The sequence below is a fragment of the Sus scrofa genome, chromosome 2 (genome assembly GCF_054392235.1).
Source record: "Sus scrofa isolate SSC_HxYL_T2T_F1_AM1 chromosome 2, Sscrofa_HxYL_maternal_Yorkshire_Landrace_v2.0, whole genome shotgun sequence".
In the NCBI taxonomy this organism is placed as follows: Eukaryota; Metazoa; Chordata; class Mammalia; order Artiodactyla; family Suidae; genus Sus; species Sus scrofa.
In genome coordinates this window covers 48,043,513-48,514,478 of record NC_139384.1, presented here as the reverse complement: position 1 = coordinate 48,514,478, position 470,966 = coordinate 48,043,513, and the positions used below count along the sequence as shown (strand labels likewise).

At 41.3% G+C, this 470,966-nt stretch overlaps 2 protein-coding genes and 2 long non-coding RNA genes across 6 annotated transcripts; 2 read left to right on the top strand and 2 right to left on the bottom strand.

Annotated features, from left to right (window-relative positions):
* The first annotated feature begins 55,815 nt into the window (after positions 1-55,815).
* On the top strand, positions 55,816-390,252 carry SPON1 (spondin 1). The gene is made up of 16 exons (XM_003122966.7): positions 55,816-56,311; positions 76,465-76,571; positions 158,239-158,372; positions 205,752-205,825; positions 211,440-211,562; positions 257,685-257,833; positions 366,837-366,901; positions 375,344-375,545; positions 376,543-376,683; positions 377,379-377,454; positions 378,484-378,666; positions 382,345-382,515; positions 382,592-382,759; positions 383,620-383,784; positions 385,719-385,982; positions 387,849-390,252. The coding sequence occupies exons 1-16, from the start codon at positions 56,074-56,076 to the stop codon at positions 388,010-388,012; spliced, it is 2,424 nt and encodes an 807-aa protein (XP_003123014.4). The 5' UTR covers positions 55,816-56,073; the 3' UTR covers positions 388,013-390,252.
* On the top strand, positions 283,367-287,634 carry LOC146405369 (uncharacterized). The gene is made up of 2 exons (XR_014837294.1): positions 283,367-283,417; positions 283,590-287,634. It is a non-coding gene; the product is annotated as an uncharacterized LOC146405369 (long non-coding RNA).
* LOC146405368 (uncharacterized) lies at positions 311,444-316,961 on the bottom strand. Its single transcript, XR_014837289.1, has 2 exons — positions 314,269-316,961; positions 311,444-313,606 (listed from the first exon to the last, which is right to left on the bottom strand). It is a non-coding gene; the product is annotated as an uncharacterized LOC146405368 (long non-coding RNA).
* Positions 390,253-397,576: 7,324 nt separating the features above from the next.
* Positions 397,577-468,774, bottom strand: RRAS2 (RAS related 2). Of its 3 annotated transcripts, none has more exons than XM_021083303.2 (6): positions 468,370-468,774; positions 414,856-414,943; positions 413,823-413,925; positions 413,544-413,652; positions 400,887-401,005; positions 397,577-399,095 (listed from the first exon to the last, which is right to left on the bottom strand). In XM_021083303.2, exons 1-6 carry the CDS (start codon positions 468,475-468,477, stop codon positions 399,008-399,010), a joined length of 615 nt encoding a protein of 204 aa, XP_020938962.1. In that variant the 5' UTR covers positions 468,478-468,774; the 3' UTR covers positions 397,577-399,007. The 3 variants fall into 3 exon arrangements, with proteins under 3 accessions (XP_020938962.1, XP_020938960.1, XP_020938961.1); XM_021083301.2 differs by having other exon boundaries at positions 398,392-399,112; XM_021083302.2 differs by lacking the exon at positions 397,577-399,095 and adding an exon at positions 399,174-399,400.
* Positions 468,775-470,966: the final 2,192 nt, after the last annotated feature.

Below are 470,966 nucleotides of genomic sequence, written 5' to 3'. Positions count from 1 at the left end.
GCTGTAGCCTCCAGCCACAGCCACAACCACAGCCACGCGAGATCTGAGCAGTGTCTGTGACCTACACCACAGCTCATGGCAATGCTGGATCCTTAACCCACTGAGTGAGGCTAGGGATCAAACCTGCATCCTCATGGATGCTGGTCAGATTTGTTTCCGCTGAGCCACGATGGGAACTCCCCTGTCAATTGTTTTATCTGATAATACTGACAAGGGCATGGTGGGATGTATATTTGCACACAAGGCCTGTGCAAGTATAAATAGGTCACAGTCTCTGAAAAGCAACTGAATGATCCTTATGAGGAAAACTAAAAATTGTCATAGCCTTTGATCTAATAATCTGACTTCTAGGAACGTATTCTAGAAAGGATAAAAATCAGAAGTGTGGCCAAAGAAGCATTGTTTTCATGTCAAATATATTTGTAATAGTGAAAATGCGGTAACAAGATCAATGTCCACTAATAAATTGATGGATATAATAGTTCTGTAGAAGGAAATAATATACAATCAATTATGGTATTCTTTGGAGACTAATGGAAAAAAATCACTAAATAATGTTTGAAGATAGGATTTTAAGCTGCATATACAGTATGTACTTATAAGATATTAACCTTTTAGAAAACATATATCAATATAATAAGAGTATTTTTTCCAGGGTAGATTTAAAGGTTGTTCTATTTTTGTTGTTGTTGTCGTTGTTCTAATTTTTTTGTCTTTTTAGGGTCTCACCTGTGGCATATGGAGGTTCCCAGGCTAGGGTTGATTCAGGGTTGTAGCTGCCGGCCCACACCACAGCCACAGTAACACCAGATCTGAGCCATGTCTGTGACCTATACCAGAGCTCATGGCAATGCCGAATCCTTAACCCACTGAGCGAGGCCAGGGATTGAAACTGCATCCTCATGGATACTAGTCAGATTCATTTCTGCTGAGCCACGATGGGAACTCCAATTTTGTTTCTTTTATATTTTGCTATATTTCCCCAGTGTTTTACAATAACATACTTATGCATTCTTTTTATAATTGAAAAAAATCTTAATAAAAGCCACCATGTATAAATTAATTTTCCTGCACATTTTAAATATAAATTATAATTCATGTATTACCTCTTCTGGAGTCAGCAAGAAAGAGTCACTGGAACAGCTGACAAAGCAGGTAAAAATCACTTTGATGTGTTTGATTGCCATCAAAATGTGACATGTAATACTGAATGATTATATCCATCTGGTCAGGCCATTTTATTTATTAACCTCACAGATTTAATCAGCAATTCACACAATGGCTAGGCACTATTTTATAATTTACAATGCACTCTCATTATGCATCGATTAAATGCTGGCACTATTTTGGGTCATTTTAATATGACCATGGAGAAAATCTTAAAAATGTCCTTGAAAACTGAAGTCACTTAGCCCCTTTTGACCTCTTTTTCCCGGCTGTGAGCACACTGTGCTACAAAGGGCTCAGGTCCAGGGTTTGAAGTGTCTTTCTTATCAGCAGAATGACCCTCATATAATCACTTCATCTGTGTGACCTTCATTTTCCTGGTCTTCAAGACAAAAGACTCCTAAGGTTTCACGGAGCTATGTGAGACTGTGATTCTTAGGTGATTATCAGTTCCTTCCACATCCAATATGCTCCATCCCTGTGAGTCACTGCCACATCCACAAACATCAGTGCCCTTACAGTGTGTCTGCAAACATCATCCCATCAATGTACCTTCACAAGTTCATTATTAAAAGAGGACTGTATTTTATTTTGCCTTGACTGTCGTAAGTACTGGGCAAAAGTGCATCTTCATTTCCTTTCTCTGGAAACTTTGGACCTCTCCCTTGATTGGCTCAGTTCTTCAATGATGTCGACTCCCTTCCCACTCTAGACCCCTCCAGAGACTATTGGTCACATTGCAGCAAAAGGAAATGATACGTCACTGCATAGCTATTAGGCATTTTGCAGGAGAGTGAGCCATGGTACTCCAAGCTTCATAAACAGTGCCTTGAAGAAACACTTCCCAGTGAGTCGAGAGAAATAAGGGTCAAGAGGAGTTCATGCCCCCAATTCCTCAAGGAGACCATGCCTTGAGCATCCATTTACAAGAATATGCTTTGCAATTGACACTCACACTAAACCCTGTTCCTCCCAGTGAGGGCTATAGCAGTTTTTCTAAAACAAGCTCCTTATAGAGCACAGTTTGATTAATTCCTGAGATGTTTCATCTGAGGTCTGTTTTCGATAAGGCTTGCTGACCTTGTCAAGCTTTTAAGGCTTCCAGTAGTCTTTATCAAACCAAGATGTGGGAATCGAGTATTTGTTGAGGGCTAACCCACAGCATGGTTAAAGCCAATTATATCAATTAACCCACAACAATCTTAGGAGCTATCTTCATTTTGCCAAATGAGAAAAATGTCTCAAAGAGATTAAATGAGTTACCCTAGGACACACAACTAGATAGAGCTGCCTGACAGAATCTACGATCTTTCTATTGCATCATGGCTATCCAGATCCAGGGATTCTGGGCAAGGTTTAGTTCATCTTCAATCCATTGCTAGAGGATCATTTAGCCATTCAACAAACATTTGCCAAGTGTCCTTTTTTGTGTTGATGTCTTAGTCTGTTCTGGCTGCTGTAACAAAATGCTGCAAACTTGGTGCCTTTTAAACAACAGAAATTTATTTCCCACAGTGCTGGAGGCTGGAAGTCTGAGCTCAGGGTGCCAGCACAGTCAGATCCTGGTGAACCCTTCCAGGTTGCAGACTGATAACTCATTGTATCTTCATATGGTGAAGAACAGAGCACAGGAAGCAACTGTGACTTATAAGGGCACTAATGTCATTCATGAGAGCTACACCAATATGACCTTGTCTAATTCTAATTACCTCCCAGGGATCTAACCTTCTAATAACATCACAGTAGGGCAGTGAGGGGCAGTGGAGTAGAGCTTCAATAGATCAATTTTGAAGAAGTCCACCATATGAGAACCATATGAGACTCTGGGAATTCATAATTGAACAAAAAAGAAAAAGTTACTCCTGGAGTTCCCGTTGCTGCGCAGTGGAAATGAATCCAACTAGTATCCATGAGGGTGCGGGTTTGATCCCTGGCCTGGCTCAGTGGGTTAAAGATCTGGCATTGCTGCGAGCTGTGGTGTAGGTCTCAGATGTGGCTCGGATCCTGCATTGCTGTGGCTGTGGTGTAGGCCAATGGCTGTAGCTCCGATTTCACCCCTGGCCTGGGAACCTCCATATGCTGGCAATGCATCCCTAAAAAACAAAAAGAAAAGAAAAAAAAAAAGTGACTCCATCTGTTGGAGCTTACCTTCCAGTGGGGAAGACAGATGATAAAGAAAATAAATGAGGAAAATACCTAATGTATGTGTAAGTGGTGATACGTGTTAAGGAGAACAGTAGTATAAATTGATAGAGGTCAGTTTGGGATATGGTTAATTTTGAGATGTCTGTTAAATATGCAAATGAAGGGTGACCCGGGGGACAGTTGGAAATATAGGTCTGGAGTTCAAGGGAGAGGTGAATGAAAATACTTCACTATAAAAAATAGAGGAGAAATGCTAGAATTTTTCTCTATTTGTGGTTTAATAGCTCCCAATCTTGACCCTGTTAGCAATGTCTGAGTACAAAATAAGACAAAGAAGAGAAATGATGGGTTTATGAGGAAATAAAAGGTGCTCCAAATAGCTGGAGTGGGATGTGAGGGGATGGATAAAGAAGAGACTGGAGAGTGACCAGAGAAAAGGTGGAAAGGACCATAAGGAACTCGGGTTTTGTTCAGAGGCGAACAGGGGGACCATGAAAGCCATTAAAGGAGAGAAGGCATGTGCTTTAGAGTGAGAACTCTAGGAGTTCCCTGGTGGCTCAATGGGTTAAGGACCTGGCATTGTCACTGCTGTGGCTCAGGTCACTGCTGTGGTGTAGGTTTAATTCCCTGGCGCAGGAAATTTTGCATGCTGTGGGGGCAGCCAAAAAAGAAAAAGAAAAAAAATAGAACTCTGGCTGCAATAAAGAGTGAGCAGAAGGGCAAGGGTGGGGGCAGGAGGCCCACCCAGAATCTGTCACAGGAGCCCAGCTGAGAGAGACTAGTGACCTTAACCACTGTAGTGGGAAAGGATAAAGAACAGTGAGTGGGTCCAGCTAGGTTTGGAAATGAAGGGTGAGCAAGGTGTGAGAAGGGTGTTGGGATGCCCAGGTTTCTGGCTTGGTCTTCTGGGTGGATGGCAGCACGCCTACCAATATGGAGATTCAGGAAGGAAAGCTGATCTGGAAGAGCCGGTTTAGTTTTGCATATATTGTGTTTGAGGTAGCTGTGGAATATCCAGGTAAAAAGTTGAGTGTGTGGATCTGAAACTCATGGGTGAAATCTGACATACATCCAGAATACCCATAGACACACACACACACACACACACACACACACACACACCCCTCAAAGTGGTTGGAGGTCACCCAGGGTTAGTGTAGAGCATGCAAAGTGAAGGTGACAGAACCCCAAAGTATCCGTATACACTAACTTATCTGTTTAACAACCCATGAATTGAGTTTTATTTTTTTTCAGTTTTCTCTGAAGTCAATTGATTAGATAATCAGAAGCATTTGCCAGTTCTCTGGGACCCTATGTCAAACCTGCTTACATGTGAGTTACACACGTATTATATGAGGAGCACCTGCCACATGAAAGCATGTGAAGAAAGTTTGAGTGCTGTCATGAAGCCTTTTTTTTAAATACTAGAATTACACAATATCCTATACAGGTTGAAATGAGAAATTCCCCATTTTTATGACTTTTGAGGCAAGGATATTTGGGGCTGATGCTGCAGTTTAGAATGTGAGCCAGGAAAGTTATCAACATGGTAAAAGTTGAGTATAGAAACACAGAGGTCAGCTAGGACATGGAGGTTTTTTTTTTTTCTTTTGTCTTTTGTCCTTTTAGGGCCGCACCCGTGGCATATGGAGGTCCCCAGGCTAGGGGTCTAATTGGAGCTGCAGCTGCCGACTTACATCACAGCCACAGCCACGCCAGATCTGAGTTGTGTCTTTGACCTACACCCACAGCTTATGGCATCGCCGGATCCTTAACCCACTGAGCGAGGCCAGGAATTGAACCCTCGACCTCCTGGTTTCCTAGTCGGATTCGTTTCTGCTATGCCACGACGGGAATTCCACATGTAGGTTTTAATACATGAAAATGGTCTATTGGTCAGCTAAGGTGAAAAAAAAAATAACATTTCCACATGCTAATACTAAAATAAATAACTGGTCAGGAGAAAAGGTGGTCAGACAGAATCATTCTACCAAGAAAAATAACACAAAATATAATATATTTTGTTATAGCTTTTTTTCTACCATTCTTATAAAAGGAATTCATGGGAGGAAAGGGAAAATATTTCTATAGAATCTTAAGAGAACCTTTCCATTTGGGCTGATCCTAAATACATAAAGCAGAATAGAGGGTTTTGAAGGGAACTTTTAAAAATAATGAGAAAGTGGTTCTTTTCTCTTGAAAAATTGTTACCCTGTGTGATTTTAAAACATCTTAAATCCCCAAACAGAAATCCACTGAAAGGCAATCATTTCATTGTAGGATACACTGAAAATAATGTTTAACCCAGTGACTACACATCAAAGTGAGAAAGATTATATGCTGGAATGGCGCATGGAGCCTGTACTGTGGTCCACAGAGCTGACTGCCACCAAGCACCTCGGGAGGAAGCTCAATGCCATTGTGTACGTATTTATATTCAGCTTAGCCATGAGATATGACTCCTACATGTATATAAAGGAGAAAGGAAAGTCATTTTCCAAGTTTGTTTCCACAGCAACAGCACTCCATGTTTTCTTTTTCTCTGTCTAAACATGAACCGGCTTCAACCAGAGGGAATGAAATAGGGAAGAACCTTTGTATTCTGTTGCAAGTTAATCACTAAAGGGATATTACCTGTAAGTTTAAATGATACATAATGACTCATCTCTGAGAGCCCTGCTTCCCAAGCCATAAGCTTTAAGCTAAATACCCTTGTTTAGCTCACAGGAAACATTGTAACCAGGCCCACCTGTAAGTGGCACCTGGAAGAAATTGACACATCCCTCCTGATTCTGACAGGAAACCAGGACTTTATCGCCTCACCTTATAGCCTAAGAGAGGTCTCTACTCAAACTCGAGAAAGATGGTTCTTTGGGATACCAGACCATTATCTTCGTGTTCTGCTGGCTTTCGGAATAAAGTCACTACTCCTTTCTTCAACAACTCAGCTCTCAATTCATTGGCCTGTTATGCAGCACACCTTTGAGCAGGATTTAGTAACAAATGTGGGTGAAGCCAGCTAGGAGACTAGCTGCTTATGGCTGGCCGGCCCCTGGCCTCCGGCCCCCAGCCTTGGTCCCCAGGCCCTGGCCCCTGTTGGGGAATTTTCACGTAGGGCCCTAGCAGCTGCCTGGACCACTTGTCCTTAGGATCTTTTGTTTCAAAATTTCCCAAAGCAGCCCTGGCTGCCCCAGCGCTTGGAACTGGAGCAAGGAATTGCCATCTGGGAGTCAACACAGGCTGCATCCAGTGGGGTAAGTCACTCTGGTGTGTACAGCCAGAAACTTTATTTCCTTTTGGCTTGGGCCTTTTTCTCTGGAATAAGCCAATTTGTTTTATTGGGGGGTGACCTGTTGGAGAGAAGAAATGGTTGCTGAATATTTACCTGATATGTGAACTGGTTTGTTTGTTTCTTTGGATGCTAGCATTTGTGTACACCCTTTGTGTTTTGTATATCTGTTGTTTAAAATGGGGACTGTTTCAACTATGCCTGAAGAAAGTCTTCTGGGGAGCATTTTGGATAAGTGGTCTGATGACAGCTTTGAACCCATGACTAGGAGGAAGATGAGCGATGTGTGGCTACAGAACCTGTTTGCATTTCCACAAGGGGTTTATACAAGGTTATCTTGTGACCCTGGGTACCATGTACTGCCACCTGTGCTGTGTTCATTACATTGTTTGTGGCTTCCTGTGTTGGTATATGGAAAACCCCAAGACCAAGCTTGAGGGTTTATTTAGGGTTTTCTATTTGTCCTTCGAGTTTTTCATTTCATTTTGTCTTGGTCCTGTTTCTGCATTTTCAGCCAAATCAGTTTTGTGATATTGAAAACGTTTACTGGTGTCAAATGAAGGGCAGGAACAAGAAAAAAAGACTTGTTGGCTCTTGTTTGAGAGTAGGACACTGCCCAGAAGAAAAGTTCTGCTTGGTCCCTGACATTACCAAAAAAAAAAACCCAGCCCAGAATTCAGCCCAGTTGGTTAATGCCAAGGCAAAATGGTTAGAGTCAGTTGCTATTCATGGGTTTACGATAAAACGCTGGGAGATTGGTGCCCTTTGAATGGCTCCCTACAATCCTGCAATTATGGCTCTTCTGTGAAAAAAATGGGAAGAAGGATGAAATCCCCCATGTGCCAACATTTGTGCTGTTACATCAGGGAAAATTAGGAAAGGGAATGAGAATGAGGCTATGTGCTTCAAATCTTGACTCCTCCAGCTGAGCCAGCTGTGCCAGCCCCTCTGCTACTATGTCAATATATCCACTCCTTTCACCACTTACCATTCCCATCCAGCCCCAATTCCTGACACTAGGGCTCAGGAAGCAAAGAAAATTAGGCAATGAAATCTTAAAAACAAGGATTGGGGTAGGTGAAGAAATGCCAAAGGAGCATCCTTATAGGGAACAATTAGAACATCCTGTGTTAATTCCTGGGGAACAGGGATCTAGTCTAGTATCACCATCTAAAGACCTGACACGATGCCCAGTTTGGGGCAGGGCAATTTCCTATGCCATTATGCTGTTATCTCATTATCCTCTTATCCCGTAGGGGTACTAAATGCAAGTGGCCAGCTGGCTGGGTTTCTCAGACTTTTAACTGGCAAGATGCAACTTTTCTTAGAGGGAGGGGCCTCTTCTAATGCTATTTTTGCTAACCACCCCCCTTCATGGGCAAACATACACATTCTTCTCAATCTGATGCTTACAGGAGATGAAGGGAGAATGGCCACTGATAAGGCCAGGGAGGAAGGGTACCAGCTCCACTTAACAGACACCTGAAGTCCACTTGGCAGTACCCACAGCTGAACCAAACTGGGACTCCAATGAGGGAAGAATGCCCTCATTAGAGCACAACTGTAAATGCATCTTGGCAGGCCTTTGCAAAAGGAACCAATGCTAAGGATCTGGCGTTGTTGCTGCTGAGGTGCAGGTTCGGTCACTGGCCTGGAAATTTCTGGATGCCACAGGTGTAGTCAAAAGAAAAAAAAATTATAAAAAATTTAAAAAAAAAGAAAAGGGTAACCAAAGCAGAAGAGTTTATAAATAAAATTCAAGAAATTCATTAAAAACTAAGTGAAGATCCTTCTGAATTTTTTTGTTATTTCCCCAATACATTTTTTTTTCTACTGTACAGCATAGTGACCCAGTTGCACATACATGTATACATTCTTTTTTCTGCCATTACCGTGGTCCATCATAAGTGATTAGACATAGCTCTCAGTGCTACACAGCAGGATCTCATTGACAGACTTTTGAGTTCAAAAGGGAGACAGTGAAAATACTGCAGGAATTAAGAGAGGATATGAACAGTAATGCAGATTCAGAAAGGAACTAGAAAATATAAGGAGGAGCCAGGAAAAACTAGAAAAGAGATACAAACTGAGCTAAAGGCAATAAAGACCAGAATGAATAATTCAGAGGAACGAATTAGTGATGTGGAAGATAGAATATTGGAAATTGCCCAAACAGGTCAGCAGACAGAAAACCCTCTGAATTTTTAGAAGGGATTTATCAAGCCTATAGACATTTTACTGACGCAGATCCTGAGGCCTCTGAAAAAAATCCTAGGATGGTAAACTTGATCTTTTGGGGGCAAAACAGCTCAGATATCAGGGGGAAGTGGCAAAAATTAGGTGGTACTTTGGTATCTTCTCAATTGGTACATGCTGCTTTGAAAGTGTTCAACAGGGAACAATGACATAAGAAAGAGGAAAAACACTTTTCTGGCATTCCTGGAAGGCAAGTAACCCCAAGAGAGGTAAACCACCACTGCAGAAGCAAGAATGTGCTTACTGTAAAGAGAAAGAGCCCTGGAAAAAAGATTGCCCAAGGCTAAAACCTAAGAAGAAAAACAATAAAGAGGATACCCTCAGAGTTCCCATTGTGGCTTGGGGAAACAAATCTGACCAGCATCCAAGAGGACGCAGGTTTGATCCCTGGCCTCACTCAGTGGGGTAAGGATCCAGCGTTGCCATGAGCTGTGGTATAGGTCGAAGATGCAGATCGGATCCTGCCTTGCTGTGGCTGTGGCATGGACCGACAGCTGTAGCTAGGATTCGACCCCTAGCTTGGGAACTTCCATATGCCACAGGTACACCCCTAAAAAGTCAAAAAGAAATAAAAATACACATAAAGAGGATAGTCTCTCATACGGTAGAAAGAGAGGAACACTGAATGAAGAGGCCCAGGGGCTCCCCTGGCCTTGATGTACCCAATTCCAATTTCCCCACGAGAGCTCCAGGTAAAACTGAGAGTGGGGAATTAAAATAGGGAAGAACCTTTGTATTCTATTACAGGTCAATTACTGAAGGGATGTTGCCTATAAGCTTAAATTATACATTATGGCCCATCTCTGGGAACCCTGACTCCAAGATAATGAGCATTAAACTAAAATACCCTTGTTGAGCTCCCAGGAATGATCCTGACCAGGCCCATCTGTGAATGGCTGCAGGAAGGAAGAAATTAACACATTGCCTCCTGAGTCTGGCCAGATCCAAGACTCTATCCCCTCCTCCTTTTATTTTATTTTATTGTTTTGTCTTTTCGTCTTTTTAGGGCCACATCCATGGCATATGGAGGGTCCCAGGCTAGGGGTCTAATTGGAGCTATAGCTGCTGGCCTATGCCACAGCCACAGCCACAGCCACAGCCATGTGGGATCCAAGCCACTTCTGCAACCTACACCACAGCTCATGGCAACGCAGGATCCTTAACCTGCTGAGCGAGACCAGGGATTGAACGTGCATCCTCATGGATATTAGTCGGATTCATTAACTGCTAAGCTACGATGGGAACTCCTCTATCCCCTCCTCTTTTAATATAAGAGAAGCCGGAATTATAACTTGGATGTTTCTCTGGGGACACTATACCACCACCTTCTTCTGTCTGCTGGCTTTCCAAATAAGGAAAGCCTTGCCTTGACAACTCATCTTGATTTATTGGCCTGTTGGGTGGTGAGCAGTATGAATTTGGACTCTGTAACAGGAGTGACGTGAAATCCTTGTCAAATACCAATTTAAGACACACTATGAGTGTGAAATCTTCAGTGATCATATTTAATAAACGTTGATTACAAGCTTTCCCTAGGCCAGGAACTGTGCTAGGTCTGGAGATGGAGGGATGAAGACCCAAGACCTGACCTCTAGATTATCATGTGCTGGTGAGAAAGACAGCCAGGCAAAAGGATGAATATGATCCATATATAACATTATGTTGTCAGGTCTGTGGCACCTGCAGTTTCAGAGGGCCGACTGTACTACGCCTTCTCATGTAAGGGACCTGAACATCCATGGATTTTGGTGTCTGTCAGGGGCCATGGAACTAGCCCCCATGTGAATATGACAGCTGTCTGTATGGACTGTAATAGAGCTACATTTGGAGGGATAGGAGGAAGCAAGTCACAGCCTGATGAATGAATGGATATGTGATCTAGATCTTGAATAACTGACCTTGTGCCAAAAGAGAGAGAACAATTAAGGCAAAGAGAATTGTATGTGTGAAAACATACAAATGGAGATATGGGAGCAATGCCATTGAGAAAAGGCCTCTGGGATGTCTGGGAGAGGGGGAGGATGGAGGGGAAGTGGACCATAACACGAGGCTAGGAAAGCAGAGTGGGGTTGTTCAGGAAGGACCGTGTGTGCCCAACTCAAGTGTGAGGATTTGAGCTTGTGGATGAGGTTTCACCAAATCTAAAGCAGGGACATGATCAGATCTATGCTACCAGAAGAGTCCCCTGAGCTGCTGAGTAAACAGTGGGAATAATTAGAAGAACTGAGCGAATGGAAGTTGAGAGAGTCAGCTAAGATCTCTTGGTATAGCTGAAGTTTTGAGAATTGACCAAGATCTAAAAACAGACATAAAGGCTTTGGCTCCTAACTAGATTACTCAGCAAAAATTAATTTTTCACCTCCTCTCTCTTCCCCTCCCAATCTTGTTGAACCCCAGAGTAGGCAGTTGGGCTGGAGCTAGTCATTGGCTGGGATTTTGCAGATGAGAAATTTAGGCATGACAAGAAAAATAGGAGGCCCACGTTTCTGACCCTTGCGAATGGCAAGATAGGAATTTGGATCCCATAGGCTGCATATGTAATGACCACTCTAGGCCATCTCTAACATGTCTTATGCTGAAATGATGATATGAGTAAGCCTTTGATTAATTTCTTACTCCTCTCCCCATGTCATGGTCTGTGACCTTAATGTGGTCACCTCTCACTTGTCAGAGTCTGACATGGGCCCTTGCAGTTCTGTATTTGATCCCAAGGCTAGAATGGCTCTCTAGAGTCTTTAGATTTTCTAATCCCAGGCCTTCTCATGACATACACCTCCCATCGGCACTTCCTGAAATATCTGAACCTCATCCTACTCTTTCCTTCTTAAGTACCCAAGGTGGGATTCTACCCAGCATCTCTTAACAAGAGATCATGCTTTTCAGAGATAATGAGCAATGTTGCTGAGATGCCAATTTACCTAAAACGGTCCTACCCAAAGTTCTGAGCCACTTGGAGGAGGGTTGGGTCCTTTGGCTGGTGTGTGACCAGTTCAAGGCTTTTTCTCTCTCACTAGAATGAAGAGACTCAGACTGAGATGCTGGAACTTGGGCTCTGCTCAAGGGTCCATGAGAGCTGGACCACCCAAGCTATTGAGAGGCTATGCAGCCTATAACCTTGGATCCTGACTTTCATTCACATTGACTGTCTGGCTATACTTTCTGCCCTTGGGACCTGCGAGATCATCCCTGTTGGCTTCCAATAAGCTCTCCTTTGGGGTTTGTGTCATTTTAAATGGGTTTCTGTTTCTTACTATCACTTATTCACTGACTCTGCTATGTAACCTTGGTGTTCTCATGTGTGTTTTATGTGTGCTCAGTTATAAACCTCATCAGAGCCAAATTAAAAAAGAAATATCTGGGGGAGTCAGCAAACCCATACTGAGCCTCAACATTGAAAGTAGATTTCTTTGCTCACAGCTTATAAAGATGTAAAACAAGCTATTCATTACCTCCTTTTTTTTTAACCTCCAAATAGTTCATGCCAAAGAGCTCTACAAAGCTTTTCTTGACCACCAGTTAGCTTAAAATATTTGGCCAGCCTTAGTGTAATCATTTTCTAAATATGAGAGCTAATTATAATGACTAATTTTATAAGTCCCAAGAATAATGGTCCTGGAGAACATACATATAGAGTCAGGGCCAATAAACTTTAGAATTCAGATACTGAATCCGTAAGTGCACACACACATGCGTAGGCACATATTCATGTGTACCAGGCTTTTACCACACTAAACACAGCATCTGGGGTACCTGCCGTGGCTCAGTGGGTTAAGGATCTGATGTCTGTCTGAGGATGTGGGTTTGATCTCTGGCCTCACTCAGTGGTTTAAAGATCTGGCATCGCCGCAATCTGCAGCGTAGGTCACAGAGGCAGATCAAATCTGCTGTTGCCATGGCTGTGGCGTAGATCTCAGCTGCAGCTCCCATTTGACCTTTAGCCTGGGAACTTCCATAGGCTTCAAGTGCAGCCATAAAAAGAAAAAAAAGATGGCACCTGACCTCTGAAAATGTCCTTTTTTATTTTCACAGTTAGCTATGCCAGGTGGTCATCTGATTGACCATTCATCAGTGCAGTGGGGTGTCCAAAAAGTCAGGAATCATTAGAGTATTATCTCTGGAAGGTTTGGCAATTTTCCAATTTTATTTTTATCTAAAGAGACTCATGAGGCTCCACAGTGACATATGTGTATTATTTACGTCCTCAGAACCAGGGTGGCCTAGGGGGTTCCCGTCGTGGCTCAGTGGAAATGAATCTGACTAGTATCCATGAGGACAGCAGGTTTGATCCCTGGCCTTGCTCAGTGGGTTAAGGATCCGGCATTGCCGGGAGCTGTGGTGTAGATCACAGATGAGGCTCAGATCTGACGTTACTGTGGCTGTGGTACAGGCCAGCGGCTATAGCTCCAATTCAACCTCTAAAACTAGGGTGGCCTACCACAGATGCACTGATGAGGGATGAACTAAATCCAGCCAGAGGGAGCTGCATCCTGAGGGGTCAGGACAGACTGCAGCAAAGGGCCAGCATAAGGACATTATCTTGGAGTTTCCTGGTGGCTCAGCTGGTTAGGGGTCTGGCATTGTCACTGCTATGGTGTGGGCTTAAGAAAGAAAGAAAAGAAAAGGACATCATCTTGTCCCAGTGGTGCAAGTGAGGTAGGGATACCTAAATGGAGTGAAGGCCCTGAAAATGGCCTGCAGATCTGCATCACCAGGGACAACTTTGTCTTGGGCAGGCTGGCCAAGGGCTGAAAAGGACCAAGGCTTGGCAGTGGGATGGGTTTGCATCCTTAAGAAGGGAAGGTTTTCTATCAGAGAAAAATGCCCCACTTTAAATGGACATAGCTTAGCTAGTCATCCTCTGATATCTGAACATTGCTATGAAAGTATAAAGCTGTCATGAAAAGAAGCATGAAGATTAATTGATAATATTCTTCAGCACTTTAATTCTGTAGAATGCAAAATAGAAGAAAACGAATTTCCTGGCCTCTTGCCAAAAGCAGATATAAATAAGTAGCTATCGAGGCTCTCATTTCCTGAGAATTTTAATAAAGAGAAATATTTACGGTTTGAAATTACCTCCGAAATTATGCAGTGAAGAATAGATAGTTTATGACTTTGGAGAACAAAAAGAAACTTGCAAATACTTGATGTTGGCAGATCAATTAAGTGGTAATACATGCTACATTATCATTTTAATCACCATGAAATTAAAATATGGTAATGAGTGTTAACATGACTTTATCCTTTCAAACCATGATTTAATTTATGGAGGTTTTCTTGACTACTTCCTTATTTCCTTGGTTATTTTTCTCACTCCATGTGCTACTTTAAATGATACACTTTCCAGTGCATGTTATTCAAGACAGTCCTCAATTAAATGAGTTCTTCTTCCTTTATCAATTAAGCATTTTGTAGGCTAGTCTTGCTCCTTTTAATCTAGCTCTTTCTGGCTCCTTGCATAAAATATATGAAGAATTAGAATAACTTTCTTTTTATTTTTCTCTTTTTGGTTTTCAGATTGTTTGCTCTAGTGATAAAAAGGAAACCCAAGTGTCAGCTTGCCTTCGTCAAGGGCAGCCTTTCTCCAACCTATTTGGGGGAAGGGGGTGAAGCTTAGTCTTGGCATCTTCATGGTAGCTATTTGGACCTGATGCACACCTCCTGCTTCTCCCATCTCTGTTGGTGCTCAGATGCTTTCCCTCCTTTCTTCATGCTTCCATACTCCATCCCACCGTAAAGCAAAAATAGATGGTTAGTGTTGCAAAGATTGGCTTTCCCTTTACTGCTCAGACCTCTAATTCCTAACACCTTATTTTCAAAGCTCCAAATGTTGGGATGTCCAAAAATTATCTCAGTAAAGGAGAAGAAAATGTTTAATACTACGTCAAAATGGCTCAGATGGTCTATGGAAAAAAGATGACAAAATAGTTAAACCTTTCCCAGAGAATGACACTCTTGTCTTCCAAGGTGCCAATTTATTCCTTTATCTTGAGGTGAGCATTCCCCTCCAGTGGAATGGGTCCCTCCAGATGACCCATCTTCTTCAACTCCCTGCACATGTAAACTCCACTTTACCCACAATATCAGAAGTTTAACCCTCTACCCACAGTTACTGATCCAATTCTGGAACCCATTTATTCCTTGCAATCAGGCCATCTCAGGATCACAATGACCCTATTTCCTAAAGGCAGGATTATTATTTTTTTTAATCTGACTATTCACCCAAAAGCATCATGAAGAGGGTAGGTTAGGTTGAGAGTAGGGTACTGATGCAAGACAGGGTTGAGTAGGTTTCTACACTGAAATCAACTTGACTTCCTGTCTGTGCATCAAACAACACTGAGTTCAGGCATTTTCCTATGCTTTTGATCAACAATCCTGAGGACAAGCAAACATTAACTTAGTTGCTTGCTCCAGGAAACTCCTACAAGGTAAAGCTGGGAATCAATGGAACAGTTAAATCATCAAAACTAAGAGCATACTCAAAACTCACTTCAAAATCCTAACCTCACTGTGCTCACCAGTTTAAAGTTATTATGCCAAAAACTCTATCCAGTCCTAACTAGTTCCTTGCCTTGTAAGACTGGCTTTAATATCCCCTCATCCTGGAGTTCCCGTCGTGGCGCAGTGGAAGTGAATCTGACTAGTATCCATGAGGGTGCAGGTTCGATCCCTGGCCTCTCTCAGTAGGTTAAGGATCCAGTGTTGCCATGAGCTGTGGTATAGGTTGCAGACATGGCTCAGATCCTGTGTTGCTGTTGCTGTGGCACAGGCTGGCAGCTACAGCTCCAGGCTCAGATTTGACCCCTAGCCTGGGAATCTCCATTTGCTGCGGGTGCAGCCCTAAAAAGCAAAATAAAATAAAATAAAATAAAATAAAATAAAATAATAAAATCCCCTTGTCCAGGCCCCCATTACATGCTTTGATGACTCCCTTCAGCTATAGGATAAAATAAAAACTTTTATAAAGTAATCCCTGTTGATCTCTCTAGTCTCATCCCCATCACACTCAGCATTGGACTTTATGCCAGACCCCTGAAGAATTTGTAACCCCCCCAGCACACGTAGCAAGATGTTTCATATCTCCATGCCTTCACCCATTTTTGTCATTATTTTAAATACCTGCCCCTCTTCTCCTCATTGCTTTGCATAAATTCTCCTCCATCTTCATCAGTCTGAGGCCTCTCTTCAGGAAGCTATTCATGAGCCTCAGGCCACACTGGGTGTCTACCCTTCCTCTTTTCCCAGAGCCCCTCATGGTTTTAGAGGAGTGCGTTGGAATGGTCCATTGTACATCCTGCCATCTCAGCAGAATCCCATGAGAAGTGACACTTTCTGACCGAGCTCTGAGCACCCCGTGGCCAACAGCTCTAGTTACATGGGAATGCACAGTTGGTATGTTGGACTGGACTGGATTTGCCATAATAGTCATGGTGAATAGTTTTCCTGGTATCTTGTTTGCCTTTCATTTAGGTTGTGTGGACTTTGACATAGTTTTTCATTTTCATAGAGTTAAATGTATTGATCTTTGTGTGATTTTCTCTATTGATTTTTTAGCTTAAAAAGTAACAAAACAAGTTCCCATTGAGGTGCAGTGGAAACAAATCTGACTAGGAACCATGGGATTGTGGGTTCAATCCCTGGCCTCACTCAGTGGCTTAAGGATCTGGCGTTGCTGTGAGCTGGGGTGTAGGTCTCAGATGCGGCCTGGATCTGACATTGCTGTGACTCTGGCCTAGGCCAGCGGCTACAGCTCTGATTAGACCCCTAACCTGGAAACCTCCATATGCTGCAGGTGCAGCCCTGAAAAGACAAAAGGCGCAAAAAAAAAAAAAAAAAAAAAAAAGTAACAAGACTGGATTTTAAGAGACTCTTAACATCTTGGCTGAGAAATTCTGCGATTTCATGCCCCTCACTGGGAATAGGACACCGTGAGGCAGAGGAACAAAGGGGACAGCTTACCCATCTCTTCTTGGGAATTCAAGGCTCTTTGCTTTTCCTTCTTAGTGAGGGATGGTCTCTGGGTCAAAGGCACACGTTGTATCTTGTATCTTGGCTTTTACAATTTTCATCAGTATATGAAGACAGCTCGCTTCAAGCTAAGCAATTCCATTTGTCTTTAGGCCCCAAAGACCGTCTATGCCTAAATGCTTTCAGGGGAAAGGAAAACAACATTTGCTGTTTCACTCTTCTCTTACTTTATTTTCTAAATAGGTATAATACATTACAGCACTTTACTCAGCGGGCTGTGCTTGCAAGAGCTTTGCTCTTGGATCTCTCCATTTGAAACATCAGCCCATCTTCCAAAGGCCAGCTTAGATGCCATGGCCTTGATAAGCCCCTTCTCTGAGCTCCTACTCCTTCTAAATCAATGTTTGCCCCCTTATAGATACGTGCTTATATATCACACAACTAAAATGTGAGCAGCACAAGGGAACAACCAAAGTCTCCTTCCTTTATCTATTCATTTGCTGTTCAAACATGAACGCAGCACAGCAAATTCTTTGCTAAGCATGGTAGAAATGATAGTGAGCAAGCTAGGTACCAGCCCTACTCTCAAAGAACTTGCATTCTAGCAGGGGTGACAGCCATTTAACAACTAGTGGCACATTTAATTCCAAGCTTGGAAAGTATAAAAAGATAAGTGAATATGTAACAGAGGGGCAGGTGAAGGGCAGGTCAAGAAGAGCTGGTCTGGGAAATGATAAAGTTCATATTTGAAGGTTGAAGAGGCATCAGCTAAGTAATGTGGAGGAGGGGGAGGGCAGGGCAAGCTGGGCAAAGGAATAGAATGTGCAAAGTCCCTGAGGCATGGATCACCATGCGGCTGGCTAAGAACACCACCTTGCACATAAGAGCTACCCAACACCTGTGTATTAAGTAAAAAAAATGGTAATGCATATTAAATAGAATGATATTATGGAGTGCCGTAATATTTCTCCTTTTTTTCTTTTTAGGGATATGCCCACGGTATATGGAAGTTCCCAGGCTAGGGGTTGAATCAGAGCTACAGCTGGCCTACACCTCAGCCACAGTAATGCGGAATCTGAGCCGCATCTGCCACCTACATGCTCACAGCTCATGGCAACGCTGGATCCTTAACCCGCTGAGTGAGGCCAGGGATCAAACCTGTGTCCTCCTGGATCTTAGTTGGGCTCATAACTGCTGAGCCACGACAGGAACTCCCAGTATTTCTGTCCAATGTTCTAACATGTTCAACTCTTCAGAGTAGGCGCATCAAGAGTAAAATGAAGAACCCTCAGTGTACTGGAGAGATGGAATATGATGACTATGTATATGGCTCTGGAGTCAGACAGTGTTTAAATCTCAGCTCTGCCATTTATGCTAGGTGTGTGACCCAAGGCAAGCTGCTTAACTTCTCTGTGTCTTTATCTATAAAACATACTACTACTACTAATAATAATACCAACCTCATAGGGTAGCTGCAGGGATTAAATGAGCTGAAACTTGTGAGGAGCTGAGAGCACTCAAAAAGGTCCATACTCACCATCTAGTGAAACCAAGTTTCACCTATAAATCTCAACACCACTCCTTAAATAAATAGTTATAACAGTAATCAGGGAAAGGGAAAATGTAATCTTTCTTTTTTTGCCTTCTGCCTAAGGAATTTCCCTTGTGAGTATATCTATACATAGCATCTCTGATGAAAACTGGAGAAAAGAACAAGATTTCCAAGTGATAAAATTACATTTCAGTCTCAGTCATAATTACACACCTTCCCAGCGACTCTCATGAATTCCAAATAGCATTTCTCCTCTCCTTACACTTTTGAATACCTATAGGTTTTGCAATCCTGTTGGCAATCTACAACTTTTCAAACTGGGGCAGCTTAATTAGAATCTTGACGTCTCTGTTTTCCATCTGATTTGCTTAAGTTTTGAAAAACATCATTAAAACAAAGGATGCAATGAGTATGCTAGACCATGGGGCTTTTATTTGTTTCTGAGATAAGATCATGGAGGGAAGTGACTGGCAAATGATTAATAGATTTGATATTTAGACTTTCTAGCCTTGACTTCCAGCTCTGGAGCTTGCATTTAATTTTGAGAGGCCAGGCTGTTGCTGCAGCTTTATTTTACACCTTCTCATTTCGGTACTGAATTGACCAGCTCACTAGCTTTTCATCTTGCCCAACAGAGCTAGACAGGAGACAAAATAGAAGCATTTGAGGGGCAGCTGGACTGGAATACAAGAATAATCATTAATTAATTTTTCCCATCACACCTTGAACAATGACAGACAGTTGGTCTTTTCATCTCCCCTTGGTCCTCCTTGGTAAGGATGTGTGTTGTGCAGGTGGCTGAGGCTGCCGGAACCTGTGCATGGACAGAATGGGAAATCTGGTAAGATGGTGTAATTTAATGGTGTTGAGCTTCTGACTTGAAGACTTACCACTTTATGAACTTTTTTTTTTTGTAATAGCTTTATTTATTGAGATAGAATTGACCGACATAAATTCACCCATTTAAAGTGTATGATTCAATGGTTTTTAGTATGATCGGGGACTGGGGCAACCACAGCACAGTCAATTTGAGAATATTTTAAATAGCCCCCAAAGAAACCCCATACCCTTTAGTCTCACTCTCCCCAACATCCTTCTAACCCTAGGGAATGGTTAATTTACTTTCTGTCTGTATAGATTTGCCTTTTCTAGATATTCTGTGTAAGTGGAATTTTATAATATGTGGTCTTTAGTAACTGGTTTCTTTGACTTAGCATAGTGTCAACAAGGTCCATCCATGCTGTAATAATTAATACCACTTTTTCCTTTTTTATGCCTGAGTAATACTCTATTTGATGGCTGTCGCATTTTTGTTCATCCATTCCTCCTTTGATATGAACAGTCAGGTTGTTTGCACCTTTTGGCTATTAGAAATAATGCTGCTGTGAGAAATCACATGCAAGTTTTTGTGTGGACATGTGTTTTCATTTCTCTTGAGTACAAGCCTAGCCATTTAATTGTGGTGTCAAATTTTCTTGATGTTTTAACTCAAACACAAACCTTACACCCAATTAAACTAAAGGACAACATTTTTTAAATAATAAAGCTCTTATAAAAAAAAATAAGCATTGAGTTCCCATCATGGCGCAGTGGAAACAAATCGGACTGGGAACCATGCGGTTTTGGGTTCAATCCCAAAAGAGACTCATGAGGCTCCACAGTGACATATGTGTATTATTTACGTCCTCAGAACCAGGGTGGCCTAGGGGGTTCCCGTCGTGGCTCAGTGGAAATGAATCTGACTAGTATCCATGAGGACAGCAGGTTTGATCCCTGGCCTTGTTCAGTGGGTTAAGGATCTGGCATTATGATGAGCTGTGGTGTAGGTTGCAGACATGGCTGGGATCTGGCGTTGCTGTGGCTCTGGCGTAGGCAGGCAGATGTAGCTCTGATTAGACCTCTAGCCTAGGAATCTCCATATGCCATGGGTACGGCCCTAAAAAGATAAAAAAAAAAAGGGGGGGGTTAATTACAATCATATTCTAGAATTTTTAATCTCTTAATTTATTCCAGAAATGATGAATCCATTTCTACTGTGTACTTTGCACTGTGCTCTGTACTGGGGCTAAAGATTCAAAGAGGACTAAGATGAGGCCCTTAATTTGGAGGGATTTACTGTTTATAAAAATAACATGTTTTGAGTCCTTATTCTATGCCAGGCATGGTACCGAATGGTTTAGGTATATTTAATCTTGGAAATGACTGCTACTGCATCAGGTAGATATCATTAGTATTCTCATCCTGTAGAGAATTTAGGTGACCTGCTCAAGATTATGCATGTGGTACAGGTGGTAAGTGGCAGAGATGGGTGGTCTTTATCACTGTATCATGCTCCCAGGCTGCTTCTCTAGCAACAGCATCCTGCAAGAGTTAACAGTGTGCCATCTGAAGTTAGACATCCTTGGTTTGAATGCCGCCTCCCCCACTCACCATGTGACCCTGGGCAAAGGAATCACACTTTCTAAACCTCAAATGCTAATCTGTAAAGAGGGGCTAAATCGAAATACCTACTTCAGAGTTGCTATAAGCATTAAGTGAAATTAACATATATCAGGTGCTTGACTTGTAGTTAGTGCTCAATAAATATTAACTGCTTTTGTTATCATAATAAAGTCTACAAGCAAACCATTACAAGGGCAAGTGATATATAAAAGCTGCCAAATGTTGTAATTTGTCTCTGCTAGAGAGGAAGAAAGTTAGGTTAAGCTTCAGAGAGCTAAGCCTGTTTGCCTCCTTTTACCTGAATTCTGTCCCGTGATATTAACAACTGAAGTCTTAAAAGCTGGCCTCTGGTTATCTCTTTTCCCTCCATCTCCAGCGCTGCTGGGGAGCCTAATGCAGTGTAGCGATTTGTATTCTATAAGGGTCTCTTGTTTCATCAAGTAAGGGGCCCATCTGGGCTTGTTTTGGGGTATGTTTGGAACCTGACACCCAGGAGATGGGGTAGCAGCAAAGGAATCAACCCAGGGATCTATAGAGGTGTCAGCCAGGCAAAATGCATTCCTCTGCAGGCTCCTGCAAGGAAGGGGCAAGGCATTACCATTATGCAAGAGAAGAACTCATAGAAATGTGTGATGCATTTCCACATAATTGTGTTCCATCCTCCATCACTTGGGGGAGTTGTCTGTGCATGGGGGTCAGCCTGACATGGGACTGGGGAAGGCTCAGGGTACAGTGTGACTTGTCACACTAAGTACACTTGTCTCCCACGGCAACGGGTTACTGGGCAGCAAGAGGCAGCAGGGCTGGGAAAAGCATTCAGGGGAATGGTCAACAGGGAGCCCTTCTCTGCATATTTATCTGGTCGGCCCCAATTTGGCTGATGGTTTCAGAATGTGTTAAGCGGTCATCAGCATTCCCTGCTGTTCTTGGGGAAGAGGTTGTTCCCGAGGGAAGAAGAATCAAGATTGTCTTCTGAGTACTTATTACAGGAAAGTCAGACATCCTACAGAGAAGGCCAAGTCCAAAATGAGAATAGGTTTCTGGATACACAGATACAAATACACAGTGATTCCTGAAGGACCCTCACACTCACGTAGTCGATGCTTAATAATTTTTTTTTTTCTGCTTTTTAGGGCCACACTTCTGGCATATGGAGGATCCCAGGCTAGGGGTCCAACTGGAGCTACAGCCATCGGCCTACGCCACAGCCACAGCAACACAGGATCCAAGCTGTGTCTGTGACCTACACCACAGCTTAAGGCAACGTTAGATCCTTAACCCACTGTGCGAGGCCAGGGATTGAACCTGTAACCTCACGGTTTCTAGTCAGATTCGTTTCCACTGCGCCACAGTGGGAACTCTGCTTAATAAATGTTGATACCCTCCCTCCTGTCCTTAAAACACTTCTCTTGAAGATATCTATCTGTATCATAACTACTTGCCTACATGTGTCTCTGCCCACCAGTTTGTGGATTCAGAGAGGATCAAAGACTGTGTATCCTTTTCTTAGTGTTCCCAAGGTCTAGCACAGAATCCAGGCCACAATGTGTGCTGAAAAAAATGAAAAAAAAAAAAAAGTTAACTGAGTAGAATATTAGGGGTGTATATAACCATTTGACTGGAATTCTATTTAATTTAATTATATCAAGCCTGTGAAGTTGATTTTATTATTCCTATTATAACAGATGAGGAAATTGAGGTTCAAAAAGGTTAAACAAGCCCAAGGTCATATGGTTGGTGGAGCTGGAATTGAATTTCAAGTTGAACATCTGACGGGTGATTAAGACGCACATAAGAATCAGTCAGCCTTTTATCACATTAAGACACCAACTAGGATAACCAAAGAAAATGCCTGAAGCTTCCAGGAAGTTCAATATCATCAAAGAGCTTATGTTAATTACCTTCAGGCCCATGACACTGAGCTAAGTGCTGGAAAAGGTAATCTACAAAGATGGCATGGTGGCTTTTTAAATGCAAAAACCTATAAGTAAAATGAAATTAAAAGACCAGTACCACAGTAAACGTGAACCAATCTAAATATGGACCAGAGGGATGACAGTGCCCCCAAAAGCAAGAACTGGGTCTGTTTTTTGACTGGAAAGTAGGATTTTTTGCTGGGCACAAGTAAGGGTCACATGGGTGCAGTCCTGCCATTTGTCCAGGGGGCCATGATTAGGGATGTATTTGATCCCACAGCCATCTGGGATGAGCCGCTTTCCTGCCACTATGTTTTCCAATTCAAGAGACTGGGTCTTTTCATTTTTTAATTAATTAATTATTCATTTATTTTTGTCTTTTTAGGGCTGTACCCATGGCATATGGAAATTCCCAGGCTAGGGGTCAAACTAGAATCGCAGCTACTAGCCTACACCACAGCCACAGCAACTCGGGATCTGAGCCACGTCCTTGACCTACCCCACAGCTCACAGCAGTGCTGGATCCTTAACCCACTGAGCGATGCCAGGGATCAAACCTGTGTCCTCATGGATACTAGTTGTGTTCATTAACTGCTGAGCCATGATGGGAATTCCAAGACTGGGTCTTTTAAATCACTTGTTCCAGTGCCCCACACATGCTGGGCACAAAGCTGGTACCCAATACCTGCTGCTGGGGTGGATTCTATTTTAAGTGAAAAGGCTATGTAACCATTGAGTCTGAAATACAAAATGTCAATAAGATTAGAGTCATATGAATGCATCCTTCCTAGCTGGCTTCCCTGGGACTTGTAGAATGTTCACTTCACTTTCTGGACTTGAGATGAAAGCCATGAAAAAAATCCTCTCAACTGGCATCTTTGGGAGGTTAGCCTTGCAGCTCCTAGCCGCAGGTGGAACTGACAGACTTATGACTTGAACCTATCCAGAACCCAGATTGGGACTTGAACCCACGTTCTGGGACCCAATCCCAGCCTAAACTCAGATTGGGACTTAAACCCACAATTTTTAAATTAGAATCACTCACCTGGTGTCTGGAATTACTGAGGTTCAGGTTCTTTGTGCCTCCTCACAGAAGGAATTCAGCAAGAGACAAAGTAATAGGCAAGACAGGTTTATTAAGGTAGGATGCTTGTGAGAGATGCAAGCAGGCAGGCAAGGAGGCTCTGCCCTGAGGATTAGGTGGGCTACAGTTTTATCATCTAAGCGGAGTAGGCTTGGGAAAAGAGCGCTTCTTCCTCTTTCTTCAAGTAGTAGCTCCTCCTTGGTAAGAGAGAATTTGATCCTATAGGGTCAAACTAGGACTGTCATGGTGCTTATTCAGATCATCAGGAGGGTGGTCCTTAAACTCCTGCCACTGATCTCAACCTGAATTCAGTCCTCACCCCATCCCCCACCCAATGACATGAGGCATATCTCATGCCTCCACTAGTCAAGCAAGCCTGGCTTGTTCTGATGGCTCTCTTGAGCAATTATTAACTTCGTGTGGTCTTCTAAAGTTCCCTAGGTTTCCCTCTCTATCTTATGGACTTCCACAACTACCCGTGTAACTATCCTATTCCGTCCCTATCACAGGCACAAGAGTGGTGTGCCCAAGGGCCAGCAAGGCGAAAGATAGTCGGCTAAAGCTTTAAGACTATCTCTTCCCCTCTAGCCTGGAAGTGGACAGGGGACACAGAGACAGCACCATGCAAGTGAGCAGAAGATAGGGATAGAGGCAAAAGCTGTTAGAGCCTGGGGAAAGGGAGCATCTCAGAGTCCAAGGGGCAGCAATGGGAGACTGATGCTGAGCCCCAGAACATGAGGCACTAGAATAAAGTATTATGATAATTTTTAAAAGGGCAAATTCTAACTTTTGTCACTTACAATGCATCTAACCTGACACAAGTCATGTTGTTCTGTTTAAACTTCAGTTGGCTCCTCTATAAAATGGATGTAACACCTACCTCACAAGGTTTTCTAAGGATTAAAATGAGATATATATAGAGAGAGATTGTGGAACACATGGTCTGGCATAGCAACATTCTATGTTCCAACCACTACAACTTCAACTCCTACATACAGTCCTAGCAGATCTAGGACTCCAGGTATGTCCAGTTTCAGACACTCCATTCTGTTCATTATCTTGCTGCTGTATTGTAAATATATAATAGGCACCATGGAAACTGCCTAGGTTAGTGCTTGGATAATAATAATTATAGTAATAGCAATACAAATGTTATTAATAATATATTAATATATTAAATAAATTATATAACTGTCTAGCAATTATTATGTATTTATAATTATTATCATTCTAGTAATTACTAGGCATGAACCTAGGTACTTTTCATACATTTGCTCATTTAATCTTTATGATAATTCTATGAATCAAGTGATATTACCTCTGATTTAATGGGTAAAATTAGGTGACTTGCCCAAGATTATATATCTATTAAGTGGAAGAGTTGGGACTTAATTGGGAGGTACTGATTAGGAGGTGACTCCAGATTCTATGTGTTTTGTACTACTCCAAATGTAGTCTGAGGAGTTTTTCTTTTTCTCCACTCTTTTCCCCCTTTATCATTCTTTCTCTTTTCTTCTCATTGGTGCCTCAAGGACACTTCTGCCCCGTTTTCATAATCAGGGAAACCAAAAGAACACCAGTCTTGGAAAAGAACTATAACCTCTCTAGCAAATAAAGAAATGCAAATTAAAATGAGAATGGTATTAACCTAGGCAAATTTTTTTAAAAAAATAAGAAAACCCAAGCCTACAAGGAAACAGGCCCCATTTCCTGTGACAATGTAAGTTGACACAGCCCTTTGGCTGGGAATATGCACTAGGTAGTAATAGCCACAGAAGGGCAATTCCATTTAACAGTCATTTATGCATTTAACACACAGTAATAAAGCTGCTCAGGGAATTTATCATAATGCCTTGATGGAAATTACTTTCTTCTCATGGGAGTTCCACTTAGGGAGGGGTGGCAGGCCATGATTTGCTCTTCTCCGAACCTTCTGGCAGTTTAGTATCTCTTCCCTGGGGCTAGCTGGGAGAGGGTGGCAGACTACCATTTGCTCTTCTCCCAATCTTCTGTCAGTTTAGTTTCTCTGCCCTGGGCCTAGCTGGGAGAGGCCTGCTCTGCTTCAGGTTGCATTCATTACCCTGTATTATTAGCCCCCAGGATGCTGTGTCTGCAGAGGGGACCCAGGTGGAGCCAGGGGTGCATTTGTCCACCAAGGATGCTACTTAAGTGAAAGGTAGCCCCTTTCCGAGGTGGGCAACCAGTGTGAGGAAGCTTGGCTTTCCTTATTAACAGATCTCGCAGCTCTGCCAGTCAGAACAGCCTGACTTTGCCACACCTCATGGCTTCTTACTGACCTGTCACCCCATCACTGCTGCTTCAAAAGATACAATTTACTCCTTTACATCCTCCCTCTTTTCCTAGTGCCGCTTCTGGAAGGAGAGGCCACATTAGTCTGCCAAGCACTTTGTTTCAAAGACTTTTTGTCACCCTGGGGCAGCATTCCACTTCCTTCCCTGCAGCCTGGAGGTCCTGAGCAAATAAATCTGTGGTCATGACCCTCCCCTATAGCCTCCATGGAAAAGGTCAGTTCTATGCTTAATGCCCTCTGGGTCTTGGGCAGCACACTTTAAAATCTGATCCTGTTAAGCTTTGACTGAGGCTGGGCAGGGGACGGTGAAGGGGGGCAGGGAGCACTGTTCTGGGCTCTCCTTTGCCCACTATTGATTTTTTCCCACCCTCACTCTTCCATGCCCCTTAAAGAAGCTTAAGTAGTAAAGCTGTCAGGACATTTTCTAGAAGAAAGATGTGCTGAATGGAAATGTTGTTAGTGCCCCTTAAAGAGGGACAGGCTGTGCGTGGAGGATGGGGCTGGAAAAATATCTGCACCAGCAAGGGTCCTGATGCTGACATTCCTAGAGATGAAGGGAGCCTCATGGGCTAATTCTGTCCCCACAGTGAGAAGCACAACTCCCATATGGGGCTGCTGTGTTGCTTCCATTTCCCAAAGCAGAGCTCAGGTGTCAGGAAATCCTACATGAATGGGAGGCAATCTCCACCCCTCCTTGGTTTGCATCCCCAGTCCAGAAAAGAGAGACAGCGCAGACACCTGGTGGTTTTTATCACCTACGGAATCCGTGCACCAGGAGAACCCTCCCATCCACCTACATGGGTTGTGGGATTTTGCAAAGGTGTTTTGTCAGCACTGATCCAGATCCATTTCTGCCGTTGACTGGCTCTGTGGCTTCAGGCAAGTTACATAAGCCTCCTGAGCTCCATTTCCCTTGTCCTTCAAAATGGAGATATTAATACTTACTTGCAGGCTATGATAATATAAAAGTCGAATCCTGTGAAAGAATCTAGTTGAACATCTTGCACATTGTAGTCAATAAATGCTTCCTTTGCTTCCTCTCCAGTCATTGGCCAGAGCCCTTAACCCAATCTCTGCAAGGCCTTTTATGTTTTAAAAGGGGCTTATGGATCTCTTCTAGGACTTGTTATCTTCCTGGTTTAAGACAGCCCTTCTAATCACTAGAACAACATCCTTGTACCAGTATAAGGCAGAATACACAGCTATTAAACCAGGAGACTGACAGCCATTAGTAATGATGACCTCAGACAAGTGATATCATTCAGTTGTTCATCTTTACAACAACACGGTCTTTATAAAAGTGCATAGCATAGTGCTTGGCCTCGAGCAAGCATGCAGCTATGTGGCAGGCAGAATTCTAGGATGGCCCCCCTGATCCCAACTGCCACATATGCCCATCCTGTGGAATTCCCTCTCCTGGAGTGCAGACAGAGCTTGTGAATATGATGGATTTCACTCTAGTAAATTATATGGCAAAGGTAAAGTGATTTTGCAGATGTAATTAAGTTGCAAATTAGTTAATTTTGAGTTAATCATAAGGGACATTATCCTAGGTGGGTCTGCTCCAATTAAATGAAAGATTCTCCTGCTGGTTTTGAAGAAGCAAGTCACCAAGAGTTCTACAGTTGCCAGGGAGTGAATTCTGCCAACAACCATGTGAACCTGGACAAGAACCCTGTGTCTCAGATAAGACCAAAGCCCTGGCTGACACTGTGATTACAGCCTTGTGAGTCCCCGAGCAGAGGACCCAGCTATGCTGGGCTCAGACTCCATGGGTCACATGGCAACTGTGAGATAAGCAACACTCTAAGTGATAATATTTGTGGTAATTTGTTATGTAGTAATAGAAAACTAATACAAATTTGGAGGCATTTTTAAAAATTACCATTAATCATGAAATAAATAAGACAAAATCATTCCAGAAGGAACTCTGCTACCATGGCTCAAAAAAGGACCATATAGATCAAGATATCAGTCTTTGAAAACTGACTACTATCTCCCCAAATAAAACCCCATTCTTTCAATTCCAATATCTTCTTCTCAGTAAAGAAAGCCAGTCCTCGGGGGTCACAGGGAGAACTCTGGAGCAGTAGATGGAAGACAACCAGATGAGCGAGAGCCAGGTTATGCTTACCTCCAACTAGAAGAGTCTCTGAGGTGGGGGAGGGGGAGGGATAAGAGCATCAATGTCATGATGGATCTCTGAAGAAAAAGCCTGTTTACCCTTCAGGCAGGCTGAGCTCGGGGTAGGGTATATGCTCCAGAAAAGGTGGGCAAATGGAGGGATGGAAGACCCTTGTCTCACTTTCTGTGTGGAATACAAAAGACCTCAGAAAGAAGAGAGTTACATGGAGTATGGAGAGGGCCTTAAACAGCCCTGTGAGATTCCCACTGCCCAGTGGGAGTTGCAGAAGAGGAATAACTGAGTGGGCTCCAGAGGGATAGAAAAGTAGCTGCCAGGTGGCCAGACCTCAAGGGAACTGCGTGGATCCTCCACTGAAGAGCCAGAACATTCCACAAGCACCATCATAAATAGATGACAATCCAGAGCAGATGATGCCTCCCCAACTCTGGAACTTGAATGGGAGTTTCAGGAGGTGGGGAAAGGGAGGAAACTAAAAATTAAATTTAAATTGCCACCATCCAGGAAGAAGGGGTGGGGAGGATCAACAAAACTCTACTGAATTCAGCCAAACCGAGTTTTGTAATTAAGGTTCACATCTGAAGATCCAGAGAGAAGCAAAGGATCTGTTTCCAGGAAGAGGGGGATGGGCAGATCATGGTAGAATGGCTCCGGTGAGGAAGTTGGCAAACACGAGGCAAGCTGAGGTTTGGTTGGGCTTGCACGTTGGTGCTTGCTCTCTTGCTGCTCTTGGCTACCCTTCTGGAGGTACGTGGCCCAGCCGTCAGCCAATACCATCCCAAGTGACGCATTTCAGACCATCCAGTTATAGAATGTTGCCACCAAGGATTGCAGCTGCATGAAGGGACCCCAGGGAAAACCAACCTGGGAATCACCCACCTGAGCCCAGCCGAATTCTCTGACCCATAGAAGCATGAGTAATTAAAACAGTGGCTGATGTACACTGCCATATTATGTGGTGGTGGTTTGTTGTAGAACAAAAGATCACCAACACAGGGGCACACAGCGAAAATATCTCGGTGAGTATGAAATTGATCCCCAAACCTGAGAGCTCAAAAAAACAAATGAAATAACCAGTGAACCTATATAACTGCATTATATCACCTACGTTTTGAACCTGGAGCCTATATTTCACTTGATTTCCCCATGAAGTCAGATGTATCATAGGTGAGCTAACTCAAGCCAAAAGAGTTGTGTTAAAAGCCTCTTGTTTTTCATGGAATCCAGTTTGTGTTTTAACACGTTCCAAAGTCCTGCAGCACCCTTAGCAGGAGGGTGGAGCCACGTGCCTTGATGCGACCCAGCCCACATAATGGTTAAGTCCCCTTTCCTTTCTTGTTCATTCTAAGACCCTCGTCCCAACCTGCAGCCTACCTACCACAGGCCCCTCCTTCTTCCAAAACAAACAGAAGAGTCCCAGCAAAGAAAGAGGGAAGGAGCAGGTCTTTGTAACACCCCCTGGGGTGAGAGCAGAAGATCACCATGGTGCTCAGCGGTCTCATGTGGGACAAAGCCCTTCAATTCCCCTCTGTTTGGACAGCTGAGACTGTCCCCCCCCCCCCTGCCCCCCACCGTCTCTCTCCAGAGTGCTTGCCAGGAGACTCGGGCTGAATCCTAATTCCAGGCGGTCAGATGGGGGCTTCTCAGGGCAGATTTTCAATGGCACATAGGTGAATGTTCTCTAATGACCAGGAAGACTTCAGAAAATAATTTGGCTCTATTTTCTATCACTCCTGTTTTTTTTTTTTTTTTTTTTTTTTTTTTTTTGTTCCCCCAGCAGACTGAGAAAGCAGAGTGATACAAAGGCTGAGTACTTGCTGAAGAGGAAGGGGTAGGGGAAGCCTCTAAAGAAATCCCTTAATTTATGGAGTTTTAGATTGGGAGACTCTCCTGGGCTTTGTAAGCCATTAACAAGGCAGATACCTGTCAAGAGAGGCCCTTTCTCCAGAGCAGTTCTGACTCAGCCTGTTTGCGCTCGGATAGTGCTGTAGCCTCTAAGGCATCAGAGATCATGAGTCAGTATGCGGTGCGGTACCCTCTCAACTGTTCTCCTGGAAATGCTGCATCCTAAACTCAGAGATGGGGCTTTAAGTGCAAAATGAGATGGAGAATCCTAGCTCTCTGACTTACGGGAGGATTACCTGGGGCCTAAGTTCCCTCATCTGTAAAGCACAGATGATAATGCGCACCTTGCTGTGTAGTGGTGAGGATGACATGGAGTGAGATGTGTGGCTGGCGTGGCTTCTGTACATCTTAGGTACTCTGGGCACTGACACTCATCGTAGGCGATCAGTGAACAGCAGTTCCTCCTGATCTTTCCACACATATACTTATTGTAGTGGTGAATCGCCATCAGGTTATAAATTTTTTATTTGGTTCAAAAGGCAGGAACTCTTTATTTTGTTTATGGAAGGCAGAACTCTCACATTTTGTAAAAGAAAAAAAAAAAAAAAAGAGCTCTTTCCAAAGGCTCCTTGGGTCCTTTGCTAAACTGGAAAATCCAATCAATCCCTCTGGTGTGGACTCGGCTGGTTGCCTCCCCAGCATCCATTTCTCCCCACCCCCTACCTCCTTTTTATTCCCTCCTGCCTTACAGAATCTTGACTATACAGATTCTCTCCTCCTCCCTGGCCATGTGCTTTAAGGTAAGTAGCTTCTGCCCCAGATCCAGGGGGAGTTTCTGATTGATCTAAAACAGAGTTTTTCCTCTTCAGCACTAGTGTTATTTTGAGTTGGATAGTTTTTTCCTGTGGGAGAGGCTGTCTTATGCATTGTAGGATGGTTTAGCAGCATCCCTGGCTTCTACATACCAGGTGACATTAGCAACCCCCTCCCCAGTCATGGCAATCAAATATGTCTCAAGACATTGCCAGTGTCCCCTGGTGGGCAGGGGTTGGGAGCACAAACACACTCAAAATGTGAAACACTGGCCTAAGCTGATCATAGTTGTCGAATTTCCCCTGCCATTGATTCATTTTGACATGGGAATGTGATACATGTCTGGCCAATAGAACTGAGGGGAAATTTGAAGAAGCTTCTGAAAAACATTTTTTCACTCTTAAAATGAGGCTTACAGAGTAGATAGCTTCTTTTCATTCTGTTAGGTGTTTCTGGGTCCAGTTATAAAGACCAGAACTGTAGTGGTCATTTTGCAACCATGAAAAAATAGCCTGAAGACAAAGCCCACTCACCAAAAGATAGACTTTTGAACTTGAATCCTTAATGGTGCCAATGAGCCACTGAGTTGAGGAAGCCTGGATCTGACTTCCTGCTATGAGAGATTCATTTGTTCATTCAACACAGATTTACTGTCCTAGAAATTTGGGCCAGTGCAGATTTCCTGTACTTAGAACACTTGCATTCTGGTGAACTTAGTGAATAAACTTCTTTAGGAAGATTCTCTATGACTTGCTGCCAGAGGCAACCAAATTAATAGCCCTATGAAATGCTAAAACTCTCAGCATCAGTTGGGTCTCCAGTGATATGTAGGAGGGTTTTTGTTTGTTTGTTTCTTCTGAATCCTATCTCATTCTTCACACTGACCATTTCTAACCTACATTTTCCTCAAACCTCTGAGCAGCAATGCCCTTCTTCAACTTGACCCTTACTATTTTTTTCTGGGGGTGGGGGGTGCACACACCCTCGAAATATGGAAGTTCCTAGGCTAGGGGTTGAATCACAGCTGCAGCTCCTGGCCTATGCCACAGCCACAGCCATATCAGATCTGAGCTGTGTCTGTGACCTACAGCACAGCTCATGGCAAATGCTGGATCCTTTAACCCACTCAGCAAGGCCAGGGATCGAACCTGTGTCCTCATGAATGCTAGTCAGATTTGTTTCTACTGAGCACAACAGGAACTCCTTGGCCCTTACTCATGAGCTCCTAACTTCTTCTTGTGTCCCATAACACCTCACGTAAACCAATTTCATTAGATTTGTCCCTCCATATTGGGTTGTCTCCTGACTTACCTGTGGAGGTTCTGAGTGCAGAAGAGTAGCTGTCTGTACTTAGAGAAAAAATTGAAGTACTGAACGATGCAGAGAAGCCATGAGGGAGACCATTTGGTGTGGCATGAACTGAGGTCCTGAGAGCTTTCTACTTTGCTTTTCCAGTTCCCATGAGTTCTTGCTATAGCTTTATAGAAAGGAAACCTTTTCTTGAACCGGCCTTAAAGTGACTTCTCTTTCAGGGATCAGCAAACTGCGACCTGTAGGTCAAATCCAATCTTCTGCTTCAGAAGCTAAGAATGGTTTTTGCATCTTTAAATCATTAAGAAAAAAAATCAAAAGAAGAACAATATTTCATGAACCATAACATTATATATGAAATTGGGGAGTTCCTGTCATGGCTCAGTGGTTAACGAACCCGACTAGTGTCTATGAGGATATAGGTTCTATCCCTGGCCTCGCTCAGTGGGTTAAGGATCTGGCATTGCTGTGAACTGCGGTGTAGGTTGCAGACACAGCTCAGATCCTGTATGGCTGTGGCTCTGGTGTAGGCTGGTGGCTAGAGCTCTGATTGGACCCCTAGCCTGGGAACCTCCATATGCAGTGGGTGTGGCCCTAAAAGACAAAACGACCAAAAAAAAATTATATATGATATTCAAATTTCAGTGTCCAACAATAAAATTGTATTTAGAACACAGCCACACCTACTGGCTTACTTATCGTCTGTTGCTGTTTTCACATTATAATGGCAGATTTGAATAGTTGCTGCAGAGACCGTACAACCGTACAACCTGTCAAGCTTAAAATATTTATTATGTGAAAAAGTTTGTCATTCCCTACTCCATTTCCCATAACAAAAAGAGCCCTGCTTCATACCAGTATTTTCTGAAATTAGAGAGTATGGTGACCTATAAAATACAGAATATTTGGGAGTTTCCTGGTAGCTCAGTTGGTTAAGGATCCAGCATTGTCACTGCAGTGCCTTGGGTTTCTGCTGTGGTGAGGGTTCTGAACGTCCACATGCTGTGGGTGCAACCAATAAATAAATACATAAAAATACAGAATGCTTAACAAATCATTTGGTATGATTCCGATTGGTTTTGAGAGAACCATCCTCTGCTCTAGAAAACTAGTTAGAAGACAAAAGCAGGGAAGGAGCCTGGATTTAGCCTGGCAGAGATGTGGCTAGCCCAAGAAATAGTAAAATCAAGCAATTTGTTGTTCGTCAATTGTTTTCCTAGTATATTCTACTAAGGCTCCCCAGTGTTTGTGAATCGCGAATGTGACCACAAAAATATGGCCAAGAAGTGTGGTTGGCCCACACTGTACATGTAGCAGAAGCAAAACCCCAAGCCATGCCTTTACTGTCTGAGCCACTGAGTGTTCCCTGTTGTATTTCCATGGTTGATTGAATTCATTAGTTTGTTCATATCTTAGATACATTCATTCCATCAGCAAACTTATATTGGGAATTGAGTAAGGAAGTTTGGAGACCAAACTGAGCAGAGACGTGCAAGACATGTCAAGATGAACAAAATAGACTTTTTCTTCTGTCTGGAAGGATAAGAAGTGCAGGGCTCAGTGTTTGTGGCTCAGGGAGGGGTAGTGAGTGCTGTGGATGACAGAGAGAGAACAGAGCTTCTTTTCTGCTTGGCTTCTGTCTTTGTCCATGTGAATGCTCACTGGATTACAGAGAGTGAAACCAGTATTGGCACAAGAGACCTGAAGTCTAAGAAAAATTATTGGAAAATGGAGCCATTCCCAATGAAGCCATGTCTCCTAGAATTAGAGTTTACCTACCTGGGCGTGAAGATGAGTTGCCAGCATTAGACGGGGGACTTGTGGGGAATTCAGTACTGTCGGAAATCAAGATGCTATTTGATAATTTTCTGATTCTATGTCTTAGAAGAAGATGGAGTCTTCAAACGCTAGACTGGTGGTTTGTCAGAATTCCAGGACAGATGTACCACCTAGGAATCACATTTTCCTGTTTGTAACTGAAACCCTAAAAGAGTAGCTTAACCAATTTAGAGACCTATTTTCCTCATTATAGGAGCAGTCTTAAGACGGACATCAGTTAACAGCTCAAGGATGTTAGGACTTACTGTAGGAGATTCTCTTTGCCTTTCCCTCATTGTCATGGTCCTGAGATGGCTCCTCCATGGCCAGTGTACGTTTCTGTGTTCCAGGCAGAAATAAGGGAATGGTAAGAGCAAATTGATTATTTTATCTCCCTCAGCCCAACCCTTGAATGTGCTTTTCCTCAAAGCTCTACCTAGCAACTTGCACCCATATCTCATGGGTCAGAATGTGTCAGATGGTCCACTAGTATCTGAAACAAGTAGAGAATGTGGGTTTTTAAAATGAGCACATTGCTCCCTGCCCCCAATAAGACTAGGGATTTGTTAGTAAAGAAGGAGAGAAGGGTAATACTTAGACAACTAGTAGTCTCTCCCGCAAGAGATTTTTTTCTTTTTAAAAGACAGGTTTAAGCATGTGTTTTAAAAAAGAGTTGGGAATTCCTGCTGTGGCACAATGGGATCTGCAGCATCTCTGCATCATCAGGGTGTAGGTTTGATCCCAGGCCAGCACAGTGGGTTCAAGGATCTGCTGTTGCTGCAGCTGCTGCATAGGTCGCACCTGTGGCTGGGATCTGATTCCCTGGCCTGGGGACTCCATATGCGGTGGGGCAGTCAAAAAAGAAAAAAAAGAGAGTAAAAAGAAAGAGTTGATTATTAGGGACTGGCATGAGTTTGTAAAGAAACTTCCAAGCAGATAATTTTTCTTTAATGAAAATATTACCAGGCTGGTAGAAAAAGGAAAGATGGAAGAGGTAAATGCATTCATCATCAGCAAGGCATTTAACCAAGGCACTTGTCCTTATAGATAATTAAGAGAAATATGGATGATGTGACAGAAGAGTAAGGGAGATTTATGACTGGTTAAAAGACTCAAAAGACAGCTAATGAATAGCTAATGTCAGCTCTCTAAGCAATAGCTGTTAGTACTAAATTGTATTATTTTAATTAATACCAGACTCATTAAAAACAGCAATATGTATAATGGACCAAAGATTCAGTCCTTATCCCAGTCATGCTCCGCATCAATTCCTATGCTGAGGATCTGGCAGACCTATGTGTAGTCTATAGGCTTGATGATGTTAATCTGGATGACAGATTAGGAATACAAAATTATGCATATGGGCGGGAATAATGGACTAAATAATATCTTCTATCATTTATTAAATGTCTACTATGTGCCAGATAATATACTAAATGCTTTCCATAGATAACCTCTTGTCTTCTGAATAGCTCTGCAATGTAAGTCTTTTTTATCATCCTCATTTTTTTTTTTTTATCTTTTTAGGGCTGTACCCCTGGCATATGGAGGTTCCCAGGTTAGGGGTCCAATCTGAGCTACAGCTGCCGGCTTACACCACAGCCACAGCCATGCCAGATCTGAGGCTCGTCTGCGACCCACACCACAGCTCACAGCAATTCCAGATCCATAACCCACTGAACGAGGCCAGGGGTGGAACCCGCAACCCCATGGTTCCTAATCGGATTCGCTTCCACTGTACCACGATGGGAATCCCATTTTACAGATGAAGAAAACCAAGACTCCAAGAGACTGAGTCACTTGCCTAAGAGCACATAGCTGGAAATGAAAGAATTAGACTGTTCCTCAGGCATTCTTAACCTTCAAAACCTTTTCTACTTTCTCTGTGCCATTCTGCTTTCCTATGCCAGTAAATGTAACCAAGAACTGTTTTTCAGGACCAAGCACAAGATGGGGAAAAAATAGGTTGGGGAAGGGAGCAAGTAAGGAAAGGATTTGGAGATTTTGGTTGGCTGAAAGTCGACGTGGATGTCAACTGTCTTGGAAATGCATCAAACAAATAAAGACTAGTGGAATGGTAGAGTGAGAGGTGGGTTTGTGATGAAGCAAGTGTAGTAAAATGTTCATTGTGGAATCTGGTGGTGGATGATTGTAATCTGGGTGTTGATTGTAAAATGTAACTTTTTTGAATATTTGAAAATTTTCATAATGAAATGAGAGGGAAAGTCATTGTAAATTGGTAGCATGATGTGGCCAGGTGTAGATGGGAAAGATAGAGATTGTTTCTTCTTGGGTAGCACAGCCATACTTTAGTTCCTGTTTTCAGTTTGGGTGCCAGCCTTTTTCAGGGTTGGTGACAAACTGCAACATGCCCTTGGGAGAGAGAGCAGGAGGTTGAGGGATTCAGAAACCATGTCTAACCTGGAAAAGAGAAGAAAAGAATACGATGTGATGATTCTCAGCAAATATTTAAAAACCTATATCGTGCTTATCCATTGATGTGTGATAAGTTGTACCAAAACTTGTGACATAAAACATCATTCGTTATCTTGTGGTTTCTGTAAATTGTAAATTCAAAAATAGCTTATCTGTGTGGCTCTGTCTGGGGGTCTCTTGTGAATTGCAGCTAGAAAGTCAGTAAGGGCTGCAATCATCTGAAGGCTGGACTAGATGCTGGACTAAAGCTAGAGGATTTGCTTTTAAGACAGCTCACTTATAGGGAAGCAGGTTTCAGTTCCTATTATGTAGGTCTTTTTTCCATAGGGTTGCATGAGCATCCTCATGACATGGCAGGTGACATCCCATAGAACAAGCTATTAAGAGAGGAAGGACAAAGTGACTTTCATGACCTCATCTCTGAAACCACACACCATAACTTCTGTATTATTCTAGTCATTAGAAGCAAGTCACTGACTCCAGCTCACCCTCAAGGGGAGGGGGAATTAAGCTCTCTCTCTTAAAGAAAGAAAGGAATATTTTTTTAAAACGTGTGGATACCTTTAAAAATCACCATGGAAGAGAGTTAGGCTTGTTCTTATTTCAATAGAAAGAAAACTTTCCTAATAATTAGGGTTGCCTAAAGGAATGGGAAGGAGTTTTCCTTCACTTGAAAGATCTAAAAAGAACCTGAACTGTTAACTGGAGATGTGATCTTCATTCTCTTATTCAGCAAACATCTCTAGAGCATGTTACTGAGTCACACACTGCAAGAGCCGTAGATGCAACAGTGAGTGGGACAGGTTTGGCGCCTGCACCCTGTGGAGTTTACACTGTCCTAAAAGAATAAACAAGCTCATCAAATTATTACAGGTTGTGATGAGTGGTGTGAAGGCAATAAATAGATAGGCTACTGTAATAGCAACTAAGATTCTAGAGAGCTACATTGATTTTATAGAGTTCAGGAAAGAGAGAAATGTGTCAACCATATAATCCTATGTATTCCTTCCAGTATAATGATGGTCCTTCCTTCATCCATTTTAAAAAATTCATTCAACAGATACTTACTGAGTATCTGCTTTGTGCCAAACACTGGGCAAGGTACTAGGGATACAAAACAAACAGTTCTGCCTTTTGACGACATGAGGTCTTGTGAGAGATAACAAGATATATACATGGATGCTGGTGTCCCATGTGATAAGTGCTATAGGCTTATGTACATGGAACCTGACACATGTGGGAGGAATAACCCTGCCTGGGGCATCGGTGAAGGCTTCTTGGTGATGCCCTTTTTGTTTGTTTGTCTGTTTTGCTTTTTAGGGCCACACCAGCAAAATTTGGATGTTCCCAGGCTAGGGATCAAATAGGAGCCCTAGCTGCCAGCCTACACCACAGCCACACAGGGTCTGAGTTGCACCTCTGACCTACACTGCAGTCATGGCAACGCCAGATCCTTTACTCACTGAGCAAGGCCAGGGATCGAACCCATGTCCTCATGGATAGTAGCTGGGTTTGTTACCTCTGAACCATAAGGGGAAATCCCTGGAGATGCTATTTGAGCTGAGATTTTAAGGATGGGAAAATGGATCAACGATAGGCATAAGAATCTTTCTAAAAGGTCAGCACCCCAGATTAAGAAGAATGAAGGAACAGAGACAGAAGTGAAATGTTAAGTTCAATGAGTTAATGGAGCCTGATGAATGAACACATTCTGAATTCCAGCTCTTGTATGTATTACTGCATTGGATGCACTGTGCCAAGAAAACTAAGGCTCATTTCACACTTGAAACTTCTCAAGAGAAACTCCAATACCACAGGCTCATCACAACTCTGCTCTTGTCACAACAGCCGTGATTCCCCACCACAAACCTTCTGTTCTAGAACCCATGGCCCCCTCACCACTCTGCCGCTGTTCCATGCTCCTAGAGAAAGTGCTGCTCAGAATGCCTTTCTCCCTCATCTCTCCCACTCTGACTTCTCTACCAAGTCTTACTCTTTCCCTGAATCTTTTGGACCACTTTAGCCTGAGATTTCTCCTATTGTGCAAGGAGTACATAGACCATTTGTCCTGGTTCTTAGCTGGCCCTGAAATGTCTCTTGTAGATCTTCATGGTTCTCAAATTGATTGTGACCTTGGCCAAGCAAGACACCTAACCTCCCTATGCCTCAGTTTGCTCACCTGCAAAACAGGGGTAATAAAAGTACCCAGGTTGTTATGAGGATTACATGAATCCATATCTGTGAACCATTTAGATCCACTGCCTGGTTCAGGGTAAGCATGTTATGATAGTCTGCTGTTGTAATTGCCCTTTGGAGATAAGAGACATGCCCACCTGTTCTTCAGAGACTCAATAAAAGGCTCAGCAATGTCAATGTCGCCACAACCTGATGAATGAATAAAATGTGTTTTATTCTTATTCCCTCTTAATGCTCAGACCAACAGACCAGGCTACAATTTTCTAAGAGAATTAATTTTGGGGCTGAATTATGTGTGGGGACTTTTTTTCAGGTCCTAGCTCCTCGGGCTGTGTATAGAGTAACAGTTGGATGCAGCTTATTTAAAGCCACAATCCAATCCGTAAACCTGACACTTCAGCAATTATATTTTCCAGATTGGGAGAGGTGTAAAAGTTGGACCAAAGCTAATTGGAAGGCAAAGAGGGCCTTTTAAAAAACTTTGCATCACATGGAAACTTCATTATGGTGGGAGAAGGAGGGGAACATCTTTTTTTCCAGTTACTCTTGAATTCCGTTATGCACTAAATACGCTTTCTGGCCACTTCTGTCTTCTTCTCTCATGTCCTGTTCTTTTTACTGTGTCACGTCTCTCATCTGTCTCTTCCTCATGACCTCAAGCTAAAAGGATGTGGGTCCGTTTTTTCATTTTTTTCCTCTCTCACTGCCTTCCTCCAGTCTAGTTTTATGTGTGAGCAGAGGAGCTGCCAGCCAACAAGCCTGGAAGCTCCCTGAGAGCACAGGTGCCTGCTAGGTTAGGAGTCTAGAACCCACCTCTTTGGTTCACCCTGCTACACACCACTGTGAATACCCACACATGACTTTCCGTGAGTCACATAGGGAACAGAAGAAAATGGTACTTCTTTTTTTAAATTTACTTTTATTTAAATTTTTCATTTTTTAAAGTTTTATTGAAGTGTAGATTTACAATGTTGTGATAATTTCGGCTATACAACAGTGATTCAGCTATACAAATATACACATTCATTCTTTTCCCATATAGATTGTCACAGAATATTGGGTAGGGTTCTCTGTGCTATACAGCAAGTCCCCACTGGCCAATCATTCCATATACCACAGTGTGCATATGCCAGTCCCCAACCCCCCGTCCTTCCATCCACCCCCACCTGTCCCCATAAGTAACCATAAGTTTGTTTTCAAGGTCTGTCAGTCTGTTTCTGTTTTGCAAATAAGTTCATTTGTATCCTCTTTTTAGATTCCACATAAAAGTGATATCGTATGATGTTTGTCTTTTACTGTCTAACTTCACTTAGTATTATAATCTCTAGGTCCATCCATGTTGCTGCAAACAGCATTATTTTATTCTTTTTTATGGCTGAGTAGTATTCCATTGTATATATGTACCGCATCTTCTTAATCCATTCATATGTCGATGGAAATTTAGTGTTTCCATGTCTTGGCTATTGTGAATAGTGCTGCAATGAACATAAGGGTGCTTGTATCTTTTTCAAGGGAAGTTTTGTCCATATATATGCCTACGAGTAGGATTGCTGGGTGATATGGTAGTTTTATATTTAGTTTTCTCAGGAATCTCCATACTGTTTTCCATAGTGGTTTTACCAATTTACATTCCCAGCAACAGTGTAGGATGGTTCCCTTTTGTACACACCTTCTCCAGCATTTATTTGTTGACTTTTTAGTGATGGCCATTCTGACCAGTGTGAGGTGGTACCTCACTGTAGTTTTGATTTGCTTTTCTCTAATAATGAGTGATGTTGAGCATTTTTTCATGTGCCTGTCGGCCATCCGTATATCTTCTTTGGAAAAGTGTCTACTTAGGTCTTCTGCCCATTTTTCAATTGGGTTGTTTGGTTTTTTGCTGTTGAGGTGTTTGAATATTTTGGAGATTAAGCTCTTGTCAGTTACATCATGTGAAACAATTTTCTCCAGTTCTGTAGACTCTCCTTTTTTTTTTTATGGTTTCCTTTGCTGTGCAAAAGCTTGTAAGTTTGATTAGGGCCCATTGGTTTATTTTTGGTTTTATTTCTTTTGCCTTGGGAGACTGACCTAAGAAAACATTTGTACAGTTGATATAAGAGAATGTTTTGCCTCTGTTCTCTTCTAGTTTGACGGTGTCTTGTCTTATGTTTAAGTCTTTAAGCCATTTTGAGTTTATTTTCATGCATGGTATGAGGGTATGTTCTAGTTTCATTGATTTGTATGCAGCTGTCCAGTCTTGGCAGCTCTGCTTACTAAAGAGACTGTCTTTTCCTCATTTTACATTCTTGCCTTCTTTGTCAAAGATTAATTGACCATAAGTGTCTGGGTTTATTTCTGGATGCTCTATCTGTTCCGTTGGTCTTTATGTCTCTTTTTGGTACCAGTACCACACTGTCTTAATTACTGTAGCTTTGTAATTTTTCCTAAAGTCTGGGAGAGTTATGCCTCCTGCTTGATTTCCTTTTTCCTCAGGATTGCTTTAGCAATTCTGGAACTTTTATGGTTCCATATAAATTTTTTGATTGTTTGTTCTACTTCTGTGACAAATGTCATGAGTAATTTGATGGGGACTACATTAAACAGGTAGATTGCTTTGGGTAGCATGGCCATTTTAATGAGATTAACTGTTCGAATACAGAAGCATGGGATACCTGTCTATTTCTTTGAATCCTCTTTAATTTCCTTAATTAATGTTTCATAGTTCTCAGCAAATAAGTCTTTCACTTCCTTGGTCAGGTTTATTCCTAGGTATATAATTTTTTGGGGGGTGAGATTTTAAAAGGTATATTTTTGTATTCCTTTTCTAATATTTCATTGTTACTATACAGAAATGCAACTGTTTTATGAATGTTAATCTTGTTTCCTGCTACTTTGCTGAATTCATTGATCAGTTTGAGTAGTTTTTGTGTGAGGTCCTTAGGGTTTTCTATGTATAGTATCATGTCATTTGTACAGTTGATATAAGAGAATGCTTTGCCTATGTGCACTTGAAAAGAATGTATATTCTGGTTTTTTTTGGATGTAATGTCCTGAAAATATCAATTAGGTCTAACTTTTCTATTGTGTCATCTCCATTGCCTTATTGATTTTCTGTCTAGAGGATCTGTCCACTGATGTGAGTGGGGTGATAAATCTCTAACTATTATTACATTCCCATCAATTTCTCCTTTTATGTTTGTTAGTATTTGTTGTATGTATTTGGGTGTTCCTGTAGTAGGGGTATATGTATTGATGAGTATAATATCCTCTTCTTGAATGGGTCCTTTTATCATTAAATAGTGTCCTTCTTTACGGCCTTCATTTTAAAGGCTATTTTGTCTGATATGAGCATTGCAATTCCTGCTTTCCTGTCTTTCCATTCACATGAGATATCTTTTTCTATCCCCTCACTTTCAATTTATGTGTCCTTCACCCTAAGGTGAGGCAGCATATTGTAGGCTTTTTTTTTTTTTATCTAGTCTGCCACTCTATGTCTTTTGATTAGAGCATTCAGTCCATTGACATTTAAGGTAATTATTGATACATATTTATTTATTGCCATATTAAACCTCGTTTTCCACATTATTCTATGCTTCTCCTTTGTTCCTTTCTCTCTCTCTCTCTCTCTTTTTTTTTTTTTTTTTTTTTTGGTTGGATGATTTCCCTTTATTTTATGCTTGTGTCCTCTTCTTTTTAGTTTGTGAATGTGTTGTTTGATTTTGATTTGAGGTTGCCCTGTTTTTTAAGTACGTTAACCCCTTCCTATATCTGCTTGTTTTTTCCTGACAGTCATATAGGCTCAAAAGCATTCTTTTTTTAAAAAAAGTTCTAGATTTCCTTACTTTCCTTCCCCACATTTTATGATTTTGATGTCCTTTTTTTACATCTTCATATTTATCCTTCTGCTGTTGCTTGTGTTTATAATGGCTTTTATGAATAGTTCCCCCACACACACCCTTTTAGGTCTATATACTGGCTTCTTTAAGTGATTACTTTCCAATTGTGATTTCCTCCATCCTCTATCTTCTTACTTCTTTCCTGTTTAGAGGAGACCTTTCAGTATTTCTTTTAAAATGGGTTTAGTATTGCTATATTCTTTTAGTTCTTTTGTTGTTGTTGTTGTAGAAATTCTTTATTTCTCCTATTTAAAACGATATTCTTACTGGGTAGAGTATTTGCTATGCTGTAAATTCTTCCCTTTTAGAACTTTGGATATATCTTGCTGCTCTTTTCAGTAGTGTTTCTGTAGAGAAATGAGCTGACAGTCCCTTATAATTAACTCTTTGTTTTTCTCTTGCTGCCTTTAGAATCCTCGCCTTATCTTTAACTTTTACCATTTTTATTACAGCATGTCTTGGTGTGGGTCTGTTTGGGTTCAACTTGTTCAGAGCCCTCTGTGCTTTGCATATCTTGATATCTGTTTCCTTTAGATTTGGAAGGTTTTTAGCCATAATGTCCTCAAATATATTTTCAATTGCCTTTTCTTTTTCTTCTCCTTCTGGAATCCCTATTATGTGTAGATTGGCCCGCTTTATATTATCCCAATAGATCTTATACTGCTTTCATGTTTTTTCATTTGGTTTTCTGTCTGCTATTCTGATTGGGTGATTTCCATGATTTTACCTTCCAAGTCACTTATTCATTCCTCTGCATTATTCATTCTGCTCTTCAATGCCTTTAACTTAGCTTGTGTCTTTGCAAATGAATTTTCTAATTTTCTTGGCTTTTACAAATAGTCCCCCCCGCTTAGGTCTAATTTTCTTGGCTTTTACAAAAAGTCCCCCCCCCCCCCACTTTTAGGTCTATATACTGGCTTCTTTTTTTTTAAATTTTTTTTATTGAAGCATAGTTGATTTATGGTGTTTTGTTGATTTCTGTTTTACAGTATTGTGATTCAGTTATACATTTTTTTTCATATTTTTTCCATTGTGGTTTATCATAGGATATTGAATATATTTCCCCATGCTATACAGCAGGACCTTGCTATTTATTGAACCTTCCTTTATCACACATGATCTGGCTCCTGTTACCTTTCCAGCCTGATTTCTACCCTCCACTCCTGTCTCCCTATCTCCACCATCATGATCACACACTGTGCCTCAGCTGTACCATTTTCTTAGTTCTTCAAACCCACCATATCTTGCTCACCTTGGGCCTTTATACATATTTCTCTCTACCTGAACCACTGCTTCATTTCCCTAGCCAATTTCTATTCACTTTTATTTTTTTATTATTATTATTTTAAAATTTTTCCCACTGTACAGCAAGGGGGTCAGGTTATCCTTACATGTATACATTACAATTACATTTTTTTCCCCACCCTTTCTTCTGTTGCAACATGAGTATCTAGACAAAGTTCTCAATGCTACTTAGCAGGATCTCCTTGTAAATCTATTCAAGTTGTGTCTGATAAGCCCAAGCTCCCGATCCCTCCCACTCCCTCCCCCTCCCATCAGGCAGCCACAAGTCTTTTCTCCAAGTCCATGATTTTCTTTTCTGAGGAGATGTTCATTTGTGCTGGATATTAGATTCCAGTTATAAGTGATAACATATGGTATTTGTCTTTGTCTTTCTGGCTCATTTCACTCAGTATGAGAGTCTCTAGTTCCATCCATGTTGCTGCAAATGGCATTATGTCATTCTTTTTCATGGCTGAGTAGTATTCCATTGTGTATATATACCACCTCTTCTGAATCCAATCATCTGTCAATGGACATTTGGGTTGTTTCCATGTCCTGGCTGCAATGAACATGCGGGTGCATGTGTCTCTTTTAAGTAGAGTTTTGTCCGGATATATGCCCAAGAGTGGGATTGCGGGGTCATATGGAAGTTCTATGGATAGATTTCTAAGGTATCTCCAAACTGTTCTCCATAGTGGCTGTACCAGTTTACATTCCCACCAGCAGTGCAGGAGGGTTCCCTTTTCTCCACAGCCCCTCCAGCACTTGTTATTTGTGGATTTATTAATGATGGCCACTCTGACTGGTGTGAGGTGGTATCTCATGGTAGTTTTGATTTGCATTTCTCTTATAATCAGCGATGTTGAGCATTTTTTCATGTGTTTGCTGGCCATCTGTATATACTGGCTTCTTTAAGTGATTACTTAATTTTCTAGTTCCTCTCTAATTATACTCTGCATTACTATTCATATCTGCTTTTTTTTTTTTCTTTTTAGGGCCGCATCATGGCATATGGAAGTTCCCAGGCTAGAGGTCTAATAGGAACTGCAGCTCCTAGCTTATGCCACAGCCACAGCAATGCCAGATCTGAGCCTCATCTGCGACCTATACCACAGGTCATGGAAATGCCAGATCTTCAACCCACTAAGTGAGGCCAGGTATTGAACCCGCATCCTCATGGATACTAGTCAGGTTCATTACCCCTGTGCCACAGTGGGAACTCCCCATATCATCTCTTAATTCCTTTGTATCCACTCTTCATTCCTTCACATCTGCTCTTAATTCCTTCAGAATTTTTGCTATTCTTTTTTGAACTCAGCATCTGTTAGACTGCAGGTCTGTTTCCTTGTTTGCTCCTTGATGGGAATTCTCCTGTTCTTTTAACTTGGAATGTTTCCTGAGCTTCTTCATTTTGCTTACATTTTTCTTATTCTGTGAGTTTAGGCAAATCAACTAGTGTCACCTGTAGTCTATTTATATACAAGAGTGTTCCTGGGTATTATGTGATGGCTTACCTTTTTTTTTTTTTTTTTTTTTTTGATGTGAGGGTTGGTTTTGGTTTGGGTGCTTGTTGTCTTTTTTCCTTAGTGTGCACAGGCTGTTATTCCCTTGATAGATGGTGTGCTTCCATGTAGCCTGTGTGTGCTTCCAGGGAGATGGAGGCAATGGGCAGGGCCCATAATCAGGGCCCTTGACAGTAGCAAGGACCCATAAGGAGGGTGGCACAGGATTTTCCTTGTTGTAGGGCCCAAGGAAGTGCCACTGACCCTCAGGCTACTGTAGGCAGTGCCCAGAGTCTTTGGCAATGGCAACAGCAGAGCGTGTGTATTCCTGGGGGAGAGAGAGCAACAATGGGTGGCTCTTGGTTGCAGTGCAGAGGTGACTAGGGCCACAGGTGGTGTCTTTTCACAAACCCCTGGTGGTGACAGGCCATGCCTACCTCTGGAGTCTGAGATCCCTGTGGCAGTTTGCCCCTACCACTTGTTGCCCGCAAGAGGCACCCCATGCCTGAAAGCCGGCACATGCCCAGATAAAGATATTCCTATGGCCCTCCTGCCTCTCCTCTCTCTCATCCTCTGTAACAATGGCACCTTGCTTCTCCTGCAGGCCCAAGCTTCCTCCTGTGCTTCCTTGGCTGTGGCTCTCCACTCCCCAGCCTGTGGTGCACCATTTCTTAGCCCCTCAAGCTATCTCTACACAGCCAACCCTAGTCCTCTCCCTGGAACTGACCTCCAGACCCTGAGTCTCAGTGCCCAGCCCACACCCTAGCATCTCAGGGTGGTGGTACCACTGGTTTGGATGCCCCTCTCTCTGCTTTGCCCTCCTCAGACTGGCTATTGCACCTTTCTCTGAGGCTTTGAGGTTCCCTCTCCACCTCAGCTGATCTTGTCAGGTAGGTGGCCTCTCAGGATCCAGCTTCCTTTCCTCTTTCACAGCTCCCTCTCAGGTGCTGGTCCCTTCCTGATTCCTTTTTTTCCCTCTTCTCTCTCTCTTTTTTTCCTTTTGTTCTACACAGTTATGTGGAAGGTTTCTAGTCCTTTTTGGAGGTTTAAGGTCTTTTGCTAGTGTTTAGTAGTGGGCGTTTGTGCCAATTGTGTACAATTTGTGTACATTTGTGCCAATTGTGTACATGCAGATGCTGCCTCTTACTCCTCTGCCACCTTGATCCTGTCTCCCACAAGTATCTTTTTGAATTATGGTTTTCTCTGGATAGATGGCCAGGAGTGGGATTGCTAGATCATATGGTAGTTCTATTTTTAGTTTTTTGAGGAATCTCCATGCTGTGTTCCATAGTGGTTGCACCACTTTACCTTCTCACCAACAGTATAGGAGGGTTCTTTTTTCTCCACACCCTCTCCAGTATTTATTGTTTGTAGACTTTTTATGATGGCCATTCCAGCTGGCATAAGGTGGTACCTCATTGTAGTTTTGATTTGTATTTCTCTAATAATTAACAATGTTGAGGATCTTTTCATATGCTTTGGTCATCTGTATGTCTTCTTTAAAGAAATGTCTATTTAGCTTTTCTACCCTTTTCCCCCTTTTTGGCCACTCTGTGGCATATGGAGTTGCCAGGCCAGGGACTGGATGTGCGCCGCAGTTGTGATGTATGCCACAGCTATGGCAATGCTGGATCCTTAACCCACTGTACCAGGCCAGGGATTGAACCTGTGACCCAGAACTCCAGAGACACTGCTGATCCCATTGTGCCACAGGAGGAATTTCTGCCTGTTTTTTTTTGTTTTTTTTTTTTTTTTGATTGGGTTGTTTGTTTTTTGGGTAATGAGCTGCAGGGGTTTTTTGTATTTTGAAGATTAATCCCTTGTCAGTAGCTTCGTTTGCAAATATGTTCTCCCATTCCGTAGATTATCTTTTCATTTTGTTTATGGTTTCCTTTGCTGTGTAAAAACTTTTAAGTTCAATTAGGTCCCATTTGTTTGTTTTTGTTTTTATTTTCTTTACTCTAGAAGGTAGATCAGAGAAGATATTGCTGCAGTTTATGTCAGAGAGTGTTCTGTGCTTTTCTCTAAGGATTTTATGGTATCTGGTCTTATAATTAGGTCTTTAATCCATTTTGAGTTTAATTTTGTGTATGGTGTTAGAGAGTGTTCTAATTCTTTTTCATGTACATTCTTTTTTATCTAGCTGTCCACTTTTCCCAGCCTCATTGAGCCACAACAGGAACTCCTGAAAGACCTCTCAATAGGACATGTCCACAGTTGAATGTACATCATCTCACACCCTCCATTCACCCCAGCCCATGATTTCTCTTATTGAATTCATTATCACAGGAATTTACACCACTGACACCCCTCACCCCCTTGGCTTATGTGCCCTCAGAGCCATGCTTGACTCCCTTCTCCCCTCCTGCACATTACTATGCACTGAGCCCTGTTCACCCTACCTCCTAAACAATCCCTCATGTCATCCCTTCCTCTCTAGCTTTAGCCCATGGCCTCCTCTGGACTGAGGTTAAAGCCTTTTAGCATATGTCCCTTCCTCCAGATTCTCACTGATAAGTCATCTTTTTATGGTGCCTCTGAAAGTGTCATTCTGTCACCCCAAGCACACATTCTGCCTTTTCACACCTCTCTGTCTTTGTACTAGATGTTCCCTCTACTAGATTACTTATTCCCCTTGTCCAATTGGCAAGTTCTCATCTGTCTTTCAAGAAGGTGTTGAGTGCCTTTTCAAACGCTGCATTTTCCCGAGCCCTCATCTCAAGTGTAATTGGTCCCTTTGCTCTATGCTTTCATTAATACTTAGTATATCTGATTTTTTTAACCTTACATATATCTGCTTTATCTGTCTCTGCAGCTTTTTGAAGGCCATAATTATGTCATTTTTATATCACTTTCCTTGTTAATCAATAAACATTGAATGAAAGAATTGAATTTCACAAAAACTCATTAAATACATAGTTCATACAGACACATTATTCTAAACACAGTGGAAAACTCGGCGTCTCAAAGAGCAAACAATCTAGTCTACGATAGGCCCAAGGACGTGGGCCAAGAAGTGCCTTACAGAATACTGCTGCATGTTCCATTTACTGTCACCAGGTGGCAGTAGTGTGCCATTGTCATGTGGTCCAAGCTCAGACGTTCCAGAACTTCAAAAAGGTGGCTGTGCTTCATTGGGGTTGCTAGGTTAATAGCAGGTGAGCCACTGGGGAAATGTAGGCTGTGTCTACTTTCTGGACATGCTGGGTTTGCAAGAGCTTTTGGGAGCTGCCCGCAGCTGCACCTGGCATAGGCTGTATTTCTCATTCAGATCTCTCTGATCTATATACTCAAGAGCAGGGAAACTGAGAGGTCTCCAGATTGGGATCAGGTCTTCATCTTTGAAGACCTCCTGCTGTGCACTTCTCTTTAACTTCTTCCAGTGGTAAGCTTCCATTCAGTGGGGCAATGTCAGGGACCTTAATAATGGCTTTTGTCTATTTTAATTCAGACAATGGCTATGGTGATTAGGAGGTCTTAGGTGACCTCTGTTAGAGCAGTGTCAATAAAGACTAATGAGCTATTCCCAAAGTTCACTGCATGGAAAAATGAATGGAAACTGAGGGAAGCAGAGAGAGTAAGGGAGAACAAGTCATTCAAAAGTCTGGCTCTGAAGCATAGGGGGAGGACAGCTGGAGAGGGAAAGGAGAGCAGTGAAAGGTCAGTGTCATGCCCATGCCCTTCACTTCTGCCCCTACTCCAGGGTGGGGGATATTCACCCACGTCCACAGGATGAAGACATGGACAGGAAGGGAAACTGAACTATGAGCAATAGATAGGATACCCATCAGACCAGTGTTCAGCAGAACCAGGAGGGGATGAGAACAAGAATACAAGCTAGGGATCAGCCTTGGAAGAATTGAAGAATCAAAGCCCCTCTTCCTTTGAGGCACGACATGAACTTAGGTTTTGCCAGTTTGGGTTGATGATAGAAGAGACAGAAAATGGAGGATGTTCATGCCTAATGTCCTTTTTTGGGAGGGTTGAAATAAGAGACCAGGTTACCTCCCAACACAAGAGTAAGAATATCAAGAGTGATACAACAGGTTTTCTTAAAAAAAAAAAAAATGGTACAGACCAGAAAGAAGAGAGAAGGCATTTTGAAGAATGGGAAAAGAGACTAACAGTTATGGTGGAATTCATGAGTTTGTAGTCAGGTAACTGGCAAGGTCACTGGGTTTCATGCAGCAGAATTCAGAAGTTAGAGATGGTACCATTGTTCTGCTTAGTGGATGTAGGGTTGAGGTTAGTTAGAGAGGAGGTAGATAAATAAAAGAGGCCACCTAATGAATGTTGGTGAGGATGTTGTTGAAATGGTTAAGCTTCGGAAATTCTCCTGTGGTACAGGGGGTTAAAGATGCGTCATTGCCACAATTGTGGTGTGGGTTCGGTCCCTGGCCTGGGAACTTCCACATGCTATAGGTGCAGAAAAAAAAAAAAAAAAGTTAAGCATGGTGTCCAAATTAGGTGGGGAAGGAACTGCCAACAAGATTGGCAGGAAAAATCAGAACCGATGAAACAATTATCAGTCTCAGTGACATAGAGAAGTCAATAAAAGGGAGTGAGGCAGTGGGACTGGAAGTGGAGTGAGAGAGGGCTGTTGGGATATTTTCAAGCTGAGGGTGTTTCTGCAGGGGAGGGCTGCTGATATGGAAGGACTCAAGCTCCTGGGAATAGAGGAGGATAAAGAGATGGCTGAGTATCAGTACAGACTCTCATCTCCTGAGACTATAGCATGAGCTAGGATGGCCAGGAAGCCAATGAGCCAGTTACAGAGTTATTTGTGGCTTCAGGGAGTAGTCTGGGGCTATTGATGATGGAGGTAGGATGAGGGAGGATGAAGGAGCATAAATTGGGTGCTGTGAACTTTAAAGTAAGAGGGACTTTAGAAGGCTATTCGAGGATGCAGATGGACAGGGCAGTGAAAAATAGGTAGAGAGATGCTCCAGAGTGTAGAGAGAGGGGTAAACCTGAATGGAGACCAAAGAACTGGAGAAATCATGTGAGGGGAGGAACTCACACCTTGGGTGGGGTTGTAGGATGGACCCGCTCAGCTTTGGAATCCCAAAGGTAGTGTAAATATATGTGATTTGGCCAATGCCTAGAACACAAATTAATGTGCTTCAGCTAATTAATGTCTTTTGCTTTTAGAATTTAAAAAAAGTTTATTGGAGTATAGTTGACTTATAAACTTATGTTAGTTTCAGGTGTGTAGCAAAGTAAATTGGTTAAATATACATATATCTATTCCTTTTCAGATTCTTTTACCATATGGGTTAGTAGCGTACTGAATAGATTTCTCTATGCTATTCCGTAGGTTCTTGTTAACTATCTGTTTTATATATAGTTGCTTTCAGAATTTTTAAAAATTGTACTTTTAATCTTCATCTTCCATAACTTGGTCCCAGAAGCTACTGGCTCCCTGGTAGACAGCTCCAGGCTTTTCTTCATGACAGACCACAAATAGATTGTTTTGTGCAATTCAGCTTTCTTCATTGTCTATCTTCTTTCTTTTTCTAGAAACCCCTTCCCAGAAAATGTCTAACTGTATGAGTGAGAGAAACAAGGACATGAGAACATTTCTAGATTCTTGTTCTAAGTAAGTGATGTAAGAGTAACAACACTAGCTTTTTTTTTTTTTTTTTTTTTTTTTGATGAATCACTTTGAAGTTTACAAATTACCTTAGTTACTTATTTCTCTATCAAAACCCCAGGAAGTAGGCAAGATGGGTGTTACCACTCCCAGTTTTCTATGTGAGCATTTTATTTTTATTTTATTTTATTTTATTTTTTTAATCTTTTCTAGGGCCACTCCCGTGGCATATGGAGGTTCCCAGGCTAGGCGTCGAATCGGAGCTGTAGCCGCTGGCCTAGGCCACAGCCACAGCAATGCCAGGTCCAAGCTGCCTCTGCAACCTACACCACAGCTCACAGCAACTCGGGATCCTTAACCCACTGAACAAGGCCAGGGATCAAACCCACAACCTCATGGTTCCTAGTCAGATTTGTTAACCACTGCACCACGACAGGAACTCCTATGTGAGCATTTTAGACAGGTCCTGTGACTTCCTAAAACCACTAAGGTCCACAGCCAAAACGTGGGAAAGCCAGACAGAAGTCTTGTACCTCAAGTCTGAATGATAAGCTCTGGAATAGAGGGTCCCTAAACTGTAGTTTGAATTTGTTCAAAGTGCAAATTCAATAGTCTGGGATGGGGTTTTTGAATTTGCATTTAAGGCAAGCATCTGATGCTTCTGTTTGAATGATCATACTCACAAAAACAATAATCTAGATACTTCTTTTTCCTGTCTCTCTTAAAAGGGAAAAAAAGAGGCTGATCTCACCTCTTAGCAATCAAAGAAAAAAAATTTTTTTTTTTTCTTGGAGCAGTGTAGCCCCTAGCTCTTCTCTTCTGTGACCTACCCACACACACTGATAAAGTTAATTATCTGCCCTGGCTAAATGACTTTCCCTAGCAACACCCTAGCAACTAACATCAGCTCTGCCTTAGGCTGAAAAACTGGAAAGAGATTTCTTGAAGTCCAGTGTATTTTACAACAGAACAAAACATCTGAACAGGAAATTAAATAGAAAGTAAACTGGATTCATTGCTAGGAGATGAGACACAGACATAGAGACAAGTTCATGACAATCCACTGAACACAAGTCATAAGTAAGAAACTTTCTTCTCCCAAGTTCTACTGATGCCCAGAGGAGAGACTGTGAGATCTCGTCCCATGAAGGAGAGGAAAACTTAAATGGGCAGGGCATCCTAGATGATGGTACTGTACACAAGGTGCCTCGTCAAGTCTCAAAGTGGGGAACACAGGGACCCCCTCTGGGCAGCACTGGGAGCTCAGTCTGGGATCTAAGACCAGGTCATGGAGGGCCTTGAAGGTCACTTGAAGGACTTGGGCTGCATCAGAGGGCCCTGGAAATATTCACAGAACAAATATTTATGGAGCCAGGCACCACAATGTGCATGGCAGATACAGTGGTTGGGCCCCAGAGACAGTCTCTACCCTTAGGAAGCTTGGAATCTAGTGATGGAGACAGATACTGAACAACCACAAAATGTAAAAATCAAACGTAAAAGTGAATAAGTCGATATGAATCTTGAGACTACTAAGTGAAAGCTAGGTTCCAGGAGAGCATACACGGAGGAGCGGGATCTATTCCGGGAAATCCAGAAGGATTTCTCTGAGGAGGCTTTTTTGCACTGAGATTTGGAGGATGCAGAGGCATTGGCTGGGAGAGGGTGCTGGGTAAGAGAGAGAAGAAAGAGCACTGGATTCCAGGTAGAGAGAACTGCACTGGCCAAAGTTCATAAAACCGAAAAGCCAGGATGGCTGGAGCTCCGGAGAGAGGCAGATTGAACAGGGCCTCCAAGGCCACGTTAGAGATTCCATCTTTGTTCAGAAATCCAGGAAAAGCCACTGAAAAAGGATTTGAACCTCGGGATTGATGTTCAAATCTGCATTTAAAAAAAAGGATCACTCAGGCTTCAGTTCAGAAGATGGATTGGAAGACAGTAAGAGCGGATGTGGGCGGCCCAATTAGGAGGCTGAGAGATGGTGACAACTCAGACTGGTGTGGTGGCAGAGAGACGGGGAGCGTGGACAGATTGACAGTGGACAGACTGATGAGGAAGCTGGAAGCTGGTGCCCTGGGGAGGGATGGGACATGTGGAGAAGGAGAATCTAGCTCTGGTAGTGGGACTACGGCTCCATGGGCTGCTCGGAGCCTGATGCCATAGCCCAGATGATGGGGTCACCACTGTGTAGTAGGAAGAACCCAATTTTGGTGTTAGTGAGGCCTGTTTTGAATCCCCGTTCTTTTTCCCTTACTTGCCAGAGCACACAGACAGGTAAATTTTATAGGTTCCTAATCTGGAAAATAAAGGAAGGGAGGGGGCTTCCTACCTCATGTGGCTTTCCTGTCAGTGATGGATGAAAAATGAACTATTACACCCCTTTCTGTTCTATTCCCACCCACCTCCATGTTAGATTTAAATATGCTGATTTAGCTGAAAAGATTTTCAAGAACACCTAATCAAGCTATTGGATGTAAAATAAGCTCCATGAAGACAGGAGCCACATTTTATCTACTTCTTTAGTTTCCTGCCTTCTGAGATCAGGTACATGATCGCGAACCACTTATTTTAGTTTGTAGCATATATATCACCATTATAATTAGAAAAGACTCAGGTAACAATGTATTTAATATTTGCCTCTCCCCCAGATTGTAAGGTCCACAAAGGCAAGTCATTTACTTGTGTGTCCCAGTGCTGAGCACATGAGGGCTTTAGACGGGAGTGAGTGAATGAATTTTAGTTTCCTCTGGCCCCCACTACTCAGCACAGACTTGGCCCCGAATCTACACCCCATGAAAGCTTGCTGGATGCACGGATTCGGCACTGTGGAGTTTATGTGAGCCTTGAGCCAGTCCAGTCATGCTGGAGATAATTTACTCAGGATCCAGAGGTGAATCCGAATGTCACCTCCATAAAGGAAGGCTGGTCAGCTGGATCAGGTGCTGATGAGGGTCAAGGAGGGTCAAGCCAAGAAAAGAGCATAATTGGCTTCTGCAAAGCGGTGCTCTCGGGGGACCTCTGGGAGAAGGTCCCCAATTCATAGTGGCAATGGGAGTCCCAGCACAAGGACTGAAGGCAGGTGAGGAGGAATGGAGCCTCCAAATGGAGAAGGCTCCTCTGGGCAGTTTGTTAGTGATGTCAAAGAGAAAAACCTGACCTGGAAAGCAAAGGGGATTGCTTTTTAAATGCAGGCTCTAGAAGTATGTGAACAGCCCAGAGGAAGGAGGGGGTTGCATAACCAAAGCTGACTTGGGATGCTTGTGCACCTTGAGGGGGAGGTAGAGGCCTTAAGGCATCCCCAAGGTGGGCTTGGTCTCGGTTACTGTGGTACCCAGGGCCAGTACAGACATACCTATTGAGATCCAGGGTGGGAGTGGGCGAACTCTGGAGAGGCCAGGCCCTGTGTTTCGCACTGGTCACTTCATTGAACTCTAGTGCCCCCTAGGGGAAGGGTGTATTAGCCACAGGCACAACACATATCCCTTCTGAGCATGAAACTCAAGCTTGAAGAGGTGAAATAACTCACATAAATTTCACAGTGGGTGAGTGACACGACTAGTGTTTGATTCAGGTCTGTCCCCAAGGACATACTGGAAAAGATTCCTGGGCCCTCTCCTGTCTGGCTTTGGGGTTGGTGCCTGAGGCTCTGACCAGTGGGCCCTCCCTCTCAGCTCCTCTCCAAACATCTGTCACTGACTGAGAAACTGGGCAAAATCTAAGCCAAGGAAACAGGCTTTTCTTTAAAACTTTCAAAACCCCTTTCCAGGGTTCTATGAGGACTCCTATAAGCCTCAGGCACTTTTGTCTTTGTGGGCAATAAAACAATAATAAACATTATAAAACAATAATAATAAACATTTTAAAATTTATAAAATAATAAACAACATAATAAACAATATAAAGCAATAATAAGCATTATAAAACAATAATAAACATTGTATTTTATGATTATAGGAATTAACACACACACACATATATACATAGTTTGTTTGTTTGTTTGTTTGCCTTTTTGCCTTTCCTAGGGCCACTCCTGTGGCACACAGAGGTTCCCAGGCTAGGGGTCTAATCGGAGCTATAGCCACCGGCCTATGTCAGAGCCACAGTAATGCCAGATCCGAGCCGCGTCTTCTACCTACACCACAGCTTGCAGTAACGTGGGATCCTTAACCTACTGATCAAGGCCAGGGGTCGAACCCACAACCTCATGGTTCCTAGTCGGATTCGTTAACCACTGAGCCACGATGGAAACTCCTTAACATCAATATATTAATACTACATAGTAAAAATTTTTTTGGAACTAAATGTCTTTTTCTTATTAAAAAAAAAAAAACATTTTCAATAATCACCAAAAGTATTACATGCTATAGCACTGTGCCTACTGAGCCCAGCGGATATGAGTCATTCTGTTTCTTTCTGTCCTCCAGCCTGACCTGTTCCAACAGCAATAAGAAGGGCAGTAGAGTCAGATAGCCATGGTATCTGACCCTGTCTTAACTGGCCACAAGCCTCAGTTTGCTCATCTATAAAATAAGTGAAAGTAATGTCACGTTTATTATGTGCAGTGAGAGTGGAGAAGGTGAGCAGTTACTGTATGTAAGAAAACCTCCCAGAATACTGCCAGGCACAGAGTAGGTGTGCAACAAAAGTTAGTTCTCAGTCTTTCCCTTCTTGGAGCACCCTCCTCCACGGGGACCAGGGCGTTGGGGCAGCAGCCTCCTCCGTGGTGAGACAGAGCCCGCAGTGTCCCCATACCCTATGGTTTTTCTCGCCAGACCCTGGGAATCTAGCGTCGCAAAATAAACACGGCCCCGCCGCCGCTAATCGCCAGCTCGGAAACAAAACAGCGCTGCGCTCGGGGATCTGGGCAAAATCAGCCCTCCCTCCTCCTCCTTCACTGCCGCCCTCCCTTCCTCGCGCTGCTCCGCTTGCTCAGCTCTGCTCAGCGCAGCGCAGCTCAGCAGCTGCCAAGCCGAGGCGGGCACCGTCTCCCAGTTGCCAGCGCCGGCTCTGAGCTCCGCTTCCCGCCCGGGCTCCGGCAAGGTCTCGCTTCTGCGGGGACCCCTTCGGGCGGGAGTCGTGTGGCGAAAGCCGGCGGCCGCGGCACAAAGTTGGGGGCCCGCGAGGATGAGGCTGTCCCCGGCGTCCGTGAAGCTGAGCGGGAGTCCAGCGCTGCTGGCCCTGGCGCTGCCCCTGGCCGCGGCGCTGGCCTTCTCCGACGAGACGCTGGACAAAGTGCCCAAGTCAGAGGGCTACTGCAGCCGCATCCTGCGCGTCCAGGGAACGCGGCGCGAGGGCTACACTGAGTTCAGCCTCCGCGTGGAGGGTGACCCCGACTTCTACAAGCCAGGAACCAGCTACCGTGGTAAGTGACGTTGGGGGCGCGGGACCCGGACCCCGGAGGGCGCCAACTGCTCAGTGCTGGAGGAGCGTGCATGGTTCCCGGTGCACGGTGTGGGCGCAGCCAGGCAAGGGCCCTTCTGTCCTGGATGCCTTCAGCCCATTTAGCTCCGATCCAGCATCCAGGGCCCTCGCGGGACCCCATAGCTAGAAGAGGTAGCCCCCACCTCCGACGCGTGGTTCCCGGGCGTGGGCTGTAGAAGAACCACGGTCTGGCTGGGAGGGAACCTGGCTTCTCCCCCATACCTTCCCGCCGGCTCCAGGAGAGCAGTGGAGGCTCGCCTTTCTCCAGATTTGTATCTGGAGTTGAGGGGACCCTAGCTTCGCTCAGTTGGGTTCCAGGCAAGGTGGTGACTCCGGCTTTTCCCACTCACATCCCTTAAGGAGAGGAAACCAGCCTCTGGCTGCCCGACCACCAGTGGGACGGGCAGTCCAGTTTTCCCGGACAAATCCCTGCAGGAGAAGGGACTTGGTTTTTTCCCTTAACTGGTCCCAGAGCACAGGGAGGAGAAAAGAGCCTGAAGCTTTTCAGAGGAGTCCCTGGAAAGAACTCCGAATTATTCTCTGACGATCCCAGGCGAGAGAGAAGCCCCTGCATTTCAAGGACAGGCTCTCGGTGGACAGGGAGCCCTGGGTAGTTTCAGAGAGGGAAGAGGAACCTGATGAAGAAGGAAAGGGAAGCCTGAATTCCCAAGGCCTGCTCCCCGGAGGCCCCGGGGTGGGGGTGGGGGCTTGGCTTGGCTTGGTTCCCCTCAACCTCAAGGCTCTTGCCCCAGGGATGTTGCTATGCTCCTCACCTGAGAGCTGGTTTTGGGGAGCGCAGAGAGGGGATGGCCAAGCCAGTAAGTGCCTCTGGGCAGAAGGGGCAGCTCAACCACCGGCACAGACCTGAAGACTCCTGACCATCCCCACGGCCCACTGCCTCTCTCTTCAGCCAGGTCATCTCCCCAGACATCTCTTCCGCGTGCAGCAGCCACCGTTCTCCAGTCGAGAGCCAGGACAACACGGCAGGGAAGGAATCCTGCCTGGCCCCACTGGGGTCCCACAGGCGGGGAGTGACAGGGCGTGCGTCCCCTCACTCCAGCCCCTTCATAAATCAATTCTGGGGCCAAGCAGAGAAGAGAGAGGCTTTGGGGTACTTGGTGGGACAAATGGGCCGGTATCCGCCGCCCTTCCATCCCCGCTTTCCCTGTCCCTGGAGCATTGCGGGAGGAAGCAGTGGGAGCCACACTGGTGAAAGTTTGGGGCAGTGTCAGCGGGAGCCCGGGCCACATTGGCAGAATGCTTCTCGGTTTTTCCTGGGCTTCTTGTCCCCGACGTTCGCCCCCTGGAGCCACCCAGAGCCGGCTTCCCGGTGCTGTCCACATGCGGACGCGCTCAAACGGACGCGCAGTCCCTCTGACCCAGCGCGAGTACTCCCGGTGGGGCTGGTACTCAAAGGAACGGGACTCGGTCGGTGGGCGGGGGCGGAGAACACCGGCCCTGGGGAGAGGCCGCAGGTTGCCTGGTCTGTCTGGCCAGCTGAATCTACTTGTGGCCACAGCTGGGAAACAGCTAGTCCTCTGAAAGTGGGCGTAACCCCAATGGCCTTTTCAGTCCTCCCCCAACCGAGGACCTGGGTTCTGGGAAAACTTCTCCAGTTCCACGTGGCAGGGAAAGAGGTGGCTCTGGAGTCAGGCAGACAGGGTTTAGTAGCTATGTGACCTTGTGCAAGTCCTTTCACTTCTCTGAACCTATTTCCCAGCTATCGAAAACAGTGGTTTTTCCAGCCACTTGGGCCGGTAGTAAGAAGTAAATGAGTGTATAAAGATGAGTGTATAAAAAGATGAGCGTGACTGAGCTACCGCGGGTCCCCAATCAATATATGTTCCTTAGAGTTGGCTCTGAGGCCCTAATGGCTTTGTAATGGAGGGATGGGCCTGGTCCAATTTGTTTTGTTTCTGGTGTGTGTGTGTGTGTGTGTGTGTGTGTGTGTGTGTGTGTGTTTAAAAGTAGGTTTTCTTGGAGTTTCCTGGTGGCTCAGCCAATGAAATATTTGGCATTGTCACTGCTGTGGCGCAGGTTTGATCCCTGGCTCTGGAACTTCCCCATGCCACAGGCATGCCAAAAGAAATGGTTTTTTTTAAAAGTACTTTTTCTCAGCACCCCTTCAAGCCGGTGTATCAGAGAATACCACTTATCTGAGTCCTCATGAAAAAACTGAATGAATGAATGAATGAATGATTTCTCCATAGACTTGCCTAAGACTATTTCTTGTTTAAGACCAGGAGGATTTCTTTTTTGGGGTAATTCAGGCTAGTTTGGGGATCAGGCCAAGAGTCTTACTGGGTCTCTCTTTCCACATGAGTCCTCCCAGTTTAGCTGAGCATCAGCAGCAAGTGGTCCCAGCATGGAGAGATAGAGAGACGCATGTAGGATTCCCTTGGGCAGAGAGGTTCCCTAAGTGTCCATGGCCAGCAGGTAGAAACTGTAGGGAGGGGAGCACCAGACTTAAACCCTACAGGTTATTCTAGCCTAAAATATTAGCCTTGGGGACTGTGACAATCAACTCAGGCTGGTGATGGTCGATCATCTCCTTTTCTGGTGACTAAGAGATCTTGAAAGAAAGACTTGCAGGAACCATGCTGAGGCCCTCTGAGTAAATACTCTGTGATTAGCAAACCTGATTCCGCCACTCAAAGTTAGGAAGAAAAGGGCCCTGGCCTAGTTTGTGACATTTTTCTGTTTTCTAAGTATAACTTTCTTAGAATAGTTATGTTAGGAGTAAATCTAATGTATTCCGCTCCCGGGTATTGACTTGGGGCCATGGAAATTAACATTCCCCTAGTGTTCATTTGCTTTTTTATTTTTTCCTGAATTAGGGCCCCTCACAATCCTTGGAATCAGTGCCTTGTTTTCCTGCCTCAGACCTTTGTCCTCCGTATTCCAGTTCATCCCCAAATAGCTTCTGGTCTCCATGCCCCAGGCCTCCCCCCTCTACCTCTCCCCGACCCTGGCTTCTCCTTTAGGTATTCTAGACTGGAATAAAATGGTCACTATTTTAAAAATATTCGAAACATGGGATTTCTTCTCAACAGCCAGGATCCAATTGAGATGATGATTCAGCCTTTTTTCCAAGTTGTTAGTCCTATATTGACCGCCTTCTCTCTCCCACCGCATCTCTCTCCTCTCCCTCCCGCTTTCCCCCAACACCCCTCCCTCTGCAATAATTGTGCTTTAGAAAGCTCTGAAAGGCCTGCTCTGTTTCTGGCCGTGGCCTCCTTTGAAAAGGAGATTACGGTGATTAAAAATAACAAGTTGAGGATCCTCAAGGGGCTTCCCTTACAGGAGGACAATTTGCAAGACCGGCCATTCCCAGATCACGATTTCAAGCCAAATAGAAGAAAATCAGCTGAAATGTTCAGGAATTGATTGAAAATAAAAGAGGCTCTTTTGTCTGTCCAAAGTTCTGTTTATTAGGAAAATAAAGCCGGACCCTGGCTAATGAGAGTGGCTTTTCCTAGATGCTCTTTAAAGGGAAATTTCAAGGAACTTGATGGGGAAAGAATGTCCAGCCGAGATTTCAAAAGCCTGTCCAACTTCAAGCATAATTGAGGGATTTATTCTTAACTGGGAGGTTCGGAGACCTCCAAAGCTGCTTTGCCTTCTCTTTCTTTGTCTCACTCTGGGGCACACACTGCCATAGGAATGAATGTGTGTCCCAGAGTGTCCCACTTCCGCCTGGTAGAAAGAACACAGGCTTTGATGTTGGCTAGGTCTGTTTCCACTCCAGTTCGGTCACACATTCACTGTGTGACCTCAGGCAGACCACTTTACCTCTCTGAGCCATAGTTTCTCCAATGAGATGGCTTCTCCCACCACCCCCAGTGTAGCTGTGAGAATTAGAAATAATCCATGTCAAAAGAAACTCATACAGTAGGATGTGTGTCTGTGTGTGTTATGCGATCATTATTTTGGAAATAGAAAAATATTTGGCAGCTAGCACTGGATGAGACATTGTGTTAAGTACTTCCTACTCATCTCACTTATTCCTTTCAGTACGTTGGGCAGTTTATTATTTTTATTTTACAGATCAGGACACTAAATCTCAGAGAGGTTTAGAAACTTACCTATGGTCACACAACTAATAATCAGTGGAGTCCAAATACAATGGGATGTCTAACTCTCAAATCTGTGCTCTTAACTGGTCTTCTATACTAACTCAGTAAAATGAATTAGTCAAATGCATTCACCCAGCCACCCTCAGCCTTCTGGATGGTGAGTCTTTGTTGAAGGAAACAGCAACAGCAAATAAAGATAATAACTGACAGTATCTTGGGTCACAAGTGTGTAGCGATGGGTCCTTATTTACATTTGCATTTTTTTTTCTTTTTAGAGACTTCAGGAATGCATTTCCCCATAAACTAGAGGATTAATTTAGAAACAGAAAAAAACCTGGCCTATCCTTAGCCAATTCCTTTTGTTTGTAGGGAGACAGAAACAAATTGGAAAGAAAAAGAAAAAACTAATTTGACCGTTATTTTATTTTTGCATGCATATATTATATGACCATACCTGTAAAATTGTATGTTTGAAAATTATGTATGTAGAATCTGAAAAACTTAAGCTGGATAAGGTCTTTTATTTTTAATTTTTTTTTTTTGTCTTTTTGCCTTTTCTTGGGCCGCTCCTGTGGCATATGGAGGTTCCCAGGCTAGGGGTCTAATTGGAGCTGTAGCCGCCGGCCTACGCCAGAGCCACAGCAACACAGGATCCGAGCCATGTCTGCAACCTACACTACAGCTCACGGCAATGCCAGATCCCCAAGCCACTGAGCGAGGCCAGGGATTGAACCCTTAACCTCATGGTTCCCAGTCGGATTCGTTAACCACTGAGCCATGATGGAGACTCCAGGATAAGGTCTTTTAAATGAACTATTTCTTATCTAGTAGGTTTGTTTTTTTTTTAAAAAATTAAGTACTACTGATGATATTATAATTAGTTATAAGCAACTCCTCCCACCTGTCCTCTTTTCTTGCTCCATCCCCCTCTTTTTCATTATGTAACTTTAATTTTTAAGCTTTTGCTCACTCTTAATAAGTATTTAGGTTGACTTAATAATACAAATTAAAAGACACATATATATCTAAATGCTTAATGCTTGTGGGGATGGTTTGTTGCTTTGAGTTTCACAAAACACAAAAAATCAGAACATATAAAAATGAAAGCATACCAATTGGAATTTTTCAAGGTTTAAAATTTGAGTACTTCCACATACACAGTTAAGTTGTTCCCTTCCATCTGGTTGACTCAACTGGAACAACAGGCTGTAATTGCTGATATGTTTACAAACATGCCATTTGCTTGTTATACAAGAGTCAAATGTAGGTCAATATCAATTTCTGTGGAGTGAAAAAATGCTTACCATTTTATATTAGTCTGGATACAAACTAAGCTCATGTTGCACAGAGACCCCAGATACAGGGTTTTAAACAAGAGGTAAAGGGGAGGAATGACCTCCTCAAGGTCAATCAGGAACCCAGTTTCCTTCTGTCTTGCTGCTCCGCCATCCTCTAGCACTCTGCCGTCCAAAGGTAACCACAAGTCACAGTACCTGCAATGTGCCTGATCCAAATTGAGATGTGCTATAAATATAAGATGCACACTGGTTGTTGAATAGTCAATATGAGAACAGAATAAACTTGGAGTTCCCATTGTGGTACAGGGTAAATTAATCTTACTAGCAACCATGAGGTTGCAGGCTCAATCCCTGGCCTCGCTCAGTGGGTTAAGGATCTAGTGTTGTCATTAGCTGTGGTGTAAATCGCAGATGCGACTTGGATCCCATGTTGCTGTGGCTGTGGTATAGGCTGGCAGCTGTAGCTCTGATTCAGCCCCTAGCCTGGGGACCTTGTATGCTATGGGTGCGACCCTAAAAATAAAATAAATAAATAAATAAAATTTCAAAAAAGGAGGAAGCAGCACAGAAAGGGATGAAGGAAGAAATGAATAAAGCAAGAAAGTGCAAGAGAGGGAGAAAGAGGAGGAGGAGGAGGGGAAGGAGAAGAAAGAATTTAAGAGAAAAGAAAAAAACTCACAGGGGTATACATTTAGAATGAAACAGAAAGAATTTGGGTACAGAGGAGTCCTATCTCTCTCTCTCTCTCTCTTTTTTGTTTAGCTTTTTAAAGTTTTAATGAAGAGAAGCATTCTCATTCTTTTAGTGGATAGAGAAGTTCCCCTAAGTCAGCTCCCATTGATCATGCATTGTTTTATGAAGATTAATTTAAAAGTAAGTGCACTTGGAGTTTCTGTCTTGGTGCAGCGGAAACAAATCTGACTAGGAACCATGAGGTTGCCAGTTCGATCCCTGGCCTCGCTCAGTGGGTTAAGGATCCAGCATTGCTGTGAGCTGTGGTGTAGGTTGCAGACGTGGCTCAGATCCCACATTGCTGTGGCTGTGGTGTAGGCCAGCAGCTGTAGCTCCAATTCGACCCCTAGCCTGGGAACCGCCATATGCTGCAGATGTGGCCCTGAAAAGCAAAAATAAAATAAAATAAAAGTAAGTGCTCTTAATTTGCTATGGAACTTACTAAATTTGTCAAGATTAAATTTTTAATTTGAAGTATAGTTGATTGACAGCTATGGTTGTGTTAGTTTCAGTTGTACAGCAAAGTGATTCAGTTGTGTGTGTGTGTGTGTGTTCTTTTTCAAGAGAGGAGTCCTATCTTACTTGAAGGTTAGATTCAAGAGGCACTATGGAAAGTAAAAATCATATAAGTCACAATTATTCCTTAAAAATCCTTTGCGATTGTACTTAAACTATCACATGGATACTAGATGCCTTCTAGCCTTATTTATGTGCCCCTGCAGATACTTTTGCTAAGGGGGAATTGAAACACACTGACATTTCTCAGCCAGTCCAGCACTTCTACTTTCCCCTCCAGCATTGGAAGAGGCCAAGGACTCTTCCATTGAATACTGGATAAAACCATGGGTTTGCTTGTCTGTAAATGCTGATGTGACAGGTACAAAAATACTCTATGATGGACTGTGGGAGCTGAGAGTCCCTCTGCATGCTCACTCATGCACATGTGTGTAGTAAATACAGTGGCAAGTTCCCCAAACCATCTCAGCTATTATTTCCTCTCTCTCTCTCTCTCTTTTTTTTTTTTCTCAGACAGTGTGCAGTTGTGTCTGATTCTCATCAGAGGCACCTCTCTGGAGCACCTACAGTGTCAGGGAGCTCATTACATCACATAATGCTTTCCACGTGGCTGGCCAGCTCTTGGTGATACAAAATTTCCCATTTTTACCAGGTGTTTTAGCTGGGCTGGAGTTGAGGCTAGGCTAAGAAGAGTAAGAAGTTAGGTAATACCACAAGAAGTCCTTTGTAAGCTCTACGTAGACAAGGCTTCCAACTGTCACAGAATATTCAAAACAGCCGTGAAGAGTTCAGGGAAACTTTAAGTAGGTGCCTATGCACATCCACGGATTTGCGGAGGTTCGGGAGACCCATGAGAAATAACTTGAATCCTGTCTACAGTTGCAGTTCAGTTATTTGCAAATATGTCTCATGGACTGGGAGAGGGGCGCAGGGTGGGGTTCGGGGTGCAGACCAGTGTTGGGGAAGACGGGAGTGTGGGGAGGTGGGCAGACTCAGAATCAGGTGGGAAGAACTGAACGGGGATTCTAGATGCTACAGGAAGCTCTTCTGATGCTCCTTTGCTTCCTCTTTCCTCCTTTTCCCCTCCTCCTGCTTCTTCATTTTCTTTCCTCCTTTTCTTTCTCCTCTGTCCCCTCATAGCAGCAACCCTGCCCTTTGAATTTTCCAAACACAGCAAGCTCATTCCCACCCCAGGGCCTTTGCATATGCCCTTCTCCATGCCTGGAATACTTGTCCCCCCAGATCTTTGCATGGCTCATTCTTTGTCTTTTGAGTCTCAGCTCAGATGTTATCTCTTGAAAGAGGCTTTTCTGACCTCTGAGTTATGTTTCCTATTACTTTGGCCTGGTTTTGTTTTCTTCGTGGCCCTGCACTACTCTCTGAAATGATCTTGTTTATCATCTGCCCGCTCTAGCTAGAGTACAAGCTTTATGAGAGCAAGGACTTTGGCTTTCTTGTTTGCTGTTAGATCTCCAGCACCCAGAAGAGCATGAAGCCATAAGAGACACATTATTTGTTGAAAAATGAATGTATTATTTAAATCCCAAGAACCCCTCTAAGAGAGGTATGAGATCTCTCTCTAAGAGAGCTGGATTGGATGAAAGGAAAGGAAAGCATTTTCCCCTCTGCCAGAGAGAGGTGAGGCCAAGGGATGGGGACAGATGGCAAGGATCTCCAGGTGGTGGCAGCAGAGAGAAAGGATGCTCAGTGCCCTGGGGGCACTGGCTGGAGGCTGAGGGCTGGCAGATGGTCTGGGTGCAGGGTGAAGGCTGTTGAGGAGGAAAAGATGGGCAGTCGTATGCATGGTGGGAAACTAGGATCGTTGATGGTTCAGAGGTGAGAAGCAAAAGGACAGCAGTCAAGAGAGCAAAGGGAAGGAGCCGCCAGCTTCAGACACTGACTCTGATTACATGGAGAACAAGGCAGAGGGGATTGTTGATCCATCAAACCTAGACACCTATTATTGTTAAAGTGACTTTCCCTGGAATCAGCACTTTGTGGAGTCATTTATATGGTTTCTGAACCTAGCTATGCTTCAGAATCACTTGGAAAGTTTGAAAAAAATGTGTGTGTGTATATAGACAGATAGATATGTGTGTATATATATATTGACATGTATATATAGATATCTGTGTGTGTATAGATAGATATTGTATATACATAGATATATTTGTATATGTGTGTATATATATAGATATGTACATAGATATAGACATATATGTGTATATATGTTATGTGTATGTATCTTAAGTGGTCCCACCCCCAACAAAGGGGTGGATTTAGATATTTGGATTCCAGGAATCTTATTCTTTCTTTCTGTCTGTCTTTTCTTTTCTTTCTTTCTTCCTTTCCTTTCTTTCCTTCCTTCCCTTCCTTTCTTTTTCTTTCTTTCTTTCTTTCTTTCTTTCTTTCTTTCTTTCTTTCTTTCTTTTCTTCCTTCCTTCCTTTTTCTTTTTCTCTCCCTCCCTTCCTTTCTTTTTTATTTTAAAGCAAGATGGTGAGACACAAACAGATGGTGACCAAAAGATGGTCACTTTCCCGACTGTGCTTCCCTGTCCCCATTTCTCCCAGCCCCACTCCCAGCCTCCTAGTCTCACGTACTTTAGCACCTGGCCACAGCACTGCCCTATCCCGTTGCTGTCAACACAGTGGCCAGTGGAACATCCTCAAAGCTGGCACAATGGTGACATTCCCCTGTCTTGACTGTGGAGTGGTGGGGGGAGAGAAGACCTGTGAGCTTCTAGGTGACAGCATGTAGATCAGTAGAGCCTGAGCTAGGGCAGACCTCGTTGTGTGTCTCTGCTGCCAATGACTGCCTCCTCTGTAACTTCTACTCTCTGTCATGGTTCTGTCCTTTGGAGTCAAGCAAAATAAGGTCTTCCCTTGGCCATATTCAGCCCTTGAGGTGTTTGTGGAGAAATAGTTATTGTAACTTCTCTTCTGGTTAAAATGCTCCATGTCTTCTACCATTCTTTTTTTTTTTTTTTTTTTTTGCTTTGCTTTGCTTGTTAGGGCCACACCTGTGGCATATGGAAGTTCCCAGTCTAGGGGTCGAATCAGAGCTACAGCCCCTGGCCTAAGCCACAGGCACAGCAAGAGGAGTGTAGGATCTGGGCTGCGGCTGTGATCTATACCACAGCTCATGGCAATGCTGGATCCTTAACCCACTGAGCGAGGCCAGGGATCAAACCCACATCCTCATGGCTCCTTGTTGGGTTTAACCGCTGAGTCACGAAGGGAACTCCGTACCATTCTTTATGGGCACTATTCCTTTCTCCCTTGCACAGCGGACTCCAGATGTGCTCTGATCAGGGTGGAACATGGTGGAATGATTACCTCCCTTGTTCTGGACACTGTGTTTGTGTTAACCTTGCCAGGTCTTGTGTTCACTATTTTGGCAGCTGCGTTGTACTCTGGAATCACACTGAGCTTGCAGCCAGCAAAAAAATTCCTGTGATTTGTTGGAATAGCTTGCTGCCCTCCTTTCCCTGTGCTAGTAAAACTGGTCCTGGAACATAAGACTTGACATGATTCCCCATTAGACTTAATCCAACATGTTTAGGTCCATCCTGGTAGCTGTCAACCATTTATGAATCTGGATTCTGTCACTGAGGGACTTACCCACATAAGCTAAGTTTGGATGAACCACAGTTTTGACAAGCAAGTCTTGAAAGTCTTTATCTAAGAATTTGATAAGAATGTTAAGCAGGTCAGGGCTTAGGAGCGAGCCTTCTGACATCCCTTAGAATCTTTCTCTAAAGCTGACATCTAATTAAAATAGTTTTGAGGTCAACTGATTTTCTGCTACCTCAATGACAGTTAAATACTAACTGCTACCCTCCTGGTCAGCCACCTCACTTTAGTCATGAATACTGTTTCTTCCGCCTGTTAATGAATCTTATATTCTAGGCAGAATTATTTTCTTCCTTTGTTCCAAATTTAGTCAGGAGTCTTTCCACTACAAGTGACAGGAACAAAGTTTAACTAAAGCAAAAAATAAAATTATTGAGACCCATATTTGGAAAGTCCAGGGGTGGTTCTGGCTTCAGGTATAAATGGATCTAGGGACTTGAACAAATTCTCTCTCTCTCTCTCTCTCTCTCTCTCTTTCTCTCTCTCCCTCTCTCTCTGCCTCTCCCCCGCCTCTCTCTCTCCCTCCCTCCTCCCCTCCCTCCCTCTCTCTCTCTCTTGCTTTCTCTCTCTCCTTTTTTCATTTCCTCTCTCCCTCTCTCTTCTCTTTTCCTCTTCATCCTTTTCCATCTCCCTCTTCCACCTTCTCTCTCTTCTTCCATCCTTAATCTCTTGGCTGTTTCTGTGTGTTGGCATATTTTTTCAAACTGCAGATAGACTTTCTCCCAACATCAGAGAAGATAGCTGTCAACAATCTTCAGTGAAAAGAGTTTCAGTTCTGAAACTAAAAAGACTTTTTTTTCCCCTTTAGTTCCCAACCAGAAAATCCAGGGAAGGAATCTGATAGGCCCAGCTTAGGTCACATACCCAGGGAAATGGGGTGTGATATGGAGGTAGAATGCATCTGGGTCATAGTCATGGCTATGACTTGATATTTCAGGAGGGAGAGGGGGGACTGTGATTGGCAGCACCAAAAATCACATGGTCAGAGTAAGGGGGGCGGTCCTGGACAGCATATGTCCCTTAGAACTCCCTGCCCTCATCCATATCCCCAGCCACATTCTCTTGGCTGGTATATGTATCTCCAATTTCTCAGAAGCATCCACTCTTCTTCCCATCCACATATTGGCCAGTGCAGGACCCATCCACCCGACTCCCAGCTATTCCACAATGAGAGAGCATATGAGGGAAAGAATGAACTTCTATTGAGGGGCTGCTATGTACTCCATCTACTTTATCTCCTTTAGTCCACATAAACTGATAATGATGATCCTTATTTTAGAGAAGGGATGCATTTATTTTTAAATATATTTTATTAAATTTAGCAAAAATATATATATACTTACTGTGGCAAATGTTAATTCATTATTTGTCATAATAACAACATAAGTACTATTCCTGCCATCTTATAGGAGATTGTCCACTGAGGTGATGAAAAGTTAAATAATTAATCCAAGGTAACACATAGTAAACAGAGGAAAATGTCTGTTACCCCTGGACTTTTAGCCCTACCTTCCTACCTGCCAACCTATCACCAGCATCTTCTCCTGCCTACTCCTTGCTGGGTGGGCTGAATTGCCAATTTCTATGTGAAGTATGTGAGTTGCAGCTGCCCAGAGCTCAAAAGTTGTGCAGAGTTGGAGGTTACTTATGCAATGCTCTAGCAGTCCTTATAACCAATCCCATGTTACAAGTTAAAGCAGAAACTCAAGTTCATCGTGGTCAATGTGTGGGGTGTCAAGACTGGGACATCTCAGTAACACATAGCATGAGGATGGCAGGGGCTGGCCTTGTAATAGAACTGGAATCCTGTTTAGGACCTTCTCATTAAGGTTGGGGCTGGAGGGATCTGAAACCCAGAGACAGAATGAGGAGGGTGATGGCACCAGACAAGATACAGTGAATGCAATAGACATGCCAGATATATTGGAGTTTAGGCTAGATGGTTGATAAACCAACATTTGAATGGCCCAGAAAGTTTTTTGGGAATGACAGGACCAGAGTTTTCTACAATAAGGAAGGGAGAACCTCACCTTACATAGAAGCTTGAAGTCAGGACCCAGTGCAAAACACCAGTCCTCAAACAAGCCAGGCCAGAGAGGTCCTTGCCACTGAGCTTGTTCTTAGGGAAAAGCTATAATTCAGCAATCACACAGCTTCCAGCCTGATCTTCCTAAAACGTAAACACGAAGATGACATTCCCTAACTCAAGCCCTTCAGTGCCTCCTCATCACCTCCAGGGTGGTATCCACACTTCCTACCAAGGCTCTGAAGATTTTCAGCTACCTCCCCTCTTCTCATCTTCCTCCCCTAGCCTCCTATAACATCCTCCCTCCCAGCTTGCGACTTAGGAAATACAGAATCACCTCTGGTTTCCAAGACTGGCCCACCATGTCTTTCCCTCTACTTAAGATGCTGTTGTTCCTCTTATCCACTGGACAAAATCCTATACCTCATTCAACTTCCAGCTCAAATGCCACCTCACCCTCAAAGTCTCCTCTAACGTGTCTGGTAGACTCTGATGTTCCCTCCTCTGAGATCCCAGAGCACTTCATTCATAACACCCATCAAATATTATAAAAAGTATCTGCTGAGTGTGTCCTCTTCTGGCTATTAGGCTGTGTGCTCCTAGAAAGGAGAGGTTGGGTTTTTTTCTCTGCATTTTCAGAGGTGTAATGCAAGACAGACTTTGGTCCCTGCCCTCACAGAGCTTATAAGTTATTAGGGGAAACTGGCATTTAGCAAATAATTCACAGATAAATATTTCATTAAGATTGGGTGAGAGGTATTCAAGAAAAAGAAAGGTGTGTTGAAAGGTTTTATGGTGAGGAGCTGGGAGGGGCTGAGAAGACTCTTGAGACTCACTGTCTTGGGTGTGATGAGCTGCAGGAAGACTCAGTGCCTTATAAGGACTCACTCAAATGTCCCTATAGCCTGGCCCTGGGATGATCATTCCCTAAGACAATCATCTCTACTGAAGTCCTGTCAGTGTTCCTACATTGGCCCCTACCAGGGTTTTTCTCTGGAGCTTCAATCATTGTCCCCAAGGACCAGCTTTTTTTTTTCTTTGCATCTATTAACTTCAGACTCCCAGTCCATCTCACTCCCTCCCCCCTCCCCTTGGCAACTACAAGTCTCTTCTCCAAGTTCATGGGTTTCTTTTCATGAAGCCTCTCATGGAAAGGTTCATTTGCGCCTTTCATTCCATCATCACCATTGTCCTTCTGATCCTTTTGATCTTCATCTCCTTCATCTCCAACATCATCAGCACCAGCACCACCATCATCACCCTTGACAATTTTGAATCCTTTACCTAGAACAGGCCCTATGATAAATGTTTAGTTAGTCATCCCTACATTCCTACAAGAAAGCTAATATCATTAACCTCATTTTCAAAATGAGGATACAGGTGAAAAAACTTGCCAGAGGTCAAGTATTTGATAAGTGCTAGCTCTGGGAGTCTAATCTGAAATCTTTGCTTTTAACCAGTTCCCTGTATATGCTCACAGGATGGCTCCAAATGGACCTTTTTTAAACTTTGTTTTAATCCTTCATAGCTTTTTTCTTGAACTTCTTGGGTCTCTTAATGGCCTCTCTTGGGAGGTACTGGGGAGGAGTCATTAGAGAGAAGATTCTATTATTTATTGCCAAGCAGTCATCTTCAGTCATTACTGGGACTCAGAACAAGCTGCACATTTGTTCCTTTCAAAAGAGAGTCATATAATAGGATTCTCTGAAGAGATAGGGTCTCCTCTCTTGCTTCAATTTACACTGTGTAACATAATTTTTCTTTTTTTTTTTTTTTTTTTTTTTTGCTTCTTAGGGCTGCACCCGCAGCATGTGGAGGTTCCCAGGCTAGGAACTGAATCAGAAACTACAGCTGCTGGCCACAGCCACAGCCACAGCAACGCAGGATCTGAACTACGTCTGCAACCTACACCACAGCTCACGACAGGACCAGATCCTTAACCCACTGAGTGAGGCCAGGGATCAAACCTGCAACCTCGTGGTTCCTAATCGGATTCGTTTCCGCTGTGCCATGACGGAAACTCCTATACTATGTAACATAATCATCATCACTGGTTATTATGGAGTGAAACACCACTCAAGTTCAGCCTCTTGGGGCTCCATATTCTGTGTTGTATCCAGTAAGGTAGAGGAAAACCTATAGTTTTCTGGAAGCTCCAGGAATGCATCATTCTGGAAAGCTGAGTTTATGGTTAGCCCTTTAAGTTCACTGCACAGATATACAGAAAAGATGGGTATCTATCATTGAGAAACATTGTTTAATAATATTTTTAACAAAAGAAAACCAACAGGAGTTCCCATAATGGCTCAGAGGAAACAAATCTGACTAGCATCCATGAGGACTCAGGTTTGCTCCCTGGCCTCACTCAGTGGGTTAAGGATCCAGCATTGCTGTGAGCTGTGGTGTAGGTTGCAGACACAGCTTGGATCTGGTGTTGGTGTGGCTGTGGTGTAATCTGGCAGCTACAGCTCTAATTTGACCCCTAGCCTGGGAACTTCCATATGCTGTGGGTGTGGCCCTAAAAAGAGAAAAAAAAAAAAAAAACTGACATACAACAAAGTCATGAATCATGTGTCTTGGCCAATGTTGCTTGTTGAATATGTTCACACAGCTGGCACCCAGATCAGAAAATAGAAGAACACGACCGGCACTCCAGAAGCCCCTCCTGTCCCTGCTCCAAATCAATGCTGCCTCCCTTTCCCACACTTGTAGGTGCTGACCCGACCTCCAGAATCATAGATTACTTTGCCTGGTTTGGAGCTTCGTATAAATGTCATCATCCTTTTTGTATTCTTTTGGGTCTGTCTATTTTACTCAAGATTATGTTTATGAGATGTATCCGTGTTGTTGAAATAAACTGCAATTTGTTCATTTTCATTACTCTAAAGCATTCAATTCAATGACTACAATTTATGTAACCATTCCTGCTGATGGTCATTGGAGTGCTTCCAACTGGGTGCTATTAGAAATAGTGTTACTATGAGCATCTTATAGGTGTGGTTTGGTTCACATATGTCTGCATTTCTGTTGATTTAGGGCTGACAGTACTGGATCATAGAAGATATGTATATATACTCAGCTTCAACAAATGCTACTGAAGAGTTTCCCAGGAAAATAGCTCATTTTCACTGCATCAATAGTGTGTGAGCATTCATTCCAGTTAACAACATTTGATAATGTTAATCCTTTTAACATTAGACAATACAGTAGTATTTTACTTTGGGTTTCATTTTTATTTCCCCAATGGCTAGTGTGGCTAAGTGCCTTTTTGTGTGTTCATTGGTCATTTGGTCACCTTCCTTTGTGAAGTATTCGTTCATGGGATTTTCCTTTTTTTTTTTTTTTTTTTCCTTTGGGTTGTCTTTTTCTGATTGATGTTAGAGTTCTTTCTATATTTGGATAAAAGTCAATTTCTGGTTAAATGGATTATATATACCTCCTTCCACACCGTGGCTTGCTTTTTTAAAATAGTGTCTTTTGATAAGCAAAATTTTGATATAATTGCATTTATACATCTTTATTGTCAGGGTTTTTTTTTTGTTTTTTTTTTTTTGCTAACATCCTGTTTAAAAACTCTTTCCTACTCCAAGATCATTCTAGTTATCACTGAAAATGCCTTCTTTCCCTCACTGTTATGCAGTGCATCCTTAATCATAAATCAAGTTTACATATATATGTGGAGTTTTATCTGGACCTCAAACTGTTGAGTTGGCATATTTTTCTTTCCTTGCTATTGTACACTGGCTTAACTTCTGTAGGTGCACTAAGCCTCGATATCTAGTAGAATAAGCCATCCAACTGTGCCCTTCTGTTTCAAGATATTAGATATTAGATATTCTTGGCCCTTTGTATTTTCACGTAAATTTTAGAATCGGCCTGTCAACATCACAGAAATCATGCTGCAATTTTAATTTAGGTTGCACTAAATCTGTAAATCCATTTGAGAAGAATTGACATATTTATAACACTGAGTCTACCAGCCCATAAACTTGATTTAATAAATATAATTACACATCAGCTCTGTGCTAATCACTGTGCTGAGCTAAGATGTGGTTCTTGCCTTTGAAGGACTTATAAATATGCAAACAAATACACGCAAAATGTAACTTGATGTGATCATCTCATCATTGATAATAATAAGAACTAAGGTTTATTAAGTGCTTGTTAATCTGCCACAATTTTAAGAACTTCAGTGTGTTATTTATGCTTTACAGTGATACTTTGAGGTACATGCTGGTATTAGGCCCATTGCCTAGTTTTGTTTTTTATGTTTTGTTTTTGTCTTTTTAGGGCCACCCCTGTGGCATATGGAGGTTCCCAGGCTAGGGGCTGAATGAGAGCTGTAGCCACCAGCCTAGGCCACAGCCACAGCCATGTGGGATCTAAGCCATGTCTGCAACCTTTTCATCACAGCCCATGGCAACACCCAGTCCTTAACCCATTGAGCGAGGCCAGGGATCAAATCCGCGTCCTCATGGATGCTAGTCAGGCTTGTTAACCTCTGAGCCATGATGGGAGCTCCTGCCTAGGTATTTTTAATCTTAACAAGGTCCAAGGGAAAAAAAGAGCCTGGGTCTTGATGGGAAAGTCAGAGGAAACATCACAGAAAAGGTGAAAATTTAGCTGATTTCTAAAGAAGTTTGCCTGGAATGAAGGCACTGGAACATTCCAGGCATATGAATAACAATTGGGAAAAAAAAAATACTGTAGGGTGAAATGATATGGCTTTTCAGGAAACTGCTAGGGAGCGAGTCTCTGGACTGAAACATAGCATAGCAGAGAATGGAAATGTGTTTGGTGAGCCTCTCCAGAGAGGCACAGTGTGTGGAGTTTGAGTTGTGGCCTGAAGCCAGGGACTAGCCTGCAGAGATTGACTGTCTGTCTTAGGTTGGCTTCCCCAGAAGCAGATATTATTCATTTTCTAGGCCTCCTGTGTATAGTACCACAAACTATCGGCTTAAAACAACAGAAATGTATTTGCTCACAGTTCTAGAGGCTAAAAGCCGGAAATCAAGGTGTCACTGGCATTGGTTCCTTTTGGAGGTTCTGAGGCCGCTTCTTCCATGCCTCTCCTAGCCTCTGGTGACAATCCTCACCATTTGTTCGCTTGTAGATGCCTCACTCCAATCTCTGCCTCTGTCATCGCCTGGCCTTCTTTCATGTGTGTCTCTTCTTCTAAGGACGTGGGCCATGTTAGATGTAGGGTCACCCTAATCTGGTAGGATCTCATCATAACTAATTACATCTGCAAAGACCCCATTTCCAAATAAGCTCACATTTCCCAGGAACCTAGGGTTGGTACTTTAACATATGTTTGGGAAGGACACAATTTAACCCATAACAAACCCCCAGGTGAAGATTTACGTGTGAGTGACTTGTTGAGGAAGTCCTCCCAGGGAAGCCAATAAGGGAGTAGGGAAGGGAGACGGGAGGAAGAAGCCTTGAAGCCTTGCCAGGCCATGACCCCAGGTTGGCTCTGACCCTGCAGGGCCATTTAAAGATGTCAGTTACCTCTCAGAATTGTCCTCATCAGATGCAAGGGAGCTGGGCCTTTCATATTAGACAGGGCAGACTCTAGTGACCTGAGGCCAGTCCTCCAGGAACGAGCGACAAGTGTCGGCTGATAAAAGCAAAGGCACATCAGAACCAGGGTGTTACAATGGTGAAAAGGAATTTGCCATGATCTGGGCAGCGAACCTTTGCAGTCTGCTCTGTTTCCTCTGCTCCCCTTCCTCCAGTTCCGTGTAGAATGGGCTTGAAGTCCACCCTATCCAACCCCACCCTAGATAACCTCAGACTGAGGCAGGGCTCTCTCTCTGACCCTCAGAGACCCCAGTTCTTCCCCCTGACATCATAACCATCATTTTCTTTGTTTCATTGCCAAGCACCCCACATCTCCTGCTCTTCTTTACTTCACTGTGCTTTTCTCTCATTCTTTCTTCCTTACTTTCGATCTGACCTTTTATAGATGTCGGTAGCCAATCAGAATGTACCTTTACTTTTGTTGGGATGAACTGACCAATCACAGCATGAGATATGCAATCTTTGTGTCTCCAAGTCTTTCTCTGAGATATCATAGTGTTGATGGCTCAGGGACCATGGCTGCATTGCCCTAGTGTTTATAGTTTTTGGATTTTTGAGATGTTTCATTTTCTGGACTGAAACTAGAAGACTAAATGCCTCTCCCCAACAGGGGGTTTCTTATCAGAATCCCATAAATATTATAGGTTCGATGAACTGATTTTTAAATTTTGAAAACATAGTCAATCCTTATGGAATACGCACATTATGGGTGTTGCTATATATACTCAATATGTGTAACAATGGGTGGGGACTTAAACTGGGGAGGGAGCCAGACCCTCAGGCTGCCTCTGGGTGGTCTTACTACTGCGAGGGTGTCTGTTGACATTTCTGGGTCTTTGCTTCCTATCTGTGCAATTGGAAGTTTGGAGTGGAAGATTCTCAAGATAGCTCTAATAGTCTCTAATTTTATGTTTAAAGAATCTTAGCACTTTCATGTAGGCAGTAAGGTAATTTAAACCTCAATTTACATCAATTTCAAGAAACTTGAATTGAGTGTCTGTCTCTTTAGATGCCAGGCTCTGTGCTAGGTGATAGGGATACAGAGAGGATTAAAACCCAGTTCTCTCTAGCATTAACTCAGAGTTCCTGGGAGAAGGCTGCTAAAAAGAGAATTGCAATCCAGTGCAAAAATTGCAATAAAGGGTTTCCATCTCAGGAGACTGGAGCTACAGTGGGAAGGGTGAACATCACTGCTAAGATCCTTGAGCTTAATTTCAATGAATATCTTCTTCTCTAGGTAGATGTAGGAAGGAAGATTTTAATGTAGGTTCATAACTCCAACTGCTGTAATAAACTATCTCCTACCATATAAGTTTATTTCCACTTTATGCAAAGTATAATATGAATGTTTCTGGTCCATCAGTGATTAATTGTGTGGTTATTCAGAAACCCAGTTTCCTTCCATCTTGTGGCTCCACCATCCTTCTCCTGGGGCATCAGAGTCCTTTGCTGGTTGTCCTGCATTCAGCAAACAGAGATGGGAGAGGAAGAATGAATGGAGAATCATGTAGAAAGTTAGGATGGGCCAGGCAGGAAGTGGCATGCATCATGTCTGCCTATCCTTTCTACCATCAGGACTGGGGCACAGACAGACCTAACTACAAGGGAGGATGGGAATGTGATCTAGCTGTGTATCCACAAGAAATAGGAAATGTGTTTTGCAAAACACACAGCAGTCTCTGCCACAAAGGGCATCCTACTGGAGTTTGTGCTGAGAGCAGCTGGATTTCTCTTGGGCCAATCCATGAAAGGGTAACATTAGGTAACTCTCAAGACTGGAGTTGCTAACCAGGGACTATTTTTATCAGATTGTGGTTACCAGGAGAGAGCTCATCTCAGCCTTGTTTGATTCAAGAAATATATCCAATCTCTTGGGATAGACCATGATGGAAGATAATATAAGAAAAGAAATATGTCTCTGTGTGTGTGCATTTTTTTTTTTTTTTTTTTGCTGCATAGCAGAAACTGGCACAACACTGTAAGTCAACCCACTATTAAAATTTAGAAAATATGTAAAAAAAAATTCCCAAGTGAAATCTCAGTAAAGGCATTTATCAGGTACTGAAATGTGAGAGGGAGCTGGGTGGTGAAGGTGAAAGTTCACTGCTCAGTGGAATGAGCCTTTCCCACTGTCAGCTGTTCCTTGCAACCCACAGGTCTGGGATGTTGGAGAACAAATGGAAGCCAGCTGATTCTCATGCTTATCATCTGCTTTCTTTTTTCTCTGCAGTGACACTATCAGCAGCCCCTCCCTCCTACTTCAGAGGATTCACATTAATTGCCCTCAAAGAGAATAGAGAGGGTGATAAAGAGGAAGACCACGCTGGGACCTTCCAGGTAAGACCCCTTCTCGGTTTATCCAGTGGCCCTTGTCGCCTTGCAGGTAGAAGCCCAAGTGAAAAGTGGGCGGGGGTACTGAGGAGGCTGAGGGAAAGGAAGGGGGCAGTTGTCTGAGATGGCACCTCATGCAATGCCCTTGATCATTGGCCAGGGAGCCAGAGCCATACAAAGACCCATAATGGAGCAGGCAGCAAATGGCTCAAGTCTACCTTCAAGCCTTTTGGGTTGAGCACCAGGCAGGGCTCTTCTGGGGCTTACGGAGCCTTTGGGCAGCAGATTGTCCAGCATGGTGAGAGCTCCCAGAACACTGGCGAGACCTGGCTGTTTTTCCTATGCAGCCGTTTCATGATTGACTGGCAATTCTCAAGTGTAAACGGAACAAGAGCTCAGGATGGCCAGACTGGAGGGAGTTCAAAGCACAGGAGAAGGACTATTAAGGGAAAGAAGAGATTGATTTATGAGGGACGATTAAAAGAATTAAACATGCTTTGCTTGGCTAAATGAACAGGGCTGAGTTTAAGAGGTGGTAATGGTCTTTAAATGTCAGTCTGCACAGAGCCGCCTCCTCCAGGGGTGCTTCGTTTGACTTTGGACAAAAGGGCACAGCAAGACGAAAGTGGGTCAGGAGAAGAAAGGGAATCTCAAAGGCAAGGGCCCTGACAGTGAGTCATATTTCACAGGGGAATATTCTTCCAAAGGCAGTGGCGGGAATATCACCCCCTCTCAGAGCTTTAGAAAGCAGCCAGTGAGTTGTCAGAACATGTCCCAGAAGGACTGGGGCGATCCTAGGAGAAGGCCTGGCCAAATTTCCTGGAACCATTTCTCATTTCCAGTTTCCATTGTTCTGGAATCCATTTTTGTCTGGCATTTGCAAACTTAAGAAAAAAAATCTTAAGAAGAATACTTATACCCATAGCTGCTGCTGGGGACTCTGGTACCACTTGTGGGTTCCACAGAGGACCATGTCCCCAAAATAGCTTCCCCATCCAAAGACATCTTTTAACCCTTTGTGGCCAGGTTGTAATTTTGAATCCTGTGATTTTTTTTGTTTGCCACACCCATGGCATGTGAAAGTTCCCAAGCCAGGGTTCAAACCCGTGCCACAGTTGTAGCCTGCACTACAGCTGTGGCAATGTCAGATCCTTAACCTGCTGCATCACAAGGGAACCTCCTGAATCCTGTAATTAAAAAAAAATGTTTAGATTTCTGGGCTTCTGGTCTAGTGAGACTGTTAATTCCATGCTCATTATAATGTCCTTCTATGGACCTACATAGCAGGAACTTTCTTGGCATGTATCTGAAGGAGTTACCCAATAACATTAAGGATGCCTTAGGTATTTGTTGGGTACCTACAATATGCCAGGCACTTGGTTAAGTGCTTAACCTTATCTTGGTTGATTGTATCTTAATTAGTTGACTTCATCTTAGTTTAATTCTCAAAACAACCAAGTAGATAGGAACTATTATTGCTATTTTATAGATCAGGAAAATTGAAACTGGAGAGATTAGATCACTTGCCTAAAGGGCTAGTAAGTGGTAAGGCCAGGCTTTTCTATCAGGTGTCTGATTCCAACAACTAAATGGCTTCCTTATAGTAGTGAACAAACTCCTGACATGGGTGTGTTTGGACAGTGCATCAGCAAGGATGTCATTAAAGGGAAAGGAAGATCCATGCATGCATTCAGTCCATAAAGTGCTAAAATATATTCCCCTTGTTCTCGTTGTGCTATTTTACTGGAAGGTGTGAAAGATTTATCACGTGGGGGCAGCTGAGAGATCTAGCTACCTGAGTGTCAGGAAGGGAAAAGTTCTAAGAGGGGAAAATGTGGGGGATTGGGGGGGTGTAATCTTCATATTCACCCAAACAAAATTTATCTGCTTTAAAATGATGCTTAGAAGTATGTACCCCAAAGAGTAGAAAGCGGGGACTTGAACAGACATGTGTACACTCATGTTCACAGTCGCATGATTCACAATAGCCAAAAAGCAAAAACAACCTACATGTCCGTGGATGAATGAATGGATTAAAAAAAAATGTGGCATATACAGAGAGTGGAATATTATTCACCCTTGAAAAGGAAGGAAACTCTGACATATCCTCTAACATGGATGACCCTTGAAGACATTATACTAAATGAAATGAAGTAAGCAGCCTAAAAATGACAAATATTGTCTGTTGTCAATTATATGAGCTACATAGAGGAGTCAAATTCACAGAAACAGAAAGAATGGTGGTTGCCTGGGGATGTGGAGGAGGGGAAACTGGAAATTAATGATGAACAGGTGTGGAGTTTCAGTTTGGGAAGATGAAAAAAGTTCTAGAGATAAATGGTGGTAAAGCTTGTACAACACATGAATATACTTAATGCCATGAACTGTATACTTAAAAATGGTTAAAATGGTAAATTTTATATTGGGTGTATTCTGATACACACACACACACACACACACACACACACACACACACACACACACACACAATGCATGAGTTATTTTAATTCAATAGCTTGATAATCCTGTCCAACTCACTGTTGTTTCCGCTTGGTTAAATCTTGGTCTTTGCAAGCAATTGGGAAATACAGGGCCCTACTTACAGTGGGCAGTGAATAAATATTTGTTGAATGGATAAATGAACAAATTATTTTTTCTATAAATCTGTCCTATTTGAGATTTTTCCCAAACCCCTATCTCTCTCTCTTTTTTTTAAATTGTTATTTCCCCAAAACAATTTTTTTGTTGCTACTGTACAGCATAGTGATCCAGTTACACATACATGTATACATTCTATTTTGTCACATTATCATGCTCCATCATAAGTGACTAGACAGAGCTCCAAGTGCTACACAGCAGGATCTCATTGCTAATCCATTCCAAAGGCAATAGTCTGCATCTATTAACCCCAAGCTCCCAATCCATCCCACTCCCTCCCCTTCCCCCTCAGCAACCACAAGTCTATTCTCCAAGTCCATGATTTTCTTCTCTGTGGAAAGGTTCATTTGTGCCATATATTAAATTCCAGATATAAGTGATATCCTATGGTATTTGTCTTTCTCTTTCTGACTTACTTCACTCAGTAGGAGAGTCTCTAGTTCCATCCATGTTCCTGCAAATTAGCATTATTTTGTTCTTTTATATGACTGAATAGTATTCCATTATGTGTATATACCACATCTTATTACTCCAACCATCTCTCGGTGGACATTTGAGTTGATTCCATGTCTTGGCTATTGTGAATAGTGCTGCAATGAACATGTGGGTGCATGTGTCTTTTTCAAGGAAAGTTTTGTCCAGATATATGTCCAAGAGTGGGATTGCTGGGTCATATGGTAGTTGTATGTATAGATTTCTAAGGTACCTCCATACTGTTCTCCATAGTGGTTGTACCAGCTTACATTCCCACCAGTGGCGCAGGAGGGTTCCCTTTCCTCCACACCTCCTCCAGCCTTTGTTATTTGTGGACTTATTAATGATGGCCATTCTGACTGGTGTGAGGTGGTACCTCATGGTAGTTTGGATTTGCATGTCTGTAGTAATCAGGGATGTGGAGCATTGTTTCAAGTGCTTGTTGGCCATCTGTATATCTTCCTTGGGGAAATGTCTATTCAGGTCTTTTGCCCATTTTTCCATTGGGTTGTTGGCTTTTTGCTGTTGAGTTGTACAAGTTGCTTGTATATTCTAGAGATTAAGCCCTTGTCAGTTGCATCATTTGAAGCTATTTTCTCCCATTCTGTGAGTTGTCGTTTTGGTTTCCTTTGCTGTGCAAAAGCTTGTCAGTTTGATTAGGTCCCATTGGTTTATTTTTGCTTTTATTTCTGTTGCTTAGGGAGACTGACCTGAGAAAACATTTGTAAGGTTGATGTCAGAGAATGTTTTGCCTCTGTTCTCTTCCAGGAGTTTGATGGGGTCTTGTCTTATATTTAAGTCTTTCAGCCATTTTGAGGGTTTTTTGTTTGTTTGTTTGTTTGTTTGTTTGTTGTTTTTTTGTGCATGGTGTGAGGGTGTGTTCTGGTTTCATGGATTTGCATGCATCTGTCCAGGTTTCCCAGCAATACATGCTGAAAAGACTGTCTTTTTCCCATGTTCTGTTCTTGCCTCCTTTGTCACAGATTAATTGACCGTAGGTGTCAGGGTTTATTTCTGGGCTCTCTATTCTGTTCCACTGGGCTGTCTGTCTGTCTGTTTTGGTATCAGTATCACACTGTCTTGATGACTGTGGCTTTGTCATAGTGCCTGAGGTCTGGGAGAGTTATGCCTCCTGCTTGGATCTTGTTCCCCAGAATTGCTTTGTTAATTCAGGATCTTTTGTGGTTCCATATAAATATTTGGATTGTTTGTTCTAGTTCTGTGAAAAATGTCATGGGTGATTTGGTAGGGATTGTGTTGAATCTGTAGATCGCTTTGGGTAGTATGGCCATTTTTACAATATTACTTTTTCCAACCCAGGAGCATGGAATATCTTTCCATTTCTTTACATCTGCTTAAATTTCCTTGATTAATGTTTTATAGTTCTCAGCATGTAAGTCTTTCACCTCCTTGGTCAGGTGTATTCCCAGGTATTTAATTTTTTGTGGTGCATTTTTAAAAGGTGTTGTATTTTTGTATTCCTTTTCTAGTATTTCATTGTTAGTATACAGAAATGCAACTGATTTCTGAATGCTAATATTTTATTCTGCTACTTTTCTGAATTTGTCGATCAGTTCAAGTAGTTTTTGGGTTGAGTCCTTAGGGTTTTCTGTGTATAGTATCATGTCATCTGCATACAGTGACAGTTTCACTGCTTTCTGCCTATTTGTATGCGTTTTACTGCTCTCTTCCTATTTGTATGCCTTTTATTTCTTTTGCCAAACCCTTATCTCTTTATACATCCTCCTTCTCTCCTTCTCTTGGAGCTTCTGACATCCTTTCTTGTTCTACCACAGAGGTTCTCAGAGCGTTGTCCTTGGACCAGCAGCATTAGCACTACCTGAGAACTTGTTAGAGGTACAGAATCTCATTGCTGTATAGCACAGGGAACTATATCTAGTCACTTTGAATAGAATATGATGGAGGATAATGTGAGAAAAAGAGTATATATATATGAGACTGGGTCACTTTGCTGTACTGCAGAAATTGACAGAATATTGTACATCAACTGTAATTTTTAAAAATTAAAAAAAAAAATCTCAAGCTCCACCCAGACCTACTGAATCAGGTCTGTGTTTGAGCAAGCTCCCAGAGTGAATCCAATGTAACTGAGTTTGAGAACCACTGTTGAAATGAGAAATGGATCCAGCCCATCCAAAGTGAATTCCTCGGTCCTATATCAACATATCTGCTGTTTGAGCCCTAGAGGGATCAAAGTGGGAAACACACATGAAACATGCCTAGCCTTGATAATAATTCTTGTGTGCCAGATACAGTTTTCAGTGGTTTATGTTTATTAACTCATTTAACCTTCAGAGCAGCACCAGAAGATCAGTGTTATTGTCCTGTTTTTCCCAGATGAGGAAATGGCACAGAGCAATTCATTAACTCTAAAGGTCTTTCAGCTCTAAGTGATAAAGCTGGGATTCAAACCCGGGCAGTCTGACTCCAGATCCCTGCTCCCAACCACGTACACTGTCTCTCAATATGTACGTGTTAAGTGATAAAGTGAGAATCTATTATAACTTTTTTATGGTAATAGTCTCTATGTCAAGAGCTTTATATTCCTTGTCCTAATTAATTCTCATAACAACACTGTGAAGGCAGGATGGTTATTCCCATTTTCCAGATGATGAAACAGAGTTTCCAAGGGTTTAAGTAAACTGACCAAAGTAATTAAACATCTGTGGTGTAGGAGGTGGGTGGAAGGTAGAGGGAGAAGGGACCCTGTGCTGGTGATTTTCTCACACTCATCTCCCCAGCCCTGCCCTGCCCTTGTGCATTAATTAAACTCTTCACTTGTATACTCAGTATCTCAAAAGTTACCTCTTCTGCTTCAGACACTGTGGTCTCTGTGCTTCCCCTCTTCCACTCTAGCATAAAAGTCTTTCCTCTCTGTACCATATCTGTCATCTGTGGAGTCACTCATTTATTCATCAGTATATAGTAAGTGTCTCCCATATGCCAGGAACTGGGGATACAAAGGGGAAAAAACAGACATAGTTCTGCCCTCATGGAGCTCACAGCATCTTCCTTGTAACTGTGCCTTAGATCAACAGATGTGGCAAAAAGTCAGCAAGTCATCACTTGGAACATGAGCAGATGATCAGAAGCTGCAAATGCCAATGCAATTTTTAAAATATATATGTAGCAATTAACAAATATTTGGATATACTTCTTTGTTCTCACCCTCACTCCAAATATGACAGCTTTGATGACTTAACACCAACAGCAGAACTCTAATACCCTTTAAATGTGGGGAAAGATTACATTCCTAGTTCTAAAAGTGACTCTGAGAGTGGGTGATTTTGCTTCTAAATGAGAGAGCCCTTACACAGACAGCACAGACTCACCAGGTACAAAAGAAACAAGAGCAAATTTTAATGCCCCTTTAGACTCAGCAGGGAGGGAATGGGGCAGCTAGGGACAGGGAGGCAAGGGTTACAGCTTTCACCAGCCCAGCAAGAGGCCCGAAGAGGAGGAGGTGGGGCTCCCTCCTCTGCTTCCAGCTGCATGGTCCAGCGTGGCAGCTTTGGCACAGACTAGGGTGTCTGTCCCTGGCCTCCAGAAGGGAGAGACACGGGAGTCTCTTTGATGAGCTAGCTGGGTGTACTCATGGTTAATTGAAAGTGACAAGGAATGCAGCGGCTGGACTGCCTGTACAAAAGTAATCCACCAATCCTTTAAAATTCTCTTGCTAGTCGCTCCCTGGAATGCTCATGGCCCAGCCAACTAACTGGCTCTTTCTCCCTCCTCCTCCAGGTCTCTGCTCAGACATCCCTTTCCTGGGGGAATGGGGTGGGGGTGCTGCCCCATTGCCCTGTTTGAAACTTCATTCCCCCTAAGCTGTATCCCTCGCCACCACTTAATGTTTATCTGTTGCCTTTATTGCCACCTGACGTGCTGTCTGGTTCACTTGCTGACTTGAGTGTTATCTTTCACTTCTACTAAACAGTAAGTTCCAGGAGGCAGGGATCTGTGCCTGTCTTGTTTGCTGCTATATCCCAGCACCTCGAACGGCACCCTTCATGCAGTAGGCACTCAAATTTGGCAGAATTTTAAGCACAGTATTTGTACCAAAATTCAAGCTGCTAATTTATAATACCACTGTTTTATTTTATTTATTTTGTATATGCATGGATGGGCCCGTCACATGCAGAAGAAGTTCCAGGGCCAGGGATCGAACTGGCACAACAGCAGTGACCCAAGCCACAGCAGTGACAACACCAGATCATTAACCACTAGGCCACCAGGGAACTCCAGCTGCTTTATTTTATTTTTAATTTAAGGCCTATGTGCATCAGCTAATTTAGGAAATAGTCTGCCAATCCAAGGAAAAAGCCTCATTTTAAAAGCTGTTTGCCTGAGAAGATTCCTTATCAATACCACACAAACAAGTATCTTTCAATAACTAATTATTCCATATTCTTAATCACCTGTTTATAAACTATTTTCATTATCTCCTTATTAACAATACATATTTATTAGCACCTAAGGAGTTTTAAGCCATGTGAGGAGCTAAATGAGTTCTCAACACACTTTTCTAAAAACAAAATGCTATTGCAAGCATGTTCTGAGGAATTCTCTCTTAGTTTATAGGAAACCTTCTCTTGTTACGCTCATCTAAGCTTAATCATGACCATTATAAGATATTAGAATTTTCCAGTCTGCTATTCACTGCTATAAATGATGTAGTAAAAACAATTTCTTACATAAAACTTTTTTCCTTATTTGGTATTATTTTGCTAGAAGAGATTCGCAGAAGTATAATTACAAATGCAAAGATATGGACATTTTTGGAGTTCCCATCATGGCTCAGCAGTCAAAGAACCTCACTAGTATCCACGAGGATGCAGGTTCAATCCCTGACCTTGCTCAGTGGGTTAAGGATCCAGTATTGCAGTGGCTGTGGTGTAGGCTGGTGGTTATAGCTCTGATTCGACCCCTAGCCTGGGAACCTCCATATGCCACGAGTGCAGCCTTAAAACACGAAAAAACCAAAATCAAAACAAACAAACAAACAAACAAATGCAAAGATACAGACATTTTTATGTTTCTGATTGTATTTCACAGGTGATCTCTACCCCCAGGCACCCGCCCCCACCCCTACTCAATTTTCACTCCTTTTAGCAACTTGAATATGGGAATTCCATTCAGTAGCCATACCCATTGCTGTGAAGGGAAACATACAAACAGGGAATTCTATTCAGTAGCCATACCCTTTGCTGTGAAGGGAAATATACAAACACGACTGGGCATGACAGGATTTGGGCAGGTCAAATCGATAGACCAAATCCAGCAAGATGAAAGCTAATGGACAAACACAGAAAGTTACCTCTTACATAGATCCAAATAACCAGTTGGATGCATACAAGGAGATTTGGATTTATGGCAGCATGTTAAAAAACAGCAAAAATATCTTAGGGTTTTTAGTTGCCTGTGAGTGAGTTCAGAATGAGTCACTCATGAGATAGGACCCAAAAAAACTAATGAGGTCTTAGGCTGCATCTTGGGAGCCTGAACACAGGAGTTAGATTGTTTTGGGGGATTCTTAATCTGTCCTGAGACAGCCCACAATATTCTCTTTCGTTTCCTATTAAGTATATCTTTCTAATAAATGGATGTCACAGTATGAAATAGACAATGTTTTCTTTCATTCGTTTATTCAAATATTTCCATACCATTCATAGCACTCCGTACTATTCCTTTGAAGTGGTTATTCCAACTTATATATTTGTTTAGTATTTCTCTGCCCCACCAAATTGTAGGGTAAAACTATATCTACTTTGTTCACCAGTGTATTTCTATCAATTAGCACTGTGCCTGGTGGACACTCAATAAACATTAGCTGAGATGAACTAATAAAAGCACTAATTATCAGCTATGTAAAAAGCAGCATAATAGGCTCTGAGCATATTGAGATGAATAATTAAGGTCTAGTCACTGGTATTAATTAGGAGGTCAAGATCTGCCGCAGAACGTCTCAACCCTGATAGGCTAGGTACCCAGGTGGATGACAAAAATGGGAGAGCCTAGATACCTATTTTCTTGGATATTGGGTGGTCTCATCTGTCTACTGCAGGAAAATGCTGTCATTTCAGGGCAATGCTGTCATTTCCTACCTGTGACATCAAGAGATTTGTATAAGAAAAACCATATTGCAGCATAGTGAGTGCTATAATTGCTGCATGCGTGCAAATAAAGCAATCATTTGCAGGAAGTGAGGAGTGAGTACTGATTTGGGAGAAGAGAAAATAGTTTTTAGAGACAATAATTATTTTTTTCTAATTAAGTATAGTTGATTTATAATATTGTATTTTAGGTATACAGCAAAGTGATTCAGTTGCATATATGTATATGTATTCTTTTTCAGATTCTTTTCCATTATAGGTTGTAATAAGATATTGAATATGATTCCCTGTGCTATACAGTAAGTCTTTGTTGTTTTATGTATTACATATATATAATGTATATATAAAATCTGTTTTATAAATTGTAGTGTGTATCTGTTAATCACAAAATCCTATTTTATCCCTCCCCCCTTCCCCTTTGGTAACCATAAGTTTATTTTCTATGTCTGTGAGTCTGTTTCTGTTTTGTAAATAAGTTCATTTGAATCATTTTTTTAGATTCCACATATATGTGATATCACATGATACTTGTCTTTCTCTGTTTGGCTTGCTTCACTTAATATGATAATCCAGGTCATCCATGTTGTTGTAAATGGCATTATTTCATTCTATTTATGGTCAAGTAATATTCCTTATCTGTTCATCTGTTGATGGGCATTTAGGTTGCTTCCATGTCTTAGCTATTATAAACAGTGCTGCTGTGAACATTGGAGCACATTTATCTTTTTGAAATAGTTTCCAGCTTTTCTGGATATATGGGGTTGCTGGATCATATGGCAACTCTGTTTTTAGTTTTGTTTTTTTTTTCTTTTTTCTTTCCTTTTTTTTTTAGGGCTGCATTTGCATATAGAGGTTCCCTGGCTAGAGGACTGGCCTACACCATAGCCACAGCAATGCTGGATCCAAGCCACATCTGAGACCTATACCACAGCTCACACCAACGCTGGATCCTTAACCCACTCAGCAAGGCCAGGGATTGAACCCGCAACCTCATGGTTGCTAGTCAGATTCGTTTCTGCTGCACCACAACAGGAACTCTTCTATTTTTAATTTTTTTAGAGAACCTCAAGACTGCTCTCCATAGGGGCTGCAGCAATTTACATGCCTCCCAACAGTACAGAAGCGTTCCTTTTCTTCATTACCTCTCCAGGATTTATTGTTTGTAGACTTTTTGATGATGGCCATTCTGACCAGTGTGCGGTGATGCCTTATTATAGTTTTGATGTGCATTTCTCTGATAATTAGCAATGTTGAGCATCTTATTTTTTTGCCTTTTATTTTTTTTCTACTGTACAGCATGGTGATCCAGTTACACATACATGTATACATTCTATTTTGTCACATTTCATGTTCCATCATAAGTGACTAGACAGAGTTCCCAGTGCCACACAGCAGGATCTCATTGCTAATCCATTCCAAAGACAATAGTCTGCATCTACTAACCCCAAGCTCCCAATCCATCCCACTCCCTCCCCTTCCCCCTCAGCAACCACAAGTCTATTCTCCAAGTCCATGATTCCAGATATAAGTGATATCCTATGGTATTTGTCTTTCTCTTTCTGACTTACTTCACTCAGTAGGAGAGTCTCTAGTTCCATCCATGTTCCTGCAAATTAGCATTATTTTGTTCTTTTATATGACTGAATAGTATTCCATTATGTGTATATACCACATCTTATTACTCCAACCATCTCTCGGTGGACATTTGAGTTGATTCCATGTCTTGGCTATTGTGAATAGTGCTGCAATGAACATGTGGGTGCATGTGTCTTTTTCAAGGAAAGTTTTGTCCAGATATATGTCCAAGAGTGGGATTGCTGGGTCATATGGTAGTTGTATGTATAGATTTCTAAAGTACCTCCATACTGTTCTCCATAGTGGTTGTGCCAGCTGACATTCCCACCAATGGCGCAGGAGGGTTCCCTTTCCTCCACACCTCCTCCAGCCTTTGTTATTTGTGGACTTATTAATGATGGCCATTCTGACTGGTGTGAGGTGGTACCTCATGGTAGTTTGGATTTGCATGTCTGTAGTAATCAGGGATGTGGAGCATTGTTTCAAGTGCTTGTTGGCCATCTGTATATCTTCCTTGGGGAAATGTCTATTCAGGTCTTTTGCCCATTTTTCCATTGGGTTGTTGGCTTTTTGCTGTTGAGTTGTACAAGTTGCTTGTATATTCTAGAGATTAAGCCCTTGTCAGTTGCATCATTTGAAGCTATTTTCTCCCATTCTGTGAGTTGTCGTTTTGGTTTCCTTTGCTGTGCAAAAGCTTGTCAGTTTGATTAGGTCCCATTGGTTTATTTTTGCTTTTATTTCTGTTGCTTAGGGAGACTGACCTGAGAAAACATTTGTAAGGTTGATGTCAGAGAATGTTTTGCCTCTGTTCTCTTCCAGGAGTTTGATGGGGTCTTGTCTTATATTTAAGTCTTTCAGCCATTTTGAGGGTTTTTTGTTTGTTTGTTTGTTTGTTTGTTGTTGTTTTGTGCATGGTGTGAGGGTGTGTTCTGGTTTCATGGATTTGCATGCATCTGTCCAGGTTTCCCAGCAATACATGCTGAAAAGACTGTCTTTTTCCCATGTTCTGTTCTTGCCTCCTTTGTCACAGATTAATTGACCGTAGGTGTCAGGGTTTATTTCTGAGCTCTCTATTCTGTTCCACTGGGCTGTCTGTCTGTCTGTTTTGGTATCAGTATCACACTGTCTTGATGACTGTGGCTTTGTCATAGTGCCTGAGGTCTGGGAGAGTTATGCCTCCTGCTTGGGTCTTGTTCCCCAGAATTGCTTTGTTAATTCAGGATCTTTTGTGGTTCCATATAAATATTTGGATTGTTTGTTCTAGTTCTGTGAAAAATGTCATGGGTGATTTGGTAGGGATTGTGTTGAATCTGTAGACCGCTTTGGGTAGTATGGCCATATTTACAACATTTTTTTTTCCAACCCAGGAGCATGGAATATCTTTCCATTTCTTTACATCTGCTTAAATTTCCTTGATTGATATTTTATAGTTCTCAGCATATAAGTCTTTCACCTCCTTGGTCAGGTGTATTCCCAGATATTTGATTTTTTGGGGTGAACTTTAAAGGGTATTTTATTTTTGAGAGATGGGATTAATATGGTGGAATAGAAGGACTGGAGCTCAACATCTCTCCTAAAAACAACAAAATTCACAACTAAAAACTGAGCATTTTTCACCCAAATGGACCAGAAACCTTAAAAAAGATATCCTACTCCAGAAGAAAAAGAGGAGGACACAAGAGGTCACCACACCAAAAACATACAAAAACAAAAAGACAGAGAACTATAACTCAGATGAGGGAGAAAGGAAAAACCCCAGAAAATCAGTTAAGTAATGAGATTCTCAGCCTCCAGGAAAAAGAATTTAGACTGTTGATGCTGAAGATGATGCAAGACATTGGAAATAAACTGGAGGCAAAGATGGATACCTTAGAGGAAACACTGAGCAAAGAGATACAAGATATAAAACTTAAACAAGAAGAGATGCAAAATACAATAACTGAAATAAAATATTCAGCAGAATACAGGAGGCAGAAGAACGAATAAGCGAGGCAGAGGACAGATTAGTGGAAATTAAGGAAGTGGAACAGAAAAGAGAAAAATGAATGAAAACAAATGAAGAGAGTCTCAGAGAACTCTGGGACAACGTTAAATGCACCAACATCCGTATTATAGGGGTGCCAGAAGGAGAAGAGAGAGAGAAGGAGACAGGGAAAAATATTCCAAGAGATAATAGCCAAAAATTTCCCTAACATGGGAAAGGAATCACTCACTCAAATCCAGGAAGTACAACAAGTACCATATAAAGCAAACTCAAGGAGGAATACACCGAGACACGTTAATCAAACTGACCAAAATTAAGGACAAAGAGAAAATCTTGAAAGCAGCTAGGGAAAAGAAACAAATAACATACAAGGGAACCCCAATAAGGTTATCGGCAGATTTTTCAGCAGAAACTCTGCAGGCCATAAGGGAGTGGAATGATATACTTAATGTGATGAATGGAAAAAACCTCCAACCTAGATTACTCTACCCAGCAAGGCTCTCATTCAGATTTGAAGGAGAAATCAAAACCTTCACAGATAGGCAAAAGCTGAGAGAATTCAGCAACACTAAACCTGCCTTAAAACAAATACTAAAAGAACTTCTCTAGGCAGAAAGGAACAAGAGAAGAGGGAAAGAAAAAAGAGCAACAAAAACGAATCCAAAGCAATTAATAAAATGGCAGTAAGAACATACACATCAATAATTACCTTAAATGTTAATAGATTAAACGCCCCAACCAAAAGACATGGACTGGCTGAATGGATACAAAAACAAGACCCACATATATACTGTCTTCAAGAGACCCACTTCACTTCTAGGGACACATACAAATTGAAAGTGAGAGGATGGAAGAAAATATTTCACGCAAATGGGGGTCAAAAGAAAGCTGGAGTAGCAATACTCATATCAGACAAAATAGACTTTAAAATGGAGAACATTTTAAGGGACAGTGAAGGTCATTACATAATGATCAAAGGGTCAATCCAAGAAGAAGATATAAAAATTTTAAATATCTACGCACCCAACATAGTTTCACCACAATATATAAAGCAACTGCTAACAACCTTAAAAGGACAAATCAATGATAACACAATAATAGTGAGGGACTTTAACATCCCACTTACAGATCAACAGACAGATGGACAGATCAACCAGACAGAAAATCAATAAGGAAACACAGGCCCTGAATGAAGCATTAAACCAGATGGACTTAATAGATATTTATAGGTCATTCCATCCTAAAGCAACAGAATACACATTTTTCTCAAGTGCACATGGAACATTCTCTAAAATTGATCACATCCTGGGCTACAAATCCAACCTCGGTAACTTTAAGAAAATTGAAATCATATCAAGCATCTTTTCTGACCACAACACTATACGACTGGAAATCAACAAAAAGAAATCTGCAAAAAACACAAACACGTGGAGACTAAACAACATGCTACTAAACAACCAATGGATCACTGAAGAAATCAAAGAGGAAATTTAAAAATACCTAGCAGCAAATGACAACAAAGATACGACACTCCAAAACCTATGGGATGCAGCAAAAGCCATTCTAAGAGGAAAGTTTAGAGCAATACAAGCCCACCTCAGGAAACAAGAAAAAGCTCAAATAAACAAGCTAACTTTAAATCTAAAGCAGCTCGAGAGGGAAGAACAGACAAGACCTAATGTTGGCTGAAGGAAATAAATCATAAAGATCAGAGCAGAAATCAATGAAATAGAAACAAAGAAAACCATAGAAAAGATCAATGAAACAAAAAGCTGGTTCTTTGAAAAGATCAACAAAATTGATAAACCCCTAACCAGACTTATCAAGCAAAAAACAGAGAGGACTCAATAAAATTAGAAATGAAAAAGGAGAAGTAACAGTGGACATCACAGAAATCCAGAGGATCATAAGAGACTACTATATACAACTATATGCCAGTAAAACGGAAAACCTAGAAGAAATGGACAAATTCTCAGAAAAGTAAAATCTTCCAAGACTAAACCATCATGAAATAGAAAAGATGAATGGACCAATCACAAGAACTGAAATTGAAACTGTCATTAAAAAACTTCCAACAAACAAAAGTCCAGGACCAGATGGCGTCACAGGCGGATTCCATCAAACATTTAGAGAAGAGCTAACGCCTATCCTTCTGAAACTATTTCAAAAAATTGCAGAGGAAGGGATAATCCAAAACTCATTCTATGAGGCCACCATCACCCAGATACCAAAACCAGACAAACATACCACAAAAAAAGAAAACTACAGACCATCCAAGCAAAACTCCTCTACAAAATACTAGCAACCTGCATCCAAGAATACATTAAAAGGATTGTACATCATGATCAATTGGGACTTATCCCAGGGATGCAAGCGTTCTTCAATATCCACAAATCCATCAGTGTGATACACCACATTAACAAACTGAAGAATAAAAACCATATGATCCTCTCAATAGACACGGTAAAAGCCTTTGACAAAATCCAACACCCATTTCTGATAAAAACCCTTCAGAAAGTGGGCATAGAGGGAACCTACCTCAACATGATAAAGGCCATATATGACAAACCCACAGCGAACATCATTCTCAATGGTGAAAAGCTGAAAGAATTCCCACTGAGGTCAGGAACAAGACAAGGATGCCCGCTCTTGCCACTACTCTTCAACATAGTTCTGGAAGTCCTAGCCATAGCAATCAGAGAAGTAAAAGAAATAAAAGGAATCCAGATTGGAAAGGAAGAAGTAAAACTATCACTATTTGCAGATGACATGATACTATTCCTAGAGAATCCTAAAGACTCTACCAGAAAACTGTTAGAGCTCATCCACAAATTTGGCAAAGTCTCAGGATACAAAATTAATACACAGAAATCAATGGCATTTCTATACACTAACAATGAAAGAGCAGAAAAAGAAATTAGGGAAGCAATCCCATTTACTATCACATCCAAAAGAATAAAATACCTAGGAGTAAACCTACCTAAAGAGACAAAAGACCTGTACTCTGAAAACTATAAGCCACTGATGAAAGAAATCCAAGATGACACAAATAGATGGAAAGATATACCATGCTCGTGGATTGGAAGAGTTAATATTATCAAAATGACTATACTACCTAAGGCAATCTACAGATTCAATGCAATCCCTATCAAATTACCAAGGACATTTTTCACAGAACTCAAACAAAATATTTTAAAGTTTGTTTGGAAGCACAAATGACCCAGAATAGAAAGATATCCTGAAAAAGAAAAATGGAGCTGGAAGAATCAGGCTCTCTGACTTCAGACGCTACTATAAAGCAACAGTCGTCAAAACTGTATGGTACTGGCACAAAGACAGACATATAGATCAGTGGAACAGGATAGAAAGCCCAGAATTAAACACACGCACCTACAGCCAATTCATCTATGACAAAGGAGGCAAGAATAAACAATGGAGAAAGGACAGCTTGTTCAATAAGTGGTACAGGGAAAACTGGACAGCCACATATAAAAGAATGAAATTAGAACAGTTCCTAACACCATACACAAAAATAAACTCCAAATGGATTAAAGACCTAGATATAAGACCAGACACTGTAAAACTCTTAGAGGAAAACATAAGCCAAACACTCTCTGATGTAAACCACAGCAACATCTTCTCAGATCCACCTCTTAGAGTATTGACAATAAAAACAAAAATAAACAAATGGCACCTAATCAAACTTAAAAGTTTCTGCACAGCAAAGGAAACCCTAAACAAAACGAAAAGACAACCCACAGAATGGGAGAAAATCTTTGCAATGAATCAACTGACAAGGGATTAGTCTCCCAAATGTATAAATACCTTCTACAGCTCCACACCAAAAAAAAAAAACAAACAACCCCATCAAAAGATGGGCAGAAGATCCAAACAGACAGTTCTCCAAAGAAGACATACAGATGACTAAAAAACACATGAAAAAATGTTCAACATCACTCATTATTAGAGAAATGCAAACCAAAACCACTATGAGGTACCACCTTACACCACCCAGAATGGCCATCATCAAAAAGTCTACAAACAATAAGTGCTGAGAGGGTGTGAAGAAAAAGGAATCCTCTTATACTGTTGGTGGGATTGTAATTTGGTGCAACCACTATGGAGATTCCTCAGAAACTAAACACAGAACTACCATTTGATCTAGCAATCCCACTCCTGGGCATCTATCCAGAGAAAACCATGACTCACAAAGACACATGTACTACGATGTTCATTGCAGCACTATTTACAATAGCCAAGACATGGAAACAACCTAAATGTCCATCGACAGAGGACTGGATCCGGAAGATGTGGTACATATACACAATGGAATATTACTCAGCCATTAAAAAGAACGAAATACCGGCATTTTTAGCAACATGGATGGACCTAGAAATTATCATGCTAAGTGAAGTCAGCCATACAATGAGACACCAACATCAAATGCTTTCACTGACATGTGGAATCTGAAAAAAGGACAGACGGAACTTCTTTGCAGAACAGATGCTGACTCAGACATTGAAAGACTTAGTCTCATGAGGAGACAGTTTGGGGGGGTGGGGGGATGTGCTTGGGCTGTAGGATGGAAATCCTGTGAAATCAGATTGTTATGATCATTATACAACTACAGATGTGATAAATTCATTTGTTATAAAAAAAAGAATACTTAAAAAAGGATATTGTATTTTTGTGTTCTTTCTGTAATATTTCATTGTTAGTATACAGAAATGTGACTGATTTTTGAATGTTAATCTATCCTGCTACTTTGCTGAATTTGTTGATCAGTTCAAGTAGTTTTTGGGTTGAGTCCATGGGGTTTTCTATACATAGTATCATGTCATCTGTCTACAGTGACAGTTTTACCTCTCTCTTCCTATTTGGATGCCTTTTGTTTCTTTTGTTTGTCTGATTGCTGTAGCTAGGACTTCCAATACTATGTTGAGAGTGTGCATCCTTGTCTTGTTCAAGATTTTGGTGGGAAGACTTTCAGATTTTCTCCATTGAGTGTTATATTTGCTGTGGGTTTGTCATAAGTGGCTTTGATTATGTTAAAGGATGTTCCCTCTATACCCACTTTGGTAAGAGTTTTGATCATGAATGGATGTTGGACTTTGTCAAATGCTTTTTCTGCATCTATTGAGATAGTCATGTGCTTTTTGACTTTTATTAATGTTGTGTATGACCTTGATGATTTTTGTTATGTTGAACCATCCTTGTGAACCTGGGATGAATCCCATCTTGTCATGGTGTATGATCTTTTTTTATGTTGTTGGATTCAGTTGGCTAAAATTTTGCTGAGAATTTTTGTGTCTATATTATATTCATCATCGATACTGGCCTGTAGTTTTCTTTTTTGGTGGTATCTTTGTCTGGTTTGGGAATTAGGGTGATGGTAGCATCATAGAATGTCTTTGGGAGTGTTCCTTCTTCAACCTTTTGAAAAACTTTAAGGAGGATAGTTATAAGTTCCTCTTTGTATGTTTGGTAGAATTCACCTGTGAAGCCATCTGGTCCTGGACTTTTATGTGTAGGGAGTGTTTTTATGACATATTCAATTTCAATTCTAGTGATCAATCTCTTCAGTTGATATATTTCTTCTTGATTCAATTTTGGCAGGCTGTAAGTCTCTAGAAAGTTGCCCGTTTCTTCTAGGTTGTCAAATTTGTTGGCATACAATTGTTTATAGTATTCTCTCGTGGTTTTTTTGTATTTCTCTAGTATCCATTGTGACTTCTCCTTTTTAATGTTGAGCATCTTTTCATGTGCCTGTTGGCCATATGTATGTCTTCTTGAGACAATAACTTTTCAGTTGTCTCTTTGGGTGATTTAAGTTTGCAGGCGGGCATAGGGTGAAGATGAAGGGTTTGTTAGAAAACCACACTATTCTTTCCTCTATTTTATTTTTTTCCTTTTTTTAAAAAAATTTTCCCACTGTACAGCAAGTGGATCAAGTTATCCTTACATGTATACATTACAATTACATTTTTTTCCCCACCCTTTGTTCTGTTGCAACATGTGTGTCTGGACATAGTTCTCAATGCTACTCAGCAGGATCTCCTTGTAAATCTATTCTAAGTTGTGTCTGACAAGCCCAAGCTCCCGATCCCTCCCACTCCCTCCCCCTCCCATCAGGCAGCCACAAGTCTCTTCTCCAAGTCCACGATTTTCTTTTCTGAGGAGATGTTCATTTGTGCTGGATATTAGATTCCAGTTATAAGTGATATCATATGGTATTTGTCTTTATCTTTCTGGCTCATTTCACTCAGTATGAGAGTCTCTAGTTCCATCCATGTTGCTGCAAATGGCATTATGTCATTCTTTTTAATGGCTGAGTAGTATTCCATTGTGTATATATACCACCTCTTCCTAATCCAATCATCTGTCGATGGACATTTGGGTTGTTTCCATGTCCTGGCTATTGTGAATAGTGCTGCAATGAACATGTGGGTGCATGTGTCTCTTTTAAGTAGAGTTTTGTCTGGATATATGCCCAAGAGTGGGATTGCGGGGTCATATGGAAGTTCTATGGATAGATTTCTAAGGTATCTCCAAACTGTTCTCCATAGTGGCTGTACCAGTTTACATTCCCACCAGCAGTGCAGGAGGGTTCCCTTTTCTCCACAGCCCCTCCAGCACTTGTTATTTGTGGATTTATTAATGATGGCCACTCTGACTGGTGTGAGGTGGTATCTCATGGTAGTTTTGATTTGCATTTCTCTTATAATCAGCGATGTTGAACATTTTTTCATGTGTTTGTTGGCCATCTGTATATCTTCTTTGGAGAAATGTCTATTCAGGACTTTTGCCCATTTTTCATTGGTTGATTGGCTTTTTTGCTGTTGGGTTGCGTAAGTTGTTTATATATTCTAGAGATTAAGCCCTTGTCTGTTGCATCATTTGAAACTATTTTCTCCCATTCTGAAAGTTGTCTTTTTGTTTTCTTTTTGGTTTCCTTTGCTGTGCAAAAGCTTTTCAGTTTGATGAGGTCCCATGGGTTTATTTTTGCTCTGATTTCTATTGCTTTGTGAGACTTACCTGAGAAAATATTCATGATGTTGATGTCAGAGAGTGTTTTGCCTGTTTTCTTCTAGGAGTTTGATGGTGTCCTGTCGTATATTTAAGTCTTTCAGCCATTTGGAGTTTATTTTTGTGCATGGTGTGAGGGTGTGTTCCAGTTTCATTGCTTTGCATGCTGCTGTCCAGGTTTCCCAGCAATGCTTGCTGAATAGACTTTCTTTTTCCCATTTTATGTTCTTGCCTCCCTTGTCAAAGATTAATTGACCATAGGCGTCAGGGTTTATTTCCGGGTTCTCTATTCTGTTCCATTGGTCTGTCTGTCTGTTTTGATACCAGTACCACACTGTTTTGATGACTGTGGCTTTGTAGTATTTCTTGAAGTCTGGGAGAGCTATGCCTCCTGCTTGGTTTTTGTTTCTCAGGATTGCTTTGGCAATTCTGGGTCTTTTGTTGCTCCATATAAATGTTTGGATTGTTTGTTCTAGTTCTGTGAACAATGTCATGGGTAATTTGATAGGGATTGCATTGAATCTGTAGATTGCTTTGGGTAGAATGGCCATTTTTACAAGATTGATTTTTCCAATCCAGGAACATGGAATATCTTTCCATTTCTTTACATCTTCTTTGATTTCTTTGATTAAAGTTTTATAGTTCTCGGCATATAGGTCCTTTACCTCTTTGGTCAGGTGTATTCCAAGGTATTTGATTTTGTGAGGTATAATTTTAAAAGGTATTGTATTTTTGTATTCCTTTTCTAATATTTCATTGCTGGTATACAGAAATGCAACTGACTTCTGAATGTTAATCTTATATCCTGCTACTTTGCTGAATTTATTAATCAGTTCAAGTAGTTTTTGGGTTGAGTCCTTTGGGTTTTCTATGTATAGTATCATGTCATCTGCATACAGTGACAGTTTTATCTCTTCTCTTCCTATATGGATGCCTTTTATTTCTTTTGTTTGTCTAATTGCTGTGGCGAGGACTTCCAAATCTATGTTGAAGAGCAGTGGTGAGAGTGGGCATCCCTGTCTTGTTCCAGATTTGAGTGAAAGGCTTTCAGTTTCTCCCCATTGAGTATTATATTTGCTGTGGGTTTATCATAAATGGCTTTGATTATATTCAGGAATGTTCCCTCTATACCCACTTTGGTGAGGGTCTTGATCATGAATGGATGTTGGACTTTGTCAAATGCTTTTTCTGCGTCTATTGAGATGATCATATGATTTTTTACTTTTTGTTTGTTAAAGTGGTGTATGATGTTGATTGATTTCTTTCCTCTATTTTAAAACATTCTCTATTTTAATGTTTCACTATATCTACTTTGACAAGTACATAGAGACCAGTGAAGGCATAGTAAATTTTTTTTTGTCTTTTTAGGGCCACACTCATGGCATATGGAGGTTCTCAGGCTAGAAGTTGAATCAGAGCTGTAGCCACCAGTCTATGCCACAGCCACAGCAATGCCAGGTCCCAGCCACTGTAGTCTGCAACCTATACCACCACAGCTCATGGCAATGCTGGATGCTTAACTCACTGAGCAAAGCCAGGGATGGAACCTGCGTCCTCGTGGATGCTAGTCAGCTTTGTTTCCAGCAGGAACTTCAGTTTCCTTTTTTTTTTTTTAAATTGCAATTTAAAATCATTTATAGGGAGAGTCAGAGGCAGCATGGCATGTGAGTGCCTAGGGTGGACATTGGGTCCTCAGACTTCCATAGCCCTGTTCCTGCTGCCTGCCACAATAAAGTAGTTTCTTTCTAGGCAGGGAAGCCTTGAGTCTGGGAACCAGATACCTGATTTGGACTTGAGCATCATTCCTCTCAATAGAGCATGTCAATGTTTTATGGTAGAAATTACAGAAAAGGATAAATACAGAGAAGGATAAAGACAAGATAAAATTTATTATCTTATAATCCAAAGATAATCATTACTAGCATTTTGGTATATTTCCTTGTGTACACACACACACACACACACACACACACGCAAACACACACATACACGTATGTTAGCTCCTCTCTGGAGGTAATCATTTAGAATTTGACAGTGGCAGTGGTGGGCACAGTTTATTATGAAAGTGGAAAGCATCACTATTTTTAGGCTAATCTTCCTTCTCACAAAGGACCATGTATCTCATTATTCTTCCAATTCTAGCTTAGCTATTCTATTTAGAGTGTACAGTGGGTGTCTGGAAAGAACACAGGTTTTGGAGTTTGAGGACCTGGGCTCAATTTCTGCCTCTCCCAGCTGGGTGATGAGGTCACATAATTTCTCTGAACCTTCGTTCTTTCATCTTTAAAATAGGCACAATAGGAGTTCCCATCATGGCACAATGGTTAACGAATCCGACTAGGAACCATGAGGTTGCAGGTTTGATCCCTGGCCTTGCTCAGAGGATTAAGGATCCGGCATTGCTGTGAGCTATGGTGTAGGTTGCAGATGCAGCTTGAATCCCGAGTTGCTGTGGCTGTTGCGTAGATCAGCGGCTATAGCTCCGATGAGACCCCTAGCCTGGGAACCTCCATATGCCACAGGTGAGGCCCTAAAAAAAAAAAAAAAAAAAAAAAAAAAAGACATAAAATAAAATAAAATAGGCACAATAAAGATTGTTCTGCATAGCAGATGAGATAATTGATGCAAACTGCCCAACACAGTGCCTGGATGTAATGGACCCTTAATCAAGGTCTCTCCCTTCTGATTCAGCAAGCTACAACCTTTTCCCATGTTTCGGTGTTCAGCAAATCACAAACTCCATCCCTCTATAAATGTGATGGACATACCATCTTAGGTATTATATACCGGCTATCTCTCTGGCTCTACCAAGTGAGGGGAGAGAAAGGCTTCTTTAATGCTTTCTATCTCTATTGTAATATGATTGGAAAGGCTATAAAGGAAAATGAAAACTTTCAGTGGATACATGGTATCCAGTAAATAAAAACAAAATTCTGTTCCATGTGGGTGCTAGCCATTTGGTTGGGCTCAATGACTGGCTTTGTGACCTATTCCCACACAGCAACTTCACCAAAAATGGGGTCCAAATGGTGCCATGATGAAGGCTCTACACCTTTGGGAATAAGCAGATGAAGAAAACCATGACTGCCCCTTCTGGGTACTAATGGGTCTGGTGGCTTCATTACTTTCATTCTCTCCCTCGGGCTGTAGGTTCCACAAGAATAGGGACTGTTTCTTTTATGACTGCACAGCCAGTGCTGGGTGTGGGTGCAGTGCTTGTCACATGGCAGGTGCTCAGTAAATATTTGTCACAAAAATAAATAAGTATATTAATTTCCTGTCAGTCTCAGACCCATCCCATGAGGTAGGCACTGTTTTCGTCCCTGTGTTAGTTAGAGGCAAGGGAACACTGAGGGAATTAGAAATGTGACAAAAGGCAAAGAACCAGTAAGTGGCAGTGAGCAAGGATGAAAACATCAGTGGTCTGTGCCATTTTCTCTATTCAGCGTCTCCTGTAGTTCCAGGGGCAGATGTGTGGGAGAGACGGACACATCCATCTGGGTCCCCTAACATCCTTCCTCGGTCATTCCAGGGGTAACACTAGGCTGATGAACTCACAGATCCTCATTCTCCAGGTCTCAACTTGCCTTCTTCCCTGTGTTTCCTGATACTTGTGTCTGTCTTCTACCTCGTTTAGAACCTGTGCCCCTGCCCTGTCTCTGAGCTCTCAAACCCTTGGTACATCCCTTTATTCTAGTTCTTCTCACACCATGCAGCCCCGACATCTTAAATCCCGGTTTCCCTACAAGATTCTGCAAAGAGGCAGGAATCTGGGTGGCAGCCATCTCTGTATTCCCACGGCCTCACCGAGGCTTGGCACACTGGCCAGTTGATAAATGTTTTCCAAATTGATGGATGAATGCTGCTGGAATTTCTGGCTTTACCCCTGCCTTGTTCACTGGCATTAGTTGGTGTCATGCTTCCTTGCATGGGAATTAGCATTGTTTCCACATCTATTTTTCTAAAACTCTGGAAATCATTTGCAAATACATGACAGAATTGGGTAGCAGGTAATATATTACATTTACCACCATGATAAAGGGCTTTAATCATGTATGTATTAGGTAGTTTAGGAATGCCACTAAGTCAGTTTGTGGCCTTGCAATCCCCTTATCTTTAGAATGAGAAAGAGATGACCTTCTACTCCAGATGTAACTACTTTGTAGGATAGATCTTAATTCTGGTTTTACAAACATGTATGCCATCTGTTTGCCTTTTAAGTTTAAATTTAAATTAAATTTGTTAAATTTTGCTTTAGAGTTAAATCCAATGTGCGAATGGATCGTAGTTTACTTAAATAATAGCCTATGGTAGCATATTTAGGTAAACTTAATTTTGTAAATAATTTTTATAAAGAAAACCTTTTTATTTATTTATTTTCTACAAAAATTTTACTAAGCCTGGTATGTACAAGACATATTAGAGGCTGTGAGAATATAGATGTGACAAAACAGACAAAACTCCCTGCCCTTATGGACTTTGTGTTTCTGTATTTTAGATCATTTCCATGGGACAGAGTCTCAAGTTTCTATATTGAATAGGTTTTTTCTTTTGGCTCTTAATATATATTATTATATCACTTTCTGTCTCAGATGATTAAGTAGGAATTTGAGTAGGTACCTGGTTCAGAGCTTTCTTTTAGAGAGACTGTGTTAACTTTTGCTAAGTTACTTTGTCTTGTTTTCTCCCTTTGGACACAAAACTGTCCATGCAGTTGACCCCAGCTGGTGTCCGATGTACCTCTAGGCGTTCATTTTGGGGAGGCCAAGGTGTTGGCTGGAAAAAGTTCCCATCTATCTGCGATGTGGTTACTAACCCCCAACTTGCACATCCCATTCTTGTGCAATGACCTTCTTGTAATCAAGGTCAAGACCTTAGATTTTTGACCTGATAAATTAATCATTCAAGATGGCCTGTCTCTCCAGCATTTCAGGATTCTTCAGATGTGGCATTTTTTTTTTTATCTGACATAGTTAATCACTGTGCCCACAGCCTATGTCATCTGCAGACTGAATGAGCCTGTAACAGCAGCTAAGTCATCAATGCATGCTTCGAAGACTATGTATTTCCTCTTCCCTCTGCCCAGGATACTCTTCCCCCAGGTATCCACAACTCCCACTACCTAATTTTTTGAGGTTCCTGTTCAAAGGTCATTTTTGTCAAAGAGTCCATTTCTGGCCATATTTTATAAAACAATACCCCCATCACTCTTAATCCCATTTACTCTGTTTAGTTTTCTTCATTTGACTGTGCACCACCTGACATGGTTGGTATATCCTTGCTGGTGAGTTAGCTATTTTCCCTCACTGCAGTGCCAGCTCCACAAGAGTAGGTACATTGCTTTGTTCAGCACTGTGTCTGTTCAGCACTATCCCAGTGTCTGGCACATAGTAGGCAATTAATAAATAGCTGTCAGTTTCTTAGGTGTGCTTTTTTGAGTTCAGCCCTAAAGCTAGTTGTTTTTTTTGACAGTGAAATGACACTGACTCTATGTAAGGGTAAGGATTATGGCTTCCACTCTCTGCTCCTTTCCTTCCCAAAGTCAGCTGACATTCCAGGGATTCCCTCACATATACCCGCATGAGGATGCATGCTCAGCTCACCTCGCTGGCCTCTTTCCAAAGAAGCCTGTACTTGTTCAGATGTATTTCTGGATTCGCGTTGAGGGCTTTACCTAAATCCCAATTTAATTTTATCATTTTAGTGGCAACATAGCCACTCCACCTCTCACTGACTGCATAACCTTGGGCCACTTAATTTAACCTTGCCTGTCAATTATGAATAGTACTAATTTGAAAAGCTCTAAAGATAAAATAAGGATTTCTGATTTCTGCTGTGACATGTAAAGAGTTTAGATGTCACCACTCCTGTCCTCACAAGAAAGAAGCTGAAAAATTGCAAATCAACAACTCTAATTAGACTGATCATTGAACCGAGGTCACAAAGCTCCCCTACTCACCCTCAAACTGGAAAGACAGGGAACACTGAGAATCACAGCTTTCAGGAGCAACAGCTTCTGGAGATAGCAACATCATAATTGATGACTAGCTATGGCTGAGAGTGGACTAGCTTGATAGTCACACTCCTAGGAACCAATGTTAGGGGATCCCCACACATTTGTAAATTTTATCTTCAGGAGCCCCACCAGGTTTCTCAGAGGGATGATCAGAGAAAAACCCTCTCATATTTCAGGCAGCAGAAGGGGAAAAATAACCATTTAGAAATATACTCAGATCATTCTCCTTAACAAAGATTTTCCCTCAAGTGAAACCACTTGACCAGGGTCTTACCTGACCCAGGGAAAGGGGAATTAGCCAACTTAGCTCCATCTAGCTTTCTTGTCTCTAGTAAAAGGAGAAAAAAAAAAAAAGGCTAGGAAACTTTTCTAGAGGTCACAGCCAGAAACTATGGTCTGTTAAAAACCTGAAATGTAATTATGAGATTCTAGACTGCTTCCCCTTTCCAATACTTTGCCATCACATCAAAGTATAATAACAGTGGATTACAAGTGAGAGAGCTTCAAGTATAATAACAGTGGATTACAAGTGAGAGAGCTTCAAGGCACAAACTCTATTTAAGAAGGAGCTGCTAGAGAAAAACCAAAGATAATAGGGGAGACAAAAATCAGGACACTGGAGGAAATTGAAGCCTACACTCTAGCAAACATTAAACACACATCTGAACTTGAAGCTAGATGAACATTAAAGCCTCACACAAAAGGCCTTTTTTGCTTCAGTTCCTATTATCTCATGGATCATATCTGGCTTTTAACAAAAAATTATAAGCATGCTAAAAGGCAATAAAAAAAAAAACACAGCCTGAGGAGACAAAGCAAGCATCAGACCCAGACTTGGCTATGACAGAGATTTTGGAATTATCAGACTGGGAATTTAAAATAACTATGATTAATATGCTGAGGACTCTAATTTTAAAAAAGTGGACAACATGCAAGAACAGATGGTAATGTAAGCAAAGTAATGAAATTCTAGGAAAGAACCAAAAGGAAATGCTAGAAATAAAGACCATTGTAACAGATATGAAGAACTCCTTTGATGAGCTCACCAGTACATTGGTCATGGCACGGAAAGGAGATATCTTCAGTGAGCTTGAAGATATCTCAGTAGAGACTTTGCAAACTGAAACACAAAGAGAAAAAAAGAATGAAGAAAAAAAATAGAACAGAAAATCTAAGAGTTGTGGCACAATAATCAAAGGCGTAAAATACATATAATGCCAATACCAGACAGAGAGGAAGAAGTAGCAGAAATATTTGAAGAGACTGGATGAAGTAATAAATAAAAAAGACTTATCAAAGTTAGCTTGCTCATACTAAATGATAGCCCTTATAACTACCATTGTCATCATCATCATTTCCTCTGGTAGCTGAAAGTACCAGAGGAGGAAGGAAGAATTTGTATGAAAGGCAACCTTGGACATAGTCTTAATCAGGGATAGAAGGGAGATTTCTTTATTTGAGACAAGACAAAGGCAAAGAAAACTGGTGGAAATACATGACAGTTTGAGAATGAACGAGAAATGAAGGTGAGAGAGTTCACATAGGATGCTCTCCATGTGATTCTGACTTTAATAGTAATATCTCCTTCACAGAGCTGAAAAAATTAAATAATGTCTAACAGTGGTAGTCAAGTTGTAGCAAACATGTTTATAATGTGTCTCTCTGAGCCCCAGCCGGGAAAATTTGCTTTTATGCATCTAAGGGGGTGAGGAGTTGGGGGAGGAGACCTTACTTTTTTTTTAGCAAGTGCCCCAGGTAAATTTGATACAGGTATTCCATTTTCTTTTAGTAAATATATGAGCATATTGATTGTAGCCTGGCCTGAAACATGTTCAACACATGTTTAAGTAGGCAGAGGCAAGCTCATCTGCAGAGGGGCAAGGATAGGACTGAGAAAATAGAAGAGGCTAAGAACAAGAGCAGGAGGAATGTGGCAGGGAGTCCATGAGAGTTGGACACAAGGATTGCCTGGAGACAGAGAGACCTAGTTTAGAAAACACACATTCTGGGAGTTCCCATTGTGGCGCAGTGGAAACGAATCTGACTAGGAACCATGAGGTTGCGGGTTTGATCCCTGGCTTTGCTCAGTAGGTTAAAGATCTGGCATTGCCATGAGCTGTGGTGTAGGTCACAGACACTGCTTGAATCTGGCATTGCTGTGGCTCTGGCAGGCTGGTAGCTACAGCTCCAATTAGACCCCTAGCCTGGTAACAGCCATATGCTGCATGTGCGGCCCTAAAAGGACAAAAAAAAAAAAAAAACACAAAAAAACAAAAAACAAAAACACCACATTCCTAGAAAGAACCTTCACACTAGATTTGTAATTCTTCCCATCAATCCTTGAAAACTTTGTTGCAGCAGCCAATGAACAGGTGATGTGATTTTCTCAGGGCAAACCCTGAGATTCAATAGAAGATGGGAAGAAACAGGCATCCAGACACTGGAGAGGTAACAAGATTACCACTGAGAAGGCTGGCAGGGCTTGGGGTCCAGGCTGGGGAAACGGTAGTGCCTCCAGTATCTCTGATTATAAAACAACCCCAAAAGTCCTAGGACCCCATACCCCACATCTCTTGCAATCACTTCATTTCTCTGTCCCATTTCAGAGCCAATAATCTCAAGAAAGTTGTGCCTACATATACTTTTCACATGTCTTCACTGTCCATTCACTTCTCAGCCCCCACTAGCCTGTCTTTAGCCCCAGGAATCACCAAGATGGCCCTTGACAGTTTCTTCAGTGTCTCTATTTTGTCAGTAGACACTTTGCCATCACTTCCTTATGTATACACCCTTTTCCATCACTCTCTACTCTTTGTTTTCCAAAACACTCCCCTCTCATGTCTTCTTTTTTTTTTTTTTTTTTTTTTTTTTTATCTTTTTGCCATTTCTTTGGGCCGCTCCCACGGCATATGGAGGTTCCTAGGCTAGGGGTCCAATCGGAGCTGCAGCCACTGGCCCACGCCAGAGCCATAGCAACGTGGGATCCGAGCCACGTCTGCAACCTACACCACAGCTCACGGCAATGCCGGATCGTCAACCCACTGAGCAAGGGCAGGGACCGAACCCGCAACCTCATGGTTCCTAGTTGGATTCGTTAACCACTGCGCCACGATGGGAACTCCTCTCATGTCTTCTTGGTTTTAAAAATTTCTTTCTGGCTCTGGCTGTGTCTCTATTTCCTTTACCCCCTACTGACTTCTAAATCTCTGTTTCCCAGACTTGGCACTGATGACATGCGGGGCCAGATCACTCTTTGTTGTGGGCAGCTGTGCGTTGAAAGGTATTTAGCAAAATCCCTGGCTTCTATCCACCAGAGACCTTTACACCTCCTCCCCCAACAAGTTGTGACAACCAAAATATTTCCAGACTTGTCAAATGTCTCCTAGGGGACAAAATCACCCCTAAAGAGACCCACTGTCCTAAAGGATGCACTCTTCAAACTCAGTCCTGTAACCCTTTTTGTCCATTCTCTATACTCAGGTTCATCTACTACTGTGGCTGAAAATGCCAACTCATGATAATGACGCCCATTTATGCTTCACTTTAATGCTTGTTGCCCACATCCATGTTCTAGACATTGGGCTGAGATAGAGGATAAAGTAAGACTGTGGCTTTTCAAATTAGCCTGGATTTCAATCCCTGTTCTACTCTTGCTACGCGTGTGACTTAAGCCCTCCTACCTTTCATTTCTTTGTCTGAAATAACAAAGAGCTCAAATTCATAAAATACAATCATTAGTGTCCTTGGCACATAGTAAATTCTTAAGTGTTAGTAACCATACCTATCACAGTCATTATCACAGTATCTTAAGGGTATGCACAATGGACTTCTGAAGCACAAAAGGTCTTGTTAGCCTTGTTGGGTAATAGAATGTTGAGAGTTCTCTGGAGTTTAAGAGACCCAAGTTGAGATCCTGATTCCACATCTCCACACTGTGGTCTCTCAAACCTGTTTTTTTTTTTTTTCCTCCTTATGAAATGGAATAATAATAGTTACCTCCTTCATCTGGTGACTCAAGTAAGGTAATTCTAGGAAATGTGTACAACATGAACATTAACAATTATTTTTGTGGGAACATAGGAGAATCTAATCTTTAACTGAATCTCAGAGCCTGAGGAAAAGGCAGTCCAGAAGGAAGGGAGAGCATGAGCAAAAGATTGGAGGCACGGAAAAGAGTGCTATGACCTGGGAATGCCAAGAAATTCCAGAATGCTAGAGCATACAGTGGAACATAAGATGAAACTGATGAAAGGCAGAATCTAAATGCCCTTCCATGCCAGTTGAGGACTACAGACTTATCTTTTTATCAGCTGTGAACAGAAATATGTCTGTTGGCATGGCAGAAGGATATGGAAGAGTTTTAGACTAGGGAACAACGTCATAGTAAAATTTGCATTTACAAACCCTCGTTAATCTAGAAGAGTTTGGAGAAGGAAAGATCAGTTGCAGGAAGGCTGGTTAAGAGGTTGTGGCAAGAGCTCCAGTGAAAGATTATGAGGTCCACCATCATGAGATGAATGCCACCAATATGAAAGAGTAGCATGGCCAGAGTTCTTGACCAGTTGAAGACAGGAGACAAATGAAGGGCTTAGTAGGATTCTGAAGCTTTATGCTTGGCCTTGAGTGGTAGATGCCCAGTGCATTGAGCCCTCTGCTATCTCTCCATATGACTTCTCTCTCCTCTCTTCTCTCTCCTACTCTTTCTGAATTGAACTTGGGGTCCACTCAGTGCACAACAAAGCCAATCTACTGAAAAAGGGTTGTGGTGAAGGAAAGTACAGCATTTGTTGCAGGGTTCCAAGCAAGGAGAATGGGCAGCTTGTGCTCAAAAGACCCCAATTCCCTAATGGCTTTCAGGGAAGAGTTTTTAAAGACAACATTAAAGATGAGCATTGCAGGGTGCATGATCAGCTCATGGACTTTCTTCTGATTCCTTGACGTTGAGGTAATAGGGTGATGTTTCAGGAATCTTAAGCATCAACCTTCTGATTCCAGCCAGCCTCAGATCTATGTACTTGTGGTCAGCATGTAGTCACCATCTTAGTTTAGTTTCTGCAAAACAGCTCAAAGGTATACATCAAATTGTTATGTATATCCCTTGAGGAGGAACCAGGAGTCCTGTGATTTTGTTTTATTGCTGAACTATTGTTTCTTGACAATTTTTCCTTTGTTTCTTTGTTCTCTCACTTCTTTTGTTTGCAACTGCTTAAGCCTGCTCTTTGGAACTCAGGGAAGGCCTGGGGAACAAAGCCTTTTTCTACAAACAAGAAACGAGGGGACACAGAGGCACTTTCATATCTGGGAGGGCGTCACAGTGTCCTGCTCAGTTTCAGTCATCATCTAGACTCCTTATCTCAGTCACACTCCTGCCATAGCCCAGAATGTCCTTACCATTTGTCTTTACTGGCAAAGCTCCAACCCTGATGAGCATACTTTTCCTGTCTTTATGCTGGCACTCAAGCCCTGTCCACACAGAAAGTCACACCACTGTACAGACTGGTAGACTGACATATGGTATTAACTTCCTAGAACTGCTCTAAGTTACCACAAACTTGGTGGCTTAAAATAACAGAAATGTATTCCCTCACAACTCTGGAGTCCAGAAAGCTGGACCACATTACTTTAGCCTCCATTCTCACGTGGAAGTCCCCCCCTCCCCCTCTCTCTCACTCCCTCAGCCTCTATCTGTTAAAGACACATATGATTGCATCCAGGGCCCACCCAGATAACCCAGGATAAACTTCTCCATCTTTAAATCAATCGTAGATTTTCCCATGTACGTTGATATTCACAGGTTCTGGAGATTAGGAAGTGAATGTTCTTGTGAGACGAAGGTGCATTTTTCCACCTACTGTACATAGTTAGTCAGGAACACTGACCCTGGAGGGCCCTCAACCTGTGTGGTCTGACTAAATTACTCTGAAAGGTTCTCCTTCCCACATCCCTAATTCTGGTTCCCTCTAATTCCTCACCTTTCTCTACCTCTTTCCACATCACTTTTATCACACGACTATTTCTTGCTCTATAGGGGAAAAAAAGAAATGGAAATCCCTGGACCAGAACTGCTTAACTTGTTGGTACCAAGTTAATAAACTCACCTACATCTTTCCTCATCATCATCTTTCCTCACCATCCCTTCTACCGAAATAATGATGTACTCTCTTCCTCCTCTTAAGGACAAATTCTCTACTTAGGCTCTGAATACCATTTTTGCCAGCCTCCTCAGGAGCCTTATGTGGCTAATAAAGTCTTCTCTCCTTTTTGCAGAGTCAATAGTTTCCTCTTGATTAATTCCTTCCCTTCAGCTCAAGTTTTATGATTCTTCTTTCCCGAATCTCCTTTCTTAAAATTATAACAAGAACAAAAAATCTCACCATAAACAAAAACTCTATCTCCAAGCAATCCATCAATAAGTCCTATTGATTATACCTCCCAAGTATCTTTCCAATCCACCAGCTTATTTTCCAATTCACTTGGCCTAGTCCTACTCCAATTAGTGGTCATGTCTCCCTGGACAACTTCAGTGACCTCCTTGCACCCTGGTCTGCCACCTCAAAGCAGTTCTACCGAGCACCCTTCAGGGGCCTATATGACCAGTATGGCAGCTCCATGGGGTCAGCATTTTGCTTAATTATCTGCTGTATTCTCTGTATCCCCAGCATCTATAAAGGTGCCTCAGACATAGTAGGTACTCAATAAATGCTTGTTGAAGGTAGTCAATTTATTACTAATGTCAGAAAGAAGATAAAATCCTTAACACTCTATGAGGCCCAGCAAGGTCTAGCCCCCACTTAGCCCTTCTCACATTGCTTCCCCCCTGCTCCCTGGGCTCTAGACACTCTGGTCTTCCATAAACACTCTGTCTCCTCCTACCCTGGGGCCTTTGTAAATAAATATTTTTCACTGTTTGGAACACTCAACCCATATTTTCCTACCTAATGCCCGTTCAGTCTTTAGATCTCAGTATATATGTTGCAAGTGGCTTCTTGGAAAAACTTTCCTTAGCACCCTCATGTGCTCTCATGTTCTCATCACACTTGTATCTTTCCTTTGTAGAAAGTTCTCCAGCTCTAATTGTGTTTGTGTTTGTATGTTACTGTCTGATTGATGGCCATTCTTTCCATTAGATGAGGATGAGGGCTATTAGATTCCTACTTCTTTGCATGTTGTCTGACACACAGATGCTCAGTAAACAAGTATTGTAGGACTAAATGAAGAAGCAATGGCATAAAGTTGGGCTGAAATTAACTACAGGAAAAGGAGAGGGTTCAGTGGAAAAGTCACCATTCTGTTTTGCACATAGTGGAGAGCCTGGCCTGTAACATGGTTGAAGAGGTTCACTGCCAGTTGGAATTTTGGACTGGGAGCTTAAGACAGAGTTCAGGCTGGCTATTAAGACTTAGGGGGTTAATGAAACTGTGGTAGACTGGAAAGATTGGAGATACAAGAGGATTTTTATTAGCATGTGGAGATGAGGGGGTTGAGATTAAGAGCATTAGTGGGAGCTCATTTTAGAAAAGAAGAGGCACAGATGTGATAGATGGATGCGGACAGAGATAAGTATGGAGATGGGAGAGGGGGGAAAGGATAAAAAGATCTGAAACAGAAGGTGAGGACAGAAGGAGGGTTGGGGGCAGAATGGGGGCTTGGGGAGAATGGGGAAGGTTTAGACATTCTGAGATGAGGAAAGCTCCTGCTGCTGAGGTAACCAAGCAGCTAACCTACAGGAGCGAGTGTGTATGAGTATGTGTGTGTGTGTGTGTGTGTGTGTGTATGGATGTGTGAGCACCTGTGTGGGGAGACATGACCACACTCTTCTCAACGCAATCATGTTTCACAATAGCATCAGTTTACGGCTCTCCAGACTCACTGAGATGAGTAAGCCAGGTGTGATGATCTTTCTTTTCTCAATGCAATACTAATACCTATGCCTGTGCTTTTCCCACTAAACCACAACTATCTCACCCGGCTCTAGCCTCCCTGCCTGGGGCTGGTCATCTTTCAGCATTTGAATCTATTGCAGATGAAATCAGCCCCCCGTCAGGCAAAAATAGAATGGCCTGGGTAAATAGCTTTATAAGAGGATCTTGGCTTTAGGAAATCCTGCTATCCCTTGTGACAAACCATTTTTTTTCTGTTAATGGGGAGCCTTTAAGACCAATACATTTTCCTAATTCATGTGGGTGATCAGAACAGACCAGGACCAAGGTATTATGCACAGAATGTGCCTCTGGTCCAGGGCTACTGAATGTGAGGAGCACAGGCAGCTCCAGAGCAGATCTCAGCCATCTCTGTTCCTCTGTGTGGGTTTGAATCCAGCTCAAGAGGCTCAGGAGAAAGAGCACGTGACTCACGGAGGGTATGAGATATGAGGCAGCTATGCACACTTAGAGGAATCTGGCTGTGAACAGGAGATGAATGTAGGAGGTGGGGCACCAACTGCTTCAGAGCCTTTGTGATCAGGGGTCGGATCATAAAGGTCTTTGGAACCACAGGAGATCCTCCTTAGCCTCACCAGTCAGGACTTACTGGTCAACCTTCCAGAGGCCCAACACTCAGCATACCCAGCAGCTCTGTTCCTGGTAACTCCTTGCTACGAAGCCTCCCAGTGCCAATGATGATTACAATCTAGGAAGACCAAGCCTGGCCAACAGGCACCTTCCCTCCCAATGCCCACCCTGGCATTTTCCCCAGGGCCACGTGCCCCAAATGGGGAAGTTGGTGCCATGCCATAGAGGTGTTTCCTGTGACCCCCAATGGAGGTCAGCTTTTGACCCTCGTGGGGTATATCTAAGAACCAGACTAGCACCTGCTTCTTTTTAGAACAACTGAGTCGTGTCAAACCTGTTCTCACTGCAGAGACATGCAGACCACATTTGCCCTGTGTGCTTGGGAAAGAGGCTTTTCTCCCTAGGTGCGTTCTCCACATGCTTTATAAATAAGAACTCTCTAAATAAGAACAAGGATGAACCAGTCTGTTGGCCTGGCAGACACTCACTCCTCTTCGAGACTCAGCTCAAGGTCATTTGCTCCATAAACCTGCTCCTGTACATCGTCCCCAACCCCAGCCCACAGTGAAAGCCAGGCCCTCCTGAGGCTTCCACTGTCCTTGGTTCAGGTGAATTTCCCTATTATTTGCACCTCTTGGCCTTAGTCTTCTAGACCACAAGTCCCTTGAGGGCAGAGCATATTTTAATCATCTTGGAATCCCTAGGGCCTAGAACCAAAATTAGTTCTTGGTAGTTAATGAATGCTTGTTCAATAAAAGGGTGGCTAAACTGTATGTCCTCTTCTATAGTTATTAAATATTAAATACATCTATTTATATATCCTACCTTATTGGAGAAGAGTTGCTTATTCCTGCACAAAATGGTCCCCCATGACTGTATCCAATATTTCTTACGTCTTTTCCCTGTGGGTCTGTTTCTGACAGCAACCCCATCCTCCAAATGTAATTTCACACATGTTACTAAATCAGTTTGCTCCAGCCTGAACCTGGGTTCTTGCTTCTTCAGCATCAGTTGCAGGCTGGGAATAGAGATCCAGACAGTCCCAGAAGACCCATGCTAACAGCTTCTGCTAATTCTTAGGCTGATTATGCAAGTTCTCCAGTAGATAATCCTTTTGCTTCTTGTTCTTTAAACTCACTCTCTGTAGCCTTATCTGTTTTATCAGTAAGGTCCCAGGGGGTGAGGGGATCTGGGGAGGTGGGGCTCAGAGACTGGGAAAACCAAACCCACTCCATTCTGCTTCCTTCTGGCCAGCTTTTATCTTAGGATGATATTTTGGAACAAAAAAATCTGACTATTAGTAAAGGAGCGATAATTTAATCATTTTAGAGCTACTCTCTTAATAAGACTTGCAAATGAATCCAATTTGGGCATTCTTTGGGGGAAAAAAAGAAGGGAATTAAGGGGCTTTGCAACAATTGTTTCCCCCATTCTCTGACTCACTGATGGGTTTGTGGCTGTGCAGTTGCCCAAAGTCCCATTCACCACATTGCCTGGGGAATGAGTAGGATCTTCCTGGGGTACGTGCAGCTTGAAAGTAGTTCTGAAAGCTGCTTGAATTTTGCTCAGGCCATATTGTTACTATTGAATATACTTGCCTCTTGGGCAACCAGTTCACCCAGTTGGGAGAAGTCTAGTGCACCTTATTAAGTTTTTAAGTGTACCCCAATGCCGTTATTCTCAGGAAAGTTAGATTGTAAGAAACAATTCTGAAATATCTGGATGTGTCAACATAACTTTAAAAGTTATTTGTTTACAGATTTAGGCTCCATTCAGGTCATAACCCTACAGGACTAAAGGAAGTAGTTTCTGTTTCCTACTGTGCTCATCATTATTCTACTTTTAATGGCCAGCATTTATTGAGCACCTGCTGTATACCAGGATCTACACTGAGTACCCTAGCTATTTTAACTCTCATCTTCACAAGCCATCTTTGAGCAAAGTATTTTGAATATTTTAGAGATGAAGAAACAGATTCAGAGAGGTTGTTTACTTGCTCAAGCCCCCATAGCAATGACTACCAAACAAGAGGGGTGCTTTCTTTTTTGGCTGTTTTTAAGAGAGAATCAAGAAAGTTAAGCCCTGTTTGCAGATGTCATGGGTTTAAGACAAAGAGAAGCATTAAGCATAGCAATCTAAAAGAGCTGATTCTATGATGGAAGATAATATAAGAAAGGGAATATATGTACATGAGTGACTGAGTCACTTTGCTATACAGCAGAAATTAGCACAACATTGTAAATCAACTATACTTTAATAAAAAAATAAAAAAAGCTGGTTCTTTTGAAGACTTTTTTTTTTTCTTGGTCTTTTTAGAACCACATTCGCAGCATATGGAAGTTCCCAGGCTATGGGTCAAATCAGAGCTGTAGCCACTGGCCTACACTATAGCCACAGCTACAGCAACACAGGATCCAAGTCGCCTCTGAGACCTACACCATAGCTCATGGCAACGTTGATCCTTTAACCCACTGAGAGAGGCCAGGATTGAACCCATGTCCTCATGGATACTAGTCAGGGTCATTACCACTGAGCCACAAGGGGAATTCCTCTTTTGAAAATTTTGACTGTAACCAAATGAGATATTAATTCTGGGAGAAGTTCTGTGTGAGAGACTCAGGACCTCCTGGCCCTCGCTCAGCCTAAGGTGCCCCTGGCCTGCCTGAATTTGCCTTCTGGATGCCCACTCCTCTTGTCCTTCCTGTCGAACAGACCAGTGGGCCCAGCCCAGTGACTCACATCTGTGCTGTGGCTTCTTGACAATAGGTGAGATGGCAGCAAGCACAGAGCACTATGATTGGGGAAAGAGAGAAGGAGACCAGGGAGGGCAACAGCAGCATTCCTCAGATTCTAAAACTTCCATGGTACTCAGAAGTCAGAATGCAGCTGACAATTACCTACACGATATAGGGTTCCTTCTCCCCAGATGTCATTGATGCCTCTCTCACTGAATGGCATCTGAGACTGGAGAAACTATGGCAGGTTTCATCTTGTGTATCCATTCTGATCAACTGGCGGAGATTCTGGAGTTTGGGAGGAGATGGGTTGGGTGCCACCTCTCATCGCAGCGGGGCATCAGGGTGCATGGGTGTTTGCACCCCTTGCCCTCAGCCTATGGGAGGAAATGGAGGAGTGCCCCGCACTCTAATTATAAAGGGAGGGACGCAATACACAGAGAAGGCTTCCCAGGACCCAGGTGTGTGGCTGAACCACACTCACACCATTTTGGCAGCTCCCTCTTAGGCCTGAAGTCCTACCCCCTCCAGTCTCTGCATGACTGAGCTTGAGCCTACTCATCAGGAATACACCCAGGCCAAGCCAAATAAGCTCCCTATCAGCGTTGTTTACCCTTGTCTTCATCTGATGTGAAAATTGGGTGGATGCCTTTTGCTGATGTGGTGGTTATTGGTCATGAGCCCCCCGGGGAGGGGAAAGGAAGGAACACACACACCCGCCTGGTCCCCATTCATGTGACCTTGCTTCTCCTTGGTAGTCACGTTCCTTTTTTTTTTTTTTCTTTTTTTGTCTTTTTGCCATTTCTTGGGCTGCTCCCATGGCATATGGAGGTTCCCAGGCTAGGGGTCCAATCAGAGCTATAGCCGCCGGCCTACACCAGAGCCACGGCAATGCAGGATCCTTAACCCACTGAGCAAGGCCAGGGATCGAACCCGCAACCTCATGGTTCCTAGTTGGATTCATTAACCACTGAGCCATGACGGGAACTCCAGTCACATTCCATGTTTAGCTTTGGCCCCTTGAAGTCCCCCTGTACCCCTTTCAGAGGCACCAAGTGCAGCTGCAAATGCCTCTGGCTCCTGTGTGTACATTAAGTTACCCACAGTAAGCCTCACGATTCCGTTTTATGGAGTTGCCCATTTCATTTTTCAGTCTCAGAGTTCCTTCCCAGTTCAGAGACTATTCAGTGTCTCCACCTCCCAAACCAGGTCAGAGGATTGCTTCCTCTCACATAGATTTGTTACTTTGCTCTTTTTTTAAAGAATTAGTTTAATGGCAAAATTAGTACCTGCTTGTTATGAAACAAACAGGTATGTAGAAGTATATGAAATCTAAAAATGTCATTGTATGGATGTTACTTTTAATGGCCATATGAATGATTTTTTCTTTTTCTTCTATTACAAACCAACATGCATGTTTATATGTATGTTCACCCACACCCATGCACACTCACCTGCAGATCTATTCAGTAAATTTTAGAAGTATAATTCTGGGTAGGCATCACTTTTAATATGCACAAAATAGTCCACTTAACCTTTCCCCATTGAGGTGTAGCATGAAGATTATTTCTGGAGTTCCTGTCATGGCTCCACAGAAACGAATCTGACTAGAGGACACATGTTCGATCCCTGGCCTCACTCAGTGGGTTAAGGATCTGGCATTGCCATCAGCTGTGGTGTGGGTCACAGATGTGACTTGGATCTGGCATTGCTGTGGTGTAGGCCAGCGACTACAGCTCCAATTGGACCCCTAACCTAGGAACCTCCATATGCTGTGGGTGTGGCCCTAAAAGGACAAAAAAAAATTTTTTTTTTTAATTTAAAAAGGTTATTTCTTATTTTTCATTCTTATAAATTCTACCACGTCCCCCCATCCAAGTCTTCAGCCAGAAAAGCTTTTCTTATGTTTTAAATTAGTTCATTAAAATGGCTTCCCAGAACTGGAATTAGTATATTAAGGGTTATGCGCATGCTTAAAGTTTTTGATAATTTGTAAATTGATGATTCCAAAGACTTGTAACTATGAATATGTTTAGGCTCAGGAATAAAGCCTTTGTGTTTTCAGTGCCAAAGAACATGAGATCACTGGAAATATCTGTGTGCATCCATACTGGCTAGTTAGTACAACTCTTGCTAGGAGGGGAGCAAGACCTGCTGTCCCTATGCAGAGCATCAGGAACTCAGGGACCCAGGAAATAGGAGGGCTTTGAGTCACCATTGGATTTACTTGTCTTCCTTAATTGCAAGCTGGGGACAGGTCTGCCCCCCAGGACTCCAGGAGAGATCTCGGAAATGTCCAGTCATTGCTTTTCCTTCTCATAGGTCAAGTGCAGGTGGCCACAGAGGGCTGTGCATTTGATGACTCACTGCTAGGGGTCTCATCTTTGGACTGATTCTTCTTCTATTCCTTTGCTGGGGATGGGAAGGCAGAGAAGGGGAGGGGTCCTGACAGCAGCTTCAGGCCCTCCAGCTCCTGGACACACGACGTAGCGATGCCTCAGGAATTTTCTTTTCTCTGTGGGTGTAATGTCAGTGTCGGCTCTTCACGGGAATACTTACCATGTTGTAAGCATGTTTCATAGATTATCTCATTTAATACACTTCATTTAACCGAACCTTCAAGAGGCTAAGTAGTTCAGGAAACTGGTAAGAAGATGCTGCGATCTGTGTACTTCCCACTTGTACCCTGTGAGAGGGTTTAATTGGTGAGATGAATAGATCTGCCAGACAGAGTCAATTTTACTATCTACATATTCAGCAAGGAGGCACAACTCTATGCATCCAGGTAGACAGTTATACCAAAGTAACAGCCAACTTACTCATTCATTTATTTGGGAAAGGGCTCATCTAACTATAGCATTGGTTTTATTTTCTCTAAATTTGATTAGCTGTCAACTGAACACACTGTTCATTTATTGCTAATGGAAGCTTTAAAGCAAGTTCTCAGCATAGGGTTTTTTTTTCTGTTATATTTTTATACTGACATTAAAAAAGAAATATATACCAAGCCTTGTTCAAAAAGAATCTGAGATAGCTCATATTTAATCTAAAATTAATGCTTTTAAAATAGAAAAATTTTTTTAAATGATCATTTTAGTAGTGCTTTGGGGACTTAAATTGGGGCAAAGGAAGCTTACTGTTGACTCACACAATTGCTTTAATCACCACGGGAGGTAATGTGCCTTTTTTTTTTTTTTTTTTTTTTTTTTGTCTTTTTGCCATTTCTTGGGCTGCTCCCACGGCATATGGAGGTTCCCAGGTTAGGGGTCGAATTGGAGCCACAGCCACTGGCCTACACCAGAGCCACAGCAACGCGGGATCTGAGCCGCGTCTACGACCTGCACCACAGCTCACGGCAATGTCGGATCCCCAATCCACTGAGCAAGGCCAGGGACGGAACCCGCAACCTCATGGTTCCTAGTCAGATTCGTCAACCACTGAGCCACAACAGAAACTCTCCTTTTTTTTTTTTTTCCCATTTTAATTCAGGCAACACTTCTTGATCACTTAGTAAGTGCCAGGGGCTGCCTTTGGCCAGCAAGACCTATCAAGACCTATGTGTATGATACAGCACTGAGGCAGATCTGCAGACCTTTGCTTCTGAAATGGACATAGGGCATTGCAGCTTAGCAAGGCAGCCTTTCCACCCCCTTTGCAGGTGTGTGTGGATTGCTGGTGTTGAAGGAGCCTTTTGTACATTCTGGTGCTGGGGTCAGGCCCATTTTCATTGGCAATGGCCCTCCTGGCACAGGTTACATTTTCCTAGATTCAGATGAGAAATTTAATTTTACTCTCCAGAAGTATTAATTATAAAGGAAAATATTACAAATCACTTTTCAACTTGAGACTGAACAGATGGCCAAGTGTGACTGGATTCAGAGCCCCAAAATAATGACGTTTCTTTAAAACATTTTCATTGAGTTGTAAGCCAATGAGGTCACAAATAAAAACAGCTAGAGTTGTTTTTAAAAATTTTCAACCCTTTGGTTAATTGGGAGAACCAATAATGAAATAAGTGAAACATACTGATTTTAAAAATCAGTATCCATTTTTTTTTTAACTAGTATCCTTTTTTCTAGGCTAAGCATTAACTGGAGGATTTTGTAATTAGCTTAATTATCATTATTTTTGTTTAGTAATCTGTGAATAAAGCTCTTCTTCTCTTTTGTCTGGCTTGAATATGTTCTAATCCTTTTGCAAAATGTGTGTCTTACATTTCTGAAGAACTCAGTGGTGCTCAAATCATGTTCATATTCATCCTCTCATTTGAACTCCATAATAGCCCTATGATGGCTTCTTACCTGCTTTTACAGATGAAGATTCAGAGGGTGAGCAACTTGCCTAAAGTATCCAAGCCAGGAAGTGGCAGGGTCAGGCATGCTTCGTGAGGCCAACAGACATTTACAACATCAGACGCTGGAATGGAAAACCTTCCCTAACGCTCTGCTCGCTATTCAGTATTTTGCAAGTGTTAATGGTTGAATTAACCAGGACTAGCTAAGTCTCTTGAAAAATATGTACATTCTGATAATGAAGGCATTACATCAACTAAGGGTTTTTCGGCCCCTTGAATTTTTATACTTGTTACATCTTTGTAATATGTTGACTAAACTCATGAATCATGGGCTATTTGAGCAGCTCACTACTATTGAATCCTCTGTTTGGTCTTATATTTTATTGATCACTTGCCTGATTGATTACCTTATACTTTACTTGGTTTTGAGAAGGCTTTGCCAGAGCTACTGAACAAATCTTTAACTCACTTTTCTTATAAAATAACCCTGGGGCAAGGTATTGTTTAGAGTAGTTGAGTTTTACTGCTAATTTGTAGATAGAAAGAGGTACAATGTGTTACAAGGCAGGACTGTATTCAATCTACAAATAGGCAGAGGGCCTTTGTTCAAATCTGAACTACCTTTCAGACAAGCAGCTCCATCTCTCAACTCTGCAGGAAGCCCTTACTAGGTCCCAAATGGGAAAGAGATCTGCTTTGCCAAAGTCATTAAAGCTAAGATCTTAAACCACGCATGCAGGTTGTCACTTGGGAATAGAAAGGAGAAGATAGATTCAAACACATTTTAGAGGTGGAAGTTTGCTGTGGGGATTAAAGAGGATATGGAAATTTCTAGTTTTAATGATACCAATAATTATGATAGAGAACAAAGGAAGGGCAGGGACTTGGAGGGGAAGGGGAGGAGCTGAGTTTGCACTACTGTATCCTACTCCTGAGACACTTATAACCAGGTCTGGGAATGTGGGGTTGACAGGGGAGGGAGTAAAATAAGTGATCCAAGGATTAAACTGCAGTATAAGAGCTGAGGTGAAGAGCTGCAAGGCATGCTGGGAGACCAGTTCTGGAGGTGGGGGAATTAGAAGCCCTCCTCGTGGACATGACATGTGGGCTAAATTGTGAACAAATTACATAACTAGGGAGTGCATAGTGCAGGGCATTGAAAGCAGGGGGACAATACACTCAAAGGCCCAAAGAACCGCCAGTGGATCAGGCAAAGTCAGTGGGCAGGAGGGTTTGGGTGGTAAAAGCCAGCACAGCTGGAGCAGCCTAATCACGAGGAAGCTGGGAATAGCAGCTAGCATTTATTAAGCATTGACTGTAAGCCCAGCTCCGAAGATGAGTTCAGAATGTGTTCCGAAGGTAGAGTTGTCAGCATGTGGCAGTTGATTGGAAACAGGAGAGAAGAGTGAAACAGGAGTCCAAGGAGTCTCGCAGGTTTCTGCCTTGACCCAAAGGGGGCATTTTCAGGAGGAGCCCACTTACAAGGGGAGAGGAGGAGGCGCTCCATTTGGGACACTTTTAATTTGATGTCCCTTTAGTCATCCAGGGAGCTGAGAAGTATGAGATTATATTTGAGCATATAGACCCTGAATCTACACTGCCCTGGTCTGAATCCTAGCCCAGCTGCCTAAGAGATTTATGACTGTGGACAAGTTACTTAATCCCCCCGTGCCTCAGTTTTCTCAATAATAAATTGGGAATAATAGGAGCACTTTAACATTTACTTTATGGAGTGGTAATGATGTTTAAATATATAATTTGGAATAGTGCTTAGCTCATAGTAGGTACTTAATGAATATTCAATATTGTTATTCATTAGTATTAAAGATACTTCTGAGTCTCAAGAGAGGGGTGTGGGGTTAGCACCATCAGGGTAGAGTATTAGGTAAGCTAACCTTATATATCTATCTGAAAGGAGGTATTTGACCATAAGAAACAGAAAATCCAACTGAGGCTTTTCTCATAGGTTCTTTTACTATTTCCCAAAGAGTTTGGAGGTAAGTGGCTTCAGACTTTTTTTCAGAAGCTCAGTGATGTCAGGTCCCTGTGATTCACTTGGCCTTTCTCTCCTGGTCCATAAATGGCTGCACTAGCTCAAAGCATCTCATTTTTACCTCCTGTGTTCTGAGTAGAACGGAATGAGGTTAATAGGGAAAAAAATGCTCCCCTAGCAGGCCTCTCTCCTTCAACCATTGAAGAAAATCCCAGGAGCTCCCAGGCAGAGTCCCCTTGTGTCTCATGGGCTAGAACTGGGTCACATGGCCAACTGCAGCTCCAGGAACGGAAACAGGAGAGCCATGATTGGCTTAGACTGCTCATGATTCATCCTTTAAGGGTGAACACTTTAAGCCTTCAACAAAATGAGGGTCCTTTTAGCGAGGAAGAAAAAAGGGATGGTTGTTGGGCCTGCAATTAAACAAGGCTGCTCCCCTAGGGAGGGAGAGCATTTAGAACAGGAGGAGGACAAGGGGAGACCCAGGACTCCACAGAGGCCTGATATGCATACAGAAAAGAGACTTCGGGTGCCAAAGACATTAAAGGAGAAGAGAGCCAGAGAGGAAATGGGAGAGAAGCCTAGGAATAATTTCTTGGGAGGGAGGGTGTGTCTACAGGGGTTCATGGGCAGAGCTTGGAGCAGGATGAGGCTGTAAAGAGCTGTTTGATTTGGCAGCGAGGAGGCCCCATAGAGGCCACTGCCAGAGCAGATTCAGTGGCTCCAAGGGTTGAGAAGAGAATGACAATCTCTCCCATATGTAGTTGGTGGGAGTGCAAATTAATTCAACATTTCTATCAATTTGGCAACGTCTACCAAAATGCAAAATGCTTATACCCTTTAACTCTGAAATTCTACTTTTAGGAATTACTCCAACAGGCAGAATTAGACTAGTATAGGCTGATTTAGGTACAAGGGTATTGCCTGCAACCTTGTTTATTACAGAAAGAAAAAGAAGAGGGACAGTTGACCTAAATGGTCATCATACAGGATTAATTAAAATTAATCACAAACAAACAAAAACAAGTCCCCATCGTGGCATAACAGAAATGAATCTGACTAGAACCATAAAGTTGTAGGTTCAATCCCTGACCTCGCTCAGTGGGCTAAGCATCCCATGTTGCCATGAACTGTTGTGTAGGCCACAGATGCAGCCCGGATCCTGCATTGCTGTGGTTGTGGTGTAGGTTGGTAGCTGTAGCTCTGATTCAAACCCTAGCCTGGGAACCTCCACATGCCGAGGGTGCAGCCCTAAAAAGCAAAAATAAATAAATAAATAAAATAAACAAATGATGGTACATCTTGGCAATGGAATACTAGGCATGGTGGCTAAGAGCTGAAGTTCTGGAATCTGACAGTCAGGGTTTGAATTCTAGTTCTGCCATTTACTGGCTATGTGACCTCAAGGTCTCTGGGAAACTTTCTGAGACTCTCAGTTTCTCTGGCTATAAAATGGGATAATTACAGTACTGACTCATAAAACTATGGTAGGAATTAAGGAAGCTGGTACAAATGAAACATGTCAAATATGTCTGGCATATATTATTATGCAGGCATTTAAAAACACGTGGTTGATCTCTATGTATGGAAATCAAAAGCTGTTTATGAGATATTAAGAGAAAAAAATTAAGTGACAGAATAGCAACATAATATGACCCAACAGTTAAATGGTGCTTTTTTTCTGGGAGATAGAATCATGGGAACCATTCACTTTTTATTTTATATATTTCTGTGTTTTTTCTTACCTTTAAAATAAAGGTAGGGGAAAAAAATTTGCCATCCCAGAATGTCCCTTTGGTGTGAAGATTATTTTGAGCAAAAAATAATTAAGTCCTAAAAAACTTAGGAAGAACTTTGACCTTCTCCCAAGTCAACTAAAAGAATTTAGTGCTGTCTGAGCACTATCACCAGAGATACCAGCAAAGGCTAGGGGCCAGGTACACTCCAGGAAGGGCTTGAAGATCAGAATCTGTGCCCCATTGTTTCTTCATGGCCCAACAAACATTTATATGTCAAACATTTGCTTTCCATCTCCATTGCCTTCCTCCCCTTGACATTCCAAACCACTCCACCCAACATCCTCTTTCATCTTTATTTATTTATTTATTTTTCTTTTTAGGGCTGCGCCCGAGGCATAAGAAGGTTCCCAGGCTAGAGGCTGAAGCAGAGCAGTAGCTGCTGGCCTATGCCACAATCACAGGCACGCAGGATCCGAGCCATGTCTGTGACCTACACCACAACTCATAACAACACCAGATGCTTAATCTACTGAGCAAGGCCAGGGATCGAACCTGCGTCTTCATGGATGCTAGTCAGACTCAATTACACTGAGCCATGATGGGAACTCCTCATCCTCTTTCATCTTTAGTACTGAAGATGGTACTTATGTTGAAGGCCATTTTGGTGAATTGCTCAGTTCTCCGGATTGCTCCCATCTATACATGTTATTACAGTTTGATTTTTCTCCTATTAATCTGTCTCATGTTAATTTAATTATTAGACCAGCCAGAAGAACCTAGAAGGGAAGAAGAAAATTTCCTTTTCCCTGATAGTATTTACTGTCTTATTCACCTGGCCAACTCTAAGCCACAAGAAAGCCAGTACCATTTTTGTTTTGTGCACAACTGTGAATCATCATATCTCAGTGCAAGCAGGTGGTAACTGTTTGTTGAATAAATGAATGTAAGACAAGAAGTTGTGTTTGGGAGGAAGTTGCATAGGCCAAGATTTCAAAGATGTAGTTGTTCTGTACCCACAAGGCTTGGGGCAGACCTCAGGGAGGAGTACAAAAAGGAACAGAGCTCAGGCCTGAAGGTTAGCAGTCATGCATGCTGATGTTGCAGTTTCCCAGCACATGGACAGCATATGAGGAAAACAGCCCCAAGAGCACTGAGTCTAGTCCCTGGCTCTTTCTATTCAGTGCTTCCCAAACAGGCTGAATCTGAGAGCAAAACCAAACTTTAGAACTGCAGGGGATTTTGCTCCATCAAGTCATTTTTTACACTAGAAAACAAAGACAGGAAAGGTTGAATGAGCTCCCCAGGCTCCCCAGTTGTGTCTCCCAATTCCCACTCTGGTGCTGTCTCCTTCCTCCAGGGACCCACCAGTGTGGCTATTTCAGATATAAATGAGATTGTGGTGAGAGGACATTCATTGGATTCCTAAGAAACCCATTTCTGTTATGTAGCGTGACTTGCTTTTCTAAAGTTCACTGATCACCCATGCCCTTTATTTGTAAAGAACAAAATGACTGGGAACATAATTAACTCACCCACATCTTCCATTGTCCTTACATCTTTTGTGCAAGCATTGATTGTTGTTTCTATTGTCAAAAGCAAGATTGTTCTCTTGGCAATACACATCCAGAAAGAGAGCCCAGCAGGGGGCTCAGCAGGTGACACTGTTGAAGTTTGACCTTATGGTTCAGAAGAATGAGAGAAAAAGGCAGAAAAGCACTAATTGACCAAGGGGTGATTTTGAATTTGTTATCAATCTAAACTATAGAAAGCTTTGGGACAAAAGACTTTTGGTGTTTTTCAAGTACGCTTAGGAATTCAGATATCAGCCAACTGAGTTCTTAAGTACAGGCCCCTAGGGGATCCAATTTAGTGAATATTTATGAACAACTTGTTGAGATGTTACAATTAGCACAGGTAAATGGAGCCTTCAAATGTGCTCTTGGAAAACAGCCCTTTCTAGCTTTTACATCTTAATTGTTACTTACCCATACATTGTTTATTCTGGGGTTGTCTGTGCTGGGCAGAAAGGATGTGCTTAGTAAAGGAAGATGATGTGGCAGAAGAGATTTGAGACCAGATACAGCTGGGTAGAATACTGGTTGGAATGTTGGAAAGCTGTGTGTTCTTAGGGAAATCGTTCAACTCTGTTGAATCTCCATTTCCTCCTCTGTGACTTAGGATCCCACTACCTATTTCAGAGAGTTGTTCTGCAAAGGCAACCAAGTTGGGTTTTAAAAGCCTGGCACATAGTTCAATACATTCTAGCTTCCTTCCCCCAAAACTGAACTTCTGTTCCCTGACCATCTAAAAAAAAAAAAATCAAGTTATAAATTACCAAAATCCTTCAGTAGGCAGAGAGAAAGCAGCATATTTGGTTCTTGACCATATTTTGCATATGCATTTGACTTTATCTGTAGAATCCCTTGAGTTGCTTCATCTGCCTTTCCTGCAACATTGAGAAAGCAAAGGTGAGGAGCAAATCTAAAAGCAAGTTTGCGTTGGTTCACCTGGAAAACCAGCTGCCACGGAAGTCTCAAACAAATCTAAATCTGTTCTTCACTCTTTTCCTCCCGAATTCTTTAAGATCCATGGCTGGGATCATGTAGGATAGAGACAACCAAAGGGAACCATCAAAGGCTCTTGAGTGGATCACGTTTAAAAGATTGGAGAATAGACCTGTGGTTGCCATGGGTGGGGGTGGGGTGGGGAGTGGGATGGACTGGGGGTTTGGGGTTAATAGATACAAATTATTACAATAAAGTCTTACTATATAGCATAGGGAACTATATTCAATATCCTTGAATAGACCATGATGGAAAATAATATTTTTAAAAAGTATATGTACATGTATGACTGAGTCACTTTTCTGTACAGCAGAAATTGGCACAACATTGTTAAATCAACTATACTTTCATAAATTAAAAAAAAAAAAAAAAAACTGGAGCATGGTGGAGGAGAATGAAAGTGCCGGGGGATGATGTCCAAGAAGTTGGCAGGAGCCAGATCAGTGGGGAATTACCAGCTGGCATTATAAAGTTTGGATTTGAAGTATAATCAAAAGCCATTGGAAGGCTTTTGCCAGGGAAATGACATGATTTGATGTATTGTTTTAAATGTCTACTCTGTCTTCTTTGGGAAGATAGGATTGTAGGGGTTAAGTACAGAAGCAGAGAGAGAAGTGAGGCCATTCCTATTGCGGCTTTTGAGCTTGGGGGCTCTGGGGTACTGGAGAGAAAGAATGTGGAGTTACAACTGATGGGCAGTCAGAGGTGAGGCTTACATAAAGTCACATAATGACTTTCTAAGCAGGTAGTAGACATTTGACAAAGACAAGTTTCCTTCTGCCTTCATGTTGCAACTATGTCCACAAAGGGATGTTTTTCTCTTGACTTGGATTTAAGGGATAATAAATTAATAACTACATTTCTCAGGTATGGATTTGCTCTTTGGAGGGAGGGCAGACCAAGAGATGAAGGCCAGCTCTTGCGGACCACAGCCTGCCTACTGGGAACACTTGTCAAAAGTGGGAGGGAAAAAGTAAAGAGAGGTAGAAGGGAGGGAAGAGAAGCATGGGAAAAAGACTAAAAAGAGCAATTCAGGGATCTCCTGATAAATATAAAGATGTTACTGTGTGCAGAAGGTGCTGGCATCATAGCTGGATTGGCATCCTTATAAGTGACAATATAGGAATGGCAGGAAAGTCTCCTGTGATTAGAACTGGAATAAATATTCTGGGAGTCCATCTCATCCAATGTTGTCATTTTAAGAAACTGAGATCCAGAGAGAAGCGACTTGTGCAAAGCCACATAGGTAATAGCAGAGGAAGGGCTGGTAGCAAGACATAGAGAAAATAGATTGGTTTTCAAAATAAGAGAGTGCAGATGCTGCCATTTATTCAATAAAGGTGAACTGAACTCCTGTCTTAGACCCAGCTCTCAGCACTGGAAACACAGTGTGTATTGTGACAGGTCTATCTCCTGTAACAGACCTGTCTCCCTGTCTCCATGGAGCTTACACTCCAGTTGCTCCTCTTCCAGCAACTCTGCCACCATAGACCAGCTGTTTTGCCTCCAGGAATCAGTTTCCTCTTCTCTAAGAATAGAGCAATAATACTTCTTTGATTTTAGTTAATTTATTCATTCGGCAAGGATTAATTATGGGTATATGATTGCCAGTCACAGTGCTGGGTGCTGGTGACTCAAAAGTTAAGCAAAGTAGAACTAGCCCCTGGTTTCAGATGTGAGACACTAGACTCAAGATGGTTGTCATCTTAAATGTCCATCGAAATTATCCAGGGCCTTTGAAAAAAAATCACTGCTATCCTGACCCCACACCCAGAGCTTCTGATTCAGTTGGTATGAAGTGGGGCTCAGGCACTGGTTTCACAAAGCTCCAATGTGGTTCTTTTGTTTAAGTTCAGAGGGTGAAGAATCCCTGGAAATGCAAGGATAAAGGCTGATGAGGGTGATGACTGGGTAGCAACAACAATTGATGAAAATGATGATGATAAGAACACAGGAGGCATAAGAAAAGAGGTTTTTGGAGTTGTTTTTGTTTTTGTTTTTGCAGTCTTAAGAATTGCAACTGGGGAGGCACAGAGTTGGATAACCCCAAAAGAGCATTCCAAGAAAGAGAAAAAACCAGGGGCTTATGAATACAAAAAGCCATTTGGTTGTTTAAAGTTGCCCGGTAATAACTGTGATTGACTGACTCAGGTCAGAAAGCATTTGTCTTTAAGGAATCAGGTATTGTTTTAGAATAGGAGTCTGTTAAGTAGATAGACTGTCATGAGTTATTTTAGGGTACGGGTCTGAGAAGTATCTTGAGTATCTGGCAGGTGTTCTGGATGACTTCATCAGATCAAAGGTCAGAATCCATCCAGGCTGAGCTGTGCAAATGTCACACCTCCTCACCAGCTTCCCAGCTCCCCAGCTCCATTTTAGGGAGCTCTCTTAGCAATACTGACTCCCTTTTGATTCTCCTTTCCCATCTCTCCCCTTTGATTGAGATCTTTCTTTAGAAAGCTTCAGTGGTCAACTATTTGATTATCTGGCAACAGTATCAACTCCCTCAGCTTTGAGAAGGCTCATTTCCAGTCATGTCCCAAGGAGGAGAGAAAAAGGTGGTTGTGTGAGAGGTATGCTTTTAGAGAGATTATAACCACATTTAAGCAACAAGGAGCCATCTGGGAAGTGAGTCTCAAGCAGCGTTCAAAGTAGGAAAAGTTCATGGATCTTCACTAGCAAGAATCTTATAGGAGTGGTCAGTCATCTCCAGATATCAAGCTATCATCATTCCTGTGGAGGGTGTCATAGCACAACAGTGAGAGACATAAAACAGCTTAAAAACAACAAAGAGAGAACAAGCTAGAACAATAATTAGTATAGCAAGTTGAAATCCAGATTGCAATAAGCTATCAAGTCGAGAGGGGAGCCAGCCAAAGATTTCTAGATGTTACTGAAACATCGTTTACAGTTTGAAACAGTTTCTGAAAGGTGTCATCAGGTGTTTAGGTAAAAAGAAGCTTTGGTTCTTAATGGTTCCAAGTTAAAAACATGGGAGAAAACTGATTTTTAGTTTTAGTTTGGAGACTTGTGTCACCAGATATTGGAGGAAGTGAGAATAATTCAGGATGTAGTCCATTTTACAGAATAAATACCAAAAACCTCGAAGACAATTAATAGCACTAGAACCTAATATCTGCAAAAGTATATTACTGAAACATAATTTTTTTCTCTCAAAAATTACCTTGGGAGTTCCCATCGTGGCTCAGCAGTAACGAACCCAACTAGGATCCATGAGGATGTGGGTTCAATCCCTGGCCTCACTCAGTGGGTTAAGGATCTGGCATTGCTGTGAGCTATGGTATAGGTCACAGACACACCTCGGATCCTGCATTGCTGTGGCCATGGCATAGGCTGGCAGATGTAGCTCCAATTCGGCCCCTAGCCTGGGAAATTCCATATGCCATGGGTGCAATTACCTTCATGTCTACCAATTATAGCCAAATTGAGACTAATTTGTTTGCAAAAGAAGTCTATTTTCAATAAACATGGGATGGTTATTTACATTAGTATAACAAGAATAGCAATTAATCATACAAGCTCTTTTAAATATACTTTGCTGGAACTTTTCATGAGGAATTTGGATGGAACTTTTAAAAGCCTCTTGAGCTCAGGAAGGCCAAGCAAGGACTTGCCATGAGGCTTTGTCTGCAATCAGTACTGATTTGGGTGAACCTCTCTCCTTGAGGTCCCCCTCAATATCTTGAGTTCCTGCACCTGCCAGGAAAAGACCTCCCTTACTCACCTAATAAGGCTATTGGGAATCCTGTAAGCAAGGTCCCAGGCTGTTTTTTCAACGGTCTTTATTGGCTCCATAGAGTCAGTCTTAGTTCCTTAAAACAGTCTGGTCATATCTGAGTCTATGCATGTTTCTCTCAAATATGACATTCCAGTCAAAGCCTTGGTAATATAACCACTATTTCCAATTGTGTCCTGTTGTAGGGAGAACAGATTCTTATTGAACTTATGCAAATGACTATATTTCCTTGAAAATAAGAATAGTCACTAAGCCTTTCCAATTCCAGAAGGATCAGGTAGGGAGAAAAATATAAATGTTTCATCTTTTTTTTTTTTGATCTTTTTAGAGCCACACCCATGGCAGATGGAAGTTCCCAGCTAGGGGTTGAATCTGAGCTGTAGCTGCTGGCCTATGCCACAGCCACAACGATGCCAGATCCAAGCCACATCTTTGATCTACACCACAGCTCAAGGCAACACCAGATCCTTAACCCACTAAGCAAGGCCAGGGATGGAACCCTCATCCTCGTGCATCCTAGTCAGGTTCGTTACCACTGAGTCACAACAGAAACTCCTAAATGTTTCATCATCATTAGGAAGTTATACTTGATCAAATTGCCACAAGTCACAGATAGCTTGAGAGAAAAGGTTTCCTTAAATCTTTAAAAGTAAAACATAAAAAACCCCGCAATGCTGAAAAAGTCATAAAAATTATTATCAGCCTCATCAATCTTGTGGGATTAATTTTTTAGCTTATTAGCAGTTTTATGAAGCCATCAGGTTTTTCATTAGAGCAGTAATTCTTACCCATTTCAATGGTGTGATCTGAAAGTTTATCAGAAGTCTGTATTCTAGAGTTAGTGTCAGAGTCCCTTCCATGAGTATCTCTGAAAATGCAACATATTTGTAAAAGCGTCAGAATAAAACAATAATTATCTATAAATGACAAAAGTCTTAAAATGCCCATTATTAAAGATCTGAGAGTTCGTTACAATGGAACTAACAAGGAAATTTGGTTATTTCTGTGACACAAAATAATTGAAGATAGTAACTGAAATTATGACTGATAATATTATACCAGGATATACCAGATTTCGAGAAACTTCATAGCTTCTGAAACACATATAAAATATACCTAAACAGACACAACATAAAGAAGGCTAAGTATTACTTCTTAGTTGACAATGCTTCCTATGTAACTTAACATATAAAATAATCCTAATTAGTTTAACACCTCCCTTTTTATAAGGAGAGAAAACAACTCTTTTGAGATATTTCAGAAGCCCTTGAAATATCTCATACCTCAAAGTTAGTTCTAAGTCAAAAGACTTCATATGGAATTTGATTTGGGGAAGTTGTTAAAACTATCAAACTTAAAAAAATTTAGCCAAATAGGATCATAGGTCACTGTGAAACTATGCTTAGTTATCCACATAACCAAAACGCAATTAAAGACTTGAGGCAAATATAAAATTGCATATAGTTTTAAAAAGCCTTAGCTACAAAATACAGAATCTTTGCTTTTCTAGGCAGATTACATTAAAGATAAAGAAAATTTTTGTGTACAATTTCTCATTAAGACCAGACTAATAATCTAAGAAATTTTTTTCCTATTAACAGAGAGAAGAAACAAAGTTTAATTGAGCACCAGCTTACTTTTGATTTTAAAACTCAAGTACCTAATTAAATTCATTCCAATCTTAGCCAGTCCTGATCACACAAAAAAATTCCTTTCTAAAAATTGCTTCTTTTTTCTTTTTTAACACTTTATTATAGTACAGTTGACTTTCAATGTTGTGTTAGTTTTAGGTATACAACAAATGAATCAGTTATATTCATACATATATCCATTCTTTTTTCCCATATAGCTTATTACATTATTGAGTAGATTTCTCTGTGCTATACCATAGGTCCTTGTTTATTATCTATTTTATGTACAGTAGTGTATATATATTATTCCTATCCTCCTAATTTATCCCTCCCCCATGGCTTCCCTATGGTAACATAAGTTTGTTTTCAAAGTCTATGAGTCTGTTTCTGTTTTATAAATAAGCTTTGTCCCATTTTTATTAGATTACACATAGAAGTAATATTATATATTTGTCTTTCACTGTCTGACTTCACTTATTATGATAATCTCTGGGTCCATCCGTATTGCTGCAAATGGCATAATTTCATTCTTTTTTATGGCTGAGTAATATTCCACTGTACATATGTACTATGTCTTCTTTATCCATTCCTCTCTTGATGGACATTTAGGCTGCTTCTATCTCTTGGCTATTGTGAATAGTGCTGCTATGAACATTGGCATGCATATATCTTTCCAAATTATTGTTTCCCCAGGAGTAGGATTGCTCAATCATATGGTAGTTCCATATTTAGTTTATTAAGAAACCTGTTTTCCATAGTGGTTGCACTAACTTAGATTCCTACCAACAGTGTAGGGGGGTTCCCTTTCCTCATACCCTCTCTAGCATTTATTGTTTGTAGGCTTTTTGATGATGGCCATCATGACCGGTGTGAAGTGATACCTTGTTGTAATTTTGATTTGCATTTTTCTAATAATTAATGATGTTGAGCGACTTTTCTTGTGCTTTTTGGCCATCTGCCTGTCTTTAAAGATTGCTTCTTTTCCCCCTACAAACCTTCTACAACTGTCCATATCCATTTTAGTTTGCCCCTTACTTCCTTTCCCATTTAGAAATAACCAGCCTTAGGACAAAATTACTTTCTTTTCCCTTAACAAAGCGCATATCTGGTCTTTATACCTTTAAAAAATTTTTCCACAGATGAAGATATTTTCCTTATTAATTTTAATAATTTAATTAGATATATTCATTAGAATTTCTTTTTTATTTATTTTTTATTTTATTTGATTTATTTTTTTGTCTTTTTGCTATTTCTTGGGCCGCTCCCGCGGCATGTGGAGGTTCCCAGGCTAGGGGTCTAGTCGGAGCTGTCGACGCCAGCCTAAGCCAGAGCCACAGCAACGCGGGATCCGAGCCGCGTCTGCAACCTACACCACAGCTCACCGCAACACCAGATCATTAACCTACTGAGCAAGGGCAGGGATCGAACCCACCACCTCATGGTTCCTAGTTGGATTCGTTAACCACTGCACCACGATGGGAACTCCAATAAACATGTACTTTCTCATGGAAAATTTCTCAATGTGGCACCAAACATACTCACTTATAAGCTCAAATATCTTTAGTTTCTATGTAAAAGGAAGCCTAGTTTTAGTAATTAATGTTTCAGCATCTTACTTTATTTGGGAATGATCTATATAATCAATAAATATCCATAATTTAGCAAAATTCTAAAGTTTCAAGTTACTAAAAAGATTTGGGGAAACTATTTTTAAGTAGACATATCATAAAACATAATTATTCTTAAAGAGTTCACCTAAAAAATCCTGTCATTTACATTTACTTTACTTATAGAAATAACATCATACCAAGTGATTTTTCTTGCTTGCAAATTTTATAACAGGGATAAGATGAACTTGTTTGACTTTCTGTAGACCTAGTTACCATAACAGTATTATTCTTAACATTAATAACTTTAAAGATATGTCCGTATTAATTAAACCAACAAACTTAGACCAGCTCTAATACCAAAAATTAATTTCATATCAACTATTTTCCAGAACCTGAAATTCATTTTTATTATATTTCTGCTAACTTATATAAGCATTCAATTTTCTTTAAGCCAATTAAACAGAGCTCTTTTGCAAATTAACTTTGGCAGTACCATCCAGAGGTAGAAATGTAGCATGTCTATAAAGTATGTGCAGGAGTTCCCGTTGTGGCTCAGTGGTTAACGAATCCGACTAGGAACCATGAGGTTGTGGGTTCCATCCCTGGTCTCGCTCAGTGGGTTAAGGATCTGGTGTTGCCGTGACCTGTGGTGTAGGTCGCAGACACGGCTCGGATACTACGTTGCTATGGTGGGTGGCTACAGCTCTGATTAAACCCCAGCCTGGGAACCTCCATATGCCTTGAGTGTGGCCCTAGAAAAAGGCAAAAAAATAAAATAAAATAAAGTATCTACATAGACAAGTACATTCATCCAGTTAGTCATAGACAGAGATCTCATCATTTTCACTTTAAAACGTGAACTCAGGTACAAAACAAAATTCACCAGTTTAGGGAGTTCCTGCTATGGCTCAGTGGTTAATGCACCTGACTAGCATCCATGAGGATTTGGGTTCAATCCCTGGCCTCACTCAGTGGGTTAAGAATCCAGCATTGCCCTGAGCCATGGTGTAGGTCGCAGATGCAGCTCAGATCCCACGTTGCTGTGGCTGTGACATAGGCCGGCAGCTACAGCTCTGATGCAACCCCTAGCCTGGGAACCTCCGTATGCCATGGATGCGGCCCTAAAAAGACAAAAAGACAAAAAAAAAATAATAATAATTCACCAGTTTATAAGTAACAGTTGCAGTAATAAATTGTCTACTTGCTCAGATGGCTAAAGTATTCTCTTATTTGTGGGAAAGACTTTTAATATTTGTATTTACCTTGACAATTTTTAGGAGGCCATTTGGGCAAAAGAGTCCTTTCAGCAGTTTGAGTTTTAAACAGCCTCCTTTCCTTTTTTTTTTTTCATCTATCTTAGGAACTGGAGATGGTCTAGGTAAGAGTTCCTTAAGAAGACCAGATGGAACATTTTATCTCAAAGGCACAGGGAAATGCTAACACCACCTAGGCGGACTTTTGTTCCCTTAAGTTCAGAATTTGGGAGAAAAAAAAATGGTTTGAATTGTTTTCCAAAATGGTCATAATCATCATAGATATTTTCTACAGGCCTTTAGAATTATTGTTGCCTTCTGCAGGTGATCAACCTCAGTGTTATAAAAAGGAAGTTTATAGAGAGACAGACAACAAGGAGAGGATTGCGGTGGACATCAGATCCCAGGAAGGTGCAGAGGGAGGGGGAGAGAGGGAGCGAGCTATCAGGCGCCTCAGTGGGGCAAATAAACTAATGCAGGTATTTCAGAGGAGCCCCAGGTTGGCCAGTTTAACTATGAATCATCCTGGGTAATCAAAATCCAGCAAAACGAATACCTGTGGGACCCATGGCTCTTATATGTAAAATCAACAGAAGTTCCGGAAGGAGGCTGCCCCATAGCCTTGGAGAGTGGACTTTCTATATTCCAATAGTGAACGTCCTAGTCTGGTAATGACCAGAAAAAAAAGAAACAAAAATGAGAAATGAAATCCCAAGACCAAAAGCCAGCAAGCCAAACAAAATGGGAAGCAATTCTGAAGGCCCCTCAAACCAGACAAACATAACAGGAAGGGAAATTCTGAAGGTCACTTAAACAAAACAAACAAATCAGGAAGCAAAATCCCAAAGGACAGAGGACACCCAAATAAACTGGAATCTCTATCAAGGAAGGAGGTTCCAGGATAGAAAGATTTACTGCCGGGTGCTAAACCTCGAAGGAGATAATAGAGCACAATGTACTCTTGTAGGCACGTTACTCGCATCCAAAGAGGTGCCAGTCCCTGGGCGGGGGGCAGGTGCCTCTGTATCTTCACTTCTCCAACCATGTAATGTCAACCACAAAAAAAAAAAAAAAAAAAAAAAAAAAAAACATAGGAGGCTATAAGTAAGAATATAGGGTTTTTTTTTTTTTTCTTTTTTTTTTTCAGTCTTAAGAATTGCAGCTGGGCTATGCTGTACAGCAGAAATTGACAGAACATCATAAATCAACTATAACAGAAAAAAATAAAAATCTTATTTAAAAAAATTGCATCTGGGGAGACACAGATTCAGCTAACCCCAAAAGGGTATTCCGAGGGGAAGAGAAAGAGTCAGAGGCTTATAAAGGGAAAAAGTCACAAGGTTGTTAAAAGTTGCTTGCTGAGAACTGTGATTGATTCTGACTTAAGTCAGAAAATGTTTGTCTTCAAGGAATCAGGAGCTGTTTGAGGGTAAGGGTCTGCCAAGTAGATAGACTGTCACAAGCTGTTTTAGGGGAAGGGTCTGAGAAGTAACTTAAGTTTCTGGCCCGTGTTCTGGATGCCTTCCTCAAGTCCAAAGGTCAGATTCCATCCAGGCTGAGATGTGTGTGCGTCCCTCTTGCTTCATACCCGCCCCCAGTTCCATTTTAGGGAGCTCTCTTAGCAAAACTGAGTCCATTTTTCTGCATAATCTTTTTTTTTTTTTTTTTTTTTGGTCTTTTGTCTTTTTTTAGGGCTGCACCCGAGGCATATGGAGGTTTCCAGCCTAGGGGTCCAATCGGAGCTGTAGCTGCTTGCCTATGCCACGGCTATAGCAATGCTGGATCCATAACCCACTGAGTAAGGCCAGGGATCAAACCTGCATCCACATGGATACTAGTCGGGTTCCTTAACCACTGAGCCACAACAGGAACCTGAGATTTTCCTTTCCTGGTCCAGAGAGCAGCCCATCTGACACATGGTCTGAGGTTTTCAGGAAGGTTTCCCAGGGAAAGTGACATATAAATTGAGAGGCTTCCCCCTCTGCAAGTAGAACCTAATGGAGCAAGAAAGGAACGGGGTCTGGGAAGGCCAGGGGCCATCAGAGAATCGCTGTGATGGATGAAGAGGTAAGAAACACACAAACACAGTCCAAAACCTACTCAGTCCAGGGTTCCTTTGCCTGTGTCCTCCTCTCCCATTGCTCGTCCTGGCCCCACTCCCTTCCCATGAATGTTCTTTCTCCTATGATACACTGCGTTGACAGGACAACAGCAGATACTTTGGCTTCTAATAATTATCTGGAAGAGCTCCTTCCTGTCATCCATCAGCTGGTGAATTGCTCACACCTCCTGCTTCTCTGCAAGGCAGGAGCCAGCCTCTGGCTCCCTCCCGGTGGGGGTCCATTGAAACAGAGGGGGATACCTCGCACTCTTTTCTGCATGATTTGATCAGTGTTCCCCCACCCTCCCACCCGCAACCCCTCCTCCTTCAGGAGCCCAAAGACAAAATGCCTTCTCAAATATTCGATTTGTTTTGCAAAAGCTCAGTACTCCCCTGCCCGGTCACCACACTGGATGTGTTTGATAAATAGCCACTGAGAGTGACTGTAAATCCCCTTCTTTAAGAGAGATTCTTAGTGTTAAAATACAGTTAGATCAAAGTTTGGCACTTCCCCAGGGTGAGGAGAAGGTCACGGATATGTACCATATTCAGTAAGATTTAAGTCCATGCGCCCTGTCTGCTGTTTTCCTGCTAAAAGGAGAGGGAATGAATGTTGACACACTTCTCTGTCCTGGAGAATGAAGATGTTCAAGGATCTGTTTAAACCTCCTCTGAAACAATCCTGAGCAGAACCTTCCCTCATTCTTCAGGGGAGAGGAGAGGGGAGGGGAGCACAGTTTTGACCCTGTACTGATGTCCATTGACTTAACACAGGGTACAGATAAGCCTAGGGTAAGGAGGAGATGGGGGCATTCGTGAGAAAACACAGCCCTCTGCCAGAAATGTCATTGTCCTATGCTAGGGTAAGGGAGAGTCCCCTCTTCTATTTAAAACCTTCTAAATGCGGAGTTCCCATCGAGGCTCAGTGGTTAATGAATCCAGCTAGGAACCATGAGGTTGCAAGTTCTATCCCTGGCCTCGCCAAGTGGGTTAAGGATCCGGCATTGCCATGACCTGTGGTGTAGGTCGCCGACACGGCTTGGATCTGGCATTGCTGTGGCTCTGGCGTGGGCAGGCGGCTACAGTTCCGATTAGACCCCTAGCCTAGGAACCTTCATATGCCGCAGATGTGGCCCTAGAAAGACCAAAAAAAAAAAACAAAAAAGATGAAACTTTCTAAATGCAATGTTAAAAAAAAAAAAAAAGGACTATACCATTATTTTATTACTGGCTATTAAATAGCCTCCATCCTTCTTTTCCTTCCTTCTTCCTCCTTTCCCACTTTGCCTCATTTGGGGCCATGTTGACATATGGGTGAGACCAGAAACAAAGGTTGCCGTCTCAGCCAGCTAGCCATCTGGCCACATTTGCCAGTGAGCTGTATTTGCCAAGAACTCCCACTCTGCGGGCTCCCGGGAAAGGCAGGCTGATAAGCTTGTGCTTCTGATAAAGCCCACAGCCTTGGATGATCCAGGCAGGGTTGGGAGGCAGAGTCTGTGGGAAACTGCATCCCTCTTGGAGACTGGTCTGGATCCCTCTCTGCCTGGACGTGCTGATCTTGTTAAGAATGAAGGAATGAGGAGGGAGGGGGAAGGGGGGAGGAGCGACTCAGAAGTTTAAGGAGCCAGAGCTGCAAATAAAATCTGTCTAGGATCAATTTTTTTTTCCCCTGCATCTGACGTTCCTTGAATCCTCTTTCCAAACATATAAGCCTTCTCTGAATACATAGGGTCTTTCTGGAGGCTGGTGGCAGAGTGGAAGGCCACTGGTTTGGAGCCAGACTGCCTGGTATGAGTCAACTGTGGGTCTGGAGAATCTGATTAAGTGACACTGTTTCTCTGAGCCTTGGTTTCTTCTATGAGATGGAAAACATTGTCCCTTCTTAGGATTGTTGGGGACTTCCAATGAGCCAACATAGTTGACACACATCAACCCCAACACAGTGACTGGGACGCATAGGGGCCTCTGAAAACTGAGTTTTTGCTCCTAACTTTGTTCTTTGCTAAATGAAGTCAAACCACTGAGAGCCCCCTCAGTGTACAAGAGACATTCTCAATGCCCCAGCAGGTCTTAGCGCAGTATAAAAAGGCTTCTTGAACAACTTCAGGCAGAGTGGGATAGAGAGCCATACATTCTGAGCCGATCATAAATCTGCATGAAATAATTATGTAAAGTATTCAAGAGCAATTCAGTGAGAAGATGCCTCATCTGCCTTGATGGGCTTTTCAATTACTCATTTTTAGTACTGCATTATACCATTCTCTGGCAATAATTATTAAGCATTTCAACTGTATGGCGATATAAAACTTAAAAGCCTGATTTATTTCCTAGGCATGACACTACCCGTATAACGTTCTCCAATGATACATTTCTGTTTGTTTAAACCTGTTTATCAGAGTGATTTTCTAGCATCGAGCTGAAGCTGAAACCATCTCCCCAAGTGGAAGATGAGGGGACAAGGACTTAGGTCCAGCCATTGCCGGCACTAGCTTTGAGATCATGGGGGACATGTGCCCAGCTACTTTCTTCCTAGTCCCAGTTTCTGAATTTGTAAAATTTATACATTTCAAGATTATTGGGATCATTATGTGAAATAATGGGTATGAAGTGTCAGCAAGAACGTAGAGTAAGGATTTGGTAAATAATAGATGTCATCACCGTGACTGTGTCTTCGGGGATGCTCTGTATTTTACATTCAGCAAATGACAATATTCTCAGTTATTCACACATGGGCACCAATCACTGATGAGGCTCTGGACTCTGAAGCGGCTGCTGGGGTCCATTTTCTGACTGTCACTTTAAGAACTCAAAAGAAGTCACAGTTAGGGGGTACCCTCCTATTCCAGGCACCCTGCTAGGTGCTATACACTGAGCATCTTCTTTCACTGGCATGATTCAGCCATTTCATGGGCACAGACCCTGAGGCACAGAAAGGTGAGTTACTTTGTTCAAGGTCATTCAGTGACTAAGACAGAATAGAATCCAGGTCTGCCTGGCTTCAAAGCCCAAACATCATATTCTCCCACTACTCCATGCTTTCTGTCGGGATCCCAGGAGGCATATTCCCCCTGGTTTGAAGGAGAATTCTTTCTCCCCTTCCTGGATTTTCTAGAGGAGATGTGTCTTTTCCTACTGAGGGTTACCTCAGTAAATGAGCAGTTTCCCCCAAGTCCAACTCTACCTTTCTCAGTATGTCCCAATCCTCATGTGGAAGGTAAGACTCTCTTTTTCAACCAAAGGCCACACACGTGCACACACACACACACACACACACACACACCAGTTCCACTGGAGCCTGTCCATTGAACCCAAGCCTCCCAAGCCAAGCTGGATTTAGGTGCAGGCCAGCTGAGCTGATGCCAGGACACCAGTTTGTAAGAAACACTAAAACGTCACTGGAAAGGTAATGAGATGGAGAAAATGGTCTTTTCAAGAATTAGTGAAAGCAAGCATGATATGAGAATGATGAGAATAATGATTTTATTATTATAAATAATAGTCTGCGATTATAAGAGCTTTGTACTGGGAACTTCTCTAACTGCTTTACATGTCATAACTCTTTTAAGCCCTTCCAGCCCATTGAGGGAGGTATTGCTGTTATCCCCAATTTTACAGATAAGAAAACTCCTTCCAGAAAAAGGTTAAGGTATTTGCCAGTCACACCATCAGTAGATAGGCTACAGGGCCCTCCCAGCCCCTTCACCATAGCCTCTCGGTAGGGGCAAAAACTCTAGGAGCTCTAAGGTGGCAAGAGAATGTGTCTTGGCTGGCTTCCTGGCCTTTTAGTTGCTAGATGAGTTCAGGGCAAGTGAGGTCAGCCGAGCTGTGAGTAGGCAGTACCAACCCCCTTCCCTCTCCCCGCACTCAGCCTCTCTTCCAGATGCATGTTGGGCAGATGCTTAGAGAATATCCTCTGAAAGGAGGCCAGCTTATTAGCCTGCTCAGGCCACCTTCATACCCTGGTCCAGCCCCACTCCCAAGCCTGGCCTGCTGTGTTCACTCTCAGTAAGTAAAACAACTCAAATAACATGCAAGATTCATCTGCTTTTCAGAGGAAACAAAATCCATTCGCTCTCCGGATGTGTCCTTGATGATTGGGGGCTGTGTACACCTTGTGGGGCTCACGGCCACCTGTGCAGTCCTCCTCCTCCTCCACCTTCTCTCATACGTCTCTTCTCCGGTCTGGAAGGTGGAGGGTACACCCTTGGGAAAGGAAAAAATAAAGCAGAAAGGGTGAAAAAGATGAATATCGTGAAAATAAGAACTTGTTGGAAGAGATGCTGGAACAGAAAGGAATTCTAACAACTGACAAGGGGCTGGGAGAATGAGTCTTTGAAAGGAAGGAGGACAAGTTTAGACTTAAATCTTTACAGCCCAGAAGAGGGGCTTCTGTTAAAGGCTACAAAGGGGAATGCGGCCAACACAGGCGTTCAAATGACGTTTCTGATGCATTTAGAGAAAACCTAGAGAAATGTCGAGGCTCTTAGGACAAGTGGAAAAAAAAGATAATGTTACACACACAGTATGAATACAACTGTCTACAAGTTTCAAAGTATAAACAGAGAAAAGTTTAGAAGGAAAGAAACCAAAATTATTGAAACAGTGGGGGATTTTCCCCTTTTTCTGTCCTTGTACACTTTTCTATATTGTACTCTTTAGAGTAATAAAGGCAAAATCTTTATTTCAGTTTTAAAAGTCCGTATTGAAAGCTCTTTCAGAAAAGACAAAGCAGCTGTCTTTCTTTCCATGACTTTCAGACTGAGAAAATACACACGGGAAACAAGAAAGAGGCGATTTAATGACTGGGATTATTTTCTTTGGATTCTCTCAGATCTTACTGAACTGTTCAAAATCCCTTACTGGGCAGATTCAGCAATAACAACCTGCATTAATTTTAGAAAATTAAAGACGTGAAATTTAGCAGTAAGAGATAATCATCATAGTCTCCAAATGTAAACAACAAAATGTTCAACACTCTGAAGTTTGTTAGGCAAAATGGGGACGATCCATACTATAGGTTATTATGCAGCCATAGAAAGTTTGATTGAGTTATATATTGAGTAGAAGAGAAAGATGTTCACAATGGACTGTTGAGTGGAAAAGACAGTCTAGCATAATTTTTTAGAATTGCATATATGTGTGTACGTATGTATAATCTGAAAAGATACACATCAAAAAAAAGATATACATCAAAAAAAAGATATACATCAAAAAGAACAACCTTCAGGGCAGTTGAATTGTGAGTATTGCTTGTTTCATAATTTTTGCTTCTCTATGTTTTCTGATTTTCCTACAATGAACAAATACAGGCATGCCTCCTTTTATTACACTCTGCTTTATTGTACTCAGCAGGTATTCTGTTTTTTACAAGTTGAAATTTTGTCACAACTCTGTGTCTAGCAAGTCTCTTAGTGCCATTTCTCCAGCAGTATTTGCTCCCTTCATGTCTCTGCATCACATTTTGGTAATTCTCACAGTATTTCAAACTTTTTCAGTATGATTATATTTGTTGTGGTGATCAGTAATCTTTGATGTTACAGTTGCAAAAAGATTGACTTGCTGAAGGCTCAGAAAATGGTTAGCATTTTTTAGCAACAAAGCATTTTTTAATTAACACATGGGCACTGGTTTTTTATATATGATGCTATTGCACACTTGAGAGATTACAGTATACTGTGGATAATTTTTATTCTTTTAATTTTAACCTTTAAATTTATTTTAATTTTTTAAATTTTAATTGAAGTACAGTTAATTTACTCTGTTGTGTTAGTTTCAAGTATATTGCAAATTGATTCAAGATATATATATATATATATCTTTTTTCAGGTTATTTTCCATTATAGATTATTATAAGATACTGAATATAGTTTTCAGTGCTACAGAGTGTTCTTTATCTGTTTCATATATAGTAATGTTTATCTGTTAATCTTAAAGTCCTAATTTATCCTTCCCTCCCCCTACTTTCCCTTGGGTAACTCCAAGTTTGTTTTCTATGTCTGTGCATCTGTTTCTGTTTTGTAAATAAGTTCATTTGTTCATTTTTTAGATTCCACATATAAGTGATATCATATGGTATTTATCTGATTTACTTCACTTAGTGTGATAACATCGGGGTCCATCCATGTTGCTGCAAACAACAGCAACATGGCTTTATTTCGTTCTTTTTTATGGCTAGTATTCCATTGTTGTGTGTGTGTGTGTGTGTGTGTGTGTGCGTGTGTGTGTGTGTGTGTATGCCACCTCTTCTTTATCCATTCGTCTGTTGATGGGTGGACATTTAGGTTGCTTCCGTGTCTTGACTATTGTTAACAGTGCTGCAGTGAACACTGGAGTGTGTGTATCTTTTCAAATTAGATTTTTGTCTTTTCCAGATGTATGCCCAAGAATGGGATTGCTGAATTATATGGTAGTTCTATATTTAGTTTTTAAGGAACTTCCATATTTTTCTTCATAGTGGTTGCAGCAATTTACATTCCCACCAACAGTGTAGGAGGGTGCCCTTTTCTCCACACCCTCTCCAGCATTTATATTTGTAGACTTTTTAATGATGGCTATTCTAACTGGTGTGAGGTGATGCCTCACTGTAGTCTTGATTTGCATTTCTGTAATAATTAGTGACTCTGAGCATCTTTTCATTGTAAACATAATCTTTATACACATTGGGAAACCCCAAAATTTGTGTGACTTGCTTTATTGCAGAGATCTGGGACTGAATCCACAAGATCTCTGAGGAATGCTTGTATTCCTGCTTCTCCTCTTCAGGGTATCCTTCTCCTGTATTAATACAATCAGACTAAGATGTAGCTCGACTTCCCTCCAGCTATGGAATACTAAGGGACCACTGCTTCTTACAAACCTCAAGAGAAACATGTATGAGATGATGCTCTAGGACATATATTCCCTATTTTTTTCACCTGGTCCCTAAATATCATGGTCTCATATATTCTCTGACTCAACAGTCTGTATTTAGGTATGCGGTTGCCTTTTCCTTCAGACTCAGACCACCCACTAAACAGATCAATAAGGACTTGAGGACAGCCTGCTTAAGCAACCACTGTGCTCATCAGTATCCCTGATAGGCATCCTTGGTCGTGGTGCTCTGCAGTGACCACTGGGCTTCCGAGTTGTCTTCTTACTCACATCTTACATCCCCTACCAGCATAAGTCCCTTATTATTTCAAGGCCCAAATCTAACTCTGTTCTAAGCCCATGTTCATGCGACTTGTTTCCCTCTAAGGATGCAATTCCAAGTTCCTGTTCCAGTTCTCAGACTTATCCATGGCCCTCATGTGGGAACTGAAGCCCTGACCCTGACCACTAGCCCTGATCTCTATGACTAGGGTTCTGCTTCCTGAAGACACATGTCCAAGATGGCACGTACGGGAACTCCTGAATAGTATTCTTCTGGATGCCCTGCTGCCATGGTCCAGTCACATGTTAGAAAGCTTGTGACTTTCTATGTCACCTTGATGCTATTGAGGTCCATCTACTGAGGCTCATGTCTTTGGGGCCAGAAAGGATGGGACAACATAGCAGGGGAGAGAATCCAGTTGGAGTTGAAGAGGGGAGCCAAAATTAGATATAGGAAAGAAGTATTGTGTATCTGAGTTTAAAAAGAAAGTGAGGCTATAAATAGGATGGGAGGGAAAGATATGCCATGATGTAGATCTCAAAATGGGTATGGTAGGTGATTCAGGATTGGAATCAATAGAAAGCTTTGGAAGCCTTGAAAATCCTGCTGATGAGGTAGCTTAGGAAGTCCCTAATATTTGAAAAGGCCTATTCATGACCAGATGCCCAACCAGTTGCCTTAACCACAGTTTGCCAAGCATTCTGGAAATCAAACTTTGTCCACTTGGCTAAACCTGGGTCTCCCTTACCTGGCTATCTTACTTGGCTGTGTGGGGACTAGTCACAGGCCCCTTAATTTCTCTGTCTTCTTAAGGGAGTCAAACGGCCAGTCTTAACCAGAAAAATCTCTCACATGTGACTTCAAACTTACCCTGAGAAGGTTAATTTTAGCCTACATTTTAAAAAAGGTGTGTTGAGGGGGAGTGTTACCCATGGAATGTTGTAATGAAGTCCCTTAAAAATAATTAGAAACCTCTTCATTTAAACTAATACATCATCATTTTAGAAAACTTAGAAACTGCAAAAAGCATAGAAAGGAAATAAAAATCACCCATAATACTACTGCCAGACACAACCACTCATTATGTTTTAATTTTCTAGTCTCAGGTACTCAGAAAAGAAATCATAGATTAAAATGAGTATTGAAGCCTTTTTAAGTGACTTTCATTTTGTTGGTGACCAACATGGCGGGTCTCCTCTAGACCAGGACAAGTGTGGAGATGCTTGGCGATGGGGAAACATACAAGATCAAGTTCCGATAGGCCCAAAGCTCATTGGAGAAAGCTGATATTTTCTGAAAAGCAAACAACTTTGGGAGCATTCTCTGAATTGGAGAAAACAACCCCTCTGTTCAATGCTCAGTTACCATCTGGCAACTGAAGTTGTGGATAAACAACCGTATTTACCTGAGGTGGCTTCTATGGCTTGGCAGGCATTCTTCTTTATTTCGGTGTTGGGCCAAGGGTCTGAGTCTTATCCCTTGCTGGCATCTTTTACAGAGGTGCAGGCTTTGGTTTCTGACAGCCCTGAGTCAGAATCCAGACCAGATTGCTTTGAGTTTTATTTCTTCATCTGTAAAATGAGAATAATTATTCCCATCAAGGATTCAATGATGTGACCATGTTAAGTACTTGGCACATAGTAAGTACTAATTAAATATTAGCTCCGTTTGGTTTTTCCAATATAGTTGTCCAGAACCCTCCCAAGGATTTTAAAGATTTAGGGTTAAAGGTACCTGCAGAAGTTCTCTGTAACCATCAGTAAAGGGCGTCTTCATGGAAGCCAAGTGCACAATTCCAAGACAGTCACATTGTTTGGAAATCTACCATCACACCAACAAAGCTGCAGAATGGAATCTAAGTACCCTTTAAAAATATGAAACAAAAGCACTATAACATTTACCAAGTACTTGTATGTATGTTTATTAGAGTGGAGTTATCATGGGCTGGTCCAATATATGTGGTTCCGTAGGTCTCAACTTGGCTAGAGAGAAATTCTTACCTAACAGAGGGGAATGACACTGTTGGGAGGGACTGCGGTATAGAGGAAAGAGCACAACAAGCGTTACAGTAGTAGGTCAAACTCCAGCTCCACCACTGTGGGATATGAACAGGTAATATAACTCATCTGCATCACAGAGGTTTCCTTAAGTACAGGTTTCATAATGCTTAGCTGTTGGAAGGAAATGGAAGTAATATATATTAAGACTTTGGCCGATAGAAAGTTGCTCAAGGGAGTTCCCATTGTGGCACAGTGGAAACAAATCCCACTAGTGACCATGAGGTTTTGGGTTCGATCCCTGGCCTCACTCAGTGGGTTAAGGATCTGGCATTGCTGTGAACTGTGGATCTGATGTTGCTGTGGCTGTGGTATAGGCCAGCAACTAGCTCCAATTTGACCCCTAGCCTGGAAAATTCCATATGCTACAGGTATGGCCCTAAAAAGAAAAAAAAGTTGCTCAAAAATGCAAGCTAATATTATTATCAAAGCTATTAATAGTTATATAGAAAACAGAATCCAGAGTCAGAGGGAAGACCAGGGAGTTGTCTAAATAGGAGGTAAAGGCATATATTGCAGCCAGGATATAGAGCCAGCAATCTCACAACCAAAGGGAGGAGGCAGTACACCTAATTCTTCAGTTCCTGGTTCTTATGCATCAGGCACTGTGCTAAGTGCCTAGGAAACAAAGGGGAAAAAAGCAAGAGATATAGAGCCACCTTCATGTGGCTTGTAGATTATTAGAGAAATAGATGTTAATCAAGGACTCAAACAAATGCTTATAAAATTAAAAGAGAACTAAAGTGTCTGAAGGGAGAGGGATGGATATATGAGAACACATACAGGAGGAAACTGCCATGGTGAAATAGGACAAGGAAAGCTTTTCAATGAGGAGGAGTGAGCTGAGATGAAGAAAAGGAAGGAAGGAAGGAGGAAGAAAGAAGGGAAAGAAGAAGGAAATAGCAATCAACTGGGCTTTGGCTGGAGAATACGCAAGACCAAAGTAGCCAAGTGCAGAAAGCAAGGAGGGAGATGGAAGAGTATGAGGGTAGAGAGGTAGGAAAGCAGGGACTCAACTCTCTTAGGGATTTCAGTCCTGATTCTGGAAACAATGAAAAGCTATTGAGTTGTTCTAGGGAAGGAGATTATATGTGTGTTTTTAGAAGACCGTTCTTGTTTGCAGTATAGAGATCACTCTGGTTTGGAAGACAAGAAAAGGTATACAAAGGCCAGTTCGGATGATTTTGTATTAGCTCAGATTAAAAATTGTGTAGCTTAGTCTACAACAGTAGTAGGGATACTAGGGATGGTAGTAGGAATTCAAGAGACATTTGGAAGATTACATGGACGGCATTTGGACATGAAGAGCAAATAGAGGGAATAACCAAGGATGACTCCCAGCATTTCTGACTTGAACAGTAAGAGTAGGACCAGGTTAGAGAGAAGATAAGTTCATTGTTGATGAGGTGGATTTGAGGCATGTTTCATCCAAGAGTGAATGCAAGTAAAAGACAGAAGTTTGGAGATACATGCCTAGAGCTCAGAGAAATGGCCAAGTCTGGAAGCATAAACTTGTGAATCCTCCACACATAGGTAGCAATTAAAGCTGTAAGTTGAACGAGATAACCTACAGAGAGGGAATAAAGTCAAAACAGGAGAGGGCTTAGGACTGAGCTTTGAGCAGTTACAAATTTAAAGGCCAGTAGAGGAGGTTGAGCAGCCAAAGAATGTAGTGAAAGTGGACAGGAAAGTTGAGGTGGGGAGAGGGCAGAAGGGAACAAAGAAGCCTTTGGAGGAGAGCACTTCAAGAAGAAGGGCTACATAGTATCTATTAGATTAAGCACTGCAGAAGCCCTGATGGCCTTAGCTAGAACCAGTGTAATAATGTGATGCACCCCTAAAACACAAGGGATGGGGTTGAAAATGAGTAGGAGGTGAAATGAAGACAGTTAGTATAGCCAGCTCATTTAAGTTGTTTGATTGTTACAGAGAAAGGAGAGATAACACCATAACTGGAGAGGTATGAAGAGTTAAATGAAGACCTCCTAATTTTTAAACAGGATAGACTCAGATGTGCTTTCAAGAGCAATGGGAATGATTCATTTGGGACCAAAGTTGAAGTTTGGAGAATCTGGAGGAGAGAAAAGAGGTAGTTGTTAGAGTCAGGAAGAGGGATGTGAACCCAGCAGAGATAAAAGAGAAGACTCTTCTGTTATAACAGGAATGAAGGAGGAGAGGGTGGATACAAATGGGAAAATGAAGAAGTTTATATCTGATGACTTCTGGTTTTCTTCTGTGAAGTAAAAGACAAGGTAATACAATAAGAGTGAAAGATGAGAGATTAAAGGTTGGGAGTTTGGAGAGACTGGAGATTTTTAAATCATGGTTGTTGACAGTGGAAAGGTAATGGTTTTCCAGATACATATGGCACTGAACCACGGCAGGGTTGTTGAGGCCAGGGGTCAATTAATATAGGAGACAATTGTCTCATCACATGACTTTGTCCAGCAACACTGAGCTGCATATGTGAGAGGCTGGGATTTTTGTCACATCAGGAGGATGAAATGACTGAGAAGCAAGGGGGTTTTTGTTTTTGTTTTTGTTTTTTTTTTATTTTCCCACTGTACAGCAAGGGGGTCAGGTCATCCTTAGATGTATACATTGCAGTTACAGTTTTTTCCCCCACCCTTTCTTCTGTTGCGACATGAGTATCTAGACATAGTTCTCAATGCTATTCAGCGGGATCTCCTTGTATATCTATTCTAGGTTGTGTCTGATAAGCCCAAGCTCCTGATCCCTCCCACTCCCTCCCCCTCCCATCAGGCAACCACAAGTCTCTTCTCCAAGTCCACGATTTTCTTTTCTGAGGAGATGTTCATTTGTGCTGGATATTAGATTACAGTTATAAGTGATATCATATGGTATTTGTCTTTGTCTTTCTGGCTCATTTCACTCAGTATGAGATTCTCTAGTTCCATCCATGTTGCTGCAAATGGCATGATGTCATTCTTTTTTATGGCTGAGTAGTATTCCATCGTGTATATATACCACATCTTCCGAATCCAATCCTCTGTCGATGGACATTTGGATTGTTTCCATGTCCTGGCTATTGTGAATAGGGCTGCAATGAACATGCGGGTGCATGTGTCTCTTTTAAGTAGAGCTTTGTCCGGATAGATGCCCAAGAGTGGGATTGCAGGGTCATATGGAAGTTCTATGTGTAGATTTCTAAGGTATCTCCAAACTGTTCTCCATAGTGGCTGTACCAGTTTACATTCCCACCAGCAGTGCAGGAGGGTTCCCTTTTCTCCACAGCCCCTCCAGCACTTGTTATTTGTGGATTTATTAATGATGGCCATTCTGACTGGTGTGAGGTGGTATCTCATGGTAGTTTTGATTTGCATTTCTCTTATAATCAGCGATGTTGAGCATTTTTTCATGTGTTTGTTGGCCATCTGTATATCTTCCTTGGAGAAATGTCTATTCAGGTCTTTTGCCCATTTTTCCATTGATTGATTGGTTTTTTTGCTGTTGAGTTGTATAAGTTGCTTGTATATTCTAGAGATTAAGCCCTTGTCAGTTGCATCATTTGAAACTATTTTCTCCCATTCTGTAAGTTGTCTTTTTGTTTTCTTTTTGGTTTCCTTTGCTGTGCAAAAGCTTTTCAGTTTGATGAGGTCCCATGGGTTTATTTTTGCTCTAATTTCTATTGCTTTGGGAGACTGACCTGAGAAAATATTCATGATGTTGATGTCAGAGAGTGTTTTGCCTATGTTTTCTTCTAGGAGTTTGATGGTGTCCTGTCGTATATTTAAGTCTTTCAGCCATTTTGAGTTTATTTTTGTGCATGGTGTGAGGGTGTGTTCTAGTTTCATTGCTTTGCATACAGCTGTCCAGGTTTCCCAGCAATGCTTGCTGAATAGACTTTCCTTTTCCCATTTGATGTTCCTGCCTCCCTTGTCAAAGATTAATTGACCATAGGTGTCAGGGTTTATTTCCGGATTCTCTATTCTGTTCCATTGGTCTGTCTGTCTGTTTTGATACCAGTACCACACTGTTTTGATGACTGTGGCTTTGTAGTATTCTTGAAGTCTGGGAGAGTTATGCCTCCTGCTTGGTTTTTGTTTCTCAGGATTGCTTTGGCGATTCTGGGTCTTTTGTGGTTCCATATAAATGTTTGGATTGTTTGTTCTAGTTCTGTGAAAAATGTCATGGGTAATTTGATAGGGATTGCATTGAATCTGTAGATTGCTTTGGGTAGGATGGCCATTTTCACAATATTGATTTTTCCAATCCAGGAACATGGAATATCTTTCCATTTCTTTACATCTTCTTTGATTTCTTTGATTAAGGTTTTATAGTTCTCGGCATATAGGTCCTTTACCTCTTTGGTCAGGTGTATTCCCGAGGTATTTGATTTTGTGAGGTACAATTTTAAAAGTTATCATTTTTTTGTATTCCTTTTCTAATGTTTCATTGCTGGTATACAGAAATGCAACTGACTTCTGAATGTTAATCTTATATCCTGCCACTTTGCTGAATTTATTAATCAGTTCAAGGAGTTTTGGGGTTGAGTCCTTAGGGTTTTCTAGGTATAGTATCATATCATCTGCATACAGTGAAAGTTTGATCTCTTCTCTTCCTATGTGGATGCCTTTTATTTCTTTTGTTTGTCTAATTGCTGTGGCTAGGACTTCCAAAACGATGTTGAAGAGCAGTGGTGAGAGTGGGCATCCCTGTCTTGTTCCAGATTTGAGTGAGAAGGCTTTCAGTTTTTCCCCATTGAGTATTATATTTGCTGTGGGTTTATCATAAATGGCTTTGATTATATTCAGGAATGTTCCCTCTATACCCACTTTGGCGAGGGTCTTGATCATGAATGGATGTTGAACTTTGTCAAATGCTTTTTCTGCGTCTATTGAGATGATCATATGATTTTTGACCTTTTTTTTGTTAATGTGGTGTATGATGCTGATGGATTTGCGTATGTTGAACCATCCTTGTGAACCTGGGATGATCCCAACCTGGTCATGGTGTATAATTTTTTTGATATGTTGTTGGATTCGGTTGGCTAAGATTTTGTTGAGAATTTTTGCATCTATATTCATCAATGATATTGGGCGATAGTTTTCTTTTTTGGTGGTATCTCTGTCTGGTTTTGGAATGAGGGTGATGGTGGCCTCATAGAATGTCTTTGGGAGTATTCCTTCTTCTTCAACCTAGCAAGGGAGTTTTTAGAGCATGCATATCCCATATGAAAAAATGAAGATCCACAAAGAGATAACACAATGTTGATAAAGAAGAGCAATAAATGAGGACTTGAACTTATGGATATTAAAATATATTATAGTGCTATGGTGGTGGTGGAGATACCAGAATGGAAGTTTCAATAACAACACAAGTGTTTGGGAACCTAGTATAGGATTTAGTTGAATAAATGCCCCATTCACCTGTGAAAGTCTCAGTTTTGCCTATTGTCTCAGAATAATTATTAATAACTTTTTTTTCATTTTTGTTTGGACAGTAAAATTTATCTGACAAAGTTGGCATCACCAGATGTGGGAAAGATAGATTAAATGGTCTTAAAAGTAGCTCACAGCATGGACTTCCAGCTTCTAGGCTCACTTTTAAGAAGTTTAGAAATTACCACTCTATCCTAACAAGTAAAATGCTGAGCAAACTGAAAAATCAAGAGTTCTCTTGAGATCCATCAGAGAAGTGAGGTCATAGAGCAAATTACTACCCCCCAAATTGGAGAGGCAGACAGTAAGATGCAGAGAATCACAGCTTACTAGAGCAGAGTAGGAAAGTCTAAACCATTACTGACGGATTTTCTGGAGGCTCAGTGTGGGCAACTCTGAGAGCTAAAAACCCCAGAGGCCCCCAGCCATTGGTGGGGAGGGGGAAACTTTTGTGAGTTTCACCTCCAGAAGCTCTACCAGGTCCTCATGGTGAATATCAGAGAGAAATCCCTTTGTGCTTCTGACAAGGGGAGGAGAAAGGGAATGATTTTTAAATACACCAGAGCATTTTATTCTTCTTAATGAGGCCTGCCCTCAGGAGGAACTATTTTATCAGAGCCTAACCTGCTGAACTTTTATCATAGCCTAACCTATCTGGGGAAAGGGAAATACCCTCCAGCCACCCAGTCCCACCTAAAGGGTAGGGAAAAACTGAGAAGCACATGTGAAATTCTCAGTCCAGGGTTTCAAGTCGCCAAAAGGCCAAGACCTAACCATAAGGCCTAATCACAAGATATAAGGGTCCTATGCAACACTTCCTCTCCCTGACACCTTACCAATGCATACTTTGGAGATATTGTTGCTTCAGTTCCAGACCACTGAGTAAAGCAAAGATTGCAATAAATTTGGTCACATGAAATTTTTGTTTTACCAGGGCCTATGAAAGTTATGTTTATTCTGTACTCTATTGTGTGAAGTAGCATAATGTCTAAAAAACCAGTACATACCTTAATTAAAAAATTCTTTACTATTTAAGGAGTTCCCATCGTGACTCAGCCATAATGAACCCAGCAAGTGTCCAATGAGGACACAGGTTCGATCCCTGGCTTCACTCAGTGGGTTAAGGATCCAGCATTGCCATGAGCTGTGGTGTAGGTCACAGTCGCAGCTCAGATCTGGCATGGCTGTGGCGTAGTAGGCCGGCAACTGCAGCTCTGATTAGACCCCTATGCCATGGGTGTGGCCCTACAGAGACAAAAAAAAAAAAAACAAAACAAAACACTTTACTCTTTAAAAATGTTAACTATCCTCTGATAATGCAGGGTGGCCACAAACTTTTAATTTCTTTCTTTCTTTTTTTATTGTTATTTCCCCAATACAATTTTTTTTTTTACTGTACAACATGGTGACCCAGTTACACATACATGTATACATTCTTTTTGCCTGTGAATTACAATAAAGTGAGGTACGTCTGCATGTTACAAAAGACCTATTTACCTCAGGTCCTTCTACCCAGCACATCATGCCTTCCTTGCAACAAAAAATTAAAAGGCAAAAAACACATTTGAAGAGATGGGGAAAGCATCAGAACCAGGCATGGCAGGGATGCTGGAATTATTAGACCAGGAATTTAAAATAATAATGATTAATATGCTAAGGGCACTAATGCATAAAGCAGACATCATGCAAAAACAATAGACAATGTAGGTTGCAAGATGGAAATACTAAGGAAAAACCAAAAAGAAATGCTAGAGATCAAAAACCTTGTAGCAGAAATGAAGAATGCTTCAAAGGGCGTAGTAATAAACTGGATACAGCTGAGGAATCTCTGAGCTTGAGGATATGTCAACAAAAACTTGTAAAACTGAAAAGAAAAGAAAAAAAAAACTGAAAAAAAAAAAAACCCAGAACAGAAGTTCCTGTTGTGGCTCAGCAGGTTAAGAACCAGACTAACATCCATGAGAATGTGGGTTTGATCCCTAGCCTTTCTCAGTGGGTTAAGGATCCAGTATTGCTGAAAGCTGCTGTGTAGGTCACAGATGTAGTCAGATCTGGTGTTGCTATGGCTATGGCAAAGGCTGACAGTTGCACCAGGGATTCAACCCCATCCTAGGGCCTTCCATAAGCCACAGGTGCAGCCTTAAAAAAAACAAACAAACAAAAAAAAAATACAAAAGCACAGAATATGCAGGGACTATGGGACAACTGTAAAAGGTATAATATATACATAATGGGAATACCAAGAGAAGAAAGGGAGAAAGTAACAGAAGAAGTATTTGTGACAATACTGACTGAAAATTTCCTCAAATTAATATTACACACCAAACTCCAGATCCAGGAAGCTCAGAGAACACCAAGAAAGATAAATGCCAAAAAATCTATATCTATGCATATCATTTTTATACTGCAGAAAATTAAAGATAAAGAAAAAAAATCCTGAAAGAAGCCAGAGGAAAAAAGAACACCTTACCTATAGAAGAACAAAGATAAGAATTATATCCAGCCTCTCAGAAACAATGCAAACAAGAAGAGAGTAGAATGAAATATTTAATGTGATGAGAGAAAAAAACACCAACTTTGAACTCAATACCCTGCGAAATTATTCTTCAAAAGTGAAAGAAATATAGAGAGTCCTTCAAACAAAAATTGAATTTGTCGCCAGTAGACCTGTCTTGCAAGAACTGTTTAAAAAACTCTTTAGAGAGAATAAAAATAATATGGGTCAGAAATTTGGGTCAGAAATTCAGATCTTCATAACGAAAGGAAGAACATTAAAGAAGAAATAAATTTTTATTTTTCTTATCCTTAACTCATCTAACAGATAATGGCTTATTCAAAATAATAATAACAATGTATTATTAGGTTATATATGTTTATGTATAAGTGAAATGATTGACAGCAATGATATAAGGGATAGAAGGAAGAAATTAGGAACATCTTTGAGACAGTATAGTGTTATTCAAAAGTAGACTTGGATTAGTTGTAAATGTATAGTGAAAACTCCAGACAACCATTTAAAAAAGCAAAAAAAAAAAAAAAAAAGTGTAATTGATATTCTAAGAAAGGGAAAAAAATAGGATCATATAAAAGTCTCAATTAGAACCAAAAAAGACAGAAAAAAAAATGTGGAAGGCAGAAATAGGAGCAAAGAACAGGGCAACAGATAGAAAACAGCAACAAATATGGTAAATATTAATCTGCTTATATCAATAGTCACCTTAAACATCAGTGGTCTAAACATATCAATTAAAAGACCTATTGTCAGTGAAAAACAAGACCCTTATATGTTGTTTACAAGAAACTCACTTTAAATATAGAGACACATATAGATTAAAATAATGATGAGAAAGATATATAATGCTAACACCAATTGAAAGAAAGCAGGAATAGCTATATTAATTTCAGACAGAGCAGAATTTAGAGCGAAGAAAGTTTCAGGAATAAAGAGGGGCATTACATAATGATAAAGGGGTCAGTGCTCCAAGAAGATGTAATAATCCTTGATATGTATGTGCCTAATGACAGTGTCAAAATATGTGAGCTGAAAACTGATAGAACTACAAGGAGAAATAGATGAATCCACTGTCATAGTTGTAGACTTAAATATCCCTCCATCAGAAATGGACAGATTTAGCAGGCAGAAAATCAGTAAGGACATAGTTCAACTCAACAGCACCATCAATCAATTGGATCTAATTGACGTCTATAGACTATTTCATTCAACAACAACGGATTACACATTCTTCTCAGGCTCACATGCAGTATTCAACAAGACAGATCACATTTTGGGTCATAAAACACACCTTAAAAATTTTAAAAGGATAGAAATCATATAATATCTGCCCTCAAACACAATGGAATTAAACTAACAATTAATAACAGAAAGATAGCTGGAAAATCCCCAAATATTTGGAGGTTAAACAAGACATTTCTAAGCAACACATGGGTCAAAGAAGGAATTTCAAAAGAAATTCTAAAATACTTGGAACTAAATGAAAATGAAAATTCAATGTATCAATTTGATCTTTTCAAAAAAACCAGTTTAGTTTTATTGATTTTCTGTATTGATTTCTCTTCCTTTCAATCAATAAAACTAAACTGGTTTTTTGAAAAGATCAGTAAGATTGATAAGCCCTTAGCCAGGGTAACTAAGAAAAAGAAGACACAAATTACTAATATTAGATATGAAAGATGGGACATCACTACAGGTCCCAAGGATACTAAAGAAATAATAAAGGAGTATTAGGAACAACTCTATGCTCACAAATTTGATAACCTAGATGAAATGGACCAATTCCTTGATAGATGTAATCTGCCAAATCTCACACAATAAGGAATAGACAATATGAATAGGACTGTATCTAAAAAGAAATTGAATCAATAATTAAAATCCTTCCAAAACAGAAAGCACCAGACCCAAATGGATTCACTAGTGAACTCTACCAAACATTTAAGGAAGAAAGTATACCAATTCTCAACTCCCTAACTCATTCTATGAGGCCAGCATCACCCTAATACCAAAAGCAGACAAAGATATTTCCAAAAAGGAAAGCTGCAAACCCATACCTCTCATGAACATAGATGCAAAATTCCTTAATAAAATATCAATAAGTCAAATTCAACAATGTATGAAGAGAATAGATGCTATAACCAAGTGGAATGTATCCCAGTCATTCAAGGCCAGTTCGACATTTGAACATCAATTAATGTAATCTATCACATCAAACAGGTGAAAGAAGAAAAATCACATGATCATATTAATAGATGCAGAAAAAGCATTTGACAAAATTCAACACCCATTCATGATAAAAACCTCAGCAAACAATGAATAGAGATAAATAGAGAACATACAAAAAACCTACACCTCACATCATAATTACTGGTAAGAAACTTGAATCTTTGCTGCAAAGATCAAGAATGAGGCAAGAATGTCTCATCTCACCACTGCTTTTCGAAATAATACTGGATGTCCTAACTAATGCAACAAGACAAGAAAAGGAAATGAAAAGGTATATAGATTGAAAAAGAAGAAATAAAGCTGACTTTTTTTTTTCTTTCAGATGACATTATTGTCTACATAGGAAAATCTTAAAGAATTGTCTAAAAACCTCCTGGAACTAATGAGCAGTTACAACAAAAAATAAATGACTGCCAGAGGTTTGAGAGGAAGGAGGTATAAATAGGCAACGTAGAAAATTTTTAAAGCAGTGAAACTGTTCAATACAATACTACTACTGTAGATACATAATATTATTATATATGTCAGAACTCATAGAATATTTAATACCAAGAGTGAACCCTATTGTTAATTATGGACTTTGGGTGATGATGTGTCAACATAGGTTTACATAGTTTTATCAGTTATAACAAATGTACTGCTCTGATACCTGATGTTGATAATGGGGAGGGTTGTGCATGTGTGGGAACAGAGAGTATGTGGGAACTCCCTGTACTCATGCTTAGTTTTGCTGTGAAGCTAAAACTGCTCTAAAAAATTGTTTACTACTTAAAAAATTAGCTCCCAGTATGGAGAAAATGGAGTTGGATCCCTACTCCATCATATTTAAAAATAAAATCTTAATGAATTGAAGAACTGAAAGTGAAAATAAAATTATAAAGCTAATGGAAGAAAATATTAGCGAGTATCTTTGTAATCTCAGTTTTTTAGGCAAGAATAAAACACAAACCAAAGAAGAGAAATTGATAAATTTGACTAAATGAACATTATTAAAGAATTCCAAAGATAAGATGAACATATGGATGACAGAAAGATATTTAAAAATGATGAGCAATCATGTCTAGAAAGTCCCACAAAAAAAGAAAAACCCCCCAGTAAAGATTCTGAGTAGGCAGTTCACAAGAGAAACCTGATAAATTTATGAAGAGAAGTTCAAATTTGCTGGTATTAAATGAAAACAAGATACTACTTTATATCCACTGGATTAGAAACAATTAGAAAGTCTAGTTATCACAGGTACGAGGATTTGGGGAAATGGGAACACTTGTATATAGCTTATGGAATAAAAGTAGAGACTGCCATTCCACAGAACAACCTGGCAGTACTTAGTGAAATTGATATGATGAAACCCGCAACCCAACAACCAATCAATCCTATGACGTGGTTTATATTGCTGAGAAACTGTGATGTAGAATCCCAAGCAGAGCGGCATGAGAATTTGCATTACAGTAGTTTTTGTGGGGGCAAAGAGCTGGAAGTCAGCTAAGTGCCTCTCACTGGGAGGATGGATGAGTAAGATGTGGTCTATGCATGCAGTGGAGTACTAGGCATCATTCAGGAGTGAATTACATTCACATAGAGTAACACTGACATAGCTCAAAAATCATAACATTAAGTGCAAAGAAACATTAATACATTATATATTTTATATAAAATAAACATTATACAAAATAATTCTAGGTAACTTCAAGAAAATCATGTATATGTATATATATTATACATATAGTCAGAAGGGTATATATTAAAAGCTTAGGAGTGAGTGCTGGATAGAGGAGGGAAATGAGAGAAGTATAAAGAATATAAATGAAACATTGCCTTTGCCTTGTCCAGTGATGAAACTATATGATGTGACTTAATTTTTTACTTTCTCTCTTAGGCAAAAAGAGAAACTGAAAACGGGATTTTTGCGTGATTTTTAAGCTATTTTAAGTGTAAAGTTCAATGAGTTTGACAAGCATGTAGCTTTGTGTAGCCACTACCACAATTAAAACTATAGGGTATTTCCATCGCTCTAGAATGTTCCCTCATCCACCTTTGCAGTTAATCAGCTTCCTGCATCCCAGCTACTGTTGTGCTTGTCATTATAGTTTTGCCAGTTCTAGAAGGTCGTATAAATGAAAACATCCAACATATAGACTTTTGACTGGCGTTTTTCACTTCGCGTAGCACTCTTGAGTCATCTGTTGGAATGCATTGCGTGAGTGGCTCATTTCTTTTTATTCTTGAGTAGTAGTCCATTGTATGGAGATTTCCCAGATATCTTTCTGCTTGATTTCTGAATTGATTTTGTTGTAGAGAGAAAAATCTCTCTCTCTTTTTTTTTCCCCCCTTTTTAGGCCCACACCTATGGCATATGGAAGTTCCCTGACTAGGAGGTATCAGAGCTACAGCTGCCAGCCTACACCACAGCCACAGCAACATGGGACCGAAACACATCTGTGACCCACACCACAGCTCATGGCAATGCTGGATCCTTAACCCACTGAGCAAAGCCAAGGATCAAACCTACATCCTCTTGGATACTAGTTGGTCTCATTACCGCTGAGCCACAACAGGAACTCCTGAGAAAATGTTCTTTATATGATTCCAGTCTTCTAAATGTATTAAGATTTCTCTTATGGCCCCAAATATAATAAGCTAACTTGGTGAATGTTCCACATGCAATTGAAAACCTTGTATTTTCTATTGTTGTTGAGTGGAACGTTCTATAAATGTCCATCAGTGTTGTTCAGGTTCATTCTGTCCTCACTGATTTCCTATTTACCTGCTTTATCAATTGGTGAGAGAGGAATTGTGAGCTGAGTGTAATTGTGGATTTGTCTATTTATCCTTGCATTTCTATCAGTTTTGCCTCTTGTATTTTGAAATTCTGTTTAGGTGCATATATTAGCATTTTTTTGAAGAATTTTTCCCAAGATAAGTGTTTTTAAAAAAGTAATTCTGTGTCTGCCTGCTTAGATGGATACACAGAGTGGATCCTCATTCATATATACTCTTTTTTTTAAGGTAGGATGGAATAGTTGAGGAGAGCCAGGAGGGGGAAGGTGTTGACAATTCTTAAGGCATTCCAAATGGCTGGCCACAGGAGGACCTCAAGTCCAACCCACCTGATTCCCCGCCTCCCACAGCCACACACAGAGCCAGATGTAGCAAGGGCCAGGATGGCAGAGGGGCCTGATGCTTTTAAGTGACTAGGCTTAACTTTGCAATCTGATGATTAGTTTTCATCAGTCTGTGGAGACCTATTTTTATTTTATTTTATTTTTTATATTTATTTTTTAATTTAAAAAAATTTTTATCAAAGTAGAGTTGATTTACAATGTTGTGTCAGTTTCTTCTGTACAGCAAAGTGTCCCAGTCATATATATATATATCGCATATACATACACATTCCCTTTTTGTATTAACTTCCATCATAGTCTAAAATAAATGCAATATGAGTATAATGATTTCATTAAATTTTATTTGAAAATCAAGTGAGTAATACAGACCAAGCACTTAGCTAAGTACCGAGCCTATACTAAACACTCAATAAGTGTCATCTATTAGTATTATTAACACTACTCATGACACAGCTACTACCAGTCAGTCAGAGCTGGCACTTAAGACCATTGGATGGAGATGATTTCCGCCCAAAGGTTCTTTTAGGTCTAAGAGTCTGTGGTTCTACAAGAGGGATAGGCAAGTCCCGGCACCAGACCCAGAAGCAAACAGGGGAAATGCTGAAAACAGGAATGGGAATGGCTAAGCTTTCCTGCAGTGTCATAGGGAAACTTGGGTTAACCTGGGAAAACAAACACCAAAATAAGGCACAAATTAGAAAGGACTAATAAAGAGTACTATAAAGCTAAGTGATTTTATGTACTTTGGTATGCTTCCTTCAAAGGGAGATTTTCTTTTAACATTCTAAATTCGAGTGAAAAAATTGAATCCCAACATCTAGATATATAGTGTTTGCTTTGGATTATCCCTCCCCATCCTCCTCCTGCCCTGAAGTGGGACACAGGTTGTCCTGACATGAGCAAGATCATCACCTAGTGGCCTCTTCCTCAAAGTGCTGACATGAGATCCTGGTTCCAGAGAGCAGAGAAGGTGGGCCAAACACTTGCCCTTATGTTAATTCCACAAGCTTTGCGTGGGACTCAATGCCAGGCACGCCTCTGGTGTCTGGGGATATAGAGCCACTAAGACAAAATGACAGATTTAAAAATAAAATTAAGAAAGTGTCGACACGGAAACTTCCCAAAGTGGCATTGCATTTTAATGTGTTCATTTTCCGCTGGTTTTCCGTAGATCATAGATGAAGAAGAAACACAGTTTATGAGTAATTGTCCAGTTGCGGTCACGGAAAGCACCCCACGGAGGAGGACGCGGATCCAGGTGTTCTGGATAGCGCCACCTGCAGGAACAGGCTGTGTGATTCTAAAGTAAGTGAACGTGCTAACACTACGCTCTCCTTCCCTGTGGTCTTTTGAAGTCTCTGGTGTGCTTGCAAAAGGACGTGGCTTTCCTTGGGCATCAGACAAGTTGTATCATCTCTCTGCCTTCAGTTATGGCGAGTCTAAAATGGGACTATGGCCCCTCTTTGGTAATGGGATATAAAAAAGGATTTATCACCTGAATCTCTATTTCCTTTCATCGGCTGGTCACTATTTTCCTAGATAATGATCCTATAGCTGGTTAAAAAAATGATGACCCAAATGAGGATAATTTTTGGCTTCCTGCATCTTGAATTTGAAACCCAGTATCCTTAAACTGTGCTAGGCTGACCTGAGACTCTTGACCACAGGCTCTGCTTTTTAGAATCCTATCTTCCTCCTCCTTCCATCAAAATTGCCCTCTTTTACCAATTACTATAAGGCCTTTTGATCTTCTTTTTTGGTGAGTTACAACAGATGATAAGGGGTATGAGCCAGCTAGTGGTTTTCCTCTGAAAGGTAGCATTGTCTCAAAACTGTGTTTCCAAAGTTGTATGTCCTAGAATGATGTTAAGGAAGATGTAAATAGGTGGGTAGGAAATCAGTTTCTGTGGTTAAATAAGTTTGGCAAATGCTGTATACTGTATCCCTTTCTTGCAGATTCACAACATATATTAGCATATTGAAGACTTTGCAAAGTCCTGCCAAAATGAAATCTGTTTAACTTGGTTTCACCCAGCATTTCCCAAACCTGACTTCAAAGCGCCTTTTTTTTTCTTTTTGCTGAGACATCTATTAACATTCAGCAGTTTGAAAAAATGTATCTATTTTAACACATTTAAAGGCTATATGAACTGATGCTAGGAATTTTAGGATTTTAGACAAGCAGACATACATGGGTAGATAGGCAGAACCGATGCCAGCATCCAAGAAGCTGTTTTTCCTAGAGGTAAGGTCTAGGAAACTTCCCAACCACCTTCCACTTCTTTAAATCCCTGAAGATTTTGTTTATGTATTTCATTCATTTGTCTGAATCTCTGGCAGGTGGACATTTCAACAGACCTATAGCTGTGGTTAACTACCTCTCTGCCCTGAGGAGAGGCTGATAAGGAGAAACTCCACCTACGTTCTCCAGTCCTGCAGCTTCTGGACCCAGCTGGGTTTAACTTACAGGGAAAAAAAGCCTGTAGAGATCTCTGGAAGCCTCTGTCCATTGTCCAGACTCAGCCTTGTCTTTGCCTGGCTTCTCTTTGCTGCCATCAATCTGGACATCATTTTTTTTTTCTTAGTTTAATGCAAGCTGAGCATCCTTCCTCAGATTCCATGAGAAGTTTGGCTTCTGGTGTTACTTTAAAAAAAATAGAATTTTAAAAAATGAGACCTTATATAAAAATTCCAATATATAACATGGAAGTAGTATCTCATTGCAATGTGGGAGAAGACCTTGTAGAAATAAATGAAGATCACTAAAACATGCTCTTTATTCAGAGCTTGCTATATAGCAAGGATGTCAACTGCCATCACTAATATTTGGCAGAGACTTAAAGACAGGCAGAGGAGTAGGAAAGCTTTATAGCGGGGGAAAAAGGGGGAGGATTGCAGGTACATTCTGATTGGAGGTTGTTGGCCCCGGGAAAAACGAAAGTGGGCTAACTAGAAATGGAACATCTACTGTGATTGGTTTGGAGAGCATATTTGACTTTCTCTGATTGGTCCTGATTTGGGAACAGAGGAGACAGTGGGGGCAAGAATTAAAGAGCTGGCCTCCTTGACCAGGTCCTAACCATCCTGGGATGATGGCTACAGAGATTATGATTTGGCTTCCCAGGCCATTTACTGCAGAGGTTGGGGATCAGAGTTCTGTTGTTATTGTCATATACAACCTGGCCACAGTCCATTGGTATATTCAGTTTCTCAGCCTGGAGACTGAGTTCTCAGTTTGGCTTTCCAGTACCCACACGCCTGTCTATGGCAGCCCTATCACTCTGCAGAGCCTGGAGCTCTCCTGCATCAGATCTCCGTGATGTGTCTTCCTGCTCTAAAAACCCTTATCCCTCTGGCATAGATCTCTGGTTTTCTTTGATTTATTGTTCCCACAAACCAGAAGCATTTGATCTTGCTGGTGGAAGCCAGAAAGGCAGCTCTTGTTTACCTATTAACAATGAACATATGTGAACATATGTTTAACCATTAACAATGAGCAAATGTGGCTTGTTCAGTCACTCATTCTTTCAGCAAATGTAACTGAGCTGCTATTTGCCCAGGAGTCCAGGATATATAGGCAACCGAGGTTAAGATCTTGCCCCTCAAGGTTCTCACAGGCTAAATGGAAGAGAAAGAATCAACCAGTATTTTCTATCATCCAGGAACACAGCTGCACATCTAGCTGGCTTTATCTGATTTAATCTTCACGGCAAACTTTCCTCTTTTATGCAAGAGAAGACAGGTCCCAGTGAATTAGGCAAGTTTCTTGATGTCATATCGATTTAACTCTAAAGCTCCATGTTCTTCCTTTCTTTTGTCGTTTTCTGAAGGAATTAAATATAAACTACAACTATCCACTAAGGAAATCATTTTATAGGTAAAATGTAAATATGTTCCTATTATGAAATTTCAAAAATAGAGAAAATAGTAAAACACAAAATATAGAAAAAGTGAAAAATCCCTGACATTTCTTCCCATAAACCTCAGAGTCTTCTATCCAAAAGTAGCAATGCATATTCATTTGGTGTCTATTCATTAGACTTTTATCTGTGCGTTTATATGTATATAAGTAAACATATAAGTACACTTTACACAAATGGTTTCATGGTCTACATGATGTACTGACTTGACTTAGTTTTCCCTAAATAAAATGTATTAAGAGATATTTCCAGTCAGAACATATGGATCTATCGTTCTTTAAAAACATTGCATTGAATCTACTATGCTAATGGCTTAGTTATTCCACAGTTGGTGGACATTTAGATTGTTTCCACTTTTTTGCTATTATAAGTAATGCTATGATAAACATCTTTATACATGCCTCTTTGAGCAAATATGCAAGTTTTTATCCCTGATAACTGCCAAGAAGTGGGATCATAAAGGATGCACATTTATAATTTTAATAGACACTGCCAGATCCTCCTCCAAAAACCTTGCCAACCTAAACACTCTCCCTGACTGTGAACAAGAGAGCCTGTTTCCTTACTTGCTCAACAATTCTTGATGTTTATCATTCTTTAAAGTTCTGCCAATCTGATAGTTAATAACGGTATCTCGTGGTAATTTATATTTTCCTGATTACTGGTAATATTAAGAATCTTCTAAAATATATGGAGTTCCCATTGTGGTGCAGTGGAAATGAATCTGACTAGGAACCATGAGGTTGCTGGTTTGATCCCTGGCCTCGCTCAGTGTGTTAAGTATCCAGCGTTGCTATGGCTGTGGTGTAGGCCAGCAGCTATAGCTCCGATTTGCCCCCTAGCTTGGGAACCTCCATATGCTGTGGGTGAGGCCCTAAAAAGACAAAAAAAAAAAAAAAAAATTTTTTCTCAAATATATATTCCATTTCAGTTTCCTTTTATAAATGGCCCATTCATATTCTTGTGCATTTTTCTAATAATATTTCTTTTTAAAAATTGATGTTTATATATTTCCATATATTTATATGTAAAATATATTTATATTGTATATTATATGTATAAAATACACTTATATTATGTATTTTATAAACATATGTAAATATATGTTTATATACTTGATATATTTTATGTTTAAAGTTCATCCTTACATAGTGCAGATAGTAATACTTTATTATAAATTTCAAGTACTTCTTTCTACCTTTCTTTTAACTTGCTTATGAGTATCTAATCATCCAGAATTTGAAATTTTGATTTTAATCAAACATATCCATACTTTCTCTTATGAATTTTCATTTGTATCTTATCTAAAAATAAACTTCCTCAACCCAAGGTTATAAATATATTTCCATATCGTTAATATTCTTATAGATTTAAAAACAAATTTAGGCCTTTAATCTTCCTGGAATTTAATTTTTTGAACAATATGGTATCAATAAGCCTCAACAGAAAATAGATGGTATGCTCAATATGAGGTGCCAAAGGGTCAGTTTAATTAGGGGATTATTTACAATGGTACAGCCAAAAAAAAAAAAAAAATTAGGAAACGAATCCAACTAGGTTGTAGGTTCTATCCCTGGTCTTGCTCAGTGGGTTAAGGATCCAGTGTTGCTGTGAGCTGTGGTATAGGTCACAGACGTGGCTTGGATCCTGATTCGACCCCTAGCCTGGGAACCTCCATATGCCATGAGTGTGGCCCCAAAAAGTGGAAAAACAACAGCAACAACAACGTGTTACCAAAATAACAATGAGAGAAGCCTTTAACATCCCTGCCTGAAGGGGCACTGGGAGGGTACAGAGGACAGGGAAGAGAAGACCACCATCTCCCAGAACTGAGACCTTTAGTTAAGGGAAGCTACTAGCCTGAGGTGACCCCTCAGTGACCCCACCTTGATTCCCTGTCAGTTCACCCTTTTGACCTTGACTCCAACCATGAGGACAGCGAAGCCCATTGAGTCCACCCAGGCTCTCCTTTCCCTCAAAGATGGAAAGATGGAGGAGGGAGCTGGAGGGGCAGACCAAAGCTGTCCAGAACAGATGGGAAATCAAAATCTACCTGTTTTTATCAAAATGGCTAGTTGTTCCACATCCATTTATCAAAGAGCTTGTCCTTTTCCCAGTTGTATGAAATGCTACTTTATCAAATAAAATTTTTATATAGATATGTTCTTTTCTGTGAATCTTTTTATCTATTCCTGCACAAAACCCATACCATTTTATAGCATAATTTTCTTTTATGTTTTGATAGCAAGTCACCGCTCATTAATCTTCTGGTTCCAAATGTTTACGGTCATTCAGGCAGATTCATATTTCCAGACAAATCACAGAAAAAGTTTGCTGTGTTCAATGAAAAACTTATATTAGGATTTTGGATGGTGTTACAAACCCTTATGTTTTCAAATTGTAGCATCCCTACAGTACATTTTTCCAGTTAGAAATATAGAATATCTGGAGTTCCCATTATGACTCAGCAGTTAACGAACCCAACTAGCATCCATGAGGATGCAGGTTCGATCCCTGGCCTCGCTCCATGGGTTAAGGATCTGGCGTTGCCATGAGCTGTGGTGTAGGTTGCAGACATGGCTTGAATCTTGCATTGCTGTGGCTGTGGTGTAGGCTGGCAGCTACAGCTCCGATTGGACCCCTAGTCTGGGAACCTCCATGTGCTGCAGGGGTGGCCCCAAAAAGACAAAAAAAAAAAAAAAGAAAAAGAAAAAGAAAGAAATATAGAATATCTCCTGGTCACATCTTTTGTCGTCTTCAGGAAAGTAATGTAATTTTTCTTCGTTGAGATTGCACATTCTTGTGCAGCTTTTTTTCCTCACAGGTATTTTATAATTTTATTGCTTTTGTGAATGGGCTCTTTTTTTCCTTTTAAACTTTCTAATCATTGATTGCTTGCATTTAGGAAACCTATTGATTCTTGAACCTCGAGTTTGAGCTTAGACACTGCTGAACTCTCTTGATAGTTCTCTTATTTTTTCATTCTTTTGGAAATAATGAATAAATATACTTTTGCTTCTTTTTCCTGTTTTAGTTTATTATCTATCACCTCTAGTACAATATTAAATAGTAGCATCCAAGCTTCTTCCTGGTTTTAATGGGAATACTATTGTAGCTCACTTTTAAGTCTAAAAAGAAGTATGGATTTCAAATTGATGACTTGAATCAATTTGAGAAACACCCTTTATCTGGCTGAGGAAATTTCCTTCTTTTTCATGTGGAAGGTGATATTGGGGAAACCAACCAGCCGACCAGTATTCCACGAGTACCTACTGTGTGCTCAGAGTAGACCAGCACTGCGAAGGCTAAGAGTATACACAAGGATCCTAACTTTTAAGACACTTTCATGAAGTTTAGTTGTGGTGTAAATTAAAATATGTGTGCCAGGAATTCCCTTCATGGCTCAGTGGTTAACGAACCTGACTAGGAACCATGAGGATGAGGGTTCGATCCCTGGCCTTGCTTAGTGGGTTAAGGATCTGACATTGCTGTGAACTGTTGTGTAGGTCACAGACGTGGCTCGGATCCCATGCTGCTGTGGCTATGGTGTAGGCCAGCAGCTGCAGCTCCAGTTCAGACCCTAGCCTGGGAACTTCCACATGCCGTGGGTCTGGCCCTAAAAAGCAAAAAAATAAAAATAAAATAATGTGTGCCAAATTTAGCAAATCCAAGACAGACATGAACTGGGGACAAATTAAACATGGTTAGTCAGAAAGTAAATAAATGACTAATGTAATAATGGGAGCACCAGAATTTATAAATGTTAGTTATATCTTTAAGTCAGTAGTAGGATTTGTATAAGTCGACAGACGGGCAGAGTTTACTCCAGGTGAAGGGAGTGGAAAGTGAAAACTGAAGTGAGAACTTGAAGGTGAGAATAAATAGGGCAGCCCTGGGAGAGTCACCAGACAGACTTGGTGAGGTTAGAAGGTCTTTGGGGGGCAAAATCCATTGCTAAATCATGGAGTTTCTCCAATGTGAAAATGAAGAGGTTGAACTTGACTCCGGAGGAAAAAGGGAGCCACTGCTGGGTCTTAAACTGTGGACTGATATGCTGGAAGGATGGTTGTTAAAAAGTTCCTAAGTATGCTTAAGTCTGGCAGCAAATTCAGGAAAAGTGAGCAAGCAGGTACTAACTTTGTTGCAGAGCTCTTACCTGCAAAAATGGGCATTTGTGTTGCCATGTTTAGGTAATTTTCCTGGGAGAAGGTACCCCAGTGTGTAAGCTGCAGAGTCTGCTGAATGTCTGTAGAAAACAGCTCTGAAGCCCACTCCACTGGTTTTGTTCCTTGGCCCGGGAGGACAGGAAAGGGAAGCACACAGCAATTATGACTTTCCTTTGAGCACAAACCTGACACCATTTCTGCTTTCCACTTGAATGCAAAGATTTGAACATTTCTAAATTACAGGTTTTCCAGGCAGCCCTCCTTGTAGCCTTCTCCTTACAAATGAATGACCCGGCACTTAAAGTTTCCCTGGCATGCTACAGGGCTGCAAAACTGTTACAGCAAAGTGATGACTGATTAAAAGAAAAAGAGCCTCTGTGAATAGGATAGATGTTTTCAGACCCAGCAAAGGGAACTGATAAAAGTTCTGTCCCTTGAAGTGAGCCTCTCTTTCTATATAATATATATTTATTTCTAGATTTATGATACCCACTTGTAACTCCCTGGGGGTGGTCTGAGATGTGGGTTGCCTTACTCCAGAGGAGACAGTCACTCAGTGAACCATTTGGGAAATTGACCTTATGAATCAATGATTGATTATAGGCAGTAATAATGCCTTGTAGCCAAACCCTGCTCTAGCTACTTTATAAATACTTGTTTAATCCTTAGAGAAACCCTATGAAATAGATACTAAAGAGGATGCTAAAGCACAGAGAGGTATTTTTTGTTTGTTTGTTTGTTTTTGTCTTTGTCTTTTTAGGGCTGTTCCTGCAGCATATGGAGGCTTCCAGGCTAGGGGTTGAATCAGAGCTACACTTGCCAGCCCACACCACAGCCACAGCAACACCAGATCTGAGCAACATCTGCAACCTATACTACAGCTCGCGGCAATGCCGGATCCTTAACCTACTGAATGAGGCCAGGGATTGAACCTGCCTCTTGGTGTATACTAGTCTGATTCGTTTCCACCGAGCCACAAGGGGAACTCCATAGAGAGGTTAACTAACTTACTCAAGGTCATGGAGTAAGTGACAGAGCTGGGATTTAAGCAGAAGCATCTGGGCTCCGGAGCCTGTGACCTTAATACTGCATTCTACCATCTCAGATGGGCGCCACTGGGTCAAGTTCAACTGCAGCTTCTCCCTCATCCCTAACATCATTAGTTGCCAGATCTGTTTCTTCCTTCTCTCCCTTGCTTTACATTCACTGCCTTATCCACAGACCCTTCTTGCCTCATTATTGCAGGAACCTCCTACTGCTCACCCCTGCCCTCTGATCCTGCCTCATTCTAGTATGAGAATTGCTGTCCTCTTATGCAGCTTAGTCATACCATCTACCTAACAAACTCTCCATCACCTTCTACATAAAGTCCGGAATTGTGATCAGAGCATTAAGTCTCACCATGTCCTTTTCCAGAGTCCCTGACCAGCCTCTTCTGTGGAATCTCTCCATGACACCTTTCTTCAGCCATTTTTATCTGTTCATTCTCTTGGTAACATTTATTGAGTGTCTTCTGTATGCAGACACTGGGGACTCAGAGGCTGTCTCTGAGGATGGCACAGTCTAGAGGTGAAACACAAAACAAATCAGGTCCATCTGTATGGTTCATTTGCATTTGTGAAATCCAAAAAGCTCTAAAATCCAAAAGATGTTTTCTTAACTCATTTAGGGCCCCCCAAACCTTCCTTGAACTGAATTGAAGTTATTTATGATCCTTTTTTTTTCAAGTTTTATTGAAGTAGAGTTGATATGTTGTGTTAATTTCTGCCGTACAGCAAAGTGACTCAGTTATCCATACATATTCTTTTTCATATTCTTTTCCATTATGGTTTATCACAGGATATTGAATATAGTTCCTCATGCTGTATAGTAGGACCTTGTTCTTTAGCCGTTCTATATATTATAGTTTGCCTCTACTAATCTTCCAGTCCTTCCCTCCCCCACCCTTCTCCCCCTTGGCAACCACGAATCTGTTCTCTGTATCTGTGAGTCTGTTTTTGTCTCATAGATATGCTGATTTGTGTCATATTTTAGATTGTGTTTGTTTTTCTCTGTTTAACTTAATTCACTTAGCATGATAATCTCTAGGTCCATCCATGTTGCTGCAAATGGCATTATTGGATTCTTTTTAATGGTTGAGTAATGTTCCTCTGTGTGTGTGTGTGTATGTGTATGTACCACAGCTTCTTTATCCATTCATCGGCAGGTGGACATTTAGGTGGTTCCTAAGTCTTGGCTATTGTAAATACTGTGGCTGTGACCATAGGACAGCATATATCTTCACAAATTACAGTTTTGTCTGGATTTATGCTCAGGAGTGGGATTCCTGGATAATATGGCAACTTTATTTTTAGTTTTTTGAGGAAACTCTGCACCATATTCCATAGTGGCTGCACCAATTTACATTCCCACCAACAGTGTAGGAGAGTTCCCTTTTCTCCACACCCTTTCCAGCATTCATAATTTGTAGACTTTTTAATGATGGCCATTCTGACCAGTGTGAAATAGTACCTCATCGCTTTTTTTTTTTTTTTTTTTGTCTTTTTGCTATTTCTTGGGCCGCTCCCGTGGCATATGGAGGTTCCCAGGCTAGGGGTCGAATCAGAGCTGTAGCCACCGGCCTATGCCAGAGCCACAGCTACACGGCAACGCTGGATCCTTAACCCACTGAGCAAGGGCAGGGACCGAACCCACAACCTCATGGTTCCTAATCGGATTCGTTAACCACTGCACCACGATGGGAACTCCCCTCATTGTATTTTTTATTTGCATCTCTAATAATTAGCAATGATGAGCATCTTTTCATGTGCCTATTGGCAATCTGAATGTCTTCTTCGGAGAAAAGTCTGTCTAGGTCTTCTGACCATTTTTCAATTGGGTTGTTTAATTTTATTGGAAAATAGTTGATTACAGTGTTATGTTTGTTTCATGTGTATAGCAAAGTGAATCAGTTATATATACATATTTTTCAGATTCTTTTCCCATGTAGGTTATTACACAATACTGAGTAGTTTCCTGTGCTGTACAGTAGGTCCTTGTCAGTTATCAGTGTTGTTTGTTTTTTCTTATTGAATTGTTTGAGCTGTTTGTATATTTTAGAAATTAAGCCCTTGTCTGTAATATCATTTGCAAATAATTTTTCCCAGTTTGTAGATTGTCTTTTCACTTTGTTTATGGTTTCCTTTGCTGAACAAAAGCTTGTAAATTTGATTAGGTCCTATTTGTTTATTTTTGCTTTTACTTCTATTGCCTTGGGAGACTGACCTAAGAAAACAATGGTATGGTATGTTATGGCCCTAAAAAGACAAAAAAGAAAGGAGTTCCCATCAAGGCTCAGCAGAAACAAATCTGACTGGCATCCATGGGGACACAGGTTTGATCCCTGGCCTTGCTCAGTGGTTTAAGAATCTGGCCGTGAGCTGTGGTATATATAGGTCACAGATGTGGCTCAGACCTGATATTGCTGTGGCTGTGGTGTAGGCCTGTGGCTGCAGCTCCAATTCCACCCCTAGACTGGGAACCTTCATGTGCCATGATTGCGGCCCTAAAAAGACAAAAAAAAAAAAAAAAAAAAAAAAAAAAAAGAAAAGAAAAGAAAGAAAACAGTGGTATGATTTATATCAGAGAATATTTTGCCTGTGTTGTCTTCTAGGAGTTTTATGGTATCTTGTTTTAAGACTTTAACCCATTTTCAGTTTGTTTTTCTACACAACATGAGAGTGTGCTCTAACTTCATTGATTTACATGTGGCTATCCAACTTTCCCAACACCACTTGCTGAAAAGACTGTCTTTTTCCCATTGTATATTCTTGTCTCCTTTGTCAAAAATTAATTGTCTATAAGTGTGTGGTTTATTTCTGGACTCTCTATTCTGTTCTCTTGATCCATATACTTGTTTTTGTGCCAATACCATGCTATTTTGATTACTGCAGCTTTGTAGTATTGTCTGAAGTCTGGGAGGGTTACACCCCCTGCTTTGTTCTTTTTCCTCAGGATTGCTTTGGCAATTCTGGGTCTTTTATGCTTCCATATAGATCTTAGAATTATTTATTCTTTTTTTAAAAAAAATTTAATATAGTTGATTTACAATGTCCTACCAATTTCTGCTGTATAGCAAAGTGACCCAAACATACATGCATATATATATATATACACATTTTTTTCTCACATTATCCTCCATCATGTTCCATCACAAGTGATTAGATGTAGTTCCTTGTGCTATACAACAGGATCTCATTGCTTATCCATTCCAGATGCAATAGTTTGCATCTACTAAGCCCATACTCCTAGTCCCTCTCACTCCCTCCCCCTTGGCAACCACAAGTTTGCTCTCCATGTCCATGAGTTTGTTTTTTTCTATAGATAGGTTCATTTGTGTCATATATTAGATTCAAGATTTAAATGATACCATATGGTATTGGTCTTTCTCTTTCTGACTTACTTATTATGGGAATCCCTAGTTATATCCATGTTGCTGCAAATGGCATTATTTTGTGCTTTTTATGGCTGAGTAGTATTCCACTGTGTATGTATACCTACATGTTCTTCATCTACTTGTCTGTCAATGGATATTTAGGTTGTTTCCATGTCTTGGCTATTGTGAGTTGTGCTGTCATGAACATAGGGGTGCATGTATCTTTTTCAGTGAAAGTTTTGCTCGGATATCGGTTCAGGAGTGGGATTGCTGGATAATATGGTAGTTCTCTGTTTAGTTTTCTGAGGAACCTCCATATTGTTTTCCATAGTGGTTGTACCAATTTATATTCCCACCAACAGTTCAGGACTATTCCCTTTTCTCCACATCCTCTTTAGCATTTGTTATTTGATGACTTGTTAGTGATAGCCATTCTGACAGACGTGAAGTGGTGCCTCAAGGCAGTTTCAATTTGTATTTCTCTAATAATGAGTGATGTTGAGCATTTTTTCATGTGCTTGTTGGCCACCTGTTTGTATATTTTAGAGATTAAGCCCTTGTCACTTGCATCATTTGCAACTATTTTATACCATTACATAGGTTGTCTTTTTTTTTAAGTGGATTCCATTGCTGTGCAAAAGTTTTAAGTTTGATTAGGTCCCATTGGTTTATTTTTGCTGTTGCTTTGGGAGAGTGCCTTAAGAAAAAATTTGTACTTTTGACATCAGAGAATGTTTTGCCTATGTTCTCTAGGAGTTTTATGATGTCCTGTCTTATGTTTAGGTCTTTAAGCCATCTTGAGTTTATTTTTGTGCGTTGTCTGAGGGTGTTTTCTAGTTTCATTGATTTACATGCAGCTGTCCAGTTTTGCCAGCACCACTTAGTGAAGAGACTGTCTTTTCCCCATTTTATAATCTTGCCTCCTTTCTTGAAGATTAAATGACCATAGGTGTCTGGGTTTATTTCTGGGTTCTCTGTTCTGTTCCATTTGTCTATATATCTGTTTTTGTACCAGTGTCACACTGTCTTGATTACTGTAGCTTTGTGATATTGTCTGAATTCTGGGAGAGTCATGCCTCCTGCTTGTTTTTTGGTTTTTGGTTTTTAGTTTTGTTGTTGGCTTGTTTCCCCCCCCCCCCAGGATTGCTGTAACAATTCTGGGTCTTTTATGGTTCTATGTAAATTTTTGGATTGTTTGTTCTTATTATGTGAAAAATGCCATAGGGATTTCATTGAATCTGTGGATTGCTTTGGGTGGTGTGGCTATTTAACAATATTCTTCCAATCCAGGAGCATGGAATATCTTTCCATTTCTTCGAATCATCATTAATTTCCTTGATTAATGTTTTATTGTTCGCAGCATATAAGTCTTTCATGTCCTTAATTAGGTTTTTTCCTAGGTATTTAATTTTTGGGGGTGTAATTTTAAAAGGTATTGTATTTTTATATTCCTTTTCTAATATTTGATTATTAGTGTACAGAAATGCAGCTAATTTCTGAATGTTAATCTTGTATCCTGCTACTTTCCTGAATTCATTGATCAGTCAAGTAGTGTTTGTGTGGGGTTCTTAGGGTTTTCTATATATAGTATTATATCATCTGAATAGAGTGGCAATTTTGCCTCTTCTCTTCCAATTTGGTTACTTTTATTTCTTTTGTTTGTCTGATTGCTGTGGCCAGGACTTCCAATACTATGTTGAATAAAAGTGGTGAGAGTGGGCATCCTTATCTTGTTTCAGCTTTTAGTGGGAAGGCTTTCAGCTTTTCTCCATTGAGTATTATATTTGCTGTGGGTTTATCATAAATGGCTTTTATTATGTTAAGGTATGTTCACTCTGTACCCACTTTGGTAAGAGTTTTTATCATGAATAGATGTTGGATTTTGTCAGATGCTTTTTCTGCATCTATTGAGATGATCATGTGGTTTTTGTTAATGTGGTGCATGACATTGATTGATTTGCATATGTTGAACCATCCTTGGGCACCTGGGATGAATCCCACTCGATTGTGGTGTATAATCTTTTTTATATGTTCTTGGATTCTATCAGCTAAAACTTTATTGAGAATTTTTGTGTCTCTATTGATCAAAGGTATTGGCCTATAATTTTCTTTTTTGGTAGTATCTTTGTCTGATTTTGGTATTAGTGTGATGGTGGCATGATAGAAGTTCTTTGTGAGTGTTCCTTCTTCAACCTTTTGAAAAAGTTTAAGAACAGTAGGTATAAGTTCATTGTATACCTGGTAAGATTTGCCCGTGAAGCCATCTGGTTCTGGACTTTTGTTTGGAGGGAGTGTTTTTATTACATACTCAATTTCATTTCTAGTGATTGGTTTGTTCAATTGATCTGTTTCTTCTTGATTCAGTTTCGGAAGGTTGTATGTCTCTAGAAAGTTGTCCATTTCTTCTAGGTTGTCGCATTTGTTGGCATGTAGTTGTTCATAGTATTCTCATGGTTTTTTGTATTTCTGCAGTATCTGTTGAGATATCTCCTTTTTCTTATTTTGCTTATTTGAGTTCTTTCTCTCCTCTTCTTGGTGAGTCTGGCCAAAGCTTCATCAATTTTGTTTATCTTTAAGAAAAAGCTCTTGGTTTTATTGATTGTTTAATGTCTATCTTATTGGTTTCCTTTCTGATCTTTATGATTTCCTTTCTTCTGCCGACTTTAGGTTTTGTTTGTTCTTCTTGTTCTAATTTACTTAGGTGGTAGGTTAAGTTGTTGAATTGAGATTTTTCTTCTGTTTTTACTTTTAGATCTGTGTGCTGGCTTATTTAAGTGATTGCTTTCCAGTTGTGATTTCCTCCATCCCATTTTTTCTAACTTTCTTTTAAATTAGAGGAGCCCTTTCAGCATTTCTTTTAGAAGGGATTTAGTATTCCTGTACTCTTAGTTTTTGTTTGTTGGAGAATTTCTCCTTCTAGTTCAAATGATATTCTTGCTGGGTAGAGAATTCTAGGCTGAAAACTTTTCCCTTTAGAACTTCAAATATATCTTGCCACTCTTTTTTGACCTGTAGTCTTTCTGTAGAGAAATCAGCTGATAACCTTGTGGGGGTTCCCTTATAATTAATTCTTTGTTTTTCTCTCACTGCCTTTAGAATCTTCTCTTTATCTTTACCTTTTGCCATTTTTATTATAATATGTCTTGGCATGGGTCTGTTTGGGTTCAACTGTTTGGAGCCCTCTGTGCTTCATGTATCTTGGTATCTGTTTCCTTTAGATTTGGAAAGTTTCCAGCCATAATTTCTTTAAAGGCGTTTTCAATCCACTTTTCTTCTTCTCCTTCTGGAATCCCTATTATGTGTAGAATGGCCCTCTTTATATTATCCTATAGATCTCTTATATTGCTTTCATGTTTTTTCATTTGGTTTTTTGTCTGCTGATTGGGTGATTTCCATTATTCTATCTTGCAAGTCACTAATTCATTCCTTTGAATTATTCATTTTGCTCCTCAGTGCCATTAATTCTTCTTGTATCTCTACAAATGAATTTTATAATTTTTCTTGGCTCCTCCTTATATTTTCTAGTTCCTTTCTAAAGTAATCTGCACTACTGTTCATATCCACTCTTAATTCATTCAGTACTTTCACTATCTCCTTTTTGAACTCAGTATCTGTTAGACTGAAGAAGTCTATTTCATCGTTTGCTCCTTCAGGTGAATTCTCCTGTTCTTTTAACTGGGAATAGTTCCTGAGCTTTTTCATTTTGCTTATATGTTCCTTATTCTGTGAGTTTAGGGGAACCAACTACTGTAGTCTTAGAGTGCTATTTATATGCAAGGTGCCCCTGGGTATTTTGTGAGGGCTTACTATTTATTTTTAGGGTGCTGTGCATGCTTCCAGGGAAATGGAGTCAATGGGCAGGGCTGGTAGCCAGTGCCTGGTTGCTGGGCCCTTGACAATGGCAAGGACCCATAGGAAGGTGGCACAGACTGCTCCTAGTTTCAGGGCCCTAAGAAGTAACAGTGATCTTTAGGCAAGGGTAGACAATACCCAGAGCATTTGGCAGTGGCAGCAGCAGGGCATGTGCATTCCCAGGGGAGTTAGAGAAACAACAAGTGGTGCTGGGTTGCTGTGCCCTGCTGTGTGCCAACCACTGAGGTGACTGCATCTACAGGTGGTACCTGTTCATGGAGCCCTAGTGGTGATGTGTCACACTTACCACTGGTGCCTGAGAAGACTGCTCTGGTTTGTCCCTGCCATCTGTAGACCACATAAGAGGCATTCTATCACCCCTAGACTTCACAAGTGGTACCTTACCACCTGTAGCCTATGCCAGAGACACACTGCCCTCCGCAAGCCCACAAGTGCACAGGGAAAGAGATTCCTATGGTGATCTGCACCTCCTCCCCTCGCCCTCCCCAACAATGGCACTTTGCTTCTCCCATGGGCCTGGACCTCATCCCCAGGTCCCTCGGCTGTGGCGCTTCACTCCCCAGCCCATGGTGCACCACTCCCTAATCCCTCGGGCTGTCTCCACACAGCCAACCCTAGTCCTCTCTCTGGAACTGACCTCCAGAGCCTGAGTCAGCCCTGCCCCTGAGTCTCAGGCTGTGGTGTCAAGAGGCAGTGGTACCAATGGTCTGTGCAGCTCTCTCTCTGCTTTGCCCTACTCAGTCCAGTTGTAGCTTTCTCTGAGACTTCCATCTCAGTTGATCTCCCTGTCAGTTAGGTGGCTTCCCAGGGTGTAGGTTCCTTTCTTCTTTCACTGTTCCCTCTCAGGAGTCCCATCCTGATTCATTCTCTCTCTCTCTCTCTTTTTTCCCCTTTTATTCTATCCAGTTGTATGGAGGGCTTCCTTGACCTTTTTGGAAGTTTAAGGTCTTCTGCTAGCATTCAGTAGCTGTTCTGTGTGAATCGTTCTATGTGTAGATTTTTTTTAAAATGTGTTTATAGGAGAAAGTGAGTGCCACATCTTACTCCTCTGCCATCTTGATCCCTCTCCTAGGATTATTTATTCTATGTCTGTGAAAAATGATTTGGGTAATTGGATAGAGATTGCATGAAGTCTGTAGATTGCTTTGGGCAGCTTGGCCATTTTAACAACATCAATTCTTCCAGTCCAGTCCAAGAGGATGGGATATCTTTCCATTTCCTTGAATCATCTTTAGTTTCCTTTATTAACATTTTGTAGATTTATTCCTAAGTATTTTGTATTTTTGATGCAATTTTAAAAGATTGTTTACATTCCCTTTCTGATATTCCGTTGTTAGTGTAAAGAAATGTAACCAATTTGTGTACGTTAATTTGTATCCTACTACCTTGCTGAATTTGTTTATCAGTTCTGGTAGTTTTTGTTTGGATTCTTTATGGTTTTCTACATACAGTATCATATCATCTGCATATAATGACAGTTTTACCTCTTCCCTAACAATCTGAAAACCTTTTTCTTCTTTCTCTTGTACAATTACTTTGGCTAGGACTTCCAATACTATGTTGAAGAGACACGGTGAGAGTGGACATCCTTATCTTGTTCCAGATTTTAGCAGGAAGGCTGTCAGATTTCCACCATTGAGGAGTTCCCGTCATGGCACAGTGGTTAACGAATCTGACTAGGAACCACGAGGTTGCAGGTTTGATCCCTGTCCTTGCTCAGTGGGCTAAGGATCTGGCATTGCCATGAGCTGTGGTGTAGGTTGCAGGTACGGCTCGGATCCCGTGTTGCTGTGGCTCTGGCATGGGCCGGTGGCTACAGCTCCAATTAGACCCCTAGCCTGGGAACCTCCATATGCCACAGGAGTGGCCCTAGAAAAGGCAAAAAAAAAAAAAAAAAAAGACAAAAAAAAAAAAAAAAGATTTCCACCACTGAGTATTATATTGGCTGTGATTTTATCATAGGTAACTTTTTTGTGTTGAAATATGTTCCCTCTATACCCAATTTTGTAAGAGTTTTTATCATGAATGGATGTTGAATTTATCAAATGCTTTTTCTGTATCTATTAGGATGATCACATAGTCTTTGACTTTTGTTGATTAGTATATCACATGGATGATTTGTTATGTTGAACCACACTTGTGACGCTGGGATGAATCCAACTTGGTCATGTTGTATGATCTTTTTTATATGTTGTTGAATTCAGTTTGCTAATATTTTGTTGAATTTTGTTTGCATTTATATTCGTCAAAAATACTGGCCTGTGATTTTCTTTTTTTGTGGTGTCTTTGTCTGGTTTTGGTATCAGGGTGATGGTGGCTTCATAGAATATCTTTGGGTGTGTTGCCTTCTCTTCATTCTTTTGGAAGAGTTTCAGAAGGATGGGTGTAAATTCTTTTCTATATGTTTGATAGAATACCCCAGTGGAGTCATCTGGTCCTGGACTTTTGTTTATAGTGAGGTTTTTCATTTGTTTGTTTGTTTGTTTTTTAATTACAGACTCTATCAACTTCTAGTGATCAGTCTGTTCAATTTATCTGTTTCTTCTTGATTCAGTTTTAGTGGGCTGTATCTTTCTAGAAACTTGTCCATTTCTTCTAGGTTGTCAAATTTGTCAGTGTATGATTGTTCATAGTATTCTCTCTCTCTCTCTTTTATTTTATTTTATTTTATTTTTTTGTATTTCTGCAGTGTTAGTTGGGATTTCTCCTCTTTCATTTGTCTTTTTGTTTATTTGGGTTTTCTCTCTTTTCTTCTTAGTGAAACTGGCTAAGGATTTGTCTATTTGTTTACCCTTCCAAAGAGCCAACTCTTGGCTTTACTTCATTTTTTTCTGTTGTTTTTTAAATCTCTGTTTTATTTATTTCCTCTCTGATCTTTATCATCTCCTTTCTTCTGCTGACTTTAGGGTTTATTTGTTCTTTTTCTAATTCTTTTAGGTGGTGGGTTAGGTTCTTTGCTTGAGATCTTTCTTGTTTCTTAAAGAAGGTTTGTATTGCTATGAACTTCCCTGCAAGAACTCCTTTTGCTGCATCTTCTTGATTTTGTATGATTGTTTTTGTTTATAATCTTTTAGTATAAATATTAATGTATTTGATGCTGCCTCAAGTCATTATGGGAATGTTACAAAGTATATGGAAAGTGAACTTTATTATCTTTTCGAAATCCAAAAATATCCTGAATTTTGAGACACCCCTGACTTCAAGGGTATCAGATAGGGGAACTTGGCCATCTGATAGGAAATTTGGTCATGTAAATATCACTCAGAGTGCTGTTGGAGTACAGAGGAGGCACTCCCCTGCCAGGACTGGTTTTCACATAAATGCTGAAAACTAGCAATTTATTTCTTGACAGTGAGGTATCTTGTTTCCAGCTGTAGCTGCTGCAAGATCTAAGAATGTATGAAGTGTTCCCCATCACCAAAGAATAAAGCCAAAATTCTTTAGCATGTAGTCAAGGTCCTACATCACTTGATTCCAGAACCCTTTGCAGCCTCATTTCTAGGTGCTCCTCCTTCCACCCAAAACTGTGAACTACATGGAGGAGGGTATCAATCTTACTCATCTCCATGGCTCTTATGTAGGGATTGACGAACTTCCATCTATGGGCCATATCTGGCCCACTGCCTGTTTTTATAAATAAAATTTATTTGAACAAACCATTCATTTATATATTGTTGAGGACTGCTTTCATGTTACAAAAGCAGAATAAGAAGTTGCAATACAGACCTTATGGAATTCAAAGCCAAAAATATTTATCTGGCACTCTATAGAAAAAAAGTGTACTCAGCCCCATTCTAATGCATACCCCAGTGCTAGGAGCTCAATAACTACTGTTTCATGGCCTGGATTCTCTTAAAAGCCTAGCTGAGAAAGAAGCTTGTGTCTAGAGAGTTTATTTAGGAAATCATCTCAGGGAGAAGGGAATGGGGGCAAAGGGGCACGGGGATTATTTTTTCATGTGTTATCGACCTGGCCATGACTGTCAGCAATTGGTAATTAATCCTGCTGGGACCTTTTGAGAAGTCTTATGATGTGTCTCAGACAGTGTGACCAGGAGTGAAGGGGGAAACCATTATCCACTGGTTTTCATCCTCCATTGATCAGGGGGCCCCGCAAGCATTAATGCCCCTGCACTTCTGGGCTGCACATATGTGAATATTCATCAGGTTCTGAATATGTACAGCAACATCAGAGAAGCTCTGGGACAGGAAGCAAGAGGTACACCATGCAGACAATGTGTGTGTCGTCCAGTTACAATGGACAGAGAGCTACTCATTCAATAGCAGATGGAGTCAGAATTGGGATGAGAGAATGAAAAGAGGCGTATAGAGTTGAGATACTCAATGCATCAATTAGTATGAATAATTACTTCCATTTATTGCTAACAGCTATGCCAGCTGCATTGCATGCCTTATCTTACTTAATGCTCATAGAAGTTCTGCAAGGTCTCCATGATACTATTCCCATTTTATTGATGAGGAAAAGGAGGTTTAGAGCATTTGTAATCATGGTAATAACGCTGGTAAGTGATGAAGCTGGGTCTTGAACCCACTTCACCTGACTCTAAAGCCCTTGTTGTTAACTAATTACCATTAAGCTTCATGGACCCCCCCCCCCATACCCCACCTTCTCAGGTGGTCTGTGAAGTTTGCAGGGGCACAGTCCTTCCAGGAAACCAGGCAGCAGAGAACTGACTGTGGGGGAAGGTATTGTTCCCCAAGCGAAGAAACTAAATGTCATTTAGAAAATGGAAACCAAACCCAGGAACCTGGCAAGAGAAAGGCTTATTAGTGGGAAGGGAGCATGAGTATTAAGGAGGAATAATCCAGTGCTCTTAATACTTTGTAACTTCATAGAGATCACTAACTCTTTTTATCTTGGAAGGAAATAACATAGAAAACCCACATGCGATGACTCTGTGCGATTTAGAGGAAGCTGGCAGGGTTAGGACGATCTGATGTGGCTGAAGTACAGCTTACCCTGCAATTTTTCCGGCATTAGGTATTGAGAAGAACCACAGGCTTCTTTGTCATAAGTCAGGGTGGCTCTCCTTTGAGGCCGGCTAGGACCTCAGCAATGTTAATCACGGGTGGAAGCCAGGAATCAACAGAGAAGGGGGTGGGAAAACCCAGACCAGCTGAAGTGTCTGGTTCTTGGGAGAGCAGTTGGAGAGACCAAGGCCATGGTTAAAAGGGCAGCTTGTGTTTTGTTCAGGAAGACTTAGATAGTTGAAGACCTACTCTCCAACAGGTGGAGTCCAGATGCCAGGGTTTCCTGGGAGACTGGGGGTGGCACAGTTCCAGGGGAGCTGTCCAATGGCAGCAGAGTTTCATTCAGCAGCTTGAGTCCCAGGTGCAGGATCCAGCCCCAGGGAGGAAACTGGCAAGAATTAAACAGAAAGTATGTGCTACAAAAGTGCTCTGGGCACAACAAACTGAAGCTCAGGTGGAAGACTGAAGCCCACACTGTAAGGGGCCAGGGTGCAACTGCAGCTTAGTGGGCATGCATGAGTGCATGGCCCACTCCAATCATGCACCAGGGCCCAGAGCCCTGGCAGCAAGATTAGTGCCAGTCTGTGATGGAGCAATGGTTGCCAAGATATTCTCCCTGCCCTGATTTGTGGAATCAAAACATGATGTTCAGACCTTGTGGACATTTTTTAAAAATTGAAATTAAATTCACACAACATGAAATTAACCATTTTAAAGTCATCAATTTGGCAGAATCATTTAGTATACATTTAGTATCACAATGTGCAACCACTTCTATCTAGTTCCAAAATATTTCCATTGCTCCCAAGTAAAACCCGTTACCCATAAGCAGTAAACTCCATTCTCGTCTCCCCACGGCCCCTGGCAACCATTAATCTGCATTCTGTCTCTGCGGATTTACCTGTTCTTGATATTTCATGTTAATGGAATCATGCACTGTGGGCTGTTTTGCATCTGGCTTTTTTCACTTACCATGTTTTTGAGGTTCATCTATGTTGTAGTAAGTACCGGTAGTTTTTTCTTTATATATTTGAATAATAGTTTATCACATGTATATACCACAATTTGTCCCTGTGACAAGTTTGACATGAAATAGTCATAGGATAAAGATGGAAACATTTGGGCAACAGTGAAAAACCACCAGATTGGCATCATACCTCCATTAACCTTTCAATCCATATATTTCATACACACACACACATATAATATATATTCATAATATGTATGTGTATGTATATATGTGTGTGTGTGTGTGTGTATATATATCTATATTTATTTATTTATTTATTTATTTTTTCTTAGACCAGGGGATATATAATAGATGTGTTGCTCTGCTCCTCAGGCTCACTCCATCTCTGGGAAGGACAGTGATGACTGTGGGACAAGGGTAGAAAAGGACAAAGAGATGATTCCACACCTATTTCATCTCTCAGGTTCATGAAATAGGTGTTTGGGCCTGTTAGTGAGAGAGTCTGGTCTGCTGCAGGCTGGGTCCGCAGGCTGTGAGTTTGTGGTTTTCTGGCATCTGGTGTCTGCCCCCTACTGGGTGAGCCTGGTCAAGAGACTTATGCAGGTTCCCTGAGGACAGGGCTGGGGCCCAGGGGATTTGGGAACAGTGCCTGCCCACTGGTGGATAGAGCTGGATCTTAGGCCCTCTGGTGGGCAGTGCTGTGTCCAGAGGTAGCTGTGGGCTCAGGAGGTCTTTAGGCAGCCTGTCTGGTGAGAGGTGGGACTGTGTCTCTGCCCATTTAGTTGCTTGGCCTGAGACATCCCAGCACTGGAGCCTACAAGCTGTTGGATGGAGCCAGATCTTGACACTAATGACTGGAGGGAGATTTTCAAAATGGTGCCTGCCAGTACCAGCATCAGCCAGCGCTAGGATCCACAGCCTAGAAGTAGCTCCCGCTAATGGCTATTGCCAGTGTCGGTGTCCCCAGGGGGAGCAGCAGCTGTGCCTCCCTCTCCAGGAGACTCCAACACTAGCAGGGAAGTCTAGCCCAGCCTGCTATCAAACTACTGCTTTTGCCTTGGGTCCTGGAGCTCATGAGGTTTTGTGTGCCCTTTAAGAGTGAAGTCTCTTGTTCCCCCAATCCTGTAGGACTCCTTAAATCAAGCCTCACTGGCCTTCAAAGCTAAATGCTCTGGGGACTCATCTTCTCAGTGCAGGACCCTCAGGCTGGAAAGCCTGACATGGGGCTCAGAACTCTTACCCCTGTAGGAAAACCTCTGCCCTATAATTATTCTCCAGTTTGTGGATTGCCCACCCCAGGGGTGGGGGTGCATATGGGACTTGACTATATGGTGAATCCACCCCTCCCATCCATCTCGTTGTGGTTCCTTCTTCATGCCTTTAGTTGTAGATCTTTTCTAATAGGTTCTGGTCGTTTTCATGGATAATTGTTCTACAATTCATTGTGATTTTGATGTGCCAGTGAGAGGAGGTGAACTCAGGTTCTTTCTACTCTGTCATCTTGGCTGATCTCATGAAGTAAGTGTAATACAGGTTGGCATATTTTATCCTTCACCAAAGTGGCTTGATTAGATCTTTTACACCCAGTATGTAATCACAGTATAACAAAGTCATATACCTGGTCGTTTATTACTTCATCTGGAAGAAGCATGGGCTCAGGTCCACTGAAGACACAAACAATGCTAGAAAGCTGAGCAGAGGGTCCTCAGTGCTGTAGAAGATGCTCACATCCATAGATGAGAAATCAAAGAATTGTCCCTGAACTCTTTGCCTTCCTCCTTCTGTGATTACTTACTGTGGGCTAATTTCAGCTACATTTTTTTCCTTGGGCATTTCCTTAACATTTTGCATTTAACAGCCCCTGGAAGCCAGGAAAACAGAGGAGGAAAAAACCTCCGTAATATCTTAGTTCTGTGCGATCCATAAATGAAAATCATTGTTAATTTAGAGTTTGACAGCTGTGGTGCATTTGTAAGTCCAGGGCAGCTGTCATCAGTGCTCCAGCTTATTTTTCAAACAGATGTTTAATTTGACTTTAGAGCTATTGCCAATTTTTGAGGAGAAAGAGACGGGGAAGCTGAAACAGAAATAATCATTATATTCATCATTTGGTTTCCTTTCAAAACATAAATCGGCATGATTAGCAATGACATCAGAATTGCTCTAATTGCAGTTTGGGGTGCAGGACTGGTTAGCTATCATTTCCTTATATGGTCCAAAGTCTTTTCTTTTCTTTTCTTTTCTTTTCTTTTCTTTTCTTTTTTTTTTTAATTCCTAAAGTCAGAGGCTGTTTTGTGATAATTACACCCAGACTCTGGACAACAGTCCAAGCTACCCAGAAAAGCCTTGCAGGGAACAGAAAAAAATTGGGGAGTGGTGAATGATGGGTGACTGGGCTGCAGCCCCAGGTGAAAGCTGCTGGGCTGAGTCTTGTCTTGCGGCTGTGGAATCAGGAAGCCAGAGAGAACAAACAGAGCCCTGGGAACGGCAGCCAGGGTCTCCCCCTCACTCTTAACATATCCGCCACACTTATGGGGCTTAGGCAGCTGGGTTCGTGCATTCTCACAGTGTGCGAATAGGTCTCAGTGTATAAAATTAAACACATCTGTAGCTCCATGTAGAAATCTGATGAGTCAGAATGTACTTGAACAGGCCCTGCTGTTCCAGTCCACACTGCTTGGAGGAATCTTCCTTCATACCAGCTGTGTTGCTAGGTAAACCCACTTCCCAGATCTGCTTTCTCTTTGTGTATTTGGCTTTCAGTGGGCTCACCTGGCTCCTTCTCTGTCCCATCTCTCAAGTGTCCCATCACTAGCCCTCAGTACCTCTTTGACAATGCCTCTGTTGTGGGGACACCAGATGCCATAATGCACTTATGGCACTTCTTTGTATGTTGAGAGAAAAGACTCATCTTACCTTCTTTCTTAGCCAACAACTGATATGTGCTGTGTGAAAGAAGAATCCACCTCAAGGAAAAAGTTGGCAGATGTCCTGGAGCCCAGCTCTTAAGTCGTGGTTTGATGAAAGAATGATCATGGCCTCATCCAACTAGTGCTAGAAATAACAGGATGCTCTAAATAGAACCAAGGATGTGTTCTCTGAGGACCAAGTCTGACTCCTCAAAGGGTGTCCCTCCCCCATCTTTTTAATTGCAAAGTACTGTTTCCAGGAGTTCCCGTCGTGGCGCAGTGGTTAACGAATCCGACTAGGAACCATGAGGTTTTGGGTTCGGTCCCTGCCCTTGCTCAGTGGGTTGACGATCTGGCGTTGCCATGAGCTGTGGTGTAGGTTGCAGACACGGCTCGGATCCCACATTGCTGTGACTCAGGCGTAGGCCGGTGACTACAGCTCCAATTCGACCCCTAGCCTGGGAACCTCCATATGCCGTGGGAGCAGCCCAAGAAATAGCTAAAAAGACAAAAAAAAAAAAAAAAAAAAAAGTACTATTTCCAGATCACTCATCAGGAATTACTTCTTTCTTAACTGTAGCAAGATGAGGCTTCTGCCATGTTGACCACCCAAGAATTTTGAGGAATCTTTGGGCAATTATTATGGTATCAAAACCTCCTGGCCCTTACTCACCACTTTGGCCATCTACCTGGGACTACACTGTGGATCTATTCCTCAGGAAAATGCTTCCCCACCCCTGCTCCAAGCTTATTACCTCCTATGACAGCCAAGGCTAAGTAGTAGTTACTAAGATGTTGTGGAAAGCTTGGGAAGTTGAAGAAGAGACTCATAACTCAGAGTTCCTACATGATAGCTTATGAGTTTGGCCATTATCATGTCCCAGAAGCCCAAGCTCATACTTGGGTGTTCCCTGCCCTCATACTTGGTGGACATCAGGCTCCCTTCCCAATCTCAGGGGTCAGCTTAGTGCCCCCTCAAAAGAATGCCCTGTACAAGTCCCAGCTGACCCAAACCCAGACCCAACTCTCCTCTGGGGTTAGTTTGTTTGGCACTGTAGTTACAAAGGTGGATATAGATCAGATGTCTCAGATTGAAATCTGGCTCCACCACAGATGCTTCCCCTATGAAACAGGTTGCTGTGTGGATTAGCTGAGTTAGTCCCGGAAAAGTGTTTAGAGGAATGTATGGCCCAGAAGCAGTTCCATAGAAGCCTGTATTACTATTGTTATTATTAGTGCTGCACATTGCAATAACATGAAGATGATCACATAGATGTTTCTAGGTCAGAAGGGGTAGTTCACCCCTAGAAGCAAATTCCAATTTCTGGCACTTAGGACAAAAACTATACATGATTTTTTTTTTTTTTTGAGCTCAAAAATGATTAAGTCTGGAGTTCCCATTGTGTTGCAGCAGAAACAAATCCAACTAGGAACCATGAGGTTGTGGGTTTGATCCCTGGCCTCGTTCATTGGGTTAAGGATCTGGCATTGCCATGAGCTGTGCCGTAAGTCGCAGACACAGCCCAGATCTTGCATTGCTGTGCCTGTGGCATAGGTTGGCAGCTGTAGCTCCAATTTGACCCCTAGCCTGGGAACCTCCAATATGCTGTGGGTGTGGCCCTAAAAAGCAAAAAAAAAAAAAAAAAAAAAAAGATAGCATTTCAGTCTGATAGCATTTCCTTTCTTTTCACTTGTTTGCTCCTTGCCAATTCCCATAAAGAATACAAAGTGGTGTTGAGAAAAACATCAAACAAAATAGTCGTGTTAAATTTTAAAAACCAAGATCAGAGAAAATTAAAAATATAAAACCAAGAAAAGGGGAAGACCAAGCACACATACACGGGGGGTCTCAGTTCCCACAGAGTTGTGACAGTAATGGCTTACACCCCATTAAATAAAATGGGAAACTGGAGATTGTCTAATAGCCATGCATATTATCCATTCAGGTATTTAGTTGATGCTAAGTACATAAATGGATACTTGGAAAGTTTGATAAAGAATAGCATGTTTATATAATCTCGAAGTACTTGCCCTCAAAATATTGAATAGCTTAACAGAGAAAATCAGAAATGTTAGAGTGGAGAAGGCTGGCAGACACCAGTAATGGAACACATCTAAATTTAAATCCTGTGCTCCCTGACAGGATGCAATGAAGAGAACACAGCATCACTTCTGTGATGTTCCTGTTCAAGGCACATAACTTGAATCTAATTCTGAGGACACATCAAATAAGCTCAAACAGTTTACAGAATTACTGACATGTAATCTCCAGAACTTTCAAAGTCATAAAAGTCAAAGAAAGCCTGAGGCATTGCTCTAGGTTGAAGGAGGCCAGAGAGACATAAAATCTAAGGGCAACACTGTGATCCTAAATTAGACCTTTTGGGCATAAAGAAACAATTGTTGAAACTTGAATAGGATTGGAGGATTAGATGTTTCAATGTTCATTTCCTAAATCTTATTGTTACATCATGGTTGCATAAGATAATATCCTTGTTTGTAGAAAAGACACTAGCTTACTCAAAGTGATCAGATACATCAACCACTTACTCTCAAATGCTTCAGGGGAAAAAAAGTTCTTTGTACTATACTTGGAAGTTTTCCTGAAGTGGTTTCAAATTAAACAGACTCAGCTCCAAGACAGGAGGGAGGGTGGAGAGGAAAGAGAAGAGCTGTCTTATGCATCTTCCTTTCTTGTCTCTTTTTTTCTGTTTCCTTCCTGGCTTCTTCCTCCCAGAAGTTTGGGCTAAGATGAGGATGAGAAGATTTTGCTTGGGTTCAATCAGGCCAGGACTCACTAGACTGGAGAGGCTAGGCTGTCCATTCATTCTTTGACTTCTTCAGGTCACTAGTACAATTGCTCTGAGGCACCATGCCAGATACCAAGGATGCAGAACTGAGCAGGGCACAGCCTCGCCTAGGAACTTGCAGGGTGGTGGGAAAATGGACCAGTCACAGGGCAATGCCCATGGGAAGAGCACAGGGCTGGGTGCAGGGTGACCGAGCTGAGTCTGAGGTGATGCAGAAGGTTCAAGAGATCAACTTGTGATCTGACAGAAGGCTACAGGAGAGGAGGAACGGAGGAAACAGCATGTGGGGGTGTCCCTAGAGCAGAGAAAGTGAGGAATATTTGAAGTCTGCAAGTGGGTCTTGATGATGGAGCAGGAAGAATTGTAGTTGGGGCAGAAGTGGCATTCAAAATGTGATGTTTTTCTTTTCTCCTCTATCCTCTTTCTCTCTTTCTTTCTCTCTCTCTCTCTCTTTCTTTCTTTCTTTCTTTCTTTCTTTCTTTCTTTCTTTTTTCTTTGCCAAAACATGCCTTCTTTGAGCATTCAGCTGAGTGTTGCTCTGATTTTTTAATAACAGTAATAATAATAGCTGAAATATGTGCCAACAGCCCTATAATGAAGATACTATTCTTCCATTGTACAGAGAGGAAGCTAAGGCATAACTCGCCCAACTTTGAAATTCAATCTAACTTCACAATCCAAGCTTTTGATCTACCACAGTATATGATTAGATTTTAATGAGGCTGCATTCTTATGCAGACTATTATAAAGAAGGCTTTTGAGTGTCAAGTGTTCTATGTAGGGAGAGGGGTGGTAAACAGGGGACAGGCTTATGAACTGTCATTGTTGCATCTTATCCACTCAAGTCCCCTCCCCTCACTGCCTTCCCACACCTGTACCGTCAAAAGCCATGTGAGATCTACCACTGGAGCCTTGGTTGGACCAGGAATGGTTGGATTCTGTGTGGCTGCAGAGCCAGGGCAGCTCATAGTGGAGGAGGGCAAGAAAGGGCCAAATCAAAAAGAAAGGCTGAAGACAGGGGAACCCAGCCGAGTCTGGGGTGATGCAGAAGGTTCTAAGAGGTCAACTTGTGAGCTGACAGAAGGGTCCAAAGGGTCCTCAGTGAGAAAGTCAGTCACAAGGGAAAAAGAGGAAAAATTTGGGGTCAAGGTGAATGGTTTAGGATGGAAACTATGACTAAGTGAGGCAAAGGTATAAAAGGCACATTTATATGTGGTGCTATAGGTGGCACTTGGTCTCAGAGGGAAGGAGCATCAGTATATCTTGCACCACCCTCCATCTCCCACCACCTCCCAGGGGACTAGTTATTCATTTGACAAACATTTTTGTCAGCACCCACTATGTGCCGGGCTTGTGCCAGCTATGGGGGAGGGAAGAAGAGAGAACAAGCCTGAGGGACTTGCATTTCACCTGATACCCTGAAATGCCAAGCTGTCCTTGGAACAGGCTGCATTTCTATGTTCACTTTAGTGCCTGGAACAAAGCCAGAAGTGACAGAGAGTTACTGTCTGGGAGCAGTGAATTAGGAGGGGAGAAAAGAAAGTTCCCCCCAGCGACCACTGCCATGGCCATCTCCAAAGCACCTCTTTACAGAAAAGCCTGATTTCCACAGCTCTCCACAATCACCACAGATTTTGTTACTAATAGCATTTTCCAAGTTGGTTCTTGACTGATAGCAACATTGCATTAGACAGTTTTCCTCCTGCAAATAGGCTCTGAGATTAGACATGTCAAGGTCAGAGTCCAGGCTCTACCCAGTCTGAACTTGTTTTCCTCTCTATAAAATGAGGGTACGAAGCTGAGGCAGGGAAGTATCTCTTTCCATTTCTAAAGTAGTTTAGGGTGCATGAGCACCTTCCCCAAACTCGTGCAATGTTGACATTGTAATCATTGTAGGAAGCTGGAACTCACAGAGGTAATGGGATTTGTACTAGATCACACAGAGCCTGAGTGTAAAAGTCAAGATACAAATTTGGTCTCCACTTTTAAAGCAAGGATTTGCTGTGGTTTTGCACACTTTTTTTGGACCGTGCCTGCTGCATGCAGAAGTTCGAACCCATGCCACAGCGTCAATCCAAGCTGCTGCAATGACAGTGCCAGATCCTTAACCCACTCTGCCACAAGAGAACTCCTGTTTTTGCCCACTTTTTAAATGATGATCAAAATTACTGTATAACACAGGCATCTTACACATACTATTTTTTTCCCAGTAGTTTTAGCTTGGGATTTCCTTTATACAAGAGAGTTGGAGATCCCATGGAGGAAGCTGTGAGTTGTAGAGGCAGCCTCACTGTGTTCCAAATCCTGGCTCCACAGCTTAAGAGTTATGTAAACTTGAGCAAGACATTTGGTCTCTCTGGACCTCGATTCTTTTCATCCACAAAGAAGATAGTAATAGTACCTACCTCATAGGTGGGAAAATTAAACAAGATAATCTATGTCAGTGATTCTCAACCCTGGCTTCACAATGGAATCACCTGGAAGCTTTTTAAAATCATCTGTGGTCTGGCCCACCTCTAGAAATCTGATGTCCTTGGACTAGGATGGAATCAGGGTGTCAATACTTTTTAGAAACTCCCCTAAATGATTTTAATGAGTAGCCTGGGCTGAGAACACTTGAGAAGTATGTAAAATGCTTACTGCAGAGTACCTGGGATGTAGTACACACTCGTTAGGTTTGTTTTTTTTTTTTTTTAATTTTATTGAAGTGTAGTTGATTTACAATCTTGTATTAATTTCTTCTGTACAGCAAAGTGATTCAGCCATATATATACACATATCCATTCCCATATAGGTTGTCACACAACATTGAGTAAATTTCTCTGTGCTATACAACAGGTCCCTGTTGATTATCTGTTCCATATACAAAAGTGTGCATTTGCCAGTTCTAAACCCCCAGTCCATCCCACCCTCAAGCTGATAAAGTCAAGGCTTGAGGGCTAACACTCATAAATTGGTACCCACCTCCAATGGGACCCAACAACTGTGCAGTGCACTATGGGTGGATATAGGGATGAGCAAGAAAAATTCTGTACTTTATAAAGGTTGAATGAACTCTCTAGTTGGGTAGAAAAGGCATATGCATGAGAAGTTAAATAACATCATGAAGTTTAAAGTAAAAGAAAGGAAGATAACATTTTTAAGCATTTATTCATGCCAGGTACTTTCTATACTTGCTTAGCTCATTAATGCTATAAGAGTAGATATTAACCCCAATTTGTAGGGCAGAAAACTGAGTTTCAGGGCTATAATTAACCTATTATACGCTCTAGAGGTAGATCCAAGATTAAACCTGATCCGCTTGACTGCAGATGTCTTTCTTTTATACCATGGCTTTATCATGCTGATTTCCTGGTGATTATAAAGAAAAGAAATGAACAAGTGGGATTAGAATTTAGAAGGTTTAAATCCAAGCCCTTGTATATACATATATTTTATCTGTCATTATCTGTCATTCTGTATCTCTGTCATTCTGTTCTATCCATTTATCATTCCTTCCATTGTTAATCCATCCATCCATCCATCCATCCATCTAGTTCTGTCCCACAGCATGGCTGTAAGATTTTCATTTCAAGCAAATATTTCAGTTAATAGGCCAACCTTATGGGTAAATATTAATTCTTCATTTTCCCTCATAAAGTTAAAAATTAACACTAAGCTAAACAATCTATCACTTTCAGTAAATCATAGAGGATTAGGATAGCTGAGGTTATTGTGCTTTAAGGCATGCTAATGGTATCAGAGTATTTAATGTAGATTAACTATCAGTCCTAAACAGTAATACAAATAAGAGGAAAACAAAATTAACGTGATTAAATACATTCAGAGACTATTTATTCTGTTAATTGTTAAAATTTAGGCAACAGTCAAGATTGCAAAGAGACTTGCAGCTGCAGCTCCAAAATAGCTGGTCCTCCCCTCAGCTGTTGCTAATTAATGCGATTTTCCTAATAACAGTTTTCTGATAGCAGAGAGACAGTAGCAAATCAAAACAACTTCATGTTTATGCTGATGAGCCCTGACAACAACCAAAAGAGCCCAACAGGATCCAAATGGAGATGTTGCTAACTGCAGGTTTCATGTGGTATATTCCTCATGCTCAGCTGACCTTCAGTGCTGGAAGGTTATCATGCAGATACTGGGGGTGGGGGGGAAATACAGCAGGCAAGTCAGGTCATCACAACAGCCACAGTCTCCTGAGTCACAATGGAATTGTGCCAGGGCTCCACAGAGGAGCAGAAAGGTGCTCTGGACAGTTGTCCATTGCTCTGCACCTAGACCTGTGTAAGTGACCCATCCTCCCTTATTTATCTGGCTTTAAAAAAAAAAAAAAAAAGGCAGTTCAAGGAGGCCAGTTTACCCCCACTCAATGTGTAGAACTACGTGGCAGAATTAGCAGGAAAGCAGAAGTAGCAGGCATCCCTCATGTCCAGCCATCTGTGGTGGCTGTTGGCCCATGTGTTGATCCCCAATCCAATCAGTTGCATTTAACTAGTTTCAACGATATAAGTTACACATATCGTAATAATTTATGGGTCGAAGGACTGGTTTGGCCTTCCTGAGGAGGGTACCAGACACATGAAAGGCCAGGATTTATTAGCTTTTTCTACTGACAATCCAGTACAGCATCATCTGGGTTTTTGTTGTTGTTGTTGTTTGTTTTTTGGTTTTTTTTTTTTCTTTTTTCTTTTTCTTTTTTTTTTTTTTTTTCTTTTTGCTATTTCTTGGGCTGCTCCTGTGGCATATGGAGGTTCCCAGGCTAGGGGTCCAATCGGAGCTGCAGCTGCCCACCTACACCACAGCCACAGCAGCGCAGGATCAGAGCCACATCTGCCACCTACACCACAGCTCACAGCAACAGCAAGTCCTCAACCCACTGAGTGAGCTCAGGGATCGAACCCAAGTCTGCATGGAAACTAGTTGGGTTCATTAACCACTGAGCCACAGCAGAAACTCCTATATTATCATCTGGAACTGGGCCAGTGACCTTAGATTCTGCCATGATGGACTCCTGGTCCTCTCTAGGGCAGCTTGAACAGAGAAGAATCCAAGTCAGCAGGAAGTTAAATTACGGATTTTCAAGACTGTCTATGTCAACCCCAAGAAACACTATGCATGTTGATACATTTAGATGCAGGGGGGGTTAAATCATACAAAATGTCATTCCAAAAGATCATTACTGAATATCCTCTTGGATAGGGATTCTGCTGGTTCACTTTCTTGAAATGCAGTTTACTTTATATCAGAAACATTCTTGACATAGAGCCATCTGGGAAAGTAGGGAAATAAACATTCTAACTTGATGGCATAAACTCACCCATTTGCAAACACAAAATGAAGCACTGACCAGGGCACAGACCCTAGAAAAAATGTGATTGATGGCTCCACCACACTGTGAGGGTCCAGCCTCTAGATCTTCTGTTGTGCTGCCATCGGGATGCTATCTGATTTTACTCTTGTTCCCTTTATAGAGATGAGGACATCGAAGCCTCCTCTCCCTCAATCCCTCCCTTTCCTTTCCATCTCCACTTCGATCCCTACTTAGCGAAGGTGGAAGCATTTCCTAAGAACACATACACTCAAGTTCAATTTCATCTCTCCCAAGACATGCAACATATAAATGTGGTTACACTATCACCTTCAGGATAGATTCTTTTTTATTAATTTGTTCGGTTTTCATTTATCCCTTGCCTGCTTGAAGAAAAAGCTTTGCAGTACCTTGTGTAACATGGATAAGAGACCCCAGGTTCATGCTTCTAAGTCCTCCATTTCAAGCATTAGTAGAATTTTTAAATATGCCATATTTAAAAAAAGAACTGGTCATGAGTTCTATCATGGTTCAATGGTAACTAACCCGAATAGGATCCATGAAGACTTGGGTTTGCTCCCTGGCCTTGCTTAGTGGGTTACGGATCTGGCGTTGCTGTGAGCTGTGGTGTAGGCTGGCAGCTGTATCTCTGATTCAGCCCCTAGCCTGGGAACTTCCATATGCCACAGATGCAGCCCTAAGAAGCAAAGCAAAACAAAACAAAACAAAAAACTGATCACTTGCGTTCTTTACTCTGCATGGAAATGAGGTGCCATTAATTTCTCTTCTACATCCTTTTTACTCAGAAAGTTAAAGCTCTTGACTTTCTTTCTCTCTTTCTTTCTCTCCTCCTCTTCCTTTCTTTCTCTCTCTTTCTTTCCATCCCTTCCTCCCTCCCTTGCAGTCTTCCTTTAACTTATCTCTGAAAGTATTTTCCATGAGAAAGGCTGAGAAAATGGGATAAATCACACCCAGATTCTGTGGCTTCACATGGTCTCATGTTGTTGCTTCAGAACTCTGTGGAGGCCCAGATGATCATGGCTTACCTCTGATGAACTCGTGTGACATAAGAATGAGGTCAGATGCTACAAGAGGGGTGCAGATGTCAAAAAGAAGAAGCATGGAACAAATCTAGAGCCTATGGGCATTTTTTTTTTTTTGAAGAGTCAACTTCAGGGAATAAAGAGGGGTGCATAGTATAATTAGAAATTGTCTTTTCTGTAAAGGAAAGCTCTGCCCTTGGATTTAAGCTCCTCCTTGCAGACATCATCTCCTGATTCCCACCCTTGTGAAAGGTTTTTGAATTCAACCCAAATGGATCCCTTGAAGAACAATGGTTGCCATCAGCCTAACTTGAACAAGTAAAGCAGACTTAACTGGTCTTCATGCAGTGGGAAATGTTTCATGATTCAGACCAGTCAGTGTTTGGTGTTCCCCTAGCACTCTGGGTGGCACTGCTAATACAGAGGAATTTGTGCTTCTTGCCAGTTTGTGGACATGCGGGAGACACCCAGCACTGTGTGTTAAATGCAAAAGAGTGGAATTACAGGTCAAGTCAGTCCATGAAAACATATCAGATCAACCCACCTTAAATGTGTCCTGCCTGAAATGCCCTGTGCTGAGCGCCAGAGCGGCCGTGAGAGTATAAGAAGACCCTGTCCCTGAATAAACTCAGAATTTAGTCAGAAGTCTAAAAAGTAGACACATAGTGAGGTAAATGGTAATACAAGATATTAAAGTTCAAGTAAAGGATGTTCCAAATGCCAAATGAGTGGTGGAGATCAGTGGTGTTCTAGGAACCCAGAGGAATCACTTCTCAAGGTCCTGGTCAGTGAGACCCTGAGATGGTGACAGATGAGTGGATGTGATTGGCAGAGAGGAAGCAGAGTGTATTCCTGGCTTATGAGCAGCACAAGCAGAAGCTGGGAGGAGTCATGTGACACACAGTGAAGCAGGAGAGCTGAGGTCAAATGGTTGGGAAGAGTGTTGAGGGGAGTTGGGAGAATGTCAGACCTAGAAGGCACCTTATGTCCTGGTTTCAGGATGGTGGATGTTTAGCCAAGAGTGTAGACTGTGATCTACAAGTGAGAGGGGAATCCTTTGTTTAGGTGAGACCTACTATGTGCCAGACCCTGAGCTGGGGTGGGTGGGGCAGAGTGGAGATGGAAATGGGATCATTAGGGCTATGATACCACTGCTGCCTAATATTATACTAGAGGTGACAATTAATCCTCTAGTGGATTGTAGGTATATTGGATGGGTTGGCAAAGAAAGGAACCCTGTTAAGAGGTTTCTGCAGTAATTGTACAGGGAATCCTTCATTTAATCTCCACGCATGTCCTTCCGGAGTGGCAGGGTGGTGTTGAGGACTCAGTGAGTACCAATAGGTAAGAAAATCTTGACTCCTGGCTTAAAGCAGCAGTTCCTGTACCATCTCTCCCCAAAGCAAAGCACATGCTTACATTTTTGCGTAGGGTTTTTTCCAGGGGTTCAAGAATCACCTGAAACCCTTTCATGGACCATGAATCCCTAGCGGAGAACCATAACCACCCTCTACACACTCCCTAACCCATCTAGAAGGGGGAACATCTCCCCACACATAGGTCTGCCACTGAATCAGAAGATCCAGAATTCCCGTCATGGCTCTGGTTAACGAACTCAACTAGTATCCGTGAGGAGACAGGTTTGATCCCTGGCCTTGCTCAGTGGGTTAAGGATCCGGCATTGCTGTGAGCTGTAGTGTAGGTCACAGACACGGCTTGGATCTCACTTTGCTGTGGCTGTGGTGTAGGCTGGCAGCTACAGCTCTGATTCGACACATAGCCTGGGAACCTCCATATGCCACGGGTGTAGCCCTAAAAATAAGAAGCTCCTATTTCCACAGCAGAAAACCTGAGGTGACATTCAAGGGGCTCTCTGAGGAACAGAAAAGAGGACAGGTGGTCTGTACTTAAGGACTCTGCTCTGTCACCTGGATCATTTCCTCACACCTCAGAAGGAACCCACTGAGAGGGGAGGCGGCCATGGCCATGGCAGAATAGGACCAACTGCAGAGAACACTGACTTGTGTGCACCAGCCAGGAGGGAGCTTTCAGCTTGGCAGCATTTCCTCTAACTCAGGCTGGCGTGATTATATGATGACACTCACACCCTGCTCAGAGCAACAAGGACTCTGCAAGGAACACCCGAGAAACCCAGGAGCAATGCTTCTCTTTCTAGTTCTTGTTTTCCAGCTGAAATAGGTTCTTTTTCAGATCAGAGCAAGTCTGGAAAGAAAGCAGTTGAAGCCTTGGGTGCTTGGAATAAAAATTTAACCTTCATCTTTCGAAAGAGAGTATATATCTTGGTTGGAGATTTTATGAAATGAAATGACAGTCATACCAGTTCCCTTAGCTACTGTGATGCATAGTGGTTCTTCAAGTTTTCAAGGTCAGGAACCCCTTGGAAAAGCAGATGAAAGCTATGAACTCTTAACCAGAAATATGCACTTGTGCACATCACACAAAATTTTATCATCCTGGATCCTGTCTGCAGACCCCAGATTAAGAACTCCAGGTTCAAGCCTTGGCCACATCCTCTGTTAGATTCCAGGCGTGCAAAGATGAGTAAGATACAGTCCCAGGGCTCATGGTCTGGCAAGAGTTCATAGACATGAAGATGTTGGAGGGGAAAGTGGACCAGGCACTACATTATACAGTGGAATCATAGATCCAAAAACCTTATAGAAACAGTGAACTGTCAGTTGTCCCTTCACTAGTAATACCCCGGGTACAAATAATCATATTATAAAATGCTGAAAAATGTGCTCTGGCTGATTGGAAGAAAAACAGTAATTTTTCAGGAACATCAAACCTTGTTTTTTTTTTTTTGTCTCCTTTAGGGAAAAAAGATTTTTTTTTTGTCCTAAAGATGTGAGTTATTGCCATCCCCACAGGCTCAAAGACTAGACATACATCTCTTTGCAAGGTTAAGAAATACCGTGGACAATTTAAGCCAGAGGGAAGAACCCGTTAAGGGTGAAAAGATGCTGAAAAAAAGTGATGGCTTGGTGGAAAACAATTAAAGAAAACAAGAGAAGGTCCTCATCACTTACCAGAATGACCTGCCTGTCAGAATTTCCACCACTGAGACTCCATTCTGAAGTCTGTTCATTTTGTCCCTGGGAGTTTATTTAGACGACAAATTTCCAGCCTATGATCCAGCAGGTTCCCCTAAGGGTTTCTGCTGGTGCCTCAGCCACAGCTTATAGGCCCAAGTGAAGACCTGCTCCAGACCAAAAAAAAGCGTATTTCCCTTGCCTGTGTTTTCCTGTCAAACTCCCACTCTCTCTGCCCACCCATCTCTTCACAGCCGTGTCTCTTCAGCCGGGAACATACAAGCAGAACTGCTGCTTTCCTCCTAGTTCCTAGAAGCAGGTGCCTGTTCTCTGCACCCCATGGCAAGTTCTACCAAAGGGCAGAATGACCTCCCAGCCACCCACTCCAGCCTCATCTGGAGTGTTATTTTCCCAGACACTTCTGACCTGAAACATCTCTGCATCCAGTCCTACCTAAGCCCTTTTGTGGTTTCCCAGTGCATCTCCTGGCCTAGGTTAGAGGGTGAGCAGAGGCTGCTCTATCTTAACTTTTTTTTTTTTTTCAGGCCCTCACCTGCTGCATGTGGAAGTTCCCAGCCTAGGGGTCAAATTGGAGCTGCAGCTGCTGGTCTATGCCACAGCCATGGCAACGCAGGATCCAAGCTGCATCTATGACCTATGCTGCAGCTTGCAGCAACACCAGATCCTTAACCCTCTGATCGAGGCCAGGGATCAAGCCCTCATCCTCAGATACTAGTCAGGTTCATAACGTGTTGAGCCGCAACAGAAACTCCTGCCTTATGGGTGTTTTTTGTTTGTTTGTTTGTTTTTACAGTTGATTTATAATGCTTTGTCAATTTCTGCTGTACAGCAAAGTAACCCAGTTATATATATATATATATATATATATACACATAAGTGATTAGATATAGTTCCCTGTACTATACTGCAGTATCTCATGGCTTATCTGCTCCAAATGCAATAGTTTACATCTACTAAACCCAAACTACCAGTCCATCCCATTCCCTCCCACTCACTCTCAGCAAGTACAAGTCTGTTCTCTATGTCCACTAGTTTGGGTTTTTTTCTATATATAGGTTCATTTGTGCCATATGTTAGATTCAGATGTAATATCATATGGTATTTGTCTTTCTCTTTCTGACTTGACTTCACTCAGTATGAGAGTCTCTAGTTCTATCCATCTTGCTGCCAATGGCATTATTTTGTTCTTTTTTATGGCTGAGTAGTATTCCATTGTGTATATGTACCACATCTTAATCCATTCATCTGTTGATGGACATTTAGGTTGTTTCCATGTCTTGGCTATTGTGAGTAGTGCTGCAGTGAACATATGGTGTGTGTATCTTTTTCAGTGAAAGTTTTGTCTACATATATGCCAAGGAGTGGGATTGCTCGATCATATGGTAGTTCTCTATTTAGTTTTCTGAGGCACCTCCATACTGTTTTCAATTTATATTCCCACCAACAGTGTAGGAGGGTTCACTTTTTTCCACACTCTTTCCTGCATTTGTTATTTATAGACTTATTAATGATGGCCATTCTGACAAGTGTGTGGGTGGTAACTCATTGTAGTTTTAATTTGCATTTCTTTAATAATGAGTAATGTTAAACATTTTTCCATATGCTTTTTGGCCATCTGTATGTCTTCTTTGGAGAAATATCTACTTAGGTCTTCTGCCCATTTTTCAATTGAGTTTTTTGTTTTTGCTGTTGAGTTGTATGAGGTGTCTGTATATTTTGAAGATTAAGCCCTTGTTGGTTGAGTCATTTGAAACTATTTTCTCCCATTCTGTAGGTTGTCTTTTTGTGTTTTTTATGGTTTCTTTGGCTGTGCAAAAGCTTGTAAGTTTGACTGTATACTATTGGTTTATTTTCATTTTTATTTCTGTTGCTTTGGCAGACTGACCTAAGAAAACATTTGTACGGTAGATGTCAGAGAATGTTTTGCATATGTTCTCTTCTAGGAATTTTATGATGTCTTGCCTTATATTTAAGTCTTTAAGCCATTTTGAATTTATTTTTGTGCATGGTGTGAGGGCGAGTTCCAGTTTCATTTATTTACATGCAGCTGTCCAGTTTTGTAAGTAACACTTGGTGAAGAGACTGGCTTTTTCCCATTTTATATTCTTGCCTCTTTTGTGGAAGATTAGTTGACCATAGGTGTCTGGGTTTATTTCTGAGTTCTCTATTCTGTTCCATTGGTCTGCATATCTTTTTTTGTACCTGTACCACACTGTCTTGATTACTGAATTGCCAAAGCAATCCTGAGGAGCAAAAACCAAGCAGGAGGCATAACTCTTCCAGACTTGAGACAGTCCTGTCTTATGTTTTGAACTGCCCTCTTCCACACTCCCACAAGACTTTGTTCATGCCCTCTTTCCACCAGTTAGGCATGCTTGGGAGCTGCAATCATTAGTAAACTTGACCAATAATAGCTTCAACAAAATAGAGGTTTATTTTTCTCATATAACAAGAAGGCTAGAAGTAGGTGACCACTACCTAAATGATGCCATTGACAAATGACAGCAGCTTAATGATATCAGAGCCGGTATCTCTGAATTTTCTTGGTCTTTTCCTCATGGTCACAAAATGGTTGCCTTATTTCATACGTTGTTTTTGTAATCAAGGCTGGAAAAAAGACAGGACAGGGTGGGTCATTAATTTCTTTAATCTGGAGAGCAAAACTCTCTCAGAAGTTCTCCCCTCCAGGCTGACCCCCTTCCCTTATGTTATGGAGGCCACATGTGGGTCACATGCTCCCTTCCTCAGCTGCAAGGAAGGCTGGGAAAGTGGGAATAGAACCATCATAATCGGCTTACCTAGTACTACTCCTTGATAAATGGAAGTTCTGCAAGTATGGCAGGTAGCAGGAATAGATGCATCGGGTAACCTCTACTACTTGCTATGCAGCATTGTGATTCACCTCTCTCTCTCTTAGGCTGTCAGCTATTCAGGGTCACACATGCTATGTCTTTTTCATCTTTGTACCTCCAATTCCTAACACAGCTTTGTGGCTCCTACTCCGTTAAATAAAACATGAGTAGATCAATGTCTCTCTGGTTTTAATGACTCTCACATCTAAATTAGTTCTTTAAAAGCATAATCCAATTTTATTCTTTTCCTTTTCTGTCTCTTGTATGGTACAAAAATCAGCTCCCCATTGCTAACTTTCCATTGTATTTTTAGGGGGTAAAATTTAAAGGGCTGGAGTAATAGTATTGATAAGATATATGGTAAGGAAGAGATCTGAAACTGGACAATATGAGAAAAAGAAATCATGATAAGCTTGTTGCCCTCGGGGTCATTCTAAGAAGAAATAAACTGAGTGCCAAAACTAGCTTTCCTCTAATTTTTGTGAAAATCGAAACCAGGGTTTTATAGGTACAACTTTGTTCCATAATGTGAAGCAAGAACTCCAGAAATCCAGTGGCCATACAGTGTTGGGAATGGATTATAGTCTTGTTAAGAACTGAACTGACCTCTTAGCCTGATTCCGGTCATAACCTAAGCTGTGAGTGTACGTGAAGTGCTACATGGAGTTGCTTCCCCTGATTCAGGTCAAGGCGTCTGCCCAGAGTAGATGGCATTGCATCCAAGGCCCAGGGATGGTGGACCTGCTGAGGAATTCTTAGTGGTTTGCAGCTTTAACTCCTGCAGAGAACTCATCCCTCATTCCAGACTCAGCCTCTGGGATTCTAAGTCCAGTTCAGGTACCATCTTTCCAAGAAGTTATCCTGACTGACTGCATCCTTCAGATAGTTCTCCCCATTCCACCTCTACCACCACATCATCCGCCTAAGTCACCACAGCACTTGTAGATGACTCTCCTGCTGGAGTTCTAACATACTATGTATTCCAAGGGTCATTTGGGAATGTTCTGTCTTAGAATGTGGCAGCTTGTCATAGGCATAATTTCTTTAGAATGGCATGACCTGGCCTTCAGCTCATCCTCTGGCACCATTTTGTTACCAGTCTGTCTCAGACTTGGTGGACTACATCAGTGTCAACATCCTAGTTGTACTATCCTACTGAAGTTTTGCAAAATGTTGCCATTGGGGATAACTGGATGAAGTGTACAATCTCTCTTCCCATTATATGTGAAGCTACAATGATCTCAACAGGCATTCCAAAACTTCTAATTCTTCCTTGCCCCTTGCCCCTTCTGTCTTCTTTTTCAATCACTGGCATCACCAATCCTCCCTTTAGTCCTTGGAGTTTGTCTTTGGGGAGTCAATCACCTTACCTCCAACGATCTCAGTTTTCTCATCTCTAAAATAGGGATAATATTAGGGAAACATCATGGAATTGTTGGGAGGATTAAATGAATTAATGCTTATGAAACCCTTAGAAGTGTGCTTAGCTGTTAAATAAATAATAAATAAATAAAAGGTCTTGTACTCACTCTCCTTGTTTTGCCCCAGTCCTAGTAAGTTACCAGGTGCTTATACATTTTTCTATGATACGTCTCTTGGATTCTCTATTACCACTTCTCCTTGGCCAGTTTAGACCTTTAGAATCATTGCCTCCTCTTGGAGCTTTGCCAGGAGGTTAGCTACTGCTCTTCTGCATCCCCTGGCTCCTCCTTTATTGCCCTCAACATCAATTTCCTATTTCCTTTTTCTATCTCTCTTTTTCCCCACTGGACTAGAAGCTCCTTCCTGGAAGGTGCCATCTCTTATTCATCTTTGAATCTTCAGCTCTCTGCCAAGTGCCTACACAAAATAAGTGCTCATAAGTGGCTCATGAATGAGTGATAGTTAAGCAAGTGTAATCCTGGGGCAGCTAGATTTCCTAGAATTTCCTAGACTTGCTTCTTTGCGGTAATGGTAGACAACTGTACCAGTCTCTGAATCCATAGCTTTGTGACCCCAAGTATAGATTGTCACCTTACTGTTGGGAAGCCATGGAGTCCCTGTGTGTATTGTAGAGAGACACATGCAGATAAGCTTTCACTTTTCCTCTCCTGCAAGCACATTACTGTGGGCTTCCAGGAAGGCTGTTAACTCCTGGACACAGCTTCATTTCTGAGATCCACATAAAACCATAGAAAAGATTGGTCAGAGTCTGAATTATGGAATGCACCCAGCTTCTGTAAATATTTGCTGAGTAATATGAGGCCATGGTCAGATTAGCACTTGGCATCTTTGCAAAGTAAAATAAGGCAGATGGCCTCAGTTCCTAATGCTGTTACCATCACTCTGACGTTCATATTTTATCCCTGTGTCTTCCCACAAAGTTGGTAGAAGGAAGGAAGTAGTGATTGGTTATAAACTGGATCATTTCTATGGAAAATATCCCTGAGATCATAGATGTATTTGGTAACACATTCCAAGAAATGCTCAGTAATAGGAATTTTACTGGAATTGGGAAGAGGGTTGGCAAAAAATAGTCTGCAGACCACAAACCTGAGCTTCCGTTTAATCATTCATTATCTCTGCCTAAAGCAGTTGACCAAGGTAACACCCTCCCTCCTCCCTCCACAGGCAAAGGAGACAGACCTGACATCAATCATCATAATAGCTTCTGTTTATTAAGCACTTTTATATGTCAGGCACTTTGTTAGGGGCTGGTGATTTAACAACAGCAACGATAATGGCTACACTCCTGAATATTTACTTTGTGCAAAGTGCCTGTCATAGGACCTTACGGGAATTATCCCTACATGGCAGTGACCCAGCCACTGAGGCTCCATGTATATTCTTAATTCATTGTGTGCCCAGATCTCTCCCAAGTCCTTCCATTTCTGAGGTCTCCCTCTCCCTTTTCAGTGACAGCAGGGGTCCCAGGCCTTTGCAGCATTAGACAGCAGACCTACAACTTAGCCAGCATTGACTTCGCTCCAACAGGCAGCTTCCCCAAGGAAAAAGAACAGCAAATGAAGAAACTCTTCAGACAGAAAAGAGCCAAGCATCTAAGGGATTCAGGATGGAGTTCCTGAAAATGTTCTACTTTGGGTTTAAAAGGAAACTTTTAAAATGATTAGTAAGTTATTTAGAATCTCAATATTCCGAAGTTTGAGAAGCTAACATACTGAGAAATTTAATTTAGATTTCCTTAACATGCTCTTTCATGATAAGAAAGCATTCAGTATATCAGTCTATAAATGCTATACAACAGGCTGCCAAATTGTGACACAGAATGGGAGAAATTTGTCATTTTGAAATGCTGAGGGAATTCTTACTAACAGCGTTCTCATCTTGTAAAGCTATTATTTTTCCGAACCATAATATGATTTATAAATCTCTGCTGAGTTTTATACTTTTGATGGGAACAAACTTGAAATGAAATGTATTTTCTCAGAATATAAAATTCCCTCAGGAGTTGACCAAATGAGAAAGAAAAAGAAACATCTTCTGCAGCCGAGCACACCAAAATCTTGGTCTCAGCCAGCATATCTGTAGATGAACATCGGACTTCAGAGTCCTGGGCTCAGCTAGATTCTCTTTCCCTTCCACATACTTGCCCTGGGTGTCGTTGGCCACTCCAAAAGCTTTGGCTCTTTCTTCTGCTTCACTGACTCCTCATTCCATAGTCCCCACCCTTCACATCTGTCCTGAGTTACAGGTCCCTGTGTCTAACTACACACTAAGACGACCATCACGCCCTACAGACAGCTCTGCTTCAAATTCTCTCCAATCCCTGTTCCTTCTCCTTGAATCCCAGTGGTGCATGATTCTAAAATCTACTGAAATAAGTAAGATACAGTTCCTGTTCTAGGGAAGCTTATACTCTAGCACAGGAGATATAGAAAAGTCAATATACAATTACAGGTCAGGTTAATAAGTGCTGGGGAAGGAGAAGCCCTGGGGGCTGTGGCTGTCATAGAAAGAGCAGCCAGTTAAGACATCAATTTTAAAGGCAGTAACATCTTAGTTGGGTATGAATTAGGTAACTGAAGGGTGGGTGTGTGTGTGTGTGTGTGTGTGTGTGTGTGTGTGTGTGTGTGTGTGTGTGTGTTGAGGAGTCATAGGAAGGACAGAAGGATTCCCACAGACAGGGGCCCAGGGACGTGAGATTATAAAGACAGATAGAGGATACGGCTCCTGTAGGGTGCTCAGGAAGAGCTAGATAGAGATAAGGCCAGGTCATCAGAACAAGCCTTGTGTTCCACATATGGTCTGCACAGAGTTTGAAATCCAAAGAGCATGACCCAGTGGGTTGGCCAAGCATGGGCCTGGGGGTGTATGCTCATCTTTTCATGGAGGGTATCAGGTGATCATGACCCAGGCTCCAGGGAGACACCACCCCCCACCACGGCCCCCCATCCCCCAGAGTCTCAGCTCTCCACAGTGTGCTCCAGGAGATGCTAAAATAGATTCCCCCCCCCCAAACCAATCTAAGGTTACATTTGATAATAATACTTTCCTCACAGGGCAGTTAGACTCTTTATACATAATCATCCTGAATCCTTACAAGCACTCTGAGCCTGAGACAGACCTTGGACTTGGGCAGTAGAGGGGAGACTTTAAAACCTTGAGCAGTGGGATTTCCCTTCGTGGCTTAGAGGTTAACAAACCTGACTAAGATCCATGAGGACATGAGTTCAATCCCTGGCCTCTCTCAGTGAGTTAAGGGTCTGGCGTTGCCGTGAACTGTGGTGTAGGTTGCAGACGCAGCTCGGATCCCACATTGCTGTGGCTGTGGTGTAGACTGGCAGCCATAGCTGCAATTAGACCCCTAACCTGGGAGCCTCCTTATGCCATGGGGGCAGCCCTGAAAAGCAAAAAACAAAAAAATCAAAAAAACACCTTGAGTTACTTCACCTCCCTTCATCTCCACTACCCTTACTTGTAAGATAAGGGTGACAATAACCACAAATGCTCATCATTTAAAAAAATTTTTAATTAAATTAATTATAGTTGATTTACAATGTTCTGTGGATTTCTGCTGTACAGCAAAGTGACCCAGTCATACATAAATTTACATTCTTTTTCTCATATTATCTTTCATCATGACAAACCCTCATCTTAATCCCTCTGACGACAAGAGCATTTGGGTAAATTTACCAGACTTGCCTGAACTGATGTAAAGTTGTTTATAGTTTTTATTTACTCTCTTAGAATGACACTTCTTACATTTTGCTGCTGAATATTGAGGTGTTTGATTTTGCAGATGTTAATGGCCCGTTGCCATCTTAACTTTCTAATATCTGAAAAACTCTGAATTCAAAAACGCATGTAGCCCAAGTGTTTTGAATGAAGAATTTGAGGACCTCTAGTGTATGTCAAGCATAAGATATATAAGATAATGTACATGAAGGGCTTTGTGAGCGCAGTGACTGGCGCATGGTAAGGGCTCAGAAATTACAATTACTATCAAAAAGAGGGCCACTTTGACTTTATAAAACAAGGCATGAACGAAATAGAACTATCTTAAAGGAAATGCATATTTTCTGTCTCTGGCCCCTCAAATTTTTACAGTGATTGTTTTGGAAAATTTGGGAGTAATATAATTTTTTGAAACATAATCATGCTTTTAGAGCGTAGGCTTTTGCCATTGTTCTGCTATTCACAGTAGGAGGAAGAACATTCAAAGTATTTGTAACAGATGCCAGCAAAAACAAGTGAGGAGAGATTCTGGGAAAGGAAACAGCACAGGTAAGGGTGGGGTGAGCTGAAAAAGTGTCAGACAAGGGAAATAAACTCACAGTCTTAAAACCCAGGCACAAAATGGTGACCAATAAAGCCATGGTGGTATTGGGTGAACTTTTACGAAGAACCTTGAATTCCATGGTAAGTTTGTATTTTATCCTGTAGATCAGGTGTTGTCAAACCATTTTATCAAAAGGATTTTATTGAGGGAGTTCCCATTATGGCTCAGCAGAAACTAATCTGACCAGTATCCATGAGGATGTGGGTTTGATCCCTGGCCTCTCTCAGTGGGCATTGCATGAGCTGTGGTGTAGGGTACAGATGCAGCTTGGATCCTGCGTTGCTGTGGTTGTGGTATAGGCTGGCAGCCGCACTCCAATTAGACCCCTAGGCTGGGAACTTTCATATGCCTCAGGTGCAGCCCTAAAAAGAAAAAAAAAAAAAAGGATTTTCTTGAAACACAGTTCAATTTGCATGGGAGCTCTGTATACTGCAACCACGCACCCCAATCTGTTTTTACTCTGTGGTCCTAAGGCTCTTTTAAAAGGGCACATCTGATCTCCCTCTCCTCAGGACACATTGCTCAGAGACTTCTCAACAAGCCTGGAAAAAAATGCCATCTCCCTGCCTACTCTGGGCACCATGACCCTTCCCACCTGCCCAGCTCATCTCACACCTCCCTGACTTATATTCCTGGGCTCTCCAGTGGGTCTTGGTCCTCCCCACCTCAAAGATCTTACAAAGGATGCCCCCCTCCTTTGCTTCTCCCTCCCATTTTCCTAATTAGCTTTTGCTTGTTCAGATCTAAGCTCAGCCACCTCTTTTGGGGGAAGCCCTTCCTGGCTTGACCAGGACCCCCTGTGTTACCCTCTCCCACACCCTATGAACATCTCCATTCAACACGTAATCACCATTGGGTTAAATGATTAACTGAGGATTTAGTTCTTGGATGCTTTCTCCCCACCATGCTGTCAACTTTGAGAATGGGAAGTGGCCCCATCTGTCTTATTCATGACAGTGCCCCTGGCCAATGTCTGGCCACAAAGAAGACCTCCAGCAACTATTTGTTGAAAATATACAAGCAGATACAACAGGAAGACAAATGGGAGAAGAGGCTTCTTTGTGTTGAAGTAAGGTTGGAGCCTTTGGTTGAAACAAGAATGTAGGGCCTGGGATACTTCCCACTAGGCCACTCCTTGCCCTCCACAGAGGTCCCTAAGGCACTGTCACTGGGGAATGTTCTGTGGTGGATGATGGGAGAGTCCAACCAACAAAAGTCTTGGTTATTTAGCTTTGGGGTAAGCATTCTCCAGAGTGTTCTCTTGGCCTGAAGTAACTTTCTGCTTGATGGTGGTTCAACAGAATGGATAAATGATCACAGTAGCTTTGTGTAGACAGGAAGTATATTTCATTTTATTTCAACATCTTTTCTCTCTTGGGTGGGTAAAAGACATCTGTAGACTGGCCTCAACTTGATTCTTTTGTGCAAGACAGGGTGTAGAGTAGACATTTCTTTGGAAAGTCATCTTGGCCTAAGCCCAGACCATTGAGAAAACTCCCTCTGTGCTCTGCAGATCACTGCACACTTGGGCCCATTCCTGCATCTGAGGTCATGTGACCCAGGGAGCCTGTGTGACTCTATTCCTTGTTCAGTGTGGTTAGTTCTAATGGAGTCAAGGGCTCCCTTTACCTGTTAAGTAGAGCAAATCAAAGTGAAAACTACCTCTTGATTGAGTGGCATTGCCAAAGAAAATCAATAGAAATAGCTCAAGGTCCATAGGCACCATCTCAATGTTAAGTGTTGTAGACTTTCGAATTACTGGAACACTGGGTTTCAGGTCTCTGCAGGGCCAGCTGAAAACAGATAGCAGAGTGGGTTAAAGGAGAAAAGTAGTGTTTCCGTACAATTCTAGATTAAAGAGCCAGTGTGTGCTGGCCAAAAGCAAGTCATTTTTCAACCTCAAAATATTCTTTCCAAATTCCAAGATCCTGTGTTTGACATGTTTAAGAGAGAGAGAGATAACAGCTGAAGTTGTCTTTGTTCAGAACGTAGGAGACAGTTTTGTCTAGACTTGCAGGAAAGATGTAGAATGACATTTTCAGAACAAAATCAAAATATATTTTTAGGGGATTTTTTTCCCCTTCAGGAAGAGAGTTTGACATGCTTCCCTGATTTGAATTTGTTTGATCTATAAATGGCCTCAATAGTTTGATACAAAACTAGAGTAAATGAACCATTGAGAAAAGTTACTGAAAATGCTGTTTACTTTCTTACCTTAATAATAATATGAGCACCACCACCAACCCAACAATAAGTAGTATTTATTAATTGGTTTCTAGGTATGTGCTGAACTCCTAATGTACTTCTTTTTTAGTTCTCCTAGCGGCTCTAGAAGGTCAATATTATTCATATCTACTGGCATTAATAAATGCCAGTTAGATTATAACTACAGTTAGATTATTAATATCTACACCCAAAAGCTTATTTATTAATAAATATCAGTTTTCCAATGAAGAAGCCAAGGCACAAAGAGTAGAAGGGACTCCCCCAAAACTACACCTGGAGGTGGACAAGCAAGGATCTGATATCTCAGCCTCGCCCTCCTCACATGGACTCGTGTCTTCTTTCTCCACAGGGCCAGCATCGTACAAAAACGCATCATTTATTTTCAAGATGAGGGCTCTCTGACCAAGAAAGTTTGTGAGCAAGGTAAGGCCGTGTGGACATGTGGGTGGGAGAGGGCCAGATAAATGGAGGGTGGTGTATTCAGCCACAGGAATTAAGGTAGTTGAGCTTTCTGAGTTCCTCTGGGTTCTGCTTCCTAATGTAGCTCAGATTTTTAATCTGGCTGTGTGCTGTGGGTAATTGGATCTGCCTTAAACTCTAATTACTCAGCTTGATTCCCTGGGTAGGAGATAATGTACCTTATATTGGTGTTGCTGTCTCCTTATTTTTGTGAAACAGTGATTATTCTGAAGAGGTTCCTTGGAATAATTCACAGGACTTAATTAAGGAATGCACAATTGTGTACCTTTAAAAAGTCTATAATGGTTCCCTGGAGTAATCACGAGTAGGAACTTGCATGGCACCCAGGCAGGATGGGGGAATTGTCTCCAGGGCAACGGGATGCCCCGGGCCCCCAGCATTGTTATCTCCCCTCATTCAAGGGTCTGGTCCTTGAATTTGCAGGCTCATCAGCTCCCTTTTGGGGGGTTGAAGGCATTTAACAAAGCTTATGGGGACTGAGTAGACTGGGAGGTTGGAGCAGAGGCCTGGATTCAGATCCACCTGGGGTTCTAATCCTTCCTCTGCCCTTTCATGTGACTTAATGTATGTAAAATAGTACCATGTCTCCTTGACGCCTAGTAAATATATATATGTATATGTATGTGTGTATATACACATGTGCACATACATAAATAATATATACACATGCCTGTGTATGTTTATAGTATATATGTGTTAGCTATTATTATCTATACCCAAAAATTATTTATTAATCTACTATGAAAATTGAAGGTTTTTAAACATCCAAATGTATTTAGAAGTCATTAGAGAGCTAAACAAAAATGGAAAATGTTCTGCAATTACACGTCTTAACTCTCTCATTTCTGTTCACTTTTGCAGGCTTTTTTACATGTAGAGCAATTAGCATTTTGAGAAAAAATAATTCTATAATAATTCTCTAATTCTAGCAAATCATAAGCTACTAGGAAAAGGAACAGTTGATAATGGTCTGGGAAAATAATAACAATAGCTAATTTTTTTTTAGTGCTTGCTACACACTAGGCACCATTCTAAGCACATCACATGGCTTAATCTTATAAGCTAAACACCAATCCTATATGGTAAAGACTACTATATCACTCCTATTTTATAGATGAAAAGCCTGAGACATAGAAAGTTTGTATAGCTTGCTCAGCATCATCCAGTTAGTGAGGGAGGACGGAGTTTGGACCTGGGAACCATTGCGCTAACCTCTGCCCTTTAATTAAAGTAACTATCTTCCAGTTCTGTAGCTTGAATTGCTGCTTTTGGTAGATCAAAGAGTAGGTGCCCCTGTAGATGAGCTGGTATGGAAACACTGTCCTATGTGGAGGACAGCTTGGAGAACATGAAAAGAGCAAAAAGGAGATAGCTGGCTGCCCTGCATTAGGGTCATGCCTGCCAGTGGGGCCAGAGAGCTGGAATTTGTAGACCAGAGCCCTGGGCAGCGTTCAAGTGGGCATCATGATGCATGGCTGTTGGCGCTTTTCTTTCCCGTATTGAATAGTCCACAAATTCACTCAGACTTTCCCCAAACCCAGAACATCTCAATTGTTGTGGGTCTTGGTTCCCGATCCCCCACCTGCCTGGCCTCCACAAGGCAACACCAGGTTCTATGGGTTAGGGTTGTGGGTGTCCTGCCTCACCTCTTGGTCTACACCCAAGGTTGGCTGGTCATGGCCACGATGGTGCAGTTTTGTTTGTTTGACACTTAAAGGACAGCCTTTTTCCCCCATATTTGAGGGTTCCTAGAAGACACTTCACTGTCACCCTTGTGAACTGACAGCAGTCATCAACTAAAGCGGATTTTCCAAAGCCTCTGTGCCAATGTTGTGGGAGCCTTGTCTAAGCCATGAATACGCTAGCATTCTGCAGATACAGTTTCAACAAAATGGCATTGCAAATCTCTATGGGTAACCACTTCTGAACCACAGATCCTATCAATTGACCAACCTATATAAAAACACAGGGAGCTATATCCAACCTCTTGGGATAGAATATGATGGAAGATAATATGAGAAAAAGAATATAAATCTATATATGTATGCCTGGGTCACTTTGCTGTATAGCAGAAATTGGGACAACATGATAAATCAACTATACTTTAATTAAAAAAAAAAAACACCTTTACAGCAGCAACTTTGTGGGCAAAAAAGGACCAGCAGGACCTGGGCTATAGGATCATAAGGTGCAGTTGTGGGTGATTCCTGGAATCAGTAGACCCACGAGGAAATCCATCAGTTAGCAAAACAGATCCCGTTCAGCAAGTCTTTAAGATACAAGCATAGAGCAAAGAGATTTTTCTTAAATGTGGATGCCCACATTATTTTCGCCAACTCTTTCATTAAGGTCTTCATACTCTCTGTTGAGTCAAATCAAATCTATCGAGGAAAGGGAGAGAGAAACTAGTGTCTATTTTCCCCCCAGCTAAAGGTATTAATCCATCAGAAAAAAATAAGAACTGCACAGATTAAAAGCAATGGCAATTGTTAATTTTCAAAAGAAACTTAAAATGTTAAGAGACTCTCATACTGAGTGAAGTAAGTCAGAAAGAGAAAGACAAATACCATATGATTTCACTTATATCTGGAATCTAATATAAGGCACAAATGAACCTTTCCACAGAAAAGAAAATCATGGATTTAGAGATTAGACTTGTGGTTGCCAAGGGGGAGGGGGAGGGAGTGGGGTGGTTGAGGAGCTTGGGATTAATAGATACAAACTATTGCCTTTGGAATGGATTAGCAATGAGATCCTGATGTGTAGCACTGGGAACTATGTCTAGTCACTTATAATGGAGCATGATAATGTGCGAAAATAGAATATGTACATGTATGTATAACTGGGTCACTGTGCTGCACAGTAGAAAAAAAATTGTGTTGGGGAAAGAACAATTAAAAATAATAATAACAAAATTTTTAAAATGTTAAGTTACAATTAAGAACAGAGAAACATAAAATATCCCAAACATTGATCTATAATAAACAAATGCACACATAGACTCGAGCACACATGGAATCACTTTAATACTGTGTCACAGATAAGTAAGGGAGAGACAGAGAGAGGAAAAGTGGAAGGCAAAAGCAGCAGTGAGGGGAAAATGTAGGCAGAGAAAGAATAAGAAAAGGAAGACAAGGGAAGAGGAAGGATAAGCGTTGAAAAGGAAGCTGATGGATTAAGAATGGAAAGGAGGGGGTGGGGCAGCGCTGGAGATGCTGCTTGGCCTGGAGGCACCTGTATTGGGCAGGCCCTGTGAGGTTAGAAGATGAGGGGTAAGTTAACACTAGTTATCACTGCCCTGTGAAAACTCGATACACTTTCGATAGGCTTTTCCTCAGTAGGGAACAGTATGTCTGCTTTTATTTTGAAACTTAGAAATTTACTTTTTAAATGGAAGATTATTTTCCTTTGGAGTTCCAAAGGTTTTATTATAAGTGCATTCCTTTGAACCCTGGGATGTATCTTTAAGTTCCCACTGCTTAAATCCAAAAGCCATTTTGATAAGGTAAAGCTACCAATTTGCCTGATTTGGGTTCTTTAGAGATTTTTGCCACCTCATTTAACAGCACCTAGTAGTTACAATTGAAGCCCCAGCATGGATCTCTTAGCTTTGAATCTCTTTTGCAAAACTAATTTAGTTTAGGGGTTTTTTTGGGTTTTTTTTACTTTATTTTATTTATTTATTTATTTTTTTTGCAGTGTAGTTGATCATAATGGAAATGTGAAAAAAAAAAATCTTGAGGAGGTATTCATTTATGCTACCTTTCCTGAAGTATATTCAATAGGGCTTGTCTCTTAACTATCAAAGAACTATCAAAGTGACTCATGTAGGAATCAAATCTGGGCTTCATGTACATAAGGCAATGGGAAGCTTGCTCCCAACACAGACAATGCTGTAGCCTCTTCCTAGTGTACAAAAAGTAGCCAGACAATGATTTCTATTTTGGATGGTTTCAGATCTCTTCTTTAAGGCTGTTTAGAAATTCTGGAGCCTTATAGGGAGGTAATTTTTAAATGCACCATTCTTCATTTGAAAAAGCAGAAAGAGAAGCACACAATACAAATTTCTCTCATCGGTGTTTATGCAGACCTACCCAGCAGAAGGTCTTCCCTGCAGTGATGTAGTATAGAGGTTAAGCTCAGGGCTGTGGACCCAAAAAGACCTAGGCTCCAGTCCTGCCTGTACCATTTCACTGTCCCTGTGACCTTGGGCTGGTTACCTAACTTGCCTCAGTTTCATGATCTATAAAATGGAGTTAAAACCAAAGTACTGACCTCCACAGATTGCTAGGATTAAATGAGACTGAATAGAAAGGGACCAACATACACGAGGACTCTGTACAATGAAGTTATTATTACAATATCCCATACCTTTGTGTCCATCCTAGAACCCAGAATTCACTTCCACTCATCACTGATTTTGCACATTCAAATCAAATGAACCCAGTGAATTCTGTAAGAAAGGTGTGTAAAATGCTCTTCCTGATACTCAAAAAGATTTTTATACTTTTTGTCACTGCTCTTTATATAATAGCTAAGAATAAATGTCCAACTATTTGGGGAGGGGAAGCGGAGAACATTTATGTTAATATCTCCAGAGGACTCAAAGAAACAGCAACTGAAGCAAGTTGCATCTGTAGACATTGTTTTCATCCTGCAGGAAGCAGAACAGACTAAAAGCAACAATGCGCAGTTAGGGATGTGGGCTTGACAATCGGAAATACTGAATTTATTCATGTTATCTCTCCCTCTCCACTTAACAGCTATTCACAGCTAAAAGTGGAGGCGGAGAGGGAATCTTGAGTTTTTCCCGGCTGTTTCTATGCTCAGAAGTAAATCTGAACTTATGAACATGTTCCCAAGCCCCCAACCCTCCTCATAAAGTCTTCAAACACTTGATAAGAAATGATGTGACTATACAGGCATATCTTGTTTTTCATAACTTTCAGTACTTGTTTAAGGCTCTCTACTTGTTCTTATTGCTGTCCTTCAAAGGTTTTCCTTCTGATCCTGGCAATTTGGCCACAGAGAATATTCCTTTGTGAAAACACACTCATGCAAATTCCTCTTAAAATTCAATAGAGAAATCCTGTTGTGAGGAAGGTGAGGAAGGAGATTCAAACCCAGAAAGGATAACCAAATAAATCTTACCAAGATAGCACCCATCCCAAATATTCTGCCTAATTGGTCTCATAGATCTCCTCACATTATTAGAGCAAAAGTTCTGATTTTTTTTTAATTTGCAAAATATAGGTATCATCCTTAAAGGTAGGTAAAATCCTTTAGAGCTGGGCCTGGTTCTTAGTGTTATATATGAAACAGTGAAAACTGCACCTTGGGTCACTTTGCTGTACAGCAGAAATTGACACAACATTGTAAATCAATATACTTCAATAAAAAATATTTTAAATAAATAAATGATATCTAAAATTAGAAAAGAAACTGCACCTTGTCCTCTTTTCCCAATCACTGAGGACAGAACGAGACCAAGATGGTGCTGCCTTGTAAATGACTCTCAGTTGCTTTCTAACCTGGTGACTTTCCTGGACTCTTTCAGATTCCACATTTGATGGGGTGACTGACAGACCAATCTTAGACTGCTGCGCCTGTGGAACTGCCAAGTACAGACTCACATTTTATGGGAATTGGTCCGAGAAGACACACCCAAAGGATTACCCTCGTGAGTAGAATGGCTGCTTTACAGGTTGGGGGAAAAGGTCTAACAAAATTCTGTCTAATTGTGAAATACACTAGCTGCTCGCTGTCACTGATTAATTCATGAAACACACATTCCAAGTAGATGAGTTCATCAGGACAGACAGAATCATGGTATGCTTTCCACTTCTTTGCATAGTATTGTTCTAAGAGTTTTCTTATCTTCGATTTAAAAAATATCCCTGAGGTCATGCTGCTTATCTTCAGATCAGATATTTGGTAACCTCAGTCCTCTTGAAGTAGCTCTGCCCATGAATCATACAACAGGCTTATTTGTGCTGCATAGAGCCAGCAAAGGGACCTGCTCTTGACGCCACAGGCCAAGGTCAACAAATACTCAACATCCTCAACCATAGCAGGCATTGTTAATGTATCAGCATGCCCTTTCTCTACACATCCCAGATACACTTTAGTATTCTCGTGACAACATGCTACCAATAGGCAGGACCAAGCCATGAGAGTTGTCAGGTGACCCCAAACTTGCTGTTTTAGAGCAGATTCTTAGTCAGGACCCCACCTACGCTCTTTTATCAAACAATTGTCTCATCAAATGCCTAGTGTGTGTCAGAGACTCTAGAGCTGAGTCTAGAGTCTCTGACACACACTAGGCTGGGTTGTCATGACACAACCCATGTTCTCAGGCAATGTAGAGATTAATGGGGGACCAGACACTAAATAATTGTACAAATGATATGAAAATTATAACTATGAATAGTGAACTTACTGTGTAGCAAGCATTTTCCATGACCTATGTGTCATTTAATCCTCAAAATAACCTGCTTTTGTAGATGAGCTCACTAGAGATCACAGAGACAGCATGATTTTCCCCTTGTCCAGCCTAACTACAGTTATCTCTTGGTACTGGAGGGAGATGGTTTCAAGGATCCCCGTGGATACTGTTGACTAAAAAAAATACAATCCGAAAGTTGAGTGTTAAGTTTTATTTGGGGTGAAATTTGGACTTAAGCCCAGGAGACAGCATCTCAGGTAGCCCTGAGAAAGAGCTCCTGAGCAGGCCAGGTGGTGGTGGTGGTGGGGTGCCAGGAGTTTCACTACAAAAGGAAGGTAGTAGGAATGAAAGATTTACAGATAACCAGATTGACAGAAAACCAGTTTCTGTGGGAAGATATAGAAATGTGGGCTTCCTGGAGTCACTCCTTTGATGTGCACCTCAACTGTGGGCCAGTGTTCTTTGTTCCTTCCCTGAGTTCCCTCAGGGCCCACTGGCCCTCCCTTGAGAGTGGTTGTTGTCGCAGGTGACCATGACATCTTTTGTTTTGTCCACTAACTACAGCCCAAGAGGCAACATTTCAGATAGCTCTGAAATACTGCACTAGGGAGGGAAGGGGGAAATATCAAGGTATAAGTCATAAAGGTGAAGGGGCAGGTGCATGCAGCCATGCACACATTTTACAGAAGTTTGCAGCGGGTCTTGTGAAGGTTGCTACTAGTCACAGACATCAGTCATCAGTGAAGGATGTTAGTGTTTTTCTAGATATGAGGAGATGCAAGAATTGGGCTCATAAAATCATCTCCTAAAAATATCTAATCATCTTCCAGTTTTCCCAGAGCACAGAGGGCCTCATTCCTGGTCTCCCCACTGAGCTCCACTCAGGGGGTGCTGTGGGTTGGCAGCTGCAGTGGCTCATGGTTTACTCCATATAGAGGCTGATGGCAAATGCCAGACTTCAATTCACAATACCAAAATCTACGGATGTTCACTCTCTTGTATAAAATGGCATAGTATTTGCATGAAATGTACATATATCCTCCTGCATGCTTTAAATCATCTCTAGAATGTTTGCAATACCTAATACTATTTACATAGCTGTAAATACCATGTATATGCTAGGTCAATAGTTATTGGGTACACAGCAAATTCAAGTTTTGTTTTTTGAAACTTTCTGGAATTTATTTTCCACGTATCTGTGATCTGTGGTTGGTTGAATCTATGGGTGCAGGACTCTCAGAAACAGGAGACCAGTGGTAGTGGGTCCAAGATGCAGAAGGGGTTTGTCAGACTCCTTGTCTTGCTGTCTGTTTGGATGGCCTTGGGGACCCCATGTCTCCCCTTCGCTTTAACCGTGAGTGGCAGGATGTCCGTGTGTAGCACTGTGCATGCTTTTTTTCTGTTCATTGTGTTCACTGTTCCTTCTGTTCATTTCTGGTTCACTTTGGAGTTACCACATCTGGGAAAGAACAGGAAGGCCAGGAAAAAGAGACTAAAAAGAGGGATTTGGGTCAGCCCTGAAGGAAGCAGGGGGGAAGGGTACGTGGTTGGGACTTAAGAAGACCAGTCCAGACCAGAACTTCTGCGGTCCCCAAACAGCCCACCCAGAGGGGACTCCAACATTTCTTGGCAGATCAAGAGCCCTATTGTTTAATTTTACCCACATGTAATCAAGGCTGGAGATCTTAGAAGCCTCTTCCTAGTTCATTCTTCTGACGCTGAGATTCAGCTTGATCTGCTTCAGCTGGTGTGGGAGACCTATGTGAACAAACTTGGACTCTGCCTGGGGCTGGGGGGAGGGGGAAACCACTGGAACAAGGATGATGGAAAAATTTCTCCAGTACCTCCCATTCACTAACCCAGAGGAAATAAAATGTTAGGGGCCCATTACTCATCTTTTGTAATCCGGAGGCACTTCTTGCACTTTTCTATTCTGACATCGTTATTTCCCAGAATTTTAATTTTTTGAGAAAAAGGTACAGACCCTTGTTTCTGAGTCTTTGGACCAAATCAAGTACAAACCTATACAGACTGTCTGTGGAGTTGCTGGGTGTTTCTTAACACACGCAGCAGACCTGGGTTCCAGAGGATTGTTTCATTGGCAGATGCCAGTGTGTGTCCTAGTTTTGGTTGGAAGAAGTTAGGTCACTATGTACAGAAGAGTGTTTATCACATCATATTGTAGTTATTACTTCAGGAGCCTTTCTTCTCCATGAGACTGAGAAGTCCTCCAGGACACAAGCCACAGCATACTCATCTTTCAGGCTTGGTGCCTGGGGCCTTCCCAAGCACAGGGTACTGATTGTTGGGCTCAGAGTGGCATTCGCCATGACCTGGGAGGCAGATTTGTAGCTCACATTTGTCTTGATGGCCAGTATGGAGCAGGAAGTGGGCCAGATGTTCCCTAGAGGGAAACGGGTGGACTTAGACCCTGGGGGCACTGGAAGCAGTTGGGATGGCCTAGAGAGGTCCCCTTCAATGTCTAATCAGGACCTTGAGAATTCGGTGACTTTCATTTTGCTGCTTTGAGGACGAGTCTGTCTTGATAATGTACCCTAGCCCTTAAGCCCAATTAAGCCTGGACGCTTCCCAACAATAGTGCAAACTGATAAACACTGAGTCCACTTCTTATTAATTACTCATCCCAAACTGCACTTTCTCTGCAAGCATCTCAGAGCAGACGTTCTCAAGCTTTTTAACTCCAGGACCACTTTTAGAGCTTCAAAATTATTGAGAACCCCAACATACTTTTGTTTGTATGAGTTGTATCTCTCAATGTTCACCATCTCAAAAATTAAAGTAGAAAATTTTAAATATTACCTATTAATTAACTTCAAAAAGTAATGTATGATGAATTAGCATTACTAATATATTAGTAATGCATAATAATTAACTTATTACAAGTTAACTTTTTTAGGAGAATAACTATCTTATTCAAAACAAAATAAATTTACTGAAAACAGCATCATTTTACATTTTTGCAAACCTTCAATGCCTGATTTAATGAAAGACATCTGGATCCTCATATTTGCATTTAACTTGGTTTGGGTTTTGGTGGATTGTTTTTGTTGTTGTCGTCGTCGTTTGGTTTAAGTATATGAAATTCTGTTTCACACAGATCTGTAATTGGAAACAGGAAGAATATTTAAATAACCTTTCAGATAGTTACAGATAATCTTCTCTGGTGCTACACCAAAACTCTACAAATGGTTGTTTCTTAAAGGATAATTACAAGGTAGAAGGTGCAACCATGTCAATGAACTTGTTCTCTGTTACATTAAAATGCATTTCTTTACTTTGCACTTTGAATGCATCTTTCACAAATGAATGATTTTATAATGCCATATATTGGTCATTTGGAAAATAGCGGTTTACTGAGTTTTGCAGGTGATCCAATTTTAGTAGAGGTGCTGCTGAAGCGAGCTCCAGATGATCCAGATATTAAGAAATTACATCATGCAGCATCAAAAATCACATTCATTAAGGTCACTTTCAATCTCATCAGAAAAGTGTTTAAGTATTGAAAAGCTGTCAAATTCATGGTAGCAGATACAAATTTCCCAAGATCCCAAGTTTTGCTTGAAAGCTCGAATTTCATCATTGGCAACAAATACTGTCAGGTGTTTTTCTTGAAGTGACAGGCTCACTTTATTTTCTTTAGAAAATGTGTACCAAATTCTCATATCTGAATAACCATAATTTGTCATTTGTTCTTTCAAGTAAAAATGATGTTTTATGAAAGTGTCCAGCTTGCACCTCAAGCCATCATACAAATGCTTTTATTGAAAAGAGTCATGTAGTCAGTATACAGTAGACGGGCTTCATGTGTATTTCCCAGTTAGTCACCAAGAATAATAAAAAGATGTGCACGCAAAAATAGCAAGTTAATAGAATTAATAATGTTTATTGTTTCATCAAGGACATTCTTAAGTGAAACCGACTTTTGTGGTGGTTGTTTGCAGTGAGGAATACATTAACAAATGATCCAGGTCAAGGCCATTGCCTTGACCTGCACTGAATGCCAGCAGTTTTCCTCACAATTGCTTTTGCTCCCTCAATGTTAATGTCGACACATTGCAAAAGGCAAATTTTGTCTTAATATCATTATGAAAATAGTTTTCACCTTTACAGAGCCCTCTGAAAGGACTTAGGGATCCCAGGGAGTCTGTAACCACACCTGCGATGAAGAAGATAGCAACCTTAGGGGGCTGTCCTTCAGTTGTCTTTGCGTGACATGCCCTTGAGAATTCACAGTGGACTCTACATGGAGGACTAGACAATACTCTGAGCTGTGAGCCATCTCTGGTGGTGGGCCACATCTATAGGTGGCGCTTCTCAGTCATTATACAAAATGGTTTCTCCCAAATGCTGTTTCTGGGGTTCCTCCTCTTGGAGGACAGAGTACTCTCTGTGTCCATGACGCCCCTCTCTCTAGGAGGCACCAGGCATAAAATAAAGAAAGCAGGAGGGTATAAAGGATCTCTGGCATTTCCTCCAAGTGCAATGCCATGAGCCCCTGCTAGCCATCTGGAAATAATGAAATCTTTTTTTTTCTTTTTTTTTGTCTTTTTAGGGCTGCACTCCCAGACTAGGGGTCGAATCAGCGCTACAGCTGCCAGTCTACACCACAGCCACAGCAACGCCAGATACGAGTGACATACACAACAGCTCACCGCAACACCCGATCCTTAACCCACTGAGCAAGGCCAGGGATTGAACCTGCGTCCTCATGGAGGCTAGTCAGATTCGTATCCACTGAGCCATGATGGGAGTGCCATTAAATCTTTTTAAAATCCTCCTAATTGAGTAATTTCTAGAAATCCATTTGAAGGCTAGATCATGCAAGTTTTACTTCCTAATTTTATAAGTGAAAAAGAAAAAAAAAAAAAAAACACAACTCAAAGCACAAAGAAGATATAGACTCAGATCACATAGCCAGAGAGAGTTCAGAACCAAAATCAAAGCTCAGATCTTCTGATTTCCTTTTGTCTTCCTCTGGAGGCTCTCACAAGGCAGCCTTCTCTCCTCTGCAGTAAAATTAAAATACCTCATTCACAGAACATCATAAGGCCCTGCTGTACCACCATGGTCTCAACTGATCCCAAATTCTTTTTTTTTTTTTTTTTTTTTTTGGTCTTTTTAGGACTGCACCCGAGGCATAAGGAGGTTCCCAGGCTATGGGTCTAATCAGAGCTATAGCTGCTGGTCTACACCACAGCCACAGCAATGCCAGATCTGAGCCGCGTCTTCGACCTACACAACAGCTCATAGCAATGCTGGATCCTTAACCCACTGAGCAAGGCCAGGGATCGAACCTGCGTCCTCATGGATGCTAGTCAGATTCGTTTCTGCTGAGCCACAACGGGAACTCCTGATCCCAAATTCTGAACAGCTTGGCCCCACTGTACAAACATCTGGCCTGCAGAGATCCTAACTTTTAAGTCAGAGAGGGTCTGCATTTGCTAAGCTTGAGCAGTGCTGCGGAACCCTGCAGTATTAGGAGAGAGACAGGCCCTCCAGTGACTGTCCTTGGTACTGCAAGTGTTCCTCACAAGAACACGGTGACCAGGCACATTACTGCAGAGGGATGCCCATGGGTTGGCGATATGCCCGAGCTTTACCAGGGGTTTGGGAGTTACCTAACAGATGCTGAATCTCCTTGCTGTCTTGCTCTGAACACAGCTTCAGGGTTATTGACAAATGCTCCTACCCCACAGAGACTCTGTAAATGGCATAATTCCCCCATTTTTGATATAATATCAGTTTTAACATCATTTAACACATCCATGTTGATGAAAAGAACATTTTTTTCCAGGAGCCAATTTTTTAAATTGAAGTATAGTTGATTTTACAGTGTTGTGTTAGCTTCAAGTGTACAAAAAAAGTGATTCAGTTATATACATATTCTTTTTCAGATTCCTTTCCATTATAGATTATTATAAGATATTAAGTAAAGTTCCCTGTACTTTACAGTAGGTCCTTGTTGTGTATCTCTTTTATACATAGTAGTGTCTATATGTTAATCTGAAACTCCTAATTTATCTCATCCTCACTTGCCATCCCCTTTGGTAACCATAAGTTTGTTTTCTCTATTTCATGAGTCTATTTCTGGTTTTTTGTTTTTTATGTTTTTTTGGCCACACCGGTGGCATGTAAATATTCACTGGCCAGGGGTCAAACCTGAGCCACAGCAGTGACCCAAGCCACAGCAGTAACAATGCCAGGTTCTTAACATGCAGAGCCACCAGGAAACTCCAGTCTATTTCTGTTTTGTGTATAAGTTCATTTGTATCATTTTTTAGATTCCATGTATAAATGAATCATGATATTTGTCTTTCTCTGTCTGACTTCACTTGGTATGATAATCTCTAAGTCTATGCATATTGCTATAGATGGCATTACTTCATTCTTTTTTATGGCTAATATTCCATTATACGTATATATGCCACATATTCTTTGTCCATTCATCTGCTGATGGACATTTATGTTGCTTCCATGTCTTGGATATTATAACTAGTGTTGCAGTGAGCATTGGGGTGCATATGTCTTTTTGACTTAGAATTTTCTCTGGATATATGTGGTGCAGGAGTGGGATTGCATGATGATATGGCAACTCTATTTTTGTTTTTTTAAGGAACTTTGAGACTGTTCTCCATAGTGGCTATACTAATTTACAGTTCTACCAATAGGGTAAAAGGGTCCCCTTTTCTCCATACCCTCTCCATCGTTTATTATTTATAGGCTTTTTAATGATGGCCCTTCTGACTGGCGTGAAGTGATACCTCACTATAATTTTTATTTTCATATCCCTGATGATTAATGATGTTGAGCATCTTTTCATGTGCCTGTTGGCCATATTCTCTATGTCTTCTTTGGAGAAATGACTATTTAGGTCTTCTGCCTATTTTTTTATTGTTTTTTTTTTTCGGTTTTGTTTTTTACTTTGAGCTATATGAGCTGTTTGTATATTTTGGAAATTAATCCCTTGTCAGCAGCATCGTCTGCAAATATTTTTCTCCCAGTTCATAATGTATCTTTTTGTTTTGTTTATGGTTTCCTTTGCTGTCCAAGAGCTTTTAAGTTTAATTAAGTCCCCTTTGTTTGTGTTTATTTTTATTTCTATTACTCTAAGAGACAGATCCAAAAAATATTGCTTTAATTTATGTCAAAGAGTGTTCTGCCTATGTTTTCCTCTAGGAGTTTTATAGTATCCAGTCTTACATTTAGGTCTTTAATCCATTTTGAGTTTCTTTTTGCATATGGTGTTAACAGACTGTTCTAATTTCCTTCTTTTACATGTAGCTTCCGGTTTTCTCAGACCATCTTTCCTCTATTGTATGTTCTTGCCTCCTTTTTCATAGATCAAGTAACCATAAGTGCATGGGTTTATTTCTGGACTTTCTATCCTGTTCTGTTGATCTATATTTCTGTTTTTATGCCAGTACTATACTGTTTTGATGACTGTAACTTTGTAGTATAACCTGAAATCATGGAGCCTGATTGTTCCTGCTCCTTTTTCCTTTTTCAAGATTGTTTTGGCTACTTGGGGCCTTTTGTGTTTCCATACAAATTTAAAAATTATTTGTTCTAGGAGTTCCTGTTGTGGCTCAGTGGCAATGAATCCAACTAGTATCCACGAGGATATGGGTTTGATCCCTGTCCTTGCTCAGTGGGTTAAGGATCCGGGTTTGCCATGAGCTGTGGTGTAGGTCACAGATGTGGCTTGGATCATGCATTGCTGTGGCTATGGCATAGGCTGGCAACTGTAGCTCTGATTTGACCCCTAGCCTCGGAACTTCCACATGCTGCAGATGCGGCCCTAAATTGAGGGGGAAAAAACTTATTTATCCTAGCTCTTTGGGGAAAAAATGTCATTGGTAATTTGATAGGGATTGCATTGACTCTGTAGATTGCCATGGGTAGCATGGTTATTTTTAACAATACTGACTCTTCCAATCCAAGAACACAATATATCTTTCCCTCTGTTTGTGTTGTCTTCAATTTATTTTATCAGAATCTTATAGTTTTTGGAGTATAGGTCTTTTGCCCCCTTTGGTAGGTTTATTCCTAGGTATTTTTTTAATGCAATGGTAAATGGGACTGTTTCCTTAATTTTTCTGTCTGATATTTCATTGTCAGGAGCCAATTATATTTTTCATTGGACAACATATTGCCTAGAATATAATAAACATGGCCACTGAGAAATAAACTCTACAGAATCAAAGTTAGTTTTACCATGAAATGCAACCATATTCTCCATTGGGTCACTTAATTTTTAAAAGTTATTAATGCTTAAATCCAATCACATCAAAGACCACCACTCAAATTCTTGGCAACTGCTTTAACAGAGTCTCTACATCATATTTGAAGACATCATGTCCTACTTTTTGCATTTGATTTTGTTTCCATAGTCATAATTTATTGCATCATCTTGCTTTCAACCACTTATCAAACTGTTCTTTTATTGACCATTTAGGTGATGTCAGGTCTCATGCTAAATAACATAGAAAGCACTGGAATAAACAACTTCATTCTCTGAGTCTTCCCCTTTCTTCTACCCTCCTTTGAATTATTTCCTTGAAATACTTTCCCAAGAGTAAGACTGCTGGATCAAAAGATGTGGATTCTTTTGGCTCTTGAGACTTTTTGTCCAAAACATTTGTATCAGTTCACCATGTTAATAATAATGAATAAATGTACCTGTTTCTCCCAGCCTTTTCAGCATCCAGTATAACTTTAATAATTATAAAAATTTAATCTTATTATTTTAAATTGGCATTGGTTTAATTACTAACACACTAGAAGCTTTTTTTTTTCATGTTTGTCTTTAAAGTCACTAGGACGTTGGCAGGAATCAAGCCTGATTTTGCTCATTACCTCCCCAGGGTCTAGCTCATTGTCTGGCACAGGCCTCTCAGTGAATAGTGCTGAATGATTGAATGATCAGAAACTGTTACAAAGTGAGCAAGGAAGAGAGTGGAAGCAGATGAACAATGAAAAGCCACTGAGGAGTCTGTGGCAGGAGAGAGATGGGACCTTATATGGCTGCTGAGCGGGGAGCACATTGAGTGGGGCAGGTGGTGTAGGGGGAGAGAGGTTTGGTGGATAATGAAATGATGGCGTAGTTCAAACTAAAGAGATGGATGTGGTGATGCAGAGGATGGGTAGTTTTGAGATAATTTTTTTTGCTTTGTTTTCGTTTTTGGTTTTGTTTTGCTTTTTAGAGCTGCACCTGTGACATATGGAGGTTCCCAGGCTGGAGGTCCAATTGGAGCTACAGCTGCTGGCCTATGCCACAGCCATTGCAACACCAGATCTGAGCCGCATCTGCGACCTACACTACAGCTCACAGCAATACCTGATCCTTAACCCACTGAGCAAGTCCAGGGATTGAACCCACATCCTTATGGATCCTAGTCAGTTTTGTTAACTACTGAGCCACAACGGGAACTCCTTGAGATACATTTTAGAGAGCAATTCTATCATGGATTAGATGTAGAGACATGAAAGAGATAGAGAAGCATCAGAGCTGACAGGCCAGGTTGCTGGCTTGGTGATGGAGGTATTCCTTCTTCCTAAAATATTCCCTAATATTGCCTGTTTTTATAATTGTGGTATCATTTTATCAAGTTCTGGAAAGGATCCTGTCAAAATTTTAAATGCGATTGCATTAGATCCTCAAATTACTTTGGGAAGAATTGTTAGTTTTATAATATTTAGCCTGCTGAATTTCTTCCCATCGATGAATAAGACTGTTTGTGAGTTTTCTTAGCCCAGTGCCTGGAACAGCAATGAGCCATATGTGGACGAGAAGGCCCTTCTCTTGATCTAGCTTCAGAAACAATTAAACATTCAGCAAACAATAATCCCACTTCTTCCCACCATCACTGGGAAAATCTTTTTCCAAGCCGAGTAATGATGCCCATCAGAGCTTTCCCAGCTGTGCCACCATCAGGCTGAGTCACGAACACAGTATGTTGCCGGGAAATAGAATTTGGTACAATTTCAGTGAAAGGAGGGGCAAAAGAGAACAGATTAGATAATTTCTTCACCCTTTTCTCCCCTCTATCTCTCTGGGAAGTCTATACGGCAACAACTCCCTGCTTTATGGATTGGGAGCCAAGAAGGAGAACTCAATCATCTGGTCTTTCCATCAGCCACCCAGGTCGAATGCACCCATTAATCTCTGATCTTTCTGCAAATCCTGTAAAAATAACATTAGCTAAATCTATGTGGATCCACAAACAGGCAAAGAGGAAAGAAGACCACACCATACAAGAAATAAATCAAACTCTGGGAAGACGAAAGACAGATGAACAAGTAGCAGCTGTCTAGCAGAGCAAGGCAAGATGAGTCCTAGGTACCTGCTCAGAGGGTAGACAGAAGAATCGAGCCAATTCAAGCCAAGCCAGAGCTACATGCTTGGCACAAGGTCATGACATTTTAGAATAATGGAGATAGGAACAACCGTGAAGGCATTCAGATAAATGGGTCATAAAGGATCAGACCTCTTTAGAGCAACACAAAAGCTACACAACAATGGAGCAGTGTCAGTCTCCAAACTTGTGGTTGTAAGTTTTCAGGGGGAGAACTTTGTTCAGCCAAGGATCCAGGTGGAGACAGAGAAGCTCTCTTGTGGTCTCCATGTGCTAGTTAAGCTTCTTTCTGGATCACTTTTTCATTGAAAGTTTATTTTGTTTTGATAAGAGAGGATGTCATAGGTGATATCTGCTTTTTTTGTATTTACAGTTTGTTTTATTTTGCTTTTTTAATAACCTCATATATGTTTGCTTTAGAAAACCTTTTGTCTCATTCCTCCCTAGGTGCCAAGCGTTATGTTACTCAACTTACAGCACACACGCATCATTGGGCCATGCCCCTCTGGCTTTATTTATTTTGTTTCATTCCACTTATCCCACATTTCTTGTGATTACAGTCATATTAAAATTTTTTCTGCCGTCTCATTTTATATTTCCTGAAACTACTTCTTTTCTTTCCACTGCCTGGGTTAAGTTTTCTGTTGCTGGCTTATACGTTATTTGATTCTTTGTTGTTGCTGTTCTTATGGTGGTTGCCTTAAATTAAGACACATGCTTCTGTGTATTTATTACTGTCAATTTCATAAACATTTTAATATTTGTATCTTTCCCAAACAAAATGAGAACATTGGCATGCTTTTATTCCTTTGGCCTCTCTGATCCCTGTAGCCAAATATACATTTCATATTGATTATTTTCTAGAACTTTATCCCTGAATTGTTATGGATGTGTTCTTTTTCTTTTCTTTAGTCTTTTTTTTTTTTCACACAACCATAAACCTCACTAGAGTTTTGACCACCCATAGCTTTTTCACATTTCTCTTATTGACTCCTTCTTTCAAGAGTATTTCCATGGTAAGTCTTTGCAAGGCAAGCCCCCTAAGGTGTGATATGCCTAAGGATAGTTTTATTATTCTCTCACATTTAAATTGCATGGGGCCGAATATATCTAGGTTCTAAAACTTTTTCATCCATACTATGAAACGTCAGATTCGTATATCCAGCTGTTGAGAAGTTCAGTGGCAACCTGATGTTTTTCCCCCTTGATAACTCGATTTTTCCCTCTGCATTTGTTTTTTTTTGTTTGTTTTGTTTTTGTTTTGTTTTGTTTTGTCCTTGCCTTTTCTAGGGCCGCTCCTGCGGCATATGGAGGTTCCCAGGCTAGGGGTTGAATCAGAGCTGTAGCTGCCAGCCTACATCAGAGCCACAGCAACTCAGGATCGAAGCCACGCCTGTGACCTACACCACAGCTCACGGCAACGCTGGATCCTTAACCCACTGAGCAAGGCCAGGGATGGAACCTTCAACCTCATGGTTCCTAGTTGATTCGTTAACCACTGAGCCATGACAGGAACTCCCTGCATTTCAGTTTTTTAAATTATACTTCTGATGTTCTTAATTCTTAATTTCATTTTCACTATTAACATGACCAACTGTGGATATTTCCTTTCGGAAATATACTTTTCTACTCTATCATTCCTTTAAAGGCAAGATCATTCCTCTTTCTAGGAGATTTCTCTTTCTGCAAATAATTCCTCTCCTTTTTCTTCCTCTTTCTGAGTCTCCAGTTACCCAGGTGTTGTCATTTCTACTCATCTCAATGTCACCTAGGTTTTACTTTATGTGTTCTCTCTCTTCATACTTTCTGCCACCTTCTGGGTGAGAGTTCCTCACTTTTCCTCCCCACATCATTTCTTTCTTCAGTGCTAAGCACCTTTTTTTTTTTTTTTTTTGGTGATTTTTAGGGCCAGGCCCAGGGCACATGGAGGTTCCCAGGCTAGGGGCTGAATCGGAGCTGTAGCCTCCAGCCTACACCACAGCCACAGCAATGCCAAATCTGAGCTGCGTCTGCAACCTACACCACAGCTCATGGCAACACAAGATCCTTAACCCATTGAGCAAGGCCAGGGATTGAACCCACATCCTCATGGATCCTAGTTGGGTTTGTTAACCACTGAGCCACAAAGGGAACTCTCCCATCCTTTTTATCCAAACTACTGTGCTGCTTATTTTAACCATTGTGTAAGGGTGGGTTTTGTAACCTTTTTATTTTGAAATAATGTCAAATTGATATAAAAGTTGCCAGAATGGTACACAGGACTGCTATTATCTTTCACCTCGGTTCTGTCATTGTTAAGATTTTACCACATTTGTTTCATTGTTCTCTCTCCATAAACGTATATATATTTTTTCCTAAACTTTTGAGACTGTGTAGCAGACATCATGCTTGCTCCTTCACCTCTAAATACTTCAGTGTATATTTCCTAAGAATGAGGACATTATCTTAGAAAATTACAGCATGCGTATCATTAACACTGATAAAATACTATGACCTGATCTACATTCTTTGTTCAAAGTACACTAATTATACTTCTAACATTCTTTATAGCAGTGCTATATGATAGCAGTATAATGTGAGCCACAAAAATAAGCCAGAAATGTAATTTAAATGTTTCTACCTATCTTAAAAAAGAAGCAAGTGAAATTAACCTTAATAATAAATTTTATTTAAGCCAATATATCCAAAATAGTACCATTTTAATGTGTAATTAAAATATATAACTGTGATATTTTGCATTCTTCTTTTCATACGAAAACCCAGTGTGTATTTTATAATTATAGCACATCTCAATTCAGACTACCTGCATTTCAATTATTCAGTAGCTCCACAGGGCCAGTGGCCAACAGAGTGGACCGCACTGCTCTATAGTCTGGTCCTGGATCCAATGCAGGATCACACACTGCATTTACCTGTCATGTCTCTTTAGCCTCCTTTAATCTGAGACAGTTCCTTAGTCCTTCTTTTAATTTCGTGACAGTGACATTTTTGGAGAGTACCAGGCAGTTATTTTGTAGACTCTCAATTTGGGGTTTTCTGCTGTTTCCTCGTGATTAGATTCAGGTTGTGTGTATTTGGCAAGGATACCACAGCCATGATCAGTGTTTGTTTAACACCCAATTTACATTTGGTTCATTTTCTTCACTTTTCATTCTTTCTGCCTATTACTAATATCCCTCCACCCGCCCATGTCTTTGAGGGAATGCATTGTGCTCATGTTAAGTTTGTGGTCCATCTGTTGCAATTAAGCTGCTTGATGTTTAGTTTACTTTCACTTTTGCCATTGTACCCTTGATATCTGGTTATCGTGGCAGATGGTCTTATGTTTCTCTGGTTATTTAAACTTTAGGCCTGGTAGCCTGTGATGGGAAAGGGCCAAATCCTAGGTAGTATCTCTTCCAGATATGTTTAAGGGAAAGAGAGGGGATGAGACCAGGGAAGAGAGAGAGTCAGGCATCACACCACTGCTACCCACTCCTCCCTTTGCTTTCATTTCACTGAATACCTTGTCTAGTCAGGGATTTATCCCAACCCTCTACACAAAGCAGGAATAGAAAGAAAATCTCCTTGGGGTCTATTCCCCAGCTCTGTGAGTTTGGCGAGGGAAGGGATAGAAAAGAATACACCCAAGGGTGCCTGAGCTCCCTTTATCTCCTCTTCCCTTGAGGAGAGCTTTTTGCTGCCCTGAGTGTATTATGGCTATGGATAGGCGTCGGGCTGGCACAGTGCTGCAGACATGTAGACTGCAGAACTGGGTCATTACCCTCCCTTGGCAATGTCGAAAGGAGTCAGATAGGACTACTCCAACAGTCCTCTCAAATTCATCCTCCCACCAGTGCATCAGAGGAAAGAAGAGGACTCCTCCCCCCTCCTCCACTCATCCTCTTACTCCTGCATCAGTTCACCTCCCACCTTGGGCTACTTCCACCCCATCCCCATCCTCCAGTCAGGACAGCTTTGGATCTCCCCTTTATTTCAGTGTCTCTGTTAGTTCCGTGGATCTGTTCTTCCCTCTGTTTCTGAAGTTTCTCAGGGTTGAATTTAGAGGAATGAGAAGTATATGCTCATTTGCTGTCCCATTGGGAACCAGTAATAAACTTGCAGGGTTTTTGTTGTTGTGTCATTCATTCCATTTAATCCTCAGCAACATCTCTCCTTACTGCTATATTATGGTAAATTTAAGTATGTTTTTGTTTTTCAAGCTCTTTATTCTATTACTTTATCGTTTTCTTCTTGATTTTTTATATTCTGATAAGAGGGTATTAACACCTTGATTTTAAATTGCGTACTCATAATTTCTCTTGATTTTTAAAGTTATTGCTTTCTGTTTGTTGCTTTGTTCTTCGGGCCCTATAGACATAATATCACTATGCTCTTATTATTAACTCTAACTTTTAACATCATATAATTAACATAATTGGCTTCCTTTAGTAACATTTGCCTTAAATTGTATCTGACATCCAACCTCCTTTTCCTTCATTTTAATTAATCTTTTTAGTATTTTTAAATTTATTTTTTTCTTATTTTTAGAATTTCTAACCCTTTTGAAAGATTTTTCAGCAAAATATTGTATTAATCTAATTGGAAGTGTGTTGTTATTGGTGGTGGGGTTTTGTGGGGAGGGGGGTTATTTGTTTTGCATTCCACATGACCTTTAAACTTACACTTATTTTAGTCCTATTTAGTTTATGTTCTGCCATTCTACTTTCTACCTCTCAATTTTTATAATTAATTTTTTCTGAATTTTCTTGGTATTATATAGACAATGCATTTGCTTGGTTTTGTTTTTGTTTATTTTTGTTCCCTTTGGCAATAATCTTTTTAATTCAATTAGCTTTCAACTTAAACAACAAAGATATTCTATTTTATCAATACATAGAATTATACACATACATATTAGAATAATATCTTTTGATTCTCTTTATGGGAAAACTTTTCTGTCTGTTTTTGTTTTTCTCAGCTCTTTTCTCACTTTCATTCTCCATTGATTTGACTTATTACTCAACTTTATCTTCATTTACTTTTTTAAAAAATTTTATAATAGTTCATTTACAATGTTCTGTCAGTTTCTGCCATACAGCAAAGTGACCCAGTTTTATATGTATTTATATATATATATATACACATATATATATGTATATATATATATATATACATTCTTTTTCTCATATTATTTTCTGTCATGTTCTATCACATGTGATTTGATATAGTTCCCTATGCTAGGGACCTCTTTGGCTATCCAATCCAAATGCAATAGTTTGCATCTACTAACCCCAAACTCCCAGTCCATCCCTCTCCCTCCCCTGCCCCTTCCCCCTTGGCATCAAGTCTGCTCTCCATGTCTATGAGTCTGTTTCTGTTCTATAGATAGGTTCATCTGTACCTTATTTTATTTTTTTTCCCGCTATATAGCATGGGGATCAAGTTATTCTTACATGTATACATTTTTTTCTCCACCCTTTGTTCTGTTGCAATATGAGTATCTAGACATAGTTCTCAATGCTACTTAGCAGGATCTCCTTGTAAATCTATTCTAAGTTGTATCTGATAACCCCAAGCTCCCGATCCCTCCCACTCCCTCCCTCTCCCATCCGGCAGCCACAACTCTATTCTCCAAATCCATGATTTTCTTTTCTGTGGAAATGTTCATTTGTGCTGGATATTAGATTCCAGTTATAAGTGATATCATATCATATTTGTCTTTGTCTTTCTGCCTCATTTCACTCAGTATGAGAGTCTCTAGTTCCATCCATGTTGCTGCAAATGGCATTATGTCGTTCTTTTTTATGGCTGAGTAGTATTCCATTGTGTATATATACCACCTCTTCCTAATCCAATCATCTGTCGATGGACATTTGGGTTGTTTCCATGTCCTGGCTATTGTGAATAGGGCTGCAATGAACATGCAGGTGCATGTGTCTCTTTTCAGTAGAGTTTTGTCCGGATATATGCCCAAGAGTGGGATTGCTGGGTCATATGGAAGTTCTATGTATAGGTTTCTTAGGTATCTCCAAACTGTTCTCCATAGTGGCTGTACCAGTTTACATTCCCACCAATGGTGCAGGAGGGTTCCCTTTTCTCCACAACCCCTCTAGCACTTGTTATTTGTGGACTTATGAATGATGGCCATTCTGACTGGTGTGAGGTGGTATCTCATGGTAGTTTTGATTTGCATTTCTCTTATAATCAGCGATGTTGAGCATTTTTTCATGTGTTTGCTGGCCATCTGTATATCTTCTTTGGAGAAATGTCTATTCAGGTCTTTTGCCCATTTTTCATTGGTTGATTGGCTTTTTTGCTGTTGAGTTGTTTAAGTTGTTTATATATTGTAGAGATTAAGCCCTTGTCTGTTGCATCTTTTGAAACTATTTTCTCCCATTCTGTAAGTTGTCTTTTTGGTTTCTTTTTGGTTTCTTTTGCTGTGCAAAAGCTTTTCAGTTTGATGAGGTCCCATGGGTTTATTTTTGCTCTTATTTCTATTGCTTTGGGAGACTGATCTGAGAAAATATTCATGATGTTGATGTCAGAGAGTGTTTTGCCTATGTTCTCTTCTTGGCAATTCTGGATCTTTCGTTGTTCCATATAAATTTTTGGATTCTTTGTTCTAGTTCTGTGAAAAATGTCATGGGTAATTTGATAGGGATCACATTAAATCTGTATATTTCTTTGGATAGTATGGCAGTTTTAATGATATCAATTCTTCTAAACCATGAGCATGGGATATCATTTACTTTTATTTTAACACTTCTCCTAATCCCCAATTCGTATCACAGACAGTTCTTCCTAATCGTTGTTCTTACTTATCTCTTCAATAGATACTTATTAATTCATAATTTATTACTATTTTTAACAATATTCATTCTCATGTCTGTCTTCGAAATTCAGATTTCTTTTTGAAATAATCTTTGAAGCCAACAGTTGTCCATTAGTTGATGATTAAATTTCTTAAGTCTCAAAAGTCTGTGAAAGTCTGTGTATGTGGATAACAACTTGCTTGGATAAAAACCCAATTTTATAGCTTTTAACTCTGACTATGATTGGTGTATGTTTTTCCACTACAATGCAAGAAAACATAGTCCCTATTTACTTGTGAGTTCTATTCCTTTACGTGAAATCTGTAACATAGCTCCTCACAGTATGCTATCATTTTCTCTTGTAGATAAAAATAACATATTTGATGATGCATGTTGATCTCATTTTTTACATGGACTCTTAAATAAGGCTTTATTTATACCTTCACCTATGTTGTTTGCGGTGACATTTTTCTTCTAGTAGATCTCTTTTTTGGTCTTTTTTGTTTGTTCATTCATTCTACAGATCTATTCAGAGCATCTATTGCATGCAGGCAGCATGTTCTCCATTTATTCTTGTTTATTACGTTACCTCTGAGCCACAATAGGAACTCCCTCCTTCTCTTTCTTTGGGATTTCCTGTCTCTCCCAGAGTAGTCTGTTCTCTAGACCCATCTGCTTTAACTTTTCATATCTCTTTCCATGTTTTGCATTTTTACCCTAGTTCATTTTCTCTGTTTAGTTTCCAATAGCATCCAATTCCACATTTTGCCCCTGTTATCATTACTGATTTCTTCTCATCCCTTCCTCCCATAAATAGGAGGAAATAGGTGTAATGTTCTTCTGAAATAGGTGTAATGTTTTTCCTCCACACTTAAAAAAATAGATTACAAGTATTCTCTAAATCTTGTTTTGATTTTCATTTCATGGTTTACTGATTCCACAACCATCAACCCCACCTCACTCTGCACCCAGGTTCTTCATTCATGTATGTCTTCTCTCATAGTGCCATTCTTAATAGTTCATAAACCACTCTTTCACTCATTTTCCCCTTGAGTTTTTCCTGTGATGATTTTGACTGCTATTTCTGAAACCTTTGCTTCAGATTATTTTATTAGCATTTAAGTGGACTTGAAATTGGAAGGTTCACAGCTTCTTATTCTGCCTTCCTCTGGGAAGTCCACAAACCATATTTCTTGGGCATATCCTTTCTTAACTATACTGGATTTTCCATTCAAAATTACATAATATATAAAGTATTACTTTCTTTTTATTTATCAAGATAAAGTCCCATTGCCACTGAAAGGGTGAGTTAATTTATTGATAACTTGCTTGCCATTTACTTCTGATGGATGGCAGTTTAAAGAGCATGTGGTTCTTGCATCTCATTGATGTAGCTGAAATAGTCACTTGTTTGAAACTGATATGAGGAGAAAGAAAGATAGGACTCATTGGCAAGTCATGTCAATTATTATGTACACTCTAATGCTACTAGTTTCCCTGGCAAAATGGATGACTTAACATTTAAGCATGACACCAACCCATGCATTTTTTTCATTTAATATTTCCTTCAAACCTGTTTGCCAGTTTCTGTGTTGTGATTCTGAGAAAGGCATACTTTAATAATAAAGACTTAATTTTCCCTTTGCATGAAAATATTCTAAACACTAAAAAGCTTTAGGAAATGACAGGAGGAGGAATATACAAAGTCCATTAAACAACAGCATTATGTATGGTTACCCAGGAATTTGCACACAAAACTCTGCTAAAGCTAATGGCATTTAGTTCTTAAGTTTTCCAAACAATGGGTTGAAAAATATACCCTCAAGATTGTTTATGCCAAGAGGGGCCAACTATTTATAATCACAAGTGGAGTTTCTGCAGAAGTCTGTGCCAGGCACTACAGTCCTGCAAATATCCCTCCCAATTTGCAAGAACTCTACTGTTTTGGGCTAGAAGTGAAGCATAAATACAAAGAAATACTTGCAGCTTTTTCCTAGCCTCAGTTAAATTCAGAGTGAAAGAACAGCATATAAGAGGACAAAAGGTTTAAGAAATCACAATACAGGCAACCCTGCCTTATTTTAGGATTAGTACGGGTGGCCCTGCAGTAAAGCCAATGGCCTGTGATCAGGGAGGAGGATAGTTGTAATCCCTTTACGATACCACTGAGTTGATTGATTAAAATGAAAATTATGGATCAAATGCCCCAGGAACATCTTGGAAACTTCCAGAGTCTGTGCATATTTATACAATCCTAATGACCTTCCTTTGGAAGGGAAAAGTGTGTGCTACCTGCAGAGAACACATGAAGAAAGGCCTGGGGGGAAGCTAACTAACCTTTTTCACAACCACCAGCAAGAGTTTAATTAAACTCTCTCTAACATAATAAGCTTGGTTCAATTTAAGAGCAAAATGTGCCATGTTTTCCCGGCACGTGGAACTCCCCAGGGTCCTGCAGCTCAAATGGAAAGAACAATGGAAAGTAGAAGGCTTTCTCTTCACATCTGGCTCCTTGAAATGGGGCTAAGAGGCTTTCTGGAGGGTGTTGCTGCCTGGGACAGTTAGTGTTTACAGATGTGAGTGACTTTCAGTCATTGAATGCAAATTACATTTGCTTTGTTGCCCATACCCTGGGAAAACCAAGACGGAGAAGAGGAATAATGTTCCTTTATCCGCCCACCCACATTGAAATTCAAGGCACAGTCTTTTCAGGATTATTGGGTCCCTAAGCAACCTTTGAAGAGAACTGTACATATGTCTGGCTGTCCCTACTGACATGGACATGGATTCACTTGGCTTTGCTTTTCAAGTCTCTGGTTCCATCTTTGCTCCATTGACTGAATTTTTAGGTAAACATTTCTTGCCTGCAGACCTGAGTGGCTACCCAGCTCCTGGGCTAATTCTGCCTTCCTCTTAAACTTTTATCTGTATTTTGAAGGTGAGTTCATCAGAAGAAAGAAAGAAAGAAAGAAAGAAAGAAAGAAAGAAAGAAAGAAAGAAAGAAAGAAAGAAAGAAAGAAAGAAAGAGAAAAATAGCTTTTAATGTGGAGGCTAAAAGCCAGAAAAATATGCTAAAAGCAAGAAGGTGAGAGAAAGCAAGTACTTGCTGAAATGCCAAATCTCAACACCAACTATCAGAGCAATTTGAGAGCATTCTTGAGGTGAGAGAAAGTATAATCCTGGTTTCTCTTGCCCCAACATAAAAAGAGTGAGCACTGAAAAAAGGCAATACTACATATACAATCTGAATGATCATAGTCTTGGAAGCAATCATCAGCTTGGAATCTTGAATTTGAGCCTTGTTACAGGGCCTTATGAAAACTGATGAACCTCTGTGCCTCAGTTTCTTCTTCTACAAAACTAATCAAAACACCTGCCTCATACTTTAAAGGTGGCCTGGGTTCAAAGCTAAGCTCCTTCATTTAGTTATAAGACCTTGGAAAAGACACCAAGGGCTCTGATTTTGCATAATAAGACCAAAGTCCACATGACTGGGTTATGGTAGGGTTAGATGAGTTAATAGTCTTACAGTTCTTAAAACAGGCTTGATGTATAGTGAGAGCTCACAAAGTCATTTTTTCTTTAAAATGAGAAAATGTGAAAATGGGCCTTAGCTCAGTATACCCTGCAAGTGCTGTGTTACCTATGGCTGTAATGCATTTATTTCTAGCCTTGTCATTACAACCACTCAAATTTTCAAACTTTAAATAAGAATATAGTTCTGATCTTGGGTTAATATCTTGGATGAGACCTCTCATCTGATTGGCTTACATCATCTAATGAGAATTTGCTGAAGTTCCCATCTGACATCTGAACTTCCTTCATGTCCCAAATGGACTGAAGGCTGAGTTTCAGGTATATTTTGTCATCCCTAACTTTACAAACACCACTAAAGATTCCTGGCCCTAATTTAAAAGTTAAAAGATTTTGCAAAAGATCTCATCCTACAGACAACCTAACCAGCAATGAGGAAATAAAGTTTGCACTTGTGACTTTTTTTCCCCCCTCAGAAAGGAATTTAATAACAAATGCAACATATATTTCACAATCAACCAGGCAAACACATGGAACTAGTCAGCTAATTTTAATTACAAGTTAGTATTTACTGACTTGTATTTTTGTAAATCAGCTAATGGAAGTAAACAAAGCTTGGAATTTATGTGCTCTGTGATTTCTGTTGGCCAAGATCAGTTTTACTTGGTTTTCCTCCCCAGTTTCCCTCTCCTCCTCCTACCTCCCAAATACACACAAGCAATTCTTAGGTGGGATCTGCCTCAAATTATAGGAGGACCTGAGCAACAACCAACTAGAGGAGAAGCAAAGCTGGAATGAGATAAGGAAACCAACCTAATTGTTGAACTGAGTCAACAATTCTCAGAGCCAAGTCTTACTTAGCCTTCTTTTTTAGCCTAAATTTTAGCCTAAATTATCACTTCTTCCAGGCAGTCTTTCCTGATACCCTACACTGGACTTTACAATGTTTTGTACCCTTCTAACTATTTATCATTTAATAGAAATGCTTCAGGTTTCCCTAGGGTTATGTTCCTTTAGATATCTATATTTATTTAAAGTTTTACAGAATTCAAGATTAATCCTGACAAGGGATTAAGACTGCTTTTTTTAAACCAGCTATGAAGTGGTACAGCTGTGCACCAATTACATAAACACCACTTAAAACTCACTCTGTCACCAACTTTGAAATTATGATTCTTGACAATTCTTTTTAATTTGGGAGAGGGAGAATTTACATTGTTTTACATTTTGTGCATGGAGGGACTTTATTACTATTTTATATGTTTTTATTAATGTATATGCATATTTCTATGCCCTATGATTCACATTCACATAAAATAAGGCTGCTCTGTAATTATTTGTTTAATTAAATTAGCTGTCTTTCTCTCTGAAGGATAGCTGCCAGCAACTGTCACTACCCATTTCTCATTGCAATACATCCAGTGCCTGGTAAAAGGCCTGGTGCGTGAAAGACACTCAAGAAACCAGAGAAGGGCTAAGGAAGATAAAAACTGACCTCTTCTAAGAACCTAAGAAGAACAATTTTCTTTTCTCCATGGGCAGGAAGAAATAGTTGTGTCTTCTATCTCAAAAACAGGAAAGATTTATCTCTTCCTCTGGCCTCCACCAACATTCTGTCAACTCCTACAACATGGAGCAGAGCCTAACTGGCAAAAATTATTTATCAGTCTGTCTCTTGAACTAGATTCTTTGTTCCCTGAGGGCAGGGACAATGTCTTGTTCATAACTGTACCATGATCTCCCAGTGTATACAAAACAGTGTAGACATTCATGAGTGTCAGATAGATGAACTGGGCTCCTGGGGTCCACCCCACCCCTTGCAATGAATACCTCATAGGACAGACTCTAAACTCTCTCTAAAATCTGTCTTAGTTAAATGCATCCTATTTCCTGTAATCTATAAGATCTGAGGGAAAAAAATCTCTTATTATCTTCCTTTAACCATGGGGCATGTGATTATAATTAACGTCTTCCAGGTACTAGGAATATTAGAAATAACATTGGACAAACCTCCTATGTGATCCTTTTCCTTACCTTCTATCTCCTGTGCCCTCTTTGCTTTTTCCTCATCTTCTATAAAGTTTGTTCAAGTTTTATTGAAGTATACTTGATTTACAATGTGATAATTTCTGCTATACAACAAAGTGATTCAGTTATACATATATACTTAACAGTTCTTTTTCACATTCTTTTACCATATAGATTATCACAGAATGTTGGGTGGAGTTCCCTGTTCTATACAGCAGATCTGCATTGGCCAGTCATTTCATATACCACATTGTGCATATGCCAGTTCCAAACCTCTAATCTGTCTCTCCCCACACCTGCTCCTTTTAGTAACAATAAGTTTGTTTTCAAAGTCTATGAGTCTGTTTCTGTTCTGCAAATAAGTTCATTTGTATCTCTTTTTTATATTCCACATATAAGTGGTATCATAGGATATTTGTCTTTCTGTCTGATTTACTTCACTTAGTATGATAATCTCTAGGTCCATCCATTTTGCTGCAAACAGCATATTTTCATTCTTTTTTTATGGCTGAGTAGTAGTCTATTATATATATGGTATATCTTCTTTATCCATTCCTCTGTCAATGGACATTTAGGTTGCTTCTGTGTCTTGGCTGTGGTAAATAGTGCTGCAATGAATTATTGTTTTTCTCTGCATAGATGCCCAGGAATAAGATTGCTAAGTCATATGGTAGTTCTATTTTTGGTTTTTTTTTTTTTTTTTTTGAGGAATCTCCATACCATTTTCCATAGTGGTTTCACCAATGTACATTCCCACCAACACTGTAGGATTTCCATTTCTCCACACCCTCTCCAGCATTTACTGTTTGTAGACTTTCTGATGTTGGCCATTCTGACTTGTATTAAGGTAATAACTCTTCATAGTTTTGACTTGCATTTCTCTGATAATTAGCAATGTTGAGCATTTTTACATGTGTTTTTTGCCGTCTGTATGTCTTCTTTAGAAAAAGTCTGTTCAGATCTTCTGCCCATTTTTTGATTGTTTTGTTTGTTTTTCTTGATATTGCACTACATGAGTTGTTTGTATATTTTGGAGATTAATCCCTTATTAGCCATTTCATTTGCAAAATTTTCTCCCATTCTGTGGGTTGTCTTTTTGTTTTGTGGTTTCCTTTCCTAAACCTTTTAAGTTTAGTTAGGTCCTGTTTGTTTATTTTTGTTTTTATTTTAATTACTATAGGAGGTGGATCCAAAAAGATATTTCTGCAGTTTATGTCAGAGAGTGAGTTCTGCTTATGTGTTCTTCTAAGAGTTTTGTAGTATCCAGTTTATAATTAGTTGACCATAGATGTATGGGTTTATTCCTGGGCTTTCTATGCTCTTCCACTGATCTATATTTCTGTTTTAGTGCCAGTACCATACTGTTTTCATTATTAGAGCTTTATGGTATAGTCTGAAGTCAGCGAGCCTGATTCTTCCAGCTCCATTTTTCTTTCTCAGAATTGCTTTGGCTATTTGGGGGTTTTTGTGTTTCCATACTAATTTAAAATATTTTTGTACTAGTTCTGTGAAAAATGCCATTCATAATTTGACAGGGATTGCACTGAATCTGTAGATTGCTTTGGGAAGTATACTCATTTTGACAATATTGATTCTTCTGATCCAAGAACATGGCATATCTTTCCATCTGTGTCATCTTCAATTTCTTTCATCAGCATCTTAAAGTTTTCAGAGTATAGCTCTTTTGCTTCCTTAGGTAGGTTTATTTCTAGACACTTTATTCTTTTTGTTGTGTTGGTAAATGGAATTGTTTCCTTAATTTCTCTTTCTGATCCTTCATTGTTAGTGTATATAAATGTGAGATATTTCAGTGTGTTGATTTTGCATCCTGAAACTTCACTGAATCATTGATGAGCTCTAGTAGTTTTCTGAAAGCCTCTTTAGGATTTTTTTATTTACAGTATCATGTTATCTGAAAACAGTGACACTTTTACTTCTTTCACAGTTTGGATTCCTTTTATTTCTTTTCTTCTCTGATTGCCATGGATAGGACTTCCAAAACTATGTTGAATAAAAGTGGTGAGGGTGGACATCCTTGTCTTGTTCCTGATCCTAGGGGAAATTCTTTCAGCTTTGCACTGCAGAGAATGTTATCTGTGGATTTGTTATATATGGCCTTGATTATTTTGAGGTAGATTCCCTCTATGCCCACTTTCTGGAGTTTTTATCATAAATAGGTTTTGGATTTGTTAAAAGCTTTTTCTACATCTATTGAGATGATCATATGGTTTTTTTCAATTTGTTAATGTGGTATATCCACCAATTAATTTGCAGATATTGAAAAATCCTTGCATCACTGGAATAAATCCCACTTGATTGTGATGTGTGATCCTTTAAATGCATTGTTGGATTTGGTTTGCTAGTATTTTGTTGAGGATTTTTGCATCTATATTCATCAGTGATATCAGCCTATAATTTTCTTTTTCTGTGGTATCTTTGTCTGGTTTTGGTATCAGGGTGACCTCATAGAATGGGTTTGGGGGGTGCTCCTTCTTGTGCAATTTTTAAGAACAGTTTCAGAGGGATAGGTGTTAGCTATTCTCTAAATATTTGATAGAATTTTCCTGTGAAGCCATCTGTAATGACTTTATGATAGATCTTGGTGAAAGGCGCTGGAATTAATTGGGACCATCACTGTATCTGTAGCTCCAGCATAGTATTTAATATGGAATTAGTGCTCAGTACCTGTTTTTTAATGGATGTGCTGCAAAATGTCTCCTTCATTTTTAAGAAAATATTTTAACTACTTAAAACAATCATAGGAAGGAGAGATGTCTATTTTCTAAAAATCTTAATAAATTTACCAGAATTGTATACACAAAACTCCACTGAAGCTAAAAGCATTTATGTTCTTAAGTTTTCCAAACAATGAATTGAAAATATACCCTGAAGAATTGTTTATGTTAAATAAGGCCGGCTATTCAGGATCGTGACTAGAATTGCTGCCTGTTTTGTGCCAACCACTGCATTCCTGCCAAACATCCTCCCAATTTGCAAGGATTCTTGGGTTTCATGTTGGAAATAAAGCAGTAAAATGCCTCCTGAACCCAACTTATGTGGGTCTTATTCTTCATTAGTACTTACTTAAGCTACACTGATTAGAGCAATGTCTTAACTCTGTTTTGAAATGCTTATTTTGGTTGACAAAGTGACATGGATTTTCAACCAAAGGGCATAGAAGCAAGTTAGTGGAATTGTGGTGTCACTTTGAGTTCTGAACACACAACACTGGGAAAATGGCTCACACACCTTTATGCCAGAGGCAGCAACTGAGAGGTTGTCAGTCAGATCTTTCTATCAGCCAAGGAAAGAAATCAGTTCCCCATCCTGGTGGCTGTTAGGCCAAAACTTGGGCAGGGGGGAAGCAAAAAGAAAAAAGCTGGCAGACCAAGGTCTTAGATTTGCTAATCACAGCTACTAGAAATTATATGCTTGGAGAATAATTCACAACATATAGAGCTCTCAGACAAAAGTACTCCTGAGGAGTGAGCCTACTGAGGATCTTCAGGCCCTTCTTGAGACTCAGTCCAACCTCGAGTTTCTGGAACCAGTGATTTTTCCTTGTGGGAAGAGTTTAGCAACCCCTCACCATCCCATTTCTAACAAGATCATCACATCTAATGGTTAAGTGTGTAGATTCTAGAGCAGAATTAAATCCTGCCCTTACCACTTAGGTCTGTGAGATGTTAGGCAAGCCACTTAGTCAACCTCTCTGTGCCTCAGTTTTCTCTTCTCTAAAGTGGGAATGATAACAGTGCCAACTTCACAGGACTATAGTGAGGAAAAAATGAATTAATAGATGTGAAGAAATTAGAAAAGTGCCTGGCATATATTAAATGTCATATAAGTGTTAAGTATTGTTATAACTCATTTTTTGTGATCTAGATCTTGCCTTGTACCCTAGGTCTCATAATTGGGTCTCAATCATCAGACATCCATTGATTCCATGGGTATCTAAGGACTTACTACTATCCAACTGGCATTGGCCTTAATGTTGCCCTGTTCCCCAGTGACACCCATGCAGGAATCCTATCTTTGCCTCTCCAGAGATGAGGTCCCTCTCTTGCCCCTACCAATCCTTCGAAACCCTAGACTCTCCCTCTCTGAGCTGCCAGACTGGCCAGATGCCCAGTGTCCCTGATGTCTTCTGACACTGGGAGGTCCTCGGCCTGCCAGTTAACCTCCTCTACAGGATCTCAGTCTTATTTTTAAATTCATCTGCCTGGTCTAGTCTTCATTCTGTAGCACTCTTGAAATTTGTTCAAGCAATGAGTAAATTATTCAACCCTTTATTCCTTCCAAGAAAGAATTAGGAAGCCGGACCTTATCAAGTCAAAGAATTCCTGCTGCCCTCTTACTGTAATAATTTAATCTCTAAGAAGTTAAAAGAAAAAAAGAAAGAAAAACCACCACCACTACTAAGGAAATATCCCTCTAATCATAAACTATCCCTCTTCATCAAGAGAAAACAGACTTCTCCTGCTTAGAGTTGCACAAACAGAATTCTTCCATTTCTCTCAGAGCTCTGGGGAGTGATAGGCCACCAGCTGCCACCTTGGGCTGCAGGTTTCAGGAACTTGGAAAGGGAAATTGTCCGTCCTGATTATTACCTTTGTGCTCTCAGCTACCAGCACATAGTGGTGGGCGTGGGTCCCAGCCAGCTTTTGTGTTTCTAAATAATAAAGCTGAGATGCTATCCTCCTCACTGCAGAACCCCCTGGACACTCATCAATATGCCAGCTTTCCTGTGTACACCTACCACATGCAAGCTATTAGAACTAAAAAACAAAGAAAAGTTATCTCTTTATGTATTTTTAAAAAGCATTGGTGAGAAAGCTAGTCTCAAGGCAAAACTAACCATTTTCTGATGCTACTGAAACAGAAGAGACACTTGCCCCAAGGTCACGGATCCCAGATGGGGTAGATCCAGGATTTAATTATGTTACCTTGGGTTCAAATATAGATTCTTCCATAGGATTCAGTTCAGTGGGACCTGGCCCATACCAGTCTCATCTCTTGCTCCTCTACAACTTGTACTCTTAGTTCCACGTGTATTTTATATTTTCAGATAGCACCCTGCTCTGGGCCTTTGCACAAGCCATTTCAAGGGCCTGAAACACTGTTCTGCACTCCCTAACCCCCATCCCCCACTTCACCTAGCTGATGCTGGCCACCCTCTTGTTCTCAGCATGAACCCCACTGCCTTAGAAATCCTTTTTTCAATTCCCCAGTCTGGATTAACAGCCCTCCTCCTTTCTGCTCCAGCCTTGTGTTTATCCTATCATGGCATTCCCAAGGTGCATTGCAATTGCTCATTTGCATGTTTGATCCCCCTAATATGCTGAGACAGAGCAGGGCCCTTGTCTGGTTTGGCTCAGAATCTACAGGACCTTGCATAGAATTTAGCGCATAATGTGTAACCAGTGAGTATTTATTGAATTAGGATGAACCAAGCTCTCTACCAAGCTGCCTCCTGACAGGTCAAATCCTAAAATAAAGATACTAGCTTTGCAGTTCCAAACTAATGGCTCTTTGCAGGCTGAGCTCCTGGCCCAGAGCACATGACCTCTGATCTTTAAAATATGCTGGGATAACCTTTGACCTCCCACCTGCACCTTTAACAAACTCACAGCTCATTCTGTGTCATTTCCCTTCCATCATTTTCATTACATGAGAATTAAACTTTTGGTTTCTCTACAATGCAGCTCAAGCTTCAGATAGTCCAGAATGAGGCTTGAGAGACAAGGAAAGAAAAATCACTGCTGCTACCTTCACATTTTCTTTCTAAAAAATGAGCTTTTTTGGAAACATAACATCTGTACAGGTCACAGATTCCCATTTATTTGAGCACATTTGTGTTAGCAGCACAAATAAATCAGAAAATTACTAAGGTTCCTAAGGTGCCCTTTTTGTCCCCTTTCAGTGACTACTCCACCAAGAAAGGGCAACCAACATCTTGACTTGTATCCTAGATTAATTTTGCCTGTTTTAAAACTATTTATAATAAAAATTTTACAGTGTGAACTCTTGTTTGTGTCTGGCTTTTTTGTTCAGCTTTATAGTTTATGAGAGTCATCCTTGTGGTGGTGTGCAATTTGGGTTTGTTCCTTCTCGTGGCTGTATAATACTCCATTGCATGAATGTAGTTCATTTCATTTATCCATCTTGTTATCAATGAGCATTTGGGTAGTTTCTAGTTTGGGGCTATCAAGAATAGTGCCATATAAGCATTCAAGTGCATGTCTTCTGGTAAATATATATATGTATTTCTGTTGGTTATATTCTAAGAGTGGAATTGCTGGGTCATAGATATGTAGCTCAGATATGGTAAATACTGTTAAACAGTTTTCTACAATAGGAGAGATCTGGTGAACCTATATTCTTGCTAATGCTCAGTGTTGTTGGTCTTGTTCATTTTAGCTGTCTAATGTATATGTAGTGATACAACTTTGTGGTTTTAATTTGAATTTCTTTGATTTTGAAAACTTCGATATTATTGGTTATTTGGATAATTTGAAGTGCCTGTTCAGGCCTTTTGACTACTTTTTTCAATTGAATTGTCTGTGTTTTTCTTATAGCTATGTAAGGATACTATATGTATTATATATATATAAGTCCTTTGTCAAGTAAATTTTATACATTCTGTGGGTTGCCTTCTTACTCTCCTAATATTTTGATCAACAGAAGTTTTAATTTTAATGCAAATCCAAATGATCTTTTTTCTTTACAGTTAGCACTTTTTGTGTCTCATTTAAAAAATCTGTGCCTACCTCAAAGTCATAAAAACTGTTCTGTATTCTATTCTAAAAGCTTTGTTGTTTTCACTTCTCATGACTAGATGTTATATTAATCTGTAATTGAATTTATGTATGGTGAGAGGTAGAGGTTAAGATACTTTTGTTTTCCAGGGTCATTTATTGGAATGCCCATCCCTCTCTTTCTGCATTACTGTGATCTTTGCCATGTATTATGGATCTGTATATCAGTGGATCTGTTTCTGGACTCTGTATTCTATCATTCTGTTCATTGGTCTATTTGTCTGTCCTTCATATTTGGAAGTACTAGTTCTCCAACTATGATCTTCTTCAAGATTAATTTGGCTCTTTTTGGTCCTTTACATAAATTTTGGAATCATGATCTCAATTTTTATTTTAAAAAACCAGCTAATATTTTTAGTGGTTCATGTTGAATTTTGGGACAAATTAAGGGAACTATCTTTTAGAGCATTATTGACTCTTCTAATCAACAAAAATGTTTTATTGCTCTATTCATATTCACTCAATAATGTTTTATAGTTTCCTATGGAGAAGAGATCTTGTTATTTTTCACTATATTTACTTTTAGATATTTTATGATATTGTAAATAATAGGTCTTAAATTTTTTATTTTTGTTTGTCACTGGTACATAGAAATTAAACTGTATGTTGAATTAGTATCCAGATACCTCACTAAATGCACTTACTAATTCTATTTCTTTGTATATATATGATGTTGAAATTTTTACATAAACAATTATATCTTCTACCAACAATTTCTTTCCAATCTATATGCCTTCTATCTCTTTTTCTTGCCTTATTGCACTGACTATAACCTCCTGTATAATGTTGAATAAAAGTGGGGATAGTGGGTATTCATGCTTTGTTCCCAATCTTGTGAAGAAAGTTTTCAACATCTCATAATTAAGTATTATTTTTGCCTTTTTTTTTTGTTTATTTTTTACCAGGTAAAGAAAGTTCCCTTCCATTCTTAGTTTGCTGAGATTTTTATTTGTCATGAATGGATACTGAATATAATCAAATGTTTTTGTATCTATAAAGATATCCATATACTTTTTCTTCTTTTCTATTAACATGATAGATTATATTGATTGAATTTTGAGTGTTAAATCACCTTGTATTCCTGGAATAAATCTTACATGGTTGTGATATGGTATCCTTTTTCTAAATACCTGGGTATAGGATTTGCTACTGTTTTGTTTGAGGTATCTGCATCTATAATCATGAAAGGAACTAGGCCCCTATCTTCATTTTTACCTGAAGTTTTGAGGTGGAATTTCCTTGGTCCATCCTGACTCCTCTTTCATCCTATATAAACTTGGCTTAATAGATTTTGCTTCTATTATTAGCGTAACAAACATTCCCCAGAGCCTCCAGCTTCTTTATCACTGGCAGAAGAAAAAGCCTTCTCCAAGACAAAACAACCATAATCCAAATCCCAGTTAACTACTCACAGGCAATGTGTCCACTGGCAAGTTACAGATCATGTCTGAGCTTCTGTTTCCTCATCAATGAAATGGGATTGGAAAGTAAATTAGATGATACATATGAAATTACCTGATGTAAGTAGTGTGTGCTCAGTAATTTCTATTTCTCACTACCTCTTCTCTCTGCTGCCTGAAAACTTTTCAAACACAGAAGAGCATTGGCTTACTTATTTTCAGTGTTAAGCTGACAGTTAAGATTTAAATCTGAAAAATGAACTAATGGGTATGGGAGAAGTCCATGAGCCGGGGTGGGGGTGGGGGGGCTACACTCTAAAAAGCAAAGCAAAATTATTTACTGCTCCCACTAAGTTTTTAGGTACATGCTCCTAGATTCTTTAAATTAGATAAACATTGCTAGAATTTATCATCCAAAGTGCTATAATTCCTTCCCTGGGGCTTCAAACTCAGGTGTAAATGGTATATTAAATGTTTGGAAGTTAGCCAGGAATATAGCATCTCTTCCATATATAACGATGTTTATATAGAAAAGACAACTGGGGAGAACATTTTTAAATAAAGTTCTTCTTTCCAGAAATTTAACCCCGGCGCTATTTGTCAATGCCCAATAAACCTTCAACCAGCCTCTAGAGTAGCAGTGGGTATGGGAGTTTGAGAATGCCCTGAGATTATTTTATTTACCTCTGAGATGAAAATCAGGTGATTGGCTAGACTTTAGAGATATCCAAATAAATCAGGAGTCAGAAGTTCAGAAAAACTGGATTGGGAAGGCTGAGTCTAAAGAGGGCCAAAGTTTATTAATTTCAAAAGCCAGTACCCCAGTATTGTCAGGGACACTGGATAGGCACTATCTTATTTGCCCCCTGGTGACAGCCATGGGTGACATCAGAATGACCTCCTAAATAATTCTGGACTTAGCTTAGGCTGTAGATTCCCAGTAGAATAGAAATGGCTTGGCCTTGGAAGACCAGATGATGAACTCAGCTCTGCCACTAACCAGCAGCTCAATTCCCTCATCCGTAACATGGAGATAGTAATTGACCTACCTGATATGACCATTGTGAGAACAGAAGGATGTGTGCTAACACCTATGAAGTGCATGATGCAGGGAATATGCTCAATAAATAGCAGTGGGTTTTGACAATGATATTGGTAATGGTAACCATGGCATCAATGATGATGACAATGGAAACAACATCTGTAGCTTTGGGTGGAAAGATGCTGAAAGATCATCTGTGTTCTATAAAACTACTCTGCTTCCAGAAACAAAAAGAGCAGCTTCCCCAGCTGGCTCTTCTCTAATCCCCAGACTTTTCTGGCTCTCTGGGCCCAGACACATGATCTTAGTTGAAAGATCCATTTCTCAACTTCCCCAAAAGCAGAGCCTGAGGCAAGAACTTTGGTGCAGATAGTTTATGTAGAACATGACCCAGGAAACATGAGTGAAGGAATTGAGGGGAAGGCTAATAGGGGAGGAGGAGGAATCCACCTAAGAGTGGATGTTGAGGCCATTGGCATCAGTGTACCTCTGAAAAGTGTACAGAATGCCTTCCAGAATTATCCACCTTCCATGGTTGTCCACTAGTACCCATCAATCCATAGGCTAAGTATGGTCTCCAGGAGAACTAACTTCCCTGAACTCTTAGGTGCTTGCTTGCTACCCAAGCAGACACTCAAAGCTTTAGAGAAGGCTACAGTCAGTAAATGGAGAGAAGCAAGTACCCTTGAGGTGGACACTCACTGACAGCATGAATGTGTGCTCACATCTGCCTACCACTGTGGCTGAAGTCAGAGGTAAATGGAGGGAGTATGACACAGAGCATCAAATGCAACTGCTAAATCTTAGTTCAAGGTCAGGCTCTCCCTGAATGTGGTCTACCTGCCACACACGATTCACAGCTGTGAGAGATCCCAGTCCCCAGGAAGACCTGTCCTCTCCCATCTCCACTTCCTAGAGGGGCTACCTGCACAGTTAGTTCTTATGCCTAGCAGTCCTTAGACCTGTCCAAGATTCCACAGCTGTGCTGTCTAATAAGATAGCCACGGGACACGTGTAACTATTTAAATTTAAGTGAATTAAAATTAATGTGCTCAAGTGCTCAATAGCCACAGATGGAAAGTGGCTGCCATATTGGCAGCAAAGTATGGAACACGTCCGTCCTCACAGAAAAAAAATCAGTTGGAGCTTCTCTAGAGTGAGCCTGCCTGGGTCCAAATCCTGGTTCTAGCACGTACTAGCAGGAGAACGCTGAGCAAGTTATCTTATGTTTCAGTGCTTTAAGTTCCTAATCTATAAAATGAGCTTTTCTGAAGGATTAACAAAATGACAATATATAAAGCACATAGTGAAGTCTTACTAGATATTAATTATTATTATTATTATTATTATTATTATTATTATTATTATTATTATTACCTAGTTCCTAAGGCAATTCCTATGTGAGGCAGACAGTTGCTAAAGAGCCATCAGTCCCAATCCAGGCCCCTGGTCCCACACACACGATATCCCTGCCATGTGCCCCGAAGTTAAAGAACAGAGATGCTTCTTATGGTCACTACTTCCCTCTCAGCCTCTTTTCAGCCCCCCAATCCTGACTTCAAAAGGTGGAACCTGGACCTTAATTACAAACTTATGTCAGGGGCTCTACTGCCTGGTTCTAAGAACTTCTGTCCGTATACCTGTCATTCTGCTGCCATTTTCCCACCACTTCTTTGCCTACCTGTTGGGCTTCTATACCCTCCTAGTGCTGATTGCCACCTGAACCACAAGTAAGCTGCCCACCACTAAGAAAATCAAATTTTTCTCCAGGAACCTAATAAGCAGATCCTGTCCATGTTCTGGTTTGCTTCCAACCCCCGCCTTCCCTGTAGAAATGGAATGTTAATATTTAAAGTAATATTATCGAATGTTTATTATCTATCAAGATCTGTACTCTTTTTATGTAGATTTCTTTCAGCAATAACCATAATAAATTCCCTTATGTATTACCATAGATGTACCTAGAAATTAATATTATTGCTATTCCCATAAGAAATTAATATTATTGCTATTCTCAATAAGAAAATTGGGTCTTAGAAAACTTAGGTAGTTTCTTCCAGGTCACATAGCCAGTAAATGGTGGAAACAGGAATGCAGTGATGACCTAAACCAGTAGGAAGTCTCTTTTTTTTCTTTTAAGACATTCGAAAGAAGAATGAGCTGATACATATAACATTGTGAATGAATTTCAAATGTATTATGCTAAGTTAAAGAAGTCAGATCAAAAGGCTATATACTGTATGAGTCCATTTATACTATATTCCAGAAAAGGTAAAGCTATAGAGACCAAAAGGAAATCAAAGTTTGCCAAAGGCTGGGGGTTGAGGAATGGTGTTGACTACAAAGGTGGCATTGTTTTAGTTAATAGAACTATTAACTAAATAGTTAATAGAACTATTTTTATTTTGATTATGATAGGGTTACACAACTACATGTGTTTGTCAAAACTTGCTAAACTATACATTAAAGAGGATGAATTTTATTGAATTTAAGGTATACTTTTATTTTTAAATAGAAAATAAAGCAGACAGTGATTTTCTTCTCATTGCCCCCAGAAATTATGGGACTAGAGAAGAGGAAAAGTTTCAAAGCCTTAGTGGAGTATTGAGCTCCAGAGTGGGAGCTTAGGATCAGATTGCCTGGATTTGAGAAAAGAATTCAAAGAGAGGAAGTGGAAACAGTAAGCTTAGCTTTTCTGAAAAGCCTAGATGTGTAGAAAAGAAAAAGGGCAGGCTTTGTGGAAAGAGAACATTGATGGAAGATTTTTTTCACCCAGAATGAGAAAACTTGAATCTCTTTACTTCAAAGGAGAAGCTCTTCAATGAAAAAGAGCTAAAGGGTTTACCTTACACACCTATTTTTTGGCCACACCCATGGCATGCAGAAGGTCCCAGGCCAGGGATCAAACCCCAAACCCAAGCCACAGAAGTAGCAACACCAAATCCCTAACCACTAGACCACCAGCAAACTCCCATACACACATACTTAATGTCTCTGGCACTTTTCATCCTTTCATGGAGATCTGAGTTTCCGTCTGTTTTCATTTTCCTTAAGCTTGAAGAATTTCTTTTAATATTTCATGTACTGCAGGTATGCTGGTAATAAATTCACTCAGCTTTTATTTTATCAAAAGTGTTTTATTTCACTCTCACTTTTGAAGGATATTTTTGTAGGATATAGCGTTCTAGGTCAACATTTGTTTATTTCTTTTAGGACTTCAGAGGTATCATTTCATTATCTTCTGGTTTGTCTTGTTTTTGAAGCCAGTAGTCATTCTTAAGTTTGTTTTCCTGATTGTAATCTGTCTTTTATTGCCCCTGACTCTTTTTAGGATTTTCTCTTTATCTCTAGGTATCACCAGTAGATTATGTACAATTACAAAAATATACTAGGTGTGATTTTCTTTTCTTTGCTTTGTTTTCCTTTTTTCTTTCTTCTTCTTTTTTTTTTTTAATAGCCACACCCACGGCATATGGAAGTTTGTGGGCTAGAGATTGAATCCAAGCCACAGATGTGACCTGTGCCACAGCTGGAATCCTTTAACCTGCTGTGTGGGTCTGGGGATTGAACTCACGCCTCCACAGTGACCTGAGCCACTGCAGTCAGATTCTTAACCCACTGTGCCATGGCAGGAACCCTGTAATTTTCTTGGTTTTAATCATGTGTGGGGTTTACTGGGCATCCTGAATCTGTAGGTTGAAATTTTTCACCAAATTTGGGAAATTTTCAGGCTTTATTTCTTTAAACATTTTATAACCCAATTTCTCCATCATTTCCTTCTGAGACTCCAGTTATCTCTATGTTAAATTACTTGTTCTAAAGGTCAGTGAGACTCCTTTATTTTTTTCAAACATTTTTCTCTGTGCTTCATTTTGAATTGTTTCTATTACCCTATCTTTCAGTTTATCAATTTTTTTCCTTTGCCATGTCCTAATATAGATATATTTTTCAATTCTAGAATTTCCAATATAGTTTTATTCTGTAAAACACTATAATATGGTTTCCAATGGGTTTACTGGATTAGCCCTCTGGATGTAAGTAACTATAAAACTGTGCGAAATATATGAAGCACTAGTTTTCACATAGATTATCACATGGAACTTTAAAAAATCTATTATCAATATGTACAAAGATTTAAAGGAAAAGATAGACTTAACGAATGAACAATAAAGATACACTTTATTATAATTGCCTGTCCTTCATGATTTGCACCCTACCCTTCACACTAAACATTCCAAGGACAGGGACCAAATCTGATTTTTTCAGACTCTCCATGGCCTAGCCCACACATTCTCTATGAAAGGCCAGAAAGTAGCTTTTCTATGAAAGGCCAGATAATCTCTGTTGTAATTACTTGACCGCCTTTGTAGGATGAAAGAGGCATAAATAATAAGTGAAAATAAAACTTGATTGGAACAAAAAACAGGCAGTGGGCTGTACGTGGCTGATCTCTGGCTTAGCACATAGTATTGGCCTAGTAAGTGTTCATTCAATTAATTAATTAATAGAATAGAATATTATTATTGGAGGCCTCAGGGGGAATGTAGGAGAGTGTAATCTATTGCCTAAATGCTTCCCTAGAATGGAAAAATGACACCTCTTGAGACCTTAAAGAAGTATAAAAGGCTAGCTGAATGAAGAAGGCAGTGCCGAGACCATCTCAGCAGGATGGGGCTGAAGAACGGGTGCTATGGAACTTAAGGAAAAAAAGTTAACATAAAACAAGACACAGAGACGTTTATCTTAAGTAAAGGTGGGAACCGGGGGACTCAAGGTCTCAGGGACCAAGAGCCCTGCCTCAAGAAACCACACTGCTTTTATTGTGCTCTTGAGGGGGTTGTAGGTGCAGGATATAGGTTTTTTTTTATTATTTTAAAAGTCACTTAACTGGTAAATGGTTAAACTTTTTACTCTAAACTTTAGGCATTTAAGAATCATTAGCATTTGAGTTAGCTGTCTGTGCATAGCATTTCAGAGAATCCTCACTGTGCTTCCAGCATGCCTATTTGTGGCAACCCTGTGTGCCTAGGTTTGTACCTTGGTTCTCTTTGCTAATGAATATTCTGTTAATGACCACTCTAAACCACTTGGCCATGAGGTTCCTCTTTCTCTTATTCTTTAGAGGACATATCATGCTTGTGCAAATGGCATGCCAATCTGCCCAGGTCTGGAGTGCCTAGACCAATGCATTATGTCATCATTCAGCTGACCCCGCGAATAACCCATGCCTTTAGGTCTTTGTTCTTAAGCTTAAGTCATTTACCATCACCGTGACTGTTTCTCAAGTAGGAAGACGGAACAAAGTAAGGAAGGGGGAAGGATAAGATGGAGTTTGCAGCAAAGAGGCTAAGAACATATTATAAAATCATGTCTCGCAACAAGGCAGGAAGATAGAAAGTTGAGGAATTTCTGACCTAAGTGACAGATTTCTCCATGCAGGGCTTTTTCCAGGAGGCTATAATGGGATGGAGTCCTGAAAACCAGAATGGCTGGCTCAGATTGAGTTCCTGAAACAGCCAAGAGTAGGAAGAGCCAGAGGGCAGTGCCCAGAGGTAGACCCAAAGGAGCCAAGTTCCATGACCAAATCCAAAGTGTCAGAAACCAGGCAGATTCTGGAACTGAGCTTAGGGTAAGAATAACAAGGACAAGAGGAACTGAGATACAAGACAACATTTATGAATGGGGCTGGCAGGTCTACCCGCAGTGCTCTTCTGTTGGTCACTGGCCATGTGGTACCTGGATAAGTCTGTGGATGTGTTGACCTTGGTCTTCTCAGAAAAGTTAAGTGACGAAATCATCTACAAAGTGATATGGGGAAAGGAGGCTGGGATTTAGAGACTGGGGGAGCTCTGGTATAGCTACTATAACAGATTCCATAAGGGCCCAAGACAGATTCACTAGATGTGATGGGTGAGGCTGAGGTTGGATTACAGGAGGTTGTAGCAAACTAGTCACCAAAGTTACAGAACATTCTCCATTCACTTCAGTGAAGCACTGTGACTGAGTGTCAAGGAAGTGAATGGGTGGCTCTTGCAGGACTGGCATTGGCAGAGAAATGTAGCCACTGGCAAAGCAGACCAGGAAATCTGGGCCATCACTGAATGTGTAGAACACCTCAGAATCCATCTCCTGTGCAACATGCCTCCTCCTACATGAGACAAAAGGCCAGCCTTGGTTCTTCTTTCATCAGCAGTAGCCTTTTAGGCATCATTGTTGTGAACCCTGGTAATTAAGCACCAGCAGTGACGACAGAAAAGATGTCAGAAATGAGGTAAGTACACATTTATTCAGGATATCCCCCTGGAGTGGCCTTTGAGACAATGCACAGCTTGTTGGCCAGCAGTATCTCAGGCTCACATATCTCATCATTCTTCCTGGCTTCCTACCTGCTTCTGTCCCATCCATGCCTCCAAGCTGCTGGAGGAAACACCTAGACCCAGATATGTAGGAGCCTCTTAAACACTGCTGGAGCCAGAGAGAGGCAGGCTACCCCAAAGAACTGTGGCCTTACCTGAAAGCCAAAGAGTTGGCAGTAGTCTTTGTTTCTCTACATTTGCCCTAAGACCGAAGCCTAGGTGTTTCACCAAGAACCCAGTGATAGCCCTTTTGAGTATTCCGTTCCCAGGCCTCCTGATGCCTGAGGCTTCTCTCCTCATCCCTTATTTCCTAGAGGATGGTGTGGCCTGGAGCTGAACGTCTCTGTGTCCCAGCTAATGGGTCTGCTTAGAACCTCATTCTGCAGGCCCCAGACCACTGAGTTCCATTTATATGACTCCCTACCATTTTTTTCAGACTCAGCTCCTTGAATATAACATTCCTGTCATTTCCTCCCACCAGTTCCTCCCAGTCACCCAGTCAGATTCCCTTTAGCCCCCTGTCTACCAGAAATTTATCTAGCTTTACCCTGCCCCCTTCAGATTTAAATTGACTGGCTGGTATTTATTGAGCCTGTTTGATGTGCCAGCCGATAGTCATGACTTCATGAACTTCAGCCTCAGAAAAACACCAGGAGCTGGTCGTGTCAATATCCCTGCTTTATAGATGAGGAAACGGAGTTGAAAGTGACTGACTTAATCCATCTAGAAAGTTTCAGAATGGAGACTAGAATATATGTTGTTGGTCTGATTCATAAACCAGAGGGTTTCGTGTGTGTGTGTCCTGTTTTGTTTTTTTGCGGGGGTGGGCTGTGGCAAGCAGCAGCAGGATGTGTGATCTCAGTTTCCAGACCAGGGACTGAAGCCTGACCACAATGGTGAAAATGCCAAATCCTAACCACTAGACCACTAGGGAACTCCCCCAAACCAGAGTTTTAACTACTTCACCCAGCTGCCTCCCATAGACTTTCCAGTCCTCCCTTTTACTGGCTGATACCTCTGGTCCCATGTTCCCATTTCCTCTGCACTGCGCTAGTCAGGCCCTACACCAACTCATGCAGGGGATGTTGATGTATCTTCTGTGTGGTCTTCTCCCCCTGGGGTCCTTTTCCCTTTTCTGGCTGCTGTGTCCCATAGACACAGAGATGAGGTGTAGCAGGGTGGCACCAAACAGACCCAACTTTGAATCCCAATATCTTCACTCATCTGCTTTGGTGATCTCAGGTTAATTCATTTCACCTCCGATTCTAAGTTTCTTCATGTGAAAGTGGAAATTCTGATAGCTGTATTCTGTATCCAAAGACTTTATTAATTTTAAAGACATATCCTACATACAAGAATTTCCTCATGCCTAAATATTTCATAGATGTTCTTTTACATAAATATTTGCTATAAAAGGGGTTCTCTGTTAAATTTCTGATGTGGACATTCTTTTATAAGTTAATTGTTTGCGTCTCAGAAAGCATTTTTCCCCATTGACATAGTGTTATAACAGAAGATTTTAAGGCAAGCTCACAATTGTGTTTCTCTATTATGTACTTGAACTGCTAAACAATTCTATTGACTTTGAAAAAAAAAGAATTTTCTTTTTTGAGTGTTCAGCACAATAATATAGATCAAGTCCTTGGTACTGGGCACATGGTAATGACTCCACAGGGGTTACCCATGGTTGTGTCATTCTTACCCAAAGAAAAGAAACTCTCATCCTGTTTCCTTCTCTTCTGATGCCGTTTACCACGATGGGCACTCAGCCCCCTTTACAACCCAGCCACCCTGACTCTCTTTTTCATCTTCTCTCTTTGTCTTTTAACACTCCACTTCACCAGTCTCCATTCCCTGACTGGTCAATGGGATGGAAGGAGAAGAGCATGTGTTCTGGGGTCAGGCAGACCTGAGTTTGAACCCTAGCTTTGCCCCCTTGCTAGCTCTGTGAGCTTGGGTAAGTTCCTTAATATCTCTGGGCCTCAATTTCCTCAGCTATAAGATGACAATGAGGTTGTGGTGAGGGTTGTACGTAGGAAAGCTTTATGCCTAATACCTAATAGGTATTTAATCCTCTTATCTGTCTTAACAGGATTCCTTCTCCTACTGTCCTGCCAGTTTTCCCAAGGGAAACTCCTTCCAAGGGGAAAGTGTCCTGGCTCCTCTGCCTTCCTCTGGATTTGCTCTTGTGGATTCCCCTAGTGTCTCTGTCTATAAACATACTGAGTCTTTGGGAGTTCCTGTGGTGGTGCAGTGGTAACAAACCTGACTAGTATCCATGAGGACACAGGTTCAATCCCTGGCCTTGCTCAGTGGGTTAAGGGTCCGGCTTTGACATGAGCTGTGGTGTAGGTCACAGACGTGTCTCAGATCCAGTGTTGCTGCACCTGTGGCATAGGCCAGCAGCTACAGCTCCAAGTTGACCTCTAGCCTGGGAACATCCATATGCTGCAGGAGCAGTCCTAAAAAGACCAAAAAAAAAAAAAAACGGAGACTTTGTTTTGTTCAGCTCTTTAAAGTTTTCAATAGTTCTCTCCTGTTGCAGCCCAATTAATTGGCACAGCTCTGAGAGACGGTCCAGCCCAGTCATTTTTATCACTATTCTGAACGGTAAACTGAGGCTCTGAGAGATAGAATGACTGATTCATGGTCAAGAGTGGAGGACTAGAGCCCAAACCTCTAACTCTCGGTTACCTTCTGGCCACTCTCCCCTATTCCATTCTGCACAGTAGTGACTACTGCTTACCTGAATTCATTGCCATTTCTTTTTGTTTGTTTGCTTTTTTTTTCTTTTTTGGCCACCCCATGGCATATTGAAGTTCCCAGGCCAGGGATCAGATCTAAGCTGCAGTTGCAACCTATGCACCCTTAACCCACTGTGCTGGGCTAGGGATCAAACCTGCATCCCAGGGCTCCCAAGACATCGCCGATCCCATTGTGCCACAGGGGGATCTCCCATTGCTTTTTTCTTTTTCTTTTTTTTTTTTTTTTTTTGGCTTTTGTTTTTCAGGGCTGCACCCATAGCACATGGGGGTTCCCATGCTAGGGGTCTAATCAGAGCTACAGTTGCTGGCCTACACCATAGCCACAGCAATGCCAGATCCTTAACCCACTGAGTGAGGCCAGGGATTGAACCCACAACCTCAAGGTTCCTAGTCAGATTCGTTTCCACTGCGCCATGACAGGAACTCCCACATTGCCATTTCTTACATTGCAAATTGTTGTTCCATGAGTGCCTGCCTTGTCCCCCTAGGGAGAGCGTAGTCTGCCCCCTCGCCCTAGCCTAGTACCTTGCAGGTATCTATTCTATGATGGATGTCATTCAGTGTATGGAAATTTGAATAAATGTGGTATGTTGCAAGACCATTATAACAACTGTCTTGACCAGAAGGCTGAACTGGTACAATACTTTTTATTCAACAGTAAGATATATCAGGAGTTACCTGGTGACCTAGCAGTTGTGGATCTGACATTGTCACTTCTGTGGCTTAGGTCATTGCTGTGGCATGGATTGGATCCCTGACCTGGGAACTTCCGCATGCCATGGGCATGGCCAAAAAAACAGTGATAAATCTGAATACATCAAAATTACATATTCCTTTTTTTTAAAAAAAAAAAAACCATCTCACTCTTGAGGCACCTGCCTCTCTGTAAACACATCTTTAGACTTTGAATCCTTGAATTTAGAGTCTGCAGCTCCATTCCCTGAGCTCTGTGTTCCTGTTTCCATAACTCTGACCATGCTTGATTGTAGGTAATCTGCTTCTCCATCTGTTTCCCCACCCCCAGACCATGAGTCCCTCCAGGACAAGCCCCATGTCCAACTGCTGTCAGTGCCCAGGGCCTGCCACTGTGCTTGGCACATAGTAAATGAGATGAATGAATAAACCAGAACGAGCCATCTGGGTCCATCCCCTGACCCTCTGTGACGGTGCTTATTCTCTTCTCTGAGTTCATATTATATGTTTCTTCTTTATCAAATTAAAGGCAGGTTCAAGTGTTGCTCATTATGGTCACCTCCCAAACAACCAGAGAAGGAAGAAACTATCATCATTGAGAGGGTCTATTGTGTGCTGGTGATTGCATGTATTTTCTATCATTATTTTTATAATTTAATTTAATTCTTCTAACAGGTCAATAAGGTAGGCATTATCATCTCTGAATCACAAAGGAAGGAGCTGGGACTCGGGAGAAATAAAGTAGTTGGATTTTGACCAAGTTTATGCAGCTAGTAAGTGGCAATGCCAGGATTTGAATCTTTGTATGCTGGTTCTGAGACCAGTGCCTTTCCTTTTTGTTGTCATTTGGCATGTATTTAACAGTGTGCAGAATAGCTAAGTGCTTTAGCCCAGTAGGACATAGGAATTCTGCCGAACTGAGGCTTGAATTTAATCACATTGAATCAAATCTGTGCAAGCCTGATCACCAATGCTTCCAGCACGAACATTGCCACCCTTTCATGGGATTATTTGGATGAAAAGCTTCAGTGAACATGCACTAAGCATCCACAGTGCATCAGGCACAGGGCTAGGCACTGAGGATACAGTGCTGAAGGCAGCCTTTCACAGGGACCTTACAGTCAAGGGGGAAAACAGACGTGTGATCTGTGCTGTTAGAGAACAATCTGGTGGTTACCTATGGGGAAAGGAAAAGGGAAGGAGCAAGATAAGGGTATGGGATTAAGAGATACAAACTACTATGTCTAAAATAGATAAGCCACAAGGATACAGTGTACAGCACAAATAATTATAGCCGTTATTTTTTAATAACTTTAAGTGGAGTATAATCTATAAAAATACTAAATTGCTATTTTGTACACCTGAAACTAATACAATATTATAAACCAACTGTAATTGTTTTTAATGTGGTCTGTGGTAAGAGGAGACAGAAGACAAGGGCTTAAATCATTCTAAGGTGGTCTTGGAAGGTTTCTGGGTAAATCATAAAGGTGGCCAAGACAAGAGGAGGAAAGCCAAGACAGAGGGAAGAGCATGTGCTAAGCCACTGACTACAAAATTGCAGGTAGTATAGGAGGTCTGGAACAAGGGGGCATTTTTGTGGAACAGAGCAAGGGGAGCAAGAGATGCTGAAACTGGTTTCCCTCTGTTCATATCACGAACCAAATGTCATGACTGGCTCCAACACTTGCCGCTATACAAGCAGAGCTTTTGGCCTAAATGGTAGCTAGACATTCTCTCTACTCAAGAATTGAGTTAGAGAGATAGCTGGCAACATCTCCATCTGTCTTCTCCAGGGATATGATGGTCAACCATGGAGTTTGTATTTCCCTGGTGTGTAGGAAATAATGATCCGGCAATTGGGCAGACCCACATGGTGATATCATCTGCCTGGATGATGTCATCCCATCCAGCAGACCAGGCTGGTGGCTTTGTGCCCATGTTCTTCATGTGCCCCTGGGCCAGAGGGCCCTGAGGTAGGCAGGTAGCAGGTGTAACAAGATCAGAGCCTGTTCAGAACCATTTTCTTAAGTTGTGGTTTAGAGTCAAGAGTTCTGCTCACCTTGGATCCTCAAGGTGGTAAATGGCAAATGTTAGCTGGATCCACCAGGTTCAAGTTTTCTTCCTCTTTGCTGTGCCCGAAGATGTTTTTTTGTTTTTTGTCATTGTTGTTGTTTTCTTTTTTCTTTTTTGTCTTTTTAGGGCCATACCTATGACATATGGAAGTTCCCAGGCCAGGGGTCAAATTGGAGCTGTAGCCACCAGCCACAGCCCCTGCAATTCAGGATCCAAGCCATGTCTGCTTACCTATACCACAGTTCACAGCAATGCCAGATCCCTTAACTCCCTGAGCTGGGCCAGGGATCAAACCTTCATCCTCCTGAATCCTAGTCGGGTTTGTTACCACTGAGCTATAACAGGAACTCCCTGCAAATGTTCTTTAACTTGAGACTTTATAGAACCAACCGAAGAAGGGTGGAGAACTGAGCCAATCCTATGGGATGAATTGCATGTAACTTAGTGATTGATATATACGTAACTATATCCATCATGTGCAAAAACAAACCATTGTGGTACTGATGTTGACTCTCTTTCCTCTCCTTCCTCCCCCCTGAGGCTTTGAAACATTTTCACACCAAGTTCTCTCCTGGTCCTGCCCCAACCTTCTCCCTTTGTGTCACCCATTTTTCCCTGCTACATCCTTCTGCAGTCATCATCCTGCCCGATCCTCACCAAACCACTGTGGACTTGTCACTTCCTTGTATCCAAACCACCTATCCCATCCTTTCACGTGGCTACCCTGCCTACCCCTTACCCTGGAGTGTGCATAAAAGCCAGCTAAAAATGGCAATACTTATTCCCAGGAATTGTTAAGCCTAATTCCTCACTCACTTCCTCTATCTTTTGCTCCCTGCTGACTTCCACTGCTCCATGCTTTAATTTTGCTCTCTCCAGTGCTTTCCGCACACTGCTGTCTGGATCATTTATCAAAAATCCAAATGTGATTGTGTCATTCCCCTGCTCAGAACCCTTCTGTGGTTTCAGAGCCTTTCAAATGACATCTGAACTCCTAAAGCATTTAGAGCAAGGCCATTCGTGAGCAGGCTCCCTCCTACCTCCCTGGCATCATTTCCTGGCTCTCCCCTTGACAGTTTGTGACACAGCAATGCTAAATTACTTATGGCTCCCCAAACACACAGTGTTATTTAATGTTTCTGAGTCTGCCCAAAATAGTCTTTCCTCTCTGTTGTCTCACGAATCTGCTCAGCATTTAAAATTCTCTCAATTTTTCTCTTCTCTGAGATCCTCCCAGACAGAAGTCATCCTTCTGGGCTGCTTCTGTGTCCTGCTCAGGCATCTACCATTCCCAAGACGTCTTGCTTATAGGGACTGTCATATGCATCCCTGAATAGCACAGGACCTAACACAAAGCAGGTGCTTAGCCAACGCTGGTTGAGTCATTGTCCAATTACACCTCCTCCCCATTCTTTAAGGGACTTGTGTTTCAGCCACAGCAGTACTGATACCTGCATCCCAATTGGTTTTCCCAGGTCGGGCCAATCACTGGTCTGCGATTATTGGTGGATCCCATTCCAAGAACTATGTCCTGTGGGAGTATGGAGGATATGCGAGCGAAGGCGTCAAACAAGTTGCAGAATTGGGCTCACCAGTGAAAATGGAGGAGGAAATTCGACAGCAGGTAAGAAAAACAATCACAGAATGACTGAAATCCAGAAATGCAGTCAAACCATCCTTTAACTTTCTTTCCCAGGGGTTCAAAATTTACTGTACAATGTGCTGGAAAATTGGTGCCAAGGGAAGCGAAATCTATTTGCTGAGTCTGGGAGGGTGATGTTCAGTGAGGACAGAGGCACAAATGTTCATTGGGTCAACTTAGATTTTCCTTAAAGGCATGTGTGGCTTTGTCAGCTTGTGCTAAAAGCTGCTGCTGTGACTGCATGGTTGGGGCACTGCGTCTCTGTTCTGAGGGTCAGTGCAATGGATTATGGTTGGTTTTCTTACTATGATCCTTGACAGGGTCAGGAAATGACATTCACACTAAGCTAAAATCACCATTTCCGGAAAGAAACATTTGTTTTTTGCACCTATGTTTTGAGGTGTTTGGTAAATTCATCAGCAATTAAACAGCGTCATTATAGACCAAAGCATCTTTTAGGTACCAAGTACCATGTTGTGTGGACCCAGGAGCCAGGCCATTATCTAGGTCCCTATTCATACCAATGAGAGATAAGGGAGAAAGAGTCTGTCATTCTTCTTTACTTTTTGGGAAATACCATCATCAACCTCATCAAAAGCATGAGAAGGAGGCCAATGAGGGATCTTAGGAGAAGAGCTATGGTTTTTGAAGGCCATTCACAGGCCGTATGTGGGGAGGAGGCCATCCAGCCTTGGCAGTCATGACCCCCAAAAGCTCTTGGGGCCTGAGTGAGCTGGGTAGGCAGCCACAGCTCACTGCTCTCAAGCACTCAGGAGGGAGTAAGAGCAAACCGTGTTTGGAATGTCGTCACTTCACAGCACAAGTCACTGCAAAGCTGTAGCCCTGCTCACATTCCTGTTCTGTGTCCCCAAGACAATGCAGGGACCCCAAAGACACTGGGCCCTGTGTCTCTGGATGTGTATGTGCAGGAGGACATGCAGAGCTGAGGCCCCCAGTCCTTCCTCCTTATGTCTACCACCTGGACCTCATGCTCCCATAAAGCCTGAACTGAATGCAGTGAAATTCACCTGATTCCTGCTATAATCCTCTGAGGAATTCTTTTGGGCCAGAGTCCCAAAATGCCCAGGAATTAGCTTAGGTTTCTCACTAATTTTATTGAAAACCTTTCTCCATTCCTTTTTTTGTTTGTTTGTTTGTTTTTTGGGGTTTTTTTTTGTTTGTTTTTTAAAATAGATTTTATGTGTATTTAATAAATTTAATCAGAGAAGAGTTGACTTACGATGTTGTGTTAGTGTCAGTGGACAGCAAAGTGAATCACCTATACGTGTGGATATAGAGTGGATATCTATATTCCTTCTTTTTCAGATTGTTTCCCCATAGAGGCTATCACAGAGTCTTGAATAGATTGCCCAGTGCTTTACAGTGTAAAACCTTTCTCCATGCTTAGAAAAAAATGTTTCACCCAGTGTTTGAAGACAATATGTTATTCATCACGAGTTTATCCTACCAACTACTTAGTGTTTCTCTGACTCTGGTAACTGGCATTGCTCATTCAGGCTGCAGCATAGCCATGTTCACCTGCAAAGTCAGATGCAATCTCCATATTGGTCCTCATCTGTCTATCCTGTTATGGAGGGGGAATCCCTGATTTGGGTTCCTGGTTCTCAGGTGAGGAATTGTGATATGCTGGCTTGTCAAGTTCTATTGGGTTGTATGTTGAAAACCATTTGTTACAAATAGTAGTTGAAACACTAAAGTTTACAAATGAATTAGGTCAAGGTCATGGGCATCTTCATAGCAATGCTCGTGTTAGTCATTAGCTATCTTTTTATGTTTTGATTTTCTAAAAAATTTTAAAGTTTAAAAAATTTTAAAGTTAAAAAAATCAGGAGTTCCCAGCATGGCACAGCAGAAACGAATCCAACTAGGAACCATGAGGTTGCAGGTTCGATCCCTGGCCTCGCTCAGTGGGTTAAGGATCCGGTGTTGCCTTGAGCTGAGGTGTAGGTCGCAGATATGGCTCAGATCCTGCATTGCTGTGGCTGTGGTGTAGGCTGGTAGCTGTAGCACCAATTAGACCCCTAGCCTGGGAACCTCCATGTGTCTCATGTGCGACCCTACCAAAAAAAAAAAAAAATTATCACAGTATAGTTGATTTACAGCATTGTGTTAAATGCTGCTACACAGAAAAAATGATTCAGTTATACATGTACATATTCTTTTCCATATTCTTTTCTATTATGCTTTATCACAGGGTATTGAAAATAGTTCCCTGTGCTATACAGTAGGATCTTGTTGTTTACCCATTCTATATATAACAGTTTGTATCTGCTAATCCCAAACTCCCAGTCCTTCCCTCTCCCATCCTCCCTTCCCTTTGGCAACCACAAATATGTTCTCTATGTTTGTGAGTCTGTTTCTGTTTCATGGATGTGTTCATTTGTGTCATACTTTAGATTCCACATATAAATGACATATTTATTGTTCTCTTTCAGACTTAATTCACTTAGTATAATAATCTGGAGTTCCCATTGTGGCTCAGTGGTAACGAATCTAACTAACCTCCATGAGGATGCAGGTTCCATCCCTGGCCTCACTCAGTGGGTTAAGGATCCGGCATTTCCATGAGCTGTGGTGTAGGTTACAGACATGGCTCAGATCCCGAGTTGCTGTGGCTGTGGTGTAGGCCAGCAGCTACAGCTCTGATTCAACCCCTAGCCTGGAAACCTCCATATGCCATGGGTGTGGCTCTAAAAAGACAAATAATAATAATAATAATAAATAACAATAATAATATTCTCTAGGTCCATCCATATTGCTGCAAATGGCATTGTTCCATTCTTTTATGGCTTAGTAATATTCCATTTTATACATATATCCCATCTTTTTTATCCATTCATCTGTCAATGAGCATTTACGTTGTTTTCATGTCTTGGCTATTGTAAAGAGTACTGCTATGAACATAGGGTTGCATGTATCTTTTTGAATTAGAGTTTTATCGGAGTGGGATTGTTGGATCATACGGCAACGCTGTCCTTAGTGTTTTGAGGAACCTCCATACTGTTTTCCATAGTGGTTGTACTGCTTTACATTCCCGCCAACAGTATAGGAGGGTTCCCTTTTCTGGCTCTCTTGAGATGCTTCTGGAGAGAAGGGAAGTATGTGTGAATTGTGAGGAACTGAGATCACCTTGTGCTGGCAAACATTATGTCATGTGTCATGGTACAAAGAAGGTTGAAAACTGATGGATGAGTGTCCCCCCTTAGGAATGTCCCCCTTAGGAAAACATTCTTTGCTTGGTGTGTTCCTAACCAGCACACCTGGGATTAGCTTCTATGCACACAGTGTCTGGCTGTGCCAACCAGCTAGTGTTCCTGACATTAAGTCCTAGTAATGTTTAATTATGGGTACTACACATTATGGGTACTGAGCATGTCCTGTCACCACCTGACCTGCCCCCTAGATGCTGAACGTGTACTTTTAGCTCTGTGCTCAAGTTAGAGAAGATAATATCATTACCCTAGTTTTTCCAATAAGGAAACTGAGGCATAGTCTGTAATTAGAGAATCCAGAACAGAACCAAAGCCTGTCTACCTCCAAAGCATGTATGCAGGGCCAGATACATAATTTGAAGGGCCTCATGAAAATGTGGGGTCCCTTGTTCAAAACTTTAGAATTTCAAGTTATCGACGCTGTGAATTTTACAGCCCGGGGCCCTGAGAGTTTACACAGGTCATGTGCTCATGAGGCCAGCCCTGCCCATCTACCCTCCCTGCCCCAGCCTGTGCTGGCAATGCATCCAGCTCCCCAGCAACTCAGAAAGGCAGGTGGATAGAATGATTTCAGGGTCCTTTCCTTCCAGGCAATTCATGGTTCTAAATATTGTTCCTGCAAGCACTCAATTTATTATATTTTTCTGTAAGTTGGATAAGAAACAACATAAAAAGAAGCAAAAATATGAATCCTCCTAGAATATAAAAGCGTCCTCTGAATAACCGGGAACTTGTTTGAACACATCTACAAACTAACACAGTGTTCTCAGCCTTTAATACCTTATATCCTACCAACCACTGTATCAAAGAACCTGAGTCCAACCAGGATGAAAATAAAAAGCCCTCTTTTCCCAAGAAAGACATTTATATGCTTTCCAGCATTCTCGTATTAATAGACTTATCGCTCACTGAAAGTTTCAAGGGCATTAAAAATCACAGCAGATATTGTTGGAGGTAAATCTTATGCTAATGGCTTTCCAACACAATGAACAAAACTAATAATCCCATTAGCAGTGGAAAACTGTAATAATATTATTGAGTGTAAATTTTAATGTTACCGTAATTGTGAAATACCAAGAAAATGAATGAAAAATTACAGCAGTATTATTGGCATTAATGACACTGGTGACTGGAGAGAGTGGGGAAGGGGCACAACACACACTTCTTAGCAGGGGACAGAGGCAAATAATTTCTGGACCATGGGTGAGAAAGATCAAGCTAAGGCTAGCCTGGCAGGTCATGAATAGGGAACCCAAGGCAGGTGGAGGCAGTGGGAAATGGTAGGTCACGCTTAGACCCAGGTTAGACCCAGGGCTTGAAAGTGAGCTGATGTATACTCATCGTTACGGAAACATTACGCAGAGATCATTTCTACTTCATCAAGTACACATTATGGCATATATACTAGGTGTCTTGTTTTCTGCTGGGTGTGATCCAAACATGGCCCCCCTTCACCATGTTATTCATGCTAGAAACTTAGCCATCATCCTCAATCTGCCACCTGCCCCAACTGCTGCCTTCTCCCCTGAATTCGCCCAGTTCACTTCCTCATCACCATGCCTCCATCTAAACTGTTCTCATCTCACCTAAATTATTGCACTGGCCGTCTCATCTCCCTGCCTCCAGTCCTCTTCCTGTCATCCACACTGCCCCAAGGGCTGTTTTATGAAACACCAATTGGATTATGCCACTCTCCCAATTGGGATGTTTAATGGCTCCTGATTGACTCCAGGATAAAGTCTAAACTCCTTATCATAGCTTGAAAACCCTCCAGGATCAGGCCTTGCTTAACCTTCCCCATCTTACTTCTTGCAGCATCTCTAAGCTTTACCCATGCAGAGTCTCTTTCAGTCTCTCCCAAGAGGCATGCCTCTCTTGCATCTGGGCCTTCTGTCAGCGTGAAACATCTTCCAGCTCCCTTCAATGGGTGAGCTCCTATTTATCCTTTAGGATTCAGCTTAAATGTTGCTTCTTCCTGGAAGCCTTCCCGAATTCGGTATAAAATGGGCACCCTTGCCAGGCACTCCCACAACACCCTGTACCTCCTTTGTCATTACCATCGTCGCATTTACTGCAAGTTCTTGTTGGATGTCTCTCCCTCACTAAGCGGCAGAATTCAAATCCATGCTTTCCAGCTCTGTATCCTCCGAGCTGGGTATAGTGTTAATTGCTTGATCATTGTTTCTTGAGTATATTAATTTATTTGATACCTTTACTAAACACCTACTAAATAAATTCCAGGCATTAGTGCTCCAAGAGTGATCAGATCATTCCCTGCCTTCATGGAGTCTACATTCTAATGGAGGAGACAAGGAAAAAATGATGAAATAATTAGAAATTAAGGTAAGGGAAAGAAACCCACAAGGGGTGACCTAGAAAGCAATAGTAGAAAGACACTTTTGTCAGATTGGTGGTCAGGGAAGTTCTCTCAGAAGAGTGCCCATTAAGCAGAGATTCAAAAGAAAAGCTTAAGGAAAAGATCATTTCTAGATAGTGACAACAGCGTGTGCAAAGACCCTGAAGTAGAAAAGAGCTTAGCATACTTGAAGAACTGAGCGAAGACTGGTGTGGCAAGAGGGACGTGGGTGAGGAATTCCCGCTTTGGCACAGTGGTTTAAGGATCTGGCTTTGCTGCAGCTGTGGCGTAGTTCACAGCTGCAGCTCCAATTCAGTCCCTGGCCTGGGAACTTCCATATGCCTTGAGTGTGGCTCAAGGAAAAAAGAAAAAAAAAAAAAAGAGAGAGAGAGAGAGAGAGAGAGAGAGGAGAATGGGTGAAGGGGAGTGTGGCTTGATGTGAATGAAGGATCCATTGTCACCATGCTAGAGAAATTCAGACTGGGTGGGAGAGGTGGATACATACCTAACTATATCCATATAATGGACTTAGTTTCTTTAGAGGAAATCGCTGCAGTAGCTAAGGAAATGGAGACATTTGATGGTGGCAGCCCTTGAATGTGCCATCTCTGAGTCCCCCTGCCTGTAATATCCCCAGTTCCCTGTGGACACAGTTTAGACATGTGTTAGTTTCCCTGGGCAGGCTGGGTCCATCCTGGGGTGACTGCTCCTTCCTGTGCTGTCCCTCTCCTGAACTGAGTGGTCCCTGTTTGTTTCCTTCTCATCTCTCAGGCAGGCTCTGTGTCATTCCATTGCTTCATTATGACTGCTTTTATCTCTTCCATTTTAAACATGCCTAATAGTCTCATTCAGATTATTCTATTATCGAGGAGTCTTGGGGACTAATGTTCCTTTGAATTGAACTTGCCCTCTCTTCCCATCCCTCCTTTCCTCGTTTAGGAGTGGATTGTTTGCTCATTGTCAGTGAATGTTTCTCTTTGTTTCCTGTGGGAGTCCTGTGTGCTCAAGTTGTGTTGTCTCCTCTGCAGGAGATTATAGTTTTGTGTTTGCACCCAAGATTTAATGGCGTTTCTCAGCTTAGAGCTCCCCACTGTCTGGCCAGCATAAATATAGATTCTGCATTTATACATGGGAGAGGGTGGGGGCTTCTCTTTCTTGAAGGTGAATTTTCATTCGGGGCCCTAGACGGATGGCAAGCTTCTTTGCTTTTATCATCCCTATTCATAAAAATGGCAGTGCTTCAAAATGTCTAGCTCAATACAGAGATGTCTTACCACATCCCAGCTCAAGGCTTCCCCTTCTTGCTCCTGGGGTCACATCTCGGTCCCTGGCCCCAATGGGTTCCCAGGCATCAGCTCTTGCTCACCACTCTGGCGTCCAGGGAATTTTTCTAAACTCACCTATGTATTTTTGAAACTTGGTTTTGCTATATTTTGTCTAGCATTACTGTGTGTTTGTAGTAGGAGGGAGATCCCTTGCATCAGCTCATCTTTCATGTTTCCTGACATCCACTATGTCCCTAGCACTCAGTACACTCTCTCACACATAGTAGGTGCTCAACCAGTGTCTGAATTGGCGACTCGACACATGTGCCATAAATGGCTTGCTGTTAAATTTGTATGGACTGTGCTGGGGCCCTAGTCTGACTGAGGCTCTGGTTCAAGGAAGTTCTGGTTCAAGGAAGTGAATAACAGAACCCAAACTGAGATTTACACAGCACAAGCTTTATTCGGCAGATGAAGAATGGAGAAGTGAGAATTAAGATCAACTTCTTGCCCATCTGGCAAGAGGGATTTGACTTTAAAGAGTAAAGGCAAAGGAAGGAGGAGTGACGCTAGTAATGGGGAGGCATTTGCATTAGTCTACAGGGGAAGAGACAAGGCTTTTTCAAGGGAGTTGGGTGCCACCCCCTTTTTATTCTTTTTTGGTCCTTAAAGTCAAGTCACGGCTGCTAGTAGGTGTGTCATTTAATGTGCTAATATAGTAGAATCAGTGTATAATGAGACTCAGGGTCTATTGGAGGTCAGATTCATTGCTGTCTTGGTCCCAGCTGGTTCCATCTGAGTTTTTTTGTTTGCACCTTCCTTTTTTTCTCTCTGGACCCTTTAATCGAAAGATTATGTTCACTCCTGTTAAAGGGGGGTGTTATGGGCTTTGAGCAAAGACCTGGAGCAGCTCAGGCAAATCTCTTGCATAAAACCATGAGCTATGAATAGGCACTCACTCACAAAAAAATGCTAGGAAAAAACACTGCAACTTTTATATTTCTCTAGATTCAAGACTTCTCTGACTGCAAGAAGTTAGATAATAGTGGACCCTAACATAGACATTGATTATTTCACCTTCAGGAGGCCTCACTTTGGCAGATTCCTTAAACCTCCTGGCAGGATTATCGCACCACCTATGGCACAAGAATCAATAAACAAGCAGATGTTCTTTTTCTTTAAAGCTGAAATGGTTTTTAAGGCTCTGTGAACTGGCAGAAAGAGTTTGAGAATTTTCTTTTCTCATCTCCTTTGAATCATTAGAGATAACAGGTATCTACTAAACTTTTATTTTTCCTGATTTTTCACTTTCTAAACTTGCGATCACTTTCCTCTAATTAAAATTAAAACCAGAGTTCCCACTGTGGCTTAGCAGTAACAAACCTGACTAGTTACCACAGGTGTGATCCCTGGCCCCACTCAATGGGTTAAGGATCGGTGTTACCGTGAGCTGTGGTATAGGTTGCAGACATGGCTTGGATCTGGCATGGCTGCAGTTGTGGCATAGGCTGGCAGCTGCAGCTCTGATTCTACCCATAGCCTGGAAACTTCCCTATGCTGTGGATGTGGCTCTAAAATAAAAAATTAAAAAATTAAAACCATCACCTGATTTCTGACATTCTCCATGAATCATGATATATGATATATAAACAGCCTCATCTGTTTGAGAAAGTCCCCCCAGCATACATGCACACAAACAGCTTTTATTTAAAATAATAAAGTTTCAATGATTTCCAGTGCTTTTGAAAAATCGTCCCATATAATAGCTAAAAGCATTGGCTCTGAGTGATTCCTGGGTTCAAATCCTGGTTCCAGCTTTTACTTATTGTGTGACTTGAGCCCTCTGTGTCTTGGTTTCCTTTTATATGAGATGAAGATGGTAAGAAGCTAGCTTTATAGTGGTACCATGAGGACTAATGGAGCTGATGTGTATAAAGAGCTTGGAGCAGAGCCTTCCCTGTAGAAAGTACTCACTAAATGTTACTTATCATCACCACGTTTTTGTTCTTGGTCACTACTTCCTCATCAGTAAAGTGAGGGGTTTTTCCTAAGACCGAAGAGCCTATGCAGGAACTAGACAGATTAATGATTCTAAAGGTTCAAATCCATCATGTCAGTCAGCCCGAGGACACCACAGGATGAGGACACCACTTTGCCATCCCCCATGGTCTGCCACTGCCTGCCCCTCCCACCACTGCTTGTCATCTCCTGATAACCTCAACCCTCTGTCTCTCCCAAAGTTGACCCTACACAATTTGAGGACAATAATCACATCCCTCATATTTAAAAAGAGCTGCAACAACACTCCACGCCTGTTCCAACGCTATTCCTGTGCTCACGTTCTCCCTCTACCTTGGAACAGCTCTATCTGGATGCTCACAGGAGCTAGTTCAATGCCACCTCCAGAACAAGGCTAGAGGCAGCTCCAAACAGGAGATCTTCCCATTTACAACAGGACACCTGCAGGGGGGAGAAACACAGACAAGCCTCCCAATCCCTGGAAGGAGATGGTCTAGTGAAGTCTCTTAATGGTAAATAACAGGAACCCACTCAAAATAACTCAAGAACAAAGGAGACTTTATTGCAGGGGAAAAGTAGAACTCAGAAGAACACAAGTTAACACTGACTGCAAAAATATAGCCTCCTGAAAACTGTAACCAGAAGGCATCAGGCTGGGACAATCACTGACACTCTCCCATGCCAGCCACCCCAGAGTCACATGGTCTTTTTTATGCTCTTCTAAGTGAACGTCTTCCACCAAGTGAAAATCTTCCACCATCCTTTCTCAATAGATCTGCTGTCTCATTACGTATGTTGCATATGGCTCCAGATGGTGGCTACATGTCTTTCTTCCTAGCTTCCCATAGCCACCTGAGCAGTATTGGTGACTCTTAGTTAAAACACTGGAAAGACAGATTGATCATTGGACGGTCTGTGCATGAGTGCTCCAGGCATCAGATATCTACTTCTTTTTATTTATTTATTTATTTATTTATTTATATTTTGGTCTTTTTAGGGCTGCACCCGCAGCATGTGGAGGCTAGGGGTCTAATCGGAGCTGTTGCTGCTGGCCTATGCCAGAGCCACAGCAAGGCCAGATCTGAACCACCGTCTACTCCCTATACCACAGCTCACACAATGCCGGATCCTTAACCCACTGAGTGGGGCAAGGGATCGAGCCTGCACCTTCATGGTTCCTAGTTGGATTCATTTCTGCTGCACCACAACGGGAACTCCAGATATCTACTTCTAATCCAATCTGCAGCTATCCCCATGTAAAGAACCATAAAGCCTATCACTTCATACAGGGGTTGTGAATAGGACAGTTTACACTAAAAAAAAAAAAATAAAGATTGAGGAGTTCCGTTGTGGCTCAGCAGGCTAAGAACCCCTCATACTGTCTGTGAGGAGGTAAGTTCAATTCCTGGCCTTGCTCAGTGGATTAAGGATCCATTGTTGCCCCAGGCTGTGGCATCGGTCTAAGATATGGCTCAGATCCTGCATTGCCAGGGCATAGGCCTGCAGCTGCAACTCCGATTCAACCCCTAGCCTTGGAATTTCCATACAGGTGCAGCCATAAAAAATAAATTAATTAATTAATTAATTTCATTTCATTTCATAAAGGGAATTGAAGGTAGAAGGTAAATTGATTGATATTTCAGGGCAGCAGTGGAATGGCAAGAAATAGACCAAGTTGTAGAACCCAAGACCAAAAAAAAAAAAAAAAAAAACAGACAGAATTATCAGGGCAGGATGTCAAGGAGGAGCACTAAAGAGAATAGAAACTTAACACCAAAAACGAGAAGAGATCAATAGAAACCCAGACTGCTAAGGCAATTGGCCAAGAAATTCTAAGTCTAGGGATTGGGGCAGCCTTTGAGGAGGGACCAGGGGATATATATCTCTAGATATAAATATAAGGATCTGGAAAGGCAAAGATCAGAGAAAAGATATGGGGGCCAAGAGCACAGTCAAGACCACTTATTGGATTTTGCATTGCATTTCACTTACCTACTGCCTTGCATTTTTATTTAAGAACCATGAAAAAAAAATGAAAAAAAAAAAAGAAAATTCAGTAAATTCTGGAGACTCACAAAGATTCTAGGGCAAGATTTAAAAAAAAAAAAAAAGAAAAAAAGAACCATGAAAACAGTACAGGACAAGTAGGCAAGCTTCCTACAACTTTGACCTTGAGTAGGTCACCTAACTTCACTGAACCTTAGATTTTTCATTTGCAAATGGTGATAATGAGAATATGAACTACATACGTTGGTTATGAAATAATACACATGCAAGGTCTGGCTTGAAGCTATGACCCATTATTTCTCTTAGTATTAGAACAAAAAATTAAATTTGATGAATTTATAATCCCCTTGTCCTCTCACCTTCTAAGATGCTTTAGTTTTATTGGGTGGAAATGCAATTGAAAGAAGAGGTAAACTGTGCTACATAAAAGCTGCTAGAGAAAGTAGACTAGGAAAAAGGAACAGGAAGGGGATAAGTAAGGCCAGGAAGCAGGGACAGTGTCAGAATTCTAAGTGAGAAGAGACATATTTGAGCAGTTGCCATTTGGACTGGAAATACAGAAGAGAAAGAAAGGTCTAAAGAAGATTTTTAGTAAATTCAGTTTCTAAAAGAAGAGGCATCAAAAGGGAATTTTTAGCAGCATTTTTTCAGAATACCGTGTAATGTAATTAACCCTCTGCTACCTCTTCAAGAAGCATTCAGTAAAGACCTACGGTGGTTTTCAAGGCTTCCTGGAATCAGATTGGGTAAAAGATTTTAGGTTTGTCAGCCTGTTACACATGGTCCCCAGGGGTGCCCACTTTTCTTTTGGTTACATTAATGTTGTCATCCATACCTCTTTTGTCTTCTTCTGTCATTCAAGACTTAACTCCATGGAGTGTGTGTGAATGGTCACTTGTGATTGATAAAAATAAAGTGATACTAGGCGTGAGGATGGAAAAGGAATTAAATAAAGATTCTCAGTCACAGATACTTGATACAGAAATTAGAACATTATTTGAAAGGTGTGATTTCAGTCATATGAAATCTCTTGCTTGCTTTCAGTTGGATCTTCAAACAAATCTAAATCACAGTAGGACAAGCAGCCAGAGTGAGCCAAAGTGATTCAGCGATGCCTGTTTTTCTGTGTGTGTGTAGTTTAATAAAACTAGCACAGGCTGCCTTTGCTGGAAAGAGGCAGAGCCCTGCTCCTAGCAGCAATTCCCGACCTCCACAGTTTTATATCAGAGCATTATCAATCCCTGGGAATTTTTTCTGTCCCCTATGAAATAAATAGGGGACAGTTTTATTCAGAGCTTGAAATTATTTAACTCACTAAATATCTATTTTTACAGCAGTTGAGCCAAAATATTGCAAACAGAAGGCAAATTTAAATGGGGAAATAATAATTATCAAGATTTAGAGGCCATTTGGCAACATCTATCAAAATGGTACTTTTTCTTTTTTTATTGTGGTGAAAAAAACTCATATAATGTAATAACATCTTCACCATTTTTAGCCATTTACATAATGTTGAGTATGTTTACACTATTGTGCATACATTTTCTTTATACCTTGACATAGTAATTCTGTGTCTAGGAATTTTGTCAGAAATATTCTCACTCAAAGATATATGAGGAAGGATACTCACTGCAACATTGTTTATAAAATAATAGACGGAAAGAAGTGATATTTCATCAATAGTGGACATATTGAAAAATTCTGACTGTTTTTATATAATTAAATACTATCCAGCTATTAAAAGGACTAAGGCATATCTGTTGGTACTTACAGAGAACACTTCCTGGTATATATTCTTAGGTGGGGAAAAGCAGAAAAGTATCTCTAGCAAGCTGCCATCTGGGGAAAAGACAGGTGGGTCAGAGTCAAATGATTATATGCACATAAAGAATTTGGTATGCATAGAATATTTCTATGTATACACAAAAGAAACTCAATGTCTCTGGAGCAAACTGGAAGCAGTAGGGGTCAGAACCAAAAGATGTATTCACATTTCACCATATGCCCTCTTGTACTATTTATACATATACATGTTATGTTTTTAAAAGAATGTTATTTAAATAGACAAAGAAAACTGATAAGAAAGTGAATATTGCAGAAAGACCAATACTCCAAACTTAATCTGTAAATGTAATGTTCTTCCCCCAAAAAATATAGTTTAAAAAATTATATAGGCTAATTGTATGGAAATGAAAACTTAATAGTCAAGAAAATGTCTGAAAGATAATAATGATTGGAAGGGGAAGTAAGGAAAGAAGACTAGCCAAACCAGATGTTTAAAAACTACAGGACAAAACTATATTAAATAAAACTGTGTGACACTAGCAAATGAGTAAACAGATCACTAGAATATAATAGGAAGCCTAGAAAAAGACTGAAATTTATTTTAAATTTTAAAAATCCATATGATTTCCTATCAGTTGGAGAAAAAAAATGTAATTTTTAAAATAGATAGTCATGGTACAACTAGAAGCCATAAGAAACACACTTTGCTCCATACTTGAATCCTTAAACCCCAAATATAGCAAAGATTTAAATATTAATAAATTAAGATATAAAAGCATTAGAAGAAAACAAGATAGAGTACTTTTATAATCTAAAGTCTCTTCCAAGCATGCCACAAAACCCAGAGGCTGTAAAAAGAAACCATTGATCAACTAAAAATCTCTCTTTTTTAAAGGATGAGATTGTTAATTTAATTTTTTCACTAAAAATATGCTAATTCTAATGAGCATATAATAGTATACAACACACATTTATTTTTTTGGTTGGTTGGTTGGTTGATTGGTTTTTGTTTTGGTGTTTTAAAATTTTGCTTCTTTGGGTATTTTTATATCTCCAATTTTTTAAATTTTATTGAACAATTCATTTACAATATTGTGTTAATTACTGTATAGCAAAGTGACTCAGTTATACATATATATATATATATATATATGAACTATTATATAATCTCTTTCATATTCTTTTCCATTATGGTTTATCATAGGATATTGAGTATAACTCTCTGTGCTATATCGTGGACCTTGTTGTTTATCCATTCTATGTATACTAGTTTGTATCTGCTAATCCCAAACTCCCAATTCTTCCCTCCCCCACCTCCCTTGGCAACTACAAGTCTATTCTCTATGTCCAAGTCTGTTTCTATTTCATATATATGTTGATTTATGTCATATTTTAGATTCCACATATAAGTGATACTATGTGGCATTTGTCTTTCTCTTTCCAACTTCCTTCACTTAGTATGATAACCTCTAGGTCCTTCCATGTTGTCGCAAATGGCATTATTTCATTCTTTTTTATAGCTGAATAATATTCCTGTGGGGGGTGGGGGGTGTGCAGAACATCTTCTTTATCCATTCATCTGTCAGTGGACATTTAGGTTGTTTCTATGTCTTGGCTATTGTAAATACTGTTGTTATGAACACAGGGATGCATGTATCTTTTTGAATTACATTTTTGTCTGATTATATGCCCAGGAGTGGGATCGCTAAAATGATGTACTATTCAAACCCAAAGCAATCTACAGATTTAATGTGATCTCTATCAAACTACCCATGTCATTTTTCACAGAACCATAAAAAAAATTCTAAAATTTATGTTGAACCATAAAATACCCAGAATTGTCAAAAAATTCTGAGGAAAAATAGCAAATCAGGAGGCATAACCCTCCCAGACTTCATATAATACTATAAAACTATAGTAATCAAAACAGCTTGGTATTGGCACAAAAACAGACATATGGATCAAGGGAACAGAATAGAGCGCCCAGAAATAAACCCAGACATGTGCAGCCAATTAATCTTTGACGAAGGAGGTTAGAGTATAAAATGGGAAAAAGACAATCTCCTCAGCAAGTAGTGCTAGGGAAGTTGGACAGCTGCTTATAAATCAATGAAGTTGGAACACATCCTCACACCGTACACAAAAATAAACTCAAAATGGCTTAAAGACTTAAACACAAGACATGATACCATAAAGCTCCTAGAAGAGAACATAAGGAAACCATTATCTGGTGTAAATCATACCAGTGTTTTCTTAGGTCAGTTTCCCAAGGCAATAGAAATAAAAACAAAAATAAACAAATAGGACCTAATCAAACTTATAAGCTTTTGCACAGAAAAAAAAGATACAAAAAAAAAGATACAAAATGAAAAGACAACCTATGGACTGAAAGAAAATATTTGCAAATGATTCAACCAGCAAGGGCTTAATTTCCAAAATATATAATCAGCTCATGCAATTCAATAACAAAAAAAAAATCAAAAAATAGAAGACCTAAATAGACATTTCTCCAAAAAAGACACAAAAATGAAAAAATGCTAATCATTGCTAATTATTAGAGAAATATAAGTCAAAACTGCAATGAAGTACCAGCTCACACCAGTCAAAACGGTCATCATTAAAAAGTCTACAAATAATAAATGTTGGAGGGGAAATGGAGAATTGGGAATCCTCTTATACTGTTGGTGGGAATGCAACTGGTGCCGTTATTATGCAAAGCAATATGGAAGTTCCTCAACAAACTAAAAATAGAATTTACATATGATCTAGCAATCCCACTCCTGGCATACAAGACAAAACTTAATTTTTTTTTTTACTTTTTTTTTTTTTTTTTTTGCTTTTTATGGCCGCACCCATGGCATATGGAAGTTCCCGGGCTAGGGGCCGTATCAGAGCTATAGCTGCTGGCCTACACCACAGCCATGGAAACTCAGGATCTGAGCCTCAGCTGTGACCTACACCAGAGCTCACAGCAACGCCAGATCCCTAACCCACTGAGCAAGGCCAGGATCGAACCCACATCCTTGTGGATACTAGTCAGATTCATTTCCACCATGCCACAACAGGAACTCCCTAAAAGCATCTTTTATATTTAGTCATTTTAAAGACAAGAGACAAGAGTTCCCATCATGGCGCAATGGAAATGAATCCGACTAGGAACCATGAAGTTGCAGGTTTGATCCCTGGTCTCATTCAGTGGGTTAAGGATCTGGCATTGCTTGGCTGTGGTATAGGCCAGCAGTTGTAGCTCTGGTTAGACCCCTAGCCTGGGAATCTCCATATGCCATGGGTGCAACCCAAAAAAGCCAAAAAATAAAAAAGACAAATGCAAATATTTATAGCCTATACAGTAAACAAAGGGCTAATTTCTTTAATTTATAAAGAGCTCTTATGGATCAATTTTTAAAAGACCAATAAACTAATTTCTTAAATGATCAAGACAGACATTTCTCAGAAAAGGAAATCAAATGGCTTTCATATATTTTAAAATATGCTCAACCTCATTTACAATTGTAGAAATGCAAATTCATTCCACAGAGCTATAATTTTTGATCTATTAGGCTTTTGATAACCATATGTTGAAAGAGGTGTAGAAAAACAGACACTGTTATATGCTAATTGTTGCAGTGCTGAGTGGTGTAGCTTTGTGGAGGGCACATTTCTCTAACTTGTAGTCCTATCCATAAACGTACATACACAGATAGACTTACATGTCGACACATGCTATTTACCAAACATTGTTTACAACATAAAGAGTGGGAAAAAACTTAAATATCCATTAACAGGGGACCAGTTAAATAAAAATGAGAATTTGAGATTAAACATTGCCAAGACACATCATTTAATTTAAAAAGAAAATGCAGATGGCCAGCAAGCTCATGAAAAAATGCTCAGCATCACTGATTATTAGAGAAGTGCAAATCAAAACTATTATGAGGTACCACTTCATACCTGTCAGAATAGCCATCATTAACAAGTCAACAAATAACAACTGCTGGAGAGGGTGTGAAGTAAAGGGAACCCTCCTACACTGTTGTTGGGGATGTAAATTGGTGCAACCACCATGGAGAACAGTATGGAGGAATCTCAGAAAACTAAATGTAGAACCATATGACCCATCAATCCCACTCTTGGGCATATATCCTGACAAAACTTTCCTTGAAAAAGATGTATGCCCCCTTATGTTCATGGAAGCACTATTCACAATAGCCAAGACCTGGAAACAATATAATGTCCATCAACAGATGGATGGATCAAGAAGATGTGGTATATATACACAATGGAATGCTCTTAGCCACAAAAAAGAAGAAAATCATGCCATTTGCAGCAACATGGATGGAACTAGAGACTCTCATACTAAGTGAAATAAGTCAGAAGCACAAATACCATGTGATATCACTTATATCTGGAATCTAATATTAGGCACAAATGAACCTTTCCACAGAAAAGAAACTCATGGACTTGGAGAACAGACTTGTGGTTGCCAAGGGGGAGGAAGAAGGAGTAGGATGGACTGGGAGTCTGGGGTTAATAAATACAAACTGTTGCATTTAGAGTGGATAAGCAATGAGATCCTGCTGTATAGCACAGAGAACTATATCCAGTGACTTGTGATGGAACATGATGGAGGATAATGTGAGAAAAAGTGTGTATATATATATATATATATATATATTTGACTGGGCCACTTTTCTGTGAAGTAGAAATTGACAGAACACTGTAAATCAACTATAATGTAAAAAATAAAAATCATAAGAAAAGGGGGAAAAGAAAGAAAGTACAGCAGAGTACTTATAGTGTACTCCTCTTGTGTTATCACTAAAGATGTACGTTTGCATCTCCTGAAAGATATATAAGAATATGAATAATGGTTGCCTCTGGGGTAGGAAACAGAGACTGTGAGATGGGAATGGAAGGGTAACCTTTCACTGTATTGCCTCTGGTGCCTTTTGAATATTGTACCATGTCTTTGCAATATCTACTCAAGAAAGTGATTATTTTATAGTTGAAATAAACCAAACACTCAAGCTTAGGAATCTTTAAAAGATACCACATAAGAAAGCACATTGGGTGTTCTTGGTGGATGGTTCTCATCCTGGTGACCAACAGAGCTTGTCTAGACTCTGTTCATGGCATCAGGCCAACATGAAACCAATATGCCTGAAAACCTCCCCTGAAGACATGGTCCCAAGAACTGCACTAGGCAGAGGTAGAGATTTATAATCCTGGTGGTGAAGAGCAGTTAACTCAAAAAAAGGAATATGAGACATGGCCAAGGAGGAAAGCAAAGGTCAGAATCAGTGCTTGGCCTTAGGTCTGAGTGGTGAGGCCACAAACAAGAAGACCCTAAAAGCCAGGCAGTGTGGGAAGGGCTGAAAACTGCCCAAAGCCCCCTCTGGTATGGGGGCAGCCACATGGCCTGGGAGGGCCTGATGTCTTAAAAGATCAGAGAGGGTGTCTCCCATTGTGGCTCAGTGGGTTACAAACCCAAATAGTATCCATGAGGATGCAGGTTCAATCCCTGGCCTCAATCAGTGGGTTAAGGATCTGGCATTTCTGTGAGCTGTGGTATAGGTCGCAGATGAGGCTTGGATTCAATGTTGCTGTGGCTGTGGCTGTGGCTGGCAACTACAGCTCCAATTCAACCCCTAGCCTGGGAACTGCCCTATGCCACAGGTGCAGCCCTAAGAAGACAAAAAAAAAAAAAAAAAGATCAGAGAGGACTGGCCAGAACTCCACCAGGAAGGCTCCAGAAGTGATCAGAAGCATTCCATCTTCACCTCCAAAGCTTCCAGGGAGTGGTTCTGCATGATTTAAGAGTTTAATACTCTGCAGAAGAGGGGAACTTGTCTCTAGATTGCACCACATTCATGGGCCTGAGTCCCCTGCTGGTGTAAACTCTACTTCCTTAGAGTGTGCACTGAGGATGGGAGCCTATTCACAGGCCATTTGCAACCGTGTGCTAAATCCAGAGGTTAAGAATAAGCAATAGGTTCCCTTTTCTCCACACCCTCCCTAGCATTTATTGTTTGTAGACTTTTTGATGATAGCCATTCTGGCTGGTATAAGGTGGTACCTCCTAATGGTTTTGATTTGTATTTCTCTAATAATGATAGATGAGCATCTTTTCATGTTTGTTTGGGTTTTTTTTTTTTTTGCCATCTGTATGTCTTCTTTAGAATTGCCTATTTAGATCTTCAGCCCATTTTTTCATGGGGTTGTTTGTTTTTTGTTTTTTGGTTTTTTTTTTTTGGTTTTGGGGTATTTTTTGGTATTGAGCTGCAGAAGGTGTTTATAAATTTTGGAGATTAATCCCTTGTCAGTCGCTTCATTTGCAAATATTTTCTCCCATTCTGTGGGTTGTCTTTTTGTGTTGTTTAGGGTTTCCTTTGCTTTGCAGAAATTTTGAAGTTTAATTAAGTCCCATTTGTTTATTTTTATTTTTACTGTCATTACTCTAGGAGGTGGATCTGAGAAGATATTGCTGTCCTTTACGTCGGAGAGTGTTTGGCCTAAGTTTTCCTCTAAGAATTTTATAGTATCCAATCTTATATTTAGGTCTTTAATCCATTTTGAGTTTATTTTTGTGCATGGTGTTAGGAAGTGTTCTAATTTCATTCTTTTACATGTGGCTATCCAGTTTTCCCAGCACCACTTGTTGAACAGGCTCTTTTCTACATTGTATATTCTTGCCTCCTTTGTTATAGATTAGTTGACTGTAGGTGCATGAGTTTAATTCTGGGCTTTCTGTCCTATTCCACTGATCTATGTTGCTGTCTTTGTGTCATTGCCATACAGTTTTGATGACTGGTAGCTTTGTAGTATAATCTGAAGTCAGAAGCCTGATTCCTCCAGCTCCATTTTTCTTTCTCAGGATGGCTTTGGCTGTTCTAGGTCTTTTGTGCTTTCAAATAAACTTTAAGATATTTTGTTCTAGTTCTGTGAAAAAATGTCCTTGGTAATTTGATAGGGATTACATTGAATCTGTAGATTGCCTTGGGTAGTAAAGTCATTTCGATAATATTGATTCTTCCAATCCAAGACACTGTTGGTGGGAATGTAAATTGGTGCAACCACTGTGGAAAAGAGTATGGAGATTCCTTAGAAAACTAAAAATAGAATTAGCATTTGATCCAACAATCCCACTCCTGGGAATCTACCCAGAGAATAGCATGACTTGAAAAGATACATATACTCCAATGTTAACTGAAGCACTATGTACAGTAGCCAAGACATGGAAACAACCTAAATGTTCATCAACAGAGGAGTGGATAAAGAAGATGTGGTACATATACACAATGGAATATTACTCAGCCATTAAAAGGAAAGAAATAATGGAATTTGCAGCAACATGGATGGACCTAGAAATTATCATGCTAAGTGAAGTTAGTCAGACAGTGAGACACCAACATCATATGCTATCACTTACATGTGGAATCTAAAAAAAGGACACAATGAACTTCTTTGCAGAACAGATACTGACTCACAGACTTGTGAAACACTTATGGTTTCCAAATGAGACAGGTTGGGGGATAGGGGGATGTGCTGGGGGTTCGGGATGGAAATGTTATGAAAATCAGTTGTGATGATCATTGTACACCTATAAATATAATAAAATTCTTTGAGTAATAAAAAATTAATTTTTGAAAAAGAATAAGCATTTAGGAGTTCCCTTTGTGGCTCAGAAGTTAACAAACCCAACTAGGATCAGATGCGTATTTGATCCCTGGCCTCAATCAGTAGGTTAAGGATCAAGGATCCAGCATTGCCGTGAGCTGTGGTGTAGGTCACAGACATGGCTCGGATCCCACATTGCTGTAGCCATGGTATAGACCAGCAGCTGTAGCTCAGATTGGACCCCAAGTCTGGGAATTTCAATATGCCACGGGTCCAGCCCTAAAAAGCGAGAGAAAAAAAAGAATAAGCAGTTAGAGGAGCTCCTGCTGTGGCACAGCAGGTTAATGATCCGGCTTGTCTCTGTAGTGATGCCAGTTCGAGCCCCAGCTTGGTGTGGTAGGTTAAGGATCCATCATTGCTACAGCTACAACTTAGGTCACAGCTGCAGCTCAGATTCAATCCCTGCCCCAGGAACTTCCATGTGCTATGGGTGTGGCCAGAAAAAAAATAATAAGCATTAGAAATAGCCATTTAACAACATTCAAAATTCTAATACCAAAAAAAAAAAAATCAGAACTTGAATGGAGTCTGCAACAGATACTTTTTGAATGACCACAAACTGGGCTTTTTTAAGAGATGAGAAACATTGTTTTAGAGGCAAGAAGTTTTCCTGAGTCATTTCTTTACCCCCTATACCAGAGTCAGGGTCTGGGATATCACAGATGTTAATAAATGTTTATCTGAAGTTACCAGAGTCCATGGGTTTTTTAAAAAAATAAGACTGAGGCTTGGAAAATACACCTGACTTGCCCAAACATTAATGGCAGCACAGATCAGCACCCAGGGCTCCCAACATTTGTGCGGGGGCTTTCTCTGTTCTCTGCTAAAACAGAGGAGGCATAGGAATCCCTTGAAATTCCATCCTGTTGTATGTACTGAAAAATGTATCTGGTTTTCACCAGACTGTGTCTGAGACAGGTTAGAGTGCATTTGGCCAGTGAATATTTGCCATCTAGTGGTAAAAAAAAAAAAAAAAAAAAATGCACTGTGTAGACTTCATCCATTCATTCATTCATATGTCAAACCCCGTATTTGAAAGATCACTTATCCTTAAGAGGCTCGTGATCTCTTGGGAAAGACTGACATAGAAATAGGTAATTAAAACACGGCACAACTTGGGCCAGAAAAGTCAAGTCCAGGGCACACAGGGAACACAGAGCAGAACCTTCCCCCACCCCAGAAACTGAGATTTCATGGACAGCATTAAACTCAGCATTTCAATGTTCAAAAAATGTTAGCGCCTTTCTTGTCTTGCTCTTGCTGGACCATCAGGACAAGGATAGCAGTTTTTGTGATCTCCTCCTCTGTGTGAGGATGGACCCATAACTGAGCACATTAGGGGTGCAGCCAGTGCCTGCCCTTTATCTGAAGGGGATTGATGTCCCAAGATCTGTGTCCCCCACCACCTCTACATCTGGTCTTCAGGTCTATTTTGAGAAAGCGTTGTTCATTTTCCACTTGTGGTCAGAGTCTCTGTGGTCTGTCCTCCTGTCCATTCAGTTCTTCAGCTCTCTCAACCTGAAGGTGCTCCCCATGCAAGTCGGTCCTCCAGCCTGTTGAACATGCCCTCCAGGGAGCAAAGAGCCACCACCTGGGTGTCCATCTTGCCTGCAGTGAGAGATATGTGGCATGAGAGCAGAGGGACAGGCCTGTAAAGGGAGATTACATCATCTGGTGAACAGACTTGAATACCTAGGCTCATCTCATGAACAAACTTCAATAAAAGGCTGCCGAGGTTACACAAAGACCAGGAGGAGAAGGGCAGCCGTTGAGGTTTCTGGGAGGGAAGTGACCAGAAACAAGGATATTTCTTCATTGATCAAGCAATTATTAAACATCTATTGTGTGCAAGGCACTGAGACCCTGAAAGGAATGAGCCCGAATGTGGAAGACCCATCATGCCATCCCTTCAGGTGATAATGCGCTCTCTATCCCACATAACAACTTAAAATCCTTATCTTAAGAGATGAGGGGGAAAATTAAATCATTTCTGAAACATCATAGCATATGAACTTAGCTGCTGAAATTATAAAACCATAAGTCATGCTTCCAATTGTTCTGTGACTATGTAAACATATCAGTTTTTCCTTAGGATAGAAATAGGTAAACAAAAGAGGAAACAGGAGCCCCATCTCACAGAGAGAGATGTTCTGCTGCCTTCTCAGATTCTGCCCCCACATTATGACATTATGTCCCCTTGACACTGAGTAGCCATAAGGTTTGCAAGGTCTGAGGGAGACAGAGGGGACAGCAAGCAATTCCAAGTTGATGAGCTGCACATTATGGTAAGAGTTATGTACTGAGCCTACTAAGGAGAAAGTATCCGATCTGTCCAATTCTGCCTTGAATGAAGAACCTCAACAAAATCATGAGCTGAATTTTGAAGGATGAAGAGAGTTTGCTGGGTAGACTAAAGGGAAGGGCCCACAAGGCTGTTCAGAGGCATGAAATACCTTCATGAAGCTCTAAGTGATGGGAGAGCACTGGGAGATGGAGTAGGACAGACAGGTTCATTCAGTCACTCTTTCCAGAAGCTTTTCTGTGCGCCTGCTATGGGCACAGGTACACAAGCTACAGATCTCAGCCTGCAAGAGCTCAAGGATTCAGAGTTTGGATAGACAGAAAACCAAAAAAAAAAAAAAAAGTGGTGCATTTTCTCAGAAAAGGAAGATGTAAGGAAGGAAGGCAGATGATTCCTTCAAAATCTTGCTACCATTTTTCAACCTCATGTGGCTCATAGCCTCCCTTTACTGGGTGTCTACCCTGTACCAGGTGCTATGATAGATTCCTTACCAACTAACCAATTTCAATGAACCTTCACAACAACTCTGTAAAGGTGGTTATAATTGATTTCATTTCCAGTTGAGAAAAACTAAAGCCCAGAAAATTTAGGTAACTAACACAAGGTCACACAGCTAAGAGTCAGTAGCACTGGAATTTGAGTTCGTTCCTTTTTGCTGGCTCTTTGCTTTTCCTCATGTTGACCCTCCATCTCTAGAAGTGCTTTCATTTCCACCTGCATCTATCAGAATTCCACAGCTTCCCACATCCCACTCTGCTATGATGCCTTTCCTGATCCATCCAAATGCCTGTTGTTTCTAGCTCCTCAAATCTTCCACAGCGTCTTGTATCCCATGCTGGCCCCCTCCCTGCCTTGTGTTCTGGTATCTGCCCACACCTCTGGAAGAACTAACACACAGTAGGCATCTGTCTGAGCCAGGCTGTACCCCAGTCCCACCCCTTCCTCTCCTCTTTACATACAGTTCATAATATATTGATAAGTGTCTACTGAATTAAGTTGAACACTTTAGCCCTCGGTTTCCTGACAGAAAGAATGCTTTAAGCAAAACTGGCTATCTGACCTCTCTGTCTTCATAAGTACCACCAGTTCTCCAAACAACAGCCCATTTCCCAGTAGGCTCCAGTTACAGTAAATTCTTAATTTATCTTCCCATTCAAAAGCAAAATTACTGCTTCATTAATCAATGACTAAAGAAAATCAAAAGTCTATTAACTGGCAAGCTATGCTGTCCCAAAGGGCATTGATCCATGCATGTTAGAGGCAGCCTGTTCATTGGTAACTTCAGCTCCTGAGAGCAGCCTCTGGGGAAGGGCTGGGGGAACTGGAATCTTTTTCCAAAATAGCCCTTAAATACATCAAAACACATCAGATTCTTATTGGGATGTTTGTATATGAGAGGGATTAGTGAAGGAGTGATGATTTGCTTGGTGTAGAGACTAAGAATTTCATAAGATGTCATAGCTGCATACATTAAACTAATAAGCACTGATATATGTATATGTTATCTGGAGCAAAATTAATTTTTAAAAAAGGCAATGAACTCTGCATAATATATTCAAGAATCAATGTAAATATAAAGGGTGTGCTCATCTGACTGCTGCTCTGGGATCATGACCCCAAACATGATTGGGGCTTTCAAAATGAGGTTTTCGGAGTTTCCATTGTGCGGCAGTGGAAACAAATCTGACTAATATCCATGAGGATTCGGATTCAATCCCTGGCCTCATTCAGTGGGTTAAGGATCCAGCTTCACCCTAAGCTGTGGTGTAGGTCACAGACACAGCTCAGATCCCATGTTGCTGTGGCTGTGGTATACATAGGTTGACAGCTGTCGCTCTGATTTGACCCCTAGCCTGGGAATTTCCATATGCCACAGGTGCGGCTCTGAAAAAGCAAAAAATAAGTAAATAAAAGAAACAAAATGAGGTTTTCCTCTATACTGATGGCTGAAGAATTTTCTTTCTCAAATGCATTTGCTAATCATCTAAAACTCACCCTTTTGAATTATCTGCATGCAGATTAGTGACCCCAAACTTGAGCAAATACATATATATACATATATATATACATATATATACATATATATACATATATACATATATATATACATATATATACATATATACATATATATACATATATATACATATATATACATATATATACATATATATACATATATATACATATATATACATATATACATATATATACATATATATATACATACATATATATACATATATATACATATATACATACATATATATACATATATATAAATATATATATACATATATATAAATATATATATATTATACAATCCTAACACAAAGAAGTGGGCCTGAGATTAACTCCAAAGTCCTCTAAATTGAGGCCTAAAACAGCAGCAGTGTGGGCGGGTGTCTAGGTCTGCTGTCTGGATTAGGGCTTTATTTTGTTGCCACAGCCCCCGTGAAGATTTTGCATTCTTTACAACTTACATCTTGACTTACTGGGGTCTAATATATTAGCATCTGACATACTTTCACTACTTCTGGGACAATGCAAGTTTCTTAAAACATTGAATTCCTCTCACCTTATTGATGCCTTAAGTATTATTGTGCCAAATGATGAAATTTTGCATACATTTAGCCCTGCACAGACATTATTCATATGGCTTGGTACAGTTAATATTCACTGAGCATCTCCCCTATATTAACTCTTTCTGTTGTTCTTCCTTCCTTGTTGCATCTCTGTTTCCTATCAGGGACCATTTTCTTACACTTGAAGAATTCCTTTAGCATTGCTTTGAGGGAGAATTTGCAGGCAAACATTCTCTTAGTTTGTGTTTGTCTGAAAATATCTTTATTTTGCCTTCATTTTTGAAGGTTTTTTTTTTTTAAAGTAAGTTGTCAGTTATTTTCTTTTGATATTTAAAAGGTATGATTCCTCTGCCTTTGACTTCCACCATTGAGTTAAGAAGTCATATGTCAGTCTGACTTTGCTTTTATGGAGATAATATGTCTTTTTCAATGGCTACATTTAAGATGTTGTCTTTGTCTCAGGTTTTCAGCAATTCTACTATGTGCTGAGTAAAAATCGTGTAAACGAGTCACTATATGATGTGGTTTAGTTTGTATTTATTTAATTTATTCTTTAGGAGGTTTGTAGCACTTCATAAATCCATAGCTTGATATCTTTTGTCAGTTTGGGAAAATTCTGGCCAATATGTCTTCAAAGATTGGTTCTACCCAAATTTTCTCTCTCCCCTTTATCTGGGACTCCAATTACATACATGTTAAATTTTGCCATCATCTCTCATATGTTTCTTACACTTTTCTTCTACATTCTCCATCATTTTTCCTTCCATACTTTAGTCTGGATACTCCCTAATCCTCTCTTCTGCTAGCCTAAACTACTACTGTTAAACCTGTTCGTTCTTAATTCCAGTTATATTTGTCAGTTCTAGAATTTTCACTTGATTCCTTTTTTTTTTACAAATTTCAGTTTGTTGCTGAAATTCCCCTTTGTGGTTTCTGCCTCCTAGAACATACTAATCACCATTTTTGTTTAAATCCAGGTTTGATGACTATAGTATCCGGATCACCTGTGGTTCTGAGTCTATTGGCTTCTTCCCTTGGTCCGATTTCTTTGTATATCTGGTAATTTTGTATTGAATGCCAGGCATTGTGCGGGAAAAGCTGTAGAGGCTCTAGACGACATGACCTTCCTTCACAGACTTACTTCTACTTCCAGCAGGCAGTGAACGTAGGGCAAATCACTTCAATCAAATCTTAAGTTGGACAGTTGTGAAGATGAGGTCCAGTCTTTGTGAGAGCTACTTTTTTATGGTTCACCCCAACTCCAAGCACCCAGCTCTTCTTGAGAGGCTCACTGAAAGCCTGGGGAGCTTAGTGTCTTCTTCTGGTTTCTGACTTCCAATTTGAATCTTCTCAAAATATGAGACTGCTGAAAGCTCTGTTCAACCTCTTAGCTACCCCCTTCTACTCTGATTTGCAAGCTCTTAGCTACCCACTTCTACTCTGATTTGCAAGCTTTCTGTCCTGTGATTCTTACAAATCAGGAAGGCAATGCCAAGTGTGGGGCTCCCTTCTCTGTCCTTCCTTTCTCTTCAGGATCTTGGCGCAAGTCACCTTTTTCTTCCCACTCATGGGAGACTGCCAAAAGCTGTGCTTGGCACCTCAGCCTCTTAGCCTTGCATGGCTGATGAAAAAGCCAGTGCTTGGAGGGAAAAAGCAGCTGGGAATATCTGACTCACTTCTGTGCATTTCCCTTCTCTCCAGGACCTTGGCCTTCAAGTCTTGGCTGCATTGAAATCTCTCCAAGTTGTTTTGTTGTGTTTTATCCATCTTTTCTAGTTGTTCTTGGCAGGTTGTTGGTATGATACAAGTAAGTTTCATCACTGTTGGAGGTGAACCTAGAATCCCTTCTTTAAGCATTTGGGTTTGTCTTTCCAGCATAAGCTGTGTCTCTGACATCATTCTGACCTTTTGTCTTTGACCCAGTCTTGCTCTCTGATATCAGTACTAGTGTGCTAAGTGTGGGGAATGATACTATGTCTTTCCATCTGCAGTTGTTCAAAACTCCCTCTTAAGTTATATTTGCTGTGTAAGCTATGTCTGCCTTGTTTCCATTCCTTACTTATATTGGAAAATACAGTATTACACCAGAGTATCTTGGTAAACTTCTTCATGTGGAAGAGGTTTATAACACTCTGGCATTTTGATTGGCAGACTTTCCTCTGAATTAGTGTCTCTCTCCTGCTCATCAAAGCACCCTTCTTCTGTGTCCAGTGTCTTGCTCACATAAACTTACTACAAAGGAACTGCCTAGTTTGAACTCAACCTAACTCTCTCAGAGCTTTGATTCCTAACTTATTGGTGCCCATAATATGTGAGGGACAGATTTACTAAATATATCATGATAGGTACAAAGAGAATTGGGTTTTGATTTTTCCAACTAGTGAAGTTGTTAAAAAATTTTTTAAAACCCTCTATGGGTTTAAAATAAATAATATTTTATAGTGGTCACCTAATAGGACTCTGATCGATTGTTGTTCTGCCACTTTTTTTCAGTGTTTGCAACATTAGACACAAATCACAAACTATCAAAGATTTTCTTGATGGCTTTGAAAAGGAATTATATTAAAATAACAAATATCTTGCTGAAAATGTAGAACGGACTATATTGGCTATGTATTGATCCCATGCATAAGTAGCAATGTCTAATTGTGTCAGGTACCCTCCCATCCAACTTAATTAAGAGCAGAAGTTGATTACTATAATATAAAACAGACTGTGTTAAAACAGGGAATTATAAAATTTTAAGATGAATATGTGAAATATTTTAAATTAAACCATGGCACATAAATTTTCCTTCAGTCGCAAAGATAAATCGCCTCAGTAGCACAACAGGTTAAGAAGCCAGTGTTGTCATTGCAGTGGCTCAGGTCGCTGCTATGGCATGGGTTTGACCCCTGGCCCAGAAACTTCCACATGCCAGGGATGTGGCAAAGAAAAAAAGGAATAGATCACTCCAAAAATTCATCAGCCATGCTTTCCAGTTTCAGCCTTATGGAAGTGAATCTAGTACTTAAAGATATTTGCAAGCCATCCAAGTGCAGAATCCCTGGATTTTACAACCTTCCCCATGATCTTTGACAGTAATTTTGCTTTCACCTAATTATACAATATTTTTAGCAACTTGCCTTTCAAAGCAATCATAAAATAATATCTTCCTTTTGTCACTCATTTCTCATCAGTTTCAAAAAATTAATTCCATTATGTAAATACAAGAATAAGTGGTATAAGGAGGTTTGGGAACAAATACAACTTAAGCTTAATAAGCATACAATTCTACTGCAAGAGCGGAAGGGTGCTGCTCTAGTCAAGAACAGCACAGCGCTGACACATTCAGCTTGCCATGGACTCTATCAGTACTTACTACAGAGGGAATGACAGGCCTTGGATAGTCCTGCAAGGAGTTTACGTGGCAGATAGTCAAGAAAGTGTCTACAGGACTGCTAATGAGTACAACTCACTTTGTTCAGACTTGGGTTGTGTCTGTCTACTTGAAGTCGCCTTCCTTTCCACTACCCCTCACATTTATTAGCATAATTCCAGGATAACTGAAAATAGCTTTTTCACCAATCTGTAGTATTGCCTGAATTTAATAATGACAGTGAACTTTGTGTGTGCTACCAAGGACCAGTCTGCTGAAGACTATGTGGATCATCTCACTGTCTCTTCCCAATCCTTTTAAGTTGTGCTATTATTATCATCTTTTTATATAAGGAAAATGAGACTTGGAGGAATGAAATGACTTGCTCAAAGGCTTATAGAAAAGGTAGATGCAGAAATCAAGTCCAGGCCGTGAGCATTCAGAAGCTACATTTGCACTGACTGCATCCGTCATCATGGAACTTGGGAATTAGTGTTGAGTCCCTTCTGTTATAGCCCACATGGGTTAAGGCCAGCTCCCCATGCTACCATTTCCCCTCCCCCTCCTTTTCTTTTTTTTTGCTCCAGTAAGCTTCTTTAAACTCAGCCCACTTTACTTTCCTTCAGGAGCTAACACTCTCCCTTCCTCCAGTCCTCTAAATTCTCCCCTCTCTCCCCAAACCTGGCAAAGTGCAGGGTTCTGTCATCCTAAGCCCGCTCTTTACTCATTGATCCTGAAGACATCCCTGTAAGCTCTTTGTGATTTAAGGATTTTTAACTTTGATCACTATGGTGACAGAGGGTAAAGAAAAACACATGTAGGAAGAAAAACAACAAAGAGTCCAGAAACAATCTGTTAGAATTCTGGTTCCTGAGCTACTACTCTTCATGCCATGCTGTGATGGGAACAAAATGCTCCCTTGAGCTGTTGCCCTCTCTATTTAGTCCTGAGAAAGGGGCTCCCCAATTCCCTCTGCCCCCTTAGCAACCACACCCATAAAGTCTCCTTTCCCAGCACAAATGCCCCATTGTTTACAGGGCGGGGGCTTGTGCCTTAAAACCCTTTGGCCTGGAAGGCAGCTGTTTCCCAGGAACTCAGCCCCTGACACACAACAGCAGTAGCAAACCCTCTAGGCATTACCTGATGGCCACTGGTTAGGACTAAACAGCATGATTTTTGGAAAAACTTCATTAAAATTAAGGATTAAGTATCCAACATTGTCCCTGCAGTGGCTCGGGTCACTGCTGCAGCGGGGATTCATTCCCTGGCCCAGGAACATCCACATGCTATGTGCGAAGCCAAAAAAAAAAAAAAAAAAATGGCAGTATTCTACCTGGAACACTTGGGGTTGAGTGGACAGGGCAGGAGAGCCACTGTTAACCATTAACTCTGGAAACAGCTTTGTTCATTGAAATAACTGTCAACCAGGAAGGACTTACTGGTTGCACTAAAACATAGAAACTCAGAGAAAGCCCATGGAAAAGTTTAAACTGCCACTATCAAGTAACCTAATGTGCTTCCCAGTGTCTATGGTTGGTACCTTTAGTATCAGAATAGTAATTGCTGGCTGGATACATGGCCACCCAGAATGAGGACTACATGTCCCAGCTTCCCTTGAAACCAAGTTCTGACCAATGAGCCATAAGAGGGTGAGGGAAGGTGTGCAGTCTCCTGGAAGAGTATTTAAAAGGAGAGAGCAGGTCCCTTTTTGTCCCTTGGACTCTTTACCTACAAACTTTTTACATAAGAGGAAAATAAACTTTTATTCTTGTTTTAAGCTATGATATTTGAGGCTTCCAAGTTATATGCAGTCAAACCTATTCCTGACATAGGTAAGAATTCCAAAAGTATGTCAGAGTTTGAGATACTTGTTTCTTCTTCCCTTTCAAGGTAAATGTCACTTAAAGGGAAGTTACATGGAGTAATCTCTGACTTTCTTTTTCTTCACTACACCGTCTTAAAACACACACATTGCTTTGGTCTCAAGCGACTGGAGAAGAGTCATTTGTTCTCATAGGTTGCTGTGTTCTTCATACTATTTTTCAATTAAATGAGGGTTTAGAAGTTAGAAACAACACAAACCACACAAACTTCTTCTCATCTTACAACTGATCCCCATGCCCACTCCACAGGTGGGAAAAAAAATGGAATCAGCCTGCTCGATTTATTCCTTGGTACATATGTACAATTGGTACATACCCTTCAAGGAAATGAAAATAGTTATTTCTGAGACTGAACCATCATCCACCAGCAGTTGGTAATAAATACAATAAATGCCCAAATAAATCACAACTAGAGTTGATAAAGCAATTTCACCATCAGATGATTCCCATGAAAAAAGCACTAGTGTCAATCTGCATGAAGCCCCCAGCTTCAAGTTTCAAGTTATCTGTTAATTACACATCTCTCTTTTATCCAGCACCTCTGCTGTTGTGGCAAGTGTCTGGTTCATTTCATCCCACCACTCAATAGGTTTTTTTTTTTATTTTTTTTATTGTTATTTCCCCAATACAGATTTTTTTTTCTACTGTACAGCATGGTGACCCAGTTACACATACATGTATACATTCTTTTTTCTCCCATTACGTGTTCTATCATAAGTGACTAGACATAGTTCTCGGTGCTACACAGCAGGATATCCAGCAAGAATATCATTTAAAATAGAAGGGGAAATAAAGAATTTCCCCAACAAACAAAAGCTAAAAGAGTACAGCAATACTAAACCCATCCTAAAAGAACTACTGAAAGGGCTTCTCTTAATTTAAAAAAAAAAAAGAAAGAAAGAAAGGAGAATTAGGATGAAGGAAACCACAATTGGAAAGCCGTCACTTAAATAAGCCAGCATACAGATCTAAACATGAAGATGTTGGGAAAAAAAAAAGGGACATCAAAATCATACAATGTGGGGAAGGAAAGTAAGAAAATATAGATTCTTTTTCACTCAATAGATTTTAATTGCAGCTGTTGCAGCAGACACCTTGAGATGCATTTCCTATAGAGACTGTGGCAGCCGGCTAGACTGGCCCAGTGATGATTAATTTCAATGACGTGAATCACTGAGGAAGAGGGAAGCCACTTCCATTTTAATTACATCTACAAGAGTGCAGCACTTTCACCCCCAGTTCATTGTCCAAAACAAAAGACCTCCTGAAAGGAAGGGTGTGGTGAACTCTACTTGCAAAGATCTCCTTTTTTCATTTCTTGGCAACACAACCTATCTCTGTGTTGGGAAATATTGGCAAGCCATTGGGATTTGCAAGCAAATTGGAAGATAGGAAGAAAGCATCATTCAGTTTATTTTTGTTTGTTTTACTTGGGCAATTAAGATGCATTGAGCTGGGCAAGCTATGAGACAGCATCTTGCCATCTTTGTATGTGTTCTGCATAAAAGGTTCAAGAATAATTCATTCTGACATGCATGTGTATTTATTTATTGTCCCACAGAGACAGAGCCAAAGACAGCCCATGCTGTTCTCTTCTCGCTCCTTTTCCATTTGGATAAATAGCATCTTCTAGCAAAGCTCAGCTCAATTACCATTCCTTCTGCCCTACCCTGCCCTGCCCTTCAGGAGCATTGTTGGGAGGGTGGGGTATTGAAAGAGCAGAAGACCTTAGGCGAGACATTTCTCATTGGGAATGCCAGTGCTGTGTGACCTTAAACAAGTGACTTAGGCTCTCTGAGCCCTGTTTCCTCATCTGTACCCTGGAGGAGAATTACCATTCTCCTAGGTCATACTTGTTATGCATATTAAATGAGATACTTTATATAAAGCACTCAGGATGATGCCTCGTCATTGAAGGAACATCATAGGTATAATTTACTTTCCTTTTCTGCACATTCTGTAACTTAAAGGAAAAAAATATCCTGATGCTATTTGATCAACAAATCAGAAAACAAGAATTCACTTATATTCTGTCCTTTCCTCTTCCACCTTTCCTCCACCTACCCAAATAAAAATGTGATTAAATTTAGTTGCCTCTACTTCCTGTTTCAAATCCAATCCCTCCTCCTGCTCCTCACTACTAACTGCCCTGATTCGTGCACGGTTTCTTCATAAATGCCATTAATGCCGTCTTACCCCTCCCTTCTTAACCCCTCCTCTACATTTCCTGAGGCGTCTACAGTGATCTTTCCTATCCTTCTGCTATAGCCTGACCAACCATCTCGGCTTGCCCAAAACTGAAGGGGTTCCCAGGATGGGGGACTTGGAGTTTTAAGCTCAGGACAGTGCAGGGCAAACCAGGATGAGATGGTCATCCTGAATCTCCTACTTAAAATCTCTCTGCAGTTCCTCAAAGATTTTAAGATGAACTGAAATTGATCAGTGTAATACACAAAACCCTTTGTAATCATCCCTGCCTTCTTCTCTGCCTTTATCTTCACCACCCAACTCCTGTTCACCACACAAATCCACATCCTTTGCTTTGCTCATACTAGGCTCCTGGGACTTCTTTCACACATGTTTCATGCTTTTTCCCAGCCCCTTTTTGCTTTGTCTTTGCAGTTCCTTCTACTTGCAATGCCCATTCCCCTACCCCTTCCATCTGGCTGACTCCTTCAGACCCTAATGCATCACTTCCCCTAAGAAGCCTTCTCTTAGCACCTTCCTAACAAAGAAGCTCCTCCACTGTGCTCCTGTCACACCCTGATTTTGCCCATAAACTGATGCCTACTACACTTTTCTATGATCGTGGTCTGTCTACCCTAAGAGACTGAGAGACCCTGAGGACTGGCCCTGTGTCTTCTTTATCTTTGTAACTCCAGGAACTGACAGGTAGTAAGGGCTCAGTGTTGATTGCATGAACAAATGAGATATACACATCTGCCTCCTCACTCCCACGACTATGTGAACCCTTCAAAAGTAGAAAGGATGCATGTCTTGATTTGCTTTGATTTCTTTATTTTCCCCCAGCACTTGGTGCACAAGGCTTCATTCATAGTTTGAGCCAGTGAATAAATAAATGAACGAATGAATATATTTTCATTAGATACGAGCATTCGTGGTGAAACTTCCCTTCAGTTCCTGCCCTCCCCGAGCCATGTGCCCTGGCCAAGCCACCAGTGGTCAGAACCAAACATGGCCCCATATTGTCCCCAGGTAGCTATCAGCTGGAAATCACTGGGGTCGTGACCTCTCCTATAGACACAAACTCCAGAAGAATGATAGTTTCTGTCCAAAGGCTGATTTCAGATCTAAGGAAATTCTCAACTCGATTCCCTGCACAATTGAGTATAAAGGCCACTAGCACATGGGGAGAAAGCTGCACCAGATGGCTTCCCGCTACAAAGAGATGAAGTATGTGTCATTTCCACTTCGGTAGTGGTTTAGTCTTTTTTGGAGCACAGCGTTAAACAGCTGGGAGCCCTTTCTGACAATGCAGGTTCCACTGCCTGATGGCAGGAAGTCAGGCAGCAGTCAGGGTCCATCCATTTCCTCCAACCACCTTTCCAGCCAGAAAGCTATAACTTTCTTCTCTATAAAAGTTTTATGGCAAGTGGAGTAGAAAGCCTAGCAGGGAATAAGATCTCAGGGGGTTGTCAGGATGGAGAAAATGAGTGCAGATTACAACATGAGCAATTGTTCCTGGAAATAAGTGTGGAATGGAAAAGGTCCAAAGGCCTGTGGCCACACAGACCTGGGATCAAAACCTAGTTCTTCTATGGACGAACTGTGTGACCCCAGTTAACTGGCCTCCGTTTTCTAATTTCTGCAGTGAGAATAACAAAACCTACTTGGCACAGGGTGTGTTCAGTACACATTTACCCTCTTCCCCTCTCTTGGTTCCCATGTCTGTGTTTAAATGATACATGTCTGACAAAGGATTTTTCCCCACAATTGTGTATTTCTTTATGATGATAAATCTTCTAAAGATTGTTTTCAACGAAATCATGTTTAGATTTAATCCTTTTTCAAAATTACCTTTATGGGGTTTTTTTCTGGTTTATTTTATTTATTTATTTATTTTCCTGAAGTATGGTTGCTGTACAATATTATATGCTACAGGTATATGATACAGTGATTCACAAGTTTTAAAGGTTATACTCCATTTATAGTTATAAGACATCGGCTATATTCCCTCTGTATGGTAGATCTTTGTGGCCTTTTTTTTTGCCACACCCACAGCACTTGGAAGTTCCTGGGTCAGGGATCAAACCCGCGCCACAGCAGCAACCTGAGCCAATGCAATGGTAATGCTGAATCCTTAACCTGCTGAGCCACATGGGAACTTCCCCTTGGAGCTTATTTTTTACCTAATAGTTTGTACCTTTTAATTCCCTACCCCTATCTTGCCCCTCTCCCCTTCCCTACCCCCACTGGTAACCACTAGTTTGTTCTCTATATCTGGGAGTCTGCTTCTTTTTTGTTATATTCATTAGTTTGTTGTATTTCTTAGATTCCACATACAAGTGATATCATACAGTATTTTTCTTTCTCCATCTGACCTATTTCACTTATCATGATGCTCTCCAAGTCCATCCATGTTGCTGCAAATGGCAAAATTTCATTCTTTTTATGGCTGTGTTCCATTGTGTGTGTGTGTGTATAAAGAAGTTGTGATGTATAAACTTGTTTATCCATTCATCTGTTGATGGACACTTAGGTTGCTTCTATATCTTGGCAATTATAAATAATACTGCTATGAATGTTTGGATGTGTTATCTTTTCAAATTAGTGTTTTTGATTTTTTTTTAATATATCCCCAGGAGTGGAACGTCTGGGTCATCTGATAATTCCATTTTTAGTTTAAGAAACCTCCATACTGTTTTCCACAGTGAATGCACCAAGTTACCTTCCCACCAGCAGTGTATGAGAGTTCCCTTTTCTCCACATTCTCACCAGCACTTGTTATTTGTAGACTTTGATGACAGCCATTCTGACAGGTGTGAGGTGATAGCTCATTGTGGTTTTGATTTGCATTTCCCTGATGATTAGCAACATTGAGCATCTTTTTATGTGCCTATTGGCCATCTGCATTTCCTCTTTAGGAAAATGTCTGTTCAGTTCTCCTGATCAGTTTTAAATCAGATTGTTTGGTTTTTTTTGATGTTGAATTGTAGAACCTGTCTATATATGTTGGATATTAATGTTTATCAGTCATATAATCATTTTCAAATAGTTTCTCCCATTCAGTAGGTTATCTTTTTTTCTTTTTCTTTATCTTTGTTTTTTTCCAGCCATGCCAGCAGCATGTGAAAGTTTCTGGGCCAAGAATGGAACCTGAGCCAGAGTAGTGATAACACCAAGTCCTCAATGATCTTAACCACCAGGGAACTCCCTTGTCTTTTCATTTTGTTGATGGCTTCCTTTGCCTTTCCTTTGTGCAAAAGCTTTTAAGGTTAATTAGGTCCCATTTGCATATTTTTGCTTTTATTTCCTTTGCTTTAAGAGACAGATCCAAAAAATATTGGTACAGTTTATGTCAAAAAGAGTGTTCTGCCTCTGCTTTCCTGTAGGAGTTTTATAGTATCCCATCTTATATTTAGGTCTTTAATCCACAAAATTGCCTACTTTTGAATAGAAGTGTGTTGAGCAGGGTAAAATCAGAACTGTCAAGGGGTATCTGGGAAATGCGGTAGTTCTCCAGGAGCTGACCATGGATGCTACAAAGTGGTGGTTTGAAACACCTGTGTTCTGCTTTGATTCTCATACTTGCTCTCCTGTCTCCCAAAAGGATAAGGGTCTCTAACTGCATTAACCTCTTGTATATGCCTCTTGCTGTCTGCCCTTCAGACTCCTTATTTCCATATACTATTGTTTGTGACTGCTGTTCATTCACCTTCCAAGTTCACTAATCTTTTATTTTTTACTTATTTTTTTTTTATTTTTTGCTTTTTATGGCCACACCTGTGGCATATGGAGGCGCCCAGGCTAGGGGTCCAATCAGAGCTGTAGCCACCTGCCTATGCCACCAATGCGGGATCCAAGCCACCTTTGTGACCTACACCACAGCTCACAGCAACGCCAGATCCTTAACCCACTGAGCAAGCCCAGGAATCAAACCCTCAACCTCATGGCTACTGGTTGGATTCATTTCCGCTGCATCACAATAGGAACTCCTTCCCCCCCCCCCCCGCCACCACTAATCTTTTAAAATCACATTTGAGTAGGCATGTGTGAGGGAAGCTTACTCACTTTCTAGCCAAAATCTTCCCACAGGGAACTGAAGAATACAGCTCAGCCAGACTAAATGAGAAAAGGTTTCAGAATCAAAGGCCCAAGTTCTAATCTTGGCCTCCTCGTCCTTATATATGATCAGCGCTTATGTCTATCAGCTATTAGGTAAAACCTCTATAAACATCTGTCACTCAGTTCAAGTTTTCATCCAATGCTAGGAACCCCTGCATCACATACTTAGAAGATAGTCACCCTACCTCCACTAGAATGTCTCCAAAAAAAAAAAGTCAGGGACCTCATTTTTCCGAACTGACATGCACAGTTGTGCAGTGTGTGCACTGTGCAAAGGCACCCAGCTGAGGATGGAAATAGGAACTAAATCCCAGTCTCCTTGCTGCTTGTCAAGCTGAGTGCCCCTAAAGGGACTCCTTTTTCTACTTTGACCATCCATAGGGGGCCTCTTTTCCTGCTAGTCACAAAGGCATAATATAGACCAGCAGCAACCCTGTCAGATGGACACACTCTAGGGCTCTTAGAGGGGTGCCACTCACTAAAAAGTAGAAGGGGTTTCAGTCTCCGTCTTGAAGATGTCATTTCAGATGTCAAGTGGGGAGTAAAACTTTGTGTCCATTGGGTCCTCTTGGCAAGGGCCAAGTCCCCAAATGAGTCCAGATGTGGAGAGACCAGCAGTTAGTCAGCATTCAAGCTCACGTTTCTGCAAGGGAGGAATATAACAAAATCAACAAGGACCTATGGCAGCAAGTTATGCTTGATCATTTATCAAATTGCAAAATCTTATCCATGACTATGAAATGGCTTGATGGTTAGGAAAATGTACTAATAATTTTATTAGGCAGCAATTAAACTTAAATTCCTTTTAACTATATTTGATGTCATCCTTTTTCTGGGCCCATTAGAGTAACATTAAGGTGTTTGTGCAGATAGCTCAGTCATTTCAAATTACTTTCCTAATGTGGGAGCCTTTAATAGCATACTCTTATGTTGAATTCAATTTTGGAGACACCAGGCATGCTAATTAGATCGTCTTGGTGTTCCTTGCAGAAAAAGCCAAAGAAGAACTATGTTTGCCCCTCTTCTGCTTAGCAGTGTTCATGGAACACAGCTTTCTGTGCAATTAGAGGTATAGACCCTTTACTGCACAAAATCTCACTTGAACCGTTAAGTATTGCTAGCAGACATAACGTCTGGTTAATGTGACACTGTTGTTGAAATGTTTTTAAAATCTAATTAGAGCCAGTTAGTTTTTTCTCCTGTTATTCTGAGGATCATAGTTAGTATTTGTTCCGTCTCAGCCCTCTAACTTTAGAGTTGAAAGAATGGTAACGGAAGGAATGAACATTTATTAGGCGCCATCTGCTAAGTTCTGGGTGAGATACTTAATGCTTACAACAGCCTTCTGAACTGTGGCTTATTATTTCACTGACAGATGGGGAAACTTTGGCTCAGAGAGGGTAAGTAAAGTGCCCAAGGTCACACAGCTGCCAAGCTGTGGAGTTGGGATTTCAACAACTGTCAGCCTCTCTTTGCCACTTACTGGTTCTGGGAACTTGAACAATCTGATCATTAGAATCCTCTTCTTATAAATAGGGATGATAATAATGCTTACTTCCTCACAGTTCATTGTGCAGATCGAATATAGTAATAAGTGGACAGAAACGAATCCGACTGGTATCCAGGAGGACGCAGGTTCAATCCCTGGCCTCACTGAGGAGGATCTGGCATTGCCATGAGCTGTGGTGTAGGGCTTAGATGTGGCTCAGATCTGGCATTGCTGTGGCTATGGTGTAAGCTGGCAGCTATAGCTCCAGTTTGACCCCTAGCCTGGGAACCTCCGTGTGTCATGGATTACTGCCCTAAAAAGCAAAATATATACTATGAATATATAGTAATAAATGAAATTGACCCTTGAAGAAGATGACGTACTCTACAGATGGAACGGGTAATGTCTTCTGACTTTGCCACATCAGGTCTTGAGCCAGATCTGCCTTCCTTCTGTGGGCCTGAAACCACGTATCTTCTGCCACAGAAAGCAGAGAGAGCACACGTCAAATCTTAACTCAAGGTAAATTAGATCCAAAGGAAACAGAAGGCAACACAGTGAGGAGCTGTTCATGGTTCCAACAGTGGTTTAATGGCTCTCCAGCTCTTGAGGTGACTCAATTTCCACATCTGAAAACAGAGTGTGCAAGCTGATCTTTGGATTAGATGAGGTGGTGTTATGCAAAGCCGTAAGCACACTGCCTAGAACTCAAACAATAATTCCATTTCCCAATCATGTCAACTCATTTTAATCCCTGGCAATCTTCCACTGATGTAATCCCTGCTCACTTACAGATTCCCTCTTCCAGGTCTCTTTCTTCATTGATCTATGGCCATAAATTATTTGTCCAAAGAGTCATTGTACTTGGCATCGATCTGCTAACTTACAGTTATTACAATTATGATTGCAATTACTGTGGGTCCAGGCTCCTTGCAATGGTATCATCATGTTCTCTCAGTTACCATGATAAATGTTACTAATAACTCCTGCCTCAGAGCCTTTGTGGAATGAGGCAAGAGATTAATTTATTAATTGATAGATTAATGACTCATAACTGTTCCAATCATCATTAATTGCTATTACCTTTGAAGTATCAAATGGTTGCAGGAGTTGAGAGCTAGGCTAAAAGAATGCTGGCTTCTTCCTCTCATGGGAAATAGGAGAGCTGTCACCAGCCAAGTCGAGAAAGTGGACATCCTCATGTGCGTAGAAGTGTGTTAAGACTCCCATGGCACAAACCACAGCTGTACTGGCCCATTCCTTGGTGTTCCCTGGCTCTGATCTGGCTTTCCCCAAAACTGCTGTAATTCTCTCAACATTACACCCTAGCCCTTGCTGGCACTTTTCCCAAGACCACTCTCCACCTAGGAATTCCTAAGAGCCAGCCAAGCAAGATAAGAAAACAATGGGACTGTTTGTCCCACACACTCTGGGGTCCCTGTAAGCTCTAGTCCATGCAGGGCATAGCTGCAGTCTTGTCACCCCTATGTCTGAGAGGGCGCCGTCCTCCGGCACTCACAGACCATGGAAGACACAAGCTCCAGATGCTCAAGTCAGCAGAAGGGCACACCAGGGAGAGCCCAGACCCTTTATCAGCCCACTTGGCCCCACCCCTGTGCACACCCAGCTCTCATATGGGACAGGAACAACCCACGAATCCCTCCTACAATTCTCTTAATCCTGAGCATTTCCACTTAGACCTAAGAAAAATGCCCATGCAAAGCACACATTTGCACATATTTGCACGGGGATGCAAATCATCCCTGTGAAGCAAACATAGTAACACATGCTCCACATCACCAAGTCTACCTGGATCCCCTCCCCCCTTCACCAATCTTTTTTTTTTTTTTAATATTGTAGCTATTGTTCCTTACTATTGGCTGCAGAGTTTAGCTGTCACATTTGCCCAGGACATATCACCCTTTACCATCTACCATCCCTATGAATGTTTTCCCTCCCTTGACTGTCAGCCCTGATGGTTGGGCCAGTTCTGTGCCCCCCAACCCCTTTCTCCTAAAGAGCCTTTCTCAGCCAGATTTGGCCGATCTCATAATTCATCTGTGGACTCTTACAACCATTTTCCTAAAAGAATGATAGAAACAGACCCAGAGCTTGGTTCAGAGTTCAGCTCTGGGTTTGAATCTAGCATTCCACTGCTTTTGATTGAGCTCTCTTAGTGCTTAGAGCTTTGGTTTTCATGAATCCCATTCGTTCTTCCTTGGGTGATATTTCACTGGCAAGGGCATCATGGCAGTCGTGCTGAGGGTTTCTGCCTTCCTAGAACAATGTGGAAATGTGTGTGTTTCAGTGCTGGACCCTATAAACAGAAGGATTCTCAGTACAGACTCTTCAGTAAAGAGATGTGTTTCATGACCTGACCATCGCAGACATCAGGATGCTGACCAAGCAGTGAGGGGTTTAACAGTTCTTCTCAAGAACTGGAGAGATTCCTTATGTCAGAGAGAGTACCAAGAGCAAGGGTATTCGTGAAACCTTAAACTGAAAAGCAGAATTATATACAGTTTACCAAAGAGATTAAAATGTGTGCCCAGGGAGTTCCCGTCGTGGCTCAGTGGAAATGAATCTGACCAGCATCCATGAGGACGCATGTTCAATCCCTGGCTTCGTTCAGTGGGTTAAGGATCCAGCGTTGCTGTGAGCTGTGGTGTAGGTCGCAGACAAGGCTCAGATCCCAAGTTGCTGTGGCTGTGGGATCCCTCATTGCTGTGACTATGGCATAGGCCAGCAACTACAACTCCGATTCGACCCCTAGCCAGGGAACCTCCATATGCCACGGGTACGGCCCTAAAAAGACAAAAGACAAAAAAATAAAAATAAAATGTGTACCCAGCCACCACACATAGCATATAGAAATCACTGCAGGGTGAAGCTGGATTAAATATCAACCCCTCCAAAACAGGGCATCAGGCAAGCCTTTGGCCTTGGCCAGCCAAATGGAGCTGTCCTGGGCCTCCACTTTTATCTTTGTTCTGGTGCTATGATCTCCACTGATCAACATCTGGACCCAGGATGACCAACACTCTTAGTCAGCAGACTGGCCCTTTCCTCAGTTCAGAGATGAGATTCACATGGCAAAGACTCCTTATTTTTTTATGTCAGTCCAATTGATCTGACATGACAGGAGGAAGAGTAGGGGGGTTTCCATGCCAGATTTTGCATTTGATCCTATAGTCAACAAATATTATCAAATCGGAGAGTAAATCCTAATAAGAATAGGTACTTCCCCAGGTTGTATGAGGATCAATGAAATAATACATGCAAAATGAGTTTGAACAGCATAGTATTTCTCTCTTGTGGTTATTATTATTTCTTCCTGCAAGGAGCACTCCCCTGCTTAGTGATTCCTGGCTCGTCCTTTGGACTCTCCTTCAGAAAGGCAAGCCAGACACATGTGACAAGTTAAACAGGCAGAGAAGATATTTTTATCTGTTTAAGCCAACAACAGTAAATGCATCACAAGACAGTATGTGATTAATTGCCAAGTGAATTGTGAAAAGAATAATTGCCAGAAGAATATGAACCAGGGAGAGTTTGGCTCTAGCTGGTGGGGGAGGGGTAGAATGGGGCTTTGGAGAGGCTGCAGAGAATAACAGAGATTTGTTTTGGGTCTTGCAGGACAGATGGGATTGGGGCTGGTAGGTCGGAGGGTTGGGAGGAGGGCAGTTGGGAGGCATTCCAGGGAAGATACGTTATGTAGAGACAGATGGACAGATAGGCCATGGGGTGTTCAGAGAAAGTTGGGGTGAGAAGAGATAGTGGGAAGAGCAGAGCATGGATGTAGTGGGAAATTGTGAATGATGTTTGCTCTGACTCCTTAGCTTTAAACAAACCCAGTACACCTATGCCATGTGCTCTAACCAACTGAAAAATAAGCTCCAGTCCTGGCTGTGTCTTTTGCCCACCATCCCCTCCTTCTTGCTCCCCCTGCATCCTTTCCCATCCCAGCTCAACTAGACTCCTAACCTTGTCCCCACTTCCATTTACACCCCTGCTCAGACCCTGAGAACTTGATTCTAATGTTTGACTTCAAAGGGTCACATCTCCATTCTGGCTCAAACCTGCAGAAACAAAGCTACCACTTACCTTGACCTTTGTGGGCTAAACATTTGACGTCTCCTACCTCCTTTCATTCTCAACATGACTCTGTGAGATGGTGTTCTTACCCCCATTTTTCAGATGAGGAAATGGATGCTTGAGAGGAGAAGAAGGTCTGATGTTGCATCGCCCATGAATGGTATGCAACATCAGACCTTCAGGATGTGAACCCCAAGCTGTCTGACCCCATAGCCTGATTCCCAATGACGAGGCACACAGTACAGCCTCTTATTGCCTAGTCCACCCCCATTAGTTCTTTCCTCATTGGTCACCCTTGGATAGGATGGCTTACCCTAGTCAACCCTTAGAAACCTAGACTCTCCATGTGCTGCCATCTTACAGCAGACCCCAGGTACCAAGGATATGACTCAAGAGGTATTGGTGGGGCATTCAGGTTAGAGTCCTAGAACATCGACACCAACGCTTACTGCATTTGATCCTGTTGACCAAGGGGACCAATGAAAGCTCAGATTTGATCCCTGGTCCAGGAACTTTCATATGCCATGAGTGTGGCCAAAAAAGAAAAAAATAATAAAAACATGTCTTCAGAAGGCGAAGTCTGGGACCCAGTTCAGGACTGTCCTTCCTGCTCCATCTTGGTCTATGGAGAGGTTGCAGGTGGAGGATACAATCAGCAGCCTGTTTTGTGGTTCAAGGCAAGGTAACAAGGGTCTGAATCAAGGTCATGGTGGTAGAAATAGAATATGATAATAAAGAATCAATTCAGGGAGTTCCCGTCGTGGCTCAGTGGTTAGCGAATCTGACTAGGAACCATGAGGTTGCGAGTTCAATCCCAAGTCTCGCTCAGTGGGTTAAGGATCCGGCGTTGCCCCAAGCTGTGGCATAGGTCGCAGATGCAGCTCAGATCCCGCATTGCTGTGGCTGTGGTATAGGCTATAGTTCCAATTAGACCCCTCGCCTGGGAACCTCCATATGCCTCGGGGTGCAGCCCTAGAAAAGACAAAAAGACCAAAAAAAAAAAAAAAAAAAAGAATCAATTCATTTCGCTGTGACATAAAATGAACAGTGTCATATTATCTGTAAAGAACCAGCTTATGGCTTCATAGATCTTTGGGACTCAGAATACATTTCAGGTGTATCATTGTTCCTTGAATTGTGTTCTTGAAACTGGTGGAGGCAGCATGATTTGGAGGGAAGCTTCAGGCACTAAGCTTCTGGGTACTGCCCAGAAGTCAGACAGGCCTTCATCCAAATAATGGCTCTGCCACTCACGTGACCATGTGGCCTTGGAAGAGTATTCAATCTCTCTGAACCTGTCTCCTCATCTGCCAAATGGGGATAATAATGTCTGCCTCACAGGGTTGTAAGAATTAAAGAAGACAGTGGATAGAAAGCCTATGATTAGCCCAGAATAAATGTCACTTTTTGTGCTATCATTTCTTAGCCAAACATCTCATTAAAAGCCCTGCATAATCACCCATAAAATCTTGTTTGAAATAAAAGTGATTGGGTTCAACCAACCCTTTGGAAAGCAATTTGGCTTTCCACATGCTTTCCACTGTGTATTAAGACACATAAAAATGTTCAGATCCTTTGACCCTCTTGTTCCACTTCTCAGAGTCTATTCTTAAGAAATTGTCCTCGATGCAGGGAGAGTGAAATGCACAGAGGCTCACTGCCCGGGGTGGGGCTGGGAGGAGAGGAACCATAATTGTGGGAAATTAGAAGCACACAGAACATCCAGAAGCAGAAGCAGATGACTGAGGAGTCCTTCTGCAGTCAGCTGATGCTCTGCAAATGCTTTGCATCGGTATTAAATACTGAGCTCAGAACAATGTCTTAAAATTAGTCAAGTCCCAGGAGTTCCTCTTGTGGCTCAGTAGGTTAAGAACCCATCTAGTATCCATGAGGACACAGGTTTGATAACCTGGCCTCACTAGTAGGTTAAGGATCCAGCGTTGCCGTGAGCTGTGGTGTAGGTCTCAGATGCAGCTCGAATCTCCCGTCGCTGTGGTTGTGGTGTAGACCAGCAGCTGTAGCTCTGATTCGAGCCCTAGCCTAGGAACCTCCATATGCCTTGGGTGCGGCCCTAAAAAGCCAAAAAAAAAAAAAAAATAGAGTCAAGTCCATCAAGAATCAAACATATTCTTTTCATTTCATGAACCCGGCCCTCTCCTCTGCAGGGCTTCCCTGCAGTCCACAGACAAGCAATCCTCTCGCCTCTTCTTGACTCTGCCATCTAGGCACCTGGGGGCTTCATGCCAGACCCCCCCCCAGCTTCTCATCCAATTGCCTCAGCCCTTCAGCTCTTTCCCCTGCAGACACAGAACTTCTTTCCACGACCACTCAGCTGGCTCTCTGTCTCCCCAAGGGCTGCCTTGCAAATGTATCTTCCTCAGTCCCTCCCCCACCTCGCATCCCTGCTGTTGTCCTGCTTCCAACTTTTTTCCCATTATTTCCAACAGTTTGTTGTGTCTTCTAAGCTAGAGAAAATATTTTCTGGAGCATCCAAAATTCGTTCATCCAAATAAACTTAATGAAGGGAGGTAAAACGCGGACCTAGATATCAAAGGTTATTTAGAAGCCTGTGGACATTGAATCTGAGTCTTGGAGCCTTGAGTGTGTTCTGCCATCCCTCAAGAGAGGACTGAAATTGTATTAAACCACATCGGTTCAAAGCTGGCCTCCATGAAGTTAGAGACCCAGATATTTCGCTGGTTAAAAAAAAAAAAAAAAAAAAAAAACAGTTCTGTAAAATCTCTTGGTCTACCTTTATCTTGTAAGCTGAAACTTCTTTTGATAACGCCTAAGAGGGAGAGCATTTGGTTCATCTTGCATTTTTATAATTATGTGCGTTTTGCAATTCCTTCACTTTTTGGCAGGCACAGGGGAGCATTTGGCTTCAGTGCTTTCAACTCCAAAGACAATTTCACAACTGGGTTTTTTCTGATAGCTCCCACATCTGGACCCTGAGTGGCCCCAGCCCACCATGTGGTGAGATCCTCAGTGAACCTCCTCAGCAGAGCACAGAACAAGCTGTACCCAGCCCTGTCCTTCCCTCACTCCCAGGAGCCTAGGGTACAGGCCTCTCATCATTGCTGCACAAGTTGTGGGCATTTTTTTTTTTAAGTATGAGGGTAATACTTTCTTTTTAATGTTGTTTTTCTGGTTGGACAATAATCAATCAATATTTCAACTGAATATTTTCTCAGCACCTACTGTGTATCAAGAATCTTATACTGAGAACTAGATATGGAAATAGATCATGCTAGTCCATTCTGGCCCATCTTCCTCCCTCCCTCCCTTCTTCCTTCCTTCTTTCCTTTCTTAGGGATTGTTTAATTAACGCTGAAAAACAAAAAGAGGAAAAGCACATTCAATCCCACCACTTCATATATAAAGGAAAAAACCTGGGGAGTTCCCTGGTGGCCTAGTGGTTAGGATTTGGTGATTTCACCCCTACGGCCGGAGTTCAATCCCTGGTCTGGGAACTGAGATCCCACATCAAGCTTCTGCACACTGTAGCCAAAAAAAAGAGAGAAAAAAAGAACATTTCTTCTTTCTCATCCCACCCTCCAAACCCCAGAGGTGGTAACAAACCTTAGCAGATTGGGGTATGTCTTTCCCAACTTTTCCTGAAATGTATCCAAATGAAGCTCTGTCTCCATCTGTATACCTAGAGATTTCTTGGATGAACAGAATGATGCTCTACCTATTAGTCCCCACAGTTGTCTTCCTTTAATATAGGATTATTAAGTAAATCTACTCATTATTTTTAAAGACTGATTAGTATTCCATTAAATTATCCATAATTTATTTAAACATTCCCCTCCTAGTAGACATTTAGGTGGTTTACAATTTTTGTGCTATTATTGTTATAAACAATTATGTAGTGAACATCTACAAATATGTGGAATATATGTATATATGTGTGTGTATACATATAGCTGTGTTTTATTTATTTATAACAGATTCCCAGAAGTGGCATTAGTGAGTTAAAGAGTATGTATCTTCCTCAACTGTAATAGGTACCACAAAATTGCTTCCCAAAAGATGGCAAACATTCACACACCAAGCAGTCTCTTGTGATTACCCATCTCCCTTCTTCCTCAAAAGTGCGAGGTTCTTATCTATTTTTCGTTTTGGGGGAGTTTCTTGGGGGTCTTTTGAGGGCCACACCCGAGGCATGTGGAGGAGTTGAATCAAAGCTGTAGCCGCCAGCCTACACCACAGCTCACGGCAATGCTGGATCCTTAACCCACTGAGCCAGGCCAGGGATTAAACCTGTGTCTTCATGGATGCTAGTCAGATTCATTTCCACTGAGCCATGATGGGGAACTCCAGTTCCTGTCTTTTTTATTGCTGCCAATTGTGTGCACAAAGCTATTACTGTTTTAATTCACATTCTCCGACTTGAAAAAATGTTGACTATCTCACACTTTTGTATGTTTATTGGCCATTAGCACTTATTTTTTATTTACTCCTCCATGGGCTTTGTTATTGTTGGCACTATTAATTCTGACCTACCACATGCCAGCTAAGCGGGCAACACCACTCCAAACACCTCATATGCATTGTTGTGTTTAATCTAATAACCCTGGTATGAGGTAGGTGCCATTACCATCTCCTTGTGACAGACGAGGAACACCCGAGGCTCAGAGCCAAATAAGCAACTTAACTTGTCCAACATCAGAGTCTGAACTGCGTATGCTGAGATTTGAATGCAGGTCCGTTAGCTCCAAAGTCTGTATTCGTTCCCCTATTCCAGGCCATCTCTCACCAATCTGTCCACCTCTCTGCTCTCTGAAGCTTCAAGTCTGAGCTTCCTTCTTGAGCTGAGTCTATCTCCCATCTGATGGCCCATAATAGCCTTGGGCTGGGAATCCAAGTTTGCACTAAGTGGCACCTGAAGCCACAGCCCTTGGACACAGAAGCCCCAGTCTCTGCCTTGAAGAGCTCCTAGATCACATTTATAGGTGGCGCATTGATAATTCAATTTCTTCCGTAATTCACAACCTTGTACCTTAGTTTTCTGCCGCTTCCCCAGACCTTCCCACTCCCATGTCCCCTGAGGCAGGATTCCTCTAATGCAGAGGAATTTCTTTCTTCCCTCCTCACACACTTAAAGCATTTGGGCACATTTTGTTCTTCATGAACTTTCAGGACCGGGCACACGTTGTGAAATAATTGATGGAAGGGGAGAAACGGCAAGGGCTGCCTGACTTCTTGGCTGCAGAAATTTTCTTCCAGAGTAAGCTAGCATCCATCTCACTCTGGCAAACAGTCCTGAGCCAAGAGATTCCAAACCAAAGCAAAAATCTATCAAGAGAATTCTGATTTAAAACTTAAGAAAACAGCCTGGACATATTTTTAGAACAACCCAGGAAAGAATACATCTGTGACTCGAAACAGCTGGAAATCTACATTTTTGCCAAAACGATGCCGATTACGAAAGCTGTGATGGTCAGATAAGAGGCAGTCAGGATGCAAAGCTGTCCTGTGCTTTTCGTGTGTTCAGCTTTTGAATAACCTTCACTTTCATACTTTAAACGCTGACCCCTCTAAACTGCCTTTTGAATACCAAATGCCAGCCAGCCACACAGTTTGTACAGCAGTGTTTGTATTGTTATTTGAGGGTTTTATTGTATTTTGCCCTTATTGGCTCAATAAAAAGAGGGAGAAACAGGAAAAAACAGAAGTAATAAGAAGCAAAGGCCATATAAGCTCATGATGCTTGAGAAATAGAAGAAATTTTGAGGGAGTTCCCATTGCGGCGCAGCAGAAACAAATCTGACTAGGATCCATGGGTTTCAGGTTCGATCCCTGGCCTCACTCAGTGAGTTAAGGATCCGGTGTTGCTGTGAGCTGTGGTGTGGGTTGCAGATGGGGCTCAGATCCCCTGTTGCTGTGGCTATGGTGTAGGCCGGCAGCTGTAGCTCTGATTCAACCCCTAGCCTGGGAACCTCCATATGCTGCGGGTGCAGTCCTAAAAAGAAAAAAAGAAGAAGAAGAAGAAGAAATTTTGAGGTGTGCTGAAAACAGAGTAACCTTAGTCTCAGTCATTGGGCTGAAACCATCAACCATTCGCTTGTGTTCAGTTGTGAAGAAGAAAAACAAAACTACAGAATATGTGTTGAAAATGTTGGTAGCCAATGGTGGGTGAAAGAGAAGGTGTCCTTGGGGAGTTATACCTTTCTTTTAGTTTCCGGAAAGTGGAGCCCTCTCCTATTTGAGGCCCTACTAGGTCGCGATGTAGATAAACTGTTGGGTGCACATTGAGGGCGAAAAATCAATGTGTCATTAGGGAGTTGAATGATTTTTATTTCTTGGAGGGCTGTTGAAAATGGAAAACTTCTCTTACCCGGGACTCTGCTAGGGCAAGTTCTCTCCTTCACTGTCCTGTCCCAGGGCCTCCCTTGCCTATAATAGATGATCTATTATATGGCAGTTGCAGGTTCAACATTTTAAGGACTTCCTTGTACGCAAGAGTAAGGTATGTTTTCTGGCCCCTAAATACAAAAGAAGAAGCAGGGAAGAAAGGATTCCCGAGGCTGCTCTGTTACTGTGCCTGACCATGGCCCCGCAGCCTATGGAGGCACAGAGCACTTGAACAGAAAGGGTGACACTGAATGCCTCTAGTCAGGTTCTTGTCCAGATACACTCCCGCACAGCACCCCTTCCTCCTGTCACACAGACAGCTGACTGAAGTCAGGCAAAACACATCCCCAGCCAGGACATGCATCCCAAGGACAAAAACAGGACCTGGGAGTGAGGTGCCTCTCAGTAGAAAGAAGATGCATTGTTTGGAGAGTGGGGGTGGGGGTGCTGGGAATTGTGCCCAGGAGGAAACCCGACATCAAGATCAAGGCCAGTGTAAAAGGCACATGAAAAAATGCTCACGTCACTGATTATTAGAGAAATGCAAATCAAAACTACCATGAGGTACCACCTGCTGGAGAGGGTGTGGAGAAAAGGGAACCCCTCCTACACTGTTGGTGGGAATGTAGACTGGTACAGACAGCCACTATGGAAAACAGTATGGAGGTACCTCAGAAAATTAGATATAGAACTACCATATGACCCAGCTATCCCACTCTTGGGCATATATCTGGACAAAACTTTCCTTGAAAAAGATACATGCACCTGGATATTCATTGCAGCACTATTCTCAATAGCCAAGACATGGAAACAACCTAAATGTCCATCAACAGATAAATGGATTAAGAAGATGTGGTATATATACACAATGGAATACTACTCAGCCATAAAAATGAACAAAATCATGCCATTTGCAGCACGATGGATGGCACTAGAGACTCTCATACTGAGTGAAGTAAGTCAGAGAAAGACAAATACCATATGATATCACATATCTGGAATCTAATATACAGCACAAATTAACCTTTCCACAGAAAAGAAATGCATGGACTTGGAAAACAGACCTCCTCCCAAGGAGGAGGGGGACAGAGTGGGATGGAGGGGGAGCTTGGGGTTAATAGATGCAAACTATTGCATTTGGAGTGGATAAGCAATGAAATCCTGCTGTTTAGCACAGGGAAGAAGAAGAAGAAGATGATGAAGGCCAGTAATTCAAGCCAAGGGATAAAATGAAAATTCATAGTCAAGGTAAGGAATCAAACCAGACATGCTAGTGAGTGAAGAGAAATCAAGTGGATGAGTCTTGAGGAATTCTCATAATAGACTGAGAGCATCCAAATTGGTGTTTCCTTCTAACTTGCTATGTGCCAGTTGAAGAAAGTGCATGTATCTGCTGAACAAAAGATGGATACAGGGCAACATGAAGAAGAAAAAATCCAAACTTGTGCCCCTACAGCTGCCAGCCTACACTGCAGCCACAGCAACATGGGATCTGAGCCACGTCTGCAACCTACACCACAGCTCACAGCAACGCCGGATTCTTAACCCACTGAGCGAGGCCAGGGATTGAACCCGAAACCTCATGCTTCCTAGTTGGATTTGTTAACCACTGACCACAAAGGGAACTCCAGAACATCCTTCTTTATAGAGAGTTCCTCAGGCCTAGGGAGACTGATCAGGGAAAACTCATAGCCTCTCCTGAAGCCCTCATCCCAGTGCCCAGCACAGGGCAGTGGTTCCAGCCCTTCGGGTTAAGGATGAATTTCATCTCCCCCATGTTTTTGTCTCCCCACCCACCCCTCACTGGTGAGGTAGAATATGCCTAATAAACCTTTCCATTGCTATCTGAGATCTGATCTCTAGGGCATTTGGCAGCAGTGCTAGATCCCTCTTCACATGGGTCCTGATGTGCTCTCTCCTACGGGCGTGTAATTGAATGACCTGACAGTCCTAAGTATCCTTCAGCTTCTTAAGTAATAAATGCAAATTAACCTTCACTAGTGACTCTATCTTGAGTGGCAAATGTCAGCCACTAAAATTTAAAGTGTAGGGTCAGTTCCAAGTTTAATTTCCAAGGAAAACACCCACAGCAAATCTTGAAGTGGAAGATTGCTTAAAAAAAGAAAAAAAGAAAAAAACAGTGGGAAAGAATGAAAGAGAATCCAAGCTTATTCCACAAAAATAGGGCTGCCTTGCCCAGCACAGTGTTTACTCACTCATCTAGTTCATTACAAAGCCCCAATCGCAAAGATATTTATTTTGTCTTCTTTGCTGCTCTGGTAAGCTAATTACAAAGTAATTGAATTAGCTACCAAATAAATTAGTTGTTATCAAACAGAAAATAAAGGCATTCTTCTAAAAATTATTTAGGGGGAAACATTGGCTTGAATGATAATTCCAGACTGAGAACTGTTTTCTTTCTTCTATGTGTTATTATAGAGGGAAATTCTATGTGGAAAGATACTCCTAAAATAAATATTTATTCTACCTTTAATGAATGACAAAGAAAGCAAAGCAGGTTTGAGTCCTTGAAAAACACTAGAGGGGGCAGTCTACATGAACTGTTTACATGATGGCCCTTGTCAGCCGAGGTTGCTGAGATATTGAAATGTCTTCAAGGGTGAACGAGAGGGGTGGAAATTAATGATGCTTGCTGTAGATATGATCATTTCACTTAGCTGCCTCATCACATGCTGTTACTACTAAGTAGCTAGAAATAATGCCTTTTTCTAAAGTGTGTTCCTCTGTCTGCTTTAAAATTATGAAGATATAGGAGTTCCCATCGTGGCTCAGTGGTTAATGAACCCAACTAGCATCCATGAGGACGCATGTTCAATCCCTGGCCTTGCTCAGTGGGTTAAGGATCTGGTGTTGCCATGAGCTATGGTGTAGGTCGCAGACGTGGCTCAGATCCCAAGTTGCTTCGGCTGTGGTGTAGGCTGGCAGCTACAGCTCCAATTCGACGCCTAACCTGGGAACCTCCATATGCTACAGGTGCAGCCCTACAAGACAAAAAGTAAATAAATAAATAATAAAATTATGAAGATATAAAAATTTTGGAGTTCCCGTCATGGCTCAGCAGAAATGAATTGAACTAGCATCCATGAGGATTCAGGTTTTATCTGTGGTCTTGCTCAGTGGGTTAAGGATCCAGCATTGCCGTGAGCTGTGGTGTAGGTCTCAGACACAGCTCAGATCCTGCATTGCTGTAGCTGTGGTGTAGGCCAGCAGCTACAGCTCCAGTTCAATCCCTAGCCTTGGAACCTCATATGTGTGGGTGTCGCCCTAAAAAAAAACAAAAAAAAATTTATATTCAAGTGCTAAATTACCCTTTCAATAGATGCCACCCAAAGTTCCAAAAAATGGCTGTTTCTGATCAGTCGGTTTTACAGAGCCCTTAATGAAGTCATTTCTAGTTGATCACAAATAGGCCTGAAGATTCCTTGTGATAAGGCTTTCAGCTCTCTTACAATATCAAAGTTATTTATGAGTTAAAAGAGTGCAAGCTCTTAATGGTGAAAATCAAAACGAGTGGAAAAAGCCTGGAGTCAAAGGACAAAAGCTGGACTCATTCAAGACAATACAGCAAAAGCCCACAATCAAAACCACTGTGATACCATGGGTTTCTTCACAGTGCAGGTCAAATCAAGTCTCATGATGGTAATGCTTTATGATTGAGGGTAAAATATCAGGTCCCACACTTAGGCCCAAAACCAAGAGCATAATAATAAAGTCAGAGAACAGCATAAAAATAATTTGCAGGTTTTTTGTTTGTGTTTTGCTTTTTCTAGGGCCGCACTGCACCCAAGGCACATGGAGGCTCCCGGGCTAGGGGTCCAATCAGCGCTACAGCTGCCAGCCTATGCCACAGCCACAGCCACACCAGATCCGAGCTGTGTCTGCAACCTACACCACAGCTCACAACAACATTGGATCCTTAACCCACTGAGCGAGGCCAGGGATCGAACCTGCAACCTCATGGTTCCTAATTGGATTTGTTTCTGCTGCACCACAATGGGAACTCCAATGATTTGCAGGTTTTAGTGGTCTATGACGTAGGCAGAATCAATGGCATGCAGAAGCTGCAGAAGAGCCAGTAAGAGTGTGGTCAAGGTTGGACTATGTTCCTCAGAATAAGAGGTCTTTTTATTATGTTTTTTGTTTGTTTGTTTGTTTGTCTTTTTGCCATTTCTTGGACCGCTCCCGCAGCATATGGAGGTTCCCAGGCTAGGGGCTGAATCCGAGCTGTGGCTGCCAGCCTACACCAGAGCCACAGCAACGTGGGATCCGAGCCGTGTCTGCAACCTACACCACAGCTCACGGCAATGCCAGATCCTTAACCCACTGAGCGAGGCCAGGGATCGAACCCGCAACCTCATGGTTCCTAGTTGATTCGTTAACCACTGTGCCATGATGGGAACTCCCAGAATAAGAGGTCTTAACTGGGGCTTTGTGTGTGGGATTTAGACATCACACCCTCTATTGTCAGACACTGACTTCACAGTTTTCAATAGTACTATCAACATTGTGATCATCCTTGTCCCTGTGTCTCTGCAACTATCCTTGAAGAACGCCTACGTGGAATTCCTGGGCCTAAGGGTATACATATTTTTAGCGCTCCTAATGCATATTAGCAAATATGTATCTAGGAAGATTGTAATCTCTCTGTTTGTAACAAGAACATTTGAGGAGTTCCCACTGTGGTGAAAGGGAAATGAATCCGACCTGTATCCATGGGGATGCGGGTTCCATCCCTGGTCTTGTTCAGTGGGTCAGGGATCCGGCATTGCTGTGAACTGTGGTGTAGGTGGCAGACCTGGCTCAGATCCGGGTTGCTGTGGCTGTGGTGTAGCTCTGATTCGACCCCCAGCCGGGGAACCTCCACATGCCTGGCAGGTGCGTCCCTAAAAAGAAAAAAGAAAAAAACAGCATTTGAAAGTTTCCGTTTCCCCACCTAGCCACATTTGCTTCCTGTTTTTTCTCTGAGACTGAATTGTAGAGTGTTTGGACTAGAAGGGAACCTGAATTCCATCCCTTTCATTTTTAGGAGAAAAAACATGAAGCAGATTCGGGGAGGGGGCGTGTGTAGGTGATGTTTTCTCCAAGCTAATTGCAGAGCTTCATGTGTTGCGGGGAGACACTGGTTTCTGTAGCCTCTCTGGCCTCAGGCCTGAAAGGTTCTTGGAAATGTCCATGGAGACAAATCTATAGAAACAGACAGTAGATTAGCGCATTTGCCTAGGGTTGGAGAGGGGATGGGAGCTGGGGAGTGACTGGTACGGGTGTGGGGGCTTGGGGGAGGAGAACGATGGAAATATTCTCAAGTGATGGCTGCACAACACTGTGAATATACTAAAAAATCATTGAATTGTACCCTTTAAATAAGTAAATTTTATAGTGTATAAAACGTATCTCAGTTTTTTAAAAAAGAAGAAGAAGTGCTCTGTAAACATTTGCAGGAAGAAGGAAAGGAAATCTACATCCGTATTCCTTGATTTCTAACCAGTAATTGTTCCACTTACTTCATTTTTCAAAAGAAGAGCTTGTCTATGGTTGATTCCAGCATCCCCTTGGCGTTCTCTCTATTAGATGTTTCCCTGTTGCCAGTTACACACTGATCTGCCTCTTCTCAGAACTGAATGGGTTAAAAAATTTTAAAAGTTCTGCATTTCATCCTTTTAGAATCCTCTGAGACTCTCACTCAGGGCTGGTCACAAAGTAGGAGCTTGATAACTGTCTGTTTACTGAAATTGCTGGTGCACTGCAAGTAAATTAAATACTAACTAAAAAGGCAGAGACATCGGATTATTTCCAAACATTGATGCCAAATTTTCTGCAGCTGTCAGCTCCGGCTCTGTAAATGAAGTCAGCAGTGACACAATTTGGCGTTTTGGACATTCATTCCGATTTCTCTCCCAACCTTTCTCTGCAGGTAGTAAGCAGTCGAGGTCGCATTTTGCCCTCAGTGCAGGACTAAATTAAGGACTCAAGAGTAGCAACTGCTACATGCAGGGGTGAATCCAGAATCCATGGGGCTTAAAGCTTACTCAGTTTGACAAGGGGCCCTTTTACAGAAACAAGCATACAAAATTATGAACACAAATTAAGTGAGATCTTTGGAAGCCTGTGCAAGGAGGGTTCTGAAAGTAAAGCTTCCTTCGCCTCCTGGTACATCTGCTTCTAGCCAGGTTCCTGTCTCAGCTCCTTTTGATTGCATTTTATTTTGCTTTTGTGTAAAGGTCCTTTGTTAGAAGCAGTTAGCATTATAAGTCTCCTAGCCTTCCAGTTCTGCTTAAAAATAGAGCTTAAGCAATTGATTAATTAACTCCCCATGTTCCCATGCAGACAACTAGACAGATGACAGGAGCCACCCATCATGGGTAAAAGGCAGACTCTAAAATCCCGTGCATAATGTGAAAATCACACACAGTCATAATTGTCCTTAAAATCCCTGAAATCACCTATTAAGTACAGAATATGCAGTTTTATGTATGTGACCTTGAGTTGTTGTGCACATTCAAGTTTGAAATCCACTGAGCTGGGTGGAAGGAAAGTACAAATGCAGATGACTGGACTTGAAAATCTTTTGGCCTCATGACAAGTCTCAATTTCTAGCTGGAACCCAACGTGGGAGGTTCTCACCTGGGGTGTTTATTCCATCCTATTTCATTTTATCTTATTGTTTATTGAAGTATCATTGATTTACACTGTTTCAGGTGTACAGCAAAGTGATCAGTTGTACATATATGTGTGTGTGTGAGCGTGTGTGTGCTTTTTCATATTCTTTTCTATTATGGTTTATTACAGGATATTTTATATAGTTCCCTGGACTGTACAGTAAGACCTTGCTGTTTATCTATTCTATATATAGTAGTGTGTATCTGTTAATTCCAAACTCCTAATTTATTTCCTCTTTGGTAACTATGAATTTGTTTTCTACATCTATGAGTCTATTTCTGTTTCGTTAATAAATTCATCGGTACCATTTTTTTAAGATTCTGCATATAAGTGTTATAGTATGATATTTGTATTTCTCTGACTTGACCTCACTTAGTATGATAATCTCTAGGTCCATTATGTTGCTGCAGATGGCATCATTTCATTCTTTTTTATGGCTGAGTAGCATTCCATTGTATGTGTGTGTTCCATCCTATTTTATTTATTTATTTTTTTTAGCTTTTTTTTTTTTTTTTTTTTTTTTTTTTGCCATTTCTTGGGCCGCTCCCACGGCATATGGAATTCCCAGGCTAGGGGTCGAATTGGAGCTGTAGCCACTGGCCTACACCAGAGACACAGCAGCTCAGGATCCGAGCCACATCTGCAACCTACACCACAGCTCATGGCAACGCGGGATCCTTAACCCACTGAACAAGGCCAGGGATCAAACCTGCAATCTCATGGTTCCTAGTCAGATTGGTTAACTACTGAGCCACAGCAGGAACTCCTCCATCCTATTTTAATACTGAGCTTTTTATAAGTTTGATAAATGTTAACGGATTTTTTTTGATATTTGGAATTTTAAAAGATGATACAGGAGTTCCCATCATGGCTCAGCAGAAACAAATCTGACTAGCATCCATGAGGATGCAAGTTTGATCAGTGGGTTAAGGATCCGGCATTGCCATGAGCTGTGCAGTAAGTTGCAGACACGGCTGGGATCCCGTGTTGCTGTGGCTGTGGTATAGGCCGGCAGCTACAGCTCTGATTTGACCCCTGGCCTAGGAACCTCCATATGCCGTGGGTGCACCCCTAAAAATACAACAACAAAAAAAAAAAGATGATACATATGAAAGCTAGTAGACCAGGACCTGGTGTGATACATAGGTGCTTTATGAATGTGTGTTGGATTGAAATCTGGTCTTGCCTGATCAGCCTATTCACATGGCACTCTGTAAAGTTGTGTCTTCTCTGCTAATGTTCCTAACGAGGGCCCCACCCACATGTCCATCCCTCTCAGGCCAGTGGGCTCCAGGCATCACCTGGCAGGGTGGGCACACTGTAGCTATAGGATTCCTTGGGCCCAATGGAGTGATCACAAATCCCCATTTAAAGACATTTCTTGCTGAAAGCTACTTCATATAACTTTGTATACCCAAAGGCTGTTTTGAAATGAAATTATTTATTTGGTAATTAGTTTGCTACATTTGATTTTTCACTTCTTTGGAAAGCCTCAAGTTAGGAGGAAAAGATGCTTCTCTTTTGTCTGTATTTTTAAAACTGCCTCAAGCATGGCAATAAAGAACAGATTTCTAAAAGGTAACCAGGAATCTAGCTAACACTGGTCATAGGACTTCAGTGAATTTTAGTCCCGCTTTCACATTTAACTGAGTCTCTCACAGATATCAGTAATGACAGTTCTAGCATAAAATTTCATAGCACAATCGACTACTTTGTGGGGGAAACAAGAGAATCCCTTTCATATGGATTTACTGAGAACCTAAGTGTCAGCCCAGGGCTGGGCATGCGGGATACAGAAAGAAATAGTGCACAGCCTTGACCTGAGGGTCACAACTGTCTGAATATATTCGGTCCCCTTGGATACTTTAGGTGGATGTGCAGATGCTAGCTTTCAACATACCTTCCAGGCTGGGTAAGAATAACTTTGTCCACACCCCTCTGTCTCCATAGTTACTCTACTCTATAAAGAAATCCCCTTCATAATAGCATCACCTCCCACCCAGGTGTTCAGTCCAGACTCCAGGTAGTCATGCTAAACCATTCCTCTCCTTCACACCCACAGCAGCCAACCACCTTGGCACAGAAGCTCTAAATCCCAAACTATTTCTTGAATTCATCTCTTCCTCTCCATCCTCTGCCTCTTTCCTGGTTGGAGCCTCATCACCTCTTGCCTGAACTATTACAACATCCTCCCAGCTCCTCCCCTTTCTCCATTCTCACTTCCTGCCTCGTCTCAAATGCTCCTTGCCCCTCATCACCCGCCTCAGAGTTCCTTGTCCCTGCTTCTTCTGCTAGAAAGGGCTTTCTAAACAAAAATCTGATCACAGCGCCCTCCTTCCTAAATTCACTGATGCTTCCCCATTATTCTCAGAAAGGCCGCTTCACCTTTTCCTCCTGCTAGTGGGTTGGTTCACATGCAGGCAGGATTTTCAGGTTCATTTCCTCAGCTAGGTTCTGCGTGATGCCCAGCATACTTGTGGTAAGCTCGCCCCACTTCTACACTGCTGACCTCACCACTCAGGAGTGTGCAAGCTCTCAGTGGAGCACCTCTGACTTAGAGGGTAAAACCTAAGCTTCTGGGCCTTACCTACAAGGCTCTCCCTCGTCTTGCCTTTCCACATCTCCAGCCTCATTCCCTCCCAATCCCCAATACATGCCCTGTGCACCAGCCTCCAAGCTGTGCCCCTGTGCCTTGCACATGCTGTTCTTTTTTCCTTGAGTGCTTCCCTCCAATCCCTCATCCACCTAGTTAGCAAATATCCATCCTTTAAGGCACAGCTCAAGAACCCCCACTTCCAGGAAGGCGTCCATGCTCCATCCATATCCTTAGTATCCACTCTGTATGGTCCTCCCTTAAACTCATTGTGGCTCCATGCTTATCTCCAGTTAACAGAGCACTCAAGTTTATAGCTTGTCGTGTGCCCTAGAGCATAAGTTCTTTAGGACCCGGGACTTTGAATTATTAATTTTTAAGACCTCAATGCCTTACCTAGTGTTTTGCATCTTGGGAATTTGCTATTTGTTATTTGTGGAAGGAAGGGAAGAAGAAAGAAAAGGTGGGAAATCGGAGCTGTAATCATTTCCTTTCCCTCAAAGCCATAGAAAAGACTACATTTTTAACATCTAATTAACTTCTCTGAGGTATTCCTGTTGACTTCACGCCTTTGAAAAGTCTTTATGTAAAAGATCTTTTGGCTGATGTTTCATTCTCACTTTTGGTGATTTGTTTTAAAGTTCTATAAAGGATTCATGGGAACCGGTATTGCTCCCAGATCCTAAAAGAGGGTCCTCTGTAGGATAGTGGCTGAGAGTGTGAGCTCTGAAATGAAACAGAACTGTGTTTAAATCCCTCACTATCTATGTGGCTCTGGCAAGTTACCTACCTTCTCTGTGCCTTGATTTCCTCATCTGTAAAATGGAGATAATGAAATTACAAACTCCAGGAGTTCCCACCATGGCGCAGCAGAAACAAATCCGACTAGGAACCATGAGGTTGCAGGTTCGATCCCTGGCCTCGCTCAGTGGGTTGAGGATCTGGTGTTGCCATGAGATGTGGTGTAGGTCACAGATGGGGCTCAGATCTGGCATTACTGCGGCTGTGGCATAGGCCAGCAGCTGTAGCTCCAATTAGACCCCTAGCCTGGGAACCTCCATATGCCGTGGTGCCTCCCTAAAAAGCCAATAAATAAATTAAATAAATAAATAAATAAAATTCCAAACTCCAGACCATTAGTTTGACTTTGAGAAAATACATGCAATTGAGTAGATACACATAAGTGTTCAGGAAATGATGATTATTATTAGGGCAAAATCTAATACACCCAATCATAAGTTATGGCTGCATTAGTAGGTGACTATCAAGTAGCAGATTCTAATAAAAGGGAAACAAAAAATTCACTGAGAACTTACATAATAAGCTCATAGAGAAACTATTTTTTTGAGTATGTTTAGCTCATTTTCTTACAATTAAGCTACCAAGATTATTCCTTCACCTACAAAATGGATAAGTTCTTCATTGGCTGGACTCATTTGAAGAGAGAGCTTACATGGAATAAAGTTCCCTTTAATATGATTTCCTAGCAAGATTAAATTCTAATATGGAATAATCCTACATTGAGCGCTCTAATTGAGCACTGCAGGAATCAAGCATGCGTTAAAGATATCACACCTGTTCACGCATCCGTCATGAAGAGACACCCAGCAGTGTGTCAGAGGGCCCTCGTCACATCATACAGCCAGAATGGTCACATTGGCTGAATGCCGGCTGTGTGTCAGGGAGCCCAACATCCCTGAAGCCTCCCGCCTACACCAGGAGGGAACGGAAACTGCTGACTTTCCGTTCACAGTGAGGGAATTCACCTGCTGGTGAGCAGAGCACTCCCATCCACTCTCTGGAGCATCCTTCTCTCAGGATCTGAGGACCAGCACAGCAGCCTCTGTCATCAGCGTGGATCCCAGCAAAGGGAGGGAGGAAATCCCCAAGCCTCTGTCGTCCAGACCTGGGTGAGGCTTGGAAAGCTAGTGGCCTCGTGTCCTTGCTGCCAAAAGCCCTTCTCTTCCTTTCCCCAGTCATCCTCCAGATTGTCTTCTTAGTATGTGTTACTCTCTGAAATCATCTTGTACCTTAGTTTATTTTTTGAGGTCATGCAGCTTCTGTAAGCACAAGGACTTTTCTGTCCTGCTCACTGCAACCTTCCCATGCCTAGGACACGGTGTGGGTCAGAGCGCTGCTTGATGAATATGTGTCGAATGAAAATAAGGAAGGAGGGTGGGGACGGCAGGGGTCCGACATCCTCTAATGGTGAGGATTCTCACGCCCCCAGAGTCGGGCGCTTGCTTGCCCAGACTGAGTCACCCTCCACCGATGTCAGTCTCTGGGACTCTGTTTGCCAAGTTTGTTCAGCTGCCCGCTGCCCGCTGCCTGCTGCCCGCCCCCAGCTTTAGCCCTGGGCTAATCTACTCTTCCTTTTGAGCCAGACTCACTGATTAGCCTTCCGTTTCTTTCACTTTCAACATGCCAGATCCTATTCTTCCTGCTTAACCCTTAGGGAAACATCCATCTTTCACCACGATTTCTGCAGGTGGCTAATATCATCGATTATTTGACTCATTCAACTCTCAGAGGGTAATCTTTTCTTTAACGTGAGTTTCAAGGCCATCTCACTGTGGGCTCTGATATATCGCTGATTACACCGGGCAGAGTCAAGCAGAGGTGTTGGCACTGCTCTCCACTGATTCCTCTGGATGCCGTGATGCTGTTAATCTCTGCTGTGTTTGTGCTAATAGTGTCTGTCTATAGTCAACCTCGATCTACCCTTCACCACGCCAAAAAGATAAGTGCCAGACCACAGGAAACAAACTCACGGCAGCCCTCGAAGTCCAGAAACCCTCCTCATCTACTCTGTCGGGCCCGAGACCTCCTGATGAGGAGATTAATCTCTCCTCTAATTCCTCCTCAGAATGTATTCCAAAATCAAAAGCCAAGGGTTATATTTCTCTGCAAAGAAGCAGACAAAAAAATGTTTTTGTTTGACACAGCGGCAATAGAAACAAGACCATATTTCTCTTTTATGAAACCTCGGAGAGCAGTTCATTGAGAATTTGACATTTAATATCACCTAATCACCTTTCCAGCAAGATATTTGCTTTGGCTCTATCAGCCCCACACACAGGCATAGCTGCTGGCACTTACTGGGGCTTGTCGTTAGGTGGGCTGCTTTTAATGCCCAAGGCAGGATTTGGCAAGAAGCAGCAGCACCTGCTTTATTGAAAGATATCGTCATATTTTATCCTCTGAAAGAAAAATGTGCATGTAAATGTCCTTAAGAGATGATTATGATACATCTAGATGTCTATGCCAAAAAGCATTGTAGCTGACACCCCATCACACACAGTCACCCAGAATGGAGGTGGCAGATGGAGAATTTGAGCATTTAAAGAAAACAAGTGTGGAAACTCCTAAGTGGCTGCCTGCTCCTGGCCAACATATACCCAGGTAATTTGAGTAGTGCCTGTTGGCTTGAAGAAGAGATTCACACTTCAAGGGACTTGGGGAATGACGTTGAGGTCTGAGGTTCTGGTCCCTTGTTGCCCAGATTCTATGAATGGATATGGAATACACTACCTCAGCCCAGAGATTTTTATGAGCTAAATTAAAAGAAAAGATTGGGCATAGCTTACACTCTCCATCAGCACATAACTGTTGATTCCTTGGCATTGGGGAGACATTAACCTAAAGGACTCTTCCTCTCTACTTTTCAAAAATTGGAACAGGGAGTTCCTGTTGTGGCTCAGCGGTAATGAATCCAACTAGGATCCATGTGGACGCAAGTTCAATCCCTGGCCTTGCTCAGTGAGTTAAGGATCCAGCATCGCCGTGAGCTGGGGTGTAGGTCACATATGTGGCTCGGATCCTGTGTTGCCTTGGCTGTGGTGCAGGCTGGCATCTGTATATCTGATTTGACCCCTAGCCTGGGAACAGGTGTGGCCCTAAAAAGCAAAAAAAAAAAAAAAAAAAAAAAAAAATTAGAACAATCATCCCAGCAGTGGGAGCATAATGTTTAGCAGCTCAGGTACAGAGAAAATGAAATTGGAAATCCAGGATTGGTGCTGCCGAAGACTTATCTTCAGTATGATAGCAATCTTTGAAATGTCACATAGTTCGGCCCTTGCAAATCTAATTGAGTCATTCCCTGTCTAAGTTCTTGTGTGGCTCCCTGTTGCCTACAGCTGTGATTTTCCAATTGCTCTGTGGGGTGTCAGGCGTGGGGGTCTGAAGGATGGAGTGCCGTTCTCTGGCCCAACCCCTCTGCGCCATCAGAGTTCTTCTTTCATCTGTTCTACAAGTTGGGCTTCCAAGTAGGACTGTTAACAAAGAGTTTCGTGCCTTAGCAACCAAGTTTGAAAAACACTGGCCCGGAGGATAAAAATCTAGACAAGTCTTCCACGTTCTTTATCCTACTTCTTGGATGTCCCCCAGACACCTTTAGTCATGCCTTACGATTATCCTTTCTCTTCCTTTGTCAAGACTCCCTTCTGTTCCCTCTGCCTGGCGTGTTCCCCCTTCCCTCTTCTCTGCCAGGTAGATCTGTACTCTTGTTTTAAGATTCAGTTCAAATCTTGCCTTGTGATGGCTGCTCTTCCTGCATTGGCAGCCGTCAGCCCTCTTCCCACAGGCATTAGTGTATGTGTTGATGCATGTGGAATTATGATGTGTGTCTGAATCTTGGACCAGTCTGCGCGCTCATGGAAGATAGAGCCCAGGTCTCACTTCTTTCTTACTCCGTCTTCCTCCAGGTCCTGACATGCAGTGGGCTCTCAATAAATATTTGATGGATGAATGCATAGCTCTTTAATTCACCACTAGATAGCACCTTGGCATTTTCCCAAACAGCTTAATTCAGAAGGAATTCAAAGACACAGAGCCACAATCTGTAACCAACTCAAGTGCTTCTATGTTAACAAAGACCACAACTTCCTTTAGCTACTTCTCTTTGGATCTGAATTTCATTTCTGTAAAATTAATTATTATAACAACATTAATAGAAATATTGTACACAGGTCCCATGCTGAAAGCCCATGGATAGTAAGAGTCTCTTCAATATGCCTGGTTTGACCCTGCTAATCTGGTTGAGTCACTCCTCCACTTAAAATCCTTTGGCAGATCCCCTGTTACCTGTGACTTTCAAGCTCTTTTGCGGAACTTGGGGGGTTCCTAAGCACCCCTATGGGAAAGTTCTCCACAGAGTCTGGCTGGGAGGGATGTGGCCCTGGGCCCCACACTCTTTGCTCCAATCAAAGAGGTGCCACAAAATCTAAGCGTTGAAATGTTTTGCGTTTGAGATTTTTTATTTGAAGACCTTTGACTGAGCCTCTCTTCCATTCACCAGAGTCCCCACCACTTGGTATTTTTTTCTCTTCATCCTTATCTGTCTCATCCCTGCTGTTATTTGAGTTTGCAGCTCAAAACTCACCCCCCAACCCAACCCTCTAACATAAAAATGTTTTCATTTTTATGAACTCCTTTCTGGATCAGGAGCACACATCCTTGTTTTTCTATCATTGCATACATTATTTTATATTTCCTTTCTTCACTCAACACCAGATCATAAACATTTTTCCATCATGCAAAACATATCTTTCATGCCCCCCCCCTTTTTTTTTTTTTGGCCTTTTAGGCTGCACTTGCTGCATATGGAAGTTCCTAAGCTACAGGTCAAATTGAAGCTGCAGCTGCCAGCCTACACCACAGCCACAGCAACTCTGGATCCAAGCCATGTCTGCAACCTACACCACAGCTCACGGCAATGCTGAATCCGTAACCGACTGAGTGAGGCCAGGGATCACACTTGCATCCTCGTGGATACTAGTCAGGTTCGTTATTGCTGAGCCACAACTGGAACTCCCCATGGCTACCTTTTTTTTTAAAGTTGGTTGAGTCTAATTTACTCAGATCTTCCATTATGGTTAAAACAACTTTTTATTTCATGCTCTTAGAAGTAATGCTGCATTGAATATCCTCATGCCAAGGACTTTTTTCCTATAAATAAACATGCTCTTATTGATTTTAACAAGTTTCTTATGGTTTTGATTGTATAATTCTGAGGCAAATCTTTTCTCAATATATTCTTTTTCTTCCATTTCTTATATTTTTTTGATTAAAATATGGGAAAGCATTCTCCAGTTGAATGTTTTGGTCTCTTCCTCTGTTATTTCTCCTATTGCTTCAAGCCTTTGAAAAAGCTTCATAGTTCATTTTTCCTAGTTCCCCAGAGCTGATGCAATTTGGGATGTTCTTTCTTTTGGTTGTTCTATAGACTTTAAAATGTATATTTGAGAGTTGAGGCTCAGCAGTAACAAACCCAGCTAGTATCCACGAGGACGCGGGTTCAATCCCTGCTGTGAGCTATGTGGTATAGGTCACAGATGCGGTTCGGATCTGACATTGCTGTGGCTGTGCCGTAGGCCAGAGGCTATAGCTCTGATTTGACCCCTAACCTAGGAACTTCCATATGCCTAGGTGTGGACCTAAAAAGACAACAAAAAATAAATAAATTAAAATTAAATGTATATTTGACTCTGATTCATTTGAGCATATTTGGTATGTGTTTAGACATAAATAATATTTAAATTGATACCATTTATTACATAACTTTTACTTTGCTTCATGATATATCAAATTGTCTTTTTTTTTAGGGCTCCTAATTCTCCACCACTGTTATGTATGTCTGGTTTTGCACCAGTACTATACTGTTGTAATTATTGCCACTTTGTAATGTATATAGAATCTATAGTGCTAGTCTTCCCCAATCAGAGATATTCTTTTTCAAAATATCCTCTCATGTTCGTGACATTTTGTTTGCCTAATCAATGTTAGAATCATTTTGCCAAATTCTAAAGAAAGTGGTAATTTTAATTTAAAATGTATCATCTGGGGTTCCCGGTGGTGCAGCATAAAATGAATCTGACTAGGAACCATGAGGTTGCAGGTTTGATCCCTGGCCTCACTCAGTGGGTTAAGGATCCAGCGTTGCCATGAGCTGTGGTGTAGGTCGCAGACATGGCTTAGATCTGGTGTCGCCGTGGCTGTGGCATAGGCTGGCAACTGTATCTCTGATTGGACCCCTAGCCTGGGAACCTCCATATGCTGTGGGTGTGGCCATAGAAAGCAAAAAATAAAAAAATAATAAAATAAAATATATCATCTTTATACTTAAGTCATTGCATGCATTCTAAACATTTTATATTATATATATAATTTTTTAATTTTTTAAATTTATTTATTTAGTTGCCTTTTAGGGCCATACCTGCAGCATGCGGACGTTCCCAGGGCTAAAAGTCAAATCAGAGCTTCCGTTGCCAGCCCACACAGCAATGGGTCCAAGACACATCTGCAACCTAAACCACAGCTCACAGCAATGCTGGATCCTTAACCCACTGAGCAAGGCCAGAGATCAAATCTGAATGCTCATTGATACTATCGGTTTTGTAACTCACTGAGACACCATAGAAACTCCCTATATTCTATATTATTATACATATATCATTTCTAGCTGTTTACTGCTTGTGTATAATACTACAGTGTACACCGTGTGCAGTAATATATTGCATATAGTAATGCTACTACTGATTTTTTTATTTGAATACCAAATCTGCCCTCTTTCTAACTTGTTGATTTAGTTCCCTGTCTATAGCACAGTCTTTAGAATATTTTTCTCTTCTTTAGCAACAGTTATTGTTCTTTATATATTTTGCAATTTGTCTAAAGCAGTATTAGTTACGATGCTAGTGGCATTCTTTTTTTTGCTCCCACACCCACGGCATATGGAAATTCCCAGGCCAAGGATCAAATCTGTGCCACAGCTGCAACCTCTACCACAGCTGCCAGATCCTTAACCCACTGTACTGGGCCAGGGATTGAATCTGTGCTTCTACAGTGACCTGAGCCACCGCAGTTGGATCCTTGTCCTGCTGTGCCACAGCAGGAACTCCACTTGTGTGGAGTAACTCCATTCTCCATTTGGGCCTATCTTTGAAAGAAAATCTTTTAGTATTATTCTGTTATTGACTCATGATTTACAATAGGTATGTTTATCAAGTTAAGCTTGTAATTATATTACTCAAAATTTCTATAAATTCCTCTTTTGATATATATTGAAATGGATTGCATTATCTAATATTAATAGATTCTCATTTATTGATTTTTTTCTGCCTTCCTGCAGTAACTTTCATTTAAGATCAAATTAGTCACAAAGAATACATTAGATGGAGTCCAGCCTTTTCTGTATTTTGATACAGTTAGCATAGCTTGTAAATTACCTGTTCCTTGGGAGTTTGAAGGAATCCATTAAGTGTGTGTGCCTTGCTTTGGGGGGTTATTCCGAAAAATTTTTTGAAATTTCTTTCTCTGTTACTGACTTCACAGGTTTTCCTACCTTCGTGTTCCATTTGGGGTATTTTATACTTTTATTATAAAAGTATCACTTTTTACTGAGGTTTTTAGTCAATTAACATGTAATTTGTTAGGGTAGTCCCATGTAAGTAATGCCGTATTTCATATATGAAATCAGATTTGAACTCTCATTGGTTCCCACCTCTAATTGAGTTCTGTGACTGAGACCCAGTAACCTGACTTCTGACACATCATTTTCCTTGTAAACAGGAATCATGCTACTTACATCCCAGGGTTGCTGTGAGGATTACTGATAATGTAGGTTGAGTTCTTAGCACAGTGTCTGTCCTCAATGAATAGACGATATTACAGTGTTCTCTTTTCTTATATTGTGTATTTGTCCTCTGTCTCTTTTGTTCTTAATTATATTTGCATGGGCTGTTTTTCATAGCTACTTTAGTATTTTCAGAAGCACTGAAGGTTTTGGAAAAAGGAGCACCAGTTCTGGTAATGGAGCGTCTGAGCTGGGTTTGAGAACAGATCATCAGAGTCTCTGTCATGGCTCAGTGGAAACGAACACGACTAGTATCTATGAGGACACAGCTTCAACCCCTGACCTTGCTCAATGTTGAACTGAGGATCTGGTGTTGCCGTGAGCTGTGGTGCAAATCACAGATGTGGCTGAGATCCCAAGTTGCTGTGGCTGTGGTGTAGGCCGGCAGCTACAGCTCCAATTCGACCCCTAGCCTGGGAACTTCCATGGGATGCAGGTGCAGCTCTAAAAAGCAAAAAAGAAAAAAAAGAGAGAGAGAGAGAGAGAACAGATCATCATAAGGGCCAATGCTGTGAGAAATGACAGTTGATATGAGGCTGGCTAGACCTTTCATGCCGAGTGGATGTGGAGGTGCAGGCCTTATATTCATAGTCAGTGAGCACAGGCTCCGGACCTGGGAGAGACCCTTTCAAGGGCTCCTGGGAGTGGGAAGTTGACCAGTGGATCCCCGATTGTCCTGCTGCAGCATCCAACCCTTCAGGGCCTGGAAACAGACGCTGACAAACACTGTGACCCAGACTAAACCCAGCTTTTGAATGGGACCACAAAACAGGCTTTGTTCATCCTTCTGAAATGGGGCCCAATTATGTTTGATTAATAAATGAAACTCTGTGTCCCAATAAGAGAGACACTGTAAAGAAATGGTCAGAAACCACTTTGAGTAGAAAAGGCCAAGGAAGTTTTCAGAGGGCATTCATTTGCCTGGAGCTGATCTAAGACAGAGAAATGTTCAGCCTCCGAATCCTTCTCTTATTTCCCTATCCCCTTTCTTTTCTCAAATATGTTTAACTCTTCTGCTTGAGATTTATTTTGGCCCTTCGGTGATGGATTTCTGTGTTTATTCTGTCATTTAGAAAAAATGCACTATTTAAAAAACATTCCTAATCTGTTTATGTATGTCAACAGAAAAATAAGCCAAAAGGTTGACAACAGCAATTAATCAAAGTAAGTTTATTGAGCACTTTCTATGGTTATATACTAGGAGAGAAGAATTTTTTTAATTGCTCAATGAATTTTATGACATTTATAGTTGTACAATGATCATGACAACCTGATTTTATAGAATTTCCATCCCAAACCCCCAGAACATCTCCCAACCCCCAAACCTGTCTCATTTGGAAACCATAAGTTTTTCAAAGTCTGTGAGTCAGTATCTGTTCTGCAAAGAAGTTCATTGTGTTCTTTTTTTAGATTACTCATGTAAGTGATAGCATATGATGTTGGTGTCTCATTGTCTGACTGACTTCACTTAGCTTTATAATTTCAAGGTCCATCCATGTTGCTAAAAATGCCAGTATTTCATTCCTTTTAATGGCTGAGTAATATTCCATTGTGTATATGTACCACATCTTCTGGATCCACTCCTATGTTGATGGACATTTAGGTTGTTTCCATGTCTTGGCTATTGAAAATAGTGCTGCAATGAACATTGGAGTACATGTGTCTTTTCCAGTCATGGTTTTCTCTGGATAGATGCCCAGGAGTGGGATTGCTGGATCAAATGGTAGTTCTATTTTTAGTCTTCTGAGGAATCTCCATCCTGTTTTCCACAGTGGTTGCACCAATTTACAATCCCACCAACAGTGCGATAGGGTTGGTTCCCTTTTCTCCACACCCTCCCCAGCATTTATTGTGTGTAGACTTTCCCATGATGGCCATTCTGGCCCATATAAGGTGGTATCTCAGAATGGTTCTGATTTGCATCTCTCTAATAATGAGAGATGTTGAACATCTTTTCATGTGTTTTCTGGCCATCTGTATGTCTTCTTTGAAGAATTGTCTGTTTAGATCTTCTGCCCAATTTTTGATGGGGTCAGGATTTTTTTGGTATTGAGTGGCAGAAGGTGTTTATAAGTTTTGGAGATGAATCCCTTGTCAGTCACTTCATTTGCAAATATTTTCTCCCATTCTGTGGGTTGTCTTTTCATTTTGTTTAGAGTTTCCTTTGCTGTGCAGAAACTTTTAAGTTAATTAAGTCACATTTGTTTGTTTTTGTTTTTATTATCATTACTCCAGGAGGTAGATCTGAGAGAATATTACTGTGGTTTATGTCAGAGAGTGTTTGGCCTATGTTTTCCTCTAAGAGTTTTATAGTGTCTGGTATTATATCTAGGTCTTTAATCCATTTGGAGTTTATTTTTGTGTTTGGTGTTAGGAAGTGTTCTAATTTCATTCTTTTACATGTGGCTGTCCAGTTTTCCCAGCACCACTTATTGAAGGGGCTGTCTTTTTTCCATTGTATATTCTTGCCTCCTTTGTTATACATTAGTTGACTGTAGGTGGGTGGATTCAATTCTGGGCTTTCTATCCTGTTCCACTGATCTACATGTCTGTCTTTGTGCCAGTACCATACAGTTTTGATGATTGTTGCTTTGTAGTATAGTCTGAAGATAGGGAGCCTGATTCCTCCAGCTCCATTTTTCTTTCTCAGGATGGCTTTGGCTATTCTGGGTCTTCTGTGCTTCCAAACAAACTTTAAGATATTTTGTTCAAGTTCTGTGAAAAATATCCTTGGTAATTTGATAGGGATTTCATTAAATTTGTAGATTGCCTTGGGTAGTATAGTCATTTTGATAATGTTGACTCTTCCAGTCCAAGATCTTGGGATGTCTTTCCATCTGTTTGTGTCATCTTTTGATTTCTTTCATCACCGTCTTATAGTTTTCATAGTACAGGTCTTTTGTCTCTTTAGGTAGGTTTACTCCTAGGTATCTTATTCTTTTTGATGTGATGGTAAATGGGATTGTTTCATTAATTTCTCTTTCCGATCTTTCATTGTTAGTATATAGAAATGCTGTTGATTTCTGTGTATCAGTTTTGTATCCTGTGACTTTGCCAAATTCATGGATGAGCTCTAACAGTTTTCTGATAGAGTCTTTAGGATTCTCTAGGTATAGTATCATGTCATCTGCAAATAGTGGTAGTTTTACTTCTCCCTTTCCAATATGGATTCCTTTTATTTCTTTTTCTTCTCTGATTGCCATGACTTCCAAAACTATGTTGAAGAATAGTGGTGAGAGTAGACATCCTTGTCTTATTCCTGATCTCAGTGGAAATTCTATCAGCTTTTCCCCATTGAGAATGATGTTAGCTGTGGGTTTGTCATATATGGCCTTTATTATGTTGATGTAGTTTCCTTCTATGCCCACTTTCTGAAGGGTTTTTATCAGACATGGGTGTTGGATTTTGTCAAAGGCTTTTTCTGCATCTATTGAGAGGATCTTATGGTTTTTATTCTTCAGTTTGTTAATGTGGTGTATCACACCAATTGATTTGCAAATATTGAAGAATCCTTGCATCCCTGGGATAAATCCCACTTGATCATGATATACAGTCCTTTTAATATATTGCTGGATTTGGTTTGCTAGTATTTTTGTTGAGGATTTTTGCATCTATGTTTATCGGTGATATTAGCCTGTGGCATCTTTACCTGGTTTTGGTATCAGGGTGATGGTGGCCTCATAGAATGAGTTTGGGAGTATCCCTTCCTCTTCAATTTTTTTGAATAGTTGCAGAAGAATAGGTATTAACCCTTCTCTAAATGTTTGATAAAATTCTCCTGTGAAGCCATCTGGTCCTGGATTTTTATTTGTTGGAAGTTTTTTAATCACAGTTTCAATTTCAGCACTTGTGATGGGTCCATTCGTCTTTTCTATTTCATGATGGTTTAGTCTTGGAAGATTGTACTTTTCTAAGAATTTGTCCATTTCTTCTAGGTTTTCCGTTTTACTGGCATATAGTTGTATATAGTAGTCTCTTATGATCCTCTGTATTTCTGTGATGTCCACTGTTACTTCTCCTTTTTCATTTCTAATTTTATTGATTTGAGTCCTGTCTCTTTTTTGCTTGATATGTCTGGTTAGGGGTTTATCAATTTTGTTGATCTTTTCAAAGAACCAGCTTTTTGTTTCATTGATCTTTTCTATGGTTTTCTTTGTTTCTATTTCATTGATTTCTGCTCTGATCTTTATGATTTATTTCCTTTGGCCAACATTAGGTCTTGTCTGTTCTTCTCTCTCAAGCTGCTTTAGATGTAAAGTTAGCTTGTTTATTTGAGCTTTTTCTTGTTTGTTGATGTGGGCTTGTATTGCTCTAAACTTTCCTCTTAGAACTTCTTTTGCTACATCCCATAGGTTTTGGAGTGTTGTATCTTTGTTGTCATTTGCTTCTAGGTATTTTTTTAATTTCCTCTTTGATTTCTTCAGTGATCCCTTGGTTGTTTAGTAGCATGTTGTTTAGTCTCCACGTATTTGTGTTTTTTGCAGTATTTTTCTGGTTGTTGATTTCGAGTCAACTATTGTTGTGGTCAGAAAAGATGCTTGATATGATTTCAATTTTCTTAAATTTACCAAGGCTTGATTTGTGGCCCAGGATGTGATAAATCTTAGAGAATGCTCCATGTACACTTGAGAAGAATGTATATTCTGCTGCCTTTGGATAGAATGTCCTATAAATATCTGCCAAGTCCATCTGATCTAATGCTTTATTTAGGGTCTGTGTTTCCATGTGATTGTCTGTCTGGATGATCTGTCCATTGCTGTATGTGGGGTGTTAAAGTCCCCTGCTCTTATTGTCTCATTGTCAATTTCTCCTTTTAAGGTTTTTAGCAGTTGCCTTATATATTGTGGTGACCCTATGTTGGGTGCATTTATATTTGCAATTGTTTTATCTTCTTGGATTGATCCTTTGATCATTATGTAATGTCCTTCTTTGTCTCTTATAATATTCTTTATTTTAAGATCTATTTTGTCTGATGTGAGTATTGCTACTCCAGCTTTCTTTTGATTCCCGTTTGCATGGAATATTTTCTTCCATCCTCTCACTTTCAATTTGTATGTGTCCCTAGAAGTGAAGTAGGTCTCTTGAAGACAGCATATATCTGTGTTTTGTTTTTTTGTATCCATTCAGCCAGTCTATGTCTTTTGGTTGGGGCATTTAGTCCATTTACATTTAAGGTAATTATTGATATCTGTGTTCTTATTGCCATTTTATTAACTGTTTTGGATTTGTTTTTGTTGCTCTTTTTTCTTCCCTTCTCTTGTTCTCTCCTGTGGTTTGATGACTATCTTTAGTGTTGTATTTGAGTTGATTTTTCTTATTTGTTTGTGTATCAGTTGTAGATTTTTGGCTTGCAGTTACCCTAAAGTTTTGACATAGGAGTCTATGTATATACACAAGATTGTTTTAAGTTGTTGGTCTCTTAATTGCAAGTGCATCTCCAGTGTCCTCTATTTGTACCCTCTTCTCACAATTTCTGATTTTGGTAGCATATTTATGCATGGGTGATTTCCTGCATTTACTGTGTATATGCCTTTACTGGTGATCCTTGTCATTTGTAGTATTTTTGTTTCTAGTTGTGGCCTTTTCTTTTCTGTCTAGAGAAGTTCCTTTAGTATTTGTTGTAAAGCTGGTTTAGTGGTGCTGAATTCCCTTAGCTTTTGCTTGTCTGTAAAGCTTTTTATTTCTCCTTCATATCTGAATGAAAGCCTTGCTGGGTAAAGTAATCTTGGTTGGAGCTTTTTTCCTGTTATCATGTTAAGTATATCATTCCACTCCCTTCTGGCTTGCAGAGTTTCTGCTCAAAAATCTGCCGATAACCTTACCGGAGTTCCCTTGTATGTTGTTTGTTTCTTTTTCCTAGCTGCTTTCAGTATTTTCTCTTTGTCTTTAATTTTGGTTAGTTTGATTAATATGTGTCTAAGGGTGTTCCTCCTTGGATTTATTTCATATGGTACTCATTGTACTTCCTGGATTTGAGTAAGTGGTTCCTTTCCCATATTAGGGAAGTTTTCAGCTATTATCTCTTTGAATATTTTTTCTGTCCCTTTCTCCCTCTCTTCTCCTTCTGGCACCCCTATAATATGGATGTTGGTGCATTTAACATTGTCCCAGAGTTCTCTGAGACTCTCTTCTTTTGTTTTCAATCTTTTTTCTCTTTTCTGTTCCACATCAGTGATTTCCACTAGTCTGTCTTCCACCTTGTTTATTTGTTTTTCTGCCTCCTGTATTCTGCTCTTGGTTGCTTCTAATGAATTTTTTCTTTCAGTTATTGTGTTTTCCATCTCTGTTTGCTTAAGTTTCAAATCTTGTATTTATTTGCTCATTGTTTCCTATAAATTATCAATCTTTTCCTCCAGTCTATTTCCGGTGTCCTGCATCATCTTCAGCATCAACAGTCTAAAGTCTTTTTCCTGGAGGCTGATAATCTTCAGATCACTTAGCTACTTTTCTGGGTTTTTTTCTTTCTCCTTTATCTGAGTTGTAGTTCTCTGCCTTTTCATTTTTATAGGTTTTTGGTGTGGTATCCTTTTTGCAAACAATAGAGTTGTAACCTCTCTTACTTCTGGTGTCTGCCCCCCTTGTGGCTGAAGTTGGAACAGGGAGCTTGCTGTAAGCTTCCTGATGGGATGGACTGGTGCCTGCCCACTGGTAGGTGGATCTGATTCTTATCCCTCTGGTGGGTGGGTCTTTGTCTCTGGGTGAGATTAGAGGCTGCTGTGTGCCTGGGGGGTCTTTAGGCAGCCTGTTTACTGATTGGTAGGGCTGTGATCCCACTTGGATTATTGTTTGGCCTGGGGTTTCTCAGTGTTGATGAGTGGGGCCAGATTTTCCCAAAATGGCCACCTCTAGAGGAATATACACTGATGAACACTCCCAAGGCCTTTGAGGAGAGAAGAATTAAGGCATCCAGTTGAAGAAATTGTCAAATGATTGACTCTCTGTAATGCAAAGGAAACTGAAATAAATGCTATCATCAGATCATAAGTCACACCCCAGAGGAGCAGATCCATTCAATGGATCTGCAAGGACTTCATGAGCAAGTTGCATTTAGGTTGCATCTTGGAACATAAATAGGCTTCCTAGGAGCATGTGTTCTGGACTTCTTTAAGGTGAACCAGCCAATCCACCAAGCACTATTCCCCAGATGTCAGCAAAAATAAGCAGCTATCCTAAGCCATTCCACTGTCCCCATGTGTGCACACTAGCACACAAACATTTTCCAGTTCACCTATGACGGCTTACCTATCCCTCATTGCATTTTTCCAGCCCCAAATCCTCACCCCCAGTTGGCCTCAGGCCCTCCTCAATGTGATGAATTCCAAAGTTTGACTTCTTAAAGCTAATCTTTTCTACATTTTGGTTCTGCTCTCTTCTTTGAGTTTTAGCCTTTTCCTCCATGTTGTCTTGAGCTTCAGTCCTCTACCCACAGAGCCCCAATCCCTAGCCAGACAAACCTGGTACTGAGGAAGCTATTGGAAGAACTCCCTTCATTTTCTGTCCAGGAGTCATGGAAGTAATCCAGCTTCTCTTCCACTTTCTGGCCCCAGGTAAGGTAAAGGGTGAGGAAGGGGAGGCAGGTGAGATGGAATGTGGTGTGCCATGGAATTCCATCTTCTCTGCCAACCACCAGACTGGAGTAACTGGAGATTGTACATTAAGTTCCTGGAGAACCTGAGAAGGCTACCTCAAGATAAATAAGTCATGGTGGTTGAAGCCTTGCATCATGGTGGTTGAACCACCTTGCTTCATCCCAACTGGTGAATTTATTAAAAGAAGTCAGAGTATAGTTTCAAGCCCAACCAAATCCGCTTGCCCCATAACAAACTCCTCTTCAGGGTCAGAATGTGGGGGCAAATGTTTGTTAGAATGCTTTCAGCCATAAGTAACACAAAATTTAACTGAGAGGGGCTTAAATGAGGTGGACTTTTGGGATCTCACTGAATGAGAAGTTTGGAAATGTGTGGGAGGACAAGGGCTCATTGTTGTCATCAGAGACCAAGATGCTTACATCTTTCTACTCTGCCAGTTTTTTTTCTTTTTTATTGAAGTATAGTTGATGTACAATATTATGTAAGTTTCAGGTATACAGCACAGTGATTCACAATTTTAAAGGTTATACTCCATTTATAGTATTAGAAAATTTTGACTATATTCCCTATACTGTACTATATACCTTATAACATTTATTTTATACATAGTAGTTTGTATCCTGTAGTTCCCTACCCCTACCTTGCCCCTTTCCCCTCTCTTTCTTCACTGATAACCACTAGTTTATTCCCTATATCTGTGGCATATAGAGATTCCCAGGCTAGGGGTCCAATCAGAGCTGTAGCTGCTGGCCTATGCCACAGCCACAGCAACACAGGATCTGAGCCGTGTCTGTGACCTACACCACAGCTCATGGCAATGCTGGATCCTTAACCCACTGAGCAAGGCCAGAGATCAAACCTCATGGTTACTAGTCAGGTTCATTAACCACTGAGCCACAACGGGAACTCCATGTTTTATTTTTTTCAGATTCTACATGTAAATGATAACATATTTGTCTTTCTCTGTCTGACTTGTTTTACTTACCATAATACCCTCCAAGGGAGTTCCCTAGTGGCCTAATGGTTAAGGATTTGACCTTGTCACTGCTGTGGCTCAAGTTTGATCCTTGGCCCAGGAACTTCCACATGCTATGAGCATGGCCAAAAAAAAAACACCCTCCAGGTGCACCCATGTTGTTGCAAATGGCAAAATTTAATTTCTTTTTATGGCTAAGTAGTATTCCAGTATATATATACTGGAATGTATACATATTATTACATATCATATATACTATATAATATATAGTGTATATATACACACACACCACATCTTATACATATAGTTAAGGGTCATACCTTTATATATCCACTATATATTGTGTGTATATATCACCATATATATTGTGTGTGTGTGTATGTGTATGTGTATTCATCTGTTGATGAATGCTTAGGTTGCTTCCTTACCTTGGCTATTGTAAATAGTTTCATTTTTAATGGATTGCCAGTAGCTCTCTTCATGGCCACTGCCACATTGTCCTCCTCGTGTGACAACCCAGGTGACTTCTTCTGCTCAGAGTGCTGCCAATAAGGTTATTCATGGTCTTCAGCAAACAGATGGGCTAATCTAAAGGGTCCAAGATAGTATCATTCATACACGTGGGACTTTGGAGAGGTGTGCTGGGACTGTCAACTACAGTGCCTTCGTGTGGCCTCCAGCCTGATGGTCTTATGGAGTCAGACTTCTTACATGATGGTTCAGGGTTCCCAAAAAGAGTGTCCCCAAAGAAAGTGGAAACTTGATTTCTTATGGCCTGGGCCCAGAAACTGGCCAAGGCAGCACAAGTCCCCATCTTATTTCATGGATGAGTGTAGAATTGATGGTCATCTTGGATCCACATATAGGTTAAGAACTAAGCTAATGTAAGAAAGAGACCGAAGGTATGGAGATTTAAATCATATAGAAGTTTCCTTCCCTCACACATGACAGGCCAGAGGTCAGCAACACCTGGCTGGTGATCTCTTTCAGCCAGGCTCTGCATGTGGCTCCCACACCTGGTGTTCTAGTTGCTTCTCCTTCCCAAGCATCAAGAAAGGAAGAAGAGAATGAAAACAGAGGGCAAGCAGCTTCCTTAAAAAGGCCATCCAAAAGTCTGCATCACATTGGCTAAGCATTAGCCACCTGGCCACACCTGACTACAAGTTACTACCAAATGGAAGACAGAGAGAACAGGTATTGGGAGACAATTAGTTCTTGATCTCTCTCTCTCTCTCTCTCTCTCTCTCTCTCTCTCTCTCTCTCTCTTTTTTTTTTTTTTTTTTTTTTTTTTGCCACATCTACAGCATGTGTAAATTCCCTGGCCAGGGAGGGATCAAACCCATGCCACACCAGTAACAACTCCAGATCCTTAACCCACTAAGCCATGAGGGAACTCCAGTGCTTGGTCTCTCTTGACAGCCCCAAAAGACATATGTGGGAGTGGATGAGATTCAACTCTAAATAATCAAGTGAATACCTGGGAGTGGTCTGTAAGTCAGCCCTGTACATGCAGAGGGTCTTCTCATCCAGGGCTGAGCAATGAGTCATAGGGAATTCTGAGCACACCTGTAAGTCTTGGGCCACTCCTCTAAGCAGAAGCACATAATGTGCAGGTCCCTCCTCCCCAATTAGGAATGGTTGCTTACTTGAATCTCTCATTGAATAGCCTTGCGTTCATTTGGTTCAGAACTGCTCCTGAGAAATATCTAATGCAGTATCTTGCTCAACATTTCAAAGGCCACAAAAGAATTAGTTGACAAGGAATGAGCTAAAATAATTCACTAAATAGTTTATCAACCATAAATATGAAAGCAGATCTCCCTAGTGTTAAAACCTATGAGGCAGGGCTAATAACAGCCCCATCTAACCCACCAATCCTACCCCTCGGAGCACTGGTGAAGCCCATCTTAGGAGACAGGGGCATGTGTCAAGGGTGTTCACCAGGACTTCTTATGCCTTTTTCCTGGTTCAGAGAAACACGCAGACCCACTTTTTCATCCCACTCTGAAGCAGGTGGGTTGACTCTTGTTTGTATGAGAGCTAATGTTTCTGTGGGGAGAGCTCTCACTTTCTGCCCACAGTGCTGGAGGCTCAGTTGTTTCTGCCAGCACTGACATCAATTTCATAAGCCTGAAAGCACCCTGTTCCTGTCTGCTGCTTATACACTGGGCTTCTGAATATACTCTTTTCTTTTTTTTTTTTTTTTTAGGGCTGCACCCACATCATATGGAAGTTCCTGGGCTAGGGGTCAAATCAGAGCCTACACCACAGCCACAGCAACATGGGATCCCAGGCGAGTCTGCAACCTACACCACAGCTCACGGCAACGCCAGATCTGTAACCCACTGAGCAAAGCCAGGGATCAAACCTGCATCTTCATGGATACTGGTCAGGTTCACTGAGCCACAACAGGAACTCCTGAATATACTCTTATTTAACAAAATGTGCTCCATTAGCTTTTAGGAAGGATTGATAGCCAGTGGCTTAGGAGGCTCCATGGGCTCAGGGCACTGCCAGCTCATGCTCATATATTTTTACAACTGTTTTCAAGAAATAAATGGTCTTTCCACTGGCTCTTGAGGCACAATTTTAAGAATATATTTGGGGACGGATTTGAAGTGGAATAAGGGTATTATAAGTCTAGAATTCACTAGACTCTTTAGCTTCTGTATTGAAAAAAAAAAAAAGGAAGTGGAGTTCCTATTGTGGCTCAGTGGAAATGAATTCAAATAGTATCCATGAGGATGTAGGTTCAATCTCTGGCTTCGATCAGTGGGTCAGGGAGCTATGGTGTAGGTCGAAGAGGTGGCTTGGATCCGGAGTTGCTATGGTTGTCATGGAGGCTGGGAACTGTAGCTCCAATTCAACCCATATATTGAAAACTTCCATATGTCGCAGGTGCAGCCCTAAAAAGCAAAAAAGAAGAAGAAGAAAGATAAAAAATAAAAAAGGGAGTTCCCTTCGTGGCTCAGTGGTTAACAAATCCGACTAGGAACCATGACGTTGCAGGTTCGATCCCTGCCTCACTCAGTGGGTTAAGGATCTGGCGTTGCCGTGAGCTGTGGTATAGGTCACAGACATGGCTCGGATCCCGCATTGCTGTGGCTGTGGCATAGACTGGTGGCAACAGCTCCAATTAGACCCCTAGCCTGGGAACCTCCGTATGCCGCAGGTGCAGCCCTGAGAAAGACCAAAAAAAAAAAAAAAAAGATAAAAAAATTAAAAAAAGAAGAAGGAAGAAAAAAACATTTCTCTAGTAAAGAGGCAGAATGGAGTAGAGTGACAGAAAACATGGGTTCTCCACTCAAAAAGACTGGGGTTTAAATCTCTTTGCCATTTGTTAGCTCTGTCTCTGAGCAAAATATTGAGATCTCTAACTTTCCATTTTCTCATCTATAAGAAATATAAGAATAATTCCTGCCATGTAGAAGGGTTAAGTTAGCTAGTTTATGTAAAGCGCTAAGCACAAGGCCTAATCCTATGTGTAATTATCATTTAGTGACCCCTTCCTCTGTGACAGGTACTGTCTAGGTCAGTGGTTGGCCCTTAGGCACTAGCTAGAAATGCAGATTCTCCCCCAGACCTCAGAAGTTCAGGAGTTCCCATCAAGGCACAGTGGAAACGAATCTGACTAGGAACCATGAGGTTGCGGGTTTGATCCCTGGCCTTGCTCAGTGGGTTAAGGATCTGGCGTTGCCGTGAGGTGTGGTGTAGGTCACAGAAGCGGCCCGGATCTGGCATTGCTGTGGCTCTGGTGTAGGCCAGCAGCTGTAGCTCCGATTGGACCCCTAGCCTGGGGAGTTCCATATGCTGCAGGTGTGGCCCTAAAAAGACAAAAGACAAAAAAAAAAAAGGAAAGGGAAAAAAAAAGGAAATTCAGAAGGTGGGAGTCTAGCAATTATAACAAGCCCCTCTGACGACTCCAATACAGTTTGCAAACCCCTGACCCAGGTGTTCAAGAAGTGGAAAATATGATTTTTCTCATCTCCATTGCACTACAGCTAATAATTTCTTCTGACACAAATGCAGACATGCCCTCTTCTGTTTTGTTGGATGATAGCCCCAGAGTCTTACTGCTTTAGTCCCATCTGCAACATGTATGGCCCTCAGAACTGTTCCTTACAAGGAGATGGAAGGGAGACTCAGGAAGGCCAATTTATTTGACATCCTCCTCCCTCCCATGTCTTCTCTTCCTCCTCCTGAGGGTCTGCATCCTGTCTCTGTCAAGCAGCTTGTGAAATACCTGGTGAGAAGTCAGCCACTCCAGAAAGAATGAATTCTTCCTTATTGCAGCCCAGCACCAGGGGCCATATCTCCCTGACTTGTCATTACGTCTTCTGTCTGTTCCCCCTGATAAAATACGAGTTTCTCCAGGGCAGGAACCACGTCTTAATCATCTCCGTGTTCCCAGCCTGGTACGCGTAGTAGACACCTAATAATAAACGGGTGGTGAATGAGTGAAGTGTCAGCCCCAAATCAGAGGGGCATTTGTTCCCCGAGCATTCAGGTGGTAGGTACGCCTGGCAGCCAATATATTTCTGGCCCTGGTGACAAGTAGGCAACGGGATTGCCTAGGGACCTGTGAAAGGTTACCTGAGCCGTGCCTCCTCCGTCCACCCGCTCTGTTCAGCGCCACAAGGAAGGCTGTGTGCCTGTCTCGGGGCAGATTGGAACCGCATTAGGAACAGCCTAGCAAAGCAAATGGCAAATATCCATTTCTTTTCTCTATCGTAATTTGTTTTCCCAGTTGCAGGCGAGGTTGAAATGAGCTCTGTCTGTTGACAATTTAGATAGAATAACTTTTCTGTTTCATGAATTCTCAACAGTGGAGGACTGAATTCTGCTCTGGGCTGTGGAAAATGAGCAAAGCTCTCAGTGGGATGGGTGGGAACTGAGCCCCGTCTCAGCAGAGGAAGAATTTGCACCTCCTTCGGGCTTTCCCTGAACCATTCCTGCCTTCTAGGTCTTTCCATGCTGGCTGGGTGCATCCTGCTCCCAAGCCTGTCCCTCGACCCACTGCCACCTATGCCAGTTGCCATTCATTTAGCTCATTTCGAAGAACCCAAATAAATACAGATTTCTTCTTCCACACATTAATTTATGAAACCTCCCTAGTTCTTCCTCAAACATTCTACCTTCTACAACCACATTCAACTTTCTTGAAAAGCAGTGGGGAATTTATCCCTTGCTAGAAAATTTTAACAGTTACATCCAGACTGGGAGGGAAAAGCTACCCTCGTTCTAGTCTCTCTCCCTAAGTGAAAGGATGGTCAGTATGGGGCAATGGTGAGGGGCAGACACCCTCTAAGAGCTGCAGGAGGATGAATCAGTGCAGAAGGTCATAGGCAAGCCATGCGCAGAAGTGCTCCAGAGATCTGGTTGTGATGAATGTTGGCCAGACTCCCATCATCTCATCTAGGATGTGTCCACTAAAGTCACATGTCTGCAATCCAACTGCCACCTATTTATACTGTATTATAGCCTGGCTAAAGAAAGAAGATGTAGATGAAAGGGAGAGGTCAGCATGGCCTCTGGAAAGCGGCTGGGCATGATGTTTGGATCTACAAGGCAGGTCTGTCCTCATAAAGGAGGTGGATGTATTTGACTAAGAGAGCTCCAAGACCATCCAAGAAAACCATTCATACCCCTTGCTTCAGAACTCTGCTTCCCAGGCAATATTCTATTAAAATGATAGCTTCTCCAAAAGACCTTCCAACATCTGGCAGTTGTGCTGACCAGGCACTCATGGGTTTGCGTAAAGTCCATTTGACTTTCCTATTTTTCACTGTTGAGCACATTTCTTCCACATCTTGAGAATTTGGGTAGTAGGAACCAATTCCTCTGGTTGATCCCCTCTGCACACACCACCAAAATCAAGGTCCTGGGCCAGGAAAGGAGAAGGCTATATGCTGGACATGGTCCAGTCACCATTCTAAGTGACACAGCTCTTAAATTCCACGAGGGGAATTTTTCTTGCTGATTTTTCTTGCTGATCTCTGTCTTCAGAGGACCAGTATTAAAGTTAAGTAACAATGACAGTCTTTTTTATTATTGTCCTTACTGAGGTGACATTGTTAGGTTGTTTTAAGTATTTCTTTGAAGTGATTTTGCTCCCCAAATTTCTAATTTTTGTTCATTCTGTATTTGAGAAAGATTTCAAATTGCCTGGTGGTAGAAAATGAAAACAAAAAGTTCTACACTCTGACCTTAAAAACGTCTGTAATATAGCATCATAAAATATAATTAGAAATCCATCTTGACATCCCATTACAGATCTATGACTTAAAGGTAATTTCTGTCATCTGAATATGATGGTGAGCTTATGGCTGAATTGGCTTCTTAAGATAAAAACAATTCATCCTGCATTAGGAGTTATTACTTTAATTGAATAATATCTGGATCACGCCAGTGGTGTTAATGTTATTACCCATTATCTTGGTGATGTTCACCCCACTGTTTCCAGAGAAAATATAGCCCATTAAGCAGAGAGAAGGATTAAAACAGAAAAAAAAAAAAAAAAGCTACAGACTTTTCATGGCTCATTATGCCAAGGTCAGGACAAAGGAATGGACTTGACCTTGAAGTAGGACAGAGGACCTGGCTTGGGCTAAATGCTTCCAGAAACTGCAAAAGAAGTCCTTGCAGCCATGCAGAGTGCCTTTGTTGTTCTCAAGCAACATATCTTTCTGAAAATTAGCATTTATTCATTCAATCACTTACCCAAGTCATTCCTTCAAATAATTCATTCCTTCAACCCATATATTTTGGACACCTTCATGAAACCACGAATGATGTTTAGACCATGAAGAAACAAAAGTGATTCAGTCAAGGAGGGAAGGCCAAGAATGATGAGATCCTACCATATCTCAGACAATATAGCAGGAATTTCAAGACAATATCTGACTTATTTTTCACTCTAACCCAAAAAGCAGGTCAAGTTACTATATCTGTTTCATATATGAAAAACTGAGGATCAGACAGGTGAAATTTGTCAAAGCCCTCATAGCTAGAAAAGGAACCAGTCATAATTCAAACCAAGGCCTGTCATAATTCCAGACTTGGGCTGTTTTCACTACACCTAGAATTTGGACATAGAACATAAACACAGCTTTTTAAAATAATAATACAGTGTGATAGATGATGCAGCTGATAAACATAATATAGATCAAGACGACCCTGGTGGGGAAAGCCAGATCCCCACTCTAGGTGGACTCACTGAACTTTGGGAGCAGTGAGAAATGTCTGGATGGTCCTAATATGCCTCTAAGCTTCCTCTGCATCCTTAACCCCATCACACAGCTCTCCCTCCATCTCCGCCTTATGAATAACTTGGTCTCTGTGAAAGCATTTGTTCCCCCACATCCCACATAACTCAAGGCAAGAGGTGGGGTCAGGCTCTGCTTCTTCTCACATCCCATGTCATGGAAAAAAAACATGTTCCTTGGGACTCCCCACACCCAGCCATTCTAGCCTCTGTCTATCTGGTCTCTGCCACCTACCAGCCTTCTGGTCACCACCAGCCCTCACTGAAGATGTGGGCCCTAGGATCACTCCGGTTGACTTCTCCAGCCTGCATCAGTGGCTTTTGCTGGGACTAGGATCACTTTTAGATGCACATTCTGAAGCACAGCCAATTTAGGAAGCACTGACACACAGCCCCTGCCCGTGGATCTGGATGCTCCCTATATCCTGACACCCAGTGAGTGTCTTCAGTCCTCCCTCCCTCCCTCATGTTCACCATCATTAGGTCAGAAAAATACCACTAGCCTCCAGCTTAAGGTCACCTTCTCTGCTCCTACCAACAGTGATGCCCTAGTGATTAGCAACTGGCTCTTGGGGGGAGGGGAAGGAAGCCATGATTTGTAGTGTTTGCCTATTTTCATGGTGTAAATACTTCTCCCATGGCCTATATCAAGTTACTAGTGTGAGGTCCCTAGACACAGAGTTAAAAAGACATGTATACAGTCAGTACTCATGAGCCAGAGAAATCTGCTCCACTATTGTACCATTCAGCTTGACTTATCCCTCAAAATCAACAAACTACCACCCAAGATGCAGAGGTTTCATGCAGATCCTTCAACACAGACAGGGCCACTCAGAAGCCATTTTTCCATTTTTTATAATAGCTCATGGCATATTAATAAGTGGGGGAAATGCTAAAACAGCATTAACAACATTGGGATAATGTTTTAATACAAAACTTTCATGCAATAAAGTTGTGTACTCTGAAGGTAGTTTATAAGAGTCCTAAAAATATTCATTTATACTTCACCATGGTAGTAGGACATGTTAAAAGTTGTAAGATGAGTTCTTCATTCAGTTCTGTTGTAGCTCTGTGACTCTGGAAATCATGGTAGACTCTAATCAGAGGCTTTTGTAAATGTGAAAACTGGCTGAGGGTTCCCCTGGTCCTGTCTCCACCCTGACCTCCACTCCCCTCCCCGATAACTCCCCATTCCATGTTGATGCTGGACATGGTTTTCCTCTTTCTGCCTTCTGTCCTTTGTTTCCCAAGAATTTCCAAAGCTAGCTTCCCTCTGTAAGGGGGGAGAAACAATTTTCCCTCAAGGAGACCACCCCCCCCTTCCATAATAAAAGACAGATTAGCAGAAGGGAAAAAAAGCAGTTTTAATTACGTATATACTTATACGTATATGTACATAACGGGAGCGCCACAAAGATACAGACTCTAAAGGCAACCAGGTAATTGAGACTTACTTACTCTCCTGAGCTAAGGAAATGGATAGAGGTCTGGGGCTTCAAAAGGAGAAAGGCAATTCACCAGAAGGTGAAATGAGGAAATGCATCATACACAAAATCTGCCTTGCCAAGCAGATCAGTCCTTAGATGAGAAAGAGATCTCTAGTAATGGCGAGATTCCCTTCCTCATATAAATTCTCCTTCGACAGGGTAACCTCTACTTTGTTTTCAGGGCGGCTTCTCCTGGGTCTGCAATTTCTCAATAATCAGCTCAAAATAATCCTTATGACAAAGAGGCTTATTTCGTGGCAGCATATTCTGTTACACTTCACCTACCACTGGACCTTATCTGGAGCAGGAAATAACTAAGTGTCAAGAAGTAAACATAAAAAAAAGATCACAGGTTGCCTTGTGGTTCAGGGGGTTAAGGATCTGGTATTGTCACTGCAGCAGCTCAGATCGCTGCTGTGGCATGGGTTTGATGCTGTGGCATGGGTTTGATCCCCGGCCTGGGCACTTTCACATGCTGCAGATGCAGCCAAAAAAAAAAAAAAAAAAAACAAGTCTAGCTCACTGCCACACCACTGAGGATCAGCAGTTAGTTTGTTCTTTCATCTGGCTCCAGTCTGGCAAGGGATCCAGCAGAGAAGAGCCTCTCTGGGTTTCATTTTCCTTATTTCTCTGATCCTCTTCTGGTGGGAACATGGTGAACAAATCAAATTTTGATCAGTTGACGCCTATTTGAAGGCTCTGGGAGCTGGGCTCATTCATTCATTTATTAAACAAATATTTATTGGAGTTCCTGTCGTGGTGCAGCAGAAATGAATCTGACTAGGATCCACAAGGACACAGGTTCGATCCCTGGCCTTGCTCAGTGGATTAAAGATCCGGCATTGCCATGAGCTGTGGTATAGATCAGATCTGGCATGTCTGTGGCTGTGGTGTAGGCCAGTGGCTATAGCTCAGATTCAACCTCTAGCCTGGGAATTTCCATATGCCATGAGTGTAGCCTAAAAAGCAGGAAAATATATATATATATATATTACTTTCCTTGTACCAAATCCTGGGCTAGAGAAGGGGGGGAGAACAATATACTGATGAATAAGACAGAGTTTTCCCCCTCCCCTTGAGGCCCTTGCAGTGGGAGAAAGGGGAGGGGGGGATACTTGATCAGGAATCTGGTAACTGCAGTTCAGTGAGGTAGATCCCATGACTGAGGTCAACCTGGGACACCCTGGAAGCACAGCTACATTAAATCAAAAGCTTGAGCTGCATTCTAAAGGACAAGGAGGCAGCATCCAGGTGAGAAAGGGCTATAGACACCTCAGGGGGATGGTGGGTTATGCAAAGGAAAGGAAGCTTGAAATGAAGCATATTTGTGGAGAGGTTCATTTGTGCCATATATTAGATTCCAGATATGAGTGATATCATATGGTATTTGTCCTTCTCTTTCTGACTTACTTCACTCAGTATGAGAGTCTCTAGTTCCATCCATGGTGCTGTAAATGGCATGATTTTGTTCTTTTTTATGGCTGAATAGTATTCCATTGTGTATATATACCACATCTTCCTAATCTAATCATCTGTCGATGGACATTTGGATTGTTTCCATGTCTTGGCTATTATGAATAGTGCTGCAATGACTATGCAGGTGCATGTGTCTTTTTTAAGGAAAGTTTTGAGAAAAAAAAAGAAAAGAAATAAAGCATATCTAGGTCAAGAAACTGCAAGCAATTCAATAGGGAGAAAAGTATCCTGATAATTTTGCTTTGATATCAGAGGACCCTGGGCTCAGATTCTGGCTCTTTTTTTTTTTTTTTTTTTTCCTTTTTTTTCTTATAGGGATACACCCACAGCTAACAGGCTTCAGATGCCAGCCTATGCCATAGCCACAGCAACTCGGGATCAGAGCCACATCTGTGATTTACACCACAGTTTACAGCAAAGCCAGAGCCTTAACCCACTGAGCAAGGCCAGGGCTCAAACCCTTATCCTCATGGATACTAGTCGGTTCTTAACCCGCTGAGCCACAAGGGGAACTCCAGATTCTGGCTCTTTTGATCATTAGCTGTATGCACAAGAGAGAATTGCTGGGTTGCTCTGAGTCTCGGGTTTCTCATCCATCAACCCCACCCTATAGGACTGTTGGCATAGAGATGAGATAATGCACGGAACATGCCCAGTGTGGTACCTAGTGCCTACACCACACCCAGTACTTGGTGGCTGGTTTGGTCATGAGGATGAAGGTGAGGATAGTGGTAGATGGGATGAACATGAGGCTGGAGGAGTAGGCAGTGCCGAAGGGTGACGCCTTGCAGTCCATGCTAAAAAATTTGGATTTTATCCCTAAAGCCAGAGGAAGGATTGCAAGAAGTCGAGTGCCCTGGTAAATGAATGCTTTTAGAAAGGACCCCATGATGGATTGGAGGGAGGAGTGGGAGAGAAAAATGGGAGTTAGGAGGCTCTTGCACTAATATAAAGGCAAGGTGGGGGGGCCTCTACCGAGTGCAGCTGATGGCTCTTGTTCCCTATGATTTCTCAGACCCCAGGGTGTGAGTTTTATTAGGCCAGGTCTACTCACTCACAGTAGGGCCCGACTCTTTGGAAGAAGATAGGACCCAGGCTATTATCATTGGAATTAAGCTGCTTTGGCGATTCCATAAATTTCACACTCAGGCACACAGAAGTGGGTTTGGGTGGAGGTTAAAATGGAAAATGTAGGAGTTCCCGTCGTGGCGCAGTGGTTAACGAATCCGACTAGGAACCATGAGGTTGCAGGTTCGATCCCTGGCCTTGCTCAGTGGGTTAAGGATCCGGCATTGCCGTGAGCTGTGGTGTAGGTTGTAGACGAGGCTCGGATCCTGTGTTGCTGTGGCTCTGGCGCAGGCCGGCAGCTACAGCTCCGATTAGACCCCTAGCCTGGGAACCTCCATATGCCACAGGAGTGGCCCTGGAAAAGGCAAAAGGACAAAAAAAAAAAAAATGGAAAATGTAGCAGTGGTTGTTTGTGGGTGGTGGGATTACAGGTTGTTTTTGATTATTCTTTATCCCTATCTCTATTTTCTAAATGATCTAAAGTGAACACACCTTTGTAATAAGGAAAAATCCACTATAAAAATTTTTATATCAAAACTACACATAGTTTCAATCAAAACAGAAATTCTTTCCTTACCACCTGAGTAAGGAAATGTTTGATTAAATTACAAATGGGGGGAGATTGTTGATAGGATCCAACTTCAAACTTCTAAGCTGTTTATTTTCTCCCTTTCGCTTTGGGAGATGGCACTGTGCCCACAAAGACAGACTGGAGCCATGTGGATGGTCTTGAGTTTGAAAAATAATAGTTGTTTTTATTGTTATAGCTTCAAGCATGGATTATTTCCACAATTTATCCTTCAGGAAATGAAAAGTGCAGAAAAATTGCCCAATAGTTAGAGATGATTGGATTATTGATATTTTCTTCTTCAAGAAAATAAAACATCACATCAGAGAGAAGTTCAAGTGACAGTATCTCACCACACTCAGCCTACTTTGTCAAAGTAAGAAATTGCAAGCAGGCCCAGGGCTAAGTTTAGTCAAGTTCAGTGGGAGTTACAGATAGGGGTCTAAGAACTGAGATTTTTCAACACTGTGCTCCAAAACCTTGAATCACCAGGCTTAAATCTAAAGTGCATGGGGTCTCCTCAGATACACCTTTTTTTTTTTTTTTTTTTGTCTTTTAGGACCACACTGTCCACATGTGGAGGTTCCCAGGCTGGGGTCTAATCGGAGCTGTAGCTGCCGACCTACGCCACAGCCACAGCAACATAGGATCCGAGCCTCATCTGCAACCTACACCACAGCTCATGGCAACGCCAGATCCTTAACCCACTGAGTAAGGCCAGGGATCGAACCTGCATCCTCATGGATGCTAGTCGTGTTCATTAACCACTGAGTCATGATGGGAACTCCTAGATGCACATTTTATGCTTCATTAGGCCATTTGGATTTTTTTTAAACAATGATAGTAATGAAAACAGCTCACATAGCTTTGTGGTTCACAAATAACCATAAACATGAGTTTAATCCTCGTAACATGAGTTTACATTAGTCCCATTTTAGAGAGAAGGAAAATGAGGTTCAGAGAAGTTAGCTAACAGGCCTGAGGTCACACAGCTGGAAGGTGGAGAGTCCAGAATCAGATGAGCTCTTCAGAATCTAATCACCATGCCCCTTCCACTCCTTCCTTCTAACAACTGGTCTTGGTTATTTCATTTTCACCAGGCTCACTAACTGAAAGGACAGGTGGGGCCCATAGGAACTGTATTAGTTTTGATTGCTGTTATAACAAATCACCACAAGCTTAGTGGCTTAAGACAACACAGGAGTTCCCTCATGGCTCAGCAGATTAAGGATCTAGCGTTGTCAGTGCTGTGGTTCTGGTCACAGCTGTGGCACAGATCCAATCCCTGGCCCAGGAACTTCCGCATGCCATGAGCACAATGCAAAATAAATAAATAAATAAATTTTTAAAAATAACAGATTTATTCTCTTATACTTCTGGAGGTTATAAGTCCAAAATGAGTCTTACAGGGTTAATATCAAGGTGTGGGCCTGGCTAGCTCCTTCAGGAGGCTCCTGGAGGTTTTTTGTCCCTTCCAGGATGTCAATGGCTGTTGGCATTGCTTGGCTCATGGCCACATCACTCCAATCTCTGCTCGTATCCTCACACTCATCTTCCGTAGTCGAATCTCCCTGTGCTCTCCTCTAATACGAACATTTAGATTTAGGGCCCATCCTGTTAATCCAGGATTATCTCCCCATCTCATGAGGCTTAATTTAATCACAGCTGCAAAAGTCCTTTGAGACATAAAATGCAACATTCACAGGCTCCTGGGATTAGAATGTGGACATCTTTGGGGACCGTTATTCAGCCTACGACAGGAAGATTTATTTCATCAATTGAGGGGTCCTTGAATGTAAAGTTCTCTAAATTTAAATTTAGGCCATTAGCTCTTATGTTTTTATTATCCACCTTTCACTGAGAGCATTGGGGCTTTAGTGTTTGCTTGCTTGTTAGCTTTTAAGCAAATTTAATTCTGACTCCCTCTTGGAAGTCACTTACCTAAAGCCAAAACCTCCAGTTGTCTTTCAGGGATGGAGGCAAAGAGCAGAGTTTTTTCCAAATTGGAAAGGGCTCGCAAAGAGGTAGTCTTGACTATCAGGCCTCTCCTGCTTGATGTTATTTATTGAGCACTTACTCTGGGTCAGAAACTGTGCGAGCATTCTATATTCAATGATGGCTCATTACTATCTTGCAACAAACCTATAAGATAGATCTCAGTAGCCCATTTTATAGATGAGAAAATCAAGGCTCGCTAAAATTAAGCAACATGTCCAAGGTTGCACAGTTAAGCCACAGAGCCTCCCAAACCCATGCTCTTCATACCATGCTGTTACAAAATTGGATAATTCTCAAACCTGAGGTATGGACCTCTTTTAAAGAGCACGTATAAGCTCACAAACCCTAAGGGTTGAACTATAATTATTTTCATCATATTATTTAAATATGTGCAAAGATAACTAGATATTAACTCCTTATGCTTATTGCTCTCCCATGACTATAAAAGCAAAATAACAATACTAAGACAAAACTACAAGCCATTTAAAATGCTAATTAGGAACTTGCTTTAATGTGGTGGGGGATGCTGCTTTACCGACATTAAATGACTGCTCACCATCTAGAGTCAACGCTGACTGCCCTGCCGTGGTGCTTCAGGGTTTGATGAGATGTAGACCGCGCTGTCCTTCGGCCACTAACTCTCCCATCCACCGACGTCACATTTTTCATCTGGGCTTTATTTGGTGAGAATGTCACTAATTAGTTAACTCTGCCTCTCTTCTTATCCACTAGCTATAGCAGCTGGGTTCTCTGGGCAGCAGAGGGGGTGAAGATGACCAGAAGTTATTAGCAAACGCACTGGGGAACCACTTGCCTATAGAAGGAAGTGGGAGGAAGTAGCAACACACAGAGGGAGAGGCTGATCTGGAGAACAGGCCCACAGAGCCAACAGCACATGAAGCAGTTCTATCTACTCAATGCAATACCCCAAAAGAACTGATAGCTAAGGGCCATCTTTTAGCCTCTTTCCCAGCAGCTGAAGAGGGACCTGGGCAGAGGAAGGCAGTCCGCCACATTAGCCCACAGTCAAGTTGTAGACAGCTGCAATTAGACATAGACACAAATGCATCTTGGCCACTGAAATAGCCTGGCAGTACTTGATTGATTATAAGATCTTCAAGATCATCTATAACATGCTTAAATTGATTTTTTTTTTAAGGGCCACATCCACAGCACATGGAAGTTCCCAGGCTAGGGGTCTAATCAGAGCTACAGCTGCCAGCCTACACCACGGCACCGCAAGGCGGGATCCAAGCCGTGTCTGCAGCCTACACCACAGCTCAGGGCAATGCCAGATCCTTAACCCCCTAAACGAGGCCAGGGATCAAATCCACAACCTCATGGTTCCTAGTCAGATTTGTTTCTGCTGCGGCACAACGGGAACTCCTTCAATTGATTTTTTATTATCATAAAAATAGTAAATGTTTTCATTCCTATAGAGAACCGAGAGACCCTATCCACAACTTCTCAGACCCCTAAGGTTTCTTAGACCTCACTCTGAGAAGGAAGAACATCAGGAGACATCCGGTTATCTCCGCTTCAAATTTCCCTAAAAACCTGTGATATCTCCATGACGTAAAAATCACATTGTTCTATGGATGTTTCTCTGAGTGGCAGTCATAATTACCAGATCGTCTCATAATTCACATGTCACATTTGGGGAGTAAATACTTTTGTTTATTGAACACTCAGTATCATTGATCAAGCATCTACGCTAAGGTGGGTGCTTTGCTAGACAACCGTCTGGGGGTAAAGACATCTAAGTGAACAAATGAAATGAGCAGATACCCATGCAATATGATTGAGGTCCTAGAAATGGATGATCTGAGCCCCTGGGGGCAACAAGAAGGAATTACCAGGGGCAGGGAGGTGGGGGCAACGGGAAGATGTTGGTCCAAGTGCTCCGAGTTGCATTTATGGAGGATGAAAAAAAATCTAGAGAACTGATGTACAGCAGGATGACTGTCGTAAACAGTGCTGTTTTGTATACTGGAAACGTGCTAAGAGAGATTTCAGATGTTCTTTTTCATCCCCCAAAATAGAAAGGCAGCTATGGGAGGAGATGGATGTGTTAATTAGCTTGACTGGCATAATCATTGTACAACGTATATCAAAACTTCATGTTGTACACCTTAAATATATCTATTTCTATTCAGCAAAAGAGGGGGGACGCTCCTGTGGTGGCTCAGCAGGTTAAAGATGCAGCATTGTCTATATGAGGCTGGGGGGGGGGGTCCATCCCTGGCTTCGATCGGTAGGTTAAGATCTGTTGTTGCCTCAAGCTATAGTGTAGGTCTCAGATGTGGCCCAGATCCTGTGTTGCAGTGGCTGTGTGGCAAAGGCCTGCAGCTGCAGCTCTGATTCAACCCCTTGTCTGGGAACTTCCATATGCCACAGATGCAGCCATAAAAAGAAAAAGAAAAAGAAAAAAAAAAAAAAAGGAAGGAAGGCTTTTCTAAGGAGGAATTGCTTGAGGACACGGGGATAAGGACATTCTAGGTAAATGGACTCACAAGCCTTGAGAAGGCCTGGGCATCATGACAGGTAACCAGGCAGTGAAGCTGAACAGTGGGTCAGGCTGGAGTGGGAGATTACACTGAAAGAAGAGGGGTGGGGACATTGGAAGAAAACTAGGAAATCATACCTGCCCTGCCTCTTGCCACTCACCTGGTCCTTTCCTTACGTTTATATCATTCAGTCCTCATGTATCATTATTAACCCACTAGTGGACACTAGAGCAGGGACTATGCCTGTGTTACCGGGTCACTGCCCTACACCCCATGCCCAGCATCAACCTCAGAAACAAGAAACCGATTCAAGAGGCAAAGCATTTATCTAACATCAAAGAATTGTAATTTGGGATACGCAGATTCAGGTAGAAACCCAAAAAGTGTCCTAATTATGAGAGTCAGAATCAGGGGGATTTGGGGGAAGAAAAAAAAAGAAGAAGTATGGGACTTCCCTAGTGGTTCAGCAGGTTAAGGGTCTAGGGTTGTCACTGCTGTGGCTTGAGTCACTGCCATGGCACAGGTTTGACCCCTGGCCCGGGAACTCCCACATGCAGAAAAGAAGAAGAGGTTACTTGTTTTTGAGATGAGTTCACTGGTGCTGACAAGCAAAGCTAGATTCACACTTTAGGCGAAGTGGTCACTAGGTGAAAGTTCACTTTTATCAGTCCTTTCAACAGGAGCATCTCAAGTCTTGCTGACTTCTTGGAATGTTAACGGCTTGGTCCAGCTCAGAGGTTGAGAAAGCAGGACATGTATGGCAGCTCCTCTGGAATGGCTCTACTTTTTTTTTTTTTTTTTTTTTTTTTTTTTTGTCTTTTTAGGGCCACACCCATGGCATATGGAGTTTCCCAGGCTAGGGATCGAATCCAAGCTGCAGCTGCCAGCCTGTGCAACAGCCATAGCAATGCCTGATCTAAGCCACGTCTACGACATGGCAACGCCAGATCCTGAACCCACTGAGCAAGGCCAGGCATTGAACCCGCAACCTCATGGTTCCTAGTTGGATTTGTTTCCGCTGCACAAGACAGGAATTCCTGGAATGGCTCTACTTTAAATGGCTCCACATCATCATCTTCCACACCCGCTAGCAGACTCCCCCCAACAAGAGCAGGGACCGTGTTGCCTTGTCCGCTGCCCTGTGCCCCTTGCCCAGCAAGTCTCTGACCCTAGGCGAGCTCAATGAACTTGTGTTTTACACACTGAGGAATCTGCTCAGAAAGGATGAGTGACTTCCCCAAACTTACACAGCACAGAGATAGCAGAGCCCAGATTTGAACTTGGGTCTACTGTATTCCACTACACTGCTCCTCAGCTTTTTATCCCCTGCCCCATGATGCCACAATAATAACTAGAATGGGAGTTTGTCAAGTCACGGAACCTTCTGTTACCAGGGAAAGTCTGGCAGAGACCAGCCTGTGTGAGTGTGACCTTAAATTCCTGGTAAGACTACCCCTTCAAGTATCAGCCTGACCCACAATTTCTCCCCCTCCCTTCCCAGTCTCTCCCCAAACCTCTTCGTATTAGGGGTCTCAGGTATGAAGAGTTAAGCTTTCACAGCTTATCGAGCTGTTCCTTTGCATTTAAATAGCACCATTTAAGAAAGCAGCATTTCTGGAACCTTATTTGATGCTAACATGCTGAGCACCTTGAGGCAGGCTTGCTTCTCCCTCGTCCAGGTCGTTTAGAGCTTCATTACTTAATAATTTGAAAGCTTTTTATGGAAATCAGTGGATGGAGGGAGACGATGAAGTGAACTGTTATTATATGTAAGGACCTAGCAAAACGGGCTGATGGTAGGCTACCTGGGTCGCAAGCTTCTTTGGAGGAAAGAGACGAGGGAGAGATGCTGGTGTGCAGATAAATCCTCCCTTCTCTTTGAAACGGCTTTTATTTTGAAGATAATAAAGCCTAACAGGTTTGAAATTGTCAAGTAAAGAACCCATCAGAGGTCTTATCAATCCTGCCCCAGCTCTGGCACGTTTGTCCCTTCTCACCACCTTCTCAGCTGCTGCTCTGGCTCCCAGACCATCACCTCTAGATGTCTGCCCTGCCCCTTTTTTCACACTCCCTCCAAAGCCTTTGTGGACGTTTATCCAGATGAGAAACCCATGGCGAACAGTGGTTTTTCCTTCCTATTTAAAAAAAAAAAAAAAAAAAAAAGGAGTTCCAGTCGTGGCGCAGTGGTTAACGAATCCGACTAGGAACCAGGAGGTTGCGGGTTCGGTCCCTGCCCTTGCTCAGTGGGTTAACGATCCAGCGTTGCCGTGAGCTGTGGTGTAGGTCGCAGACGCAGCTCGGATCCCGTGTTGCTGTGTCTCTGGCATAGGCTGGTGGCTACAGCTCCAATTTGACCCCTAGCCCGGGAACCTCCATATGCCATGGGAGCGGCCCAAAGAAATAGCAAAAATATAAAAAAAAAAAAAAAAAAAAGCTATATATTTGCATGGCTCAAAATTAAAAACCTATGTCAAGTTACACAGGGAAAAGTCTCATTTTCTTTGCTCTCTGGTTGCCCTATTCCTCTCTCCTGAGGCACCCTGTCTTTGTCATGTTCTTATATTCCTTCCAGAGATACTTTAGGCAAATGGAAATAAAAACATTCACTCACGCACACACGTGCATACCACATGCACACACACTTTCTTTTTCTCTACCATTTCTTTGTAACACAGAAGCTAGATTATTGTACAAATAGAGGATGAACCCAAAAGACTATATAGCATGTAAAAAAAGATATAAAAGTATATACAGATGGTTTTTTTAAATATTGCTATATGGTCTTTGGATTCATCATTAAAAGAGCTACATCAGTAATGAGACTATTTCTAAAATCTTTTAAATTGAAAAGCAAGGAATGGTTTGTATAATAGTCTATTTGTATAATAGTCTAGCTACCATGATACAAAGAAATGATAGTGATAAAGAAAGTGTGTGTGAGAATACCTGTCGTGGCTCAGTGGTTGACGAATCTGACTAGCATCCATGAGGACGCAGGTTCGATCCCTGGCCTTGCTCAGTGGGTTAAGGATCTGGCATTGCTGTGAGCTGTGGTGTAGCTCATGGACACAGCTTGAATCCTGCATTGCTGTGGCTGTGGTGTGGGCTGGCAACTACAGCTCTGATTTGACCCCTAGCCTGAGAACCTCCATTTGTGGCAGGTGTGAACCTAAAAGGCAAAAAAAAAAAAAAGAAAGAAAGATAAGAAACTGTGTATGTGTGTAAGCTATGATCTCAACTATGTAACAAAGAAGACACACAAATATAGAAATTAATATACTATATACCAACTGATGGTAGCTGTTGGATGAGGATGGTAGGATTATGAGGATTTTTTTTTTTTTTTTTGCTTCTTTTTCTAACTTCCTATAATATAGTTATGTTATTTTTATTTTTTTGAAGACCTTAGGTATGTAAGGTATATTTTCATCTCATTAGAGTTCTTTCCTGGTCCTTTACATATGCACTAAGCACCTATATTGCTATTGAAAATTGCAACATCCCTCCCCATCCGACCCTGGCCTCCCCTTCGCCCACCCCTGCATCATTTTCCCCAGAGAGCCACTGGAGTCTGGCACCGAGTCATTGACCCTTTGTTTCCACCTGCCTCCCACCCTTGGAGGAAAGCTCCACGAGGGCAGGGATTGATTGCTGTCTCTTTGGTTCAGGATTCTGTCTCCAGCAACCAAAGCCGAGCCTGGCACAAAGGAGGGGTTCAGTCATTATCTGCTGGATGAATGAATCCTTACGCTGGCCCCCCACAATGCCTGTAATCAAGTGACAGCCGCTCCTGTTTTCTCTGCCTTCCTCCTCCATCCTCTTGTGGTAGCTGGAAGGCCACCCCTCCCTCCCTCTTGGGTCTGTATCTCACCTCTTCTCATCTTTTCAAGGACCTCACTCCTGCAAGAGCACCCACTCTCTCTCCTGCAATAGCCATTTCTCTTTCTGTATTGGATTATAGCCTTCTCCAAACAAATTGCCCTAATGTCCCTCATTTTCTTAAAAATAGCTACATATTTAGCCTTTTTCCTACTGGTATTTTCCTCCACTCCCCTTCAGGGCAGATTCTGCAAAAAGAGCTCTCTGGGCTTTTTGGCTCCACTGCCCCAGCTTTCTTGTCCTTCCTAAACCTGCTTCAGTTGAATTGTCAGCAGTGACAAGGGCGGGTAGTGGTGGCAGCAGTGAGCAAGTAGCAGGGCTGGTGGAGGTGAGGGCTGTACAGGCAGCAGGGAGCAGTGAGTGGGGGCAGCGGGGACAGCACAGGGGCTCTGAAGAGGCCATAGGGGCTGGTCCCAGTGTCCTCCTGCCTCTCTGGCTGTTTCTTCTTTGGCTTGTCCCCTCTTCTTTGTGTCCACTCATTGCGCAGGTCATCTGCCTCGTGGCTCTAACTAGCACCTTTATGCTAATGACTTTCAAATTTATCTCCTGCCTGAACTTCTCCCTTGAACTCCAGCCTCATATATCCAACTGCCTACATGACACCTCCCCTAGGAGTCATCCTTGACCCCTCTTTGTTTTGCACTCCCCATCCAATCCATCAGCGGATCCTGTTGCTTCTCCCTTTAAAATCATGTCTTGCACCGGACACCTTCCCACCCCCTCCATTGCTCTCTCCTGGCCCAGTGTGGCCTGACTGTCGCAGCTCCCACCCAACCACAGTTTCCTCCCCCACCCCAGTCATCAGAACCCTCTACACACATAAATCAGATCCTCGTGCGGCAGCCCAGTCCCACAGCACTGGCAAGAGTGCCCCCAGGACCCCTCTGGGAGGGCAGCAAAGGCCAGAGGCTTCCTCTAGCTTGTCATTAATTAATTGCTGAATTAACTAATCCATTATTCATTCCTAAATCATTCCTTATATACCTTCCCAGACCAGGCTAGTGCTGGAGACACAGGGAGGATGCAGTCCAGCCCCTGCTCTAACAGTGACTCTCAGGACTAGAGGGAAGCTCCCTTCAGAGGAAGGAGAGGAGAGGGAGACAGGGAAGAGGGGCAAGGAGTGTGAGTGCTACACCTTTAAGACCCCCAGGGACGTTCCCACGGGGCAGGGCTGGGGGTGCTGCCAAGGTTACTTACAGGCTGGCTCTTCGCCTGGGCTTCATTGCAGCCCCGCCTGTTGGGAAGCAGACAGCCCGGGCTTAGCATCCTCTCACCAGCATCATGTCTGAAAGTCACCCTGCCTGGCCCTTTTTTACTTCTCTGCTCTGGCCCCAGCCCTAATGCTTTTCTTTTCTTTGTCTTTTTAGGGCCACACCTGCAGCATATGGAAGTTCCCAGGCTAGGGGTCAAATCGGAGCTATAGCTGCTGGCCTACACCACAGCCACAGCAACACAGGATCCCAGCCGCATTTGGACCTATGCCACAGCTCGTGGAAATGGCAATGCTGGATCCTAACCCACTGAGCGAGGCCAGGAATCAAACCCGCATCCTCATGGATGCTAATCGGATTCGTTACCATGGAGCCAAAATGGGAACTCCCCTAATGCTTTTCCAACTACTGAAGATTGAGTAGATGGTGGGGAGGTGGCCTAGGAAGAGCAGGTGTGGAGGGACTGGTGGGATGGGAGGTAGATTCATGCCCTCTGGACCCCTTCAGGTCCCTGTTGGACTTGGAGAAGAGGCAGACTGTCATAAGCATTCTAAAGGACACCATGGAGGAGTTCCCGTCATGGCTCAGTGGTTAACGAATCTGACTAGGAACCATGAGGTTGCAGGTTTGATCCTTGGCCTTGCTCAGTGGGTTGAGGATCCAGAGTTGCTGTGAGCTGTGGTGGAGGTTGCAGACTCAGCTTGGATCCCATGTTGCCGTGGCTGTGGTGTAGGCCAGCGGCTACAGCTCCGATTAGACCCCTAGCCTGGGAACCTCCATATGCCACAGGAGCGGCCCTAGAAAAAGCAAAAAGACAAAAAAATTTTAAAAATAAATAAATAAAGGACACCATGGAAGTCCAGAAAAGGAGGAGAAGCCCAGCGTTGGCACTCTGGTCACCAACGAACAAGCTAACTCTTTTCCTGTGGTAACAGCGGCACATGGAGATTGGCCCTCTCCCTCAAGTCATGTGGTGCTACCCATCCTCAGAGCCCCCCACCTGCTGGGGTCAGACGGGGGTGCAGGGGCAGCAGGCGGGCCCAGGCGACTCTAGTGAGCCCTTCCTCTCCCGCTTCAGTAATGCTAAGCTGCTCACACAAAACTGTCTCATGGGAAAATTATTATCTGTGGGTATTATGCAATTTTCCCATAGGAATTACAGGCTGTGTTTGAAAAGAAATAAAAAGAAATTGAATGTGAAATGCTTCTGTGAAACCACATCATCTTCTTGTGGCTCTGTTAATGGGCTTCAGATACCTCCTCTGGCTTTGAAATAGCTCATCAGCCAGCAACTTGTGATGGCAGCTACCTGCTGGGGTCAAGGCGTGCCCTGGGCACTTAGAAACAGCCAGCCTAGGTCACTGGGGTGTCCATCTGAGGCAGATTCAGAGCCTGTGAGCTCTGACCATGGTTCCCAAAGTGGCCTCGTGTCCTGTCTCTTCGCCCTCCTTCTACTTCCCAGCAGCCTAGCAGAGTTCTTTGGCTGCCACTCGCCCCCACCTCTTCCAGTGCCCACCAGCTCCACACTCAGGTCCATCAGTGTCACTGTAACCAGCTCTGGCCACACACAGCACTGTGGAGTCAAGTCCAAGTGAGCCGGGACTCAGAAGGACACCAGGCCCTTCCTCATCACAGTGTCTTGTTCATCCAGCAATTTTTTTTTTTTTTTTTTTTTTTTTTGTCTTTTTAGGTCTGCACCTATGGCATATGGAGATTTCCAGGCTAGGGGTTGAATCGGAGTTGTAGCTGCCAGCCTACACCACAGCCACAGCCACGCCAGATCCCTAACCCACTGAGCAAGGCCAGGGATGGAACCTGTGTCCTCATGGATGCTAGTCACACTCTCTTCCACTGAGCCACGATGGGAACTCCTCATCCAGCAAATATTGACTGAGCACACGCCAAGCACAGTTCAAAACACTGAGAGTACAGTGGTGCAAAAGACATAAGCCTTTGCCTACATGGAATGCCTGTTCCAGCAGGGGGAGCTCCAGAAGAAAAAGTAAGTATACAAAGTATACAACATATAGGATGGTGACAAATGTTACAGAGAAAAGATAATCAGATAAAGTGAGGGGAGCGTTCCAGGTTGAGGGTGGGGCAGGGAACTGCTGTTTTGACTTTTTTTTTTTTTTTTTTGTCTTTTTAGGGCCGTACCCGCAGCATATGGAGGTTCCCAGGCCAGGGTTCGAATCAGAGCTACAGCTGCCAGCCTATGCCAGAGCCACAGCAACACCAGATCAGAGCTGCATCTACAACCTACACCACAGCTCATGGCAACAGCGAGGCCAGGGATCGAACCCACAACCTCATGGTTTCAAGGTGGATTCATTTCTACTGAGCCCCAACGGGAACTCCCTATTTTGACTTTTTTCTTTTTTTTTGGGGGGGGGTTTGGTTTTTATTTTTTCTATTATAGTTGATTTACATTGTTCTGTTATTTTCTGCTGTACAACAAAGTAACCAGGTTACATATATATGTGTGTATATATATACACACACACATATATATGTATATGTACATATATATGTATATATATAGATATATAGATATATGTAATATGTGTGTGTGTGGAACGTATATATACATATGTATATTCTTTTTCTCACATTATCCTCTATCATGTTCCATCACAAATGAATAGATACAGGGAAATGCTATTTTGAATAGTGTAATCAGAAAAGGCTACACAGAGAAGGTAGCATTTGAGCAAAGACCTGAAGGAGGCGGAGGAACACGTGCTCTGGTATCTGGGAGGACAGCAGTCCAGACACAGGAAACAGCAGGTGCTAAGTGTGCCCAACATGTTTGGAGAAATGACATCCAGGGCGGTCAGAGCAGAGTAAGGAGGAGAGTGGTAAGAGATGAAGCTAGAGCAGTTTTCAGGGAAGGAGCATATCATGGAAGGCTGAGGAGCCATGGTGAGGTCCCCGTTGGCTATGTGATGTGAAACCATTAGAGGATTTTAACCAGAGCAACAGCATGATATGGCTGCTGTGTGAAGAAGAGCCCAGAGGAGCAAGAGGGAAGAGGCAGAGGACCAGCTGGAAAGCAAGTGCGATAATCTAGGTGAATGATGTTGTGGCTGGGACCGGGATGGTAGCAGGGCAGGTGACAGACTGAGGTTGGCTTATAAGTACTTTTTTTTTTTTTTTTTTTTTTTGCTTTTTAGGGCCACACCCGCGGCATAGGGGTCTAATGGAAGCTACAGCTGCCAGCCTACGCCAGAGCCACAGCCACAGCAATACCAGATCCGAGCCGTATCTGCAACCTCCACCACAGCTCATGGCAATGCTGGATCCTTAACCCACTGAGCGAGGTCAAGGAGTGAACCCGAAACCTCATGGTTCCTAGTCAGATTCATTTCCGCCACGCCACAACAGGAACTCCTATGAATACATTTTAAAAGTGGAGTTGACATAGGTGCTCAAGAATCAGATGTGGAGTATGAGAGAAAGAAGCATCAAGGGTGAGAAACTGGAAGGAAGGTCATTGCCATTTAATGTTACAGGAAAAAAGAGAGTGACTGGGTTTGGGGAAGGGAGGATCAGGAGTTTGGTTTCAGACAGGCTGGGTTTGAACCACCAATGCCCAAAGACAAGCTGGGTCATTAACCCACTGTGCCACAGTAGAAACTCCTATGGCTGGTATTTTAAGGCATGAGTCAGGAGGAAATTGCCAAGGCAGCATGGATAGAAAAGAGAAGCACACCAAAGGCTTGAGTCCAGGGGCACTTCAGTGCTTGGAGGAAGATGAAGTGGGGGGTCAGCAAAGGAGATTGAGAAAGAATGAGGTGAGAAGAAAATGCAAAGGCATCAAATGCCAGAGGCAGGCAGCAAGTGTTTCAAGGCAGAGGGAGTGACAGCTGCATCAAATGGTCACGGAAGCTAAGAGCTGGGCAGTGGAGAGGGGTGCGGGCTACAGAGCAAACTGTAGAGCCCCACCAGATATGCACTGTCTGTTTTTATTTATGCTTCAATAAACCCAGAGCCTGTTGAAATGATGGGAGGTGATGTTGGGCCCAATTGATTTTAAAGATGCTTATAGCTCCATTATCACCTCATAAAATGGCTCATTTCCTGCTGTTCATCACCAGGACACTCACTGAGGGATGAAAAAGTCCCCTTCAGAGGTGGAAGCCATCAGGATATTTGTAACGGGTGGTTCGTGGGAATTCTGGGAAAGGATAGAAGCAAAGAAAGGGACCCAACACTGCTCTCCAGGGTCTTCCCGCAAGATATCAGGTGCTGCCCTTCCAGAGGCAACCGGATGACCCTGTCCCTCAAAGCTAGGGCTCCTTGGAGAAAACCATCAGCCAGGGGCAGCCACGGTCTTGTTGAAAAACAAGCAACATATGGGAGGGACGAAGGGGAGATGAAGAGGAAGAATCATCAGGAAAAGTGGAAAGAGCATGAGCTTTGGAGTCAGACTCATCTGTCCTGGAATCATGGTTCCTGGATGGGTCTTTACAAGTCATTTGACTCTCTGTCCCTCTGTTTCCTCATCAGCAAAATGAAATGGTAGTTACTCCCAAAGGTTTTCCTAAGAAGCAAGCTGATACATGGGGAAATGCACCATGGAGCGGGGGTCTCTCCGTGCATGCCTGTGGATCCCTGCCCGTGCATTTAATGTCACTGGCTTTCCTTGTCTTTGGTAGTAGCAGTTTCTCTCCAACTCCAGGACCCTGAACTCCCCCCTCTTCATCAAAAGCCGTTCTCAGGACAGCGTTAACCTTCCATGTATTGTGAACACAGTCTGATAATCCCCCCAGTGTGGCTGTAATAGTCAGAACTCAGGGTAGGCTGGGACAGGCCCTTAAAGGCAGTGGAGGCACAGGTGGGGGGAGGGTGGGGCCAACCTTTCAAAAGAGCCCTGCTCTCCTGCCCCACTGCTTACCCTCCCAGTCCCCTCCACCTGGGTTCCCAAGGCGACAGGTGTGGTCCTCAGAGTCAGACCATGGTTTAAACTCTAGACCTGCCATTGACTATGTGTCTGGGGATTAAAGAGTATATGGCTACCTTGTGAATGTGTTCTAAGGATTTAATGAGATACCAACTGGAGTTCCCGTCGTGGTGCAGTGGTTAATGAATCTGACTAGGAACGATGAGGTTGCGGGTTCGATCCCTGGCCTTGCTCAGTGGGTTAGAGATCGGCGTTGCCATGAGCTGTGGTGTAGGTTGCAGACTCGGCTCGGATCCTGAGTTGCTGTGGCTCTGGCGTAGGCCGGCGGCTACAGCTCCGATTCGACCCCTAGCCTGGGAACCTCCATATGCTGCAGGAGTGGCCCTAGAAAAGACAAAAAGACCAAAAAAAAAAAAAAAAGATATTGTCTGTAAGGTAATTAGCAGGGTGCCTAGCATATAAAAACAATAGATTAGTTTTACTATTGTTGTTATTATTATTGTTTCTCCTTTTTTGGATTCCTTTCCTCTGTGACCATAGACTGCATCCCATTTCTCTTCCCAGGGGTAGGAGGTACGTTGGCTGCCCCCTAGACTGCTGGTCTGGAGCAGGACATGCTCTGGTTAAGGACACTTAGCCTTGGTGCCACCCAGAACAAAGGGGGCCTTAAGATGGAGGCCACGGCTTGTGGTTCAGGACTGGGAGATGAAGACAAAAGATCAGGAGCCAGGAAGGTGCAGGAACAGAGAGGAGGTGAGGAGCAGGGCAGGAGGAGAGGAAAGGCTCACCTGTCGGCTGTGAGCACAGTGGGTTTGCCAGAGCTCTCCGCCTGGGGAGCTGGCTCCGGAGGGCAGCAGAGGATCCGTGTGGGGTAAGCTTTTCAGACACCAGCCCCCACTGGACCCCTAGACTCCCACTCTGGCTGTCTCCTCTGCTCAGACCGATCTCCTGACATCCAGGTGATTGCTGCCTCTGACCTGTCCCAGGCCTTTTTCTACTCCACACGAGGCTCCTCCCTCCAGATCTGACCTCAGCCTGTGGTCCGTTTTAGGCTGTGTGATTCCTATTTGGTACCTATAGTGAGGAAGTCTGAGTACAGCTGTGACATCCTCACAATATATTTATCAAAGGCAGCAAAAGAGAACCACACCCCACTGCCCTCTACCCCCCACCCCTCTCCCACCCCCATGAAGACAGACATATACTCCATGGTTTCTTGGAGGTTAGTTGTTTTATATATATATAATGATTTTTATTTTTTCCATGATAGCTGGTTTACAGTGTTCTGTCAGTTTTCTATTGTACAGCAAGGTGACCCAGTTACACACATGTATATATTCCTTTTGCTCACATTAACATGCTCCTTCATAAGTCTTGGAGGTTTTTTAATTGGCATTTCTCTGGGAAAAGTGCTAATGTCATCCAAACAGGCATGAACTGTGAGTGCCCTGAAACACTTTGAAAACAGTCCTATAGGAGATGGAGAAGGACGCTAAGGATTCTTGAAAGATCCTTTCTGGGCCTCAGAGACTTGTTAAAGAAGGTGGTTTTTTGTTTTTTGGTTTTTTTTTAATTTAAGGCTCAAGTTTGGGTGGCTTACTCTGAATTTATGTCCTTTCATTATTCAGAATGTAAAATACCTGATGCTCCAGTGCCCCATCCAAGGCTCCTCCAGCTACATAAGCCTTTTCATAAGGGGACATTCTCCTAAGGCTTTGTGGCTTTGTAGATGCAACTGTGTACTCCCTTCTCTGCGCTTAGGTGGTACAAGTTGATTCTAATACCAGCTTGGCCTGAATGAAAATAATGAGTTGTGGTTAATATGGATGCTAATGCAGGCATAGCGTTAGCACCTCACTTGAATTGTGTCATTTAGGACCACTGATAACAACATGTGGAAGATACACTTTTTAACCCTATTTCAGAGATGAGAAAGCTAAGGGACGTCAAGAGAGCTGCAAGAGGACACAGAGCTAGTCACAGTGCAGTGAGGATTTGAACTCAGGTATGACTCTAGGGCTTATGCTCTCAAACACACTATTTTCCTGCCTGCTGGATTAGTAAAGATTCAAAAGATTAATGTGACCAAAGTTGTGACAACATTGGCTCACATACATTCCTGCTAGAGTATCAACTGGTACAAACATTTGGAGAATAATTTGCTAGGCACTACCAAAATTGTCAGTTTGCTTCATCTTTTGATCATCCCTGCCAATCTCTGACACTGGACCTTGTCACCGAAGAACTGTGTACACAGATGTTCATCATAGCATTCTTTGTGGAAAAACAATGAAATATCCACCACGAATGCCAGTTAAATAAATTAGAGAACATCCATGCTCTGGAATTCTATGCATATGTCCAAAAAATGGTGTGGCTTTGCCTTTTCATCAGTTGACTGAGCATTCACAACACCTGGATATGGCTATGAACAAGCCAGACCTTCTCCAATCCTCTAGAGCTTTGGTTCTACTAGAGAATTTTGATGTTTCAAGGAAATATTTGGTTTTTGTCTTTTTGCCTTTTCTAGGGCCGCTCCCGAAGCATATGGAGGTTCCCAGGCTAAGGGTCTAATCGGAGCTGTAGCCACCAGCCTATGCCAGAGCCATAGTAACACAGGATGTAAGCCGCATCTGCAGTCTACACGACAGCTCATGGCAATACTGGATCCTTAACCCACTGAGCAAGGCCAGGGATCGAACCCGCAACCTCATCGTTCCTAGTCAGACTCGTTAACCACTGAGCCACAACAGGAACTCCCAAAAATGTTTGTTTTTTTAAATACTTTCTCAGGAAAGTCCCTGCGTTCTTATTTCATTGGATAACAGGAATGGTCACAGCAAGAAACAATAAGGCTGTTGATCATGCAGATGGTGTGTAACCACGAGATAAAACAATTTATAGGAAGAAGCTGTTCTAATACCCGCACATGTGGACCCACCATCCTTGGCACCTCTGTGGTTCTAAAAAAAACACAGCTGGAATGTCAGCACCATAAATAAACACTAATGGAGGGCCCCGACAATTTTTGTTGAGTTATATGCTGCAAAAGCAAAATCAATATGTCACTATTGGGACTTGAAATCAAGGTTTAATTATAATATAAAGTGCATCTGCATGGCCAGCTAGGTTGGTAACCACCTTAACTCCACCCACATTGATTTCATTTTTTAGTAAAGCATTTCTTCAAGGGCAAAAGGATTGTCATCAGACAGTATCTCATTATTTAGATCCCATACTTGGATATCTTTGTTTCATAAGTCTTGATCTGGCTTACCCTAATTGGAAGATCTCCAACACTTTAAAAACAAAAAACAAGAAAGAAATCTTCAATGCCATAGGTATGTGGAAAATTTCCCATATGATAATTAAGGAAAAATGTAAACTCTGGAGTTGCCATCCTGGAAACGAACCTGACTAATATCCATGAGGACACAGGTTTGATCCGTGGCCTCGCTCAGTGGGTTAAGGATCTGGCGTTGCCATGAGCTGTGGTGTAGATCACAGACAGAACTCGGATCTGGCATTGCTGTGGCTGTGGAGTAGGCCAGAGGTTACAGCTCCAATTGGACCTCTAGCCTAGGAACCTCCATATGCCGCGGGTGTGGCCCTAAAAAGACAAGGAAAAAAAAATTGTAAAACCCATGGTGCAGAGTAAGATATTCAGAATGATGCAATTTGAGGGGAATAAGCTTTTTTTATTATTATTACTCAATGAATTTATTACTTTTATAGTTGTACAATGATCATCACAAGCCAATTTTATAGCATTTCCATCCCAAACCCCCAGCATATCCCCCCCCAACCTGTCTCCTTTGGAAACCATAAGTTTTTCAAAGTCTGTGAGTCAGTATCTGTTCTGCAAAGAAGTTCATTGTGTCCTTTTTTCAGATTCCACATGTCAGTGAAAGCATTTGATGTTGGTGTCTCATTGTCTGACTTAACGTAATTTCTATATCCATCCATGTTGCTAAAAATGCCATTATTTCATTCCTTTTAATGGCTGAGTAATATTCCATTGTGTACATGTACCACATCTTCTGGATCCACTCCTCTGTCAATGGACATTTACGTTGTTTCCATGTCTTGGCTATTGCAAATAGTGCTGCTATGAACATCAGAGTACATGTGTCTTTGCGAGTCATGGTTTTCTCTGGATAGGTGCCCAGGAGTGGGATTGCTGGATCAAATGATGGTTCTATTTTTAGTTTTCTGAGGAATCTCCATCCTGTTTTCCACAGTGGTTGCACCAATTTACAATCCCACCAACAATGTAATAGAGTTCCTTTTTCTCTACACCCTCTCCGCTCTTATTGTTTGTAGACTTTTTGATGATGGCCACTCGATGGTATAAGGTGGTACCTCATAGTGGTTTTGATTTGCATTTCTCTAATAATGAATGATGTTGATCATCTTTTCATGTCTTTTTTGGCCATCTGGATGTCTTCTTTGGAGAACTGTCTGTTTAGATCCTCTGCCCATTTTTGGATGGGGTTGTTTGGTTTTTTGGTATTGAGCGGTAGGAGGTGTTTATAAATTTTGGAGATTAATCCCTTGTCAGTCAATTCATTTGCAAATATTTTCTCCCATTCTGGGGGTTGTCTTTCTAGTTTGTTTAGGGTTTCCTTTGCTGTGCAGAAACTTTTAAGTTTAATTAAGTCCCATTTGTTTATTTTTGTTTTTACTGTCATTACTCTAAGAGGTGGATCTGAGAAGATATTGCTGTGGTTTATGTCAGAGAATGTTTGGCCTATGTTTTCCTTGAAGAGTTTTATAGTCTAAATATAGACCTATATTTAGGTCTTTAATCCATTTTGAGTTTATTTTTTTTATGGTGTTAGGAAGTGTTCTCATTTCGTTCTTTTACATGTGGCTGCCCAGTTGCCTCAGCACCACTTATTGAAGGGCTGTCTTTTTTCCATTGTCTATTCTTGCCTCCTTTGTCATAGATCCGTTGCCTGTAGGTGCAAAGGTTTAATTCTCGGTTTTCTATCCTGTTCCACTGATCTATATTTTGGAGTAAGCTTTATTTAATATATAAGCACACACACACAAATATATATATATATATACACACTCGAGCACACCCACCTAGTACCTAACTATAGTAAAAGGTCTGGAATGATATGTACCAAACTATAACATTCTACAGAAGGCAGGGTCGATGCTAAACAAGCTCAACATTTACATTGTGTGCTTCCGTGATGCTAAATTTTTCCACGAGAAGCATATATAATTCTGAAATTAAAAATCAAAGAAAAAAGCTAGATGATGCAGGCCAGGTAGGCAAAACTCAGGCATTCAGAAATCCCCATGGAAGTTGCAGGGAGCTGCTGCAGGGTCTAGGCAGGGAAGAGATATGGTCAGATTTGCAGCAGTGCGGAGGGCGGACTGGGGAAAAGCAAGAAGATACTGGAGACGGGCAACCTGCGAGGAGACTGTGGAAGGAAGAGATGTTAAGGCGGTGACCTCGGAGGACCTTGGGACCTGAGGGCTGTGATGGGGAGGGAGGGAGGGATGCAGGCAGCTGGTGGATGTGCCCACTGGGGCCCCCTGGAGGAAGATGAGGAACTCAGTGTGGGACACAGAACCTGCGAGCTGAGCACAGGAAACCTAGATCACGGGAGACCAGTACTGGCCTTCAGGAGACAGGTCACCACTCACATGTGACTTCATGCCAGGCGGCTTGTCCCAGTCACTTACCAAACATGTATGGGGAGTGAGTAAAGGATACATTCTCAACAAACAAAGGCTCCTGTGAGAAATGTAAAACACTCAGTTGGGACCTGGAAATGCTCTCCCTGTGTGTGAATGTGGGGATATCTGTGCATCCACAGATCCTTTCTTCTGACCCAAAGGGGGACCCCCAGGGAAGAACAAGTGGCAAGCATCTGGGGGAAGGGGGTGCCATATGGGCCGCACTTTCACCCCTCACTGCACCCAGGATCGTCTAAGTAGGTACCCAAGCCACCCTGGCTCTGGCTGAGCTCCTATCCCCTCTAACTGCTCCAGCGCCCTCCCCCCACAACAACCCCTTCCCTGGCTATGGACAAGGTGCTCCAGGCCAGACCTTATTAGAAACTTTGGGGGAGTTCCCACAGTGGCTCAATAGAGTCTGACTAGCATCTGTAAGGACGCATCCCCTGGACTCGCTCAGTGGGTTAAGGATCCAGCGTTGCTGTGAGCTGTGGTGTAGATCTCAGATGTGGTTCAGATTCTGCGTTGCTGTGACTGTGGGTTAGGTCAGCGGCTACAGCTCCAATTTGACCCCTAGCCTGGGAACTTCCATATGCCGTGGGTGCGGTCCTAAAAAGACAAAAAAAAAAAAAAAAAAAAAAAGGCACTTTAGGCTCGATCCTGGAGGCCCCTTTGACCTCCCCCTTGCATGCAATTCCCTCAGGGCTATGGGATTTTCTGGGCAAGGTACCCACCAATTAAGGAGAAGTTCATCAAGGTACCTACTGGCAGGAACAACTCTAAGGATGGGGCACACGCCTGTCTCTGCCCTTCTGGAACTCAGAGATCTGTCCAGTTGGCAACAAAACCTGCCCCGGCTGGTGACATTCCAGGATTTTCTGTGCAGTGTGGAGGGTGGTGTCTGAGCACCGCTGAGCCCAGGCTAGTCAAAGGGGGGCTCCAGCGCCAGCTGAATCTGCTCTGGGGAAACCCCAGCCAAAGCTGAATTTGGACCTGTGGAAGCTTAAGTCTTGAAAAGTCAATGGTACCCCTCCGCCTCCATGTGTAATTGAAAATAGAAAACCCAACAAACCTTGAAGTAAAGTTAAGCAAGTTTAACAAAATTCTAATTTTTTCCCCCTCAGGATGATGACTTAATGCTTTCCTTCCAAATGTTAATTAGCAAATTCTTCCTCAGAAAAATTCTTTTAAGATCCCAAGCTTTGAGGGTGTCCAACACACTGTCCAAAGCAAAATAGAGCAGGCTAACATGAGTGGCACAGGGCTGTGGGCTCCAGGCTTCACTTTGGCCTTTTTGTCCAAGAGGGTCTGGTCCAGTGTGTAAGGCTGGACAGCAGAGGCCTCAGAGTCAGGTCATAGCCGCCAGGTAGCCTGGAGCAGTGTGTGCCTGGACACAAAAAGTGTGACATTCCCTCCAGGCTGGACATGCTGTGGAACTCTGTCCATCCCAGGCAGGGTGCCGGTCAGAGTCTGGCTCGCATGGAGAAGGGTCTGAGCTGGAAACCTTCGGAGTGGCTCAGTGGGCCATCGATGTCCAGATGCACCATGCACCCTGGATGCAGCCCCACCACCGGGATCCAGGGGTCCCCCATCCTGGGGCAAGATGGCTCCACACCTGGGCAGGGAAAAGTGTTAGCAGCAGGTAAAGGCAGGGGCTTGGACAACGTCACCATGTCAGAGCCCCCTTGTTCCTTGATCCCTGCTCTTCTCACTAAATACCTGTGGTCCTTTTTTTCCAGAGCGATGAGGTCCTCACCGTCATCAAGGCCAAAGCTCAGTGGCCAGCCTGGCAGCCTCTCAACGTGTAAGTAGCAAACAGGGCCCTGCCCAGCCCCTGTCGTCACCTTGAACTTGGAGCCACCCACCCACTGGCCACCACGTGCTAGTTATATTGTAAAAGTCAGCACTGCCTCTCAGGTGGCTGAGCAGGTGAGGGGCTCTGCCCATGCATGGAGTACCACAAGGGCCCCTACCTCTTCAGGAAATGCAGGCTTGGTCTCAGTGTCCGCATGGCTTTAACTCCTCAGAGGTCCCCACTCAGACATTGCAGGTATTAAGAACATGGAAGGGAGTGGGATGGACTGGGATTCGGGGGTTAGTCGATGCAAACTGTTACGTTTCGAATGGATAAGCAATGAGGTCCTATTGTACAGCACAGGGGACTATATCTAATCACTTGTAATTGAGACATGATAGAAGATAATATGAGAAAAAGAATGTGTATATATATATGTACATGTATATGTATGACTGGGTCACCTTACTGTACAGCAGAAATTGACAGAACACTGTAAATCAACTATAATAAAAAAAATTTTTAGGAGTTCCTCTGTGGCTTAGCAGTAACGAACCCGACTAGTATCCATGAGAATGTAGGTTCCTGGCCTTGCTCAGTGGGTTAAGGATCCACAGGCTGCGCCATAGGTCACAGACATAGCTTGAATCCCGAGTTGCTATGTCTGTGGCACAGGCTGGCAGCTGCAGCTCCGATTCAACCCCTAGCCTGGGAACTTCCATATGCCCTAAGTGCGGCCCTAAAAAACAAAAACAAACAAACAAACCTGTTAAACTATAAAGCTCTGAAAGTCAGGGGGAGAATATAAAATATAAAATCAAGTGTCACCAAAGAGTGAGAGACTACCACCAAGGACGTGGATGGGAGAGAACTTAAGAATGAGAGAGTCAAGGGCTCCTGAGGAGCTCCCACGTTTAATGCAGAGGAGGACTTGGCTTCAAAGGAAGCAAAAAAAGAGCAGCAAGGAGATTGGGGAAGGAAGCTGGGTGTCAGGGAAGCCTAGGGAAAAAAGCGTTCAAGAAGGGGAGAGTGGTCAGCTGTGTGTAGGGCAGCTGAGCGATCAAGGGAGGTTAGAGCTGCAAAATGCCTGTTGGAATTTATCAGCATGAAGATCATCAGTGACTTTATTGGGAATCCTTTCTGCTGAGTAATGAGAGAAGGGTAAACAGCCTGGAACAGGGTGAAATGTGAACAGAAAGCGAGGTTATGGAGTCAGTGAGTACAGACAACTCTTCTGTGAAGTTCACTGTGAAAGGAGAGAGAGGCTGGGCAGTAGCTCCAAGGGCATGAGAGAATCAATGGAGCTCTTTCTTTCTTTCTTTTTTAAGATGGAAGAGACTTTCTGAAAACTTTTCAAAAATATTTGGGGACACCTTCCCACCTTTCACCTATCCCTCAGACTTCCTGAGACCTCAGTGAAACAGAATTCATTGATGGCCAACAGTCAGACTTCCCAAACAGCCAAAGCATCTCACTCAGGGCCACCAGCTTGTTAAGGGAAAGGAATTTTCCTTTGGTTTTCCCATACCCCAGTCTCCTCTTTCCTCTTCCAAATCTCATTAGGAAGTCAAATTAGGAAGCCTACATGCAGCCAAGTTTTGTTTTGCAGAAACAGCCCTGCCCCTCCTCATGGAGCCTGCTCGATTGAGGTTAATGGGATTCCAGCCTCCCTCAGGCCAGTAGAAAGCCAGGGTGACCTACTTTGTGAGGTCCTGCCCATCGAAACTGACTTGTTTTTCAATGATCTTCGTCTTTATCCCCACGACCACGTCTCAAAGGGCAGCCATGAATGAATAAATTAGCAGCTAACTTGTCTTAGCTCCATAAATCAAGCTGTGGGCTCCGACAGCCCAGAGCACAGGTAGAGACAGGAAAGACAAATTCTGAACAAACCCACATCCTTCTTGAGTCCCTCCAGCGCTTGAGTAGAAAATGCCCAGGTTTCCTGCACATCAATGCTGCGTTTCCACCAGCCAGTTCCTCGGGTTTAGTCTGAATGCTACGAACTTTTAAAAATAGTTTTTATCCCCTTTCTTATAATGAATCCTCTAAAGGCTGGCGTCCTCTTAATTAGCCCCAGCCATTCTGTTTAATTAACATTTCATTAGACAATGATCCCTGTTTTAAGACAGATGAGGGACAGGTAAAATAGAGCCTTGGTCACCCTTTCCAGAAACCATGCCTCTGGAGGTCTGAGCCCTATAATGATCCTTAGATTTGGTTCCAGGCAAGCCTGAGGCATCATCATCTCAAATAAAGACGAATTTTCCAGGGCTCTCCCTGCCTCCTGTAGCCCCTGCCCAGGTCCATCAATGCCCTCGGGATTGTAAAGGAAGATTGGCTTTGGACTATAGAAGCAGGCAGTAGATCTAATGGGCCACATGGACCCGGAAACCTAGATGCCTCCAGGTTATAAACAGTTTTCCAAGGCAGAACCCTCACTGAAACCTTCCTCCACCCACACAGAACTTCAGCCTAGTGAATGGCTCCAGCGCCCCCTAGTGTCAAGATTGAATTTCTGCAACTTCAAAAGCTAGTGGGGATTATCTGAGATGGTGCACAGGGGCGAGAACTTAACATATGGGGGACCTGAGACCCCAGTGAAATTAAATTAGATCAGTGAAGATATGGATCTATAATTTAGAACGAGATAGTAAGTCTCTATAAGGAACGTAAAAGTCCTTGATTGCCTCTTTGACAGTGTTTTTGAAAGTTCTGTTTAGTAAAGCTGAATGAGAAGGAAATCAACATTTACCAAGTCCTATAATGTGACGTCATGAGGATAAGCAATTTCCTCACAGAAAGCCCGGAAGTGGGTCTGAAGATGCTCCCATTTGGCAGATGAGCAACTGCAAAGGGAGATGAGGTCAAAGCCACTGTCACAGCTAATCCGTGGCTGAACCAAGGTTCAGATCCAGCTGTCTCTTCCAGCCCCCTTTGTTCTTCCCCACACCACACTGACTCTCTGAGTGTAAAAGGCAAAACATCTCTCCAGGTCTTCATTTGGTTTTCATTTTTCTAGTGTCAGTTGTCTGTTCATGACTTCCCTTTATCTATAGGAATTGTAGTATTTTTTCTTACAGATTTGGACATACCACAGGTGTTAACATTTGTCAGTCACACTAGAGGGAGACGTTTTTGCCAATATGTCATTTTCCCTCTAATTCAATACCCCTGTTTCCATTGTGCAGGTGTTTTTAGCTGATATACATATATTTCAATTGGTTGCTTTTATGATTGCTTTTATTGTTTCAAAACTGAGAAAATTAACTTTTCTCTAAAAGATCAGAAAACTTGACCTTTTTTCCTATGATCAGGTTGATTTCTATTTAACTGAGTTTTTGTGGTTTGGGGGGCTTTGTGTGTGTATAATACTAGATGTGAATCCTCTATTTTTTAAAAAAACTTCAATTGTTAGTCCAACTCTACTTGTTGCACAATCTTTCCTCTCCCCTCTATTTTGTATAGGTCCTTATCTAAAGTTTCTGGAATCTTCATTCTGGACACTGATATATACATATTTCTTTCTTATCCTGAATACTATACCACTTTTATTTTATTATTTTTATGGCCACACCCACGACATATGGAAATTCCCAGGCTAGGGACTGAATCCAAGCCACAGCTGCAACAACAGATTGATTAACCCACTGCACCAGACTATTTAGAACCCATGCCTATGCAGTGACCTGAGCCACTGCAGTTGGATTCTTCTTCTTCTTCTTTTTTTTTTTTTTTTTTTTTTTTTGTCTTTTTAGGGCCATACCCGAGGCATATGGAGGTTCCCAGGCTAGGGGTCCAATCGGAGCTGTAGCCACTGGCCTACACTACACCCAAACCATGTATGCGACCTACACCACAGCTCACGGCAACACTGGATCCTTAACCCACTGAGCGAGGCCAGGGATCGAACCCGCAACCTCGTGGTTCCTAACTGGATTAGTTTCTGCTGCACCACGATGGGCACTCCTGCAGCTGGATTCTTAACCCTGTTACATGGTGGGAACTCTTACACCATTTTAATTAGCATGCTTCATAATACATTTTGTCATATGGTATGGCCAGATCAACTTTCTTTGCCAGAAAAAGTGATAAAAATTGAAATCCCAAAGAGGAAATTGAGATCAAATTAACGAAGTTCTCTATATGGGAAGACACAGAATATAAGAAAGCATGAATAAGAATTTTTATTATGGTTTGGACAAACTAAAGAATCACAGTCATATTTCCTAAAGAAAACTCACATATATTCTTATCCATTTCATTATTTTAATTAGTATTTTTCTTACAGAAGTAATAAATACTTTGAGGCAATTTTATAATTAGATCTGAAGGTCAGTAGTTCTGATTGTGGCTCAGTGGAAATGAATGCAACCAGTATCCATGAGGATGTGGGTTTAATCCCTGGCCCTGCTCAGTGAGGTAAAGGATTCAGCGTTGCTGTGAGCTGTGGTATAGGCCGCAGACACGGCTCCAATCTGGCATTGCTGTGGCTGTGGCATAGGCTGGTAGCTCTGATGTGACCCCTAGCCTGGGAACTTGCATATGCCGCAGGTGCAGCCCTAAAAGCAAAACAAAAACAACAACAACAAAAAGATCGAAGATCAAAGGAAGTGCAAGAGCTCATAATCATTTCTTAGGTTAACTCATTTATTTCCACAAATATTTAAGGAGAATCTACTGCATGCCAGGCACTGGGATGTTGCTGTTAACGAGACAAAAAATGGTCCCTACTCTTTTGGAATCTCATAGGGAAGATGGAAATGAAATAAGAAACTCCAAGGAAAGAACATGTTCAACATGCTCTGAGAAGGGACAGCTACAGTCCTAAGCAATTTGAGTTGAGGTCAGGAAACTTTTCCTCCAGGGTGTATTATGTAAGCTTGGGGTACAAAGATGAATTTTCCAGTCAAAGGTATAAGAAAAGAGCAGGCATAACTGAAGAGGTCAGAAAAGAGCTCCCAGCCTTTTACAGATTCAAATATACCATATTACCCAACCTAAGGTCAGGTGTTTTGTGTAGGGATTGGTTGCCCCAAGTTTCCTACCCTTTGAAACACTTCCCAAGGTCTGGAGGATACCTCACTTGGGTTACAGATTTAGCCAAAGTGCATTAGAAGAGAAGGATCTGTGTAAGCCTCATAAAACCTAAGATGTTCTCAGATGGTTACATCCTTCAACTGGGCAGAGTGTCAGGACGGTACGCTGGATGGGGCTGGTTTGGTTTTTCCAGCTCTAGATTCCTGAGGAGAGCTGTTTTTGTCCTCTTGGGTTGTCACGGTGAATAGTGTCACCCATGGGGTATAAGATATGAATGACTAACCTGACCCACGACCACATGCTCAGGGAGATGGGAAAGTAATAGGTATCGTGGTTGGTCTTTACGGCGATGGAAAAAGAGCCTTCCTCCAAGGCACTGCTGAGCTCTGAAGGGCAGGAGCCAAGGAAGGCGGGAGCATAAAACAGCCCCAGTCTGCCCACATTCCTGTGCTCTCTGCTGGGCAGTTAGGGGAAGGTGCCCCGGATTGTGTCCTGTTTGTCCCCTGGTGAGCAGTGCCATAGCTCCCCAGACTGTAGTTCTTGTAGAATCCAGGTCTTTAAAGAAGCTGCTGAAAGCAATCACCTACATGCTGGAAAAACGCACACATGGGGAAAGGAAATGAAGTCTCCCAATTTGTGCCTAACTAAATAGTAGACTGTGTAAGTGTGGGACCTCAGCAGTTTATAAAGACTTCCTAATAAAGCATCTCCCTAAGCCTCACAGCAACCTTGCAGATAGGTACTGTCCGATGAGGAAATTGAGACTGGAAGAGGGTGAGTTACCTGCCCAAGATCTAGTAAGTGGTGGAGCTCATCATACACCCACTTGTTCAGCTGGCCCACTGGACACCTGGTATTGGGATGTGGCTGTGAAACTTAGGGATCCTGCCCTTAAGGAGCTTCTAGTCTCATGGGGGACAGCAAACAGTGAGGAACAGATTAAATCAAAGGGCACAGCTCAGTGACCTACACACAGTGTCTGGAAATACAGACCAAGGGCCTTGGCCCCAATGCCGGGGATCAGAGAGGCTTCTAGACGAGCTGACTCGTGACTGAGGCTTGGAAGATGAGCAGACCAGTGAATCTCAAACTTGAGACCCATTAGAATCACTTGGGGAGATTTTTAAAGCAAAATGCTGGGTCCTACCCCCGTAGTCTCTAAGTAAGCAAACCTGGGGTGAGGCCCAATAATTTACACTTCCAACAAGTTTTCAAGAGGCGCCAATGCTGCTGGTCCAAGAACATAAGACCACTGAAGATGGGCTTTCCCAGCAGGTGCAAGTGAACAAGGGACCTGAAACAGGCTGGCCTGGCCGGAGAGCAGGGAGCCTCTGGGGTAGCGGGCAGGGTGACTGGACCTTGCTGACTGGCTGATGCCAAAGCCAGGCTCAGGCCAGGCTCTTCTGCCACTCGGGTGTCAGAACCTAGACTGCCTCAGGCTGGAATGTGAGGTGCACGCAAAACAGCGTCCCTGCCCCACCGCCTCTGTTTTCTGGTCTCCATAGGACCCTCCAGTGCTGCTTCTCTCAATAACAGCAATAGTCATAACTGCCAGGCACTAGGCTAAGTACTAGAGGTGAGTTCTCTCACTAAGCACTCATAATAACCCTTTGGAGTAGGCATTATGGGGCTGCCCACTCTATAGACACTGAGAGGCACAGAGAGATTTGGTCATTTGTCCAGAGATACACAGCTCGAAGAGCCAATGCGGGATGCACACCCAGGCTTCCCTCCTTCTCTGCCCATCATCTGAGCCAAGCTCAGGGGCCCAGTTCCACAGAGCCCAACCAGGCCGACAGGTGAGGGCAGCCAGTAGCAGCTGGTCCCAAAAGAGAGGCACAGGGCCTCCCAAACAGCTGCCAGCTGATTGAATGGATGAGTTGGTCCCCAGCCAAGGATTCCCCATGGTCAGCAGCCTCAGGGAAAAATCAGGCAGAGCTGCCTTCACACCTCAGCCTCCCCAGCTGCATCTCTAAGGTCATTAACCTCTATAAAGCTTTCCTTTCTATTCTACAAAACAAGGTAATAATTCTAAGTCCACAAGGAGTGTCATGAGGGGAAAAGAATACAGGTGTGCCACCAAGTGTATGCTGAGTGACTAATTCTACCACGCCCCTTGGGTGGCCACCGTTGATCTCATACAGCTCTGGACACTCATAGGACTTCTTCTTGGCAACATGAGGAGACGGAGGTTGACGAACTGGTCTCATAGCTTGGGGATCATCAGCCAAAGGTCTCTGGCTCCTTAGCTGGGTCCCTGCTCCCCAGGCACTGGAGGCAATGGCCAGGGAGCCAGGGCGAGGCCATGGTGAGCTGTGGAGGCAGGGCAGGGCCTTGCTCTAAGCAGCCTCTAGAGGGCAGTGGAGGCAGCAGGCTGGGGAGACACCTCTGATAGCCTAAGAGAGCTCTAGAGAGTGGAAAGGGGCAGGGGGATGACAACTTAGAAACAGATGATGAAAAGAACACAGACCTTGAACTAAGATTGATTTGGGTTGTGGTTTCTATTCTGCCACTTCGTGACTTTGGACAAGTCACATAACTCTTCTGAGCCTCAGTGTCCTCATCTAGAATTTGCAGTCAATAATCCTTACCCCGGGTCCGTTCTGGGGCACCTATGAGACTCTGTAAGAAAAGGCTTGGCGGGGGGGGGGGCATTGTTATGCAGTTTATTTTTGTATTTTTTTGTCTTTTGTCCCTTTAGGGCAGCACCCATGGCATGTGGAGGTTCCCAGGCTAGGGGTCTAATCAGAGCTGTTGCTGCCGGCCTACACCACAGCCACAGCAACGCAGGATCCGAGCCATGTCTGTGACCTACACCACAGCTCACGGCAACGCCGGATCCTTAACCCACTGAGCAAGGCCAGGGATTGAACCTGCAACCTCATGGTTCCTAGTTGGATTCATTTCCACTGCACCACAATGGGAACTCCTGTGCAGTTTATATTTGTCAAGTTCATCTCACATGCAGCACGGCTGGGCACACACATAGCCCATAGTATCTGTTCATTCATCTTTTCAGAAACATTGCCTGAGCACCCACGCTGTGCCAGGCACTGGAAATAAAGCCATGAAGAAGGCAGACAGAATCCCTGCTTTCCTAGTGCTTATACTCCAGTGAGAGATGACAGTCAAAAAACAGCTAAACAAATGACTAAGAAAACACAAAACAACAGTAAGTGCTGCAGACACATTATAACTGGATAGGATGGTAGCATATGACTCTCTCCACACGTGGCCAATGGATGGGACTGGAGAGAGAAACTAGTAGTGGCCAAAGGCAGAAATCAGTGGGAGACCAAGAATCCCTCTTCTTTCTTTCCTTCTCATCCTTGAGCTGCTGTCTGGCCAGATGTCCCTCAGAGAGGGCACCTCAGGGCCCAGAATGTAATGGGCTCTGTACTTGGTTTCCAGGAGAGCAGCACCCTCGGCTGAATTTTCCGTGGACAGGACGCGCCACTTAATGTCTTTCCTGACCATGATGGGCCCCAGTCCCGACTGGAATGTGGGCTTGTCCGCAGAGGATCTGTGCACCAAAGAGTGCGGCTGGGTCCAGAAGGTGGTGCAGGACCTGATTCCCTGGGATGCCGGCACTGACAGTGGAGTGACCTATGAGGTATGTGTGGGTGCCTGGAGTGGTGAGTGACAAACTTTCCAAATGCCTGTTCCCTGCCCAGCCCTGTTCTGGGTGTACCAGTCATGGAGGTGAGTCAGCTCAGGCTCTGCATTAGATGAACTCACAGTCCGATGGGGGAGCCCACCATGATCCCATCAGCACATGATCCCATCAGCTGTGTGACTCGGGCTCTGGGAAGCATCCATGCAGCTAGTCAGGGCATGCCAGGAGGGTCTCTGCTGAAGGATAGTTCGGGGTTAAGCAAAGAAACAGCAAGCAAGAAGCATGGAGGCAAAGGGAGAAAAAGAGAAAGAGAACAGAGAACAGCAGAAGTTGATGCAGGTTAAGCTGGTCCAGATTCTGAAGATTTCTGAGTGGCCAGGCTAAGGAATTTGGACTCTCCCATGAATGTCAGTATTTTTCAGTCAGCACACTAACTGCATTGAAATCTGGAGCCACCCAAAAACCAATCTAGAACAGAGGTTGGTAAACTATGGTTTGGGGGCCAAGTCTGGACTGTCCCTAATTGTAAACGGAGTGTTCAAACCCAGCCTCATGCATCCGACCCCATGTTGTCTGGGGCTGCTTTCTCACTGTGACAGCTGAGTTGAGCCATTGCAACAGAGTATTGCCCATAAAGCCTAAAATATTTACCATCTGACCCTCTGCAGACAAAAGTTTGCTGACACCTGGTCTAGAAGGAAAAACCCTGGACTCGGGCCAACATGGTTCGGCTATTTCCTAGCTGGAACTGGCTCTCTGAAACTCGGCATCTTCATCTGGGCATAAACCTACTGCGTACATGGGAGAATTTGAAAGTATAGATCTACAAATTTCCCTACACAACCGGTGGCATGAATAGAACTCTATAAATATATACAGCACTTATGCTTGTTAAATTCCTGTCGAGGTTTTTGTTCTGATCATGTATCAAATTGCCTTTGTGGTTTTTAACCAGTTTTATTTCCCACTCTCTGTATCTGTGTTCTTACTGCAGTCACCCAACAAGCCCACAATTCCCCAGGAGAAGATCCGGCCCCTGACTAGTCTGGACCATCCTCAGAGTCCTTTTTACGATCCAGAGGGCGGGTCCATCACTCAAGTCGCCAGAGTTGTCATCGAGAGAATCGCCCGGAAGGTACTGGGTTAGAGCTCACCCTGACACAGACCGTTCCCAGCAGGAGGCTGGACCCCTTCTTCAGAATCCTAGGGTCCCTAGCATATTTAGGATGTGGCCTGGGCCTTCCAGAGTTTCTAGAATGTAAATTATTCATAGGTTGTAAATGAGCAAAATGAACATAGTGGTACATTGACAAAATGATTTGGGAAACTACGCTTCATCATAAATGCCATATCAATTGCTAATGTCGGCCATAGATCAGTAAGTTGGTTGTTTTTATTTATGTATTTATTTATTTGCTTTTTAGGGCCACACATGTGGCATATGGAGGTTCCCAGGCTAGGGGTCAAATTCAAGATGCAGCTGCCAGCCTATGCCAAAGCCACAGCAACGCAGGATCCAAGCTGAGTCTGTGACCTACACCACAGCTCATGGCAATGGCAATGCTGGATCCTTAACCCACTGATCAAGGCCAAGGATCAAACTCACACCCTCATGGATACTAATCAGGTTTGTAACCCTCTGAGCCACACTGGGAACTCCCTGCCATTTCTTTTTCAGTCAAGTTGTAAAAGTTGACACGGAACTCTGCACGGCCTAGGATTTGTATGCAGGGTGGGCATTCAATTTTATATCCTCCCTCATCCCTCCCAACCCCCCCATACACATTCCATTCTTTAATGTGAGCCCTGCAAGTAAAATTCCTTTTGCAGGGGGAACAGTGCAACATTGTACCTGACAATGTGGATGATATTGTAGCAGACCTGGCTCCAGAAGAGAAAGATGAAGGTAAAGTGTCTCCCTTTGTTGCAGGTGGCAACATACATTGGGAACTAAAAATAAACTATCTTTTGGGAAAGCAATTTGCTAACATGTTTTAAAAACCACAAATGCATCCTTCAACTAGGTAATCCCATCTTTGAGGATTTCAGCTGGAGAGATAATCCAAAACAGGGCCAGGGCTAGACACCAAGTATAAGGGAGTTGGTGAGAGTATGACACTGGCAAATATGCTCAACAGTATCGGGTCTTTAAAATATCACATACGTTTGCATGGGCCTATGCAAATGTATGTGATATTTTAAAGAATCACAGTACCCAGATGGCTCCTCTCTGCTTTGATTCTCGCACTAGCTTGTGAGGCAGCAGCAGGGTCTGTCCACTTGCCCAGCAAGAAAAGTGAATCCAGACACTACGGTCAGAAGGCAGTGGCAGAGCCCTGGCTTCAGCTCGTTATCTCACAGGATCTGGAGCCAGACAACCTGGGCTCTCTGACTGTGGCCTTGAGCAAGCTCACCTTTCTACCACTGCTTCCTCAACTGTAAAATGGGAATAATAACAGGATCTGCCTCGTAGTTGTGGTAAGGCTCTAATGGGACAAAAGAGTAAGGTTCTTAAAATGACGCTGGCACATAGTAAGTGCTCAGTGAACACTGGCCTTATTCTCATCATGACACAGTATAGGAGCCCTTGGAAGAAAAGCAACAACACAAAAAACGCTGCACTTCCCCAAATGCCTAGGATATGCCCACACCTGTGTGGAAATGATGTCTGCCAAGGTGAGGGGCTGAAAATGAAAAGCTGTCCATGCGTAGAGAAGGGATAGTAACAGAATCTTTGCTTATTATGCTGCTGTCTAGATTTGTATTGGTGAAAGGCTAACGTTATCATTCTCAAAGGGAAGCGAATGGCTGCCTGCACCCCAAGAGTACCCAGGCTCCCTGAGGCTGGCCAGATGGCAGGGATTCTCTTATCCCCACATGAGCCTGTTACGGCCTCTACGGGCCCCAGAGAAAACATGTCACATACTCTTCCCAGATGACACCCCCGAAACCTGCATCTACTCCAACTGGTCCCCGTGGTCCGCCTGCAGCTCTTCCACCTGCGACAAAGGGAAGAGGATGCGGCAGCGCATGCTGAAGGCACAGCTGGATCTCAGCGTCCCCTGCCCCGACACCCAGGATTTCCAGCCCTGCATGGGCCCCGGGTGCAGCGACGAAGGTAAGGATACCTAGGCCAGTGAGTGCCTGACAGCTCAGGAAGGGAGGGTCCTGCCTGGCTATGCCGGTGGCTCATACCTGGTCAAGCAGACTCTCATCTCCAACAGTGTTTTGAGGGCCGTGAACACAGACATGTCTTGTGACATCAAAAAAGAGTTCTTGAGATTGACTGACCAACCTCCACCCTCCTATGCCCAGCCATGGAAAAAAAAAAAAAAAAAAAAGACACAAGTCTGTTCTCCAAGTCCAAGAGTTTCTTTTCTGTGGAAAGGTTCATTTGTGCCTTATATTAGATTCCAGATCTAAGTGATATCATGTGGTATTTGTCTTTCTCTTTCTGATTTAACTTCACTTAGTATGAGAGAGAGTCTCTAGTTCCATCCATCTTGTGGCAAATGGCATGATTTTGTTCTTTATGGTTGAGTAGTGTTCCATTGTGTATAATATACCACATCTTCTTAATCCATTCATCTGTTGATGGACATTTAGGTTGTTTCCAGTCTTGGCTATTGTGAACAGTGCTGCAATGAACATACAGGTGCATGTATCTTTTTCAAGGAAAGTCTTATCCGGATATATATAAGAGTGGGATTGATGGGTCATACGGTAGTTCTATATTTAGTTTTCTGAGGTACCTCCACACTGCTTTCCATAGTGGTTGTACCAATTTACATTCCCATTAATAGTGTAGGAGGGTTCTCTTTTCTCCACACCCTCTCCAGCATTTATTTGTTGACTTGTTAATGATGGCATTTCTGACAGGTGTGAGGTGGTACCTCATAGTAGTTGAGCATTTTTTCCTGTGCTTGTGGCCATCTGTATATCTTCTTTGGAGAAATGTCTATTCAGGTTTTTTGCCCATTTTTCAATTGGGTTGTTGGCTTTTTTGCTGTTGGGTTGTATAAATTGTATAGTTTAGAGATTAAGCCCTTGTCAGTTGCATTGTTTGAAATTATCTTCTCCCATTCTGTAGGTTGTCTTTTGGGTTTTTTTTTTTTTTTTATGGTTCCTTTGCTATGCAAAAGCTTGTCAATTAGACTTGTGGTTGCCAAGGGGGAAGGGGAGAGAGTGGGATGGACTGGGAGTCTGGGGTTAATAGAGGCAAACTATTACATTTGGAGTGGATAAGCAATGAGATCCTGCTGTATAGCACAGGGAACTATATCTAGTTACTTGTGACGGAACTTGATGGAGGATAATGTGAGAAAAAAGATGTTATATGGCTGTAGAATAGAAACTGATAGAACATGGTAAATCAACTAATTGAAAAAAGAAAAATCAGAAAAAAAGAAAAATACTTGAAAATGCCCTCTGTAACTGTCAGAAATTTTGCATTCCTTTTCTCCCTGAACTTGTACTTCCAATCTACTTCCTCATATAATTTTCACTACTGTAATATATTTTGTGCTTTAATATATCTTTTTAATCATGCATATTTTTCTACCAAGTTTTATATATATAGACTAAAATATTTTTGTTTTATATAAGGTTCAAAGCACTAAAGTAAATCTTAGTGATATCATGTGTCATTATAACACATTGATCAAAATAATCCAATTGTACTATATGTCTGATAAATATTAAACATAAAAATTTTAAAAAAAGGAAAAGAAAAAAAAAAAAAGACGCACGTTACTGAAGAGCTAGCAAACATCATGGCAGACTACAAACCACAAGCTGCCTGCTCCTGAGCTTTAACTCCAGTCTTTTTAAGAAGCATATAGACTGGTTGGCCAAGATTGAATCTAGATCACTGCCCTAAGGCTGTGTCATTCACAGACCTCAATGCACGTCCCACCTCAGCCTGAGTCACAGCCCTCACTTCCTTGTATCAGGACCTTTGGATTGATTGCAGCAATTCGGTCTCTCTTGGTAACTGGTCAAAGGTCAGGCTTGAACGGTGAGCTTGCAGGGCCTGTGTCCCGACTGCTTAAGCTTCATGATGGCACTGTGCTGACTGCGGTACAGAGGCCAGCGGCCTCCTTTCCAGGGCCCAACTCCTCTCTCTACCTGAACAGAGCTATACTCTGTGCTCTGATCTTAACTGTCTCAGAGGTGCATGGAGGCAACAGGAAGTGTATAGGCTGGGCTTGTTTATGGCAGGAAGAAAACCACTTCTAAGCAGAGGATAACTGAAGAAAGCTTACCTCCCTGTGCAGGTCACTCTCTGGCTCTTTCCAGGAAACAGTCTTAAATACCTCTCCCGGCTGCACTCCATGGTGGTGACTGTGCCCAGGATAAGGCACTTCAGAGGGATGTGAACCTTGCATGGATAGGCCGGCCTTTCCTGCAAGCAGGCAGGGAAGAAGCTGTGACAGGACTGGTCATGTTGGAGGCTCTTTCTCTGTCTTGGGGATGAGCATGGGGAAGGGCAGCGTCTGACTGAAGCCTGCAGGGGGAGTTGAGGTCTTTAACCACCTTCTCCATAGGGGTGTTCAGGTGGCATCCAGGTGGCAATGATAATTCTGAAACATGTTCAGCTATACTTTTTTTTTAATTGGTATTTCTTCGTTTTTTTATATTACTCAATGAGTTTATTACATTTATAGTTGTACAATGTCGTTTTGGTTTTTTGCAGTATATAGCATCAAATTTACCATCTTCACTATTTTTAACTGTACAGTTCAGTGGTTTTAAGTGCATACACATTGTTGTGCAACCATCACCACTGTCTATATCCAGAACTCTTTGCATCTTGCAAAACAAACAGACTCATTAAACATTAACTCTCCATTCCCCCCAGCCCCCATCCCACTTTCTAAGAATTGACTATTCTAGGTATCTAATAGAAGTGAAATCATACAGTATTTGACCATTGATGAGTGGCTTATTTCACTCAACGTAGTGTCCTCAAGTTTCATTTGTGTAGTGGCACATGTCAGAATTTCCCTGCGTCTAACACCGGGTCCAGCTGTCTGTCTTGCTGCACTGTCCAGAGACCAAACAACAATGTGTAAGCACCATCACACATGTGCACATGACAGCCTGTGGACATGTATAGGCTGGCTTCATGCTAACTTCAATCCTTCTTTCTACCTTCAGCTCCCAGGAACACACACAATACGCCCTGTAGAACTACTCATGAGCACTGTTCCCTTCATCTTAAATACAGATATTCTCTACCCCAACAAAAGTGCACTCAGATGTGCCCTCTTGTGTGAAATCCTCCCCAGAACTCCAAGCAGCGAGTTTTTTCTCTTCCAATTCCCTGGGCTCATCTCTGTTGTCATATTTTCAATACCTAGAATTATTGTCAGTTTATATGCCCATCTCTCTTTCTGGAGTAGAACAAAAATTCCTATCTGACACTCTTTTTAACCTCAGTACATAACACTAAGCAACCCATAAATCATTATTGACATGAGTAAATGGATGGGGTTGGATGACTTCATTTCCCTCTTCTTTTTTTAGAACAGGCAAACACACACATGCAGATCCAGGCATCTTTCAAATGTATTTTCATGAGATAAGGAATACTCCTGAGTGCTCTGTGCATCTGGAAAAAGGCATTTCCTTTAGAGAACAATTCCTAGTTTAAAGAATTATGCCTTTTACATGGGCTTCCATCCTCAACTCCTAACTCCCCCTGAATGCCACCTGGTCTTGATTCCTGCCTTTGGGCAAGTTCGGTCACCCGAATCTCCCAGCTCCGCAGTGCCCGTTCATTTGTGTATTGCAGACGGCTCCACCTGCACCATGTCCGAGTGGATCACCTGGTCACCTTGCAGCATCTCCTGTGGTACCGGCATGCGGTCCCGTGAGAGGTACGTGAAGCAGTTCCCAGAGGACGGCTCCGTGTGCACATTGCCCACCGAGGAGACGGAGAAGTGCACCGTCAATGAGGAATGCTGTGAGTGGGGCCCTGGGAGGGAGGGGCAGGCGCGGGGCTCTCAAGGCCACCGATGCGACCCAGTGCCACTCCCCAGCTCCCAGCAGCTGCCTGATGACCGAGTGGGGCGAGTGGGACGAGTGCAGTGCCACCTGTGGGATGGGCATGAAGAAGCGGCACCGCATGGTCAAGATGAGCCCGGCGGACGGTTCCATGTGCAAGGCGGAGACGTCTCAGGCAGAGAAGTGCATGATGCCCGAGTGCCGTGAGTGGGCAGGAGGGAGGGGACAGTGGACCACAGCAGCCCTATTCTTATCATCATTACGGCTGAGCAGCTGCAGGTGGAAATATGGGTCCCTGTCTGTGCAGCATATTGCTAGGAACAACATAAGGTCTATAATGTGTGGACATCATCCAGATGCAGAGAGCCATTCTGAGCAATGCTGGGGTGGCAAACTAGCGGTCTCTGCATGGAATTCACTTGTAGCTGTGTTTGATAGGACCCCAGAGTATCTTTGGGGAGGGTGACACATGTAGGCAAGGTGTGCATTCCTCAGGCCACAAGAGACCCTCTCATTCTATGTTGAGGTTGCCTGTGGCCCCATAAAAAGCATTACAACCCCTGCTCTGTGCACAAATGCACACAGAAAAGACAAAAAAAAACAAAAACAAAAACAAAAAAAAAAACAAATGCACACAGGCCCACACATCATGTACACATGCACCCAAGTACTCGCCCATTCTAGAGATTTCAGCACCGAAGCATCCAAAAATGCATCACTGAGCTTATCTTTTAGTGCATGGTTCTTGGGGCATGTGGGATGTTTCTGTGAGACCCTACTCAAAGGTCCTCGGGTGTTTCAAGTGGGCACTTGTGTACTCATCACTGAGGCCCATCTGATGCCACGCCATGAGCACCAGCTGAGCCAGCGAGATGCAGGAGAGTGACAAGAGCAGTGGTCTGCTGAGTCCCTCCCAGCTCCAAGGGGGTTCACTTGGGTTATCTAAATACATTGGTCAACACTTTACTCAAGGGACCCCAGCGGAGGACAGAGGGTGGGGGGCACCAGATCAGAGAAAGCAAAGGGAGCCCATTTTCAATGGAAAACCTGGCTCTTGACCTAGACACCATCCCGTGCTTGCTGTCCCCGTGGTCCGAGTGGAGTGACTGCAGTGTGACCTGCGGGAAGGGCATGCGGACCCGCCAGCGGATGCTCAAGTCTCTGGCCGAACTCGGGGACTGTAACGAGGAGCTGGAGCAGGTGGAAAAGTGCATGCTGCCCGAATGCCGTAAGTCCTGGAGCTCCTGCAAGCCACCTCTCCTCTCCTCCTGTTAACCAGCCCCGGGCTGAGTACAAAATGACTATTTATTCTGTGTTAGGAAAGTTAGTTAAACTTTCAATCTTCTCAGTGGTAAAGGGGGATTCCATTATGGCCTACAAAAAATACCCCAACTGTAAAGGGCTGCAAAGTCTCAAAAGGAAACTTACTTAGATGGAAAACACTTAGGACAGGCTCAATAAAACTTACTTCCCCACCCCAATTAGAGGCTTGTCTGACACATGGGTTTCCCAAGCTTTTTAATTCTAGTCCTCCTCCTTGGACCACTTTATTTTCCTGTGACCTCAGGACAGACTTTAAACCAATGACTCCTGTACCTCTGCAGCCTTGGTAAGACAAGCTGACAAAATCAACACATTCAAAAGCTCCACGTCCACCCCCATCTCCTCCCAGATCATTGGGATGAGTTGAGTTTATTGTCTGGGGACTAATTTCCAAAGAGAGCGCCCATTTCTCTAACTGGTCCTCCCTGAGAGCTTTCCCTCTTAGGTGGTGGGAAGTCAGACATGCTTGCTATGATCTGTTGTTTTCTGGCTGCCTCTGACATGCACGTGCAGCCTTCGGTGCTTCGTCTCCATTGTTACTACTCAGGCTGCCTGCCTGGCTGCAGAAACCTCAGCAGATACTTAGCATCACTGTCCCTTATCTGTTAGAAAGCAAGAAAAACTTCTGAACTTGCTCTGAGAATTAAACCACATAATTGGCATGGTACAAAGTGCCCAGCACTGGACCTAGCCAAAGTGGGGAGCCTCCATCAGTGTCACATATTACACAGTTCCTAGGCTGTTTTAGCCAAAGTCATGTGTTGACCCAGACCATCAAATGAAACAAAGCCTGGGACTGTTAATAACTAAGACTGACCCAGAGTTCAACACATCTCACCAGAGCCGGGGCTGCAGAACCTTCTGAGATGTTGTTACCAACTTAAACAAGACTCTGCATCCACAGGTACTGTATCTGGGGCCACTGAATGAAGAAAGAAAAAGAACACTTAGGGAATATTTACTGAGGGCCAGGAACTGGGCTGAGACCATTACTTCACTTAATCCTCAAAACCTAGTGAGAAAAATACCGTTATCCCATGTTGCACTCAGGAAAGCTGCCTAAGCTCCCAGTGGGAGAAAAGGCCTGAGACAGGGAACAAAAGAGCCATCCAGCCTGGTCCTCACTTTGCAAAGGCAGAGGTTTGGAATCATTTGCCTCCCTAGGAGATATCTTGAGAATCACTCTGGTGGGTTCTCCCCGCTCCACATTTGTAAGATGCTGGCTTAATGAGAAGAATGTGCTGGATCTCTTACCATGATAAACTGCAACACTACTTGTACTTGTCTCTCTTCTCTCCTGAATTTCCTACTTCTGACCTCTGTGTTTTTCTCAGACCACCATAAATAAGGCCCAGGATGATGTCAAGAACAAGAGCCATTGCCTGGGTCTTACTACAATGTCCTTAGTATGGTCACCTCTGAAAAATGGCACCAATGAGCTGTGCCTTCCTAAAAAAATCAGGGTCTTTGGCTGTGGGAAGCGGATCTGTGCCGCTTGAGGCTAATTTGACAATATTCCAGAAGTACACAGAGCAGGGCAAGAGGCTTTGGACTAATCTTCAAAGTCCCCCCCACCCCCAAAGCCTTTTCAAACCATGAAGAGGGCCCAGCATGGGGGTTGTGATTTGGGTACCAATCCTGCATCTACTGCTTATCAACCATGGGGGCTAGATGAAGTCAGCCTGTCTCTTAAGCCTCAGTTTCTTCGTCTGTAAAATGGGTAATAGGACCTGCTTTGCCTTTCCCATAGGCTTGTGTTGAGATGTTCAGAGGAGAGTGTCAGTGACCGTATCTTATATCAGACATGAGATACACTCACACCCATCTGTGTCTTGCCAGCCATTGACTGTGAGCTCACCGAGTGGTCCCAGTGGTCAGAATGTAACAAGTCATGTGGGAAAGGCCACATGATTCGAACCCGCATGATCCAAATGGAGCCTCAGTTTGGAGGCGCGCCCTGCCCAGAGACTGTGCAGCGGAAAAAGTGCCGCATCCGGAAGTGCCTCCGAAATCCATCCATCCAGAAACTGCGCTGGAGGGAGGCCCGAGAGAGCCGGAGAAGTGAGCAGCTGAGGGAAGAGTCGGACGGGGAACAGTTTCCAGGTACTGCTCAGGGTGAGGCTGGCATCCAGGGAGATGTCAAAGCAGAGGAAATTTGAATGGGTCTCAAAGGATTTGTAGGAGTCTGCCAGTTAAAAGGGTGCCTCAGGCAGCAGTAAGAATGGCAAAGGTACAGAGATACTGAAAAGCAAGGTATGTTCAAGTCACAAGTGGGATGCAGAAGGAACACATAGTTTCCTGCCTCTCCTGCCACACTGAGATGGAGAGGTAGGGTAGGAACCAGACCATGAAAATGAAAGGTCCAGCGGCCAGCTGAAGACTTGATTCTGTAAATGAAGTTTTTAACAGGCTTGTGTTGAGTGGTTTGAGGTGGCAAAAACAGAAACAAGAGGGAGTTCCCATCATGGCTCAGCAGTAATGAGGATGCGGGTTCAATACCTGGCCTTGTTCAGTGGTGTAAGGATCCGGCGTTGCCGTGAGCTGTGGTGTGGGTCACAGACACGGCTCGGATCTGGTGTTGCGATGGCTGTGGCGTAGGCTGGCAGCTATAGCTCTCATTCGACCCTTCTCCTGGGGACTTCCATATGCCGAGGGTGTGGCCGCAAAAAGCAAAAAAGCAAACAACAACAAAAAAACAGAGACACAGAAGCTGGATAAGTTTTCTCTGTAGCCAGGGGAGAGACTGTATCCCACTCCTCCAGCATAACCTGAGGGAGTTCCAAGACTTTAAAAAAAAAAAAAATCCACCTAAGGCTTTACTGCTGAATACGCTGGTCCAGACCAAGAGCACAAAATCATCAACAAAACAATGAAACAGTAATTGGGAAGATCCATGGTCAGTTTTGGATCCAGGCTAATTGCTGGTCTGGATTCCCTGGAGTGGGTGAGGAGCTATGTATGAGTGAAGGTTAATGGGTTTCTATTTATAAAGGTGCAGCTCAAATTACCCATTTTTCTTTTCTCTTCCATAAGCATTACACCTCCACCTGAAGTTCACTATCTTTTCACTAAGGGAGCTGTTCCTTTATCAAAATGCTGTCTGCTGCACATGGTGGTCATGTGGCCAGTCAACAAACATTCATTGTGCCCCACTATGTGCCAGGAGGCACTATGCCATGAAACTTAGCAAAGTACTGACTGAATAGTCATAAATGTAACTGGTTCTACAAAGGAGTGCTATAGAAGCCTTTTTTTTTTTTTTTAAAGACCTAACCTAATTTTGGGGTCAGGGAAGTTTTCTTTGAGAAATGCATGTCTAACTACAAGAAAAACAATAAAGCATACCTGAGTTTACTTAGAACTGGGGAGGCTGAGGACTTGGGGGAGCAAAACACCAAGAGAAAGTAATTCATTGCTCCTTGAGTGGCTGGTGCATTAACAAGCCACCCCAAAAGAGAAATGAAATTAACATGATGCCGTAGAGCAGAGGCTTGGCCTGACTTGGGGATAATTCTTCTGGGGTCATTCAAGTGGCTACCGTCAGCTGGTGGTTCAGCTGGGGCTAGAAGGCCTAGTCTGGATTCACCTGCATTTCTGGGGCCTCTCTCCACGTGGTCTCTCCAGCATACAGCTGGCCTTGCTTACATGGTGGTAGAAAGGTTCCTGACAGCTTTTTCCAAGGCGGGTTTGCTCATATCCCACTGGCCAAAAAAGCAGGTCATATAGCCAAGTCCAGATTCAAGAGGTGGAGAAACAGACTCCGCCCCTTGATAGGGAAGAGCTGCAAGGTACTGATGGCCATTTTTTGCAGTCTATCACATATGAGTTAATAGTCCTTAATAAGGACTCTAGCCATTATGTAATTCAACAAGGCACTGTGGATAAGAGCCCAGACAACTAACCAAGGCTGACAGTTGTTTCCTAGAGTGCAGTGTCTGCTGGCCTAACAAGGTCTTCTCATGCTTTCAGGCTGCAGGATGCGCCCCTGGACGGCCTGGTCGGAATGCACCAAACTGTGTGGAGGCGGGATTCAGGAACGCTACATGACTGTAAAGAAGAGGTTCAAAAGCTCCCAGTTTACCAGCTGCAAAGACAAGAAGGAGATCAGAGCATGCAATGTCCATCCATGTTAACAAGGGCACACGTTCCCTAGGGCTACACTCTAGACCCCCCAGAGTCACCAATGGTTGGATTGTTTGTTTGCTTGTTTGTTTAAAGCAGTTTAAATTGTGTACACTAGTTTTCATTTCTGCAGTGCAGTATGCCCAGTAGTTTTGGGGGTGCCAGGGACATCCCTCTGTATACTTTTTGGTGGCACAGATGGTGGGGGGGGGGTCCCTCATCCTCAGCTGGCCCTCCTCCAGCTCAAGAGAATAATGTCAGCCACCCATACTGAGTAGAAGTGTGTCCCTCTGGAGCATCCACCTGGGCTCCTCCACCTGGAGAGGCAGCTGTGTCTGCAGGTTAACTCTGCCTCTGTCCACGGTCCCCCCCACCCCCATCAGGTGGAGGGCAGATTCCCCTCGTTCTCATCTGTGGCCTGCTTGCTCTTGCAGGAAACTGTTGTTTGCCCATCTCTTCTCATTTAGTGGAACTTTAGGGTCCTTGTTGAGTCTCCTCAGTCATCAATAGTTCTTGGGGAAAATGGAGCTGGCAAACAGGAAGAGAAGCACTGATGCTGGATAGCTTTTCTTCTTTCACTGAGAAATTGTGAATGCATGTATGTCACCCCCTTAATGTTGGTTCCTGATGCCCCAAAGGAAAGAAATGATGGCTGCTTTATTTGAATGTCAGGTAACCAGTTCTTATATCTAAGGTAAAAGGTACTAAGTCTAGAAATTATTTTTCCCTTCTTTAGGGGGTTTTTGGACAAAATTTTCTTAGGAAGCCAGCCTTATGAACCTTCTGATGCTAGATCCTTACTAGAACCCAGGCAGCAAAACTGGCCTCTATATATAGCAGTCCCAAACCTGAGTTTTTTAAATCTTCTGACACAAGACTCTTAAGTTTTCAAGCCAGTATCTACCAAGAAAACTTTTTTTTAGTTATGCAAACATTTTGCTGAGTCTGTCACCACAGCCCACCAAGCCATTCCTTCAACAAAAATACTATGTCTGGACTTGAAAGAGTTTTTTTAAGTCATAACATTTTATATGTAGAGAGAAAAAGTATTTCAGAGATAAGACAAATCTAGGGAGAAAGGAATGTTACATAATCAAACTTGGCAGGAAAGTCTGTTGGGAATTCAAACCTATGTCAAGCCCCCACACCAGGGGTCTGGTTCTCTGACACAACCACAGGGAAGGTCATGGTTTTCCACCCCTTCCGAGCACTCATAAGCACACCAAATTCAGGGAGACTAACTACCAAGGATTAGTATGTAAAAGGACATTTTACCAAGTGGAGTCCCTCAGTTTACTCAACTCGTTCATTGTTAAAATTATCATTTCATTTCTGTTGCAGGCCGCCTTTATCATGCTTAATCCAAATATGTACCATGGAAGAGATGCATACAATGCTCTGAATACATTACTTTTAAGAATCTGCATTAAACACATCAGGATATTCCAAACACAACATATATATATATATGTGTGTGTGCATATATATATATATATGCTATAGCCTTGAATCTGTACCATTTTAACACAAGAGAGACTATTCAATAAAAAACTCATTGGGTCTGTCTTTCGTGTTTTAGTTTTAAAACTCAGTATTCAGAAGGTTGGGTCTTTTTACAGGTATCCATTTCAGTCATTCAGAAAAAGATATGCCTTTTGCTCCCTCACTCTAGAGGGGCCACTATTACCATTCTTGAGCCTTTTGGATGTTTGGGTTGTTCCCAACATTATTTTTTCAATCCTTAACTGAACTGGCTTTCTCTTCCCACAAAGCAACACAAAATATAAAGAAATAAGAGGTTTAATTTTCTACTTGGACCAAAAAAGAGTCCTGATACAGAATCTGCTCACTTTTGCAAGGTTACTCTTAGCTATCTAGAGGCATCCTTCCTCCCAAACCATGAAAAATCAAAGTTCCATACAATGGCAATTCCTAGGTAAGGACATGCCACCCTAGTGTCTCATGTTATTTGGTCCCTACTGTGTACATTTTTAATCCTAAATTTTGGAGACTTAAAACGAGGCAACTGGTTAACGGCTGAGAATGGGTAACATTTTTCTTGTTACATTAGGTGGTTTTCTTTGGTTTTTCGTTTTTCGGTTTTGGAGGGTTTTTTTTTTTTTTTTTTTTTTTTTTTGCTTGCAAGGGGGGATTTATAAAAAGCATCAAATCTCTTTCTTACCAAAGTCTTGGTTTATAGTTTTTCTGGCTAACCAATCATTTTGGAAATAAAGACTTTTTACTACAAAAATGACATCTGTTTGGACGTCCACTTAAGAGAGTAAACAGCTTATAAGATAGTAAAAATTGCCATATAAAGAACAACCATAGTTGTTGTGTATATTCTTATCAATGCCAAACCACTCAGACTCCAGTTTACATCCACATTTTAAGATGACAGTAAGTTCAGAGATATATCTCCCAACCAAACATGGGGTCACTCACCTGTCATCTTGTTAATGCATTATTTGAAGGATATATGTTGTAGCAAATGAGAATAAAGGCTGGGCTTCTTTAGACCCAGAATTTAAAGATTCTGTGCTGTTTTAATTTGAACTTTGTGCATTAAATGTGTTTTAAGTGTAGCCAAGGTCTGTGTACTTCTTCCAGGAAGTAAAGATTGATTACATATTCTCACATGACTACAACTCAACAGAACCTTAGTCCAGGTCAAGTCCATGGCTAAAATGTGAAGACACAGGAGTTCCAGCTGTGGCTCAGTGAAAACAAGTCTGACTAGTATCCATGAGGGCACAGGTTCAATCCCTGGCCTTGCTCAGTGGGTTGGGGATCCGGAGTTGCCATGATCTGTGGCATAGCTCGTAGTTGTGGCTCAGATCTGGTGTTGCTGTGATGGTGGTGCAGGCCAGCAGCTACAGCTCTGATTCGACCCCTAGCCTGGGAACCTCCATATGCCATTGGTGTGGCCCTAAAAAGACAAAAATAAATAAATAAAATAAAATGTTAAGACACAAAAATGTGCATTTCTGTGACCTGACAAAAAGGTCACATGTTTCAGGCTATAGTTTAAAGCAGTCAAATATTAAACTGTACCAGGACTATGCGGTCAGTCCCCTTTCCCCCAGAGTTAAATATTTATATCCTAAAGAAATGGACAGCATTGTCCAAACAAGACAAAACATAAATGTTTAATTGCTAATTACAACACAGAATCAAGGAAGACCCAAATGTTCGTGCTATTAATTTTCATGACAGAACAATTCATTTTGTTTTTCATATTGCCCAAAGTAGGGAGAATGAATGAAAATAAAACAGCCCCTTTTGAAAGAGAGTGAGATGCTGGTAGCAAACTATAAATAGCAGCTGAATGCTAACGGGTGTGAAGATAAATTTTCAATTTAAATCCTTTGAAATCTGTGAGCAAAAAATCTGTACTAAAATGTCAAATTTAAATAATGGCATCCCTGATTTAGAAACCCTGTCAGTTCAGAAGGTTTTACATGCTCTGTCGAGCAGAGGCAGAAGTCATGTAACGGTTAAGCACGGGGAACCTGGGTTCAAACCACTGCTGTGCCCCTGAATACCTGTGAGAGCTGGGCCAGTCACTTTACCTTTTCTGGCCTCAGGCTTTGTCACAAGCTTTCTTACACTAAAGGATTTCTCTACCCCACCTCCACGGTACAGCCAGTTCCCATCTTGAGAGTGAGTCCTGATTGTATCCTGGCAGTAGGAGGTCATTGAACGCCAGTTTTAGCTGCTCAGTCTCTTGCTTCCTCATAAACCAGTAAATGCCCACTTTGTGGTGAAGCTGGCTTGAGCTGCATTTCTACCACTTTTGACTGAAAATGTCCTGACAAATAAAATACATATGCAATACTTTTTTACCCAGACTTATGACTGAAAATCTCCTGACAAATAAAATACACATGCAATAGTTTTACCCAGCTATCATCAGAGCAAAGCACAATTCCAGACTTTTCACTCAGCATTCATTATCTATCATTATCATTTTCTCATATTGCTCTAAATTCTTCATAAAACTCAGAATATGTCCTTAACTACTTCCTGGCTTTTGAAATGACAGGCAGAAATTCTCCTATTTTAATAGCACTCATATTTAAGGTAATAATTCTCATGGTTTAACTGTTACGTGTTTACACAGTTTTCCTTTACTTCAAAAAATGCTAAGTATTAGCGGGAGGGAAAGGGGCCAACATCTTATTCAAGACTACTGACTTCTTTTCAATAGTCTTGGAGCAGAACCTTTTATCTTTCCCCCTAGTGTTAGCATGCAACTCCTACTGCGGGAGCTTAACCTGGAAGTGACTAGCCCATCTAGAAAGTCAGAAGGACCACTTGTGAAAAATACCTAGATCGCCGGCTCCCTCATCCGCTAATTAGTGCCACACAAAGAGAGATGTGTAGCCTGAGCACATCCACATTACCCTCCTAAGATGAGAGACAGAAATTTAAAACGTTCAAAACCTTTTACAGTTAACTCTATCATTCCATGATAGTGAAGATGCAAAAATTTTTTTAACTGGCTCTTCGTCTCAGTCTGAGAAGCACTGCACTAAGCAACTGTCACACACTGGTCAAAAAGGGATGTCACCTGCAAGCCATATGTTTTTGAATCTCTCAAATGCTTATGCACCTAAACGGTAACATCTTCTTCCACACTTGTATCCTACATACCTAGTCTGAGCGCCCTGCACTGGCTCTTTTTCTTATTCCTCTAACATCCTACCTGATCGTGAAAGACAACTGCCCCAACACCCTCTGATTGTGCCATGGAATTTCTCTAAGTAGTAGCCCAAACATACCTCCTCCACTTCCTTGCCCTCCAATCACACCACAACCCACTATAATCTGGTGGCCACTAGCATATGACTGAATCAAACCTCCCAAACTCATCAGCAACCTCGAAACAAGCACCGCTGCCCCTTACTCCCCAATCTTTGCACAGCACTCAAAGCTCTTCACCACCAACTATGGGCTGCTTTTCTCTTGTCTTTTTCCTGCCTTTTAATCTTTCAACTTCCCCCCAAAGTTTAAAACCCTGGACCTTCTCTCAAAAGCACTTTCTACCTCAACCCCCACCCCCCTTCTATCATTAGCTCAAAACAGACCAATTTCAAATCTGCACTTTTAATCCAGTCTCTTCTTTTGAGCTCCAAGCCCCATTCACCAGTGCCTCCTGGGCTAACCCTGTACGTAAGTGCCACGATCACCATATATTTTATTTCTATTACTATAAGGCTGCCTGTGCTCCTTATGCATTCATCAAATGATTTTCTGCCCATGCCAGGTAATACAGGTAAAGCAGGAAACCCAACAGACACAGTTCTGCCCTCGGGGAGCTTATGACATTAAGGTAGAGGTCAGACAAGACAAAATCACAGATGGGTAACTGTCATGAAGCAAATACAGGGCAGTGAGGTATTACGATGGGGTGGTCCTAGGGGGCTCTCTGAGGTGGCATCTAAGCCAAGAAGCAAATGGGTGAAACCGGTAATTACAACAGTAAAGCAAGTGATTTGGAAAACATTCAGCAAGTTCTAGGGTGTGAGAAAGCAAGTCAGCTTGAATGTAAGTGAGAGGCAGAAAGAGGACAGATCCTGCAAAAAGTTTCCTTGTACACCCTGGTAAGGGATTCAGATGTTAGTCCAAGGGCACTGAGATGAGGACAGATTTTAAGCAACAGTGTAACATTTAATTTATGGCCTAAAAAAGACCCCTTTGGCTACACTGAAAGAACATCTTTGTGGGGGCAAAATGCAAATAAAGACTACTTCCAAGGCCATTATAATAATAATGTGGGTGTGAGATCAGAGGGGCTTAGATAAAAGTGGCAGAACAAATGGAAAGAGAACTGATTCAGTGATTCAGATAACCTCTCATCTGGCCACCTTTCCTTAAATCCACACGGCTCTGTCACCGCTCTGCTAGATTTGATTCAGGCATTTCTTGTTCAGAATTCCCAGCAGTTTCCCAGTATATACAGAAGGGTCATAATATTAAAGCCCTCCACAACCCAAGCCCAGTCATGTTCTTCCCCACTGCACCTAAAATCCTTTTATTTTATTTATTTATTTATTTTGGGGGGGGGGGTCCTTCTTGCCATTTCTTGGGCCGCTCCCGCGGCATACAGAGTTTCCCAGGCTAGGGGTCAAACAAATAGGAGTTGTAGCCACCGGCCTACACCAGAGCCACAGCAACGCAGGATCTGAGCCGTGTCTGCAACCTACATACACCACAGCTCACAGCAACGCCGGATCCTCAACCCACTGAGCGAGGCCAGGGATCGAACCCGCAACCTCATGGTTCCTAGTCGGATTCGTTAACCACTGCTCCACGATGGGAACTCCTTAAAATCCTTTTAGATTAAGCTTCCAATCCCAGAATGCACCCTTCATGCTGCCAGCTCTGTACTTCTGCCCAGGCTTTTCCCCACCTCACTTTTCTTCTCTCTACCCACATCAAAGCCTACCATTCTGTCAAGCTCCAGTGAAAACATCACTTCTAATTAAGAAGCTAAGCCTCCTTAGATTTTCCAGGAGGAATACATACCATCACTTCTCCTGGACCTGACAACTTTCTGCATGCATGCTCCTCACACACTACCTTAACTCTACAGTCTCATCATTTGTTTTTGTCACACTTCATCTTCTTCTACTAGATACTGAGTAATTTGTAGGAAGGAAATCTATCCACTTCCCCAGGGCACCTAATAAAGTCTTGCACAAAGAAATCTGTTCAAATTAAAATGCCTTTTTTCTAAAAAGTACTTTGAAACTTTAAAAGCAGTCACTGGTTAAGGACCCTTAAGTGACTGAGCAATACTGAAAGTGATCATTTTATCATCTCCTTTTATTTACCTGTCAGTTTTCTGTTCAATGGAATCACTACATATAGGAATGGGAAAGAAATAAGTTAAACAAGTGGTGATGAAAAGAGGGGGAACGCAGGCTAGACCTTAAGTATATACAACTTTTTACACTGAATTTTAATGGTCAAAGGATCAAGTAGGGGACGAATTTATATTATGAAACTCTGAAGCCCCAAATGTAGAGAATCATCAATGTAGGAGGTATGTCAATAGGGCATAATGTCCAACTCTGAAACATTGTAAAGTTCTAAATAAATAATATAGGGAGAAAAATCCTAAGACAGAAACTCATAACTATGAATTCAAGAAATCCTACTTGAAAGAATTTCCACATACATAAGAGATTCTAAAGTTGGGAGTGTAACCTCAAATGCTAAATGTGCTAGAGAGCAGGATTGGCAAACCGCGGCCCACAGATCATAACCAATCTGCCATCTGTTTTTATATAGGAAGGTTTTTACAATTTTAAATACATTTCTGAAAAAATTCAAAAGATTTAATATTTCATGACATATGAAAATGATATGAAGTACAAATTGCAGACTCCACAAATAAGGTTTCATTGAAACACCGCCACCCTCCTTCATTTCTAGGTTGTTTACAGCTGCTTGGGTGCTACAATGGCAGAGTTGAGTGGGACAAAGACCACATGGCCCACAAAGCCCAAGATGATATTTACTAACTGGACCTCTTCAGGCAAAGTTTGCCAATCCCGTCGGCTAGAGAGGAGAAAAATGGCTACACAGGCAAAGACGATTCATGCTATGAGACTAGCCATTCTTTGTGAGAAAAGATTCCAAGTTACAGACTGAGGGCTACAAGGCACCTCTGATTATTTGATAGACATCAAATGAGAGAGACCTCAGCTTCCGGTCATGGAGTAGCATGAACTGGATTTACGCCCCTACCTTAGACAATCAAGAAACTGCAGTAAAAATGTGAAAACTGTTTTCAAACAGTGTACACCAGGCAGCACGATTACAATCCCGGATGGAATAGAAACAAATAAACTAGGCCTTAAGATTGCCCTGGCTTTCTGCCTAGAGGCACATTCCAGATTGCAGAGGGGATGGAGATTCCAAGCAGGGCACAAATGTTTCCCTGAACTAAAAAGACAGACACTAGAGATCAGGGACTCTGAAGCAGCTGGAAGCTGCAGCCACAAAGTTCTGGAGGAGAGAGAGCGCTACATAGAAAAAGATCTCCAAAAATATGCAGAGGGTCAACAAGTCTTGGCTGAATTTTACGACATACACATGCATAGGCTGAACTTCAGGAGGCTAGGGAAAGAATGACCCAGGAGCTGTGAACAGAATGGCTCCCCAGAGCTCATATGGGGCTGAAAATTACCTGAGTCCCCATGAGCCAAATTGAAGACTCCTCACTGATCACACAGGGAATTTCAGTAGAGACCCCAAAAGGGCCACATCTTAGTAGTGGAGCCAAACTACCCTAAGAAAAAAAAGCTACTTGAGACTACATGAAGTTTAAAGACAAGCCTTAAAAGGATCAAACTGAACTGCAAGTAAATTAACTGCCTACCAGATCAAAGCCCAACAATCTTTACATGAAGGTGACAAAATCTAGGCACTCAACAACATAAAAACTTACTAGACAATGCTATGAAGTAGAAAAATGAGACCCACGACTAGAGAAAAATCAGTCAATAGAAACAGATCCAAAAAATTACAGAAATGATTAGTGGACAAGGATATTAAAACATCTATTACAATAACAAGGTTCAAATATTCCAAGCAGCCTTTCTCAACCAGGGTTCTGTGAGAGAATTAAGCCCTATAGAAAGTTATATGAGGGATTAATTTCCTAATTCTCCCAAGAATGGTACACAGCTAGAACCACTCTAGATGCACAAGAAAGTTAATTCACTACATACAACAGATAAGGCATTAGATTCAATTCTTTGAAAAACCAGTTGAGAGGATCTGTATAAGAAAAATATAAGAACATAATAGGGAAAGAAAGAGAATATATTTTAAAAATATAGAACTTCTACAGAAGAAAAGGAAAAAACATAAGGTCAGAAATGAAAAATTCATTGGATGGAATTAACAGCAGATTAAACAACTACAGAAGAAAACTCAGGGAACTTGAAGATGTGGCAATAAAAATTATCCAAAGTGAAGCACAGAGGGGAAAAAAAAGTACTCTGAGATATCAAAATTTAATTTCTAGGCTGCTTTCCTACAAATCATCTATTCAGAATAAAATAAAAGGTTTCCCACTAAATTTCAATATTATATAGTCTCTCATTATCTAAAGTTACCAACGATAAATAAATTTCCCAACTGAAAGTACTCACAAGGACAGAGCTATAGCATCAGAAGCCACAGGATAAATGTGGTAGCTCCCTGAGCAGTAATTTTAATTAGCATTCAAATAAATTTGTTTACTTTGCTTCAGCTGTTCTAGGCTTCATCCTCAGAGAGGGTGTATGTGCAGGTATTCACACTCCTCTCTCCTCTACAGCTGGAATCTCTGTGAGAGCACACCACAGAAAAAAAGTTTAAGAAAGACTGACTTAAGAATATATTCAGGAAATCACTAAAAACACCAAGCCATTTCACTTCAAGTTCAGCGGCTAAATAACCTGTCTTGAACTTTAGATTCAAATCCTAAGGAAAAGGCATAGTGCTACTAAAATAAGTTTCCTCCGACACTCATTCCTTCAATAAACCACCAAAATAACAAGTCGTCAAGCATCATCTTGTGGTAACAGATCAATTTTAATTCTAGCACCTGAAGCTATACAAGGGTACGCTTTATAAACTCCATGGGACTGTTGTACACATTCAATAAAGTGACAACTGTGCAATACCACTTAGTATCTCAAAATCAAGAACATAACTTTGAATTGTTTAAACACAATCCACAGAAGTAAAAACAAAATCATAAGCCATCCACAGTTATACTAATTGTCATTAAAAGGTTTACCACTTACTACTTGACATAACAGTCAGTATCTAGCAGGGGCTATCGGAAGTGATTTCAGCTTCTCATCCTGTTGTACTCTATTGGGAAGGTCTCTTGAGTAGCTATGTGACTGGCCAAAGGTGGGTACAACCAGGACCGGAACAGCAAGTAAGGTTCTACCACAGTTTCTGTAGTTTTCACGTTCTTTTCTTTGTCAGTTAAAAGTGAACAGTGAGAATTAAATACTTATCTTTACATATACACAAGGTATGCTGTGAAAGCATATTTGCTTACAAACATATAAAAATACTTGTTAACTAGTTTGATAAGAAAATAATGTATAAAAGTATATAGCAAAAACATTAATCATCTCTGACCCTGGAAAGATCAATTCCATATTTTATATTACAAACAAAAAGTTTTAGTTTTTTGAATCCCTTATCCAGAAATACTTGAAAAGGAAGACAGACAGAAATTATTTATTTTTACTCTCAACACGGCTGTGAAAAGAGTTAAATTAAAAAACCAATAACAGTGAAACGCCTAAGTCCAGAATGAGTCCAAATATTTGGCCACAAAGAATACTATCTTTAAGAATAGGAGTAATAGTAAAGGCTTTACACACAATTTTTAATCTATAAATACAAGAGGCATTTGGTATCTTGGCCACTGGAAAACAAAGTCTGTAAGCGTCAGTAAAGGTCTGAGATGTCTCACTTTTATGGATTCAATTCAGTGTATTTAAGGTTAACTAAAATTGACATCAAAATTTTTAGAGATAGGCAAAAACTCACATTAAAAAAAAAACTCCCTATGGTTCTATTTAGACTAACAGTAGGCAATATGATTCCAGAAGTTAAAAGTTATTTCACAACCTATGACTTCGGCTTGGCAAAACTTAGGTTCCAAAACTGATTCATCCTTATTAAAAGTAAGCCCTTAAAAAAGAATGTGTCTGTGTGTATATATATATATATATATGTGTATATATATATATATTAAAGGAATCAGATAATCTTTGAAGCAGCCTTAGTGTTTCCTTTAAATCTGTCTTGAAATGACCATTGGATTAGCTTCATAGAAAAGATTAGCCAGCATCTTGATCTAAGGCTACCATGGTGATCATTTGTCTAAGGCTAGAAAGGTACCAACATGATGTAAACCGTAAGGAGAGAAGAAGATGAGGGCTTTTCCTGGCAGTTGGTAGCTAAAATTCAAGGGATTCTTAGAAAATGACACAATGGCAGCCTTTCTTGTCTTTTTCCTTCCGTGTTGGTTCTGGTGAAGGAGGACATTCCTGCTCTTGAAATTTCCTGTAAGATAGAAAAATCTACAGATAATTGTCTTTTTGGTAATACATTATTACAAATGCAGGTTAATGTTGAGCGAGAATGTTGCATAGGCTTTCCAATGTTAAATTTCAACTAGAGAATCAAAACATATCTTTGGGGCAGGGGGCAGGCACAAATACTTCAACATGAGCATAAGCCAAGCTGTCTTTGAGTTTCCTTTATAGGCGAGTCTTCAATTAGATGAGATGTCGAAGGCAATAACGTCTAAGTTCCTTTCAGTTTGCAATCCATGACTCCAAGGTATCCATAGGAATGAATATCCATCACTAGAGTAGGACACAGAGGACCTGGCCTTATGAGGTATGCCATTCCTATCCCTGCTCTGCCACTCTGTAGCTACAAGTCCCTTTTGGACAAGCTGGTTGACCCCTCTGAACCAGTTTTTTAGAAGGGATAATAAAAATAAAACTCTACCTTTCATAGTTGCTTTGAGGATTAAAGAAGATTTTGTTATGTTCAAATGCCTAACAGTATCTGGCATAAAAAAGTCTCCTTTACCCACTCTTCACTCCTGACTGACTGATGGGTATGGATTGATTCTAAAGATCAAAACTAAGGACAAAATAGTTCAAAAAAGCAATAAACATTATTTTAAGAGAGCACTGGCATGTGAGTGGTAAAATACACATAACAAAATTTACCATTTTAACCATTTTTAAGTGTACAGTTCGGTGGCTTTAAATATATTCACAATGTTGTACACCACCATTCACCTCCCAAATCTTTTCATTCTGTAAAACCCAAACTCTGTGCTCATGAAAAAATAACAGAAGTTGGATTTTTAACAAACTACTGAAAAATAAAAATACAATCATCACTTCTTTTCCCCCTCACAAAGAGATGCCCTGGTAAGGGGCTTTGAAAAAAAAGTTCAAGATGTCACCTTAGATATACAACTAATACAAACTAATTTCATATACCTGTCAAACTAGCTAGCAGAGAAACCAGAAAATCTAAGAACAGAAGGTGAAGTGGGGATACGCCACAAGACCTAAAACCAAACCCTGCCCACTAAAGCAATTTACTCTTTCTCACACACACAAGCTCCAGCCGGCCTCACTTATCACCTCAAGCTTCCTGGAACTCGTTAACACTTTCTGTACCACAGGGACCTCTTAGGCCAGCTAACAGAAAGCCTCCATGAAGTCTGGACATCACACTTCCGGCCCTGTGAGACTGCTGTATTCTTACTACCTGGCTTCTTCATACCCGGGGAGGAGTAGGTAAGAAGCAAAGCTAAGAGCACATGTTCTGGAATCAGACACAGGTTTAAGTGCCAGGTTTAAGTGCCAGCTCTGCCATTTAATATGTTCAAATTATTTAACCTCTCTACTTGGTTTCTCATCTGAGAGGGGGGCTATCATTGGGCTGTGAAGAGAACTAAATGTAACAATCACGTGAAGCACTCAGTACAGGATCTGGCAGAAGTTAACACTCAAGGCTTTGCTGCTGTCGTCGCCACCTTTGGAAGCTGCACAGATGCTTTTCGGAATCCCTATATGTACTCTACTTCAATACAATAAAATTAGGCTTTTTATGTAGGAAGTAACTAGAATACATATACAATTAAAAATTGTAACAAACTCTGTCAAAAATTCATTCCTTCTCAGAACAGAATCACCCCTACATACAATTTCCTTTCTTACTAAACATTTAATGGTAATTTTTTTCTCGGCTAAGTGTTTTCAAAAGCATAATGCGACTACCTGTCAAATTCAAACATTTAAAACTTCTAAAACCTGTTTTGCTTACCTTATAACCCGGACAAGTTCATGGAAAGCCTGATCCACATTCATCCTAATCTTTGCAGATGCCTCCATGTATGTTACCTTAAGCTGCCGTGCCAACTGCTGTCCTTCTTCCTGCGTTACCTGAAATTCCAAGAGTTGTGTTTGAGTATTAACAATCAGATCTGCTCCACCTAATCCTTGACCACAGGCTGCGCTGTTATTCCAGCCAGAGGTCAAGCTGATTCATCTATGAGATGAACCAGGAGACTTAAGAGCTCAACACATAGGGATGAAGCCCAGCTCTGCACAACAACTCAGCACAGGACAGAAGCAAGATTTCAGTCTAGTAATTACTTAAAATATTAAATACAACAGTGATAAATCATGGCAAGGAAAAGTACAAGGTGCTCTGAGAGTCTATAGCCCTGCTGGGCAAGAAGTCAGGGAGAGCTTCCCTGTGGAAGTGATAGGTAAGCCAAGAACTAAACAAAGAGTATGGAATTGGGAGGGGGCGGGGTGAAGTATTCCTGACAAGGGAAATGGCACGTGTAGGGGCACTCCAAGTTCCAGGAACTGAAAGCCAAGAATGGCTGGGATAAAACAAGCGGTGAGTAAGGATGGAGACCAGGGCAAGCCTCAAGAAGTCACGGGGTCCTCTTCGTGTCCACATTCCCTAGGACCTGGTAAACTCAATAAATATGTGGGGAAAACGAATAATGAATAGGACCACAAACCCTCACAATGTCTGCCTTACATGAAGAGATGAAGGCAGGTAGGCAGGGGAGGGTGGCACTGCTGATGACACATAAAACGGCAGGCCAGAAGAAAACACTAACTGAATATAAGTAAAATGCCCTATATATTTTAAATGTAGGGGGTTGGAAGAGTGATATTTACCTAAAAATATTCAACACTGTTACATTTATATTTATATTATGGAGCTTAAAAGTTATATTTCTGAAAAAAAAAATAACTTTCATTGCTGTCACTACCATGAGAGTGAACATTTACAAAAAGTTAGAAAATTATACATCGGCAAAAAGAAAAAATAAACAAAATTTAGGAAACTATCACCCATACAGAACCAACATTCTTCTCATCTTTTTTCAATGATACACATTTTTCTCTGCAAAAGCAGAATAATAATCTTTGTATCTTTATTTTAGTCTCTGAAAATATGCTATACTCACTTATCCAGGTGGTTTGTTTGCTTTTTAATAAATGCCATACGCTTTCTACACACACAATCATGCTACTTGCTAATAAAGAAAGACAGTTTTGCTGTTACCTTGCTGAAATGGCTCCCTTTCATTCTTTTTCTGGCCCAACCTCACTGCCTTGAATTTCCAAGACAGCAGTGGTGAGGGGGTACTTTTGACTTGTTTCTGATCTTAGGGACAAAGCATTTAGTCTTTCACCATTAAGCAAGCTGTTAGTTGCAGGGTTTTATTGCAGGTGCCCTTCATCAGGTTAATAAAGTTCCTCACTATTCTGCTTATAAAGAGTTTTGATCAGGAACGGATGCTGGATTTTGTCGAATGGGTTTTTTTTTTTTCTGCATCTATTGAGTTCATACGATTTTTCCCTTTTTGGTCTATTAATACGATGAGTTATACTGATTCACTTCTGCCTGTTAAATCGACATTGTATTCATAGAATAAACTCCATTTGTACGATGATACACTGTTCTTTTCATATACTGAATTCTGTTCACTTAAAAAAAAAATTTATTTTCCTTTTTCAGCTGCACCCTTGGCCCATGGAAGTTTCCGGGCAAGGGATCAAATTCGAGCCACATCTGTGGCTTATGCCACAGGTGCAGCAATGCCAGCTAGATCCTTAACCCACTGTGCTGGGCCAGGGATCAAACCAGTGCCTCCACAGAGACAGGTCAAATTATTAACCCACTGTACCACAGTGGTATCTCCTATTTACTAAAATTTTAATTAAGAATTTTTACATATATGTTTCAGAGACATATCAAGCTGTAGCTTTATGTCTTTTTCTGATTTGGTATCAGAGTAACACTGGCTTCATATAATGAGTTGGGAAGAATTCTTTCCTCTTCAACTTTCTGGAATAGGTTTGGCAAAAACAGTTTGGTAAAAGTGGCCTAGAGTTTTCTTTGAGGAGAGGTTTTTCCAACAAAAAATTTTTATTTTTTTTTTAACATACAGTACTACTCAGATTATTTTTTTCTTAAGTGAGCTTTGGTAGTTTGTGCCTTTTAAGGACTAGGTCTATTTCATCTACTTGTTGAATTTATTGGTATAAAAGTTGTTTACAGTATTTCTTCATTATCTTTTAAGTATCTATTAAGATTTGAAGTGAGGTTATTTCTCCCACTGCTGAATTTATATCTTTGTTTTTTTTTTATCTGATCATTCTGGCTAGATTAGATCTGTCACTTGATTGAGCTTCTGAAAACCAGTTTGGGGTTTTTTATTTACTTTTCCTGTGGTTTTTCTATTTTTAATTTCATTGGTTTCCATTCTTATCTTTATTACCTTTCTTCTTCCGATTATTACGGTTTTAATTTGCTTTCTTTTTCTTACAGTTCTTAAGGTGGAAGACAGCCACCATATTAAGAGCTTTTTTCTTTCCTAATACAAACATTTAATGCTATAAATTTCTCTCTCTACATTTCTTTAGTAGCATCCCATAAATTTTGATATGCTGCTTTAGTTATCATTCACTTCCTAATACTTTGTAATGTCCCTTTTTTTCCTTTGTATCAAGGGTTAATTAAATGTATCTTAGTTTCCCTGTATTTGGAGATTTTCTAGGTGTCTTTCTGTTACTGAGTTCCATTTGGATACCAATGTGGTCAAAGAACATATACCATCTGACTAGAACCCCTTTAACTGTATTGAAAATTGTTCTATGACCCATTCCCATTTCAAAAGATGTGTATTCTGCTACTACTGAGTGGAATGTTCACTAAACATCAGTTAGGATGAGTTGCTCAACAGTGCTGTTCAAACCATCTATATCCTCACTGATTTTCTTTCTACTTGCTCAATTACTGAGAGAGACATTGAAACATCTGACTATAAGTGCGAATGTGTCTATTTCTCCTTGCAGTTCTTTCAATTTTTGCTTTAAGAATTTTGAGGCTGTTCTTTGGTACCTGAATAAACTTAGGATTGTTAAGTTCCCTCGACGAATTAATTTCTTTATTCTTGGTAACATTCTTTGCTCCAAAACCTACTTGGTCTGACATTTACATTGCCACTTCAACTTTCTTTTCATGAGTATTAGCATGGTCTACCTTACATCATCCTTTGTACCTTTCACCTACTTGTGTCTTTATGTCGAAAGTTTATTTCTTATAGCTTTGCTTTTTATCCAACCTGACAATGTCTGCCTTTTGAGGTGTTTATATTATTTACATTTAACATGATTATTGATACAGTTGAGTCATCCTATAATTTGTTGCCTAATCATCCCATTTATTCTTGTTCTACTTATCAAAAGCTGCCTTCTTTTCAGTTAACTATATTGTGTTTATAATTCTTCTTCTTTGTTGGCTAATAAACTATGTATCATGTTATTTTTATGACTGCTTTAGAGTTTATACATTTTCCACTCATCATTACCTGATCCAAATAATATTATGCCAATTCATGTATAGTTTGAGAACCTTTTAACGATACTGTTTCTTTCTCCTGCTCTTTTGGTCATTATTACCTATTACCTCACAATATCTTGTTATTATTTTTGCTTTAAATATCCAATTATGTTTTAAGGAGATTTAATTAATAAAAGTAATTTATATTTACCCATATAACAGGTAAAAGTATTCTTCGTTTCTTTGTTTAGATCCAGATTTCCATTGGGTATGGTTTTCCTTCTTTTCACAATAAATTCTTTCACTTTTTGTATACCTGGGAGAAGTCTTTTCGAAATAAACTTTTAGATACTGAATTCTAGGCAACAGCTTTTTCTCTCAGCACGTGAAAGATGCTGTGCCACCATCTTCCGTGTATCACCTCCTTTGAGAAACAATATGACTGCTCTCATCCTTATCTCTGATCCGCTGGAGCAATGTGTTCCCCGCCCCCGCCAGTTATTTTTCAGATTTTCTCTTTTATCACTGTTTTTAAGCAATTTCTCTATAATGCACCTTTTAATTTTCTTCATATTTCTTGTGCTCAGGGTTTGTTGAGCTTTAGAGTTTTCATCAAATTTAGAAACTTTTCAGACATTACTTCTGCTTTTAATCCTATCCAGTGTATTTTTCATTGCAAACACTGTAGTTTTAATTTCTGGAAGTTGATTTTTATCTTTTTACATTTTCCATGTCTCTACTTAACATATTCAATATTCAGTCTTTCCTCCAGCTTCTTGAACATATGGAATACAGTTATAGTAACTGTTTTAATTTCTCTGTTCACCAACTCTATCACCCATGTTGTTTCTGAGAGTATTTCTATTCACTGTTTTTTTCTCATTATGGGTCATATTTCCCTGCTTCTTTATATGCTTGATAATTTTTGAGTGGATGCATGTGTACCCAATTTTTAACCTACTGGGTTTTAGATAGTTTGTATTCCTATAAATATTCCTGAGCTTTCTTTTGAGATGCAGTATTTGGAAAGTTTGATCCTTTTTGTTATACCGTACCAGAACAGCATTTTGTCTAGGGCCAATTTTGTCCCACTACTAGAACAAAACCCTTCTCAGTGCACTATCCAATATCCCCAGAATTATCAAGCTTTGCCACTCTGGCAGATTAGATATGATTATTCCTGGCCCTATTTTAGGTCAAGGTAGTATTCCCTTCTAAACCTTTCAGGCCGTTTGTTCTCCTAATTTGATATTACATTCTCAAAATTCAGAAGCAGCTTCAATGAAACTGCATTAGGCCCTTATATTAATGCATGTACATCTAACAATTACTTCATAACAGTCTATATACCCTATTGAGTTCCAAAAGAATGGCAGGCAGGTCCTACACAGCACTGATATATCCAAGTTAATGGAATTTTAAATTTTACCTTGCCTGTCTTCAAAACAGCACATGTACCACAAGGCCTATGAAATATAAATCAATCAAATCAAGCAAGCAATTAACAGTAAGAGAGCCAGGTAAGGAAAGAAAGCTTCACAGAGCCACCAATTTAGAAAGGACAATTCCTATCTTAAGCTGACTTGAAATTCCTTCCTACAAAAATACCCTCGTGTTGTCAAAAAGTCTGTTCCTTCTTCCTGGGGTGTCATTCCTTCTCTCCCATCTCTACACTCGTAATCTGCTTCATACCAATACTTCAAGGCTCAAGAAATCAAAAACTTCCCCTTAGTGCTGTCTTTACAACAGCGTCCTGGAATGCCCTATAATGAACAGCAAAAAACCACAATACACTACACCACAATTTTTAGTTTTGTTTTCTCCTTTGGTAGCAAGGTTGCAAGGTATAGTTGTCTTTGTACACTCAGAGCCTTGAAGAGCATATAGTAGTTACATAACAAACATATATTAAGGAAATAGAGTCTGACCAAGTAAGGACATCTTGAAGTAAAAGACAAAACATATAGGAAGAAAAGTGAAAATAAAATTTTGAGATGTGTCTATCTCAGTAATTATTACTTATTTTATTAATATAAAGTAATTTGATTGAGGGAGAGAAACATAGTCCTTAAGAATTCTGCTTTTTGTTCTGCTTAACTATTCTTCAGAGAGCCATCTCACCCTAACCCTCCTACATAAGGTAATTTGGCCAGAGAGAAATAGTGAATGACCTATCTTTCTACCATTAAGAAAAACTAATGAATTAATGGTCTAGCTGATAAAAAAAAAAAAAAAAAAAACCCACTCATTGCTAAGACTGTTTATTGATGTGCTTCATTTATTTATTTTTAGAGCATTTTCTCACATCACTGTCTTCCAGGAATCGAGGTCAGCAAAGTTCATACACACATTTCTGGTCAAGAAATCTCTAACCACATACAAAGCTGCTCAGAAACTCACTGGTGCAGCATACTTTTAACTGAGAAGCAGAAATAGCATTGCTACCACCAAAGGAAAAAACATCGCATGGAACAAAAAGCTAAAACATTGTGAACACAGAAATCAAAAGAAGACTGAAAGCTACTCAAACAAGTTTCCTAGAGGTGTCCCAATCCAGAGAATTTTACAAAGATGCCAAATCCTAAGCCTTGATATTCTGGTTTGGTAGGTCTGAGCGCTACCCAGAAAAGTTTTTGTTTTAAACAACCAAGGTGAACCTGATGCAAGAAATTCTGATTTACATTTGCAAACCTCCAGTGAGACTCAGTTCAAAAGTACAAATGAAAAATCCCCGTTGTGGCTCAGCGGGTTAAGAACCCAACAAGTATCCATGAGGATGCAGGTTTGATCCCTGGCCTTGTTCAGCGGGTTATGGATTCGGTGTTGCCATGAACTACAATGCAGGTTGCAGATGCGGCTTAGATCTGGCATTGCTGTGGCTGTGGTGAAGGCCAGCAGTTGCAGCTCCAGATTCAACCCCTAGCCTGGGAACCTCCATGTGCTTCAGATACAGCCCTAAGAAGACCCAAAGGAAAAAAAAAAAAAAAAAAATGTACAAATGAATATTAGTGGAAATCCACAATAATATGAGTTTATCTAGTACTACATATTTCTAAATAAAGAAGAGCAAAATAGGAATGATGAGAGCAGTTTTATTAAACAAACTGGGTTTAATAGGAGTAGACCACAACATCTGCAATACTCACTTAGGTTATTTATTAACTCGACACATCCCTAAGTTTACAGAAGCAAAACTTGTTTTTCAAAAATATCTATTACATAGAAAGAATCACCATATTAATACCAAATATTGATTCACAGATGCTTTGGTCCATCCATTCAGCAACTGTATACTAGGTGTATGTGTATCCCTGTTCTATGTGCTAAGGACAAAACATGAACAAAACTTAGTGGTCAAAAGAGAGAAGCCTTCATGGTACTCACATTCAGTGGCTCAGAGCCTTTCGGATACAGACAAGTCACAAATAAGGCCAGAGAAGACCCTTACCCTGTGTTGCGGGGAGGGAGTTCTTTTTCCTGGGAGGCTGCAGGAGCACCCTGCAGTCCAGGTACTAACAGAAAAGAGGACTAGGTGTTAGTACACTTAGGCATCTATTATTGTAATGTAACAGGCTCCTTTCTCAAATTAATGGTGGCCTAGAAACTAAAAAACTAACAAGGGGGAAAGAAAAAGGGAAAATTAAGGCAAGCCAGGAGAGATTAAAGGGGTGGGGGGTTCCCAAAAGAAGCAAAAACAGTCCATTTCTAGACCAGCCTGAGTCAAGGACAAGGAACTTGAAATCAGAGCTACCATGGAGTCCACAGTCCGAGCTAACACACAACTGCTATATTAAATTTCAGAATCGATATGCTGTCATATTTACCTATGTTTACATTTTAGCAAGGGCAAGCAAATCATTTACCTATATTTTCTTCCTACACCTCTGACAGGATAAATAAAATAATCAATGTATCTCTAAGGGCCCAGGTATATGGTAACAACGCCATTCATCTTCCACAGATCTCTTTTTATTTCAGTGACTTTATTTTTTCTTCTGCTTTGTCATCAGTGCCCAGAAAGTGTTCTATAAATATTGGATAAAGAGGTGGTTGGAAGAAGCCAAAAGAAAAAAGGCAAAGCCTCTTCTGGCTGATCTCCCCTCCCTGATGGGTTCAGAATCTTGGGAGCAGTGGTAGTTGAAGCCCAGGGTTGGGCTTTCAAAGAACATGGGATCCAACTAGAGATTATCATACTAAATGAAGTTAAGTCAGCAAGAGAAGGACAAATACCATAGGATATCACTTATATGTGGAATCTAGAATATGGCACATAGGGAGTTCCCGTTGTGGCTCAGCGGAAACGAATCCAACTAGTAACTAGTATCCGTGAGGATGTGGGTTTGATCTCTGGCCTCGTTCAGTGAGTCAGGGATCCAGCATTGCCATGAGCTGTGGTGTAGGTCACAGACCCGGCTCAGGTCCCTCGTTGCTGTGGCTGTGGTGTAGGCCGGCAGCTGTAGCTGATTTGCCCCCTAGCCTGGGAACGTCCATAGACCACAAGTGTGGCTCTAAAAAGCAAAAAAAAAAAAAGAAAGAAAATAAATGAATAAAATACGGCACTTAAGAACCTATCTACAAAACCAAAACAGACTCAGAGACATAGAAAACAGACTTGCGGTTGCCAAGGGGGGACGGAGCAGGATGGATGGGGAGTTTGGGATTCATAGATGCAAACTATTATATTTAGAATGCATAGACAATAAGGTCCTTCTGTATAGCATAGGGAACTATATCCAATCTCTTGGGATAGACCATGGTGGAAAATAGTATTTAAAGAATGTGTATTTATGTATGACTGAGTCACTCTGCTGTACAGCAGAAACTGGCACAACACTGTAAATCAACATTTAAAAAATATTTTAAAAAACAAACAACATGGGGAACTGACATTTGCTATGTAAGAGAAACCAGAGAAAGTCCAAAAGATCATACCTAAGACAAAGGGAGAAAAGACCACACTGGTCAGCAACTAAGAGGAAACCAGATTGGTTACTGAACTTAAAGAAATGACCAAAAAGTCAGCATTTCCAAACTGTGGGACGAAATGTTTATGGGATGCCTGTGGCTTCTTTAGGTTCATTGGTAGAGCAAGTAAGGGTGAGAAGACATTATAGAACAGCACCTTTAATTCTGAAGAAACCTTTTCTTCTTTTTCAGCCATACCTGTGGCATAAGGAAGTTCCTGAGTCAGGGACTGAATCTGAACCGCAGGTACCCATGTACATCACAGCTGTGGCAACTCCCAGATACTTCAACCCACACTGTGTCAAGGCCAAGGATGAAACTCAGGCCTCCACAGTTACCCAAGCCACTACAGTCATATTCTTAACCCTCTGCACCACAGCAGGAACTCCTGAAGAGACTTTTAAAAGGTAAAAAACTTTTAGTACAGCGTATGGCCTAAAGGCTAGCAGGGTTAAGGCATGTTTGTCTTTGTATATCTAGGGCCTGGAGAAAAGTGTGCCTGAGCCCAAAGACACCTGAGACAGACAAGGAAGCACAACAAAGGGAGGAGGGAACGGTGAACCAGAGCTAAGTAAACAAAGTGTTTCAAAAAGGAAAGTATAAGCAACTGTGTCCAATGTTACTGACATCTGCGTAAGTGGTGACCTTGACCAGGGCTGCATGCCTGAAGTCAGTGCCAGCAAGAAAAAGAAAGGAAAGGAAGTGGAGAGCAAGTGCAGATAACACATCTAAGGAGTTTTTGCTATGGTTACTTTTTCTTTTAAAGATGAGAGTACCGGGAGTTCCCGTGGTGGCGCAACGGAAACAAATCTGACTAGGAACCATGAGGCTGCGGGTTCAATCCCTGGCCTTGCTCCCTGGGTTAAGGATCTGGCGTTGCCGTGAGCTGTGACGTAGGTTGCAGATGTGGCTCGGATCTGGCATTGCTGTGGCTCTGGCGTAGGCTGGCAGCTGTAGCTCCAATTGGACCCCTAGCCTGGGAACCTCCATATGCCGAAGGTGCAGCCCTAAAAGACCCCCCCCACCAAAAAAAAAAGATGAGAATACTGAAGCATGTGACGCATGCTGACAGGAATGATCACCCAGGAGAGAAATGGAACCCCTGGATGGAACGACTGCTGGGGTGATGCCTGTGAGAGGCTGAGGAGGGGCAGATGGGCTCCAGTGCCTACCAGAGAGGCTGGTCAGAGAGGCTCAGTTTATTCATGTAAGTGGAGAGAAGCGGAACTGATGGGGCACACATGTACTTAGGTTAGTGCATGTGGACATGGAGAAATTTCTCAGTGAAATAGGAAATTATTATTCATCATCATCAGCCGAGAGTAAGGAAGGAGAAGAAAGTGTTGTAAGCTTAAAAATGAGAAAGTGAAAAAAAAGAGAGAGAGAAAGTAGGAATTCCCATTGTGGCTGAGTGGTAACGAGCCCTCATGAGGGTTCAGTCCCTGGTGGGTTAAGGATCCAGTGCTGCTGTCAGCTGTGGTACAGGTCACAGATGCAGCTCAGATCCTATGGTTTCTGTGACTGTGGTATAGACCAGCAGCTGTAGCTCTGATTGGACCTCTAGCCTGGGAACTTCCATATGCTGTGGGTGTGGCCCTAAAAAGACCAAAAAAAAAAAAAAACTAGTGATCATGACTTTTAAGTGAGAACAGCTACAAGAGAAGATGAAATGTGGTATATATACACAATGGAATACTACTCAGCCATAAAAAGAACAAAATGATGCCATCTGCAGCAACATGGATGGAACTAGAGACTCTCATACTGAGTGAAGTCAGAAAGAGAAAGACAAATACCATACGATATCACTTACGTCTGCAATCTAATATACGGCACAAATGAACCTTTCCAGAGAAAAGAAAATCATGGACTTGGAGAATAGACCTGTGGTTGCCAAGGGGGAGGGGGAGGGAGTAGGGTGGATCGGGAGCTTGGGGTTAACAGATGCAGACTATTGCCTTTGGAATGGATTAACAATGAGATCCTGCTGTGTAGCACTGGGAACTATGTCTAGTCACTTATGATGGAGCATGATAATGACAGAAAATAGAATATGTACATGTATGTGTTAACTGGGTCACCATGCTGTACAGTAGAAAAAAAATTGTATTGGGAAAATAACAATTAAAAAGAAAAGAAAAAAAAAAAAAAAAGAGGAGTTCCCGTCGTGGCGCAGTGGTTAACGAATCCGACTAGGAACCATGAGGTTGCGGGTTCGGTCCCTGCCCTTGCTCAGTGGGTTGACGATCCGGCGTTGCCGTGAGCTGTGGTGTAGGTCGCAGACGCGGCTCGGATCCCGCGTTGCTGTGGCTCTGGCGTAGGCCGGTGGCTACAGCTCCGATTCGACCCCTAGCCTGGGAATCTCCATATGCCGCGGGAGCGGCCCAAGAAATAGCAACAACAACAACAACAACAAAAAAAAAAAAAAAAAAAAAAAAAGAAAAGAAAAAAGAGAGAAGATGAAGCTCGAGAGAAACAAAATGTTTCTTTGTGTCTATGCTTCAAAGAGGAGAATCTATAGGAATGAGCAAGAAATTAAATAGTTTTTAGCCATTTGCTTTTTTCCCCTAGATAGATAGACATAGATAGATAGACATTTGAACTTTTCAGCATGTACATACTTTATTTATTTATTGTCTTTTTAGGGCCATAACCACAGCATATGGAGGTTTCCAGGCTATGGGTCTAATCCGAACTGTAGCTGCCAGCCTACACCACAGCCCACAGCAACGCCAGAGCCTTAACCCACTGAGTGAAGCCAGGGATCAAATCTCATGGATACTAGTAAGATTCATTTCTGCTGAGCCACGACAGGAACTGCAGCATGTACATACCTGACATCTGTGTATATGTTTTAAAGCAGAGAAATATTCCGAGCTATCTATCTTTAAGGTGAAGGAAATATAAAAGCTATCATTCCCTATGACCTTGTCCTTATTTTACTCTGAGAATCTATTACTCTTAAAAAAAGAAAATAACTTAGATGAAAAATTCTTAAGTCTGCAGTATAAGACAAAGCCAAAGTGGCACAACATGTTAATATCTGCAGGCAATTGGAAACCACACTCCAAATACCAGCAATCCTCCATATACAGAGGACTTAAAAATAACCCCTTGCCCCAAGCTAATTATGACATGACCTGTTGAGTTCTGATGGGTGTACTCCCCTGTTCTCCTTCATCTGCCACCACCAACCCTAGAAAAGACTCCCACCTCACCCCAGGCCTGCCACCTAGTCCTTTACTGGCACTACCAGCATGGAAAAGTTTCAGACAAACCGGGGCAGGAAACATTTGGGGGTGGAATAAAGGTTGGAGTTGGACAAGGCCAGAACCCCCCTGGTTCCCTGCAGAGTTACTCTGCCTTTATTTCTCAGATCCAGTGACATCTAAAAGTGCTTTGAGTACCTCCGAGGACTGAGAAGAGCAGTGGAAAGCTTTTGGTACAAAGTTGACTGAGAAGAACAACTGGGCAGTAGTTAAGAAATATAATTAGATTCAGAAGCCCTGAAAGAATTAGTTCCAAGTGTGTGTGTGTGTGTGTGTACACATATTTTTTTAAAAAAGAGATGGACTGTTTACTCCAGGTTTTCAGACATGAGCAATGTCATATCCTAAATTATTTCCAACAGCTTATACTGGTTTGAAATAAAGATCAATCAGCTTAAATCCATAATAACTCAGATTTGAAAGAGACATGGCAGTAAAATTTATTCTACATCATGTAAACATTTCTAAATCTTAGAACAATATTCTCTTAAGTTCATGTTTCAAACTTGTTTTTTAACAAAGTTTTACAAATAGAGCACACAAATCAAAGACTACGTTTTAAATAATAGTTGACTACACAATGGAAAGCTGTCCTCAGTGATGTTTATCAACCAAATTTTCCTGATGATTTGAACTTTTCCAACCAAATCTTAAGACTATTAACACAAGGTTATATAAAAATAAAATAGAACCTAAATACCAGCAAAAGTTAAGAAGTTAAACAACTGTATTCGAGATGTGGGATAGAGGCTGAAAAATCCATTGCACCACACTCAGCGCAGTATTTTTGATCATGGCACCTTCTCATTAAAAATATCTGTTCACTTACATGATTACAAATAATTGGCTTCCCAACAGCAAAATTCCTTCTCACCTGTCTTTGATGATCCAGATCTGCTTTATTACCAATTAAAATCATTGGAAACTCGTCACGATCCTTTACTCTGAGAATCTGTCTTTGAAACTTATAGATTTCTTCAAAACTAAAAACACAAAAATTAATCAGTTTGATCAAGTATCAGAATTCAGCAAGTCCCATGCCCCTTTTAGTACTTTACTACTTTTCCTTTTTCTATAAAAACAAGAAAGCAAATTCAATAAAACAGTGATCTAGACATTAACAGGAGACCTACAATTGAATATTGGTACCAACCTGCCCCTATCTGTGACTGAAAAGACCAACAGGAAACCCTCGCCAGTTCTCATATACTGTTCTCGCATAGCTCCAAACTCCTCTTGTCCTGCTGTATCCAGAACTAAAGAAAAAACAAAAAATGTAACTGGGTGCATGTTTTCCTTTTATAAAAATGGCTTCCTCACAAGGGCAGGCCCAATTAATGTGGGACCTTTGGAGCATATCACATTTAGCCTAATTTTTTAAAATTTCAAGTACTAAGAATCCTCTTAGTACTTGATTCTCAATGCCAAAGATGAATACATTCTAATGGCAGACAACATCAGAGTTATCTTCATCAGGGTAGGCTAATTTTGTATTTAGAATATATTAGCATAGCAATTACAACGTTAAAAATATCAAATACATCTAGGCAGACAGTCGGGTAACCTCTGAAGTCACCTGGATGTTTACCTCCTCCATGGAAAGGACTGAAAAAGATACTTATAAATTCAAGGAAGAAATTTTGGTCCACCCCCCACCCCCAAATACCATACTGAATGTGCAGGTGCTAATGGATTTCTTGATCTCTGTGAATAAAAGGATCATACAAGGTAAAAGAACAAGGCTTTCTTTTGTGGAGAGGTGGAATGTTTAGTCAAGCACAAAACACTATTTGCTAAGGCCTCATGCTATAAACTCTAAGCAAGTTAGCAAATATTGAAGCTTTTCTATATTTACTTCACCCATTTTAGCCTTCGTCAAAAGGTAAGGAGAGCTGAAACCTCATGTTTTTTCCAAATGTCCCAAAAAACACAACTTCAACAAGTTCAGTGACATGGCTACTTTATCAGAACAAGCTCAATCTAATTATTGTTTTACATTACACTTACTGAGGAATATTAAAATTGCCTAATATGTAGATTCATCATTCAAAATGAACAAAAAGAGACGGATTTATATTCAAGATTATCTAACATCTCAACTGTAGTACTTAACAACCTAGCAAAACGTCAAAGCTTACTTTTAAAAATATGATATGTAAGCAATCAAATAAAGGAAGATTACTTACTATCTAGCCGGGCTGCCCGGTCATCTATCACACACTGCTTTGTGTAGGAATCCTCGATGGTTGGATCATAATCCGTTACAAAATAGGACTGTAAGAAAAATAACTTTATTTTAAAATTACTTTATCAAATCCCACTTATCCAGAATTCATCAAAAATATTTTCATTGTATTAAAATTCCCCATTAAATGAAGTCTATTCAGAGTGGCTTCCAAGTGGAGAAAGGTATTAAATATCTCTGAATTTTCATATCTGAAATATGCAAAAAGACTATAAAGGACCCAGTGCAGGTTTTTTTTTAATAATTAATTTATATACACCTAAGACTCTAGACTTGAAGTTCTAGAAAAACTAGAAGAACACAGTAAGCTATAATTCAGGTCTATTTGCAACCACATGGCAGGCATCAGTGCTTACAACAATGTAGTTTGAGACAAGTGACAGAACGTGAAGTCTGGACAATTCAATGCCTCATCTTCTCTCCCCTCTTCTCATGCCCTTGTCTTAGTTCCCTTTCAGCTGACTTGTTTATTTTCTTAAGGAAACAAGAAGGATTTTATTTTTCAGGATTTTTTTTTCCATCTGCATGGATCGCAAACTTATTTTTCAACTGATATATCTGTTAGCTTTTCATCTTCTCTTCCTTCTTCTGTTGGCAAAGCCTCCAAACTTTTATCTTAGGAACTCATCACCAGGGGATAGTTATGGTAGCAGAGTAAGAAGGGAAGCGTCTTAGCGAACCACCTGATGTTTATATAATACACTTTGCAATCTTCTTTAAAGGCTTTAAAAAGAAAATAGAAACAAGAATCTGAAAGACAACTTATCTCCCCCCTCACACAGAAGAGCACTAACTAGGACACTGACATCCCATCTTTTGTTCTGCGTATCTCCTCTGCTCTCTCCCTCTTGACTGACTTCCTCAAAGCCTATTTTGCCACTAGCTCAACGCAAAATCTGAGGGATGACTTTGGAGGAGGGCACCTTAATGCTAGGAACCAGCACCAAAGGTGTTCATTCTTTCAGACAAGGGCTCCTGGCAGCTGGATCTGCTGGCTCCAGGGACACATCATCATTCTTAAGTGACAACCCCTGCATAGGGACTTGTGCAAACACCAGAAAGCTACTCAGAAGTAAGCACTCTGAACAGAGCAGCAAACAAACTCCTGGTTTGGGGGCAGGAGGCGATGCTGATTGTTTGCTACCATGACGTTACATATTTTGTTTTATTTTTGAAAGACACTTTCTTTTTTTATTTATATGTTTGGATTAACTTTATCACAGAATTTGGTACCCATAATCCTATTTTCCTATTGATGGTTTCATTTAAGTGTATGATTTCTTAAAGTTTATTTTTAAAAATTTAGCAAAAGGAGCAGCTTTGAGTAGAAAGCCATCTCCATCACCACCCAATCCCCATTTTATTTTATTTTATTTTTTTTTTTTTATTTTTTTGCTATTTCTTGGGCCGCCCCTGCGGCATATGGAGGTTCCCAGGCTAGGGGTCGAATCGGAGCTGTAGCCACCGGCCTACGCCAGAGCCACAGCAACGCGGGATCCGAGCCGCGTCTGCAACCTACACCACAGCTCACAGCAACGCCAGATCGTTAACCCACTGAGCAAGGGCAGGGACCGAACCCGCAACCTCATGGTTCCTAGTCGGATTCGTTAACCACTGCGCCACGACGGGAACTCCCCAATCCCCATTTTAAAATAAACTGATAGCAAAACAATCCTTAACTGACTCTCTGGCACCCACACCTCTTCAAAAGTAAATATAACTGACAACATTATTCTTTGTACCCACTACTCTAAACAACATAAAACAGCAGTCTTTCACCAAGAAAGCTGGATAAAGCTTGCTATTTAAAGATTAGCTTCCTGAAATGCATTTCTCCATAGTAATATTTCTTGCCATGCATCCATCTTGTAAAACCTAAATTTTATCAACTACTCCCAGTTTATGGCTAAATGTGCCAAAATGTCTCTCACAATTTGTCTAAAAACACAATGGACAAATATTAAATACATCTTTTCAAATGTCCAAGTCATGCAAAATAGCTAGAATTCTTTCAATGCAAAGGGGTTTTTTCCACTGTGACACCAAATTAAGAAAATAACATATATAAAGGATTGCTGGTTTAAGCAAATTTGAGGGCCATTAAAATAACCGTTTTACCTTTTTGTGACTGTGGAAGTTTCTTGTTTCTTTGGATGTTTTAGCCTTTAAAATATAACCTTAATGTTATAAGAATTTTGTCATTCCGCTAACAGTGGTATGCATTTATTCCACTCATTAATTTTAGAGACAAATTAATTGCTGAAATTTCTGGATATTTGGGTCCACATTTCACCTTTGTTGTGTCCTATTTTCGAAATATGAAGAAACCTTGCTACATGTAGATTTTAAAGAGCCATCCTGGGAGTTCCCATCGTGGCGCAGTGGTTAACGAATCTGACTAGGAACCATGAGGTTGCAGCTTCGATCCCTGACCTTGGTCAGTAGGTTAAGGATCCAGCATTGCCATGAGCTGTGGTGTAGCTCAAAGACGTGGCTCGGATCCCCGAGTTGCTATGGCTCTGATGTAGGCCGGTGGCTACAGCTCCGATTAGACCTCTAGCCTGGGAACCTCCATATGCCGCGTGTGCAGCCCTAGAAGAGGCAAAAAGACAAAAAAATAAAACAAAATAAAGAGCCATCCTGATGGAAAGCATCATCTTTCCTCACAAAAACCTTAACAAACATCACTCCAGGGCCTGTCACAGAGCCAAAGATCCCTTTCCCTCTCATAATTCTAATAAGCTACAGGTCATAATATGCCTTAAAAAAAAAAATTCATTGTGTGCAGGTAACAAAGATAAAACTGTCACCTCCTACCACAAAGAAATAACATTTTTGCTACTTAAACTCGGGTATCAGATACTAGAGGCAGCAGATCACCAACAAGATCAATCTCTGGTGACGAACAGTCCTGGATTTACTTCTAACTGCTCCTTTTTAGTGATGGACTTGAGGCAAATTACTTTAACTCTCTAACCTTCAGCACCTGTAAAACAGGACAGTAACAAAACCTCACGGAACAAATAAAATAAAGTAATGAATATAAAGTGCCAAGACATGTTGATGACTAATAAATGTTAACCATAATAACCAGTGTATTGTTTTTGCCATGCTGTTAGATGGTATGAACTAGCATTTTTATTCAAGTAAAAAGATTTGCTGGAGTTCCTGTCGTGGCTCAGCGGTTAACGAATCAGACTAGGAACCGGATCCCACGTTGCTGTGGCTCTGGCGTAGGCCGGTGGCTACAGTTCCGATTAGACCCCTAGCCTGGGAACCTCCATATGCCGAAGGTGCGGCCCTAGAAAAGACAAAAAGACCAAAAAAAAAAGATTTGCTAATGCCAGGAACACCTACTGTAATTCCAATCCTAGTCATACCACTGATCAACCTTGGACTTGGTATCCAAAATGTGAATCAGGATAAAAGTTCTTCATCAGGACCTGGAAATATCTTCTGGGTCTGAGCAGTAATAACACAGTATATACATATGTAAAAACTCATCAAGCTGTACATTTAAGATGTGTGCACTTCTTTGTACATATACAAATTATACCTCTCTCTATAAAACATGTAAATGGTTCCCAGTTGCTTAGCGGATGCATCCCTTTCTTTACATAGTTTGCAAAGCCCTCCAGTTTGGGCAGGGCCCTCCAGGGTGACTGTGTTCGCCATTCAGTGCTATTTTTCACTACCTGAAACCCTTCAGCTGATTGCTCATTCTCTTGGTTTCATTCTTTTGTTTAACAATCACTCATGAGGCATCAGAGGGACAAGGTCCCTACTTTTACAAAACCCATTGCTTTTTATACAACATCTAGTAATTGTGCTATAATTTGGGGCAAGGGAAATGGGGGGAATATTAATCATACCAAAGAACAGAGAGAGCATGAAATTCCAATACCATGCTTGTTCAGAACGCAACAAAATGTAAGCAGTTAATACTGCAGTCCTACATAGGAACTGTGTGTACTTTCACTTATAAACATAAAGCAAGGCGGGGTGGGGGAAAACAAGGACAGTATTCCACTGCGGAAGACAGCAGCAGCTCAAGGCAAGGGCAGGAAAGGACAGTGAACCAGAGTTCAGTCTAAGGAAAGTGGGAATGAGGGTTGGGGTGGAGAAAGTAATGTGCTTTCTTGAAGTCACAGGAAAGCATAATGGAAAAGGATCTCAGCCAGAAAGGGAATGCCCCCTTTCAAAAGCTGAGATGTCTTCCAGTTGGAAAGACAGGCAAAAGGACCTAAGTCCTTTTAAGGTTGTTGGGAGTTATGGAGAAATGTTTAAGATTAGGAAATCTCTCCCATGCAGATAGGGAGATCTATTTCCTTGATAAAATCTGGTCTGAGTAAAGCTGTCCAAAGTCCTTAATAACACAATAGTGATAGCTGGGAATGTCAGTCCCACATATACGCCACTAGGTTGCACAACAGGAGCTCCACCTGGCTTAAGAGAATTGCCATTTCCTTCTCTTCCCATTCAAAGAAGCTGCCTTAAGGAAGATAAGGAGGGGTCCAGGGAGGAAAGGGACTGAGCTGACGCAACTTCAACCTTTAGTGGGCAGGAATGACAAGGCACTGTCTCCGGACACCAAGCTGCTGGTGAAAGTGCAGTTCCCAAGCACTGCCACAAAGTGGTGCCTGGTCCACACTCTGGCAGGGTAATTTACTGGAGATTCTGGGAAACTCAGCAAACCCAGCTCACTGGTTAAAGTCCACTAGGCTTGCATATAAAAAGGACAGGAGGCTAGACCCAAGGTGCCCCTGGGGAGTTATAAACAAACGACAGGGCATTTCTGAGCACAGTGAGATTCTCATCAGGAGTCCTCTAAACACGTGAGGAGCAGAGAGAGGAGAGGAAAGGGAAAGAGCAGAAGGAAACATATTAAACGGTGTGGGAAAACCTTGGTAACTACTGAATCTGGGTAATGTGATGAGTATATATTACACTAATCTACTTTTGTATATACATATAGAGAGAGAGACTTTTTAGGGCCACACCTGCAGCACGTCTAAGTTCCCAAGCTAAGGCTCGAAACAGAGCTACAGCCGCCAGCCTACATATACCACAGCAACGCAGGATCTGAGCCACATCTGCAACCTACACCACAGCTCACAGCCAGCACCAGATCCTTAGCCCACTGAAGGGGGCCAGGGATCAAACCCACATCCTCACGGATACCAGTTGGGTTCGTTACCGCTGAGCCACAACAGGAACTCCCAAAATTATTATTATTTTTTTAAATCTGGAGCCAGCACATTAAGTACTTCAGGAAGGGTCCGATTAAGGGAAGAGGATATGAGATCCTTTTGAATCCTGAGCTTTCTTCACCTCATTCCACTCAAGACCCACTAACACCCAGAAACCTTGCACATACATAGTTAGAGCCTCAAAATATCTGCTGTTGGGAAACCCAGAATTATGAAGCTTGTAATGGGGACTTAGGAATTGATTTCCCAGAGTACAATGAGGACCTGATTAGCCATCAGTGGCCTCTATTTGCTAAAACAGGAGCAGTGCGAATTCCTCTGGTAACACTAGAGAAAACTACAGCAACTTCAGGCAGCTGTGAGCCAGAGCCGGGCTCTTCCTGGTGTCACTTTTTAACAGCAGCTGTCAAGTCACAGAGAACCTTTGTTCCCTACAACACCCTCCCTTATTTTGATGTCAAATGTTTCCAATATGCTTGATATTCCTTCATTCAAGTACATATTTTTTCCTGACTGAAATTAGTACTTCATTTAATCTGACATGTTTAATTAGAGAGATCTCCATAATTTATCCTCCAGAATTCTAACAGAATAATGAAAGCAACCCTAAATCCAGTAATCCCTTTAGTTTCTTTTTAACAAAAGTTAGGTCTTCAGTCAATGTTGCTAATTGTCTCAGACTGTCTAAAGCCACCATGTGCCTTTCACATGACTTCTGTGCAATCTCAGTGATGACATACACACCTCAAGCAAAGTATCTGGTTGCAAATCAATGGGCCTGGTATGCAATAAGAAAAAGTATGATACAAAGTCAACTTACAATACGGTTCTATTAAAAAAGTTTGTTTCTAAGTTAGTTATTAGATGCTCATTTCCCCAGGGAATTCTAATCTGTGTTTAGGTCCAGAGACCAGGGCACAAAAGCTACCACTGAAATATGCTCCTGAGCCATTACTGACACTGAGTTCTAACCTCCTAAGCAGAGTCATCTGGCCCAAGAAGAATGAGAAGAGAATTTTGTTTCCCTTCCCAGAATAGAGAGCCAGCCCAAAGCTACACTTATAAAAAGGGGAAAAGCCTGTCTTGGGGCACCCCTTGCACCGCAGCCTCCTCTTTTACCCCAACCCCCTACTACCACTACACTCATACCCTAGCTTTAGCCTCCTTCTGAAAACAATCTAGGTACAAAGTCTCTTTCCTCTCTCCCCACTGTTTCTTCTACTCTCAAATTAAAACTTGTAATTCTCTCAGGAAAGCTAGCTCTCAGAGACACTAGATAGAAGACAGGATTATCAGTTCAAATAAGAGCACGCTACATTATGAGACAGCTCACCCCAATCCTGCAAGCCATGCTTGACCTTTTCAGAAGCAAAATTCTAAACCAAAATAAAACTTTTGTAATATCTGCACCACTGGTCCAAAAGGAAAATCTTCAGAAGTTTTAAGGATAAGAACTAAGAAAAAAATTTTTAAAGCACAATGATTACTGCCCAAGACAGATTAACAGGTAAACAGAGAGGGCCATACAAGCCTAACTGTATATTATATGTATCTCACACCATCCTCATAGAAAATCAGAGTAAATCCCAGACATTCCTGTTTTCATACCAAGGCACAAGTCTTTCTTGTGTCTTCTGGTTCTTGCCTGGACTGAACTTTGCACTTCTAGGGAGTTTCCATCCCCACCCCATCCTTCCATCCCCACAGCTATTACCTTAGCTAAGTAACCTTACCTCCACCTCATGTGGACCATGCTCAACAACCATGCTCATAATGCTGGCCTCTGTGGCATTATGTCACTTAACCTCTAGGGGCATGAAACTGTCCACGCTTATCTTGGGTCCTATGTCTGCATCCTTCCTCTCCATATCAGGGTCCTCCTCACACTGGTGTTCCCTAGGTCCTCTCTGCTGGCTCAGCCCTACCACACAGACCTCAGAGTCAATGTCAACTTTAGGCAAGAAGCATTTTCAAATGTTACAAGGTCCACATTCAGAGTCTCAGCAGTTAGCTTTTTTATTCTGACCTTGGCAGAATACTACAATGCTGATAACTCCTTCTGTTTTACTCCCAAACCCCAATATCACCATTTCTCCTGTCTTTTTAACAGACTTCACCAATCGACATGTGTTTCAGCTCTCAAAACTGCACTTCTTTTACTCTGAACTCTTTTCTTTTTAAATTGTGTGATTCATTTACAGCATTTTTTTTCTTTCTTTCTTTTTACGGCCACACCCACAGCATATGCTCTGTCAGGGACTGAATCCCAGCCACAGCTGCAGCAATGCTGGATCCTTTAACCCACTGCTCCGGGTCAGTGACCCATACCTCCGCAGTGACCCAAGCCACTGTAGTAGGATTCTTAAACCACTGTGCCACATCAGGAACTCCAGAACTCTTTTCTTATAATGATAATCTGCTAAGTAAGTAATCCAGACCCTTCCTAGAACCAGGGCCTCATTTTTTGTTCGTCTTCTAAGAGCATTATTGGGATATAAGTCACATACTATAAAAGTCACCCATTTAAAGCATACTATTCATTAGTGTTTATTAATTCACAAGGTTATGTAGCTGTCATCACTATGTACCTAATTCTAGAACACTTACACCACCCCCAAAAGGAATCCCACACCTATTAGCAATGATTTCCCATTTCCCCCATCCCTTCTCATCCCTAGGGCCACTAAACCACTAGTCTACTTTCTGTCTCCATAGGCTTGCCTGTTCGGGACATTTCATGCAAATGGAATCATACAACATGCGGTCTTTTGTGTCTGGCTACTTAGCATCATATTTTCAATATTCATCCATGTTGTAGCATGTATCAGTACTTCATTTTCTATCCCTCCCATGACATGCCATCATGACATGCCATACTATATTTACACATCCACTGGGTAATGGAGATTTGGGCTGTTTTCACATTTTGGCTATTACAAACAATGCTGCCATGGCCATTCATGTACAATCTTTTGTGTGAACATACGTTTTTGTTTTTCTTGGGTATATAGCTAGTAGTAGAGTTGCTGGATCATATAGTAACTCCATGTTTAACTTTTTGAGGAACTGCCAAAGTGTTTCCCAAAGTGGTTGTTCCATTTTACATTCCCATCAGCAGTGTTCAAGGACTCTCAATTCTCAATATCCATACCAACACTTGTTACTGGACATCTGTCTTTTTGATTCTAGCCATCCTAGTATAGTTATCTCTTTGCAGTTTTGACTGGCATTTCCCTGTGGAATGTTGAGCATCTTTTTACATACTTACTAACCATGTGTATGTCTTCTTTGAAGAAATGTCTGTTAAATCTTTGCCCATTTTAAAACTGGGCTGTATTTTACTGTTGAGTTTAAGAGTTCTTTATATATTCTGGATGCAAATCCTTTATGAGATACATAATTTGCAAATATTTTCTCCAATAAGTCCATTATAAACTCTTCCTACCAAAAATGAATACACAGTTTCTAAATCTCAACCCTGGGCTAAAGTCCTGTTACCACCAACGATTTGCTGTAATTTCAACTTCCATAGACTTACATCTGTGGGTAATACCTGCTCTTGTGTTTCATCAATCAGTTGCACTGTATCATCCCCACTATGTGGTGGATCTGCTGTGCTGACTGCTTGCCTAGAACAAAACTTCCACAGCTATACCCATTCCCTTAACACCCATACACACCCCACGCCAACTCTGAATTTTCCCTGTCACACTGAACTTTCTCTGCCTATACCATACCCTAGCACAGATCACTTGTGCCAGAAGTTAGAATCACCCTACTTCAGCATATCTAAGATGCAGTCAGTTCTAAGACCATCATTATTGTACATGCCATGAATGAAAAAACTGCTAAAACAACTTTGGTATGTCTTTGATTATGAAGCATCTCAATTTCAAATATTAAAATGTTGAGAAAAAAACATATGTGAGTTAGAACCAATGAAAGGCAGGAGTTCTAGACAACAGCTCTATAAGGCTGGTGTCATAATTCCCATTTCAGTAAAATCACTGAAGGTCAGCAGTCAAGTGACCTACCAAAAGTCATAAAGTCAGTGGGTTGGTATAACTGAGATCCAAATCCAGGTCTGACTCCAAAGCAATACTGCTTCCATCACAACTTTCTTTAACCTGTGATATTAACATCAAAGCACACAATATGTACCAGTTTAAAAAAGAAACCCTATTACTCCTAAAATACATTATTTCTAATTATAAACTCCAACTGCCAAATAGAAAAGACAGTCAAAACAGTTTCATTTAAAATGAAAACATTCCATTTATACATTAAGAATAAAGGTCTAACTTCAGACTTCAGTACAAAACTACAGTCATCAAAACAGTATGGTACTAGCACAAAAAAAAAAAAAAAAAAAAAACCAACAGAAATACAGATCAGTGGAACAGCATAGAAAGCCCCAAAATAAACCCACACAGCTATGTCAATTAATCAAAGGAGGCAAGAATACACAATGGAGAAAAGACAGCCCCTCCAGTAAATGGTGCTGGGAAAACTGAACAGCTACATGTCAAAGAATGAAATTAGAACACTCTCTAATACCATACATAAAAATAAATTCAAAATGGATTAAAAACCTAAATCTAAGACCAGATATTATAAAACTCTTACAGGAAAACATAGGCAGAGCACTCTTTGACATAAATCGCAGCTAATGTCTTTCTTGATCCACCTCCTAGAGCAATGAAAACAAAAATAAACAAATGGGACCAAATTAAGCTTAAAAGTTTTGGACAGCAAAGGAAACTATAAACAAAATGAACAGACAACTCAAAGAATGGGAGAAAATCTTCACAAAATGACTGACAGGGGATTAATCTCCAAAATATACAAACATCACAAACACAGCTTTAAAACAAAAAAACAAAAAACCCAATTAAAAAGTGGTCAGAAGATCTAAACAGACATTTCCCCAAAGAAGACAGATGGCCAAGAAGCACATGAAAAGATGCTCAACATCACTAATTATTAAAGAAATGAAATCAAAACTACAATGAGGTACCACCTCACACCAATCAGAATGGCCATCACCAAAAAGTCTACAAATAATAAATGGAGAGGGTGTGGAGAAAAGGGAACCCTCTTACACTAATGGTGGAAATACAAGCTGATGCAACCACTATGGAGAACAGTATAGGGGTTCCTTAAAAAAAAATCAAATATAGAAATACCATATGATTCAACAATCCCACTCCTGGGCATATATCTGGAGAAAACCCTAATTTGAAAAGATACATGCACCCTAATGTGAGCTGCAGCAGTATTTACAATAGCTAAAACATGGAAGCAACCTAAATGTCCATCAACAGAGGATCAACGATGTGTGCATACACACACACACACACACACACACAATGGACTATTACTCAGTCATAAAAATGAAATAATGCCATCTGCAACATGGACGGACCTAGAAATTATCATACCAAGTGAAGTCAGACAGACATATTATGAGATCAACAGCATGTGGAATAAAAATAATACAAAAAAAAAACTTACAAAACAGAAACAAAGATTTTCTAACCAAACTTATGATTAACAAAGGGGACATGGGAGGGGCAGTAAATTAGTAGACTGGGATTAACATATACACACTACTATATGCATAAAATAGGTAACAAGGACCTACTGTACAGCACAGAGTAATCTACTCAGTACTGTGTAATAAGCTGTATGGGAAAAGAAATGGATATATGTGTATGTATAACTGATCTACTTTGCTGTACACCTGAAACTAATACAACCTTGTAAGTCAACTACACGTCAAGAAAATTTATTTATTTATTTATTTATTTATTTATTTATTTTTGGTCTTTTTAGGGCCACACCATCAAGCACTGGTTCCCAGGCTAGGGGTTGAATCAAGAGCTACAGCTGCCGGCCTACGCCACAGCCAGAGCAACACCAGATCCAAACCACATCTAACCACCAGACCTACACCACAGGTAATGGCAATGTCAGATCCTTAACCCGCTAAGCGAGGCCAAGGATTGAACCTACATCCTCATGGTTACTAGTTAGATTCATTTCCACTAGAGCCACGATGGAAACTCCCAAAATTTATTTTTTAAAAAAAGAATAAAGGTCTAAGTATGGCAATATTTTTCTAAAAACATAAACTGGGAGTTCCCGTCGTGGCACAGTGGTTAACGAATCCGACTAGGAACCATGAGGTTGCGGGTTCGGTCCCTGCCCTTGCTCAGTGGGTTAACAATCTGGCGTTGCCGTGAGCTGTGGTGTAGGTTGCAGACACGGCTCGGATCCCGAGTTGCTGTGGCTCTGGCGTAGGCCGGTGGCTACAGCTCCAATTCAACCCCTAGCCTGGGAACCTCCATATGCCGCGGGAGCGGCCCAAGAAATAGCAACAACAACAACAACAACAAAAGACAAAAGACAAAAAAATAAAATAAAATAAATAAATAAATAAAAATAAAAACAAACTTTGATCTAGCAATTTTAGTTCTAGAAATTTATCCTACTGATACATTTGTTCATAAAAGAAATGATATGTGCAATGTCAATCACTATTGAATTGTTTTTAATTTTTAAAACTGGAAACAGGGAGCTTTCATTGTGGCTCAGTAGGTTAAGAACCCAACTAGTATCCATGAGGATGCAGGTTCGATCCCTGACCTCTCTCGGTGGGTTAAGGATCCGGTATTGTAGCAAGCTATGGCATAGTTTGCAAATGTGGCTTGGATCTGGCATTGCTGTGGCTGTGGTGTGGGCCAACAGCTGCAGCTCCAATTCGACCCCTAGTCTGGGAACCTCCATATGCCACAGGTGTGGCCCTAGAAAGAAAAAAATAAAAAAAATAAAAATTGGAAACATGTCCTTCAGCAAACGAATGGTTAAATTATGAATCATTCATTCAACATGAATGCAGCCATTTAAAAAAAAAAAGAAGAATGACTTCACATACTAATATGAAGTAATCCACATGATACATCACTAAATAAATACACACAGTTTATATATTTGCTTCATATACATAAATTATCTCTGGAAACATACACAAGAAACTGATTAAGTTCAATTACCTGTGTAGAGAACTGGGTTGCTGGGAGACAGGAGTGGAAAGGAAAATTATTTTGTAGGTCTCAAAATCTGAAACATGTGAATGAAAGAGGTAACTAACCAAAAGAAAAGACCTAGACAAATTAAATATAAACTCTTTCAGTAATAAAAACAGAGCACAGGGGCGTGAGGAAACCTAGATTCTGGGCCCAGCTGGACAACCAGATGAGAGTTCCTGATGAGCCAATCTCTTTCTTGGCTTTTAGCTGTAAATGATGAATTTCCTTTTCATGATCTCTTAAAAGATTCTTTCCAGCTCTCTAATTTTATTATGACATATTTAGCTCCTACAGTGTGTCAAATATAATTTATAAGAGCTATTGAGAGTGTCTTTGTTTTAAGTTCGTGGCATAATAGAATTTCAGATCTTAAGTCAGAATGGTTTGCTTAAAGCCCCACCTCCTGCTACTTTCTAGCTGTAGGATTGGCAGCAAATCACATCACTGACACCACCATTACCTGTAAGGCTGAGATGATGGCTACTTTCACAAGTTTGTTTTAAAGAGTCAAATAAGGTATGTGAATATTTTCTGAAATTCTTATACCACTATGTGAAATGTAAATTATTATTATACACAGACTCCCTCTTTCAAGTATAGAAACAGAATGATTTTGGAGTCAATCAGACCTGGATATCACATTTTAACTGCTGCCATGATCTGGGGAAGTTTATTTAATCTCTTAAATCTCAATCTCCTATAGGTTGGCCATAGTGATTCTTACTTGAAAAGGCTATTTGCGAAGGTAAAATGACACTGTAAAGTACCCAGCACACTGCTTGGCTCAAAACAGACATTTGAAAATTGGTTCTCTTCCTCTCCAAACTTAGAAACGAAAGGCTTCCTTCCCCTCAGGCAGGGAGCTGACCTGCTCCCTTCAGGCTGTAACTTTGGCTCCCCAGAACCTGGGCTGTTACTTCCTTTTTCATTTCCTTTCTCCTTTATCCACTGCTACCTACGAATATCCTAAAACCCTTTTCGTTTCTCATCTCTTCTAGAGCAGGGAAGGGGCCTAGAAGAGCAAAACAAGAAGTAAAGGAGGGTGGTGACTTTCCCAGCCTACATGGTACCAAACTTTTAAAATTTTCACAAGAATCTTCCTTAGGTTCACTCCCTAATCCACTCAGTCTACAGATGCCAATGAAGCACCTACAATGTGTCAGGAGCTGAGGATGGAATTCCAGCTCTCACAGGGCTTACAGTTTTGGTCTGCTGACCATCAACAAATAAACAAACATAACATTTTAAGAGGTGATGAGAACTCTGAAAAAAATTACAGGGGTTGACAGCAGCAGCAGGAGCGACAGGGAGGAAGTGATATCACAGAAGATGGCCAAGAACTGCACCGCAGGGACAGTGCAACACCGAGAGGATACTGGATCGGTTAAGGGAGTGAGCCACCCTGCAATCTAGGGACAGATCATTCCAGGCACAGAGGACATGAAGTTATAGGCAGCGAGGTGGGAGTATGTGTAACACATTGGAGAAACAGCAAGAAGGCTAGCTAGCATCACTACAACAGAACAAAAGGAACAAGTTCCAAAAGTGCACAGGGAGGTGGGCAGAGCTCCGCAGGTCTTGGTAAGGACTTCGTATTTTATTCTAAATGAAATGCAAACCAATGGAGAGTTTGATGCTCTAATCTTACCCTATATCGGTTGTTGCTTTCCTTCCCAGGTTTACTACATAATGGACAAAAGGGTTATGATACTTCCTTTCAAAGGAATTAAGCCAAGATCCATCCCACAGAGGGTTAATTCTTCCTGAAAATTACTTCAGTAATACATTTTAAAATGTGCTTAGCTATTTTACAGGAACACAGATAAAATGAAGGATATCAGGAGTTACCATTGCGGCACAGCAGAGAATGGAACCACGAGGTTGAGGGTTCAATCCCTGGCCTCGCTCAGTGGGTTAAGGATCCGGCATTGCCATGAGCTGTAAATAGGTCGCAGACATGGCTCAGATCCTGCAGTGCTGTGGCATAGGCCAGCAGCTGTAGCTCTTGATTTGATCCCTAGACGGGAACCTCCATATGCCGCGGGCGCAGCCCTAAAAAGCAACAACAACAAAAAGAATATCAACATCATGGAGTTCCCGTCGTGGCGCAGTGGTTAACAAATCCGACTAGGAACCATGAGGTTGCGGGTTCGGTCCCTGCCCTTGCTCAGTGGGTTAACGATCTGGCGTTGCCGTGAGCTGTGGTGTAGGTTGCAGACGCGGCTCGGATCCCGCGTTGCTGTGGCTCTGGCGTAGGCCGGTGGCGACAGCTCCAATTCAACCCCTAGCCTGGGAATCTCCATATGCCGCGGGAGCGGCCCAAGAAATAGCAACAACAACAAAAGACAAAAAAAAAAAAAAAAAATTAAAATTAAAATTAAAAAAAAAAAAAAAGAATATCAACATCATAAGCCACCAAAGATACATATACACATATGCATACACACAAGGTGTTCAGGCAGCTTTGCTACTGTGAAGAACTATTTAATAATTTAAATGTCTATAACAGAGAATAGTTAAATGAATTACCGTATGTATATTACAGAATAGGAAATAGCCATTAAAGGGAATGAGATAAGTTTCTACGTATGGATTTCAAGAATGTCCATGACATTAAGTTCATTTATTCAACAAGTATTGTGCCACATTGGAGCCGGGACATAGTACTGAATGTGTATAAAACTGACATGGTTCTGGCACTTGCGGAAATGGCACTTTAGTGGAGGAGAAAATACATAAGCAAGGGAATGAAAGCAACAAAAGTGCTACCAAAAATCCCCCCCCTCCAAAAAAGACTCTTCTGGATAGAGAATGGGGGGGGGGGGTCCTAGAAATTTCATTGTCAAATATTATAGCTATGGGTCTATAGCACAATTAAACTTAAAAAAAAAAAAACTATCTTAATAAGCCAGTAAAAAGTGAATTCCTCATGACTTTCATCGCAAAAATCGGAAAAAAAGGCTCACCAGAATGTCTCTCCAAACAAACCACATGCCAGGAGGCTGGGTCAGCACATCTCAGAAAGTGGATCTGTCTATTCATACCAAGGACCATGCTTCTTCTGGTTATCTAACCCCACTTATCTACCCAGCAATTCTCAATAGTTTCTGTAAAGTCCCTCCTTGTGGCACACAAATTTATGTCAGACTCGATCATTGGATAAATTTAAATTCTTTTAAGTGAAGACAGACATGATTCATATCAAAAAGAACCATATAAACATTCATCTTACAAAAATACCCAACTATGTAGGTTTAAAAAGTCAAGAGCTGAATGGCCAATGTTCACAGAATTTAAGACTGCTCACACCATTTCAAGTCACAAATTATACAACTTGTCAGTATGTGTACAGCCTAATTTCACAGTGAAAGAATGCCACATCAATTGCAAACCACATGAAGAGAAAGTAAACATGCAACTAAATTCTGAATCACATACACACATATATGTCATGTTCTATAACTATTATTCTATTTAGTAAAAACAGAGTGCTTATTAGCAAATTCGGGAAAAGGGTTTACTCACTGTAGAGGGTTGAACTGTGGTACCAAAAAAGACATGTTTAACTCCTAACCCCTAGCACCTGTGAACCTTATTTGGAAATAGGATCTTTGCAGATGCAGTTAAGTTAAGGATCTCCAGATGAGATCTTTCCGAACTTAAATTCAACCACCATGTCTTTTTTTTTTTTTTTTTTGTCTTTTTTTTTGTCTTTGTTGTTGTTGTTGTTGCTATTTCTTGGGCCGCTCCCGCGGCATATGGAGGTTCCCAGGCTAGGGGTCGAATCGGAGCTGTAGCCACCAGCCTACGCCAGAGCCACAGCAACGCGGGATCCGAGCCGCGTCTGCAACCTACACCACAGCTCACGGCAACGCCAGATCGTTAACCCACTGAGCAAGGGCAGGGACCGAACCCGCAACCTCATGGTTCCTAGTCGGATTCGTTAACCACTGCGCCACGACGGGAACTCCCCAATGTCTTTATAAGAGAAAAGACTAGATGACTTGGAACACACAAACACAGAGAAGACCCCAAGGGAAAGGCAGAGATTGGAGAGATGCATCTACAAACCAAGGAATGGCCAACAGCTGTCAACAATCACCAGAAGCTGGGAAGAGGCAGGGAACAGACCTTGCCTCAGAGCCTCCAAGGGAACCCATGCCTTTAGACAATCTGACTTGGGGAATTTTTCTCCAGAACAGTGAGAGAAAACTTTTTGTTTAAAACTACCAACCTTGTGATAATTTATTACAGCAGACATAGGAAGGGGATATAAAGACCTATAAAATTTGACCTCCCCATTCTTCCTAATTATTTTGTGTGTAGCTTATAAACCCAAGGAGTAGATGAAAAACAATGTTTTTTCTACTCACAAGCTGTTGGAACTCAAATGCTGAGCTGTCTTCACAATACAGGCACCACAATTTATTGCAAAGATATATATATAGACACATGAAATAACGATTTCCATTCTCTAATTATGAGACAGTCAATAAAAACACAAAAAGTATTGGTCCCAAATTTCTAGGAATCTTGGGAAAGTAGTCAAATAAGACTTTCTTTTAAATATAATAAGCCTCATGCTGCTGTATAGCACTGGGAAATATATCCAGTCACTTATGATGGAGCATGATGGAGGTTAATGTAAGAAAAAGAATATATATATGTATGTGTGACTGGGTCACCTTGATGTACAGTAGAAAATTGACAGAACACTGTAAACCAGCTATGATGAAAAAAATAGAAACCATTAAAAAAAATAATTGTGTTAGATGAAATAAATAAATGAATAAAATATAATAAGCCTCAAGATTTTAAGAAGTTAATTATTTTCAATTTAGTTTTTTTATTATAAAATAATACCTCTTCATTGCAGAAAATTGGAAAACCTGGAGTTCCCATCGTGGCGCAGCAGAAACAAATCCTACTAGGAACCATGAGGTTGCAGGTTCGATCCCTGGCCTTGCTCGGTGGGTTAAGGATCCGGCATTGCCATGAACTGTGGTGTAGGTCGCAGACACGGCTTGGATCTGGCGCTGCTGTAACTGTGGTGTAGGCTGGCAGCAACAGTCAGATTAGACCTCTAGCCTGGGCACCTCCATATGCCGCGGGTGCGGCCCTAAAAGGACAAAAGACAAAAAAAAAAAAAAAAAAAAAAAGATAACTGGAAGACCAGGCAAAAAAATGTTCAGCTCACCTTTAGAACCAAAGCATCTCTTCACAACTTCCCAACTTAAAATGAGAAACTAGACATCTGTTTTCTACCCTGCAAACTGAGTAACTTTCTTAAATTGCTCGAATAAGGCCTATCATTAAAGGTCTTTGTTTACAATCAATTTTGTAAGGCAGTTACACAACTATGAAATTGAGAGTCTACAATGGAAATTCTGATCTAAGTTTAACATAAGCCTTATAATTGAAACACACAAATGGGAACTACAGGGAGAGCTTTATTGTCATGGGGGTTTCCAACAAGGTGCTTTCCCTTGATCATTTTGGGTCCTGAACTGTTCTGGTCTCTAATCATAATTTACATATCAACTAAGCACTCAATTTTAGAAATAACATTTTTATGTACAGAAAAGCTAACGGTCAAAGACCAAAATATTACCAAATTTTATTCAAGAGCTTTTGACTAATGATCTCCCATATTTCCCTTTCATTTTATTTTCTCAAAAATAAGCATCAAATAGACTGCACAAAAAGCAGGTCAAGGGGAACATCTAACAGCTACCATGCAATAGAAGAGGTGAAAACACTGAGCATGAAAAAAAACCTTGAAAATTTTTGCGACACTAAATCTCTGGATGCAGGCACATTCCTTCATGTTTTACTTACACAGTAATTTTTTTAAAAATTTCACTAACTCCAGGTACATTTTTAAACTGTTCTGCCATTTAAGTGTTCATTCAAAATTACACATCATTCCCCCATTCAAAGTGTGGGCCGCACGTCATGACTTCCTTCCAAAGAATATGGAAAAAAGCCAGAGAAGAGGCGTAATTTTACGGTGGAGAAACCAAACACTACCTCAGCCAGACAGATGGTCAAGGTCAACATCAACAGTCATAACGGTGCTGACAGTGAGAACATTGATGTGATATGATGAAAATGGCACTTTACCTCTGTGGTCTTCCTCCCCAAAATCCATAACCCCAGCTGAGTTACAAGGAAAACAGATAAATTCCAATAGAGAGGCATCCTACAAAATCCTTAACAAGTACACCTCAAAATGGTCAGGGTCATGAAAAACAAGGAAAATCAGCTAAGAGGAGCCTAGAAGACATGAAAACTAAATCTAACGTGGTGTCTTGGTGGGATGATGGAACAGAAAAGGAATAATTAGGTAAAAACTACGGAAACCTGAATGAAGTATGGACTTTACTTCATAATACTGTATAAATATTGGTTCAATAATTACAACAAATGTATGTTTTGATGGAAGATGTTAATAATGGGGGATCTGGATGTTGCCAGTATATGGAAACTTGTGTTTTATCTTTTCAATTTTTCTGTGAATCTAAAACAATTCTTAAAAAAAAAAATAAATAAAGCTCATTTTAAAAATTTAGGAGTTCCTGCTGTGGCACAGTGGGTTAAAGAATCTGAGTGCAGCAGTGGGGAAAGGATCCAGCATTGCTGCAGCTGCAGTGTAGGCTGCATCTGCAGTTAAGATTCAATTCCTGGCCAGGAGCTTCCATATGCCATGAGTATGGCCATTAAAAAAAAAGAAAAAGAAAAAAGAAAAAAAGAAATTTACATGGCAGGCAGTCATTTCCAGAAAAATACTAATTAAGGTCCAAATCGGACTTTTCTAAACCCCCACATGTAAAAGCTTAACTTAAGAAAAACAACTAGATCCACTAAGCAGTTTCTTCTGTAACGAGATTACATCTAGATTTTTCAAGACTGATAACTAAGGTACTCAGCAGCAAGGTAAAGAAAGACTAGACATATCCCACCTTCTTAAGCAAACATTTGGTTTATCATAAGGGTATGAAAAGCCAAAGTCTCAATCACAGAGCTATTTATAAATCAGATAATTTTAAGCTAATGAAAATAATGAAAGTAATTCATAAGAGGATTCTTCTTTTTTAATGATTTTTATTTATTCCATTATAGCTGGATTATAGTGTTCTGTCATTTTCTACTGTACAGCAAAGTGATCCAGTCACACACACACACACACACACACACACATATACATTCTTTTTCTCCCATTAAGAAGAGGATTATTTTAAAACACAAGCCTTGAGCAAGAAGTCTGGCCTTTGTTCCATCAACAGGGACTACACATTATGTCCCCTAAACACACTTACTCCCCCATTTCCTCATTTACAAAATGGAAAGTGATTTTAGCACCATGCAGTACCCAAAGGATGCTCAAAAAATAAGTGTATCATAGATAAGAATGTGACATTCTTACTCTTTCACATCACTGGCACCTGCTAAAAGCAAGTGAATCAGGTAAAATGTACGTAATACGTTGTAAGGCAGGCATCAGTAGGATGCAAGAGAATCAAGCAAAAAGAGAAAGAGAAGGGGTACAAAGGAGAAGTAGAAGCAGCACTTTACTATCAGCAGCTACTGGGCCCTCCTTTTACATGCAAAATGTCCTGATGAAGCTCCCATTTCAACTTATGCTTATTGAGATGATCTTAAAAATTGCTAAAATGTAGTTCAGCAAAAGTAGGGGTTCTAAATGTAAATCAGACATTGGAGATAAAAATAAATGAGTATCAGTTCTTGCCCTCAAGGAGTCTATTCATTGTCAAGCAGGAGGCAAGACAAGAAAACAAACACCACCTTTCTTGACTCAAGGATGCCATCAATTAGAAGATGCATCCTAATTCCAAGAACATTAAAAGAAGATCTTTTTTTTAATTTGGTCACGTCCAAGGCTTGCAGAAGTTCCAGGGCCAGGGATTGAACCCAAGCCACAGTAGCAATGGGGGGGCGGGGTATGAGTAGTTCCACAGATACTTAGCCATATGCAAGAGGAAAAACAATTCAAAATTTATACATCTTGCAAGGAACAGATCTGTTTATAAAAGGCAAGACATATCTGTAACGATGAAGAATACCTTTAGTAATAAAAATTACTAAAGCCAACGTGAATAAACTCATATTGACATTTCATTAAATTATTTGGGAAACACAATTCACAGGAAATTTCTTTACCTAAAGGAAAAAAAAAAAAAAAAGCCTTGTTAGCTAATGAGAAACTTTGAGAGAACTTAAGTTTTTCCTCTTGATCTTCCTCTACAAAACAAACCATAGCTTTTAGTGCATAAAGGAGGACAGCCGTAAAATAAATTTCTAAAAGAGAATTGCGTTATCTTCAGAGACAGTAGGAAAGAACAAAACATTTTCATAATATTCTCCCCTTCAGTCAGGACTAAAGCTCTTCTTTAGGACAGGAAAACGCTGTTGTTGCAAACTCCTTTAAGGCCACGCAACATAAACCCTACAGAAGTTATTTGCTGAATAAATGAAATCTCAGGCCTAAAAAGTCCTGTTTGGATGTTTACTTCTTTTAACACTAGACTGCCCAGAGATGAGATGGCACCTGTTCAATTAGGTGCCCTAACGAGGAAGCAAAACCCTTCTTTCACAGCAGGACCCTTGTACCCAGCCAGGTGTGGCCCTCATTCCCACAGTCTCCCCTGCTGTGGTTATCCCAGCAGAGAGCCTGGCGGGGGCTGGGCCAGGCCAGGCCATGGAGCAATCAAGACAGAAGAAATGTTTCCAAAGGAAGGGAGAACAGTGTATAGTAACCCAAACACAGACATTTGACTGATTCATTCTCCACTTTTGGGGCTACTCAAAAGTAACTAAAAATCAGACTTTCAGAAAAATTAAGGTTCACACTTCCAACTTCTTCAAGGAAATACATCTGAACATCTTAAGTCACATGTATTGGCTTGGCAACAATGCCTCTATAGCGTTTACTATGGGCCAGGCACTAAGTGCTTTACGTATATTAACTGAAATCTCACAAGAAGTCCACAAAGTAGGCAGGTACCTTTATTACTGTCTCCATCTTACAGGTGAGGAAAAGGAGACATAAGAGGTTAAGTAATTTGCCCAAAGCCACAGGACAGTAAGTGGTAGAGTGGAGATTGATTCCAAGCAGTCTGGCTCAATTCTATGCCCCCAAACCACTGTATTATACTGAAAGCTACCTTCAGAAAACAAAATAAATACATTACCTCTAAGTTTCTCTATATTTATGAAGCAAAACGTCCAGACCTCCCCACAGACCTCAGTCAATCCTGACATTGGCAATAACTTGGCAAACAGCATTTTTCCTAGGCATGTTAGTATGACTTGCAGCGCAGTAAATGCAGATATAAACTGTCCAGACTCCTTTCTGCCTTCTAAGAGCACAGATAACTACAAGCTTACCATACATAACAAAGGACTTCTCCTTTCCCTTTAAAGTATTATCAAAATCATCTCATACACAACACTCAACAGATAAAAGGCCATGATTCCACCCAAAAGGCTTATGGTAAAGAGATACAAACATTGGTTTTATTTTTTTGAGTGCAAAACAACTGTGTGATTAAAAGAATGAAACTTGCAGGATAAACAAGCAAAAACATAGGTAAAAGAATCCAACATGACAAGGTAAAGGGGGTTAGTTCCATTCAACCCACATTGTGAGGCTAAGATCACTCATATCTTAAGGTGCTCAAAACATGTAAATTTATCTGCTCAAAACAGAAAAAAGGCTCACTAGAGAAATAATAAGACTATAAAAATACTAACAACTCACTGTAATTATGTTATCTATTTACAATGAACTAATCACTGTGAAAAAATGTTTAGAAACCAAGGAATGATATCCAAAAAAGTCACAGTGTGAGAAGATGATAAAGATGAGTTAAATAAAGATCTTTCTGCATAATTCAATTTGTTTATGTAGTTGTAGCATTGCCCACCCACCCCATCCCACAAAAAAAGCCACATTCATTTGAGGTCATTTTACCTCTTGCTATTTCCTTTGCAGTGAGTCTGCAAAGTTATGATGCATGGTAGTGATCTTATTCATTGAACAGAAAGCAATTGAGTGAAACATACAAGCAACTAAACCTCTGGCACTCTGTAAAACCACAAGAGAGCAACATCTTTTTTTCCCATGTTCTAACATTTAAAAGCCGTTTTCTTAAGCGGCAATCTACCTAGAATGACTGCCTGCTTGTCTAGAGTCACATGCTCTCTATCAAAAGTCAGACGTCAAATGACACTGAAGACTGGAAATTAATCCAGTCAAAATTTTTAAATACCCTTTTCAGCAATTCTCACTTATTTACTTGCACATTTAGCTAATTTCAATTTGTAAATAAAATTAATGTAGCAGAAAGTTTTTACTGTAGACCTTAGCCTTCAAAGCTTCAAAATTTCAAGTTGCCCCAGAGATTCCCCTCAACCAAATTTTTGTTTTCAGAAAAAGTTATGCAAAAACATTAGCTAAGAATGGCTTAAGATAAAAGCACCGGAACCAAACTTTTTCTCAAAGGCACTAAATATACTGTCAGTTTATATAAAATACCATGGATTAGCAAAATAAAAATAACAAATAATTTAACTGTATTTCAAAATTCATCTCTCAAGGCCCTGACAACCAATCATGTAAAGAAGTTTGAGGAGTTCCTGTTGTGGCTCAGTGGTTAACGAATCTGACTGGGAACCATGAGGTTGCGGGTTTGATCCCTGGCCTTGCTCAGTGGGTTAAGAATCCGGGGTTGCCATAAGCTGTGGTGTAGATCACAGACTCAGCTCGGATCCCACGTTGCTGTGGCGTAGGCCAGCAGCTACAGCTCCAATTAGACCTCTAGCCTGGGAACCTCCATATGTCTTGGGAACGGCCCTAGAAAAGGCAAAAAGACCAAAAAAAAAAAAAAAGAAGTCTGACGTAAAATAGGAAAAAACTTTGAAAATGTGAGCTCATCTTTGTGGTAACTTAAGCAACTTAATGATAAAAGATAAATTGATTGTAAACAAGTAAACTCACATGGATATTTTGAAACCTTTAGGAAATGTCCATACCATTTCTCCCTCTACTAACCAAACCACATCTGCAAGCACTCCCTTGTGGCTCAGAGGGTTAAAACCTGACTAGTATCCATTAGGTCATGGGTTCAATTCCCAGCCTCACTCAGTATCCACAAGCTGAAGCACAGGTCACAGATGCAGCTCAGATCCTACATTGCTGTGGCTGAAGCCTATACCATAGGCCGGCTATAGTATAGGCCAGCAGCTCCAATTCAACCCCTAGCCTGGGAACTTGCATATGCCACAGGAGCAGCCATACAAAGAAAAAATAATAAAATAAGCTACAAAGATATGCTGCACGACAGAGAATAACAAGCATAAATGGAATATAACCTTTAGAGATTGTTAATCACTATGCTATATATACACCTGGGACTTACATAATATTGTACATCAACTATACTTCAATTTAAAAAAAAAAAAAAAAAAAGAATCAGCGTTCCCATCATGGCTCAGCAGTAATGAATCTGACTAGCATCCATGAGGTTTGATCCCTGGCCTCACTGAATGGGTTAAGGATCTGGCATTGCCGTGAGCTGTGGTGTAGGTCACAGACGTAGCTTGGATCTGGCACTGCTGTGGCTGTGGCACAGGCCAGCAGCTATAGCTCTGATTCAACCCCTAGCCTGGGAACCTCCATATGCTGTGGATGCAGCCCTAAAAAGACATACATACATACAGAATGTCCACTATTGCTACATTATATTGGAGATTCTAGCTGATGCAGTAAGTCAAGAAAACAAAATGGCATAACTAAAAACAGATTACACTTGAAACAATACTTAGAGTTGACTGAAAGACTGCTTCCTGAGTTATAATTCTTAGCTTGGTGCAAATAAATTATTCCACTTCTTTCTTTGTCTTTTCTTTTTTGGGGGGGGGCATGCCCATGGCATATGGAAGTTCCCAGGATAGGGACTGAACCCATGCCACAGCAGTGACCAAGCCACTGCAGTGATAAAGCCATATCCTTAACCCACTGTATCACAAGAGAACTCCTCATTTCTTTCTTAAACACACACACACACACAAATTACAGTTGGCCCTTAAACAACACAGGTTTGAATGGCATGGGTCCACTCATACATGAATTTTCTTCAATAGTAAATACTACAGGTACTACATGATCCACAGTTGGCTGAGAGACACAGAGACCACCTTAACAGAAGGCCAACTGTAAATTACACTTGAATTTTTCAGCTACAAGGAGGGTTGGGTGTCCCTAACCCCTGCATTATTCAGGATCAACTGTATTTGATATGATTATTTACAAAGAAAAACCTACGGAATATATAAAATAATTATAGGAAATAGAGCTCTGCAAAGTATTTGGATATAAAACTAAATCTACATTAACCCCCAGCCCAAAAAAAGCCACTTCTGCATACAAGTCATTAGAAAACATAAGTTAAATACAAGATACTTTTATAGTATCAATAGAAAATATACGATAACTGGAAATAAATCTAATATATCCTAGAAACTTATAGAAAAGAAACTATAAAGCTTTAAACAAAGGCTAAAAAGACAGAAGATACATATGAAGGCAAAAGCATTCTAGGAGTTCCTGTCGTGGCTCAGTGGTTAACGAATCCAACTAGGAACCATGAGGTTGTGGGTTCGATCCTGGCCTTGCTCAGTGGGTTAAGGATCCAGCGTTGCTATGAGCTGTGGAGTAGGTCATAGACTCGGCTGGGATCTGGCGCTGCTGTGGCTGTGGCGCAGGCTGGCAGCTGTAGCTCTAATTTGACCCTTAGCCTTGGAACTTCCACATGTCACAGGCGTGGGCCTAAAAAGCAAAAAAAAAAAAAAATTATAAAAGACAAATACTCAAATTCTTTAGAAGAGTGAAGAGCATGAAAAATTTTTGTTTTGTTCAGTGCTATTTTCCCTACACCTACACAGTTCCTGGCACATCATAGTTGCCCAATAAATATTTGTACAGTGAAATTTTTATTGAATGGTAGAGCAGTGATGCTTAGCCTAATGATTCATGAAATTAAGACAGAGTGGAATCAATATAGGAACAGTCAAAAAAAAACAGAAGACCAGGTTAAAAAATCCACATACAGGAAATTTGATATATAAAGAAGCAGAATAGCAGATCTAAGGGAAGGATGGAATACGCTATAAACAATGCTACAACAACTGCTGATGCACATTACCAAAAAGTGAAATTGGGAGGAAGGAATTATAAATGACCTATAAGTCTATAAACATTGCATGCACTAGTTCTAGAACTGCCCTAGAAAGGTCTTACAAATATTGACTTTCTAAACATATTTAGACGCTATTCTAATTGAGAAAATATATAGTACTTTGCATGGGACAGTAATGCTTTAGTTATGTAAGTGCTTACTAAATATTAGCTATTATTACATCTAAGCCCTCAAACACCTTCTTGTGATGCCTTGCTTCAACTGCCTCCTAGCTTTATGAGCCTGGAAAGGTTACTTGATTTCTAAGCTTCATTTTACTCATCTATAAAATGAGCTTACACTAACACTTGCCTCCACCGAGTTAATGGTTGGAGGGTTGTTTCATTCATATATATATATATATATAGAGAGAGAGAGAGAGAGAGAGAGAGACAGACACTTTTAGGGTTTCTTTTATTTTAGAATGCCATTAAATTTGTAAATTAACTTCTAGAATTGAAATAGTTAAGAATTTGAATCTTCAAATCCAAGAGTGTGCTTTCCTATTTATTCAAGTCTTCTCTGTAAACTGTGGGTAGCATTTAAGTTTTCCTGATATATTACACATTTTTTAAGTGTTTCAAAGAACTGTCTTTTTTCTGCTGTTGTACAACAGATCTCTTCTTTCAATATACCTTCTATTTGGTTTGTAAAATGACAAGATTTTTGCCTATAATACCACTGTCCAATTATGAAACAGAGTAGAGGCTGGGGAAGAAGCAGCAATTGATCCCATTGTGAGGGAGGATGGCGTTTAGAACCTCACTAGACATCTCTTGTCTGCTTCCTCAAATTTAAGACCTTCTGTCTGGAAATATTGTAGGAAGGCGTTAAACAAAACAGACGTATTAAAATCTCTCCAAGAGTTTGGTTTTCTTTCCTTGAATAACACTAAAAATGACCTCATTATCCCATGGCACAGAACATGAAAATAGTGGAGATTTCAGCAGAATATAAGAAAATCTGAACATCTCAGGACATATACCTAATTCTTTACATATTTTTCATAAAACCAGAAACAGTAACAACTTAAAACTGCAAGTAATTAGATTACATGGCTTCTAAAATTCTAAACATTTTGTATACTGAATTTCTGTGCCAGAAAGTATGCAATTTTTAACTATTTTACATGATGCTTTTATTTTAAATAAAAAGTCACAGCACATACTAGATTAAATTCAACTACACTAATTATTGTGAGAACAAAACTTTTTTTCAGGGAATATATGCTTTCCAAGACTAATAAAGTTTTGAAAAAGATCATATATATATTCTTTTATGTTGAATATTTACAGTTTCACTGGTTCTGAAATTTATTTAGTAAGCCCTTTGGAAGTTAAATGATGTTAAGAAAAACAATTTTAAGGGATAAAAGTTTTCCTATACCTTTATTCCAACTGACATGACAAAATCAGGAGTTTCACTTTAATTTAGGACACGGCTTCCAATAAGAGCCAATTAACTGTCCTCTATTGCGGGAGGTGGAAGCAAACCAAGCAGTTGAAACTCATTTCATATCTTAAATTTTCACTTGTTTAAACAGAGAAAAGAAACATTGTAAATCTATTAAGAGTAAGATTTTGCTATTCAGTTCATCTGTGGAAAAATAGGGACTCATTTGTTAAAAAAAAAAAAAAAAAAAAACTCAGATGAAGTAGAAATAGCATATACCAATTAAGTCAAATTAAGTCAAAACAACAGTGGTGTTTTAAGACATAATATGCATGCATGAATTTCATTACAGAAGATATTATAGTTAGAACACCACTGAGTATACTCAAAGTGACATGTAAAAATAAAAATAGCTGAACAGAGGGTGGTCAAACCTCAAAACAAGTGCTACAACCACCACCCAGAAAATGCAAAATAAAGGAAGTTGTCTTCTTCAGAGTTAAGGGGAGGGAGGGGAGTCTCATTCTACCTACTAACTTTATTCCACTGGATATAGAGGGGTGGGGGGAGTGAGGGAGGAGTCAGCTCCAGTACCTTCCCAAAAGTTTGAAGACCACATACAAATTGCCACTAATAACACAAGAAAAGGAAAGCAGTGTTGTGTTAGGTTCAGAAGCATTTTTTATCACTACTAACAAAACTGCCTTTTCATTTGTAACAATAAACTTAGCAAACTAAATCTGCATTACTAGAGTGTACAGACACACATAACACATACTATACCTAAAAGGACCCCAAAAGCATGTGAGGATGAAAACCAAGACAATAACTGGTTATCTTATAAATTCTCACTTGACTTCACCCAAAAGACAAGTTATCAGTCAAACTGCAACTAGAATTGTGACAATATAAATTCATGTGACATAATCCAAACCACATAAATTCTCCCCCACTTGAGGAATCTATAAATGCTTTAGGGAAAAAGAAAATGTGCACTATATAATTTTAATCTCTTCCAACCAACTCTTCACCAGTTCATATATACTCACATTCATATATATTCAGAACCACAACTCATCAGAGAAAAAAAATCATGGATGAAAACTGTATTTACTTCATCTCCTCTCAACACACACACACACACACACACACACAGAGCCAGTAATAAAAATAGATGTTAAAATAACTAAAACACAGGTCAAACACAGAAGAAAGGAGGGAAAAATACAAAGAGGCCAAACTGAGACCAAAATAATTGTAATAAAATTAAGAGGCTTCCTTAGAAGAATCTCAACAGGATGTCTTTTTTCTTTTTAAATAAAACTAAATAACGTAGTGTTTTAAAAACACAAGGCTAACAATAAAGGGGTGAGCAAAAAAAATGCATTAAATTTAGTCAACAGAGGAAAGCAAGGATGAAAACATCAATATCAAACATGGTAAAATTTTATTTGGCAAGAGCTATAGTGAGTTTAAAATGCCATTATGCAATAATGGAAACAAAATTATTCACAAAACAAAAAGTATAAATCAATGCAAAAACAATTAGAAACATTGCAAGTTTAGAAAAACATTTATCGCATGTAATCAAAAATACAAGACCCCAAATATATGAATAAAATTAATAATGTTTCATAACCAAACTTTATAATTTAAAAGCAGAGGCAAATTCACCACAAAATGAATGAGGATTGGGCTTTAAGGACCTTCATTTACACAAATGTCTCTTTTCTCAAACAAATATTCATCTGTGTACATAATTCTGTATTTTTTTTCTTAAAGAGGGTTCGTAAAAATCACATAAGCTTCAGGCCCCTCAACACTTGGCTCTGTCCCTGCCCAAAAGACAAAAAAAAAAAAAAAATCCTCTTTAATGACTAAAAATTCCAGGTCCCTAGTAGCCACAATGCCAAATACAAAATAAAACAATATATAATTAATTCCACTATCTTTTATTTTCAGTTTTATAACCTGCTTTAAACTCCTACTTAACATTTCCACCTTGTCAAATAGTCTCAAAAATTAATTTAATGACATGCACTATTATTTAATCCATCTTTAATAGTCTAATAGCCATGGAGACTATTTCCAAAATCTTGTTATTTTAAGTAACACTGTCATAAAATGTTGTACATAAATCTTTATGCCTATAGAAAATTACTTCATCAGGAAAAATTCCTTGAAAATTAACTACTGGGTCAAAATTTATGACATTTAAGACCAATTCATTCTGTTGACTTACAATTGCATACACATATCCTCACATCTTTAACCTACAACAGGTAACCTTTTACTGATCTTTGTCAGCTGTTAATTTTTAAATTTTTTTTTTTTTTTTTGCTATTCAGTGAGAGGTGACGATTTAAAACATTGTATTTTGTTAATTGTCTGCTGCTCACTTGTCATTTTTCTTTTAACACATAAGAACTGTTTGTATCACCAGCATTTAATTTAATTTTCTTTTTCTTTTTTTTTTTTTTTTTTTGGTCTTTTTAGGGCCACACCCAAGGCATATGGAGGTTCCCAGGCTAAGGATCGAACTGAAAGCTACAACCACAGGCCTGCACCACAGCCACAGCAACATCAGATCCAAGCCGTGTCTGTGACCTACACCACAGCTCATGGCAACGCCATATCCTTAACCCACTGACTGAGGCCAGGGATCTAACCTGCATCCTCATGGATGCTAGTCAAATTTGTTTCCGCTGAGCCATGACGGGAACTCACAGCCTTTTTTTTAAATATGTAACTGTGAGATGCCTGAAATTAATGAACCCCACACACTGAAGGCCACAGAGGCACCTCAATATCCCATTGGATAGTGTCAGAGAAGGCCAAGTAGGAAGCCAGGACTTTCACCCCGACCGACCATTAAGCACTCTCTCTCCCCCATAGCATCAATGGAGATCATGTGGGGAGTCTGGAATTTCACACCCACACAGTAGTAATAAGGACTGTCTCCCCTCACTTCAAGTTTTAATGGATCCTGGGTAAGGTATCTGGGCATCTACCTCTACCTGGCAGTAATGAAGCAGCACCTCCACCTCCCTTCTCCTGTCAGAGAAGCATCAACAGGAGTCAGCTGATATACATGAGTTCGAGTAAGACCCAAGGCCTCAGAACAAAATACGTGCTAGTTTCAAAAGAAAAATCCAAGAACTGGGAAAATATCAAACTGAATAAAAAAAATGCAATCAAAAGATACCCACATCGAGATGACAGAGATATCAGAATCATTTGACAAAGACATTAAAGCAGTCTTGACAAAAATGTTTCAACAATTACAAGCATGCTTGAAATAAATGGGGGAAAAAGAAGGTCTCAGCAAAGAAATCAAAGTGCAGCAAACAAGTATATCATAAAGGACCAAATGGAATGGGAACAAAACTGAAAAACAGAATAACCAAAATAACCAGAATGGAAGGACAGAAATAATCAATGGACTGGAAGACGGGGGCGGCAGGGGGTAATATATGCATATACATACACACACACACACAATCTGAAAAAAAAAGAAAAACAGGCTGGAGGGAAAAAAGAAGCAGCCCCAAGGCCCTGTGCGACTATAAAAGACCCGACATTCATATTATCAGCATATGGGAAGGAGAAGACCAAAAGAATAGGGCTAAAAAAGTACTTGAAGAGGGAGTTCTCTGATGGCCTAGCGGGTTGAGGCTCCTTCGTTCTCACCGCTGTGGCTCTGGTTACTGCTGTGCGGCGTAGGTTCAATCCCTGGCCCAGGAACTCCCATATATTGCCTGTGTGGCAAAAAAAAAAAAAAAAAAAAAAGAGAACCTGAAATAAACGTTGCAACTCTCATTTTAAAAAAAAAAAGGAGTTCCCGTCGTGGCGCAGTGGTTAACGAACCCGACTAGGAACCATGAGGTTGCGGGTTCGGTCCCTGCCCTTGCTCAGTGGGTTAACGATCCGGCGTTGCCGTGAGCTGTGGTGTAGGTTGCAGACGCGGCTCGGATCCTGCGTTGCTGTGGCTCTGGCGTAGGCCGGTGGCTACAGCTCCGATTCAACCCCTAGCCTGGGAACCTCCATATGCCGTGGGAGCGGCCCAAGAAATAGCAACAACAACAAAAGACCAAAAGACAAAAAAAAAAAAAAAAAAAAAATTACTTGAAATAATAGCTGAAAACCTCCCAAATTTGGCAAACGACATAAACCTACACATTCAGGAAGCTGAGCAAACCCTAAAAAGGTAAAAAACCTGAAGAAATCCACACCAAGGCATATCATAATTAAATTTCTAAAAACTCCTGTTGTGGCTCAGCAGTAATGAACCCAACTAGTATCCATGAGGTCGCAGGTTGGATCCCTGGCCTCGCTCAGTGGGTTAAGTATCTGGCGTTGCCATGAGCTGTGGTGTAGGTCGCCTATGAGGCTTGGATACCACACTGCTGTGGCTGTGTCAGGTAGCTACAGCTCCAATTCAACCCTTAGTCTGGGAACTTCCATATGCCTTGGGTTTGGACCTAAAAAAGACAAACAAACAAACAAACCTAAAAACAAAGAAAAAATCTTGAAGACAAAGAAAAACATCTATCTACAGGTGAAAAACAATTAGAATGAGTGCAGATATCTCATCAGAAAACATTAAGACCAGAAGCGGTACCACTTTTCAGGCGCTGAACTATCAATCCAGAATCCTACATCCAGAAAAAATATAGCTTTCAGGAAAAAAGGTAAACAGAAAAGAATCTGTCACCAGTAGATGTACTCTTAAAGAATGACTATCAGGAGTTCTACACACAGAAAACAATAAAAGAAGGAACCAAAGGAAGAACAGCTAGCAAAAATATAGACAAATATATGTTTTTCCTTCTCTTCAGTTTTCTAAAGTATGCCTGAACACTGAAGCAAAAAATTATAATACTATCTGATGCAGTTCTACATGCATATACAGGAAATTTTTAAAATTACATAAATAGGGACATAAAGGGAGGTAAGGTTTTCATACTTCACTGCAACTGGTAAAATGACAATACTAGTCAACTATGATAAAAGGAGATGCTAACAGTACTTGTGGGATTTTACTTTTGTGGGGGTTCTAGGTAAAATAAGCTGAAATCCCACAAGTACTATTACTATCTCCATTCTACCGATGAGGCAAGTTAAGACTCAGAGAGTACATAGTATGTATGTACTATTATGTGGTGAATATCAGCCTCAATTCCATAGTCATCTGGTTCTAACTCTGACTGATTTTTTAATTTTATTGAAGTATGGTTGATTTACTATGTTTTGACTGATTGATTTTTACTGCATTAAAAAAAAGGTTCCCGGGATTAAAACGTCGAAAATGTCGATGGGGAAAATTTTTTTTTTCCTTAACCTCTAACAGAAATTTAGCATTTATTTCAATATACCACTATAGCAGTACCAATTACTGTCAGCATAGGTATCACAGACATTTCACATAATAGCTGTTGCAAATAAATCAGAATAGCATTTACACTCAATATGCATTAAAGAGACATTTGTTTTTAATACTTTGATAACTATATTTAAATGTAATTTGTTTCCTTTATAAACATATATATTATACATTTTAAAAGCAGCGTTCTGAGGAGTCCAGAGGCTTCAACATGATGCCAAGAGACCATTATAGGAAGCAAAAAAAAAAAAAAAAAAACTCAAAGACCCCCTGCCAGTTGAACATTCCTAACGCTGTTTATTACAAAAGTCTTAATGGACCACAGCTTCCACTTGCCACCAGAATGGGAAGGATGGCTCTCCTTACAAAAAGATACCAGAAAAAAAAAAAAAAAAAACAATAAAATTAAACCATGCTAGAGGCAAAACATTTTTCAAGTTCCCCAAAATCAACACCAAGAGTCTTTATGTGACATTCAGAATCCATCCAAACTCACCAAGAGACACCCCTGAAACTTACACTGAGTTAATTTGCAAGTAACCCCCCATAAAGGAGATAATTCAAAACTCTAAACTCAAGAACAAGGACATTCATTCCATTTTCCCCAACCTTTCACCTCTTATCCACTCTACACCAAAACTTCCTCTTAAGGACACCTTATATTATAATCTATAAATCAAAAGATCTTCTTAAATCATTTCAATCAATTTCTTTACTGAGGGAATAGGCAACATCTAAGTGTACATACTTTCACACTGAAGAACACAAAATTCCTTTCCTCTCCCACCTTAACTCTCTGAAAAAGCAGAAGTAGCCAAATAAAGGCAAAGCTTTCAGATAAACAACCACCAACAGCTTTTTTTCTAATCCTATAATCATCCAAACCTGGAAAAACAATTCCTTTCATTCACAAGGCCCCCAAATAGGAAGCATATTTTTATATAAATAATCCAACCCCCAAAATTTATCAACTTTTGATGAAAATAGCCTAGAAATTACCCATTTATATATATAAACATATACATTTTTCTTTCTTTCTTTCTCAGAGCACCTGCAGCATATGGAAGTTTCCAGCCCAGGGATGGAATCCAAGCCACAGCTGCAGCAACACCAGATCCTTAACCCACCCTGCCAGACCTCGGCCAGGGATCAAACTGGCTTCGCCAAAAGAGACAAGCCGGATCATTGACCCACTGCGCCACAGCAGGAACTCCATTGCACATTTTATAAATGAGTAAATTTCATAAGCAAAATGTTTAACAGTATGTAGCACACAGCACAGGTCTAGTAATACTCTAGATTTTCTTTAAATCCTTACACCTACCTAAAACCACACTATGTGATCATTCATTTCATATGCCTACTAATAATTTAAGAATTTTATGCTGGGAAGTTAAAGGTATCAGTTCTTTATACAGGAAATTTAAGGCAAAATGAATCATCAGTTCCTGTAAGCAACAAGATGAAATCAGATACTATGCTTTGGAGAGAGAAATCTTCAGAAACTGGGTACAGTAATTTTAAAAGCAAATCACAACACATACACTTATACATTCAGACAAAACAGTTTTGCTCACAAATACAATTATCAACTTCTTAATGTACTAAGAATTATACTCAAAGTTTTATTTGTTGTTTGAATAGCCAGGGGGAAAAATTCTTTCCCACTCTGAAGGAAAACCCCTAAAGAACACACTTGTGTCTTGTCAACCAAGTCATGATACCGAACACCAAATGAAAGGCTAAGAGTTTCCATTTGACTACATATTTAAGTCAATTTAGAGCACATTTCTGTTCTTAAATAACCATAAAATATCTCAGAAAACATTACGAAGAAAAAATACTGACTATGCATACCTACCTCCCAACTTAGGAAATAAAGTATCAGCAATATGATTGTAGATCCTTATATGTCCTTTGATAATCATAGTCCCCCTCCACCTCCCACCCCAAAAGGCAATCAATACCTAAATTTGATGTTTGTCATTTTCCTGCATTCATACAACAGTGGTCGTAAAATGGATACCTCAGTCTTCTGAAGCTACACAACAGAGAGAGGATGCCATTACAAATCTTGGGCCAGACACTAGCTTTCATCAGTGCCATCACCAGCAGTTTTAGTAGAAATCTATCAAGTCACCAAGTGTGCTTGATGAAACCTCACTTATTCTTTCCTCTCCTCACCTCTCCCCTACTCAGTGCCCCTCCCATATTGATACTGATAATAGGCACAGACAGAATTTCATTTATGGAGTTCCCATCATGGCTCAGTGGTTAATGAACCCAACTAGCAACCATGAGGTTGTGGGTTCGATTCCCTGACCTTGCTCAGTGGGTTAAGGATCCGGCATTGCCATGAGCTGTGGTGTAGGTTGCAGATGCAGCTCAGATCGGCTGTGGCTGTGGCTGTGGCATAGGCCTGCGGAACCTCCATGTGCCGCGGGTGTGGCCCTCAAAAAAAGATGAAAACAAACAAAAAGACAAAGAATTTCATTCATTACATGAGTATGTATCACTCTTTTTAGTTCCCTTTTTGTAAGTCTTGGTATTTCTATCGCAGTTTAAGATTCCTAAATCTGTAGAAAGACTACTATACTTTAGAATCAGGAAAACCAACTTAAATCATAGCTTCACTGTTTACTTGTCACAGGAATTTGAGCCAACCACTTCTTCCCAAGCCTCCATTTCCTCATCTATAGAATGTAAATAATGATGACCACAACAATGTCAATGCACCCTTCCAGCTATAAAGGGTTGTTGCTGGTATAAAAGGAAAATCACCTACCTAAAAGTTCTCTGAAAACTAAAACATTATACAAATGTAAAACACTGTAGACATCACAAAAAGTAAATGCTAGTTATCTTAAAAATTCTTAAGGAAGAATTGATTTTAAAAGTTTAAATGCAGGAGTTCCCGTTGTGCAGTGGTTAACGAATCCAGCTAGGAACCATGAGGTTGCGGGTTCAATCCCTGGCTTCCATCAGTGCGTTAAGGATCCCGCGATGCTGTGGCTGTGGTGTAGGCCGGCAGCTACAGCTCCGATGAGACCCCTAGACTGGGAACCTCCATATGCCGTGGGTGCAGCCCTAGAAAAGACCAAAAAAAAAAAGTTTAAATGCAGCCAGGAATTCCCGTCATGGCGCAGTGGTTAGCGAATCCGACTAGGAACCATGAGGTTGCGGGTTCGATACCTGGCCTCACTCAGTGGGTTAAGAATCCGGCATTGCCATGAGCTGTGGTGTGGGTCGCAGATGCGGCTTGGATCCCGCGTTGCTGTGGCTCTGGCATAGACCGGCAGCTACAGCTCTGATTCAACCCCTAGCCTGGGAACCTCCATATGCCGCAGGAGCGGCCCTAGAAATGGCAAAAAGACAAAAAAAAAAAAAGTTTAAATGCAGCCAATTAATTTTTAGTAACTCACTAAATAACCTAATGCTTTTACTAAAGAACTTAAAAGTATTAACAATGTTGAAATAACACTTAACTCTTTCAGTCTGTTTATAGCGCAACAAATTCTACAACTAAATTTGTTCTAACCACAGGAAATTAAGATTCTCAATTCTTTAGAAATCATATGATGATTAGAAACACTATAAAATCCTCCAAAAGAAAGTACACATAAATTGTGTTTTTAAAGGTATAAACACTAGTGAACTGAATTTTTTCTGCTCTGTTAAGTAATTTAGAAAACTCCAAGGAATGATAGATCTATTGATTGATTATTATGGGACTAATAACCCCATTCCCCCTTCATCTCACCAGAAAAAAAGAATACCATTTTGTTTTCCAGTTTAGGAAGAAACATTATCTAAGTGTGAAAAATATTATGGCCCCAAAATAAGAATAGTTCTATTACTAGCCAAAGCAATTAGATGTTTATATGTTATACAGAAAGAAGCAGAAAATCAACTCTTTAGAAAACTTAGGGTAGAAAAGGTCAAACAGAATGTAACAATCTAATTTTTTAAAATTCATAAACTCTATTTCTTAAAACGCATAAACTCACTGAAAGGATCTTAGAATCTGCTTTAGAATCTGAAAGGATCTTAGACATAATCTGAATTTCAACCTTCATTTTATAGATGCAAAAAAATAAAGGCCAAGGAAGTGTAAACTCTTCTACTGAATAAAGAAAATGTAGTCCTCCTATGCACAGCAGGCTAGAGATCGGGTATTGTCACTGTAGTGGCCTGGGTCGCTGCTGTGGCCCAAGGTCCCATCCCTGGCCCAGGAACTTTCACATGCCACAGGCACAGCAAAAAAAAAAAAAAAAAAAATGTAGTAACTCAGGGCTTTTGCCCCTAAAGAAAACATGAGTAAGATACAAGCATTCTTTGAGGGCATTTAAAAAAGTCACAAAAATGCAAATTGGAGTAAGTTTAATAAGAAAGAAAGAAACAGGAAGGGAGAAAGAAGAAAAAGAGAGATATGACCACAAAGCCTCAAAAATAAAGAGTTATCAACCTGGCCTCAGGATCTCTAACCACAAGATATTAATTACAAAGGAACAGTAGTAATTTTTCAGTGGTTAAATAAGGAATCAGATTTCACATCAACAGTTATGGGAAAACATATGATGTACTAGAGAAAAACTTTACAGAGATTTCCCTGCCAAAACTACACACTCTGACTCTAATGACAAGAAAACATCGGACAACCCAAATTGTGGGGTATTTTACAAATAACTGTTAAGACTAAAAAGACATGAAAAGTAAGTGCAACATGCAGATCCTGGACCAAGGAAAAAAAATTGTTTTTCTTTCATTATAAAGGACATTATTGAAATGATGGTGACGTTTGAATAATGTAGGTGAGATAACAGCATTGTAATATCTGATTTTGATAGCTGTACTAAGGTTATATAAAAGACTCTTTTTTTGTTCTTCAGGAAATAAACACTAAAAGGAGCATCACTTCCACAACTTGCTCTCGAAAGGTTCAGGAAGAAAACACACAGGATACTATGGAAGCACATGGGAGGGGCACCTCATCCAATCTGGATATTCCCTCAGGAAAGGCTCGGATGAACCCTGAGTCACATCTAGAAAGATGACTAAGAATTAGTCAGATAAAAGGGACTGCTTGGTAAAGGATAGAGCTTCAGGAGAGTCATGGATGTACACTTCACGCAGACTGTGAGTAAGTGTGATCAGACTGTTTCTCCAGTCATAATGCACTGTGTGAGCAAGAATTTCAAATAGGTGTATGTAGGGCAGGTGTCTGGGGGCTGCCAGGTCAGGGGAGAGCAGCAGCCACAATAGCATGTGTGGGAGTAATGGGAAACTCATCACCCACAGGCAGGAGGGAACAGAAAGGGAGGCAAATAGATACTTTAAACAAAACTTCACTCCCTATTCAATCCCAGCTCTCCTAATTTCAACTAAATAGAAAATGATTCATGAATTTAATCTAAGAAAAACTTGGGCAAAGACTTCATTATTAAGGTAACTCGTTAAATAAAACATGCCTTATTGGGGCAAGGTAATAGAGCACAGTCCCCCTTAGGTGCAAATCAAGGAAATGTAACTTCAAGTCTCATGTCAGTCATTACTGTGTGAACCTGCACAATTTATTTAACTTCTGAGCCTCAGTTTCCATATCTGCAAAAAAAAAAAAAAAACCAGTAAGTTGTAAAGACTAAGTAAGGCAAGGGTTTTAGCATGGTATCCAATACAGAAAATGTTCGATATATATTAGTTATTATTGATTCAAAATATTGATTCAAAATATTCTTCATAGGTCCCTGTTCCGAATTAAAAAACAAAATAAGGAGTTCCCTTGTGGTCTAGCTGGTTAAGAAGGTGCAATGGCCTGGGCCACAACTGTGGCGTGGGTTTGATCCCTAGCCCAGAACTTCCACATGCTGCATGTGCAGCCAAAAAATAGATACATAAATAAAACCTGAAACCCTTAGTATTATAATTTAGTCGCTCTGTAAAATGAATTGAAGTGGAACCCCTGATCAAAAACACACAAACTAAAGTCTACCTACACAGGTTCTTTAAAGCTTTATAAATACAAAATCAAGGCTTTTCATCTTATAAGTCTATTGAAGGTTATTAGCACAAATGTGAGGTTAAAATAAGAAATTAGGAGTTTCCGTTGTGGCACAGTGGTTAATGAATCCTACTAGGAACCATGAGGTTTCAGGTTCGATCCCTGGCCTCGTTCAGTGGGTTAAGGACAAGGATCAGGCGTTGCCGTAGGCTGTGGTGTAGGTCACAGACGAAGCTCGGATCCCGCATTGCTGTGGCTGTGGTGGTGGCTACAGCTCCGATTCGACCCCTAGCCTGGGAACCTCTATGTGCTGTGGTGTGGCCATAGAAAAGACAAAAAAAAGAAAAGAAAAAGAAAAAAGAAATTAGTTAGAAGATGCCGGTTTCATCATCCAGACACAACTACTCATTTGGTGACATTATTTAAGTTTGGTGCCCTTTTCAATGTTTGACAGAACTTGTAAAAATATTTTACAACTCCAACTTTAACTCACAACAAAAAAATTACAAATATGGCAAGATTTAAACCTGTTCCTCATAATCCACTTCAGCATCATTCTAAATAAATAATTACTGATAGGCATAAAAGTGAAGAAAACATTTAAGTGATCAGTGATTAGCACAATCCATTTTAAGTAATAAAGTACAGAATATTACAAAAGTTTCATTAAAAAAAAAAAGAAAAAGAATGTGGGGCATTTTGTGACAGGCCAGTAAGACAGCTGGAACAAAGCTGTTGAATCAACAGCTGTGCACCATGTACTGTTCATCTAAAACCACAAACTAAAGTAACCCATGTCAGACAACTTCATTTGACTAATCAGCTCAGCCAATGGCTCCTTCCTGAAACTATCTGCTATAAGGAAATCTAACTAGATACACAATTTGCAATTTGAGTTAGGAGAAAAAAATAAACAAAACATCCGTCTGTGTCTTTAAATGTAAAATTACAAACTGAGAATCACACTCTATAACAGAAGACAAAGTTTACCATGCTATTTTAACACCTGCTAAAATGAGGATCATAGAACCTATCAGACTTCACAATAGTAAGGAAATAATCCCAAAACCCAACATTTGATGAAGTGGGAATTACTAAAATGGAAGCTTACCTATTTCTACCCCATTCTTAACTTCCAATTGAATGAAAAGTGCTTTTGCCATAAAAAACTGCAGTAGTTGTAAGAAATTTTTAACGTTAAGTAATTTAACAATTAAAAAGAAGCTAATTCAAACCAAGTTGTTGGCATGAACCATGGCAATATCTGAAAATCCTAAATTCATGTAGTATTCAATTAAGCTACTATTATTATTCACTTAAACATCTGCAAGTCATTAAATGATCACAGACATTTACTAACACCTTAGTTTTATATTTTTATCTCCATTTTTTAATTCCAAAAACCCAAGATCCCTTTCTAACCTTAAATTCATTCCTTTCTCAGTTTAAGTAAGATACATGTGTTTGTGCACATGCATATTATGCATAAGGAAAATTTTTCTGCCCTATTTGACACATCTTAATTTCAGAAGCAAAAGAGACAAACTCACTAATAGTCACATATATTTTCCACAAGATTTTTGAAACAAATGTTATATCTATCACAAATCTTCCTCTGCAGTTTGACTCAACTACTTGTTTACTGTTCTTTTCCTTTCAGCTAACAAATTGCTGACTGTTGTAATCTCAACCACATATCATCATTTAACCAAGGTATTAAAAGAAAACCCACCAGAAAACAAGACAAAAGTGATAAATCTTTAAGACCTTACTCCCAAGATGTTTTACGTTTCCTGAATCAGAATTTCCAGAGAGAAATTAAAACAGGACAATCTTCTCCAAAGATCATTCTGAATAAAACTGACACTATCATTCAACTGCTAGAACTTCTAAAACTCAAACGTGCATATGCTACATATAGATAATCTTCTAATTACAGAGAAACTCTGAAACCCAAAATCAAAAACAGTTCAGTTCTATATTCTCTTCAGTGACCAGCTGCTATGGAACCATAATAGATACAACTCATCTTTCCTAAGACCTCTTTTTTCCAACTACTTATTACGTCCTGTTCAAGACCCAATTCTAGCAATTAATAAATATTAAATATTTTTCTATATGCTTATTTCTGAGTAACAAAAGTATTACTGGTCTAAATATGAAGAATAAAAAGTACAAACAAATAAAAACAAGAGGCAGACATTCATGAAAAAGTACAAATCTATAAAATTCTTCCTAAAATACTTGTTTTACCTGTAAACATTCTAATGTTTATAGAGTTTGAAAGAAAAATGTCAAAGTGAATCAGACACAGAATGATTATCTTGTCCAAAGCCACAGTCACACAGTGGTTAAATCAAGCTCTAGAGAAATGTCTTGACTTGCAAGGATTCTTTACACTACGCCAAGCTGCCTGTTCTTAAATAAGCAGCATTAATGTTTCCAGGTCTGCCTTTTTACAAAACAAAACGATAGCAGCTGTAGAGTTTAATCTCATAGACAATTTAGGACTATGATGAAGGCAACCACAAGGAATAAGTTTCTCTACTTTTAAAATGCTCTCTACTTTTATACTCTCAATGCAGGAGAAATGAAGCAACCAAAACAAGCCTACAAAATAAAGGTTAAAAACAAAGAATATGAAATACAAAAAATATAAAAAGAATCAAAACAATTTATCTAGCTTATTTCACAAATACATAATGATATTATATAATAAGTGTGAACAGGCTGAATGCCCCAACTAAAAGACAGAGACTCTCAGATCACATTACATATTGGTTATAAAAACTTACCATAAAATGACCAAAAAAAGTGAAATATAAATGAAATAAATGCATACAAAAAAAAACAGTAAAGGCAACATTAATATCATAGGTTGAAAATTAAAGCAGAACTCTGCACAAGACTTATAATTACTATTTAATTATTATTATCTTATAATTACTATTTAATTATAAGAAAGATGTAATCATTATATATCAAATAATATCAAAATAAAAACAAATTCAGAAACACAAGAAAAAAAGTACAACATCCTTCATGGGAAATTTAATACATTATTTCAGGGTTTCACAGATTAAATATGCAAGAAAAAAGGATATAGACGATCTTAAATAATACAGTCAACAAATTCAAGTTAAATAGATTTATGTAAAATTTTGCACCTTATAAGCTATAAATAAATACTCATTCTTCCGTGTTTTTGGAATATTTACAAAAATCAATGTTATGTTCAGCCATTAAAAATTCTTAATGTTCCAAAACAGGGAATTTTACAGATCACATTCTTTGACCATAGCCCAACAAAGCCAGAAATCTATGAAAAGATCCACTCAATCCTTCACCAAATTTAAATCACTTAAAAACTAAGGGCATGTCCAAATGGAAACTAAAATTATCTAAGAATGAATAAAAAAGATTTCAGGAGTTCTCTTTGTAGCTCAGCAGTTAACGAACCCAACTAAGATCCATGAGGATGCAGGTTTGATCCCTGGTCTCTCTCAGTGGGTTAAGGATCCAGAGTTGCTGTGAGCTGTAGTGTAGGCCACAGATGTGGCTCAGATCCTGTGTTGCTGTTAGTGTGGTGTAGGCCAGTGGCTGCAGCTCCAATTCAACCCCTAGCCTAAGAACCTCCATATGCCACAGGCGCAGCCCTAAAAAGACCAAAAAAAAAAAAAAGAAAGAAAGAAAGAAAGAAAGAAAAAGAAAGCACAAAGTTTATAAAAGAAATTGTGAAAAAGACATCTATGCAAAATACTATATAAAATAAGCATACCTCAGGTTACAGACAGACAGACACACATACACACACTCTCCTCCACTATTTTCTGAAGTCTCTTCCACTTGCCTCAATGCAGAAAGCTTTGACTTGAAGGATTAATAAACTTGAAAACTATCCCTTTTAAGCATCTCTAATTCTCCAAAATTAGACCTCTCAGCCAAAAAACCTAAATTTGGCTGTCTTAGCACATTTCACAGACTTTGACATTTGTTGAAACCCTGCTACTGATACTCCAAAAACTGAAGCTCCCCAGTACCAACTTGGCCTTCAGCATCAAAAAGAATGGGAATCTCAATGCCCTACAATAATTCTAAGGGATTTATTTCAAACCAGGTCTTTATTTCCAACACGGAGAACAGCTAAGGTCGACTCATCATGAGAGAATACATTTAAAAAATATATTCTGCCACACTAGAAAAAAACCATTCCTTGGAAGGAGTTGTTTCCTTAAACAATACCAAGCTTTAGAAATTACCAGTTTTGTGGCCTTAAGACAAGAGAACATCACCACCGATTAATATTAGACTGAGATATCAAGGGCATTAAATCTGTTTGAGAGAGTAATTAGATTTGACATCCGAAAACTTTCATCAGGCACATTTGACAAATTCTCCTAGAACAGAGATTATTTTTAGCCTTCTCTCTGATTCTTTAAGAAATATGGTACAAAGACTTCAAAGAATCAATGCACAAATATGTATTTCAGAAGATAATTGAGAAAATGATTTCAAAAAATGAAGAGGAGGGAGTTCCCGTCATGGCTCAGTGGTTAACGAATCCGACTAGGAACCATGAGGTTGCAGGTTCGATCCCTGGCCTCAATCAGTGGGTTAAGTATCCGACATTGCCGTGAGCTGGGGTGTAGGCTGCAGACGCGGCTTGGATCTGGCGCTTCTGTGGTTCTGGCGTAGGCCGGCGGCTACAGCTCTGATTGGACCCCTAGCCTGGGAACCTCCATATGTCATGGGTGCAGCCCTAGAAAAGAAAAAAGACAAAAAAAAAAAAAAAAAGAAGAAAACCTTTCCAGACTTGAGAATGTTCCATCATCTCCCAGGGAAAACTAGTGAAAAGAGCAAAACGTCTAGCCTTACCCTCACAAATGTTTCCATTTGCGGTGTAAGAGAAGGATACAAGCATACAAAGAGAATACAAGTTATTCCTGCAGAATAGAAATTTGAGGTCAGTTAGATAAAGGTAAAGAAATGGAAGATAAAATAGTACCTTCGACTCTTTTAATACCAAAATACTGGGACCCAATACTTTTATACCTAAGTCATCATTTATCATGCAAAAGCAAATATAATCTTAGATTTAAAAGTACTTGAGTTCCCATTGTGGCGCAGTATCCATGAGGACGCAAATTCGACCCCTGGCCTGGCTCGGTAAGTTAAGGATCCGGCGTTGCCCTGAGCTGTGGTGCAGGTCGCAGACGCAACTGGGATCTGCTGTGGCTGTGGCGTAGGCCAGCAGCTGTAGCTCTGATTATATCTCTCGCCTGGGAACCTCTATATGCCACATACGCAGCCCTAAAAAGAAAGAAAAAAAAAAGTACTTGAAAGTGTTCTCTAAAACATAATTCAAAACAAAAACTAGCTGTTAAATGAGAATCACTTATAAGTACAAACCAGTTAGAACGATAGAAATAGCAAATTAAGGCAATAACTCCTAATGAGAAAGAAAGTGGTTAATACCATTGAGCATTATTTACTATTACAATTACAATAACAAAATAAATGCTGAAAGAGAAATCTCTTAAAATCTCTTAAATCTAATAACGGGGTGGATGAAAACAGCAACCAAAACTCTGAATTCCTCATTTTCCACAACTGGGAATAAGACACAATTATTCTGACTTTCTAATTAAATATTTTAAGAATATGAATCATTTTAAGGTAAATCCAAGTAGAAAAAAAAAAAAAAGAATCCTCTTTAAATCTGCCACAGAACACAGAAAAATAAAAAATCTATACAGCAAAAGCCAAGATTAGTGCTTAGAGTCCCCGTTATGGCTTCCCGTTAAGAACCCAACACAGTGTCCGTGAGAATGCCGGTTCAATTCCTGGCCTCACTCAGTGGATTAAGGATCCGCTGTTGCTGCAAGCTGCCCAGATGAGGCTCGGATCTGGAGTTGCTGTGGCTGTGGTGGGCAGGTGTAGCTCCAATTCAACTCCTAGCCTAGGAAGTTCCATGAGCCATAGGTAAGGCCTAAAAAGAAAAAAAGGATTAGTACAAAGAGAGGTCATTATGCTAAAGATCATGACCAAAATCTGTACTAGCCTATCACCCTTTCACTTCAAAGGCCATCTGCCCACAAAATTAAGCAAAAATTTTCTCCTTAAACAGAGAAAAAGTTGATCCCCTTTTTGCCTCAATTTGGTTCCTTCAGGCTTAATTTCAATTAGAGTCTAGCTCTGGTAACTGTGAAGAACAGATCTCATTAGCATAACAGTAAACTTTGATTATCCTTAACTAAAGCTACAGCAAAGATGTTAACTTCTATCTCCAGGTTTCTCCCCATGGTTATTATTTCCCCCTTGATGATAATTAACAACACCTTGTAAGCAACACTTTGAGACTATCCACCTACCCTCAAACTTTTACCCATTACTTTTAACATCCATTTATGATTCTTACTTAAATAAGTTGTTATGACTGCCAAATGGTGATTTTTCTTTTTCCTTTTTTTTGGGGGGGGGGGGGTCTTTTTAGGGCCGCACTCAGCATATGGAAGTTCCCAGACTAGGGGTCAAATCAGAGCTCCAGCTTCTGGCCTATGCCACAGCCATAGCAACTCGGGACCCAAGCGGTGTCCGCACCTACACCACAGTTCACAGTGATTCCAGATTCTAAACCGAGTGAGGCCAGGGATCAAACCCCTGTCCTATTAGTTGGATTCGTTACCGCTGAGCCATGAAAGGAACTCCGAGATGGTGATTTTTCAATTTCCACCATCTCCTCTATGTTTATCTTACAGAAGGATTTCCCTTCCTCCATTTATTTATTTATCCCTACGGACTCGCAAATTATTTACAGACAATAATCAATTTCTATCATTATTTATTCTGACGATATTGTCCCAGAGTTAGTCAGTGGGAGTTCTTCCAGGCTGGCTGTGTCTCTGATATGCCACTATCATTTAGTTTTCTGAGCACTACTTCTTTACTTTCTGGCACTACAAGATGCTCCAAGCTCATGTTCTATTTTTCCCTGCCCCAGGCCAGGGATCAGTCATTTCTCCAAGGTCCCTTTCAGTAAAGCATGGTATTTAGAAATCAAGACCTGGGGAGTTCCTATCGTGGCTCAGCGGTTAAAGAACCCAACTAGTATCCATGAGAATGCAGGTTCGATACCTGGTCCCTCTCAGTGGGTTAAGGATCCGACGTTGCCATGAGCTGCAGTGTAGGTCGAAGTCACGGTTCAGATCCCTCGCTGCTGTGGCTGTGGCACAGGCCAGCAGCTACAGCTCCAATTGGACCCCTATATGGGAACCTCCATATGTCGTGGGTGCAGGCCTAAAAAGACAAAAAAAGAAAAAGAAAAAGAAAAAAAACCTGGATCTAGGTGTTATCAACTGTTAATAGGATGTCATTGTTTCTATGCTCTCTCAGCAGATAGAGCTGGAAAAAGGATGTACAGATGTGTGCATGTGTATCCATATACACCTGTTTCCATATCTATCTATATACTTCTCATGTTGGCATCCTCAATTCCAATCAAGCATCAAAAGAGTTCTTCCTAGTACATGTGGGTTCCAGGCTCACAGGACCCAGAGTGTGAGGCAGCTCAGGGAAACAGTAGTCTATTTGGTTCCCTGGGCTGGGCTGTGTATTCAGCTACTCATGCCTACTGAGCCCTTGAAATGTGGCTAGTCTGACTGAGATGTGCTCAAAGTCTAAAACACATGCCTGATTTCAAATAGTACAAAAATGTCAAATAACTCATTAATACTTTTTCATATTAATTACATGTTTAAATTATAATATTTTAGATATACTGCATTAAATAAAATATTCCATTACAATTTTTTAAAACAAGTTCCTCCTAGCCTTCCCCTTTCCACACACAACTCCCTTCTCCAATAGTGAGGAACCTGGCTCCCAATTTCCACAATACACTTTCTCATTTACTTAATCCTACTATAGAAAATTGTTTCAGGGAGTTCTGTTGTGACTCAGTTAAGGACCTGACATTGTCTCTGTGAGGATGCAGGTTCAATCCCTGGCCTCACTCAGTGGGTTAAAGATCCGGTGTTACTGTAAGCTGTGGCGTAGATTGTGGATGCAGCTCAGATCCAGTGTTGCTGTGGCTGTGGCCTAGGCTTCAGGGTTAGCTGATTAGACCCCTGGCCAAGGAGCTTCCGTATTCCACAGGTGTGGCCACAAAAAGAAAAAAAAAAGAAAGAAAAAGAAAATCGTTCCTGACATGCCAACCCATGCCTCTGGAAGGAAGGTGGAGAAAAAAAGCCTATTAATTAGAATTCAGTGTTTGTTTCGAGTTCTTTCTGTCTTTACCCTGAGGACATAGTCCAAATACCGGGTTCAAAAGTTACTTATATTAGCTTTTCTTTCTCTGCTTAGAGTAGTTCTGTTATTCATTTGAAATAAGGTTCTTGAAATAAGGTTCGTGTGTTTGTATTCCACCTTAGGGTGACTTTTTTTCTTCATTATTGGATTTTACTGGTGTTTACTGTTTATATACTGAGTATGTGAAGCATTAAATATGGCTGCACAAGTCAGAAAAGTATCCTCAAAGTGTCATCATCCCTATTCTATTCCTTTTCTCTCATTCCCACTGACCCCTACAGCTAACCAATAATTTCTTTAATACCTGATTTATCCATTCTGTGCTGTTTTTGCCCCAATGAGTAAATATATTCATATTTCATTTCCTCTTCTTTCTTACACTAAAAGTAGTCTATTACAAATACAGTAGATACTTTTGCACTTTTTTTTCACTGAACAATTTATCCTGGAATGCATCTCACATCAGTTCACAGAGACCTTTCTCATTCTTTTTATAGCTCCATTGGGTGAATAAACCTTATTATATTCACCCCTCCCCATCCTATAGGTTGCTTCTAACTTTTTAAATTCTAAACAATGCTGTGACCTCATACACATGTCTTTTCACACTGTTGGAAGTACATTTTCAGGATAAATTCCTAGACTGGGGATTACTGAGTCAAAAGGTAAGCACATATGCAATCAAATCAACCTCCTGATATAATACACTGAGAAGAACACATCATTTCTGTGCTATTCCTGAGCCAGAATGAATCCAACCATGAAGAAACAAACAAGTTGAGGGAACTCTACAAATAACTAACTTGTACTCAAAAATGTCGCTGTCATAAAACACAAAGAACTAAAGAAGATATGGGGACAATACGCACTGCATAATTGCATGAGATTTTCTTTTGCTATAAAGGGCAACATTGGGCAAAATATGAAAAAGTTCTGCATATTAGATTAGTAATGTACCGATGTTAATTTCTGATTTTGGTTATACATTATGTTTACATAAACCAATACCCCTGTGTATTTAAAAATAAGGGGGCGTTGTCTTCAACTTACACTCATCTGATTCAAAAAGAAATAAGTGTGCATATATGCACAGGGGGAAAATAAAATACAATAAAATGGTAGCACCTGGGAAATTCAGGTAAAGTTTTTTTTAAAAGCAACACCAGATATCATTTTGACATGTATACCCATACTTCCAGTACTGAACATTTAATTATTGTTATACAAAGTTCTTTCTCCTAGGAAAAAACAGCACCATATGAGGTTATAAGATAAACTGGTTTTCAGTATTAAACTACTAATATATATAAGCAACAAATTCTTTAAACTATGATTTAGTGTTATTTAATGCTTTAACTAAACTATTTAGTGTTATTTAATGCTATGTAACCAATAAAAAAATCATTATGTTCGTAAAACATTAAACTAAAATTTAAAAGGTAACAATGAACGTAAGTCTAATGTCTCCAATACCACAATTTTAGACAACTTATATTTCTTTGCTTCTTTCAGAACCACAGAATATGTGTGAATATATATTTTTTTATTTATTTATATTTTTTTTTTGTCTTTTTGCCTTTTCTAGGGCCACTCCTGCAGCATATGGAGGTTCCCAGACTAGGGGTCAAATCAGAGCTGTAGCCGCCGGCCTTCGTCAGAGCCACAGCAACGCAAGATCCGAGTCACATCTGCGACCTACACCACAGCTCACGGCAACGCCAGATCCTTAACCCACTGAGCAAGGCCAGGGATCGAACCCACAACCTCGTGGTTCCTAGTTGGATTCGTTAACCACAGAGCCACGATGGGAACTCCTCTTTGTCTTAAAAGCCTGAGAGACATTTTTCTTTGAGAAACAGAAAAAAATAAATAAATAAATCAGAGGCCTACCAAGGACATTACTTTAAACTAAGTTTCAATCCCAAGCACAGACTCAGTGGCTCTACCCAAAGTAATTCAAGCTCAAGGCCTTTCAAGAAGATCCAATGACAATTTACACTGTTTACAGGCAAAGTCTTTTTACTCATTATCACTTTTCAGCACAGAACTAATACCCTAAAGACATTTCTGTTTTTCCTCAGCCAAAATGAAAAAAAAAAAAAAAAAAAAAAGGAATAAACATTCAGGCAGCATCACAAAATCTGCTTCTATTTTATACGATCATTTTTAATTCGAAAAAGGAAACTTTAAAAATTTTAAAAACAATCCTGTTTTAAGAAAGTCTCTTTCTGCACTCCTCCCCCACTTTAAAGTTACCAAATTAGTTTTCTAACTGAATTAAACAGATTACTTTCATTTCAAAGCTTAGGAAAGATCCTTGACATTTCAGCAACACAAATGAATTCAAAATCCCATCCCAGTAGGTCGCTGCCTGTCATCACTTTGCCTTCTAGGGGCATTATACCAAGGGAAAGCTGAATTCTTAACCTACTCAACAGAAATATCCCTACTAAACTCTTGCAACTTCCCCATCACAAAACAGACAGACATCCACACATATAAAAAGGTTACAAATGCATAAGATGAGTTTTAAGAAATCCATAGGTTAGAATTTCTCCTCTGACAAAAGTAGTCATCTTCTAAAAGAAAGTGTTCTTTGAGCGCCTAGCATTTGCATCTAGGAAGTGCCATCAGAACCATTTCAACTCCCTCCAAAATGAGGAAATCTCTAGTATGTACCCACCCCTAAGAGGGATGTCTTATCTTTCAATGCTAAGAATTAATTTGTAAATTACTCTGAAAATGTAAAACAGTAATTTGCACACTAAAAATAAGTCTACAGTACAGTTTCAAATTCACAGATAGAAGTTATTTTAAGTGATTTCTAACTGCAGGGCGTGGATTCAAGACGCAACAGAAGAGCAATTTAGGATCACAAACTTCACACAAAGATCAACTAACTTTAACACAAATGCATGTGTCTTGAATCTCTTCTAGGATCTCTGCCCCAGGAAAAGGCAATGAAAAAGCATTAGGCAAAGGGCAAACTAGGTAAAAAAGCAATGTCTGAGTAAGGTCCAAGCTAGCAGGTTGTAACAATGACTAAAACTCAATGAAACTCAACCAGCTACCCCCTACACAGCTCAAAATCTGACACACTGCTGAATAAAAAGTCAAGATGCTGAGAACAGAGGCTGGGAAATTCCTCTTTTAAATTCTGTAGAACACGTATGGTCTTTTCTCAGAGTTGCGAGAAACCCCAATTGTTACGCCATTATTTCTGAAAATCAACTCCCAACTGATCAAAAGAAGTTTCCCAACTCAAAACGGGATCAACATTTATTACCTAGATACCACACAGAAGTGGAGGGAAGTACAAGGTCGAGGAAGGAAGAGGTCGAAGACTTACAACAGACCAATTCAATGTCAAGGAAAAATGAGTAAATCACAAATTTAGTTTTGGAGGAAAAATGTACAGAAATAACAGCAGCAAAGTTATTATTTTACTTATTCCTAGATGGCACTATGCTGAATGATTTGGATAAATTATTTCATTTACTCCAAAGATCCTGAGGGTACTAACGTTAAGTTTCCCTTTTCATACAGGAAACTAAGGCTTGGAGAACCTACGACACACAACTAGTTAACTGAGTAAGAAAGAACCTAGAATTTCAAATGTGCAGCAATTTGGTCACCCGAACCCAACAGTTTATGGAAAAGAAACTAAATCCCTGAAGCGATTACGGAAGATTAAAAGATTCCCCAGCGTCACCTGAGTAGGGAGACCTAGAACCCAGAAAGTCAACGCACTCTCCATTTCTTTTTGTACAATGTTGAATAATATCATTTCCTCTCTACAGAGTCCACCCATCACTTCGTGGTCCTATTTACCAACAAAATGTTAAGACATCTTTCAAAAGACCCTATGAACAAAAACAAGGCGTTCATATGCACACTCTTAGTAATATTTTACATTTTTAATCACAGATGTTTTATGATGTGTTCTACTCATGTTCAAAGAGGAAAAGCCACCTCAATTTAAGTAATTATTGCCTTAATGTCCTAATTCTGTAGTTCCTCATATGCATAAAAGGCAAAAAGTAAATTTAAGGTTAAAGAAAGGACTAAAGGCAAAGTTGTTTTTAAGTTCTCCACTTCCAAGTTTGTTTATTAGATTTTTTTCTATTCAAGATTACTTAACAGAATAATACATTCGGAACACTGTAAAAACAGGGTTGTATCTCAGGAGTCTTACAAAACAAATAAAACTAATTTGTGCCATTCTGATCTCCTACAAAGAGAACTGACTTCCGCTTAAGATTATTATAGTTCTGCTGTCTTCTCTCCCTCCAATTACTACTGCTAGACAGTCACAACAGAAATGAATTTTAATTTCCCAGGAGTCTGACAATAAATAGCAGTTCTCAGAAGTGTAAATGATAGTCACCTTAGCGTCATAAGCTAAGATTAATATAGTAACAACAATTAATAATGTTTGTAGCCTTACTATGCACTAGACATTGTTCTGGGCTCTGAACCTATGTTAACTCATTTAAATTTTCACAACTGTATGTGGTACTTTGTATTTTCCCAGTTCACAGATGGGCAAAACTAAGGTAGGGAGAGATTAATTTGGGTAAGATGACACATGCAGCACGTGGTAGAGCTGAGAGTTGATCCAGGTCTAGCTCCTACCTCTCCAGAGAGCCTCCTCAAAGTCAGGGTCTCAGTTCCACCTTTTCACTGGCCTATCCCACACCCCTCCTTTCCTGCCTCCTCTCTCCAAGCTGCCATACTACTCCCCCACTACTCCCACTCATATAAGACATGCCCCCTCTTTCCACCATCTCGTCTTCACAAAACTTTTCTCAATCCTTCCCAAACTGACTTTTCCCAATCCTGAAGATCCTTTGCATTTATGTTACAGAAGTGTACATACAGCCACCGCTAATGGAGCACATACTACATACTAGATACAAGACTAAAGAAGTTCCCGCAATTTAAAGGATTATGAAGAATGTGTGATCAGACCCATTTCACTGAAAAGAAAATTAAGGTTCAATGTTCTCTAGCTGTAAGTACATGACTCATGCATACATGCCTCCTTTACTTCTTTTAGATCATCTAAGTACATGTCTAGTCATAAAAGAGGTGTTTCTTAAAACAAATGAATTCTAGAAAATCATTAGCAATGAAGTTATTTTCATGGTTTCTAATAATATTTCCAAAAACAAAAGGCTTCAATACCTTAATAATTAACTTGCAGGTTCAAATGCATTCAGATGGCCCCTCCCCCCAAAAAACTCAAGAAATATTTGTGGTTGAAGTCTTTTAGCTAACACTCTTTATTAATACTGGAACCCAGGATTATTCTCTCACTCCTCACCAACATCCCACACGTCCCCAAAGAAAGAGTTAGCTATAAATTGTTTTTGCTTTGCTATCAGCTATAAATTGTTTTGCTTTGCTATCAGTTAAAGTCTCTCTTGGCCCTAGGGGAAATAGCAACATGACGGCATCCCTGATTCTGTCAGCCTGCTAAACTAAAACCAATCTCACCTCTTAGTGTGATTTTCTTAACCCACTAATGAGCATACTGTAAATGTTCATTATACATAAACATCTCCTCTTCCGGGATACAAAGGTTTTAGCAGCAGTTTTTAATACCCTGAAATAGTATAGCAGCAATTATTGTTCATTTAGTCAATGTGAAAGGTTTTATGCTACATTTATGCTACAGTACTTTGTATTTTAATGTCAATATAAGCGAAACGAAATAAGCTATTCAGGTACCCCAACTGAAAACAATGGGTAAAACAAATATTTCATCAAACCATCTTAACAATACTCTTCATATATATTGAGAGTATCTTTGTTACCTGTTATAACGCAGTACTTTCATTCTCTCCCAGCACATGCCACACCTTTCAGGTTGACAAAAGCAGAAAGACATGTAGGTTTCTCTTTTTACCAGTCTCAAAAAGAGATCACGCAAACCTCCTACCAAGAGCAAAGCCTAAGAATCAAGAATTCCATCTCCCCTTCCTTTACAACCCTGGCTTTCCGCCTCCAACTACCAGAGAGGGTTGGGAGTGGAGGAGAGAACGATAGGAACAGACACGGAACACGCGACTCGGTCGGTCGGTCATCTCCTAGCCTGGCCCACCCTAAACTTCACCTTGGCACAGCGAGAAGCAGGAAGGCACCAGGAATTCCTAGGAAATGGTCTCAGCCCTATCGGAGAACATTCTTAACTTCCTCGAGGCCACCATTTCCCTGGGGCATTATTACACACTCCCACCCAGACACATTACCTAAGAGACTACTTAAAAGAAATGCACAAACACACAAAGAGAAAACACTCGGCTAGAAGCGGGCAGCCCCCGCTCAGCGTGCGCGGAGAAGCCCAAACACCACGCGGAGCCGCAGCCAAGTTGCCTCCGCGATCGCACCCACCGTGCAGGAGGCGGCCGGGGCGGCTGGAAACCCAGAGCGCGGGGCTCCAGCCCCACGCCCTAAGCCCGGCGCCCCGACTTCGGGGCAGGAAACCCGGTGCTACGGCGCTACCTCTCCCGAAGGGCTCGGGCCACGCCGGAGCGATAAGGTGGATCTGCGCTACCCTCCCAGCTCCGCCCTCCCGGACACATTCCTGAGAAGCCCGACTCCCCCGACGCCAAGCAGGGCGCCCAGCAGGCAGGAGCCGGGCGCCCAGACCGCAGTGCAGAAAGGCAGAGCCGGCCCCGCGCCCCCCTGCCCGCCCGCCCCCAGCCCGCTCGGCGCCTCCGGGGCGGGGTCCCCGCTGCCGCCCCGCCACAGGTAGAGCAAGCCCCCGCCCGCCGCCGCCCCGGCGCCCCCGGCAGGCCCGTTCCAGGTACCTGGATGAACTGGATGGTGAGCGCCGACTTGCCCACGCCGCCTCCACCGACCACCACGAGCCGGTACTTCTCTTGGCCAGAGCCGTCCCGCCAGCCGGCCGCGGCCATGGGGACGCCGCCGAACCCAGCCCAGCCACGCCGAGCCGCCGCCCGCCCTAGGCCCGGCTCCGGGGACGTGTGCGGCCGGCGGGCTGCGGGCGAGCGGCCGGGCGAGGGTCCCCGGCGCCGGGAGCTTCAGGAGGGCCGGTCCGGGCGGCAGCGCGGCGCCCAGGCTGGCCAGGTCCGGCAGGAGGCGCGGAGAAGCGGGGTGACCGCAGGGGCGAGGGTCGCAGCGTCCGGGGGGCGCGCTCCTCCACACGTCTCTGCAGCGCCTGCCGAACGCAGCCTCCAGCGCCGCTACAAATGGCCGTCTGGGGGCCGGGCCGCCAGGCTGAGGTGCTGCATATGCATGAGGGGGCGGAGCGAGGCAGGGCTGCGCTGGCCTAGGCTGATATTCAGGAGCTGACCGAGGGCTCGGTCCCTGAAGACTTGTGTTTCCATTCCCTTGACTGTGAGTGGACGTGTGCACGCGTGTGCGTGCGTGAGTGAATGGGTGTGTGAGAACGAGTGTAAAAGTGGGCGTCAAGCGGGAGTGGGAAGAAAACAGTAAGCAGTGCGTAACCATAATTGTGTTTGTCAGGGATTGTGTGGATGAAAAATACAGTATGCAAAGGCGTGTGTGAAAAATGAAGCTGTTGTCATCTTAACTCAGTTTGTAGGAGGGCAAATATCCTGTTTTGAGAGTGCAGATGGTGACCATGACTGTATGTAAAACAGTATATGACAGTGATTGAAGATTAGAGCTGTCACAATAATTGTGTGTGTGATAGGCTTGTGGTGGTTACCCTGTATGAGGAATGTCACAGAGACAGAACCAAGTGATTGAGGGCACGTGGACAAGAGTATATGTGGCACATTTTGTATCTGACGGGAGGGTGTCTTATTGGCTATGTCTATATGTGAGAAATATGCAGTAATTTTATTCAAGGGGATGAGTGTGGGAGATTAGTTTATACATATTTTCACACTACATTGCAGGCACTGTGCTTAGCGCTACAAATCCTTTCATAAACAAAATAATGTCCCTGCCCTCAGGGAACTAAGAGTCCAGTGGGGAAACAGCCAGGACAACAGGCATATTGTCAGGCATAATGATAAGTGCTGTAACTAAAGGCACCATGTGGCTTCTATGCTCTTCTGGAGGAGAAGCACTCACTCTGGAGTTGGGTGGTCAGCAAAGGCTTCCTAAAAGACCTGAAGAACAAATAATGTAGACAGATGAATCACTGGAAGAAATGTATTCCAGGGGAAGCAAACCACATATGCAAAAGTCAGAGCTGTTCCCTTGTGATACAGCAGGTTAAGGCATTGTCACTGCAGTGGCTTGGGTTGCTGCTGTGGCTGAGGCTCATTCTCGGGCCCAGGAACATGCCACAAGTGCAGCTAAAAAAAAAAAAGTCAAAGCTGAAATGGTTAGACTTGTGTCACATGATTTTGATTGTGCTGGGGGAGTGTGCTTGTAGATGAAAAGTGTTTGCAAATGAAAAGTGATTACCTATGTGTATGGCAGTTTAACCAAATGTAACAAGGATCCCAGCTGTATACAGAGACATTATAAGGTAATAGATGAGACCGTGAGCTCTGGGGACAGAATGTCTGGGTTCAAATCCTAGCTCTTTCAATAATGGTGTGATGTTGGGAACTTACTGAACCTCTGCGTCTCAGTCTTCTCTAAAATAAAGACAGACTACCTTCCGTAAGGGGATTTTAGTATGAATCAAATGAGTTACAACATATAGAGCACATGAAACAGTGTCTGGCATGTAGTAAGCATTTAGGGCAGTTTTGGAACATGACTGCAAGTTCTTAGAAACAGCTTAGTGACTCTCTTGGAACGTAAAATGCAGCAGAAGAGATGCTGTACAACTTCCAAGACTAGGTCCAAAGAGGCCACACAGCTTCCACCTGTCCTCTTGGGATTCTCACTCTGGGAGAAACAACGTAAGAAGTTTGGCTACCCTGAGGCTGCCATGCTAAGGCCACATATAAACATACCAGTCAAAAGTCCAGCTGAGCTCCTAGCTGATGGCGGGCATCAACTGCCAGCCAAGTGAGACACCTTGGAGACCAAGCCCCATCTAGCCTTCAGATGACTTCAGCCCCTGCTGGCCTCTGACTGCAACTGCATAAAAGACCCTAAGCAAGAGCTGCCCAGACCACCCTTCCTGACCTACAAAATCAGGAACAAAATAATAAGTAAACTGGGTGTGTTTTTTAAACATTTGATTTGGGAATAATTTGAATGTATGAAGTATAACAAACACCCATGCACCTTTATCCAAATTCAACTATTGTGAGCATTTTACTCCACTTCCGTTATCATTCTCCCCTCACTATCTCGACTTTTCTCTCTTCATATATATGATATAAAATCATTTATATAAATTTATGGCATGTTTATATATAGGCACACATAATTCATGTATAAAAATGAAGTCATTTATATAAATTTATGGTATGTTTATATATAGGCACACATAATTCATGTATAAAAATGA

Bases quoted from the DNA above. Each gene is read 5' to 3' on its own strand.
- SPON1 (XM_003122966.7), top strand. From the start codon at position 56,074: ATGAGGCTGTCCCCGGCGTCCGTGAAGCTGAGCGGGAGTCCAGCGCTG. The intron at 205,826-211,439 runs GTAAGGCCGTGT...GGACTCTTTCAG, and splicing joins CAAGAAAGTTTGTGAGCAAG to ATTCCACATTTGATGGGGTG. The intron at 257,834-366,836 runs GTAAGAAAAACA...CTTTTTTTCCAG, and splicing joins AGGAGGAAATTCGACAGCAG to AGCGATGAGGTCCTCACCGT.
- RRAS2 (XM_021083301.2), bottom strand. From the start codon at position 468,477: ATGGCCGCGGCCGGCTGGCGGGACGGCTCTGGCCAAGAGAAGTACCGG. The intron at 414,944-468,369 runs GTACCTGGAACG...TTTTTCTTACAG, and splicing joins TCACCATCCAGTTCATCCAG to TCCTATTTTGTAACGGATTA. The intron at 413,926-414,855 runs GTAAGTAATCTT...TTTTTTCTTTAG, and splicing joins CCGGGCAGCCCGGCTAGATA to TTCTGGATACAGCAGGACAA.